Genomic DNA, 576,716 nt, shown 5'->3' with positions numbered 1-576,716 from the left:
CCCTTGTGTGTTGTAATATAAAGTCCTTTTCCTTCCAGATACAATATTCCAAGCCCTCCAATATTTTATTCTAAATGTTGCCAAATCCTGATTAATCCTGACTGTGACTCCTCAGTATTTGAATTATTTATTTTTTCTGGTAGGTTCCAGTATTTTTTTCTTTGAGAGTTTTGCAGTGATGCAAATGATGTTTCTTGGAGTTTTCCTTGTGAGATATCTTTCCAGAGGTCATTGATGAATTCCTTCAGTGATTGTTTTGACCTCTAGTTCTTGTATATTAGTGAAGTTTTCCTTGAAGATCTCTTGAAAAATGCTATCCAGGATCTTCTTTTGGTTGTGAACTTTAGGTAGTCAAATAATTTTTAAATTGTCTCTTGGATCTATTTTCTAGATCTGAGATGTTTTTCCAACAAAGTATTTTATATTTTCTTCCATATTTTTCATTCTTTTTAGTTTGTCAGATAGCTCAATCATTTGCTTTCATTTGTCCACTTCCAGTTTTTAAATGTATGATTTTCTTCAGTTAGCTTTTGTATCTCCTTTTCCAATTTATTAATTCAACTTTTCAAGGTGTTTTCTTCAGGGGCTTTTTTTTTGCATTTGGACAATTGTATTTTTTAAGGATTTATTTTCTTCAGTCAATTTTTGTTTTTCCTTTTCCAGTTTATTGTTTCTCTCTTGTATCTTCTTTTCTTTTTTTCTTTTCCCTCTTTTATTTGACTTTTAAAATTCTTTAAGAGTTCTTCTAGGAAGGTTCTTTGGGTTTGGGACAACGCTATAGCAGCTTTCTATGGTTAAGGTTCCTTTCTGCTTCTTGTTCATTTTCTTTTTTTCCCTTCTATTTCATCATTTTTGAAGTGAACTTTGCCCCCTGGGACATGGGAGGCTCTGTCCCAAATTTCTTGTGTAGCTTTGAACCTTGGCTTTAAGCACAGGGGTTGCCTGTGTTTAGTATCTTGCTCACAGTACTGGGGGTAGTTCAACATCATCTTACCTTTTGTTGCCTGTTTGAATGACAATTTGCCTTCAGTGCTGGGACTGGAGGCTGCCTCAATGGTTTGTTCTGCTAATGTTTTATTGCTGGTTCTCATTTGCTGATACACTGTGATTAAGATCCTCCCATTGGCAGACTCTGAGCTGGACTGAGCATTCTTTACACCCCAGTGAGATTTAACTTTCTTGAAGTCTTTCCAACCTATCTTGAGCTGTAAAATTGTTTTGTTCCATCTCTTTTTTTTTGCCTCTGCTGTTGCACACTCTCTTCAAAGGATTGGTTTCATATGGTTTTTGAGAGAATCATGGAAAGCTCATGCAGCTTTCTGGCTTCACTCTGCTGTCTTGGCTCTGCCTGCCCCAGCCTTTTTCTAGTCTCCCTGACACAAGTTTCTTCTCATGAGCATCCTCTTCCCAACAACTATTCAAACTACCAATGTGATTTTTCTAAAATGTAAATTTCATCATGTCAAATGCCCATACTGTTGGTTCAGTACTGCCTTCAATATCAGTTACAAAGTTGTCTGTTTTTCATTTAAAGTCATTTGTAATCCTGGCTTATTCCTACTTTGACAGGAATTTTATATTTCACTTCCCTCTCAGCTGCCTTGCTTCCTTGATTAGAGACTAAGTGTTTGAAGCAATATACATTTCTTAGTTTTCCTTTATTAAAATGGTCAAAGATTATTAACTAAATACTTCATTTTTCATGAATTTTTCTCTTGTTTTCAATTTCATGAAAATAGTATCTTCATACCACTTAACCACTGGTTTACCATACTCCCTTTGTGGGTTTTTTTTCCTCCCCTATTCACCATAAACCACTTTAAGGCAGGGAATGTCATTTTTTCTTATTTTTATTCCCAGAGCTTTAATAAATGCCTGGCAAATAGCAGGCACCTATCTTTGAATGATTTTATCCTAATGAAAGCTGTAGTCTCACAATTCCACACATTGGCAAATGGGTTGTTTATCTGGTAAGAGAGCAGCAGCATTTTCTTTTTATTTCAAGAACTAAATATTACCTGAAATGTTTTTCTCTTTTAAATTATATCCAGAATTTTTATTTATTTGACTAATGCAACACATTAATTGAGAAAACCCTTAATCTCAAAATATTTATTAATCTCAAAATTACTTTAAGTGATTCATTCATGATATGTGCACAATGTATCTTCATTATAATCAAAGAGCTATGCTAAAGCAAGGCATATTTCAATACCCCGTTTTTTATTTAGATTTTGTGCCATTATCAGTTTTATATTTTTAGTCAATTAATATTCCATGAGATAAAAATGTCAGAATTCTCAGGGAACAGAATTCAAAACAACTGAGATTAAAAGAAGGATGGTAACTGAAAGAAAGAATCATAGCTTATATTCAGGTTTCTTGTCCTCCTAAATCTCATTAAAGGAGACAAAATTGTGAATGAAAAACATTTAGCCTTTTTTTAAATATGTGTTTCATTATTTACATTAGCAGAAATTCCCAGGTGTTCATTATTGTTTAGAGGCTCTCTAAGGTTTAATTCAACTACATCCTTTCCTTCACTTTTAGAAAGTCCAGTGTTGTTTTCTTTATATTTTTTCTTTACAGCAATGAAGAAAAAGATTAAAAAGGCATATGCTACTGCTCTCATTCCTATAAGGAAGCCAAAGAACTTCTTTCTGTAAAAAAAACAAAAAAAGTCATAAATTTTGAAAGGCAGCAATTATGCAGCAATTATAAGATTAACAATGAATTGCTAACTTTGGAAATAATTCAGTGTACATATGAAAAAATACAATTAGAGTCATGTTTTCCCCCTTCAAATGTAAATCTCACATCCATACTATAGTAATTGGTTCCCAAAAAAGTGGTGTTATAAATCAGTATGGTGATTTTTGATTGTGTGAGTGTGCATGTGTAATAATAGCTAACATTTATACAGAAAATCCTAAATCTTTGTTGCACTTTTCAGTTCTAATGTGTCTGATAGCTTAAAACTGCATTAAGACTTTTTAGATACCCTATAAATTGCTTTAAGGACTTCAAAGTGCTTTACATTTATTATCTCATGATTCTCTCAGCAATCTTATCTTCTCTGTTATCTTATTTTCTTCATTTTATGTATCAGAATTTGAAGCTCAGAAAAAGTTGTCACTTCTTGGGGACAATATACTGAGGTGGATTTCATACACAGATCTTTCTGATTTAAAAAACAAGCAAACATGTTCTTTGCAATTCTTACCATTGTGCCTCCATATACATTTTCATACTAATTTCTATTAATTCAAGGAATTAAATCATTTTAATAATATCTCACCTCTTCTGAATATTGTGAAAAGTGTGCTTACAAGAAGAGAATCAGCTTCACTGTGTTTGGTGGCTTACTAAATACATTTCCTTGGGTCTTCTGGTTGGTAGTATCAGCCAAAATAAGTAAAATGATTTTCCAAATTGTTTTGGGGATTTTTATGTAATTTACATCTCTGTCTCTGAGATGAGAATAACATGAATACCATTGAGATATAGGAGGATGAAATTCATGGATATTTCATGGGATGGTGGAGAATGACTTTATTACAAAAATAGTCTTATGGAATTAAAAAGTATGGGTTAAAGTTGCCCTTCTTGGGTGAAGGTTGTTCAAGGGTCTTTGAAGGTACCCCAAACATTCAAAAGTACTATTTGTGTCTAAAGTGTAGCAGAAAATTCTGAGCTTATATTGTTCTGATCAGCCACATTTGGACATATTGTAACTCAATTCTAACATAGTGATGTCATTTTGGTTCTCATTGAGAGGAAAGGACAACAACCAAGGAACGAACTGAATGAAGAAGATGAAAAGAAAATCAAGGTGGTTAAGTCAGGTGATTCATAACAAGGCCAGGACTGAAGGAGGGAAGGACAGATCCAACAATAGCTGGCAACTTCAGCTCCTTCCCTAGTCCTAGATGGGCTGCTTTTTATTGAATTACAAACAAAAGATGCAACTTGCTAAACATAAAACAGACAAATGGGCTTGCTAAAGGTGTTTATATTAATAAATATGTGCTTATGCAGAAGAGATTTGTTTACAAAGACACTATTAACTCAGAATACACGGGACAATTTGTTTATATCAGGAAAGATATCATATACATCTGGGATCTTTGAGGCTTATTATATACTACACTTTTATAGGAGGAATAGAAACAATAACATGGTTATGATCTAATCCACTTAGAAAGAAGAAAAAATGTATAAAAATGAATATAGTAACAGAAATAAGAGGTAGTAGGGAACAGATGATTTCAATATTTTAGACATTGGTCTAAGAATATTTTTAAGCATGAGAAAGTCAGTAAAAATACACAATGCTGGAAGTGAAGGGTCTTGTTCAAGGAACAGGAGGTATTACTGAATCATAATGTATTTATATATGAGTTGAAGAAGTAAGACTGAAAGGCTATGGAGGGTTTTAAAAGACAGAGTATTTAATATGGGCATAGAAATCTATCTTATACTGCAGGAGAATTTTCATTAAAGTGGGAGATATATGTTTTCTTTCACAACTAGACTTATGGAAATGCTTTGTATAACTTCACAGGTGGTTGCTTAATTGTGTGAGAATAAGGGAAAAATCCTAAGGCTCAAAATATTTTAAAACAATGTAAAAATTATTTTGAATGTAACTGGGGAAATAGTTTATAATAAATCAAATTTTAAAAAATAAAAACTTAAAGAAGGCAAAAAAGACAGTATTTCATTTTTGTTGGAGATCCACTGGTCATCAATAAATAGAAAAGTAATAATGTTTGGAAAAATAGAATTAGATATTATATAAACTTATATTAGAAACTAGAAATATAGAATAGATAATTAGAAATTAGAAATATCAAAATGATAACTAAATAGAGGTGAACTAGAGTAAGAAGAAACTTGAGACAAAGAAACCAACTAGTAAATTATTGAAATAAGACAAATGGGAATTGATGGAGCCCTGAATCAACTTGATGACAAGGTTAGCAAAAAGAAATATAGGAAACATTTCAAAAGTAGAATTGTGAAGTATTGTCAACTGATTACATATGGAGCATTAGATTGAGGAAGAGGTTGAGGATGACAATTCCATTGAGAGCTTGGGTAACTGGGAAGATGGTGGTGCCCTAGATAGTAATTGAGAAACTAGGAAAAAGTGATTTTTTTTAAAGGGGGAAAGCAAGATAGATAAGGAGTTTAAATTGAGACTGCTAAGTTTAAGATTTTTATAGGACTTTCAGTTTGAACTAGTTGGATACACATTACATAGAAAGAGGGCTGCAAAGGCAAACATTCTATTCTCAATTAGCTTTAATTTTATTCATGAATACAACAAATTTTCAGATAAAAATGAGAAAATTTGATATGTTCTAATAGGCGATAAATATAAGCAATTTTGAAGGGTTGGTTCCATTATTAGGAAAAGAGATGAACTGAGCCTTGAAGGAAGACAAGAATTCATAAAGATGGAGGCATAAGAATGTGATACATATGGTGAAGGTCTTGCCCAAAGACAAAGAACCAGAAGTAATTTTGATATTGCATAATAGTCAGAAGTCCATAGGACTTTAATTGAAATCCTGAGGAGTTTATAGTTTATATGATCTGCTGCTATGATGTTAATTATTTCTGTGTCATGAACTCTTTTGGAAATCTCATCAAGGCTATGACACTTTTCCCAGAATATGTCTTAGTACATAAAATAATATTAAAAAAGAAATAAATTCTATTGAAATTTCTTTATAAAATAATTGTTTTAAAAGATCCATAGAACCCAGTTTAAGAATTGACAAACTTGGAACTATGCTCAAAAAGTTATCAAACTGTGCATACCCTATGATCCAGCAGTGTTACTACTGGGCTTATATCCCAAAGAGATATTAAAGAAGGGAAAGGGACGTGTATGTGCACAAATGTTTGTGGCAGCCCTTTTTGTAGTGGCTAGAAACTGGAAACTGAATGGATGCCCATCAGTTGGAGAATGGCTGAATAAATTGTGGCATATGAATATTATGGAATATTATTGTTCTGTAAGAAATGACCAACAGGATGATTTCAGAAAAGCCTGGAGAGACTTACACGAACTGATGCTGAGTGAAATGAGCAGGACCAGGAGATCATTATATACTTCAACAACAATACTATATGATGACCAGTTCTGATGGACCTGGCCATCCTCAGCAACAAGATCAACCAAATCATTTCCAATGGAGCAGTAATGAACTGAACCAGCTACGCCCAGAGAAAGAACTCTGAGTGATGACTAAAAACCATTACATTGAACTCCCAATCCCTATATTTATGTCCACCTGCATTTTTGATTTCCTTCACAAGCTAATTGTACAATATTTCAGAGTCTGATTCTTTTTGTACAGCAAAATAATGGTTTGGTCATGTATACTTATTGTGTATCTAATTTATATTTTAATATATTTAACATCTACTGGTCATCCTGCCATCTGGGGGAGGGGGTGGGGGGGTAAGAGGTGAAAAATTGGAACAAGAGGTTTGGCAATTGTTAATGCTGTAAAGTTACCCATACATATAACCAGTAAATAAAAGGCTATTAAATAAGAAAAAAGAATTGACAAACTTCTATCTTAGGAAGACTACAGTGGTAGTTTGATAAGAATGAATTAGAAAGGGGGCAGCTAGATGGTGCAGTGGATAGAGCACCAGCCCTGAGGTCAGGAGGACCTGAGTTCAAATTTGGCCTCAGACACTTAACACTTCATACTTCCTAGCTGTATGACTCTGGGAAACTCACTTAATCCCAATTGCCTCAGAAAAAAAAGAATGAATTAGAGAGAAAAGAGAATGACAAAAAAGAGAAACAACTCATACAGGAAAGAACAACAATAATATAGGAGAGAAATGATGAAGAAGTTTAAAGGGTTGTACATGGGTTAGGAAGGTTCAGAGGAAAAGAGTTATCTGTTAAGACTTTTAAGACTGAGATGCCAGTGACATATCTAGGTAATACTATATGAAGATATGTGTCATTTGATAGTTTTTTGGGAACAAAAGGAATAGATATTTTGACTAGAGAAGAGAAAATTCAGGGGACATGATAGGTATATTCAGGATTTGGAGAAATGTCATTGTGCAAAAAGAATTATATTTGATCTGTCTGATCCCAAATGTAGAACTTGTAGCAACAATTGGAAATTTCAGAGTCAAGTTTATATCTGATATTAGAAAAAAAAAGCAAAAACTTTGCTTCATGACATAGCAAATTTCTCCTCTTTGGAAGATTTCAAACAGGGACTAGATGGTCATCACACTCAGCTTAGAGCATAGACCTTTTATCTGTCAAACTCAGAGGAAAATGTTTGGATGAACATTCAGGGTTCACAACCTTTTCTACTTCTAGAGTCTTTGACTTTCAGTAATTTTCTAGTATTTTATATTTAAAATTAAAAAATATATATTCTAGAATTTATCATGCATAAGAAATAAAAGCATTAAAGACTTGTAAGGTGATTGATTATGAATTAGATGTTTCCCCAAAGAAATATCAAGAGTTTTATTATATTGTTGCTTAGAAACATTTTAAAAATCCAATAAAAGTAGTTCCAATGCCTCTTGGCAAATTATTCATAACCCTGTTATTTAAGTTTAATTTATATTAAGTTTAGCTAGTGATAATTCCTAACTGTTCATTGTAAGGTATGTTATAGCAAGGATTTCTTTATAGGTTGGAAGTTGGGACTTAAAAGGCATTGAAGAACCTTCCAATACAGACATTCTATGATTCAGGAACTAGGGTGCAAGGACTTAATGTGATTGGCGTCCAGAAATGAAATTAAGGTTTTACATATATAGTTTTGGTAGTTGTCTGCTTGAAACCTGTGAGGATGGAAAAAAATCCTCCAAAGGAATGCAAAAAGAACAAAAAGCCTTGTGAATGCTCATAATAAGGTAGAAACAGAGAGAGAATAATTCCTCATAGGAGACTGAGAACTCAAAATCCAAGAGAATTAACAAAGGGCAGAAATTTGCAGAACTTATTCCTGAAAGACAGTGAATAAAATTCTGAATAGATCATTCTATCTTGGAAGGGATAAAAATTGTAAATCCCCTTACTGAGCTGTGAAAACAGAAGGACATAAAACAACAGAAGCCCATACATCTCTTTCCATCTAGCCACTAAAGTGAGGAGAGAGAAATATTAACAGCTGGAAAAATGAGCAACCAAAAAATATAACCTTATTGTATAGAACTATTATGGTGATAAGGAAGTTTAAGACACAATTACAGGAGATAATAATTTGAAAACATCTATAAAAATAGTTTCAAAGAAAAAATGTAGATTGGACACTATCCCAGCAATAATTAATAAAACTGTTTAAAAGAGATTTAAAAAGAGGGAAAAAATGACAACTTAAACCAAAATAAATCAGGAAAAATGGAAAAAGAAATAAGAACTGTGTGAAAAAATATTGAAAAGAGTTGACATCTTTGTGTAAGAGACACAAACCTTCACTGAGGAAAATACTTCTTAAAATTAGAATTGTCCAAGTGGAAGCACGAGATATTAAGAAATAATAAAACAAACTCCCAAAATTGTAATCTGAACAAAAACGTGAAATAACACATAGGTTAAAGAACTAACCTGGAAATAGATTGTGGATAGATAATTTAAAAACTGTTGGACCATCTGAACAACAATAACAACAAACCCTGGGCATTATATATCAAATGATTATCAAAGAAAATAGACCAAATATCTTAGAACCACACTTGAAACCAAAGTTGTACACAGAGTTAAAATAAGGGGCTAGAGCAGAATCTATTTAAGTGAAATAAAAAATGAAAGACAAGTGTGGCAATCATATCTGACAAAGCAAAAGCAAAAGTAGAACTAATTTAAAAGAGAAAAGTAAGGAACACATGCATACACACACACAAATATAAAATCAGAGAAGGAAAAGAAAACCTCCCCAAACATTGCCATGTGTACAATAGAACATAAGAGAGGATTCAAAATATGAAGGATAAATTTCCATTTCAAGAAAGCCTATATAATAGCTAATATACATTGTACTGAGAGCTTTCCAACGTTTCTTTCTTCCTTGTAGGTTTTCTTTTGTTCTCTGCTATGCACTTTTCATTATTTTCCCCCTTCCTTCCTCCCTCAAGCCAAGAAGGTTGCAATTAAGCACATACACATTACATCTATTTTAACTTTAAGCTTGTCTCAGATCATGATTACCACCTTAATTATTTTTACAAAATTTCTATTCCTAATTTTTATTTTATGTTTGTGTGTATCTCTCATTTGTGTATTTCTTGAAAGCACTACCATTGTCAATGGAGTAAGGTTTCAGCACTACCCAGTCTGCTCCTGAATGGTTTTTTTTGGTATCTATTTTTCATTTCCCCCCTTATTTGTATGAGATACTTAATCCTTTTTTATCTCTCCCTATAGAATATACATCTATCTACTTATCTGAATTTATCTATCTATCTATCCATCTATTTATTTATTATTTATGTATATAGATAGATATAATCATTCCATCACACTCATTTCAGGACAAGTCTTTTTTTTTTTTTTTTTAAGTATCCAAATACAAATGACAGTCATAAAAGAACTATTTTATATTCACATATAAGAAGTAAATGATTTGAGCTTATTGGACAAATCGGTTCTTTATAACTGGTCCTGAATGTTTATGTCTTGTCTCCCCTGGAAGTTATGTATTGAATTTTCTCTTAAGTTGTGCTGTTTTTGTCCTAATGATTTTGTTAAATATCCATTTTTTTCCCCATTCAGGATTATGTTTAACTTTGCTAATTTATTCAGCCTTGAGTATAACCTCATTTCTTTTACTTTACAAAATTTAGTATTCTAAGACTTATGGTGCTTTAACATAATAGCTGCTAAGTCTTATGTATTCATTATTGTAGCTCCATGATATTAAAATGATTTTTTTTCTTGTGACTTCCAATATTTTCTCCTTAAACTAGGAGTTTTGAAACTTGACTATGATATTCCTGTTATGATTCTCATCAATGGATTTTTTCTACTTCTGCTTTGCATTCTTATTCTAGAGTTTCAAGGAAATTTCCTTTGTAATTTCTTGTAATATTGTATTGAGCTGTTCTTAAAATTATAATATTCAGGCAATCCAACTAATCTTGTATTATTTCTCCTTGATCTGTTCTCCAGATCAATTGTGTTTTTTATGAAATGTTGAATATTCTCATTCTTTTTATTTTATTTTTATTTATTTATTGTTGACTCTTGCTTCTTAGAGTTTAATTGGTGTATTATTTTAAATTACTTGGAGAAGAATGTTGTGAGAACATGACTGAATGTTTCCTCTACTCGCAATCTTGACTCCACTTTCCAAAGTCCATTCAAAAAATTTCTGAAAATTTATTCAGTTCTGACCCCCAATACTGGTGTCCACAACATCTCCTCATTGAAATCCTTCAATTCTAATAAGGCTCAAGTCCAGTTATGCTACCTTCATGATGCCAAATATGTTCCCCTCAGCCAGAATGAACTCTATTTCCATGCCACTCTGATTTCTGTGCATTTTTGAAATTTTGATATTTAATTATGACTATTTATTCATCTGTCTCACTCCTTACTCAATCTACTTAAGGGAAAGAACTTGCCATTTTTTAACCTTTGTATCACCAGTGTCTTGCATATATACGATACCCACTATATGTTTTTTAACTAAATTCAGTTAATTTACAATGTTCTGAGGTATGTACAGGAGGTACATTTTCACACATGAAGAAAAAAATAGAGAGAGGTTAAGTACTTGTTCAAGTAGCTTTGCTTGAGCACAGACCAAAATGTTGATATTTTAACTCCTATTCTGTCTTTCTCATGATTTTTAATGAGATCATGTATATTAGACAATGCTTTTGTATGGAATAAAGTACAAAATAAATTTTGTTTGAATTTTTGCTGGAACATATTATTTTTTTGTTAGATAGAAAAAAATAAAGCTATGCATCTTGTTCTTACCATGATTAAATGGCTTCAAGCAATAAATGTGAAAATGGACCTCTCTGTTACCATCATTTTTGTCTTTTTATCTATCATTCCTGGACACAATGGAAGCTAGAATGAATCATGGCATTATCATTTCTTCAAAACAAGATATAACCTATTAATCATAACATCCAATATAAAATGATGGGATTGCATTCTTTTGAAAGGTGTATAGTTTAACAGAAAAAATAGTTTATGAAATCACTTTATAGCAACTTACCTGAATGATATGGGGTTATATATTCTGCAAGATCCTTGATCTTCACAACTATTAGTTGCCCATTTTAGGCATGTTAAATCTATAATAGCTCCAAAATAAATAGGGGTTAACAATCCTCCTGCAATATGAAACAGCCAAATGTCAAACTGAAGCAGGGATTCTTAATTCTTTCTTTTATAATTGTCCCCTTTAGCTTCCTAATGAAACCTATGAATTTCTTTTCAGAATTTTTTAAAGCATAAAATAAAAAACATAGTATTACAAAGGAAAGAAATAAGATTGAAAAATTATTATTAGAATATTGAAAAACATTTACAGATCCCAAGTTAATCATTAAATTTGTTCAGTACAAGTGGGACCATGTTTAGTAAGACCATATATGCAATATAATGCTCACGGCTAGGTGCTTCTGCATGAACTCATATAATTCATTCGTGACTTTCTGAAAATGTATATATAACACAGCATGATATATGTAGTCTGACTAGAAGAAAATATAAAGATTATCTGTTATTCTAGAAACAATAATTCCCCACCTTGAAACTAAACTACAGATACTGGAACAAGAAGATGGATATCATAGCTGCTTATGTAATGAGGGACAATAAATAAGGGTATTCCAAGAAGTTACAGCTCTGCTCTCTCATCAGAGCCAAATTAATAAGGAAGAAATTATCTGTCTTTGTTTACTTCATCTTTTTTCACTTTTTAATTATTTTCAATACCTTCCAACTTTATTGCTTGATGATTTCAGTACTCATAAATGCCATAAAGCTGAGAAACCTTAATCAGTTGATGAGATTCATAACATTTCTGCATCTTGATAATGTTAAACAAATTATCCTTCTGGATATTTTGCCCTCTTTGAATTTTTATGACATTTATTCTTGTTTTGTTTTCTATGACCATTTGTGTGGTCCATTATGTGACCATTTGTCAGTTTCATTTTTGAGAGTTTATCTCCTTTTTCTTGGGTGGATCCAAAGTTCCATTCTGGATTTCTTTTCTCTCTATAATTTTCTCATAGTAACATTTTTATAGGGTTAATTATTATGCTTAAGTGAATAAATCTCAAGATGTATATTTCTTGACTAAGGTTATCTCCTGAGTGTCTTCTGTACAGTTTAATCAGAGCATTCTGTAGGTATTTCTGACTAAATGTGTGCAAAACAGAACTCATTATTATCCTCTTAAATTCCTCAATATCTGAACTTTGGCTTTTCTACTGAGTGAACTTTTATCTTTCCAGTAAGCTAGATTTGCAATCTCAGAGTCACCCCTGATTTCGCATTTTCCTTAATACTATATATCTGAGCAGTTGCTGAATTTTGTCTGTTTTGCTGCTACAATATCTCTTGTGTTTCAATTCCTCTTCTCTACTCACATGGCAACAATTTTACGTGAGGACTTCATCATTAGACACCTAAAGTATTACAACAACCCTCTAATTGATCTTCATTGGCCAGATTCACACAAATGCCAAAGTAATATATTGATCATATTACTCTCCCCATTGAAAAATAGTGTATTAATATTCTATGTCTAGAATCAAATAGTTTATATTTGATTCTAGACATATATATATATATATATATATGTATATATATATAGAATATAGAATATAAACTACCCTTAAATATTTAGGACATTTTAAAATTTGACCTCAACTTACTTTCCCCTTTCTATTACATATTACTCTCTGTCACTCACTCTATGATTCAAACAAAATTCACCTCCTACTTATTAATTGTTATCATACTTTTCTCAACTCTTTGTCCTTAAGCAGATTTTTCCCATTCCTGGAAGACATTCTCTCTTCCTCTCCTTCTCCTTCTCCCTCTTCCTCTTTCCCCCCCCCCCCCCCCCACTTATCTCCTTCTGGTTCTTATATCCTGAGATTTTCAAAAATTTCAGCTTATATGCAATTTCTCATGTAAAACCTTTCCTAATACACCTAGAAGTTATAGTTGTACCTTTTGAAATATAATTGTATTTATTGTGTTACCCTCTTTTTTATTTATCTATGTGCATCCATTTATTTAACATTCATTTAAAGAATTTTGATTTCCAAATTTTATCCCTCCCTCCTTCCACTCATCTACCTATTGGAAAAGCAAGCAATTATACATGTTTAATAATACAAAATATATTGTCATTTTAGCCATATTGAAAAAGAAAACCCTAAAAATGAAGAAAAATAAAGTTTAAAAATAAGTTTCCATCTGTTTTAGATTCCTACATTTTCTACCCATATTTGTCTTGCAAGTAGGCTCCCCTGTTTTTTAAAAAAATAATATCTACACTTATTTTAAATGAATTTTCTCATATCTTTCCTTTTATACTTTGGTGATATTAAAATGGTAATGATTTGTGTGGCTTTATTTTATATTCTGCCATTTTGCTAATAGTAATCATTTTAATGTGTTTCTAGTTGATTTTTCTAGAATTCTCTTAGCATACTATTATATGTCATCTTCAATATTTACACCATACTATATCTTCTTCAAAGAGAGATAGTTTTGATTCCTCCTTACATATTTTCATTCTTCTCATTTGCTTGTCTTATTTCTATAGCTAGCATTTCCAGTACAAAATTGAATAATCATAAAGAAATTGAGTATTTGCTTCATTGCTGATTTTGTTGGGAAGGCTTCTAATTTATATCCGTTACAAATAACACTCGTTCTTGGTTTTAGATAGATATATTTTATAATTTTAAGAATATTCAAACAATTTAAGAACATCTACATTTATTTCTATGCTTTGTAGAGTTTTTAATAGGAATAGTTGTATTTTTCGAAGGTTTTCTTCATCTATTTTTTATTTTTAAAATTTTTGTTGAAGCTGTTTATTTTCAAAACATATGCAAAGATAATTGTTCACCATTAACCTTTGCAAAACCTTAGTGTTCCAATTTCCTCCCTTTCCCCCTCATGTTCTCCCCTAGATGGCAAGTATTCCAATAAATATGTTAAACATCTGTCTGATTGGAGAGGTGGGCTGCTTCCTCTATGCCTCCATCTTGCCTCTACTCACTGATATATTTTTATGTGCAATTTTGTGGCTCTTTAAAATTGAATCATGAACCTTAAAGTGCAATTCTTCTGGAAGAATGAGAAAGAAGACTGTTGGATTTAAGACAGAAGTTCTGTCTTAATGAGAGAGTAGTATCCTTCTCCTACTCTGGAAAAACCTAAAAGGAACTCAAGTGAAGTTGAAGGTGTCAAGGACACAGGAGTTGGAAAAATACATTGGTAGATGATGTGAGATGTGACAGAGTTGAGAGCACATTCACTGCTCCTATCATGTTTAATTGTCTCTAAGTGATGTGAAAATCATCAAGAATCTAAGCAACACAGACTGGCTAATCAAGGTTGTCCAATATGATAGTGATGCTTTAGAGGCTATCCTTTTCTTCTCTCCTCTGTTCCTTCCAAGAAGTTTAAGTTCTTGTCCAAGGCTTTTCTCTATTCTTGTATTTGCATTTGTAATTTCTTTTTAGTTGTTTGAATGCCATCTAGATAAAATCCAATCTATTCTATTCTAATTGGTGGTGAAAGTGGGAGGGTATGAGTTGAGAAGAATTCACACTGCATGAAAGAAAGTAGCAAATAAGGACACAAGTCCATACTTATTCCTATATATTGTGCTTATATTTCAAAAATGCTAGTCATTGAAGGGGGGTGGATAGCTTTCTTCTTAGTGATATATGTCTGATCGATATAGGTATTGAGTTAAACATACACGCATTTATTATACCTATAATTTATGTGTATATGTTATACATACTCTCTTCTCTTATAGAATAGAAGCATTTTGAGAGCATGGGCTGTTTTATTTTTGTCCTTTTATCCATAGCAGTGATTACAGATCTAGTTGCATTAGGCATAGAAGACAAGATTTCACAGGACACTATTGATAATGTAAGGGATTATGCAGATGAGATTTTTTTTTATTCAGGAACTGACTATAATTTTATGAAAATAAAAAATCCTATTATGGTCATTAATTTTAATAGTCAAAGTAGAAATTCTATAGTAAATATATAGTTGTTTTGAAACTAGGAAGATTAGGGCTCAAGTCGTGCCTTTGATATATACTGATTGTGAGACTCTGAAAAAGTAATTTGACTATATAAAAAATCCAGGGAATATTATATATATAGATATAAATATAGATATAGATATATGAACTGATGCAGAACAAGAAGAACAATTTATATTAAAATTTACCAAAACCATATAAAGGGAAAAGAAGATCTTGAAAGATGCTCAGGCACTCATAATTTTGATAAATTTAGTCACTAATCATGATTTAGGAATTTTAGTCTGGAGAAGAAAAGCCAGGTGATTGGAGGAAAAAGTAGGAGAGCTACCGTTTTTCTTTGACTGTTAACAAGAGAAGAACTGAAAGCAAATGGAAGAAACTGCAAAGATGTAATTTGAGGTTTGATATAAAGGAATGCTAGATCAGTGTTATCAAAGTCAAATAGAAAAGAATTCCTATAGATAGAGTATTGGCTTAGAAAATCACAAATTGATATTATCTATATTATACTGTATATTTATTTTTCTAAACATTTCCCAATTACATTTCACTTTGCTTCATACCCTTTGAGCAGTTCTGTGTTAAGTAGGAACTAGAATTATCCAAAAGTGAAATGGGGGCCAATTATGCTTTTTCAGCATCATTGGATATCTTCAATTAGATAATAATTTTTCAGGTATATATTAATGAGGTTTTTTTGGAGGTGGGTATAGATTAGCTAAAGGACTACTGATTCAACTTTGAAATTCTGTGATTCAATAAATGTATAACTTCAAGTCTTCTTTCTCTTAGAAGAAAGATAATGGACTATGGGTGCAGAAGGTTAATGAATAACTTGGCTTTCGTTATCTTTGGTACTAGAGATGGTTTTATTTTGGAGTACCGGAGAGTCTTTTGGAAATATTAAAAATCAGAAAAATATTTATTTTAAAGTCATTATAGATGCTGATCTAAATAATCTCTAAGCTCCATGTAAGGTCTGACATTTTGAAATTGTTTAATTCTACTCCCTTTTAACAATTTCACTTTTTTGTTTGATGTTATAGTCATTCCCAGTCATCCCATTTTGAAGCTCTTTCATTGTTGAATAGTCCATAATCTTTCTCAGCTGTAAATGCTTATTGTTTTTAGCCACAGATTTCTCATATTCATAATTTTTATCTTCACTCTCAGCAACAATCCAAATTTAAAACTTCATTTTCTCAAACTTGGACTATCACAATAATCTCCTAATCCTTCTTTCCTCATCTAATGTCTTCAATCCTCAGTATATCCAATACAAAGTTGCCACAATAAACTTTTCAGTATATAGGTCTAACCATTTCACTCTTCTGCTCCTCCCCCCCCAAAAAAAATTCAGTGGATGTTTTTAAGAAAAATAATTAATACTAAGTCTAAATGTGAGGGCCTTCCATAATTTTACTTCAATCAAACTTTTCATCCTTGTTTATACTGTCTTTGTTTGAACACTTTTTAATTTAGCCAAGTTTGACACTTATTTGTCCACTAATTTTGCTCACATTTTTCCACACCTGTTAAGATTCCATCTCTCCTGTTTAGATTATTTGAATCATTCCTCAATGTCAAACTTAAGAACTTCATGTAGGCAGAAACAAGATTATATGATGATCACTTCTGATGAACACGGCTCTTTTCAACAATGACATGATTTGGTACAATTCCAATAGATTTGTGATGGAGAGAGCTATCTGCATCTAGAAAAAGGACTGTTGGGATTGAATGTGAATCACAACATAGTTTTTTTCACCTTTTAAATTGTTTTGTTTGCTTTCTTTTTGTTTTCTTTCTCATTTTCTCCCATTTTAATTTGATCCTTCTTGTATGGCATGATAAATATTTAAATGTATATAGAGAGAATTGTACATGTTTAAGCTATATTCAGTTACTTGATGTCTGTGGGAGAAGGGAGGAAGAAAAATTCAGAACACAGGGTTTTGCAAAGGTGAATGTTAAAAACTATGTTTGCATGTATTTTGAAAATAAAAAGCTATTATTAAAAAATCTCTGTGTAAGCTTTATTAATTTCCCCATTCAAAAAAGGATAACTTGCCACTTAGATTTTCCCAGGATACTTTGGATCAATTAATTATTCTTATCTCAATTTATTTTGTATTATATTTATGTAAATCTATTGCCTTCATCTTATTAGTTGGTATGTTCTTTAAAGGTAAGGCATATCAGGAGCTAGTATCTCTAATTCCAAATGTAACTCCTCACATTTAATAATTTTTGCATTTAATTCCATAAACACATTTTTGAGTTTGCAATAAATTTTTTTTTCATACCTATTGATCGTAAAGTCAGTGAACAAAAACCTATCGCAAGCGATTTCAATTGAGGCTCAACAATCCTGAAATACAGATAAAGAATAGTAAAGAATCTCCAGATCATCACCTTATGTAACAAACACAAATTGTGGTGCACTTCACATGCTTGTAATACTGGTGAATCTTCTGATGATGTAAAGTTTTGAAATGTCAATTCCCATTAGTATATGTAGGTGATAGTTCAAAATTCCTTAAACTTTGCACAAGGATTAAAATGTTCACTTTTAAAGACAATTGAAAGTGATAATATATTGAACACGAAACTAGTAAATGTTAATAAGTTGAAAATCTTTTGAAGTTGGATCAAATAACACGTTATTATATAAAGACTGAATTGACTGGTTATACATATGCTTGTTACCAGAAAATGAATTGAGAATATTTAGCAAGAGAAAGTACAAACAAGAACTGTTATATGAAATAAGGATTGGATCTGTTCTATGTCATTTCCAATGGCAAAACATTAGATAGAAATCACAAAGGGGTAGAATTTATCTCAATTTAAAGAAATTTCCAATAATTGCAAGTGAAGTAAGATGGAATGAGTTTTTCCCTGTATATAACAAAAGTGTTTAAATACAGGTTATATTATCTGCCATGGACATAGTATGGGGGGTTTGTTTCAAAATTTCTTAGAGATACTTTATTTTTATAAACTACTCATTGTAATGTAGAGGTGAAAATATCCCAGAGATTTCCTCTATCAAAAGATAATATTGTTCTATTTGTGTAGAAGAGAGACAAAAGCAAATTTATTTTAGAATATATTCAATGATTAATTATGACATCTCTAAGAATGACAGTAAGAAGAACAGAGTGAAAAATGAACAAGAGAAAATAGCTTGAGACCCAGCCAAGCAAAATCATTCTGACATTATCTGTTGCTGAAATAAGCAGGTGAGTATTAGAAGATAACATATAGGCATTTCTATAATGACCCCTTCTCATCAGCAGCAAGAGTGGAACCCCAGAACATTTTATTGTACTATTACAATATCTAATATGCCACATAAGAAAAGCATCACAGCATTTATGAAAATAAAATCTTGGACAATACTTAGGCCTGACCAAATACATACAGAAGAAATAGTTCTGGAAGTAACTCACTTGAAAGTACTTAATAGTCAATTTCTTAGAAAAGATGGAATTATCAGAAATTTTGTCTTCTAGTCTAACATCTCTTTCAAAAAGCTACATGCAATTGCAGTTTCTTTAACTATATACTATTCATTATTGATGGTAATGCTACTATAGCAATACAATCTTACTACTTCTCCCTAGTAGAATTCCACCTGCAATTGCTATACAATTTCTATACAAGTACACCTATACACTTTTCTTATCATCAGAAGAGTGTATGCATGATCATATACTTTCTCTATATATTGGCTTCTTCCTATTGCCTACAAACAGCTCTAAGTCTTCTGCTTCCTTGAAAATATTTTTATTATATCTTACCATGTCTGCCAGCAATTATTCCGTCTCCCATTATTTCTCAGTTAATATCCTTAAGACAGGAATCTTCCCTCAATGTCTCTATTTCCTCTTTTCTTACTTTCTTCCTAATTCTGTGAAATCTGACAGCAAATCTGACATAATTAATCTCTCTAAAGTTATCATTAATATCTTAATTGGCAAAACTAATGTCATCTTCATAATAATATTACTTGACTTTGCTGCAACATTTGACAATGTTAATCCCCAACTTCTCCTTTAGGCTATTTTGTGATTCTTTTCCCCCTCTTCTTTTTCCTCTCCTTCTCCTTATCCCTCTTCTTCTGCTTTTCTATTTTTCTGTCATTTACTTTTTCCACATCCCTCCTGCCTATCTGACTCATCTTTAGTCTATTTTGTGAAATCTTCCTTTACTTTACTAAATTAACTCTGAACATCCCCAAGGCTTTTAGTCACACAATTCTCTTCAGATTTTAGGACTTTAATTGTAATTTCTATGCAGATTATTTCAGAATCATTTTTTTTAAGATTTAGTTTCTCTTCTGAGTTCCAGTCCTGCAATATCAACTGCCTTGGAGACATTTAAAATTGGATCATTTAATTGGTCTCGAATTCAATGTATCCAAGGATGAAATAATTTTCTTTACTCCAAATATTTTCCCTTTCTTAACTCTTTTATTTCTATTGTGGGCTCATTATCTTTTTTGATATCCAAGATTTGAATCTCATTGTCATCCTGGATTCCTTACACTTACCCTACATAGCCAATCATTTGCCAAATTTTATAATTTCTTTCTCTGCTATATCTCTCACAAACTTTCTACTCACATAAGTACCTCACATTAATTCAGGTCTAACTTGATTATCACAGCTCTTAACTAGATTGCTATAATATTATTCTAACTGACCTTCCTGTCTCTAGTCTCTCCTCACTCCATTCATCACTATGCTGCTAAAGTGATTTTCCTAAATTGTAGGTTTAATTATGTCATTCCCCTCCCATGCTCAGCTTTCTAAATTATAAATTCTGATTTCTCTCCATTATCTCCAGGATGAAATTTTGTTGGTTTAATATTTGCATTTCTTATAAAATCCTTATCATATTGTAATCTTTCAAAACTGAGCTATAAGCACCATCTTTTCCAAAGAAGTCTTTATTGGTTCCTTTTGTCTAGTACTATTTTTTATTTAATACCTCTTTCTCTGTCTCTCTCTGTCTCTGTCTGTCTGTCTGTCTGTCTCTCTCTGTTTTTCTGTCTCTGTCTCTATCCTTCTGCAATATGATTTATCTTGTCTCTCTTATTGGAAAAGGACCACCTTGAGGGCAAAGATTGTTTTTGCTTGTTCTTTATATTTTCAGAGTTCTGAAACTTCTGGCATGTAATAAATGCTAAATAAGTATTTGCTAATTTATCAGTCCTCACCTTTAGGTTGGAAATAATGTTTATCTTCATAAGCCATCAATAATAATTTTATATAGACAGAATCATTAAGAACTGGAAAGCCTTCTAATATCTAGATAATTTTATTCTACAATATAATCAGTATATGTAAAGAGAATATGGCAATTTCCTGGGTTCCACCAAATCTACTTTTGTCCTTGTTGTTCATTCATTTCAGTAATGTTTGACATTTTGTGACCCCATTTGTAGTTTTCTTGGTAAAAATACTGGAATGGTTTGTCATTTCCTTCTTCAGTTTATTTTACAGATGAGGAAACTGAGGCAAACAGGGTTATGTTATTTGCCAAGAGTCATAACACTATTAAATGTCTGGGGCCAGATTAAAACTCAAGGAGAGGAGTCTTCTTGCTTCTAGCCCCAACACTCTATAAACTAGGTGACTCTAAAAATCTACTTTCAAACAATTGTAATTGTTAGGAAGATTTTTCTTACACCAAGTTCAAATCTGCCTCTGTGCCACTTTGTATCAATTGCTTTTAATTCCATATTCTGAGAGATAAGAAGTCTAATCAGTCTTCCATTTTATGTCTTCAAGTATTGAAGATAAGTTATAATAGTTTTCTGATTTCTTATGAAGAAACTCACAAATCAGTAATCAGACTTTTCCTGTCTGGTAAAATATATTCAATCTGTGGCAGGTAAGTGGTGCAGTGGATAGAGCACCAGCCCTGAAGTCAAGAAGACCCGAGTTCAAATCTGACATTTAATATTTCCTAGTTGTGTGACCTAGGCAAGTCACTTAATCTCACTTGCCTCAGCAAAAAAACAAAAACAAACAAACTAACAAAAAAAACCCCCAAACAAACCAAAAAACCCTCAGTTTTATTCTTAATGATGTATTCCTCATTATATTCACTATTTATTTCTTGAAAAATTAATAATATAAATATCCTTCTGGGTAATCTATATTTTTGATCAGTTTCATTTCTTAAGGGATATATCATGATATGTCAGGAGGTGATATAACAAGACATCAACATTTTATTTCTTTTTTTAAAAAAACAATTACATCATCTAAAGTTGACCTCAGATTTTAGATATTTGCCATAATGAAAAAGAAATTTAAACAGAAAACAAGAATTGTAGTTTTATGGGAAAAAACTGGCATATAACTCTTGGGAATAACTTAATCTTATAAATTCAGCATTTCCCTATTTTTATGAAACTAAAGAAAATCAGTGTTACCTATTTATCTGTTTGATTCTTAATGAAAGAATTACTTGGTAATTCACATACACCAAAGATTTTCATATTACTTACATAAAAGTCAGCATAGTTCCTGGGGAATATCCTAGTGCATAGAAAAATTGAGCCAGAGATTGTATTACCACAAAATAAATAAACTTTCTTGAACAATCATTTGTCCTTGAACATTCACCCAAATGAGCTGAGGAATTTTGGGACTGGAAATTATTAACTTCAACACAGCTACAGTTATGAAAAACCTAAAAAAATTTTTTTTGAATTATTATAAAATACAATTTACAAAGCACAATGAAGAATACAAGAAAATCTTTGTATTTAAAGAATAAAGCAACAAACAACTAAACAAAATATTGGAGAATTTTAAATATCTTTTATATGTCTTCATTTGATCACAATTTTTGAGTCTGGAGATTATTTAACATAAACTCCTCATTTTCTAGATAAGGAAACTAAAATCCAAAAAGAGGAAGAGAATTGAAGAGTATGACAAAAATGGACTTTGAACTCAAGTCTTCTGATTCAAGTTCAGTGCTCTTCCCTGTTACTATTATGACTTAGGGTAAAAGATAAATTGGGTCTCCTTGTGCTCTTTCTATGTTCTTTATAGTTTGATCTATCAGTGAAAAATGTTTGGAAGCAAGTATTACTTTTATGCTTTTTATATTAAAAAGAAAACCTCAATAGGCAACTAAGATGGCACAGTAGATAGAGTACTGATCCTAAAGTCAGGAGAAGTTGAATTCAAATGTGACATCAGACAGTTAACACTTCCTAGCTGTGTGACCTTGGGCAAGTCACTTAACTCTGCCTCAAAAAGAAACCTCCCATCTATCTATCTATATAGATGTGTGTGTGTATACACATATGTATATATGCATATATGTGTATATATGTATACAGACATATATGTATGTATGTGTATATATATATATATATATATATATTTATGTATACACACACACAAAAGGAAGAATAATTAGGATCATTTAAAAATAACATATGCTCCAACCTCATGAAAACTTAATCACATACTTATATTCATCATTTATTCATATCTTTTTATCCACTATTATGAAAGAACATTAACTTACCATTTTGTATTTATTGTTCAAATAGTTATGAATGTGAATCAAGATTTAGTATTTGTGTGAGCTTATAAATACATATATGTGCACACATATATTTACATATTATATATGTATAAAAGTGAATGTGTGATATGACTGCATGAGAATGGACATTTTATATTTCTATGTGTCTTATAACCTCCTACTTTCTCAAAATACCTTCTATTTATATTGTTTATATTTCTTATGCAATTATAGGGATTAAATAAAATTTAAAAACAAAACAAATATAACAAACACTATAGTAAAGTTGGGGATAAAAATGTAAAACCAGCTCTGAACCCAAAGAGTTTATATTTGAGTAGTGGTTCACAACACATGTAGGCTAGGAGTGGTATTTTGTTTTAGAAAATTATGGGAATTTTAAGTAGAACCATATTGAAATAGATTAAAATTCCTTTTCATGGAACTAGGACAGAATTTATTTGATTACACTTCAATTTCTGGAAAAGGAGGGGGAGAGGTATCTGGCAATGCAGAAGAAAGGACAATAATCAACATACATACCATCTCCTTTCCATAACCTGCTGAAGATTTACAGCCAGCAGAACAGGGGGATATGTAAGTGAGTCCATCATCCCCACAGACAGGATCCCATAGATTAACATCACAATTACAATCTGAGTTACACTCTGAAAATGAGATATTTTGAAGATCTCCCTGTGGATCATTTCTGTAGTCAAAATGTAGACATTTATCAGAGATTAGGGAACGCTAAGAGAAAGTTATATCCTAAAGAGATGCAGAAAACTAAAATAGCAATTTACTTCTGTATTTAAAAATATTGGGACTAATTGTAGTTATCAAAGGTAATTTAAGGAGGAAAAACAATGGCATTAATTACATATGTTTGAAGAGACACTATTTTCCCAGAAGAGAATGTTGTAGTGACACAGTTAGCTTTAGGTTTCCATTTTGTTGGTAATTTGCAATCTGTCTGGACAAGTCAATTCTCCTCCCCAGGAATCAACTTTCTTATTTGATGAAGGTTATTATATATATGAATGGAAAATATGAATATATTATGTAATATTAAAATAGGTGACATTGCACCATATATACAAACATATTAGATATCATTCTAAGTTATATATCATTATTGTCATATTTAAATACTTAATACAGAACCTGGCCCATTACAGGTGCTCAATAAACATTTTCTTTCTTCCTAATATCACATCTCTAATAGCATTTGCGATACTTTAGAGTTGAAGTCTTTTATGAAGATTGTCTCTTTGTATCCTTATAGCATTGTGGGATATAAATGTTGTTATTATTTTCATTTTGCACATTTGGACATTGAAGTAACTGGAGGTGTCATAGATTGATTTGTTTTCTTATACTGGATTTGCTCTTCCTGATTCCAGATCAAGCTCTCTATATCATATTGCTGCATCACATCAATCTTGAAAAATCAAGAATGTTTATATGGAGGCAAATTTTTGTAAATAGCATGGTACGGTCTATGTGAGTTGATTCTCTTGATGTAGTATAATACTATGCCTAATTTATATATTCTCAAAATAGTGATGCTGCTGTTCCTCTCTGAGTTGCAAAGAGAAAATAAGATGTCTTGTGGAAAATAATCCTGGGCTATTTCAGCAGTTAAGCTATCATTCATACATCCTGAAAAAGGAGTAGTTTTCACTGCAAGGATAAGGACAAACTAAATATTAATATTAATGAAAGTAGCCAATGATCTTTGCTGGGAGGTGAGGGTAAATTTAACAAAGTAAGTAAATATTGATGTGGCAAGTCTTTTGGGACTTGATAAATCATTTGAGTTTAAATTATGTCTGAAGCATTATTTTAGACATTGCTTCAGATACTTACTAATTGTATGACCCTTGGTAAATCATTTAAACTCTCTCAGCCTCAATTTCCTCATCTTTGAAATTTTGAGAATAAGAGAAACTACTCATAAGATTGTTGGGAGAATAAAATAATATGAAATATTTAAAGTTACATGTAAACTTTAAAGTCCTATATAATTATTTAGGTTTCAAATTTTTTGGCTCCAAATAATGAAGGTTATTTTTATAAAACAAGTTGTTAAACATTAGAGTAGACTAAGAATGAGACTAGGGAATGTACTTATGTGGACTTTCAAAATAATACAGTAATTCATATGATTGCAATGGTTTCTTGAAAGGAAAGTAATATAAGGAATGAATTTTCAAACTTCTATCCATTTGTATAATTGGGTGTTTAAGCAATGGTATCTTTTAAAATCTAACTTAATTTAAAATTTAAAAAAAACATAGTATTTTGTAATGCAGAACTCATGTATAATTATACAGTTGATTAATAATAGATACATGCCTCTTGTAGGCTACTGTTAACCCAGCTACTGGTCTGCTTTCACAGTTTAATGTCAACATCAGTGTTTGTGCAACAAAGCCACAACAATGACAAATGAGTAAAAATTTGGCAGTTCCAATAATGTTCAATTTCAATTTTCTAGAAATATATCCTCCCAGGAAAAGTGAAATACCAGTGAAAGGAAATATAATTATTCCTGGAAAAGAAAAAAGAAAAATAATTGAGTTTTTAACCTTAGTTCATTGACAAATGTTGATCAACATCAACATTTCTTAATTGAAATACTGAAAACCATGGAGACAAATTAGCATTCTTTGTCCTATATTGCCTGCTTGTATTATATATTTATTTGTTTCTTGTACCATGGAAATTAAACAAATTTGGTCTGTTTATTATTTGTCATTATTGTATTATTTTGCTATATTCTCTGTCTATATTCATGAGTAATACAATTCTGACATAGTTTAAAACTGACAAACCTCTGATTTGAGTGGTCAGTAATCAATTTTGGGATTACTTACAGCATGAGCTGGTCTGATCTATTTACAATATTACAAATCAGACATAAATCTTAATTCTACATTGGGAGAGTTGGACAGCATTTTGGGGAGGATCTCTCAGAATGCTGTTTGTTCATAATGGTCCAAATCACTGTGTTGTAGACATTAAAAACAAAGGAAAATTTTTGGTTTGGTTTGAGACTGACATAAAAATTCATGGTCAACAATCATTTCTTGAGGGATTCCACAGGTTACTCTATAATTTTGGTTTGGTAATTCAGAGATCATATTTACATCTATCGATTTTTGTCTGATTATTTCTGGTTTGTTATTCCCATTATGGGATCTGGTTATGCTACTCCTTCTAAAGACCCCCTTTTGAGTTGTCTCCTGGTTAGACAGGGAAAAAGAAACAGCTGTTTTTTCAAGATGGTCATTGAACTAACTTGGTTACTGAGCCATTCTGGTGTCCTTAATCACTAGGACAAAGAGCTGATAATTCTGGTTGCAACAATTGTCTGTAGATTTGGAAGTTAAATTATTTCTAGTTGGATGTACTTCTGATTTTTTAAAAAAGGTCTAGTATTGTTAATCTCTGAAAAAATATGAATTGTAAAAACAGTTGAAATAAAATATCTGTTAGCCTAGGAGAATTTTTTGAAATTAAAATCTTGTGCTGATTTAATTATTAAACCTTCATTGACTCCATTTTTTTGTGTGTGTTACTACAGTCAAAAGGATAAGGACAAAGAAAAAGTCATCTTATGTGTCCATAAAAAACCACTGATCACTTTGAAGGGAACAATTTGTTTGAGTGATGGAATCAGAAGGCAAATTACAAAGAATTGTGGGGAAAATGAAGAGTGGAAATGTTTGTTAAAAGAGTAGATAGCTTTTCCCCCCCTGATAGTTGGTTGTGAAAATGCTGAAAGATGAAGAACAAATACACTTGAGATATTGGTAAGGGGCTATTTACAAAATGTGTGAATCACAGTTCTTTTTGTTATGCTCCAAGAAAGAAACCAATAGATGTTGTCATTTTTCATTTATATTCAACTCTCCATGAACCCATTTGTGGTTTTCCATATGCTTCATCAATTTTTTTAACAGATAAAGAAGGGAGTCTAACTAGATTAAGTGACTTGCCTAGAATCCTATAGCTATTAAGAGTCTGAGTTCAAATTTGCAGAGTCTTTCTGGTTTCAATTTCAGTTCTCCATGCACTGAGAAAGGGGAATGATTGTGAAAGCAGTTAGTTGGAGAAGATGAGAGACAAGATCATTTTGGAGTCCATCAAGTCAATCAATATTTATTAAGTACTTGATACACAAAAAAACACTTTGTAAGGGCTGGGAAAATAAACGTTTAGGGAAAATTTAATTTCTTGCTTCATGAAGCTTAGACTCTCTCATGGAAACAGATAGCTATTCTGCTTAATATCGTGTAAATTAATTAGAGAGGTATGAAGCAGAGTACTATATGAGATTGGAACTGAGAGGTCATTATTGACCAAGGAAATAAAACTTCTTACAAGGAATGGCACTTGAAATGGGACTAGAAAGGATACTTTGGAATTCCTTACATTTAGAGGAGGAAAGAAGAATATTATAGGCATTGGGAAGAGCTGGAGGCAAGTAAAGCTCAAGGCAATGAAGTAAATGATAGTTGGGAAGAAAATAATACATTTTGGCTAGAATCTAAATTTTTTGATGGTTACTAATGTGAAACAAGATCAGAAAGATAGGATAGTATCCATTTTAGAAGACATTGAATACCAATAAAAATATTTTTAAATTTTAGTGAGAATTGTTCATTGTATCTACTATAGTAAAAGTCAAATAGTAATACTTACCAAATATTAAATTACTTTTAGAAATTGACTGACCATATTCCTGTTCTAAATATTTTGGTAGATATGTCAGATTTACAATTATGCAAATATATGAAAATAAACAATAAGTCAAAAAGATGATGTAATTCCAGTTACTAAGAAGGCATTTCAAGGAATGAAAATATCCTAGAAGAAAAAAATAAAAGTCTTTTTGAGAAAATATAATTCAACACATTCAAAAATAGTTTTTCTTGCTCTGTGGGTAAATATTACTAGACTTTTGGATTAAACAATTAATCATAGAATGTTAGAGCTAAAAACAAAGCAGTTTAATTGTACAGAAGACAAAACTGAGACCCAAAGAGATAATGTGAATTATGGCAGAAGGGCTTTAAAATATTCATTTCTCTTGGCTCTCACCATGTTGTTTAATCGGATTTCTCTGTCATTTCTCAGGGGTAGTTATTAAAATAGTGTCAGTGTATTGGTAATCATGCCACTTTACTTTAATATTTCAAGAGCATAGTGGGGAAGGCTTTCTTATTGTATAAGCTTTTAGTCATGTTCTTCCATAGCTTCTCTACAGAGTATTTAGCCAGTAATACACTGCAAACTTTCTTCTGGCCATTTCCATTTTTTGGAGTTTAGTGAAGCATGTTTACTTTTCATGTGTTATTCATTGTATTCACCATATGATTTGTTCCCTTTAGTTTTGGAATATATATTTCCTTGATGATATCTTTTATTCCACTTCTTAATTACTGGTAATATACCAAAGCCCAAGTATATCCATAATACAATTTTATTTTCATGTAGCCACTCATTATTATCCTAATATTAAAAGAACCAGATGGGGTCTTTTTATTTGCTAAATGTCACAAACGTAGTTATCAAGAACATGTATGTATGGGAGAAAGGAATAATGAGGAAAGGGAATAGTGAGGGAATAGAAATCCATGGGATTATTACGATTGGGACAAAATAGAGAGAGTTTGAGAATTGATTTTTAAATATATTGGTGTTTGAAGAAAATAGGGAGAAAGAGAAATAATTAAGTATACTAAACAAATATGTCTAGATATATTTAAATCTTCCTATTGACTGTGGTAAGGGAAATGGATTGCAATTAATTAAAAGTGAGTAAAGGAATATATTATATGAATGGGGAAGAGCTATATATGAAAGTGTAGATTTATCAAGGCAATGTAGAAAGTAGCCGTCAGGAAGAGAATAATATATTTTGGCTATTACTTAAACTTTTTGGTGAGAAATAATTTGAGGTAAAGTTAGAGATAAGGTGGTACCAGCTTTGGAGGATCTTGAATATCATCTAAAAATATTTAGATTTTATTCAGCTAGTAGTAGTTTACTGTTTATGATATAGTAAAAGTCATATAGTAAGAGTTAGTAAATATATATTCAGATGTTGATTCATTATATTGCTGTTAAATTTTAACAAAATTGCAACTAGGAATGATGTTAAAATTATCCATAGATTTGATGTTAGAGGCTGGATTTGAATCCAGTTCTATTACATATCATTTAATGTGACTTTGGACAAATAACTTTAGTTTTCAGATCCTAAATTTCCTAATCTGTAAAATTTATGGGATAAGAATACTAAAGTCTCTTTCTACTCTAAATCCCATGATGTATTAAATAGATAATATGCATTATACATATTAAAACATAAATTCCATGGCTTTCACAAATTTCTATAAAAAAAGATATATTTCTGAATAGAGAGGACATAGGGCAAACCTCTTATTAGTATGGGAGGCAATCTACAGACTCTGAGATAATGCTTCTTTGTTTTTTTTTTTTTCCAGTAAACATTTCAACCTTCATTATTTCTAGTCCTCAATTTGTTATGAATCTTGCATGTCTGGAGAAACTATTTCAACCCTTTGGAACTCAGTTTCTAATGTATACAATGAAAAGACTTTAGTACATGATCTTTATATAATTTTCAGTTTTGTGATTTCATTTTCTGACATATATCTAAGGATTATACACTTTCTGAGATCTATCTAAGGATTGCACACTTAATATGATGGACTTTTTTTTAACCTGACATTAATGATTGAATTTTCACTGTTTCTTCCCCTCTATTATGCATGCACACTAAATTTAATAAGACTACAATGGAAGCCACTGTAGTTAGATGAAATGAGTTTGAAAAGCATTATTGAAATACAATTCTATTTCACAAAGATTACTGATTTTTATATTAGTTGTAATTTGGAATTATCTTTAAAAATCCTTAATTTGCATAGATAAGTAAATTAGACACATTTGTTAATTATTCACCTGATAATTCTTGAGGATCCTTTATTTGCTCAGGATTTTTAAAATTCAGTTTTTGGCTACTTCTGTCATTTGTATTGGATGCTGATAAAGATGCTGGAACTTTACTTTCCATTTTTGTTTTTTTCTGGAACGGAGGTATGAAAAAGAATGGCACTCCAGAAAGAATAATAAGAATGCCTGCTATAATAAAACCAAGCCACCAAGCACCAATCCACCGGGAATCAGTTGGTTTTATTGAAATAATACCTATAATTTAAAAAAAAATATTAAAAATATAATTAGAAATAAATTTCACAATGCAAATGTGATTGCAAAAGTTGCTAACATTTTCTTTCATTGAAATTAAAATCAGCCTATTTATCTTTAGACAATGAGAAAATGCATTCATACTAGAAAAATAATATATAAGCAATAGATTAATGAGGGATACAACAAAGCACTAAGAATATTAATAGTTTACTATTTTTTTTACTATACTTTAACATATCAAAACCATGTTGTAAAAGAATGCATCATTCTATACCTGATATTTAATTCAATAAAACATAGTACAACAAAAATTTATGCTTGCCATATTCAAGGAAATGTATTATAATAATAAATTATCAAATTTGAATATCTGATGGTAAACTAAGAACCAGACCCTATCTTTAAGAGTTTGAATTTCAAGCTTGTTGGAAGTTAAACTATTAATCCCTAAAAATTGTTGGAAGCCAGAAAGAAGATATAGAAAGAGAAATCCTAGTTAAAATCAACTGCACACAATATAAATGACTTGAGAGTCTACTTGCTAAGAAAACTGGGAACTACACAAACACAATTGCAATTTTTTTTTCCTGAGGCAACTGGGGTTAAGTCACTTGCCCAGAGTCACACAGCTAGGAAGTGTTAAATGTCTGAGGCCAGATTTGAAATCAGGTCCTCCTGGCTTCAGGGCTGGTGCTATATCCACTGCACCACCTAGATGCCCCCAATACCACCTAACTGCCCCCAATACCACGTAGCTGCCTCTGCAAAATTTTTTTAACAAAAATAAATTTAGATCTAAGCAATCAGAAAAAATATCAATTGCCCTTAATAGGCTGAGCTAATATAATAAAATTGAAAATTCTATCTCAATTAATTTACTTATTTAGTGCCATACCAAACTAATCACAAATATTTTATAAGTGAGAGAAAACATTTAAAAAAAATTCATCTGGGAGAAGAAAAGGTCAAGAATAGCAAGGAAATATATATTTTTTTTTTAATGTGAAGGAAGGTGGCCTCGCCATAACAACTATTGCATTATAAATTAGTAATTATCAGAACAATCTGGTACTGGATAATAAAAGAATAATAGACCAGTGGAATAGATTTGGCACACAAGGCATTGTAATAAATGTCAATGCTAATTTAATTAGTGATCGATAAATCCAAAGATTCAAGTATTTTAGACAAGTACTCACTATTTTACAAAAATGCTGGGACAATTGGAAAAAAATTACATCATAATCTAGACAAATATCTCACATTATATTCCAAGATAAGGTAAAAATGGATATGTGATTTAAACATAAAAGGTAATATCATAGGCAAAGTAGAGGAAAGCAAAATAGTTTACCTATCATATCCATGGATAAGGGAACAATTTAGGACCAAACAGCAGATAGGAAGTATAATAAAATGTAAAATAAATAAATTTGATTATATTAAATTAAAATGTCTTACATAAACAAAATTAGTGCAACCTAAAATATAAGGAAAGCAGCAGACTGAAAAAAAATACAGCCAGTATCTCTGATAAAGACCTTATATTTCAAATATCTAGAAGTCAATTTTTTAATAATACCAATCATTCCCCATTTGATAAATAGTAAAAGGTTATGAATAGGTAGTTTTCAGATGAAGAAATCTAAGGCATATAGTCAAAGTAAATTGCTCTAAATCATTATTAATTTCAGAATGCAAATTAAAGTAAAGCAACTCTTAGGTACCATGCTGAGTCTATAATATTCATTGGTAGAATGGAAAAGCATAATAATAAATACTGGAGAAAATGTGTGAAAATTGGAAGAATAAAGCACTATTTTGTTTTTTGCTGAGGCAATTGGGGTTAAGTGACTTGCCCAGGGTCACACAGCTAGAAAGTGTTAAGTGTCTGACCCAGATTTGAACTCGGATCCTCCTGATTTCAGGACTGATCCTCTATCCACTGTGCCACATAGGTATGCTGAGAATTAAGCACTGTTACTGGAACTGTGAATTAATCTAGCCATTCTGGAGAGCAATTTGAAGCTATGCCTATGGATTATATTATAAAAGGGCTATACTTTGATCCATAAATATCAATACTAGGTCTGTATCCCAAAGAGAAAAAAAAAAGAATTAGAAAAGAACCTATCTGTACCAGGATATATTATAGTAGCTATTTTTGTCGGCAGAAAATTGAAAATTGAGGAGACAGTCTCAATTATTGTTCAATTAGACAATAATTGAAGAAGTTGTAGTTTATGATTACAGTGGAATATTATTGTATTACAAGAAAACACAAGTAGGATGATTTTAGGAAAAACCTAGAAAGATTCACATAAACTCCGAGGGGCACAGCCAAGATAGCAGAGAGGAGACAAGACTTTTTTCTGAGCTCTCCCTGTCCTTCAAATCAACCTCTGAACTGGTTTTGGGGGTGAAAAAATTCACAATTATTGGAAGTGAAACAAAATTCCAGCAGAAGATAATTTCGAAGATCTCCATTAAAGATCTGTTTCAATTAGGCATGGAAGGAGGCAGGCCAACTGCAGGTGGGCTAAGTGCAGGTGGATCAAGCACAGGTGGACTGAGCCCAGGCATTTAGGGCAGGCAGCACACAGTTCCAGAGTGGTGTGGGCTCCACCACTCAATTAAAAATTCAATCGGCTAAATACAGAGAGCTAAAAAAGGTAACTGAAGAAAATAATTCATTACAAATTAGAAATGAACAAATGGAAATGATTGACTGAATGAGGCATAAAGAATCAGTCAAATAAAACAAAAAAAAAATAGAAGAAAATGTAAAATACCTTATCTGAAAAACAACTGAACTGAAAAACAGTAGACCTAGGAGAAACAATCTAAGGATTATAGGACTTCTTAAAAACCATGATGATAAAAAGAGCCTAGACATCATCTTCAGGAAATCTTCAAGAAAAACTACTCTGGTGTCCTAGAAACAGAAGGTAAAATAGCCATTGAAAGAATTTATCATTCACCTCCTAAAAGAGATCACAAAATGAAAACTTCAAGGAATATCATAGCTAAATTTCAAAATTATCATATCAAGGAAAAATGTGGCAAGCATCCAGGAAAAAATTCAAATATCAAGGAGCCAAAATCAGGATTATCCAGGATCTAGCAGCTTCCACCTTAAAGGATGAAAGAGCCTGAAATCTGATATTCCAAAATGCAAAGAAACTTGGATTGCACCTAAGAATCAATTATGCAGCTAAATTGAACAATATCTTTCAGGGAAGAAGATGGACATTCAATGATACAGGTGAATTTCATTTTTTCTGCTAAAAAGACCAGAGCTGAACAAAAAAAAAATTGATTTCCATATACAGAACTCAAAAGAAGCATAAAAAGGTTAAAAGGAAAAATTTCTACATATGGTAGTTATAATATCATTACCATACAATAATATCCCTCTGAATGGGCTTTTTTGTATGCATTCTATGTGACTGCATGCAGTCTCACCAAAGCTTTAGGACTTCCTCACATTAGAAAACTCCTCCTGTAATTTCAAAAGGTAAATATCTTGTGATATGTAATCAATACCATTTACTCTACACAATTCCTTGTCTTTCTTTGCAGGGCTGCTGACTCTTTCAGGGAGCTTTGCCCACTTGCTGAACGTGTAAATCTCATTAAAATACTTTTGTTTGGGTTGGAAACTGTCTGAGCCTGAATTCTTTCAGAGGCAATACCAGGATCTATACCTGATCATAACACCATAGGAATTTCAGGGTCAGAAGGGACCCTAAATGTTACCTAATGTAACTCTGTTGCTAGAGTACACAAAAGCCCAGAGATTGATTTGCCTAAATTAATATCTAGAATGGTAGATTATACCAAGTATAGTAGAGTCCACATTTTTTTAATGCATAGTTAAATGATCTTTTCTTATTCTACCATGGTAGAAATTGAAGATAATTTCTAAAAATTGTCATTAAATATTTGCTATAATTTCACTACCTGCTTTTGAGTACTTATTTTATCAGTTCTTTGGAACTATTACTTTGGTGATTATTAATTGACTCTGGAAGGCAAAATTGACACTAAACCTATATAATATTTGAAGACTGCCTCACAATGTCAGGCAGTCAGATTTAGTCATGCTCTAGTTATCCATGGTGTCTCAGGATTCTTACTAGCCATGTCAACTGTGGAAGATTCTACCAAGATAAACAATTAAAAGGTTTTAAAGAAAGAGTTAATTGAAGATCTTCCTGTTTTCCACAGATCCACAAAATCAATGAGACCAGGATCAATGTCTTAGTTCAACTGTTTTATTTTTGTTTTAAACATTCATTTAAAAAAAATTAAGTTCTAAAGTCTCTCCCTCCTGCCCTTTTCACATCTATTGAGAAGGCAAGCAATGTGTCAATTATATTTCTGAAATTAGACAAAATATATTTACATTTTAGTCATGTTGCAAAAAAAAGACAGAAACATAAAGAAAATGAAAAAAATAATATGCTTTAATCTACATTGAGCTCATCAACACTCTGGAAGTACATATTTTTTGTCTTGGGACTTTTGAAATTATCTTAGATCGAGCTTGTTTTCATTGTCTTAATTAGAATATAATGACATTCACAGGTAGTGATACAATATTTCTCTTACTGTCCTTGTTTTCTGGTTTTTCTTATTTCATATAGATCTTTCCAAATTTTTCTGAAACCATTCTATTCACTATGTCTTATCCATAACAATCATATACCACAACTTGTTTAGCCCTTCTCCAATTAATAAGCCTTTCCAAAATTTCCAGTTTTTTGATACTATAAAAAGAGCTGCTATAGATATTTTTGTTAAAATAGGTCCTTTCCCCTTTATCTTGATCTTTTTTGGGATACAGACCTAGAAATGATATTGATGGGTCAAAAGTGATTCACAGACATATCATCCTATATAATAGTTCCAAATTGTTCTCCAGAATTGTTGAATTAGTATATAACTCCACTTACAGCAAATTAGTGTTTTGATTTTTCCACATCCTTTCCAACATTTGTCATTTTCCTTTTCTGTCTTGTCCCCAATATGATAGGTATGAGTTGTCATCTCAGAGTTGTTTTAATTTGCATTTCTCTAATCAGTAGTGATGTAGAGAGCTAATGATAGTTTTAGTTTCTTCTAAAAAGTTCCTGTTCATATCCTTTAACCATTTGTCAACTGGGGAATGGCTGTCATTTTTTATAATTTTGACTCAGTTCCCTATGTATTTGAGAAATGAGGTCTTTATTAGAGAAAATAGTTCCAAAATTTCATCCCACCTCAATTTTCAGTTTTCCTTTTAATTTTGGCAGCATTACTTTTGTTTGTCTAAAAGCATTTTAATTTCATGTAATCAGAATTTCCTACTTTACTTCTTATGATCTTATCTATTTAGTTATAGACTTCCCATATGCATAGATCTGATGGATATATTTTTCCATACTTTCACAATTTACTTATGATTTCACTCTTTGTGTCTTAATCATAAAACCATTTTGACCTTATCTTAGTATACTATATGAGATATTGGTCTATGACTAGTTTCTGCAAAAATACTTTTCAGTTTTCCCAGGAATTTTTTGTTAAATGGTGAATTTTTATCCCTGAAGCATGGATTTGGGGGTTTATCAAATATTAGATTAGTATGGTTATTTGTTATTATGTATGTGTTTTAGATAGATATGATTTATCCTTTTAAGACAGACTCTATTGTTTCCTCTGCTTTGTAGTGCTTTATTAAAGATGGCTTGTATTTCATCAAAGTTTTTTTTTTCTTATATCTGTTGATAGAATCATATATTTTATTGTTGTTCCTACTGATTTGGTCAATAAATTTTGCTGTTCTCATAATATATAACTAATTCTGCATTGCTGGTATTAATCCTCCTCACAGTGAATTGCCATAATTTCCTTGCTAGTATTTTATTTAAAACTCCAAGAACAATTTTTCCAATGTTGTTTTACAGAGACACCCTTGTGAAACTGCTTTTCAAGAAAAGCACATACTATGAAAGAGGGCTTTTGTGGAAAGGACTCTCGGAGTTAATTCTGAGTGTGACATTTGATAAAATAGGATTCCTTTATGGTTTAAATGAGATTCTATTCAAAATGAAGTTGTTTCATAAAGAACACTAGAGAAATCAGGTATCCAAATAAGCTATAGCCACATTGATTTGAATATGACTCCTGTGATTTTCCTTGAATAACTTCTGGAGAAAACTCTCCACAGAAATGTTAAAACATGAAACACAGGTGTACCTGTCAATCAGCCCCAGACATTACTCAATGAGTAATTGTGTAATTACAGGAAGATTTAGATGGAAAAAAATTTTCAAAACAATTTTATTTACTCAATTTAGTCAATGTCCTTCAATTTCATGAGAGATAATTATTAGATGATTATTTAAATGAAATATTTTGTTTATATTGTCAAATACTAAGTTAATATCTATATAATGATTTTCACTTTCATGTTAGATTCTTCAAAAAAAACTATTTTTATAAATCTCTGGTGAATTTGGGTTAGGAGAAGCTATCAAAACAAGTTATTTGGTAACATATGGAAATACCAAATGATTATTTGAATATATTATTTTCACTTGAATTTGTTAAATGTATATCTAAATTTTATTTATTCTAAATGATCTAAAATTTATTTGTTAGCATTATCCATGCTTTTTATATTTGCAAAGTGGGAAAATATCATTTCATCTTATTTTTCAATATAGAGATATTATAAGTTTTAATCAGAAATGAATTGTTTCAAAACATGATGAACAGGGAATAAAGTTCTTCAAAAATTACTTTGATTATTTGTACTTACTTAGGTCTACATATCCAATATCCACATATATTCTTGCACAAAGTGATCCTAGGAGAAAGCCACTTATTGAACCAGTCAAACTCAATGATTGCAAAAGACCTGAAATATAAAATAATTCAATCATTAAAAAGAAACAATATTTTATTGGTTTCAATAGTATATATACGTATGTGTGTGTGTGTGTGTGTGTGTGTGTGTGTGTGTGTGTGTGTATAACATGGTAATTTGTTGAAGAAATAGCTTTCTTTAAAATAATTCTTTTTTCATCAAAATGTATTGATGAAACTACAAAATATGGGAAATGGAAATGGATTATAGAAAAAATGGAAATATATTAATGGAATATTATTATAAAGGTAAGTCAAGAAAAATATTTTTAAAAATGATTATTGTTACATATTCTAATAATGCTATGTCCTTTTAGTGGTGGAAAATTAATTGACATTGATTACTCTATGGCTCATGATGTGAACATTGGAAGATTATAAGACAACATAAGGAGTATCAAATAAGCATTTCATTTATGCCATCAAAAGAATCACTTTAAGTTCTTGGGTGACATACATAATAAGGGGTCCATGTGCCAATTTACAAGATGCCTGCATCTCTGACAGCATAAATTAAAGAACTCACTAGGAGATAACTATTAGAAGTTTGGGCAGTAAGTTTGAAGCCACTGGTACTGTGAGGCTTAAATTAGATGATTTTGCAAATCATAAGAAGTTATATGAATGCACTTAGTCATCACATCATCATCATCATTAGTATTATTTTTATCCTTTTCATTGTCATCTATCATTCCTGTTATTTATATAGATATAGATACAGTTATTTATATAGATATACCAGGCTTCCAGTCTGGAGATGTCTTCATTCCTTGACCCTTCTGCTGTACTCCTGCTTAGCTGAAACAATGTTTATAAAGTATTGTGCTGGTAAATATTTGACAATTACATCTCAATGGGAAAATATATGCATGTGCACATTAAAATTTAAGGTGTATTTGTTAGATTTTTAAGACTAGACAATCAACAAAACAATATCTCAGGCTCCAATTCAATCAACTGTCCAAAGAAAGTTAGAGCTCCCTTGCCTATAGTTAAAAGGATTTTAAAATTCATTTTCTACAATTTTGGGGTTCTCATGCCCAAAGTCAGATGTCTAGCAGGTTTATCAAACTGATTTTCCATTTCTTAAAAACCTAGAATTGTGCTTAAAATCCAAGCAATATAAATTAAGCTCTCTGACCTAGTTAAAATAAATAAAATTAAACTGAAATGAAAAAAAACAACAACCTTATTTCTCGAATTGTACACAGAGGACCTGAATGGATAATTATATTTCCTATAATTTCCATCTTTGTTCATTTAACTACTGCTTGGTTTACTTTGCTTAGTAATAAAGTCCCTTAAACATTAATAATAACCTAGGAATCAGGTGACAGGATAGGTGATAAGGGTATGTTTTCCAAAACTTAACTGAAGTTAGTAAAGACAAAACTAAGATAACAGATTAGCGGGAGCAACCTAGCCAAAATCTTGAAACATTCCCTTCTAAACAACTTTAAAATTGCAAGTCAAAATTTTTGGAGTTGCAGAGTCAATCAAGATGAGATTTTTCCAGACTAAACAAAAAACCTCAGCAGGCTGGAAGGTCTGTGAAACCTGAATGCATATGGTGACAGACCTTGGAAACGGCTCAGGAGGAGCCCGGATACAATAAGGGTTTTGTACTACTGTTCAGAAAAGGATCATGGGGAACCTTTTCTGACACTATGTATATCTTCTTCTGATTGGCTACATTATTGGCCATACAATTCTGTAGAATTGGTCCTGCAATTCCAGAGCAGAGAGAAATCTTTTTCATGAGTCACAAGGACTAGGGGCTTTGGTCAGAGTTTCAAGGCAAAGGGGAAAACTAGTACTTGTAGCTGAAAGAAAGTGGAAGACCTGGTAACAGCTTCAGCACCAAAAGGAGCACTAGCTCTCCAGGCTGCAAGGGAGCAAGGTCCTTTCTGGGTAAAAAAACAGAGTGCCCATCACAGATGAGGAGTTGCCTCTTCCCAGATCAGACCACATTAAAAGCACTGAAAATTTGCTTACTCTCATTGGAACAGAGGGATATGCATAGTTAGTAACCATAACTGTGAATGTGAACGGAATGAGCTCATTTATAAAATGGAAACAGATAGCAGAAGGGTTTAGAAATTTAAATCTAACAATATGTTGTTTACAAGAGAGAAGATATTTCTCTCTTGTAAACTATTTTGTTTCAGCTGAAGCAAAAAGAGCCAGTGGTAGCAATCATATCTCAGACAAAGCGAAAGGAAAACAGACTTACTTGAAAGAGACAATCAAGGAAAATACATTTGATAAAGAATACCATAGATAATGAGGTGATGTCCAATTTTTTTTCACAACTTTCTTTGATAAATGTTTCTTTTCTCAAATATACAAGGATCTGACTTAAATTCATAAAATAAGACATTTCCCAATGGATAAATTTTCAAGGAATAGGAACAAGCAGCTTTCAGGGGGGAAACAATTGAAGTGATCTGTGATCACTCTTGGGCTCTAAATCACTATTCATTAAAGAAAGGAAAATTAAAATAACTCTGGGGCACCACTTTAGACCAATTAGAAATGACAAATGCTGGAAGGTATGCAGAAAAATAGATAGCCAAAGAATTGTTGTTGGATTTTTTAACTCATCCAAACAATTTTTGGAGAACAATTTGAAATTATCCCAAACAATTTTAAAACTGTGCATTCTCTTTGACCCAGAAATATCATTACTAGCTCTGTACCCCAAAGAGGGCAAAGGAAAAGGGAAAGGATCAATATGCACAAATATATTTCTAGCAACTCTTTTTGTGATCACAAACAATAGGTATTTGAGGGGATAATTATCAGTTGGGAAATGATTGAACAAGTTGTGGCACATATTTGAGATGGACTACTATCATGCTCTAAGAAATAACAAGGATAATGGTTTCAGAAAAACATGAAAAGATCTCTATGGATTGATGCAAAGTGAAACGAACAGTTAGGTTATTATATACAGTAATAACATCATCATAATGATGATCAAGTGTGACTTGGCTAATTCTAACAATGAAAATGTTTGACCACCATCAGAAAAATAATTTCTAAACTTTAGGTATAAATTGAAGTAAAATTTTCTCACTTTTTTTTTCTTGCTTTTTGTGATATGGTTCATGTTGAAATGTTTTGCATGCTTTCATATGTATAAGTAATATATATGACTGTTCTTCTCCACGAGTGGCAGACAGGTGGGTGGGAGAGAGAGAATATGGACCTCAAAAATTTTTAAACTAAATAAATGATGAATTAAAAAATTGAGAAGATCTAATCACACAAATGCCTTCTGATGAGACAAGCATATTTTTTATTTTTAGAAAAAAGGGATGGGGTGAAAGGATAAAGCAGGTCCAAAGATCACAAAAGTACATTACCTACATAAAAAGGAGAATGTCCTTTTTTAGCATAGTTATCAATATATGTGATTCCCAGGGGTAAGAATGGACTTTCTCCAATCCCACGTAGGATGTTGCCCATCATTATATATATCCACATGGGTGAACCAGATTCATTTTTGCAACCTTTAAACACAAGAAGTTAGGTTATTTTTTCCCTTTTGTTTTGGTTCTGTCATGTCTTTTTTATTTTTATTATTATAGCTTTTTATTTACAAGATATATGCATGGGTAATTTTTCAGCATTGACAATTGCAAAACCTTTTGTTCCAATTTTTCCCCTCCTTGCCCCCTCCCTCTTCCCCAGATGGCAGGTTGACCAATACATGTTAAATATGTTAAAGTATAAGTTAAATACAATATATGTGTATATGTCCATACAGTTATTTTGCTGTACAAAAGACTCAGACTTTGAAATAGTATACAATTAACCTGTGAAGGAAATCAAAAATGCAGACGGACAAAAATAGAGGGATTGGGAATTCTATGTAGTGGTTCATAGTCATCTCCAGAGTTCTTTCACTGGGTGTAGCTGGTTCAATTCATTACTGTTCTATTGGAACTGATTTGGTTCATCTCATTGTGGAAGAGGGCCATGTCCATCAGAATTGATCATCACATAATATTGTTGTTGAAGTATATAATGACCTGGTCCTGCTCATTTCATTCAGCATCAGTTCGTGTAAGTCTCTCCAGGCCTTTCTGAAATCATCCTGCTGGGCATTTCTTACAGAACAATAATATCCCATAATATTCATATACCACAATTTATTCATCCATTCTCCAATTGATGGGCAACCACTCAGATTCCAGTTTCTGGCCACTACAAAGAGGGCTGCCACAAACTTTCTTGCACATACAGGTCCCTTTCCCTTCTTTAAAATCTCTTTGGGATATAAGCCCAGTAGTAACACTGCTGGATCAAAGGGTATGCACAGTTTGATAACTTTTTGAGCATACTTCCAAATTGCTCTCCAGAATGGCTGGATGTATTCAAAGTTAGGTTATTTTAGCATAATATACTTAATTATGCATTTATATCATTTTTTTCATGTAAATATATACTATTCATTATCTCTTTAATTTAACTTTATTGGTTCAACTAGTGACTAGATGTAGTTTCATAATTTCACTAAATCTTTTACCTTGGAAAAAAGAATTGCTTCTCTTATTGACCATTTTCCTAGAGGGTTTTTTTCATTAGAAGACAATGTTTAGTGCATGAACAATGATACTCACCTGATTCCAATAGTATTGATGATGTCTTATTTCTGGCTGAATGTTGATCAGTGGAGCAAGGAACTGTTGAGTTGTCAAGTGACTTCATAATTGCTGTTGGATCATATGTATAACTAGGATAATATATTCGCAATAATAAAATTATTTATAAAATCAAGTATTCATAATTTTACATACCCTCATTTTGTAGACCAATTTTATTTTACACTTTTCTCACCCTACAGTGGACTTTATTCTTGTTTATCTCTTTCAAAGTTAGTGGGTTATGATGACCAAGAATACCTTAGGAATTATTATTATTCTTAGGAATAACTATATAATCTTTTGCAAGTACTACCAGCAGCTAAAGATTAAAGAAACCCTTAAGTACAGTTAAAGGGGTAAAAAATTTCTCTCTATAAAATTTGTATTTTTGTTCTTCTTGTGTTCTTCTAACATAACATATGCAAAAATGAGTTCAAGGACATAGAAATCTGTAAGTTAGTATAGGAGTAGATTAGTTCCTATTTAACATCAAATTGATCAATTTAGACTTGGGAGAACTTGAGAGAGAGAGAGAGAGACAGAGACAGAGACAGAGTAATTGAAGAGTAGGAAGTGAGGCAATAACAGCTTTAATTAACAGGCAATAACGGCTTTAATTCTATCAATTTTTGTCAAATCCCATACATACATGCAACTTCACTTCCTCAAATCAGATCTAAGAGTTCGAATAGCACTGAAGTAAGGTTGTACAAATCTTTTAATTTTTTAATGGAATAAAATAATTTGCCTAGTATTGCAGTGGTAGTTAAGTGTTAAGTGTCTGAGGCCAAATTCTTGACTCTAGGATCAGTATTCTGTACTGAATAGAATACAACAGTATTCTATTCACAATGCCATCTAGCTGCCCCCTTCTCTTACTTTTCTTATATGACTGCTAGAAAGTCTGCTATTAGTAAATGCTGTAGTTAGATCAACTAAGGGAGTTTTCTCTTGGGCCCTTAATGTTCTAAACCAAATTTACTCAGTCATCTTTCTTTTCATTTTTTTATATCAGAGCACTAACTTCCCCCTTTCAATTTCACTGGCAATGCCAATTATTATTAGGAGTCTATCCATCTTATAGATTATTTTAAATAGATACATCTTATAATTTTAAGAAAGACTCCATTGAACCCATTTGCGTGTTGCATTTTCTCAAATGGTCTTTTCCTTCCTTCCTTCCTTCCTTCCTTCCTTCCTTCCTTCCTTCCTTCCTTCCTTCCTTCCTTCGTTCCTGCCTGCCTGCCTACCTGACTGCCTACCTGTCTTCCTGCATGCCTTTCTTCTTTCTGGAATTAGCAAATATAGGAATTTTTTTTCATAAGTATTTTCATGAATTTTTTTCTTGTCATTTCATGTGTAAAGAGAAGAGGTAGGAGAACATTTAAAAGTGAAAATAAAATAGAATTTAAAAATTTAGTAATGATCTCTTAGTTGGCAAATATGATGTTTTCTCAGATCTCTTCAATCTTCAGCTGTTTCATTCATTAGTATTAACCATCTTTTCTTTATGAACATGAGCCCCTCTGAGTATATTCATGAAACTCCTTTCTGCTGGTTCTCCCATCTGAGAGTTCTTCTCAATCTTCTCTAATGTGATTATCATACATATGTCTTGATCTTTCTTTTTTTCCTCTTTCTATATTTTTTATTGATTACTTCATTAGTTCTCAAGGATATAAGGTCAAAATGGGTTCATGATTAAGTATAAAGAGTGATATTATAAGCAAATTAGAAGAACAAAGGATAGTTTACCTCTCAGATCTATGGAAAAGGAAGGGATTTTTGGTCAAAGAAAGGTAGAGAACATTATGAAATGCAAAAATGGACAATTTTGATTATATTAAATTAAAATGTTTTGTACAAACAAAACCAGTGTAGGCAAGATTAAAAAGGGAGCAGAAAACTGGGGGGAAATTTTATATCCAAGGATTTAGATAAAGACCTCCTATCTAAAAAAATATATATATATATATAATTAACTGAAATATATAAGAATACAATCTATTTTCCAATTTGATAAACAGTCAAAGGATATGAACAATTTTTAGATGAAGAAATCAAAACTATTTCTAGTCATACTTTAAAAATGTTCTAAATCCCTATTGATCAGAGAAATGCAAATTAAGACAATTCTGAGGTACCACTACACACCTCAGATTGGTTGAGATGACAGAAAAAGATAATGATAAATGTTGGAGGGGATGTGGGAAAACTGAGACACATACATCGTATGTTGGTGGAGTTGGGAATGATCCAACCATTCTGGAGAGCAATTTGGAACTATGCCCAAAGGGCTCTCAAACTGTGTATACCGTTTAATCTAATAGTATTTCTTCTAGGCATGTATCCCAAAGAGATCATAAAAATGGGAAAAGGACCCACATATGCAAAAATATTTGTAGCAATCCTTTTTATAATGGCAAGGAAGTAGAAATTAACAGGATGCCTATCTTTTGGGGCATGGCTGAATAAATTATAGTATATGAATGTTATCGAATATTATTTTTCTATAAGAAAAAAATATCAGGATGATTTTAGAGAGGCCTGAAGAAACTTACATCAATTCATGATCAGTGAAGTGAGTAGAACAACAGGGGAAGGAACATTGTACACAGTAACAAGATTATGTGATGATCAATTCTGATGGATGTGGCTCTTTTCAACAATAAGATGATTCAGCCAATTCCATTAGATTTGTAATAGAGAGAGCTATCTGCATCCAGAAAGAGGACCGTTGGGACTGAATGTGGATCACAATATAGTATTTTCACCTTTTTTGTTGTTTTCTTTCTTTTTATTTTCTTTCTCATTTTTTTCTTTGTGTTCTGACTTTTTCCTGTGCAGCATGATAAATGTAGAAATATGTGTAGAGGAACTGCACATGTGTAACATATTTTGGACTACTTGCTGTCTAGAGAAAGGATTGAGGGAGGGAGAAAATTTTGGAACACAAGATTTTGAAATGCCAAATTTGAAAACTATCTTTGCATATATTTTGAAAATAAAAAGCTATTTAAAAAATAATATGTAGGGGGGGGGGGGGCAGAGCCAAGATGGTAGAGAAGACACACGAGTCATTCTAAGCTCCCTTTATACCTTCACTACTAATTACCAAATTCAACCTCAGAAATAGAGCTTGACTGATAAAATCCACAAATATTGGCAGTACAACAGATCACCAGCTGAAGATAATCTGGAAGATCACTAGAAAAGGTTTTCCCTGATCAGTGGGAGCAGGCCAGCACAGGCAGGGAGGCAGTGGATAGCAGACCAGATCAAAAGCCAGCACCCTACAATACGTTCTTTACAGGAAACACATTTAAAGCAGAGAGATACATACAGAGTAAAGGTAAAAGGCTGGAGCAGAATCTATTATGCTTCAGGTGAAGTAAAAAAAGCAGGGTAGCCATCCTTATCTCAGATCAAGCAAAAGCAAAAATTGATCTAATTAAAAAAGATAAGGAAGGAAACTATATCTTGCTAAATGGTAGCATAGGCAATGAAGCATATTATACTAAATACTAAAAAATATACTAAACGTATATGCACCCAAGTGGTATAGCATCTAACTTCCTAAAGGAGAAGTTAAGAGCATTGCAAGAAGAAATAGACATCAAAACTATAATAATGAGAGATCTCCACCTTGCACTCTCAGAACTAGATAAATCAAACCACAAAACAAATAAAAAAAGTTAAAGAGGTAAATAGAATATTATAAAAGTTAGGTATGATAGATCTTTGGAGAAAACTGAATGGAGACAGAAAGGAGTATACTTTCTTCTCAGCAGTTCATGGAACCTATACAAAAATTGACCATATATTAAGACATAAAGACCACAAAATTAAATGCAGACAGGGAGAAATAGTAAATGCATTCTTTTCAGAACAAATTGCAATAAAAACTACATTCAACAAAAGGCTAGGGGTAAACAGACCAAATAGTAATTGGAAACTAAATAATGTTATACTAAAGAATGAATGGATGAAACAGCAAATCATAGACACAATTAATAATTTCACCCAAGAGAATGACAACAAAGACGACATATCAAAATTTCTGGGATGCAGCTAAAGCAGTTATTAGGGGAAATTTTATATCTCTAGAGGCTTACTTGAATAAAATAGAGAAAGAGAAAATCAGTGAATTGGGCTTGCAACTTAAAAAGCTAGAAAAAGACCAAATTAAAAACCCCCAATCAAATACTAAAATTGAAATTTAAAAAATTAAAAGGAGAAATTGCTAAAATTGAAAATAAAAAAAGTACTGAACTAATAAATAAAATTAAGAGTTGGTTTTATGAAAAAACAATAAAATAGATAAGCCTTTGCTAAATCTGATTAGAAAAAGGAAAGAGCAAAATCAAATTGTTAGTCTTAAAAATGAAAAGGGAGGGGCGGAGCCAAGATGGCGGAGAAGACACACGCGACTTTCTAAGCTCTTCTCTTACCCTCTTTATCAATATTATATCAAGCCTCAAAAATAGTCTTGACTGCTCAATTGTAAAGATAAGAAGTAGAACAACTCAACCGAAGAAAATCTGCAGTCTCGCCAAAAAGGTTGGTTCCGGGGGCCAGGGGAGATCAGCAGACAGGGAGAGAAATTAGGTTCCGAGGAGAGTCTCAAACCGAGGGTGAAAGCACAGATCTCAGCACAAGCGCCGCAGCCCCAACCCGTAAGGGCTTTCCGGGAGTTGTGATCCTGCACGGCAGGAGGACGCAGCCGTTAGCCTCAATCTGACACAGTGGGAGCTCGGCTTGGGGCCATAGAGTTTCCAGGGCCGATTGCATTGGGCAGAGCAGGGGCAGAGTTCCAGGCGGCCGCGGGTTCTGGCCAGCTGCTAATACCACAGTCCCACAAGAGGCTCTGGCCTGGGGCAGTGACACTTTCAACTTAGTTCAGCCGAGTGCAATCACAACCCACTCAGCCCTACTAAGCAGTTTGATAGCTCCGCCAGTGCTGAACCCACCTCCTGTTGGGAAGGGAAAACCTCACTCAGAGCACTCCCATACCTCGGAGCCGGAAATCGGTTTAATCTCTCCTGCTGTGCAGAGGAAGCTGGTAACCCCCTTGCCTAGGGAGACCACCCCTAAAGGCTTTAAAACATGAATAAAAGATGAAAAGAACCATCGACAGCTTTATGCAGAAAAAGAGCAGGTCAGCAAACCTGAAGAGACCTCAAACAGCAAAATGCATCAGACTGTCCTCCTTACATAATGCTTCATAGAAGAGACCATTAAAAGTCTCAAAAAGAGTTAGAAGAAAATGGGAAAGGAAAGAGAAGCCTTTAAAGAGAGCAACAACTTCCTAAAACGAATTGAAAGTTAAAAATTCCCAGGAAGGCAAATTGGGAATTGAAAAAATAAAAATCACAGGAAAAAGAATTGGAATTAGAAAAATAAAGAATTACAGAAAGTAGGATCTGTGAATTGAAAAGAAAAATAATTCACTAAAAAAAAAAATTAGTGAAATGGAAAAAATTTACAGACCAAAACAATACATTAAAAACTCAATTGGACATATACAGAAAGAAGTAAAAAGCTAATGAAGAAAATAATTCTTAAAAATTAGAACTGAACAAATTGAAACTAATGATGCATTGAGACAGCAAGAATCAGTCAAGCAAAAAACAAAAAATGACAAACTGAAAAACATGAATTATCTACTTGTAAAATGAAGACTTGGAAAATAGATCTAGGAGAGATAATCTGAGGATTATTGACCTTCCGAAAACTATGATGAAAAAAGAGCCTAGATACTATTTACAAGAAATCATCAAAGAGAACTGCCCAGATGTAATAGAATCAGAAGGTAAAATAGGCATTGAAAGAATTCATCGAACACCTTCTGAAAGAAACCCTAAAATAAAACCCAAGGAATATTTGGCAAAATTTCAGAACTATGATTAAGGAAAAATTTTATAAGCAGCCAAAAAAACCATTTAAATACTGAGGTGCCAAATAAGGATCACCCAAGATCTGTCTGCCTTACATTAAAGGAAAGAAGGGCCTGAATATGGATATTCCGAAAGGCACAAGAACTTGGGATGCAGCTAAGAATAAACACCCAGCTAAGTTGAGCATTTTCTTCCAGGGAAGAAGATGGACATTTAATGAAACAAATGAATTCCATTTGTTTCTGAAGAAAAACCAGAACTAAACAAAAATTTGATCTCCAAGAATAGAACCAAGAGATGCAAAAAGGTAAAAATAACTCTTGAGAATTGTATTTTGTGTGGATATACAAAAAAAACAATGTAAAATTTGATAGTACTGATATAACATAAAAAGGGAAGTAGATATGGAAAAGGGATGATGGCAGAATAAGGAGGAAGGGAGGGAAAAAAGGGGAAACCACATCCCACAAAGAGGCTAAGGAAACTTATCATATCTGAGGGAATTTAGAGAGGGGAGGAACATTGTGTGAATCTTACCTCATCAGAGTTGGCTCAAAGGAAAAATAATTGACATTTTGTTTTAGAGAAAATTTCTCTCCGCCTATTAAAAACGGGGGAGAGGAAAAGGGAAAGAAAAGAGAATAAGGGAAGGAAGGGGGAAGACCAAAGGGGGAGGGAGGGATTATAAAGAGGATAAGATCGGATACAAGAGGGGTACATAAGTTTAAAAGGGGAAAGAGGGTTGGGGGAGGCAAGAATAAGTAAAGCACAATCTGGGGTTATTAGATGGCAGGAAACAGATTTAGTAATTCTAAACTGTAAATGTGGAATGGGATGAACTCCATAAAGAGGAGGCAGATAGCAGACTGGATCAAAAGTCAGAACCCTACAATATGTTGTTTACAAGAAACACATTTAAAGCAGGGGATACATAAGAGTAAAGGTAAAAAGGCTGGAGCAAAATCTATTATGCTTCAGGTGAACAAAAGAGGGTAGCCATCCTTATCTCAGATCAAGCAAAAGTAAAAATTGATCTAATTAAAAGAGATAAGGAAGGAAACCACATCCTGCTAAAGGGTAGCATAAACAACGAAGCAATATCAATATTAAACATATATGCACCAAGTGGTATGGCACTCAGCTTCCTAAAGGAGAAGTTAAGAGAGTTGCAAGAAGAAATAGACAACAAAACTGTAATAGTAGGAGATCCTCAACCTTGCACCTCAGAATTAGACAACCAAACCACAAACAAATAAGAAAAAGAAATTAAAGAAGTAAACAGAATATTAGAAAAATTAGGTATGTTGGATCTTTGAGAAAATTGAATGGAGATAGAAGGGAATATACTTTCTTCCTCAGCAGTTCATGGAACCTATTTCAAAATTGACCATATATTAGGACATAAAGACTTCAATTAAATGCAAGAAAGCAGAAATAGTAAATGCTTTCTTTCAGATCATGATGCAATAAAAAACTACATTCAACAAAAAATTAGGGGAAATAGACCAAAAGTAATTGAAACAAAAATCCTCATCTTAAAGAATGATTGGTGAAGAGCAAATTATAGATACAATTAATAATTTCAATTAAGATAATGACAATGATGAGACATCATACCAAAATTTGTGGGATGCAGCCAAAGCGTAATAAGAGGGAATTTTATATCCTTAGCGCTTACTTGAATAAAACAGAGAAAGAAAAGATTAATGAATTGGCTTGCAACTAAAAAAAACTAAAAAAGACCAAATTAAAACCCCCCAATCAAATAACTAAATTGGAAATTCTAAAATTAAAAGGAGAAATTAAAAATATTGAAAGTAAAAATCTATTGAACTAATTAATAAAACTAAGAGTTGGTTCTATGAAAAGCCAATAAAATAGATAAGCCTTTGTAAATCTGATTAGAAAAGGAGGGGAAAAATGAAATTAGTAGTCTTAAAATGAAAAGGAGAACTTTCCACCAAGGAAGAGGAAATTAGAGAAAAATAAGGAGTTATTTTGCTCAACTTTATGCCAATAAATTTGATAACCTAAGTGAAATGGATGACTACTCCAAAAATATAGACTTCCCAGATTAAGAGGGAGGAAGTAAATTGTTTGAATAGTCCCATTTCAGAAAAAGAAATAGAACAGGCAATTAAACAACTCCCTAAGAAAAACTCAGGACCAGATGGATTTATATGTGAATTTTACCAAACATTTAAAAGAGCAATTGGCCCCAATGCTATATAAATTATTTGATAAAATAGGGAATGAAGGAGTCCTACCAAATTCTTCTATGACACAGACATGGTACTGATACTCCAAACCAGGTAGGGCTGAAAACAGAGAAAGAAAATTATAGACCAATCTCCCTAATGAATATTGATTCTAAAATCTTAAATAAGATATTAGCAAAAGACACAGAAAATCATCTCCAAGATAATACACTATGATCAAGAGGATTTATACCAGGAATGCAGGGCTGGTTCAATATTAGAAAACTATCAATATAATTGGCCATGTTAATAAACCAAATTAACAAAACCATATGATCATCCTCATAGATGCAGAAAAGCATTTGATAAAATCCAACATCCATTCCTATTAAAACACTTGAAGAGTATAGGAATAAATGGACTTTTCCTTAAAATAATCAGCAGCATCTATTTAAAACCATCAGTAAGCATCATATGTAATGGAAACAAACTGCAACCATTCCCAATAAGATCTGGAGGAAACAAGGTTGCCCACTATCACCGTTACTATTTAAATTGTATTAGAAACGCTAGCTATAGCAATAAGAACTGAGAAAGAGGATTAAAGGAATAAGAATAGGCAAATGAGGAAGCCAAATTATCACTTTGCCGATGACATGATGGTATACTTAGAGAACCCCAGAGATTCTGCTAAAAGTTATTAGAAATAATCCACAACTTTAGCAAAGTTGTGGTTATAAAATAAACCCAACATAAGTCATCAGCATTCTTATATATCACTAATAAAACCAACAGTCAGAGTTACAAAGAGAAATTCCATTTAAAGTAACTACTGATAATATAAAATATTTAGGAATCTATCTGCCAAGGGAAAATCAGAAACTTTATGAGCAAAATTACAGACCACTTTCACACAAATTAAGTCTGATCTAACCAATTGAAAATATTAAATGCCTTGGATAGGGGAGCAAATATAATAAAGATGACAATATTACCAAACTAATCTATTTATTTAAAGCTTATACCAATCAGACCCCAAAAACTATTTTAATGACCTAGAAAAAATAAAACAAAGTTCATGGAAAACAAAAAGGTCAAGAATTCAAGGAATTAATGAAAAAAATCAATGATGGTGGCTTAGCTGTACCAGATCTAAAATTATATTATAGAGCAGGTTACCAAAACATTTATTGGCTAAGGAATGATTAGTTGATCAGTGAATAGAGAAAGGATAAAAACAGTCAACAAATTAGCAACCTATCTTTGGACAAAACCCAAAGATCCCAGCTTTGGGATAAGAACTTACGTTTGATAAAAAGTGGAAAATTAAACAATTATGGAGAAACTAGGATTGATCCATACTTCTGCCAGACACCAAGATAAGGTCAAATGGGTTCATGACCAGAAAAGAATGAAATCATTAATAAATTAGAGGAAATAGGATAGTTTACATCTCAGACCTGTGGAAGGGAAGGTCTTTATGACCAAAAAACTAGAGATCATTACTGATCACAAAATAGAAAATTTTGATTATACCAAACTGAAAAGTTTTTAAAAACAAAACTAATGCAGACAAGATTGGAAGGAAGCAATAAACTGGGAAAATATTTTACAGTCAAAGGTTCTGAAATATTCTCCATTTCCAAAATATATAGAGAATTAACTCAATTTATAAAAAATCAAGCCATTCCCTCCAATTGAAAATGGTCAAAGGATATGAACAGACAATTCTTGATGAAGAAATTGAAACATTTATCATATGAAAAGATGCCCAAGTCATTATTAATCAGAGAAATGCAAATTAAGACAACTCTAAGATACCACACAACCTGTCGATTGGCTAAGATGACAGGAAAAATAATGGGATTGTTGGAGGATGGGAACTGGGACATTGATTCATTGTTGGTGGAGTTGTAAACGAATCCAACCATTTTGGAGAGTAGTTTGAACTATGTCAAAAAGTTATCAAACTGTTATACCTGATCCAGCAGTGTTATACTGGGATATATCCCAAAAGGATTATAAAGAAGGAAAGGGACCTGTATTGCATCGAATGTTTGTGGCAGCCCCTTTGTAGTGGCTAGAAACTGAAACTGAATGGATGTCCATAAGTTGAGAATGGCTTGAAAAATTGTGGTATATGAAAATTATGGAATATTACCTGTTCTGTAAGAAAACCAGCAGGAGGAATACAGAGGCCTGAGAACTTACACGAACTGATGTGAGTGAAATGAGCAGGACCAGGAGATCATTATATACTTTAACAACAATATTAGATGATGACCAGTTCTGATGGATCAGGCCATCCTCAGCAACAAGATCAACCAAATCATTTCTAATGGAGCAGTAATGAACTGAACCAGCTTATACCAGAAAAAGAACCTGGAGATGATTAAAAACCATTACATTGAATTCCTAATCCCTATATTTATGAACACCGATTTTTGATTTCCTTAAAGTAATTGTACAAAATTAGAGTCTGATTCTTTGTAAGCAAAATAATGTTTTAATAGTATACTTATTATTATCTAAGTTATATTTAATATATTTAACATCTACATTCATCCGCCATTTAGGGAGGGTGGGAGTAAGAGGTGAAAATTTAAAGATTTGAATTGTTAATGCTGTAAAGTTACCATGTATATATCCTGTAAATAAAAGGCTATTAAATTAAAAAAAAAAAAATGAAAAGGGAGAACTTTCCACTAATGAAGAGGAAATTAGAGCAATAATTAGGAGTTACTTTGCTCAACTTTTGCCAATAAATTTGATAACCTAAGTAAAATGGATGACTACCTTTAAAAATAAAGGCTGCTCAGATTAACAGAGGAGAAAGTAAATTGCTTAAATAGTCCCATTTTAGAAAAAGAAATAGAATAAACTATTAATCATCTCCCTAAGAAAAAATCCCCAGGATCAGATGGATTTACATGTGAATTCTTCCAAACATTTAAAGAACAATTAACTCCAATGTTATGTAAACTATTTTTTAAAATAGCAATTGAAGGACTCCTATCAAATTCCTTTTATGACACAGACATGATCCTGATACCTAAATCAGGTAGGTTGAAAACAGAGAAAGAAAATTATAGACCAATCTCCCTGATGAATATTGATGCTAAAATCTTAAATAAAATATTAGCAAAAAGATTACAGAAATCATCTCCATGATAATACAGCATGACCAAGTAAGATTTATACCAGGAATGCAGACGTGGTTCAATATTAGGAAAACTATTATCATAATTGACAATATGAATAACCAAACTAACAAAAACTATATGATCATCTCAATAGATGCAGAAAAAGCATTTGATAAAATCTAACATCTATTCCTATTAAAAAACACTTGAGAGTATATGAATAAATGGATTTTTCTTAAAATAGTCAGTAGCATCTATTTAAAACCACCAGTAAGTATCATATGTAATGGGGATAAACTGGAACCACTTCCAATAAGATCAGGAGTGAAACAATGTTGCCTACTATCATCATTACTATTCAATATTGCATTAGAAATGCTAGGTTCACAGCAGGATGAATACAGAGAGGATTGGTGAGACTTACATGAACTGATGCTAAGTGAAATGAGCAGAACCAGGAGATCATTATATACCTCAACAACGATACTGTATGAGGATGTATTCTGATGGAAGTGGATTTCTTCAACAAAGAGATCTAACTCAGTTTCAATTGATCAAGGATGGACAGAAGCAGCTACACCCAAAGAAAGAACACTGGGAAATTAATGTAAACTGCATGCATTTTTGTTTTTCTCCCCATGTTATTTCTACCTTCTGAATCCAATTTTCCCTGCGCAACAAGAGAACTATTAGGTTCTACACACATATATTGTATCTAGAATATACTGTCACCTATTTAACATGTATAAGACTACTTGCCATCTGGGGGAGGGAGTAGAGGGAAGGAGGGGAAAAATCAGAACAGAAGTGAGTGTAAGGGATACTGTTGTAAAAAATTACCTTGGCAGAGATTCTGTCAATAAAAAGTTATTTAAAAAAAAAGGATTTGAACTAGGGTCTTAGACCTCTTCATACTGTTTAACAAAGGAAAGTATGGTCCCCTTTATGACTGAAACGTCAGTCTCTCTTAAGAGAGCTTTGTATCCTGAGGGGTTTTCTGAAAACATTGCTGGGACCAACAAAGAACTATTTCTATACCAGAGTTTGAGAGATGTTATCATTTATAGAATTTGTAAAGAATGAAAAACCGAGATGAAAACTATGTCTCTTTTTCATCAAATCAGCCTGAGCAAATTGACTTACATTACTCAATGAATAGAGGGTTGTACCTGTATCTAGTAGAATCTGATTTGTATTGTCTAGCTCTTTTTGTTTAAATGAAATTAAAAGTTAATGCATTAATTAAAGAGCCTTAGGAATTAAAAAAAAAGAAATGCTAGGTTCAGCAATAAGAGTGGAGAAAGACATTAAAGGAATTAGAGTAGGTAATGAGGAAATCAAATTATCACTCTTTGCAGATGATGTGATGGTATACTTGGAGAACCCCAGAGATTCTACTAAAAAGCTATTAGAAATAATCCCCTCCTTTAGCAAAGTTGCAGGATACAAAATAAACCCACAAAAGTCATCAGCATTCTTATATATCACTAACAAAATCCAACAGTTAGAGTTACAAAGAGAAATTCCATTTAAAATAACTGCCGATAATATAAAATATTTGGGAATCTATCTGCCAAGGGAAAGTCAGGAACCATATGAGAAAAACTATAAAACACTTTCCATACAAATAAAGTCAGTCCACACAAAGACAAATATTAAGTGCTCTTGGATAGTTTGAGCAAATATAATAAAGATGACAATACAACCTAAATTATTCTGTTTCTTTAGTGCTACATCAATCAGACTCCCAAAAAACTATTTTAATGACCTAGAAAAAATAAAATAACACCAAAATTCATCTGGAAGAACAAAAGGTCAAACTTTCAAGGGAACTAAAAAAAATCAAATGAAGGTGGCCTAGCTGTACCAGATTTAAAACTATATTATAAAGCAGCGATTACCAAAACCATTTGGTGTTGGCTAAGAAATAGACTAGTTGATCAGTGGAATAGGTTAGGTTCAAAGGACAAAATAGTCAATAACTTTAATAACCTAGTGTTTGACAAACCCAAAGTCATCAGCTTTTGGGATAAGAATTTACTGTTTGGCCAAAATTGCTGGGAAAATTGGAAATTAGTATGGCAGAAACTAGGCATTAATCCACACTTAACACCGCACACCAAGATAAGGTCAAAATTCGTTCATGATCTAGGCATAAAGAATGACATTATAAATAATTTAGAAGAACATAGGATAATTTACCTCTCAGACCTGTGGAGGAGGAAGGAATTTGTGACCAAAGAAAAACTAGAGATCATTATTGATAACAAAATAGAAAATTTTGATTATATGAAATTAAAAAGTTTTTGTACAAAGAAAACTAATACAGACAAGATCAGAAGGAAAACAATAAACTGGGAAAACATTTTACAATCAAAAGTTCTGACAAAGGCCTCATTTCCAAAATATATAGAGAATTGACTCTAATCTCTAAGAAATCAAGCCATTCTCCAGCTGATAAATGGTCAAAGGATATGAACAGACAATTCTCAGATGAAGAAATTGAAACTATTTCCAGCCATATGAAAAGATACTCCAACTCATTATTAATTAGAGAAATGCAAATTAAGACAACTCTGAGATATCACTACACACCTCTCAGATTGGCTAGGATAACAGGAAAAGATAATGCTGAATGTTGGAGGCGATGTGGGAAAACTGGGACACTGATACGTTGTTGGTGGAATTGTGAATGCATCCAGCCACTCTGGAGAGCAATTTGGAACTATGCTCAAAAAGTTATCAAACTGTGCATACCCTTTTGATCCAGCAGTGTTACTACTGGTCTTATATTCCAAACAGATTTTAAAGAAAGGAAAGGGACCTGTATGGGCAAGAATGTTTGTGGCAACCCTCTTTGTAGTGGCTAGAAACTGGAAACTGAGTGGATGCCCATCAATTGGAGAATGGCTGGATAAATTGTGGTATATGATTGTCATGGAATATTATTGTTCTGTAAGAAATGACCAATAGGATGATTTCAGAAAGGCCTGAAGAGACTTATATGAATTGATGCTGGGTGAAAAGAGCAGGACTAGGAGATCATTATATACTTCAACAACAATACTATATGATGATTAATTCTGATGAACATGGCTCTCTTCAACAATTAGTTGAACCAAATCAGTTCCATTTGTTCAATAATGAATAGACTCAACTACACCCAATGAAAGAACTCTGGCAAATGAGTGTGAACCACTACATAGCATTTCCAATCCCTCTGTTTTTGTCTGCTTGCATTTTTTGTTTCCTTCACAGATTAATTGTACATTATTTCAAAGGCCAATTTTTCTTGTGCATCAAAATAACTGTATGGGATTTGTATACATATATTGGATTTAACATATACTTTAACATATTTAACATGTATTGGTCTACCTGCCATCTATGGGAGGAGGTGGGGAGAAGGGAAAAATTGGAACAAAAGGTTTTGCAATTGTCAATGCTGAAAAATTACCCAAGCATAATTCTTGTAAATAAAAAGCTATAATAAAAAAAATTGTATCCTCAGCTTCAAAAGTAGCTCTCAGAGAGACTATAGATATTGTTTCTGTAACAAGGAATTTGTTATTGTTCTTCCTTTATTTTTAAAGAGAACAAATAATATCACAGTGAAGCTTTGACTTGAGGTAAAAATACATGAATTCATCAGATTCACTCTCTCTTCCAACGTCATCAAAGTCACACTTCTGAATGAAAGTTAAGACAGCTTGTGATGGCCTGGGATCTAGTAGATAATTTTAATGTCTTTGATATCTGAATAAAATCTAAGAACTCCACTGTTCCTGCTTTGGATGGTTACATAGCTTTGGAACAAATTGTTCTCATCTGCCCACTCTGCTGGAGGTTAGACTCTTGTGAAATTACAATTTATTTCTCCTTTGTGAAAAGTATGTACAGCAAGTGGCATATCAACTTTAATTCTTGAATATGGATTTTCTTGCTAAAATAAAAGAATATTTTAGCATGTAGGGAAGGGCTAACAGAACTTTCTGAGAAAATTATTAATTGTTAAGAAAATGGTTCTGGAACATCTTGAGAGAGTTGAATGGTGGGACCTCATATTTGGAATTGATGTTTAAAAGTATATTTGGTATGATTATTCTTACCTTTCATATATTACAAATGCTTATTCATATTTTTTCCTTACTGTATTTTAAAAATATGCTTTAGGGGGCTGAGCCAAGATGATAGAGAGTAGATAGGTATTTGCCTAAGTTCTTCCTTGCTTACCTCAGAATTAACATCAGATCAAGCCAGTGAATGGGTTTTGGAGTGACAGAACTCACAAATATTTGGAGTATAACAAATTTCCAGCAGAAGATATTTTGGAAGAACTTCAGAAAAAATCCATCTGAATTTGGTAGGGGGGAGGCAGCCTAGTGCAAGTGCAGCACAGGGAAGCCCAGAGAAAACAAGATTCAATGTTCAAGGGGAATCTAGTGCAAAGCTCTTAGCCAAAGTACATTTGCTACTTTGTCCTGATCGAGAAGCCAGTGGATCAGCAGATAAGCTGTGAGACACCCAACACAACTACAAAAGAAAAATAGCGAGCCCCTGAACCCTGGCATAACAAATGGGACTTGGTCATGTCTACACATAATGGGAAAGAAGCTGGCAGAGCTGATCCCAGGGCAGTTTGAAACCACCATAATCTGTGGAGGAATTTTGAGAGTATCTTTCTTTGCCCTAAGAGCAGACCTTAAAAAAGGAATAAATAAGCAAAGAAGAGCTCTAACAAGAGATAGCTATTATGGAGTCAAGGAAACCCTGATGAGACTAAAGGTAAAACATCTCCAGATAAAGCCTGAAAGGTGATAAAAGTTCTCCAACTCAAAAAGGTCTCGTGGAAGTATTCAAAAAGGATCTTTAAAAAAAAAGAAGAAAAATGGGGAAAGAAAATGAAATCTTTGGAAAAGGAAACACAGAAACTGTCTGAAGAAAACCATTCCTCAAAAAACAGATTTGGCAAAATGTAAAGAGAAAACAATTCCTTGAAAAACAGTATTGATGAAATGGAAAAAGAGAACAACTGTCTAAAAGTAGAACTGGCAAAATGGGGGTGTGTGGATCCAATGAATAAAACAACTCATTTAAAAGTTCAATCAGACAAATTCAAAAGGAGATTAAAAAAGTGTTAACTGAAGAAAATAATTCACTAATAATTAAAATTGAAAAAAATGGAAGTGAATGACTCAATGAGACATCAAAAATCAATCAAACAAAACAAAAAACAAAAAAAAATTGGGGGAAAGTAGGAAAATATCTCATTAGATAAACAAGTGAACTGAAAAATAGGTTGAAGAGAGAGAATCTAAGAATTAGAGGTCTCTAAGAGAGAGAATTCAGGTTATCTGAAAACCACTGTGAAAAAAAGCCTAGAAAACATCTTTGAAAAAAATAGCTCAAGGAAATACCCTAATGATTTAGAATAAGAGGATAAAATAGCCATTGAAAGGACACATTGATTACCTCCTAAAAAAGAAGCCAAAATGCAAACTCCAAGGAATATCGTAGGTAAATTCCAGAATTATTGGATCAAGCAGAAAATACCACAAGGAGCCAGAAAGAAACAATTCAGTTTGAGGAACTACAATCAGGATGACTCAGGACCTTGCAGCTTCTACTTTAAAGGATTGAAGAGCCTGAAATATGATATTTCAAAGGGCAAGGGAATTTGGACTTCAGCCAAGAATCAACTATCTAGTATAACTAAGCATTATCTTTCAGGGGAAAAGATTAACATTCAATGAAATAGGGGATTTTCAATTATTTTTGATAAAAAGACCAGAGCTGAAGAGAAAAGTTGATTTTCAAATACAGAACTTAAGGGAAGCATAAAAAGGTAAAAAGGGAATAAAAACTATATTTTTAAAGGTTAAAATGTTTACAGTCCTTTTTGGGAAGATGGCATGTATAAAACCTGAAATCTATATCTTTCTTAGGCTTATACTTTAAGAGTATAGGTTTAATTTGACTTTATTGTGATAATATAAAAAAGAAAGTACAGGAGGAAAAATGATTGTAGAAGAAGAAGATTAAAAAGGAGGTGAAATCTGATAAATGACATGACATGAAAAGGCAAAAAGACCTATTACAGTTGAGAGAAAGAAGGGAGAGAGTAAGCATTGTTTGAACCTTAAATTTGTTGAATTTGGCTTAAAAAGAGAATATCAGACAAATGTAGCTTTAGATAGGAAATTGTCTCACCTTATTGGGAAGTAGGAGGGGAAGGGGAAAGGAAAGAGGTAGGCTAATAGAGAGGAGAATGGAAATAAAAGGAAAAAGGCATAAGAAAGGGGGAGTGGTGTAAAAGGGGTGGGAAGATTGAGGGAGATGGTGGTCAGAAGCAAAACATTGATGAGGCAGGAAGGGGGAAAGGAAAGAAAAAAGTATAACTTGGGAAATAAGATGATGGGAAATACAAAGTTAGTAATTTGAAATATGAATGTGAATGGAATGAACTCTGCCATAAAATGGAAATAGATGGCAGACTGGATTAAAAACCAGAATCCTACAATATGTTGTTTACAGGAAACACATTTAAGGCAGAGTAAAGGTAAAAGGCTATGATAAAATTTAATAGGCTTCATCTGTATTTTTTTTAAAAAAATAAGGCTAGTGATTCTGAAATCAGATGAGATCCTGATCAAAAATAGATCAAATTAAGAGATAAGGAAGGTATACTTTGTTAAAGGATACCATAGATAATGAAGTAATATAAATATTAAACATATATGCATCAAGTGGTATAGCATCCAAATTCCTAGAGGAGAAATTAAGAGAGCTGCATGAAGAAATAGACAGGAAACTATATTAGTGGAGGGATCTCAACTTTTCTCTCTCAGAACTAGATAAATCAAATGGCAAAATAAGAAAGAAGTTAAGGAGGTAAACAGAAGTTTACAAAAGCTAGTTATGATATACCTGTGGAGAAAACTTTTCTCTCAGTGATACATGGAACCTACACAAAAATTGACCATTAATTAGGGCATAAAAATATTGAAATCAAATGCAGAAAGATAGAAATAATAAATTCATCAGTTCCAAACCACGGTGCAATAAATATTACATTTAATAAAGAGCCAGAGAAAAATTGATCAAAAATTAATTAGAAACTAATCTAATCCTAAGGAATGAGTGGATGAAACAAGAAATCATAGACAATAACTTCAGCCAAGAGAATTACAATAATGAGAAAACATACTAAAATTTATAGGATGCAGCCAAAGCAATTCTTAGGAGAAATTTTATCTCTCTAGATGCTTAATTGTATAAAATAGAAAAAGAGAAGCTCAATGAATTGGACATGTAACTGAAAAAGGTAAGGGAAAAAAACAAATTAAAAATCCCCAATTAAATACCAAATTTGAAATTCTAAAAATAAAAAGGGAGATTAAAATTAAAAGTAAGAAAACTGTTGAACTAATAAAGAAAACTAAGATATGGTTTAATTAAAAAAAAGAGATGGTTATTATTAAAAATAGACAAACTTATAGATAATTTGATTAGAAAAAGGAAAGAATAAAATCAAATAGTATCAAAAGTGAAAAGGGTGAACTTTCTAGCAATTAAGAGGAAATTAAAGAAATAATTTAAGAGCTATTTTGTTCAACTATATCAGTAAATCTGATAACCTAGGTGAAATTGGTAAACACTTACAAAATATAGATTGCTTACATTAACAGAGGAAAAAACAAATTTCTTAAATAGAAGCATTTTAGAAAAAGAAATTGAACAAGCTATTAATCAACTCCCTAAGAAAAAATCTCCAGAGTCAGATAAATTTACAAATTCTACCAAATATTTTAAAGATTAACTGCAATACTATGTAAAAAATTTGAAAGATGAGGTAAGAAGGAGTCCTATGAAATTCCTTTTATGACACAGATATGGTGCTGATACCTAAATCAGGTAGGGTCAAAACAGAGAAAGAAAATAATGGATCAATTTTCCAGATGAATATTGATGTAAAAATATTTTAAAATATATATTTTAAATGATCAAAGCAAATTAGAAACAGGATAATACACTATGATCAAGAAGAATTAACACCAGGAATCCAGGAATGGTTCAATATTAGGAAAACTATTAGCATAAATACTACATCAATAACTGAACTAACAGAAATTAAATCATTATCTCAAAAGATTCAGAAAAAAAACATTGCTGGGAAAACTGGAAAATAGCATAGGAGAAAAGAGGCATTGACTAACATCTAACAACTAACACCCTCTATCAAAATAAGGTCTAAATAGTTTCATAATTTAGATGTAAAGGGTAATACTATAAGCAAATTAGGAGAACAAGGGATAATCTGCCTCTCAGAACTGCAGAGAAAGAAGGAATTATGTCCAAAAAAAAAAAAAAAGAAATAGAAAACATTATGAAATGCAAAATGAATAATTTTGATTATATTACTTTAAAAAGTTTTTGTACAAACAAAATCAAGAGAGACAAGATTAGAAGGAAAACAGAAAACTGGGGAAATGTTTTTACATCCAAGAGTACTGATAAAAGCCTCATTTATAAAATATATAGAGAACTGACTGAAATTCATATGAATACAAGGCATTCTCCAATTGATAATTGGTCAAAGGATATGAAAAGGCAATTTTCAGGTAAATAAATTAACACCATTACTTGTCATATGGAAAAAAATGCTCAAAATCAGTATTTATCAGAGAAATGAAAAGTAAGATAACTCTGAGGCTGCTATTACTACATACCTCTCAGAATGACTAAGATGATAGGAAAAGATAATGGTAAATATTAGAAAGGGTGTGAGAAAATCAAGACACTAGTACATTTTTAATGGAGTTGTGAACTATCCAACCATTAGGGAGAGCAATTTGGAACTATGCCCAAAGGGCTATCAAACTCTGCATTCCCTTTGTTGCAGCAGGCTACTACTAGGTTTGTATCCCAAAGAAATCATAAAAAAGGGCAAAGGATGCACATATGCAAAAATGTTTGTAGCAGATCTTTTTGTAGTGGCAAGAAATTGGAAATTAAGTGGATGTTGATCAGTTGGGGAATGGCTAAATAAGTTATGTTATATAATTATTTTGAAATATTATTTGTGTACAAGAAATGATTAGCAAGATGATTTTAGAAAGGCCTGGAGAGACTTACATAAGGCTAAGTAGAACGAAGAGAACATTGTGTAATGGGCTGAGGTTTGAGTTGATCCACTGAGGTCACAAGTACGTGAGGCTAAATAGTAATTGGGCTATACTCTATTAATATACATGATTGGATAAAGAATGGCCCCTGCCCACTCTCCGTGCAAGTCCTGATGTGTTGTATAGGAAATGACGATTTGGGTGGGTGGAGGCAGAGAGAGACAGGAAGAGAAGCTGGGAGAGATTGGGCCTGGGTTCCATACTCCTAGCTGCTGGTCATGTGGCTGCTGGTCTAGCTAGCTTCTTGACTCAGCTACACACATTGCTATTGCCCATTCTCTTCCACCTCCTATCCTTCTTCACTGAGAATAAAGACTGACGATTTTCCCCTAATCTGAATTCCTGACTCTGGCTGATTTTAGAATACACGATCTTCACATTTGGCACCCAATGGTGGGAACCAAGGACTGAAGAAGTCTCCAGTGACCAGGAACTTGGGTGAGTGTTGTTAATAGACAAACAGGGAACTTATTTTCTTAAAAACTAAACCAGTAATCTTTTTTTGGCTAAAATGGGACAAATGCTAGCTAAAGACTCTCCATCCCCGCCTCCAACCCCTTCAACCCCACCCACTAGTGGTGCTATAGAAAGCATGCTTAAGCTGATAGAAGGACAAGGGCTACTTATAACTTGGGAACAGGTAGCTAGACTGGTGGGTACATTAAACCGCATCTCCCCTTGGTTCTTAGAGGAGGAGCAGATCTCTCGAGATAACTGGTCCCTAGTTGGACAACAGTGTCCACGTATTACAGTGAAAACGGGCCTCATTCAATTTCCATCAAGGCATTTTATTTATACAATATAATTCAATTAGCACTAAGAAACCCTATCCCTAGAAGAAAGAAAAAACCCATTGCTCCCATTCCCGGTCAGTGTAGCCAAATAGGGAGGCCTGATATTAAGGAGGAAGGCAATGAAGAGATTAATGACTATATCCCCACAGGGCATGGAGACTTAAGTGAGCAAGGGTGTGGTGACTTTCCACCTCAGGAGGCAGCTTCAGTCCCACCTCAGGAGCAAGTGATTGACTCTCCTCCATCAACTCCACCCTCCAGGCTGGAGGGAGGAGGGGCAGTGGGAGGGAGGGGGAGAGTGACAGTACCAGTACCTCCCCCCAGCATCCAATTATGAGGATATTGCAAGAGGGCTTAATGAAGGCCAAAGAAAAGGGCATGGATGTGAGGGAGCTACAGCCACATGTCTTTCCTGTAATTTCCCAGTTTAATGCCTCCTGTCAAGAAAGTCGAAGATATGCCCCTTTTAACACAGAAATCATCAAAGACCTGAAAAAGGTTTACACTCTTTATGGGGCTACATCAGCTTATGTTAAGATGCTATTACAGAATTTGGCTTTTGAAATCTTGACTCCTAATGACTGGAAATCTATACCAAGGGTATGCCTAGAAGCTAGACAAAACTACTTGTGGCTTTCTGAATATAGTGAACTCTGTAGGATACAAAGCCCAACAAAATGGTCAAAATGCTGTTCATGCTGCAATCACCTGTGACCTACTAACAGGTATAGGTCCCTATGCAGATGTCACAGCAGAGATTAATTATTCAGTAGCAGCATATGACCAAATTGCTGCTAATGTATCAAAGCATGGGCTTCGATTCACAATAAAAATGACAAAGGTGAGGCCTTCACAAAAATAACACAAGGGCCAGATGAACCCTTTGCTGACTTTGTGGGACGTTTGCAGACTGCTATCACAAGAACTAATGGGGAAAATTCATCAACAGATGTTTTAATAAGGCAACTTGCTAAGGAAAATGCTAATGAGGTCTGCAGAAGAATTATACTAGGACTGTGCAAGGATGCTCCTTTAGAGGAGTTCATAAGACGCTGTGCCACAGTGGGCACAAATGCCTTTTATAGCCAGACTCTGATGCAGACTTCCCAAGATCCCAACATGGGTAGACACGGTCCCTTCTGGCAAGGGACTTCTAGAGACACGTCAATGCTTTCAGTGTGGTAAAGTAGGGTATCGGAAAGCTCAATGTTGGTATAGAGACAGAGTGAGAAAACAGGGTGGGAGAACAAGACCCAGTATCCCATGTCCAAAATGCAACAGAGCCTTCCATTGGGTCTCAGAATGTAGACAGGTTCAGGGGAAATGGGTGAGGGAACCCCCAAACAGCAAAAAAACACTTGGGGCATGATGGGGAAAATTGCACCCAAGTACCTAAAATCAATACCAAAACCAATAGCGGATGCCATTTGAGGGAGAAAGGGATTACACAATCAATCAGCCAGGAACAACCTGATGGGAGAAAGGGGATTATAATTAGGGAAATAAGGGTTGTTGAGCTGAGACAATTGAATACTCCTGAATAAAATCTGTTCCTCTCCACCTATGGATCCCTTGCCTCCAGGCACATAAACGCCAACCTCCTGAGTATTGAAAACAGTGTCCATCCACACACCCTGATGTGAAACGGGGAATAAAAATATCATCACCAATACAGGCAGACAATTGTGACTTATCACCAAGAAATAGTAGCATCAGGTTTCTCTTCAGAACCTAATAACCCGGATATCCCCGTTCTTATTCCAGATCACAAAATCCACAATATACTGGACAGCCTATAACAGCTGACCAACCTATTAGATCATATAAATGGCCTTCCATTGGAAGGATTGGTAACACTGGTTGCAAATCAACAGTCATTAAATAATTGATCACTGGCCAAAAGATTAAAACAGACACCTACATGTCTGGGTGGGAGGATCAATACGCTGAAGTTATCCCCTATGAGATGGATTTTTGAAGGCAAAACAGGGTTTTACTCCTTTTATGTTGAAAAATCCCCATCAATCTTGGGGAAGAGATGTTTTACAACAATTAGGGTTAAAATGATACTTGGTTTTTAAGCAGGGCCTTTTGAAGGCCTGCCAACCTTTCCCTTTCCTTCCAATGGAAAACTGAACACCATTGGAAGAACAGTTTAAATAATAAAATAAAATTCAGGCCTTATTAGATATAGTACAGGGCAGCTTGACCAAAGGACACAAAACCTTCTCTAAGTCCTTGGAATTCCCCATTTGTTGTAAAAAGAAATCTGGAAAATGGAGGATTTAATGGTTTAAGAAAAGTGAATGAACAGATGGAAACTATGGGAACTCTTCAGCCTGGACTTCCATCTCCTCCATTCCTAGAATGGCCTCTTTGGGTCATAGATATTAGTTTTTCTATTCTATCTCTCTGGATAAGGAGGATATGAAAGATTTGCCTTTTTCGTCCCGAGTTAACAGCTGAGCCTTATAAAAGATATGAATGGACAGTTTTGCCACAGGGGAAAAACATCCTACTATGTATCAAATGTATTTGCTGCTCTTGCTCCAATAAAAAAAGCATTCCCAAAAATTATGCTATTACATTACGGATGATATATTGGGATGTGCCCTGAGGAACAAATGTTAAAACATGTCTACAAAGACCATAGAAACACTAAGGTTACAAATTATACATAGCACCAGAAAAATTCAAAGCTCTCCCAATTTTAAGATTAAAGATACCTAAGTTGCTTACAGTTCAAAAACTGTCCCAAGAACAGAAAATAAACACATTGATTTTTCAGAAAGTGGAATATCCAATGGATGTGACCATTTAGGTTTGACTACCTATCATTAAAATTTATAATTTTGGGGGACATTTTAAATTCACCACCCCCAAAAAGCTCAAGAGGCTTTGGAGAAGTTAACTGCTTTATCAATTGGTTGAAAGGTCAAAAATGGAATATCAGTTTTAACAAAGGCACCCAAAAAAGGGGAAAGGGGGAACCTCCCACAACCAGAACAAAAACACCCCCATCTTGTGGCTAGTTTTAAACAGGCCCAAAAAACAATTATCTGGGACAAACCCCAAAAAAATTTTTAAAAACAAAATTTGTGGGTTTAGAAACCCCCAAAAAAATTTTATTACCATGTTCCAAATTTTAAAAATGGACTCCTTAAAATAGCAGATATTACAAATTCAATTTCTTAAAAAAAGCTAAAAATTCCTTTGGCCCTATTTCATGGTGTCCAAAAAATAAAAAATTGACTCTATTTTCTTTAAATTAAAACCCTTTAAACTACAGAAGTTAAATTTTATTCCATTCTCAATTCCAGGGCATAAATATAATTCACGGTATTCATATTTGGTAAAAAATTAAAGCCCAAAAAAATTCATTAAATATTCAACCTTTGAAATTTTCCAAGGAAAAAAAAAGGTAAGACATATTTACCCATTCTTTCTTTTTATTTTTAATTCAAAGGAAAACCCTAATTGTTGGCAATAATTTACAAAGGGAATCCATTTAAATTTAGGTTCGCTTTCTTTACTTTGGAAAAAAAAGGGATTTAATAAAAGCCGGGCGCCCCTTTTTCCATCCCTCACCCCCAAAGGGCCCTTTGGTTTGAACCCAATAAAAAAGGGAAATGGTGTAATTTAAAAACTTTTGGTTTTGCTTTATATTTTAAAAACACCTTTTTAAATTTTCAAACCATAGAAAAGAGAAAAGGGCCCTAACAAAAAGCCAAGGGTTCCCAAAAAAAAAAATTCCCTTTATACTTTAAACTTTTTGCAATTTTTGCCGAAAATTTAAACACAAAGGCATCCAATCCCCAAGGCCAAAAAGGGGAAAAACAGGATTTAAGACCTTAAAAAAAAAGAAGGCCCAAGGTAACCCAAACTTTAAATTAACCCTTTATCTAAATTTTGAAAAAGATGGACTGGCTCTGGCGACAGGTTTTATAACCCACAGAGGTCAGTGTCCAGTGCGAGCAGCTCACTATCTTTAGATAATTGCCAGGTGATGTGGAGAGACCCAGAAAATGGTGAATGGAAAGGACCAGATAGACTCACCGCTTTGGGGAGAGGGTTTGCTTGTATCTCTACAGGTGGAGAAGGAATCAGATGGGTGACAATGAGCCATATTCGCCTTGTCCATCGCAGAGAGACAGAGCAGACCCTTGAAACAAAGGAGAAGACCCAAGAAATATCGGGTGGTTCTGCTGCTGATGGTGCTCACCATTGAAAGAGCGTGGCAATTATGGCATTTGACTCATGGACATCAAAGATTGTTGGACTTGAAAACCCTCAGGAATCATTGGATTCTCTGAGACATAGGACTTGAAAACTCTTAGGAATCATTAGATTCTCTAAGAAATGATAAGACTGTTACAGGACTTCAAAATCTGCTGGAATCATTGGATTCCCTAACACATAAAAAGACTTTTGCAGGACTTCAAAAACTCAGGGGGATCATTGGATTCCCTGACATGTGAAACAATGGACAATAGATTGGTTTTGGACTATCTCTTGGCTGCTGAAGAAGGTGTATGTGTGACTGTTGTTTACATACCCTCCTTCTAGGACTTCTGGTGATCTTTTCCAACACCATGTTGATTTATATTGTTTGCTATTACTCTACTTGCATGTACAATTCATGTTTGTTACACCACATCGAGCCTGCACTGACTGTGGGGAGAGTCATCCCTAATAGCCTCTGCGTTATTGCTATGTGCTTGTGTAATACCTCCCATGCTGATGGGTTTGTGCATAATAAGACCCTTCAGCCCAGAAACCCGCTAGCAACCCCCACTTCCCTTTGGTGCTTTTCATCTCCCTTCCTGAGATGTCAGGGAGGGCGTGATCATCTCCTTTTTAGTGCTTTCACCACCTTTCCTGAGAAGTCAGGGAGGCTGTGATCACCTCCTTTTCCGTGCTTTCACCTCCTTCCCTGAGAAGTTAGGGAGGCTGTGATCACCTCCCCGTGGGGGCTCTGACCTCCTTGAGGAGTCAGGGATGGCATGACCACCTGTGTTCTAAAATAAAAGAAAGCGGGAGATGTAATGGGCTGAGGTTTGAGTTGATGCACTGAGGTCCCAAGTACGTGAGGCTAAATAGTAATTGGGCTATACTCTATTAATATACATAATTGGATAAAGAATGGTCCCTGCTCACTCTCCATGCAAGTCCTGATGTGTTGTATAGGAAATGACAATTTTTGTGGGTGGAGGTAGAGAGAGACAGGAAGAGAAGCTCGGAGAGATTGGGCCTGAGTTCCAAACTCCTAGCTGCTAGTCATGTGGCTGCTGGTCTAGCTAGCTTCTTGACTCAGCTACATACATTGCTATTGCCCATTCTCTTCCACCTCCGATCCTTCTTCACTGAGAATAAAGACTGACGATTTTCCCCTAATCTGAATTACTGACTCTGGCTGATTTTAAAATACGTGATCTTCACAACATTGTATACAGCAACAAGTTTATGTGATGATAAATTATAGTGGATATGGCTCTTTTCAACAATAGGTGATTCAGGCCAGACTTGTGTTGGAAAGATCCATATACATCCAAAAATAGGACATTTGAAATCCAGAATGTGGATCACCACGTAGTCTTTTCACAATTTTTGTTAGGTTTGTTTGCTTGCTCGGTTTTTTTCTCATTTTTTTGCCTTTTTGATCTGATTTTTCTTGTGCAGCAAGATAAATGTAGAAATATGTATAGAATAATTTTACATGGTTAACATATATTGGATTACTTACAGTCTAGAGGAGGCAGTAGGAGGAAGGGAAGGAGGAACATTTGGAACATAAGGTTTTGCAAGTATGAATGATGAAAACTGCATATATTTTGAAAATAAAAAGCTATTATTTAAAAAAAATAGTTCAGAACGGGTAGGGGACATAAGTTCTTACATATACAAGAACTTTAATGTCTACCAAAAACTAGAAGATTAGAGAAATTATCACATATGTGGAATTGAACAAAAGATTAAAGGGCAAAAAAGTTTCTCCACTTTATTTAGTAAATAATATGGCCCCAGAATTCTTTTAGTAATATAGAGGGAAACATCAGAACTTACTCTTTGATTTTCTTAGAATACAAAACACAGTAGATACAGTGCTGGGTCTGGCATCTTTCTGAGGTGAAGCCTGATCTCAGACACTTACTACCTCTGTGACACTGGGCAAGTCACTTTGCCCTGACTGCCACAGTTTGAGGGAATTTCTTCATCAGAAATTTCATGCTCTAATGACATTGTATATTCTTAAAAATTAATTATTTTGAAAATTGCTACATAGAAACTACTTAATATGGAATTAAAAATATCCAGTATTAAGTCTGAACCTCAGCCATTTACCTTTTGTCCCAGATAACATATTCTAAGCTAAAAACAAAATTCATTTAGTCAGTTGACTTGGTTTTCCAAGTTTTCCCTGAAACTTGGAAGCTGAAGGGTTCCCCTCTCATTGGTAAAATTACCGGTTTCTAAATGCTGAAAAGAAATATATATTAAGTAGAAAGTTTTAAACACCTCTTTAGTTAATACATGGTCAAAGGATATGAACAGACAATTTTCAGGTGATGAACTTAAAGCCATCCATAGTCATTTAAAGAATGCTCTAAATCACTATTGTTTAGAGAAAAGTGAATTAAAATAACTCTGCAGTACCATACCTCTCAGATTAGCTAAGATGACCGAAAAAGATAATGATGCATGTTGGAGTAGATGTGGGAAAATGGGTACACTAATACATTGTTGGTGGAATTGTGAAATAATTCAACCATTCTGGAGAGAAATTTGGAATTTTGCTTAAAGGGCTGTCAACCTGTGCATACCCTTTGACCCAGCAGAGCCACTATTGGGACTGTATCCCAAAAATATCATAAAGGAGGGAAAAGGATCCACATGTCCAAAAATGTTTGTAGCAGCTCTTTCTGTGATAGGAAAAAATTGGAAAATGAGTAGATATTCATCAATTGGGGAATGGCTGAACAAGTTGTGGTATATGAAGCATAGGCATTTTATTGTTCTATAAAAATGATGAATGAACTAATTTTAGAAAGGCCTGAAAAGATTTAGACAGGATGATGTATGAGTGAAATAAGCAGAACCAGGAATACATTGTACACAATAACAGCTAAGAAAGACTTGGTTCTTCTTAGTATTTCAGTGATCCAAAGCTATCTAAATAGATTTTGGATATAAAATGTCATCTGCATCCAGAAAAAAAGAACTATGGGGAGATTGAATGCAAATTAACCCATGTTCAGTTCACTTCTTTTTTTCTCTCTCTCTCTCTCTTGCTCTCATGGTTTTTCCCTTTTGTTCTGATTTTTCTCTCCCAACATCATTCATAAAGCAATGTGTATTAAAAATAAATACATTTTAAAATTTTAAAATAAGAAAGTTATAAATACCTAATTCACTTTTTTCTTCATAAGTTTATGCTAAAAAATGTAAATACCAAAAAAATTCTAATTCACATTTTTTACAAATTTAGCTTTTTTTTTTTTTTTTTAATAGAAAGTGCTTTGCAGTAAGCCTAAAGATTTTGGATCCTAAAGCTGTATTTGAAGGGTATTGTTATAATTGCTTAATACTTACTATTCCATGAAGAAATGAGGTAATGAGGATAAAATACTTCCAGCTGCCATGATGAAACACCCAATTCCAATTACTCTTGGTATATGTAATTTGGCTCCAAAATGACTTACCAATGTAATCAATAGCAAATTGCCTAGAAGAAAGATAACTGCATTTTAATATAAGGCAATTCATGAAGTATAGTATGTCTTGAAACCCTACTCAATGTGGGGCTGTTACTTTGATGGGCACTAAAGGAAGACTGATGAAATACAAAATATGATGACTATTTTTTTCCATCTACAAGTATTTCTTCATCCAGTTGAAGACATAGAACTTACATAGGTGAAGCAAATCTCATTCTAAGTATAATAATATTGTATAATCAAAGATCAGATCAGGGAGAAATTATCAAGAAAATAAAATTGGGAAAGATGAAACTTAAGAAAAAGGAAAGAAAATAAGCAAAGTTTCATGCAAAAAGATAATATGAACAGGATGCTACTTTTTTGTAGGAGCCTATTAGTTCAACTGATTGAGATGAACAAGATATGGCTAGACAATAATCAGTCATATCTGGTTAAATTATGATGGGATAATACACAAAATCAGAGGTAGCAATGATGAACAATGGAATAATATATTGTTTGAAACAGTTTCTTCAGTTTTTAGAGTAAAAATAAAACCTCCTGAGGAATTTGAGTTGACTTGTTCAGAGGTCTGAGATAGCAGTTGCTTATTTGCATATCAGGAGCTATAGAAAGATCAGAGGAAGAGAAAGAAATCTGGAGAGGAAGGAAAAATGTGTAAGACACTATTTAAAACTAGAGAACACATAATTGGTTAAAGTTCTTTCTCTTTTCAAGAATTGATAGGTCCTACCAACTTTAATTAAATCAAAATTACCTATTTCAAAGCTTCCATCAATTAAACCAGCTTTAGATGTTGTTATGCCAAATCTTCTTTCTATATGAGTAATGGAACTTTTCAAGAAAGTTGCCATTAATGCTTTGCAAAAAAGGCAGCAGATAAGGGCAATCATGAACAACTGTGCAAGATATAAAATGGAAAGGAAAATATGTTTTAATAAAACTCAGAAGAGTTTCTGTGTTTGCATACAATAACTTAAGTCATCTTTACCTCTCAAAATAATAGCATTCATTTTTAAGGCATGTTCATTGTTCTGGTCTACTCTCATCCTTTCTCAGAAAGAGCCCCTGATGCCTTGGAAGTACATTTGTTACTGCTAATCCCTTGTGACTGTAAGCAATACTACTCTTTAGGTCCCTACATACTTGATGACTGTATGGACCTTTTCTTGTTCTTCTCTGCAGTGGAATCTCTGTCTTGAGAGCTTCTGAAGCTGTTGCTGCTTTTGTAGCTTCAAAATTCATTGCTAGTGGTATACTCACAGGGGTTCTAGACTGACTCTTACCTCAGTGTCTCAAAATCTTCCAAGATTCTGAGTTTTCTTGGATTGATATAATGTCTCACTCTGGCCTTTTGTTATTTGTGTTACTACAGAATTTGAGATATGATATTATTTTAAAATAGTTTGGAAGGAAATATTGGAAGAGTTTAGTTGTACTGCTTCCTCTACTATGACATTATAGCTCCTCCTCCCCAAATCCACTAGATCAATTATGATTTTTGTAACTCCATCACATTGCTCCTTCTAAAACTGCCTTCCTTCCCCCTCCCATATGGGATAGAACTCTGCCATTGATACCATACCTCCATTCCCTGATGGACTTAATCCACTATATTTTGTAACTCCTGCCTTGGGTTTGAGTTGTCTTGATTGATAACTGAGAGAAAACTCAACTAGTCCTCTCAATTTAGCTGACCTCAGACTAGAGTATGCTTTATACCACATTCCACCATTCATCCTGCTGAATGTGCAATCTGCATAAAGTGCCTCTCACCAGACTAGAACTTCCTTTCAGGGGACCCACTGTCCTGTATGTGTTGTTTATAGTTATTAGTTCAGCTATGAAGACAGGGACTGTTTCACTTTTATACTTATATCTCCACTAACTAGAATAGTTGCTGATACATAGTAATGTGTTCATCACTTTTTTATTCATTCATTCTATTATTCACTTCATGAATTAATTGATTGATTCATATAAGGCATAGTTCAACTATGTTGAGAGAGACACAACTATGTTGTGTCTAATCAATCTATAGATATCTTGGAACCCCTGAATAAGGAGTGAACACAAAAAATTTCTTATTTCTTCCTTGGTCCACTACTGATCTTTCATTTAGTCCCACTTTGGAGTCTGTAACATTCTTGTTTAGAGCACAAAATTTCTTCTTTGTGAGATGATTCTGCTCCTATTAAGAAAATCTGAAGGATAATATGTCATCTTTTTGATAAGGTCAGTTTTTGCTTGAGTGAATAAAATCATCCAAAGACATTTTCAACTTGATCTATTAAAATAAAAAGGATATTGAATTTCCCCTCAAAAATGTCTTTTTTATTTTCTAAGTATCCGCATAAATGCTTAATTTCAACTTTCTAATCTTAAATAACTCTAAATCTGTAGTCTAAGCAAAGAATCATCAGTGAATGGTTTCTAAGCCTAGCTAAAATTTCTGAAAACGCATTGCATTAAATTGAAATATGTTGGAGGATTTTGGAGTTTGAGCACTTAGTTTAAATTAAGAATATAATGGAAAGTTCCATTACCACTCTACCTACTCCCCAAACCTAAGGTTTCACTACTCTAAAAAAGGTACAGTCTGGTGACCCCTAATAATTCAATTAAATACTTTTTCTGTCTTAGTCTTAGAATTAATTTTATGGTAACAAGAGGTTCAATAAATTGAACAGGGACCTATTGACAGGATGTTTCAGAGGTCACACTTGAACCCAGAGCTTCTGGACTCCTACACTAACTTTCAATTCACTCTGAGATATGCTTTTCCCAGAAAGTACCATTCTCTTTAATTATAATTTTTTTTCTTTCAATTAAAATTAAAGGTATACTTAGTTCTTTCCTGGAAGAATATAATCCATTGAACCTTAAAGCCATTGTTGCATTTCGCTTTTTCCTTGATGGATGAATCCACATTTCGTTGCATAGGTGAATTTTGACTTGAGCCTTTGCTGGAATCTGAGATACCTGTTTCTGCTGCCATTTTTTCTTGTCTTGAAATTATTACCTGGAGAGGGAAGATACCATTTTATTATAATTTTAATGTGTGAAGGGAAAGAAATACTTTCCCCAAACCCAGCTTGTGATACTCTTCCATATATAATAATAACAACAAATATGAGCACTGCATGGGATGTTTGACAACATCCAATCAAACTCTTTAATTTTATAAATGAAAAACTAAGTCTCAGGTAAAGTGGCTTGAATAGATCAAATAGATAATCTTAATAACATAGCTGGAATGAAACACAGCATTTTTCCTGCTATTGCTGTAGTTATTATCTCCCTAACATTTTAAATACCAAGAATTTCTGGAAAGGCCCACTTTGAAACAATTTGAGATAGAGAATAAACAGTGGAAAAGAACTTTGGTTTCTATTCCCAAATTTGTCAATATTTGTGTGACCTTGTACCACACACAATGGTACTTGATATCTTTGGATCTGCTTCCTCATCTGAAAAAAATGATGAATTAGGTTAAATGAACTACTTCTAAGGTCACTTTCATATAAAACATAAGTTCATTAGGGACAGGGTCACATTTTTTTTCTTTAACCCCAGTACCAAGCATGGTGCTTTGCATACAGTAGGTAGATAATAAATGTTTGTTGAACATCATTGACTCCAGTTCTTGTATTTATCAATAAATTTAAGGAAACTATAAAATTGCATGTCTTTCCTAGAGTAATGTATAATGGAGACAGAAAGACCATACTCATACACAAGAAACAACAACAAAAAAATAGCACAAAAATGTATAATATATGTTGAGTTATGTAATGAAAGCTAGAATTCAGAGAAGGGGTGATCATTATTGGATAAAGTAGAGTTGATAGAGGAAATGGGACTTTAATTGGTCTTTGTCCTTTGGGTAAGATTTGAATAAATAGAAAAGAGGGAGGACACTGTGAACACTCAGAGTAGGACACTCAGAGGAAGACTTCACTGAAACTGTATCCATAATAGGCCCAAAGTGAAGTCCAAATGCTAGTAAATATCGGTTATTTTGATGCCCTTGATTTTCCAAGATTGCCAACCTTTTTTCAGACTGTATCAAACATAGGTTTTTTATTTACATAATGTTCCTATGAATCACTAGCTTTGTGCCTATAATGTTGCCCCATCCCCCCCACCATATACACACTTTTCAACTTTTTGAATTCCTCCTCAATTTTTAAAGTCCCAATTGAATATTCTCTCTCCTCTCTTCTGAAGCTCTAATTATCCCATTTAGTAAGCATTTTGTCTCCTTAGAGTTCTTGAAGCAATTTACTTGCAATTCTTAAATGAAGTTATGTGTGTATGTGAAACAATGCCATACTAGATTATGTCTATTATGCAGAAATTATCATATCTAAGTATCTCCTTATAGGCTTTATGCTTGGAAATCTATGAGTTACAAAGCTTTATTAAATAACTAATAAATGGAATTTAATCAAATGTGCATTTGTATGTATGTTCATAACACTGTGACTTTGATGAAGTCTTTTGACTTCATTTCCTGTTTATGAAATAAGGAGGTTAGACATGATGAACCCTGAAGTTCTGCTTAATTCTTAAATTATATGATTATACCTTTTGATTCTTGGCTATATTGGGAGAAGCAACAAAGGTCAAATGAGGGAAAGAAATTGGAAATTACTGGAAGGAAATATTGAAAGATGAGCAAATTGAAGAATAGGGCAATAAAGAATTGGTCCTGGATATGTTATATGTTAAGTCACACAAAATATATTTCCTTAGAAGACATCATTCAAGGACAATTAAAAAATAAGAGAAAACAAAATATACTTCAGTTTTCAGTCAAAGCCCATCAGTTTTATATCAGGAATTTTTCATCATGAGAAATGTGATGGATCACTGTATTGATGAGAAATGGTAAGCTGTTCAAAGTTGGTTATCATCACTATATTGTGGTTACTTTTCACATTGTTCTCCTGCTTCTGACCACCTCACTTTGAATCATTTTTATGTCTTTGCCTGAAAGATACTGAGGATAAAGAAAGGTGTGACCCTGACCCTAATGAACTTATATTTTAGATGGATGTGACCTTAGAAAGAGGTCACTAGAAATAGGTTTTTATGAAACCATGCCCTTCATCATTTTTACAGCACAATAGTATTTTATCACAATCATATCCTTTAGTTTTTTTTCAGCTGTCCTCAAATTAATGGGTATTAATCAGTTTCCACTGGACATAATTTTCTAATTTTCTTTCACCACAAAAAGATGCCATAGACAATTTTGTAAATATGGATCCTTTTCCTTTTCTTTGATCTCTTTGGGAAACAGATCAGAAATGGTATTGCTAGATTAGCAGTTCCAAATTTTTCTCCAAAATTGTTGGAGCTGTTCACAGCTCTACTAAGAGTAACTTAATGTATCTATTTTCCCTCTGTCCCTTCCAACATTTCTCATGTTTCTTTTCTGTCATTGTAGCCAAGCTGATAGGGGTGAAATAATATCTCAAAGTTGTTTAATTCCATTTTCCTATTTATTAGTGTTACAGAACCTTTTCCTTATGGTTATTTATGGCGCTGATTTCTTCTGACAATTGTTAATCAATAAATTCGAAAGGAAATGGTTTTTATTTGTATAGATTTGGTTCTGTTCCCTGCATATTTGAGAAATGAAATGTTTTTTGGAACATTTACTGTTGATTTTTCCTCAGTTTTTGATTCTCTTCTAATTTTGGCTGCACTGGTTTTGTGCAACATCTTTTTTAAATTTTGTGTAATCAAAATATGCAGTTTTCTTCCTGTGAATATCAGTCTTTTATTTGGCTACAAATTCTTCCCCTATTCATAGATATAAATAATTTCTTCCATGCTGTAGTAATTTGCTTATGATGTCACCATTTATGTCTAAATCATGTATCCTTTTGACCTTGTCTTGGTATATTTGGTCTATATCTAATTTCTGTCAAATTATTTTCCAGTTCTCACAGAAGGTTTTATTAAATAGTTAGTTCTTGATCCATTAGCTGGGATCATTGGGTTTATCAAACACTTTAATTTAAAACAAACTAATTTACAATCCTCATTTGCTTCTTCAAATTGTATGCCTCAATCTATTTCACTATTTTTTCTAGAACCAAATTGTTTAAATGATTATTGCTTTGTAGTATAGTTTGAGATTTGCTTTTGTTAGACTCCATCCTCCACATTATTTCATTAAATGCCTAAGTATTCTTGACCTTTTGTCCTTCCAAATGAATTTTCCAATATTTTATTCAATCACTACAAAATAATCTTCAGTTCATTAAATTGCTTTGATTTCTTTGTTCATTAAAATTAGATCTCAGTTTCCATAGTTTGTCCTGATTTTCATTTATTCTATAATACATAATATAATTTCATATACATTACATTTTAAGAATAAAGTCTATATTTTTAAAGATAGATTACATTTATTAGATTAATAGTATGCAATATATAAGAAGGCATGGATGGTTTGTGATCTGTTTGAATGTATATCAATGAGATCACAGATAGAGGCAATGAAGTATTTAAATGTATAAAAATATTTTTCTGTATGTATATTCACTTGTGTCTACTTTAATATTTGGTCCAGACCTGTGAAATCACATCTGCCTATGTTGTTTATTAAGAAAATTCTATTAATATAGAAAGTTGCCTGGGAAGTAGGAGATAAAATGACTTCCAGTGTCACAAAGTCAGTGGGGATTAGAAACAGGACATGAACCCAGTGTTTCTTACTCCAAAGAAAGTATAGCCAGTGTACATTGTGGATTACTAAAGTTCCTGAACTTTATATGCATATAGGCAGATTGATAAATAGTAGCAAATTGAAAGAGAGGCAGGAAAAGAGTTGGGCATAGATATTGTAGAAAGAATGACATACAATACCAATTTAATGGGCTAACATTCATGCACATACTTTCCAATATCTATGTATGTTAATATTCACATATGTTCAAGCCTACACATTTTACATCTGTATTTATATCTATTGATCAATTCATTATTAATCATTTAATAACACATACAAATGCTGGGAGGCATGTCAGATATTGAGATACAATGAAAACATTAAATACAGTTTTCATTTGAGGAGTTTACACCCTCTCTGAAAAAAAAGGATTGTGCTTCTTTTAAATATTCTCTGCAGATTTTTTTTGTGTAAAAACTTTTTAATTTAATGCAATCAAAGTTGTCCATTTTATATTTCATAATGTTCTCTAATTTTTTTGGGGGGAGGGGTTGGACATAAATTCTATCCTTCTCCAAAGATATGATAGATTAACTATTGCTTGTTCTACTTATTTGCTTATAATATCACCTTTTATGATCAAATCCTGTGCCGATTTTGACCTTATTTTTGTATGGGGTGTGACACATAGTTCCATGCTGAATTTCTGACATGAATTTTACAGGTTTCCCAGAAATTTTTGTGAATTAGTGAATTCTTATCCCAGAAACTGGAGCTTTACTAGTTATCAAACATTAGATTAGTATAGCCCTTGATTATTATGTCATGTGTATCTAACCTATTCCAATGATATACCATTTTATTCTTATTCCATAGTTTTTGATGACTGCTACTTTATAACAGAATTTTAGAACTGGCACTGCTCTATTACCAGCCTTTATTGTTTTTTTCCCACTAATTTCCTTGATATTCTTGACCTTTTGTTCTTCCAGATGAACTTTGTATTATTTTACCTAGCTCTATAAAATAATTTTTGGCAGTTTGATAGGTATGGCACACAATAAGCAGACAAATTATTATTCAGGACTACACCTGAGCAAAGGACATTTTTCTAATTGTTTAGAACTTACTTTATATGGTAGAAAAAGTGTTATTTTAATCATTTTTATATAATTCCTGAATTTTTTTTGACAGGTAGACACCCAAATGTTTTATTTTGTCTATAGTTATTTTAAATGGAAGTTCTCTTTTTATCTCTTGCTGCTGGGCTTTGTTAGTAATACATACAAATGTTGTGGGTTTATTTTATATTCTGCAACTCTGCTAAACCTGTTATTGTTTCAAATAGGTTTTTGAATGATTCTCTAGGATTTTCTAAGTATACCATCATTTCATATGCAAAGAATGACAATTTTAAGTACTCATTACCCATTCTAATTCCTTTAATTTCTTTTTCTTTTCTTATTACTAAAGCCCACATTTCTTATATAATGTTGAATAGGGTGATAATGAGCATTCTTGTTCCAACCTTGATCTTATTGGGAAGACATCTAACTTCTCCCCATTGTAATTAATACTTGTTGATGGTTTCAAATATATGTTGCTTATCATTTTAAGGAAAATTCCCTTTATTCCTATATTCTCTAGTGTTTTTTAATAGGAATGGGGACCATATTTTATCAAAAGCTTTTTCTGCATCTATTAAGATTATTACATGATTTTTGTTTGTTTTGTTATTGATATGGTTGATTATGCCAATAGTTTTCCTCATATTGAACCAGCCCTGCATTTCTATTATAAATCCTACTTAGTCATAGTGTATTATATTAAAATTTTTATTAAATATTCAATCTTTATTAATATTTTATTTTGAAATTTTGTGTCAATATTCATTTGGGAGATTATTTTATAATTTTCTTTTTCTGTTTTGACTCTTCCTAATTTAGGTATAAGTACCATTTTTGTATCATAGAAGGAATTTGACAAGACTTTTACTTTATCTATCTTTCCAAACAATTTGCATAGTATTGGAATTGTTTTTTAAATGTTTAGTAGATTTGACTCATAAATCCATCTGATTCTGGAGATTTTTCTCAGGAAATTCATTAATAACTTGTTCAAATTTTTTCTAAAAGAGGACTATTTACATAAATTATTTCCTCTTCTGTTAATCTGGGCAATTTGTATTTTTGAAAATATTCATACATTTCAATTAGACTGCCAGATTTGTGGCATACATTTGGGCAAAATAGCTCCAAATTATTGATTAAATTTTTTTATTGTTGGTAAGCTTACCTTTTTTATTTTTGATGCTCATAATTTAGCTTTTGGCTTTCTTTTTGCTAATCAAAGTATATATATAAAATCACCTCTCCTTCTAGACTAATGGATCAGGGAGTTTGAGAAAAGATGCCCTCAATACTAAAGAAGAAGAATAGAGAAGACATGTATTCTGGAAGTGAGGATATCATCCAGGTCTCTTTTAGTGCCAAAAGATGATGTAAATATGAAAAGAAAAATCTAAGATAAAGCAGTTTATTTAAAAATATAGATATGGGACTTCCGGCCTGTGCAGCGAGGAGGCACACAGCTGTGTAAGCTCCGCGTTTTCTCTCAGAATTCATTTCATGACAAGCCTCTGAATTAATGCTTGACTGAAAAAAACCCCCACAAATATTTACCAAGAGAAAACATTCTTGAGATTCGACAGGAAAGACCTGTTTTGGCTCGAGGATGAGGACAGTTTTAGATAGGGCACAGGCTGAGGGCAGCGGCAGCGAGAGCACTAGAGGCAGCTCACAGTAGAGCAGACCAGATCGGGGTGGGGTGTGATCTCAGTCGTCTCTGTGGGGAGAGCTTTGCTACAGGATTGGATACTTTGCCATGGCAGCAAGTCAGTAGCCCAGCAGAGAAGCTAAAATGCCGGGGGGGAGAAAGGGGGTGAAGAATACAACCCCAAACAGCTGGAGTTTCTTGGGACCTGGCCACCCCTCCCCCACAGCATCTCAGCATGTTCTCAGAGTCTCAGAGTGCAGGCGCAGCACAGTCCTGCTAGTGCCTCACTGCTGCCCCTGCAGTCTGTAGAGGAAGCTCAGCAATACCACCCAGTCCCTCCCCCCAAAAAAGCAGATTCCATTTGTTTTTTTTTTCTTTTTTTCTTTGCTAATTTGTCTCTGATTCTTCTCTGACAAAATGAGCAAAAAATTGAAAAGGACCTTAATGATTGACAGCTTTTATACAGATAGAGAGCAGACTCTAAACCCTAAGGAGACTAAAAACAGACTGTTTCCAGGTGAATCCCCACAGGAGGAGATCATCTATACCTCAGCACAGATGAATCTTATAGAAGAAATTTAAAAGGCTCTCACAAGAGAGCTAGAAGAAAAATGGGAAAAGGAGAGGGAGGCTTGGCAAAAGAGTCTGGAGAAGTCATCCCACTCACTTAAAGACAGAGTGGATAAAGAAATCAAATCCTTGAAAAATAGGATTAGTGAACTGGAAACAGAAAATAGCTCTCTAAAAAATAAAATTGGTGAAATGGAAAAAAAATTCCATAGAACAAAACAACTCAATTGGACAATTAGAAAAAGATATAAAAAAAGTGAGTGAAGAAAATACTTTACTGAAAATCAGAATCAAACAAATGGAATTGAATGACTTCAGGAGACAATAAGAATCAATCAAGCAAAACCAAAAAAAATCAAACAATGGAGAAAAATGTGAAATACATTTTTAGGAAAACAACAGACCTGGAAAATAGATCTAGGTGAGACAATCTGAGAATTATTGGACTCCCAGAAAAATATGGTGAATAAAAGAGCCTGGATACAATTTTCCAGGAAATTATCAAAGAGAACTGCCCAGAAGTCACAGAAAAAGAGGGTAAAACAGACATTGAAAGAATACATCAATCATCTACTGAAAAGGATTCTAAAATCAAAACATCAAGAAACATAGTGGCCAAATGCCAGAACACTCAAACAAGGAAAAAAATCCTCCAAGTGGCTAGAAAAACAATTCAAATAAAGAGGAGCCACAATAAGGATCACCCAGGATCTAGCAGCATCCACATTAAAAGATCGAAGGGCCTGGAATATGATATTCTGAAAAGCTAAGGAACTCAGTATGCACCCAAAAATGACTTACCCAGCCAGAATGAGCATCTTTTTCCAGGGAAGAAGATGGTCATTCAACAAAATAAGCGAATTTCACCTATTTTTGATGAAAAAACCAGAACTTAACAAAAATTTTGATCTACAAATATAGAACTCAAGAGAAACCTAAAAAGGTAAAAAGAAATCTTGGGAATTATATTTCTGCTATAAAGATGTATAAAGAATACATGTATACCTTGTTCTAGAAACTAGAGGTGGAAAGGACATTGTGCCAGAAAAAGGGTAAAGTGGGGGTACTACATCTCACGAAGAGGCAAAGGAAACCTATTATAACTGAAAGAAAGAATGGAGGGGGATGAATATAGTGGGTATCTTATTGCCATCAGAATTGGCTTTAAGAGAAAAATTTTAGACATATTCAATTTATGTTAAAACTTCTCCCACCTCATTGAAAAGTGAGAAGGGAAAAGTGAAAAGGGAAGGAATAAGCTAAGCAGAAGGGATTATAGAAACTGCAAGGGAAAGGAGTAATATGGGGGGGGGGAACTCTAAGGCAGAGAGGGATACTAAAAAGAGAGGGCTGTGAGAAGCAAGTGGTGCTCACAAGTTTAATACTGGGAAGGGGGGGTAAGGGGGGAAAGAAGGGAGAAAAGCATAAACAGGGGTTAACAAGATGGCAAATAATACAGAATTGGTCATTTTAACCATTAATGTGAATGGGGTAAACTCCCCCATAAAGAGGAAGCGGTTAGCAGAATGGATTGAAAGCCAGAATCCTACAATATGGATTTACAGGAAACACACCTGAAGCAGAGAGATACATGCAGAGTAAAGGTAAAAGTTTGGAGCAAAATGCTTCAGGTGAAGTCAAAAAAGCAGGGGTAGCCATCCTGATCTCAGATCAAGCAAAAGCAAAAATTGATCTAATTAAAAGAGATAAGGAAGGGCACTATATCTTGCTAAAGGGTAGCATAGATAATGAAGCAATATCAATATGAAACATATGCACCAAGTGGTATAGCATCTAAATTCTTAAAAGAGAAATTAAGAGAGCTGCAAGAAGAAATAGATAGCAAAACTATAATAGTGGGCGATCTCAACATTGCACTCTCAGAATTAGATAAATCAAACCACAAAATAAATAAGAAAGAAGTCAAAGAGGTAAATAGAATACTAGAAAAGTTAGATATGATAGATCTCTGGAGAAAACGAAATGGAGACAGAAAGGAGTACACTTTCTTTTCAGCAATTCATGGAACCTATACAAAAATAGACCATATATTAGGACATAAAAACCTCAAACTCAAATGCAGTAAGGCAGAAATAGTAAATGCATCCTTTTCAGACCACGATGCAATAAAAATTACATTCAACAAAAAGCCAGGGGAAAGTAGACCAAAAAAAAAAAAATTGGAAACTAAATAATCTCATGCTAAAGAATGATTGGGTGAAACAGCAAATCATAGACATAATTAATAACTTCACCCAAGAAAATGACAATAATGAGACATCATACCAAAATGTGTGAGATGCTGCCAAAGCGGTAATAAGGGGAAATTTCATATCTCTAGAGGCCTACTTGCATAAAATAGAGAAAGAGAACGTCAGTGAATTGGGCTTGCAACTAAAAATGCTAGAAAAGGAACAAATTTTTAAAAACTCCAGTCAAACACTAAACTTGAAATTCTAAAAATAAAAGGAGAGATCAATGAAATTGAAAGTAAAAAAAAAAAACTATTGAATTAATAAAACTAAGAGTTGGTTCTATGAAAAAACCAACACAATAGATAAACCCTTAGTAAATCTGATTTAAAAAAGGAAGGAGGAAAATCAAATTGTTAGTCTTAAAAATGAAAAGGGAGAACTTGCCACTAATGAAGAGGAAATTAGAAAAATAATTAGGAATTACTTTGCCCAACATTATGCCAATAAATTCAACAACTTAAATGAAATGGAAGAATACCTTCAAAAATATAGCTTGCCCAGATTAACAAAGGAAGAAGTAAATATCCTAAACAGTCCCATCTTAGAAAAAGAAATAGCACAACCTATTAACCAACTCCCTAAGAAAAAATCTCCAGGACCAGATGGATTTACATGTGAATTCTACCAAACATTTAAAGAATAATTAACTCCAATGCTATATAAACTATTTGAAAAAATAGGGATTGAAGGAGTCCTACCAAAATCTTTTTATGATACAGACATGGTACTGATACCTAAACCAGGTAGGCTGAAAATAGAGAAAGAAAATTATAGACCAATCTCCCTAATGAATATTGATGCTAAAATCTTAAAGAAAATATTATCAAAAAGATTACAGAAAATCATCCCCAGGATAATACACTATGACCAAGTAGGATTTATATCAGGAATACAGGGATGCTTCAATATTAGGAAAACTATTAGCATAATCAACTATATCAATAACCAAACTAACAAAAACCATATGATCATCTCAATAGATGCAGAAAAAGCATTTGATAAAATCCAACATCCATCCTAATAAAAACACTTGAGAGTATAAGAATAAATGGACTTTTTCTTAAAATAGTCAGGAGCATATATTTAAAACCATCAGTAAGCATCATATGCAATGGGGAAAAACTGGGACCTTTCCTAGTAAGATCTGGAGTGAAGCAAGGTGACCCACTATCACCATTATTATTCAATATTGTATTAGAAACACTAACCTTGGCAATAAGAGTCAAGAAAGAGATTAAAGGAATTAGAGTAGGCATTGAAGAAACCAAACTATCACTCTTTGCAGATGATATGATGGTATACTTAGAGAACCCCAGAGATTCTACGAAAAAGCTATTAGAAATAATTCATAACTTTAGCAAAGTTGCAGGATATAAAACAAATCCCCATAAATCCTCAACATTTTTATACATAACCAACAAAATCCAACAGCATGAGATACAAGAGAAATTCCATTCAAAATAACTGTCAACAGCATAAAATATTTGGGAATCTATCTACCAAAGGAAAGTCAGGAATTATATGAGCAAAATTACAAAAAACCTTCCACACAAATAAAGTCAGACTTAAATAATTGGAAAGATATTAAGTACTCTTGGATAGGCCAAGCGAATATAATAAAGATGACAAGACTCCCTAATCTATTTATTTAGTGATATACCAATCAGACTCCCAAGAAAATATTTTAATGATCTAGAAAAAATAATAACAAAATTCATGTGGAATAATAAAAGGTTGAGAATCTCAAGGGAATTAATGAAAAAAAAAATCAATGAAGGTGGCCTAGCTGTACCTGATCTAAAACTATATTATAAAGCAACAGTCACCCAAACCATTTGGTATTGGCTAAGAAATACATGATCAGTGGAACAGGTTAGATTCACAAGACAGAATAATCAGCTATAGCAATCTAGTGTTTGACAAACCCAAAGATCCTAAGTTTTGGGATAAGAATTCATTATTTGACAAAAACTGCTGGGATAACTGGAAATTAATATGGCAGAAATTAGGCATGGACCCACACTTAACCCTGTATACCAAGATAAGATCAAAATGGGTCCATGATTAGGCATAAAGAACAAGATTATAAATAAATTAGAGGAACATAGGATAGTTTATCTCTCAGACCTATGGAGGAGGAAGAAATTTGTGACCAAAGATGAACTAGAGACCATTATTTACCACAAAATAGAAAATTTTGATTACATCAAATTAAAAAGCTTTTGTACAAACAAAACTAATGCAATCAAGATTAGAAGGGAAGCAACAACTGGGAAAACAGTTTCACAGTTAAAGGTTCTGATAAAGGCCTCATTTCCAAAATATATAGAGAATTGACTCTAATTTATAAGAAACCAAGCCATTCTCCAATTGACAAATGATCAAAGGATATGAATAGACAATTTTTAGATGATGAAATTGAAACTATTACCACTCATATGAAAGAGTGTTCCAAATCACTATTAATCAGAGAAATGCAAATTAAGACAACTCTGAGATACCACTATACACCTGTCAGATTGGCTAAGATGACAGGAAAAAATAATGATGAATGTTGGAGGGGATGCGGGAAAATTGGGACGCTGATGCATTGTTGGTGGAGTTGTGAATGAATCCAACCATTCTGGAGAGCAATCTGGAATTATACCCAAAAAGTTATCAAACTGTGCATGCCCTTTGATCCAGCAGTGCTACTACTGGGCTTATACCCCAAGGAGATACTAAAGAAGGGAAAGGGATCTGTATGTGCCAAAATGTTTGTGGCAGCCCTCTTTGTAGTGGCTAGAAACTGGAAAATGAATGGATGCCCATCAATTGGAGAATGGTTGGGTAAATTGTGGTATATGAATGTTATGGAATATTATTGTTCTATAAGAAATGACCAGCAGGATGAATACAGAGAGGATTGACGAGACTTACATGAACTGATGTTGAGTGAAATGAGCAGAACCAGAAAATCATTATATACCTCTACAATGATACTGTATGAGGATGTATTCTGATGGAAGTGTATTTCTTTGACAAAGAGACCTAATTCAGTTTCAATTGATAAATGATGGACAGAAACAGCTACACCCAAAGAAAGAACACTGGGAAATGAATGTAAACTGTTAGCATTTTTGTTTTTGTTTTATTTTTACCTTCTGAACCCAAGTCTCCCTGTGCAACAAGAGAAACTGTTTGGTTCTGCACACATATATCGTATCTAGGATATACTGTGACATATTCAACACATATAGGACTGCTTGCCATCTAGGGGAGAGGGTGGAGGGAGAGAGGGGAAAAATCGGAACAGAAGTGAGTGCAAGGGATAATGTTGTAAAAAAAAATTACCCTGGCATGGGTTCTGTCAATAAAAAGTTAATATAATAAAAAATATATAGATATGCATATGTAATTGGCATCTTCCTAAGTTAGAAGAGTTTTGAATATAGATTTGAAAGCAAAAAAAGTCTCTAGTTTGAGAATCAATTCAGAACGAGCAATTAATTAACAAGAATTTATTAAGTTCTTATTATACTTAGATACTATGTTAAGCACTAGGAAGTCAGTGAAAAAACAAAAACACTCCATGTTCCAAAAAATTTATAAACTCTTGGGGAAGGCAACATATCTAAATTATAACCTCATTATTCCAATTCATTCTCTATTCAACCACTAAAGGAATTTTCCTAAAATACTGATCTCCATATGTCACACACACCTCTTACTTAATCAACTTCAGTGGCTTCGTCTTTCCTCTCACAGCAAATATACAATGTTCTGTTTAGGCTTCAAAGCCTAAATATCTGTAAATAACTTTACAGTATTCTTATACCTTACTCTCCAACTTGTACTCTTCAGTCCAGTGACACTAGTCTCCTTACTTTTTCTTAAACAGCACACCCAATCTTTTGTCTTCAGGCATTTTCTCTGGCTATATTGCAATGAAGGCATTGTTTCATAGGATATATGTACTAGTGTAACGTATAAAATGATTGTAAAAGTGCAAAGGGTCCAGGTGGGAGAGAGTTTAAACTCCAAAGAGGATTTTTTTTGGTTTTTTTTTCTTTTATTTTTTTTCAGTTATTTCTTTTTTTATTTTATTTAATAGCCTTTTATTTACAGGTTATATGCATGGGTAGCTTTAAAGCACTAATTGCCAAACTTCTTGTTCCAGTTTTTCACCTCTTACCCCCCACCCCCTCCCCCAGATGGCAGGATGACCAGTAGATGTTAAATATATTAAAAATAAACCAGATACACAATAAGTATACATGACCAAACAGTTATTTTGCTGTACAAAAAGAATCAGACTCTGAAATAGTGTACAATTAGCTTGTGAAGGAAATCAAAAATGCAGGTGGGCATAAATATAGGGATTGGGAATTCAATGTAATGGTTTTTAGTCATCTCCCAGAGTTCTTTCTCTGGGCGTAGCTGGTTCAGTTCATTACTGCTCCATTGGAAATGATTTGGTTGATCTCCTTGCTGAGGATGGCCAGGTCCATCAGAACTGTCCATCATATAGTATTGTTGTTGAAGTATATAATGATCTCCTGGTCCTGCTCATTTCACTCAGCATCCGTTCATGTAAGTCTCTCCAGGCCTTTCTGAAATCATCCTGTTGGTCAATTCTTACAGAACAATAATATTCTATAATATTCATATACCACAATTTATTCAGCCATTCTCCAACTGATGGGCATCCACTCAGTTTCCAATTTCTAGCCACTACAAAGAGGGCTGCCACAAACATTCGTGCACATACAGGTTCCTTTCCCTTATTTATGATCTCTTTGGGATATAAGCCTAGTAGTAACACTGCTGGATCAAACAGTATGCACAGTTTGATAACTTTTTGAGCATATAAACTCCAAAGAGGAAAAAAGAAGATGTTAAATATATTCCTGAAAGGGACAGGAAGCCTCTGGAATTCATTGAACATGGTGGACACGACATAATCAGACCTACATTTTAAAAAGAAAAATTGCTTCAGCAGCTGAGTAGATGTCAGAGAAATTTGAAAGGAAGACCAAATGGAAGTCTATTGCAATAATAAGTTTGTTGCAATAGTTTTGGTGAAAGGTGATAAAGGTTGGGCTGTAGCTATTGGGGAGAAGGAGATACTAGCAGAAAGGTGGGGACCTTACTGGCTATGGACACTTTTAGGTGAGTTGAGTCTCTGGTTTTATTTTCAAGGAAGAGAGGATAGATATAGTTTGCAGATACCACAGGGAGCCCAGGGTGTAAGATCATATGTTGGACAGCATGACAGAGGGTTCTGTCTGTGGCTTAGGAGTGGAGAAGAGAGCCCAAAATGGAGCTACGAGACAGACTTCAAAAAATGACACTAAGGAAAACCTGAGGCTTTGGGCATGATTTCCCATATCTTGAGACTAGAACATGATCACTATAATAATTACTAAAAATAAAGCTAAAATAAAAAATAAAAATAAGCAAGCAAAGTAAAAAATAATTAGCCATCTATCGCTATTTTAGGGATAGAGAATATCAGATTTCCTATTCAGAGGAAGATAATGGAGTTTAAAAAAAAGTCCAAAAGAGAAAGTACTCCAAGTAGAAACAAACCATTCAAATATCATGGAGTCACAATCGGGATCACATAAGATTTAGCAACTACCATTTGAAAAAAAAAATAGAAGTCTGGGAGCATGATATTCTAGAAGGAATCAAGAATAGTTTATCCAGCAAAACTCAGTTTAGTTATTCAGGGGAACAAATGGACATGTAATGAAATAGACTACTTTCAATCATTTCTGAAGAATAGATCAGAGATAGAAATAGAAAATTTGTCTTTCAACAACAAGATAGAGAAGCATAAAAAACAGGAAAAATAAAGCATAATGGATTTATTATGGTTAAAATATTTATATTCTAACATCATAAGATGATAAGGATTAGAAAAGTATAGGAGAAAAAGAAGTGGGGACATTGATTGTAGATGTTTTTTCTGGGATTTTGACTTAAAAGAAGATGAAAGATAAAATATGATCAGAAATAGGAATGGGAGGATATTGTGGGGATATTTTAAGGATATTAAGCCAGAAAACAGGACATTAGTAGAAGTGAATTATTTAATTTTTTTGATTATGCAAATAGTAAAAAAAAATTAAGGGGAACGTAATTTACAATTAATTAAATATGGCTGCTTAATGAATTATATTGAAATTCTCCAACATGTTGTTTCAAAATAATTGTTATATTTTATTCAGAACCTCAACAAAGGGGGGCATATAAGTTATTTAATTTCTTGAGTTAACAGCTGAGATGTTTAGTCTAGCAAAATTCATATTTGGTGTTTGAGCATATTGAAATAGCACATATTTTAACAGATATTTTGTATATTTGAGAAACACATATTTTTATAGATATTTAAATTGGGTAAGATAGCAAATTAAAATTAAACAAGACAAGGAAAACCACATGGAAATATTTCTCATAGATTCAGAGCTCACAAAGTTGGAACCTAAGGCAAAGTAAAGGTAGGGACTTTCTTGAGTGCGCTCACAAATCCCTTCATATACTTTCAAATAATGAATTTAAACAAATTCTAGAAGGGCAGAATCCACAAAAAATATGGAATAAAACAATTTTGCATCCCCCAACAACTTATAAAGATTGGGAGGAATTTTTTTTTCTGCACCAGGGTGAAAGGGGAGTTCAGCCCTGCTCAGAAAATCAGGAACAGCTCTTGAAACAATTGAATCAGTGGCAGTAGTGGCAATTTCCAGAACTCCTGCTCACATATGCCAAAAACAGTTTAAAAGGTCAGCAGTAAATATGCATCACATAAAGGTGAGAGTGGATCATAGTACAACACAGATTGTGCCACCATAAAACCCCAGGCCCAGCAAACCAGGAATGGCCTTGGGAGCCATTGAATCAGCAGTAGAAGTAGCTGTTTCTGGAACTCCCAAATCACAGATACTAAATAGTTGGACCACCGTTCAAAGATTTCTTTGCCAGCACTCAAGCAGGACTCTGTTGCTTTGACCAGGTCTAAGTCCTAGGTGGAAGTTTCAGGATGAGTATTAGCACACATTAGTACCTTGTAACCAAAGTGGAGTGGGAACCCTCTCACAGGCTCAGGGAAATAAAGAGTGCTTGTGCTCATTTACAGACCAGAGCAAAATCCAAGAGAATAGAAAACCCTTCTTCTTAGATCATAAACCTTGGAAGAATTGAAAACTTACAAGTCCGCAGAAAAATCTCTGAAAATAGATGCACAAATCCCTGGAAGCCTAGGACAATGCATCTTTCACTCTGGAAGCAGAACAGTACTTTGATAAAGTGGAGTAAAAGTAAAGTAATAGGTTGGGAAAATGAGAAAAAAAATGGCCTTAGAAAATTACTATGACAACAAGGTTGATCAAAGAAGCACTCAGGATAAGATAACAAAATCAAAGTTCCTACATTCAAAGCCTATAAGAAAAATATGAATTGGTCTCTGGCCATGGAAGGCTCAAAAGGATTTTGAAAATCAGATAAGAAGTAGAGAAAAATTTATGAAGAGAAATGAGAGTAATGCAAGATAGAGATAGAAAAAATGAGTTTATTAAAGGAAATACAAAAATACTAAAGAAAATAACACTTAACAACACACTTGTCAAATAGTAAAGGAGGTATAACAAGCAATGAGGAGAATGCCTTGAAAAGCAAATTGGCCAAAAGGAAAGAGAGGCACAAAAATTCACTAAAGAAAAAAAAACTTCTTAAAAAGTAGAATTGGATACAAAAGCTCACTGAAGAAAATATTTCCTTAAAATTGTAGAATTGGGAAAGTGGAAGTTAATGAGTTTTTGAGAAACTGAGGGACAGCAAAATAAATGAGGAAAAAATAGGAGACAATGTGAAACATCTTATTAGAAAAATTGCTAACATCAAAAATAGGTCCAGGAAAGACTATATGAAAGCCATGGGAGAGAGAGGGAGACAGAGAGAGATGGAGAGAGAGAGTAAGAGAGAGAGATGAAGAAGAGAAAGAGAGAGACAGAGAGAGAGACTGTATTTGTGTGAGAGAAATGGAGAGAGAGATGAAGAGATAACAAGAGACACAGAGAGGAGGGAAGGGAAAGAGAGAGGGAGGGGGGGAAGAGACAGAGAGAGAGAGAGAGAGAGAGAGAGAGAGAGAGAGAGAGCCTAGACATTACCTTTCAAAAAATCATAAGAGAAAATTGTCCTGATATTCTAAAGGGATAAAGTAAAATGGAAATTGAAAGAATCCACCAATCACTTCCTGAAAAAGATCCCCAAATAAAAACTCCCAGGAATATTATGGCCAAATTCCAGTGCTCTCAAGTCAAAAATAAAATTTTGCAACCATCTAGAAAGAAAAAAAATTACAAGTATCATGGGCTCGCATTCTAGATAGCACAAGATTAAGCAGCTTTTTTATTAAAGGATCAGAAGACTTGGAATATGATATTCTGAAGGGCAAAGGACTAAGGATTAAGATCAAGAATCACCTACCCAGAAAAAAACTGACTATAATCCATTAGAGGGGAAATAAAAATTCAACAAAATCAAGGATTTCCAAGCATTCTTGATGAAAAATAAAATAACAGAGCTTAATAGAAAATTTGACAAGGCTCAAGGAGCATAAAAAGCTAAATTGGAAAAGGAAATCATGAGGGATTTAATGAGATTAAACTGTTTACATTTCAAATGGAAAAATTATCCTTAACACATAAGAAGTTTGAGTTATGGATAATATTTCCATTTGGAATGTACACAGTTTAACATTATTAAGTTACTAAGACAGTTAAAAGGAGTATATATTGACAGAGTCTAGATGTGAGTTGAATATGAAGGGATGATTTCTAAAAATAAAATTAAAGGGTGAGAAAGGAATGTACTTGGAGTAAGGGAAGGGAAGAGGTAGAAGAGGTAAATTATTTCAAACAAAAGAGGCAACAAAAAGTTTTTATAGTGGAGAAAGAAAGAAAGAAAGGGGGAATGATAGAATCTTGTAAGAATTGGCTCAGAGAGAGAATAACATGAAAACTTAGTTGAGTATGTAAATTTATCTTATGCTACAGGAGGGGAATAGGATAAAAGATGTGGTAAAAAAAAAAAAAGAGGGGATGTTGAGAAAGGAGAAAAAAGCAAAACACATTTGAGGAGAGACAAGTTGAAAGGAGAGAGAATAAACAAAGGGAAATACATTTAGAAATAGCAGCTGTGGGGGAAAAATGAAGTAAGTTTTCATTGATAAAGGTTTTATTTCTCAAATATATAGACAACTGAGCCATAATTTTAAAAGTAAGAGGCATCTCCCAATTGATAAATGATTAAAAGTTGTGAAGTTTTCTGAAGTTATCAAAGCTAGTTATATCTACATGAAAATAAGCTCTTACTCACTATTAATTAGAATTCAGAGGTCCTCAAACTTTTTAAATAGGGGGCCAGTTTACTGTCCCTCAGACTGATGGAGGGTCGGAGTAAAAACAAAAACTTTGTTTTGTGGGCCTTTAAATAAAGAAACTTCACAGCCCTGGGTGAGGGGGATAAACTGCTGCATCTGGCCCACGGGCCATAATTTGAGGACCCCTGGGATAAATGCAAATTAAAACAATACTCAAATATTACCACTAACCTATTAAAATGGCTATAAAGAAATTATTAGCAGGATGTTTCACACAACCTGAAAAGAACTTACTTCCAAAAACTGATGCAAAATGAAATGTATTCAGTAAATAGCAGTGCTATAAGGTGCTCAGATGTGAATGACTTAGCTATTCTCAGGCATACAATGATCTAAGATAACTCTGATAGACTTATCCTGAAAAGTACTCTTCACCCTAGAGAAAGATTTGATGGCATCTGAATACAGATTAAAGAATACATTTATTTTTATTTTTTAAAATTTTCATTATTTTGCTTGAGGTTTCAAGGGTTATTTTGGTCTTATGTTTTCTTTCACAACAGGAAACATGGAAATAGAAAAATGTTTTCATGACTATACATGTATATATTGTAAAGAATTACTTGCTTCTAAATGATGGGGATTTGGGCTGGAGGAAGGGAGAAAATTTGGAACTTCAAGTTTTAAAAATGATTGTTAAAATTGTTTCTAATGTAACTGGGGGAAAATACTAAATTTAATTTTACAAAATTGAAGTGTGCAATTTAAGTTGTAAAGCTAGGTAAGTACTTAGATGACATATCAAACATATTGATTCAAGGTGACAGATTAAATGACTTTTTCAAGTATGTATAGCTTGTTAGCAGCATAGCTTGCACTGTTACCTAGCAATTTCAATTCTTTTTCTTCAGTCTAAATATCTTTTCAGAAACATGCCATCTGTACATTTACACTCCAATATAAAAATTTCCTAAAATCCAAAGAGTAACTAGATGAAATTTAATTACAATGTTGAGAATCCTGCAAAGAAAATGCCCTAAATCTCTGGAAGTTGAAGTGGATGGAAAAGAGATATTCTTACTTTTTTTTTCTGTTGTTTACTTTGAAATTTTAATTATTTTTATGCTCATATTAACTGCTGTCAAAATGAAAAAAAAATTGCTTCTTCCAGAAAAACGAGTTCAGGTTTTGCCTGCCATCTTTTTATCCTCATAATTACCTTCATACCTTTTATGCTTTTACTCCCTGGAATCTATTCAGATATGACATGGGTTATTATCTCAGCCATAAGTGGGCTTTTTTATGAATAATTCAGCTGAATAAAATGTATGCATGTAGGAGATTGCAGTTGGATGTATAAGGAATCAGTTGCAAGGAGGTCAGAATTAGTACCCAAAATAACTCTCTAAATTTTCTAATAAAGAACATACATAGTGTTTGTCACTTCAAAATTGATTCATATACAATTCTCAATTTTAAGGAAAAAATAAAAGTAGAGTATAGATGCATATCTAAAAAGTATTAAGTAAATGAGTAAATACTTATAAAAGGAATATCAGCTATATAAAATTAAACCTTTTCCACTATCATTTAAAGGGCTTACCCAAAATTGTTGGCTATAAATATATTTAGATTAACAAATACATAGGTTCTTACCTAGATTTAGAATTAAAATTGAACAGCTCCACATCCATGCCTTTATCCACTGATAGAGAATGTATTGTATTTAAAGAGTCAGCTTCTTTTCTGTCTTTTTTTCCAATAGTCCAGTGATTATTAACTATTTGTCTGGCCATAGTCCTAAATAAATATAAAGTGTCTCATTAATAAATAAAAAAAAATTTTGAAAATAAACATTTCTTTGTTTTCCAAATTTTTCCACTTATAATTTTTGTTAATAAAATGTTCATATTGAAAATTTTAAAGAATATTAAAATACAATGAAGTTTGGCACTTAAGATTTGCACAGTGGCCATAAGGCAATAAGCATTAACTAAAAGCTTGCTGAGTTGACTTTAATGCTAGGAATTATGTGTAGAGTACCATTGGTCAATTTTGGCAAGTTATATTATTTACCTTGTATTGCTATTCCAAGATAATATCTCTCTCAAATTCTCCTAATTATTTTGAGTTGTTCAATATAGAAAAGAATTCAATTTGGAAAAAAAAATAGTGCCTCTGCAAGTTTTTTTAGCTCTTAGAAATATACAATTAACTGTTTTTTCCTCTTAAAATTCCCCTGAAGATGTTGTGAAATTTTTTGTGTCAAAGATCACTTTGAAAATTTGGTGATACCCTATAGACCTCTTCTTAGAAAAGTGCTTTAAGTGCATAAAGCAAAACACATGAAATGATAAAGTAAATGAAAAATACTAAAAACACTATCATCAAAATGTTTAATGATTTGGGGGAAGGATAATCCTGGGTGGCCCCACCCTCCTGTTCATAGGTGATCCCAGATGCTAATCTCATGCAATTCAACTGGACATTTTGCTCTGCTCCATAATCACTACTCTGTGTGTGTGTGTGTAGTTGAAGAACTTCCAGCAGCTGTATGTAGTAAAGATAAGGTGAAGACCTTCCAGCAGCTGAACTTCCAAGGACATTTAACTTCTTCTGTATTTTTAGTTTCTCTAGGTCTCTGTGACTTGCGTGTGTATGTTGAGTGGTAGCCAATATGTACTTAGATTTTAGACATATGTATTTAACCTCGATTGATGACATTTATTGCTGTTCAAGTTACCAACATCTGGACAATTAGTTGCCTGATGTATGGTTCCTTTTTTAGGGAATCTGCTGTTTGGGGCACGATTAACATCCAATTAAGGGATGGGGGGACACCTATCTCTTAATGTTCTCCAACTCATGATGTAAACCTTTGTATCTAAAACCTATAAAAACTGTATACCTTATCCCCTTCTTTAGCCCTTCTACCGTGAGCTCTCTCTCTTTCCCTCCTCACGGTGGAATTGCTCATTCTCATGAGAATTTATTAAATAAACAACTTTTCTGCTTTTTACTTCGAAAGGTCTTTGAGTAGTCATTTTTGGATAGGATTTTCTATCCCTCACACTACCCTCTATTGAACTGAAAATTAGTCCCTTAAATTCATCTGGAGATTGGTCCCCAGCTCTAGGCCAAAAAAACCTCCCAATATAATCAAAGGCTGCATGCCCAAACTTTTGCAAAAAGACCTAACAGGATTTTGCCTCTTGAGAAAGTTGTTTTCTCAGTGTATCAAACCCATTTTTGCCACAAACCTTGCCTCATTCATTGAGGTTTGTGAATTCTTTCACAAAGCCTGTGGCAGTGGCCAGGGGACCCCATTGCTGTCAGGGGATCTTTCAATCCTCATTTCTCATACCTCAACATTTGGTGGCCGATGGCCCACCCAACAATTCTGAATGCTCCCACTGACTCTGGAGGTCCCTAGCTGAAAGACTAAGAAGGAGTTAACTATTGGTAGGGGCCAATTAAGAATACATCAAGAAAAGTAGGAGAAAAACCGGTAGGAGCAAAATTATCGTGCTTGAAGTGGAAAAAAAGGAAGGAAGGAGATTATGGTGAGAGAAAGAAGGACACAGACAATTTCACCCTTCTTTCTCCAGAGTGTTTTCAGGGGACCTAAAAATAGCTTTAGGTCCTCTATGAATCCACAGGAATATTCTGAAATATCTGAGAAGTAAAAGCTGGATTATTGTTGCTCTGCAAGGAACTAGGCAGGTTTATACAAGGTATGATCTCTTTTAGCAAGCATCTTGATACCTCCTGAGCCTTTTCAGTCCTGCAGGGAAAAACTTTTATCCAATTAGTAAAGGTGTCAGCAAAGACCAAAAGCAACTTGAAACTTCTGCAAGGGGGCATATGTGTAAAGTCTATTTGCCAATCTTCCCTGGGTATGTGCCTCCTCTCTGAACAGGCTTCAGGAAAGGGGAAGGTTTAACAGCTCCTTCAGGATTTACTTGGGCACAAATTGGGCAGCCCTGGCAGACCTCTCTGATCATTTCTCCCAGCTTGTGACCAGTAAAATGTGTTTCACAAGGGATTGAAGAACATTTCTTCCCAAGTGTGTAGCCTAATGAAGACCAAAAATAAGTTTCCACTTACTTGTCTTTGGGACTAAATTTGGTTTGAGGGTATTTGAAACCATCCAGAAGGAAAAAGGATGAAAGGGTTTTTCTTTCTTTTTCAAGGCTGGGGGATTAAAGTTGCCATAGTCAGGGATGAATTGGCAGCAGCTCGAGCAACTGAATCTGCAAACCTATTCCCCTTGGCTTGAAGTGAATCTCCCTTCTGGTCTTCTTTACAAGATATGACTCTCTGGGTTTGTGGACAGCTTGTAGTAGCTGTAGAATTTCTCCTTTGTATTTAATAGGAGAATTCATTGCTGTCAGAAATCCCCTTTCTTTCCATATAGCTCCATGAGCATGCAAACTGTGAAAAGCATATTTGGAATCAGCATAGATGTTTAACTCTTATTCCCTTCCCCAGTTCCAAAGATCTGGTTAGGGCAACAAGTTCAGCTTCTGGCCAAAAGTTCCAGGGGGCAATGGCTTAGCTTCTAGGTTAATATTGATTGTAAACCACGCACTAGAAAGCCACTGATGCCCTTTGGCTTCTAAAATACTCTGATGCCCTAGGGTAAATTCCAAGGCTTCTTCAATTAAAAGGGTCATAGCTGCTACTGTTCTAAAGCAAGAGAGCCATTCTAGGGAAACTGAATTCCTTTGAGAATCAGGCAACCTGTCTGGTATCAGGTCCAAGGGCCTGAGTTAAGATCCCCAGGGCTTGGCTCCACCTTTCATCTACAAAGTGAAAAGTTGTTCTAAATTCGATAGAGCTAGGGCAGGGGTAGAAGTCAGTTTGGCTTTAGGTAAAATTAAGTGTTTTATGGCTGTATCTAGGAAAGCTTCTTGAGTGGGGCTGCAGATCAAGGTAAGACTGTAGTTAAACAACTCCAAATCTCTTAACTCTTTAGTCAGTGCAAAAAATTTATGTTTAAGAAATTTCTTAATCCTGACTAAGGCTAGAGTAACTTGCCCAGAGATTACTTGGTCCCAGACAGAGGAATCTATTTTCTCCCAAATTTCAGAGGGAATATGAGAAGGCTTTGAAAGCTGCACAAAAAGACCATCCAAAGATCTGAGAAGAGAAAATTGGTTCCCCATCATTAAATCATGCCCCAATAAGGGAGCAGGATAGGAGGGAATAAAGAAATGAGTGTTTAAATAACAGGTCACCAAACTGGCAAGGAATAGGGAAACTTTCAAAATAGTTCTTAAGTTTCCCTTCAATACCCATTCCATGGGGAGGGAGGGAAGAAGGGGGACACATGTGAGACCGAGTGCCATAGCAAGACAGAAAGGAAAGTTCCTGTATCAAAAAGAAATTCAGTGGTCCTGTGGGCCACATCTGGGTGTTGGATTGTTGTGGTGGAGCAAGGTGGAGCTTGACCAAGCCCCAAACTCCTGCTGGAGGGCAAGGCATTGGGTGGGGCAGCTTGGCTCCTGTAGGCAGTCTCTCCTCCAGTGCCCCTCCTAGTTGCACTCAGGGCAAGGACTGGGGAGTTTTCTCAGTGGTCGGTTTTGGGCCCGATGGCCCTGTCCATGACACCTGAAGCATGAACCGCTGTGTTTTCCTGAAATTTGGGACTGTTTTCCGTTTCTTGCTTTAATTCTGTGGTCTTTTTCCTCTGCTGCAGTTTGGTCCCTATCATTAAAGACTCCCCAAACTGTTTCTAAGAGCTTTATTGCAAAAGTCTGAGGGCTCAAAGCTGACTTCTGCAATATCCTCCATATATCTAGGGCAGATTGTTTAATATTAATATCTCCCTAGGAAAGATCAAATCGGAAGGCATTGGCCATAGACCCTTCAATAAATTTAGTGGGAGCCTCAGAGTAATAGCCAAGTTTTTCCTTAGTCTGGGATAGATTTGACTTTGAAAGAGGCACCTCTACCCTGAGTGTCCCTCCCTGAAAATCTGTTGCTTCTCTCAGGGGGCAGAAATTAGAAGGGGTGGCTAAATCAGGGTCCAGAGAAGGAGAAAAAGGGGTCCCTCTCCTTGTATTAGAGGAATTAAGGAGTGGGAGATGGGAAGTCTCAGGATCTGGTTCAGGAGGTGAGGAGGACAGAGTTAAAGAAATATTGTCACCTGATTTCTAGGAAACAGTAAATCAGGCCTCAGGCTTTAGATAATCAAGCAGACAGTTGGCAAGCTAATAGCTAATAATATCAATACATGTCAAATACTGATAAATGTCATCAGCTCAGGTTAAGTAAATATGTTTGTAGCCGGTCAAGGCTCAAGTAAAGATGGGCCTGCACATATTATATTTATGCAGGTCATTGGGGAAACACAGAAATAATTAAAATAAAATACAGGAAAAGAATTCACATATTCCTCTAAGTTCTTCACCTTATCTCTCTATTCCACACAACAGTAAAAAATTAATATAACTGACCGATGCATGAAAATTATTAAAACATGGTCACTGGATAACATCTGGACCCCACACTATAAAGGAAAGTGTTGGAAGTATCTTTGCATGTTTACTCTCAAAAGTTGTGCTTTATCTTCATAATTTTGCAAGCTAATTTTTGATATTTTTATATGATTTTCTTTCCAGTTTTGTTATTGTGGTTATTTGTTTCTATTGTTTTCTTTGTTTTTTCTTACTTCATTGTGTATTGGTTGAAGTAGAACTTTAAAGAAATAGTGGGAGAGAGAGAAAGAAAGATATACAAACACACACACATACAAAGAGGGAGAAATATTTTCAATATTAAAGTCGCATTTTCATTTAGAACATAATGTGAAAAGTAGTATAAAGTATGGGTCAAAGCCTAATTTTCTCCAGATTGCTTTCAAGTTTCCCCAGATTTTCCAATCAAATAAGAAATTTTTTCCCTGATAATTTATGTTTTCTACTTTATCAAACAAAAGCTTATTGTTTCACAGTTTCTGATTCTCCTTTATTAGTAACATTAATTTCTATTCTTAAGAAATATTGCATGCTTTTGATCAATATTGCTTTATTATATAGCTTGAATATGTGTGAAGTGTTTTTTCCCTTTATTCCTCCATTTTTAAATGTATTTGGGCATTCTGCAGGATTTTTTTTGGGGGGGGGGTTTCATGTAATCCAAGTCAAGTGTTTCACTTTTGTAATTGACTATATCTTTTGTGTGGTTAAGGCTACTTCTCTGGGCAGCTCAATGGCTCATGGATCAAAATCTCAACTTGAAGAGTTCTGAAGACTTGATGTATTTTGAAGACACATCAATTCTGAACGGGACAAACCACAAGGAATATTGAAGATGGACTGCCTTTGGATAGTATTAAAGGCTAAAGCTCATCAAATTACTTCTTACTTGCTTGTCACTCACCAACTCCACCCCCTAATACATAGCAGGACATTTATCTGTACCAATAAGGAGAGGATCCCATAGTAGTGGATTTCGGGACAGAGATGATACTAGAAAGGTAATGTTAAAACATATTGTGAATGGTTTGGAATGCTAAAAACAAGAGTAAAAATTTGTGAAAGAACAATCTAGAACTCTGTACAAAAGTCTATAAAATTGTGTATCCCCTTTAACTTAGAAATACTACAACTAAGTCTATATCCCAAATATATTTTTCAAAAGGAAAAGGACCTATATGGACCTCTTTTTATGGTGGAGAGGAATTTGTATGATGGCCATCTATGATAGACTTAACTCTTTTCTACAATTTAGTGATCCAAGGCAATTAAAAAAAAAAAACCTTTGGATGTAAAATTTCATCAACATCCATAGAAAGACCTCTAGAGACTGGATGCAGATTGCAGCATTTTTCTTTTTTTTTTTTTAATCTTTCTTGTGGATTTCCCCTTTAGTTCTATTTGTTCTTTCTCAACTTGAATCTTATGGAAACATGTTAAAAATGAATGTACACATGCAACCTAAATATAAAATAAATTTAAAGAGAGAAAGAAAGAAAAAGAGGTGTCCCGTTCCCCCATTTATTTCATCAAAGGAACAAAGAAATAGGGACTGACTTCCAGTACATGGCCAGTTTGAGATAAGACATGTGGATCTCTTGGAGGGGCAATTGTGAGGAAACTCCTTCCACCAAACTTTGAATTTGATTGGGTTTCTGGGAAGCATAACTTAAGTACTTAGTTAAGAGTCCCATTGGATTCAAACAATGCAATAAAGATTTTTCACATTTCCCATGGTTGAATAAAATTTCTCACCAGACAGTTAGATTAACCCATAATTAAATGGAAAGGGAACTGAGCTAACTAGAATTTAGTCATGAGATAGATTCAGTGGAATTCACTCAATTCTCTTATGTAATTATAAATAAAATTATATATATATATATATATATATATATATATATATATATATATATATATGAGGTAGAAACAAACACAAGTTTAGATTGATGCAGAAGTGATTGGCTGATTTCTAGTCCTATGAAAAGAGGCTTTAAATCACTATTAATCAGAGAAATGCAAATTAAGACAACTCTGAGGGTACTATTACACACCTCTCATTGGCTAAGATGACAGGAAAAAATAATGATAAATGTTGGAGGGGATGTGGAAAAACTGGGACACTAATACATTGTTGATGGAGTTGTGAACTGATCCTGAAGTGTCCACGTGAGAGAAAATACAGGACAGCCAAAATAATGAAAGTTTTTATTACTGGCCAGTGCTGATTCTCCAACATCAGGATAGGAGAGGTCAGTGAATGAGTGGTCTCAGAGCCACATATTTATAGAAAGAAGAGAGAGACATCAAAATGTTTCTTAATACATTTGTCATAATAAAAGGGATTTCTATTCTAGACAGAAGGCAAAGCTTATCACACTACGGGTGCCATTTCCAGACAGCAATAAGACCAGTATTTCCTTATGTTTATCAAGTTGTCAAGGTCTTAGGTTTTTTTTTTAGGGCAGCACATCTTGGGGTATAAAAATACCATCTGCATAAGGGCATGAAGATCTAGTAACAAACTTCTAACTACAAAGATTCAAGATTATGTTTCTCATGGTCCCATGTGGAGTGCTTTTCCACTTCACTCCCCCCTTTTCTTGAGACCACTTAGAGACTGGATTCATCAGAGGTCAGGGGAGAGTAAGTGACCCTGGCGACAAATGACTTAACAGCTTGGATCCTTTTCCTGATATACAGGGTTAAACAATTAATCAAACAAGGGGCAATCAGTAGATCCAGCAGAAACAGGGTAAGTGGGCCTATCAGGGAGGTCACAAGAGAGGTTACCTGGGGGAAGCAATTGAAAGGTGACTGGTACCAAGACATTGATTGGCATTGAGCCTTCTCCTGGTCCTTGATCTGCTGTCTACTGCAGAGAGAGACTCTCTTATTACCCCAGAGTTGTTAGCATAGAAACAGCAAGCTACCCCAAGGGCCATACACATCCCTCTTTGCTTAAGATAGAGTAAATCTAGCCCCCGACTATTCTGTAGGGCCACCTCTGCCAAGGAGAGTTGGGAGTTCTCCAAGAAGGATATGTGATTTTCCAGGTCCTTTAAATCCTGTTCCACCTGGGAACCTGGGGCTAAAAGCTGCAGTCCCCACAGTCCCACTAGAAGGGGGAAAAAAGTAGGAGCAGCCCTCCTCGCCCTATCTAACAGACCAAAATGTCCTCTGGCTCCTTCTTCAGAATGCAGAGAGACCTGAGGGAGCCCAAACACAAGCAGGCAAAGCTCCAGGGTTTCTTCCAAGGCTAAAACAAATTCACTGATACAAGGGGTTAGTCCCATGATACTTGCAAAAATAGAACCATGTCAGAACCCATATTAGGGAGTTTATGGTATTCTTGTACGGGGGGGAACCTCGGTAACTGCTACACAGTGCTTTTTGTACAGGGAGCACTCCAGAGAGTAGCCTTCTGGTTTGATGCACCGTGCTTCACCCTGCACCCCTCCCAAAGTTACCCTGGGAATGTGGGCAGTGCCCTCTGGGGGCAGGTTCTCAATCATGAGGGAAAGACTCAGGATGGAGAGGGTCTCTGTCTCCCAGGGGGCACCTATGCCCACAAAGTAAGGGGGCGGGTTCAGGCTGAGCCAACAGCTTGTGGCGAGGGTGAGGCTGGTCAGGTTTATCAGCCGGTGTATTCCATCAAGGGCTGACATAAAGGTGCCATAGGAAGACAGGGGTCCTCTGGGAGGCTGAGGAGGTATGGGGACAACTGTCATGGTTTCCCCTCCCAAATGAGAAGTGGTGGTGGCTGGTCTCAGGGGTAAATGAGGGGGATTAATAACTGCATTAGGGCCTATGGGGAAGCAAAAGAGAGGATCAGGCCATAAAATAGGATAAGATACGAAAACAGCATTTTCCTGAGTCGGGTCCTGTAGGCATGTCAGGAGCAGGGCAAGGCCTTATATGTGAATGATGGATCCAAGCCTTACGGTGGGCCACCTTCACTACTGAGGGATTGGAGAGGATGACTGGTGAGGGCCAGTCAAGAGGGGTTCCAATGCAGAGCCATGAGGAAATTTCCTGGTCACGATCCAATCATCTGGTTGGAGGTCCAGTCCAGCAGCTGAGGTTGGGGAGGCTGGGCAGAGGTGGGATAGAGAGCCCTTGACCACTGCCTGTCCTGGCAGATGCCCTGGAGAGCCTGTAGGGACTTGAAAAGGGAATCATTAGTAACATCATAAGAGCCATCCTGCCCCATGTGAGGAAGGATGGGGGTGGAGCTCCATATATGCTCCTACTCAGGTCTCACCAGTTCCCAACTGGAGCTTAAAAATGTGCTCCCTAAATGTCCTGTTCATGCCTTCTACCTGACCCGAATTCTATGGTCCATAGGCACAGTGAAGGCACCACTTGAACCCAAGGCCCTGTGCCAGGGACTGAACAACATTAAAAACAAAAGCCAAGCCATTGTCAGGCCCGAGGGAGAAAGGGAATCTAAATCAGGAAATAATTTCAGTCACAAGTTTCTTGGCTACAGCCAAGGCAGATTTGAATTTTATAGGAAATGCTTTAGACCAACTTGAGAAGGTGGCAACAAAAAGCAAAAGAAAACAATGTCCTTGAATCCAGATTTCCATGTCCATGAAATTGACTTCCCAGTGTTTGATGGGAGTGAGTCCTTGGGACACAGAGCAGGCACAGAAGGAGGATGGACAGGGTTCACTTTGGCACAGGTCAGGCGTTGGTGGGCAGAAGTCTCAGTGAGGGATTTCATTCCAAGAAGAAAAAGAAATGGCAAAGCAGATCCCCCTAAGTGAGTTAGAGAGTGCATTTGTGAAACAAAGGATAGCTTAAGGCTTTTGGAAGAATCACACGTACTTCTGAAGGATGCCGCCAGCTGGGCTGGGAGGATCTTAAAGCCCGTAGGAGGGTCAGTTGCCCATAGATTTTATTGAACTCCTTCATATATGGAATTGGTACATGTACAAGTAAGCAGCCCTAAGTTATATCAGTCCTAATGAACAGGAGGGGGTTTGCAAACAGGGAAACTGAGGCAAATAAACCAAAATAGAACTAGAAAAATGCAAGGACTTATATGGCAAGGGCAAGTCTCTCCCTGACAAAATTGGAGTTTTCAGCAGTACAAAAACTCCCTGCTGCTAGAATGTCAGATCCTCTGAAGTTGGGGAGTATCTCAGCCAGAGAATCCAGTTTGAGATGGACAGTTCACTGTGAGTTAGGTGGTCTGCAGTCATTTGTGCATTTAACTCAGTCTCTGCTTATATAGGGAGTAGCAGAGCTCAAGACAGTCGTGATGGAGCCCGTTCAGAGGGGCACACCACTCCAGGGAGAAGGATGAGACCTGGAGTAACTCCACCTGTCCCTACCCAGAGGAACAGACAGGGCTGCTATAGGATACATATTTCTGAGCAGAACAATCAGAGTATGCCCAGTTAGACCATCAAAGCAGGCAAACCCCGGACTTTTAGAGGACTGGTACCAAACTGCAATGTCCTGTGAGAATGCTGAAATGTTAATTAAGAAATTGGGGTTATAGGCCTGGAACCAAGTCCCAAGGTGCCTGATTTCTGATAGTTTCAAAAAATAAGTCTCTAAAACTAAGTCTGCCAGGGCAACTCCAACAGAGTAAGGGGTTTCAAAGTTAAAGCATAACCAGCAGTCACATCCCAGTAGGTTTAAGCAAGGAGTAAAAACAAAAAAGGACTGCTTAAAGGACTTCCAATTCAATCTGAACTAGTGAGATAGGGGGTGGGGCAGAAGTGCAAACTGAACAGGAAACTAGAGGTTCCCATTCTTCCAGGTATTTTTGAGAAAAATCCACCAGTTTCCCCAATTTCCTATCTCTTCTTCCCTCCCTTTTTCTCTCAGGCAAATGGAATAATCCAAAAAAGCAAATAAATTGTCAAATAACCACCCCACATATAAATCCCAAGAGTGAATTCGTATACATATCACAGCAGGGTTTCCTTAAAAAAAAAAAACACATAACAGCAAGAGTTATACAATTTTAACAATTTCCATCCCAATCTCAAACACACAGTAATAAATGACCCATTCAGGGTTTAACAGTCATTCATCAACCGTTTTCCAATTCCCCATATCAGTCTATCAGGGGCAGGGGGTGAAGTGTCTCATTCAAAAACTGCTTCATGCTGATAAGGGAAAAAGACAGTCTGAGATAGAAAGACTGGTCCACAAGGACTGCTGCAAGATGTGGTGAAGCCAAAATAGACCGGCCAGCAGCTTGCCATGTAAAGAAACATGCTTGTCTCACAGGACAGGCAAATAACTGTCAGCTATAGTCCCAATAAAAACAGCAGTTAGATTTCACAGACCACTGTTAATTGTTCTCTCCTCATTTAGAAACCTTTATAAACCTGAATATTTACAGACATGAATTATCTAATAACAGATAGATGACCAGGTTAAACCCTCATTTGCCTAAATATTTAGGATACAATGATTACATAAAACTATATTGAAAACAGCAAGGTATAACATAATTGAATTGCATTAACAAATTCATTGGCTCTTATTAGGCACAGGAGAAAAAAATTGAAGGAATATGTCTATAACATAATATAAAAACTGATTCTTCAGCATACACAGGACACAGGATAAAGTAGCAATAATCAAGTTTTACTCCAGGTAATTGTTCCACTAACCATCAGAGGGTGGAGCTTTAAAACTCCCTATAAATATTAAATATAAGTCCTAGAAATTGTACTTCCAATAACAAATTTCATTAACCAAAGTTTCAGATAAATCCCAAATAAGTATTACCATGACTTTATATTGATAACAGTAAGAAATTTGTCCCAGTAAGTTCACAACTTATCTTTCATATCTAAGTAGGCAGTTTCATAAGTTGAACATTATACAAATCATTTTGCTTTAAAATACCCAATACATAGAAAAATTCCAAATTGCATATTGCCCATAACAGAACATTTTCAAAAGGACAAAGGGGGGAAAAAAGCTATTATTTTCAGAAGTCTCTTAAATGATGGACATAACCTCAGGATACAATCAGGAAATCAAAAAAACTTATACAGAATATCCTAATACCACATAAAAGAATCTGAAAAATTCTTGAAAATATCAATTAAACTTTTAAAAATAACTTTACCAAATTATAGGTCAGGTATATGACTATATTCCTTAACCAAGGAAACCATTATGTATCTAAAAAAAAAAAAACCAAAACAAACGTAGATTGTCTCTTTAACATCACAGTTTGCTCCTGTCAGCTGGCTGTGAATTGATTAAAAAAAATGCTGGAACACACTTAGGGGGAAGGGGGAAAGGAGGGGGAAAGGAAGGTGAGCTAAATCTGCACAAAAGATTCCCTCCTGTTCCCACTCACGTTTCTCCACACAGAAATTCTTCTATTAAAAACTTTTCTTTTCTCTTCCTACTTATATCTTCTTTCCCTCAGCTACATACTTTAAACAAATTCTAATAACCTTTCTACTAGATGCTCCATTGCTAAAGTAGCAGAAGCAGTGGCTGGGGATGGGGGGGAGGTGAGTTGAATCTTTACCTTTGAAGACAAAAGATCCTCTCCCATTTCTCTTTCCCCCACCTCTTCTCTTCCTTACTCCTAAAACTTTTCAAACCTACAACTGCTTCTAGAAATCAATCTTTCATAAATCAACCTTAATTCTCTACTTTTCTATTCAGAAGTTTTAAGATTAGCAAGACAGCGAGTAGCTAAATAACTCCATAAAACCCACTTGCCCAGCAAAACATAATTTATAATGTTAACAAATTATCAATTGTTTCAGAAGCAAACCAAATAGTTTTTCTAAAGTTTTTCTTCCTTCTGCCTGAGTGTTTCAAGGCTACTAGCAAAAACTTCTTTTTCCAGGCAATGTCAAGCAGATAAGGTTTTATTGTCATTACTCCTCTCTAGCAGGCTTTGAAAACTTGATTTTCAGGGAAAAATTCCCCACCAGTTTAAAATAGTCAAGCTTTTTTGTTCTTTTACTTACAAATTAGTACAATAGGTTACAAAGTTTAAAATCACAAGCAAATTTTTATGCTCAACACAGTTGCAACATTGAAATAACCAATTGCCAAATTTCTTAATCATTGTTCTTAAAACTTATCAGAGCTCTTTAAATCAGCACAACAGACAGGCAAGTCACAGCACAGAACACAAATCACACGGCATACACGGCATAATTACAACATTAAACAAAACATTTAACATATATAAACTAGGGGCTATTTGGAAACTTTAGAATAGCCCTGAGGGAAGTTATTGCAGGTCAAGAGTCTTCCCTCCGAGAATCCAAACAGAGCTTTGTAGGCTTCCAAGTCCCTGTTTGGTGCATTTCTCTGCCTTCACAGAGAATCAGATAGTGCCAAAAGGCAGAGATAGTGCCAAAAGGAGAGAGACAGAGAGACAGAGAGACTGAGAAAGAGAGAAACAAAGAGAACAGTCAGAGAAAGAGACAGAGACAAACAGAAAGATAGAGAGACACAGAGAGACACAAAGCAACAGAGAAATTCATAGAGACACGGACAAATAGACAGAGGGAGAGACATAGAGAAAAGACTAGAATGATTTTTAAACGTTTAGAACTCTGATATTATATGATGTTTTGTTTTTGTGTTTCATACTTTTAGCATTTGAATATAAATAATTACCTTTCAAATAGTATTAATCATTATTATATAAAAAGAAAAAGACAAAATAACACTTCATATAGTTTCAAAGCCCAACTATATCTCAGTAGAAGGAAATATATCATAGAAATAATAAAGTATAGGTTTCCATCTTCCAATGAAAATTTTCTTAGTATTATATCTAATAGACTTGTGTCTTTTCATGCCTATAGCAGAAGCTTTGGTGACAGTAATGAGAAGATAAAGAAATAAATGGAAAGTATATTTAGGAACATTTTTAATAAATTATAAAAAATATGAAAATTACTTTTAAACATTCTGTTAACATTTTTTATTTTAAAACATTGTGTTGAAATATTTATTAAAATGAATAATTTTTAAAATGATTCACGAAAAAGGTATTTGCATATTGACAGCATGATAGTGAATAATAAATTTTCACAACCAGATATTGACATATCAATTTTTAAAATTTCAAATGGAATAAAATTCAAAAATTTTATCATAGTTTGTTGAATTGAAGTAATCATTGAAATGATGTAGAAAGGGTAAAAAACTAGCAAGAAGTTCTTTATTATTTCAAAAGTGCATTTCAATTTTAAAAAGCAAGTTGTTTATCAAATTTCAATTCAATTTAATTTCAAAATATATTTTTTAGGGTTGTGTTCAAGGAAAGCTTAATGAAACACTTGACAAGTTAAAATTAGGCAATATTATTTTAAAATAAAGATTCTTTTGGAAATTAATCAATTTTGGTTAGGCACAAAACCAAATTTAGAAAGCATAAATGACTCAGGGTAAGAATTGATGTATTAAAGTTTCATGTTTTTTTTAAGAGGAAAAAGTTTTCTTTTTCACTTCCTCATCAGAATTTCCTAAAGATTAATTTTATTATATTTGGTATCACAAAAATATCTAAATCAATATTTACATTTATAATTATACATAGAGAAAATGTTGACATGAAGAGAGTTACACATATCATGAATCAGCCTTGAATGTTGAAAAATACTATCTCCAAATTGACATTATTCTATCATCAGATATTTATTACATACCTATGCCAGACCTGTGTTAATCATTATAGATATAGATCCAAAAATGCAATAGTCTTTCCCCTCAAGGAATTTACTTCTTTCTAAAGCTGTGTTTCTTTGCCAGGCCAATAGGGAGTCTCAGAAATATGGTTATTATTAGTATGATGTTCTTTCTTGCTACTTGTAGATTCCAGTGTGGCTTCATTATTGTTTTTAAGGTTTTCAGTTTTAGAAACAGACTTCCTCTTTAAAACAAAAAGCATTGCAATACTTAGGAAAATAGATATGGTGCCCAGTAGCACAGTTAAGCCCAGATATATGTATCTAGAAGAAATAAAAAAAAAATTTTATTATTTTATCTCGACTACTTAATCTGAAATTAGGGGAAATTAATCTAACATTAAGCATTACATTCTTATTTCCAATTAATAATATAAATTATATGTTTGTAAAGCTTTGGAAGTAGACTAGGAAATTAACTTTACTAATACAGTGACCTTCTGGTAGTGTTATCCTCAGTTATCATTTCCCAAATATTTAGCTGGTAAAATACTTCTTACATAAGTTGTTTATTAAATAATTTATGTTGTAAATTATTTTCTTAAGGGTGAATGCAAATTAGTTTTTTTTTTATTAAGGCTGCCCTAAGCAATCATAATGAAAATCAAAACTATCAATGGCCTAAAGATGACTCAAAGAATAAACCAAGAGTATGTCACTTCCATTTATGAGGTTAATCCATGCCTGAACATGGAAACTCCATTCTATGCTTTATAAATGAAACAACAGATGCCACATAATCTGTGCAAAATCATAGAATAACTTGCCACATAAAATGATTGCAAATTAGTAAGCATATTATTAAAAAGCATTAATTCAGTAAGATTAGTACCTAAAACCATAAGAGTCATATAATCTGCAGGCTCCTCGATATCCACATCTTTTACTTCCCCATTTAAGACATGTTGTGTCTATCAACACTCCAAAGTATATTGGAGCTGGGATTCCTGCTGCAAGGAAAAAATATATGACAAATTAAAATATAAACATTATTTCATCTGATCTTTACAACAAACCTGGGTAGGTGTTATTATTATAGCCATTATTATGTTATATTATAAGTATTATTAAGTAGGTGTTATTATTATATTCATTATTATATCTTATAGATGAGGGAAATAAGGCAGAGAGTTTGCGAATCACCTAAGGTGATAAAGCAAGTAATTATCTGATGCCACATTTGCACACACATTTTACTGCTTTCATGTTCAGCACACTATCCACTATACCATCTAGCTGTTTCGATTCTTTTTGAAACATTTGAAGAATAGTTTAAGTCATTTTTGAATTTTAAACTGTGATATGAAATTTGAAGCAATTGATCAGATGATTCAGGGAGACAATATTTTCTTCCCTCAAATATCTAAAATTTAAGTAGATGGTTTATACTCTCATGCAGAGTCAGTCCTAATAACTTATCTTTAGTTTCTCTCTAACACTTGATAATTTTTTAATATTTAGATTATAATTATAACTATTATATGCCAAGATTTGTCTTTAATCTACATATATGACAGCTTAATATAAATATTGTGTAAGTTCTGAGTTAATTTTCATTGTGGTCACTGAACTAGTCCTATGTGACAATTTTGCAAGGCAGCTTGCAATAAATGAATAGATGAACAAAGTATTTATTAACTGCCCAGTACAGTGGTAAATACTAAAGTTACAAAGAAGCAAGGATATAGGCAGAAAACATACAATGGGATATCATGATCAGGTAAACTCACTTTAGTCTAAAAAATTATAAAAAGGGTGAATGGGGCCATAGAACAGGAAACTAACTCACTGCCTCCACAGACAATGGAGTTGATTGGTTAAGGTTTATAATTCCAGAGGGAGAAAGGAAAGAAAAGGTATATATAGAACAGCAAGGTGATTAGGTAAGCTTGGAAGGAAAAGTCAGTAAGTAAAGAGACCAATTTACATATTGTTTTTCTCATTTACATTGTTATACACAAAAGTCAATTGTAGCAAAATATTTTTAAAACATATTTATATTCTTTTTTAAAAAATGTACTACAAATATTCCACTTCCAGGAGCCAAGATGATGGAGCAAACAGTGAATCACTCTGTAATCATCCAATATTCAGCTCTAAGCACTCATAAAATAGCACCTCAAGACATCCTGGAGTAGGGGAAGCAGGAAGGAGACAAGGTGAAATAATCTTGTACCCCGGAAACTTGAAGGATACTCAGGAGGTGTTCCTCTCACTTGGATGGGGATGGCTATGCAGTTTGAAACAGGAAGCTCCCCTGCAAGCCAGCAATGAGTGCCACCTAATCAAATCAGTAGAAGATCCTGAACCTCAGGGTGGTGGAGCAGACCAATGCCAACACCTTGGTAAAATCAGGAGAGCTTGCAGATTCCAGCTCCTGGAAATCCCCAAGTGATCAGGCATAGCCACAGGCAATTAGACATCATCCAGAGTCCTGAGTGTAGACCTTGCCAATATGTAGCTCTGTTGCCACATGGCCTCAGGACACATCAGACACGATGGTGTCTAGGAATCTAGCTCAGCAACATATAAATTTCTAGAGCCCTATAGACTCCAGCAGCAGCTCACTGTATGCCCTCATGTAGAACCAGATACTAGTGTCCATGTGAGCTTCAGGAAAACATTCATCCAGCACCAGAATAACATCCATGGCATGTATCACTGGCACCAGAAACCTAAGTTATTAATAGTACCCTTTCCATACAGGAAACAGACCTAAAATTTGCTATTATTTTTTAAGTAATAGCTTTTTATTTTGAAAACATATGCATAGATAATTTTCAACATTCATTCTTACAAAACCTTATTTTTCAATTTTTTTTCTTCCTCCCTTTCCTCCACTCTCTCTCTTAGATAACAAGTATTCCAATATATGTTAAACTTGTGCAATTCTTCTATACATATTTCCATAATTATCATGCTGCACAAGAAAAATCAGATCTAAAAGAAAAAAATTGAAAAAAAAAAGCAAGCAAACAACAAAAATGGTGAAATACTATGTTGTAATCCACATTCAGTCTCAACAATCCTCTTTCTGTATACAGATAACTGTCTCCCTCACAAATCTATTGAAATTGGCCTGAATCACCTCACTGTTGAAAAGAGCTACATCCATCAGAGTTGATTGTCCCATAATTTTGTTGCTGTGTACAAAGTTCTCTTGCTTCCCACACACTTCATTTAGCATCATGTCATGTAAATCTCTCCAACCTTTCTGAAATCATCCTGCTGATCATTTCTTATAGAACAGTAATATTCTACAACATTGATATACTATAACTTGTTCAGCCATTCTCCAACTGATGTGCATCCACTCAGTTTCTAGTTCCTTGCCAGTATAAAAATGACTTACAAATATTTTTGAACATGTGGGTCCTTTTCTTTTTTGTATTATTTCTTTGGGATACAGACATAATAGAGATGATACAAAAGTGTGCACAGTTTGATAGTTCTTTGAGCATAGTTTCAAATTGCTCTCCAGAATGATTGGATCAGTTCACAATTCCACCAACAATGTATGTGTCTCAGTTTTCCCACATCTCTTCCAACATTCATCATTATCTTTTCCTATCATCTTAGTCAATCTTAAAGGTGTATAGTGTTACCTCAGAGTTGTCTTAGTTTGCATTTCTCTGAGCAATAAAAATTTAGAGCATTTTTTCATATGATTACAAATGATTTTAATTTCTTCATCTGAAATGTGTGTTCATATCTATGAGAATTTATCAATTGGAGAATGGTTTGTATTCTTGGACTTCAATTTTAAAAGAAAGAATAAAGATGAAAGAGAGAGAAAAGAAGAAGAAGAAGAAGAAGAAGAAGAAGAAGAAGAAGAAGAAGAAGAAGAAGAAGAAGAAAGAAGAGGAAGAAGAGGAGGAAAGGGAAGAGGAAGAGGAGGAGGGAGGAAAAAAAGAGCTGAAAAGGAGGAGGAAGACTAGAAAAAGGAGGAGGAAGAGCACAAAATAACAAAAAATCTGACTATAGAAAACATGTTACAAGTAAGACCTGAAGATGTCGGAAGATAACAGCAATGTCAAAATACTTATGGGCAAAAATGGCCTCAAATCCAGAAAGCACTCATAGTAGAGCTCAAAATAAAACTTAAATGCCATATAAGAGAGATTGGAGAAAGATTGGGGGGAAATGAGAGTGATGAAAAATAATTATGAAAAAAGATACAATAGCTTGGAAAACTGCTTAAAAAGTAGAATTGGCAAAATGGATAAAGAGATACTAAAATCTAGTGAAGAAAACAACTCCTTAAAAGTACAATTAGCCAAGTATACTAATTGAGGAAAATAATACTTTAAAAGTTATAATTGGGCAAGTAGAAGCTAATCAGACATCAAGAATCAAATAAACAAATTCTGCAGAATAAAAAAAATGAAAGAAATTTTAAAATACTTCTTGGGGAAGACAAATAAACAAACTGACATGGAAAATAGACCTAAGAGAGACAATATCAGAATCACTAAGGTACCTAAAAGTCATAATCAAAAGGAGGATCGAGATAGTATCTTCCTAAAAATGATCAAGGTAGACCATCTTGGTGTCCTGGAATCAGAGGGCAAAATAGGCATTCAAAGTATCCACTGAATCCATTGATCACCTCAGGAAAGAAAAACCAATAGGAAAATTCCAAGGACCATAATAGCCAAATTCCAGAATTGTCAAGTCATGGGAAAAATAATACAAGTTGCCAAAAAGTTCAAATATTGGTTAGCTACAATCAGGTTTATATAAATCTGGCAACAACAATATTAAAGAACCTGAGATAATGAAACATGATATTATAGATAACAAAGGAACCAGAATGAAGGATCACTACTCAATGAAATTAAGCATAACACTTCAAAGGAAAAATGGTCATTCAACAAAAGAGAAGGATTTTAAGCTTTCATAAGATCAAAACTAACCCCCAAAATTGATCTCCAACATCAAGATTCAAGGGTAGCAAAAACAAGTAAAAAGGGAACAGAATACGTAAGGGATGGATATAATATAGCTGAACTTTTTACATCTGTACAGGAAGATGGTACTTATGATTCTTAATAATTATATCACATAGTATAACTAGATGGAATATACATAGACTGAGGGTACTGCTATTAGAGGAATTCTAGGGAATGAAGTAAATATTTAAAGTATGAGAAACATGAGTACACTGGATGCAGAAGGAAAGGAGAGGTAGAACAATATAAATTATTTCATATGAAAAGCATGAGTCACCAGTTACAGTAGAGGGGAAGATATAAAGGTGGGTGATAAGCATCACCTGTATCTTACTCTCATCTGTATTAGCTCAAAGAGGGAATAATATACATGATCAGTTGAATACAGAAATCTATTTTACTTGAAGAGGAAGTAGTAGGGAGGAGATTACGTAAAGAGAAAGTTGAGGACTAATAGAAAAAAGGGCAGATGAAGGGAGGTGGTAAACAAGAGCCCACTGGTAAGTATGAAAGAAGAAAAGAAGTAAAAGGCCAAACAGGAAGAGGAGAAGGATGGAGGGAAATACCCAATAATAATTATAATAATGAATGTGAATAGGATGAATTCTCTCATAAAACAGAAGGGGATAGCAAAATGGATTAAAAAACAGAATTCTACAATATGTTGTTTACAAGCAATACATTTAAAAGTAGAGAGAAGCACACAGAATCAAGGTAATGAGCTGGAGCAGAATCTAGCATGCTTCAACTAAAGTAACAAAAGGAGTAGCAATCCTGATGTCACAAAAAGAAAAAAAAAAAAAGCAAAAAGAGACCTAATTAAATGAAATAAGGAAAGAAACTACATCTTATTAAAGGGTATCAAAAACAGTGAAACAATATTAATACTAAACATATATGTGTTAAGTTGTACAGTATTCAAATTCTAAAATGAGCTAAGTGAGTTACAAAAAAGAAATAAACAACAAAATTATACTAGTGAGGAATATCAACTGCCTTATCTCAGAACTTGATAAATCCAACCAAAGATAAACAAGAAGAAAGTAAGGAGGTAAATAGAGTATTATAAAAGTTAAATATGATAGAACTTTGAAGAAAACTGAATGGGGATGAAAAAAAGCATATACCTTTTTTCTCAGCAGCATATGGCACCTACACAAAAATAGACCATGTAATAACACATAAAAATATTGAAATAAAATGTAAAAAGGCAGAAATATTAAATGTAATCTTCTCGGATCAGAATGTACAATAAAAATTACAATCAAGAAAGGGCAATGGGCTGATAGATTAAAAATTAATTGGAAATTAAATAATTTAATGCTAAAAACAAGTGTGTTAAATAATAAAACATAGAAATAATCAACATTTTCATTGAATAGAATGACAGAGATGAGATAACATCCCTAAATTTATGACATGCAATTGAAGAAATATTTAGGAGAAAATGCATTTCTCTAAATTCTTACATTAATAAAATGGAAGAACAGACCAATGAATGAGGAATGCAACTAAGAAAATCTGAAAAAAAATAAAAATTTCTAATTAACCACAAAATTGGAAATTCTGAAAACTAAAAATGAGGTTAATAAGATTGAAAGGGGAAAAAAAAACAACAGAATCAATTAAGCTAATAAACAAATCTAGGAACTGTTTTCATGCAAAAAAAATAAATATAAGCCATTGATTAATCTAATTAAAAAAAAAGAAAATGAAATATCCAGTATCAAAAATGAAATGGGTTAAATAGCTATCAGTGAAGAAGAAATTAAAACTATAATCAGGAAATAATTTGACCAACTGAAAGCTGACAAATCTGACAATCTGAGTGAAATCAATGAATATTTAAGAAAAATAAATTACCTTGATTAACAGATCAGGAAATAGAATGATAAATAATTCCATGCTACAAAAAGAAATTGTATAATCAACTAATAAATTCCCTAGGGAAAATTCTCAGAGCCAGATGGATTCATAAGCGAATTCTACCAAATCTTTAAAGAAAAATTAATTTCAATATTATATGAACTACTTGAGAAAGTAAGCAAAGAAAAAGCTTGAATAAACTACTTTTATGATACAAATATGGTGCTGATACCTAAACCAGCAAGAGCTAAAAAAGAGAAAGAAACTAATAAACCGATTTTCCTTATGAATATGGATGCAAAAATTTTGAACAAAATACTAAGAAAGTGATTACAGCAATACATTATGAGGATTATATAATGTGTCCCAGTGTGATTTATACCAGGAATGCAAAGTTGATTCATTATTAGGAAATCTAGCAACATAACTGACTATATCAATAAGAAAACCCACAAAAATCATATGGTTATTTCAATAGATTCTGAAAAAACTTTTGGCAAAATACAATATCCATTCCTATTAAAAACACTAGAGTAGAATAATGGCGAGTGTGTCCTTAAAATGATAAACAGTATATATCTAAAACCATCAGCACAGATTATGTGTAATAGAGATAAGCTAGAAGCTATCCCAATAAGATCAGGGAGTGAAACAGGGATGCCCATTATCACCACCATTAATCAATGTAGTGCTATAAATGTTTAGAATTAAGGGAAAAAAGTAGAATTAGAATAGGCAATGAAGAAGCAAAACTATCATGTTTTGCACATCAACTAAAAAAGTACTTGAAGTAATTAACATCTTGCAGAATATAAGAGAAACATAAATCTTCAGTATTTCCTTGTAGGACCTCCAAAGCCCATCAATAAGAAAGAGAATCAGAAATTCCATTTAAAATAACTAAATAGTGTAAAATACTCTACTTACCAAGACAAGCTAAAAACTATATGAACACAGCTACACAATCCTTTTCACATAAATACAGTTAGGTCTAAATAATTTAAAAATATTAAATTAAAACAACTCCAATATACCACTGCACATTTACCAGAGTGGCCATTCTGAAAAAAGGAAAATGATAAATGTTGCAGAGGCTGCAGGGAAATTGGGATATTAATGCACTGTTGGAGTTGAGACTAATTTGAAACTATGCCAAAGAGCAACTAAATTCTGTGTACTCTTTGAACCAGAGGTACCACTACTAGGTCTATATATCAAGAGATCATAAAAGATATAAAAGGAACTAAATTTGCCAAAAATATTTATAGTACCCCTTTCCCAAAATATTGCAAATAAAGATGCCTATCAAATGGAGAATAGCTAAATAAGTTGTGGTATATGAATGCAATGGAATACTCTTATGCAAAAAGAAGTAATGAATGGGCAGATTTCAGAAAAACCTGAAAAGACTTGCTTGAACTATTGCAGTGAAATGAGGAGAACTAGGAAAACATTGCACATAGTATCAGCAATATTGTATTGCTTTCTCAGCCATACAATTTAAGACAAGTACAAAGCATTTAAGAAGGAAAATTTATCCATAACCAGATAAAGAATTGATGGACTCAGAGTGCAGATCAAAGCATAATTTTTTTCACTTTAATCTTTTGCATTTTTTTCTTCTTGATCTGTTTCTTCTTTTACAACTTTGAATGATGTGGTGTTATGCTTTGCATGATAGTATGTGAATAAAATATAGTCTACCATCTTTGGAAGAGGGGAAGGGAGGGAAGGGAAACAATTTTGGAACATATTCTTGTAAAAATGAATGATACAATTTTAAATGTAACTGGGGAAAATAAAATTATATTTAAAAATAAATAAAATGAAGTACAAGTTATACTTACCAAAGACTCTTATTGCTAAAGTATAGATTCCCAAGGCAAAAGACTTGAAGTGTGGTTTAATAGACCTAAAAATAATAAAGGCATGGTTAATAAAAATATAAGGTTACTCTTAAGAAATCGTTATTAATAAAAATTGCTATGTAAAAATAAACTACAACATATTTATATGAAATACAATAACTCATTTAATAAACATCAAATAATGTAGGTATATTTTGTGATCTGAATGTTCATGTATTGTTATATTCAAATGAGCCTATATGGGTTTATGCAAGAAAAAATGTTTAATTTCCACATACTATCACTACATATCATTTAAAGAGTTTTGAAATAGATAATTCCATTTTAAAAACAATAAATAAGAATTTCTTATAAATTAACAATATTTTAGAAATTACTATCTTGTTATCTTTATGAGCAAAAGACAAAATTAAGAATCAGCAATAATCTTTGTGCCTTATTACGCAGCATTGTTGTATGATGCTGAAAAGACTGATATTGCCTCATAATTGTTGTTAAGGTTATCTTTAGGGAACTAAAGGGACTGGAAATTTTAAATTGTGAGTTAATCTGTATTTTGAAGGATATAATCATTAGTATCTCAAAGAGTTACAAATTTTTAAGTTGCTAGTTCTACATATGATTATTTCCATTTTATGGATAAGGAAACTAAAACATATAGGTATTAAGGGATTTGATAAAGTCACACTTTGTTGTCATATTAAAGTTCAGCTATTCCTTACTCTATTCCAGTACTTTATTATTACAGTATTGATTATATGACCTTTAGTAAGACAATCTTTCAGTGCTTGAAGTAAATGTCTAAAATCATACATTGTAGAGAAGATGACAACTTGCATTAGTAATGGGAATTTCTTGACCCAGTATTTCCCTATACCAATGAAATGACAGGTCCACTCATTATCCCTATCATTTTGAGGGTTTTTTAAAAATATAAAACATGCCTTATCAATTATTACTAAAGAAATAAAAGAAAAGAAAATAATATTTATACTCCAAATTGGCTGGAACATATTTGTTATTATTTCTAGCCTGTGTTCAGTAAAAATCATACATTTATCACATTAACATTGGTCCAATTTTACTTATATTGTGCTAATAATCCTATATGTTAGCAGCTGATATGATGAGAGCTCTCATCTCTGTAGGATTATATCAAATTTTATTAAAAATAAGTATTTGTATTCACCTCAGAAGCAATATATAACCAGGTATGCCACCTACAGATAAAGTATAGGAAGTGATGACTGATATTATCAGGAAATATAGAAACATTTTTGAACATTCTTCGTCTTTTTCACATCTGCCCATCATTCCTGAGGAATTTCCTGATTTAGACTCTGTAACTCCTACACAGGTGCAATTGTAAAATATCTGGAACAGAACAATAAAAGCTTCAGTAAGTTATATAAAAAGAAAAAGTAATATCTAATTTTAAAACCTACTGTACATATGTAGCTTTTGGGGGTGGACAAATGCTTGTCTCTTTGTTTCATATCTGTACACACACATAAATACTCAATGCAAATGATAAATCTAGAAGAATTTTAATGAGTAAACACAAAAATAGAATTAAATTTGTTCACTTTGAAACAGTAGATCATTGGTATATAAAGCCCTATTACCTATAAGAACAGGAATGCTGAAATTTGGATAAAAGACTTTGTCTTGGGGAAGCTAGATGGATAGAATACCAGCCCTGAAATCAGAGGATCTAGTTCAAATCTGGTCTCAGACATTTAACACTTCTTAGTTGTATGACCTTGGGCAAGTCACTTAACCCCAATTGCCTCAGCAAAAACAAACAAACAAACAAACAAAAACAAACAAAAATAATTAAAAGACTTTTACAAATTACAAGTTAAAAAATTAAAAGATTTTTACAAAAAATGCCTGTATGGCTTTCTAATATATGGAATAGCATAGGTTCTGAGCAAAGACTTTGATTGTTTTTGCAACTATCATCTCTCTTCCCTTCCTGTCTTAGGTATTAAGGTAGGGCTTATCTTTTGCCTCTTTTTTATATTCCATGATTTTAGTATGGTGCTTGGCATATAATAGGCATTTAATAAATATTTATTGATTGATTCATATAGAAAATATTGCACCTTTATAAATGGGACAATTTTAATTGTTTAAAGAGATAAGACCAGACATTTGAGTGGGACTGAAAAGTATCCTCAGAAGTGGGACTCAAGAAGACCTTAGTCTTTGCTGCAACCCTACTGTTTATAAGAGCTTATTAACAGGAAAAAAATAAACTTTGTTATGTAGAGTAGCCAATTATTGGAGACATCTTTTCTACTTAGAAGGGCTAATTAAGAGGGGAAAAACTGTCATTCAGAAGAATTGACGGAGGAGGAAAAGTTCTAACTTTACTTTTTCTAGCACTGACATTTATTTTCTGAGAGCCTCAGAACTCATCCAAAGGAACAGATCTGGAGAAGTTCTACTAATCCTATGCTTAGTACAACTAGCTTATCTTTGCTGAAAGAGTGTAATGCTGCCTGAGAACCTATTAAAGACAACAGTGCTAGAGAGGTTTTTCAGATTCTAGGCTTGAAGTTTATTTTACTGAAAGACTTTATTTTACTGAAAGATTTTATTAACACTCTCTGGGTAGTTCAGAAAAAGAACAGGCAGCACAAAAGTATCCCTGGATAATAAGAGAACAGAAAAGCCTAGAAGAAGAGTTTCCCTGCCCATAAATAAATTGTGGTAAAAACTGTATCTGATGGAAACAAAAGATATCAAAGACAGAAGTCCAGAGTTATGTCTTATTCTAGGCATATAGATTCCCTACTTATGATCCTTCTTGATATGGTTATACAACAGAACATTGTATACAGTAATAGCAATATTGTTTCAAAAACAATTTTGAATGAATGTTATTTTATTATAAATATCCAAATATGTGATTAACAAGGAAATCAGCTACCATCTTAGATTTTTAAATGTGTTCCCAGAAAATGGAAGCAGGGACTGGCAATAGAAATTATATATATATATATATATATATATATATATATATATATATGTGTGTGTGTGTGTGTGTGTGTGTGTGTGTGTGTGCGTGCATGTGTGTGTATAACACGATTCTGTAAAAACAGTATTGACAGTATTAAAGCTCAGAATGAGCGAAAGGTGGTGAGTAAAGGAAAGAACAGCAAAAAAAACTGTTGTTGTTAAAAATATATTGGAATGAGTAGGTCTCCACTCCTAGGGATGGATAGAACAATTATAATAAGTAATGAGAAAGATCACTGTAATCAAAAGCACAGATAAAATATGACATAGGGAATTGAAACTTAAGATGAATAGAAGATAGTGACAGAGGATTTAGCAACTATTCATGAATTTAAGTAATTGAATCTAAAATTAATACATCCAAAAGTGCTGAGAGAACTGGTAGGTCTCATCTTTGAACCATTGTCAGTGCTCCTTGAAAGATATTGTAGAATGGGAAAAGCAACATAGGACTGTGGAAGGGCCACTGATTTTCAAAAAAAAAAAAATTAGAAGAGAAATCCATAAATTACAGCCCTTAGGAGTATGACTTCAACCTTGATATACTATTTTTTTTATTTAATAGCCTTTTATTTACAGGTTATATGCATGGGTAACTTTACAGCATTAACAATTGCCAAACCTCTTGTTCCAATTTTTCACCTCTTACCCCCCCACCCCCTCCCCTAGATGGCAGGATGACCAGTAGATGTTAAATACATTAAAATATAAATTAGATACACAATAAGTATACATGACCAAAACGTTATTTTGCTGTACAAAAAGAATCAGACTTTGAAATATTATACAATTAGCTTGTGAAGGAAATCAAAAATGCAGGTGGGCAAAAATATAGGGATTGGGAATTCAATGTAATGGTTTTTAGTCATCTCCCAGAGTTCTTTTTCTGGGCGTAGCTGGTTCAGTTCATTACTGCTCCATTGGAAATGATTTGGTTGATCTCGTTGCTGAGGATGGCCAGGTCCATCAGAACTGGTCAACCTTGATATACTATTAAAGGCATGGTTAATGAACATTTAGAAAAGGACACTGTCATCTACAAGAAGAAATCTGTGTTCATCAAGATTAAGTCACATTTCCCTTTCTAATATGATGATTATGATTCATGGAAATTCATATACCTATATACAGCTATAGATATAGATAGATAGATAACTAAAAATGAAAATCATTCTTAAAGTCCTAATGTTGTCCTTTTACATTAGTGTGAGAGGATATGTCAGGGTCAAAGTCTGGTTACCTAGATGAAAAACTGTCCAAAAGGGGCTAGAAGACTTTAGACTAGTCAACAGTGGTCCAATAGTCTATTAATTATCAATTTCTAGTGGAATGTTTTAGGGATCTTTGGTTGACCCTGTATCATATTTTTTTTAAATCAATGAGTTGGATAAACACATAAATGACAAACCTTTCTGAGAAATCTTCCATGGTCACTTCCTCCCATTTTGAATTTAGAATTTTATAAGCTTCTAAATATATGTGGTGTTCACTCTTTATTTCATTTCTATTAACCCACATATCCTCCCTAATCCTATTCTCTGACCCTCTTATTTCTTTATAGACACAGCAGACTTTTCTGTTCTTCTAAATATGTGTTATCCTGTCTTTAACCCTGATATTATGTGAGTAGGGTTCCTTCTAAAAGCACTATCTTATCCCTTCCCCCCTCCCTATCCTCTCACCCTTCCATTCCTTTCTGAATTTAGAATATTTTTATACCTTTCTAGATATATATGTATTGTTCCCTGATGAGAACAGGGTTCCAGAACTACCAGTCCTCCTTTCAAACTAATTCCACTAAATCAATTTTTCCTCTCACATCTCATTTGTATGAGATAATTCCTCTTTTTACCTTTTTCCCATACAGTTTAGCTTTTTAGAATCACATATTCAGTTCTACCCCCAATCTTTCTTTCAAACTGTCCAATTAACAATGACAATCTTAGACACATGGTTTACTTTCTGTATTAAGATTCTGTATTTCCTTTTGCAGGTGGCTGACTGTTTCATAACTTTGCTTTTCTCAGATTTTTCTTATTTTTTAAAAAATTTGTCCAATTTCTCTTATTTGATTTTAAGGGTATTTTTTGAGTTCTTCTATGAATTCTTTTTGGGCAGGTAACCATTTGATGCTACTCTTTGGGGCAAGAGAGGCTTTCCCCCCCTTGCTTCAATATCTTCTTCTGAAGATGCACCCCAATCTTTTGCATTCCCATAGTAACTCTCTGTGCTTGGGTTCTTTCTCCTTTGTTTACTCATTTTGTATTGTTTTATTTATATGATTTTATCATAGTCACCTCTAATCCTGCAGTGTGGGTGATGTTACCTGGCCTCAGGTTCTTCTTATTGATATTTTTTAAAGTTTGTCCTGGGCCAAATCTCTGTCCTCCTTTCCCTCTCTTAAACAGAGATGGTCCCCTTCCTTTCTTTCCATGCTATACTAGAACGCTTTGCTTTTTGACAACCCTCTAGTGGCTGTAAGTTTCAGTTCTTCCCTTTGGCCTGAAAGTGAAACTAAGAATTTAGCACTGATTTAAATGTTTCATCCAACAGTGTCCTGACTCACTAGTCCAAATTTCTTACCCAGGACAAAGTCTCAGCAGCACAGCTGGGTATGGCATCCTTTATCAGAAGATGTTACCACAATCTTTCCCTGTTCACATGCCCAGTTCCCCAGACTTTCTAGGACATGGAAATATATGTGCATGAAGTTTATGTTACTTTCCAACCTAGCCAGCCTAAGGACTCACTGCTTCCAATTTCAGCAGAACTAACATAGATGTGCTTCCAATTCACTTGGGCCAAATCCCCATCCTGGGATCTTTCTTCAGATTCTCTCCAGTTGTCCCAGGAAGATTATCATTCTGCTCTAACTCTTGCTTATTTTTAGTGTTTTACATTCACCTGGAGGCATTATTTTGTCTTGTTTGTAGAAGAGGTTGGAATTTTCTGATCTGCTCTTCCATCTTCCCACTATCCTCTCCTTGCAAAGAGATTAAATTTAGAATGAGTGAGAATTATAACATTGTTGAGAAAGAATTACAGTTCACAGTAATTTATTTGGCATATTCTAAATCAACACTTCTTATATTGTGGAAGCAAACCCCATATGGGGATGGTTTAACTGAATGTAGTAGTCATGAAAAATTTGGCCACAGTAAAAGATATCAAATATTTTGCTATGATTTAATTCTTTATATAAAAATAAACAAACACATCCATCTCTTTAGTATGCATTTTTGCTTTCCTTAATAATTGATAACATTATATGTGTAGCAAAGAATTGTTTTAAAATAAGATTATGATTTATTGTCAGTAAATGATTGATTTGTATGCTTATTTTTATAACTATATGCCCAAGGTTACAAAAAAATTTCTTGGATGAAAAAGGGTCACAGGTAAAAAAAATGTGTAAAAAGCCCTAGCCTAAACACTATCTAAACACTAGACACTAAACACTAAATCCTTATCTAACACCTTTCTTATTGCTGAAACTAGAAAGACTGAACCTCCACAAATAAGGTTCTAACTCATCAGGACACCTTTCACTAGGCAGGAACCTTATACTAATTCTAGGATTTCTACTAGTCCTGGAAGCTAGACTATTCCCTTGTTCTTTTTATTATATTTATTATTATATTTCCTAATTGAAATGCCCTTCACTTGTCCTTTGTTAATTTATGTCTTATAATTCTCATAAAACCTAAATATATCCCATGTCTTTTCAGAAACCTTCTCCATCTATTCCAGCTATTGGTGATTATTTTCTCCTCTAAATTAATAAAAACAATATATGCATTTTCTATACTACTCATTTAATATTCACTTTATGCTAACTTACATTATTTATTGGCTACCTATACGTGTATTCTCCTAATTAGAGTGTATGGATTTTGTATTTAATATTGTTTTGGTTCCTTTGTGTCTAGCATAATGTAGAATACCCAAACTAGGTTGTCCAATAAAGATTTTTTGATCTAAATGATATTCAACAAAACCAATGACTCCAAAAGTAGATTCGGGGGGTATGCATTGAAGAAAATTTTGTTCTGTTGGATTCTATATAATGTTTATGACTCTTCCTATTCCAATTTCAGAGCATGGTATTGAGTAAGGTAGGAAATATTTAGTATCTTCAGTTACAAACCATTAAGAGTGAGAGAGAGAGGAGTATCAGTTGTAGTCCTTAATATCACTCATTTTGGATTCTATGAGCATTTATTTCCTCTGCATATCTCAATGGAATGGACCACTTATGTGTATAAAATCTGCCCCTCCCCAAGTCACTTTGACAGCCCCTGTAATATTTTCTTTAACTGTGGAAACATTGTTCCTGTTTCCATGGCATAGGGGGAGTCTAAGATAAAAGGCAGATCTAAATCTACAATTCAGTGATTTGTTCCTCCACAGTCTCTTCAATCCCCTAACCATTGATGCAGGCGTCAACTACCATCAGAATGTGGGTACATAATTAAGCTGAAGTTCCTTACAGTGTTTTTTCCACTTCCAGTGGAAGTTTGGCAACCAGCAAGACAAGCAGATGCATAGGTGATTCCATTTTCTCCACATATAGGATCCCATTCTGTCTTTGAACACGTGCACCCTGAATTGCAATTTGAAAAGAGGGCTCGTTCGTAATAAGAGACTTGTCTGGTTCTGTAAAGAAATGTAACAATATTACTTCTTAGCAGATCATGTATGTCCCCACCTAAACATGAATTTATAAAACAAAGACGTTTAGTTGAGTTAGTGTGCATGAAGACAATACTTGGGAAGATTATTTCTCAAAAAAAAAATAGTAGCCAATGGAAATATTTTTATATCACTCATTTCTGAAAGAGAATTTTAGGTACTCTAGAGGCTATAGAAGCACATCAGGTTAGAAACATCATTACATAAAAGTTCCAGTCTTTGATATTTGACTTCTGATCAATAACATTTATTGAGTTCCACTTTTACTTAGATATGCTTTTATCATTCCTAAACTAATGTGGCATATACACAAAAGAGCCAGGGAAATAAGCACCAAATGAATCTTTTAAAAAATGATTTAGCATACTGGTTAAATGGATAAATAGATAACAGATCATTCTTATAAGTTAATTCCCTTTCAGAGTTGTTATCACAATCAGTTTGTCACAGAACTCTTTTTTGGATCAGACCCATGATTTCATGTGATTATAGGAACATCGAGTGACTGAAGGGGCTCTAGAGATGATCCAGTCCAGCCCCATTATTTTATAGGGGAGGAAACTTAGACTAAGGGAGAGTCATTAAGTTGCCAAAGATCACACATTGGGGAAGAAACAGAGATATTTTGATTGTAGAGATATTAGTTTTTCCATTTTCCCACAAAATTCCCAATGAGAAAGTACCCTTTACCAATGCTGATTGGTTTTTATTCTGCAATGTAAGAGTCTTAGAGACTTTTCTGGGGACAAGGATAGGGTAAATGATTTACCCAGAATGACAGAGTTAGTATGTGTCAGAGTAAAGACTCAATAAATATAGAAGCCAATTCTCTAGTAGCTATAACAAACTGCATCTAAATGGTGGTATGAAGCAAAAGCCTGTTAAACATATTTATTCATTTCATTTCACAAACAAATTACATTTATTTACTGCATTCAAAGTGGGTGCTGTATATTAAGTAACCTGAGTGATACAAAAATGGATAGAACTATCCTTCTTCGGAGGAATTAATAATTAATGAATAAATAAAAAGGTATTTACCAAGCATTTGTTATATACAAAGAAGTATGTGAAATTCTGGAAATTAAATAAGAAAGCAAGACAGTTACTGCTCTAAAAGGGTTCATATTCTGATAATGGAAGGTAACACATATCATGTTTATTTTCATTAAAATTGAATTATTATAAAATATTATTTACCATTATTAATGAAATTAATTTATTAATTAAATTATTTGTCATAATAGTAATTCACATTTATATATCTCTTTTGAATTTTGCATAGCTATTACATTCTAACAATCCTATGACATAAACAGTATGAGATACATTCCATTTTTTAAGAGGAAACTGAGGCCCAGAAAAATTAAGTGACTTTATCTGTCTCACATAGCTTGTGAGAGTTAGAAGTAAAAATTGAAGCTCAGCCTTTGGACTCTAAGGCCAATATCCTTTTACTTCAGTAAGCTGCTCTTTTTCTAGATGCTAGTAGTAGCCCACAGTCTTATCAAAAGTTATAATACAGAACACTTTATATATCTGAAAGTGGTTTATGGATCAATTATATTTATCTCCCTTCTCTCTCTTCTCTCCCATTCATCCCCCCATTGTCTCTCTGATCTTCCCACAATGGTCCATGTTTCATGCATTTATCTATTCTTTCAAACATATTCTCTCACTTTTCCCTCAGTCCAAATTCCTCTTCCATAAGTTGTCTTATGCATGAAGTTTGTCTTCTTCCAACTTGATTTAATATTCATGCCCTCAATTTTCTGAGGATGCCTACAGAATTTTTCTGCCAATTGGTCTACTCACAAACTCTTATTACTCTAATTTCCTTCAACTGTTTTTTCTCAGTTACATAGGATCATGGATTTAAAAGCCTTAGAGATCATATCCTGCAACCTTATCATTGTACATGCAGAGAAACAGAGGTTCAAAAATGTTCAATAACTTGCTCATGTTCATAGGAAAGATAAATAATGGAAGCAAGATTTGGATACATTTTCTATGCCTTTAGATCCAATATTCCTTCTACTGTACCAGTATGTTTCTTAGTGTTCTCTGATTTTATATTTTCTGGCTTTTTTTAACTTTTTTTTTCTTCTTGCTTTTTTTACCCCCTTATTTTACAGGTTCTTCCGACCAAAATCCCTGGAGTCTTTGGGTTTTGTGATCTTTGCTTTTTCTTTTCTCACTTAGAAAGCTTGTATTTATCATCCCATACCCTCACACTTAAAGACCAATTGTAAATGTAGCTTTGAGGTTCTAAGGCCAGACTAAAAGAAGATCACTAGTGGATATATGGCTTAAGAGTATCAAAGCTAAAATTTAATCTCATCTTCTTACTCGAACACAATAATCTTTCTTCTAGGCCACATGGCCTTCCCCTATTTATCATCCTTGCCACTGACCAGGCCAGACTACATAAACAAGAGTCTCTAACCTGTAGTTCCAGGAAAATTTTGAAGGATTTTTCCCTTTTCTAGTTAAAAAGTTTTATTTATGCCTTTCTTTTCTTTAAAATCTGAAGTAAATGGCTAAACTTCTCTTTTGACAAAGACAAACCAAAATCCGAGAAATAATGTAACCCTATATGATATAATGTCCTTTATTCCATACCAATAGCCCCATACTTCTAAACTAAGAAGTAAGTAAATTTTCCCTCCTTTTTTCTCTGGGACAAATATTAATACCTGTAATGAATCTGAGTTGGATAGATTTTAGTGTTTTAGTCATTTTTTTGTTGACATTGTTCTTTTGGTTTTCTTTGCTTAATTGATTTGGTTCATACCAATTCAATGAAAGTAATCAAGACGGGCATAGGCTTCCCTTTCATGTCAAAGGAAATAGGAGATAGATAGTGGACCTTTGTCTTCATTGATATAATTCCTCGATACAGAAATTCTCTTGGGGTGGGGGGTGGGGGAGGAGTCAAGATAGTGGAGAGCAGATATGACTTTCTGTGACCTCTTCTGATCTTCTCTCAAACCAACAGCAGATTAGCTGGTCTTGGGGCCAAAGAACTCACAAATATTTGGAGTACAATACATTCCCGGAAGAAGATATCTTGGTAGAACTTCAGAACAGATCTATTTCAAACAGGCAAAGGAACAGTCTGCCAAGCCCAGACCACAGGATAGGGAGACCAGGGCAAGGAGCTGGGGCAGTGAATCATAGTGATGGAGGAACCCTGAAACTGTCCTGACTTTGAGGAGGGTGGAACTCTCCTTATACTCTTGAGAAGCAATCCTCTGACAGAGATCTACCCTTCAGGGCAGTTAAGTGGTTTCATTAAGATTAGCCCAGGACTATTCCCTACTTAGTTCAAACTTAAGTGGTCTCATTTAGCTGGAGATCTCAATCTAATACCTCTTTTGAACAGAAAATTAGTCTAGGACCACTCTTACTTAGTTCAAACTTAAGTGGTCTTATTCAGTTGGAAATCCAGGTCTGGGGGCAGTGACAACATTGCACTCAATTGAAACTTCAGTCTCAGATATCTTATTTAAAGGGCAATTTTGGGGCTCATTTCTTTGCAGAGCCCTAAAAGCAAGAATCATGGCATGATAAGGATCCTCTTTGACATAGCTGCCTGCCAGGACCCCTACACACTGTGAAGACATTCTCTTCTCAGCATTAACACCTCTTTATCTTTCTGCCAAGATTTCTCTGCTAGAACCTTTATCTCTCTTTCAGGACTTGGCCACTGAAGAAATCAGTCTCCTAGCAAAAGCTGACTTCTCAGTACCAATAAACTTTTAACCAGTCTAATATTTCAGGTTCATGAATTTTTTCATGTTGGATGTGTGCTGACCAAAGAGGGGTTCCCACAACTTTCTACACTGGTACTAACCACATCATTTGGTTCCCTGACCAACCAGGAAAACCCCCCAAATCTGGACAAGGTAAAAATCTTTTTTTTTTTAATTGTTAATTCTATAGCTAGACACGCAAATACTAGGGAAGATTTGAGTAATTGGAGCCCCAGGCTCAAGTAATATTCTCTCAGGGATGCCTGATCTTAGATCAGGTGAAAGCAAAGATAGATCTAATTAAAAGAGATAAGGAAGGAAACTATATTTTACTAAAGGGTACCATCGATAATGAAGCAATATCTAAACATATATGTACCAAGTGGTATAGTATCCAAATTCCTAGAGGAAAAGTTGAGATGGAAGAAGAAATAGAGAGCAAAACTATACCAGTGGGAGATCTCAACCTTGCTCTCTCAGAACTAGATAAATCAAACCACAAAATAAATAAGAAAGAAGTTAAAGAGGTAAACAGAACATTAGAAAAATTAGGTAAGATCTTTGGAGGAAATTGAATGGAGACAGAAAGGAGTACACATTCTTCTAAGCAGTTCATGGAACTTACACAAAAATTGACCATGTGTTAGGCCATAAAAACCTAAAAATCAAATGCAGAAAGGCAGAAATAGTAAATGCATCTTTTTTCAGATCACGATGCAATAAAAATCACATGTAATATAATAACAGGAAAAAATAGACCAAAGGGGTATTTGGAAATTAAACAATCTAATCCTAAAGAATGAATGGGTGAAACAGCAAATCATAGACACAATAATTTCATCCAAAAGAATGACAATAATGAGATAATATACCAAAATTTGTGGTGCCAAAGCAGTTATAAGGGGAAATTTTGTATATCTAGATACTTAGTTGCATAAAATAGAGAAAGAGAAGATCAATTAATTGGGCTTACAACTTAAAAAGTTAGAAAAAGAACAAATCAAAAACACCTAATTAAATAACGAATTTGAAATTCTGAAAATAAAAGGGGGGATTAATAAAACTGAAAATAAGAAAACTATTGAATTAACAAATAAAACTAAGAGTTGGTTTTATGAAAAAACAACAAAATAGATAAACCTTTAGTTAATTTGCTCAGACAAAGGAAAGAAGAAAATCAAATTGTTAGTTTCAAAAATGAAAAGGAAGAACTTTCTATCAATGAAGAGGAAATTAGAGCAATACTTAGGAATTACTTTGGCCATCTATATGCCAATAACTAAATGAAATGGAAAAATATCTACAAAAATATAGATTGCCCAGGTTAACAAAAAGAAATAAATTACTTAAATAGTCCCATTTTAGAAAAAGAAATAGAATAAGCAATTAATCAACTCTCTAAAAAAACATCCTCAGGACCAGATGTATTTTACATGTGAATTCTATTAAACATTTAAAGAACAATTAATTCCAATACTAAATAAACTATTTGGAAAAATATAAAAAAGGAGTCCTATCAAATTGATGATAGCTAAACAAGGTAAAAATAGAGAAAGAAAACTATAGACCAATTTCCTTGATGAATATTAATGCTAAAATCTTAAATAAAGTATTAGCAACAAGATTACAGAAAGTCATCCCCAGGATAATACACTATATGACCAAATAGGATTTATACCAGGAATGAAGGGCTGATTTAATATTAGGAAAACTATCAGCATAATCAACTATATCAATAACCAAACTAACAAAAATCATGTGAATATTTCAATAGATGCAGAAAAAGCATTTGATAAAATCCAACACCCATTCCTATTAAGAACACGAGAGAATATAGAAATAAATGGTCAGTAGCATCTATTTAAAACCATCAACAAGCATCAAATGAACAGGGACAAACTTAAATCATTCCCAATAAGATCAGGAGTGAAACAAGGTTGCCCACTATCACCATTACTATTCAATATTGTATTAGAAATGTTAACTTTGGCAATAAGAGAAGAAAAAGAGATTAAAAGAATTAGAGTAGGTAATGAGGAAACTAAATTTTCACTCTTTGCAGATGATATGATGGTTTACTTGCAGAAGCCTAGAGAATCAACTAAATACCTATGAGAAACCATTCACAACTTTAACAAAGGTCCAGGATACAAAATAAATCCACATAAATCATGAATATTTTTATATATCACTAACAAAATCCAACAGCAAGAGATACAAAGAGAAATTCCATTTAAAATAACTGTCTATAGTATAAAATATCTGGGAATCTATCTGCCAAAGGAAAGTCAGGAACTATATAAGCAAAACTAAAAAACATTTTCCACAAATAAAGTTAGATCTAAAATATTAAGTGCTCTTGGATACATTGAGCAAATATAATAAAGATGACAATACTCTCTAAACTAATCTATTTATTTAGTGCTATACCAATCAACCTTCCAAGAAACTATAGAAAATATAACAACAAAATTTATCTAGATGAATAAAAGGTCAAAATTTCAAAAGAATCAATTTAAAAAAAAACAAATTAAGGTGGCCTAGCTTTACCAGATCTGAAACTATATTATAAAGCAGCAGTCATCAAAACCATTTGGTACTGGCTAAGAAATAGGCTAGTTGATCAGTGGAAAAGATTAAGTTAATAGGACAAAATAGCCAAAGACTATAGTAATGTGGGATTTGACAAACCCAAAGACCCCAACTTTTGGGATAAAAATTCACTATTTGACAAAAACTGCTGGGAAAATTGGAAACTAGTTTGACAGAAACTAAGCATTGACCCACACCTAACACCATATACCAAGATAAAGGTGAAATGGGTTCATGATCTAGACATAAAGAATGATATTATAAACAAATTAGAAGAAGATAGGATAAGTTTACCTCTTAAATCTGTTGGGAAGGAAGGAGATTGTGACCAAAGAAGAACTAGAGATCATTATTGATCACAAAATAGATAATTTTGATTATATTAAGTTAACAAGTTTTTGTACAAACAAAACTAATGCAGACAAGATTAGAACCAAAGCAATAAACTGAGAAAACATTTTTACATTTAAATATTCAGATAAAGACCTCATTTCTAAAATATATAGAGAATTGGCTCAAATTTATAAGAATTCAAGCCATTTGCCAATATTAATGTCAAAGGATATGAACAGATAATTTTCAGATGAAATTGAAACTATTTCTAGTTATATCAAAAGTTGCTACAAATCACTATTGATCAGAGAAATGCAAATTAAGACAGCTCTGAGATACCACCACACACACCTGTCAGACTGGCTAAGATGACAGAAAAAGATAATGACGAATGTTGGAAGAGATGTGGGAAAACTAGAACACTGATACATTGTTGGTGAACTGTGAATGGATCCAACTATTGTGGAGAACAATCTGAAATTATGCTCAATAAGTTATCAAACTGTTCATACTCCTTGACCCAGCAATGTTTCTACGGGGCTTATATCCCAAAGAGATCTTAAAAAAGGAAAAGGGATCCACATATGCAAAAATGTTTGTGGCAGCCCTTTTCAGTGTCAAGAAACTGGAAATTGAGTGGGTGCCCATCAGCTGGAGAATGGCTGAATAAATTATGGTATATGAATGTTATGGAATATTATTGTTCTGTAAGAAATGACCAGCAGGATGATTTCAGAGAGACCTGGAAAGACTTACGTGAACTGACTGATGGTAAGTAAAATGAGCAGAACCAGGATTTCATTGTACACAGCAAAAAGATTATTTATGACCAATTCTGATGGACGTAGCTCTCTTCTACAATGAGATGATTCAAACCAGTTCCAATTCTTCAGTGATGAAGATAGCCATATATACTCAGAAAGAGGACTGTGGGAACTGAGTGTGGACCACAACATAGCATTTTCATTTTTCTGTTGATGTTTGCTTGCATTTTGTTTTCTTAAAAAGAATTTTCTTTATATTTTTTCTTCTGCAATGACAGTGACACAAGTGGTGAAGAAGAGGGTAAAGGATGTCAAATTCACATAGTTTTTAGATGACCCAAGACCTTTAATTTAGCTGTTGAAAATCTAAATGTGAAATTTTAATCTAACAACCAATGAGTCATTATAATGACTCAACCAATGAGTCATTATGTGTTTATGAATCTTAATTGCATGCTCACCTAATCATTAGTTTTTGTGATATTATGTTTCCAAAGATATAATTTTTGTCCCCCAAATACTCCTTTACTATTACCACAAAACTTCTGACATCATGTCTTTCTATTGTTCTCTTTCACAAAGTTGCTAATTACTCCATTGATTTTATCCTTTCATCCATCTGTTGTTTAGGTTGTAATTATTAAGGTTATATTTATTTTTGTTTTTTATTGTATTTTTTGTATTTATATTTTCACTTCTTCAGATTTATAAAGAATTAATTTACCATTTCTGCAAATGGAATTATGGAGTGAAATCCCTTTTCCTGACTTTATCCGAGAGCAATATAAGTTGAGTGATGTTTTAAAGCACTTTGATTTGGTTGGGGAAAGGTGTATTTTGAGTAGAAAAAAGGCAAGCAAATGAGAAATGTGAAGAAGACTAAAGATAGATAGGTAGAGAATGGGGGAAATTGGAACCAAAGCTGCTGCTGCAGTTTACATGCCAAACTTGTTTTACAGCAAGGGTTTTAAAAAAATAAATAAAAGCAAGCTTTAACTATAGATAGTTTCTATACTGAAAGAGAACAGATTTCCAACCCTGAGGAGACTAGTAGAAGAATCTCCAGACAAAACCCCAAAGGGGGAATATAACCTGATCCCCACCACACAAGGCTCTCCTAGAAGAAATTAAAAATGATCTTAAAAGAGAGCTAGAAGAAAAATGGGGAAAGGAAAGGAAAGCTCTGCAAGAGAGTATGTAAAAGCCATATAACTCATTAAAAGAAAGATTTGAAAAAGAAAACAACTCTCTGAAATGTGAAATGGAAAATGTAAAGAGCTCCCAGGAAAGTAGGATTTGGGAATTGGAAAAAAAAAAACAACTCATTAAAAAAATTTTTAAATAGAAAAAAAAATTCCCTAGAACAAAACAACTCATTTAAAAACTCAATTGGACATATACAAAAAGAAGTAAAAAAAAAAGTAAATGAAGAAAATAACTCATTAAAAATCAGAACTGAACAAATGGAAATGAATGATTTGATGAGACATCAAGAATCAGTTAAGCAAAACAAAAAAAAATGAAAAATAGAAAAAAAAAGTTAAATATCTACTTTGAAAAAAACAACAGACCTGAAAAATAGACCTAGGAGAGAAAATTTAAAGATTATTGGGCTCCCTGAAAATCCTTATGTTGTTTACAGGAAACACACTTAAATCAAGGTGATATATAGAGAGTTAAGGTAAAAGGCTGGAGTAGAATCTATTATGCTTCAGGTGAAATAAAAAAAAAAAGCATGGGTAGCCATCCTTATCTCAGATCAAGCAAAAGCAAAAAATTGATCTAATTAAAAGAGATAAGGAAGGAAGCTATAGCATAGATAATGAAGCAATATTAATACTAAACATATATGGACCAAGTAGTATAGCATCTAAATTCCTAAAGGAGAAGTTAAGAGAGCTACAAGAAGAAATAGACAGCAAAACTATGATAGTGGGAGATCTCAACATTGCACTCTCAGAACTAGATAAATCAAACCACAAAACAAATGAGAAAGTTAAAGAGGTAAATAGAATATTAGAAAAGTTAAGTATGATAGCTCTTTGCAGAAAACTGAATGGAGACAGAAAAGCATATACTTTCTTCTCAGCAGTTCATGGAGCTTATACAAAAATTGACATATATTAGGACATAAAGACCTCAAAATTAAATGCAGAAAGGCAGAAATAGTAAATGCATTCTTTTCACATCACAATGCAATAAAAAGTACATTCAACAAAAAGCTAGGGGAAAATAGACCAAATAATAATTGGTCTCATCCTAAATAATCTAAATAATCTCATCCTAAAGAATGAATGGGTGAAACAGCAAAATATAGACACAATTAATAATTTTACCCAGAAGAATGACAACAATGAGACAACAGACCAAAATTTATGGTATGCAGCCAAAGTGATAATAAGGGGAAGTTTTATATTTCTAGAAGCTTACTTGAATAAAATAGAGAAAGAAAAGATCAATGAATTGGGTGTGCAACTTAAAAAGCTAGAAAAAGAGCAAATTAAAACTCCCCAATCAAATACTAAACTTGAAATTCTAAAATTAAAAGGATAAATTGATAAAATTGAAAGTTAAAAAAAACCTATTGAATTAATAAATAAAACTAAGAGTTGGTTTTATGAAAAAAGCCAATAAAATAGATAAACCTTTGCTAAATTTGATTAGAAAAAGGAAAGAGAAAAATCAAATTGTTAGCCTCAAAAATGAAAAGGAAGAACTCTCCACTAATGAAGAGGAAATTAGAGCAATAATTAGGACTTACTTTGCCTACTTTATGCCAATAAATTTGATAACCTAAGTGAAAGGGATGACTATCTTCAAAAATATAGGCTTCAAAGATTAATAGAGGAGGAAGTAAATTGCTTAAATAGTTCCATTTCAGAAAAAGAAACAGAACAAGCTATTAATCAACTCCCTAAGAAAAAATCCCCAGGACCAGATGGATTTACATGTGAATTCTACCCAACATTTAAAGAACAATTAACTCCAATGCTATATAAACTATATGAAAAAGTAGGGAATGAAGGACTCCTATCAAATTCCTTTTATGACACAGACATGGTACTGATGCCTAAACCAGGTAGGATGAAAACAGAGAAAGAAAATTATAGACCAACCTCCCTCAATAAGAAATCTCTATATTATTATTAAGTTTTTTTCAAATCATTGTAAGGACGTGACTTTCCCCATGTGAACCTAATCTCCATCCGAACCATGAGAACCCAATCTCCAATTGATTGACTTTCCCCATGTGAATCTAATTCCCATGTAAATCATGTGAATCTAATTGAGGTAGACATGACTCCCCCTGTGAGAACTTGACTGTTCTCTCACCCTTAAGAGCATATGTTTTAGCTCCTTCTACTGTGAGAACCTGACCATTCCTTAACCCATAAAACCATATGTTTTAGCTCCTTCTCTTATGAGAACTTGACCATTTTTTAACCTATAAGCTGGGAACGTACCACATGTGTTTTAGCTCCAACTACATGATTCCAGGAACTCGCCACTCCTTGGAAATCAATACAACACTTGATCACAACCACCTGGAGCCCTTGTCAGTACTTCCCTATCTTATATGGTGTCTTTACTTGGCTCAAAGCTTTCTTTCTCTTCTTTGTCCTGATTCCTATAAAAGACGGGCAAAGCATTCTCTATTTCAAACCTCACCTACGAAGATGACGATCTGCCTAGAATTTTCCTGTTTGGGACTCAAAGGCTGAATTATAGGGGTTTCCCAGCCACTGCAGCCACCCACTGCGAGTCAATTAGAGTTGGGGCTCCCCCGATCGGTGATGTACTCTCTCTCTCTATCCGCTATTCTAATCATAATTCTCATTATTCTTTGTCTTTTATGTATTATTTGCTGTATTAGTTGTTATTGTAAGCATTCTATTCTGTGTATTGTGTAATTGATATTGTAAACACTCTACTCCATGCACTGCATAATTACATTTTACTTTCATTTTGATTGAGTCCCAGAATGTCATTAATAGAAGCGAACTTTTCCCAAACTTTTCCCTAAAATCACAGAACCTACCTAATGAATATTGATGCAAAAATCTTAAATAAAATATTAGCAGAAAATCATCCCCAGGATAATACACCATGTCCAAGTAGGATTTATACCAGGAATGCAGGTCTGGTTTAATATTAGGAAAACTATCAACATAATTGACTATTTCAATAAACCAAATTAACAAAAACCATATGATGATCTCAATAGATACAGAAAAATCATTTGATAAAATCCAACATCCATTTTTATTAAAAACACTAAAGAGTATAGGAATTAATGGACTTTTCCTTAAAATAGTCAGTAACATCTATTTAAAACCATCAGTAAGCATCATATGTAATGGGGATAAACTAGAACCATTCCCAATAAGATCAGGAGTGAAACAAGGAATGTCACTATCACCATTACTATTCAATATTATATTAGAAATGCTAGCTTTGGCAATAAGAAATGAGAAAGAGATTAAAGGAATTAGAGTAATGGAAGTAGAGTAGAGGAAACCAAATTAATGCTCTTTGCAGATGATATGATGGTATACAGAGAGAACCCCAGAGATTCTACTAAAGCTATTAGAAATAATGCATAACTTTAGCAAAGTTGCAGGATACAAAATAAATCCACATAAATGATCAGAATTCTTATATATCACTAACAAAATCCAACAACTAGAGATACAAATAGAAATTCCATTTAAAATAACTGCTGATAGTATAAAATTTTTGGGAATCTATTTGCCAAAGGGAAGTCAGGAACTATATGAGCAAAACTACAAAATACTTTCCACACATATAAAGATAGATATAACCAAATAGAAAAATATTAAGTACTCTTGGATAGATCAAGCCAATATAATGAAAATGACAATACTACTTAAACTAATCTGTTTATTTAGTGGTATATGAGTGAAACTCCCAAAAAACTATTTTAATGACCTAAAAAAAATAACATCAAAATTCATTTGGAAGGACAAAAGGTCAAGAATTTCAAGGGAACTAATGAAAAAAATCAAATGAAGATGGCCTAGCTGTACCAGATCTAAAACTACATTATAAATAACAATCACCAAAAGCATTTGGTAATTGGCTAAGAAATAAACTAGTTGATCAGTGGAATAGATTAGGTTCACAGTACAAAATAATAACTTTAATAATCTAGTGTTGGACAAACCCAAAAACCCCAGTTTTTGGGATAAGAACTCACTGGTTGACAAAAACTGCTGGAAAAATTGGACATTAGTATAGCAGAAACTAGGCATTGACCCACACTTAACACCATACACCAAAATAAAGTCAAAATGGGTTCATGATCTGGGCATAAAGAATGCGATTATAAACAAATTAGAAGAACACAGGACAGTTTACTTTTCAGACCTGTGGAAAAGGAAGGAATTTGTGACCAAAAAAGAACTAGAGATCATTATTAATCACAAAAATAGAAAATTTTGATTATATCAAGTAAACAAGTTTTTGTATAAACAAAACTAATGCAGACAAGATTAGAAGGGAAGCAATAAACTGGAAAACATTTTTATAGTCAAAGGTTCTGATAAAGGCCAAATTTCCAAAATATAGAAAGAATTGACTCTAATTTATAAGAAATCAAGTCATAAATGGTCAAAGGATATGAATAAACAGTTTTCAGATGAAGAAATTGAAACTATTTCTTGCCATATGAGAAGATGCCCCAAATCATTATTGATCAGAGAAATTCAAATTAAGACAACTCTGAGATACCACTACATACCTCTCAGATTGGCTAGGATGACAAGAAAAGATAATGCTGAATGTTGGAGGGGATGTGTAAAACGGGACACTGATACATTGTTGGTAGAATTGTGAATACATCCAGCCATTCTGGAGAGAAATTTGGAACTATGCTCAAAATACTATCAAATTGTGCATATCCTTTGATTCAAAAGTGTTACTACTGGGCTTATATTCCAAAGAGATCTTAAAGAAGGGAAAGGGACCCATATGTGCAAAAATGTTTGTGGCAGCCCTTTTTGTAATGGCTAGAAATTTGAAATTGAATGGATGCCCATCAGTTGGAGAATGGCTGGGTAAATTGTGGTATATGAATGTTATGTAATATTATTGTTCTGTAAGAAATGTCCAGCAGGATGATTTCAGAAGTCCTGGAAAGACTTTCATGAACTAAAGCTGAGTGAAATGAGCAGAACCAGGAGATCATTAAACACTTCAACAATACTATATGATGATCAATTCTGATGGATGTGTCTCTCTTCAACAATGATATGAACCATATCAGTTCCAATTGTTAAGTAATGAAGAGAACCAGCTATACCCAGTGAAAGAACTATGGAAAATGAGTATGGACCACAGCATAGTATTTCCACTGCTTCTGTTACTGTCCACTTGCATTTTTGTTTTCCTTCTCAGGTTATTTTTACCTTATTTCTAAATCCAATTTTTCTTCTGCAGCAAGATAACTGTATAAATATGTATACATATATTGCATTAACATATACTTTAACATACTTAACATGTATTGGCCTATCTGCCATCTAGGGGAGGGGGGGGAAGGAGGGGAAAAGTTGGAACAGAAGGTTTTGCTAGGATCAATGCTGAAAAATTACTCATGCACATGTCTTATAAATAAAAAGCTATAATAAAAATAATAATAATAAAATAAAAAAGAAAGAAAAAAGCAGGGCTAGCAATTTTGATCTCAGATAAAGCAAAAGTAAAAATAGATCTTATTAGAAGAGGGAAAGTACATCTTGATAAATAATGAAGTAGGAATAATATTAAATTTGTTTGCACCAAATGGTAGAGTAGGCAAATTCCTAAAGAAGATTTTAAGCAAGTTACAGGAAGGAATAGACAGCAAAACTATTCTAGTGAGGGACCTCAACATTCCCCTCTCAGAATCAGACAAATCTAATTACAAAGTAAACAAGAAAGAAGTTAGGAGGTTTATACAATCCTAGAAAACCTAGATATGATAGACCTCTGGAGAAAATTGAATAAGGACAGAAAAGAATATACTTTCTCTCAGCTCTTATATGGCACCTACAAAAAGCTGACAATGTCTCGGGGCATAAAAACCTCACAATCAAATGCAAAAAGGCAGAAATAGTAAATGCTTACTTTTCACACTACTACTCAATAAAAATATATTCAATAAAAAGCCAGAGAAAAATAGACTAAAAAGCAATTAGAAATTAAATAATATGATTCTAATATGTGAGTTGGTCAAAGAACAAATCACAGAAACAATCCATAATTTCATTCAAGAGAATGACAATTATGAGACAGGACACCAAAACATATGGGATGCACCAAAACCAGTTCTTAGGGGAAATTTTATATTTATAACTAACTACATGAGTAAAATAGAGAAACATGAGATCGATGAATTGGGCATGCAACTAAAAAAGCTAGAAAAAGAGCAAATTAAAAATCCCAATTAAATACCAAATTAGAAATTCTGAAACTCAAAGGTGGGATTAATAAAGCAGAGCCAAAGACATCTATTTTAACTAATGAATAAAACTAAGAGTTGGTTTTGTGGGAGAAAAAAGCCCCAACAAAATAGATAAAGCTTTGTTTAAGCTGATTAGAAAAAGGAAAGAAAAAAATCACCAGCAACAAAAAAGAAAAGGGTGAACTTACCAACAATGACAAAGAAATTAAAACTAAAATCAGCAAGCATTTTGCCCAACCTTATGGCAAGGAGTCTGACAATCTACCCAAAATGGATGAATATTCACAAAAATATAAATTGCCCATGTTAACAGAAAAAAAAATAAATTACTTAAATAGTACAATTTTTGAAAAAGCAATTGACCAAGATATTAACTCCTGAGAAAAAAAATTTTCAGAGCCAGATGGATTCACAAGTGAATTCTACCAAACATTTAAAGAACAAATAATTCCCATACTATGTAAACTGTTTGGAAAAATAGATAAACAAAGAGTACTGGCAAATTCTTTCTATCACAATAATGTGGTACTGATACATAAACCAAGAGGAGCCAAAGCAGAAAGAAAATTACAGACCAATCTACCAAATGAATATTGGTGCAAAAATTTTAAATGAATATTAGCAAAGAATTACAACAACTTATCAGTAAGATAATACACTATAATGTCCAGACTAGCTTCCTGGAGGGCCTCAGGATTAGCCAGAGTCAGGATAAATCAAAGTCCTTGGTCTTTAGGGGGAGAAGTGAAGGAGGCAGGCAAGCTGCCAGGCGGCTTGCCAAAGATGCAACCTGGATTCTGGAGTCTGGAATCTCCAGACTCTCTCCTCCTTGTCCTGCCACCAAGTCACTCTGAATTCTCTCCCCCAGACCTCCAATCCTTGCCTATGATTATCTCACTACCAAAACATTCAGCAAGCACCAATGGTGAGGAGAGCCATCAAATCACTATTTCATCTAAATATGTATGTATTGTCATTATTTCACATCGAATAGGTAATTAGCCTTAAGTGCTCTCATCTGATTCAAGTGATACCTTTTTCAGAGTTTCAGCCCTATATAATACATTATGACCAAATGGGATTTATTCCAAGAATGGAGAGCTTGATTCAATATCATAAAAACTATTACCGTAATTGACCATCTCAATAACAAAATCAACAGAAATCCTATGATAATCTCAATAGATGTAGTCAAAGCTATTGACAAAATACAGCAACCATTCCTATTTAAAAAAAAAAAAAAAAAACAACACTACAGAACATAGGGAAAAAGGGAAATTTCATTTATAAGCAGTATCTATCTAAACCCAACAGAAAGCATATTTTGTAATGGAGAGAAGCAGGATGTATTCCTAATAAAATCCAGTATGAAACAAGGATGTTCATTATCACTAATATTATTCAACATTATACTAGAAATGCTAGCTTTAGCAACAAGAAAGCAAAAATAAATTAAAGGAATTAGAATAGGAAAGGAGGAAATAAAACCAATACTTTTTATAGAGGATATAATGATATACTTTATGAATCCTGAAAAATCATCCAAAAACCTACTGGAAACAATTCACAGCTTTAGCAAAGTTACAGGATATGAAATAAACCCACAAAAATCCACATTTATGTATATTACTGACAAAGACCATCAGCAAGAGATAAAAAGAGAAATTTTATTTTAAATTAGTGTAGACAAAATAAAATACTTGGGGGTTTACCAGTCAAGACAAATGCAAAAATTTTATGAACATAATTGCAAAACATTTCTCATACAAATAAAGTCAGATCTAAATAATTGGAAAAATATAAATTGTTCATGAATAGGCTGAGTTAATAGAATAAAAATTACAATTCTGCCTAAATTGGTTTACTGATTCAGCGCCATATGAATCAAACTGCTAAAAAATTATTTTATAGAATTTGAAAACATAATGACAAAATTCATCTGGAAGAAAAATTGCTGGGAAAACTGGTAAATATCATGTCAGAAACTCAGCATAGACGTACATCTCACACCACATATCAAAATAAGGTCAAAATGGGCATATATGACCTGGACATAAAGGATGATTCCATAAACAAATTAGAAGAGCAAGGGATAATTTACCTATCAGATCTTTGGAGAAGGGAGGAATTTATGAGCAAAAAAAAAAATGAGAAAACATTATAAAAGGCAAAATGAACAACTTTGATTACAATAAATTAAAAAGTTTTTGCACAAATAAAATCAATAGAAACAAGACTAAAAGGAAGTACAAAGCTGGGAAAAATTTTTAAAGCCAATATTTCTGAAAAAAGGTTTCATTTCTAAAATACATAAAGAACTGTGTCAAAATTATAAGAGTAGCAGTCATTCCTCAATTGATAAGTGATCAAAAGATATGAACAGACAATTTTCAGGTGAAGAAATTAAAGATATCTATAGTCATATAAAAAAATGTTCTAAATCACTATTGATTAGAGAAATGCAAATTAAACTAACTATGAGGTACCATCTCACACCTCTTAGATTGGCTAAGATGACAGGACAAGATAATGATAAATGTTGGAAGGGATGTGGGAAAACTGAGACATTAATCCAGCCATTCTGGAGAGCAATTTGGAAATATGCCCAAAGGAATATAAAACTGTACATACCCTTTGATCCAGCAGTGTCATTACTCATTCTATATCCCAAGAACATCATAAAGAAAAGAAAAGGACCCACATGTGCAAAAATGTTTGTCGCAGATCTTTTTATGGTAGCAAAGAATTGGAAATTGAGTAAATGCCCATCAATTGGGGAATGACTGAACAAGTTGTGGTATGTGAAGATAATGGAATATTATTTATTCTATTAAAATGATGAACCGATTGGTTTCAGAAAATCCTGGAAAGATTTACATGAACTGATGGTGAACAAAACAAGCAGAATCATGAATATGTTGTACACAATAACAGCAAGAATGTGTGATGATCAATTTTGAAAGTCTTGGTTCTTCTCAGTGATTCACTGATCCAAGTATTCCCAATAGGTTTTAGACAGAAAATACCATCTACATCCAGAAAAAGAACTAAGGAAACTGAATGTAAATCACCACATGCTGTGTTCACTTCTTTTTTGTAATTTCTTTTTTTATCTCTCCCATAGTTATTTTTTTTTCCTCTTTGGCTCTGATTTTTCTCTCCCTACATGATTCATAAAACAATATGTATTAAAAATAAATACATTTACTAGGGAAAATAAAGATTATGTGATGTTTAAAATTAGAATATTCTTCAATGTTTCAATTAAGGAGATGCCATAAATCCTTCAAATATAACTTTAATTCTCTTTTTGGTTCCATTTTTTTTCCTTTTGTTTCTCCATTAGATTTATCCATTTCTGAGAAAGGATCATTGAAATCTCCTATACCTATTTATCCATATGTTTTGACATTAGGTTAAATTTTCTTTATTAAAATTTAGATATTAGGTTGTTTCATAAATTTTTAATAGAGATAAAATCTTTTTACTAGAGATAAGATCATTCAGCTCAGTTAAGGAACCACCTCTTATATAAGCTCTCACCAGATTCCTCTCTTTAATTGCTAGGGTATACCTCTCATTCATTCTCTTGTTTTTATCTTTTTTTTTTTATTTTTTTGGTTTTTTTTATATGTATACACATTTATATTTATTTATATGTATACACATTGTTCCCTGCAGTATTATACAAGCTCCTTGAAGTTAGAGGCTATTTTGTTTTTAATTTTATATTCTTACATCCCAGAAAAATCCCTGATATATAGTAGATGATTAATAAGTTTTTGTTAATTGACTGACTGTCTATGGTAACTTTTAAAATAATATAGTTTTCTTATTTCTCAAATTGTTCATTTTTATTTTGCTTTGTTTGCATAATTCTAACTTCTGTCTTTTATGAATGAAATATTTCCCTATACATTCATTTTCATTCAGTATTTGTCTTTTAAAATGTGTTTTTTATGTAGCCAGCAGGTTGAACTTTAATTTCTTTTCCAATCTTTTACTTTTTTCCTCTTTATTGAATTGAGCATTTAATTCATTCATATTTAAGTTTATAATACTTAGATTTTGTTTTCCCCCACTTATTATTTTATTGATTTTTATTCCTTCTCCTATTTTTAAGGCAACATTTCATTGCTGTGAAATTTTTTTTTAAATGAGAAGTGGTGTATTTCCAAAATACTAAATTTTCACTCCCTTCTCTATTCCACTTCCATGTTAATATAATTTTTGGGTTCCATCACAACTTTCTTATTTTTATCTTTGTTTATTAGTTATTTTATTAGTGCTTTCTTTAGTTTGTGAGGACTTAATTATTATTCACTTATACAAATATTAATTAATGAAAGAAGTGACATGGTGGGATTCATTCTGTATCCTACTTTACTACATACTCTGATCATTCACTACTCTTATGTCCAATAAATCTCATTAGCTCTACATCTCTCCCTTTCTATAACCATCATGGATTTTGGTTATACCTAGGTACTGAGAGCTGCCCTCTCAAGTTGAGATACATACACTTCTGGGAAACATAAATCTTATTTGAAAAAGATAATATCTTTCTGTGTCCAACCTTCAGGGACAAAACTAAGTCCATCATTTCCTAAGACAAATATATATTATCCACCTATATTTCACAACAATGTTCTTCACTGGTGTTCTTTCCTCCTTGGAAGGAAAAAATTTGCTTTCAATCCCACTCCATACTAGTATTTCTTTTCCATTATTTTTTCTATTATCTCATAGTTCCCCACAAATTTTAAAATTATATATGTATATATACTCCTTATTATTCCCATTTATTAATTATCAATAGTTTATCATATCTAATTATTTTAAAATTCTATTTGGAACCTTTTTGGTTTTCTTGCTTGCCATTTTGCTAGATTTAATTAGGTCTCAAAGGGAAGCTGCTGTTCATAGAAATTATTGTTTTTTCTTCTAGTTATTCCTGCAGTTTGATTAGTTTTTTCATTAAGTATTTAGATGTTTAATGACTATTATATATCTTTGCATTGGTAGTTTCATTATCAATGCCAATGATATAAAAAATTATATATAATTTAGGAATATATAAAAAAATATTAAGGGGGTATATAAAAAATTCTTAGTTCTTAGAAGAACAACATAGCTGATCATCTGACTTCAGCTCTTGCCTACATCTATAACAATCCTTTCTCTGGTCTTTTTATATTTCAAGTGTTGCATGACTAAACAAATACATGATATATATTTCCTCAAGAAGCCATAGATGAGTAATCATTATTTATCCAGTCATTATATGACCTTGTCCTCTCTTCCTTTCACCTACATAGCTGTAGCACACACTTCATATATTCCTTACTGAGGTCCCCCATATTCAAAATCCCAAAATCCTTGGCCTCTGTGGTCAAGTTTGCAATGAAAACTTGCAGACGGAATTTTAGAGGAGTACTGAGTCCTTCTAGGATCTTACCCTGGAGGAAGAAAGAGACATATTTTCCCTATTTACATAGCTCTGCCCTAGAGCAAATTGTCATACTATCTAAACCCCTTGGAATTTTCAGGGGATAATGGAAATAGGTTAACCCTTTTCACTGAAGTGAGTGGTTATACCTTTTATGGCTCTTATTCTCAGAAGATGATAGAAGATTGGGGAGTATTTCCTGAGCATATTCCTTCACCACTGGAAGAGGCAACAGCACATCACTCAGACCTTCATGGGGCTCAGGTTGTAAAAGATACCATTAGAGCAAACTCTGTAGGACACTTCTAGGGCCTCAGTCTCAGAAGGAATGATTAGGACTTGTCCTGTAAATGTGTAGCTTTGGGAAGTTGAAGTAATTTTCCCATGTTTTTGTTTCTTGCCTGAAAATTGAAGAAGTTGGATCAGGTGGCCTCTGATGTCCCTTTCAGATATAGATATAGTTTATCCAATGTTCATTCTGTGTTCTTGGAATATACATTACTCATGGCTCAGGATAAATTTGAACTAATATTTTTTTAAAGAAACACCTTAAAAATCTGAGCAAAATGTTTAGATTCATATGAATCTTAATATTATTATTTTTCCTTATGAAAATAAGGGAAATGTGTCTCCAATTAAATTTTAAATCCTTTGAAGAAAGGAACAGTGTCTTGTTAATTTGGTACATCTTTTTCAATGTCTGGTATTGTCTTTTATGCATTGTAGATATTCAATAAGTCAATGAAACTTGAATTCTTATCAGAAGTCTTGCATTATTCATATGTGGGGCCCAGTAGCAAATCACTTCAACTCTCTAGGACTCTTTCCTACTCTAAGTCAAAAGAGTTAAATTAGATAATTTTAGCTTTACTTCATTCTAAAATCCTGTGATTCAATGACTCCAAGTCACAGATATGACAGATTGACAACTTTCTCATGTCATATTCAATATATTTCCCTCAAAGCATGATAGACAAAACTGAGAATTTCAATTGCCTTTTACTTATATTATCATCATGACATACCCTTGGTAGGAGACAGTTAGGCCAGCCACATCAGAATTATCACAGCCCATTGCAAACAGGGAAAGCAGTAGAAGGTAACCAAAGAATGAAGATACCAGATAGAGTTTTGAAGCTCCAAATACACTGATCCTGAATTTTTTCATAATTAGTCCCCCCGAGAATATTCCAAAGGCTACTGCAGGAATGTTGATAAGTCCTTGGGAAACAAAAAAAAAAAGTAATTATGAAGTGAATTACCAAATGTTTTACTTCATATTTTAAGAGTATTTGATGTTTCTTGAACAAATGTTCAATAAAATTCTTTATAATAATGAATGAAGTGGACAATCATACCCACTAACATGTAACAAATTTCTACTATATTTAAGATTTTGAAATTAGAGTTGCAAAGTAAGGAATCTATACTTTACTATGAATATACTGATCAATGGTGAATTATTATTGTTCAGTCATTCAATTCTATCCAATTCTTTATGACCCTATATAGCATTTTCTTATCAATGACCATGGATTAATTTACCATTTCCTTCTCTAATGGATTAAAACAAACAGAAATTAAATGGCTTGCCCAGAGTAAACGTGTGAGCCCAAAATTAAACTCTGATCTTCTTCCTGATTCCAGATCCAACTCAGTACCCACTGAGCCACTTACTACGTCCAAGGAAACAGAAAGTAAGTGACTTTTTCTGGGTCTCACAGCAAGTGTCAAGATTTAAATAAGAACTTCTTAAGTCCATCACTCTATCCATCAAATGACCAAATGTCAATAAGACTTCACAAATGTAGCCCCAGAATCTAACCCATTTTGACCCAGACTCAGAAATACTGAATTAAAATGACAGAGAGTTGGGTAGTAAAATATTTATTAAACATTGACTAAAAACATAGGATCTATGATGTTGAGAGAAGCAAGGAACCAGAAAAACAAAAGTTATTGTTCACAGCAACAATGATTGTAATGTGGAATGATTAACTATGAGAGACTTGATTCTTCTCAGCAATTCAGTGCCAAGGTATTTCCAATAAACTTCAGATGGAAAATGTCATCTACTTCCAAAGAGAAACCTGTGGAGATTGAATACAGACCAAAGCATACTATTTTCACTTTTTGCGTGTGTTTTTTTTCTCATGGTTTTTCCATGCTGTTCTGATTGTTCTCTCCCAAGATGACTTATATAGAAATATATAAAAAAGAATATACATGTATAAAATAAAAAATTAAATAAAATTGCATAGCATCTAAAAGGCCATTGTTGTTTTTCATAATTGAAGAGGAGCAAAATGTTAGGTTCATTTTACAATGTGTCTGACTATAACTGATCAGAACAGAGCTCAGAAGGTGCTATCACAGATTGGGCACAAAAACTACATCTAGATTCACATAAAGAAGCATATCATATATATGTTGTAAAAGCAGATATAGTCCTTGAATTCTAGGGTGACCATTGACAAAATAGTGATAAAATGTGTTCATTTTCCTTATTATCCTTCTCCAAGTTTTATACAGTTTACATTCTTTAGCTTATGCCTCTCCTTACTATCCTCAGGTGTATTATATCTTCTCACTTTACTCTTATCAAAATCTGTTCTCAGGAAAGAAGTTGAATTTCATTTATACTGCAGAATAAATAGAACCTCTTCATTTTAGAGATGACAACTAAAGAACATAAAAGTAAAATCATTTCCCTAAAGTGAGCCAAGTAGCAAGACCAGGATCTGAATCCAGATCTTGTGAATTCAAATGTAGTATTATTTTTACTACACTCCAGAGCTCTGTACATTTAGAATGGTTCAAATTTTGACTTTTCACAGTAATAGTGACATTATAAAAGTACTAACATTGTAGGTTAAAGAAATGAGTACTGGCAGGAAAAACAATTACACGTATCACATAGTGGATAAAGAGGCTATTTTTGTACAGCAGATCTTGCTTACATCTCAGAAATTTTGTGGGAAGAGATAATACCACATACTGTTTAAGGATTCATCCAGAAGTCTATTTTTTATGGAGAGAGAAAAGTTACTGATTAGAATACAAGAGCTAAGGTTACCTTGTTTAGTGTGTATTGATAAAGAAACTGGCTCAGACAAGTCATTTAGGCTTTTTGGTTTGAACTGAGGATTTCCCACCTCCAGTCTGGTATTATTTGTACTGTGCAAGACTTTTTACTGTTGTTTCGTTGATTAAGTCCTGTCCGACTCTTCATGATTCCTTTTGGTCTTTTCTTGGTAAAGATACTAGAGTTGTAAAATTTCTATCTCCAGCTCATTTTACAGATGAAGAAATTGAGGCAAACAGCATTAAATGATTTGCCAGGATTACACAGATAGTGTGTGAAATTAGATTTAAACTCAGGTCTCCTGACTCAAGGTCTGGCATTCTATCAAGTGTGCCACCTAGTGTCCTACTAGTTAACTGCTTCTTACATGATTCAAAAGAAGAAATAATGGTACATAATACATATATACATATATATGTATATATGTATATATTAATAGTAAGAGAAAAAGGAACATAACTTGGTTAGTATATAGGTAGGACAATGCTTGGACTGGATGAATTTACATTTACATTTACATTTACATCAGCACCATTTACGTTTATGTAAATTGAGAGCAAATCACAACTTCTTTAGCAGGATAATACACTATGACCAAGTGGGAATTATACCAGGAATGCTGGTTCAACATCAGGAAAACTATTACTATAATCGACCATATCAATAACAAAACCAACATAAATAATATGATAATCTCAATAAATGCAGGGGAAAAAAACTTTTGACAAAATACAGCACCCATTCCTATTAAAAACACAAGAGAACATAGAGATAAAGAGAGCTTTCCTCAAAATAATAAGCAATATCTATCTAAAACCCACAGCAAGAATTATTTGTAATGGAAAGAAACTCTCATTCCCAATAAGATCAAGGGTAATAAAAGGATGACTATTATCACCACTATTATTCAACATTGAATGAAAAATGCTGGCTTTAACAATAAGAAATGAAAAAGAAATTCAAGAAATTAGAATAGGCAATGAGGAAATAAAACTATCACTCTTTGCAGATGATACGATGATATACTTAGAGAATCCTAGAAAATCATCCAAAAACCAACTGGAAACACTTTACAGCTTTAATAAAGTTGCAGGATATAAAATAAACTCACAAAAATCATCAGCATGTCTATATATTACTGACAAAGTCCATAAACAAGAGATAGAAAGAGAAATTCCATTTAAAAATAGTGTAGACAAAATAAAATGCTTGGGGGTCAATCTGCCAACACAAACTCAAGAATTATATGAACATGATTACAAAACACTTTTCCCACAAATAAATTCCAATCTAAACAACTGGAAAACTATCAATTGTTCATGGCTAAGCCAAACTAATATAATAAAAATGACACACAACAAACTTTCAGAGTCTCAGTGCCTTCATCAAGGCTATATGTATTAGGCTACATAATTTGAAAAGTTCCTTTTAGTTTTAATATTCCAAGATTCTAAACTTCTGAAGTAATCTGTTCTGACAGTTTTGTCTAGTTTTGACATGTTTTCAGTTTAGGTAATTTCTGGGGTCATAGATAAAGTTGTGCTTTTAGTTCCACTTTTAAAACAGCATTTATAGAACCAGACTTTTAGGCCTGGTTTAAGATGAATATTGATGTTTTTCTAGAACTACAAAATCTGGCCTTTGAGAAAACAATTTAAACTTAGGTATAACCCATGTCTGAGCCTGACTTTCTGAGCCACTTTTGAGTATAAGAAAGTGAAGTTGTCAATTGTATCATAAACTTCTGAGGCTAAGTTAATTAATTAGATAAATTAATAAGATAAATTTTTCATAAATTTTATTGAACACTAAAATCTATCTGAATGATCCTCTACCAAAACAAGAGTTCCCCAGTTTTTCAAATTACATTTTTATTTATATCTTCTTTTTTTGCAACACTCAAATTTCTCCAAATATCCTTTCCTCCTCCCTGTAGCAGAAATCCAACCCATATTAAAATGATATTTTAAGAAAAAAAAAAGGAAAAGAGGAGGTAAGCTAGCAAAATTGAATTGATTGTATTGTGAATATTTGGTTTTGCTTTGTTTGATAGTATAATTGTAGGTCCTTATATTCCCCTGATGGGTAGCAAATTTTGTTCTGGCCATTCATTTTTATTTTATGTATATCTTTCCTTTTTAATTGTGTTTCTTCTAAGGAAGAAATTTGGAATGAAGAAATTTTGTAAAGAACATTTTTAAGTCAATCTATCACTCTAATAGTATTGGATTATATAATCTATCCACATTCAAAACCGTGAGAGATTACTATTTTCCTTATCTCTAATAGTTTTTTTTTGAATTTGATGTTCTCCTTCTTCCTCTATAAAAACAGCTAAGCACTTTTTTTCCAGTTACATGATATATTTCAAAGTCATTCTTTAACCACTGACTTTCCTTTTTTGTTAAGCCCCATCCCTACTTATTGTTCCCTTCCCCAGTTTGGGCATTTTGTTCAACTTATTAACTTTCTTTCTTTTATTCATGTATCTAATTCTTCCTCTCTTAAAAAAAAAGCAAGCAAAATCACCCTCTATTCTCTTTTTTTAATCTATTTTGTTGATTTTTTAGAAATTTATTTAGTTTCCCTTGAAATCATTATCATCTACTCCCTGCCCTTTTTGCCTTTTTGTCTGTGCTAAACTTTTATTTTTGACTCTCATGCTCACTTGTTCTCTTAATCTCTGTATTCCTCAGGGAATTAAAAACATGGAAAGTACCAATATTGTTTCCTTTTCTCAACAGTTTCTATTGTGTGTAATCTTCCCTTTTCTTTTAATTTTTGTCATTGTTGTGGCTCACTCTAAGAAATATAGATTTCTACAGAAGATAAATAAAATAGAAGTATTGCTTAAGATAGAATATTTTTTCCTATCTTCCTGATTGTGTAGATTATCACTACTTCTTTCCTCCCTATTTGCCACAAAATCTCCTCTCTCAGTTCATATTCTCCTATTCTGGGTGTCAATTGTCCCAGAAGCTCTAATTTTTTCTCCTAGGAAAGGATACTATTATGAAGACACATTATCCATTCAGAGGTAATATTCTCTCTGAGGACCAAAACCTTGTAGATTATATCTGTTATTATACTTTCCCCTGTAAAGAACCTCCTGCCTCAAACTGCAACAGAGAATTTTTCAATGGAACTCCCTTCTACCAATGAATTGAGACTTGAAATCTTTCAATCCTTTTCTTTTTTTTTTTTTTACATATTCTCCTATAGTTCTTCTCCTCCTCCTCCTCTTCTTCTCCTTCTCCTTCTCCTTCTCCTCCTCCTCCTCCTCCTCCTCCTCCTTCTCCTTTTTCTTCTTCTTCTTCTTCTTCTTCTTCTTCTTCTTCTTCTTCTTCTTCTTCTTCTATTACACAAATTATTTCCCCTTAATTTTAACCATTTATTTGATTAAGGTACATCACATATTCCTCTCTATTCTTTCCTATCATTCTCCACTTTTATGTATCCTCCCATCCATACATAGTTCTATGTAAAAATAAAATTAAAAAAAAAAAAACACACACTAGGTTGATTTACCAGATGAATGTTATAAAATTTATTCCATGTTTATTCCAGTAATTCCAAGCAATTCCTTGTTGCTCCAATTAATTTCCTCAATGTGGTTTCTGTTTTCAGTGTGTCTCACATTATAATGTTAAAAGGGATTTTTTTGAAATGGACAAGGTTTCTGGTGTTATGTTGCTATGGTTAAGCCTATGTGTATTATTTTTCTTTTTAGTTTTTATTTCTTTTTTCCAGGATAATTTATTTCATTACTTGTACTTTTCCTGGTAGCTAATATTTTTAAAGGCTTTTTTTGGCCTCTGTTGGGATTTTTGCAAAACAAGTAAAATCATAAAGTCAAATTTTCTTCAACTGACTTATTGGATGTACATTAACCTACTCTACTTATCTATTCACTTATACTGATGATTAGGTTCTGATTTCCAAGATATGTCACCTTGAATTGTATTTTCAGGACTTTTGAATTTTAAAATACAGTCCTTCATTTCCTCTAGGCAATTTCTTGCTATTTTTAGAATTAATGATTTGTCATTGAAATCGTTAAACTTAATTACTATATGTCGTGGTTTACAGCATTGTCTATTTTTTTTATAGATGATCTGTAGATTTTTTTAAGTTGGTACTGAGATTTTGTGTTCAAAAGTCCTAGGTTCCTTTGATATGCAATTTATCACATATAGTATAAAGGCTTATTGGCTTGTTTTCTGATAAACTTGTACTACCTAAGTTTTGTCTTACAGATCAATAAGTTTTGCTTATATGAAGATTATGCTTTATTTTAATATTTTTGCTTTTTTGGTTCTTTTATTCTTGATTTTCTTTTATTTCTATGTATATAGATTCTTAATGTCTTGTCATTTTTTCCTTTGTGAGATTTGGTCCCACAGATTCAAACTTTTTCTATTTCATTGATTATTTGTGACTTGTAGATCATAAATTCTGCTTTCTTGATTCTAATTTCCCTCTTGAATCATCCCAATACATCCTGCTGTAGTTTTATGCTCTCTTGTGAATCCACAAGATTTCTGTGTCTTCAGATGTGAATTCCATTTTCTATCTCTTCAGATTAATTCAGAGGTGTTATTTAAACGGCAATATTCCCTTCTGTTATTATAGCTTCTATACTCATTTATTTAATTTCCCTCAATATCCTTAACTGATATTTTTCACTTAAAGTTCTCAATTTTCTTTATCTGTATGTTTGTTAATTTCATTCTCCTTTTATATTCTCCTAATGTTCATTTTTGGACTCTTTCCTTTTTCTCAGTAGTTTCCCTGGGGTTTGATTCAAAGCTTTCTTAATCCATGCTAAGGAATTTACTTTATATAGTATCAATTACTGCCTTAAATAATTTCTGTATGGACATAATTGATCTCTACTGGACAGCAGTCTCCATTTATGTTGGCATCTTGATTAAACCCCTTCTAGTATTCCTCAATTCTCTTTTATAACATTGTTGCTGTTTTAGACTAACTTCCCAAGACAGAGTGTGTATGCTTGGGGCAGGTGGAAGAGATTGTTTTGTGTGTGTCAGTTTGTGACTAACAGAACATTGAGACTGATGGGTATAACATGTTAGGAATTATGAATGAAACTGCTTTGTTGTTACCTCAGGGTTTTTTATGTCAGACCATGAAGATAGCTAAAATTGAGAATATCTATTTGAGAAAGGTTTGAGTGGCCACGAGGAGTGGTGAAAATATCTAGTCCTCTATGTTATTGGTCATATGATCTGAAAGCCAATCAATCTTAATAACTTTTCTAGAATTTTATATTTTAAAAAAGTTGCTTTAATAGAATATATTCTACTTAAGGTATCCTCAAAATAGAATGCTTCACATGTTAAAATATAGAATCTAGGCTAAGAGTAATATAGCTTCTTTGCTCTAGTTGATATTATATATCACAAAAGGAAAAAACATTTAAGAAATGAAAAAGTAGATAAATGGTAAATAGTTAGGTATGTGTATCTTTGCAATAAACTACTTCAAAGCTCATAAACTATGCCAATATTTCTTATCTCTGTTTTGTACTTTGATACTGACTTCGTAATCCTATAACTTTGTCAGTGAAGAACAGCTTTATGGATTTTGATACTGGCTTTCATGATTGGCAATGGATCTTATCTTCCTTTTAAAAATATACTACTTTAAAAAAATACAAACAGCTGAAATTTTGGGGGGAAACTCCAGGGGAAGACCCAAGATGGTGGAGTGAACAGGAAGCTGCTCTAACTCTCTCAGTTTTCCTCAAAAACCACATGAAACCAAACTTCTGAGCAAAGTATGATGAAATGAAAACACTTTCCAATTCAAAGTTGGGAAAAGTTCAAGAGAGATCAGTCTTACTGGAATGAAAGGGATGTTCAGGCTATCCAGACAGATTCTAGGAAAGCCCATGAGAGGGTCTTAATCACAGCAGATCAGTAACTGACACTTGGCTCAGTAGTGGGGCAGTAGACCTATCCCCAATCTCAGAACAGAAGGCAAATTCTGGAAAACCAGCCTGTTTCCTGGAAAGAGCAGATAAAGCTACCCCCTCCAAATGCAAGGGGTTCTTGCCAAGCCAAGGCTCAGAGCTGAACAGGAAACTTGGGACAGCACCCCCTTTACCCCAGAAGCAGAACTTGACCTTAAAAGTAAAAACAAGGAAAAACCAAAAGAAAAGGAAAGACAATGAGCAAGAATAAGAAAAGAAACTTGACCACAGAAAGCTACTATAGTGACAGAGAAGACCAAAACACCAATTCAGATAAAGATAAAATGTTCACAGAAGAAATCTCAAAGAGTGATATAGATTGAGCTCAAGGCCACAGAGATTTTTAGAAGTGCTCATAAAAGACTTTAAATGGCAAATAAGACAAGTAGAAAAAAAAATGAGAAAATATATGCGAGGGATGCAAGAAAGAGTCAACAGCTTGGAAAAGGAAGGAAATTCCTTAAAAAAATACATACATATATATATTTGCATTATATTTTCTACATCTACATTATATTTTCTACATCTTTGATCATAAATTCCTCCCTTCTCCAAAGATTTGGTAGGTATCTTATGCCTTGATCCCCTAATGTGCTAATGGTATTATCCATTATGCCCAAATCATGTACTCATATTGACCAACTTTGATTACATTAAATTAAAATGGTTTTTGTACTAATAAAAACAAGATTAAAAGGGAAGTACAAAGTACAAAGCTGGGGAAAATTTTTTTAAAATTTTACCGCCAGTGTTTCTGATAGAGATCTCTTCTCTAAAATATATAAAGAACTGTGTCAAATTTATAAGAATAGAAATCATTCCCCAATTGATAAATAGTCAAAAGATATGAACAGACAATTTCCAATTGAAGAAATTAAAGCCATCTATTTTCATATGGAAAAAATGCTCTCAATCACTATTGATTGAAGAAATGCAGTTAAAAAAACTCTGAGGTATCACCTCATATCTCTCAAATTGGCAAAGATAACAGGAAAATATAACCATAGTGGGGGGTTGTGAGAAAACTGGAACACTGATTCATTGTTGGTGGAGTTGTGAAATGATCCAATCATTTTGGAGAGCAATTTGTAACTGTCCAAAGGGCTATCAAACTGTACATACCCTTTGCCCCAGCAGTGCCATTACTAAGTTTGTATCCCAAGGTAATCATAAAGGAGGGAAAAGGACCCACATGTGCAAAAATATTTATAAATAGATCTTTTTGTGGTAGCAAAGTATTGAAAAAATGAGTAGATGCCCATCAATTAGGGAATGGCTGAAAAAGTTATGATATTCAAAAGTAATGGAACATTATTGTTCTACAAAATATGATGCCCAAGTTGATTTTTAGAAAAGTCTGTAAGAATTTACACAAACTGATAGCAAAAAAAAGCATAATCAGGAATACATTATACACAATAAGAGCAATAACGTTCAATGATCAATTACAAAAGACTTGTTTCTTCTCAATGGTTCAGTGATCCAAGGCAATCCCAATAAGACTTTAGATAGAAGATGCCATCTGCTTCTGGAAAAAAAATAACTATGGAGATTGAATGTAAATAAACATATGATATGTTCATGTGAACATGATTCATTATATTAAAAATAAATAAATTTTTAAAATTAAAAAAATTAAAAATTAGAAAGTTGTAAATATCCAGAAAAAGAACTATGGAGATTGAATGTAAATCAACACATGTTATGTTCACTTCTTTTTTTCGTTGTTTGTTTCCCTCTCTGCAATGGTTTTTCTCTTTTGTTCTGATTTTTCTTTCCCAACATGATTCATAATGCAAAGTGTATTAAAAATAAATAAATTTATTTATTTAAAAATATGCTGAAACTTTGAAATGATAAACAATAAAACTATAGATTCTCAAGTATAGATAGACATTTTCAATATGATTTTACAAGCAAGGAAAGCAAAGCAGATGATTAAATAATTTTTCTAAGGTTATACAAGTAATCAGCATTAAAGTTAAACTTAGGTGTCCTGAAAGTAGCGTCAATATTCTTTCCTCTCTACCACATTACATCTAATAGATATGCCATTTTAAATATTTATTTGTGAAGATTTTTTTTCATGAAGCCTAGTGGGATATTTCAGTTTCCTAAATAAACTTATCTCCAATCAGATAATGAAATCAAAGGGAAAAAAGAATTTAATATAAATACCAATTTGCTTTGATGCAACTACCATATCTGTTATGCTGAATCACTACCATTTCTCAGCAAACTTTGTGTTCATAATGTTCTTCAGAAAAGTCTCAAATATTTTCCTAATTTAAAAGAAACAAGAATCAGTGCTTTCTTCTGAACTTACAACTTTCTACCTTCTACATGAAATTTTTGTTAATCCTCTCGAATACTAATATCACCGTAAAAATTACTTTAACTTTATTTTCTGTATACTTTTTTTTGTAAATTTGTTGTTTTCTCCAAAGTAATATAAACTGTTGAAGGTCAGGATTTGTTTTAAATCTTCAGAACCTAGAATAATGCCTGATAGAAAGTAGATCTCAATAAATGTTTGAATTGATTTTTGTGTTACCCATTGCCAATGGCAAAATTAAAGTTCATAGAAGTCCATAAAGAAGATATAGAAAAATATTATATGAGGAAAGAAGCTGTCACCTTCAGAAAAAAAGGAAAGAAGAAAAAAGTTGGTATCAAAGACAGATATACTGGCCAAGTATTTTGGAATAGTTTCTTACTAGGAACTTTAGGTTACTCTCACTCTTAGTTTAAGAATTGATAAATATATTAACTTAAATTAAATAACTCCAATGGAGAGCAAGAGCTCTGTGATTTTTCCTTTGAATTTTGGTTCTCTAGCATAGTCCACATTCCACTGATATAGTAAGCAATTAATATGATTGTAGAAGCATATTGAGTGTCTGTGCCTAGACAGAAGTCTTGGTTTAACCATCAGAATAAAGGTGTAACTAAATTAATAAGAGATAAAGTGAAAATTATGGTCACAAATTCTACTATTTTCACAAATACATTATTTTATAAGCAAACATATGGAGGTGTATAGATACCAGGATTGAACCACCCTTGAGATGCCCCAGCAAAAATAAACTTTTAAGACAAATATGATGTGTCTGCTAAATTTAACTTTGCTTACTCAATTTTCAGGATCTGGGGGCTAATCCAAAACCTCTAATCCTAACCTCAGTTAGGGGTTTATTACATAGCTCTGATACATGATACATGAAACATGATAGATTTGACAAATGCATTTATACTGCTGATACAGTAAAACACAATGTACTTCCTCCACTGATGAAGATCAAAATACCATGCCTTGGTAAATAATTTTATACTTGCTGTGATCAAAACTAAACATTCCTGTGATAAATTTCTAGAAATAAATGTCTCTGAATTTAGCTGAACTGATCCTTAGAAAATTAACATAGATTTCAGGAGCTTTAGATTGAACTATAATTTATATAGAAGATGCCATCTGCTTCTGGAAAAAAAATAACTATGGAGATTGAATGTAAATAAACATATGATATGTTCATGTGAACATGATTCATTATATTAAAAATAAATAAATTTTTAAAATTAAAAAAATTAAAAAATTTTTTGAGTTATTTTTATTGGGATCATCTGTTCAATCAGACAATATGTAAAATAAATCAGGAGTAGGAGTGAAGTGGAATAGGGTAGAACAATATGCAAGAAACTAATTCTTTCCCAATTCAGTGAAAGTCAAATCAATAATTACTAATTAGTAGAAAATGTTCTAGACAAAAATCAAGGAAAATTGTTTCAGATCATACTTATTAAGTTTGTGACCATGGATAAGTATTGTTTAAGTCCAAGTTTTAGTTGCTATTATCCTTATTTGTGTGTGCATTATTGAAATAGATGAAGTTCTTTAATATCTATAAAATGTCCTACATATCATTGAAATAGTCTGTTAAGTAATGATTAACAACAACAATAATGACAGCACATATGTATCTCTTGATAATTTGTGTTCATAAAAGGAATTTGGTAGGAGTGCTTCTTAACGTATTTACATATTCCTTTACATATTATTTCAAATAGTCTATATAGTATTGGAAAAATTTTTTCTAAAATTTTTGATATAATTTACATGTGAATTAATCTGGTGTTTGGGATTCTTTCTTAAAACCTCATTTATTCATGATTTAATTTCTTTTTCTATGAGAGAGTTACTTAAATATTCTATTTTGTCTTTGTTAATCTTGGTAAATTAAATGTACATGTATATATATATATATATATATATATCTATATCTGTACACATCTTTATCCATTTCACTTAGATTGTTGTTGTTTTTATGCATTTTTAGAGGGTTTTCCTTTTTCCAGAGCTTTTTTTTTTTTTTCCTGAGACAATTGGGGTTGTGACTTGCCCAGAGTCACATAGCCAGGAAGTATAAAGTGTTTGAGATCAGATTTGAACTCAGGTCATTCTGATTTCAAGTTTGGTGCTCTATCCACTGCACCATCTAGCTGTCCTCCTTTTTCTAGTTTTTTTCAGTCATATGCTCAATTAATTTATCTGTTTTTTTTCTCTTAAATTAAAATACATATTGAGAGATATAATTTTCACCCTGATTAGTACTTTGCCTATATCTCACAAATTTTGGGAAGTTGTCTCATTGTTGTCATACTTTTTAATTAAATGATTGATTGCTTCTATGAAATCATGGTTTATTCACTCACTCATTCTTTAGGATAACATTGTCTTGTGGTTTGTTTTTTGTTTGTTTGTTTCAGCTAACTTTTAATTTCTGCTTCCATGGCCTTCTATTAAATATAATTTTTATTGCAAGTGATCTACAGTTAATGAATTTAATATTTTTTTGTTTTTCTGTATTTGATGTGAATCTTTTTATGCTTTAATGCATGCTCAATTTCTATGAAGTTGCTTTATACAGGTGAGAAATATGTCTTTTTATTAATATTCAGTTTTCTCTAGAGGTCAATCATATTTAATTTTACTAATTCCATTCATTTCCTTGACTTCTTTTTTATGTATTTTATGGTGAGATTCATCTAGTTCTGAGAGGATAAAGTTGAAGTCTCTCACTATTACAGTTTTACTACTTCATCCTGTAATTAATTATTTTTTTCCTTTAGGAATTTGAATTCTATGTCATTTGATGAATTTATATTTAGTATTGATGTCACTTCATTGCTTTTGATTCCTTTAAACAAAATATAGTTTCTATGCTTATCTCTTTTAATTTGGTCTACTTTTGCTTTGCTTTGTCTGAGAACATAATTGCTAATCCTGCCTTTTTAATATCAGGTGAAGCTTAATAAATTCTGCTCTAGCCTGATATGTAAGTGTGTGTATTCTTCTGATTCAAGTGTTTTTCTTATAAGCAATTTTGATTGGATTCTAGTTTCTGATTCATTCTGCTGTGCTCTTCTGTTGAATAGCAATGGATAGCAATGGTGAGTTCATTCCATTCACATTCAAAGTCTTATTAACTGTATTTCCTTTCATCCTATTTTTTCCCTTTATCTAGGTGGCATTTCGATTTCTATTTTATGTTCTTTTTTTGAGAATATCTTGCAGATTTCCTTCGCAATTTCTTCAAACACCTAGAGTTTTACTTTGATTATTTCTTTGACTTCATTGTTTCTTACTGTTTCAGTGAGATGTTACATTCCACTTGCCCATTTCTATTTTTAAGGAATTACTTTCTTTAGTGAGTTTTTACATCACCTTTTGCTTTGTCAGGAGTTATTTTCATTAGTGAATGTTTATCTCTCTCTTTTTCAGTTGGGAAATTCTGCTTTTAAGGTTATTGTCTTCAGTTTTTATGCCACTTTTATTGAGAGGCATATCTTTTCATATTTTTCTACCTTTGCTTTAATTTCTTTGCCTAATTTTCCTCTTTATCACTTATTTGATTTTGAAAATCATTTTTGCTTTCCAGGAATTCTTGTTAGTCTTGTGTTTAATTCACATGTTTCTTTGAAAATTTACTTTTAGATATTTTAATATTTTGTCTTCTAACTTTGTAAGTATATCTTTTCTTTCACTATTCTAGTTTTCTGATCTTTTTGTTGTTGTTTCCTCTATTTTCCACCATACAAAAAAATGCAGAAAAAAGCATTAATAACATACAATACCCATTACCATTGAAACACTAGAAAGGATAAGAATCAAGAGGAGTTTTTCTTTAAAAGATAAAGAATATGTGTCTTTAAGAAAGGATATCTATTTTCAACACTATTATTAAATTTTGTGCTAGAAATATTTGCTGTCATAATAAATGAAGAAAAACACATCAAAAGACTAAAAGTAGGCAATAAAATAACAAAACAAAATGCCACACTTAAAAATAATGGAGAATGAACTAAAACATTAAATAAAATAATGAATAATTTTAGCAAAATTGTAAGATAAAAAATATACCCATAGAAATTTTTAACGTTTCCACATATTACTAAAAAATTACAGCAGGAAAAGACCAAAAGAATCTCCTTTAAAATGACTGCAGACAATTAAAAAAACTTAGGAGTCAAAATGTTGAGTCAATCCAAGAAAATATATAAAAGCAATTACAAGCCATTTTTTAAAAAAACATAAATAAAGTCATATCTAAATAACTGGGAAAATCAATGCTCATGAGTAGATTGAGTCAATATAATAAAAATGACAATTCTATGAAAAATAAGAGCTAGAAAAAAATAACATTTACCTATAACATCATGAAATCAAGAATATTAAGGGAATTAATTTTTTTTAAATGTGAAAGAAAAATGACATAGCTATAATAGACCTCAAAATATTATTAATTAGGAATTATAACAGGGCAGAGTGAGGCCAGCAAGCTGCTTAAGCTTTCCCATTTTCATTGAAAATCACATGAAACCAAACTTCTGCACAGTCTAATGGAATGAAACCATTCTCTAGCTCAATATAGATTAGAAGAACTTCAGGAAAGGTCAGTTTCACTGGGATTAAAAAGGCGTTCAGCCCAGCTCAGAAAGTGTCCAGGGAAGCCAGTGAGTGTGTCTTAATCAAATAACAATAGATCAGCAACTGAAACTGTTGGTCCTCACTTAGTAGCAGAGCAGATCAGTGGGACAACATCCAATCCCAGCACAGAAGGCAAATTGACAGCCTGGGAAACCAGGCTGTTGCCTAGAGATACCAGATAGTGCTGTTAAAAAGACAGCAAACTCAAGAGGCCATTTTGCTCAAAGCCAAGGGTCAAAGCAGTACAAGAATTTGAGAAAGCTCCTCATGTACTCCAGAAGCAGAGTTTGACCTTAAAATGCACAGAATAAGGAAAAAGAAAGAGAGAAATAAAAAAAAAACCAAGAAACAGAAAAGAATCTTGACCACAGAACAGTATTATGGTGACAGTAGAAGACTAAAACACTAATTCAGATGAAGAAAAAATGCCTACATGGAAAATTTCAGAGTGTTGTGAATTGTTCTTAAGACAAAAAAGACTTTTGAGAAGTTCACATAAAGGATTTTAAAAAGTAAATAGAATTAGAAGAAAAAAATGAGAAAAGAAATGAGATGTGTGCTCAAGATGACAGAGAAGACATACGTGTCATTTTAAGTTCCCCTTCTACCCTCACTACTAATTACAAAATTCAGCCTAGAAATAGTGCTTGACTGGTAAAATCCACGAATATTGGGAGTACAACAAATTATCAGCTGAAGATAATGTGGAAGATCACCAGAAAAGGTTTGTCCTGATCAGCAGGAGCAGGCCAGCACAGACAGGGAGGTAGAACACAGAGGCTAGCACACTGAGCAGACAGGGCGGGGGCAGTCTAACCCTAATCCTAACCCTCCCTGAAAAAAAAGGGAGGACTCTACCACAGGTTGGCTGCTCCACTTTGGCTGCAAAGCAGTAGATCAACAGAAAAGTTAAACAAACACCAAAGGTAACAGGACCTGGGTATACCCATCCAGAAGCAGAAGTGACTCAGCATGGACCATAGCACAGCTGTGCAGCCACATTCTGCAGTGTGGGGCTTTTGCCCAGGGCAGCCATACTTCTGCACACCAGGGGGGAGGGGGAAGATGGGGAGGGTAAAAGGGGGGCTCGGAGTGGAACAGTGGAATTTCTGCATCACAGCCTGCACTTCCCAGGGCAAAGCCACTTCCATTGTGGGGTTGTTCCCAGGACGCTTCCACAGCTCAGCCACTTTTTGCAGCCCATTTGCAGGACAGCTACTGTTCATATATCTATCTCTGTTCTATAGAGGAAGCTGGTAACCACCTTGCCCTGAAGGCAGACTCTATGGGCTTTAAAAAAAAAAATGAGTAAAAAAGCCAAAAGAACTCTAACTATAGATAGCTTTTATATCAAAAGAGAACAGGTTGGAAATCCTGAGGAGATTAATAGCAGGCAGTCTCCAGACAAAATCCCAAAGGAGAATGTAAGCTGGTCCCCATCACACAAAGTCCTCTTAGAAGAAAGTATAAAAGATGTTAAAAAAGAGCTAGAAGAAAAATGGAAAAGGCATATAACTCACTAAAATAAAAATTTGATAAAGTGGAAAAAGAAAGCAACTTCCTGAAATGTGAACTGGAAAAGCTAAAGAACTCCCAGGAAAGTAGGATTTGTGAGTTGGAAAAAGAAAATAACTCAGTTAAAAAAAAAGTGAAATGGAAAAAATTCCATAGAGCAAAACAACTCATTTAAAAACTCAATTGGACAACAAAAAGAAGTAAAAAAAAAAAAGCTAATGAAGAAAATAACTCATTAAAAAGGAGAGATAAAAAGAGGAAAATTACATCGCATGAAGAGGCAAAAGAAGCCTATCATATCTGAGGGAATTTAGGGAAGGGGAGGAACATTGTGTGAATCTTTATCTCATCAGATTTGGTTCAAAGAGAAAATAATAGATATATTTGGTTTACAGAGAAACTTTTCTCACCATATTAAAAAGTTAGAGAGGAAAAGTTAAAAGGAAAAGGGTAATAAGGAAAAGGTATAAGAAAAGGGATAGGACTCAAAGAGGGTGGGAGGGATTCTAAAGAGAGAAAGAGTTAAATACTGGGAAGGGGGTAAATGGGGAAAGAAAAAGAAAAGTATTATCTGGGGATAATAAGATGACAGGAAATACAGAATTAGTAGTTTTAACCATAAATGTGAATGGGATAAACTCTCTCAGAAAGTGGAGGTAGATAGCAGACTGGATCAAAAGCCTGAATCCTACAATATGTCGTTTACAGGAAACACATTTAAAGCAAGGTAATACATACAGAGTAAAGATAAAAGGCTGGGGCAGAATCTATTATGCTTCAGGTGAAGTAAAAAAAAAAAAAAAAAAAAAGCAAATAGCCATCCTTATCTCAGATCAAGCAAAAGCAAAAATTGATCTAATTAAAAGAGATAAGGAAGGAAACTAAATCTTGCTAAAGGGTAGCATAGACAATGAACCAATATCAATACTAAACATATATGCACCAAGTAATGTAGCATCTAACTTCCTAAAGAGAAGTTAAGAGAGTTGCAAGAAGAAATAGAGAGCAAAACTATAATAGTGGGAGATCTCAACCTTGTATTCTCAGAACTAGATAAGTCAAACCACAAAACAAATAAGAAAGAAGTTAAAGAAGTAAATAGAATATTAGAAAAGTTAGGTATGGTAGATCTTTGGAGAAAACTGAATGACTACAGAAAGGAATACACTTTCTTCTCAGCAGTTCATGGAACTTATACAAAAATTGACCATATATTAGGACATAAAAACCTCAAATTTAAATGCAGAAAGGCAGAAATAGTAAATGCATTCTTTTCAAATCATGAGATAATAAAAACTACATTCAACCAAAAGCTAGGGGTAAATAGACCAAAAAATAATAGGAAATTAAATAATCTCATTCTAAAGAATAAATGGGAGAAACAGCAAATCATAGATACAATTAATAATTTCACCCAAGAGAATGACAATGAGACAACATACCAAAATTTGTGAGATGCAGCCAAAGTGGTAATAAGGGGAAATTTTATATCTTTAGAGGTTTATTTGAATAAAATAGAGAAAGAGAAGATCAATGAATTGGGCTTGCAACTTAAAAAACTAGAAAAGGAGCAAATTAAAAATCCCCAATCAAATACTAAACTTGAAATTCTAAAATTAAAAGGATGAATTGATAAAATTGAAAGTAAAAAAAATTATTGAATTAATAAAACTAAGAGTTGGTTTTATGAAACAAACAATAAAATAGATAAACCTTTGCTAAATCTGATTAGAAAAATGAAAGAGGAAAATCAAATAGTCTTAAAAATGAAAAGGGAGAACTTTCCACTAATGAAGAGGAAATTAGAGCAATAATTAAGACTTACTTTGCCCAGCTTTATGCCAATAAATTTGATAACCTAAGTGAAATGGATGGCTATCTTCAAAAATATAGGCTTCACAGATTAATAGAGGAGGAAGCAAATTGCTTAAATTGTCCCATTTCAGGAAAAGAAATAGAACAAGCTATTAATCAACTCCCTAAGAAAATATCCCCAGGACCAGATGGATTTACATGTGAATTCTACCCAACATTTAAAGAATAATCAACTCCAATGTTATATAAACTATTTGAAAAAATAGGCAATGAAAGACTCCTACCAAATTCCTTTTATGACACAGACATGGTACTGATACCTAAACCAGGTAGGATGAAAACAGAGAAAGAAAATTATAGACCAATCTCCCTAATGAAATTGCTGCAAAAATCTTAAATAAAATATTAGCAGAAAATCATCCCCAGGATAATACACCATTTTCAAGTAGGATTTATACCAGGAATGAAGGACTGGTTTAATATTAGGAAAACTATTAGCATAATTGACTATATCAATAACCAAATTAATAAAAACCATATGATCATCTCAATAGATGCAGAAAAAGCATTTGATAAAATCCAACATCCATTCCTATTAAAAACACTAGAGAATATAGGAATAAATGTTCTTTTCCTTAACATAGTCAGTAGCATCTATTTAAAACCATCAGTAAGCATCATATGCAATGGGTTAAACTGGAACCATTCCCAGTAAGATCAGAGTGAAACAAGGTTGCCCACTATCACCATTACTATTCAATATTGTATTAGAAACACTAGCTTCTGCAATTAGAGTTAATAAAGAGATTAAAGGAATTAGAGTAGGTAATGAGGAAGCCAAATTATTCCTCTTTGCAGATGATATGATGGTATACTTAGAGAACCCCAGAGATTCTACTAAAGCTATTAGAAATAATGCACAAATGCTGGGAAAATTGGAAATTAGTATGGCAGAAACTAGGCCTTGACCCACACTTAACACTGTACACAAAAATAAGGTCAAAATGGGTTCATGATCTAGGCATAAAAAATGAGATTATAAATGAATTAGAAGAACATAGGATAGTTTACCTCTCAGACCTCTGAAGGAGGAAGGAATTTGTGACCAAAGAAGAACTAGAGATCATTATTGATCACAAAATAGAAAATTTTGATTATATCAAATTGAAAAGCTTTTGTACAAACAAAACTAATACAGACAAGATTAGAAGAGAAACAATAAACTGGGAAAACGTTTTTATAGTCAAAGGTTCTGACAAAGTCCTCTTTTCCAAAATATATAATTTACTCTAACTTATAAGAAATCAAGCCATTCTCCATTTGATAAATAGTCAATGGATATGAACAGACAATTTTCTGATGAGGAAATTGAAACTATTTCTAGCCATATGAAAAGATGCTCCAAATCATTATTAATCAGAGAAATGCAAATTAAGACAACTTTGAGATACCACTACACACCTCTCAGATTGGCTAGGATGTCAAGAAAAGATAATGTTAAATGTTGGAGGGATGTGGGAAAATTGGGACACTGATATATTGTTGGTGGAATTGTGAATACATCCAGTCATCTGGAGAGCAATTTGGAACTATGGAAAAGTTATCAAACTGTGCATACCCTTTCATCTAGCAGTGTTACTACTGGGCTTATATTCCAAAGAGATCTTAAAGAAGGAAAGGGACCCATATGTGCAAAAATGTTTGTGGCAGCCCTCTTTGTAGTAGGTAGAAACTGCAAATTGAATGGATGTCTGTCAATGAATGCAATTGAATTGCATTCAATGCAAATTGAATGGCTGGGTAAATTGTGGTTTATGAATGTTATGGAATATTATTATTCTGTAACAAATGACCAGCAGGAGGATTTCAGAAAGGCCTGGAGAGACTTACATGAACTGATTCTGAGTGAAATGAGCAGGACCAGGAGATCATTATATATTTCAACAACAATACTTGATGATGATATGATGATATGATGATAAATTCTGATGGATGTGGCTCTCTTTAACAACCCGATGAACTAAATCAGTTCCATTTATTCAATAATGAATAGAACAAGCTACACCTAGCAAAAGAACTCTAAGAAATGAGTGTGAACCACTATATAGCATTTCCAATCCCTCTGTTTTGGTCTGTTTGCAATTTTGATTTCCTTCTCAGGTTAATTTTATATTATTTCAAAGTCCAGTTCTTCTTGTGCAGTAAAATAACTATATGGATATGTATACATATATTGTATTTAACATATACTTTAACATATTTAACATGTATTGGTCTACCTGACATCTGGGGGAGAGGGGATGGGAAGGAGGGAAAAAGTTGGAACTGAAGGTTTTGCAAGGTCAATGGTGAAAAATTACCCATGCATATATCTTGGAAATAAAAAGCTTTAATAAAAAAAAAAGAAATGAGATGTATGGAAGAAAGCCAACAGCTTGAAAGAGAAAAGACAAAAATTGGCTGAAGAAAACAACTTCTTAAAAATGAAGGCCAAATACAAAAAAAAAAAAATTCCACTGAAGAAACAGCACATTAAAAAGTATAATTAATCAAATAGAAAAAGAGATGCAAAAGCTAACTGAAGAAAATCCTTTATCAAAAACTAGAATTGGGAAAATGGAAGCTGATGATACTTCATTGGAAAAACACCTGACTAAGAAAATAGATCTAGGAGAGAAAATTAAAAAATTATTGGTCTCCCTGAAGGCCACAACTAAAAAAAAAAAGAACCTAGATAGTATTCTTCAAGAAATTATCAAGGAAAAACAGCCCTGATATACTAAAATCAGAGAGCAAAATAGTGAAAAAATCCATTAATCACCTCAGGAAAGAGATCCCACAAGGAAACCCCAAAAACCATTGGGGCAAAATTCCAGAGCTCTCAAGGAAATCTTAAGGACAAAATACTGAGAGCTGCCAGAAAAAGAAAAAAAAAATCAAATATTGAGAAGACATAGTTAGGATTGCCTGTTATCTGACAGCTTCTACAATACAGAATTGGAGGATCTGGAATTCTATATTCTGGAAGGGAAATGGGCCTAAAATAGAAGTAAGAATCAACTACTTAGTGAGACTAAGCATTATTTTTCAGAGGAGTAGTTGGATCTTCTGAATGAAGTAAAGGACTTCCAATCATCTGTATTGAAAAGATCAGAATTAAATAGAAAACTGGATTTTCAAACATAGAACTCAAGAGAAATATAGAAAGGTAAAAAGGAAAGAAAAATATTTAAAGGTAAACTATATAGTTGGGGTGGGAAAACAATATTTATAACTCTTGAGAAAATGTATATTTTATTGGGGCAGTTAGAGAGGGCAAAATTCCTCTCCAACTAATAAACAGAGAATATCTGTATAAAATGATTAGAATGGGAGGATATTAAAGAAAATATAATAAGGGATGTAAAAAAGAATTGTATTGAGAGAAGAGAAAAGGGGAGGTGAAATAAGATAAACTAGATTACATGAAGAGGCACAAAAGACATAAGGAAAGGGATGAACATTGTCTGAAGGATAACCTCATCAGTTTTGCCTCAAAGAGGAAATAACATTCAAGAAGTTGTTCACAGAAATTATCTTATTCCATGAGAAAGTAAGAGGAGAAAGGAAAAGAAAAAGGAGCTAAATAAAAAGGAAGTTAGGTTGAGAACTGGATGGACTGGGAAAAAAACCTGTTACTAAGAAGGAACAGGGTGGAAAGAGAGAAAATAGGATAAATGGAACTATACAACTGGTAATCATAACAGTGAAGGTAAATAGAATGAATTCTCCCATAAGACAGAAAGAAGCAGATATCAGAGTGGATTAAACCAAATCCTACAATATTTTGTTTATAAGAAACACATTTGGAACAGAGGGATACATGAAGAATAAGGGTAAAAGGCTGGAGCAGAATTTATTATGCTTCAGTTAAAATGAAAAAGTAGGGCAGCAATTCCGATCTCAGGTAAAGCAAAAGCAAAAAATGCATCTAATTAAAAGATATAAGAAAGGAAAATTTAAAAGGGCACAATAGACAATGAAGTGGTATCAGTATTAAATATATACATGCTAGATAGCTTAGAGAAGATGTTAAGATAGTTATAGGAAGAAATAGAAATCAAAACTATACTAGTGGAGGACCACATCTGCCCCTCAGAATTAATGAATCTACTCACAAAAGAAACAAGAAAGAAACTAGGCAGGTTAATAGAATCTTAGAAAACTTAGAAATGATAGATTTCTGGAGAAAAGTGAATAGGAATAGAAAGGAATATACCTTTATCTCAGGATTACATGGCTACACAGAAATTGACCACGTATCATGGCACAAAAATCTCATAATAAAATATAGAAATACTAGTAAATGCTTCCTTTTCATATCATGATGCAATAACAATTTCATTCAATCAAGGGCCAGCAAAAGATAAAACCCAAAACTAATTGGAAATTAAATAATTTAATTCTAAAAATTAGTATGGTCAAATAACAAATCATAGAAACAATATTTTATTCAAGAGATGACAATAATACAACATATCAAACTTGTGGGATTCAGACAGAGCAGTTCTTAGAGAGAATTTTTATTTCTAAATACATAAATGAATAAAATATAGAAAGAGAAGATCAATGAATTGGGCAGGCAATGAAAAAAGCTAGGAAAAAAAAAACAAATTTTAAAAGTCTAATTAAATACCAAATTAGAAACTTGAAATTTCAGTACCACCAATAAAGAAGAAATTAAGGCAGTAATTAGAAATTATTTTGTATGCCCAGCAATCTGACAATATGAGTGAAATGGATGAATATTTATTAAACTATAAGTTGCTCAGATTAACAGAAGATGAAATCAATTACTTAACCCCATTTTAGAAAAAAGTATTATAATTCATTATGATCAAGTGGGATTTTTATCAGGAATGCAGGACTGATCCAATATAAGGAATACTATTAGCATATTTGAATATATCAATAACAAACACTAGCAGAAATCATATGATAATAGATATAGAAAGGGCTTTTGACAAAACATAGCACTCATTCTAATTAAAAACACAATAGCAAAAGAGTAAGTAGAGTTTTCCTTAAAATAATATGCAGCATCTATCTAAAACCATCAGCAAACATTATTTGTAATGGAGATAATATAGACATGTTTCCAATAAGATGCAGGTGAAACAATGATGCCTCTTATCACCACTATTATTCAATATTATAGTAGAAATGTTGACTTTTAGCAATAACAAAGGAAAAAGAAATTAAAGGAATTAGAGCAAGCAATGAGGAGAGAAAACATTACTCTTTCCAGATAATATGATGGCATACTCAGAGAATCCTTGACAATCACCCAAAAATCTACTTGAAGCAATTTAACAATTAATAGTAAAGTTCCAAGGTATGAAAATAAATCTACAGAAACATCAGCTTTTCTAATGTTACTGATGAAGCCCAACAGCAAGAGATAGAAAGAGAAATTCCATTTAAAATTACTCTATGCAAGATTAAATATTTGAATGTCTACCTACCAAGACTGACCCAAGAACTATATGAACAAATTACAAAACATTTTTCATACAAATAAAGTCAGATCTAAACAAATGAAAAAATTCCAATTGCTCATGCATAGTCTGAGATAATAAAATAAAAATGAAAATTCCACCTAGATTTGTCACCTAGATTGTTCAGTGCTATACCAATCAAACTGCCAAACATTAGTTTATGGAGTTAGAAAAAGAATAACAAAATGGCAAGAATGTCAAAGAAATAAATGAAAAAAAAATACATAGGACAGTGGCCTCATAGTACTAAACTTAAAATGCTATTATAAAACATAAAAAACATAGGGTACTGACTAAGAAATAAGAATAATAGAACATTGGAATAGGTTAGATATACATAATACAATAATCAATGACTATAGTAATCTAATGTTTAATAAACTCCAAAACACCAGTTTTGGGGTTAAGAACTCATTATTTGACAAAAATTCCTTAAAACTGGAAAATATTATTTCAGAAACTTGATATAGATCTATAACTCCAATCCCATAAAAATATAGTCAAAATGGGTACATGATTTAGGCATAAAAGGTGATACTATAATTAAATTAGGAGATTAAGGGATAGATTACATATCAGATCTTAAAGAAGGGAGGAATTTATGGCCAAAGTAGAAGTAGAGAACATTATAAAATGGAAAAAGACAACTTTGATTACATTAAATTTTTTTAAAAAAGGTTATGCTGCTCTTTTTGTTTGGGCAAAGAATTGGAAAATGAATAAATGCTCATCAGTTGGGGAATGGCTGAATAAGTTATGGTTTATGAAAATAATGGAATCTGACTGCTCCATAGAAAGTGATGAACAAGCTGATTTTAGAAAGTCCTGGAAAGATTTACAAGAACCACTGCTGAGTAAAACAACAAGAAGAAAACATCATATGTAGCAACAAGAAGATTGTGTGATGGTCAGGTATGACACACTTAGTTCTTTTCAGTATTTCCATTATACAAGACAATAACAATAAACTTTGGATGGAAAACACTATCTGCATCCAAAGAGTAAACTATGGAGATTAAATGTAAGTCAACATATGCTATGTTTACTTTTTTTTTTACTTTTCTTTTTTTTTTAATTCCTTGTTGATTTCCCCTTTTGTCCTGATTTTTCTCTCCCAACATGATTTACAAGGGACTGTGTTTTTTTTTAAAGATGAATGTCCATATATAACCCCTAAAAATGTTATTTTTACAAAAATAAATTTAAAAAAAGAGCAGGGATTATGAAAAAATGGCACTAGCTAAGAAATAGAGTGATGGAATGGTAGAATTAATTAGCTACAGAATATACACTAGTAATTTACCTTAGTTACCTTGTGTATAATAAATCCAAAGTCCCAAGTTGTTGGCATAAGAATTCACTATTTGACTAAAATTGCTTTGAAACCTGAAAAGTGAGTTAGCAAAAACTATATATAGACCATCATCTCACATCATATACTGAGATAAGATCAAATGGGGACATCATTTAGACATAAAGAGTGATATCATAAGCAAACTAGGAGAGTATGAAATATTTTACCTATAAGATCTATGGATAAGGGAAGAAGTTATGACCAAACAAAAGCTAGAGAGCATTATGGGACATAAAATGAATAATTTTCATTACATTAAATTATAAAATGTTTTGCACAAACAAAAGTAATTCAACCAAGATTAAAAGGAAAGGAGGAAATTGGAGAGCCAATAGCTCTGATAAAGGCTTCAATTCTCAAATATATAAAAAACAAAACCAAATTTATGAGAATATAAGTTATTTCTCATTTGATAAATAGTCAAAGTATAGGAACACAGAGGAGATGACTATCAATTAGGGAATTACCAAAGAAATTGTGGCATGTGATTCTTATGAAATATTATGTTGAAAGAAATTATGAGCAAGATGCTTTCAGAAATACTGGGATGACTTATATGAACTCAGGCAAACTAAAGTAACCTTATCTGGAAGAATATTATACCCAAGAACATAAAAAGTATAAGAATGTTCAGCTTAACTACTCTGATCAATAAAATTTAGTATGTCCATTAAATTCTTTCTTCCTCTTTCCTTGGTAATGTACACACTAACTTTTAAAAACAAAATCCTGGCAAAAGAAATATAGCAGTTTTTTTTTCCCTATAAAATTCATTATAACCATGTTGGAGTTACATCAAACATTTAAAGATGGGTAAACATTAAAAGAAATATTAGTTTCATTTATGATATAAGTAACAAAAGCACTTTCTGATACTCATAGATTTTTGTGCAAAAATATATAATTTATGCCAAGAACCCTAAAAAGCATAAACATGGAAAAACTTTTTTCTGTAATTTGACTTTTTACTTTCTCAAACACATCTTTTGTTGATTTTATATAACTGAAACCAAAAATTAAAAATATTTGGCATTTTCTAATATATGAATGAGAAAAAGAATATTCCTACTGCTTTTATCACAGTTCAGGAAATATTATTACCACTAATATAATAAGAACAATAAAATTAGAGTAAAATATCAGCAAAAAATATTAAATCTCTTCAAATAAAGCCTGATGGCTTATTTAGAAAACTACAACAAACCAGAAAGAAACATTATCAAGCCAATTAAGCGTCAGAAAAATATCAAGATATAAAAGAAAAAAGTCATTAACATTTTTACATAGCAGTCACAAAAACAAGATTTATCCTAGCAAGACATTCTTAGTACTTACTATTAAATAAAATTTAAAACATTATTTACAAAACTAAAAGAAAATAAAAATTAGAGGAATGTTGATTTGACATGGCTAGACCACACTAAATATATATATATAGTTTTTTAAATGTGATAGTACCTAACTAAATTTGCATATTTGATAATAATCAATTTATTAATAAATTTACCAAGGGCTTAGTTTATTAAACTAGACAAAAATCAATAAAAGTTTATTAAAAAAAATTTTTAGAATCTCAAAGAATCAAAAAAGGGAATGAATAAGAACAAAGACAAGGTATCCAATAGAAAAATATTTGGTATTGAATTTGAAAATTCAAAGAATATCAATGAAAAGTCTTGCCCTATACCCAGTTTCTGCCATACTACTTTCTGTTTTGCCCATTATTTTTTGTCAAATACTGAAGTATGTCATTAAAAACTGAAGTCTTTAGGCTTGCCAAATATAAAGTTACTGTTTATTTGTTGTAAAGGTTTTGTCTACTCTATTCCATTGATTTGTATTTTTCTTTCTCTTTACAGTACCAGATAATTTTAATAATTACTGCCCTATGATACAGTTTAAAATCTGATATTGCAGAAAGGCAGAGCCAACATGGTGAAGTAAAGACAGCAACTCACAAGAGCTCTCTCCCAAACACCTTTAAATAATGACTCTAAACAAACTTTACAATCAGATCTCACAAAAAGATGGAATGAAATAATTTTCCAGCCCAGGTCTTGAAAATTAAGCAGGAAATGTTTGTTGCACCAATGTGAGAATGGAGCAGAGTCCAACACAGACTGTGCCAGCATAACCACAACTACAGCAAACCAGGAACAGGCTTTGGCAGCTATTGAATCAGCCATAGCAGTGGCAATTTCTGGAGTTTTCTGTCTACCGATCAGTCTTTTTTAAGGGGATGAAAGAACTGGTCAAACGGAGATTACTATGGTAGCTAAGGTAGAATTCTTTTTGTTTTGCCCATACTGCAATTCAGATCATATTCCTGGGTGGCAGTCCAAAGGTGAAGAGGAGCATCAGCACACCAGAGCTTGTACACAGGAGAGTGGGGATCCTCTTCAGAGTGTCAGAGTTGAAAGAAGTGTTTGTGGTTACTCACAGAGCAGAACACAGGTCAGAACAATAGTAAACACACTGCTCCTTAAATCATACCATCTTGAAAGAACTGAAAACTTACAGTTCCCTAGAAGTATCTTTGAAAACAACGGCACAAATATAGGAAGCTTAGGATTTCTTGAAGCAGAGCCTCACCTAAATAGTTAAAAGTCATTAATAGACTATGAAAATGAGAAAACAACATAAAAGATTCTGACCACAGAAAAATACTATAGTGACAAGGAAAATGAAAACACACTTAGACCACAAAGTCAACATTTCTTTTTTTTTCATCAACTCTCAGTTTTTAATTTAAAGCTTAAAAGTCAAAATTTCTATATACAAAACCTTCAAAAATATTAATTAATCTCAGGCCATGAAAGATCTCAAAAAGGATTTTGGAAAATAAGAGAGACAGAGGAAAAATTGGAAATGAAATTAGAGTGATGCAAGAAAATCATGAAAAACAAGTCAACAGGTTGGTAAAGGAAACACAAAAAAATTGAAGAAAATAAAATCTTAAAAAACAGGTTAGACCAAATGGCAAAGAAATACAAAAAGTCAATGAAGAGAATAACACTTTAAGAGGCAGAGTTGGTCAAATGGGAAAAATTCCCCAAAGAAAACAACTCCTTTAAAAATAGAATTGGGCAAATGGAAAAGGAGGTATAAAAGCTCATTGAAGAAAATAATTCCTTGAAAAATTAGAATTAAGTAAATGGAAGGTGATGACTTTATGAGAAATTAAGATAGAAGAAAACAAAATCAAAATAAGGAAAAAATATGATCTATCTTATTAAAAAAAAAAAAATTGACCTGGAAAATAGATCCAGGAGAGATAATTTTAAAATTATTGGTCTACCTGGAAGCCATGATCAAAAAAAGAATTTGGACATTATCTTTCAACAAATTATTAAGTAGAAATGCCCTTATATTCTAGAAGTAAAGGGTAAAATAGAAAGCAAAAGAATCCACCAATAACCTTCTGGAAGGGATCCTCAAATGAAAACTTCCAGGAATATTATCACCAAATTCTGGAACTTTCAGGAGGAGAAAATGTTGTAAGCATCCAAAAGGAAACAATTCAAGTATGGTGGAGTCACAGTCAGGACAACACAAAATTTAGCAACTTCTAAATTAAAAGATTGGAGGGCTTGAAATATGATATTCTGAAGAGCAAAAGATGTAGCATTGCAACTAAGAATCACCTACTCAGCAGAACTGAGTATAATCCATCACATAAAAACTGGATATTCATTGAAATAAAGGATTTTCAAGCATGTTTGATGAAAATACCAGGGCTGTATTAAAAAAAAAATTATTTTCAAATACAAGACTCAACAGAAAGATAAGAAAGTAAACAAAAAGAGGAAGTCATAAGGGACTTAATAAGGTTAAACTGTTTACATTCTTTCATGGGAAGATAATACTTCTAACTCATAAGAATGAGAAATATATTCAAAGAGCACAAGTATAAGTTGCATAAGGTATAAAGGGATGATATCTAAAAAATTAAATTAAGTGGGAGAAAGGAAGAGGTAGAATGGAGTAAATTTGCATGCATAAGAGATGCAAGAAGAAGCTTTCACAGTAGAGAGGAAAAAGGGGGAATATAAAGGGGAGTGAATGAACATTATCCTCATCAGGATTGGATGAAAGAGGGAATAACATACTCATTCATCTGGGTGGAGAAATCTATCTTATTCTAAACAATAATAAAAGGGGAAGGGAAAAAGGGAGTGATGGTAGAGGAGAGGGCAGATAGGAGGAAAAGTAGTCAGAAGCACACACTTAAGTAGGGAGAAGATGAAAGGAGAGAGAAACAAATAAATGGGAAAGTACATTTAGTAAGAGTAATTGTAAAAAAAGAAATTGAAGCAAGTTTCTCATTTCTAAAACATATCAAAATTTGAGTCAAATTTACAAAAAATAAGAGCTATTCATAAGTTATCCAAAAAGAAGTTTTCAGATGAAGTAATCAAAGCTATCTATAGCTATATGAAAAAATATTCTTAATCCACTATTGATTGACAAATGTAAATTAAAACAATTCTGAATATCATATACTTATTAAACTGGCCAATAGGAAAAGGAAAATGAAAAAAATGTTGGAAGGGTTATGAGAAAAATTTAACATTAATGCTTTTTTTGGTGTAGTTGTGAGCTGATTCCACATTGTGAAGAGCAATTTGGAACTATTTCCAATGGACTATAAAACCATGCATAACTATGACCTAGCAATATTACTACTACATCTGTATTCCAAATGAGATTAAAAAAACAAAAAGGAAAAGTAGCTATTTGTACAAAAAAGTATATATATATATATATATATATATATATATATATATATATATCAGTTCTTTTTGGGGGCAAAGAATTGAAAATTGAGGTGATGCCCATTAATTGGGGAATGGATAAGTAAATTGTTGTATGTAATAATTATGGAATACTATTGTATTATAAGAATGATGAGCAGGATGCTCTCAGAAAGACTTCAGTGAGAAGATTCAATATGAAATGCACTATATACAAAGTACAATGATCTAAGATAACTCTGAAGGAATTAGGATGAAAGATTTTGTCCATACACAGAGAAAGAATTGATAGGGTCTGAATGTAGATTGAAGAATTCATTTTTTGCTTTATTTTTCTTGAGAGTTTATTGTATATGTTTTCTTTAATAATATGGCTATTTGGAAATATGGTTTGTGTTACTATGCCTGTATAATATTAATTTGCTTGTATTCTCAATGAGAAGGGGTTAAAGGGGAACAAGAAAAAAAGTTTGAAAATGAATGCTAATATTGTTTTTATGTGTACTTGGAGAAAAATAAAATAAATAAATATATGTGTATATATATTTAAAATTTAAAAATTTAAAATTTAAAAAATTTTTTTAAAATTTTAAAAATTTTAAAATTAAAATATAAACCTCCTACTTTTAAATTTTAAAATGAAATTTATGTGGTTTCTCTGCTGTGGTAGGAAATTGTGTGGGTCACCATCAATTGGGAAATGGCTGACCAAGCTAGGGAATTTGTGATGGATGTGATTGTGATGGAATATTACTATATTATAAGAAATGATGAAGTCATTGATTGTAGAAAAGCATGGATAGACACACAAAATGATGAAGGTTTAAATAAGCAGCACCAAGAGAATGTTGTATAGTAATAGCAATAATATTTTAAGAACAATGTTGAACAAATAATTCATTTTAACTATTATAGTGAAAGAAAAAAGAAACATGGAAACCTCTCTAGACAAAGAAACCAACATTTATTAAAGAAACAAATATGATGGTCTACAGTCTGCCCAGTCTGTAATGAGACCATGAGTTATAACACTCGCTTCTTTATAAATCCATGTATAGACCAAATGTCCTGTTCAATTCTAGTCATACTTTGTGGAATATAGAAGACTGCCTTTTCTAGAATGATATGTTATGCCTAGTCTGTAAAGCATCCAACTTTGTAATGGGAAAGATCAATATTCAATGTTTTGTTTTGTAATCTTTTTAATTTTTATTTTGATGGGATTTTTAATGGGATAGAAAGTAACTGTGTGACTATAATAAGAGGATAACCCTGGGTGAAAGCCTTTATAATTGAAACTAAGATGTAGTCCCAAGGAAGTAACTATGTTAGTTAACATTAGGAGTGTGACTATATTATTAACATAACAATATTAACCTTTATATTAAAATAATGAAGAAAAGAAAGCCCTCTGGAATGTATAAAACACCTTCTAGAAGCTATAATGTACTGTTAGAACATTGAAATGTTGCAAAATATATGTATATATGTAAATAATTTGTATCTAATGGTAGCTATCTTTCCATGAGTGGAAAGAAGGGGGAAAAAAAGAAATTTATATGATCAATTTATTATATTTTTAAAATAATGGCATCTGGTGCTTAATGTGTTTGCAGTTTCATGTGCAATCATCCTTTTATTATTCTATGTTATGGAAGTGCTATTTCATAAGTTAAAATTTAAAAAAAATTTAAAAAATATCAATGGGAGAAAATAGATAAGTATAATAATCTGCAGGGAGGTCCAAGATTAAAAACACCTTTGAAACAAACATTTTGAATGAAAACAACTTTGAAACAAACATTTTGAATGAAAACTGAGCAATTATAGAATTTCAGCTTTCTCCCTCTCCTGTGTTCAGGGTTCAGCACAGTGTCTGCTATATAGCAGGAGTTAAATAAATGCTAGCTGACTGAAAAAGTCAGCCTAGGAGAAGAAAAAATATTGGAGAGACCTGCAATTTGTACATGCCTAGCTTCCATTTAATGTATTTGTGTCATTGAAGCCCACAATTCTGTATATATTTTTAAGTATTACATAAGAAAGAGTAAAAAAGAAAGCGTCAATAGGTACTACTTTATAAATTCAAAATAATTTAAAATTGGGCTAAGGAACCTCTAATCAATAAGAACTGTTGGAAAAGCTTTTAACAAGTATCTTATAGTACACAATATAATAAAGCCCAAATAAGTATATGACCTCAATGTAAAGTATGTTATAATTAACAAGAAAAATTAGAAAATGGTATTATTAAAAACTAGGAGAGGATTGATTCAAAAAATGTTTTAGAAATAAACATAAATATGGAAATATGGACAATTTTGATTACAAAATGTTAAGAAGCTTTTACATGAATAAAACCAATGTAGCTTGGATTATATTCTGATGTAATACAAATTTCTTGAAGGAAAGGGTTGTTTTTATTTCCAGTTGTACATCTTCAGCATATGGTATAAGGCCTAGAATATATTCAGTATTTGATAAAAATTTATTGGTTGATAGAATGGGATATAGGGGAACTAGGGGGAAAATCTTTGTATCAAATATCTTTGATCAAAATCTGATAACCAAGATAGATTAAGGAATTAATATAAATATATTATTTTTAATGGTATGGTCAATAGATATAAGTAAATTTTAAAAAGAAGAGTTGCAAACTTTGAATAACAAAATAAATTCTACATCATAATAAGTTCCACATCATAAATAATAAAAACTCAAAGTTTAAAACTCTGTAGTCTTGCCTCACTTCAAAAAAAAAAAATAGAAAAGATGACAAAGAATACAAATTGTAAATTTTGAGAAATTATAGAAAGACAAGAAAACCAATGCACTGTTGATGAAACGGGTTCTAACTATTCTGGAAATAATGGGGAATAATTATTCAGGAAAACATTAAATAATCATTCCCTTTGACCCAGAGATGATTCTATTTGACTTTAAGCAGAGCAAAGTAAAAAAAAAAAAAAATAGGTCCCCACATGTACCAAAATATTCACAATAATGTTTTTTTGAGGTAGTAAAAACAGTGGAAATATCATGAATGACCTTTAAATGCTTTTTAAAAAATTATGGGATATGAATTATGAAACTATATGAAATTAAATATTCTCTATGAAATAACAAATATAAGGAAGTCATATAAAAGGAAGACTTTTACAAGCTGGAGCAAAATAAAATATCTGTCCAGGAAAATAATATAATGACAATTACAATATAAATATAAACAATGCTAAAAATTAAGTTTGATATCAGGTTACTTCAAAGGTCCATTTATGTAAACAAGGAAATGAATATCTCTTCTTTTGGTAAAGGTAGATGCTGGTATTTCTATTCAATGTTTAACGCAGTAATTATATTTGTTATAATTGTGTGTGTGTGTGTGTATGTGTATGTAAGCTCAGAGCCTTTGTATTGGATTGATACATAAAATATCTACCATTCAGTTTTTATAACAAAACTTGTTCTATAATAGACTCTCTACTTTTGGGGGCTGTCTATAGTCCAGCAAATAGAGTTTTGGACTTGGAGGCAGTAAGGCCTGAGTTTTATTCTTGATCCTAAACAAGTCACTTATATTCTCTCTACCTCAGTTTTCTAATCTGTAAAATTAAAATGATAACACCTGCCTTCCAAGGTTGTTGTTAGGATCAAATAAGATAATAAGTGTAAAGTATTTATAATCTATATAGCACTATAAATATTCTAGCTATTTTCATTACTTTTACTGTTATTATTATTTTATTTATTATTATTACATCCTTACATGTTGTCTAGCCAACTATCATAATCTGAACAATATTTTAATTTTGGAATTAGTGAAATGAGAAGCTCAAAAATATTAAGAAGTCTAGCTGTCTATTTTAACTGTTTTTAATCAACAAATCAAGAGAGATATTTACAAAAACATAATTATGGAAATTTGATACTACATTTCCTTTTTTCACATGTTCTGGAAATGATATAGGAAGAACAGTCAGCATATAATTTGAGAATTTCTATGTCTTAAGACAAAGTCTATGAATGTTTGAGAAAAGGAGAGGGAAAACCTGACACTTTCTTAAAATGTCAAAGCCTGAAAATCTTGAGTCTATACTTTCAAATTTGCTTAAATGTGATTACCCACTTAGAAAGAAATGAAGGAAATATGATTACATAAAAATGCTAAACAGAAAAAAGTAATTTTCTCCATATTGCATTCTCCTTTGCTTCTTACTTTGAAATCACAGTATTTCACTTAGAATGGAACCTGTTAGTCATACATTTCAACTCATTATTGAACAAGAATTCCTATATAACATGACTAGAAAATGGCCTTGATTGGTAGACCAACAATGATAGAGAACTTTATACATCAAAACATTTCAATTTTTGACTTTCAGAAATTTTTGGAAATTGTTTGGAAGTTTTTCCTTATATTGTCACAATTTCTTTACTCTCTGCAATGTTTATTTACTGCTCTTTTAATTTATAGACTAGAATGAATGTATCAAATCATTTTTTCCAAATAAAAACCTTTTTGAGGATAGTTGTGAAAATCCCAAGGTGGCTAAATGGTTCAGTGGACAGAGCACTGGCCCATACATAAGTCAGAAAGACCTAAATTCAGATCTAACCTCAGATATCCACTAGCTGTGTGACTATGAGCAAATCAGTTAATCTTTATCTTATTCCACTGGAGAAAGAAATGGTAAACCACTCGATTATTTTTACCAAGAAATCCTTACGGGGTCACAGACAGTGAGGCATGATTAAATGACTAAAAAACATCAAGAATAGCCTTATTTTCTTCACTACTTGGATATCTGTGACCTCACTATTATGGATATTTCTTCTAATGCTTCAGAATGCAACCCATCCACATATTATTCTTCTTCATCTCTTACTATAAACTCTACACTTGAGAACCACCTAAGGCACTAGGAACATTCCTTTAAATTTCTGGATATTGAATGAGTAGCAAAGCAATCTTTGGGATGCCTATTTTCTGTCTTTCATTCTTGCCAAATGATTGACCTACTTCTTTCTTGCATTGGTACGTATGTCTTTATGATACATTTTGCATAATTCTGGTCCCCTGTTCTTTGATGACTTTCTGAAGTCCTTCCACAACTGCTCTTTTATTTATCTTCAGCCTCAATTTCTCAGGTAGTGTTGAATTCTATAATTCACAGTCATATATTAATCACCATACTATTGATGCAAAAATGGGTCTTTATTTCAGGTTCTAAACTATTAAAGATCTTTTAGTCTACTTTGAAGTTACTTGAGGGCAAAGACTATTTACTTTTATCTGTGTATCCCCAATGTTAAGCCTTATCCCTTGTACCTTGTGTACAGCTTAATAAATGCTTGTTGAATGAGTGAATGAATTTAAAGTTATGCTTGAGAAACAAAAACTCTGATAGTTCCCACTGAGCTGGGTAGTTTTCATATATGAATTTCATAAGATAATGTGTTTTTATTTCTTTTTTTTTAATTTGAAGACCAGCTTAACTATATCTAGATGTGTTCATTATTGAGTTGGCGGCATTATATAAAATTTTTCAGTCAAGGCACTTTTTGGAGATCATCAACCCTCCAAAAGTCACAGATCATTTCAGTATTGAATTATAGCATTAATAATTATATTAGCTAGACCTCTAACTTTATTAATAGTCTGTCATTGATTTAAATTTTTTGCAAGAAGGCAAGATGATTCTTCTGATACATAATAGATGTCCTGCTGAAGTGCTCTTACTCTTCCCAGATTTTTTCCAGTTATACTATCATCCAAATTATCTTGTCTCTTCATTTCTTAGCAGGAATAGACCATTCTTTTCTTCTGGGTTGTCTTATTTTGAAGATGATCAAGTTAGAAAAAATATTTATACATTGCTACGATAGTTTAGTAAAGCAAACCTTCAGAGACCACAAGAGTTAATATAGTTTTCTAAAGTGTTCCACTTAATCCAAAGAAGTTGTTTGCTGGTTTGGATATTCTTGGATATATTTCCTTGCACTTCTGTATGCTACTGGTTGTTTAGGGGATTCATTTTGTCATTAAATGTACTGCTAGGAAATAGCAGAAAAAAACCTCTATTTGGATTAATGGAAATTATTTGGAAGTTGGAAGTGAAGCTCTGTTATTTATTAACCATGTCATGCAATCTTTCATGTTTCAGGTTCATGAGACATTTTACAGCTTCATCTGTAAAGTAATAGCTAGGATTAAATATGTACAGTCTTGTCCCTTTTTGCAAAAGCTATTAGTCCCAATGTAAACAACATTTGTCTAAACAAGACAAAATCAGTAATGATATTGAGATTTGGACTGCATATAAAATATTAAAGCATTAAAAAGCTGCTGATAAAGATGAGCTATTTTATATCTCCTTGTTAATAACTGGAGATGATTATCTTAACATGGTGCAGAAGAAAGAGAGCTGAATTTGGAATTGCAGGACCTGAATTAGAATCTGGGCTCTATCACTCACCTGGGTAATCTTGGACAAAAGTCACAATCTCTTTGGCCTTGTAAATTAAGAATGAAGACAGGCTAGATGACTTCTAAATTTCCTTTCAGGTCGATAACCTATGACTTATCCCCAGTTTATTCACACTGAAAGCTGCCTTATAATCAGCAAGTAAGTTGTTATGAGATAAGCACAAACACACAATTAGATATTTTGCCCTATTAGAGCTTTTACCACATTTATACCTCAGAATAAATTTTTCTCCCTCAACTTCCAAGGGAACAACATAACCCAAAGAAAATTTAGTTTTGAAAAGATCTACAAGTCAAGGAAATCATACCTATAACAAAATTTGTCTTCGAAGATGATTGTCCATACTGTTGTTCAATATATTTGGGTTTGTATGTGAACATTCCAAATAAAGAATTAAATTGAACAGTGCTTGCACACAAGTATAAAAAGTACACTGGATTTCCAAAAAGCCTCTTCAGAGAAGGTAGGAAATCTATAAAATAAAAATTAAATGGACCAGTTATCAAAGAAAGGATAAGATAGGCTTTAATTAATTTTTCAATTATCCTCAATCATTTTTAACTTTCCCTGCCTCTCATCTGAATAATTCATTTGGTTTCCAGTCATCTCAAAGCTAAAATATCTTCTCCATATATCTTTTTTTTCCCTTCTCATGTAGATAATGTCTTGATTCAACCTTATAGATACTCCTATAATGTAGTATTGTACTGTACTATAGTGGTCTCCTGACTGATCTTTCTCTAATCTCTTCCCTCTCCAATCTACAATTAACAAAGTAATTTTTCCAATATAGAAGTCTAGCTGTATCAGGCCCCACCAAATTCAAAAACTGTTAGTGATTGCTTTTTATATGCAGGGTAAATTTAAAAAGTTTTTATACTATATTTCAAAGAGTTTTTTTTTTAATATTGTCTCCATTTAACCCATCCTGTCTTCTTTTATATGAATACTTTTCTTTCATCCTCTATCTTTTCTCATCATGTTCTGACCTTTCCAACCTCCATTCCATGCCCCATGTCTAGAGAATCCTCCTGCTCCTCTTCTTGAAGTTTTTCTTTTCTTTCTAGACTCAATGTGCCACTCACACTATGAAACCTTTAATTTTTGCCCTCATGTAAAATATCTAAGGAATATAAAAAAAGAACATGTACAATTTTACTCACCTCTTGCCATTTCTAGCATTGTCACTTTCTCCTGATAGTGTATGTGATATTCTTTAGGATTTTCAATAATAAACTTTGATTTTTCAGAAGAAGAAATGGAATCTTTCCTGCTTACAGGTTTCATGAGACTCTTTGGCAAGAACCAGAAAGGTACAGCTGCAACAAGACTTAGGGCACCTGCTATTAAATAACCTAGCCACCAGGCACCTACCCATTGTGTGTCCTTTGGAGTAATGGCTAGGTAGTCTAAAAGAGAAAGAAGATAACTGAGTTGTCCATCTAGAAAATTTTATTTAAACATTTCCAGCACCAGAAATTTGATTAGTTAGTCACACAGAGAATCAATTACCCCACTTTAATTTCTAATGCTAACATTTATTTCTTCCTATATATCATCATTTTTTCAGGTGAAAAGAATTAAGAACTATTTGAACCATATTCAATTCAATTCATCTTAATATGTGCTAGTTGACACCTACTATGTGTTCAGATACTAATAATATAAAAAGATAGATAGATAGACAGACAGACACACAGGCAGAGATAAAACATTTACTAGAAGTAGCTAGGTAGTTCCATGGATAAGTCATTAAACTTATCTGGAGTCAGGAATATTTGAGTTCAAAAATAGCCTCAGAGGGGCAGCTAGATGGTGCTGTTTAGACACTTAACACTTATTAGCCGTGTGATCCTGGACAAATAGTTTAATCTTCAGCTGCCTCGAACATTCACAAAATAGCCTCACATATTTATTATTTAAGTTATTATGAATAAGCTATGTAACTTACATCTAATTTTCTTGCCTGTAAAATGGATATAGGATAGTTGTGAGGATAAAATAAGTTGTTATTTGTAAAGTACTTTCCAAATATTAGAACACTGTATAAATATGACATTGTTATTATTGTAATTATTGTGGTGTTCACTATGTGGTAGGCACAGGGCTGAACAATAGAAAAATAAATCAAGCAAGACATTTCTTCCCCTTAAAGGGAAAATAACACATAGAAATTAGCTGTAAAGGAAGGAAATCTTCACTGTAAGAACTGGAAAATGACTGAATAAATTGAAGTATGTGATTAAGATGGAATATTATTTTTCTATAAGAAATGATTAGCAGGATACCATTAGAAAAACCTGGAAAGTCTTCCATGAGCTCAAGCAAAATAAAATGTACTGTGTACATATTACTGGCAAAGTTGTAGGATGATCAACTGTGAATGACTTTGCTATTCTCAACAATACAATAGTCTAACACTATTCTGAAGAATTGATGGTGAATGCTCTTCATACATAGAAAAAGAACTGATTATGTCAGAATCCAGACTGAAGCATATTTTTTAAAACTTTTTTTTTCTTAAGGGATTTATTTTTGGGGGAAATCTATGTTTTCTTTTACAATATGACTTTTATGGAAATGTTGTACATAACTTCATGTGCTTTTTCAATGGAGGTGTGGGGAGCAGAAAAATGGAGAGAATTTGGAACTCAAAAATTTAAAAACAAATGAAAAATTGTTTTACATGTAACTGAGGAAATATATGTTTGTATAAATTTTTAAAAAGAAAAATCTTTACCTGAAGAGTGTTTTACCAAGGAAATCACCTACACTGGTAAATAATTTTTATAAATATAGAGTAAATATATTTCATTTGAGAGTAAAAAGATCTGCCAACTGGGTACATGATACCAGCAGATGTTACTTGAGATTAGTAAAATTATCAAACACTAATGGTGGATACTACCAACCACAAATCAGATATTTTAAAGTAATGTCCACTTAAACTATTCCATACAAAATAATTTTTCACAGGACATGTGCTTTCTTTTTCAGAACAAAGATGAACACATGTTTTAGACCATATATTTCCCATTATTTCACTCCTGAGTTGAGGCCAATTCCCTTTTAGCATAAAAGTTTTATATTCAACTATGCCCATATGCTAGATCACTCATCCTTCTATCACCCTTTATACCTGACCCTCAGCACCCATTCCACCAGTTTCTAGGGAAGTAATTCTATTCAGCTTTTTAACTTCCACAGTAGGACTATACCGTTTTGATGGTGACTTGTGTTGTTTTTCAGTTTTGTCTGACTCTGTTATGTTGGCCAAAATACTGGGGTATTTTGCCATTTCTTTCTCTAGAACATTTTACAGATAAGGAAACCAAAGTAAACAGGATTAAATGATTTGCCCAGGATCACAAAGGCCAGATTTGAATTTAAGCAGATGAGTCTTCCTGATTCCAGATTAAGCACTCTATCCACTGTGCCACCTAACTGCCTAACTGAAAACTTATCAATAATTATATTTAGCCCAGTCCCAATCTTAATGCTTTACTCCATTCATCTCTCCAGATTACATATTGATATCAATCACTAATACCACCATCACCATACTTTTGATCTCTTGCTTTGAAATCCCTTCCTATTTTGAGATTGTGTGTGTGTGTGTGTGTGTTATGTTGGAGAATAGGCTGCAAACAAAGGAATCAAATGAATAATATTATTGGTTCTAGAAAGAGCAGGTTAAATAGCTATTTTATCGATTACTTCATGATTACACAGAATCCTCAGATCAAAACTTACTTCCTGGGTCATAACTTGTTTGTATATAATGTAAGATATTTGAAGGTGAGGATTTTCTGTCATTCATATTGTCTAGTAATAATAATAGCAATAAATCTAGCATTTTATACCTTGGGAATTAAGTGACATTATAATCTTCATTTAATATAGTTAGTAAATTGAAATAGAAGTTAAATGATTTGCTCTTGGTCATATACCTAGTAAATGTCTGGGACTTAACTTGAAGTCATGCTTTCCTGACTCTGTACCACCTAGTTACCTATCCATAGGCTTAGCATATCATCTAGTACATAATAAGCACTTTAACAAATGTATTTTCATTCATTTGATCTTTGAAGTCTTAGTTTCTAGATCTGTTAAAGTGGGATAATAATTGTGCAACTTTAGAATGTTATCAAAAAGCCTGTAATAGAAGTCCTACAGAAGTACAATTAGTGATTTTATTTTAGTAAGCATTTTTTAATTGTATAGCATTTCCTCCATAAAAATGTAGAACTTAATAGAAATTACATGATTCAACTCTTTTAGTTTACAGATGAAGGAGGTAGGACACAAAAATGTTACATATTGCTCACAATCACATGACTAACTAATGGTAGGTCAATGGTAGGCCACAAACAGGGTCCAGTGATCTTTTCCACTACATTGCATTGTCTTATTCTTGATTTCATTTCTTCACTCCATTCTTTTCTCTGAAATAGAAACATTCTATTTCTGCAACATAAACTTAATTCTGTTTCTGTTAAATGACCACAAAGTAGCATAGTGCACTAGGTCTGAAGTCAAACAATCTGGCTTCAGATCTTGACTTTGCCACTTACTATCTGGAGAACCTCAGAAAAACGTACATAACATCTCAGGAGCAATTGTCTCATCTGTGAAATGATGGCTTTGCCCTAGATAATATCTAAGACCTTTTTCAGCTCTTAATCTATCATCCCATGAAATGTATTAACATAATTTGTTCATCTCATCCCATCATAGGCCTTATATTTTGTTAACATTCTTCATTTGAAGATAGAAATGCAAAAACTCTAGCATTTTAGAAATTAATTATTAATATAATGTGCTTTACCCACACATCCACAAAACAGCCACTCATTTGAAACATTTTTTTCCACATTGTTTCTTTAAACTCTAAAATAAATGAATGAGCTAAATGGTCACCACTGTACTTCACATGGTCACCTTTGTACTTATAATGGATTGAAAAGGAACTTCCAACAATGGTAGGAATTTTAGAAATGTCAGTGAATTACACTTTTTCACCTCATAGCTTTCAAAATTCAATTCACAATTTTAAAAAAGTGGCCTTATCCTATTCCCCCTTTTTTCTACTTCTGGTTGCAAAGAATAATGAACTATTTCTTACAAATGTGGTTATCACAGAAGAGTCCAATACTTAATGCATGAGCAAAATACTAAAAGGGAAGACTAAGAATTCCCTGTGGCAGTCTTCCAGACCTAACCTACAGATAATTTTGTAGAATAAAAAGACATTTGATTTCCAGAAGATTATAAGGTCTTCATGTCTTTTTTAAACTTCCCGATAACATTGTCAATGGATATGGTTGTAATAAATGTTGACACACCTGTACTTTCTCAAAATCAGGAAATTATTGCAGGCTTTCCTGTCCAGGAATGTATTTCAACTCAAGACCTTGAAAGGTAATACGTTCTAACAAGAAATAATAAGCCATTTCATCACCTGTCTTTTCATGTTCTTCTTATTAATATACATGGAGAAAGATAATATAATGAGGATTATTTTTCAATGTCATTTCATTAACATATAATTTCTAAGCATCATGAATATTACTCATATCATTTTTTTGAAAAAATCCACAATAATGCTTTTTCTTTAAAAAAAAAATTCTTCTTCCTTACCTAGGTTTACAAAGCCAATGTCAACATATAGTTTGGCACATAGTGAGCCTAAAAGAAATCCAAATATTGGTCCAATAATTGCAACTGTCTGCACACACCCTGAAAAACAAAACAAATTTATCTTTGCATATACTGTTAAAATGCAGAACTTCTTTAACAATAAATGTCAGTTCTATTAAGGATTTTATCAATAGATAATATTTCACATTTTTATTCAGATATAGGTTGAACTGGATGGCCTTCCAGGTTCTTTCCAACTTATTTGATTTTTCTCTCCTATTTATTATGGGATAGAGATTTTATAAGGGTAGTTGGAGAAAAATGTTTTTGTATAAAGCATCAATTAAAATGATATGTTTAGGGATTAGCATTCTGGACCAAATACTTTATTTGGGAAAGCTATTAATACTCTCAGGGCATCAAAGGAATATGAGAGATACTGTTGTTAATGTTCAAATTACATTAGAGATCAATTTAACTCAACAAAAATTTATTAAACTAATATGTGCAAATCACTTATACTAGATGATGACCATTACAAAAAAGAAAAACAAACTAAGCCAACCTTCAAGAAGTTTATAAATAAAGGAACAAATTCTTTAACCTCACTCATCTTCATTCTACTCATCTGAAAATGATACTTGCATCACCTACTGTATCTCATGAAATGAGGTATGTAGAATGCCAAATAAAAGGGCATAATAAATTGAGGACATCATGTTGCTATGAATTAGTATTAATTTTATTAATAATTAATGATGTTAATAATCTCAACAAAGGCTTTGACTAACCAATGATATTTGTAATTGTTCCCATATGGAGAGATAACAAAGCAGAGATCAGCCTTAGAAAGGGGGTAGAGAGATACAAAGGAAGATTTTATGTTTGCATGAGTTTGGGACTCTCTGGAAGGAACAGAAGAATGAAGAAAGAGAAGTTACAATCATTTCATGACAATGGCCTGAGTGTGTCACATCTGGAGTAGCTTTCTTTAAGAAAATGAGAAATGACTTCTATTTAGATGAAAATACTGGAGCGAACTATGTGTCTTATGCTAGGTATTTGTCCTAGTGGCAAGAATACTGAAAGAAACAAAGAAACCCAAGTGAAATAGGCAAGGTCTACTTAGCCTCAACATTAATTTTCTTTGTTTTTCTTAGGTTTATTCTGTTAAGAAAGATATTTGCTGGAATTAATATTATTTCTCATAAATACTTGTTGACCTTGTTTTGTTGTTGTTGTTTGTTTGTTTTGGATTTGTTTGTTTTGTTTTGTTTTAGTATAAAGATGCAGTAAGATCTGCTTTGGAGAGAGCGACTGTTCCAGCATTTGGTTGAGATTTTAAACCCCTAGCTCAAGGCCAGATTTTTTTAACTCAGGGCATATATGTGAGCAATTTTATAATTACAATTTTAAGTTAAGAATATTACCATCAATGTCTATCCTATATTATAAATATGCCTCATAGACTTAAGTGAAAGTTATAGTAACAGCAATAACAATGTAACAATATCATTGAGAAACAGGGCAAGTCCAGCCTTAGACACATACTAGTAATGTGAACCTAGACAAGTCTTCTTAGTACCCTAGATAATGCTCTAACTTTATAAATTGTAAGGAATGTACAGAGCTATACCTTGGAAGAGAGTGTTTTCTTATATAGGGATTTCCTTTTAGCAATAAAATCCTATATCTAGCCCCTACACCCACATACTACACAATAACTGATATCTCTATAACATTTTACAGTCACAGGTACTTTTTATTTACTTCATGAACTGTGATGCTCACAGCTCTGTAAATTAACACATGAAAATATTATTATCCCCTTTTAACAGATGAGGAAATGAAATCTTAGGTAGTAGCTAGGAGAAACTTTTCCAAGGTACACATCTAGAAAGTAACAATGTAAAGTTGAAGCTAACTTCAAAACTCTTTGCATTATTCACATAGGGAAAAAATATGTACCAAGTACTCCAGTATTTATTTCTGAGACAATTTAAGAAATGATTGTTACCAATATAAAATGCAGCGTTGTCCTCACTTGCATGGTCATCAATATAGGTAATTCCCAGAGGCTGAATGGGAGTTTCTCCTATTCCACGAAGGAGATTTCCCAGAAAAACATAAACCCACATGGAGGTTCGAGTTTCTGTTTCACATCCTTAATAAAATTTGAAATGGCACAAGAGTTAAAATTTGACCATTATTCAAATACAGAGGTTTTCTTTGGCAACATCCAAAGAATAATTGAAGAACAAATAAAGTAATAAATAGAATAGATTTGGAGCAGGTGAAAATCTAATTCTTGAGTGACAATCATATTCCTTTGCTGCCTCAGTTCTCAAGAATGTTGCCTAAGTTACTGACTATATTAATGTTATTTTAAAAAATGAATACCTATACTGTGCAACCTCCAAAGTTTGTGATGTTGTATCTCTTTTCTCTGTTCTATCTTCTGCATCCTCCAGAATAAAATCCAAGCAGTGTAGAACATAATGCTTTCCATTTTGAAACACTTGCCTTTTCTCTAAGCTATCTTGAAGGCGTGAGTATGTCAATGCTGCTCTCTATCTAGCTGGTCCCAGACATGTTGCAAATTTAAACTGGATTATATTCTCTCCATGTGTCCTGCCACTATGAATCTCCCATACCCTTTCCACCTCAATCTATTTTCAAGTTTAGGAGCCATAATAAAACCAATAAAGTCACTGCTATAGGAAACCTACTACATTTACTATTCATGTGACTTCCCAAATCAACACATACCTTGATGGCCATGACACCCTCATATTGTCTCTCCCATTAGAATGTAAATCCCCGAGGGCCTTGGGGGAGGAAAGGATTGCTATGACTTAAGATTGTATCCCTAGCATTTAGTGTCTGACACATAGGGAGGTTTAATAAATGCTTTTTTCCTTTATTCTTTCAAGAAAATCAAAGTAAAAATTACTCCCACAATCTTTTCTCTCTTAACTTTTAACTTGAATATATTTCCAGAAAATATTTTAACAATTTAAGAACTTTTCTTTCAGTCATGAAGATCATGTGATAGCAGTAAGAATGAATTAATATCTTTAAAAAATCTATTATATCTATTATTACATAAGTTTTCTAGAGTCAACCTGAGAGCACTAGCTCTGAAACTTCTCACCACTTTTCCCTGGTTAACATATAATACTTAGTATAAGCAAACATGAAAACTAAATCCAGTGCTCCTTGTACATTCTCATAGACTTTGTAAAACTACAAATTCAATTAGCAAAGCATTGTAATAAGATTAAAAAGGCAAATTTAAGAACCAAAAGATGCTGATTCTCTTCAATATAATGACTTCAAGCTGCTAAATCTCTAGGTTCTCTGTTCCTCCCTCAGAGGAAAAATTGGCAAGTCATGAACTGATTCGGCAATATTCTTTACCTCAGCTATACTTCTCTTTGTGGGTGAATAATTCATACTCTAAAGGTGAGTGGATCATTGTAGTTTAATTCACTGAAAAGTTCTATCCTGAGCCCTTCTCCTCCCCCACCTCCATCAACTAACTCAACAATAAATATCCACAAATGTGGATGAGAAGAGCTCATACCTTCATAAAGCCATCAATTAAACCTGTTAACAAGAAGTTCAGCTTGTCCAGATAATTTCACAAATCCTCAAGATTCAGAAAGGTTTAAATTGGCTGATTTCTCCCAACTACATACTCTACATTAGTTTTTGGAAAAAATTTCGTTCTCACAATCTTGTTCCCTACTTCAATAAAGGCAGAGGGGAAAGGATATTAGTAGAAAATTGGTTTCAATCAGGTATGAAATAATCTTGTTTTTTTTCCAGAATTAAAGAAATAATCTTACCTGTATTTATGTTAGATTGAGATCTTTCCATAACTGAAAGTGGCATTTTTTTGTTGAGATCTCGTAGGCATGGAGAAATAGTGATGGTGGAATTGGAAGGAGAAAATTTTTCATAACTGTAACTGAATAAAATTAAGACTTTATATACTCTGAGAATTTTCACTCACTCAGTCAAAAGCAACGTACACTGTATTCCCATATTCCATATCTTCCCATAGGTTGTGCGCTATAGATTTAGGATATTTATGGATCTGACACAATATTAAAATCATCAGATTTTTAAATGAGAATTATACAACAAATGTTATATGTAAACTTTAAAGAATCCCATTTCATATAGAAGAGAAAACCTTGAGAATTATATTTTGGTGAGTCAATGATTTGGATAATTGAGAAGAAAATTAAAGCAAGGATATTTTGTAGATCATTATTTTCTATTTTTGCTATGGAAGTAGCAGTGACTTTTGAGTGTTAAATTCATTCTTAAGGTAGAATTCCCAGTTCTGTCACTGTGTGACTTTGAAAAGATCATATAATCTCTCTGGACCTCAATTTCTCCATTTGCAGAATAAGAAAGTTGGACTAAATTATCACTTAGGTTCTTTCTAGCTCTAGAGCTTAAGTCTATGATACTGTGATTGATGAAAATTCATTTTATAAATTCAATCTAATGCTATATTAATGTGATCTACAATGTAAAAATAGGGACAGCTATTTCTTTTGAGATAAAAGGTAGAATGGTGATTTAATCACTATTCTTATAACTTTTGTTTTGTGCTTTGGTTGTGAAATAAGAGCTTTTAGAAATCATTTATCCAAATTGCATCAGTTATTTATCTTCATATGGGAATATTGGATGCATGTAATAATTTTTTTCTTATGACTCAAAGTATCATGCTCCAGTGACTGAAGTATAAAATAGCAGTAACATTATTTCTAATCATCAGTAGCCACCATCACTCCATAACACCAATAATCACCATTACAACCAGGTACAATAATAAACATACATACATACATGCCTCTGTAATGTATGAGAGGCAATAAGAGGAAAGAGCTCTGATCTTTTAGAATAAATAAATTTATTATATACTCTAAAGAAAGATTGTACATAGTATAGTGGGAAAGAGCTCTGGATTTAGAATCAGAAAACCTTGGGCTTTAGTTACAGCTCTGCCATATATTTGGTCTGTGACCCAGGAAAAGCTATTTAAATTCTTCATCCCTTAGCTTTCTTATCAATAAAATGGAATAATAATAAAAATATATTATGTGAGGTGAGATTGGAAAGTTTTTTTTGGAATATATAAATGTATGCTGCTATCACAGTGAAATATCACTGCTATTACTACAGCTAGTAAAATAAACTTAGAGAAAAATAATTATGTATTTGTATATTGGAAAAGAATAGAATAGAGTGGGAAGATTGACTGGACTTGAATAAAAATTAACAGGGAAATAAAAATAGATCAAAAGAGTCAAAATTGTTCTAGTGATCAGATGTCAAGTCTGGTCTGGGGGCTCAGAACTTTTATTATTATTTCATTAAAGCCAGAAAAATTCTTATGAAGTATTGAAATTCATATATATGACTAAAATTTATTTTTACAAAATCTTTTTTTGACTTCCTTTCCCAAATATACCATAGTGTTGACATATCTAGATAGAATGAGTTACTCATAGGTTAATAGTTTATATTTAGACATGGAGTAAAAAGACCTAGATTTTATTCAACAATAAATTGGATAAATGTTTATTTGATCAAGAGAAATCTATTTTTGCATTTTATTTTCCTCTCATCTTAGTTATTTTTTCCTTGTGAGTTGATGATCAAACTTTTCTCAGGTGCATAAGTTCTATTCTTATTCAAATTTCTTGTCACATTTTGTGAAATCTTTAATTTATATATTTACCACTTTCTACCTACATGTATATTCAATTAGAAAATCTTTGAAGGCAGAAACATTGTCTCATTCTGAAATTTTAAGATCATATCACTGGTAAAAGTTCTCTAATTCCAACTCTTTCATTTACAAAAAGATTGAGAGGAAAATGAAGTGAATTAAATCAGCTCCCTCAGTTCAAGAATTCAACTCTAATCTTCAGATCTTTAAATACTATCCCTTCTACTGAGTGATTTGGGTAAATTTTCTTTATCTCCTCCATACCTAGCATAATTCATTGACATATAGGTACTCAATAAATGTTAAATTAAAATAATTTAATCATTCCATGATTACTTCTCAAGCCAGAACAATAGGGGTTCTCTCTTCTAAGCAATTTAATAGAATGTATTCCTTAGGTACTATATAAATTGATTTTCACTGTTAGCCAATTTTTAATAAGGATTTGTCCATTATCTTCAGCTTGTGAATAAGGCTTTTGAATTCAGAATACAAATCTTCCATGGTCTATTATGAAGAGTATTAAAAAATAGTGTCATAAATAATAGTCAACAAATAAATAATAACTGGTTAATTTTCATAATGATATCCTTAATCTGATGTAATTTTTGTTTGTTTTTTGCCAATGTAAGTTTGTTACAAAGAGTACACAGCATTCAATGTGAATGGAATTCTGTCATATATACATATTAGAATAGTTTGTTTTAGACTTACCGTCCCATGAAGAAGTGAGGCATAGCAATAAGAAAAGTTCCAACTCCCATAATTAGACATCCTGTTCCAATTATCTTCGGCCTATGAAGTTTGGCTCCAAAGTAACTAACAAAGGTTATCACTAAAAGATTCCCTTTTGTGGAAAAATGGAATATTTATAAATTCATTATATAAAACAAAATTAAAGAAACTGTTATTCTCACAACATCAAGTGAGTAGTTTTTCTCAAGCTTAGGACAATTATAAACTTAATTACCCTATGGTGTGTCAACCAATTTGCCTTCTTTTGGTCTTCCCTTTCTTCAGGTGTAAGTTGATCAATGTCATTTTCTAGTGCAACATTTTATCCCTTCCTTAAATGGCCTCAATGATTTAGAGCAAGAACTGAATTTCTTTTTTTAATAATAGCTTTTCATTTTTAAAGTATATGTAAAGATAGTTTTCAATATTTACCCTTTCAAAACCCTGTGCTCCAAATTTTTCTCTCTCTCTTCCCCTCATCCCCTTCCCTAGACAAAAATGTAATCCAATGTATATTAAACATGCAAATCCTCCATATATGTTTCCATATTTATCATGCTGCATAAAAAAAATCAGATCAAAAAGGAAAAAATGAGGAAGAAAAAAAGCAAACAAACAACAAAAAGGTGAAAATACTATGTTATGATCCAGATTCGGTCCCTACAGTTCTCTTTCTGGATGCAGATCCTCTCTCCATCACAAATCTATTGGAATGGGCCTGGATCACTTCATTGTTGAAAAGAGTCACATCCATCAGAATTGATCATCACATAATCTTGTTGCTGATGTGTTCAGTCATCTCTTGGTTCTACTCAGTTCACTTAGCATCAGTTTATTTAAGTCTATTCAGACTTTTCTGAAATCATCCTGCTGATCGTTTCTTACAAAACAATAATATTCCAAAACATTCATATACATTAACTTATTCAGCCATTCTTCAACTGATGGGAACCCACTCAAGTTCCAATTCCTTGACACTAAACAGTGCCATAAACATTTTAGCACATTTGGATCTTTTTCCCCTTTTTTGCTCTCTTTGGGATACAGACCCAATAGAGATACTGCTGGATAAAAGGTATGCACAGTTTGATAGCTCTTTAGGCATAGATAGATGAATTTAATTTCTAATTATATCATTGTTTTAGATCTCTCAGACAGTGAGGTAGCTTAGTAGATGGAGCATTGCATCTAGACTTAGAAAGATAAGTTTACATAAGGCATCAATTACTAGTTGTGCAACTCTGGGCAAATTGCTTACCATATGTTTACCTTAGTTTCCTTAACTATAAAATGGGGATAAAAACAGTACCTACCTTATTGGGATGTTTTGAGTTGCAAATGAGATAATATTTGTAAAAAGCTTAATACAGTGTCTGTTGTACTTAATATATGTTTGTTTCTTCTTTTCTGCCTGCCTCTATTAGTTAATTTGTGTTCCTATCTAGTGAAGCTGTGACTCAATATTAATTTATTATTTTTTTTTATTTTAACTGCCTGGATTAATACTACAACTTCATTATCCAGATAGCATTTAAATATTTGGCAAAACACATGTCAGCTTAACCTCCCTGGCTCCTTCCTTGTTAATTAGTACTCTTTCATAGTAAAGTTAAAACTAGCTGATACAGACTGACAAAGAAGGAAGAATATATAGAATAATGTTTTTTCTCCCTAAACATTCCCCATTTTCCCCAAAGCTAGCTAAAATGCTATCAGTGTGGAATAATATCAGTATTTCATCCTTTCCCAAAGGAAAGCACTGGTTGATGCATTGAATTGAGGAAAGAATATGAGGCAATGTGATATAATGGAAAGAACACTATGATTGCATTTAGAAGACTTGGTTCGTTATGTTTACCACTCATTAGCTTGACTTTAGTCAAGTCCTTTAACCCCTCTGAACCTAATTCTCTGATCTTTAGAAGGAGGATAACTACATTGGCACTACTCCTCATATGGTTGTTTTGAAGTAACCTTGAAGGAAATCTTAAATTGCTTTGCTAAGTATGAGATATTGTTCTTATTATAATTATCTCCAATGTTAATATAATAATATTGGTACGGAATTGAAAATTTTATAAATAAGATAACATTTTCAGGACCAAATGAAATAATGTGTGTAAAATGCTTTGCAAACTACTACACAAAATAAGTTAAATTAATACTGATGGTTGTAATAGATGATGTAAGCATATTAATAAACTTAGTAATTATTGTATCTCTAAGGAGAACATAGAAGATATTATTAAAAGAAGCCCCTTAGAATAGAATCATGCCATAACAGAAAGCAGAAATCATATGATTAATTATATGAGAGCTGATATTCATATTACATTTTAAAGTGTATGATAAAATTAATATGTATCATCATACTCATAACAATTCTCACAACTGTAAAATATCACTAGAAAAATATTGCTGTTGACGATGTCCGACTTTTTAGAAGCATGCATTTCAGGATCATTGAAAGAAATTTATAATTCCTCAAATGTGATCTTGAATGATCTCCTCCTATTTAATACTGGGCACAAATAATTTTCTATCTGTAGCAACTGTCCAGAATACATACAAACAATCTCAAGAGTTAATGAAGCTTAAATTTAAAACAAGGTCAAAGAGAAATGTCCCTAACTGATGAGAGAGTTCTTCAAGGTCTTCTATTTACAGGGTATATTTAAGCATATAACTCCCCTAAAACATTTGAGACATTTTGTGCATGCATCTGTGTGTGTGTGTGTGTGTGTGTGTGTGGTGCATGTGTGTAGAATGAGCTGACCATTAAATTGTGGCAGTGATTTCTCAATCTATAGTATCAAACTCAAATATAAATGGATCATTGAAGGTCACATATTGACTTAGAAAATGATAAATTAACATTATTTTAGCATATCATACTTTATTTTCTTAAACTTTTCCAATTTACATTTTAACTGGGTTCCTCATATGCTTCCTCATAAGTTTTATACCTCTGGAAACAATAAGCATTTTCATTTGCTTACCAGTGTGAATAATTTCTTTCAATTTCATTGGACAAGTTTTATGGTATTTGTGAATCTAAGACAATCAATCAAATAGAGCCCTCTATTTTGAAAGATCTATTTTGAAGGAATGACTTCCTTCTTTAACTTCATATTCTGCAAGAGAACTTTCCTGATTTCCCCAATAGCTAATGTCTCCCTCTCAAGCTATTTAAATTATTTATGTGATTTGCATATATTTCTAAACATTCATTTTATGTTTACTTTATGTATGTACTAATCTATCCTATTATAATAAGTATTTTTATTAGTAATACTGTTTTATTATTTGTACTTATACCCTCAGTATTTAGTACAGTGCCTGGCACTTGGCAAGTGGTTAATAATTGATTTATAATTGATTGATTCTATTTGGAGTATCCAGAGGGCATCATCCATGATATTGGCAAAAACCTTAAATGAATACTTACTATGTGTTAGTGTCATTATTTTATGCCTCGTATAACAATTAAAAAAATTATCTATATCTCTGCACCTTTCAAATTTATTATATGGTTTTAAAATTTTTATGAGCGGATATGCTTGAGGAGGCCCTTGAAGGGTGCTTTTTTCCTGTTAAATTGAATATTGTTCAATACTAATTTTTGCATAATGATAACTCCCACTTGCTTAGGGCAAAAACCTGCAGGTGAAACCAAAGTGATGGAAAGATATATGGTAGATATAAGAAAGTTGCAACATATTACTAGATATGACATGACAGAGACTAAATGTTTCTTAAAAGAAACCAACCAGAATATAAATAAGCAGAGAGGGAGAGTTATTGACCAATAGAGGAATAAACAATATGATTGTTATATGTGTGCCCACAAAATATTAAAAAAAGAAACAGAAGAGTTTGCATTCATTTGGGGGCAAGGATTTGGGGGAAGACATGGAATGGTCAAGTTTTTTTGTCACAATGATTCCATTATTGGATATTTATTTTCCAAAAAATATGTAGCTTCATAAGTAAAAAAAAAAATTGGAGTAAGAAGGCACTAGAAATAATTGAATAAATTGTGTTACAGGAATATATTTAACTATTATAGCATTGTAAGGAATGGCAAAAACAAAAAACTCAAAGAAACTTAGGAAGATTTGTATGAATGGTTACAAAGTGAAGTAAGTACAATCAAGAAAATGATACCCAAAATTATCATTATAATATAAAGGTAAAAATAAAACTACTAACAGACATCAGAACATTTATCAATATTTTGACTAGTCTGGCTTGCAGAAATTTGATAATGAGGCATTTATCTATACTTTTCAGAGAAAGAGGGCAGATTATACTTGAGAAATGAGACACATGTTATCAGCTATGATCAGTGTTTACTGTTTCCAGTTTGTATGGTATGGTAAGAGGTACTGGGAAATGGCAGCAAAGTTGTTGCTGTTTTTAAGCATTAACCATTTTTTAAAAAAGGAATACATGAAGAAAATCACATAATATGAGAAAATGTGGTGAAAGTCTCACCTATATTAATGAAAGGAATTTCTGTCAGCAAAATCACAAATCTATGGAAATGGCTATGAGTTTTTACAAGGTGATAAGAATATCATCATGTGACCTACTCTCAATTTGTCAAATATTAAATACATTATTCTAGAAATAAAGCCAAAAACCCAGATTAGTTGTCATAATACCTACCAATTTCAAAGCTGCCATCAATAACACCAATCAAAGAACTAGGGATTTCAAATCGTCTTTCTATTTGAGTGATTGTGCTCTTCAGATAGCCTTCTGACAAGGCTTTGGCAAAATAAACAAAAGATAATGCACAGAGAAATACCTGTAAAAGGACAAATAAATATGATCTGATTTTATGAATGACAAAAATTTACAGTAATATAAAATGAAAAGGATATCTTTACAGAAGAAAATCTGTTCATGTATATCCATTTGGGTTTTTCCTTTCAAGGGAAAGATTCCTATATCAGTAATATTATCAAGCCTTTTTGTTTTAATCTGGAGACCCATAGAGTCACACTTATATTTTTTCAAAAACTCTATCTATGGAGCTTTGATTAGAAGAGGTTGAATCTTTTGTTTTATACAAAAGACACACACACACACACACACACACACACACTTTATGAACCAAATTGCTCATTATATTACGTTATAAATATGCCACAGCAACATTCTATGTGCGAATAGAGACCATAATTTAGTATTCTAAAAAAATATGCTGCATGATTGATATGGCTTTTTTCACTAAAGCTATATGAGATATAACCAATTTTCTTTTATATTTTTCTTAGTTCCCTTTGCTGGTTAAATATATTTATTTTTTCCTGTAAAAATGAAGATTTTTTTTGATTTACAAGCCTTTTAAAACTCTTGCCAATGATATATGAAATTTAATAAATTACTTACATGCACTATTACCTGAATACTACAAATGTTTATTAAGTGCTTTGAAAAGTGTGGTTTTAATATATTGTCAATTAGTCAATCAAACACCATTTGTTAAGGATTCATTATGCACTAGGCACTGTGTTAAGTGTTTTGGATATAAAGAAAGGCAAATAGTAGTTGTGTTTCTCATGAATCATACATTCTAACTGGGGAGAGAATATGTAAATAACTAGGTTTGTACAATCTATATTTAAATTAGATAAGGTCAGTGAGGTGGCATAGTGGATAAAGCACCAGCCACAAAGCCAGGAGGACCTGAGTTCAAATTTGACCTCAAACATTTAACACTTCCTAGCTGTGTGACCTTGGGCAACTAACTTAAGCCCAATTGCCGCAGCCAAAAAAAAAAAAATACATAGAAGGTAATTTGATGAGAAAGCACTAAGAGTTTGGGGTGAGAAAAGGCAGATGGGAAAAATTTCATGCAGAAGATGAGACTGAGCTGAGTATTGCAGGAAGTAAAATAAATAAATCGAAAAGGAGAGGTGAAGGTATAAAACATGACAAAAATCAGGGACTGGCAGTACAAACAAAGGAACAGATGGAAGATAGAAAGTTATATTTAAAGAACTACAAATGTTTTAGTACAGCTAGGTATTTGAATTGAAGACACATGTCCTCTCTAGCTACAATTAAAGGAGCATGAACACAAAGAACAAAGATCATCAATGTCATTTAATTCCTTTATCCCACCATACCTTTAGTTTTCCACAGCAAGGTTGTTTTCCTTCTGAAATAGATGACTCTGATTTAAAAGGAGTCCTGTCTGTGGGTCGTTCAGATTTTGAGAATAATTGGGTGTTTTCTTTGGGTGAATTTTCCATCATAAAAATGATCCTTCAATGGGATTCCGTTGAAGCTGAATTTTCAAAATTATTTAAATCTGTTGTAAAATTCAATAAATAAGACCTACCATAAATAAGAAATATGACAATATTTATTATATGCTCAGGGAAGAAGAAACAAATAGCAATTTTGCAGAAGAGCACATGGTTCTTTAAATATATATATATGTATAAGTACATATATATATATATTTTAAAATAATGTTATATTATATTATTGTCATATTTTATTATATTTACATATTATTATTTCATTTTACATTATTATTTATTGTTACATTTATATTTCCCAATATGTACCTCTTACCTCCTCCTCCATGAGAACCATCCCTTATCATAAAAAATAAAAAAGAGAGGGAACACCAATTTGGCAAAACTATTCAACACATTCAAAAAAGTCTAACATTATATGCAGTGCAAAGCATGAAATTGTATTGTGTGAACAGGTAAACTTAACTACTTTAATGGGGGGAAAGGAAAATGGCATAAATCAGAAGATAAAAAGTCTAACAAATTACTCTACAATCTGCAGGCATTTATTGCATCCTTTCTCTTTGATCCTTAATAAAATCAGGGGATTGACAAAGTATTCTGTAGCTTTCTTGTTCAGTTTGAATATTTTATGAGACTGTTTGCATACTATTAACTATGTATGCACTAGGAAACTTTCTAATTAAACTTTTCCATTGTTTTATTGAGTAATGTTATTATTGAAACTATTTGGTTCCTATACATAATTACTTTCTCTGTATTCTGTTTAATTAAATACATATAAAAATAAAATAAAAAAGTTGCTGTTGTAATGTTTGATGAAACAGGATTTTGCTAAGTTGGAAGATTTACTAGTCTAAGCAAGAAGCAAAGCAAGGAAGAAAATGAATTCCCATGTAAATTAACTGCTGGAACACAGTTGCTGCATTCCAATTAAGTCTGTAAACCTAAAACCTAAATTCTTAAGCAGAGTGTGCTTAGACAGATATTAGGATAAGGATTTTGAAAGTTAGAGTAAATTTAGAAACGAGTTCATCATTTTCAAACAATTCAAAAACACATCTTAAAAATATGGATGAAAAAGGACTGATTAATGAAAAATCAATAATGAAAATTTGAGGAGAGATGTTAGCTGTGACAAATTAATCTCCTTTTTTTGACTGGATTACTAGTGCAATGCCATAAACATACATATACATATCTTGGTGACCTAGAAATTGAGCACTCACTCCTGGAAACCTATCCTTTTAATGATGAGCATGAACCATATATTTCCTGATCTCAACATTACCACTTTCCAGTCATCTCCATACCGTGTTATCTATCTCTTCCTCTACATATCCACAGACCCATTTTCTATCCCTACCTTTGGAAGAATAATTAAAATAGTACTATGATTACTAGAAAGCTCACACTGATCATTGTCCTATTGAGTACAATTACTATTTCCTCTGATTTCTCTTAAAAAAACAAAAACAAACAAACAAAAAAACTCCCCTTTAACCCAAAATTTTAAAGTTAAATGTCAATTTCCCCTTTTTTTTCTTTTGAAAGGGACAGTCTAATGCAAAGAGAAATACTTTGACAATAAAATGAGATTCAAGAATGAACAATGGAAGGGAACAGGAAAAAATAACTGGGGTTGAGGAGGATAGCTTAGACAATACTGATTTTTTCATCTACTTCTATGGCTGAACCACTCATTCAGGTTCTGATTCGCAAGACACCTTGTGCCTGGAACTCCCATATGTCTGAGATGGTATAAATTTTCTCCTCCTTCCAAGTAATCAGTGACACCATTTCTTTAAAGACACAAATTTGGTGATAATTGGGGTCTATGTCACATCTATGGGTTTTTTTCACTCATTTCTGTTTGAAGTTGTGGTCCTGGGCTGGGTCCAGATGATACCTTAACTTAATATACAATTGAGGTATTGCTGATTTTCTCAATGTTTTAATTTTTTGGTAATTTTGCCTTTTTTTTATTTTTAAAAAAAGTATTATCCAGGCAGAGCCAAGATGGCAAAGAGTAGACATGGCTATATCTGACTTTTTCTCAAACCAACTGTAGATTAAGCATCTAAACTGGTTTTGGAGTGACAGAACCCACAAATATTTGTAGGACAACACATTTCCAGAAAAAGATACTTTATAAGAACTTCAGAACAAGTCTGTTTCAATCAGGCAGGGAAATAGTCTGCCAGACTACAGTGTAGGGATCCCAGGGCAAGGAACTGAGGCAGCAGCCAGAGCTTTGCAGCCATACATGGAGAATCTTCTGTGAGGCTCTTAGGCTACTCTGTCCTGGTTGCAAGGAGTTAGTTTGGCAGATTTATGGTAAAATACCCAAAAGCAAATACAAAAGGCAAATTGTAAGCCACTGAGCCCAGAAGAATGCAGGACCAGTCTGCATTTCCCAGCATCTGAAATCAATCAATAGAACTGCCCCAGGGCAAATTAAAGTGAATGTCACCCCTTTGCTTAAGAGCAGATCTCAACACTTAAAAAAAAATAGCAAAAAAGGAAAAAGAACTCTGACCATAGACACCTTTTATGGAGAAAGAAAAGAACAGACTTCAAACTCTGTGGCTCCTAAAGACAAATCAAATCCAGATGAAACTCCAAGGATGATATGAGCTGGTCCCTATTTCACAAGGCTTTCTTGGAAGATTTCACAAAGGATTTTTAAAAAGTCATATAAGAAAAACAGAGAAAGGAAATGAGAACTTTACAAGAGGGTATGGAAAAGGAAAACCAGAAATTATCTAAAGAAAACTCCTTAAAAATAAAGAAATTAGAAAAGCATGTAATTCCCTACAAAATAGGCTTGATGAAATGGAAAAAGAATATTACTCCTTACAAAATAAATATGAAAAAGAAACCAATGCAATGAAAAACAGAATTTGTGAAAAGGAAAAAAAATGCAATGGACAAAACAACTCATTTAAAAATTCAGTTGGCCAAATACAAAAGAAGCTACAAAAAAGTAATTGAAGAAAATAATACATTAAAAATTAGAATTGAACAAATAGAAGTGAATGACTCATTAAGACTTTAAGAATCAGTCAAACAGAACCCAAACTGGGAGAAAATAGAAGAAAATGTAAAATACCTCATTCAAAAAACAACTGACCTGAAAAATAAATATAGGAGAGACAATTTAAAGTTAATGGTACTTCCTGAAAACCATGATGAAAAAAAATAGAGCCTAGACATAATTTTTCAGATCATCAAGGAAAACTGCCCTTATATTTTAGAACCAGAAGGTAAAATTGTCATTGAAAGAATTCACTGATCACCTCCAGAGATCCCAAAATGAAAACTCCATAGAATATCATAGAAAAATTTCAGAATTATGGGAGAAAGGAAAAATATTGCAGGTAGTTAGAAAGAAACAATTCAAATATCAATGAACCACAATCAGGATTACCCAGGATCTAGTAATTTCCACCTTAAAGGATGGAAGGGTCTAGAATCTAATATTCCAAAAGGCAAAAGACTTGGATTGCATGAAAGAATAAACTATCCAGCTAAATTGACCATTATGTTTCATGGAAGAAGATGGATATTCAATGATACAGGCGCATTTCACTTATTTCTGATGAAAAGATCAGAGCTGAACAAAAACTTTGATGTCCAAATACAGAACTCAAGAGAAGCATGAAAAATTAAAAGGAAAGAACTCTTGAGAACTATATCTCTGTTATGGATATCTTATAGAATATGGGTATAATTTGATTTTATTGTAATAATATGAAAAAGAAACTAGAGGTAGAAAAGAGATTGTACTGGAAAAAGAAGAAAATGGAGGTTAAAATGAGGAAAATTGCATCTCATGAAGAGGCAAAAAAGACCTGTTATAATTGAGGAAAAGAAGGGAGAGAGAGGGAAGAACATTGTGTGAATCTTATTCTCATAAGACTTGGCTCAAAGAGAAAATATCAAACATATTTTGTTTCACAGAGAAACTTTTCTCACCTTATAGGAAAGTGGGAGGCTAATAGAAGGGAAAACACAAGTTGTAAAGGGGGAGGCTTGTTTGAGGGAGGTGGTGGTCAGAAACAAAATATTGGAAAGAAGGGAAGGTGGAAAGTAAAGAGAGAAGCATACCTTGGGGACAATAAGATGGCAGCAAATACATAATTAGTTATTTTAACTGTGAGTGTGAATGGGATGAACTCTCCCATAAAGTGGAACTGGATAGCAGACTGAATTAAAATCCAGAATTCTTCAATTTATTATTTACAAAAAAAAAACCACGTAGAGTTGTAACATACGGAGTAAAAGTAAAGGTTGGAGCTGAATCCTGATCTCAGATCAAGCAAAAGCAAAAATAGATCTAATTAAAAGAGATAAGGAAGGAAACAATATCTTGATAAAGATTACCATAGATAAAAAAGCAATATCAACACTAAAAATATATACATCAAGTAGTATAGCATGGAAATTGCTAGAGGAGAAATTAGGATTGCTGCAAGAAGAAATGGACAATAAACTAATCTAGTGAGAGATCTCAACCTTCCTCTCTCAGAACAAGAAAAATCAAACCACAAAATAAATAAGAAAGACATTAAAGAGGTAAATAGAATTTTGGAAAAGTTAGTTATGATAGATCTTTGGAGTAAATTGAATGGAGATAGAAATGAGTATACATTTTTCCTCAATGGTTCATGGAATCTATACAAAAATTGACTATGTATTAGGGTATAAAACCCTCAAAATCAATTGCAGAAAGGCAGAAATAGTAAATGCTTTTTTTCAGATTATAATGCAATAAAGATCACATGCAATAAAAGGCTAGGGGAAAATAGACTAAAAATTAATTGCAAACTAAATAATCTAATCCTAAAGGAAGAATTGGTGAAATAACAAATCATAGACACAATCAATAAGTTCATCCAAGAAAATGGCAATAATGAGACAGCATACTAAAATTTGTGGGATTCAGCCAAAGCAATTATGAAGGGAAATTTTATATCTCTAGATACTTATATAAAATAGAGAAAGAGAGAAATCAGTGAATTGGGCTTACAATTAAAAATGCTAGAAAAAGAACAAATTAAAAACACTCAATTAAATACAAAATTTGAAATTCTTAAAATAAAAAGGCAGATTAATAAAACTGAATGTAAGAAAACTATTGAATTAAATAATAAAACTAAGAGATGGTTTTATGAAAAAAAAAACAAAATAAATTAATCTTTAGTTAATTTGATTAGAAAATGGAAGGAAGAAAATCAAATTGCTATTCTCAAAAATGAAAAGAGAGAACTTCCCACTGATGAAAAGGAAATTAGAGCAATAATTAGTTATTATTAGTAAGTGATAAGTTATTTTGCCCAACGATATGTCAATAAATTTGATAATCTAAATGAAATGTAGGAATACCTACAAAAATATAGATTGTCCAAGTTAACAGAAGAGGAAATAAATTATTTAAATAGTCCCATTTTAGAAAAAGAAATATAACAATATATATTTAATTATATATAAAAATATAACAAGCTATTAATTAACTTCTTAAGAAAAAATCTCCAGAACCAGATGGATTTACGTGTGAAGTCTACCAAACATTTAAAGTACAATGAATTCCAATATTATACAAACTATTTGAAAAAAAATAGAGAAAAAGGAGTCCTACCAAATTCATTTTATGACAAAGATATGGTGCTGATACCTCACCCAAGTAGGGCAAAAACAGAGGAAAAAATATACACCAATTTCCCTAATGATTATTGATGCAAAAATCTTAAATAAAATATTAGCAAAGAAATTACAGAAAGTCATCCCCAGTATAATTCACTATAACCAAGTAGGATTTATGCCAGGGATTCAGGGCTGGTTCAATATTAGGGAAACTATTAGGATAATTGATTATATCAATAATCAAACTAAAAAAAATTATATGATTATCTCAATAGATGTAGAAAAAGAATTTGATGAAGTCCAACATCCATCCCTACTAAAAAAAACATTAGAAAGTATAGGAATAATGAACTTTTCCTTAAAATGATCAGTTTCATCTATTTAAAACCATCAACAAGAATCATATGTAATGGGGACAAACTAGAACCATTCCGAATAAGATGATAGGTAAAACAATGTTGTCCACCATCACAATTACTATACAATATTGTATTAAAAATTTTAGTTTTGGCAATAAAAGATAATATATTTAAAAAATAAAGGAATGAGAGTAGGTAATGAGGAGTCAAATCATCACTCTTTGCAGATGATATGATATTCTTAAAAAACTACTAGAAATATTTCACAACTTTAGCAAAATTGCAGGATACAAAATAAATCCACATAAATCACCAGCATTTTTATATATTACCAACAAAGTCCAGGAGCAAGAGACACAAAAAGAAATATTTAAAATAATTATCAATAGTATACAATATTCAGGAACCTATCTGCCAAAGGAAAGTCAGGAATTATATGAACAAAACTACAAAACACTTTCTTTTTTTTCTTTATCATAGCTTTTTATTTACCCATGTATGCATGGGTAATTTTTCAGCATTGACAATTGCAAAATCTTTTGTTCCAATTTTTCCTCTCCTCCCCCCACCCCCTGATGGCAGGTAGATCAATACATGTTAAATATGTTAAAGTATATGCTAAATACAATATATGTATACATATCCATACAGTTATTTTGCTGCACAAGAAGAATCAGACTTTGGAAATAATGTACAATTAACCTGCAAAGGAAATCAAAAATGCAGGTGGATAAAAATAGAGGGATTGGGAATGCTATGTAGTGGTTCACGCTCATTTCCCAGAGTTCTTTTGTACAAAATACTTTCCACACAAATAATGTCAGATTTAATCAGTTGGAAAAATATCAGGTGCAGCAGTCATCAAAACCATTTGGTACTGGCTAAGAAATAGAGTAGTCAATAATTGGAATTGGTTAGGATCACAGGACAGAATAATCAATAACTATAGCAATCTAGTGTTTGACGAACCCAACCCCAGCTTTTGGGATAAGAACCACTATTTGACAAAAACTGCTAGGAAAATTGGAAATTAGTATGGAAAAAACTAGGCAGTGACCCATACCTAACATCATATATGAGTATCTCTGGAAGTCCCTTGCCAGAAGGGACCCTGTCTTTCCATGTTGAGATCCTGGGAAGTCTACATCATAGCCTGGCTATAAAGGGCATTTGTGCCCACTGTGGCACAGCGTCTTATGCTCTCATCTAAAGGAACATCCTTGTGCAGTCCTAGTATAATTCTTCTACAAACCTCATTAGCATTTTCGTTAGCAAGTTGCTTTATCAAAATGTCTGTGACTGTATTTTCACCATTAGTTCATATGATAGCTGTCTGCAAATGTCCCACAAAATCAGCAAAGGGTTCATTTGGCCCTTGTGTTATTTTTGTGAAGGCTTCACCCTTATCGTTTTTATTGTGGAGAGAAGCCCATGCTTTGATAGCAGCAGCAGCAATTTGCTCATATGCTGCTATGAAGTAATTAATCTGTACTGAGATATCTGCATAAGAATCTTCACCTGTTAGTTGGTCACAGGTGATTGAAGTATTAACTCCACTTTGACTATTTTGTTGGGCTTGTAGCCTATAGAGCTCACCATATTCAGAAAGCCACAACAAGTTTTGTCCAGGTTCTAAGCATACCCTTGCTATAGATTTTCAGTCACTAGGAGTTAAGATTTCATAAGCCAAATTCTGTAATAACATCTTAACATAAGCTAATGTAGCCCTATAAAGAGTGAAAGCCTTTTTCAGGTCTTTGAGGATTTCTATATCAAAAGGAACATATCTTCTACTTTCTTGACCTGAAGAGTTAAACTGTTGAATCACAGGATATATATGTAGTTTTAACTCAACTATATCCTTCTCTTCCTCTGTGGCCTTAAGTACTGTCTTTTGCAATCTATGCATAGGAGGGGGTGGTTGCTGGGGGGCGGGGGAGATGCTGATGGCATCACTGCTCCTCCCACTACTCCTCCTCCCTCCATCCTGGAAGGTGGAGTTAATTGGGGAGGGTCAATTATATGCCCCATAGGCAGGGTTGAAGCTTCCTGGTGAGATGGAAAATCACCATAACCTTGAACCTCACTTAAATCTCCATGCCCTGTGGGGATATGGTCATTAAACTGTTCTTTGTTTTCCTCTTTTTCCTCACACTTCCTCATCTGGCTCTTCCTAGAACTTTTCTTTTTTCTATAACTTGCAGGATTCTTTAAGGCTGACTGTATTATGTTGTATACATAGAATGCTTCAATGGAAATTGAATGATGACCTTTTTCATTGTAGTATTCACAGAGTTGTTGTCCTCCTAATTTTCAATTGTCTGGCGAGATTTGTTCTTCCTCTAAGAACCAAGGGGACATGTGTTCTAATGTACTCAAGAGTCTAGCCATCTGTTCCCAAGTTATAATTAAGCCTTATCCCTTGATCAAGTTAAGCATGCTTTCTATAGCGTCCCTTCAGGGCAGGGGTGGGGTTGGGGCACGAGATGGAGGAGAATCTTTTCCTAACAACAATAATGTAATGGGCTGAGGTTTGAGTTGATGCACTGAGGTCCCTTGAGGCTAAATAGTAATTGGGCTATACTCTATTAATATACATGATTGGATAAAGAATGGTCCCTGCCCACTCTCCGGGCAAGTCCTTATGTGTTGTATAGGAAATGACGATTTTGGTGGGTGGAGACAGAAGGAGACAGGAAGGGAAGCTGGGGGAGATTGTGCCTGGGTTCCATACTCCTAGCTGCTGGTCGTGTGGCTGCTGGTCTAGCTAGCTTCTTGACTCAGCTACACACATTGCTATTGCCCATTCTCTTCCATCTCAAATCCTTCTTCACTGAGAACAAAGACTGATGATTTTCCCCTAACCTGAATTCCTGACTCCGACTGATTTTTAAATACGCGATCTTCACACAATAAAAATGTGAAAATACTATGTTGTGATCTACACTCAGTCCCCACAATCCTCTCTCTGGGTGCAGATGGCTCTCTTCATCACAAGACTATTGGAACTGGCTTGAATAGCCTCACAGTTGAAAAGAGCCACATACAACAAAATTGATCATCATATAAATTTACTGTTATTGTGTGTATTATCAAATTGCTCACTAGAATGGTTAGATCAGTTCACAACTCTACCAAATAGAATTAGTGTCCCAGTTTCCCCACAATCCATTAAAACTTTATCATTATATTTTCCTGTCATTTTAGCCAGTCTGAGAGGTATAAAGTGGTATCTCAGAGTTGTCTTAATTTGTATTACAACAAATGAAGAGGAAACTAAGATAATTATTAGGAGCTATTTGGCTCATTTGTATGCCAATAAATCTGATAATCTAAGTAAAAATATAGATTGCCTAGATTAACAAATGAGGAAATATTTGTCCCATTTGAGAATAGTAAATTGAACAAGCCATTAATGATCTCTCTAAGAAAAAAACTCCAAGTCCTTATATTTTTGCAAGTGAATTCTACCAAACATTTTAAAAGCAATTCATTCCAATTTTATATACACTATTTGGAAAAATAGGGAAAGGAGTCCTACTAAACATGAGACAAATATGGTGCTGATACTGTAATCAGGAAAAGTCTAAATAGAGAAAGTAAATTGCAATCTCCCTAATGAATATTGGTGGAAAATCTTAAATAAAATATTAGTAAAGAGATTACAGCACCTTATTACCAGGATAAGTAAGATTTATACCAGGAATACAGAACTGGTTCAATATTAGGAAAATTATTAACATAATTAACCATATCAATAACCAAATGAAAAGAAATTATATGATTATTTCAGTAGATGAAGAAAAAGCATTTTACCAAATACAAAATTCATTTCTATTAATATCACTAGACAGAATAGCAAGGAATGGAGTTTTCCTTAAAATGATTAGTATTTACCAAAAACTATCAGCAACATTATATGCAATAGGAATAAATTAGAAGTGTTCCTAATAAGATCAAGGGTGAAAAAATGTTGTCCAATCACTATTATTATTCAATATTCTGCTAAAAATATTAGTTTTAGCAATAACAGAAGAAAAAGAAATTGAAGGAATTAAAGTAAATAAAGAGTAAACAAAATGTTCACTCTTTTCAGATGATATAATGATATATTTAGAGAACCCTAGAGAATCATTAAAAAAAAAAATCTACTACAATTAACAACTTTAACAAAGTTACAGGATTTAAAATGATCCCACACATATCATCAGTGTTTAAATATATTACCAACAAAATCCAGCAGTAAAAGATAGATTATATAAACTATATTATGTATATACCACACACACACACACACACACACACACACATACATATATATATATATATATATATATATATATATATATATATATATAATTATATAAACTTTAGATTATATAAAATATTTGGGAACCTATCCACCAAAGCCAGTAACTACATGAACACAGTTATAAAACACTTTTCACACAAATAAAGTTAGATCCAAATGGCTGGAAGAATATCAAGTACTCATTGGTAGGGTGAACTTATATAATAAAAATGACAATTCAATCTAATTTAATCTTATTCAGTGTCATACTATTCAAACTGCCAAAAAAATTATATGTAGAGAAAAAATAATAACAAAATTCATCTAGAAGAGCAAAATGTCAAGAATTTCAAGGTAATTGATGAAATATTTGCAAAACAATATGGCCTAGTTGTACCAAACCTAAAATTATATTATAAAGCAGCAGTCATCAAAGCCGTTTGGTACTGTCTAAGAAATAAAGTACTGGATTAGTGCAATAGGTTAGGTTCACAAGATACAATCAATAGTGACTATAGAAATCTAGTGTTTGATAAACTCCAAGACCCCCTCCTTCTGGAATAAAAACTCACTATTTGACAAAAAGTTCTGAAAAAAAAAAAAAGAAAAGAAAAATAGTATGGCAGAAACTAGACCAACATGTAACACTTTAAGCTAAGATATGCTCGAAATGGGTTCATGATTGAGACATAAAGGTGATACTATAAGCAAATTAGGACAACAAAGATTAGTCTACCTCTCAGATTTGTGGAGAAAGAAGGGATTTAAGGCCAAAGAAGAACTAGAGAATATTATGAAATGCAAAATGATTATATTAAATTATTTTTTTTACAAACAAAATCAATGCAGCCAAGATTAGAAGAGAAGCATAAAGCTGAGGGAAATGTTTACACTAAGTCTTTCTGATACAAGCCTCATCTCTAAAATATAATAGAGAATTGACTCAAAATCATTTGCCAACTAGTAAATGATCAAAGAATAAGAACTAACAATTTTCAGGTGAAGAAATTGAAACCATTTCTAGTCATATGAAAAAATGCCCTAAATCCCTATTGATTAGCGAAATACAAATTAGGGAAGAGTGTGAGGAGAAGGGAGGGAAAAAAATTTGGAACAGAAGAAGATTTTGCAAGGGTGAATGTTGAAAATTCTATATGCATATGCTTTTTTTAAACAAACAATTGCTATTCTCATGTAATTTGTATCCAAATAGAGGAAATACATTTTATATGTATAAATGTATATACATATAGATGTGTGTATGTGTTTCTGGTGTTCTGAAAATCTTAGACCAGTTTTAAGTCTTAATAACTTTGAAAATATAAATGCTACAAATATAAAATTTTGAAATGTTAATTATTTAACATTTCAAAATATTCAAATTTTAATTATAGTAAGTTTATTTATTTTTAATACACATTGCTTTATGAATTATGTTGCAAAAGAAAACTCAGAGTAAAAGGGAAAAACCATGGGAGAAATTAAAAAAAAAACAGAAGAAAAGAAATGAACATAGCATGTATTTTTTTACATTCAGTCTCCTTAGATCTTTTTCTGGATGTAGATGGCATTTTTTGTCCAAAGTCAATTGGGATTGCTTTGGATCACTGAACCCCTGAGAAGAATCAAGCCTTTCATAGTTGATCATCTCATATTCTTGCTGTTATTGTGTACAATGTATTTCTGGTTCTGCTTGTTTCACTCAGCATCAGTTCATGTAATTTTTCCAAGCCTTTCTATAATCAGCTTGTTCATTTTTTTATAGAGCAACGATATTCCAATACCTTCATATACTACAACTTATTCTGCCCATTCCCCAATGGGCAACTACTCTTTTTCCAATTCTTGGCCACCACAGTGAGCTCCCTCAAACATTTTTGTACATGTGGATTCTTTTCCCTTCATGATTTCCGGATACAGACCCAGTAGTAGTATTTCTAGGTCAAAGGGTATGCACAGTTTGATACACCTTTAGGAAAAGTTCCAAATTGATCGCCAGAATGGTTGAATCATTTCACAATTCCACCAACAATGTATTAGTGTCCCAGTTTTCCCACATCCCCTCCAACATTTATAATTATCTTTTCCTGTTCTGATCCTTAGTCAATCTGAAATGTGTGAGGTGGTACCTCAGAGTTGTTTTAATTTGCATTTCTCTAATCAGCAGTAATTTAGAGAAATTTTTCATATAACTATAAATGGATTTAATTTCATCATCTGAAAATTATCTGTTCATATCCTTAGACCATTTATCAATTGGGGAATGATTTGTATTATTATAATAATATGCATATGTTTTGAAAACAAAAAGTTTTAATAAAAAGCCTGTGCATACACTTTGATTCAGCAGTGTCTCAATTGATCTTTACTCCAATGTCATCATAAAGAAAAGAAAAGGACCCACATGTTCTTTTTTTTTTATTTATTTAATAGCCTTTTATTTACAGGTTATATGCATGGGTAACTTTACAGCATTAACAATTGCCAAACCTCTTGTTCCAATTTTTCACCTCTTACCCCCCACCCCCTCCCCTAGATGGCAGGATGACCAGTAGATGTTAAATATATTAAAATATAAATTAGATACACAATAAGTACACATGACCAAACGCTTATTTTGCTGTACAAAAAAGAATCAGACTCTGAAATATTGTACAATTAGCTTGTGAAGGAAATCAAAAATGCAGGTGGGCATAAATATAGGGATTGGGAGTTCAATGTAATGGTTTTTAGTCATCACCCAGAGTTCTTTCTTTGGGAGTAGCTGGTTCAGTTCATTACTGTTCCATTGGAAATGATTTGGTTGATCTCTTTGCTGAGGATGGCCAGGTCCATCAGAACTGGTCATCATATAGTATTGTTGTTGAAGTATATAATGATCTCCTGAGGACCCACATGTTCAAAAATATTTGTAGTAGTTTTTTTGTGATGTCAAGAACTGGAAATTGAATGGATACCCATCAGTTGAGGAATGGCTGAATAAGTCATGCTTTATGAATGTAATAGAATATTATTATTCTATAAGAAATTATAAGCAAGCTGATTTCAAATAAACCTGGAAAGACTTAACATGAACTGGTGTTAAGTAAAGTGAGAAGAATCAAAAGAATAATGTATACAGCAATAAGAAGATTATGTGATGATCAATTAGGATAGATCTCTTTTCAACAATGAGCTGATTCAAGGCAATTCCCATATACTTCGATGGAAAGAGCCATTTGCATCCAGAGAGAGAACTGTGGAGACTGAATGTGAATCAAAATATAATATTTTCACCTTTTGTTGTTATTGTTATTTGTTTGCCTGGTTTTTTTTTCCCTTTTTGAGCTGATTTTTCTTGCACAATTTGACAAATATGGAAATACATTTACAAGAATTGCACATGTTTAACTTATATTGGATTACTTGCTTTCCTCTTGAGGAGGGGAAAAATTGGATCATATTTGCATGCATTTGAAAAAATAAAATTCTATTACAAAAAATAAAATTAGAAAAAAAGAATTTAAAATGATTGTACATATGTAATCTATTTCAGATTACTTGCTACCTTGGGGAGGCAGGAGAGAGTGGGGACAAAGGGAGAGACAGAATATGGAAATCCAAATTTCATAAAAGGAAATGCTGAAAACTATATTTACATGGAAGGGGTGAAATTATTTTTTGTCATTTAAATTTTTTAAAATCTATTTTATTAATAAAACAGAAAAGGGAAACAAAACAGAATGAAACAAAAGAGAACATTGTCATGTGCGCGAATATAACAACAAATTACCAGATCAAGAAAATATATATAAGTAGAAGAAACTACATCCATAAGTATCCATCTTTTTTTATACTTCCTTGTAAATGGATCTTTTTATTCTCTGCTACTCACCTTTTTTACTTTATTCTTTTTTCCTCCTTTCATCCCCCACATCATACCCAAGAAGGCACTAGTTAAAAAAGGATATATTTATGTATACATATGGTAAATATTTACATACACAAACACATACACATTCCCTCACATAGACACAATACCTTTCTTATCTGCTCCTAACTTGCCTTGCTATTATTTAATCTCCTCTCCACCCTCTCTTGTCTTGTACCCATACACTTTGCTTCCTGGTCTGCCCATACCTCCTCCTCCTTATTTCTTTATATATTTTGGAAAGTGCTATACTCTTCATGGTATTTATGTAGTGTTGACTATTTAACATGTTCCCAATGTGAGCAGGTTTTCAGAACTACAAGTCCTCCCCCACCCTCTAATGCTTCTGTATCTATTCTTCCTCTGAAACTTATAATTGCTATTTTTACTTTAACTCTGTCGCAATCTTTCTTTTGAGCTGTTCTTTTCTTGATGTCAATCTTAATCAGTATTCATTTCAATGTAAAAAACATAAACAATCTGTCCATGTTGAGTTCCTTGAGTTCTTATATGTCAAATTTTCTACTAAGTTTAGATTTGGTTGATAGAAAATCTTGAAAATCTGTAAGTTCACTGAATGTCTATGTTTTCTCATTCAAAATTTTGTGTCATTTCGTGTCAAAGTCCTTTTTTTTGGTCACAAATTTCATGCAGTCCACTTTTGTATTTTCTGTTCATGATTTGTTCTCTAGATAAGTCATTTTTTCTTACAAGATCTTTCACATTCTTTTCTATTTTTTTCATTCTTTATCATCTGTTTTATAATTTATTGGTCTCTCATAACTTCACTGACTTTCCCTTGCACAATTCTAATTGTCAAAGAGTTGTTTTTGTCTTTGAGATTCTGTATCTCCTTTTCTACTTGGTTAACTTTTTCATAATCTTGTTTTTCTTGGATAGATTTTACTTTATTTTTTAGTTTTTTCTCAATGTCTCTCATTTGATTTTTCTTGGAATCCAGCTCCAGTGAATACCAAAGGTGTGAATGAATATCCAAGATGTGGCAGAAGATAGCCTTTGCAATCTCCATTTTTTAATCTGAATGCTGGGCTTAATAACTTTTAGGCCAATATTACAAGCTACCTTCAGTTGACATCCTTCCTCTAGGGTTAATGCACATTCCATATTTTGACATTTCAGTACCCAATTAACTATCAATACCAAGATTCTTATCAACAGGGAATTGTAAATAGCCTAGTTGTGATGCTCATCAACATCAACAGAATTGTAAATAGTTGTGATGTTTCATCAATATCAGTATTTGTTGAAACAGAGTAGTAAATAGCAAAAATTATCATATTAATGGGTAAATAGTATATTTAAAAATGATTTGTTCCTTTTTCATGCATTCTCCATCAAGATTATTCTAAATTTATCAAATACCTCTTTATAATTATTAATACCTGGATAGAACTCTAGCTATTCATGGACTTATTCAATACTGGCCCTCTACAGATTTTTAATTTTTTTAAGTTCTTCTATAAATTCTCTCTAAGCAGGTAGCCATTTCACATTATTCTTTGAGATAGATTACTACAGTGTTCTCCTCTGAAGATGAACCCCAGTCTTCCCTATTCCCATAGTATGTTTCTGTCATGGGATTCTTTCTTCTTTGCTGGTTCATTAAAAAAAAAAATAAGATGTATTAGTGTAAACACCTCTAATCTTGAGGTGGGGAGGATGGTATCCCTGGATTTGCTTCAACTCTCCTCTTTGACCAGGAACCCTAAACCAAAAGCTCCCCACTCCAGCAAGTGCCCAAAGTCAGCACCATCCCTGCCCAACTGCCCCTGCACTCACTGGTTGTTCTGGTTCCTTCTGCCCAGGGGAATCTCTGCAGCACAATTGGGATTGGCATTACTAATCAGTTGAGGTTCCCTCAGTCTTCCCTGAATCTGATCCAGACTCCACAAGCAGTCCAGGAGGTGAAAGTTTCTGTGGTTCCTGCTGAGTCTCCAGCCACATACCCCTAACCCAAGGGCTTCCCACTTTGTGAGATTCTGAGGAGCTGGGGGAAATCTGGAGGAAAATAAATAACCACATCTTAAATTGAAATCACTCTGGCTTTCACTGATTGACCAATTATAGATTCCAGGCCAAGCCCCACTTGATTATTGTTTGGGCCCTGATTGGCTCATAGTCATGTAAATAACATTTTTTTTTCTGTTTTGGTCAGAAATCTTGAGAATCTTCTTCAACCAGAATAATATCTTTGAGTAGGTAAAAGAGGCCATCCTCTGCCACATTTCTTTGAAAAGTCAAGGTCTCCCATTATATCCAGGGTCATCTCCAATCCTCCTGATCTATATCTTGTCACTGGACCCAGATAACTGGAAGGAAAAGTGAGGCTTGTCACTTTGCACAGCCCTCTCACTTAAATTCAATTTACTTTGAGTTCTTTTACCAAATGTTGGATGACCACTTTAGGGCATAGAAGAGATGCTTGTTTATGCAGGATTTGGACTAAATGTTACCTGAAGTCCTTTCCAATTTTGAGATATTGTAATTCTCTTAATTCCAAAAATTGTAAGTCACACAGAACAATGTCAACCTCTACTGTGAAGTATCTTATGATATATTTTCTACATCTTCTACATGAAAAATTATACAAAGGATATACTCAAAAATATGTATAACTGGAAAAGCAGGTGACCTGTTATATAGTGAGGTGATAACAGTACATAGAAAACCTGAGTACTACATTAGTAATCCTAAGATATTTAATAACAAAAACAATAATTAAATATAGAGAAATCTCCAATTCTCATTGTTAATCCTCTATGAGTAGTATATAGGAAGAAATGTAAGATCCTGATTACAAGCATCAAAAAGAGTGAAGAAATTGATTGGCATCAGTGGAGGAAAATCATATATCAGTGAAAATGTGTATCTACCAAAGTACTTGAATAGCATTTGTTAGAGAAATAACTTTATTCTAAGTAAAGTTTACTATGCTATAGTTTTAGCAGAGCCATTACCAGTCTTTCATACAGTAGATAGATCAAGTAATTAGTCACTCATTTAAGTGTGAAGAACTAATCCTCAGTGGTCATTAAAACTGTACTCATCTCTATTCACTAGGCTACCACTGTAATTCAGGCCCTCAGTATTTGTGGTAAAAGCCTCTTAATTAGTCTCTCTATTTCAAACCTATCTTTGTTCCCTCCAACATTTACCATTATCTTTTTCTGTTATCTTAGCCAATCTGAGAGGTGTGTAGTGGTACCTCAGAAATGTCTTAATTTGCATTTCTTTGAGACTTTGGCAATATCCTGTATACTTTCTCTAATCTGTTTCCAAATTTTGTCATTTCTTTCTTTACAGCATTTCTCTTTTCTATATTCTTGTCTCTATTAACATGGTCACCAGAATAGTTCAAGCTCCCATCACCTCTCATCAAGAAAATTGTAATAGCTCCTAATTTGTCTCAAAAAGTGACCCATTCGCCAACAAACTACACATCCTCTCTTTTTTAGTCTTATACTTATATTCTATGATCTCACTGGTCTTCTTGCTATTCTTTGAAAAAAACCATTTCATATCTTGACTAGAAATTTCATTTACAATCTAATATTTACTCATTATATTGAAAATTTCTTTTGTCTACTCATTTTTCCCAATCATTATTTTTTTTCTAGCAGCAGCTAGGTGATATCATATATACATAGAGACCTGAATCCAAATCAAGCCTCCAACTATTGACTAGTTGGGTAACCTTGGCAACTCACAATCTCTGATTATCTCAGTGAATAATAGTAATTAAAATAGGATCCATTATCCAAGGATATTGTAAGGAAAAATGGGATTATATCTGTCAAATGATTAGTGCAGCATCTAATACCTTGTAGGTGCTAATAAATATTTTCTTTCTTCCTAATTATTTTAGCTGTGATGATTTCTTTTTTTAAATAATAGCTTTTTATTTTAACATATATGCAAAAATAGTTTTCAGCATTCACCCTTGCAAAACCTTATGATCCAAAATTTTTCTCTCTCCCTTCTCCCATCCTCTTCCCTAGACAAGAAGTAATCCTATATATGTTAAACATTTGCAAATGTTATAACATATTTCCACAATTACCATGCTGCACAAGAAAAATCAGATCAAAGGGGGGGATTATAAAGAAAACAAAAAAGGAAACAACAACAAAAAAGAGGAAAATATTATGTTGTAATCTACATTCAGTCCTCATTGTCTCTTTCTGAGTGAAGATGATTCTCCATCACAAATGTATTGGAATTGGGCCAAATGACCTCATTTTTTAAAAAATCCACATCCATTAGAATTAATAATAGTATAATTTTTTTGTGGTTGTTTACAATGTTCTCTTGGTTGTATTCACTTCATTTAGCATCAGTTAGTTCATGTAAGTCTCTTCAAGCCTTTCTGAAATCATCCTGCTGATGATTTCTTATAGAACAATAATATTCTATAACATTTATATCCCATAACTTATTCAGTTATTCCCCATAATGTCCATAATGGACATCCACTCAGTTTCCAGTTCCTTGCCACTACAAACATTTTTGCACATGTGGGTACTTTTCCTTTTTTATGATTCCTTTGTGATAAAGCCCCAGTAGAAACACTGCTGGATCAAAGGGTATGCACAGTTTGATAGCCTTTTGGGCATAATTCCATATTGCTCTCCAGAATGGTCAGATCAGTTCACAAATCCATCCCAATGTATTAGTATTCCAGTTTTCCCACATTCCCTCCAACATTTACCATTATTTTTTTTCTGTTATCTTAGCCAATCTGAGAGGTGTGTAGTGGTACCTCAGAAATGTCTTAATTTGCATTTCTTTGACTAATAATGTTTTAGAGCATTTTTAACATGACTAGAAATTGTTTTAATTTCTTTATCTAAAATGTGTCTAAATTTAAAAAATTGCCTGTTCATAGCCTTAAACTATTTATCAATTGGAGAATGGCTTATAAATCTGAGTCAATTCTCTATATATTTTAGAAATGAGTCCTTTATCAGTACCCTTGGATATAAAAAAAAAAAAAATCCTGTTTTCTGCTTCCCTTCTAATCTTGTCTGCATTGTTTTTATTTGTACAAAAACAGTTTAATATAATCAAAATTATCCATTTTTAATTTCTTCATGTACTCTATTTATTTTTGGCCACAAATTCCTTCCCTTTCCTTGGATCTGAGAGCTAGATGATTATTTATTCTAATTTATTTATAGTTTCCCTCTTTATGTTTAAATCACAAATCATTATGGCTTTATCTTGATATTGGGTGTCAAGGTTGGTCAATGACTGGTTTCTGCCACACTATTTTCCAGTTTTCCCAGCAATTCTTGTCAAATAGTGAGTTCTTATCCTAGAAGCTGGGGCTTGCAATGATTTCTTACTTTCCCCTGTTTGTCATTTGTTTTTACTTTCTTTGGTGAATTTGTTACTATTTTGAGACAATAAATTGGTGTAGCTTCATTAGAAGACTAGCAGTAGTTACTCTATCATTCTTGCTGAAATTCATATATCACTATTATTTACAGGACAATCTATGCAATTCAAATAATCACATTAGTATTTGGGGATAAACAATGAAAAAAATATTGTTTTGAAGTGACCAGAGTTACTGTGAATATTTAGAAATTTGCCTACCAATATGCTATCATTAAAACAATATATAAGCAAAACATTGTATTTCTAGAATTGTGTAAGTTTATATGGAAATAACATAGTAGCAACAGTATTAAAATGTTAAATTATGACATATGTATTGAAACTACATTAATTCATCTCCCTTTTGGAAGGAATAAAATGAAATCTAATAAAAATTCAAAAAATAAAATAACTCTAGACATATTCATTGATACTGTATTTAAGGAAAGTGATATCCAATCCTAAGCAACATCTAATACATACTTTTTTTTTTTTTTTAACGAAGATAAAATTTCTTCTGGAATTTGTACTCTATAAACTACCAAAAGGATCTTGCACTAAAACTATAGTTTAAGAGGCTTCACAATGATCTTACCAATAAAGTATGCTGCAATGCTAAGTGACATTAAGTTGATATTAAGGGTAGGAAGTCCTAAGATTGTGTACATCTACTATTTTCATGTTGATTTTTGGTTTATAACTGAGGTGAACCTTTATTTAAAAGAATTTTGCATTTGACTAAACTTAATCATGGTTCTATTATTTGGACAAAATCTTTTTAGATTTAAAAAAAAATTTGGTAATATTTGCATCATACCTAATTCAGGTATACAATACAAGAGAGTTTCAAGCCATCTATTCAAAGTCCTTTAGTTGGAATCACAGATATGGCCAGGTGTGGATGTTTTGTCAGTTGACTTAAAAATCACTTGCTTTTGTTGTGGTGGTGTTGATACAACTGAGAGTTAAGAGGGAGAAAGGTTGAAAGGAAAAGATGAGCAAAAAAATAGATATCACTAAAAATACAAAAAAAAAACCCCAATAGATTCTTTTTTTCATTTCATAATATTCTTTGAATATTTTTTCATCAATTGCTCTAGGATGATGTCAAACAAATTTATGGATTTTTAACCTTTGCTGGTATACAATTAATTTTGTTATATTCATACTTAGAAACCATGGTACTTCATCTTCTTTCCATTTAGAAACAAAAGCATAATTAGTTACTGATATTTCACATTTATGTTTGAACTCACTTACTGAGAATGATTCATTTATCTCCCTTTACCAAAGGCCTCCTATATAATAAGACAACAAATCCTTTGGGGATAGCCTGAGATATAACATTAGCATATGTCAAATTATATGAGTTGAAATACAGTGTCCAGAAATGATGAGGATAGTAGGAATATATAATACAAAAGTATATGTTTATATATGTGTGTGTGTCATAATTAATATGTAGATATATCATATATGTTTAAATATGTAGATATGTATACACACATATATACATATTATTTCATCTCTGGATACTCCATTTTTTGTTGCATCACTTATAAGTATGTAAGTATTATTCTAAAGGTTATTCCAAAGGATTCTTTTATCTTGTCACATGAGATCCCTGAATTGGATCCCCTCCAAAGGATGAATGTGAAATTATCATAATGCGTATGTATGTTTACTAGAATTGTAAATATATGCACACAACCAAGAAGAAACATAAGCTGTTCTCATCCTGTTTCCTTTCTTTCTTATACATCTTATGTTTGGCCATTTCCACCAGGGGCACATCTCCTTTCAAAGCTCCACTTTGATCCTGTGGTAGGCCACTAAGAATGGAAAAATTAAGGCTCAATTTCTGGAACTTCTGGGATAGGAACATTCACAAAAGGAGGCAGAAGAACTAACTCTTACCTGGAAATAGAAATCGAAGCCAGTTGATGTCCCTCAATAATCTGTAGTAGAACTGGAGCCACAATCCTCAGGATAAAAGTTAGAGAAGAGATTTACCCAGAGCTGTCCTATGTGGAAAGGTGAGATAGGCTCTGATAGAGTAGATAAGGGGAGAAGAGGGATGAAGGATGTGGTTTCCACCACCTTTGGGCTGTCTGCTCTCCTTTCTCTCTTCTCACGGTCCCTTTCCACTTGAAGCTTGCAGTACCCTAGCCACATTGGCAAAGGCGCTGACGGCATCTCAGCTTCCTGAGAACAGAAACAGTTCAAGCCTTTGAGCCATTTCTTTGCAAGTTGCTGTAAGCCTAAGGCTACACGTGATAAAGCTTTCTTTGTGTGTGTGTATGTGTGTGTGTGTGTGTGTGTGTGTGAGAGAGAGAGAGAGAGAGAGAGAGAGAGAGAGAGAGAGAGAGAGAGAGAGAGAGAGGAGAAGAAGAAGAAGGAGGAGGAGGAGGAGGAGGAGGAGGAGGAGGAGGAGGGGAGAAATTTCAAAAATCCCTTTACTTCGTTAGGATTTTTTTTTTTGTCAGACTATCTTTGAAAAACATTTCTGAACTCTTTTGATTTAAAACAGGGTTGTTGAGTTCAATCCTTGCATGATGTGTTAAGGGACATTCCAGCACCTGTAGTGACATGTCATTTCAGATGCATTCAGGTTATATTCTCCCTACATAGTCAGAAAAAATCTTCTCTGGGACATGCTGAATCACTCACACTCAGAACAGAAGTTTTGAAATTCTGGCACTGAACTTCAAACCTGGTCCAAGAAAGCTGTTTCTACAGAGAAATGAATGACTACAGTTCTAGGAAAATCCCTTTTCTGAGAAAGGAGTTTAGTGGGTTTTGAATAATGTCCAGTACTGTTTGAGTACAACTGCAGGTTGAAGAGCTTTGTTGTTCAAGTCATGAGTTTTATGTATAATGAAAATGTGTCTCACATTGTCAGGGGTATGGAGAAGCATAATTTATTTCCCAGGTATTTATGTTATCAACAAATAATTTTTAAAAGCATGTTTAGTCATGTAATGACTAATCATTCATTACATTGAAAGTCAATAAATGTAAATTTTCTCCTTAGAACATCTTAACTATGCTATATGAAAAATCTCATTATTCTTTAATTTTTCTTCCAATCAAATGATCAACTAAAGTTCTTTCCTTTGAAAGATTCAGGTGGATAAACTGTTGTTGATATGAGAATGTCCACTCCAGCTCTATTACCCCAAAAAAAAGGAAGGAAGGAAGGAAGGAAGGAAGGAAGGAAGGAAGGAAGGAAGGAAGGAAGGAAGGAAAGAAGGAAGGAAGGAAGGAAGGAAAGAAGGAAGGAGGAAGGAAGGAAAGGAGGAAGGAGGAAGGAAGGAAGGAAGGAAGGAAGGAAGAAGGAAGGAAGGAAGGAAGGAAGGAGGAAGGGAGGAAGGGAGGAAGGGAGGAAGGGAGGGAGGAAGGAAGGAATGAAGGGAGGAAGGGAGGAAGGAAGGGAGAAAGAAAAAAGAAAAGAAAGGCAAAAAAGGAAGAGAGAAAGAAAGAAAAAAGAAAAAAAACTAAGGCACAGGATTTGGAAATGATTTACCATGTATTTACCTGTCCATAATGCACAGGATTGGCACGATCACCCAGTCAATGTGTGGCAAAGCTCAGATTTGAACCCAATCTTTAGACTGCAATCCAATGTTTCTTCCTCTACATCAGTCTTCTCATATTTAATAAAGATCGTTACCCCAATAAGAATAAAAGGAACATAATAGATTGCAAAGCTTCTTATACTGTGGTTTGTGACTCCATATGGGTTACATAATTGAATGTGAGTTCATGAAATTGTGATTTATTATCAGTAAATGTTTGATTTGAATACCCATTTTTATATGCCTATATACCTACCCAGGGTAGCATAAAAATTTCTCAGGCAAAAAGGGATTGTGAGTGGAAAAAAATTAAGAATCCCTTGATTAGAGGACTGGCCTTGGTGTCAGAAAGACCTGTATTCAGGTCCTGTCTTTGACATAAATTTGTGCTGGAAAATCTGATCCAGCCCTGGGTGGTTTTTGATTCAAATAATTTCTTGAATACAAGGTTCATTCCAAGGTAAACTGGGCTTTCAAGTCCACTTCTGAGAAACTATGACCTTAATTAGTAAATTTCTAGCTGTACTTTAAGAAGAACTTCAATGTTTGGAAATTTCTTGAAGTACCATGACTAAGCTTTTAAGTCAAGAATGGCTCATTTCTGAATTTGATTTTTGGGCATAGATTTTGAGTACAAGACATCTAAGTTGTCAACGCTACTCTTGACTCCTGAGACAGATCTGGATCTAAAATGGCTAAGACAGATGACACTCTCATGGAATTTCATCCCAAATTGAGAACTGTCTGGATTATCTTCCATAAAAATGAAATTTCCCTATTTTTTTTTTTTGGTTATACATGTACATTCATCTCTTAAAACATTTTCTTATGAATCATGTTTGGAGAGAAAAATCAGAGCAAAGGGGAAAAACCACGAGAGAAGAAAAAAAACAGAAGAAAAAGAAAAAAAAACAGTGAACATATGTTGATTTACATTCAAGCCTTTTTCCATATGCAGATGGTATTTTACATCCAAAATTTATTGGGATTGCTTTGGATCATTGAACTTCTAAGAAAAAACAAGTCTTTCATAATTAATCATCATGTAATGTTGCTGTTATTTTTTACAATGTATTTTTTGATCTCCTTGTTCAGCATCAGTTCATATAAATCTTTCCAGGCCTTTCAAAAATCAGTTTGTTCATCATTTTTATAGAATAATAATCTTCCATTACTTTCATGTATCATAATTTTTTCAGCCTTTCCCAATTGATAGGCATCAACTCATTTTCCACTTCTTTGCCACCACAAACGGAACTGCTATAAACTTTTTTTCACATGTGGATTCTTTTTCCCCTTTTATGATTTCTTTGGGAAATAAACTCAGAAGTGGTGTTACTGGATCAAATGCTATGGACAGGTTATAGCCCTTTGGGCATAATTCTAAATTGCTCTCTAGAAGTGTTGGATCATTTCACAACTTCATCATCAATGTAATTTTCCCACATCCCTTCCAACGTTATCTTTTCATGTAGAAAAGCAGATTATTTCTGTGGCTTTATTTTATATTCTCTAATATTGTTAAATCTGTTAATTCTTTCAATTAAGTTTTAGGATAATTCCCTTTTTTATTAAAGCTTTTTATTTTTCAGAATATAGTTTCAACATTCATCCTTGCAAGACTTTATGTTTCAAATTTTCCCTTCCCTTCCCCTCATTCTTTCCCCTAGACAGCAAGTCTTCCAATATATGTTAAACATGTACAATTCTTCTATACATATTTCCACAATTATCATGCTGCACAAGAAAAATGAGATCAAAAAAGGGAAAATATGAGAAAGAAAACAAAATGCAACAAAAAAGTGAAAATTATTAACCACACAGTTCCCACAGTCCTCTCTCTAGGTGCAGACGGGTCTCTTCATCACAAGACCACTGGAACTCACCTGAGTCACTTCTCTTTTGAAAGGAGCCATATCCATCAGAATTGATCATCATATAATCTTCCTATTGCTGTCTACAATGTTCTCATGGTTCTACCCACTTCATTTAGCATCACTTCATGTAACTCTTACCAGTTCTCTCTAAAATCATCCTGCTGATTGTTTCTTATAGAACAATACTATTCCACAACATTCATGCTCCATAATTTATTCAGGCAAGCTCCAATTGATGGGCATCCACTCAGTTTCCATTTTCTCGCCACTACAAAAAGGGATGCTATAAACATTTTTGCATATTCTTTGGTTTTGTTTGTACAAAAACTTTTTAACTTAATGTAATCAAAATTATACATTTTGCATTTCATTATCTACTCAAGTTTTTCTTTGCCCACAAATTTCTTTCTTCTCCACAGATCTGAAAGGATCTTCTAATTTGCTTATAGTATTGCTCTTTATGTCTAAATCATGAACCCATTTCATTCTTATCTTGGTATAGAAAAAACAAAAAAAAAACAACCCTCAAGAAATTATGGTTCAATCTGCATACAGATGCCATCAGTTCTTTCTCTGGATAGCTAATAGCATTTTTCAATATGTCAACTTATATCATCTCACAATATTGCTGCTACATTGTACACAGCATATTTCCCTTTGGATCAATCCATAGAAGTCTTTCTGGATTCTACTGAGAGCATCTTGCCCATTATTTCTCATAGCATAATCATATTCTATTATAATAATATATCAAAAATTGTTCAGCCAATCCCCAACTGATGGGCATCTACTCAATTCCCAATTCTTTGTTCCCATGAAAGAGCTGCTATAAATAATTTTGTACATATGGCTCCTCTTCCTTTTTTTTAAAATCTCTTTTTGGGATACAAACCTATTAGTGGCACTGCTAAGTCAAAGGGTATGCATGGTTTTATAGACTTTTGGGGCACATTTCCAAATTGATCTGTACAATGGCTAAATCAGTTCACAAGTCCATCAACAATGCACTGCATTAATATCTCATTTTCCCCAAACCCCCCCCAACAGTTTTTCCAAATGTATTTTATTTAAAGAAACAGAATTTTAAAAACACAGAAAAAAAACACAAAACAAAATGAAACAAAACAAATGAGAACATTGTCATGGGTCCAGCAGAACATCAGGGAGGATTCAAAATATGTAGCAACAAAAATACCTAGTTTAATAAAGTACATATGTGTGTATAGTAGTAGAAGAAATTATATTGTGTTCATCTGTAATATTCTCTTCTCTAAATTATAAAGTTCTCCATGAGCAGGTTTCTTGGGGGGCTTCTGGAGGCAGCCTTCATTTCAGCTCAGAGTAATAATCTGCTGCTCAAATGCAGCCAGCTGTTAAAAGTTCAGATCCTTTATTGTCTCCTTCAAAATAGCCCAGTTACTTTCTTAGAGGCCTATCTCTCCTTGGTTCCAATAGCTCTTGCCGCTAGTTGTCTCTTCCAGCTTCAGCCTCTAGCTCTCTCTCTGAATCCAAAGCCTCCAGCCAGCACAAAGGTGGAAGTTGGAATGAATCTGACTCTGCTTCCTCCAAGAGTGGGCTTCTGAGCTTCTGTGACTTGTGAATCTCCCAAAGTCTCTAGTGGGGTTGTCCTTTAGTGGGCTCCTCCTATATATATATGCTCTCTTAAAGGTATGAACTCTTAATGTGTGACCTAATGTGTGAATTCTCTTAAAGGTGTGAACTCTAATGTGTGAACTCTCTTAAAGGTGGGAACTTTAAAGGTGTGAACTAAGTATATAAGCATTGTCTCTATCAATTCCAGTGACTTAGCACCTTGTTTCAAGTTCTGGTCCATAATATCTATCTTTTCTTTATTTCCTTACAAATTAAAAATATTTTATTCTTTGCTGCATTTTATTCTTCTTTTGCCCATTTCATCCCCTCCTACCCCCAAAATAGCTATAATTATGAAAGGAGATATATATATATATATATATATATATATATTCACAAAAACACACATAGATGTATGTATATACATATACATATACACACATACCCACACGCATAAACATCCCTACCCCCACACATAGACACACATATCTTTCCTATCCCTATTGACCTTTTGGTTGAATTATGCTCCTAGCTATTATTTAACCTCACCCCACCCATGGATCTCTCCCTTGTCTTCTTACCTCACTCTTTTCATCCCTGTTCACCCCATCCCTCCCTGCTTATATCTTTAGAGATTTTGGAAGGTACTATACCCTTCAGAGTATACATATAATGTTATCTATTTAATTCATCCCTGATGTAAGTAGGTTTTCAGAACTACTAACTCTCCTTCCTCTAAGACCTTTATGTTTATTCTTCCTCTGCACCTCATTGTAGAACATATTTACTATTCTTACCTTAACTCTGCCTTGATCTTTCTTTTGAGCTGCCCTATTGTTGATGTCAATGTTAAACATATGCTATATAGTTCCCATATTAAAAAAAAATTGTCTATGTTGAATTCCTTGGAACTGATCTTTGATGTTTGCCCTTATATGTTAAATTTTCTATTAAGTTTTGGTTTGGTGGACAGAAAATCCTAACAAATCTGCAAGTCCATTGAATGTCTATTTTTTTCTCATTCAATAATATAGATAATTTTGCTGTATATGATACTTTTGGCCACAGACCCAGTTTTTTTTATTGTTGTTAGATATGATTCCAGGACCAGTCTTTTATTGTGGCTGCTGATAAATCCTGAACAACTCTAATTGTAGCTAAAGTATATTTGAATTTTTCCCTTGTTTCTTGCAAATTTTTTCTTTGATTTGAGGGTCTCAAAATTGGGCAATAATATTCCTATTATTGAAGGATGTCATTGAGATGGTGTTTGGTGGATTTTTTTCTATTTCTATTTTCCCCTCATGTTCTATCACATCAAGAAAAATTTCTTGGATATTTTCTTGCATTTTGTTTTTTTTCACTACTTTCGGGCAGTCCAATTATTCCTATATTTTCTGTTCATCTGTTCTCTATATGTGTCATTTTTCTTATAACATCTTTCAATTCTGTTCTTTTTTAATTCTTTATAATTTGTTTTTTCTTGATCTCCCATAGCTACTCTGGTTCCCTCTTACTCCAATCTAATTTTCAGAGAGTTATTTTCATCTCCGAGACTCTGTATCTCTTCTTCTTGGTTAATTTATTGTTCATGTTCTTGCTTTTCTTGGATGGTTTTTATTTTTATTTTTTAGTTTTTCTTCAATGTCTCTCATTTGATTTTCAAATTATTTTTTGAGTTCTATAAATTCTTTCTGAGCAGGAGTCATTTCACATTATTTTTTGGGGGGTAGAGGCTTTTTTTTAAATATCAGTATCCTTCTCTGAAGACAAACCCCCATCTTCCTTGTTCACAGAGTATGTTTCAATGGTGGGATTCTTTCTTCTTTGCCTGTTAATTTTTTTTTTAATAAGAAGTATTGGAATACACAGGAGCCACCTAACAGTGGCTGCTGGAGATCTAACCCAGAATGAATCTCCTCTTGTAAGAGAATGATACAAGGAGACTAAGAAGCAGTTGCAGTTCTCTGACCTCTGTGGTCTTCCCTCTGCCTCCAATTTATTTCCAGTCTGCAACACCTGTGTCAGCAAAGGCTGCCTTGCAACTCCTTCCGATGTTATGATCCACAGCTGTGGAGGCTCTTGGAGAATTGACCTGTCCCTTAACAAAGAAGTATTAGTGTAAGCACCTCTAATCCTTGGGTGGGGGGATAGTGTCTCTGGCTTTATTTTAGCCCTCTCCTCTGACCAAGAACTCAAAACCAAGAGTTCCATCCTCCTGCAAGTGCCCACAGCCAGCAGCATCTCTGCTCTCCTGCTTCTTCACTCAGCAGTTGTGCTGGTTCTTTCTCACCCAGGGCTTTAGCTCTGTAGCACAGCTAAGCCTGGCATTCCTAATTAGTTGAGGTTCCCTCAGCCTTCCCAGACTCTGACTCTGACTCCACAAACATTCCAAGAGGGGAAAGTTTCTGTGGTTCCCACTGAGGCTCCAGCCACACCCAGCTAGCCCCAGGGCTCCCCATTGGGTGATTCTGTGGAAATAGCTGGAATGGGTTAATTCCAGGCCTGGGTTTTTGGATCTTCTAGCATCTTCTTATATTCTCAGGTTTTATCTGGAGGACTCCTGTTCTGTGTCAAATTTTCTTGATTTTCACCAGTCCATGTTCACCCTAAGGTGCACAGTTATTCTATTTGTGGGGGAAACCAGTAGATCTTGAAAATTCTACTCCACCATCTTCACAGATTCCTCTCCCTATATTGTTCAAAATTTGTCATTTTCTTTTTCTGTTTTATTAGCCAATCTAATAGGTATGTGGTAGTATCTCAGAATTGTTTTAATTTTCATTTCTTCAATTAATAGTGAGTTACTTTTTTTCATAAAGCTATAGATAACTATGATTATTTCTTATGAAAACTGTTCATTTCTTTGACCATTTATCAATTGGGGAATAGCTTTTATTTTTATAAATTTGTCTCAGTTTTCTACATGTCTGAGAAATGAGGCCTTTATCAGAGGAACTTGTTTCATTTCTCTCCCCACCCCCAATTATTCTTGCTAAATGTATTCTCCTCATTTTTATTCCATTCTTTTTCTCATTTCACCCTGTTCCTCCTCCTCAAAAGTGTTTTGCTTCTGACTGCTCTTTCCTCCAAACTACCTTCCTTGCCCTTTTTATCCTTTTCCTTTCCTATTTTCCTATAGAATAAAATATATTTCTATAACCACTTGAGTGTGCATATTATTCCCTTTTTGAGTCAATTCTGATGAGACTGAGTTTGTCTCCCTCTTCCCCTCCACTATAAAAGTTTTTCTTGTTACTTTATGTGTGGCAATTAATCCTATTATGCCTAACCTTTTCCCTCTTTCCCAGTACATTTTTCTCTCACCCCTTAATTTTACATTTTTAGATATCATTCCTTTATATTCAAATAACAACTGTGTTCTCTCTGTCTCTCTCTGTCTCTCTGTCTTTGTCTCTCTCTGTCTTTGTCTCTCTCTCTCTCTCTCTCTGTGTATATATATATATATATATATATATATATATATATATATATACCTCCAACATTTGTCATTATCTTTTCCTGTCATCTCACCCAATCTGAAAGGTGTGAAGTAGTATCTCAGAGTTGTCTTGATTTGCATTTCTCTAATCAGTAGTGATTTAGAGCATTTTTCATATGACAAAAAATGGCTTTAATTTCTTCTTCTGAAAATTGTCTGTTCATATTCTGTGAACATTTATCAAATGGAGAATGGCTTGTATTCTTATAAATTTGAGTCAATTCTCTCTATATTTCAGAAATGAGGCCTTTAAATGAATCTTTGAATGTAAATTTTTTCCCAATTTTCTGCTTCACTTCTTATCTTGGATGCATTGGTTTTGTTTGTACAAACCCTTTTTAATTTAATATAATAAAAATTATCTCTTTTGTATTTCATAATATTCTCTAGTTCTTTTTTGGTCATAAATGCCTTTCTACTCTATAGATCTGAAAGGTAGACTATTCCTTGTTCTCCTAATTTGTGTATTGTATCACCTTTACACCTTTATACCTAAATCATGAACCCATTTTGACCTTACCTTGGTATAGATTATAAGGTATTGGTCAATACCTAGTTTCTTCCATCTTGTTTTCCTTTTTTTCCAGCAATTTTTGTCAAATATTGAGTTCTTATGGTAGAAGCTGGAATTTGGGGGATTATCAAACAATAGATTATTGTAATCATTGACTATTGTATCTTATGAACCTAACTGATCTCACTAATCTACTATTCTATTTCTTAGGAAGTACCAAATGATTTTGGTAACCACTCCTTTTCATCAAAAATAATTGAAAATGCCCTATTTCATTGGATGTCCATTTTTTCCTTGAAAGATAATGTTTAGTTTCTCTGGGTAGTTGACTCTTGGCTGCAATCCAAACTCTTTTGCCCTCTGGAATATCATATTCCAGGCTCTTCAGTCCTTTAAAATAGATGTTCTATGTCTTGAGTAATCTTGATTGTGGCTCCTCAATATTTTAATTGTTTCCTTTTGGCTGGTTTCAGTATTTTCTCCCTGACTGGGTAATTTTGGTGTTTAGCTATGATATTCTTCGGAGTTTTCATTTTGGGGTCTCTTTTAGGGAGTGATTTGTAGATTCTTTCAATAGCTATTTAATCCTCTGGTTCTAGGATGTCAGGGCTATCTGGACATGAGCCAGCCATGTTTGCCAAAGAGAATCACAAGCCAGAAGAGATGAAATCAAGAAGCTCTTTATTAGAGGTGCTTTCCTCTGTCTTCCTCTGCCTTCCCTTTACTATCTTTGGTCCCTTTTTATATCCCCCTTTCCACACCAATCTCAAGGAAGTAAGCTTATGCTGGCATGGGTGATTCAGAAAAGGTCAGAGACCCGACAAGGAATCTTATGTTGATGTGGCTGAGTCATGAAAGTCATGACAGAGCACTTCTTGGGACAAGCATGTTTTTGGGTCATTGTGACTTGCTCTTTGACCAGAGCTATTGCCAGCAACCTTTTCAAGCCCCAACTCTCATGTCTGTCAGGGAAATTACAATGTAATACTTCCTTATCTCCAAGCCAGCACAGATTTCCTGCCTGGGCCCACGACCTCTGAGTGCTGTGTCAGCACAAACTTTTTGCCCAGGCCCTCTGGGCCCCAACACCTTCTTCGCACTCAATCCCCTAGACAGCAAGTAATTCAACAAATGTTAAATATGTGCAATTTTTCTATAGGTGTTTTCAGATTTATCATGCTGCACAAGAAAAATCAGATCAAAAAGAAAAAAAAATGAGATGAAAAAAAGATAAGTAGAAAAACCCCAAAAAGATGAAAATACTATGTGGTGATCCACATTCAGTCCGCATAGTTCGCTTTCTGGATGCAGATGGCTCTCTCCATCACAAGTCTATTGGAACTGGCTTGAATCACCACATTGTTGAAAAAAGCCACAACCATCAGAGATGATCATCACAAAATTTTGTCATGGTGGTGTAAAATGTTATCTTGGTTATATTCACTTCATTTGGCATCAGTTCATTTCTATAGGCCTTTCTAAAATCATCCTTGTAATCATTTCTTATAGTAAAATAATATTCCATATCATTCATACCATAACTTATTCAGCCATTCCTCAACTGATTGGCATCCATGTCATTTCCAGTTACTTGCCACCACAAAAAGGACTATGGTCAGTTGTACTTTTAAATAAGTTATTTTGTTCATTGGATTTTTTCCCATTTTTACCAACTATTTTTTTGTGGAGTTGTTCTCTTTTGCCATTTCAATAACTATTTTTCAAGTTATTTTATTTTTATCATTTCATGAAATTATTAAGAAATTGCTTTCTTCATTGTATTTTTTTCCCATTACACCAAATGTATTTTTAAGGAATTTTTTTAGTCAATTTCTGAGTTTCCTTTTCCAAACTCTCCTGCAAAGCTCTAATTTCTATTCCCCATTTTTCTTCTAACTCATTTTGAAGATCCTTTTTTAAATTCTTCCAAGAAAGCCTTTTGAGTTAGAGACCAATTCATATCTCCATTTAAAGCTTCAACTAGAGGCATTTTGCCTGTGCTGTTCTCTTCTGGATTTTTATTCTGATCTTACCTGTCTCCATAATAGCTATCTATGGTCAGAGCTCTTTTTTCTTTTTTTTGCTAATTTTAAAAGGCTGAGGTCTGTTCCTAGGACAAATTGCCCCAAGTTTCCTCTATAGAACAAAAGGCACTTCCTGCCTGGGGCTGGTGGTGCTGCAGGCTTTTCCTTTCTGCTGAGTAGCCTTCCAAGTTCTCCCTTCCAAAGTTGGAGGTCTCATAGCTAGTCTGCTAATCCACTGGCCTGCTGAACCAGGACAGAGTAGGCAGTGTTGCTGTGCTAAGAGCCTCCCACCATATTCATTTATGTGTTCTTTTGGCCTCCACTGTGCTGCACCACTCCCCTACTTGAGACAGACATTTCCTGAAATCCTTTCAAGATATCTTAGGCTGTAAGTTTGTTACACTCCAAATATTTGTAGGTTGTTACTTTAAATCCTTTCAGAGGCTTGATCTAGTGTTGATTCTGAGGGAATCCAAGAGACTCAGGCAAAGTCTTTTCTACTCTCCATCATCTTTTATTTCCCTAATCAAACAATATTTTCTTGCTATAGCTAAAACAGATTTTAAAAAATTATTTAGTCTTTTCTTGTAAACCATAATTAAATGTCTCTATCTTGCCTTTTCTTTGTTGTGTGTGTGTTTTTTTTTTTCTCATTTGATGTGTTTGCTTGTCAAATAACTTATTTCTGAATTATTTTGGTATAAATAAAAATATTTCCTTTTATTGAAAATCTATTTTGTTATTAGATAAATTAAGCTCATTCATAGGCAATGCCTGGAAGAAATTGATGGTTTGGACAGGAAAGGAGAAAGAATTGGAGAAAGAAGAGAGACTAAAGTTAGGGGGAAAGGGAAAAGAAAGACATAAGATGACTCTACTTTTAGAAAGTTACTATCTATCTTTTCTTTTAGATGACAGACACATAAATTATAGTGGAGTTTCCCAACTTTAAGATAGAGTTTAAGATAGAGATGAAAGGCATGATAAATTTATTTTTAATGTTATTGACCAGTAATTTATGTAGAATATGTTTATAAAAGTATCCATGAGCCATGAAAATCTATAATTCCAATAATGTCCAAGAGAAAAAAAAGAACAATCAAAAGAATAACTACAGTGATCATATCATAGAATTATATTTATGTTGTACATCTGTCTTCACATTGCAACAGCCAAGGTTTTAATTCATGACAAATAATTTTAATAAACATGAATACATATTTATTATATTATACATATTACCAAGAGGCACTTCCAATAATTCTAGCAAAAAGATTCCTTCTGTATAGTGCTTAGATTATAAATCCACAAAAATAAATAATGTTTATCCAAAAACATTTTTTTTCTGTACAACTCTTCTATTTTGTACAAAATAAGTAAATCACTTAACAACTATTTGTGAATGCAATATATTAAATATGATTACATATATTAAGTATTAGATACAGGTGAAAAGAATACAGCTATTTTGTCTGCTAAAAAATCACTAAAATGTGCACAATTTGGTTTTGGAAAGTTTCTAAAAGTAGAGAAATTTGGATACAAGACTATGTTAACAAAACAACTCTGTCAAGATTTTGTGTCCTGTTAATTGTGATTCTGATAAACAGATTTATGAAAATGTTCCACCTTTTTGGCAAATTCACATGAATCCATGTCACATCCTTTCAAATAGATATCCCTCTGGCTTATAGGAAAGCTTCCCAAGTTATTATTCAAATGAATTATCAACTTTCAGTGACAGACCAATTGTTTTCACTGACAGCTTGCTACCATAAAGGGTAGAAAATTGATTAGAAATACCTGAAAACAAGAAAGCATCTTTAATACCAAAATATACCAAAGCAACAAAAACAACAAAAACTACAGTAAGCAGAGTGGACTTTTGCTGTTTCTTACTTGTTAGGATATATTGCTATGAGAATCAGAGAAAATATGATAGGATTTTCAGTTGAGAAGTAGAAGATCCCTAGACATCATCTAGTATATCCTTTGATTTTAAACATAAGAAACTGATATAAGAGGTTAAATGATTTGGTCTCATTTGCACAAGTAATAGTAGAATCAGGATTTAAATTCAGATTCTCTAACACCAAATTCATTTGCCTTTCTACTTTGGCATGTTGTTAGAGGACAATCTACTTCTGATCACCTCAAGAAAGTAGAAAATATTTACATAAGTAGCCAAATGATTTTTTTTTTATTTTCAGTGTTTGGCAAAATACTTTTTAAAAAAACCCAAATATATTATTCATTACTTTGTGGATTTTTTTTTTAATTTTGCTAATCATCAGTGAGAAAAACAATCACAAAAGAAAAAATAATTGCACCCCCCATGCAAATATCTTGGACTGATTACAAAATAGATTTATATTTTGATAATGACTGAAGTCAAACTATTGAGTATGACTCACATGTATATGTAATTCATGTATTTATTACATATACATTGTATAATAGAGATGTGGTAAATACTGTTTTCACTTTAAATGTAACATTTTTAGTAATGGATTACTTTATCAAGTTCTTAAAATAAAATTCCTATAATAAAATGTCATCTTACGCCATACAAAAAGACAAGCTTAGAATTTTAATAAGAGGAAAGTGAGCATTCAGTCATCAAATATATAAACATACCATTAATTATTTTCTTATATTTTTACATTAATGAGACAGATGGAATGTTAATAGAGGAAAAACAAAATTACTTGAATGACAAAGAAGATATTATAGGTACTTCCAAGAATCATTTCTTCTAAGGAGTAATGACTAATTTACATTGAATAACTTGTAAGGGTTTATTGCAGTAAGGGAGGACAGTACTGAAATATAGAACCTTTAAACATAATTGATTTATAGTAGCACAAAGTCTAAGCTTGTTGGCAAAATAGTGGAACAATTTATTGAGAGTTTCCTCCAAATTCTTTGTAGATTTCACTCCCAGTTCATAGCTTTATATATCTCAAGTGGGTTCCCTTTCATCCATACCTCTGATAATATTTGCTTGCTTCTCATTTGAAAGACCTGTTCCTTCAAACTAAGCAGAAAAATTAAATAGGAAGAAAAAAAAATTACTCGTTGTAGTTTTGTGATAAGTAATGTTTGCTTTGCTTTTGTTTGCCCAATTGTAATTTTGCATCTGAAATGAAAGGCCAAAACGAGACCTCTTCCTTTTAAAAAGATTTTGGCTATTTTAAATAAATTAAACAAAGGTATTACAAAAATATTAGTGTATTACAAAGTTAATACACTAGAGTATAACATTGATGTTGATGTTATCTTTAAATGCATTACAAAATTTTAAGCTATAATATTACCATTTGATAACATATTTTGCATATGAATGGAAAGGACATTAGGCTGGAAAAAAACTGCAAACTACATGTGTTCAGAAATTGATTGATAATCTGTTAAAATAAGGTGTAATATTTATGATTCTTCAATCAGCAAATTTAACTGTGAGGACCCAAAGGTATTTATTATAATTAAATGGGCATAGCATTTTGTAATTAAGCCTTGATCATTATAAAGATGAAATTTTTTTCAGAACATGCTTTTTCATTAGATCACCTAACAGAAGGCAGGAATATTACTTAATGCTTTCTGTTTCAGTCAAGTTTAGATCTTAAGATTAAAATAATTTCCTTATCTATCTTAAGTATTCAAATGGTTTTTCCTTCATTTTTGTTCTGAAGCAGATGCTCAACATGTTATTTTCACCATGTCAACAAACCAAAAGTTTTCTTGCTTTTTTTTCCCTTTCTTACTGTTTTGGAAAACTTAATCATACAAAATAATTTGAATAGCAGTCATTTTTTATTATTATGACTGAGAAAACATAGCTAGTTTGGTATGAAACTAGGTCAAAAAAGAAAAGTACAAATTAAAGTGGTGTAGTGAAAGAAAGGCTAATGCTTATTTCTGTGCTGATTTTCTAGCTCTCTGATTTAAGGAAAGTCACTTGATCTCTCTGGATCTCTGCTTCCTCATCTGTAGAATAAATGGGTTGCACTATTGTCTCTTCCAGCTCTAACATTCTGGGATTCTCTGAAAATAGTGCCATCACTGCCCATGTGTATTATTAATGTTTTTCATGCAATATCAGATTGAGGGAATTAAAAAGAAAATCTGAGAAAGTTCACAATGCAACCTATTACTTTTCTCTGTAAAACCATACAGAAATTCTAAGAATCGAGAAAAGAGTTTATCATATGCTTTGTGCATCACTCCCAAAGTTAATAGATATTCTCAGAGATCAATTTTAGGGGTATAATAGTGGAAGACCCTTCCTGATCCAAAAACAAAGGATTTTAGTTCTAACAGGGACTCTGTATATACTGACTCATTTTTAAAATGTATCAGTTTAAAAGGTAAATTTCGTTCTGATTTTTCTCTTCTATTCATAAAGATTTAGAAAGAAATGTTTTTTTAAATAAAACAATTAATATATAGGGAAAAGGAAAAAAAGTTTCCATTCTACATTATCATAAGTTCCTAGTTATAATTTATGGTCATTGCTTATACAGAATTCGCTTTTGGTGATTGTGGAATTTTCAAAAAACTTACACATTAAGATACTAATGCAAGAGCATTATTGGGATCCTAATTAGTTCTTCATCTCTGTTGCATGGTCTTTAGTCATATGTAGTACTCAGCACTCAATTTGTTTAATTTCTGAGTTAACATTTAGCTAGCATAATTTCTGAGGTAGAATTAACAGGTGATGTAAAAAAAAATTCATACTATATCACCTTAGCATTCTTTTCATCCTCGAAATAAAATTTGTTGACTAATACCACAAACTATATGCAATTAGGCACATCAAATAAAATGATCCTAGTATAGACTAGAAATGCTATGCCATGTTAATTATTAATATAATGATTAAATTATTAATGCAAATTTCTCATGAACAAATTAAAATTATAATTTCTCTTATTAAAGAGTTCAAAATTTCATCAAAGACTGAGTTAATTCTTTGAAAGTAAAAAAAAAAAGTTTGAATATAGCAATTACATTTGGAATAATTTTTTCTTAAAGTCTTGTGATATCACTTATGGACATTTTTCACGCCAAAGAGATAATTGTTGTTGTCTTGAACGCCAAATGTTGAGATTACTTCTCTATTAGTCTAGAAAAGCCATTACCTATGGCAAAAAGTATTTTTATAATTGCAAAGTGGGAAAGAATGTGAGATTCAGGTGGTCCAACACAACAAATCACTTCAATTATCAACAAATTTCATTTAAAAAGATAATGATAAAAATGTTATCAGGAATAAAAAAAAAATGTTTAAAATCCTCCACAAAAGTATAGGTGGATACTTTTCTTCAATATAACAACAACAAAAAAAAAAAAAAAAAATACTAGTTGTTCACAGGATTAATTTTTTAAAAAAGATGTCAAAATCACAAAGTGTCAGTTTTGGAAGGAATGCCGAGATTCATCTAGCTTAATCCATGCTTAAGTAAGAATCCAATTTATGACAGCCATTAAATGATTTCTTTTCCTTTCCTTTAAGATTTTTATCAAGGAGAAGCCTGTAATTATCTAAAATACTGTTTTCTACCTTTGATTAATTGTAATTTTCGGCAAATTTTCAGCAAAGTTTAAACTTGCCTCTTTGCTACTTCTACCTCATTAAACCTAGTAATCTTCTCTGGGGTCAAGCCAAAAATATAATTCAATTTCTCTTCCATATTAAAGCCTCTTATGATGACATTGATATCATCTCTCTACTCCACTCTTATGTCCTCTTCTGCCTTCCTTCAATCAATATGATCTTTAAATTTTTTACTATCTTTGTTTGCCCTCAGAGTTGATTTCATTGTCCTTCCCGAGATGTAGTATTAGAATTAAACATATATTAGGCATATGTAATTTGATCAAAGCAATGTACAAGTATAGCATAACATCCCTTACTCCAGGTACTATGTTTCTTTGAGAATGTTATTCTGGTTGCCACATTATGCTATTGACTATTATTACAACTAACTAAGACATCCAGAACTTTTTCAGATGCACTCCTTCCTTGTCATACTTTCCCTATCTAATATTTGGGAAATTAACTTTTTGAAGTATAAAAATTAAACTAATTAAATCTCTTCTTATTTAATTTAATACATCAATTTATCCTATTGCAATCACCTAGGACCTTCTCATTTGTCATGTTAGGATTCTAGTTATCTGAAAATTAATCAAGGGTTTCATCTACTTAAAAAAAAGTAAAACTACATGAATCCCTGAAGAACTCCCTGGAAACTTTTTTAAATGTGATATTGCAGCATTAATGACTAATCATGTATCCCAAATATTTTCACCTTGTCCAAAAGAGTAGCAAAATCAATATTTTATTGATTATTTTTACTAATATTAAGAATAACCATTTCTTTACTCTCTCCATCATCTACAAGTCTAGTAAACACATTAAAAAAAAGGAAATGAGATTAATCTGACATGATCTCTTTTTGATGGAGCCATGCTGGATGGTACTTTGTAATCACCTTTCTTTTCTCAATGTTCACTAATAATCCCTTTAGTATTTTACTTGAATTCAAAATTGAACTTATACTTTGTAGATGTCATTCTTTCCTCTCTTTTTTGAAAGAAAGAATAAAGGTCCAGTGTGTGGCACTTCTTCCATGTTCTATAATTGTTCAATTATTGGTTGTGGTTCAGCAATCATAATCCAATAGCTTTTTTTTTTTGCTTGTTATGCTATACAATAAAAGTTTTCTATAATAATTTTTAAAAATTGTGCCTTACTCTAATCTAGAAGTAAATTAACATATTAAAAGAAATATATTTTAAGTTATTTTTGTGAGCCAATTTCAATGATGATATGCTTTTATAATGGAGTGGATATCAGCAAATGAGTTAAAGAAGTAGAATCAAGAAAGTCAGACTTTTATAGCTTGTTTTCATTATTGTTTGAAATAATGTGAATTTTATAAACACTGGGTAAAGATCTAAAATTATACATTAAACAAATGTATAAATTTCCAAAATTAAAAGAAATTTGGGAGGGATTTTTATTATTTACTTTTCTTCAGTAATGTAGATAATTGAGATTTTACTACATAATAATCAAAGTCTCTATTTGGTAATTATTTCAAACCTTAACCTTTATTTAGAATGAATATTTGTGTAAATTTAATACTTAGAAAATATTTTAAATTTCTTTTTTTAAATTATTATTTAAACAAGTATTAGGTCTCATCCCCCCAGCACAACTTTACACTGAAATGGACTTTTATGGCTAAGACAATAGGGACATATTAGAGTATAGTTAAAATTCATTATAAGGCATATGTTACATATGGCAATTTCAAACCAACATTTTTTAATTCTAGATTTCACTATAAACACTTTAAATGACATACAACTTTGTGGAGGATGGGGTGACATGACTTCACTGTCAGAGCTTTGACTAAGCAAGTTTAGGAAACAAATAAAAGACAAGAAAAGAATCAATCTTCATTCACAAGGTATACAATGTTGTTGCTCGATGTTTGCTCTTATCTGATGAAGATTGACATAAATTTCTTAACAAAAGTTAATGTCTTCATCTTTTACTCATATCAAAACCCATGTTTACACATTAATTATAAAAATAAACAAATATTGTTTACAGTTGAAATTCTAGTCATGGGAAATTTTTATAACTGTTTCATTGTAGAAACCACTTTCCAAAGGTTCTAAAAGTCCTCATTCATCTAGATCAGTTACAGTAGATAGTGATTGAAAAGAGGTCCTAATAGCACCCTTAAAGTGATTTTTTAAAGTCAGTTTAAAGCAATTAATATAAACTTAATCTGTTACTTTGATATACAGAATGAGCTTTACGCTTAAGTTGATTAAAAGTTCCTTCATTAATAAGACCTGAGTTTATTTAATTATACCTACAAGTAGGTCCCTATAGAAACATGATCAGTTGCAAAAGGTATGATGGTGCAAAAGGAAATACGTGAGGGAAATAGAAATACACCTCAGTATTGCTTTGTCACCAAAAAGAAATATTAGAAAATAACCATAGTGTCTAATTTGGAGTTCACTATATTAATCTGAAAACATTATAGCTATGATGATGCTTATTCTATTTCCTAACAAACTTCTTTCTTTGGATTTGAATTGTTTCTCTTTCAAAAAACTTCTAAATATATTACTTAGTTCTCAAGAATAAAATTTGGGGAAGTATATTTTCAATCGGTATTTATCCTATTACTCTCCCATGATTAAAGAGCTTAAGTACATAGCAGTTGGAAGATGAAGGCTACTTGTTATTTGGCATTTCTAACTTGCATTAAGGTGAGACCATCTTCTTGCCTATTTACCCAATGTATTACATTTCTAGATTATACCTATTGATTTCATTTCAGTTTAGAAAACAGACCTAAGAAAGTCAATTTTAGTACAGTATCAGAAGCAATAGTTGGGAAACCACATTAAAAAAATATCTGCCTGGTCCAAAGCACAAGTAAATGATTCAAGTCCCAGGAAGAGGTGTATTGGACTCAGTATAATTTGTGAAAAAAATTATAGCCATTTAGCCATCATGTCAAGAAGAAGCAACACAATACTTTTCAATAGCAAAGATGTCCATAATTCAAAAAGAAAATATTGAAAGATATTTGAAAGCTATTCTAGTGCTTTAGATAAACATTTTTCACGTTTTCTTCTATTTCCCCACTCATAATTGAAAATGATATAGAAACAGTATTTTCTGCTATTTATTTCATTGCCTATTTACAAAAACACCATAGATTATTGCAAGATCATTAGTTGCAGAAGAAAAAAAAAGATTTGTTTATGAGAAACAAAAAGAAAAAAAGATGCAAATAAAAAAAGATTTGTTTATGAGAAACAAAAAGAAAAAAAGATGCAAATATTTGCTTCTATAAACAATGGGGAAGGAAGAGACAAATAAATGTATTTGTAAGAAAACAAATTCTATTTTTTTTGCATTGTCAACAGGCCCACAGAAAGCATTAAATGATAAACAACAAATGACAGAAGACAGGGAGTTTTTTAGTAAAATTACCCTTTAGAGGAACTAATACCTAACTGTCTTCTTACCTCAGAAAATATAGAAACCTAAATCTTTTAGTGGACAAAAATTACTGGTAAATTTTCAATTAATATCAGTATTGCTGGCATAAACTTTTAATCTTTGATCCTAAATTAGAATACAAAGATCAGTGTGTAGTCACAAGGCGCTATACTAAGTATGCACAATTTTATCACTGGGGTTAGAGATGGCTATAATATAAAAAACTGGTGATAAAAAAATAACTTTATAAAAATGTGTCCCTTCTCCCCTTTTGTTTTATAAGTGTATACTATCTACAGAAACAAAAAAAAGTCTTTATATTTACACCATAATAACTAATTATTGACAAATATAATATTTTATGAAATAAAATCTATCAGAAGTGAGTATCAATTTTAAAAAGGGGTTTGGCTCACAGCATAAACAAGTGTGGAAACAACAACAACAAGAATAAAACTCTTGATATCAGGCCCAATCACTATACAATTTTCTTTTTTGTTAAATATAACACAATAGTGTACCCAAAGCTTAGAAAATTGAAGCTAGGTAACTCATGTCACACAGCAGTCATAATGCTACTCTTTGATGCTGGGTAGTTGCAGTTATCACTGGTTCCTCCAATAAGCCAATCTTTATTATTTACCAAGACATAAAACTTCTACCATAATTCAAGAATGCCATTCTTCTATAGTTATATTCTAAAGTACATGTAAAAATTTTATATGCTTTACAACAAATATGAAGTCATAGGAGAATAATCATCTCAAGGATTTAATTTATTCTCTATCCTACTTCCTATTCCACCTCCCGTTTACAACTGACTATAGTAACCAGATTATAAGATTTGATCACAGGTCCTTAAATAATAAAGAATGCTATGTTACCTTCATGTGTTTCCTTAACCCTTGGTAAATGGAGTGCGTGTATGCACTCCTATTTTCCCTATGTTCAATTTGGCTAATTGTATGCAAAGCACCTGTGTTCTCATGAGTTTGAGGTTGCTCACAGCATGCCTCTGAAAGGCATGAGGGCAATATTGCCAGTCACATGGCCCTGGCAAGAAAACAGCAGTGGATGTACCTTCTACTGCAAGAGGAGATTTTATTGCCTCTTAAAACAGAACATATATTATAGATTCTGCTTTCTATCATTACAAATATAACTTTCTTAATACTGGCACCTTGTGTTTGTTCATTTGTGCTGAATCATGTGTTACAGCTAATCTATTAAATTCTCAATGATCACACTCTACTACACACACACACACACACACACACACACTCAAGCACACCCCTTCCCTACTCCCATTCCCATGCACACATGTGTGCACCTGCACACACAAATGTATCATGTAGAACAATTCCCTTTTATAACATGTACTATAATAGTGACCATTATATGTATTTATATGAATTTTGAAGAAGTATACAGACAGTAACTCTGGCTCGGTGTGATTATATGTGTGTCTGTGTCTGGGTGTTGCACATGTATGTTCATACACACATATGCATATATTTCTTCCTTAAATAAAAAATTGTGGAAGCCAGTGTTGCAGTGAGAAAGCTTCTCTGAGCATGAGTTTAAGCAATGTACCTCACTGTAAAAAAAAAAAAAAAAAAAAAAAAAAAAAGATAAGGAACAAACAAAAAAACACAATCACAAACATAAACAAAATGTAAAATCCCAACAAAAACATTCCAAGTGAAACAGCCATTGGTGTGTTATCCCACATTTCTACAGTGTTGTGTCTAAATGTTGTGGGGGCTGGCAAGGAGTCTGTACACAAGTCAATCTGGCTTAAAGCAATGCTTGATCAATTGTCACTGGGTCAAATTTGTAGTTGTGTTCTCTCCTTTGGTTTTCCTTTTTTCTTCCTCCTCTTCCTGGATTGCTTGTATTTGCTCTGAGGATTGATGCAGAGTGGATTTTTCTAGACTTAGCTTTTCCATTCCACTGCCTTGTCGTTGCTCATCTTCAATGACTTTCTTCCACATTTTATGATTTTGAAGGAGGTGCTGAGTTATTTGGCAGTAGATTTTCCTCCTTTTGAACTTCTGCTGTCCTGAAAAATATTAAGACCAACTTTGGATTTGGGAAAGATTAAACATATTCTTCATTCTTACTCTATTTTCTATTTGCAGATAATATTTTAGTATTGAATAGTTATTTGTTTTTTGAGGTTTAACTCAGGTTTGTATGTTCCAGGTATGAAAAAGAACATTTCAATAGGGGAAAATTATCATTTACAAAATTGCAATATGTACATATTTGAAATTTTGCATATTTTAGAACTTTTGTTTGTAAATATCTGTATAAAATATGTTCCATTACATTAACACTTCAGTTTCTCACTCTTCCTTTTCATGCTTAGAATGCTCTCCCCTTCTCATTTCTATCTCCTAAATTTCAGTTAAAAATCTCACCTTCTGTAAGAAACCTTTTCCTTTTTTAAGCAGGGCTGCTGTTGAAGGCCTGCCAACACTTTCACCTGTTCCTATCCAATGGAAAACTGATACACCAAAGGGATAGAACAGTGGCCCTTAAGTAATGATAAAATTCAGGCCTTATTAGATATAGTACAGGAGCAGCTTGACCAAGGACACTTAAAACCTTCTCTAAGTCCTTGGAATTCCCCAGTGTTTGTTGTGAAAAAGAAATCTGGAAAATGGAGGATGTTAACGGATTTAAGAAAAGTGAATGAACAGATGGAAACTATGGGAACTCTTCAGCCTGGACTTCCATCTCCTACTCAGTTGCCTAGAGAATGGAGGAGTTCATAAGACGCTGTGCCACAGTGGGCACAAATGCCTTTTATAGCCAGACTATGATGCAGACTTCCCAAGATCCCAACATGAGTAGACAGCGTCCCTTCCGGCAAGGGACTTCTAGAGAGACATGTCAATGCTTTCAGTGTGGTAAAGTAGGGCATCTGAAAGCTCAATGTTGGTATAGAGACAGAGTGAAAAAACAGGGTGGGAGAACAAGACCCAGTATCCCATGTCCAAAATGCAACAGAGCCTTCCATTGGGCCTCAGAATGTAGACAGGTTCAGGGAAACGGGATGAAGGCCCCAGCCCCAGGGCCCCAGGCAAAAAACACTTGAGGCATGATGGCAGCCAATGGTGCACCCAGAGAGTGCCTAGAAGTCCAATACCCAGACATGACCAATCAGCCAGGATGCCATATGATGGGAGAAAGGGATTATACAATCAATCAGCCAGGAAGCAATCTGATGGGAGAAAGGGATTTCAATTAGGGAAAATAGAGTTGTATGCAGCTGAGACAACTGAGATACCCCCTGGAGAGGTGAAATCTGTTCCTCTCCAGCCTATGGATCCCTTGCCTCCAGGCACAGTAGGCTTGACCATTTCACCTCCTGAGAGTACATACAAAACAGTGTCCATCCACACACTGATGTGGGAAACTGAGGAATGTATAGATAATATCCCAGTCACCAATACAGGCAGACAATGTGTGACTTATCACCCAGGAGAAATAGTAGCATCAGGTTTACTCATACAGAATCCTAATAAGCAGCTTGGTGATAGTCACCCAGATTCCGATTTCAGATCACAAAATCCAGCAATATATTGGACAGCAGCTGTAACAATCCTCCTTAAATCTTAGTACTTTCCTGCTGAGACTATACCCTCAATTTTTCTAGTATATGATTTGAGTGTAGATAGCTATTTGCATGAGGTCTCCATATTCAACTGTCACCTCCTTAATATCATGGATTGTGTTTTTCCCTTTATTTATATCCTCAATGCTTAGCACAGCTTCTAATACATAGTACATAATAAATGCAAAATGCTTGACATAATCAATAAAACAATTAATCGAGATGAAAAGTCATAATTGTTTTATCACATACAAGGCAAAGTTTTCAAAGAGGCTACAGCCTCAGAAATCAATTAGGGAAGACTACCATTAAATCTAAGAAATAACTAATATGTGAAGGTCACAGAAAAGAAAAAGAAAGAAAGAAAGAACTGTATAGGGATGATTGCTACTGAGTTTTTTGGATAGTTCTGGTTCCTCATTTGTAAAATGAAGGAATTGGGCTGGATCTCTAAAGTCCTTTACAGATCAGAATTTAAGCTTTTATACTTTCCTTCAATTATTATATCATAAAATGCCAAATTCATATATATTAACCTGAATATGGTTTACTTCCCCTCAATCATAATTTGGTTTGAATAACACCTGAGAGATAGAGGGTAATTAGTGTTGTTTTTCTCTATATGTGTTTGTATGTGTGTATCTGCATGTTTTCTTTTCAAAGTGTTTTCATGTTTAGCCTGTGATCTACAGTTAGAGAGTGCTAATATTTAGATCCATACAATATAGCCAAATTCAGATCATTCCCTGCTTAAAAAAAGAATAAAAATAATTATTTGTCCCATCTACATACATACAATCATAACTATAGAAATCATTCTGTAGTTAAAGATGTCAATTTGATCTTAATATTTTGGAAATAGATTTCTGATGATTAATTTATTACCACAAAGCTCAGATGTTCTTTTTCTTTTCTATGAAGCATATTTAGAAAGGATTGGTTTCCTTGTCACTAATATAAAATTTCAGTAATAAAGCTCTCTGCAAATTTTACTTAATAAGGTGATATACAAGAATGTTTGAATCCCCATAACATGCATAGATTTGTGTCTGCAGGTGGTCTAAAGGAACAAATTATTCAGTACTGGAAGCTTCTGAACTGTTAACAAAGAGCTTTTCAATGTTGCAAGCCTAAACCCAGCTTAGTACTTCATTAGAAAGTTCTTAGGCCCCTTCAAGAATCTCTCAGATTTAATTATGAGAATTTTTAAAAGCCTCTCTCTACTCAGAATAGCATATTAAAACACGTAATCCTGTGTTTCCTGGGAAACATCCAATATTTTTAAACCTCAGTAGATACCAGAGCATATTTGAAGTTTGCAGTCCAAATAACAGACTAGAACAAATGATTATTAATTAAAGACACTACGAATTCTGAAATGAGAGAAAGAATGAAATAATAAAATAAAGGTCAATTGTTACTTTAAAATCCTTAGCAAAGTCATTTTCCCTTGGCAAGGTCTAGTTTCTTTATCTAGAAAATATGGGGATTTACTTTCATGGCCTTCAAAGATCCATATCAATCCCAGAATTCTGCATGACTAGATTTCACTAAATATTTTAATAATCTTCTGCATGTAATGAAATGATACAAAAATGTATTCTCCACAAATAGGAATGGGGATTGTTATGGTATCTCAAAATCTAGATGATTAAAATGGGTCAGGGCACAGATTTTTTGAATGAATTTTTATTAAATTCTGAAGCATAATGAGAGTGGAAAGATTATATTTCACTAATTCCTCAATTCTTTTCAACAAATTTATTAAGCTCTTACTATTTATGATGTACTATGATAAGAACTAGGAAATTTCACATTTATATGGTGCTTTATTCAACTCCTTCAAGAGGCAAATACTGTAAGAATTATTAATCTTTATTTTATAAAGGAGGAAATAAATTTTGAAATCAAGTCTTTTGATTCAAAGCCTGTGTACCTCAACTACATGTTCCCTCTGCTTCAATATGCACCAATGATTTCATTAGTTAGAGGAGCTCTTCCCCAGATACACATCACCAGCTCACCTGTAATTTTATGGTCATAGAGATTTTTTAAAAGTCTGTTGAGGCAATGTTGTCTTCATTTTGAAAGAGATTATAAGGGAGCTATTGTCACAGGAACAAGACATGTAAAAAGGTCAGTGCAAAACAATAAATTCTAAAGATTTCATGGATTAAAGGTGAGAAGGATAGGAATATCTGGCTTTGGGAAGTTAGGTACAGTAGGTAAAGTATTCTTATGATATTATTTTCTCAGAAGGGGAGACCACTCATTGATACTTTTTCTTGACTACTAGCAAAGATATGAAATATACCAGTTTACACTGAATGAGTAAATGCTTATTTATCATTGGGGAGTCTTATCGTCTCCTGATAAAGGAGAATAAAAATAAGAAAAAGAAGGTAGCACATTGGAACATGGAACATTAGTAGGTAGTTGATGAGTGTTAATTTAAAATGGAAGTCTCTTTGACCCTGATGCTATTTCTTAAGTGACCAAAAATTTAAACTTTGGCTTCTAGCAACAAAAAAGATAGAACTCCATATTTAAGAAAGATGAAATGCTGAGGAATAAACCTCTGTTTCTTGCACAAAGAAAACATTTGACTAAAGATACAGAGCCAAAGTGATAAAAAGTATTAAGAAAATACTTCTGATGCAGCTAGGTGGTACAGTAGACAGAGAACCAGCCCTGAAGTCAGAAGGACCTGAGTTCAAATCTGGTATCAGATACTTAATACTTCCTAGCTGTGTGACCCTGGGCAAGTCTCTTAACTCCAACTGCCTCAGCCCCTCGCTCCCCCCAAAAAATTCTTTCTTAATTGGAGAACAGATTTGTGAAAGACGATTGCTGACAGTATTTTAAATTTATTGCTTTATGTCAGGTGCCTGTGTATACCTTAACTACTATCAATATATACTTTTTTTTTTCTTATCCATAGTATATATATACATAATAAGTTGGGAAGCCTTTCACAATTCCCCTTAAATTTAGTGCCTTCCTTCTGTTAATTAGTTTCTATTTACCTGGTAAGTAACTTGATTGTGCATATTTATTTTTTTGTGTTACTCCAACCTCATTAGATTATGAGCTCTTCAAGAGAAGAGACTATTTTTTGACTCTTTTTGTACAATACTTAACAAAAATGGTGAGATCTAAAGAAATACTCATTGACTAAATGACTGCTTATTATGTATGTAGGTGGTACATCAGTGAGTCAAGAATAAATGAATTTAAATCTGATCTTAGATTATTAGCTCTATGATCCTAGGAAAGTCACTTATTATCTTTTTGTCTCAGTTTTTCCAACTATAAAAATGGGCAAAATAATATCTACCTCCCAGGGTTGTTGTGAGGATCAAATGAAATAATATTTGTAAAGTGCTTATCATGAGTGGCATTATATATTTATTCCATTCTCTCCCTTATTATTATGATAACATATGCCATATGCTGTAGAATTCACAATAAAACTCATTTACCACTACTGTTTGGGAGGAATAGAAGTAAATGCAAAAGAGATGTTTATGTTTAAGCAAGAAATATAATAGTTGAGAAGTTGATGTTTAATTTGGTTATATTTATGTGAATTGCCTTTGGGAAAATATAAATAGGGACAGATACCTAACTTACCTGTTGATTCAGCATTTTCACAAGTTTCTTCTTCAGTTGTTGGTTGTTCTGCTTCTTCCCTGTCATCTGTGTCTCCTCCTGATTCATCACTGTCTTCCACCCATTTCCCAGGCATCAGTCCTGCAGAGTCATAGCTATTGCACAATGGCCCCACGATATGAGAGATGAAAGATTCCTGAAGATTTGCCAACTGAGGAGCAGAACGGTCCATAAAAGGGCTTATGGGAAGTCCAAGGCTGGCCTCTTCATCACCCTAGAAATTAGAATATTTCATTACTCTTATACATGGAAACAGTTAAGTGGAAAGGGGAAATTAAAATGAAATCAAATCAATGAGTAAGCAATAATATTTCAATTATACTCCATAGCCATTTATCTAAGTCAGGCTAAATTTTTTAAACCTGGTCCATTTTCAAAAAGTATTATGTTAGAGTAGTTAATTTCTCCATATCATACCACCTTGAAAGTACTGAAAACTTGTAGATTTCCAGAATCACCCCTAAAAAAGGCAACATGAAAAAACTTGAGACTATGCCTTCCCACTCTGAGGGGAGCAGAGGCCAACTTTAACATAACATTCAAAGTAAAAAATTAGTTTGGAAAAATGAGAAAATGACAACAAAAAGAGAACTTGACCATAAAAGATTACTATGGTGTCAAGGAAGATGAAGGCATAAATTCAGAAGAAAAGAATGTGAAAACAGCTATAACTCAAGTCTCAAAGTAAAATGCTTAACTGGATCCCTGATTAGCAAGAATTCCCTCGAGTTAAAGAAAAAAATAAGAATTGTAGCAAAAAAAAAAAAAAAAAAAAAAAAAACTGAGGGAAAAGTGAAAGTCATGCAAAAATAAAACTTGCTAAAAGACACATAAAAACTACTGAAGAAAGTAACATCTCAAAAAAATATCCAGAATTTTCCAAATGGTTAAAGAAGAAAAAATTCACTGAAGAAAAGACTTTCTTTTAAAAAGCAGAGTAGACCAAATGGAAAAGGATATATAAAAATCCATTGAGAAAAAGAACTCCTCAAAAATTAGAATTGGCAAAATGGAAAAGGAGGTATAAAAGTTCACCTTTTCACATAATAGAAGCATGCAAGTGAGAATCTAATTTATTGGGGACCCTCACCCAAATCCTAATCAGTATTATTAGTATATTGATTTTATAGGGGGAAATGATTGTTAGTAATTATTCACTTAGTATTATTAAGTAGTAGTCTATGATCTAAAAATAAACATAAGAATAAGTAATTCATAATTTTTATGTCATATAGGCATATAGATTCTGATAGGCTTTTTGCAAAGCTCATGCTTATATAATAGAAATTATCTGTCTACCAATCATGATATCTACTTCTCTACAGTACCATGAGAATGCTGACATGAAATATCTATCCTGCTTCAACTACATTCCATGCTGATATGATGGAAATGCCCTAAGTTCCTCCTCCCACCCCACCACCAAATGTTCTTGGCCAATATTATCTCCACTTACCCCAATTCAAGTAATAACTCATCCATCTCACAATAAGCAGAATGTGCCATCTCCCCTTGCCCACACCAAAGAATAGGTCATTCATCTTATGACCAACTAATACGTGGAAATATTTCCTGGATTGCCTACTCTGAAACCTATGACCATGCTGGTATTCATATTTTAGCCTATGTGTTATATGCATTCCCTAAATGGAAACCAATGAAATTCTGTTCTATTTTTAGCATAATTGTAACGCTTTAAAAAATAGAATCCTGAGGGAAGATGGCTCCTCAGATCGAGAGGAAGACCTTGGATTTGTTTGATTGGTGGGGAAGAGAACTCCTCTAACACAATGTGTTTTGATCCTGGAATCTGTCTCAGTTTCTTTTTTTGGTCATCCAGAGTGATTTTTCCCCATACAAGGAAGAATGTTTATAGTAGAGGGGAAAATGGGAGCAAGAGGGTAATGCTTAAACATCACTCTCATCAGAACTTATTCAAGAAGGAAAAAAAAATATACATATGCAGATGGGTACAGTAATCAATTTTTATGAAATAGGGAAATAGGAGGGGAAAGGGATAAGAGACATAGTAGGGACAGTGATAAAAGGAATATCATGTTGACTCTGAGAGTGGAGTCAAGATGGTAGAATAAAGACAGGAAGCTGCTTGATCTTTGCCAGTTTCCTAAAAAAACCACATGAAAGCAAGCCTCTGAACAGTCTGATGAAATCAAATCACTCTCCAGCTGAAGATAGACTGAAAAAACTTCAAGAAATGTCAGTCTCACTGGGTGAGAAGGATATTCAGCCCAGGCCAGCTGGGCTCCGGGAAACCCAGTGAGAGGGTCTTAAACACAGCAAATCAGCAGCTGAGACCCTCAGTCCTGGCTCAGGAGAGGAGTACAGCTGTGGGGCAGCCTCCAGTCCCACCTCAGGAGGCAAACTCTGGGAAACCCAGCTGTTTCCTGAACAGAGCAGACAAAGCTACCCCTGCAAACACAAGGAGCCCCTGTGCTCAAAGCTGAAGCTCAGCTACACAGGAAGCTTGGGACAGCATCCCCTTTACCAGAGGAGCAGAACTCTATCTTAAAGGTAAAGGAAATACCAAAAGAAATGGAAAGAAAATGAGCAAGAAACAATAAAAGAACCTTGATCATAGAAAGTTACTGTGGTGACAGGGCAGAGCAAAACACAAATTCAGATGAGGACAGAATGTCTACAGAAGACACTGAAAAGAGCAACATGATATGAACGTTATGGAATATTATTGTTCTGTAAGAAATGACCAGCAGAGGCCTGGAGAGACTTACATGAACTGATGCTAAGTGAAATGAGCAAAATCAGGAGATCATTATATACTTCAACAATGATACTGTATGAGGATATATTCTGATGGACGTGGATTCTTAGACAAAGAGAAGATCTAACTCAGTTTCAATTGATCAATGATGGATAGAAGCAGCTATACCCAAAGAAAGAATACTGGGAAATGAATGTAAACTGTTTGCATTTTTGTTTTTCTTCCTGGGTTATTTTTACCTTTTGAATCCAATTCTTCCTGTGGAACAAGAGAACTGTTCGGTTCTGCACACATATATTGTATCTAGGATATACTGTGACATATTTAACATCTATAGAACTGCTTGCCATCTGGGGGAGAGGGTGAAGGGAGAGAGGGGAAAAGTCGGAACAGAAGTGAGTGCAAGTGATAATGTTGTAAAAAATTACCCTGGCATGGGTTCTGTCAATAAAAAAGTTATAATTATTAAAAAAGAAAAGAAAAGAGCAACATGTCAAAGTGTGAGATAAATTAATCTCAAGTCCAAAGAGGCTTCAAGAAAATACTCATAAAAGCTTTCAATAAGCAAATAAAAGAAGTAAAAGAAAAAATAAGAAAAGAAATAAGAAATATGGATGAGAGAGTCAACAGCTTGGAAAAGGAAAGGAAAAAATTGTCTGAAGAAAACAACTACTTAAACAGTATATTAAACCAAATAGAAAAAGAGATAGAAAAGGTAACCGAAGAAAATCACACAGTAATAACCAGAACAGGGCAAATGAAAGCTGATAGCATTGTGAGACAGTAAGAAACAGTCAAACTAAAAAGAATTAAAAAAAGGAAGAAAATATGCAATAACTCATTGGTAAAACAGCTAACCTGGAAAACATATCCAGAAGAGACAATTTTAAAAATTATTGGCCTACCTGAAGGCCATGATGAAAAATAGAATCTGGGTAAGCAATTTACAAAAGGTCATTAAGGAAAATGGCCCCGTTTTCTAGAAACAGAGGAGAAAATACTCATTGAAAAAAGCTATCAATCATTTCTGAAAAGAGATGCCACAATGAAAACCTCAAGGAACATTATTGTGAAACTCCAAAACTATTATCTCAAGGAAAAAAATACTACAAACTGCCAGACAAACAATTCAAATATCAAGGAGCAACAGTCAGGATTACCCAGGATCTGGCAGCTTCTACAATAAAGTATAAGAGGCTCTGGAATATGATATGCTAGAAGACAAAGGATCTGGGGTTATAACTAGGAATTAACTATTTAGTAGACTCAGTAGCAGCCTCTAGGGAGGAGATGGAACTTCAATGAAATGTATATATATATATATATATATATATATATATATATATATATATATATATATATATATATATATAAGCATTGTCTGAAACTTGATCTCATAAATTTTGGTTGTAAGAGGGAATAATAATCATTCAGTTGGGTATAGAAATTTAATCTAAAAAAGAAGTAGGTAGGGTAAGAGGAAAAGAAAAGGTAGGGACAGGATAGAAGCTAGGGCAGAAACACAATGAAAGAAAAGGTAAGAGAAGGGAGGAAGGGGTGATAGAAGATAATGTAATGAGTGGAGTGGGTTAAAAAAGCAGTAAGAGAAGAGAGAGAGGTGATAGGAGGGAAGGTAGCAGGTCGGGTGGGGAAAAAAAAACCCCACAAAACTAAGGACAGGGTAGAAAGAGCGAACATATGTATATATGGGGGGGAATAGGATGGAGGGAAATACAGATCTGGTAATCATAACTGCTAATATGAAGGGATGAACTTTCCCATAACTTCCATAAAACTGAAGCAAATAGCAAAATGGATCAAAAAAAATCTTGCTTACAAGAAACACATCTGACACAAAGAGACACATACAGAGTAAAGATAAAAGACTAAAACAGAATTTATTATGCTTCAGCAGAGATAGGGATTCTGATTTCAGATAAAGCAAAAGTAAAAATAGATCTTATCAAAAGAGATGAAAGAGGGAAAGTACATTTGATAAAGGGTACAGTAAATAATGAAGTAGTTACAATATTAAATGTGTGTGCACCAACTGGTAGAGCAGGAAAATTCTTAGAGAAGAAATAGACAGCAAAACTATTCTAGTGGGGGATCTCAACCTTTCCCTCTCAGAATCAGTCAAATCTAACCACAAAATAAACAAGAAACTAAGGAGGTTAAGAGGAGCCTAGAAAACTTAGATATGGTATACCTCTGGAGAAAATTGAATAGTGGCAAAAAGGAATACACCTTTTTCTTGGAAGAACATGGCACCTATACAAAAATTGACCAAGTATTAGGGCATAAAAAACTCACAAATACAGAAAGGAAGAAATAGTAAATGCATACTTTTATTCATGAAATAAAAATTATATTCAATCAAAAGGTCAGGAAAAGACTAAAAACTTATTGGAAATTAAATATTCTAATTCTAAAGAACAATTGGCTCAAACAATAAATCACAGAAACAACGAACAATTTCATTCAAGAAAATGACAATAATGAGACAACAAAATAAAACCTATGGGATGCAACCAAAGAAGTTCTTAGGGGAAATTTTATAACTCCAAATAGCTACATAAATAAAATAGAGAAAGAGGAGATCAATGAATTAAGCATACAACTAAAAAAGCTAGAAAAAGAACCAATTCAAAACCCCTAATTGAATACCAAATTAGAAATTTTGAAACTCAAAGGAGAGATGAATAAAATAGAGACTAAGAAAACTATTGAATTAATAAACAAAACTAAGAGTTGATTTTATGAAAAAAAAAATAACAAAATAAAGCTTTGGTTAATTTGATCAAAAAAGGGGGGAAAAAACACAAATCACCAGCTTTAAAAATGAAGGGGAAAAAGAAATTAAAGCAATAATTAGGAACTATTTTGCTCAACTCTATGGCATCAAGTCTAACAATCTAATCAAAAGGATAAATATTTACAAAAATATAAATTGCCTAGGTTAACAGAAGAGGAAATAAATTACTTATAGTTCCAATTTAGAAAAAGAAATTGAATAAATCATTAATGAACTCCCTAAAAAAATCTCTAGGGCCAAATGGATTCACAAGTGAATTCTACCAAATATTTTAAAAATAATTAATTCCAATACTGTGTAAACTATTAGGAAAAATAGGTAAAGAAGGAATACTGTCAAATTCCTTCTATGACATAAATATGGCAATGATACCTAAACCAGGAAGAGCCAAAACAGAGAAAGAAATTTACAGATCAATCTCTCTAATGAATATTGATGCAAAATTTTAAAATAAGATGTTGGCAAAGAGCAATTTATCAGCAGGATAATACACTATGATCAAGTAGGATTTATATCAGGAATGCAGAACTGGTTCAATATCAAGAAAAACATTATTATCATGGACCATATCAATAACAAAAACAACAGAAGTCATATGATAATCTCAATAAATTCAGAAAAAAACTTTTAACAACACCCATTCCTATTAAAAACACTAGAGAACATAGGAATAAAAGGAACTTTCCTTAAAATAATAAATATTATCTATAGAAAACCTACAGCAAACATCATGTTCCCAGTAAGGTCAGGAGTAAAACAAGAATGTCCATTATCATCACTATTATTCAACAGTTTACTAGAAATGTTGGCTTTAGCAATAAGAAAAAAAATAAATTAAAGGAATTAGAATAGGCAATGAGGTGATTAAACTATCACTCTTGCAAATGATATAATTATATACTTGGAGAATCCTAAAAAATCATCCAAAAACATATTGGAAACAATTCATAGCTTTACCAAAGTTGCATGATATAAAATAAACCCATACATATCATCAGCATTTCTATATATTACTAAAAACCCATCAGAAAGAGATAGAAAGAGAAATTCTTTTAAAAATTATTATAGACAAAATAAAATACTTGGGGGATTTTACCTGCCAAGACAAACACAAAAACTATATGAACACAATTACAAAACACCTTTCACAATAACAGTCAGATCTAAACAATTGGAAAAGTATCAATTGTTCATGGCTAAGCCAAGCTAATATAATAAAAATGACAATTCTGATTAAATTGGTGTACTTGTTCAGTGCCATAGCAATCAAACTGGAAGGAAAGGGAAAAAAATGAGGAAAAGAATAATAAAAGGAAAAAAATAGGACAGAGAAATACACAGCTAATAATTAAAACTGAAATTGAATAGAATGAGCCCATCCATAAAATAAACAAATATATTAAAAATAAGAAACCAATAATATCTTGTTTACAAAAGTGCATTTGAAACAGAAATACACACAGAGAATTAAAGTATTGAAGCAAAATCTCTCATACTTAAGATGAAGTTTAAAAAAAAGGCAACAGAGAGAACAATCATGGCCTCAGATCAAGCAAAAGCAAAAATGGGCATAATTAAAAGAAATAAACAGGGGAACTACATTTTACTTAAAGTTATATAAACAATATAGTAATATTTAAAAGTTCAAAAGTGTCTCTATTAAAATTTCTATTTCCAAATATACAGGGAACTGAGCCAAATTTATAAAAATAAAATCCATTCCCCAATTGATAAATGATCAAAAATATATGAACAGGCCATTCTTAGAAGAAGAAAGTATCTGTAATCATATGAAAAATGCTCTAAAGCACAACTGACTAGAAAAAGGCAAATTAAACCAACTTTGAAATATCACTTTCAACATACTAGAAACAACAAATGCTGGAGGGAATAAGGACAATTGTACATTAATGAACTATTGAGCCAATGAACTATTGAGGAGTAGTGAACTGGTCCAATCATTCAGCAGAGCAATTTGGAACTATGCCCAAAAACCTCTAAAACTACTCTTTCACTCAGAAAAATCATTAGTAAATTTGTATTGTAAAGAGATTAAAGAAAAAAGGGGGGGAATCCAGTATATACGGAAATGGTTACAATTTTTGTGCTGGCAAAGATTTGGAAATTGAGATGTTCATTAATTGAGAAGTAGTTGGACAATTTGTGTCATGTGTGTGTGTGTGTGTGTGTGAGAGAGAGAGAGAGAGAGAGAGAATGAGAATTGAGTACTATTGTGCCATAAGAGTTTGGTTTAAAAAGAAAAAAAAAATAAAACATAGCAAAACTTAATATGAATTGATACAAAGTAAAGTGAGAACTGGAAGATAATTATGTACAGTGACAGTAATGATGATCAACTGTGAAAGAATTAACTACTACAATTAATAAAGTGATCCAGGATACTCCCAAAGGAGTCATAATGAAAAAGAATCATCTCGTCCAGAGACAGAACTGATGAACTGTATGAAAATTGAAATATTATTTTGCTTACTTTGTTTTTCTTTCTTTTTGGTAATGTAGCTAATTTAGAAATAGGTTTTTTTATGAAAATAAAAAAGAGAAATGTTTGGGGGGGGGAATGTATATCAATGGGAACAGGCAAGTTTTCTAAATAAATATTTTACATCTTTATAATGACAAATATGATTGAAAAGTACAAACCACCAATATGCTTTCTGTTTATTACATATGAAAACAAAAAAAAAATTCAGTAAAATAAAAATGCCAAATTTAAGAATTTTTTCAGGCATTTCCTTAACTCATATGTCAAAATCATACAAGATTGCTTAAAATATATAAAAATAAGAATAACTTTGTTAGCCAACTCAATTATTATTATCAAGCAAAATATACAACAGGAAGACATATGCCAGGAAAAAGTATTCACCACTGTCATAAAAGACATCTGGAACAGCTTCCAAATTGAAAAGCGATTCATAGGAAATTATGAGATCCTTCAGTTTTTAAAACTCATTTTTTTTAGGTAGAATTATGTTGACTCCATCCAGCTTTCAAACATGTCAAGTTTCCTTAATTAAATCCACAATTATTTACAATAAAAATTCACCTGAATGAAGGATGCCTGTTATCCAGACTATGATGCACAAGCCATAATGTTGGTATACCACAGCACATATTTAGGACAAAACTCTAGTGGGCCAGTAATTGACTAAGAAGGGTTAAGAGGAGTGTGTTGCCTTTAGGAAATTACATCTTGCTTTTCTAAAATCAAAGCTTGTCTTTGAAACAAAGGCCAATCTTTCTACATTAATATATTTATTCTGCTGTTGCATGGTTGCTAGTCATGGGGCATTACAATATTTATAAAATTATAGATAAGGATCACTAAAGAGTAATATAAAAGTGCAGCAGTGCTCATGAATAAGCTATATAACACATAATCAAGAAGAATGGAATAAAGTACTACATCACAAAAAAAAAAAAAAAAAAAAAAAAAAAAAAAAACAAGTCTAAAATATAATGTGGTCCAGTAAAGAATGAAATAATGTATTACTCCCCCATGGCTCTTTCCACTAAGCCTTTCTGTCTCCTCAATGAATTCATTGATCCATTGTTCTATAGATACTTGTGACCAGAGAACAGAGGTCTTTTTAAAAATTGTCTTTGTATATAAAACATGTAGCCCAATGATTTAAACTTAACAGGCATTTAGTTTAATAAATACCTGTTTAATGAATGATTGAGAAATAGGACACTGCTGATTTTAAATGATATGTGTAAAATAGTTTTGATATTCTTTCCTTTAACCAAACACTCTTCATCACTTAGAATATGAAGTCAGGTTATACATTTTACAAAATTATATTGGTTTTGAGACTGATAAGTGGCGCAGTGGATAGAGCACCAGCCCTGAAGTCAGGAACCTGGCCTCAGACACTTAGCACGTACTAGCTGTGTGACCCTGGGCAAGTCACTTAACCTCAATTGCCTCATCAAAACAAACAAACAAACAAACAAATAAATAATTTGTTTTTTTTTTTTTTCCGAGAAAGTGGTGAATCAGTAGAATCAGAGCAAGGAAAAACACTATTTCTCCATACTCCATGATTTTCCAATAGCTATTTTTGTCTTCTTATAAAACTGGGCTAGAAAATAAAGGTAAAAGAAAAGTCAGAATCATTAAAATAGCATCTGTATTAGTTCTCTAATCTATATTTATGAGAACACAAAGAACTTTTAAAACCTACTGTTTTGAACCAGAAGTACTGATTTATTCAATGGAAAAAAATGTGTTAAAATAATTAAAACATGTCCTTCATAATTGGTTGTTCCCTTTGCTACTGATATATAAGACATGAAACTGTGAAAGAGGAAAGCAAGAGTGCAGCTTATAGAAGCTTAATATTACATATTAAGTATTATAAAAATATATAAAAAATTTAGAGAGGTATATAAAAATTATAAAAAATTCTGGCAATATTATGGCTAATTACCTGTTCATAAAACTCATTGACAATACCATCTGTCCACTGTAAATGAAGTTCTTTACACTTAGCAGGTCCGTTGATATCTGCCAACTTTATGCACATCTGACAAACCAATAAGCGATCATTTTCATTAGTCCAATCTATGCCAACATCATCATTCACCTGTATAAAAATGAAAAAGAAAATTTGTTTTGCTTCAATATCAAACAAGATTCCAGAACTGAATTTACTCTTTGCTGATGAGGCATTTGCTACCATGCAGTGGCTTAATAAATTTAAAGATCTCTTCATTATATTTATGGAAGGGCTCTCTCCATTACTTCCTAGAAGATCTTTGTGTTTGGCTCTCATGAAGGAAAAGCAAAAACAAAATCCTGGTAAATAGATTCTGATGGTGAGATGCCAAATTTAATTCAACTTGTCTTGGAGCACAGATACACAGTGCATCTCCAAACTTATGCTTACAAACTATAGTTTAGCAACAATGTTTGTAAGTGAGTGTCTTGTATAGTTTGCATGTGAGAATCAATGGTCACTTCCATATTCTCTTAAAGCAGTGAAACAAGACATTAGTGGAAGTGGATTACTTAAAATATCTTTTTCTTCTTTGATCAGTTATGGATATAGAAGAAAAAATTGTTTTAAATGACAATATTCAAATATGGTTACTTAATGAATTATTTTTATATTTCCCAAACATTATTTTAAGGTAATTAAATTATACTTGATTAAAAACTTTTAGAAGGAAAAATAGATAAATTATGTAAAATTTTGAACTAACACTTGGGATCTTTATATTAAGTCTAACAAAGTTTATATTTGGTTTTTGAGCATATTTGAACAGCAAATATTTTAATAGATATTTAAAATAGGTTAAAATATTAAAACAAGCAAGCCAAAAGAAACCACACAGAAATGTTTCTTATGGAATTAGAAAACATAATGGAATATATGGCAAAGAGTCAAATATAATATTTATATGGTCAGTATTATAGCATTTCAATGATTCTTAGCTTCTCTACTTGGAATATATCTGAAATACTTTACTTTCACAAACAACACATAGATATTGATCACTAAATATGCTTCTCTTCTGACAGCTTTCAGTCTGACCACAAAATGAACATTGGTACAATTCTAGTTACCTTGGCATTGAATTTGGCTACAAAATCAAAGTGTTTCTTCAGGTCAGTGGCCAAAATTGCTTCAATGACAAGGAAACGGAAATGCTTAAATTCCACATGGTCAAGGTTGACTAAAAAGTTATACTCTGGCTGGGACATGAAGAGATTCCATGCAGCAGCTGCATGATGATTCTCTAAAACTGAACGGTCATTATATAGTACAGCCTAGGAAAGAAAAAACAAAACAAAATATGAGTTACAACATCCATAGTTCTCAGCTGAATAATATTAAACTGTTATTCAATGGTATTAAAATTTTTTTAATTATTTTTTTATTTTATTTATTTAATAGCCTTTTATTTACAGGATATATGCATGGGTAACTTTACAGCATTAACAATTGCCAAACCTCTTGTTCCAATTTTTCACCTCTTACCCCCCATCCCCTCCCCCAGATGGCAGGATGACTGGTAGATGTTAAATACATTAAAATATAAATTAGATACGCAATAAGTATATATGAACAAAACGTTATTTTGCTGTACCAAAAGAATCAGACTCTGAAATATTGTACAATTAGCTTGTGAAGGAAATCAAAAATGCAGGTGGGCATAAATATAGGGATTGGGAATTCAATGTAATGGTTTTTAGTCATCTCCCAGCGTTCTTTCTCTGGGCGTAGCTGGTTCGGTTCATTACTGCTCCATTGGAAATGATTTGGTTGATCTCGTTGCTGAGGATGGCCAGGTCCATCAGAATTGGTCATCATATAGTATTGTTGTTGAAGTATATAATGATCTCCTGGTCCTGCTCATTTCACTCAGCATCAGTTTGTGTAAGTCTCTCCAGGCCTTTCTGAAATCATCCTATTGGTCATTTCTTACAGAACAGTAATATTCCATAATATTCATATACCACAATTTATTCAGCCATTCTCCAACTGATGGACATCCTGAATGGTATTAAAATTATATAATTTACAGTAATGGTTTATTTTCTCATAAATATTTATTGACAATACACAGTAAATACCATATTATGAAATTCTTATTGAATCCTTAATTCATAATATTGATTTAGTATCTTGCTTCATTTTACTGATGTAAAAATTTTATTTAAAGTAAAATATAGAGGGAAATGGTATTAAAGTCTCTTTTGTAAACTAACTTTGTACCTCTCACAGCACTTAGCTTTCCAAACAGATTTTCAAGAATCCTATGGCATTTCATGTTGCAAGAAAGATTTACTGAGGAAGAAAAGTATCACAATATAGAACAGATGAATTATTTTGATTAATTTTGGCTAGGTTTCCAAATGTTGTATTGATGAATTTTGCTTTTATGTCATAGTCATGTTTAGCTGTATCTCTTTCCAGTGAATTATCTCATGAATTTTAAATAATTAGCTATGAAAAATTACCTGGCAATATTTCTATAAGACAACATTCTACACCATTTTTCCTGATGCCATTGCTATCAAATAGAAGGGAGTTGTCTTCATTTTTCTCTTTTAATGGGCCAAAACTGTTTTAATTGGTCAAAAACTGAGCATTCAATGTTATTTTAGTTTTCTTTTCATTTATAATATTGTAGCCATTGTACATATTTTTCCTAACTTTGCTTATAACTCTCTCCAAGTCATTTCATTAAAAAAAAATTAATATATTTCTTTAATTTTAAAATTTTTATCACAATAAAATGATATTGATACAATGTGGTCATCTATTTTATATTTTATAAAATATTTTCTATTTCCCAACTTGTTTACAATTTTAAGTTAAATTCTATTGAGCATATTTTTGTATAGTGGGATAGAGACTAAACCTGTGATTTCATTGATATAGAAATTCCTGAATGAGGATATTCTCTCTAGGTAAATACATTCTCTGTAAAATTTAAAGTATTAAATAATCATCTTGGCCACTCTGTAATTAATTGAATTGCCCACAGTCATATAATTCTGATATGTTAGGGGCAGGGTTTAAAACCTGGTATTTCTGGCTATAAAGATGATGTTCTATCTACTATTCCATTTTGCATTACTCTTTGGTATATAAAGGGAAGGTATTGATAATTACTTATATCTATCTATATAATATTTGTATGAGAGACATCTATACACAAATAAAAAGAATTCTCCATAAGAAGGGTAGGAAACAAGCAGTTTTTCACTTGTTATTCAGTAATGAGCCACATCTTTACCAGTTCAAAAGTAATGAAAAAAAGAGTGAATATAAGATATTGCAATAATACAATGCTCTATATGGTTTTAACAAGAATCTTTTATCCACATTTCAAAATTATTACTTAAAATGAAACAGTAGAAACAATCTGATTTAGTGACCCTGTGATTTTTAAACATTGGACAAGTCACAAATTAGAGATTTAAAGCCTGCTAAAGGTGATTGCCACCACAACCAAGGAAATCCAACACAAATCCACTGAGAGTAGAGCTTCTCTGTGTGGTGAAGTCCTCACACTACTTATCTTTGCCATTGTTGTACTAATGATCAGACCTTGGAACAATGTAGAGTTTCCAATCCAGGAAGATAAAGTTGATAAAGACCTTTTTTTACTAGTCAGATGCATTTACATGGGCACCCTTTAGACTTGTCTATCAGTATGTATACATATTAAAATAAGTAGTAGAGCTAGATGATGAATTGGGACCAGACTTGGGTAGACTATAATACCTTTGGGAAACTACAAAAATTCCTTTAATGTACTCCAACTTCCCATGGAAATAAAAGTCCTTAATAACAAAATTTTTCTGGTGTTAATATAGGGCACTGAGATATAGACCTTAACGAGTAGCAATGAATTAAAAAATGAATACCATATAGCAATGGAGAAATTGTAGGATAGAAAAGGGTAGACTGCAATAATTACAAATGAGGAAATACAATAAAAAAGATTAAAAGATGTCAACAAGGAATTATTTACAAAGAAAAGAAAAGCAAGTATAGTGCTTCACTGCTACCCAATGATGTTGAGAAAATATGAAGAAGATCTGAAGCAGGAAGGGTGAACCTTCTGTAGTGAATTTCAAAAAAAAAAAAAAAAACACCACAGACTAGTGATACAAGTCTCAATCTGAGCCATTAGAAGGAACTCTAGAAATAATGATACTGCAGATCTATTTATGTATTATATTGAACTCATTATATGTTTCAATTGATTTTCACTTAATTTTTATAAATACGAGAATTAGCAATAAAAATTATAGAATTTGAGCTGAAAGACCAACATCTTTATTTTTTATATGAAGAATATCAAATCCTGGAAGATCAATCCCAGCTGGTTAAATTAACCATCTAAGAAATGTCTAAGATGCAATTTCCTGGGTTCAAGTCCAAAAGTTTATTTATTACAATTTTTGACAACTACTAATGTTCTTTTTTGCCATTAAAGCTTGTACTACAATTTGACTTTTTCTTTTATCTTTATTTCTTCACCCTGAGACACTTAACAAAGTTATCCTGTTATGCCACAGTTCTTTTTTAGTGTCCTGACTCAGTTTTCCTAATTATCCTGACCCAGTCCTGACTCAGTTTCTCTACTTCAGTTTATAATTATCAGCCCAAAGCTCAATCCTACAAAACCTCCCTTCCCTCTTTATCACAATATTTGATAAGGATAAAAGATCTTATGTTTTAGAATATCAGATGCCTCTCCCCATTCCAAGCTATCAGAATGTCAGATATCATTTTATCAAGATGCCTTTCCCCATGTCGGAAGTACCTCCCCCTAGTATGTTACCCTTCTCTGGAGGCTCATCCCACCCTGTCAGAGTCCTATTCCTGCTCTCAGTACCCTGACTCCGCCCCTGATACCCCCTGAATTTGATATATATATCATTGAGAACTCACATTGTTTGCTGGATTCTTGGAGACGATAGTCTCATTCAGCCCTGGGACCAAACCATGGATCCATTTGGTCCCAGTAAATCTCTCCCATATAATAAATTATTAAATACTCTCTAATTTCTATCTTGACTCAGTTTCTCCAGCATTACAATCCTACAATATGATGATTTTGCCTAATCAATAATTTCCTTAATGTGTACTTGGTCTGGTCCATTCTCCTCAAATTGACGCCATTTGTACTTTTTCAGTAATATTTTTGTGCCCGAAGTTTTAATGTCCAAACTGAAGTGGTTTCTCCCTTGTCAATAATGAAGACAGAATTTTGTAGAAATGTAGAAATTTATTTTATGTTGTTTTCATGAAAATTCTTGAAGGGTTATGGCTCATTTTTGCCTCATGACAAGATTTCTGAACACTTATTTTCATATGCAGTACTATTCACTGTCTTAAAAGGTCATATGCTTATTATGTTCTGCCATCCTCTACCACAATGTTTTACAAATTAGTTTATATTCTGAGCCAGAGTTGTTCTTGGCTGCTCTCTCTTTCTCTGCTTGGCAAGGAAATTAAGTGCTTTTTGGTCAATGCAATTTCTGAGATCTTATGGTTTCCTTGTTCAGGCAACTATTTTAAATCAGTTCAATTTCACAAGGAAATGATGATAATCAAGGTCAAAATTATTTCATTTTCCATTTCTCATTTCTTAAACATAAGATCTTATTTGACTATGTCAGTTTGAAACTGATGCAGTTTTCAGTCCTCTCAACTTCAGTGTTTCTAATTCCATATTTATTATGACCTGTGTTCTATTAGTTGATGGTCTAAATAACTATACAGAGAGTTAGCTAAATTTAATATGATTTCCACGTTAAAAATTCGTTGTTTCTGATTAGTTTAAATAAAGTGAAAATTTTCTTTTCTTTTCTTTTTTAATAACATTTGATATTTGCCATATCTTGTGACTTTCAACAATATGAGACTTCACAGGAATCTATAAATTTTTTCATACTTTAATTTCTTAAATCTAAGTCATATTTTCCAATATGATTTTGTGTGAGTGTTTTTCTGTTTGTATTTGTGCTTGTTTTGTTTTGCTTATTTGTTTGGGTTTTTTGCTACTCTTCAGTCAGTATTTACATTTGCATTAAAGTCACTGATTATCAAAATATGTGTAGTATTAGTTTAGAGGCTCTTCTTAAGTAGTTAGTAGTAGTTCTTAATTCGTTATCCTTTTTTTGCCTTTGAATGGATAGTAAAGGAGACTACTAATTCCTCTCATTCTTCTAATTGCCTTTCAGTGGAGAGCTTTCTAGAGAGCCATTCTTTCATTTGGCTGCAATTTCCTTTTGTCTTCTGATTTTCTTATACACCTAGCTTTTACATTAAAAGTACCTAATCACCTCCACATCCAAATTAAGTATCCATATAGACTTTTTAAAAAAAATATTATCACACATTGGCTTTTGGGGAAAAGAGCCAAGATGCAGGAGAGTACACAACACCTTGCCCGATCTCTCCATACCTTCCTTCAGAATCAAAACTAGATCAAGCCTTCGAATGGATTTTGGATTGACAGAATCCACAAATATTCAGAGCGTGAAAATTTTCCAGCTTAAGGTATCTTGGATTGGCTAGATAATAGAAAAAGATAATGATAATGTTGGAGGGGGTGTGGGAAAAACAGAATACCTAATGCATGATGTTAGTAGAGTTGTGAAATAATCCAACCATCTGGAGAGAAGTTTAGAACTATAAAATTTGCATACCCATTGATCCAGCAACTACTAGGTCTATATTCTAAGGAAATTATAAAGGAAAGAAAAGGACCCACATGAACAAAAATGTTTATAGAAGCTCTTTTTTTGGTGGCAAAGAATTGGAAAATGATAGATTGGGGAATGGCTAAATAAGTTATGTTATATGAAAGTAATGAAATATTATTGTTCTATAAAATTATGCAGAACTGATTTTAGAGAGGCCTAGAAAGATTTACATGAACTAATGTTGAGCAAACCAAGCACAAACAAGAATACATTGTATACAGTAACAGCAAGATTGTGAGATGATCAACTATGGAAGAATTTATTCTTCTCTCAATAAACTTAGGTTGGAACATGTCATCTACATGCAGAGGGAGAACCATGGGCACTGAATGTAAAATAATACATGCTATGCTTTTTTTTTCTTTTTCTTTTTTTTTTAAATATTTTGTGTTTTTTTCTTTTGTTCTGATTTTTCTTTTCCAACATGATTCATAAAGAAATGTGTATTTAAAATTAATTTACATATCTAACCAGAAAAAAAGCAATAAACATAAATTCAAAAAAGATATTGACGGGGGTGAACCCTGAAACTGTGTCCCCTTTAATCAGTAAAAGAAGGGTGATTCAGGGTCTCAGGCTCTTCCTTGGGAAAAGCATACCTTTCCCAGACAAGGCCCTCCCCAAGTTAAGTGGTCTTATTCTGTTGGAAATCTTGGCCTGATAGTCCTATTGAGTGGCTCAAAACTCCAAGATAAGTTATCTCTTTTCAACTGGAAATCTAGGCCTGGGGCATTGAAGCCTAAACCTCAGATGGCTAATAAAAGACAACTCTGAAACTGAATCTTTGCAGAAGTCTAAAATGGGATTATGCTTCTTGGCAAAGCTGCCTGCCAGGACTTTTGTCCACTGTGACAATATTCTCTTCTCAGTGTTACCTTAGCCATTTTCCTAACAGAACCTTGCCACTAAGAAGTCTGTCTTCCTAGCAAAGCTGGCTTCTGGGTGCCAATAAAAATCCCTTTTGCCATACAGACTTCGGATTTGCAAATTATTTCCCATTGAATCTGCATTTACCAGAGGGGATTCCCTACCCCAGTTCTCGCATCTCTTTACTACCAATAACTGCAACATTTATACCTCATCAATATATTGAAATAACTTCAGGAAAGATGTCTCAATTGGACAGAAGGGAACATGGCCCAGTACAGGCATGGCATGGGGAGGTCCTGTTCAGAGGATTTAACAGAAGGCTCAGCCAAAATACAGCAATGTTGCCTTTTTCCCTGGTTCAGAAGGCCAGTAGAGTAGCAGACTAGCTATGAGACTCCAATGCAACTACAGAAAGCAAATTTTGAGCCTCTGAATCCTAGCCTAGCCTAACAGGAAAGACTTCACCAAGCCCAACCAGCACAATGGGGAAGCCTAATGCACTCAGTGAAAAACCCTTGTCATCCAGCAGAGAAAATTCAGTACAATCTCCTCTGTGCCCTAGGAGCTGAGCTCAAATGTTAAAAAAAAGAGCAAACAGAGAACTTCTATAACGACAGGGACAAGCAGAAAAGCAAAGGACTGCAAGACAAAATGCCTTCAAGTAAACCTCATAGAAGATTATAAACTGGTCTCTAATTAAAAAGGCTTTTTTGGAAGAGTTCAAAAAGGATTGTAAAAGAGAGATAGAATAAATGGGGGAAAGAAATGAAAGCATTACAGGAGAGTTATGAAAGTTTTTTGGAGAAGTCAAGACTTCAAAAAGGAAGCACAGAAATTGAAGAAAACAATTTATTAAAAATATAAATTTGGTTAAATGAAAAAAAATATATACTGAAGAAAAAGGCTTCTTTAAAAAAGTGTGGTGAAATGGAAAAAGAAGCAACTCCTTAAAAACAGAATTGATGAAATGGGGAAAAAAATCACTTTAAAACTACAATTGATCAAATGCAAAAGGAGGTAACAAAACTAAAGAAAAAATTCATCAAAGATTAGAATTGGACAAATGGAAATGAATGACTCAATAAGAAATCAAGAATCACTCAAACGAAATCAAAAAGTGAAAAGAAAATGGAAGAAAATGTAAAATAACTCTTTGGGGGAGAAAAAAAAAACATCTGGAAAACAGATCCAGGAGAAATGATTTTAAAATGATTGAATTACCTGAAACCCATGATCAAAAAAAGAAGCTGGACAACATCTTTCAAGAAATCATCAGGTATGCTGAATGAAATGAGCAGAACCAGGATATCATTGTTCACAATAAGACTATAGGATGATCAATTCTGATAGACATGGCTCTCTTCAACAATGAGATGATTCAAACCAGTTCCAATTGTTCAGTGATGAAGAGAGCCATATATACCCAGTGAGAGGACTGTGGGAACCGAGTATGGAACCACAAGATAGCATTTTCACTCTTTCTGTTGATGTTTGCTTGCATTTTGTTTTTTTTTTCCTCAGGGTTTTTTTTTTTCTTCTTGATCTTATTTTTCTTATGCAGCAAGATAACTAATAATAAGTATACATATACTGGATTTAACATATATTTTAATATATTTAACATGGGACTGCCTGTCATCTAGAGGAGGGGTGGGGGAAGGATGGGAAAATTTGAACAAAAAGTTTTGCAAGGGTCAATGTTGAAAAATTACTCATCATATGTTTTGTGAATAAAAAGCTTTAATAAAATAAAAAAAAAAACAAGAAATCATTAGGGAAAACTGCCCTGATATTATAGAATTGGAGGGTAAAATAGGCATTGAATAAATACATATATAACCTCCAGAAAAAGACCCCAAAATCAAAACTTCAAGAAATATTATAACTAAAATTCAGAATTATCAGATTGAGGAGAAAATACTGCAAACAAGCAGAAAGAAACAATTCAAATACTACAGACCTACAATCAAAATTTACCAGGACTTAGCAGCTTCTACCACATTAAAGGATCAGAGGATCTGGAATGGTATTCTGCAGAATACCATTTCTGCAAAGGAAAGGAGCTAGAGTACGATCAAGAATCAATTACCCAGTAAAATAAGCACTATGTTTCAGGGGAAAAGATGGACGTTCAATGAAACAGGGAATTTTAAAATCATTTTTGATGAAAGAGATCAGAGCTAAACAGAAAATTTGATCTCTACATGTAAGACTCAAGAGGAAAATAAAAAGGTAAACAGAAGAAAAAAAACCCAATATGTTTTCTAAAGGTTAAAATTTACATGGGAAGATAGTATGTGTAACTCTTGATAGTGTATCTTTATCAGGGAAGTTATAAGGAGTATACTTAGAGGGTGTAAGTAGAAGCTGATTTTAATATAATGATATAAAAAGAAACTAGGGGTGGAAAATGGATTGTACTGGGAGAAGAGCAAAAGAGAGGTAAAATAAAGTGAATTATGTCACATGAGGGAAAGAAAGAAGGGTGTGAGCATTGTTTGAATCATGACTTCATTGAATTTGGCTCAAAGAGGAATAACATACATCTTTAGTTTAGTATGGAAATTTTTCTCAGCCTATAAATAGTAGGAGAAGAAAGAGGAAAGCAAAGTGGGAGGCTAATAGAAAGGAAGGTAGAAATAGAAGGTGAAAAGGACAAGAAGTGGGTGGGAGGAACTGAAAAAGGGAGGCCAAATTAAGGGAAGTAATGGTACAAGCATACAGGCGTAAGCGAATAATAATTTATAATTTTTTTTACCACTAAATCCCCTACCCCCCTTACTAAATTTTTTCACTTCCGTCAAACCCCCAAAGCGGTTGATAGGTCTTTAGCATAGTATATTAAATACTGCAGAGATATAATACTAGAATGCATGTAAACAGTAATTAAGCTTACTTCAAGTTTGTCCAAACTACTGTTCACCACTACAAACTGTAAATTATTATAAACTATTATAGGATATAATGGTCAGAAGCAAAACATTGATGAGAAAGGAAAGGGGGAAAGGAGAGAGAAAAGACGCAGGATAGTGGGAAATACTGAGTAATCTTAATTGTGAATATGAATGGGATAAACTATCCCATAAAATGGAAGCAGATAGCAGACTGAGTTAAAAGCGAAAATCCTACAATATAAGAAAAAATACATTTGATGCATGCATACATATAGAGTAAAGTTAAAAAACGATGAAGCAAAATATATTATGCTTTGGCTGAAGTATTAAAAAAAAAAACAGTGGTAGTAATCTTGATCTTAGATCAAGCAAAAACAAAAATAGATCTAAATAAAAGAGATAAGGAAGGTAACCACATTTTGCTAAAGAGTTTCAAAGAAAATGAAGTTTTATCAGTAGTAAACATAATCACAAGTGATGTAGCATCCAAATTCTTAAAGGAGAATTTGTGTCTTCACAAGAAGACAGAGCAAAACTATACTAACAAGGGATGTCAACCTTCCTTTATCAGATCAATATAAATCAAACTACAAATTAAACAAGAATGAAGTTAAAGAAGTGAATAGAATTTTAGCAAAATTAGATATGGTAAATTTTTGGAGAAATTTGAATGGTGACAGAAAGGAATATACCTTTTTCTCAGCTGTGCATGGTGTCTACACAAAAATTTACTATATATTACAGCACAAAAACCTAACAAATACAAAAAGGCAGAAATAGTAAATATATCCTTTTCATAGCATAATGCAATAAAAATTGTATGTAATAAAGATCCATGGAAAAATAAACTAAAAATTAATTGGAAACCAATAATCTAATCCTAAAAAAATGAGTGGGTGAAGCAACACAATGGATAATTTCAAGAGAATGACAATAATGAGTCAACATACCAAAGCTTATAGTATGCAGCCAAATCTTAGGGGAAATTTTATATTTCTAGATGTAGCATTTATCTAAAAGCAACAACAAACATTTTACATAATGGGGATAAGATTTCCAATAAAATGAGGAGAGAAACAAGGTTGCCTATTTTTACCACTATTATAGTTCAGTTTCACTTTTCCTAAGCCAAAATCCATCACTATTCTAATTCCTTCAATTTCTTTTAATTATCTTATTGCTAAAGCTAACTTTTCTAGTAAAATATTGAATAAAGCTAACCTTTCTAGTAAAATATTGAATAATAATGTAATGTGAAAACAAGATTATCAGTCTTTGCAGATGATATATAGTATATCAGTGTATATTTGGGGAAACTGGAAAACTAATGCATTGCTGGTGGAATTGTGAAATGATCCAACCCATTCTGGAGAGCAATTTGAAACTATGCCCATCGGCATACCCTTTGATCCAGCAGTATCTCTACTGGGTTTCTATTCCAAAAAAATCATAATAGAAGGAAAAGGACCCACATGCACAAAACTGTTTATAACAGCCCTTTTTGTAGTGGCACAGAAATGGAAATTAAGTAGTCACCTCTCACTGGAGGAACGACTGAATAAGTTATGGTATATGAATGTAGTGGAATATTATTGTTCTATAAGAAATGATGAGCAGACTGATTTCAGAAAAACAGAAAAACTTACATGAATTGATGTTAAATGAAGTAAGCAGAACCAAGAGAACCTTGCACACAGTAAGAAGATTATGTGATGATCAACTCTGATGGACTTGGCTCTTTTCAACAATGAGGTGTTTCAAGGGCATTCTAATAGACTTTGAATAGAAAGTGCCATCTACATCCAGAGAGAGAGAGAGAACTGAATGTGCAAAACTTTACCCTCAAGGGTATCATTTATCCAAAGGAAATCAACATGAAACCACTACTCTTCTGAAGTTTCAACTCTGTTTTTACCACCACCCCCTCCACTAAGTAAGTAAAAAATTATTCTTAAAATCTACCCTAATGCTTTTTCATCAAGATCCTCATTCTCTGTTGGAAGGGATGTGGGAAAACAGGGACACTAATACATTGTTGGTGGAACTGTGAGTGCATTCAACCATTCTGGAAAGCAATTTGGAACTATGCTCAAAAAGTTATTAAACTGTGCATACCCTTTGATCCAGCAGTGTTACTACTGGGCTTATATCCCAAAGAGATCATAAAGAAGGGAAAGGGACCTGTATGTGCATGAATGTTTGTGGCAGCCCTCTTTGTAGTGGCTAGAAACTGGAAACTGAGTGGATGCCCATCGGTTGGAGAATGGCTGAATAAATTGTGGTATATGAATATTATGGAATATTATTGTTCTGTAAGAAATGACCAACAGGATGATTTCAGAAAGGCCTGGAGAGACTTACATGATGTGATGCTGAGTAACAAGCAGGGCCAAGAGATCATTATATACTTCAACAACAATACTATATGACAACCAATTCTGATGGACTTGGCCATCCTCAGCAATGAGATCAACCAAATCATTTCCAGTGGAGCAATATGAACTGAACCAGCTATGCCCAGTGAAAAAACTCTGGGAGATGACTAAAAACCATTACATTGAATTCCCAATCCCTATATTTTTGCCCACCTGCATTTATGATTTCCTTCACAGGCTAATTGTACAATATTTCAGAGTCTGATTCTTTTTGTATGGCAAAATAACGGTTTGGTCATGTATACTTATTGTATATCTAATTTATATTTTAATATATTTATTATCTACTGGTCATCCTGCCATCTGGGGGAAGGAGTGGGGGGAAAGAGGGGAAAAATTGGAACAATAGGTTTGGCAATTGTCAATGCTGTAAAGTTACCCATACATATAACCTGTAAATAAAAGGTTATTAAAAAAAAAAGATCCCAATTCTCCAATAAAATCCTAATTCTCTAATAACTTAAAACTAACCAACTCTATTGAGAGGGAGTGTAATTTTTATCATTGTCTTTTAACTACTTCCAATTCTTATACACATATTCAATGAAAAAGCAATAAATTAAAGAACTTATATATCTTCATGTCAGGGAGCAGCATTATAGAATGGCAAGAAGAAGCCTCAGAATTTTCAGGCTTTAAATCATGCTGCATGGTTTCTAAGTTTTAGTTCAATAAAGGCCAATCGAATTGTTCACATTGTAAATATATACATATATACACATAAAAATGTGATAAAATACTATACTATAGTACAGAATACTATTTTATTTGCTATAAAATGAGGAAGAGAATGGTTTCAGAAATAGTCACAGCATATGAGATTATGACTAGAGACAGTGAAAATATTATGGTGAATATTAACTTAATTCCCAAAACAACTAGCCACATGAAATGAATAAATCTTTAAAAGATTCTTCCATTATATGGAATCATTCTACTTTTGAGGCAGACATTTACCTGAGGTGCACTAGTTGCAACCAGAAAAGCATTTGTCCTTCCTGGGTGATCATAATCATGCATGGCTGCAGCCACATAGAGAGCCATCAACTCTAGGGCAGGGATATTACCAGCCAGGCATCCATATTTATCATCTGTTGCTGAATACATTTTTGAAAATACATATCCCATGTGTCCATGTGTGATTCCACTGTCAGAATCTGAGAAGAGATGTAAAAAAGATATCACTTAAATTTCATCATTCAGTTCCCACATGTACACACATACACACTCTCAAATATTATTTGTTTTCACTCTGATTTTGAACAAGAATCTAATTTGGCTGTTAACACCCAAACTTAGAGTACTTGAATACATAAATGATATCAACTTTTGAATTTTATTTAGTTTTTTGACTAAGATTCATATTGCTTTTAAGAGAAAAAAAAAAAAATACCTGAGTCACTTGCTGATCCATGGTCATTAATCACAGTTGAGAGGCCTGGAATAGGCTGAGTAGTAAGATACCAAACAGCATGTAAAACATCAGTGGCATGGACTCTGTTGTGATCTGTTAAAAAAAAAAAAAAAAAAAAAAATGAACACTATTTTTTCCAGATCTGCAACTAGGACAAATGAATAGATGGTGTCTTAACACTGTGTCAAAAGACCAAGAGTGACATCTACTGGATAAATAATTCAAGTCTAATTAAAAATCAGCAATACAAAAAGGGCAAAAGCATACATCATCTACAGCAACAAAAATGACCAGTATGCACAATACTTATAAGGATAAATGTAAGAATTTCTATTGATAGACAAGAGAAAAAAAATACACAAGTAATCTATGCATAACGGACCATATCTGAAAATACTACTATGAACAGAATTTTAATTTTTCATTGTTTACATGTTTATTAGGAATATACAAAAGCATATTAAATGCTACAGTTATGTCATAAAATAATAGGATTTAGAGGCAGATGGGTCTTTTGAAATTATTTAGTCCAATAGCTTCCTTTATTTCATTTCATATAATAAAAGAGAAAATGAAGCGCTAAAAGAATACAAGACTTGCCCATTTTTATGAGCCCTTTTCTGGCCATCACTTTTCAGAAATACTTAGAGCAAAGGGTCATTGTATGACATTGGAGACATAAAAGATTCCTCCAGAAGAATCCTTCAGAGAAAGTACAATGAGACAAAAGATTTAAATAATAATCTTATTTAAGGCTTTTAATCTTGTTTGCAAATTTAATAGAATAAATTTAAGGACTCTCTCAGTCTATTGAGAATTCCTTATTTTGATATAACCCACTTGAATTTGGACTATTTAGTAACTTTTCTATATTCAAATTCATTTTTTCACTTACTTTCCCTATCAAAATCTTTTTTTTTTATGTGTAACCACTTAAATGAGAATTTAATACACAAATATTAACAGATTAAAACCTAATAATGTAAATTATTTCATTGTACCATTTTCTTTTTTCTGTAGTACATAAATGTAAGCATATGTTGACCTATAACCAATATTAAAGTATAGCATTGATTAACTGGAATGCTTATGGGTCTGCATAACTAATGGCTAATATTTAATTCTTCTAGGTAAAAACCTTTCAAAAAATAATAGTTCACTTGGATTTTCTTAATTTTTCTGTCTTTACCAAACTGCATAATGATGGCTAAGAATCTTTCTATGCCTTAAATTATAATTAAGATCAATCAAATCTTGATTTCTAATGTCATTTGTAACTGTACAATACTAAAAATATCCTTTAGAAAATACGCATAGCTAGTTCAGTTCTATTTTTTATAAGAATATTTTGCCTTTTTAATGACCTTTAGATCAGAAACAGGAACACCGTGGGATGATATCACTGAAAACAAATCATAGATACTTGGTTTAGAGGTACTAATTTAGGCATTTGTCAAACACAGCTGTATAACAGCTGTTGCTTTTTTTCTGAGCCTTGATTTCATACAATGTACAGGAGCCAGCATATTAAGCATTATGACCGTGCATTAATTTCCCTACTATAACTCTTTTTTTTAATCTCTTCTTTTCCTTTATTAAGGAAAGTGTTTTGGGAAAGACATAGGTGCTTCATCCTTTACACTAGTTAAAAGAATATATACTTGGCTCTCTTCTGTTGCTTGTTTAAACAATCTCATATTTACTTTTCTCCCTCTCTGCTCTGTTGCTCCTTTGTTTTGGCCCTTTTGGAACTCATTCTCATTCCTTCTGGATTTTGTCAGTTACCCTGATTTTGCTTCTTATCTCCCAAAAGACTTATTGCTTTCTTTCCTATACCTTCAGTTTTAACTTGACTTTTCTCTTTTTAGTGATCATGATGCTTGAATTGTCTTCCTCTGCCTTGCCAAGCCCCTTATAACTTCAAATTCAACACACACCAAAAGAGAGATTATAGCACTTTCTTGAACTTTGGATGATTTCATATCTTCTCAATGGTATTCGTTCCCTTTCAGATTTCAATGCAGAATTACACATAACGAGATCAAGATTATATGAGCGTTCTTAGAATAGATTCATGAAGGGACATAAATCAGCAACAGTTATATTGAATTTACTTTAAAATTCCCACTACTAACTATATTTAATTTTGCAGGAACACAGATAGACTAGTTGGCATGAGATATTTTCCATAATTAAAATAAGTTCATATTGGTCAGTTGAGGGTACTTCTGAGTTAATAGGAAACCCAAATAAAAATTGGAGTCAACTAAGACACAAGAAAACCCAAATGATAATAAAAACAAATATTTATAAATTAATTAGTTCATCTGTTATTTTTATCTTAAATTATATGCAAAATATACTTATTCACCTCTTTCTATGTTCTCTGGCAATTCTTATCTGTAAATCAGACAAATGGTTTAATCTATGATTGAAACGATTTAAAATTCAACAAATTTTAATTTTTTTATTTTACTGGGAAAGAATTGGTTCTCAGTAATATCATCTTTCCATTTTAAAAGTAAATTGAAACTCCTTTCATAAATGTAGTGAGGTAGCAGTGAAGAGGTTAGCTTCTGTCTTAAGGCAGCTGCTTTATTAATGGTATGTATTCCTTCTTTAACATAAAGGATCAGTGTCATTACAAGAATAGGTACATAAAAATGTAGATAGACCAAAAGGAAAATTTCAAAATAAATAACAATGTTTATTTGGAAAGATAATGATAGATTTTTATTCAGCAGAAATTAGCCATTCTCAATCATGATCGCTAGGAATTATTCATGGTTCTGAGCCATGCTTTAGGAAAACATTCCCACCATGCTACACAGGATTCATTCCTATTTCTTCATTTGTAATGACAGCACTTGTTGTTGGAGAACCTTTAAATCCTTCTGCAGCAAACTTTAAGATTGCTGTGAAAGAAGTATTTTCAGGAACACTGAGTACTTTGTGTGGCAGCCATGGGTCCGAGGTCAGCATGATCTTAAAAAAATAAAAACTCTCAACATAGTGAGGCTGTGATTATATTCAGTAAAGTTCACTGCAGTGCTTGGATCTCTCCTTCTCATTCTTTGCAGTCTTCACAACCCCTGCAGCCAAAGCCCTCCCTACCAAAATATACTTATGTTACTACCCATCTCAGGGGACTCTAATACCATCTATTATAATAGAAACACCTAAATAGAAAAACTAAACTATACTTAGCCATTAATCCTTGATAATCAGTGTGTTATCAATAAATATTAGCAATATTTGTCATTCCAAGTTTTTAAATTTATACAATATTTTGTATACATAACCTCACCTGATCCACACAACAACCCAGAAAAGCAAGTGTTTCATTATTATCTCCATTTATAAAAATTAAGACCAAGAAACTACTGTAGGTGATCTGTTCAGGTCACTGATTAGTAAATGGTAAAGTAAGGGCTTAACTTTAAAGTCAGGTTTCTTTCTATGTTTTTTTCCCAATTTATTATAGATGGTGACTTGAGGTAGAAGTAACTGCATTATATAACAGGAACTGGTTTTAGTTCAATTTTCTGATTTTACCATAGACCCAGCTTGAGGCCAGAATATTATAATTCTGTTCTTGTATCATCACACTTCTGAACTGGATATCCCATGGAGCTTAGACATACTCTGATCCTATCTCCTATAGCAGGACACAGTCATTAAATTTTTTCTTAACTCTTCTTATGTGATAGGCTATCTTCTAAACCTTGGATGGATTCTCTCCTTAACTCTACTTCTCTTAGGGTCTTCCCCTCTGAGGCTGACTCTTTTGAGTAGACAAGCTAGGTCATCTTTTGCCTCAATTCTTTTTTCTTTTCTTTAGATTTTTTAGTTATACATGTTAAAATGTATGTTGAATTCAATATGTGTAAACATATTTATACACTTCTTTTGCCACACAAGAAAAATCAAATCAAACCAGAAAAAAGAAGCACAATAAAATTCAAGCAAACAACAACAAAAAGAGTGAGCATGAATTTGGAACTATGCTCAGAAAGTTACCAAACTGTGCATACCCTTTGCTCCAGCAGTGTTACTACTGGGCTTATATCCCAAAGAGACACTAAAGAAGGGAAAAGGACCTGTATGTGCACGAATGTTTGTGGCACCCTTTTTGTAGTGTCCAGAAACTGGAAACCGAGTGGATGAATAAATTGAATATTATGGAATATTATTGTTCGGTAAGAAACAACCAACAGGATGATTTCAGAAAGGCCTGGAGAGACTTACATGAACTAATGCTGAATGAAATGAGCAGGACCAGGAGATCATTATATACTTCAACAACAATACTATATGATCATTTCTGATGGATGTGGCCCTCTTCAGCAATGAGATGAACCAAATCAGTTCCAATAGAGCAGTAATGAATTGAACCAGCTACACCCAGAGAAAGAACTCTGGGAGATGACTATGAATCACTACCTAGAATTCCTAATCCCTGTATTTTTGTCTGCCTGCGTTTTTGATTTCCTTCACAGGCTAACTGTACATTATTTCAAAGTCTGATTCTTTCTGTACTTATTTCAAAGTCTGATTCTTTCTGTACAGCAAAATAACTGTTAGGACATGTATACTTATATTGTATTTAATTTATACTTTAACATATTTAACATGTATTGGTCAACCTTCCATCTGGGGGAGGAGGTAGGGGAAAGGAAGGGAAAAATTGGACAAAAGGTTTGGCAATTGTCAATGCTGTAAAATTACCCATGAATATAACTTGTAAATAAAAAGCTATAATAAAAAAAAATTTTTAAAAAAAGAGTGAGCATGTTATGTTGTGATCCACATTCAGTTCCCACAGTCCTCTCTCTGGGTGTAGATGGCTCTCTTCATCTCAAGATCATGGGAATTGGCCTCAGTCATCTGATTGTTGGAAAGAGCCATGTTCATCAGAATTGATTGCCATATAGTCTTCTTGTTGCTGTGCACAATGATCTTCTGGTTCTGCTCATTTCACTTAGCATCAGTTCATGAAAGTCTCTCCAGGCCTCTCTGAAATCATCCTGCTGATTGTTTCTTATAGAACAATAATACTCCATAACATCCATATACCATAACTTATTCAGTCATTCTCCAACCGACAGGCATCCATTCAGTTTCCAGTTTCTTGCCACTACAAACAGGGCTGCTACAAACATTTTTGCACATGTGGGTTCCTTTCTCTCCTTTAAGATCTTTTTGGAATACAAGCCCAGTAGAAACACTGCTGGATCAAAGGGTATGCACACTTTGATAGCCCTTTGGGCATAGTTCCAAATTGCTCTTTAGAAATTTTGCTCAATTCTTACATAGCCTTACACTGAATGATTGTTGTCTCAGACAAACTGAGACTTGGAAAAGCCTTTGGCTTAAAAAGGCCAAGGCTTCCCACTGCATCCAGGGCCATCTCCAATCATCCTGGCTCATGTCTCACCACTGGACAAAGATGACTGGAGGAGACAGAAGGCCGATGATTTTACATAGTCCTGCCTCACTAAAATCCAATTTACTCACTCATACGTCAAAAAATCATCTTGAGGTCATTCGTCCTCATTGAGAATAAAGGACTAACAAAAACATCGTTAAAACACTTCTGGATCAAAGGGTATGCACAGTTTGATAATTGTTCTTAACTTCCTCTTCCCTATGTAGTTTTCCTTTTTTTAATAAAAATTATGCCAGATATAATTCAAAACATAAAACTTTAAGAAGAATTTTGCAAAAGAAAAGGTTAATCAGTGGTTCTAGTTCATACAGTAACAACATTATTGTAAAGAAAACAATTCTGAAAATCTAAAGATTTCTACCTAGATATTCTATGTCTAATCTCTGAGTAGCATTTCAGAGGAAAATCCCACATGTAAAAGTCATTACACAAATGAAATCATATAGCCTTTACATATTCTTATGATGTTATTTCTAAGGAAAAAGCTAGCAATATTTTATTGTCATTAATTATTCATAGATTAAAATGTAACAGTTAGAAATTGGCAATCTTATTTTCAACTACTATAACTAGATATACTTACAAGGAATATCCCGGTATCCATTCTCCAAGGCATGAAAATAATTCATAAATTCTCTTACAGGAATTTTAAAAGTTTCAAAGAGTCCCATATCTTCAAAAAGTCTATATGATACCTAAAGAAAGGAAAGACAAAATGTTATAAAAATGTTGTAGCACAGGTCTAAAATTATAAATGAAAATGGTCATATCTCATTAAATAATTAATTACCATAAGAGGCTTCATTAATAGTATTAATTAGATTTTTGGTGGATACTTATTGTCTAGCTTCCATTATTTGAGGCCATTTGAGTTTCAAAAAAAGTCTAAGTGTCTTAATATAAAGAACTTCCAGCCTTTTCAGAAAGAATAGAGATCCTGTAAATAATATAGCATTATTTATTTACATAGTAAACTAGTACATTGAGAACTTAGAAGATTGGATTGTCTATTGTTGTTATAAAGTCATAGCATCTCCAATTTGGGAGGGATCTAACTTGTTTGTGACCAAGGATTATTCTAACATGCCAGCAAAAGCAGCAATCCAGTCTGTGTTCAAAGGTTTCTAGGGATGAGAATTCCTTACCTCCAGAAGTAGGCATTCAACTTTTTTTTCCCCTTATTTAACTTATGGCTCAGGGACTGTCTAGAAAAACATAAGTCCTCATGTACAAGGTCCAATCCCAAATGGGAATTTAAAGACAATTGCATTTTCTCTTTGGTTCATGTGTTACCTCCCCTCAGGTAGAAAACAGGTTTGAGGAAGTTAAACAGCAATCCTTTTCCCAGCAGACCCAACCTATCTGGATAAATGATTTTGCCATTCAACTAGGAAATTGCTCAGGAAATTATTTAGCAATGATTTTTTTCCCAAAAAAATATTGTTGAATCCGAAAATCTCCTTTCTCTAGAGGTCCTGATTCCCCAAACTCTCTAGTTTTTGAACTTGAGGAATTAATGAATTCATATTTAGCAATGAAACAACCTTCAAAGTTGGGATTGCTTTCCCAAGTACAGCAGTGATGTACATGTCTGCTTATTTTGGGAGCCTCTGAAAAAGTTGTTTTAGTGTCTTTGATACTATTTGTTTATCTGGAGAAAATCTACTTTCTGGTTCTCTTTCTCAAGTCATATTCAGGCACAAGGAACTCCCATGTGCTTCTATCCTGAAGAAGCCACTTCTATTTTCTAGAGGAGAGAAAGGTTCCCATCCCACTAACAATCTTCTCAGGACCAAGTCTATTCTACTGAGCAATGGTATTTTTGTGCGTTTATCTTTGAATATTCATGTATATCTTTAATATCTTTGTCAAGAAGACCCCAAATAAGGTCATGATGAGTCAGATATGACTGAAAACAACTGAACCCATACCAAGTGAATAGAGCCCAATTTTGACATAAAGATCAAAGTCAAAAATTAGACCAGAAAAAGATTAGCAAACAACAGCATTAAAAAAAAAAGAATTTGACATAAAAAGCCCCTATACTGGCAGAGGATTTCAAGACAAATTCAAAAGAAAATAATATAAAAAGAGCCAAAAAGAAGTCTCACTAAAAGCAGGACATACACAAAAAATTCTAATATAAATAATACCTCAAAAAACAGAATTGTCTTAATGGTAAAAAGAAGCACAACAATACAATGAAGGAAAGAACTCCTTACAAGCAGAATTGGTCAAAGGGGTTGGAGTAAGAAATACAAAATCCTTCTGAAATCAATATTTCTTTAAACATGAAAATTGGATAAATGAAAGTTAATGATTTCATGAGACATCAAGAAACAATAAAATAAAGTCAGAAGAAAAAAAAGAAGAAAATGTAGAATATCTCATTGGAAAACAACTGACTTAGAAAATAAATCCAGGAGATATAATTGAATAATTATTGAATTCCTTGAAAGCCATTTTTAAAAAGCCAGTAAATTTTTATTCCAAGAAATTGTCAAAGAAAACTACTCTGATGTTTTAGATCCACAGAGTAAAATAGAAATGGAAAGAATTTGCAGCTCACCTCCTGAAATTCCAAAATGAAAATGCTCAAGTATATTATAGCCAAATTCCAGAGCTCCCAGGTCAAAGAGAAAACACTTCAAGCAGCTAGAAAGAAACAAGTCAAATACCATGGAGCCACAGTCAGGATAACACAAGATTTAGTGGTTTCCATATTAAAAGAATGGAAGGCTTGGAATCTAATATTTTAGAAAGCAGAGGAGTTAGGATTACAACCAAGAATAAACTACCCAGCAAAATGGAGTGTAATCCTTCAGGGAAAAAATTTACTTAAATAGGAGACTTTCAAGCATCCCTGATGAAAATAAAACTGAATAGAAATGTAGGCATTTTAACACGAGACTCAAAAAAAGCTTGAATAAATAAATATAAAAAATAATAATCAATAACCCAGTAAAGCTAAACTGTTTAGATTGTTATATAGATAGATGATACATTTAACTCCTAAGAACCTTATTATTTTTAGTGCACTGACAAGGAATTTACATGGAGGGAAGGCAGGGCTGTGAATTTGTTATATTCAAATTATCTCAAAAAAACTAAAACAATCAAGGGGTAAGAAAGAGGGATACACTAGGAGAAGGGGAAAGGGAAAAACAGAATGGGACACATTTTCTCACATAAAAGAAAAGTACAAGGCAGAAGTTTTACAATGGAGATGTAGGCAATTCTTAAACCTTACTTTTATCAGAATTGATTGAAAGAAGGAAGACTGCACATACACATTGTGTGCACACACATATGCACATGAACATGCATTGGATATAGAAAAATATAAATATAAATACCTGAAAAAGAAATAGGAGTGGGTGATAAAAGGGAGAGCAACTTAAGGGAAATGGTGATCAGAAACAAAACAAGTTTTTGAGGAGGGACAGGATTAAAAAGGAGTAAGAAAGATAAACAGAAGAAAATAGTATAGAAAGAAATACACAGCAGTCACAACTGCAAATTTGAGTAGGAATGAAAAGGAATAGAAGAATAGATCAAAACCCAGAATCAAACAATATGATACTTATAAAACAAACACTGGAAACAGAAAGACATATATAGAGTTGAAATAAAGGACTGAGATAAAATATATTATGCTTCAACTGAAATTAAAAAGGCAAGAGTATTAATAATGATCTCATACAAATCAAAAGCAACAAAATAGACCTAATTAAAATTGATTAATAGAGACATACCAAAAAGGTACCATAGACCACAACTTTTTAAGCTGTGAATCAAAAACAAAGTGGGGTTTGCAAAAAATTTAGTAATAGTAAAATGTATCAACTATTCATTCTATCAATATGCCTATGTAAAAATAATTACATCTCTCATTACATACTCATCTTTAATAAAAGACAGTATTATATGTATATCAAAGAATTGCTTTAAAATTAATTTCTTGATGATTTCTAACAGTAAATATTTGATTTGTATGGCTATTTTATATACTATATACCTGGACTTCCATAAAAATTTTCTTGGGTGAAAAAGGGAAAAGAGGAGGAGGAGGAGGAGGAGGAGGAGGAGTGGGAGGAGGAAGAAGAGGAAGAAGAAGAAGCCCTGCCATGGACAATGTAGGGTAATAAAAAATTAAAAAATTCTCAAGAGAGAACTAGTGAAGTCTGAGTACAAATTCAAATATAATTTGTCTCATTTTTTTTTTTTGCTTTTTTAAAGGATATGGATAGTATAAAATGTTTTGCATGATTTCATGTGTTTAATTCATATCATATTGCTTATATTTTCAATAGATGAGGAAAGAAGGAGAAAAGAGGGAGAGAATTTGAAACCCAAAATTTAAAAGGAAAATAATTTTAAAATAAATAATATTTTTTAATTCTTAAAATGACCCTCTTTTCTTTCTTTATTCTTTTGTTATTTTTTAATTTGGCAATCTAACACCAACCATCTCTCTTTACCACCACCCTCTTCTCAGCCAATAAAAGTTATAACAAATAGGCATTTTCCTATACTGACTGTGTTCAAAACATATATCTCAATCTGCACCTTGATGCCAGTACCTCTATGTCAAGAGATGAATAAATATACCATTTCAGAAAGACCATATTAAACTAATTTTCATTTTTGTAACTCTGAGATATGTATAGTACAACTATAATGAATAAGGTACTAAATAATATCTTTTGTAATCCTTTGGTTTCCAGGCAGGGAGCAATGTAAGGGAATTATTCTGATCTCATAAGGATGTTTAAAATAATTTTAATTTCTTATTTCTATTAATAATTCCTAATTTGTTCCTTAAAATATTTTTGCCTATTATGGATACTGAGCTAGATATGGGATTTTTTTCCTTCTCCAAGTGTCTTCTTAATTCTGTCACCTAATTCTGCCTTAGGCAACTCTTTAGTGGTGAGCACTACTGGTCAGTACTAATATTTGTGGATTCTATATATAGTCAAAAGAAAAAATATTGAAGAAATAAGAAAAGAAGTAGAGAAATGTGAGGTGAGGACAAATAAGAAAAGAGCTATACATGTTGAAGATTGGAAGAACATTACTATCAGGGGTAAAGCTTCAAGATCATTTAGTACCTGCTATGTCATAACAGTCACTCCTCATGAACTTTTATTGTGCTCATATATAAATGGATTTGTGATCTTATTAATGTAGGCATTCATCCAAAAGGTATAATTCATCATCCATTGATTCTAAATAAAACTTTGCAAATGTAGGGAGACTGGGAGATGGATGTCATGGATGAGGAAGCATTTTTTAAGTCTATCATGTATATGAATTGTGTTGAGATATGATTTTTGATTCTGAATCCATTTTCTACTGATTTGCTAACCTTAACTTTCCCAATAATACTTATTGAATAATTAATTATTTCACAACTTCTTATTTTCTAGGATGACTTTAATATTTTGATGGATTAAACATTCTTTATAATGATGATACCTCAACAGTGAGGATTGCAATCCCTTCATGCTTTCCAATCTTGGGAGATTTTTATCTATGTACTTCTATAAATTCTCCACAAAGGTTCACCTAGTGTTGAGGGGGAGAAGGTCTTCAAGATATTTTGACATGTGAAGATACCAATATAGCATTCTTCTTGTCATATAAACTGTTAACCTTATTTTTAATCATGATATCTCCCTTTATACTACTTCTGTAATATTTTCTTTCGTTATATATAACAAACTTTGCACATCTACCACATCTCTTCATAGACATTTGGGTGATCTTGTCCTTTAATTTTTCAGGGATTACACAATATTATGTAGTTTGTAGTATCATAAGAAAACTGCTTTTTTATGAAAAAGAGACATCTCTCAGGGAAAAGGTGGTATTGTTAAAAGCATGCAAAAACTTCCCAAAAGTAATAAAGGTTGTTCTCTTCCCGTTTAGCATAAATTCATGATGTCTGCATAAGGCAGTATGTGTGTTCAGGCATATGGAATAGCACTTTAAGTTTTTATATCATAATGTGGATGGAAGCCATTCTTCATTCTTTCAGTTTTTCATTAGTAGATAGGTTGAATTCTTTGAGTGACTGTGGATTTCATTTAGAAGCCTCTGCAATGTTCCAGAGTTTGACATATTCAGCACAATACCATCCATAAATAGGAGCTTCTAGATGACTTCACCATTTATAGGAAACTGGTCAATTTGTGCTCTGTAGTGGATATCAGATTTATGTCTTTATTTTTCATAATAAAATTGGACAACATTTTCTTATATTTTATCTTTGTATAAATCTTAATTATTTTGAGATGTGCAAAGGAGATGTCATTCTACAGGGCAAGCCGTAAATGAACATTTTGCTATACCATGTCAAATATTTCTTTATATTCAAGAAAGAATGCTCATAATTCAAATTTGTGCATTCTGTACCTTTCAATCAAGTATATGATTGCAAAAATGTGGTCTGATATGGAATATCATTTGTGAAAACCTAACTTCTTAAATATCCATCAAAGATGTCTTTGATATGTTTATTATTCTTATATAATATTTTTGGAGAAATATTTTGGAGAATTTTGGAGAAAAGAAGACATATAAGTCAATAATTATTGATATTCTCTCATAGGCTTCTCTTTTGGTAAATAATGTTCTAGATTTTTTCCAAGCTTTTGGTATCCTCCCATCTTTTGTTTACCTTTAAAGTCGATCCCTTAATTCCCTCAAAATTGTGCTTTTCCCATCATGGACCTCTTCTGTGTATACATGGTATAGATCAGCTGTTTCTCCCATGTTTGCATTCTTCAACACTATTTCCACTTTCTCATGCAGCATTTTGATGATTGTGATGCTAGATTCCAAATGTGGTGACTCCTCTGTCAGTGATGGCAAAAAGAGTTTGTTATAAAAATCTTCATAAAGCTTTTCCATTTTCCATCTGTTTGCTGTTTTGTTTTCATACTTCATCCTTAAATTCTCTTAGAATGATTTTGTTTAGTTGGTTCTCAAAATCTGATTTGTATTCTTTGACAAAGGAATGTCACTTCCCACTGGTTCATTCTACTATTCTTCCTTTCAACACATTATTAGGTAAAACAATGCAATATATTGGCCACATCTGGCAACAAATATCTCATTTTACTTATAGTACTTTTGAGTCTTCAAACAGAGGAGGACATGCTTCACCATTGAGATATCTGAATTCATCATATTTATTAAAGTTTTGCCATCTTTCAATGCTGTTTTTACTTTACATTTTGTAAAATGTCCTCCTTGTACCACTGTTTGTTGTGGTTCTCATAAATTTTTTCAAGTTGCACTGTTTCTTCAAATTCATTATTTTCAGGTTGTAATAATATTCTATTGACTCATATACCATAATCTGTTTAGTCATTCTCCAATCTATTGGTATTCATCTTTGTTCCACACAAAAAGCTCCTATAAATATTCTCCTCTCTCTTTGACTGCTTTGGTGTCATGACTACTTATATTATAGCTCCAAAGGGCATGTAGAATTTAGTAACTATTTAGAATAATTCCAGTTTTTGAAAACATTTGGACCAATTCACAACTCAACCAAAAAATATACTTGGACCTATGATCTGAAAGCCCCTGTAGAATTAATATTTTGCCAACTAAATACCTACCTACATACATACATACATATATAGAGACTGAGTTATTCCAATATAAAAGTGAGAATATATGAAAATGGCAAAATTCAGCACAGAAAAATGTATTGGGGTAAAAAATGAGAGACTGGAGATTTGTAAACTCTACAGAAACCCCATGCTTATATATTATGAATATTTTCTTTAAAAAATATTTGGGAGATGCCAAGAATGACAAATATTAAATCATGACACAAAAAAGTAATTGTATTTAAATGAATAGGAAATGATTTATTACAGATGAGGGAAAAAAATCCTGAATAGGCTGTCTGGATTCAGTTAGGTTTCTGACTTATCAGAGCAAAGATCATGTTTGATATAATGCTAGAAGAATAAAAGTTAGGAAAAGACGTGGTATGGAATTAAAATAACTCCAACTTCAGTTATTTAGGCAAATTACTGATACAAAAATTGAATATGAATAGAAGAAAGGACAAAGAAACCAATTACAAAGTGAACTAAATGCCAACAAAGCTTGCAAACAGCTTTAGTCAGCAACTACTATGACTTGTAAAGAAGAAAACGCTGTAACAAAGGAATACGGTGACAGACTAGAAAGTTTATAAACAAAGTTTATGATTTAAAAAATCTTATGGAGAAAGATAGTGGAATATTATGAACAATTTTACCTAATCATAAAATGGAAATAAGTAGTAGATAATAAAACCATATAAAAGAAAGCCTAGCAAAAAACCCAGCTAAGCAAAATGATCCTGAAAGCATCTAGGCATAAACCTGAAGTTGAATGTGAAACAAGAGAAAGATGGAAATTATTTGAGTTTTTGATGAATATTTTATCACTTCCAAGGACAGTAGAGTCACCACATTTCACTTCTAATTTTCTAGTTTCAGATATACTTATAGAAAAAGAAAAGGCATTTTTTAGAACACAATATAAAAAGCAGTTGGATCAGAGGCTGTATATATAGAGATGATTTACTGAAATAACAATATGAGGATATTTAGAAACTTATTCATGAGGAATCTGAAGGATGATAAAAGTTGCCAAAGCCACTAAAAAAAATATCAGAATCTTTTTAATTACCAGAAAAGATAACTGGGAAACTTCAATGCTAAAGACCTACATATTTAGTTTCTGGTTTACATTTTTTTTTTTGAGAAAAATACACACATATGTCAAAGGTACACGTTATGAATTAGTAGTAGCAAATAAGAGCCCTTCATAACATATTTCACGGTAGGCCATATCTTTATCCCATTAATTGAAAGATGTAGAGAGTTTCAATAACCTATTATAATTATTGTTTGTTGACCTCAAAAAAAGTTGGTATGATAGATTAAAATGCCCTTGACTGTTACATCTTATGGCATTTTCAAAGCAAACTTCCAAATCAGACAATTTTTTTTTTTAAATTAGATCATGACTCAGTTTAATGTTCAAAATACAGACATTTTGAGCACATTCATAAAGACATTAACTCATTAAGTTGTCTAATGAATTTCTGCTCAATTTTTAGGCACATACCAGTTTCTTTGTTACATTTCTAAAATGTCATGGCAGGTATAGTTAATTTTTGCTATTCACAAAAAATATAAAATGAAAAAAAATTATTTGGAAAACCACAAAACAGGGTAAAGTGGGGAACCCTGGGTGAGGTAAAAGAGCCTTTCATTCAGTAAAAGGAACCCTGCTGACAGTGTCTGGTTCCTCTCCCCATCTCACCATAAGGGCTTTCAACCTTCCTGAGAGTCAGGAAGTGGTGACAACCTATGCTGTAATTAAAGCAGAGTGATATCAAGTGGCAAAAAGACATTTATACACAACAGCAAGTTGTTTATATGGTCCCACATGCACATTATATGGTTAGCACATATGCAATGTGCTATAGTTATGTAAAAGTATTAGGGTATGTAAGGCTAAGAGAATTTGGAATAAAGGGACTCAATGTTTAACCATCCATGTGAATCCTGCCTCTTCACAACTCTTCTAAAATTAAGAACTCAGGCTGGTACCAAGATCCTCCAGAGAGCTAGTCCACATATTACAATTACTCCCACCATAATAGATATTACAGAATTTGCTGCTATACTGATTATTATGTAAAGATATGTACATACCAGATGTACATGTATACACATGCACATTCTGAAATACACAGAGTAGCCATGACTAAGGACAGATCACTTAATCTCTCAGTGTACCAGAGAGGTCTGCATCAATACTTTCCACATTAGACTTTCTCTGCACAACTGAAATCCCAGGTCTACAACAATGACAAATTGATATATTGTGGTAATAGTACATTGCATATAATATACAGACCTGGCATAAAATGTCTATTGAACTGAAGTGAACCAGATCATAGGAATTCGATTGTAGGAATACTAGAAGGTCATCATAAAAATGCTCTGCCATACAAATCTAGATTCCTGAAAATTCAGGTTTTGATTTATGAGAAAATTTGAAAAGATCAATTTGAGAATCACTGGGTAGACACTTCTTAGATATGGGGCCTGTTACATTATCCTTTAAGGATGAAAGAAGCTGCCATCATCTACTAAAGGCTCAGTCAGAAAATTTGGGATGTCCTCCAAAAAAAGTTATTAATTCTTTCAATGAGCAATTATTATTTTATAAGTTTTTTTCTGGCTGTAGGGACTGCATATTTTGAGGAATGAGCATAAACCCATATGTACAAATGAAGCAGCTAGGTGGGAGGACTTGGAGTTAGGAAGATCTGAAATAGAATTCTGTCACAATTACTAGCTGATGATCCTGGGAAAGTGATTTAATCTTTTTCTACCTTAGTTTCCTCATCTGTAAAATGGAGACAATAAAAAGTACCCATTTTACAGAGTTGTTGGAAGGATCAAATAAAATAGCATATATAAAGAATATCACAACTTGAAAGGACTATATAAATGCTAGCTATAATGCTAGCTATTATATTCTTACCTGACTTAGAATTCGGCCACATTTTTTCCCTATCTTTTCCACCAAATCAAAGATTGGGAAATTCCAAGTATTTAGTTTTTCCATTATTGAGTCCAAGTTATCCATGACAAGAGGCTCTGGAGCAAGAATAGGCTTATCTGGCTATAAAAATCAGAGAAGAAAATGTTTTATTGGTATTTGATTCTATTTTTTAAAAATATCTTGTGCAGTATGTCAATATTTAAAAGATGAAGATACATTAAGGTCATAAACCAAAATTGCAAAGTCTTCAACTCTTCATCTAAAACACTAAGAAAACTAAAGCTTTAAACTAAAAATCTGAATAACAAGCATTATGATCTGATGAATCTATAGGCAGATAGTTTTAAACTTGTTTTATATAATCTAGTTTTAGTTCAGGCATAAATACACATGTAATAAATACTCCCTTTATAAGGTGATAATGCCACAACATTTTATTCTGAATGTTCAAATTCACATGAATGCTTCTTTATTTGTAAATGCTTTCTATTTGTAAAATGGCAATAATGACAGGCATCTTTGGATTCCTTGGATGTTATCCATATACAATTGATTAAGAATGGGATTTCTTATCATAAATTAAAGGAATGATAGATTCCTTCCTAAGGATAGAATGGACTGGTTTAAAAAAAAAAGTATCTTGCTGGAATTTTTCAAATATAATTTTCAATGAAATGGAAGGATAAAAATTGCCAGTGTACTTCTATCATGCTAGGCAACAGAGACATAGATCATAATTACAATATAGGAATAAGAAAAGGAGTAGAAAGGCATAAAATTTTATAGAAATCCAAGAAAGGAATACGGATTAAAATCCATTGGTTTAGAGATTTTCAAGTTTATAAAGTTGAAGTGACAAGCACAGTGACCTAAAGATTCTGATGAAGAGTAATAAATTTACTCTACAGGTAATTTTGAGACTTTCCAGTATGAGGCTTAGAGAAGAAATATGTCCCTGGAAAGGTATATCTATCCTCTGAAAGAATATAAGCTTCATGAAAGGAGAGCCTATTTTATTTTAGTCTTTGTACATTCAATTGTTCAGTATGGTACATATCATAAATCTGGCTAACTGGAAAAAAATCAATGGTGCTATGACAAGCAAAAGAGAAAGCTGAATAGCATTAGATATTAAAAAGATGTATTCCTGTAAAAATGTTCAAGAACCAGATGGATACTGAAAGAAACATACTGATTGGAATACAACTGGCTTAATATCAATGGGTACAGAAAAAAAAGGATCTGAATATTCTATGGACCAGCTGAGAAGAAATATAGATGAGGAATTCCAGAAATAGTCTGCCAGTAGAGTGATACACACACACACACACACACACACACACACACACCAAAACAAAGAAAATCATTCTACAGAACATCCTATCTTTTGTTGGTTGGTTTCTATTATTGAATATTAGACATTGAGACTCTATTCCTTTTTTCTTCAAATGCTCAAAAATCTATCTTCTGACATTGGAAGAAAGGGGAATTACTTTAAAAGTTCATTGAATAATTGGAACTTCATTGAATCACAAATTTTTGTTATTTTTCCCCAATTACATGTAAAAACATTTTGACATTAAAAAAAAATTTTGTGTTTCAAATTTGATCCTTCAGTTTCTCCACTTTTGCCTCCCTGAGACAGTAAGCAATTTAATATAGGTTATAGATGTGGAATCATGCCAAACATATGAACATATTAGTCATGTTGTGAAAGAAAACAGAAAAAAAAAAACAAAAGAGTGAAAAATACTATACTTCAATGTGCATTCAGATGTCACTAGTTCTTCCTCTGTATGTGGATAGCATTTCCCATCATAAGCCCTTTGGAATTACTTTGGATCAATGAATTACTGAAAATTGCTAAATCATTTACAATTGGTCATTGTGTAATATTGTTGTTATTATGTCCAAAGTTTTCCTGATTCCACTCACTTCTTTCTGTTTCACTTCATGTAAGTTTTTCTAAATTTTTCTGAAACCATCCTGCTCAGCATTTCTTATAGTGCAATAGTATTCAATATAATTATATATCACAAAATTTCCACCCCATTTACTAATTGATGTACATTTCTTCAATTTCTGATTCTTTGCCACCACAAAAAAAAAAAGAGCTGTTATAAATATTTTTGTACAAACAACTCTTTTTCCCCCTTTTAAAACTTTTTTGGGACACATACCTATTAGTGGTATCTAACTTAAAATTGTAATACATATAGGAGATTTAGAACAGTTAATGATAAATAAATGCAAATAGTATTGGAATAACAAGACATTGTCCCTGAAGATTCTCATCAGAGACACTAAAATTTTTAATTAATGGAAAACAGTGAAAGATAAAGACAATATGGGATATTTTCAAATTATACTGGGCAAAAGAGAAGGCTCAATGGAATGTGAGGATTATTCTCAGAAGATTTATCAGTGGCAAGAAATATTTCTGTCTTTTCATTAACTCTTTTTTCCCCCCAATTTCTCATCCAAATGGATAACTAATCATTGGACTAGAAACTTCCGGAAAAATTTTCATTAGGGAGTCAAGATTCAAAAGAAAAGTAAAATAAAGTATCATTTTTCTTGAAGTAATATAAGCCAATATTTGTGCTCTTTGAAAGATCAGAGATAATGGGATAGATGCCAGAGGATCAAAGAAGAACAAAGGTTTTCAAAAGAAGTCAAAAAGTGTTACGTCTACAAATACTATTCTCCTCAACTACTTCCTCTTACCATACAGGCCAGCTATAATATGTTAATAATAAAATCTCTTTTTTTGCTTGTTATTTCACTAATCTTCATCCTAATATTCTCCACTACATTTCAACAATTTCAATTCATAATTTTCTCAGGAATATACCTCATTAATATATAATAATACCTTTCTCCTATCTCACTTTTTTTAATATATATAAATTATAACCTATTCAGAGCTATAATCTGGTTATGAGTTTCCTCCCACCAAATCTCAATGGTGTCTATTGTCCAAGATCAGATTTGCATTAGTATCTATATTACAAATTGTTCACTGCCTAAATATTGGGTTTTTGTATTCACCTTTTTTTTTTTTAAATCTTGAATTTTACTATTGGCTTCTTTCTTGGATTTTTTTCTTCTGTGAACTTCTGATAATCTCAAAATCAAGTGTTCCTACACTGTAGCTTCTTTCTATGACATTTAGGTTAGTAGATACTTTAGCAGTTTTCACCTTTATCATCCTTTTAAGTTTAAAAGGTTTTTCATTAAATCATTAAGAAAATGAATTCCCATCAACCTGGACAGACACATTTTATCCTTGATCAAGGATATCATTCCTATATTTTAAGTGTGGTCCAAAAAAGATGAAATGAATCATATAATCCTTTTAAAAGTAGAAAAACTCATGTGACCAGCCAAGTAAAACATATGCCTTTTTAAATTGATATTTAAATGTGATTAAAAGTGATGATGGGAAAATAAACAAAAAAAAACCATGATCAATCATTCAACAATAAATATCACAAAATGTTAGACCTGAAAAAGGCCTTAAAGATCACTTAGTCGTTTCCTCTACCTTCCCTTCACCTCATTTAAATAAATGAATGGAAACAAATTTAAAAAAAAAAACTAAATATTGGCTAAGCTGAGACTAGAGCTAATTTCTCTTGATTCCAAGTTCATTGGTTTCTTCTCTCTGCTATACCACATTTCCTCAAGTAAAATATTCTTTATTTTGTTTAACTGTTACTCCAATAGGAAAAAAAAAGAAGTGAACATTAGGATTTTAGAGACCTTTGTGATATGTAATAAAAATAGGGAATAGAATGATGTGTTACTTAAGAAAAAAAGACCATATTGACATTGCTTGTTGTAGCAATGAAAATATATATATTGTTTAAATGTCTAATGTTTGACAAAAATCAATAATTTTAATGAAAAAAGCAGGATACCTAAAGAAATTTGTTATTTCACTCCCCCCTCCAATTATTTTTGCATCTAACAGGATATCCATGTGATTCCTGTGATATAATAAAATTTTAAAAGATGCAGGAAACTATGGAGGATTTGTATAAATAATTCAGAGTACATTGGAAAGATCTAAGAGGATAATTTATATAATGAATATATTAATTTAAAGAAAAATAACACCAGAATTCTGAGCAGTGCAATAACTAATTATGATTTTAGTCAGTTGTTGGTAAAGTATACTTATTCCAAGCCCATGTATGGAAGCAGGCATACATTGTCAAATATGGCATATGTATTGATTTGTTTTGCTTAATTGTAATTGTTTGTTTCAAGAGAGGGTTCTATTCAGGTAGGAGTGCCTGGGAAGTGATTACAATGGGTGTTTTTGGTTTTGGAGGATGTTTTGGAAGCAGTTGGGGTTAAGTGACTTGCCCAGGTAAGACAGCTATTAAGTATCTGGGGCTGGATTTGAGTTCTGATCCTTCTGACTCCAGGGCCAGTGCTCTACTCACTATGTTACCTACCTGAACCAACTACCAAAAAAAGTTTTTTTTAGATTCAATAAAATATTGTTACAAGTTAGAAATACATTTATTGAATGGATTTTCCTAGAGGCATTTGTACTTTAAAAAATATGGATGGAGAGCAATTGTTAGAGATAATTGTTTCTGCTGTTAACCAAGTGAAAGGAAAATCTTTCATCTCTAGAACAAAATTCTTAAATAAAATCCAATATAATTTTATAGAATTGATGATTTTTAATATATATTTTTTTCAGTCTGCCCCTAAATTATTTACTGATTCTAAATTCTAAAATAGAATTACAAAGCAAAATGAAGAAATACAAATGAATAAATGATATGATATGAAGCTACCATAAACACGATGGTTTCAGGAGTGTATGTGCTGTGCTGAGATTCTCTCCTCAATGAATCTTTAGAGCCCTCTTGTTCATCTTCATTCTGGACAATATCACTGCTGTCACTGTTATTATTGGTTTCATAGTCAGAAGTCACTTGAGCTGTGTCATCTGCAACAGGGAGAGAACTGCTTATTTTAATAACCATGAAATACTGACTTTCACTTGATGTATCTTTCCCCTCAAAGTCAAATAGCAACTCTATATACCAAGATAATGTACTCCTAATATGTTCATGCATAAATATTGTAAGAAAAAACAGGGTATTAGAACTTTAGAAAAGAAGAAACTCAAAAACTTCCCTGTTATCTATACTATCAATAAATATATTCAAACTCTATGAAGATTAGGTGCTTTGTCTATGTCAGTTGCCAATTTTTAAAATGATCTTTTTTATCATCCCTTTATAATTTTAAATTTCCTTTTTTATTGACTTTTTATTGACATAATCAGCACAATCTCTTTCCCAAACCCTTTTTATCATTCATCCATTCAAAAAATATTTAATGCTTCCTATGTGCCAGATAGAGAAGACATATAGACAAAAACCAAACTATGTCTGCCCTCAAGGAGCTTGTGTACAAAAGTGCACAGAGAAGTAACTAACAAATATATACAAAGCTAATACCAAGTAATGTGGAAGAGGATGAACTAACAATGAAGTTAGAGAAGGAAAGAAATAGAATCTGCAAAGCCTTCTTTGAAAAGATCACCTTTGAGCTGAGTCTTGCAGGAAGCTAGGGATTCGAAGCAAAGACAAGGAAAGAGAGTACATTATAGATCTTGGGGTCATGCCTGTGTAAAGGTAGAGAAAAGATTGAATTCCAAATGTGGTTTTTAAAAAGTTCCAAAAAACATAATTTCTGGCTATCTTAATAATTTTATTAATAAGGCCAACATGTTTGTTAAAAGGATGATCATTTGGCTATCTCTTTCCGGCTAAATATCCCTAATGATGATAAGCCCTTTAAAAAGTGTTTTACCAAGGATGACAATTAACTCTGATTAGTTACCAGTTAATGAGAGAATGAATATAATTATGACAGGGTGGGATACAGTACAATGAGAGTCTTGAAATAAATGACTTGGGTCACACAAATTTTGGTCAGAGACAAAAATTTCTAACTGTTGGACAAAAGGGAGCATTAACACTTTTAACACTTGCCAGATCTGTCTGAGCAAACACAGTGAACTGGAATGTACCCATTATCTCAAACTTAGAATTTATATTATTGTTTGAATAGATCTTGACCTAGGTAAATCTTTCAGAAAGATTTTCCATATTGGTTGAGTTCTGGATGAGAAAGTAGGAAAGGGGAAAAACCTTGGTTCTGATTGAATAATTACCTATTAATGCCAAAGAGAAATAATCATTTCTTACACAAATTGAAGGACCAATAATTATACCAGTTTGATAAAAATATAGAAGGAAAATAACATCTTGGGGTGGGGGGAAGGAATTGGATTTAGAAGGGCTTTAAATACTGAACAGAGAACTTTATATTTTATCCTATGACAAGGTAAGAAAGGGCAGAAATTCATAAAATTACCACCAGTGAATAGAGTATACTTTCCTTGTATTTAGCAAAAATACAAAAAATAAAACAAAGAAAGAAAAAGAAAAGCCTTTAATTTTTGGAAGGATGTACTCTTCAACTATCAATACCACCTTCTTTCTGCTACTTTTTAGCAGAGAACTTTTACATCCAAAGTCAAGTAAGACTTCTTTATAGAAGAAATGAAGGAAGCATTACAAACTCCTCCCTACCTCACACTTAAAAATCCTTCTTCAGTCTCCCCCAACTTTTCAACTTTTGTTCCAGAATACTTGCCTTAATGGACTTCACCTTCTAGAGGAAAAACACAACACATAAAAGCAAACTGAAAGGCAGGGGAGAAGCTCAGAGAAAGGGAAAGAAAGAACCAAATCTAACTTACCCTGGTTTTTAAAATCCTTCAGCATTTGCCCTCAGTTTTTCTTTATAGACCCAAATTTTACTCTCTTGCCTTTCTACATTTCACAGTTCAGTCATAATGGTCTCCTTGCTTTTTACCACCATGATATTCCATCTCATTACTTCATATTTAGTGAGACTTTGGTATTGTTTTTGTATCTTTTGTAGCTATTCTCAATATTTGTAAAGTACTACCAACTCTTCTCTATCTTGTTGATTTTGTTCTAGATTGGACATAAGCTCTGCCTTACATATGTCCATCACCTTTGTCCATCACCCACATGTCTAGTTGCTAGGGTCTTCCTTCTCAAAACTATCTTGTATTTATATATATAATCCAATTTTGGCATGCTTCTTCACCTGAAAGGATAAAAATTTCATGGTGACAGAGAATGTTCTATATTTGTCTTTGTAACCCTAAAATCTAGCACTATGACCAATACATAGTAGATACTTAATAAACGCTTATTAATTCAAACAAACAAAATCTAGTTAAGCATATAAGAACATCACAGCCAAAGGGAGAGAGATTAAAATGATCTATATGGTAATGGGAACAGGGCCTGCAAAGACTTCTTCCCACCTATCTTAGAAGTAATGTGATCAGGAATGGAGCTTTTGAAAAAAAAAGTTCTTTCTCTTTCAATTTCAGTATGTAATCTAAAGGGGTACACAACACTCCTGAATTCCACCAGAATCAGATTAAAATGTAATTGGGAAATATTTATCAAAACATATAAATATAGATAATGCATAGCTCCTATAGGTACAGCTCAGGGACCTCATTTCTATTTGACTTTCATACCAATGCACTAAACAGATATTTAGGAAAGTAAACATTTTGCCCCTACATAAATGTTGCCACCAACTGACAAGTGCTGGATATGATAGATATTTCTCTAATTTCCCCCCATCCCCATGTTCTCTTCCCTTTTTATTCTGGGTGCTAGAGCTAAAGAAACAATAAAATAAAAGTTCACAGATATTAGAGGCAATAAAAGCTTGTCAATCAAATATACTATGCGCAAATATCCTGAATTGCTGCTCTACGAGGTGAAATAGCATTCTCATATGATGCTTAATACCCTTAAGATCTGTTTAAGGGAAGCAGAGTATTTGTTCCAGGCCATTTATAACATCATTATCTAGGCCATATCACAAATGTACTTGGCAACTATATAAGCCTAGCTCAGTGCCAAGTACATAATAGGCAATTAATCAATGGGTATTGATTGGTGGTTAGAGTTATGAAGAATCCTTATTGAATGCTTGTTTACAATGAAGATTTTTAGGAAGCATTAAGGTAAGAAAGATAGCTGTCAAGATACTTGTTTTTTGAGATAAAATTGTACTTCCACAGTATTAATTTTTTTTATTGAAAAATGATTACCTGTCCTGTTTGGTGAATGTGTGGCTGCACTGCCACTTCCCAATGCCCCATCAGCAGAGTTCCCTTGATTATATGGTCTGCCACAGCTGAGAAACATTGAATGAAGCAGGCTATAAGTATACATTTTAATATGTTTCAAAGAACACTTTCATATTCCTTTCATCCATGCATTTAAAATTTTTATTTACTTAAATATTTTAACATTGACTACATACACATTTCATTCAATCATCTTTTTTTTAGTTTTTATTTGATAAAATACCAAGTTTTGTTGCTAAAATAACAATACAACTATAAAACAAGAATTTAGTGTGTTTACTTTTACTAATTAGTGAAATTCATTAATTTTTACTAATTATGGGATTTTTCTTCTCAGTGGTAAATTAGTTTAAATACTATGCAAGTGTCCTCTTAGGTACTTCAAATATCAGAATGTGAAGCTCAGTACACACAAATAGTTAACTTTTTTCCTTCTGTTCACAAAATTCTTTTTTTTTTAAATCCTTCCAGACAGATTGTACCATGAGCTTCACAAGTGGATTACAAGTTTTCCAAAATCATTATAGTTTGTCCTTTCAAATATCTGCTCAAAAGAAGATGGGCAAGAATTATGTATAGCTTTTGTGTATTATCTAATCAAGTGAAGTCAAGAAGCATTTATTAAGCACTGTGGGATACAGAGAAAGGCAAAAAGAGTTTCTCCTAGAATCTCACAATCTAGTGAAGGAAATAATATACAAACAACTATATGCAAAAAACTATATATTTGTATGTACAAACACTATCATTATACATAGATTTTAAATTAATTTTGTACCGGGGGTGGGGGAAATCAACATGAGCTTCTTGGAAAATGAAGCCTTTCAATAACCTTCTGTCAAGACTTATTTTAAACCTTAACCACAGTTGATAGAAAGTTACTAGCTAAAGATCATTGTCTGACTTCAGGGTGTTGAGTAGAAAAGATTGCTACTTCCAGGTTATAATTAGAGAGCAGATCACCAGTCTAATTTGAAATACATTTTGTAATAGTCTTATGAGACACCCAAAATTCCCATCATTAGCAATAGTCCTTTAGATTACGTCAATCTCCAGAAGATTCTATTTTTCAAAAAAATGAAAGATGGAGCTGTAACACATTAATACAGTGCCAACCAATAAGATGGCATAATTTAGTTTACTAGATTAGCCAGCAAAGTTACTTAATAAAAAGGATGAAGAAAAAGTTGTGGTAAAGTTTGAAGGAATTTTAGACAAGATCTAGAGTATGTATACACTGATCAGGAAAGCATCTGGGAACATGACACATTGGAATTCTGGGAGGCAGATAGGAAATGTGAAAGAAGTTAGAGAAATTGAGGAAATTTTTCCCACTTAAAATTTGTCTAGATCTGAAGCTACTAGCTGAATTATGTAGGGTACTATAAACAAAATCTACAGATGAACACATAAGCACTGTCACTAATTTCTTCCCTCAAAAAAGGGAAGTTTTTTTTTTTTAAAGTAAAACTTAGTTTTATTCTTCATTTTTTTTTCACATTTGTTTGCAATGTCCCTGTTGCCTAGTATATGGTTAATTTGGGGGAGGAGGGTATAATAGTTTAATGTAGTATTGAGAAATATGTATATTCTATTATAATCTATTTGCAAAATGTCACATCTTTACGTTTCTGTAGCAATTTGTTCAGTTCTACAGCTTTCTTTTTGTTAATTTTTTTGTTATATGTATTTAAAATCAATAGAAGTATATCAGTCTTCTGAAATTTTCTTGTCACTGTCTATGTCTTCTTAAGCTCAAATAATGTTTCCTTTATGACTTTCTATACTAATGCATTTGGGATCATATGTTTATCATAGAAAATTTTTCTTGTCAGTTTTTCAATATAATTTCAAAACGCTATCTATTATTAATTTTAAGTGATTTTGCTTTGCCAGGGTATACAACTGCAATTCTTGCTCTTTTTTTGATACACTCTATGCATAGTAATTTTTTCATCCTTTCAGCTTTATTTTGTGAGTATCTTTGTTTTTAAATGAATTTTGTCCAAGCAACAAATTATATGGTATAGTATTCTCATTCATCTGTGGCTCTTTTTCATTTTATTGGATTCTTTGATCCACTCACATTTATAGTTGTGAGAGCTAAATCTATATTTTCCTCAACTTGTCCCCAAGACTGCCTTTTTCTCCCCCAATCTTTACAAAGAATTATGGTCATTCACTTTTTTCTTAATCTTTTTACTTTAATCTTAATCTGTAACAAGACTATTCCCATTGACTCTCTTTACCTTGGCTCTTTTCCTTTTGAGGTTTTTGCTTATTAACTTTCTTTTTTCTTCTGATTTCATCTGGTTATAAGGCTTCCCTCCACCACTCTTTCCTTTCCTTCTTAATTTCCCATTTCTCTCCCTGCCTTCAACTACATTAGTATTTAAATTTTTCATTTTTGCTCTGCTTAACAAAAATGATTTCTCTAACTCTTCACTATCCAGTCATTTTTTTCTATCTATTTTAGACCCTCATTCTCTGACATGACTCCTGTAATTATTTGGGTTTTGTTCTCAGTTTTTCTTATGTACTTAAAACTTCCAATATATCCATTTTAAGTTATTCTCTCCAGGAAAGGTGGTTCCTGCAGCTGTCCCGTGGTTACCCTTTCCCTCCTATTAACCTCAAAATGTCCTCTCTGGCTTCATACTCTCCCACTTCCCCAGGTGTTAGTTGCCCCTAGGAGTTCCAACTTCCTTCTACCCCAAGGTAGGTTGAATAGAATTTTCAAGAACCAAATTCTCCAAATCACACCCAAAACATGTTTTCATATCCTTTCACAGAACATCTCTCTTCATCCATAGATACATTTATATCAGTAGAACCCCTTGTTCTCATCACCAAAACAAGGCCTCCTTAATCCTCCTATATATGTACTTTCAAAATCCTTCCCTTTTCCTCCTCAATTTCCTTAAGACTTTTCTAATGAGACTACAGAAGTCATCTTCCTTTCATTACTAGCCCTTGATTTTATGCCTGCATATTACACTCTTCTCTGTCCTCCTAGTTTCCCTCCTCCACTTTCATGAATCATCCTATGTTATAATGTCAGTACAACAACTATAATTCATATGTGGGCTGATTTTCATCAAGCTCTGTCCATAATATTCCAAGTCTACTTCTTCACTGTCACCTCAGCTGGACTTCTGCTTTCATTTCTCTTTCTGCTACAACTATTATTTATTTCTTCTGAATTTCTACTGTTTGAGAAGCAATAATTTTGTCAATTCTAATTTTCTTTTTAAAAAGGCTTCAAACATCTCTTAGTTGAACATTCATTTTAAAAAATTATCATTAAATTCAGATTTGTAGGACACCCTGAATTGTATTCTGAGCCCCACTGCTCTTTTAAACACATTCTTCCATATTTCTGTCTATGTGTTCTGATTGGTCCAGAATGACTTAAATTATTAGATTTCTTTTTCCTTTGTATTTCAAGAACTTTCTTCTAATTGTTTAAATAATTTGTTCTTTCTGAATTGATTAATGAGTTTAACCACATTGCATTTTGGAGTTTTCATTCTTGGGCTTTATCTTATTTTGTTTTGTTTTATTTATTTATATTTATTGGTGATGAAGATCTACAAAATTTTTTAATTGGCACTTAAAATTCTGGACAGTTTTCTTCCATTATTTGCTTTAATGTTGAAAAATTTTTGGTTTTGTTTTTATTTTTGTTCTTCTGGGAGCCTAGGATCCTTAGATTGTTTCCATATATTCTGTCTTTAAGATCAGTATGTCTTGTTCTTTTGGTATTACTAGTTTTTGCTTCTCTTCTAGATTATCCTTCATTTCTCTACATCTGTATTCCCAATCTATTATCTTCTTGTATTTCAAGTTGGGTTTTTTTCTATTCTAATCATTATTTCTGCTCTTCAGACCATACATTTAGCTGTCATAAATCTCATTTTTCTTTAGAATTACTCAGGAACAATGTATTGTGATTCTGTGTTCTCACATTTCATAGGAACCTATGTCTTATTGATTATTGAATCATTTTACAATTCTAATTCACTGATACCTGAATCTTTTTTCTACATTTGGAAGCCATAGTTATTTATATTGTCATTGTTTTTCCCTGATGATTTATATACTCATGCTCAATTCTTCAAGTTTTCTTCTTCTTGAGATCATTGGTAATTTCAGTCTTTTTCTAACTTTGATTCCTTTCCCTCTAATGATGATTTCCTTGGTGGGTTAGATCTTCAAGGTCACATAATAATCCCACCTGGACAATTTTGAAGCACTGAAGAAAGAATGTTGATAGAGATAAAATTATTAAATGATTTCATTTAATATGAAATATAACTGACTCTGAGAGACCTTGTTAGTAATTTTTACTTCTGCATTTAAATTTATAAATAAAAAGTTACTTTAAAAGATTTATACTGTAAATTTCCAAAAGGCAATTTATTACTCAGATTCATATCTATATCTATCTATCTATCTATCCATCTATCCTTCCTCCACTATTTCACCTGGACAATTAGGTTTGTCACACAAACTCTGTCAAGTCAACAGATAAAATGACAGTAATTTATGTATTTCCAAGGTTCCAACTGTCCCCATAAGTGGTTGTTCTTGAAAGAAGTCCCAAACCTGGAATCAACTAAAGTATAAGCAAATAAAATATATATAATTAAGCTAATTTTTTCTGTAAATGGGTTGATAAGATAATAATTATTTTTAAAATATGATCACTTTATTCTTGCTTTGCTAAACTCTTTCAGGAAAGCTCCCTCAGTGCCACATTTGAGGTCACATCTGGATTTTAGGCATTCTGACACTTCCAGAATAATTTATGCTAGTTTTTATATCTACATTAAAGAAAGAAGAAGAGTGAAAAGTACAATAATTTCTGCTTTTCCTTTTTAACTTCTTTACCTAGCAATGATGCTGCTTTTTCCAAAATACCTGAAAAAGAAATGAGGTCATGTAAAGACTTTAAAAATAGGTAAAATATTATTTTGTGTTGCAGAGATTTTGGGAGAAAAAGAATTAATTAGACTATACTAACAAGTCTAAAAGCAGATCATTGTGATGTCTTAGATTCAATATGGGATTTGAGACCAAAATTCAAGGCCAATAATTGCCACTAAAACATGTATAAGGTGATTTATCTCTCTAAAATGATCATGGATGCCAGGAACTTTAATATTTGTCTTAGTCTTAATTACTTTCTACATTTCATTTAAATAGAAGTTGGATATTAAAAAGTAAATGAGATAATGAATGCAAAGTATTTTGTAAACCTCAAACATTCATATAAAATCAGTCATTGTTGCCATTTCTTTTGAACACCCCCCCACACACACACACACACACACACATACATTCCTCTCTTATTTCGGTCTGTCTCTGTCTTTGTTCTGATTCTGTATCTCTCTCCCTCCATCCATCTCTCTCTGTGTGTTTCCGTCTCTCTGTGTTTCTATCTATCTCCTTCCCTTTTCTCTCTCTCTCTCCCTCCCCTACTTTGTCTCTCTGTCTGTCTCCTGTTTCTCTCTTCCTCTACTCCCCTCCTTCCCTTCCTCTTTCCCCCTCTCTGTATGTCTCATATAAATGGAATGATTTTCATATGTGAAGAAAAGGAATTACACCTGTGATTTTTTTTTTGTTATAGCTAATCCATGTACAAAGAAATTCCATCTTCCAATTCAAGCTAGCAGCTTTTCTGAAGCTTATGGACATGAAGAGTTGCCTAGAAAGATTAAGCAATTTCCCCAGATTCACAAAGCCAGGATTCAAACTCACATCTTTCTGACTTCAAGGTCAATTCTCTATCCTCTACACCAGAGTTTCTTAAGCTTTTCCCATCACAACCCCTTTTTGTCCAAGAAATTTTTATGTGACCATAAGTATATAGGAATATAAAAGATAATATATATAATATACATAATAATAAAAATATAACATAATGTTATAAAATATATAGATACATAAAGAATAAATGTATATAAATACATAATATGTTTATTTAGTTTTATGATTTATTTTATATTATATATTATATAGACTTTATTATAATAAAACATTATAAATAATAATTTATATTATTATATAAAATAGGTATACAAATCAAATATTTACTGATAATATATAAAAATTTTAAGATTTCCACAAGAACTCATATGAAGTCACAATCCAAAGTTTTAGAAACTGGGCACTATAACATACTGCTTCAATTTTGACATGAAAAACATTCCAAATAATAGTACAGCTAAAGTAAAATCTCATTGATTCAGATTTTCAGAATTCATTATAATTTGGTCTTGGTATTCATTAATTCAGTAAAAAGATAACATAAAATTCTTGGACATACTAATCCTCTTACCTGGTACATATAACAGGTGGGATGAAAATCTGTGGGGAAAGATCTGGTGCACTCTGGGTATATGTCAAAATTCTGTGAGAGCTTAGACCTTGTTTGGGAGTTACTTCTGCAGATTCTGGAAATTGTATCGCAGAAATTTTGCTGACTGGGCTATTGATTGGACTCCCTTGAATAGGTGATGGATTTGGAGATGAACGAGGTGAAATTTTAGCTATAACACCTGAAAACAAAATAAGAGTTATTTCACTAAGTGAATTTAATGACAGTTCAAAATTGTAATTTTCTCAGTTTTAATACAATAATTACCAGAATAAAAGGAATCCTGTTTTCTCACTAACAAATAACAATACCATTACTAGGCATGGATCGAAAAACTGATTTTAATAAAGGAAAAGGACATATATGTACAAAAACATTTACAGTAGCTCTCTTCTCAGGGCAAAAATATGGAAACTGAGGGGATGTCCATCAAGAGGGGAATGACTGAATAAATTGTTATGTAATTATGATTAAATATTATTATTTTGTGAGAAATGATGAGCAGGATATACTCAGAAAAACCTGGAAAGACACACATGAACTCAAGCAAAGTAAAATGTATTATGTACAAAGTAAAATCAATGTTCTGAGATGATCATCTGTGAATAACTTTGCTCTCCTCAATAATACAGTGATCCATGACTACCTTGAAGAACTTATAGTGAAAAATCCTGTCTATACCCAGAAAAAGAACTGACTGTGTCAGAATACAGATTGAAATATAATTTCTCTATTTTTTAATTTTATTTTTCTTGAGGTTGTTTTTTTGGAGAAGGAAATCTATATTTTCTATCACAATATGACTTTTTTGGAAATATTTTACATAACATCACATGCACTTTCTTAATGAGGCTGGGTATGTGAATGAGAGGGAACATCTAGAACTCAAAGTTCAATTGGAAACCACAATCAAACAATATTTTGTGTAGAACAGACATACTTGAAACAGAATGTTAAAATGAAGTACTAGAGCAGAATCTATTCTACTTCAGCTGAAATAAAAAAGGTAGGTATAGCATTAAAATCCCCAACGAAGCAAAGACAAAAAGACCTAATCAAAAGAGATAAACAGAGTAACTACAGTTTACTCAAAAAACCATAGTGAAGTAATACAAAAATTTTATAGAAGGTTTTTCTGATAAAGGCCACATTTCTCAAATATATACATAATTGAGTCAAGTTTATAAAATAAAATTTATTCCCAAATTATAAATGGTCAAAGAATATTAATGGGCATTTTTCAGAAGAAGAAATCAAAGCTATCTATAGTCATGTAAAATAAAATACTCTAAATCATTAATGACTAGAGAAAGACAAAGTAAAATAACCTTTCAAACCTAAGAGAAATGACTTATAAATATCAAAAGTTACTATGGGTGACAAGAAAGATCAAAAGATAGACACAGAAAAAGATAACAAAGCCAAAGCTTCTACATCCAAAACTTCCAAAAAAAATTACGAATTGATCTCAGGCCATGGAAAACCACAAAGGAGATTCTGAAAATCAAATAAGAAATGTAGAGGAAATTTTTGGAAGAGAAATGAGGATGATGCAAAAAGTACATATAAAAAGCCTTTTATATGAGGAGAAGAATGCTTTAAAAAGCAAAATTGGTCAAATTGAAAAAAGAACAAATCATTCTTTAAAAATTAACATTGAACAAATGAAATCTAAGAACTTTAGAAGAGATTTTAAAAAATAGAACAAAATCAAAACATTATGGGGGGAAGAAAATCATGTGAAATATCTCATTAGAAAAACAACAGACATGGAAATAGATCCAGGAGAGATAATTTCAAAATTATTGTACTACCTGAAAGCCATGATCAGAAAAAAGAGCCTAGATGTCATCTTTCAAAAAATTATTAAAGAAAACTACCCTGATATTTTAGAATCAAAGGGTAAAATAGAAATTGAAAGAATCTACTGCCCTCCTAGAAGATATCCAAAAATGAAAAATCCTAAAAATATTATGGCCAAATTCCAGAACTCCCAAGTCAAGCAGAAAATATTGCAAGCATCCAGAAAGAAACAATACATTTATGGTGGTGACACAGTCAAGATACCAAAAATTTTAGAAGCTTTTACATTAAAGGATTAGAGATCTTGGAATATGATATCCAAGAGAAGAAAGGAGCTAGGATTACAACTAATAATCAATATCTAAGAGGAAAAAGGAGCTAGGATTACAACTAATAATCACCACCTACCCAGCAAAAGTGAATATAATCCTTGGGGGGAGGGGGGAGTGAACATTCAATGAAAGAGGATTTTCTTTTTTTTTATTATTATTATTTTTTTTTATTTAATAGCCTTTTATTTACAGGTTATATGCATGGGTAACTTTACAGTGTTAACAATTGCCAAACCTCTTGTTCCAATTTTTCATCTCTTATCCTCCACCCCCTCCCCTAGATGGCAGGATGACCAGTAGATGTTAAATACATTAAAATATAAATTAGATACACAATAAGTATACATGACCAAAACATTATTTTGCTGTATAAAAAGAATCAGACTCTGAAATATTGTACAATTAGCTTGTGAAGGAAATCAAAAATGCAGGTGGGCATAAATATAGGGATTGGGAATTCAATGTAATGGTTTTTAGTTATCTCCCAAAGTTCTTTCTCTGGGCGTAGTTGGTTCAGTTCATTACTGCTCCATTGGAAATGATTTGGTTTATCTTGTTGCTGAGGATGGCCAGGTCCATCAGAACTGGTCATCATATAATATTGTTGTTGAAGTATAAAATGATCTCTTGGTCCTGCTCATTTCACTCAGCATCAGTTCGTGTAAGTCTCTCCAGGCCTTTCTGAAATCATCCTGTTGGTCATTTCTTACAGAACAGTAATATTCCATAATATTCCATATACCACAATTTATTCAGCCATTCTCCAACTGATGGACATCCATTCAGTTTCCAGTTTCTAGCCACTACAAAAAGGGCTGCCACAAACATTCGTGCACATACAGGTCCCTTTCCCTTCTTTATAATCTCTTTGGGATATAATCCCAGTAGTAACACTGCTGGATCAAAGGGTATGCACAGTTTGATAACTTTTTGAGCATAGTTCCAAACTACTCTCCAAAATGGTTGGATTCGTTCACAACTCCACCAACAATGCATCAATGTCCCAGTTTTCCCGCATCCCCTCCAACAATCATCATTATTTTTTCCTGTCATCTTAGCCAATCTGACAGGTGTGTAGTGGTATCTTAGAGTTGTCTTAATTTGCATTTCTCTGATTAATAATGACTTGGAGCATCTTTTCATATGACTAGAAATAGTTTCAATTTCTTCATCTGAGAATTGTCTGTTCATATCCTTTGACCATTTTTCAATTGGAGAATGGCTTGATTTTTTATAAATTAGAGTTAATTCTCTATATATTTTGGAAATGAGGCCTTTATCAGAACCTTTGACTGTAAAAATATTTTCCCAGTTTATTGCTTCCCTTCTAATCTTGTCTGCATTAGTTTTGTTTGTACAAAAACTTTTCAGTTTGGTATAATCGAAATTTTCTATTTTGTGATCAGTAATGATCTCTAGTTCTGCTTTGGTCATAAAGACCTTCCCCTTCCACAGGTCTGAGAGGTAAACTATCCTATGTTCCTCTAATTTATTAATAATTTCATTCTTTATGCCTAGGTCATGAACCCATTTTGACCTTATCTTGGTGTACGGCGTTAAGTATGGATCAATGCCTAGTTTCTGCCATATTAGTTTCCAATTTTCCCAGCAATTTTTATCAAACAGTAAGTTCTTATCCCAAAAGCTGGGATCTTTGGGTTTGTCAAAGACTAGGTTGCTATATTTGTTGACTGTTTTATCCCTTGAACCTAATCTATTCCACTGATCAACTAATCTATTCCTTAGCCAATACCAAATAGTTTTGGTAACTGCTGCTCTATAATATAATTTTAGATCTGGTACAGCTAAGCCACCTTCATTTGATTTTTTTCCCGTTAATTCCCTTGAAATTCTTGACCTTTTGTTTTTCCATATGAATTTTGTTGTTATTTTTTCTAGGTCATTAAAATAGTTTTTTGGGAGTGATTGGTATAGCGCTAAATAAATAGATTAGTTTAGGTAATATTGTCATCTTTATTATATTTGCTCGCCCTATCCAAGAGCATTTAATATTTTTCCAATTGGAAATTTCCAATTTCCAATTGGAGAGGATTTTCAAAAAGTCATGATGGAAAGACAAGAGCTGAATAAAAAATTTGACTTTCAAATACAGGTCTCAGGAAAAGCATAAGGGGGGGGGGGGGGTAATCAGGAAATGAACTCATAAAGGACTTAATATAGGTTAATCTGTTTATATTCCTACATGGGATGATGAGAGTTGTAACTCAAGCAACCTTTTAATTATTAAGGCAGTTAAAGGGAGTATTTATAGACAGAAGGGACAAGTGTTAGTTGAATGTGAAGGGATGATGTCTTAAAAAAATAAAATTAAGATGAGAGAGAAATGTAGTGGGACAAAAGGAGAGGTAGAATGGAGTAAATTATCACATATAAAAGAGGCAAGAAAAAGCTTTCACAGTGGAAAGAAAGAAGAGGGAGCTAAAGAGGAGTGAGTGAATCTTACTCTCATCAGAATTTGATTCGATGACCACTCAATAGATAGAACTCTATCTTATCCTGTAGGAAAGTAGAAGAGTAATGGGAATGAGAAAAATTGGAATGGTGATAGAAGGAAGGGGGAGGGGTAGTCAGAAGCAAAACACTTTTGAGGAAGAACAGGGTGAAAGGATAGAGGACAGAATAAACAGGAGGAAATAGGCAGCAATAGTTATTATGAAAAGACTTTTAAAGCAAGTTTCTCTAATGAAGGCTTCATTCCTCAAATGTATAGGGTACTGAATCAAATTTATAAAAAAATAAGTACTATACAATTAATAAATGAGCAAAAGATATGAACAGTTGTCAGATAAAGTAATCAAACTATTTTTAGTCATATAAACATTTTCTAACTCACTATTGTAGAAATGCAAATTAAAATAATTCTGAGGAACTACTTCATACCTATTAGGTTGGTTAAGAGATCAGAAAAGAGAAATGTCAAATATTAGAGGGAATGTGGGAAAAATGAGACATTGATACATTGTTGGTGGAAATGTGAACTGATTCAACCATTCTGTACAGCACTTTGAATTAAACCTAAAGGGCATTAAAATCATGCATACCCTTTGAACTAATAAAATCCCTACTAGGCATATATACCAAAAGATATTTTTTTAAAAGAAAAAGGACCTATGTATATAAAAATCTTTAAACATCTCTTTTCTTAGGGAAAGAAATTGGAAAGTAAGATGATGTCCATAAATTGGAGAATGACTAAATAAATTTTGGTATGTGAGTATGATGATTATGAGAAATGATTAACAAGATGCTCTCAGAAAAGCCTGGAAAGACTTCCATGAGCTAATGCAAAGCAAAATGTACTATGTACAAAGGAATAGTAATAATTTGGGAAGCTCAGCTAATGAATTATATTGCTATTTTCAGCAATATAAAGATCCTAGACTACTCTGAAAGACATGATGAAAAATGTTATCCATAGCCAGAAAAAGAACTTATTGTGTATGAATACTGATTGTAACAAACTTTTTTGACCTATTATCTATTTAACATTCCATAATACTCTCTATCTTTTCTTTGATTATGAACCTGTAATTCACTTAATTTTTCTTCTTTGAATTTGGGTGCTATGCCATTTGGTGCATATATGTTTAGTAGTATTATTGCTTCATTGTTATGATAGCTTTTAGCAAAATGAGCTTCTTTCCTTATCTCTTTCAATTAGATTTTTGCTTCTTAATTTAAATCAGTATTGTTACCCTTACATTTTTAAACATCAGCATAATAGATTTTGTTTCAACCTCTTATCCTTACTTTCTGTGTGTCTTTCTGCTTCCAGTGTGGTTTTTTGTAAACAACATATTATAGATTTGGGATTTTGATCCACTCTGCTATGCACTTTCATTTCATGGGAGAGTTCATTCCATTCACATTAAAAGTTATGATTATTGTGTATTTCCCTCCATCCTATGTTTCTTCCTGTTTGTCCTCTCTCTTTCACCCTTTCCCTCCTTACAAATGTTTATTTCTGTCTACAGCCTTCCCTGAACTGAGTTCCCTTTTGTCAGTTACTCTCCCCTTTACTTAATCACCTTCTCTCCTATTTTCATGTTGAATAAGATAGTTCCCTACATTTGGTTGTTGTTTTTCCCCCAAGCTATTGACTCTTTCATCATAATTCTCTTGCAACATTCTCATTTCTTTCCCCAAATTTTCTTCTATCTCTCTTATATGATTTTAAAGCTTCTTTTTGAGGTTCTTCTATGTGTTCTTTTTGGGCTTGAGACCACTCCCCATTTCTCTTTGGTGTTTTTTTTCCAGAGGTGTTTTGACATTTATTCTGAGTTTATGTCTTTGACCATAGGAAAAAAAATTATAGTAACAGAAAAGACAACTTTTTGTTTGCTTGTTTGTTTTACTCATCTTTTTTTTTTTTTTTTTTTTTTTTTTTTTTGAGGGAAAGGGGGAGCTCCTTTCTTTTACATTTGAGTTCTGCTCCCAAGGAGTACTATCTCAGATTTTTTGTACTAGGAACTGCATGTCCTGGATGCTGACCTGAGGTCCATGGGAGACCCTTACATCTGATACTGAGCTGACTGAGTGATGTGAAGGTTGGCTGGGGTCCTGGAGGTTGTAGAAGTCTAGAAGATAACCTGATGCTGAGCCGGGATCCTAGCAGTGGTGTCTGGCATCTGCTTAGCCCAGAGGGGTGTTTCTGTGCTTCCCTAGGGTTACACTGAAGCATATGGTAGACCAATTCTGGTGGCTGCCAGTCTGCTTAAGCACCCACAGAATTGGTGTCTACTTATTTCCCTGGGGCTGTGTAGAAGCAAGTGGCTGCTAGAGGTTAATTGCTTATCTGAGGCTACCCTCAAGCAAATGGTGATTCTTAGAGTTGGAGTCTGCCAGCTCCTCTGGATATGCAGAGATATATGAGGGTCCCGGTATTGAATTTTGCCTGCTCAACCCACTGGGGTTTTGTATATTTCACTGGTTTGCTGAGGTGGAATTTGCTGTTGGCTTGTTAGGAAGCTTCCTGTTCTGGAATGCATTCCCCATTTAGCTGAGCAAGACAGACCTTTCCTGCTGACCTTCCAAGTTTCTTGGGCTAAAATATTTCAATTCATCTTTTTACTGGTTCTGTTGTTCCAGATTTTGTTTGGAAGTATTATTTTATCACTGTTTGGAGGTGAATATCAGGAATTATAATGATTTACTACTTACTCCATCATTTTGACTCCCAAAAGTCTCAACATTTATAATTTTTCTAATTTTGTTTTTGGCTTGGGCAGCATTGCAGGAAGGTTTTGATCTCCCAATTTACTGACAATTTGTCATTTTCCCCCTTTTAAACGTATGCTTACCCCAATTCCTCATCATTACCTGCTACCATGATAAGAAATTCAGATAAATCTCTCTAAGTAACCCTTGGGCCTATTCCTCCCTCCCCAGTAGTCCTGAGTTAAATCCTTCTAAGTAAACTATTATCTACTAATGGAGTAGATGGCTACTCACCCCATTTAAATGTATAGGAAAACATCTACTAGAACCAGGCTTTTCCCATTTTTATTGACATAGCAACATTTATCACTTACTTACTGTTATACTTGAAATCCAAATAATCTAATGAAACATCCAAAATTTGTCAGTCTTGCAAGATTAGTTTGTAATAGCAACTTAGGTACAACTAGGCCTTTCCATCTGCTCTCCAGCAGAGCTTCTTTATATATATTTTCTCCTCTAATTAGAATGTGTGATTCTTTGAGTGGAAAGACTTGCTTACTTTGTTTCCCTAGTACTTAGCACAGTATTTGCCTATAGTAAATGCTTATGTTTTCCCCTCATTCATTCATGATACATAAGAAACCAGTTGTTTCTAATCTTGTTAACTTTATTTTGTGATAACTTTTATTTTGTGTTCTCATCATATTCAGAAACTTCCAATTCTCTTTTGATAGAAATATGAGACATCTTCAAATATATGACTCATTTTTCAAACCTATGCTTTATTTTCTAACATGCCTTTTACCATCTTCTTCTCTTAACTATTCAATGTTGGGCTTGATTCAGGTCAGTCAAGCAGAAGTTTTGGTTAGATATGGGGAAAGGGAATAAAGTACTCATAGTAAACAAAACATAGTACAGTAAATAAAACATAGTACTCACAATAAACAAAAAATTTACTGAGCCATTGTAGAAGAAAGATATTCAATAAGTGGGTTTGGCTCAGCAAAGCTTCTTTGCCTTTGTTGTCAACAGTTACCTGAAATTCCTTAAGACTACTTTGAATTCAACTAACCAGAAAATTATTTTAATAGCCTAAACCTTTAGTGCCCTGAAGTAATTGATTCTTAGAAATTGTCTTAATACCTTTTTAAGTAAGAACTAGTTCAATTTTCTTGGAGGAAAGCATTAAAATATCCTTTCTACCACAAAAGAAAAGCAATTACACTGAAATACCAAAAAAAATTGAAATTTCAAAGTAAATGAAATATGAAATATTAAAAATAATAAAAAGTAAAAAAATCGCAAATCTAAGAAGCATTGTATTAGAAAAAAGATTCCTTCAAATTCATATCCTGAAATGACTTTTAAGAATGCAAAGCAGACATAGATATTCTTAAAAATAAAAGTTCATAGAAAAGAATTTATGAGCATTTATTTTTTGTTTTTGAATAGCAAAACATGAATTTAATATGTGTTACAAACAAAAATTAACAGGGATGAGTCTTTATTCTCAGTTTTCAGTAGAAATTTGGGGCCTAAATTGTGTGCCCAACAAAGCATATTGTGTGGTTAGCTAACAGCTGGATTAAAACACAATTCTGTTCAAGGATATGCCAGCTTGTTCACACATTTCACTTTTCTCAAGTCTTTTGGTCCCATGAAAAGAAAAATAGGCTTGGGCTTGCTTTGTTTCCTTTGGTCTTAAAAGACTGAAAAAGGAACATGTTCACCTAACAACTCCTTCTGCCTGAATTGAGTGAAGTTTGAGATTATAAAGGATTATATTCTCTTATTTTACCTTAACGGGAATAATAACAACCTCCTTGAATTATTTTGTAGTCATCTACGTTACTGAATCAAAGAATGAGAAAGGATCTCATGAAATTATTTCTCCTTCTACTACATAATAATAATAATAAAATACTATTTCCATTTAGATGAGCCAACTGAGACTCATACTGCCCCAAATGATAAAACAAATAAATGGAAGACACTACAGTCCAAGTCTACTGGTTCCTCATACAAGGCCTATTTATTTTTGTTTTATGCTTTTACATATTTATATTGCTCTTCATGACTCACATGTATCATAAGATAATTTATATTTTAATTCTGATTTCAGCTTAAGGGTAATGATAATTTTTGGTCTACCTTCTCCTTAGGCATTCTCTCACAGTCTAGAATCCTATAACAGGAAACATTTCTTACAAACTCTAGTTCATATTTATCCAGACAGAGACTCCGGATTGCCAGGGAAACATTTATTTTGCCATAACAGTTTGATAAAATTTGGTCCCGAGATTACTAAACTAAGGGTCATTAGAACAATGTCATTTCAAATGCATCCCTTCCCCTTCAATTCTTTAAGATAAGCATAGCTTCTACTAATTCTCTAAACACTTGGTTGTTAAGTTGTTGTTTTGGAAAGTGATTTCCTGCCACCTTTGACAAAACTAAAGTTCACAGCCTGAAAGAATGTTCTCTAGTGCTTCTCTGATATGGCATATTTTCTCAAGTCTTTTAGTAATTTCTGTCATCTTATCACTGCTAATTTTTAGTACTTGCCAGCTCCTGTCCTTAGAGAAATGTTGCTAGTTCTTCTAACATTTTTAAAGTCTATTACAGTACTTGGAGCTGGTGTATTAACTAAACTTAAAACAAATAAGCAGACTTCAAGTCTCCAGAAAGTTGCCTCCTAGGACTAAAATTAAAACAAACATTGTGCCAGATGGAATAGCTTTGCTCCTCTGTCTGTTGGTTGTTCTATTTGTCTGAATATTTCAAACATTTTAACAAACTTTGATCCTGACAACACCATGAAAAGAAACAATATTTTGATTTTGTAGGAAAAGAGACCAAGATACAGTTGAATGAATTCACTTGATCAAAGTTACAAAAAAATTTTATTAGTACTATATAAAGGTATTTTTTTACTATTTTATTATGAAAATTACCTGACTTTGTTTCAGTATTTCATTATAATGAAATTAAATTAGAAATCATGAGGAATGCTATATTAAGAGCACTACTTCTAAAATGAATATAAAATACATATACTATTCTTCAAAAATAGGAAGAATTCTTTCAAGCCTAGTGGATAGCTCTCCAGACATGAAAGTCAGGAAGACCTAAAATTCAAATCCAGAGATTTAATAATTTTGTGAGTTACACAAGCTACTTAATGTTCAGAACTGTCCCTGTTTCCTCACATGTAAAATGGGGATGATCATAATGTCTGCCTCCCTGGGATGTTGTAAGGATCAAATAAGATACTATTTGTAAAACACTTCATAAATTGTAAAGCACTACATCAGTTCTAATTATAAATAACAGACAAGGCCAAAAAATATAAGGGAGATACTAAATCTAGAAAATCAGAATCACTAGAAACTAGATTTAAAAAGGAAAAGTACCAAAAAAATTTCACAAATAACATACATTTTTATCTCTTTGAGGTAGCTTATGTATGGAGAGACATCTTGGGATAATAAGGAGAAACTTTAAAGCTAAGAAAACTTCTATTTAAATCCCTTTCTCTTTGACATATATTGAAAATATGAACACAAACAAGTCACAACTTCCTAGTAATCTAGATGACACAGAATACAAATTTTCTGAGAAAGTTGCACTAGTAACTTTCACTAGTACAACCTATAATAGAAGAATATATTTCTTACTGACACTCCCCTCTATCAATGAAATCATAGGTCTAGTTACCAATCTCTGCCCCTGAAAGTGTGCTCAGCTTGAAATTGGAAAGCTAGAGCACATGACCTCCTAAGTTTCCTTCTTATGATGAAAAATATGTTTCATATAAATGAGGAGATACAGATTTATATTAGTAATGCAGTATGTTGGTTAGAGTGCTTGCCTCAAAGCCAGGAAGATCAGGGTTCAAGTCCTGTTGGACAAACATTGGCAGTTTGACCTTGGGACAAAGACTTATCTTTTCAGCGTTCCAGGCAGCTCTCAAAGACTAATTTTCAAGGAAGTTCCAACCTGCTTTGGAAAAGGGAGTTTCCTCATTTGGGAGTTACTTAGACCAATAAAATCATAGACTCAATCTCTATCTCTATTCTATGCCAATTTAAAATAAGCTTTTTGAAAAAGTACAGCTAACAAAATATAATCTTTCTATGATTCAAGCTGTCCTGTATGTAAATATATAAAAAGAAAATATTTTAAAGAAAGCAACTAGAAGAGAAAATTCCAAATTCTTTGGGTAATGTAGCCTTTAATTCCTTATTTATGAGAGCATGAGAAAATGTGTGTCATGACACAAGTAACTGAGCAATCAAAAGAAGATAAACAATTCTGGAGGGAAATTATTTAAGTGACTCCATCTGTTTTTTTGCTGTAAAAACTTTCTCGGTCCAAGTTTAATTGAACAAGAAAGAAACCAGAAGTGCTGATAAATAAAAGTTTCTGTTATATTTTCACAGGAAAAATGGCTTGGTTAGTTCTCAGTCTTCTCTGGGGGAAAAAAATAGATATTTAAAAGAAAAATTAAAAAATAATAAATCAAGATATTAATTTTTTCTTATGGTTTATAAAAATCTCATAATTCAGCATTTTAGTGAGGAAAAATAAGTTTAACTTTCAGAAAAGACATTGTTGTAAGCTTTGCCAATAAGTAAAACATATTTATGAGTTGAGAAAATGATTACTAAATAAGAATTAGAGGAGTTAAAAAAATTCTATGACAATGGTAGCCCAATATATTCAGTGATTTGTATGCAAGAAGAGCAAAATTAAATTGAAAATATACATTCAAAAGAATAATGTCTGTCCTTTAATCAAAAGGTTTCTTGTAGTTCTGACTAGCTAACAAGTTACTGTATTGCAGTTCCTTGAAGAGTGAGGTAGTCAGAACATTTAATGCAGATTGATTGAGCCAGCAGCCAAATCCTTTAAGTACAAATAACAGATTCAGTACCTCCCCAGTCAGGAAGCTTTTCTTTTATCTATTAGTGTGTTTACTTTTTACTTTAAGCCCATTTTCTATCTCTGGTTTGTTTTTCCTTACTTTAGTCTTTAGGCTATCTCTTTTTCAGCTCTACTTCTGTATTCTTTCCAATTCTATACATAGCTTTCTTCTTATCTATTCCCCTTTCCTCTCTGTTTACATATATCTGTTATCCCTCAAACTTGGGACCATGAAAGCTAAAACAGTTACAGGTAAGTCTTTGGCCATACTTCAAAACTTTGGCTCATGAGCCCTTAGCCTTGTTTTTCTCCTTTATTATATCAAGTCAGAAGAAATTATAATTCAAAGAGAGATTTAATTAAACTGAATGCTTAGATAAAACAAGGGAATAAATCTTATACCCATAAGATTATACTATTCAAGAAGTTTCCATACAACTTTTAGGAAAAGGAAAATTTTTGTAACCATGATAATTCATTATTCTAAGATCATATCTCATTAAGAATAGGCCTCTCTGCATTTAGATAGGCATATTCCCTGACTAATTCTATATAAAGGAAATTTTTTTGGGGGAAGGAGTAAATGCTTTTTTATTACTTAAACAAATGCTAAGAAGTGTTTGGTTATCACCAAAACATACAGGTAAAAGGAAAAAAAAGTTTTATCTGACGTCCCAACTTCTAAATTTATTTCATTCAAGAGAGTTCATTTTTTTCAAAAGGAAGAGGGACCCCCACTTTGGGGAAAGAGGGAAATTAAGAGAAGAGATGCTAAGTACAAAAAGTACTCTCCATGAGTCTTTAGAGACAGATGAAAAAGAATGGTATTGAAAAAGAATGGTATTGATTCTTCTACAATTAGAACAAGGAAGGAAATTTCAGAATATGGAAGTATGTCAGAAAACAAGCTGTTGTTTTTAAATTTTAAGTCTCAGAATCATAGACTTCAGAATTAGAATGGATATTGGAAGCCATCTACTCCAAAGTATAGGAGAAAAAATTCTCTCTAACATCACTAACAAATTGAAACATCTAGGAAAGTTTAAAGATCTAGTAAGATGCCTAAAATGCATCCTGTAGAAATATATTTTGTGAGCAAAGGTTCTTGTAACATTTTAAAGATGGTAATGCATAGGAAGGCAGTCAATAAATTAAGGAGTTTATTAGTGAGTGTATATAATTATTTGAGTTATTGAATGAAGATTCTCCAAGTAAATTATTTACTATTCTACTTTTATTATCTCTTAATTACACTCCAAATGCTTACAAAATATAAAATTTAAAAACCTAAGGATTAAGAATTTCAGACTATTAAAAACCATGTTGAAAGAATGGTCCCTTAAGATCCCTTAAGAGAAAAATGCACATCAAAACAACCCTTAAGTTTTTTTTTATTCCTAACAAATTGACAAAGATGATAAAAAATGTTAGAATCCTTATAAGGTGTTAAGTCACTAGAGTTGATAGAAACAATGCTTATGTAATTGGTTCACACCTTTGGAGTTCACACCTTTGGGAGAGTTTATAAATTAGAGGTCACACTTTAGAGTTCACACCTTTAGAGAGCTTATATAAGCTAGAAGCCTCCAGGAAGAGTTGGAGATATTGGGAGCCAGGAGTCAGTGAGAGAGTCAATTGAAGAGATTGAGAGAGAGAATTCAGTTAGGGGTAGAACCAAGATTCAGAGAGAGCTGGAGGCTGAAGCTGCTGCTGCAAAGAGATCTTGGAACCAAGCAGAGGAGCCTCTAAGAAAACTAACTGGGCTATTTTGGAAGAAACAATAAAAGATTGGATTTTAACTCCTGGCTGTATTTGAGGTGATTATTACATAGAACTGAAACTAAGGCTGCCTCCAGAAAACCTCCCTGAGAAACCTGCTCCCAGAGAACCATCATATTTTACAAAAGAAGAGAACACCACATATTATTAGTTCCAAATTGACACACGCAGTGGAGAGATTCTTCTGGGTGCCAACCTGTGTCTTTATATTCAAGTTTATGTTACGCTAATGTATATTCTTTCACCTGATTTTTAAAAATAAAGTATTATGCCTTGGCTATGACACCTTTGCTTAGGACTAAAATACACAAAACAGATAAAGAAAAGGGAATATTTGTCATTCTTTGACAAAAACTGGAAAAGTCATTTTTCATAAGGAAAACCATTGTATGTGTGTGTATGTGTGTGTGTGTGTGTATGTGTGTGTGTGTGTGTGTGTTATTTAACCAATAGAAATTGAATATCTTTTAAAATTTTTAGGTTTGTAAGATCTAAAGTTAAAATGGACTTCAGATATCACCAAATCCATTTCCTTCATTTTAAAGGGAAGGTATTTAAGGCTCAGAAAAGAAAATTCACTTGTACAAGGTTACACATATCAAGGAGCAAAGCAGAGATTTAAACCCAGATACTCTGATTCCAAATCTAATATTCTTTAGATTATAATGCCGTTTCCTATTACCTGAAAGGATTGTTTTTGATTTTTTTACCTTTTGAGGGGCATTTTTTTTTGGCTCCATCTTCTTGAGAAAAACAGGACTTTTTCAGAAGAATAGGTAGACAACCTCAGAGGAAAAGTTGCTAGCCCTCACAATATGTGAGTTCTATTGTATTATCCCTCTAAATTAGAAACTATATACCTACAATAAAACTTTGTCTCATCTTATGAATGGTGTTCCTAAAAGGTAAATAGGAAGGATGAGTATATGCAGTAGAATAAGGAATATATATTTTAAATATATAGTTTAGGACCAAGTGCTAGGCTATAAAAAAGTGAGAGGAGATGGGGGAGAGGGGATGCAGGAAAGGGGAACTACTATATTCCTGTGCACAGTACCTGGAAGAAAATAGGAGTTTAATAAATGGTTAATTCAATAAAAAAAATTAACCAATAAATACTAATTAAGCATCTACCATGCACTATGCTAAGTATTGGGGACATAAAATGAAGCAAAAGATAGCCCTTGCCCTCAAGAAACTTACAATCTAAGATGATTAATCCATTAGTAGATGTAACCTGAATTTTATGTTACAGGCAGAAAATTTCTAGGATCCAAGCAAAATTTCAGAAGTGCTATTTTTTTTACTGCAAATTTAAAAACTTTATAATTTTATTTTTCAATTGTCATTTATCTTTTTTCTTTCTTCAGTAATTATGATGTGCAGGGTCACTTATGATATAAAGGTAAAATAATCAAATCGTATGGTTTGTTTCTCTTACTCTTATTCTAGTTTGAGATATAGTGGATTTCTCCAGGCAGGCCCAACCCATAAGTATAACTGTATATGAGAGAAATAATTAATCATCAAGTGCTATGTGCTCATCACTAAAATATGCATTGATACAAATGTGATGTTTTATGAAACCTATTATACTAACTGCCAAATGTCGGGAAGAATTATAATGTTTATTAATATCATATTATAAGCATTTGCTCTCTCCTTAAAAGAAGTGTTTTCTTGAAGTGGACATAGAAAAAATCTCAGAGGTGAGAAATAATTCCAAAGTTCTACTTTACACAATTTTGTTGTCCATGTAAAGATCCTGCAAGAGACACTATTGAGAGATGGAAGGGATAACAGAGAATATCTAGTCCAGCTTCCTCATTTATGTAGTTGTAAAAACTGTGTTTTAAATGAATCAAATAACATCACAGACAGAATTTGAGACCAGGTTTTCTGATCTACTCCTCTTGCCAAAATCACAGAGACATCACTTAATTAAACAAGAAGTTTCATGTTTTCTTTCATGTAGACAAATTACAACGAGAAAGGAAAATATATTTATCTTAAAAATACACTATTTTAAAAGTGGTTTGGATATGTAGGCATTTCCTTGAATATGTATTGGTACATTACTAGTAATTAGTATCATTCATCTAAAGAATGTTTTTCAAAAAAAAATTCAAAGTGGTCTCAATAGATCATCTGCACATCATGTCCTTTGTGTTAGAAGATGACACTATTCAAGATAATCTTGAGCTTGAACATTAACTATAATTTGTCCTATGGGTATTAGAACATGACATCTTGTAAAGTACATTCCAAGTATACAACACACACCATCATTAAGTGAAGAATTTAATTGACTAGTGGTAATATATGAAAAGATTTGGCTTTTTTTTTTCACTTTAAACAGTTAAATTAGAACCCAGAATATCATGTTGGCCAGTTCTGAAAATGTGTCAGAACTTTGTGATACATTTATCTTTTCTCATAATTTGCTATATGAGACTTTTAAATGACAGCTGTATGAAAAATCATTCTACTGAAACCCTATTGATCAATGATTTGCTTACCTGGTCGACTTTGCTTTTTAGAATTCACATGGCTAGCTGCAGAGACAGCATAGGATGTAGAGAAGGACCTGCTTTTGGTCATCGTCATTAAATTCCAAGAATCGGGGCTAATAGCGCTGTTTTTTAAGGGACATAAAAAGATGCTATTAAATAGCTATTGATACAAATTTTCTTTTGGAAAGACTATGATTCACCCAATGGATTGCCTAATAAATTAGTCTGGACACAGATTTCTGATAGAAACATTTTGCATTAATAACATCATAAAGAAATGTTTCTAAAGTCAACATCTATTTCAGAACCAATAGTGCAGTCATAAAAACACACACATTAAGCAGGAAAGTTATTTTATGGATAAACATATTCTCTAAAGATTAGGACATTTTTAAAATCTCTCTTTGCATTGTCTCAATAATTATGTCATTCAAAATAGACCTGAAAGAAACACTTTTGAAAAGTAACACTGACAATACAACATTGTCACTGAAAAACTCTTATCAGTTGTCAATTCCCAAATTTCTCTTTTGTCACTTCTGTTTAACTGACTATTCTGATAGGATTCTTCTTTAACATTAAAAAAAAACTAATGATTCATTAAAATATTATGCTCACCAGCTTATTCAAAAAAACTTATAATAATTCAATAATTTATGAATTAATATAAGATAACTTCTTGTCTCATTTCATTGTCAAGGACATTATTCACTTTTAAGCTATCTACTTTCTCATTTTCTTCCTAGAAAAAGTAAAATTATTTATAATAGTAGAGATGTAGTTTTGATAAAATTAAAACAAATCAGCAGTATGACAAAAACATATATAACAAATATTGAAAAAAGTAGTATAAACAGTTATAAAATGAGATAATAGTATAATTGTTGAGCTGGAAGATATTTTAGAGAGCATGTGGTCCAACCCTTTTATCTTACAGGTAAGAAAACTGAAGGTAAGTCACTTCCTCAAAGTTATATAAGGAGTAAATGTTAGAGTTACAATTTGAACCCAAGTCCTCTGATACTAAATCCTGCGTTCTTTCCACTATACCAACCTGTCAGAGAAACATCTATAGTTGGTGGTATTTAATTTGTCTTCTGTAAGTTTAGCACCAGACATTTTGGTTATGCTTGGAATTTGGGAATCAGAAGAATCAGAGACTTTTTTGAAATAGAGATATCTATTCCAAATATGTCCATACAACATTCTCTTTTGTCATTTCATTTTTCTATCACTTAACTCAAAATTCATTGCAAAGGAAATTCATCTAATTTATACTGTGCAGTAGATCTTGTTCTCTTTTGTATTTAGATATGCCTCATAGATAAGCTTCAGTGTTAGTTTAGGCCATAGGTTTTGCCACAGAGAAGACCATAGTTTTATTAACAGAATTCTTCAATACTTCAGAAATAATAAAAGTTAATTCTAAAAGCTAATATGACTTCCCTATTTAATGACTTCCATAGTTCAATGTATTTAAAATATGAGCATGCTTTCAAAAGTTTGACTCTGGAGTAAGAATAACAAAAAAACACCATTATAAAATATCAGAAATGATAACATAACAAATAATGTGATGTATTTGAATTCAAATCCCAACCCTCATATTTGGTGTGTAACTAAGGGTAAGCCACTTTACCTTTGTGAGCTATAGTTGCCTCATATATAAAATATAGATAATAATGAATACATAATTAAGAGAGTTGTTGTGAAGATCAAAAATGAGGATTTTAATAAAACATTTTTCAAGCCTCAAAGTATAATATAGATATCAGCTATTGATCACTAGTTTTTATTAATTTTGCTGCATTTATAATACTTGGGAGAGACAAATGCTTTTAAGATATATTGAAGTTTAGACATTTACTGCAGTTTCTCAACTCCCCATGGACTATTTTTCTAGGATATAAATTACCTATGCCCTTATATTTTCTTTTGGCAAAGTCATCTCTCAGGAGAATAGTATTTAACAGAATTTAAGCTCCTTGAGGGCCGGGATTATTCCTTAGTTATCTTTACATCTACAAGGCATAGCATAGTGCTCCATACATAGTAGTCAATTAATAACTATTTACTTATGGATTGCCCAAAGCCTTTAAGGGGGAATAAGTAAAGAAAGAAATCAAATTTGATAGGGCAAGAAATCAAGGAAGAGACTAAATAAAATTGGTTTAGAGGCTATTTCTCCTAATATAGAAAAATTTAAGGTAACTATAAATTATTTTAATTAATGCTAACAATATTACCATGTATTTATATATTATCAATCTGTAAAGAGCTTAATTTTTTTCTCCTAAGAATTATGAAATAGAGATTTGAAATAGGGACAGAAGAGGGCAGTGTAGCATATGGAAAAGACTTACTTCTGTCATTGAACCTGTGTTTATACAACAAATAACTGTTCTACTGCTTATTCTGAAACTTTAAACAAATCACTAGAATCTTCCTAAATTTTCTCATCTAGAAAATGAAAGGGTTCACACTAGATTTTCTATGATGTTCTTCCAACTCTAAATCTAAAATCCTATGCAATACAAAGACAATAACTGGACCTGTGGTTTTATTGAATAAAAGAACTCTTAGTTGAGCAAATCCTTAGTCTCAATGCAAGTTAACTAGCTTCCTTTCTGCTATTTATAATCCATTTAGTCTCAAGGAACTCTATTCTTTATCTGATATGTCAGATTGTTCTTTTGAAGCTATTAAACCTTATGAATGCCAATTTGCTCTATGGATAAGAAACTCAATCATTTCGCTTCATACCTTAAGATTTCTTAGGGTTGAAAAAAACCACAACAGTAAAACTTTAGCTCTTAATTCCTCCCTATCTAGCATCCTACCAAGTTACCTTTGAAAGCATCCATTCTCGTTAAATCACCACTTGGGGAGAATCCAGAAGTTTGAAATTGTCCCAAAGGATAAAAAAAAATCAAGTTTTCTAACCTGGATGAAGGTGCTTCCTGAGATTTGTTGCTTCCAGCCCGGTCTCTCCTCACTGGTGCAGGCTCTAGTGTTGGCAAGCCCGTGGCTGAGGTGGTGGTTGTCCAAGTGGATGAAACTCGTCTCAGTAATCCCGGAGGCAAACTCCTTCTCAGGCGCTAAGAAGAGGATTACAATTGTTACTGAACATTCTTCTATATTAAAAATGTATCTTATCATAAGGTTAAGAGGTTTTTGTTAAAAGTACACACAGAACTTTGGTTGAATATTCACTAGTTAAAAAAAAAAAAAAAAAACAAAGGGCATTCCAATAGGTATGAAAAACAATTTTCTGGTAAAAATGAATGATGAAACCTATAAGCTAAAATATGAGATGTAAGTGAATTTAGGGGCTCAACAAAGTCCAAACACATATGGATTCACAGAATAGCCTCTATGACTTCTGAGGTGACAAAGCAAAGCCGGAAGAGGACATGAATATCATTTAAGCCTGTATGTGGTCCATACCACATTCAAGTAAATATTTGCCCAAAGGAACACAAAGTTTAGGGAATGGTTTAGATAACTTACAACACCTAGTAAAAAGTGATGGATGGCAAGGTGTTTAATAAATAATTTGCTCTAAATTCCTTCATTTAAACATGCTGGCTAACAGGGTAGAGAACATAAAATATGTTTGGCATGATTTATTCTATAAGTCTTATTGTTCTCCTGCCAATGTAGCTTAGCTTTGGATAGATGAAAGACAGGACAATGTTTTGGACATAGTTTTTAGAATTTAAAGCTTACCTCTGAGTTCTGTTGTCTTTGTGATCAAAGTAAAGTCACTTAATTGCTCTGAGCCTCAGTTTCCTTATTTGAAAAAAATGGGACTAATAAAAATATTTTAGTGTGTAGCTCACATGATAGTTGGGAAGCTTAAATGAAATAATCTGTATAACACTTAATAATCCTAAAATTCTATATGTAAATGTCAGCTATTATGATTCCTACTACAAGAAGTAAAATGGGAGAATGAAGCAAACAAAGAATCTCATTGGCCAAAAACCCTCCTTCCTTTGAAGCAATAACAAGTAGAAAACAATTCATACTATGTTTCATTTCTCATTGATTCCTCTTAAACTATTCTTCTTTTCGTCCCAATTTCCCTAATACTGTAAGTGACAACAGTAATGCTAAACAAGCTTTTGATATTAATTGGACTGGTATCCTTCTCACATAGAAAGAGTTACTGCTAGTCAATAAATCATTCAGTCAATAAATATGTTAAGTACCTACTATATATCAAATATGGTGTTGTGCACTGATACAAAGACAGTTCCTGTCTTTGAAGACCTCACAGTCTAATGGGGAAGAGCATACAAACATTTATATATGTGCAAACAAGTTATAAACAAGGTAAATAGGAAAAAAATGAACAGAAGGCAACCCTAAATACACACTGGAATTAAGAAAGATTGGGAAAGGCTTTCTCTAGAAAACTATATTTTACCTAGGATTTCAAATTAAAGTGATCATCCTCTACTACTATGATCTACTAAAAATAGCATTCAGAGTGGCTGGGCCTTTGTTGCATCTATACTTCTTAATGGTTATTCCTGATAGACCTATAGTTCAGCCACACTTGTACAGTTTATAAATGTATGAATTGCTGTTGAGAAATTAGTTTATCTAAAAGTGAGAAAACAGCCACACCAGGAATCTAATAGGAGCAATGGTCTTTGAATACTTGCATAAATGCCTTTAAAAGTTCTGAATATTCACTTAAAAATCAATAGATTAAGAAACAATTTAACAACTCAAATTGCATTATAGTCATGCATCTACCACACATAAAATTTATTAAATGGTTAAATCTCCCTTCATCTTTTTTTTTTCTTTCCTCCCTCTCCTTATTTCTTTCATTCCTTTCCTCAATTCTCTCTCCCTCCCTTCCTTCCTTCTTTACTGCCTTCCTTTGTTCCTTCTTTCTTTCCATTGTTCCATAACATTCAACCTGGCCCCATCATCATTATATACTGCTCTCTATAAAACCAAATATGATACCAGACAAATTAGCCTTTTTTCTATTTTGGTTTTTTCACACTACTTTTCCATCTCTGAACTCCATGCCTTACTATTTCCCTCATGTCGGGAATGTACTTCCTCTTTAGCTCTGACTCAAAGACATTTTCTTTTCTTTCAACATGCTACTCAAGACTTTCCTTATCCCCTTATCTGCTAGTACCTTCTCCCTTAAACTAAATTGTTGTTAACTGTTTTATTTAGTTGTATTTATTTTTATTCAGTGTGGACTTATATATTCACTTCTTTTCTCCCCCATTTGAATGTAAACTTCTTGAGAATGAAGATTGTTCATTTATTGTACTTGTATTTAGAGCATCCAGAAGAGTGCTGATATATAATAGATACTTGATACTTATTGTTTGAGCTCATGTGTTTTATGGGAACCTAAGTTATGACACTTAATCATTATATCTATCTATGTCCAAATGCTCCAAAAAAGAGCAGGTGACATTGGAAGGATGCTATAAATAATGGTTAGGAATTTAAATCAACATCTTAAAAGAACTGCAATGTAATTTTTAGTGTAATATTAAAAAATGATTGAAAACCAACTCATGGAAGTGATTTGCTGTCATACTCCAAAAGAAAATCTCTGATTTTTCTGATCCAGTCTTTCTCTGTCCTAGATGTAATCTTTCCTCTTGCCTGCTGCTCCCTCTCCAGTCTATTTGGAGGTAGGCATAGATAGATATAAATATTAATCTCTGTTTGCCTCAGTTTCCTCATTTATAAAATGGAAATAACTATAACATCTCTGACCCAAAGTTGTTATATGAGTCAAATAAGACAATAAAGTGTGAAACACTTAACCCAGTATATTACATAGTAAGCATTACATGAATGTTAGCTATTATTATTATTATTATTATTCTGCGACTTAGGAATAAAAAAAGAATAAAACCATGTAATCATCCTTAATCCTTTTTCCTTATGAAATACTTAACTAGTTCTAATAATAAAGTTAATCTGGTCTTACTGCCATTTGTGCTTCCCTAAAGTCATATATATTCAGGAGTCTCAAGAAAATTTGATACAATGATATGCCATGTTCCAAAAACACCTGCTTCTAAGACCATCACAAACTCTTTCCTGCTATTATTTGACTTGTTAAGATTGAGGCCCCTAAAAGACACACCAGTTCTGCTTTGGAGGTATCAGTTAAAGACCCACTGTGAAGAAGTATAATGCATTAATGCCCCTATTCTCCTTGCTTTCTACACCTTTAGGTATCTCTAAGATGCAGCCTTCCATTTTAGGTATTCTCCTAAATCCAGCAAATAAAAGACCTTATTGCTTTCACCATTGACTGACTGACTAATTTTTTTTTTTTTTTTTTTATGAAGGACTATTGGTCTCAGCAATAGACCTTGTCACATGATCAGTTCATTTCTGACATTGTTTTATACATCATCATAGACATTTGATAATTTTAATAAAATCCTATGGTTGTCATTCTTTAGTGCATGTTATTTTCAATTCTATTTGTTAGGCTAGTAAGATTTGGAATATAGAGGCACTGTGGTATTATTTATTATCAAGAAGTCAGTAAAGTCCAAAGGCATTTAAGTATAGATGAACATGAAGGTGTATCAAGTTAGATTATGTGATGTTAAAAATACCCCCCCCCAAATTAAAGAAAACTCTGTGATATATTGTATGACATAATATAATTACAGAGGGACAGGCCAGTCTCAGTTGTATGGCATCAGAACCAGAAAATAGGATCTCTCTTCTTACCTCCTGAAACATATCCACCAGGCCTTCACTCCAGCCAAACAAACTTATGGGGTAATTACTCTGCTAGATCATGTGTTCATTTCTGCTTCTCTAACACTATCTTCTTGCTCATGCGGGGTGGAGGGAAGCCAGTTGCTAAGACCTTTGTCTTGGCCTTTGTCACTAAACACTACCCCATAGAGACTGTGTATTTGGAAATAATGATTTATCTACCACTCACTACCGCCACAGATTAAACAATCTCAATTCCTTTTTCCATTTGCTTATTTCCATTCTTCTCTCTCTTTTTTTTGAATTTTTAATATTTATTTTAAATTTTTATTTATTTGATTTTTATTTTATGGAATAAAACAAGTATTTCATAACATAATATAATAAAAAGATGATTGCACACTAAAACTGCAAATCAATTATGTACACATTACTATTCCTTTTAAATATATAAAAATGTTAGCATGTAAATTTCCTTTTTTTTCTTTCCTCCCAGAGATGCCTTTGAGTGAATAAATCATTTTGACAATTATAAATACCCAAATTAAGTACAAAGGACATATAAAGGAAGATGCTATTTACCTCCAAAAAAAGAACTATAAATAGAAGTAGGTATAGAATGATTTTACATGTGTTCACATATACATACACACACAAAAACTTTTTTGTGTAATAGTAGCCATCCCCATTCTTTTCAAGCCTACAGTACCTATGTCCTAATCTAATATACATCAAGAATCCCTGTTTCAAAAAGAATAATCTTTCCTTTATGCTGGATCTCTCCCTCTCAGATTCCTTCCATTGTTATTGAGACCTGTTTCTTCAAAAAGACATTGCAACTCTCGCTATATTCTTTAGTACTAGCTAGGCATTCTCTTATACTCTGATACAAAGATCCAGAAAATGGAGAAAAGATATTCCTTTCTCACACTTTCACTTCAAAATCTTACCATAACTCAGTAACAATTTCTCACCCCATACCCTCTAGGTGTACAGGGCCACCAACACTCAGCAATCACCCTCACCTCAGGTCCTCAAATAACACCTGGCGTGGGGTAAGCACTAATTTATGCTTCTTGACGGATGGATTTAAAAGTTCAAAAAGTTATTACTATAAAGCTACAAGTACTTCTTGAGCCACTGAAGTCCTAGAGGGAAGTAGGGAAGTACAGTAAAATACCTTAAGGAACTTATAATAAGCACATACCTTGGGAATAGCGAGTTTCTCTTTTTCAGAGCCTTCTTCTGAGTCAGAACAGGTATAATTTTCACTGAAGGAAACCAAAGGACTCACTCTTGGCTTGTGAATTGATTGGAAGGTCAGCTGTGTACTAAGCAAATTACTGACAGCCCTCAATGAGGTACACACATTTGGTGGCAAAGAAGGATCTGCCAGGAGGTCCGTAATAAGGCCATGTGCTTCTCCCATCACAGCAATATCAACAGTAATACTTGTACCTGAGGACTGAAAAATAAACAAAAAGACAAAAACACATTTTGGTAAGACTATACTTAACATCATAATTACACTTTATTGAATTTAACATTTTTGCCTAAAAGTTATCTAAGCTGTGACTTTACAGAAGCAAAATTATATATACATGTTATCTACTATTAAAAAAGAAAGGGAGAAAAGAAAATTACACATTCTTCAGGGTATGCCAAATTTCTGATAATCTGCCAAATTGCCTTTCATGCTCAGATTTATTTACTCATATGCCATTAAAAACAAAGAAACAAAAAAAAAATAGCACAAAAAAATTCCCAAACCTTGTTGCTGACAAAGAGTGAGTATCAAAAAGACAAAGAGGAACATTTTACATGGAAATGGAGAGGAAACTTGAAAATAGTCATTGTAAAGTGAATTCTAAAGGGAAAAATAATTTGTATAACATCATCATACAAATAATGCATAATTGAATTTTTAAAATCTATTCAGATATTTAGGGTGCAGATAAACTCCAGTGCACATAAATTATTTTATAAACATAAAAGCTACATTGAGTAGTTTTATATGTTATTATTATTATTGTTAAAAGATATGGTAAGCCATTTTGACAGTTAATTTTAAATACACTTCTAATTCTTTGCCAACTTTTGTAAGAATTGTGCATGGCTTTTTTTTTCCTTACCAGAGGTACACCAAAGTGTGCTTCCTTTCATGATGTAGGAGGAGAAAAGAAAGCTAGTATTTTTAGGTGTACTGTTATTTAAATTTTCATTGTAAGATCATAATTTAAATTTTGAATAAAAAATTATCTTTTTCTGGCTATAAGATAACTATTGTACACAGAGCTGCATTTTGTATTTCACTTTGAATATTCTGGATTTCAGAAAGTGTTAAGCAAGATTATTCATAACTAGACTTAATATTACTCCTTTTAGAAACAGTTACCATTATATGCTTCCATAACAATTAGATACACTTCCAGGAAACTGGCCAAGAAGGCCCTGTTTTCTTTCAGTGCTCATTCTGTTAATTTGAAACAGTAATTTTGTTCATTCCTGACTACTTTTTTCCCTCAAATTGGAAAAGCAAAGGATAAGCAAAACTGAAAACAACTTAAAAGAAATAATGAAAACCTCAGCTAATCATATTTTAGTTGATACACATACTTCAGAAATTTTAATTATTAAAATAATTCTATTCTGATACTTTCTTCATTACTACAGTATATACATACAGCTGAACAGATAAGTATATTATATATAAACATATATAATATACATATGTGTATATTTATATATAGTCCCTATACATAAAACTAGTGAACATTAAAAGCAAATGTAATATTCTGTGAAAGTAAAAATAAAAATAAAGTTATTTGTATGCAAAATAAATACCTATGCCTATTATTATTAAGGGAAATTATATACACACAAATACACATACACACATAGACACAGACACGTAATAGGTGTATTTATCCCCCCAATTTTCCCATAACATTAACCAATGCAAGTGGAATGGAAAGAGGATTGGATTAAAGTTTAGAGGTCTTTGCACAAATCCTGGCTCTGTAACTTGCCCAGTGTGACCTTGGAAAAGTCACATGTATAAAATGTCAAAACTGATTATCTCAAAGTTTCCTTTCACCTAAATCTATGACCTTAAATTTTGGGAAAATTCCCTTTCAATTCAAAATTAGAGTTATAAATTCACAGAAGTTTAATAAATAAATCAGAAAAATACATACCAACTGAAATGTTATTCAAGGGCCACTATCTAGTATTGTACAACATTTCAGAAATTTTAATCTATATATCTCCAAAAGGTTTCTGTTTACTGATTTTGTAAAATTAGTCTTCAGGAGAAAATAAAAGCAAGAGTCAAATCAAAAAATGTTTGTTATCCAAATTAGGAATGACTTAAAAGTTCAAACCTGATATGTTTTCATGGGGAAAAATAAACAAAATAAAACAAAACTGTTATTTACTATTTTTAATACCTTTTTGTAAGCAAGACTTTGGGGATTTTTCCCTTTTATTTTGTTTAACCATACAATTTTATTAAAATCAAAAGTTGCAAAAAAAAAAAGTAAAGAAAAGAAAAGAAAAAAAGGTTAATTGCCCTTCTAAGCAATCCTAAGTTTATTTTAATTCTAAAGGAGAGCCCTAACTTCAAAGTGACTTTAGAAAGCCTTCATGGGAAAGTAGGACTCATCAAAGAGAGAGGAATAATAAACTGGGTTTATTCTTGAGTCCTCTGTGAGTTTGTTTGTTTGTTTATTTGTTTTTGGTTTTTTTTGTTTTTTTGCATTTTCTGTGGGGTAAAATAAAGCTGTCCTATATCCCACAACCAAAAAAGTCAAAAGTTGCATCACATTAGGGAAGAGCTTCACCACAACTTTTAGACCCAAATTAAGCCAAAAATGTCAATGAGGTATGAAATCCGAGGCAGAACAACTCTAGGCTTTTTGCCAAGAATAGGATTTATCATAATTTAAATGCCAGAGGGCTAGAAAATTGTTTTAGCTACTGTCTACAAATAGCATTCAAGGTGATAATGCTGCTCAAAGAAATAGAACTGTCCTACCACCGACACCAAAAAAAAAAAGTGTTAATATGTGATTTTTAAAATATCCAGTCGTGTCAAGTAAGCCAAGAAGAACCAATTACTGGACTTCAGTTTTGGGGAATTTTGTTAAAACCTTAGATTTGGCCATTTTTCCATAAAAGAACAGAACAAATTTAATTCAGTATGTGTGCATCTATCTCATCTATCCATCTCTATTTATCTATGAGGCTTTACACATGTATATGCATGTACACATTTCATGAGTATAGTCTTTTGTATCATTTGTATGAATATACAAAGTTATTTGTATGCAAAATAAAATTAATTTTGTTTACGTATCACCTTAAAATTCACACAAGAGACTTTATAATATAAGGCTACAATTCTTGAAATGTGTTATATGATTACAGTTGGAATATTTTAACATGCAATTTTGGCTATTATGGTATTATAGATAAAAGAAAATTTATAATATACTATTTAACATATATTTACTTAATCAGCATATGGTAAGTAAATTTTATTTTCACAAAACAAACAAAACTTGACTATTACAAAAAAAGCTAACCTCCAAACAGGGTGGATCTTAAACACAAAAAATGGTTGTTCTTAGTGAAATAAAACTGAATATGTGGGAGAGTTCCTAATACTCCTGAAGTGTAGCTAACTTAAATGTTCAATGTACTATAATTTCTTTTGGCCAAAGAGCTGGACTTGTGTGAGCAAAAATGGAGTGAGAATTGCTGGTGTAGGACATAAAGGGTGTCTTTAAGCTCAGGACATGCTGATCTCAAGTCCTAATTCTGCCATGTGCTAGCTGGTTGGTTCTTGGTATGTCATTTAACAAGCAGCTCTTAAAAACTTAGGGATTTAGAACCGACTGATACCTATTTGTACAACTAGAGTATTTCCCAGTTTGAGTAAGTCATAGATTCAGAAAAAAATAATTAAAATTTTATTACATCAGATTGTGGATAATTTTTTCATTTAATTAATAACACTTTAGATGGTAGCTTAAAATATCCAATAAGTCAGGGCTACAAAAAGGTAAAATTTGAAAATAGAAGCTAAGTTCTAGATAATGGATCTACACTTGAAGTCTATTAAAGTACATTTTGTAAGAAGTAGAACTATACTAAACAAAATACCAGAATTGTCTTTTTATAGTTTACAGGATCAAACACTCTCTATAAAAAGGTAATATGACCATGCACTATAAACATTACAGGCCCTTCAGATAATAGAAACATTTATGTTTTACTTTTAAGAGAATGTAAATATGATTTCCTACTTACTATTTAAGGAGACAACCAAATACAGATTGCCATCTTAAAATAGAAAATCTGGAATTCAAATCTGAATGAGTATGTAGGAAAATGAAGTTTTATGCCAAATAAGAAATAGGTGAGGAGTTTTATGATGCAGTGAAAAGAATGCTGAAAAGTCAGAAGACCTCATGTGATATCTTGTGAATCTGCTACTTACTACTTATATGTCCTTAAAAGATTCACTTAACCTCTGAGACTCAATTTCCTTCTTTGAAAAATAAGGATATTAGCCTAAATGACTGAGATCCTAAATGATTGAGATCCTTTCCATCTCTCAATCAAGGAAATAAGTTTTATTTACTTGTCACCTTAAAATTAACTTTCCAATGGACCCAATTTTTGAAATATTAAGAAAGAGGGAAAGACAACTTGTTAGTTAATAGTTATTGCATAGCATCATCTTTGCTATGAGGTCCTTGCCACACTTGCTCATGTGGGTTTATGGTTTTATTATGAAGTATTCTGAAATAACTATAATTTCTGAATAACTATACTTATCTCAATAAAAGTAACTGAAATGTATGTGACATCTCAAAATTTGAGACATTGTGTACATATTATCTCATTTGAACATCACAATATCCCTGTGATATGGGCAGTGAAATTATTAGCATCCCTGTTTTTCTAGATGAGAAAATTGAAGATCAGACTGACTAAATGACTTATTCATGGTCACAAAGTTAGAAAGTATCAAAGAAGGGATATGAACCTCGGTCTTAGCTTCTATTTTAATAATAACATAATCACATCTGTTTGATATTTTAAGAGTTTTGAATATGCTTTAATATATCATTTAATCTCTACATCTCTACTATCTACATGGTATAGTCCTTCATATCCTGGATGGTATGGTCCTTCTTCACATCCTGGTTGCTCATCTCTGTTTAATCTCCAGACTTATCAATACAATTCCTAAACCTTAGTGTACAGATCAAAATGTGATACTCTAGATAAGGTTTGATGAGGGCTGAGTATAGTACAATAATCCCCTTCTTTCCTGGAATTATGATGTTCTCAAAGGAGCTTTTTTGGTTGCCATATCACATTCCTGACTCATATTCAGCTTGAAGTCTATTAAAATCCCTAGAAAATTTTTTTGTCAGAATGACTGTTTCTATAAGGAAGCTGGACATGAAGTTAGGTGGCCCAAAAGATAGAGGACCAGGCCTAAGGTCAGGAAAACTCCTTTTTGCAAATTCAAATATAGCCTCAGAAACTTATTAGCTCTCTGACAAACAAGTCAAATTTTCAAGGTCATAAAACTAACAGACAGAGATGGGATTTGAACCTACACCATCTGACTCTAAAGTCTGAATCCTCCTTACTATATTATATAGTACCTTCTAGGAGCAAATGACTTGAATCCATATCCAAGTACCAACAGTAAGTATCTCCCTATATGCATTGGATTTCAATTCTTTGGTATTCGATTTTATCCACCTTTTCCAGTCCAAAGATCATCCTTGTAAGCAGAGAAAAGATAATCAAAATAAGAGTTGAGCAGCTTCGCCTTTTCTATTAATTATTGTTGTGCCATCAACTCCACACAGTGATTCTATCCTTTCTTTGATCATTCTGTATTCCTTAGGAGAGTGCTACTTTTTTTTGGTATTGTTATTTTCCTTGGATTTTCCTGGGAGTCTCAATACTGTTGAGGGACCAATGACATACATATGGATTTATTCTCAGTGCCTTCTCTTGTCTCATTTTTAATATAAACTGTAAAAATTAAAACTAATTTATACATCTATATCCATCGCATTAAGCAACTTTCAATTTTCCTTTGTACTGGAATTTTTGTATTTGGAATTTTATTCTCTAAAATTTCTCACTTCTCGACTGACTTTTCCTCTATAATTTTATTCCATATCATTATACCTATCCATCCTTAAAACTCTTTGAAATCTAGTCTTTTAAAATCTAATATGCTATTTTAAAATAAAATAATTCTGACTTTCTTTCTAAATTAGATTATACCTTACAAAAAAAACTTTGAAACATTTCTATTCCACCAATTCTGTTAGGGAGAAATAGATCCATCAGAAGATCTACCCATCTTGGTTCCTCCATCATATGAAGAATAATACCATCATGAATGTAACTCTAGAAATGTTTAGCTCCTTTCTTTTTGGCAGACAACTCCAGCAAATTGACTAGATAATTGAAGTCTGTCATTATTCTATAATAACTGTTCTAGGTTTGGACTTTGCTTCCTCAATTCTTCAGCCTTTTCCTTTTATTCTCCTGATGATCTATAGCAAGACTTCTTAAACTTTTTCCACTTGCAATTCCTTATTGACAAAGAAATTTTTACACACCCCCACCTTGAATTTGAACCGAGGTTTTTCTGGCAGCATTCATGCATGCACAATGCAAAGTGCTATGCAACATGGGCAAGTCCTGAAAGAAATATCTCAGATTCAATACATGTTTGATGTTGAATTAATTTTTAGCTATTGCGTTCAGAAACCTTTTACTGTTGTTAAATTTTCACAACCCCCGCATTCAATTATACAACCCCAGATCCACAGTTTTAGAAGTTTTGGTTTATAGTATATGCTTACACCAACATTCCTATAACTTCTATTTTAGTTAATCTTCTGCCAAATGAAAATCCTCAAGTTTCTGAAATGTCAGGAACTGATAATGTGTGTATTTGTGCATGTGTGTACATGTGAGTATATATGTATACAGGTTTGTTGATATCTATACGTGTGTGTGTGTGTGTGTGTGTGTAGGCAATTAGTGCAGTGGATAGAACATCTTCTCTGAAGTCAGGAGAACCTGAATTCAAATTTGTCTTCAGACAATTGTTAGTTATGTGATCCTGGGCAGCACTTATCCTTGGTTTGCATTAGATTCTCATCTATTAAATGAACTAGAGAAGAAAATAGCAAACCATGCCAGCATCTCCATAAAGCAAACCCCAATGAGGTCATGAGAATTAGACATGACTGAAATAACTCAATAATAATGAATATATGCATATAAGAAGTCATGAAGTTTATCATTTTAATACATAGCTATTCTTTACACTACTACCTCCTCTACACTGCACACTCATCCTTGATTATCTTTCTGTTATTATTAAATATTTCTCCTTTTCAGAAAAACACACCAATATAAAATATGCAGATCTCATCCCAATTAATTATTAGTGATATCTAGGAGATCGATTTTCTTTGCTGCATTTTACATTCTAATTGTTCTTGCTTGTTAAAAATAGATATCTAAGACTATACATTTCCTTTCTCATATTTTGAAAGGTTTAAATTTACAAGATGTCTTTATTGTTCTTACATTGTAGAAATTCTCTTTCATAACTACCTCAGTACATATGAGAAGGAAAAACTATTATTCTGTTCCAACCTGACATCCCTTTTCATTAAAATGTAAGGCATTTTAAAATTAGATCTCTGAGATTCAAGAAAATTAATTTTTCACCAGGCCTAGTTTGAGCCACTCCATGGCTGGCCAGGAATCCATTGTTCCTGTAAATTAAGTCATAGTCTAGAAATCCTAATCCCATTTTCAAACACAAACTCTTTTTGACAAAACTGTTTACTTCCCAAATCTACTTTTACAATTATCTTGCCTTCAGTGGGAAACAGTAATGCGAAAACCCCACTGATGATCCTAAAATCTTGGCCAACACTGTATGATCTTTAGCAATATTTTCCTTCTGGCAGTATAACACATACTCACATGAATCATTAGAATTAGGTAGTAGTCATCGAGTTTGACAATTCTTAGGAAGCTCTATTATCTTAAATACTTATTCTGGGAAAACTGTATTATCTTAATTTGGTCAACAATGAGTCAATAATAACCATAATTCTTATGTTGTTTTCAAGCATGATTCTTTATTTAACAATTTTTTCATCTCAAAGCATATAAGGATCTGCATTAAGAGATTATATTTACATATAATATATATTTATGAAGCCCTTTGCAAGTTTTAAAATCATTATATAAATATGAATTATTATCATGAGCAAAGTATAAGCAAATACTTCCTTTTTAAAGTGTACACTTTCTTTTTGAGAAAAGCCTCATTTTTGAGTCTTTACTTCAAGAGTGCTCAGTATTCTTTCTTCTTTCCTTCATTTCCAGTATGACATTGTTCTACCCTTCTTGGCAATATTCATAAATCCCTTCAGCCTCATCTGATTTTCTTTTGCTTTTTACAGTAAAGTCATTCTCTACCTTTCTTTTTGTTTTTCTCTTTTTGTTCAGTTGTTTCAATTGTATTCAACAATTTGTGACACCATATGGATTTTCTTTGCAAAGATACTGAGTGGTTTGTCATTTCCCTCTCCAGTTCATTTTACAAATGAGAGACTGAGGCAAATTGGGTTAAATGACTTGCTCAGGGTTACACAGTCATATCTAATCATAAGAAGATGAATCTTTCTGACTTCAGACCCAAAACTCTATTCATTGCACCATTGAGCTGCCTTACCCTCTTTTATATAACCATAAAACGACTAGGATGTGAAGATATATAATGTTACTTTAAACTCTCAGTCTAAGACCTTGGGATAAGGCTGATAAGAATATGGTTGCGCAGTATTTTGAAAATCTTCTCAAAAGGGCTTTATAGTTTTTAAAAATAAATAATTAAGCTAAGAAAGCTCAGAAAATAGCTACAAGAAAAAAGCATAGGAATTCAGAAATTCATATGATTTACATGGGACCAAAACCAACAAAGGAATAAGCAATAAAACTCATGTTATCAATTGTCTATACCCAAATGGACAATATTTGAAAATTCTAGGTGCAGAATCAACATAAACAAAGTTATATCATTATATTCCAACAAAACTGAACATTCAAGGAAATGGATATAAATAAATAAAAGGAAATAAAAATAAAATGGAAAAAAGCACTTTATCAAAATTTAATGTAATAAGTGTGGTGCTGATACTCAAAACAGGAAGCAGGTAAATAAAAAGGAAAATAAAAGTCCAATTTCACTATGAAGAAAAATGATATACAAATTTAAATCAATTCCTTTCAGGGAGAATACAATATTTCCAGAAAATAATTCAAAATATACTAATTAGAATATACTAGAGTTAGGAAGTCGTTCAAAACTAGGCATAATTGATCATATAGAAATAGAAAAAAACTTTTGATAAACTACTAATTTATGTTTTTTTTTTTAAAGCCATCTGCATTAGCTATTTTTCACTATATAAAAAGGTTTCTTTAATATGACGTTTAGTACAGAGCTAAAGTTACTTGCAAAAGAGAAGCTCTAAAAGTTTTTCTAATAACAGAATTACTTCTAATAACAGAAGTAAATAACAGAATAACAACTAAAAGCAAGAATACTATGTCTCCACTATTATTTGACATAGCTCTAAAAACCAAATTAACATATTTATTTATAAAAAATATCATTGTATACTTAGAAAACCCCAGGATATCAACAAAACTGATTCCATTCCAAATATCTTCAAAATGTAGAAAACACTTGCAAATAAGTTTAATAATATACACAATTTTTTTTTGATTTAAAGCTTTTCATTGTGAAAACATATACATAGTTTTCAACATTAGCTTCGCAAAACCTTGTGTTTCAAACATTTTTCTCCTTCCTTTTTCCCCATCTCCCCCCCTAGATGGTAAGTAATCCAACATATGTAAAATATGTGCAATTCTTCTATATATATTTCCACAATTATCATGCTACACCAGAAAATCAGATCAAAAGGGGGAAAAAAAAAGAGAAAGAAAACAAAATGGAAGCAAACAACCATAAAAAAGTGAAAATACTATGTTGTGATCCACACTCAGTCCCCACATTCCTCTCTCTGGGTGCAGATTGCTGTGTCTAACACAAAACGCTTGGAAAATTGGCCTTAAATCACCTCACTGTTGAAAAGAGCCATGTCTGTCAGAACTGATCATCAAATAAATCTTGTGGTTGCTATGTACAATCATCTCTTGGTTCTACTCCATTTAGCATCAGTTCATGTAAGTCTCTTCAGATCTTTTTGAAATCATCCTGCTGATCATTTCTTATAGAACAGTAATATTTCATAATATTCATATACCATAACTTATTCAGCCATTCTTCAACTGATGGGCATCCATTCAGTTTCCAGTTCCTTGAAACTACAAAAAGGACAAGTAGGTCCTTTTCCCTTTTTTATGATCTCTTGCCCAGTAGATATGATACATGCTGGATCAAAGGGTATGCGTAATTTGAAAGCCCTTTGGACTTCCATATTGCACTCCAGAATGGTTGGATCAGTATACAACTCCACCAACAATGTATTAGTGTCCTAGTTTTCCCACATCCCCTCCAAAAATTTATCATTATCTTTTCCTGTCTCAGCCAATCTGAGAGAACACACACAATATTTATATAATGAGAACTGCAAAGCACTTTATGAAAATAAAGGAAGACAAGTACTTGAAGAGCTATTCAGTGATAATAGCTGAGCTATGCTAATAAAAAATGAAAAATGCTTTTTCAATGGTATAATAATTTAGTGCTACACAGATCACATTACTAAAGAAAGTTTTTTTTTTTTTCAGAATAGACAAAGCAATCACAAATTCATTTGAAAGAACAAAAAGTCCAGAATTTTAATGAAAGTAATAATAAAAATTAGGGATGAAGAAGACATAAGATTACCAGAACTTAAAATACACTATAAAACATCCATCATCAGAATTATTTGGTGCTGATCAAAAAGAACAGCAGTACTGGAGATCTACAGAACAAACTACATCTGAAACAATCCAACGTCAATCGACAGTGACCCAGTGTTTAAATATACCCAAGAACATATAACCTGGAAAAAGCACTACGTGGTAAGAATTTTCCCATTATTGAAAAAAATGGAAAATGTTTTGGCACAAATAAGAATATTATATGCCACAAGAAACTCAAAATGAATGAGCCACCTAAATATAAAGAATCATAACTTTAAAAATAATAGAAAAGAACAAGATCAAGTACCTTTCAAAACCCTGACTTAAGGAAAAGTTCTTAATAAAATAAGGAATAATAAAAGGTACATCAGATAATTTGGCTATATAAACTTTTTTCAAAATATTCATATAAATAAAAAAATTGTGGCTAAATTAAAAAGAGGAACTATTTATTGGGAGCAGAAATTTGCCCTAAATATCACTGTAATGAGTCAAAGATCCAAGCTAAATAAGTGAAATGAATATATAAAATTAATAGTCATTCTCAGTAGCTGTATATAGTAAGTATTACAATGTGAATAAAAAGGAAACTAAAAAGAAACAGAACAATGTAACCAGGAAAAAATAATTAGGTAGAACAAGTAACAAACTGAGAGAAAAAGAATTCAAGAGGGATAATAGGAAATAATTTGTGTTTTATCAGATAGTTTTTATTGGGTATTTTTCCTTATTTTTCTTGTTATAAAGGAACATTCAACCTGTAGGATGTGGGAGTAAAAGTATTTCTAGAAATGTTTATTATATAAAAATTTAAAATAATCATCTAGATAATAATATAATTAGATAGATTTAAAACTGGTTGAAAGGACAGGATCAAAGAATTGTCCTTAACAGTTCTGTTAATGCCAGAATTACTTTCCTTAATCATGGATCTGACCATGTTACTTTCCTATTTAATAAACACTAGTAATTCTCTACAACCTTTAGGATAAAAGATAAACAGCTCTATTTGACTTTTAAAGACTTTCCAATCTTTTTTATATAGCCTCACTATACACTACTTCTCTTCCTGCACTCCATAATCTAATCTATATATCACAAGACATTCCCTTTCCTGTTTCTATGACTATCATTATCTCTCATTTCTAGAAAACTCTCATTCTTCACTTCTGCCTTCAAGATATAGTACAAGCACCATTTACTATATTAGATCTTTATGACCCTATTACTATTAGTGTTTTCCGTCTGCAGCTAACCATATATTTATCTGGTATCATTTGTAAAGGGCTTATCACATTATTTGGCATATAGTAGGCACTTATTCCTCTTCTCCTGCCCTTCTCTACTACTTTTGTATATAGTTAGTAATGCATCTATTTATACTTATCTCCCTCAAAGAATGTAAGGGAGTTTTCTTGACAGTAGAGATTATTTCATTTTTTTTTGTATTGTTTTTCCAGTGTCTAGCATAAAAAAGGTATTTAATAAATGTTTATTGTTCTTTTAGTTCCATTTTCATATAATTAGACTCTGATGGAACATCACATTGATCTGTACTTGGCCTTGGTTTATTTAATATTTTTGCCAATGACTATATAAAGACAAAATAGCATATGTATACAAATACAGGATGACAATGCCAGGATCCAAAAAGATCAAAAATAATTAAATGAATGGATGGATGGATAGATAAATATATAAATGAATAAATAAATGAATGAGTAAATAAATTAATAAATAAAAATATAAATTCAAGATAGGGGAATACCAATAATAAAATGATTCCTCTGGGCAGGAGGAAAGTCTGTTTTTAGTGAATTTACAAGATCAATAAGAGTCAATATTTGACACAGAAGCCAAAAAGACTAAAACAATCTTGGATTAATTAACAAGCACTCTCTCCAGGAATAAGAGTGATAGTCTTCTATATTTTTTTCTGGTCATCCCAAATATTGTGGTCAGTTGTAGACAGCATAGCTTAGGAAACTGCGGAGCACCTAGAGAGCAGCCAGGATAGCAAAAAGCACTGAGTTAAAGCCATATGAGGATTACTTAAAAAGACTGGAAGAAATATAGCTTGGAGAAATGAAAATGCAAGGGAGATAGAAAAGTCGTCTTCATGTATTTTAAAGTCTGTCATATGAAAGAAGCATAATACTTGCTTTGCTTAGGCCCAGAGAGCAGAAACAGGAACAAAGGGTTGAAATCATAGTTGCCTGAAGAAAGGAAAAACTTCCTAAAGATTAGAGCAATTTAAAAAATGAGATGATCTCTCTTGGGTAATCACAGGCAACTCACTGGCAAGTTGTACTGGGAAATCTCTTTGAGGCATGAGTTAGATAAGATGTCTTTTGAGGCCCCTTTCTACTTCTGAAATTCTGATGTTATGATCCTATTTCTATGACACCCCTATAATTACAGGTAATGCAACATAGTGGAAAGCTATGTGGTACAGTGGGTTGAATACTAAGTCTGGAGTCAGGAAAACTTATCACCCTGCATTCAAATTTGGTTTCAGGTACTTTTAAGTTGTGTGACCTTGAGCAAGTTGCTTAACATTCCCTTTCTTGTTTCTATGCCTTTGACTATCTCTCATATCTAGAAAACTTTCATTCTTAACTTCTGCCTTCAAGATACAATATAAGCATCATTTACTAGATTAGATCTTTGTCTCATTTTCTTCATCTGTAAACTCAGTTGAAGAAGGAAATTGCAAACCATTCTGGTATCTCTGCCAAGAAAACCCCATGAAGATCTGGATTCAACTGAAACGACTGAACAACACAGAACAGTGACTAAGTAATGGACTTCAAGACAGGATGATCTAGATTTATACTCTCTCACTCTGAAAATAGCTGTGTGCCCAGGGAGAAGCCACTTTATTTTTAATGGGCATTGAAAAATGTCCTAGGATGTGTTTACTAAGTCTTGAACCAGTTAAAATTCATGTAATAAGGGAAAGTTTCCTGGCCAGGTGGAGGAAATCATAAAATATTTCAATATTGCTATAACCAAAAAAATAAAAATAAAAAGCTGGCTTATCTTTGGGAAGTGTCTATTGTACTGATAGTGTCTATTGAACAAAATCCAAGGGAGATTCTTTTTTGCAATCTTTATCTTTTCATTATGTTCTGTAAGAAATTAAACCAATTCAAACTGAAGCAATATAAAAATTGTATTCATTTTGATATGTTTATCTTGATGAAATTTAAATTGTCCCCTTTCCTGAGTTTTCCATAAAGACTCAAACTTTAAAAGCTAAATGCACAAAACGGGGGTGGCATATTTGTAAGCATAAAGAATATTTACTGTCTTGGGGCATGTACTTCTCTATGCTATCAATGAGTATAAGTTGAAAAGAGAAACAATTACTTATCCAATTATATAGATTTTATCCTATAAAAAGACTTTGGAATTCCCTCCCTTCTCTTAGTAACAAAAAAAAAAAAATGTTGTTTCAAAGATGATCCCTTTTAATAACCAAGTATATTATAACAACAATCATGAAAAATCATTATCATTGTAATTTCTAGTCCCTCACTCTTTTCCTAATCTCCCTATATTGCTTTTCTGCATGTTTCATAGCCTAATCGTCAATATAAAAACAGAAACAAAAATGGGTTACTTCTACCATGAAAGGGAAACTATGCATTGTGACAGTAGAAATACTGTCTGAATTTTTCTCAGTACAAAACAGTGGAGTAGTCAAAGAGTAATGTACAATAACCAGGTAAATAACCCCACATTCTCACCTAAACATAGAGAAAGACATAATACAAATGAAAGATATCTAAAAAGACAGACACAGATTATCCAACATAGTTTCATATGGAAATAAAGACAGAATGCTTAGATCTTTTTACTCTCTCACTTGTATACTCTACACTGATTAAATGCCTATGTGTCATGTACTATGCTAAATCTTGATGATATAAAAAGAGTGACTTCATTCATGTAGTTCCCTTCATCTGGATTGCTCTCATTTTCTAATTCTAAATTAATCAAAATCCACCCATCTCACAAAATTCAGCTCAAATAATAAAGCTTTCTCTGATGTGGACAGGTGCTTTAAAAATGGTAGATAGATTTCAGGAAGTCTTTAAACTTGGGCAGCAGTTGGAAGAAAATTTCATCTTTATTTTTTAGTAATCTTCAGTTTCCTCTGTATTTTATTTCATGCATTTTAAAATATAAAAATAAAAGGTCTATGACCAGAATATTATAAAAATAAAACGTCTATAACCAGAATGATTACCAAAAAAGGTCAATGACACGCACAAAAAGCTTAAGAAGTTGTGAATTAAGATAATATAATTTCATGTTTGAGGGAACTTGAAAATCATTTGTTTACTGTCTTAATTTTACTAATGAGCAAATTGAAGCCAACTGAATTTGGGCGATTTATTCAAGATCACAGAGGAAATATATGAGCCAGGATTGGAACCCAGCTTCTTTCTCTGATTTTGTATCACCTTAAGTTTTCTCTATACTTTCCAGAACATACAGATCTCCATTCTGTAACCTAATGTTTTTAAGAAGTACGAAGAAAGGAAAAAAATTAAGAAATTAGCTTTTATTAAGCATCTTCTTTGTGCCAGACACTGATAGGTGCTCTATAAATATTACCTCATTTAATCTTCTCAAAACCCTGAGAGGTAGGTACTATAATTATTTCCATTTTACATAAAAGGAAACTGAGGTAGAGAGAGGTTAAGTGACTTGTCCAGGACTGCACAGCATCTAACACTTGTTACATTGAAGAGAATAAATTAGAATATGTGTGTAAGTGTGTGTAAAGATCTAGTGTTTGAGGCTAGATTTAAACTCAGGTATTCTAGACTTCCAATCCAGTGCTATATCCACTATACTATCTAGTTGCTTCCAATTGTTTTTAGAGCTTCTTTGTGTGCTGAGTTAGTCTTCTCAATTTGACTTTGATAATTTTTTATTCTAAATAAGGGTGTACTGTACTACATAGCTTATGATCAACAAATAATTGGTTGAGGCCATTCTTAAAGAATGTTGAAACTGACAAATTATGAGAAAGACCTTTTTAAATCTCTTCTTTTACGTAGTAAAAACTGAGTCCAAGGTGGAAGTCAGCAAGAATTTATCGAGTTAATACTAACCCCTCAGGATAGCAATATTACACACACATGTACATATATATGTATTTCAGGTATATGAATATGTATTATCTATATTTTTAAAGAGAAAGACACAGACATGAAGAGAGAGAGAGAGAGAGAGAGAAAGAATCCCAATACCTACATTCAAATTGGAAGTGGAGTCAGGGAACGCTAGTGGGGGTAGAATGGAAAATTTGGAAGAGTCAGAAGTAGAGGTTTGAGAGAATATTGAGAGGAACTGTTCAAATTCTGGCTTCTAAATCTTTGCATGACATTGAAAAAGTCATATTTTCTCTTTAAGCTATTGTTTTTCTCATCAACAAATGTTACTTGATGCCTTTATAAAAGTTTGGTGATAATTAATGAGATAATATTTAAATAGACACAGTTATATGATTGCAAATATTATTATTATTAAAGTTGGTGTCACTATTATAAGAACATTTTAAGCCATTCTAATTAATGGTAAACTATTTCCTACCCCCACATACATCCACATTCTGATGCATGTTATCTATTTTTCCACCTACAAGGAATATTTCAATAATCCATTGTGGGAAGGGGTGTCTGGAAATGAGAAAAGAGGAAAGTACTTTTAGAAATAATAATGCCAGCATTCTAAGACTTTCACCAAAGTTTCAGTGTTTCAAACAGAGTTGATTTTTGAAAATTAGAATGTGAGGAACTTTATGAGGAATAGGAGATAATATAAAAAAGAAGGCAATTCTAATTTCATCCTCATAATACTGAAAGGCATTATAGAATTGTGAGGGAAAGATTGTATTAAAAGTGAGAGGATACGTTTTGTTGTTAGCTCTAATGCTCTGTTGATTTAGGCGACCTCTCTGTGCCTTTTTAAAACATTTTTTTCAAATGAAGATTTAATTACCCACACTCCTAGAGTTTCTATGAGGAAAGTCCAATTCTATCCCAGTCCCTCGTATCTTCTGGCATCACTGTGTCCTCAAGTATCTCTACCACCATTGTTAAATTCCCTTTTATCTTTGCTTTTTTTTCCCTTCCATCCTTCTGTCATCTTCTCATTGATGATACTTATTGAAACTTGGTTTTCTTTAGAAGACACATCATCTTTTCATATCCTCAAACTCAAGAGAGCCAAAACAAAACTTTATACAATCCACTTCAACTTAATTCTCTTCAACTCTCAGTTTGCAGCTCTGGTCAATTACAACCCTATGGAATAAGACTCCTGTGTAGGATAAATCAATCACTTCTAATCTCCTCACCCCTCTTAACTGAGCCTTGAATATTCAAGACATCGTGCAACCTTCTTCAGCTTCCTTTCTTCTCGAATTAGAGGGCTGGAAGCTAAGAACTAAACTCCTCCCAAAGTCTTCCTTTATAGGGAACAAAAATTAGATTTCCAGTTCAGTCACTCTCCATTTGCAAATCTTCTTAGTTTCTCCTGGTATCTCCCAATCCTTGGTTTTCTAGCTTCCTTTTATGTATTGTAGCTCTCAAATAGAGTCTAAGCTCTTTGAGGGTAGGAACTGTCTTTGTCTTCTTTGTGTCTGCAGGGCTTAGCATTGTACCTGGAATATAGCAATTCCAGGTACATAAATGTTATTAAATTGATCTGAATAACCAATTCCAATCACTCTTCTGTGTTGACACCACCATTCTCTCTGGATCTGACTCTTCTCTCCACTTTCTTATCATTTCAATTGCCAAATTGTGTTGATTCTGCTTTATAGTTTTCCCATCTACCCATCACACTCTTTATACCAACCCAGTTACTACACAATTCAGGCCGTCAAAACTTCTTACCTAGATAATTTTATTATTTCCATACTAGATCTTCTTGCTGTCAATCTTTCCTTTCTCTAATTCATTTATAGAGTTGGGAAAAAAGATACAAGTCTGATCATATAACTTGAATTTTAAAAAATCAATGGTTCTTTGTTGTTATGCTATATTACATATATTTTATAGAATAATATCCAACAGAACAATGGAATAAAATAAGTTGAAAAATATTAAATTATCTTAACTTGTTCTTCTAGATTTTCTATAATTTGGGTTACTCTCTTCCCAGAATTTCACATAACTCAACTTTCATTCTAGACAAACTTCTGTTTCAAACTCAGTATGCCATATCTTATCCTTGTGCATTCATACAATCTGTCTTTAATACCTATAATTTACAACTTCCTTATCTTTGTTTTTCAGAATCCTCCTTTTTCTTCAATGCTCACCTTGTCTCACCACCTATATAAACCTTTTTAATGATTATCCTAGCTAAAAATAGTTTATCTTTTCTAAAAATTTCATCATTAGAATGCAAACTCCTTAAGATCAGGGACCATGCCATTTTTAATCTTTGTAATTCTAAAACAATCATACATATAGTGGCTACTGCATAAATGCTGAGTTTAATTCATTGAACTATTTTTTACTGAATAAAAACATTTTGAATCAATTCCAGTATTTATAATTTGGAGATAATCTATATGTTAAACTTTTACTGGAAGTAAATATATTTTTCCTTCCATTTCTAGAAAAGCCAATCACTTTGACGCAACAATATTTATTGAGTACCTGTTCTAAATACTATAAAGAATATGCAAATAAGATACAACTCTTGTCCTTAATGAATTTTCAGTCCAGTGAAGTAAAGAACACAAACAACTATTTTACAATGTCAGACTATGGTCCCAAATCATTTATGTTATATAATTTTAGATCTATATCTCTAGAAAATAATTGAAATTTAAAATAGGGGCTAGCTAACATGTTGGAGGTATAGCCATTATGTTGGAAAACAAAATATGTGTGCAAAAATAACTTAAAAACTGAATGTGATAATGATAGTATTAGTAATTTGATAGTAATTTATACTTTATAAATTTATACTTTATAAGCTTTAAAAAAACTTTATAAATATATTATGGTAGAGATATAGTTAAACAAGAGAAAAAGATTTAGAGATTTTAATATTTTTCAAAGTATGAATCAACAGTGTGAAAAAGATAGCAAAAAAAGCTAATGAGATATTGAGCACCATTAAAGAAAACATAATATCCAAACAAGGAGGGGTAAGCTCCACATTATTCTCTGCTGGTTGCATCCAATCTGGAATACTATGCCATATTCTTAGGCATTATATTTTAGGATGGATGTTGAAATTTAATATGCATTCATGTAAAGTAACCAAGATGATAAAAAAACAGGAGAGAATATCAAATGATTAAAAAAATTAAAGTTGGTTAACCTGGAAAGATAAGACTAAAGGGAACTATAATAATAGTGATCAAGTTATTCATGGATGTAAAAGAGAATATTTCTTCTATTCTACAAAAAAAAAAAAAAAAAATGTGTTCTATTTTACTCTAAAAAGCAGGAGTGAAAACATGAGCAGAGGTTTTAGAAATATTTATTTAGATATATGGTAAAGAAAATTATCCTAAGCGTTTGAGCTTACCAAAAATAGAATAGGGTGTATTCTGATACTGTAGATTACACTAGTGGAGTCCTTTGACCATTTATCACTGTCATTTTTTAGTTCATTCAAGTACCAGAAAGGTTAAGAGATTCATAAGATTTAGATTTTGGGATTCTGAGATCTTAAGATTTCTGCAAGATCAATTTTGTCCTTAAAAACAATAACATTTTGTGATGTCCGGGTTAGCTTCCTGTTGACCCCAGGATCTGCCACAGTCAGGAACAGCAAAAGTTTTTGGTCTTTAGGGGGAGAAGCAAAGGAGATGAATGAAACTGCCACAAGCTCTCTGCCTAAAGACTTCCCTTCTCCTTGTTCTCCTCCAAAGTGACTCTGGCTTGTCTTACTCCACCCCCTAATCCCTCCTACAATTATCTGTACACCAAAAGATTGAGCCAGCACAGAATAGAGGGAAGGGCCACTTTCCAAGCATATGCTAATAGAATATTGATCAATAGATAATTAGCCTTAAGTGCTCGGTTGTCTGATTCTAATGCACCTATTCAGAGTTTCAGCCCTATACAACATTTACCATTTATACATCACTTTAAAGTTTTCAAAGAGCTGTAAGTACCTTTTCTAGCAAGTGTTTGAGCAAGTATATTTTAGATTTTTTTAATACATTGGGAGAAAGTCTAATCTAAAATTTTGCCCTCCCTTATCTCCTTCACCCTCAAAAAGAAGAAATTGTGAGACCTTTCCTGGTCTAAATGAAGCAATCTTTAATGAGCAGTGGGTTGAATTACTTAATTACATAAGAAAAGACCTGCAGAATTAAGCATAGATCAACAACAATTTCAGAAATGTACAGAATCATTACCATAATTTAGGATGTAGTCCCTCAGTGAGGAATTTCACTGTTATACCCAAAAGAGTTATGGAGAAGGAGAAGCTATATCTTTGCCATACTTGACTCGTCAACACCCTGAGGGAATAAATCTAGAAGTGTCTGTCAATTTTAGGCTAAAACCTTTCTGAAAGAGCCTAAGGCTAGAGGTAGTGTAGATTGCAACTGTCCATTGAAGAGCTAGTCCATGGATTCCAGGAAATTGACCTCTTAGCTGAAATTTTATAATGTTTTTCTAAGTTCTATTAATATAGAACTAAATAGGGAATAAATAATAACAAAACCAGCCACGATTTAAAAAAAAAAAAAAAAAACTTCTCAGCCTTAATCTTCTAAACAAGGAATCAGATATAGCACAGTGTCATCCTTTTCTGTATTTATATACCTTTCCTAGTTCTACTACTTTTACTTTGAAGGCACTTGAGAACAAAACAAACAAAATTTGAAGCTACTAGTGCAGGTATTGACACATTGTGATGACTTACTTTTCAGGAAACCCTAGAAATTATATTTTCCAATATTGTCTATAAGAAATCAATTTTCATTTTCCTGAATTTTTTTTTCTCTAGAGTCTTTCTTTTATATTGTTCTATATAAGTTTGTGAGAATTTCATATATTTTTTACTTGGCACACCACCACAGAGAACAGCTGATTAAAGGCATCAGAACATGGAAAAATCACATTTTCTTCCAGATCATTTATGAAAATGTTAAAGAAATCTAATCTCAGCACTTATCCCTGGAGTATCCTTTACCCTCTCTTTATTTAACAAGTAATATCCTGCTTATTCTTGGATTGTTTTTTCTTAAATCCAGATGTCTAATTTTCTCATAAGTTCATAACAAGCCCCAAGTATACATTTGGTTCTTTTTTCCCATCTCTCCATTTTCAGAAAGCAGCATGTAAATTTCATAATACTAAAATCATGAATGAATAGCTTCATATAGTCCATACAAATTTTAATCATTTATTAACAGATCAAATTATATGAACTATTGAATTGTATATGTTAACATGTATCATATCGGTATGGCTTATTGATGTCCCTTTTATAAGATAAGCTCCTAAAGAGAACACCTACTGTTTTGGGCTTATAGTAATATCTTAATAAAAAGACTAAATATTAATATTAATCTGTTATACCATCTGACCCTTTTAGTAGAAAATAAAAAGTATGCAATTTCATTCAAAGTCAAAGCTTACCCACAATATCACCTCACTAGTCCCTGCCCCATCCTTCTTTTCATGGATTGCCAATGAAAATTATATTAAATTTATTGTTGAAACCTCAAAATAGGATTTTTGAAAATGAAAAATTATTTAGAAGATTTTTTTTCTACTCTTATTTTCTTTTTTTTTTTTTTTTTTGAGAGAGAGGAGAGAGAAGAATGCAAATAAAAATAAGAAGGAATGGATTTAGAATTCTACCAAACAAGAAATTGTTGAGACCAGAAGATAGAGTTAGGTGATCAGCAATATAGTAGAGTAGATGTTTTCAGCATTTTATCATAATTCAAAAAAAAAAAATGAAGAAAAACTATATGTAAATAAAGTATACATAAATACATAGCCATCTAGTAATCAAAGTGGTCATAAACGGGAGGAGTAGAGGAATACTGCACAAGTTAAATGCCTACTGAAATAAAATTGGAGAACCAAAGTGTTTAAAACTCAAAATTATTATAGGTATAGTCAGAACTTTTGTACACAGATAATGACAACAATATCACATGCTGTGTTTCCCATATAACTTTTATGGTCACTATGCAATCTATTTTTGTTTATGAGATCCTGACTATACACAACCTGCAAGAGTAAAAAAAACTAATCCTTCCTAGTACTCAATAGAAAAAATAATACAACTTTTTGGAGGGAAATGAAATGGTGAGGTGAAGACTAGGCAATACTGAGCAATTCTAGAGGTAGTGATCTGTCATCAAAGGAAAGGGACTAGAGATTTAAATGTCTTAAGAGAGATTTTAAATCTAGAGATTTTTAAGTCTAGAGACTTAAATCATCCTTGGAGCCTCCAACTAGTTTTGGCACATTGAAGGATTGAGCAAATAAAAATTTCTCTCATAGTAATAGTATAAAGGGACATGGCCAAACAGTAAGAAACAATGAGGGATAACTATAAATAAAAGAAACAGGATAGACAAAAAGCATGAAACAATCAATATGTATCAGAAATAGGATTAATAAAGATTAAATAAATCCTTGTAGCTCTAATCTTGTAGATGACATAAAATTCTGTTTAGCTGATGATTTCTATTACATTTGTCTATCAAAAAGGAAATTATTTTCTAGCTGATTAAGGTGCTGTATGAGCAAAATTTCCAAACTATGCATTTTTTTATATTTTAGAGGTAGAATATATTTTGATACTTTAAGGAACTCATGTCTCATAGTTGCATAAGCACTCCTTCCACCAATGCAAATCACTAATTAATGTGTCATTTTCTTCATCACTAACATAGGATCATAGTTTTATCAGTACAGTATCTCTGGGAGAAAAAAATCAATTTTGAAAGTAATTATTCTATTTGATAATAATGAAACAAAAAAGTTTGTTGTGATCTCTCTCTTTATTTATTTATTTTTTTTTGCTAACACAATGAATTTTACTACTTAAAAGAGCACTTGCAATAGACTGAGAGGTATTCTTCATATCTAAGATTGTTGATATTTATCATGGCAATCATGATTCTGGCTTTTAATTTATCCAGACTAGCATTTAGCATGTTATACTATACATATGAGTTAAATGAATAAGGTGACAATATATAAAGCCTTGTCATACTCCTTTCTTCATCTTTCTTAAAATAAAATATTTTCCCCAATTACATGTAACAATTTTAACATTTGGTTATTTTAACTGAGTTACAAAATCTTTTCTTCCTTTTCTTTCTTTCCTTTCCTCTTTCTAAGATGGTAGGCAACTTATTGCCATAATGTAGAATCGTGCAAAATATGTTTCCAAAATAGTCATGCTATGGAGAAGAAAACAAGACCAAAATAACAAGAAAAATTTTTTTAAATTAAAAGGATGTTTTAATCTCATTCAGACTCCACTAGCTATTTTTCTAGAAAGGAATAGTATCTTTCATCATAAGACCTTTGGAACTGTCTTGGACAACTGTATTCCTGAGAATAGCTAAATCATTCACAAAATCATTCACATTAAACAAACACATATTGTTGTTACTGTGAACAATTTTCTTCTGATTCTGCTTATGTCACTTTGTATCTGGTCATGGGATACTTTCCAACTTTTCCTGAGGGCATCCTACTCATTATTTCTTGAAGAACACTAACATTCCATCAAGATTATATATCACAACTTATTCAATCATTCTTCAATTGATAAACAATTCTTTCAGACTCCAATTCTTTGTCACCATTAAATGAGCTTCGATAATTATTTTAGTCCATAGTAGTTCTTTACCTTTTTATTTTGTTTTTAATCTCATTGGGATACAGACCTAGTAGTGCTATTGCTGTTAAAGGGTATGCATGATTTTATAACCCTTTAGGCATAGTTCCAAATTGTTTTTTTGAATGGTTGAATAAGGTTACAATTCTACAATGCATTAGTATCCTAATTTTCACAGATCCCTTCCAACATTTGTCATTTTCCTTTTTATGTCATTTTAGTCAATCTGATAAATGTGGGATGATATCTCAGAGTTGTTTTCATTTCCATTCATCTAATCAGCAGTGGTTAAGAGCATTTTATATGATTGTAGATATTTTTGTTTATTTCATCTAAAATTTGCCAGTTCATATCCTTTTATTTTTAACTATTTGGGGAATGACTTGTATCTTTATAAATTTGACCCAATTTTCTATATACTTGAAATATGAGGCATTCACTACAGAAACTTACCATAAAATTATTTTTCACAGTTGTCATTATTGTATGTTTCTCTCCTTTGTATTTTTCCCTATTTATTATCTTCTCTCTTCTTTCATGCTTTCCATCCTCAAAATATTTTGCTTCTAATTACTGCCTCCCCGATTGACCTTACCATCAAGCCTCATCCCCTTCTCAATCTACTTTCTTGTAAAGTAAAATATATTTCTATATATAATTGAATGTGCATGCTATTACCACTTTGATCACCATCCCATATCTTCTATCTTCCTCTCTACTATAATATTTCATATCTCTTTTATGCGAGATAATTTGCCTCATTCTATCTCTCCTTTCCCCCTTCTCCCAGTAAATGATTCTTTTTTTATTCCTTAATTTTATTTTTTTGGATGTCATCCCACAGTTAATTAAATCTGTACCTTCTGTCTATGGATTTTCATTCTATGATGCCCTAATAAGAAAAAGTTTTAGGAATTTCAGTCTTATCTTCTCATGTAAGAATGTGAACAGTTTAACCTTATTGAATAGCTTATGATTTTTCTTTCTTTTTTACCTTTTTATGATTCTCTTGGTCTTATATTCAAAAGCCAAATTTTCTATTCAACTTGGATCTTTTCATCAGGAATGCTTGCTTAAAAGATTTCTACTTTATTAAATATCCAGTTTTCCCTTGAAGGATTTTATTTAATTTTGCTGAATAAGTGATTCTTGGTTGTAGTTCTAAGTCCATACCATTGAGAATATCATTTTTATTATCTGATAATTTTATGTGGAAACTGTTAAATCTTTATCCTGGATATGACTTTATGACATTTGAATTATATCTTTCTTGCTCCTTACAATATTTTCTCCTTGCCTTAGGAGCTCTGGAATTTTACTATAATATTCCTATGAATTTTCATTTTGGGATCTCTTTTAGGAGTAATCTGTTCATCCTTTCAATTTCTATTTCACTAATCTTCTAGATATTTTGGCAGTTTTATTTGATAATTTTAAAAAGATGACGTTTAGACTCTTTTTACCATGAATTTCATGTTTCAGTAGTATAATAATTCTTAACTATCTCTCTATTCAATCAGTTTTCTAAGTCAATTGTTTTCCAAAAACATGTTTCACATTTTCTTCTATTTTTTCCATCCTTCTGATTTTGTTTTGTTGTTTCTTGATGTCTCATTGGAATGCTTAGCTTCCAGTTGCCCAATTCTAATTTTTAAGAAATTATTGTTGTTACTGAGCTTTTGTAATCCCTTTTCATTTGACTAATTCTGCTTTTTAAAGAGTTCTTCTCTTCAGTGGAGTTTTGTGCTTCTTTTCCATTTGATCTATCCCAATTTTTAAGGTGCTATTTTCTTCAATATTTTTTGTGCCTGTTTCCACCCTGACTCATTTTTAATATTTTTTTTTGCCTTACACTCATTTCCTTTATCAATTTTTCCTCTATTTCTTTTATTCTATTTTTCAAATTCTTTTGGAATTCTTTAAGGAATTCTTTTGGGGGGAGGGGTTCAAAACCAATTCAACTTTTTCTTTGATCCTCTGTATGTAGGAGTTTTAATTTTGTTACAATTTGAATTTGTCTTTTGATCTTCCCTGTCATCATGTTAGCTTTCTTTAGTCAGTTTCTCTTTTTGTTGTTTTCTAGTTTTTCTAGTCTATTCCTTGAGTTTTATCTTTATTTTAAAGTTGAGCTCTGCTCTTGGAGTGGAGGGAGTATTCATTCAAGGACTCTTTTCGACCCTGAAAGTGAAACCATGGTCCCTGCTTCCCTATTGTCACAAGATTTGGTATGCTAGTGCTGCTTCCCTCCTAAAAACTGCAACCCAGGACTGAGACTGAAATTCAAGTAGGAGCATGGCAACACAGATATGTCCCCAGTCCCAGCCAAGCTCCTTACAAATGAAATTGCCTAAGGTTTACAGAATTTCCAAGAACACTACAGAATCAATAGATTATGTCATCCTTAACAATTGAATAGCCTTAGATTATTTATTAGCTGCAGAAGAAGTATGTATAATCATAAATACTTCATGCTATGTTTACATTATTAAATGCAATTGCCAGCAAAACTAACATATATAATATTCACAATATTGTACATTGGATACACAAGACTCAAGAACAATCATTTTCCTCAATATTAGGGTGGAATTCAATATGGAAATACTTGTCATACCTATACCCTATAGCATTTGGATATGTTTATTTGTTCTATGCTTTGCACTTTGTATTATGAATTGCCTTTCAACTATAGTTTCTTCTAGATTATAAGCATATATATATATATATATATATATATATATATATATATGGTAATTGTGTGTGTGATTATCAGCTGAAGTACTATTTGTTTTATTTGAAGTATGTAAATGATTATCACTTAAAGCCCTGTTGTTTTGTTTGACCAAATTGGGGACATACCTGATCCTAGAGGTGAACTGTGAGGAATTACAGTGAGAAATCCCAATAAGTGTCAGGTATGTCTTTGTGTAAATTTGTTTGCTGAGAACTTTGAAATTCTCTCTTAGTTATCTGATAAAAGTCTTAAGAAGCAAAGAAAATTGACCATTCTCCTGGTATCTTAATTAATGAACAGGTAGGCCTTTGTTAACTCCAGAAACTCTGGTCAGATCTTGAAGTAAACATGATTCTCCTAAAGAAAGAAATAAATAAATATTCTCTTTGACGGACCTTTTATAATAGAAGATCCCTGTACCTGAGGGGAGCTGCTCTGTCACAAGGGTCAAGTATCAAATGAGAATATTTAATGTAGTTCCTTCTTTATTCCCAGTCTATAAAAATTCCGTAGTAGAAAGAGACTTTGAAGATTCAATTAGGAAGTTTGATGCCACATGCCTAATAAAGCCTCCCACTCAAGACAATGAGTTACTATGACCCGGATTCTCCCAGCTAAAATATTCAAATATTGATGCTTCCTCATAGAGATGATGATGTATATTGTATGTTGTCTGTTTTTTATATTTTCTTGGAGACTGCCATGTTTGTTAATTCCACATTACTTTTATTCTATAATTTTCCTCTTCTCTTATATATATAGTTTAAATCAAGTTTCTGAGCAATAATAAACTTGTATCCACCCTCTTTAAGACTATGCCTGTTGAATGCGAATTCTGAACCTAGATTAATCCTACAACATGTCAGTGCCAAGAATCATGTATAAAGACATTATTGTTTTATTTTCTTGGATTGGGATATGAAATCAAGTTAGGGTTTGGGGTGGAGTTTATGAATAATTAACAATTTCCTCTTTGATATGATATTTAGTTTTAATTCATTTTAATATTTATAATCTTTTAAAATTAAAAGGATAGACAAAATTATAAAATTAACAACTTTATCATATGTGTGTGTGTTTGTGTGTGTGTGTGTGTGTGTGTGTGTGTGAAAGTAGAACTCCCTAGCTCACATTAATCTGAAAGTGCCAGGACTATTTATAATCCCAATCCTAATCCAGAAATGGACGAGCCCCATTTCTGACCAGAGCCCCGTTAAAGCCACCTTGCTGCTAGGGATTAACCATATTAGTACCAGACTTAGCATGGACACCCAATCAACTTTTAACTTTACTATACCTCATAACTTGAGATGTTCGAGTTCAAGATGTTTGCCAACTTCAACCTCCCCAACAACAAATAGTTGTTATATACCATCACCCAGAATTTTTTATTAAAATGAAATCAAATTCCAAAAAGTGGAATTTTTTATAGATAAAATGTATATATAAAATATGTACACATTATATATTACAATGATATTATAACATTAATGATAACTAATTGATCGAGTATAAAAATAGCTTTTTGTCCTGGCCATGAGATCAAATAGGCTACTCATATGTTCAAATACAGCCTGTTTTATGGCTGCTGGACCACTTGATATCTTCATTAGATGTCCTATGAATAATTTCATATGTGTTAGTTTTACCTTCCTATAGGAATTATAATATGTTTAAAAGCAAGGACCACATTTTAGAGAAACATATAATTTTAGACTTGTAAATGAGATGATTTAGTCCAAACTGCTCATTTTACAGATAGAACAATTGAAACTAAGATATCAAGCTCTTACTAATAAAACTAATACTAGATTCAAGGTTTCCTGATTCCCCATCTTGAATTCCTGACACCTCAGGATGAGCAATTCTGTGTATTGCTCATAGCATCTGGCATTGTATTGAGGACAAAATAAATGTTCAAACTGTATTAACTAAATTCAATTGCCTTTTCCCACCAAAGTTTGAAGCAAAAGGTAATTGAGTACTAGGTCTTTCATGCAATCATTTAAGGAGGCTTTATTGTGACTCCTTTCCTTCTGAATAGTGGCAAATGACTTCACAATTTCCACTCTTCCTAAAGAAATATTCTGTATGCATATACACATACAACATGAAAATAAAGAGTTGTTGGAAAAGATGAGGTACTATATTTTAGTTCCAATATTTTCCTTTTGTTTCAAGTCCTGCTTTTATCTAAGGATTTCTAATTATCTAAAACCATTAAAAAAAAAAAAAACAGAGTTTAGCAAGGATGGCACAAAAGTTATAAACATCAAAAGTTTTTTAAAATGCCTGAAAAGTCTGAATTATATCCTACTTCTTATAAAAATATACCATCTTTTCTATGTAAATTACTCTTGATCCTCTCCATTTTTCTTAAGAGAACAAAAGTAACCTCCCAAAAGATTCAAATTTGTTCATAAATAAACTCCATGAATTTTTCAATAAGCATATGAAAATGGCACAAATAACTAATGCATAAAGAAACCTTTGACATTACTAAACAAAATAGGTAAAGTAGCAAATGAAAATAAGGTGGCATTAACTTTTTTAAGCTCATTCCATTGTGCTTCATTTGTCCTAAACATATATACTTTACTGTTTAAGTTGACAGCTAAATTATGTATGTAAATAGCTTTAAGTGTGAGGCAGCATAGTAGAATGAAGAGAAATTTGACTTCAGAATTAGGAAGATGTGGGTCCAGATTTTGCCTCTTATTTATTATAATCAAGAATTAGTATTTTGGATACTAGGATCCCCATCTTTCTATGCTTCAAAAGAATAAGTACTATTTCGTTTGAGTCATAGAATGATGCTTAAGTCATGTTCACAGAATCTCAGAACTGGAACATGTTACAGAAGTCATCTATTCTGACCTATAATTGAACAAGAATCCATTCTACAATAAAACTAAATTGAACTTGTTCAGACTTGTTGAAGATTTCTAGTGAAGAGAAATATATATGATCTTAAAACAATGATATGCTTTTGAATAATTTTAATTGTTAGAAAGCTTTTTTCCTTATATCAGTCTAAAATCTGAGACAAACTTCTGGGACCCAAGCAGAACAAATCTAAGCCATCAATTACATGAAACTTTTTTTTTCAAATACTTGAGAGCGCTGACATTACTATACAATAGTAAAAACATCTTTTAGAATGATTAGCTTAGGAACAAAGCAAATGTGGTTCAACATCATGAAAATTATAAAAATAATACAAATACATTAAAATCTGTGATTTTGTCAATTTTTCAATAAACACATGAAAAAATGGTCTAAATAACTAATGATTAAAGAAATCTTTTGATATTTTTGAGTAAATTTTACTCAATGTTTTTAAAGATGAAATATCTCATTGGTGAAAGAATTAAATTAGCAAATTGATGGAACTTGTTTTAGTTCAACTGTTCTGGAAAACTACTTTTAATTACTAAAGGATTTATAACCATAGAGCTGTCTATTATAAATGAAGATATTGTTGTATTAGTCTGAAAAAAATCTGTTTTGAGATGTCTCTTTAAGATCCATCTACTACCCAAATCCTATTCCTTCCAGAGGCATGAGTGTTCAAATATTATGCTAGCAAAATTAAACTCTGGCAGGTTTCATCATGTTGGAAAGACTCATGTAAAGTCCTGACAATGTACAATGTCTGCTTTCTGTGGACCACTCTAACTAAATACAAAGAAGTTCATCCTTTGGGTATTTAGTGACAAGTACCATAGCCACAGAAAGCCATGAAACTATGAAAAATATTTCAAAATATAAAATGGATCTGAATTTTTAAAAGTTTTCTTTTACTTTGGGCAGAAAGGTACTAAAGAGGAGGGGGGGCAAGAATACCCTCTCTGATAAAAAATAAGAGTTGGAGAACTTTGCTTTAAGAATTCTCAATATGAAATTCTTTTCTAATGACCAACAAATTGACATGGGGGGGAGAGCAATTTTTATATTTTTGCTATAAATAAAACCTCAAAATAGAAACTAAAGGGAAAAACGGCTACAGGGTCTCATCTAAGAACCAGATAAAGAAATTAGTAGTTGTTTAACATGTACAACATAAAATATAATTTTTACAAGCTATGAGTCATTTCTCCTCATTATACTTAAATATGGATTTGTGAATAGACTACCATGAAAACCATTGGTATTTTAAAATAAATATTTATTACAGAGGATGGAAAGTTAGAAAAATCTTATGAAGAACTCAATAAGACCATACATGTAAAATAAAAATCCACTATGATACTTTATAACTTTGATGTAAAATATGAATCGGGCTCCTTGCAGAAAAGAGAAGCCTAATATCTCTTATAAGAACCAGATGCTAGATATGGTAAGGATAAAATAATACTAAAAAATTGTTAATAATATTTTAACAATCAGGAAATGACATATTACTGTCCTAAGAGTAATAACTGAGTAATCTAGTTATATATAGCAGACCACTGAAAAGATGAAATTTAGTTCAATACTAGAAAAATAAAATGATAAAAATATCATTAATTTAAACAATTAAGTATATTTATGATAATAAAAATGATACGAGGAAATAAAAAATGAAATGATTTTCAACTACAATATCATGGAGAAATTTAACTGATATAAATTATTATAATATGGTTATCAACAGACCTTATAAATCACCTTAGTTTGGAGATATAATACACAGAGAAGGAGTGGTAGAACATTATACTTTCATAAAACAAAAAGATGCAGGGGAAAGAAAATACAGTTTAAAGAACACATTTGCAAGACCCAACTGATCAATCATACACAAAGGCATTTAAGGACATAAATAAAATGAGAGCAACAAAAAAGTAAAAATATGAAAAAAATCTGTAAAGATTTTTCTAATATATCCTTTTACTATCAAGGACAACTTTACTAGAATATTTGGAACTTAATATAAGTCTTGAATTTGCTAAAAGAGGAAGAATATGGAGAAAAGTGGGAAAAGCATCTGGATTAGCCAAAGTATACATAGAGATCAAGAAGGAATTAACAATTGCAAGAGCATGGAAGCACTGATTCACAAGGTTTTTCTAAAAAGGAAAGAAATAGAAAACTTGAAAAAAATCCAAACCCTTATTAATTTTAATAAAGAAGGCAGGGAGGATGATTAAGAAGCTATCAATAACTACAGTTAACCTATCACCTTAATTTTTCATATGTAGAAAAAAGTGATGAGAATCACTTCTTGCCAATCAAAGACACCCTTGAGGGCAGTATAAGCAAGAAAAAGGGAAATCTTTTGCAAATGATATTCCAAAGGAGTACACACAATTGACTGGAAGATTTAGAAAATACAAGATAACATTATTAATAGTATTAGTTGAGTATTTTTAAGAGTCCATCTTATTTGGTAAAGCAAAATTCTTTTTCAAAAGCTCTGTTCCAAAAAGATATCTCCCTTTCACACATTGATATTATTCAATACATCTTTGAAAAATAATGAGACATTCTATGTTCAACAGAATTATGATCATTAATATCAAGGATGGCATAAAACCAAGAGATACATGCTCAGAGTATTTTGTCACTGTAATTGAGGAGTTTCAGTTCAAAGTTCAAGTTGAAGAAAGATTCCCTAGAGATGGTGAGGTACCTTAGATACTTTTATTTATGGATGATCACATTGGTTGTAGTAAATCCTAGAATACTACAATACTTTCTGGGTAAGATTTGAACCTACAAACAAATTAAGCAACAAACAAAAAATTAGGCCACTAAGGACACAGGAAAAACCAAATGTATGAAGAATATCTCTTGTCAGATTACAATAAACAGTTAGATGGATAATCTTTAGGGAATATCCAATAGATCATATTTTAGTGCCTGTTATTATTATTATTATTGCTGCTTATAACCAAAAATTGACAATTTATGAGGCTTGGAATGTCAAAGAAACAGAAAGAGGGTGAAATGGATTGCCTCTGGAAAATTCCAAAACTCATAATCTAAATTTTTTATCAGCAATGAAAATCCATCTTTCAAACACCAATATTCCACTGATGATGCGTAAGCTGGGAAGTCATGTTGCAATTTCTGAAAATTTAAGAAAAAAAATCTTTTAGTGGGTAGTAAAGAAATACATGGTGCATATGAGAAGGCTATAGTGTTTGGAAAGAGGAAGAAGTGGGGAATGAAGAAAGGTAGAGAGAAAAGACAAAAGTGAGGGAGGAAGAGGAGGAAGAAAAAGAGGAGTAGAGGAGAAGGAAGAGAAGAATGAGAATGAGGAGGAGGAAGAGAAGGAAATGTGTTATGCTATACTATACATTATAGTATAATACAGCATACTATAACATATATATCATATTACATACATATTTATATTTATCATTTCATGTTTCTTTCTCCTGCTTTTTCCACAAACAAATTTACAATGCCAAGCTGTATAAAAATGAGATAATTTTTTTTTTACTTTTTACAACAGAGAGAATAATGTCAGGTTTAGTTTATATTACTAGTTTTAAACTAAATAAACCAAATAGCAAAACATAATGAAAATCTCACATCATGTGTCAAAAGTTCAGCTGTCCATTTCCATGAGACAAAATTTCTTGAGTTCAAAATGTAACTATTTACTGGTTAATTAGTACAGGAAGTCAATAGAAGAAAGAGGCTATCTACTGAGTCAAATTATTTCCTTCTTATGGTCCTGGAAGCCCAATTAAACAAGCACATGCATACATACACACAAACACACACACACCCTTAAAAAAATTATATATTTTATATAAATAAATATATATTTCATATATATGTAAACTTTTTAAAATTCAAATTCAACAAATTAAATTCTACAATAAATGATTGTTCATTTGCTTAATAAAAATATAGTTTAAACTATAAGAAATGAGATTGTTCCCTTCAGTAAATGTTATGATCCTCTCCTGGATCAGTGAATTGTCATGGCAGGGAAGGGAAGAAGTTTGCATAGCTTCATGATATTATGAGCTATTTGGTATAGGCTTACACAAGATGAATTGGTCATAGTGATGAGGTCTGCCAAAAAGTGATCCACTGCAGAAGGAAAGAGCAAAACACTCCAGTGTCTTTGCTAAGAAAACCTTATAAACAGTATTATCTTTTAATACCATCATAATAATAATAATAACACCAGAAGATGAGCCTTTTGGTTCAGAAGCTGTCCAAAACTCTACTAGGAAGAGTAGAGGATAAGTACAAGTAGCTCTAGTACTAACAAAGCAGCTGACAAAAACCAAAAGTACCTTACAGTTATGGATATGTATGATAATGAAAGGAAGTCCTATACTGCAAGATCAATGTTGTATAGGAATGTGGAATGTAAAATCTATTTCACTATTTCACTGTCTCATTGTGATGATGAACAATTTGCTTTGTATTCAAACAGCTATTATTGGGTTATTATAAATTTCACTATGTAGTGAAATAGGAGAGAAGATTAAACATCAGTATCTTGGATGCCAATGACCTCAAATGAATAGGAAAAGATGAATTTAATTTGGTCATAGTCGATAAAGCTTGAAAAACTTAGCACTGGGCTATAATCTAAAACATAACCCAATAATAGCTGTTTGAATACAAAGCAAATTGTTCATCATCACAATGAGACAGAACTATGCTCCCATCTGATATTGAGGTTAAAGTTGGCCAATTCTATAAAAACCCACAATATCAAGAAACAACACCCCCTCAAAAAAGATGTCAATTCATCATAGGATATTGGAATGTTAAAATGGAAAAACAAAAGATAATTGGAATAGCATGCAAGTTTGGCCTTGAAATTGAAGCAGGGCAGAAACTAATAGGGTTTTATCAAGGTAACTTGCTGGTCAAAACAGTCTTTTAAAAGCCCCAGAGATGACTTCACACATTGATATCATCAAATGGTCAATATTGAAATCAGAGTAATTATATGATGTTGTTCAGTCACTTCAATGGTATCTGACTCAATGTTCTAATTTGGGATATCCTTGGAAAAGATGCAGGACAGTTTTAGCATTTCTTACTCCAACTCCTATTGCAGTTGATGAAACCGAGGCAAACAGGGTTAAATTATTTGCCTGGAGTCACATAGCTAATAAGTTCATATTGACTGTTTTCTCCTGCTTTATGTATAATATTATGTCTTTCCCCACAGTTCTTCCCCATCAACCAGATCTTATCCCTTAAACTTCATTTCATTTTCATAAGGAATGGTATTTAGGTCATACCTGTACAGCACCATATTTGTGACAAAAAAGGAATTGGACTTAATCTAGTTTTCCAAATTGTCAATACAGTATTGGAATTGTTTTTTACATATTTGGTGGTCTACACTCATAAATCTTTCTGGCCCTGGAGATTTTTTTTTCTTAGAGAGTTCATTGATAGCTTGTTCAATTTCTTTTTTATAAAATGAAGGTAAGTATTTTATTACTCGTGTTAATCTAGTCAATTTATATTTTTATAAATATTCATCCATGTCACTTATTTAGATGGTTAAATTTATTGGCATGCAATTGAGCAAAATAACTCCTAATTATTGCTGTAATTTCTTCTTCATTGGTGGTGAATTAACCCCTTTTATTTTTTTTGATATTAACAATTTGGTTTTCTACTTTCTCTTTGATGATCAAATTTACCATATATTTATCTATTTTGTTCTTATTGTTGTTTTGATAAAACCAATTCAGTTTTATTTATTAGTTCATTCTTTTTTTTACTTTAAATTTTGTTAATCTCATTGTTTTCAGAATTTATAATTTGGGATATAATTGGGGATTTTTAATTTATTCTTTTTTTACATTTTTTTAAGTTTCATGCCCAATGCATTTATCTGCTCTTTTTCTATATTATTTATATAAGCATTTAGATGTACACAATTTTACCCGAGATCTGCTTTGGTTACATCCAATAAATTTGATTATGTTGTCTCATCATTATCATTCTTTTTTTAAATAAAAATATTGTTTCTATGATTTTTGACTCACTAATTCATTTTTTTTTTTTTTTGCTCAGGCAATTGGGGTTAAGTGACTTGTGCAGAGTCACACAGTTAGGAAGTGTTAAGCATTTGAGATCAGAATTGCACTCGGGTCCTCCTGACTTCAGGGCTGGTGCTCTATCCAATGGGTGACCTACTAATTCTTTAGGATTAAATTAGTTTCCAATTAACATTTAACCTATATTTCCATAAACCTTTAGTACATATAATTTTTTATTGCATCATGATCTGAAAAGGATGGATTTGATATTTCTGTCTTTCTGCATTTGACTGTGATGTTTTTATGTCCTAACACATCCTGATCAATTTGGTGTAGGTGCCATGCACTTCCAAGAAAAAGATATTTCTTTCTCTTCTATTCAATTTTCTTCAAAGACCTATCTTATCCATTTTACAAAATTCCATTTACCTCCTTAACTTTTTTCTCATTTTATTTTTTGGTTAGATATACCTAGTTTAGGGAGGGATAGGTTGAGGTATCCCACTAGTATAGTTTTGCTGTGCTTTTCTTCCTGAAACCCACTTACCTTCTTTAAGAATTTCAATGCTATACCACCTGGTTCACATATATTTAGTACAGATATTACTTCACTGTCTATGATACCTTGTAGCTAATACAGTGTCATTCATTACCTCTGTTAAAGGGACCTATTTTTGCTTTTGCTTTGATCTGAGATCATGCTTTTTTTTTTTTTTTTAACTTCAGCTAAAGCACAATATATTCTGTTCCAGTTTTTTACCTTTTACCTTACAGAGATAGTTCTGTATGTATCTCTGCTTGAAATGTGTTTCTTGTAAACACTTTATTATCAGGTTCTTGTTTTCAATCCACCCTTTTATCTGCTTGTTTAATAGGAGAATTCATTCCATTTATATTCATAGATATTATGATTGTTTATATTTCTTCATCATATTCCCCTTTTTATACTTTTTCTTTCCTTTTACCCTTTCCCTCTTCACCAGTCTTTTACTTCAAATACCTTCCTCAATATACCCTTCATTCTATTAGTTCTTTTTCCCCTTTCTCCTCCTAATTCCCTTTAGAGTAAGATAAAATCTATATCCAACTGAATTTGTATGTTATTCCCTCTTTTAGCCAAATCAACTGGGAGTAAGGTTCAAACAATTTTCATCTCCTTTTTTGTTTTCCTATACTATAATAGATCTTCATGTGATACCCGCTTCTGCCTCCTTTTCTCTCAATATGATTCTTTTTTCACTCTTAATTTTTATATCATTACATAAAAGCCAATGTATACCCATGCCTCTATGTATACTCATTCTAACTGATAAATTCTAATCATATTAAAGATATAATTCTCAAGAATTACAAATATCATCTTCCTCTATAGAGATGTAAAAAGCTTAATCTTATTGAATAACTTTTTTTCTTTCCTGTTTACCTTTTTATGCTTTTTTTTGTCTCAAGATCAAATTTTGTGTTCACCTCTGGCCTTTTCATCAAAAAAGTTTGAAAGTCCCCTGTTTTGTTAAATATCCATCTTTCCCCCTAAAAGATTATGCTTAATTTTGCTGGCTAGTTGATCTTTTTTGTAATTCAAGCTCCTTTGTCTTTCAGAATATCATATCCCAAGTCCTAGTCATTTAATGTAGAATCTGCAAAGTCTTGACTTTTTTTTTTTGTTATCTGAATTGTTTCTTCCTGGGTGTTTGCAATATTTTCCCTTTGACTTGATAATTCTAGAATTTGTCTACAGCATTCCTGGGGCTTTCACTTTAAGATGTCTTTCAGGTGTTCTGTGTATTGTTTTAATGGTTATTCTGGCCTCTGGCTCTAGGAGATCTGGGCATTTTTTCTTTAAAATATCTTGAAAGATGCTATACAGGCTCTTTTTTGTTGGGTTTTTTTTTCAGATCCAGATTCACTGTTATCTAATGAAGTCCTTTACATTTTCTTCTATTTTTTCATCTTTTGATTTTATTTGACTGAGTCGTGATACTCATAGAATCATTAGCTTTCACGTGCCCAATTTTGATTTTCAAGGAATTATTTTCTTCAGTTAGCTTTTGAACCTTTTTTTTTTACTCGGCTACTTCTACTTTTAAAGGAACTGTTTTTTTTTTTTTTTCCATTAGTGTAATGGAAAATTAATTCTATTTTTAAGTAGATCTCTTCAGGCAAATTTTAGTGCTTCCTTTTCCAAGCTATTGGCTCTTTGCATAATTCACGTTGTTTTTTCCAATTTTTCTTCCACCACTATTACTTAATTTTTAAAATTGTTTTTGAGTTCTTTCAAGAGAGTGTTTTGGATTTAAGACCAATTCACATTCTCCTTTGAAGTTTCATATGTAAATATTTTGCCATTGTTGTCCTCTTCTGAGTTTGTGTTTTGATCTTCCCTGTCACCACAATAGCTTTCTATTGTCAGGACTCTTTTTGGTTTTCTGCTCATTTTTTAATAATGAGCTCTGCTCCTAGGTCAGAGGAGGTAAGATTCTTGTGCTCAGAGTCAGAGGCCTGATCACTGACTTTCTGCATTAGGATCTCAGATACTTGTGCCTTGTTCTTTGTGCTGGAGTGGCCCTGACTAGCCACACATGTTTTGCCAGGATTCTAGGGTTGACAATTTACTTTCTGGGTTGGGACTGGAAATCTTATAGCTAACTCACTGTTATTCCCTCTTTTAGCCAAATCAACTGGGAGTAAGGTTCAAAGAATTTTCATCTCCTTTTTTGTTTTCCTATACTATAATAGATCTTCATATGATACCCTCTTCTGCCTCCTTTTCTCTCAATATGATTCTTTTTTCACTCTTAATTTTTATATCATTACATAAAAGCCAATGTATACCCATGCCTCTATGTATACTCATTCTAACTGATAAATTCTAATCATATTAAAGATATAATTAAATAATAATTAAAATAATTAAATAATTAAAGATATAATTCTCAAGAATTACAAATATCATCTTCCTCTATAGAGATGTAAAAAGCTTAATCTTATTGAATAACTTTTTTTCTTTCCTGTTTACCTTTTTATGCTTTTTTTTGTCTCAAGATCAAATTTTGTGTTCACCTCTGGTCTTTTCATCAAAAAAGTTTGAAAGTCCCCTGTTTTGTTAAATATCCATCTTTCCCCCTAAAAGATTATGCTTAATTTTGCTGGCTAGTTGATCTTTTTTGTAATTCAAGCTCCTTTGTCTTTCAGAATATCATATCCCAAGTCCTAGTCATTTAATGTAAAATCTGCAAAGTCTTGACTTTTTTTTTTTGTTATCTGAATTGTTTCTTCCTGGGTGTTTGCAATATTTTCCCTTTGACTTGATAATTCTAGAATTTGTCTACAGCATTCCTGGGGCTTTCACTTTAAGATGTCTTTCAGGTGTTCTGTGTATTGTTTTAATGGTTATTCTGGCCTCTGGCTCTAGGAGATCTGGGCATTTTTTCTTTAAAATATCTTGAAAGATGCTATACAGGCTCTTTTTTGTTGTTTTTTTTTTTCAGGTCCAGGTTCACTGTTATCTAATGAAGTCCTTTACATTTTCTTCTATTTTTTCATCTTTTGATTTTATTTGACTGAGTCGTGATACTCATAGAATCATTAGCTTTCACGTGCCCAATTTTGATTTTCAAGGAATTATTTTCTTCAGTTAGCTTTTGAACCTTTTTTTTTTACTCGGCTACTTCTACTTTTAAAGGAACTGTTTTTTTTTTTTTTTCCATTAGTGTAATGGAAAATTAATTCTATTTTTAAGTAGATCTCTTCAGGCAAATTTTAGTGCTTCCTTTTCCAAGCTATTGGCTCTTTGCATAATTCACGTTGTTTTTTCCAATTTTTCTTCCACCACTATTACTTAATTTTTAAAATTGTTTTTGAGTTCTTTCAAGAGAGTGTTTTGGATTTAAGACCAATTCACATTCTCCTTTGAAGTTTCATATGTAAATATTTTGCCATTGTTGTCCTCTTCTGAGTTTGTGTTTTGATCTTCCCTGTCACCACAGTAGCTTTCTATTGTCAGGATTCTTTTTGGTTTTCTGCTCATTTTTTAATAATGAGCTCTGCTCCTAGGTCAGAGGAGGTAAGATTCTTGTGCTCAGAGTCAGAGGCCTGATCACTGACTTTCTGCATTAGGATCTCAGATACTTGTGCCTTGTCCTTTGTGCTGGAGTGGCCTTGACTAGCCACACATGTTTTGCCAGGATTCTAGGGTTGACAATTTACCTTCTGGGTTGGGACTGGAAGTCTTATAGCTAACTCACTGTGGCACTAACATCCTAAGATGGGAATGATGAATCTCAGTTGCTGATCTCTACTATGGCTAAGAACTTTTGCTAACTTGTCCAGATATGATGTGCTATACTCCTCCTTTATCCAATTGAGACAGAATTTTCCTAAAATCCTTCTAAGTTATCTTAAAGTATAAATTGTTTCACGCTGCCATTTTGTGGGTTGTATAACTCCAGAATTCAAGTCTTAATTTAACATTTTTCCCAAAGGAAAATGGGGAGAGTTCAGGCAACTTCCTGCCTTCTCTCTGCCATCTTGGCTCTACCTCTCAAGTAGCCTCTTGATGAGGGTGAAAAAAGAGAGTATAAAGTTAGCATTAAGTTTAACATCAAAACAACTAAGATCTTGGCAACTAATCCTATCACTTCCTGGAAAACAGAAGGAGAAGAAATGAAAGCAATATCAGATTTTATATTGTTGGCTCCAAGTTGTGACTACAGACCTGACATTAAAAGATACTTGCTCCTTGAAAGGAAAGCTATGGCAAATCTGAACAGTATACTAAAAAACAGAGATATCATTTTGCCCCCACAAGTCTGTGTCACAGCTATGATTTTTCCAGGAGCGATGTATAAGTGTGAGAATTGGGCCATAAAGAAAACAGAGTGCCACAGAATTTATACTTTCAAATTGTGATGCTATAGAACACTTTTGAGAATAGCCTAGCTAACTAATACTTAAAGAATTTAACTCTCACTATTCATTGCAAGGAACAAATTCTGGAGTTGAAGAACAAACACTTAGCCATATAATGAAAAGACAATGAAAAAGATCCTGATGTTAAGAAAGATTGAAGGCAAAAGGAAAAGCAGATGGTAGAACATCAGATGAATAGATAATATCATGAAAATAATAAACATGAGATCAGAAAGATTTCAGGAAATAGTGAAGAATAGAATAGTGTGGTAATGCTATGAATTCATGGTGTTCATGAAGAGCTGGACACAACTGAATGACTGAAGAGCAACAAAGATTGTAAAGCATTGAGTTACTGATAACATTTAAAAAAAATAAAAGCCACAAAGCTGTTAAGAGTCTTATTAAGCTTGGATGATTTAGAAACAGGCATGTCTAAATACAGGATAGATATAATGTCGTATTACAGTTATTTTATAGTTTAGAAAATTATCATTTTCAAACATTTCATGATATAAACAGAGAATACATGTATAAATATATATACAAAAATATTAAATGTTAGAACCTTGAGTCACAAAGACATGAGTTCAAATGTGATCTCAGACTAGCTAGATGACATTGAGCAAGTCACTTAATCCTGTTTTCTCTTTTTGTTGTTCATTCAATTCAGTTGTATCTGACTATTCATGATCCCATTTGGGGTTTTCTTAGCAAAGATACTGTAGTTATTTGCCATTTTCTTCTCCAGCTCATTTTACAGATGAGGAAACTGCCTTAATCCACTGGAGAAAGAAATGGCAAACAACTCTAGTATTTTTGCCAAGAAAATCCTAAGAATAGTATAATCCATGGGGGTCACAAAGAGTCATACCTAACCAAGAGAGCAACAATGCGCGCACACAATATACATATACATAGTATATAAATATACATATATACATACATAATGAAAATATAAATATATTAACATTTATGTATCATTATTATTGCAATGTTTGTGAGAGAGACACACAGAGACAGAGAGAGGCAGAGAGAGACACAGAAAGAGAGAGACAGAGAGAGAGACAGAGAGAGAGAGACAGACAGACAGAGAGAGAAAGAGAGAGAGAGAGAGAGAGATTTGGGGAGGGAGGAGAGAATGCATATAACTATCAAACTGCCCCAGATTTAATTTTCCTTTTTTTATCATAACTAGGTTTACATAATTAAACAGTTTAGCAATTATATCAATTGCTAAATCAAAAGATCTTTGTATTCTCAGCCACTAAATTCTTCTTCCTTGTCTCCAAATAATATGATTTTCTCAGTTCCCTTCCTATTTCTTTGATCTTCCCTTTGTCAGCTAAGTGATACAAATTGTACACTGAGTCTGGAATCTGGATTACCTGAATTCAAATCTGGTCTCAAGACACTATCTACATAACCCTGGACTAGTTATTAACAGTTTTTTCCAGCTGTAAAATGGAGATAATAATAGCAAGGTCCTACCTCTCAGACATGCTTTAAGAATCAAATGAGATAATATTTGTAAAGTATTTATCATAGTGCTTGACACATAGGAGGTGTGTCCTCCTCCAATGACACTTGCTCATTTTCCCCCTTCCCATTCCAAATAATCAATTACCTTATCTGCCATTGTAAAAGACTATCCTAGATATTTTTATCATATATTCATTTTTGCATAGGTTACTGCTAATTCTGTATATTCAGCTCTTATCTCTTTAATAACCTCTTGCCACCAACAACTTCACAAAGGAAGCCATTTTCCTCTCCCCTAAACCTTCTATTCAACCACCCTGTTTTTGCTGAAGGAAATTAGGTACTTGAGTTGGTAATCTTAGAGCTCACCTTGACTGTATTTTCCATTACTTAGTCCCTCAATATATATAGCCTATATCCAAGTTGTATTGATTCTACTTCCACAATGCTTAGAACTTTCCTCCCCTGCTCTCTAATCACCTTTCCACTATTCAAGATTTGTCACTCATTATGAATCCTCACTAAGATTATCAAAAAAAAAAAAAAAATTAACAGAGGTTCCCATACTCCCCTTTTCTTTCCTCTCCAATCTAACTTCCCTATAGTAAGTGAAATAATCTTCCTGGATCACAGGTCTGATCACACAACCATCAAGCTCAAGAATCTTCATGGGTTCCTTATTGCCTTTAGAAAAAGATACACACTCATTTGTATAGCAATTGAAGTCCATTCTGTCTCTCCAATCTTCTTCCACATTGGTTCTTTATATACAGTCTTGGTTAGAGCAAAATTAGACCACTGGCTTTCCTCTAAGCTTGCCATTTCATATTCTGTCTCTTTTTGTTTGTATAGGCTATAAATATGATGGGCTCTGCCTGTTTGTCAGAATGCCTATTTTCAAGATTTATTTTAATTTCTTTCTTTAACATGAAGATTTTTGTTATTTCTCCAGTTGCCAGGGCACGCGCGCGCGCTCTCGCTCTCTCTCTCTCTTGCTCTCTCTCTTCAATTTACCTTGTAAAAATATGAAAAGTATCACATATTTATATTTTTACTTACATACATGTTTCATCTGCCTCTTTCCTTCAATAATACAATCTAAGCTCCTTCAAATGAACAGTTTTTTTTTTTCAGTTTTCTCTGGTAATTTTAACATGATTTGTGATTATGTAATATTAATCCAATCAACTTAATATGTACCATATAGGATGAAAAGGAGAAAAAAAACTCATCAATATAATATGGCATCATTATAACAAAGTGGTCCCAAATTATCAACCTACAGTCATAATCCCGAACTCATAAAGGAGTAAATCTAGTTGACCTTATCTCACAGATGTGGAATATAAATGGCTATACCCTCATCTTTACTTCATATGATGGTCACTCCAATAATTCATAATTATCTCTTTATATATTCTGCAATGTTGCTTCTTCATAATTCTTCATTCAAGTGGCACTTTAGATAGAGTTTTGGATGTTTAGTCAAGTTCAAGATCAAATCTGACCTCAGACATTTATTTGCTATGTAACCTTTACAAAATCATTTATTCACAATCTGCTTCAATTCAGCATTCATAAAATAGGGATAACAGTTTTCAAGATAGTGGGAAGATAAAATGAAACATTATTTGTAATAAATACTTTGTAAACTTTAAACTACTTTGTAGTTTACTTTGTAAATCTTAAACTACTATATAAATTCTACTAATATTTCTTTTTAATCAATTCAGTAGAAATTCAAAGAATTGTTGGTTTCTGTTCCCCATGAGATTTCCATTTCATTGTTTGCCTTCTACCATGAAGTTTTGAGGCTAACCATCAAAATCTTATTTTTCTTGCTTTTTAAAATTTGTTTCACTATCACTTATACTAAGGAAGGAATTTCTCTTTAACTTGAAAGGAATACTTATTACAAGAGTTACTATTGAACTATTTTTTCTAATTCTAGGAACTGTCAACAATGATTATATGATTATAAGAAGGCAGGATTTGGAAATTAAACAATCTTAACACTGATTTGATAATCTCTAGATTTTCTCAAAAACCTGACATTATTCTTGTAATACTGTACTCAAGATTAATAATTGAATTATGCAATGTTATGAAATAAATCTCTGATGTGGGGAATACGATACAAGAAATACTATTTTTGTCACAATTTGTGTTCATTTTATCTCTGAGTGGTTATTATTTATTAATAGCTAGAACTGTATTTCCTGTATAAAGACTTACTCAGGTGCTTTCACTCTGGTGTGAAGAGATAAGTCCTTCTATGACATTGGTTTCACCAGCATGATTTTTTTCCCATTTGGCATTCAAGTGCTAAGAAATGGTTAACTTTTGTGAAGAAAAAATGGAATTAAAATGCATAGCTATTTGAGGTCTTAAAGCTCTGTCTTTCTTTTTAAACTGGACAGATTCTTAGTTTTAGGGTTTTATATCTTATATAGGATGAACATATGCAGGAGTATCATGGCTGCCTAAGTAGATCCAGGTGAAATTTTAAAATATGATTATTCTTTTTTTCACTTGGATATCTAATATGTCTAAATAATATAAGACTTCTTGAACTTTTTACAAAATCATTCAATGATTAGAAAGATAACTGAAATCCAAAACCATACAGGAATTTGCCTAAAAACTGGATTCTCTATGAAGTACTTTTTAAATTCTAGATTCAAGAATGGAAAAGAATGATTGGATAAGGCAACAAAATTTTGTAAGTAGCTATATAGTGTGTCAAAAACAAATTATGCTTTCAAAGTTTATATCTTTTGGAAACTGAACCTTCTAAATATGTTACCCAATAAAGATTTTTATTCCTAGGGTCATTGATTTATAACTTATTGAGATAGTTATGATATGTTAAATAATTTTTAAAAATATTTTATAGAAAAGACAAGCTAAAATAATCACTTAAACATATGGAATAACTGCCGACTATGCAATATAAGAACAACAATGAATAAAATACAGGTTCTACGTGGGAGAATTTTGCAGTTTTACCAGAAATATAAAGATACTGAGGGACAGCAGTATAAGGAAAAGGAACTAGGATGAAAGCCCAATGTTCTGAGTCTGAATACCAGCTCTTTGATTTATGTGTTACAGTGAGCAAGTCACAACCTTTCTTGACCACATACAAAATGAAGGATTAGACTAGCTGCTTAATGTCTTTTTTATCTTTAATTTGATGATCTTTTGGTAAGTTTTAACTTGAATTTTAACAGACTTAGCTTATTACCCTTTGATTAAAAAAAAAAAAAATAGGTACCATCATTGCAAAAAAAAAAAAAAAAAAAAAAGAAGAAAGAAGAAAGAAGAAAGAAGAAAAAAGAAGAAGAAGAAGAAGCTATTAATAAGTTTGGGTAGGGTTAGGTTGTACCAAAAAAAAATTTTTTTTTTTTTTTTTTTACCCCGGCAGAGTTCACAAGGAAGATTTAGACTGACCACTTATTTTTGATAGCATATTTGTGATTTTCACTAAAAAAAAAATTATTACCATTAGTATCAGCATATTTGGGTAGTTTATTGAATAAATATTGAAGTATACTTCATTTTCTTTTTTTCCTCTCAAAAAAAAGCAATGATAACTATATTTAGCATGACATCAGGTCTTCCTCTAAGCTTCTAGCTCTTGGATATGATCCTGGGAAATCTTTTGACAATATCCTATTTGCAAGCTATTCTGATGCTTTGAACATCTTAAACACTGATTCCTAGGGTATAAACATCTACCATTTCCTAAGAAGCTTTTTCATTTTTCTGTTGGGACAAGGGCATCTTTGCTTTGAAAAAGCCATATCAAACACAGTAGTTTCCACCAAGGTAAACTGGCTAATCAACATAATTTTAAAGAACATATAATTATTTCAGAAATTTTATAAATAGGTCTTGTGAGAGCATGTCAGAGAGCAATTTATTCATTATTGATATATCATAGTTTTTTATTTTTATATTATATTTTTATCTTCTGCTTTGGCCATTTGTAGTCTATATTGTATTATTGGCAAACATCTTGTCATTGGTCCTCTGAATGCAGTATATAACAGATGTGGCATGACTCATCTGAGTTTATACACATCACAGAGAGTATAAATGCATAATACATCCCTGTGGTACAGATTTTTCAAAGAGATTGAAAGAAAAACAATGTTAGTTATGTATGTGGCAATTCACGTACTTCTTTCTTAGGTTATTTGCTTTTCAAAGAACTCTGGTAGCATTCAAGATCTTCTTTCCCCATAGAGCAACTTATCAAAATCTATTACATGACTAAAGAAAATAAAGTGAGAAGAACAAAGTGAAATGAAAAAGTTAGGATATCCTAACTTTTAGGTTAGGTTAGTTAGGGTATCCTAAAAGATAGGATATTTATCCCCACTGATGTTAGATGCATATATACAGCTTCAGTTTTATTGGGCACTGAGGTAGTTAGAATACATATCAATCCCTACTGTTCCTTTTCCAGGATTAGTTCAGTTTGTGGCAATTAGGCATGGGGAATGGACTCCAACCTGGAAAAGGTATTCAGCTTTAAGAAAGTCTGGGTCTAAGGAATATATAGTCTATAGCTACATTACATAAAAGTAATACTTGAGTTTCTATCACCTTTTATCTAATCTGATTAAATACTTTGTAAATCAATGACCTTGGGAGAGGTAAATTAGTAAGATACATGGCCAGTGAGGTGATGAATGTGAGCTAGAGGGAGGAGTAGGTAATGGGAAAACAAGCCAAAGAATAAATGGAAAGACAAATCTATACTCCCTAGATAATGCCAAAGATGTAGATCCAGAAATCAATATGGAAATACAACTAAAGGCCCTCTCTTACAAACTAGTTGCTAATTGTTTGAGGAGGAAGAAGTTGGCTGAAAGTTATATAAATACCTACTTGCATATTACAGATAAAAAAAGAGAGGAGAAAAGAGGGAGGGAAAGACAGTGAAGTGGAATGGCTAGAGAACCAGCATTTGACCCAAGAAGTTACAATTGCAGTTCTTCTATTGCCCTATATTGGCTTGGTGGCCTTGGATAAATCAACTTAACGTCTCTGTGTTCCAGGCAACTCCCTAAGACTTGAAGTTGCTGACAAGTTTGACTCTCACTGGCATAATACGTTTTCTCATTAAGAAATCCCTATGACAAATCACATATCCAGTCCTATTACTTTTCTATTACTTTTTCCAGTTTAAGCAAATTTATGCAACTGGAAATTAAGGCTCATATGTCCACCCCATCTTTGCTACTCCAAATGAGCATTTAGAGAATAGTTGGATTAATATAACCTTATTAGAAGCTAAAGATCATCAATACCAATATGTATTGCATTATCCTTTGCATTTCTAAGTGAAACATTGGCTAAAGTAAAATTATTATGAAATGGCGGTGAAGTTAAGGTGGTAAAATTATAGTGAAATTAAGTTATAACTGCCATTGCTTTAAACAGTTTACTGTCATCGTACATAATATATGTATATATAATAAATGAATTTATTTTAATATAGTGATGATTTCTTACTAATAATGACAACTAATTAATTAGCTCTGCAACACTTGCCCCCCTCCCCCCCAAAAAAAACCTCTATCAATATGCTGTGGGGTAAAATAAAAGATTACTATGAGATGAAAAGTAGCACAGTGAATAGAGCATCTGTAGTCAGGAAGACCTGAATTCAAATCATGCCTCTGTCACTTACTAGCTGTATGACCCTGGGTAAGTCATTTAATATGTCATACTCAGTTTCCTCAATTGTTAAAGTGGGGATAATAATAGCACTTCAGAGGATTGTTGTGAAGATCTAATGAGGTAGTATTTGTAAAGTATTTAGCATGGTGTCTGGCACATATAGCACAGTAGTGTGACACTAAATAAATTATTAATAGTAATATTTTTATTATTCTTATTCTTATTACTAGTAACATATTTGATAAGAATGATGTGATTGCTCTCTATGGCAAATACCTGTCTAACCTTCATCTCATAGAATTAGAAGTTATGTAATATAACTGCTCCCAGATTGTCACCATAAGGGCCCCATAACCAATCTGAGACTTTACATTCTCTCCTTCCCCTCAAATAATCCCTCTCACAGAGAGACAAATGAGACAAGTTACAACCTTCTCACAATTCAAAGGCATCCATGGCCCTCTACTCTTTTTCAGGCTTGCTTCTCACTTCCCTGAATTAAATGGATTTGTCTGAGGTACAATAATTGCTAGTTATAATTCTGAACCTTCTTGAAGCATTAAAGAACTTGCTTTAAAACATTACTAGCAACAATCACAGGTGCCACATCATTCCTAATTATATTTTCTTTTCCTCTTTGAGGCAAAATGTCTTTGTAAGTGGAAGACAGATAAATGCCTAGCCCTTTCTCAAAACACACACACACACACACACACACACACACTTTGGACAGACACCAAGAATGAAATAACTCTTGGTTGAAATTTCTAGGACAAATGTTAATATTTTATATATTTGAAAAGCCATTACTCTTGGGGAAAAAGTGAGGTACAAAGTCTCTCCAAGGACTGAAATTAATCCTAGGGAATAAATCAGAGATTTTATAGATTTGAACCCTCAAAGAGCCCAAATTAATCCTATGGAACAGAGGCTTGGAAAAATCTTCGTGTTCTTTTTCCCCTCTTTCTTTTTTTAATGTGTTAAAAGAGGACATTTCAATAAATTTACAAGGCACCCTTCTAGATAAGCCCGGAAGAAGGAAAACTCAGAAGAATTTAAATAACTTCTGACAATATATAGTCAAATAAGAATTATTCAACTTAGAAAGTCTTAACCTGTCACCAGTTGAGAATATTACAAAGCATGTGTTTAGAGAAATAATCTTCAGTAACAGTTATTAATGAAAATATTTTCCTTGAATAGATTCCTAAGCAGACAGGACAGTCAAAAAAAGGATTCCCATCAATAATCCTCCTACAGACTTAACTGGATGCTTATTATAGAATTCCTGCAACTTTAGAATTCCAGTTATGCACAAAAAAAAAAAATATGAAGCATATCAGTGTACAGGTCACATTTTGTGATCAAGTAAACTGCATGTCTAAAAAATACAAATGATTCCAATTTTTAACTGAATATGTAAATATTTTGTGATATCATTTCTTGGAATATAGGCTCTATCACTTACTACTTCTGGGAATGAATAAAAAGCATTTATTAAGCTCTTACTGTGTGTCAAACATTGGTGATAAAAAGTTAGGAAAGAGAAAGATAGATATATAGAGAGAAGCAGAGACAAAGACAGATTCAGAAAGACACAATGCCTGTCCTTCAAGGAAGAAAACTTATCTTAGGGAAGAGTGGACCAGAAAAGGAAGTTTTATTTTGGAAGGTAGCTAGATGTCTGGAAGGTATGTAAAGCTAGAGTACTGTCTGGTATCTAGGCTATCCAGTAAATATAGTGGGTTAGTTGGACTGTTTTGCATGTGCTCAGTCATAGATCAAAACAAAGTCCAATCTTGACCTAATTTAGCCTCAAAGATAAATGAATTGATTTCCCCATGGATTGTATTCAGGAAGATCTAGGTGTGAAGGTCCAGATCTCAGGTCTGGTGTGAAGTAACAGATAGGAAAAAAAATGAAATGGTATCTTTGGGCAACTTCATGAGCTATAATATTTGAACATTATCTGGCATCTAGAGCTGGCTATCAAATAAAACAGATTCAGATGTAAATCCCATTCTGGACATGGCAATTCACAGTGTCTCTGTATTCCCTATATAATAAGGATCAGGCTTAGATTATCTGATGTTTTCCTATCTCTAAAATTCTTTCATTCTTCAGTAAGCAAATACAATACAACAAACATGAACTAAACATTTATATAACATGTAGAGCATTGCGTTATGCATTGGAGTGAAAATACTTAGATAAAATAAATGTCTGATAGGGATAGGACTTAGATACAACTGATCTCAAAATAATAAATTGAGAACAAATATATTTACAATCTTAGAGATCTTAACAATCTCTAAATATTGGTAATTAACAACTATCTCCTAATGCACTAAAATGCTAATTCAAGGAATTTATGATTTTAGCAATGTGGGGACTTTCTCTCATGATAAAGATGGGTACATATTATGACTGTCTGACTTTTGCCTATATAGTTCTGGAAAACTCCACAGAATCATCAACCAATGTACTTGGAATGGGTGGGGTGGTCTCTTCTAACACTCTTGACTTTGTATAGATGCGACTGGAACATGCAGGCTATCAATTAACCCTTGCTCTCAACACATAAGAGGTTTACTTTTCCCTTCAGTTACAGGTTTCTGACCATATCAACTAAGACACTTCCAATTATTTTTTCCTAAAATATTTTATATATAATATACCTTTCTACTTCTTTTTGAGACCTTCAATTTTTAAATTTTTAAATACTGGCATTCACTGATTAAAAAACAAACAAACAAACAAACAAAACATAGAATTCCCAGAAGAATACTGATTGAAATAATGAAGCCTTGTTTCAGAGATTAGATTGAGTTTTTCAAAACTATACAATTTCCCAAATGCACTAATGTTAGTTTTCCTCCTACAGTTCTGCATTAGATCCATTTGTAATGCCTGATGTACCAGGTCTAGATACTGTCTCCTCAATGGGTCAATCAACAAGTAAATTAAGTGCCTAACTGTAAATTTAGCAATCTTCTCTCCTACTGGTACAATCAGCTGTTTAAAATCCATGGTTTTCTTGACCAGTTTCTTAACTATTTATATCCTTCCACAAATGTTCTGTATTTTTTCTACTAAATGACTTTCATTGGCAATAGTTAGCACACCACCTAATGAACTGAATACTAATTCATTATAATTAAATAAATAAACAATTTTTTTTCTTGAGAGAGTGGTATTTAATGAGGGCTAGCATGCAAAAAGGTTTTCAGTACGAAATTCTTAGTTCAATAAACTATAAAATAAGAATCTGTTTTTTTTTAATTTTTGAATAATAAAAGTAGAATTCTTAACAGTAATGTCAAACCTATGTGGTAGGCAATTGTTTCAGAAAGGAAGATGATAATGAATAATAATTAATACCTAATCTAGGCCTAGTAATGCTTGCCATGGACTTTGAAAGAAAGAAAAAAAGGCTGAAATGCTGATAGGAAGAAACTGGGGAGGGGAGGGGAGAGGCACAAAAAGAAAAAGTATATGTGAAAGGCAGATCATAGGACTTCTTTGTTAAAGTCCTACCAAGTGCTTTTAAAAAAAATTTCAATTAACATTTATTAAAGGTCTATAGTGACTTTTATAGTATAGTAAGGCACTGAACTAGAATCTGTGGAGACAGAGTTGAGCAGATTTCATACTATCACAGAATCACAGAATTTTAGAGATGGAAGATAATTATTTTGGCTAGGTAGTTCCTGAAAAGAGCACATTCTCTTCTACAACTAACAAGTGTTCATCCAGTGTCAACTTGAAGATGTTTAACGAGAGAAAATCCATGACTTCCAGAAGAGTCCCTCTCTACAAATGGTCATAATTTTTAGAAATGTATTTTTCTCATACTTGGTTTCATGCTATATTTGTGTCTTTAAAAGCTCCACTCACTGCTCTCTGTAATATTCTTTTTGGTTTGGTTTTCTTGGGGGTCTCTGGGAGCAGCCTTCATTTCAGTTCAATAATCACCACAAGAGTAGCCAGGGGTTAAAGTCTAAATCCTTTATTATCTCTTTCAAAGTCTTTTCTCCTTTCCTGGGGCCCAGTCAGCTTTCTTAGAGGCCTATCTCTCTCCTTGGTTCCAAGAGCTTGAGCTCCAACCTGTCTTCTCTGCCCTCTGAATCTCTCTGAATGAATCCTGGCTAAGGCTCCTAGCTTATATGCTCTACACTGTGTATAAACCAATCAATATATCTCTAGGAAACCAATATTTGTTGTAAGATTAAATCAATCATACTGAACTTAAAGTACTTATTAATCACCATGCTAAACTAGACAACCATTGTCTTCATCAATTCCACTTAGTATCTTGTTTCAAGTTCTGGCCCATAACATTTTGGATATACATGTTAGAGTCAATAAGAATACATTTACTCCTTTCACGTGACATTTCTAATATTTGAAAATAACTATCATGTGCCTGCTAAATCTTCTCTAATGTAAAGAGTTCTTTCAAATAATCTTTAAATTATATGCATTCAAGACCCCTTAATTGCTCTGGCTGCTTCCTTTCAACATGCTCCAGTTTAGTAATATCCTTCCTATATTGTGTGATGCCCAGAAATGAAAACTATCACCTGTTAATAACTCAGAATTAAGTATATACGGGAGCAATGTATTCTATTGAGACCAAACACCAATTTGCATTCTATTTGATACTGTTTCTCAAATTGGGCAACAAAAGAGAATTTCCAAATGCCCCTAACAGTTGCTTCCTACCAAGCACCTACCAACTCAGATCTAGGGTGGATACTCTAGGCCAGATCTAGGCCTTCTTAACTCCACACTTCTGGGCCTGGAGGGAGTATCCACTTCTTTCTTTTTTTTTTTTTTTCTTTTTTACTATTCAAGTTCCACTATATCTGAAAATTAGATGTTTTCCAACCCCATTACCCCAAACCCTTATTCAAGGATTCAAAAGATCTTAATTAATGATAAAGAAACACTTCTGGGGAAAATTCTGGGAAGATGGTGTAGTAGGTTGGTAAATTTCAAGCTCTCCAGATTTTCCCCACAAATGGAACAAATCTATATCTCAGGGAGAACATAAACTGGTAAAATAAAATCAAGAAGACTTGGGGCTGAAGAGGAGTCTGCCAAGTGCAACCCCAGAAGATCTGAAGAAAGACCAAAGAAGATCCAAAGAAAGATCCCTACCTGGGATTAACCTGTGTGAAGTGCAAACACCTCTTGCCTAGCTTTATAGAAACTCCAAGTGGGGAGCCCTGGGGAGAGCTGGGTATGGCTGGAGCCTCAGCAGGAACCATAAAGACTTTCACCTCCCAAACAGTTTGGCTAGTAGGTGTTTGAGTCCAGAAAGATGCAGTGAATTTTGGCTCATTGGTAACAATAGGCTTAGCTGTGCTGCTGACTTGGATCCTGGATGAGAAGAAATCAGCACCTGGTGAGTTTAAAAGCAGCAAGGCAGGATGCTGCTGGCTACCAGCATTTGCAGGAGGGTGGAGCTCTAGGTTTAGGGTTTCTGGTTAGAGAAAACAGCTGAAGGGAAACTTGAAACACAATCCCCTGGTCCTATGATTAAAAATCTTACACTAATACTTATTTTTAAAAATGAGCCAGCAAAAAAGAAAGAACCCTGCCATAGAAACACACAGAAACAGGAAAGATCAGGGTTCATCTTCAAAGCAGGACACTGAAGTTAAAAAAAAAATGCTTCTATCCCAAAGAGTAATGTGAAATGGCTCCTTGCCCAGAGAGAATTTATAGAAGGACTCTAATAAAAAAATTTAAAAATCAAATGAGAAAAATTGAGGAAAAACTGGGAGAAAAAGATCCAAGAAAAACAAGATTATGAAAAAAAAAAAGTCAACCAAGTAGTAACAGAGTCTCAAAAACTTAAGTAATTCTCTAAAAATTAGAATTAGGCAAAGGGGAGCCAGTGAAGCAAGAGAGCAAGAAATAACAAAACAGACATAAAGAATGAGAAAATAGAAGAAAAATAAAAAATAAAAAAATAACTGATCTGAAGAACAGATCAAGAAGATAAAATATAAGAATAATTTGACTGCCAGAAAGTTGTGACCAAAAATAATACAGAAAACAATCCAAGAAAATTGTCTTGCAGTGATAGAACATGAGGGCAAAGTAGAAATAGAAAAAAATCCATTGATCACCACCTCAAAGATATACTTTGTAGAAAACACACAGAAATATTTTTGGCAAATTTTGAAACCCTTAGAAGAAAGAGACAAATTTGCAAGAAACAAGGGGAAAAAACCAATTCAAATATGCTGGAGCTACAATTAGAATCATACAAGACCTCTCAATAAATATAATAAAAAACCTAAGTCCTGGAATCACATCTCCTGACAATCAAAAAACTAGGTCTGTGGCCAAAAATACCATATCCAGCAAAATTAAATATAATTTTGAGTGAGAAAAAAATGAACATACAACAAACTTGTAGGACTCTCTATCAACCAAACCTGAACTTAACAGAAAATTTAACATATAAGAGGCAATATCAAAGATCAATTTTAAGGATCTCAACATGGACAAATGTTTTAAACATAGACAGATTGTGGGGTTTTTTTTGGAGGGGGGGAGTACATGAGAAATGTATACTCTATGTTCAAGATTCATAGCAACAATAGGGTAGCTAAAAAGAAAGATTGACAGAGTGAAGGTAAAAATAAGAATCATGTTATACAAATGAGGTGCAGAGGAAGAATAGACACAGAGACATTAGAGGGAGGAGGAGGACTCATAGTTCTAAAACCTACTCACATCAGAAATGGGTTCAAAAGGCAACACTACATATATACCATGAAGGGTATAGTATCTTCCAAAATCTATCAAAAAATAAGGGAGGAGGGATGGACAAATGGGGGATCAAAGGGTAAGGAAAGAAGACAGGAAGGAATCCTTGGATAGGGGGAGGTTAAATAATAGCAAAGCAAGTTATGGAGCAGAATTTAAGCAAAGAGCTAGCAGGGATAAGAAACACATGTGTATGTGAGAGTGAGTGTGTGTGTGTGTGTGTGTGTGTTTGTGTGTGTGAGAGAGAGAGAGAGAGAGAGAGAGAGAGAGCGCGCGCATATGTGAGTGAGTGTGTGTGTGTGTGTGTGTGTGTGTGTTTGTATGTGTAACATAAATCTACAAGTGTATATATAAATATATCTTTTCTAAATGTAACTTGCTTAGGGCTTGGGGGAGGGTAAAAGTAGGGGAAAGAATAAAGTAAATAAGTGTGCAGCAGAAAACTAAAGAAACAATTTATAAGTAAAGAAAAATGGACTTTCATGAATATAATTTCCTTCTACTAATATATATATACTTTCTTGATCTGATAATTTGTAGTTATATATTTTGAATCTGTTTCGATGTTTTACTGGATACATAACAATGTTCTCTTTTGTTTTGCTTTATTTTGCTTTGCATTCCTTTTCTGTTTTTCTGTTTTTCTTATTTTGTTTTTCCAAATAAAATACATTAAAAAAAAAGAAACTTCCTCATTATGATTAATCTAAAGATGGAGGTCTAAGATAACTGTTGATAATAAAGATAATATTAATAATAAACTTTAATATTTGCAAAGGGTTTTATATTTTTTATATTCATGATAATTCTGAATGGTAGATGGTATTTTTATCTCCATTTTACAGATGAGGAAGCTAAAAGTTTGGGAAGTGATTTGTCTAGGTCATACAACTAATAAGCTTCAAAGGTAAAATTTAAACTCAGGTATTCCTGACTATAATCTGGCATTGTATATACCATGCCACTTAGCTGCTACTGTTTTAGACAATATTTTATGCCCCTGACTGAAAAGATATTAACTATTTATTTTTAAGGATGGCTAAGGTAGGCAAGGACCTAACATTACAGTATGAAGGGAATTACAGATTCTTAACTACCATTGTTAGCTTTTAAGAATTAAGCACCAGTACCCACTTGAACATTTGAAACTATATCTATTTACAGTTTAAAAATTAAAATCCTCTTCAATTTTTCCTCCTCCCCTTATTATTTTATTCTATATCATTAAGACAATTGTTGTATGTAGAGAAGTTATATATGTTTGGATTGTTTCCTTAGGATTTGTCCAATATTTGGATATTCAACTACTGTAGGGAATACAGTATGGAATTTTTTTCCCTAAGTAAAAAAAAACAAATCAAACAGTCAGGAAGTTGAAAATGAACTGGCAAATATGATAGGCAAAAATGCAGACAGCACTGATGCCAAGAATGTACAATTAATGTCTACATATAAGTAGACATCAAATATTTTTACTAAAAAAGTACAGCATGTGATTTTCTACAGAAATGGCACATAACAGAAAGAACTTCTCAAAGCTATTTCTCTCAATGCATTTCTTAGTTTCTTGTATGACATTATCTTAGAGGAGTCAGAATATCCTGCAGAGAATATTACACTTGGAATCAGACAAATTACAATCATGGTGCTTAATATCTGGATGACCATGGGAAAATCATAATGTCTAAGTCTTGGTTTTCTCCTGTGGGTATAATATTTGTAGTACTCAATTCACAAAACTGTTGACAAATATCAAAGCCACTCAGTTTTATTATGGTGGTACAGTAGATAGAATTTTGGACTTGGAGTCAGAAACACCTAAGTACTAATCTCCCCTCAGATACTAGCTATGTGATCCTTTTTCAACCTCAATTTCCTCATCTATAAAATGGAGATAAAAATAGCACCTAACTTAAAAGGATGTTGTGAGTATCAAGTGAAATAATATATTAGTACTTTGTAAACTGTATGTTTACACACATACATACATACACACACACACACACACACCAACTAGAATTAGTAGCAATAGTAGTAATCAAGTTATAGTAGTTGTCATCATCATCAATGTTACAATAGTAGTTATAATCATAGTAATAGTAGTATAGGGATAATAAGATAGAAGTTGAGAATTCCATTAAACTTACTCTCCACAGATGTCAAAACTGCAAAAGGTATAAGTAGAAATGAATAAGGAGCTAATAGTCCTTGACTCCCCCTTCTGTTACCTTTCTACCATAGCTAAATTTCATGCCAATTTGAAATGACCTCACAATTAGACACTATCTCTTGCTCCTTCTGGCCTTGGATAATAAGCAAAACTATAAAGTAGGTAATGTTTTGCTTCAGTGATTCCCATCTTCCTTTTACTGTGATTGTGCTAACTTGACCTACAACAACTGACATCTCTAAGTACTTTCCTGTTTTTTAATTTGATTATTTTCTTACTTCTTTCTTTCCTCTAGTGAAATAATTGGCCCAAACAATTGTTTCTCTGTATTATTCTTATTCTATCTTTTAGAGATCTCACTTAAATTCATGTTACATGGAAGGTGTCTGTAAGAAACAAGTAGTAGAAAAGAGATGTTTTTTCTTAACCCATATGCTACATAATTTCTCAATAAATCTATATCCTCTGTATTTTGCAAAATTATTAAATGTATCTTAGAAAATAAAGTTGAAAAATTAATTGTATCCAATATATTGATTACTTTCCCATGCTACATTATCACAAGCACATACGCCTACACAGTAAACATGGAAAGAATAATGAATTCTCATGCACTAAGAGACAACTCAACAATGGGTTACATGGCAGCAAAGAAATAGTAGAAGATAAATCCTGACCATTCCATTATTGAAATTCTATAGCAAAAGAAAGAGGCTGACAACAATGATAAATCAGTGGTATATCTGATCATCTTATTGTATAAGACTGGGCTGATGTCTTTTGGCTTCAGTTTGGAAGATCCCCAGGCACATGCCAATCAGATCTATGGAATGATTGCACTTACTTTTGCTTTGTGATTTTGACCTGAAGGAGAAAAAATATTTGACCTAGGTTTACCTCTGAGTTCAGCTAATTTAAAAAAATTAAATTCAACTAATTTTTATTCCCCAACCCTTATGTTCAAAGTACAGGTAAAAGAAATAAAATTTAAAAAGTCCCTATTCTCATTCCAGAGGTGACTTGAGATTTAGTTTAATTCAATTAACACCTATTATCTATAAACTCTGTGCAGGTGGGGCAGCTAGATGGTACCCAATACAACAGAACACCAACCTTGAAGTCTGGAGGACCCAAATTCAATTCTGGCCTTTGATACTTAACACTCACTAGTTGTGTGACCCTGGACAAGTCATTTAACCCCAATTGCCTTGCAAAATAAATAAATTAACTATATGCAGGCAACAGGGCTCAAATGATACAAACAAAAAGGGATGAGAGAGCAAGTTGGGGGAGAGGAGATGTTACCCAAAGACACATTTTAAAATATCCCCTGCTCTCAAGGAATTTATATTCTGTAAGGCTGATACAATGTCTAAAAAAATTAAATTGGAGGTGGTATCTAACTACATGTAGGATAAATTGTAAATAATCAATAGAGGTGAGTCCATTAGCATTAAGGGGTTTTCTGCAGAAGATGAGAATTTAGCTGGGATCTGAATGCACTAAAGCAAGATAGTAAGTACAGATGAGGCAGAAGAAAATTCTTCTAAATATGGAGAACAACCAAGGAAAATGCTAGTGTATGAAGACTTAAGGCTAGCTCTTGGGCTACAAAATGGGGTGACTAGCTGGAAGGACGGTTCCTTCAACTGAAATAGGAAAGTTAGGAAGGAGAGCAGACTTGGGAGGACAGATAATAAGTTCCTATTTTGGAAAGCAGTCTTGGTAGGGTATATGGAAGAAACAACATGATAGAAGGTGGAAGTAGGGATAAAGTATGTGGATATGGATGGGAGAAGTTCTTCCATCCTCTGTCTATAGCTCCTAAATGTAAACCAGAAAATATACAATAAATATGGCACTTTACCTTGACATAACATTTGAAGTTGCTTCTTGAAGTGAGCTTTGGAATAGTTTTTGTTTATAAGTTATTATAAATGGTGCAGTTTTCTGCATTCTCAAAAGTTTCTTACAGATATACTCACACAAGACTCAATTTATGTTCAAATTACTACCTAATATATCATTTACATTGAAACAAATTTGTATTTCCTAAATAACATTACAGTCAAATTGATTACATTACCTCATGATCACCATTTACTTTTCTAGATACTTATGAACTATCTTGATAATGGCACATTATGTTTTTTTTTTTTCTAAAAAACAAAATCAAACTTATTAGATTTTAGTTTGCATATCTTAATCTCTTCTTTTTTTCTCCAAAATCAGGGCCATAATTTTCTTTTTTCAATGCTTGAAACCTTTCCAATTTTGCATAAATGTATAAGGTTTGCTAACAATAATTCAGAATTCTCAGCTTCTGTTCTTTCAATAACAGAGAATGTAATTCTTTTAGGTCAGGGGACTCAAATAAATGTAGGGTAGATAAACTTTCATCTTCATCTCAGGTAACAAGTCTCCCCATTAGAGAAACTGGAACCATTCCCAATAAGATCAGGGATGAAACAAGGTTGCCTACTATCACCATTATTATTTAATATTGTATTAGAAATGCTAGCTTTGGCAATAAGAGAAGAAAAAGTGATTAAAAGGAATAGGTAATGAGGAAATAAAATTATCACTTGCAGATGATATGATGTTATACTTGGAGAACCCTAGAGAATCAACTAAAAAATATTAGAACTATTCCACAATTTTAGTAAAGTTGTAGGATAAAAAATAAATCCATATAAATCAGCATTTTAATATATTATTAATACAATCCAACAGCAAGAGATACAAAGAGAAATTCCATTTAAAATAACTGTCAATAATATAAAATATTTGGGAATCTGTCTGCCAAGGGAAAGTCAGAAACTATATGAACAAACTTACAAAACACTTTCCACACAAATAAAATCAGATCTAAACAATTAGGAAAATATCAAGTGCTTTTGGATAGGACGAGCAAATATAATAACGATAACAATACTACCTAAACTAATCTATTTATTTAGTACTATAGCAATCAACTCCCAAGAAACTATTTTACTGATCTAGAAAAAGAACAACAAAATTTATCTGGAACAAGAAAAGGTCAAGAATTTCAAGGGAATTAATAAAAAAAATGCAAATGGGGGTGGCCTAGCTGTACCAGATCTAAAACTATATTATAAAGCAGTGGTTATCAAAAACATTTGGTACTGGCTAAGAAACAGAGTAGTTGATCAGCAGAATAGGTTAGGTTCACAGAACAAAACAGTACATGACTATAGCAATCTAGTATTCAACAACTCAAAGACCCTAGCTTTTGGGAGAAGAATTCACTATTTGACAAAAACTCCTGGGAAATTGGAAACTACTATGGTAGAAACTAGGCATTGGCCCACACCTAACACTGTATACCAAGATAAGGTCAAAATCGGTTCATGACCTAAACATAAACTAAGATATTATAAACAAATAAGAAGAACATTGAATAGTTTACCTCTCAGATGTGTGGAGGAGGAAGGAATTTGTGACCAAAGAAGAACTAAAGATCATTATTGATCACAAAATAAATAATTTTGATTATATTAAGTTAAAAAGTTTTTGTACAAATAAAACTAATGCAGACAAGATTAGAAGGGAAGCAATGAACTGGGAAAACATTTTTGCATTTAACGTTTTGATAAAGGTCTCATTTTTAAAATATATGGAGAATTGACTCAAATTTATAAGAATTCAAGCCATTCTCCAATTGATAGATAAAAGGATATGAAAAGACAATTTTCATATTAAGAAATCGAAACCATTTCTAGTCATATGAAAAGATAGTCTAAATTACTATTGATTAGAGAAATGCAAATTAAGACAACTTTGAGTTACCACTATACACCTCTCAGATTGGTTAAGATGACAGGAAAAGATAATAACAAATGTTGGAGGGGATGTAGGAAAACTGGAACATTAATACATTTGGTCGTGGAGTTGTGAACAGATCTAATCATTCTGGAGAGCAATTTGTAACTATGCCCAAAAGGTTATCAAAATGTCCATACTATTTGATCCAGTAGTGTTTCTACTGGACTTATATATCAAAGAGATTTTAAAGAAGGGAAAGGGACCCATATGTGCAAAAATTTTGTGGCAGCCCTTCTTTTTGTAATGGCTAGAAAATGGAAACTGAATGGATTCCCATCAATTGGACAATGGCTGAATAAATTATGATATATGAATGTTATGGAATATTATGGTTCTGTAAGAAACAATCAGCAGGATGATTTCAGAGAGGCCTGGAGAGACTTAACTGAACCGATGCTAAGTGAAATGAGCAAAACCAGGAGATCATTATACTCAGCAACAAGATTACATGATGATCAATTCTGACGGATGTGGCTCTCTTCAACAATGAAATGATTCAAACCAGTCCCAATTGTTCAGTGATGAATAGAGCCATCTATATCCAGAGAGAGCACTGTGAGAACTGAGTATGGTTCACAACATAGCATTTTCACTATTTTTGTTGTTTTTTGCTTGTATTTTGTTTTGCTTCTCTCTCTCTCTTTTTTCTTTTTTTTTTAATGGTTTGATTAGATTTTTCTTGTGTAGCACAATAATTGTATAAATATGTATGCATGTATTAGATTTACCATATATTTCTACCATGTTTAACATATATTGGGCTACTTGCCATCTAAGGGAGGGCATGGGGGAAGAGGGAGGAAATTGGAACACAAGGTTTTGCAAGGGCTAATGTTGAAGAAATGTCCATGCATATGTTTTGAAAAATAAAAAGCTTTAATTAAAAAAAAAACTCTCCCCATAGTCATTTTTTGTTGGTTCTTTCATTTCAATCCAAGGGTAATTTTTCTTGGCAAAGGAAAGAAAAGAAGAAAAATAATTCAGCATCTATAGTATGAATTCTCTTTATACTAAGCCTGAATAGCTTTCTTGCACTTCCTATAGCTATCATCTATCTCCAATAGAGCCAGGGGTGGGTCAGTTTTCCCCTTGGGGAAAATATATGTGTGTTACTTAAATTTAATCAGCATCATTGACATCTCCATCACTTTCTTAAGTCTAAACAACCAATAAATTAATAAATCATGCCCTGATTTTAAGTATTTTCCAATTTTAAAGGGCAAATGTTCACATTAAAAAATTTAACAATCCAGAACACCCCTACATACAGCTTTTTTTTTTTTTGTCATCCATAGTTTTGTGGTTTCTCTTTCTTTCTTCTCTCTTCTCCATCTGTCTATCTGTCTGTCTGTCTCTCTCCCATACACACACACACACACACACACACATACACACACACACAAACACACACTTCTTATTTTTGACAACTTCCCATTCCTTCATAGTTGTCTTTCCTGGCATAATCTTAATTAGTCTATAATTTTGGAAATAAATATCACCCACAAAATTTTTTAAGGAGGGAAATGTTCCTTTTCATAACTTAAAACAGAACCCTGATTATCTTATGTCAAATATTTATGAGTAAAATGAAACCTTTCCAAAAATTTCCAAATCAGGCCATTAAAAGGCAAAAATATATCATAAATTTTGTTTTTCTTTTTCCCCCTCTTGATTAGAATATAAAACAAAACAATGAAAATAATCTAGTAAGTTGAAAAGTTTATTTTATATTTTATTTCATTTCTCTGTTTGATTAATAACTAATTGTGACTAAGGCAGGCTGATTACTTTAGAAGGTTATTCATTTTTAATATATTTTACCTAAAACAAAAAAAAATAAGAAATATACTTGATAAACTGCTAAAATTTGGTGATTAATAGAGAATGTGGGTTTCTATTACTGATCATATTAGCCCAAGAAGGCAAAATGATAAACAAAGAAATTACAAAAACATACCAAATATATTGCATGCTTTGAAAGTTGCCAAGAAATAATTGCCTGGTCATTTAGCAGAGGCCAAAAACTTACAGCAAATAAATTCAATGGAATAAAGAATTCAAAAAAAGAGGAGAAATTTTATATGAATTGATATAGAACAAAAAAAAATGAAAGAAAAGCAGAACCAAGACAATATACATAACAGCAAAAAATGTAAATGAGAAAATCAATTTAAAAAAAGTCAAAGTTAGATGATTGCAAAGCTCATGGAATTCCTTGTTCATGACAGAGAAGCAGGGGACTTCTAGGACAAAATATAACATATGACTCTCAGCCGTGTACAGTTTCAAAAATATTTGCTTAATTGTCATGAGTAAGAGTTCAATACAGAGAAGTACATGTTTTGAAATGATTGTGTTATACATTTAAATATATATCCATATAATGCATTTTGGGGGGTTGAGAGAGAGAGAGGGGAGTTAGGGAAAAGGAGATGGAGGAGGAGGGAAAAGGAGGGAGAAAGGGAGAGGGAGGGGAAGGGGAAGAGAATGGGGAAAAGATGGAAGGGAAAGGAGGACAGGGAAAGAAGAGGGGAAGAAGGAGAAGGAAGGAGAGGAGGAGAAGGGAAGAAAGAGGGAAAGAGAGAGAAGGAATTCTGGGAGTTATTAGTCACTTCAGTTTGGTTTGACTATGAGTGTGAAATATGAGCACCAAAATATTCTTACTAATAATATATTGCAATCTACCATTTGGTATTATAATGTTTTCCATTTTTCCTTCCAATTTTAGCTGAAAAGAAAGCTAATCTTTTGAGCATTAGAAAAAATCATCACCTAGACCCACGCTGTTAGGAAAAAAATAAGAAAACAGAAAAATCTGTGACTAACCTGTGATCCTTTATACCCTCGTTTGTGGTCCCATTCAGAATGTCCCATGAGCTGAAATGACAAAAGGACTAGTGTAAATTAATTATATGATATTCCCAAAATATATTAACTTTTCTAAATTATGCATCTGATCTTCAAGATTCTCAACCAAACAAAGGGGAAAATGGTTAGGAAAGATAAAATAGAAAATTTCAATTACACAATATTAAAAATTTTTGTATACATTATATCAATGAAACTGCAATGAAAAGGAACTTATTTATTGAGAAAAAAATATGTTATTAATTATCTGATAATATTTGACAAAGACATATACATAAATAACACAAATATATAAAATGTAAAACATTCCCATTAGAAAGGTGGTCAAAGGATAAAGGCAACAAGTTCTCAGAAGAAAAAAATGAAACTAATACAATTATATAAAAGAATGTTCCAAATCACTAATAAAAAAATTGTAAATTAAAATCATTTCACACTCCAAAACTGGCAAAAATAGCAAAAGATGGGTTTTCTCAATGTTAGACTATGAAAAGACAAAGACACTAATATGCTATTGGTAGAGCTGTATATAATCATTTTGGAAAGTGATTTCAAAGTATGGTAAATAAATCACTAAAATGTCCATACTCTTTTTACTTGGAGACCCCACTACTAAACATATTTTCAAAAGAAGTCAAATTTTTAAAGGTTCCAAGTATACCAAAATATTTATAAAAGTACTTTGGAAGTGGCAAGGTAGGGAAGTTTTCTAAACATATTGTGGAAAGAAAGGGGTATAATTAAATATAATGGTTCAGGGAGTAATAATGAATATAAAAACTACTAGAGAAGTATGGAAATCTTATGCAAACTGAGGCAAAGTGCAGAAAGCACAAATGGAAATATACATACATATATATATATATATATATATATATGACAGTATAAATAAAAAGAACAATAATAACAATATAAATTAAAATCCTATTTTCAATGATTATAGTGATTTAGTTTGTCACAAAGAAGAGAATGCAGTCAGTCCAGGTCACAAATGACACAATATTAAAATATAAATATAATTTTACCAAAGAGGCTATAGAAATGGATTTTTCAATAATTTCCATGGTAATCAGATTGTGTTTGTGTGGGTAACTTAAGGACAGTTCAGCATTAAAAAGACAATTTACATGATTAATCACTTTATGAAAATGTTCTTCATGTTAGAGCACAAAAAGAAAAACCATAATCTGCCCTTAATTTAAAAATAAAACAATATTACTCTAACACTAAAGGTATTGTTACTTATAATGGAGAAACACTAAATGAAATGCTAGATACCTCAGTAAGTTAAAATAAAGCTAGGGAATAAAGTTCTGTTTAAAAAAAAAAGTGTAAGCAAAGAATATTCAGTATATCAGATTATTAGAGTCTACAAATTAGTAAAAACTTTACTTTGCTGAATGTCATTCATGCATAAAACATAAAAACAATTTAGAGAAACATAAGATTTGCATGAAATATGAACAAAGTGAAAGAAAATTTACTTTGCAGTAAATAAATATAACTCTAAGAAGTTACAAAATTTTAGTCAAATACAATATATTATCTTAGTAATCATTTTAAAAGGTATCATACATATTAATTCTTTCTGTTAAGGATCTGCATGTTACAAAAGAGTCTCATATTGCTCAAAATCATGAACTTTTACCTACTCTTGTTTTTGAAGATAAATACTGCAAGTGAACAATGAGGAAACACACTGATTTCCAATTTCCCCTTTACAAAGTAGATGTATTGATTTTCCTAAAGGGGACTAAACAAAAGTTTATATGCATAACTCCATCCTGTGTATTTCAGTTCTCCCATGTCTCACATTTTAGTCTACTTCAAGAATGTAAACCAAATGCTTTACAAAGGTATACAGACATTTTGATAACTGTATGTGAAAATAATTTATTTCCTTTCTAATCCAATTTATTTTATTTCATTCTTTTAAATATATTATTATCCAAAGGGGTTCATGGGCTTCATCAGATTGTCACAGAGATCGCACACACACGTGCACACACACACACACACACACACACACACACTCCAAATCCTTACTTCATGGTATTAAGAAGTGAAATGCTTCAGCCAAGCCAATTTATATCCTGTCAAGAAAACATCATTAACTTTAGAAAAAATTTCAAATGTGATTTTAGTAGGGATATTTATATCATGTATAGAGAAATTCCTTCAATGCCAGAAAAAAGGCCACATTTTCAAACTTAGTTAACCTTGACTGGGTTTCTGGTCATACCCTCTACTAGCTGCTTAATTCAGAAGGCAGAAGAAAATACTTTTAATTACATTTGGGAAATTGTGGTTATATTGATGACCTTGCAGTAAAAAAGCATATTTTTGGATTTTTTTTAATGTTATAAATTATTATTATTCTTTTAATTATCAAGTATTAAGATTTTTTTTTACTCTCAAGAAAAGAGGAAAAACAAAGAGGGAGGGAAGGGTCCTTGTCATCAATAAAAAGAAACCTTTCAATTTACTATATTATTTTCTTTGTTTTGTTTTATATCCAGATCAGGAAGAAAAAGAAACAAGGAGAAGAAGAAGGAGAGGAGGCAAGGGAAGAAGAAAACAAGGTAAAGAAAAAAAGAAGGTAAGGAAGGGAAAGAGGGAAAAGAAGAAAGGAAGAAGCCTTAAAGAAAGTCCTTTATCATGTTATATAGCTCCTATAAGGAAACATGTACAAGACTATCAAAGGATGAGAAGCTGTGACTGGCAATGCCCATATCAATGAAATTACAATTCTATTGAAATGTTAAAGCATAAGCTATTAAAATTGCCTGATCAAGTTGAAACATACCAAGGACTTAACAATAATTTGTCTTCACTCTGATATACCATTAAGAGCTAATATGTGTCTGCTATACAATTAATTGAAATAATTTAAACTGATGGGATATTTACCTTAAAAGAAAGCATTGATTGTATGTATGTATGCATATATCATGTATATATATATATACATATATATATATATATAGTGTGTGTGCATATATATGCGCCTGCCTCTGTGTGTATGTGTGTGTGTGTGTGTTAAAACTGAACCAAATGGATAAAAAATTTTTAAAGTGCTTCTAAAGATAAAATCCCATCTCTTACTCTCTAAATTGCTATTTGGCTATGACATCACAATTACGATGCTGTATACTAACCATTCAGGAAACATAAAATTATTACACTAAGTATCAATAATTTAAAAAGTAACTAAATCAATAAACTAAACCAAACTTTATTAAGGTAGAAACTGTTTTGGAAGTGAAAAGCACAAAATATTATAACTATAATTAATTATGTAACAGCAAGTATCATTTGACAGTACTATTTGAAAAATAGAAACTGGAAAAGGCTACAAGCCAAGACTAAAGTAGAGGAAGAACTGATGCTCAACTTTTTTGATTGCAGATAATGATGTACTTGATACATCCTCTAAAGGTGAGATGCAACAGAGACTACATCGATTTTTTGCCTCTTGGGCTAATTTTGGCCTGACAACACCAAGAAAATAGGTTCTCTACCAGTCAGTTCCACACCACTCATGGATAGAAATTTTGAATGCTGTGGATAAGTTCACTTATCTTAGCAGTATATTTTAGTCATATACATCAAGATGATGAGTAGATGCATTTCTAGAGCTACTTCAGTATATGGAAGATTCCAAATGAAAATGTGGGAAAGAAGAAATATTAGGCTGCCTTCTACAGAGGTTGTGCTGAACTTATTGTATGCCTCTGAAAACTAGAAAGTATACCAGTGACATGCCAAGAAATTGAATTGCTTTCATTTAAACTGTCTTAGGAAGATTCTGAAGATCACCTGGAATGATAAGATATTGGACACAGAGGTCCTTTCTTGAATTGAACATGCAAGCATTTAAACCCTATAGCAGAGAACTCAACTCTGAAGAACTGGCACATTGTTCAAATGCCAAATGTATTTTTCCTAAAAGACTTTTTTTTTTATAAAGAACTTGCACAAGGCAAGCTCTCACACAGAATTCATTAGAAGCATTATAAGGACACTCTCAAGGTCTCTCTGAGGAACTTTGGGACAAGTTGTGAGACATGGGAGATAATGACACAGAATAAATATATACAAATTAGTTGAAAACAAGGTAGTTTGCAGGAGGAACACTAGTAAATTAGAGGAAACAGTAAAGGCTTCATCCAGAAGATGACATTTGAGCGGCATTTAAAAAAGAAAAAAGAAACAATGGAACTCTTTGAGTTGTATATAAGAAGTTGTATATGCTCTTATGAGCATAAAGAACAGCCAGTACAAAAACATGGAAATGGGAGATGGAAGATTGTGAATGAGGAATAGAGAGAAACCACGTTTGGCTAGATAGAAGATTATATGAGGGGGAATTATGCACAGTGAATCTGGAAAGATCAAGTAAGGTTAGGTTTTGAAAGGTTTAAAAAGCTAAACAAATTTTATATTTTCTTCTAGGAGGAATAGAACACCATTAGGGTTGGTTAACTTGAGGAGATACATTGTCAGATCTAGTCTTCCAGAAAAATACTATGGTAATAATGTTTGATAGACTAAAGTAGTGACAGACTTGGAGAACACAGGCCAAAAAAAAAAAAAAAAAAAAAAAAAAAAAAAAAAAAAAAAAAAAAAAAAAAAAAAAAAAAAAAAAAAAAAAAAAAAAAAAAGAGGGTCTAAACAAAGACATTAGTTCTATGCAAAGAAAAAAGATTGATGTAATAAATATTGTTGTAGAAGAAATAGCAAGATTTGACAAGTTACTGGAGATCTAGGATGATGAAGAATGAGAAGTTGAGGATAATATTGAGGTTATGAACCTGAAATCCTTGAAAGATGGTATAGATTTAGAAATAGGGAAGTCTAAAAAAAGGTGAGAGTCTTTGGGAAGAAAAATTAGGAAAATTAAAATTGTGGCAAATGCTGCTGTGATTAGATAATTCCAAACTGTATACAATTACAAAAATCTGTATCTTTATGCCAGGAGTATTTTGGCAGTGACAAATGGCTAAATCTTTGAATATCATAAGTTAAGAAAAATTGCAATTACAAATAATCTGAAAGTCAACAAAGATTTATGGTAGGCACGAGTTGGTTGTGGTACATTAACAATAATTACTTGGTAATAAGAAACACTTGAAAATGAAAAATAGAGATGTTATCAAGGACATACAAGCCTGAAAAAGGGAATGGACTGAACATAAAATAATGAGTAGCAATAGATTAACAGACTAAGAGGTACAGTGGTAACACCAAAATATTTTAAAAGAAAACATATTTCTTTATCAGTGTACTGAACTATATATATAATAGTTCAGAATCCCTTAGATTGATTTACATTCACTCAATAATCATAATAAATGAGCTATAGCACATCAAATATTTCTAAATAACAAAGTTTAGTGACATGGATCTTTCAATCTGTTTATATTAGAAGGTTCATAATCACAAAATTATCAAATGAAATGTTTTTAAGATAAAGCCATAGGAACTAAACCTATAATCTCACTGGCATAGGGCAGTGCTTCTTAAACTTTTTCTACTCACAACCCTTTTCACCTGAGAAATTTTAAATGATCCTTCATAGGATGTTATGAAGATCAAATGTTATAATTTCTGTGAAGTTCTGTGTAAACATTTGTTGTTCCGTCATTTCAATCACATCCAATTCTTCATCACCCTGTCTAGGGTACTCTTAGCAGAAATACCAGGGTAGTTTATCAGCTCCATCTTGAGTTCATTTTATAGGTGAAAAAACCTAGGGAAATACTGTTAAGTGACTTTCTGAGGATCACACCTTAGAAATTTTAAGTATAAAGATATTTAAAATAAGTATACAAATCAAAGATTCACTGATAATTAATCATAATTTCAAGACCACCCCCCGCCCCAGCTCCACATTCAGGTGAGATGCAGTACAGGCTCATGACCCACAGTTTAAGAAGAAGCTTTGGTATAAGGAACTCACAGGTGAGGAAATTCCCTCTAACAATGAACAATGACTATCTCTCAAAAATTTATAACCTCAGAGAACTTCCTATCCACTAAAGCACTGAGAGTTTAAATGACTTGCCAAACCAAATACCATATGTATCAGGGTCAGGATATGAACTTAGGTGTTCTGGGTAAATACCCAGTTTTTCACCTACTATGCATGCTGCCTCTCATAGAGATCTAAGTAAAATTACAGTGATTTTACTAAGTTATTTTACTAAGTAAAACTACAAAGCAGAATTGCATTTTCTAATAAATATTGTTTCATGTTTTCTCATCTATAAAATGATAAAAATAATAGAAATTACATCCCAGATTTATTGTATGAAAGATCATATGAGATGAAACTTGTAAAGCTATTAGCATATTCTTGGAACATGATAGGCACTTGTTAAATGCTTGTTTATAAGATTACAATATTATTTACTTCATAACAGTATTTTTAAAAAATTTATTGATTCCTTTTTTAACATTAGTATAACAGTCTCCTCTCAATAATGCAAGATTTTATGAATTAACAGTCACATTTTATAGCATCACAAATCTTGACTCAAAGTAAAATATACTTATCCCATAACCATTCCACTACCACTCCCTTCAGACTAGCAAATATATTCACTTGAGTACTTAGCTATTAATAACTGCTTGCTATAAAGATATTTTTAAAATATATTGCAGAAGAAACTTGGGCTATAAACTATTTGCCACAAATGGAGTAAAATGCTTTCAGGGATTTGAAATAATTTTCTTATACAGGAAATCTCTTTTCCCTTTCTAGGTCCAGGTGAAAGAATACTAAATATAAAGTAATCTTCCTTTTTGGAGACAAAACATTCATCCCCCAAAAAATTAGTGTTTGATTTCAGTTAATCTAAAATGCAACCACTTTGAAATTTCTAACTTTCTTCCCACTATCCAAGCCAAGGATGGCTACATCCTTATGGAATAAATTTCTCTTCTTAATAAAATTCTACACCATAGCCTTTGGCTCATAGTATGCTATAATGGACTCACTTCCAAGAAAAACAAAATTGTTGCCAAACATAGGATTAAAAAAAGTTCATGAGATAAACAAAAATTTTGTAATAGAAACAAAAAAAAAACTCTAACCAAGTAAAATACTTTAATAACACTGAGAAATTAAGAATAAATGTATATTTCCTTACGTAAAAATATTTTCCCACTATGATTTTTAAAAATATTTATTATAATGGATTCCCTCTCCTTTTTTTGTTTGTTTTTGGTAGCATAATAGAGAACTAAACTTGGAGGAAGGAAGAGGTCATTTAAAAACCTGTGACCCAGAAGTCATTTGAGCTGTTTCCTCATCTGTAAAGTAGGCATTATGATAGTACCAACTTCACAAAATGTAAAGATCAAATGTCATAATTTCTGTGAAGTTCTGTATAAATCTTTGTTGTTCAGTAATTTTAATCATGTCCAACTCTTCATCATCCTGTCAGGTATTATTGGCAAAAATACCAGAATAGTTGGCCAGTTCCTTCTGCAGTTCATTTTATAGATGAAGAAACCTAGAGAAATAGGGTTAAGTGTCACACAGTTAGTATCTGAGGTCATATTTGAACTCTGATCTTTCTGCATCCAGGTACAGCAATCTACCTTACTACATTACCTTGCTGCCAAGGTACATGCATGTGTGTGTGTGTGTGTGTGTGTGTTTGTGTGTGTGTGTGTGAGAGAGAGAGAGAGAGAGAATTATCATCATCATCATCATCATCATCAAGTTTTTTCAGTCTGTTATATCTTAAAAGAAATTAGGATTTTTAGGTTTTAAGAAGGATCACTCTACAGCTAAGAGTAAAGATTTAAATTTAAGTAAGAACACCAAGAAGTGAAATTAAAACCAAAAATAGTATAAATATGTCAACATTTGACATAAAATTTTTGGTATATAGGTATACCAATGGTACATGGTATATAGGAATTGTCTCTTATTGTATTCTTCATATTCTCTTTAAAGGCTACAGTTTTATTAAAATTAGAAAAGGCACCAGACCATATAATATCACCAAATTAATACAACTATTAAAGAGATGAAACTTTTGCTGCAATGAGTGATTTGGGATCCTTTCCAGGTATCGCAAAGTTTTACAAAAGAATTCCAGCATGATCTTCCTCTTGCTCAGTTTTTTAATCCAGCCGCTGAATTAAGTAACAACCATATATTCTAGGCTCATGATAGAATATCAAGGCTTTCAAAAAGAACTCTTTCCTATAAAATAAGCAAAGTGTAAATGCTGATTGAGAAATAACTGATTAGAGAATGTTAATTTTGAAGACTTTAAAATTAGTGTTCTTTGGCTAAAAATTCTACTTTTGAAAAAGAAATCATCCCTAAAGTCAAGCCAAGTCTGAACAGGTATTGAATAGGGTATCAAAGTCCAACAAGAGAAGACAAGACCACTATCAAGAAATGATAGAGGGGTAAAAGAAGACTTCACAGCATTAGAGAAGTTTTCCATACCCAAAGATGGATGCTAATAAATTATGAAGATATTGTAGAGGGGGAAAAAGGTCCCTAATCCACTGAAACCTCAATTATAAGTAGATGTGGGGGAAAGGAAAAAGTGTGGGGATATCTCCATGTACTTGGGAGTGGAATTTAACACAGTAAAATTGAATTTTGAGTTTATACTGTCCCCCTGTACTTGGGTAGTATAACACTATGTGGTTATGATATGACCATTATTTCTCTGACATTGTTCCTTTGTTCTATCCCAAAACCTAGTTGTCTTTCATGAGTGGAAAAAATAATATTAAAAAAAGGAAGAAAATTGGACCAAAGACATATAAAGATAATTTTCAATATTTATTTTTAGAAGATTTTGTGTTTCAAATTGTTCTGCCTTCATCCCTTACTTTCCCCCTCCCCAAGACAGCAAGCAATTTGATATAGGTTGAATATGTCTAATTCTTTTAAGTGAATTTCCATATTTGTCATGTTTTGCAAGTAAAATCAGATCAAAAGGGAAAAAACACATAAAAATAACAACTACAACAACATGCTTTGATCCACATTAAGTCTCCATAGTTCTCTCTGTGGATGCAGATGTCAAACCAACTTTCTTAATACAATTTCCTTCCCCATCTCTCCCCTCAGCCAATAGGAAGAAAGTTTACAATAAATCTGATTATGAAACTTATTAACTTGGCTTTCTGGTCATCTAAAGGCATTAAAAGGCCCTGCAACATAGAATATAGGATCCCCAGAACTTGGAGAATTTCTGTAAGTAACCATTCTTGGCCCTGCTGACCAGATGAATTTCCATGTACAAGTAAGGGTATCTATATATGGAGAAGCTAAGAGTCATTCAATCCTTTTTGCAAATAGTTGTTATGTTGGGGAATTAGAGTCAGAAACAGGTCCCAGAATAACCTGTTTTAAATGTTCAATGACCTGGGAGTACCTCATTTTGTGACAATGCCAAACTTGAAATAAGAGGATACTTGCATTAGACCTTAGTTCTGACAGTGGCAAATAAAACTATATCAAGTGCCCACATGCTAAACTGTACTATGTTTACTATGCTACTTTAGCAATCATAATTATGACTGGGAGATGGCAAGAGCTAATCTTCAGAAACAGAGGACCTCATGAGACAATTAGACTACTTTCCTTTTAGTGTCTCTTCCAGTTCTAAAAGTCATCAATTCCAATATGACATTGAATTTCTAACAGTATGTTCATAAATAAATTCTCTTACTCCTTAGACACTTTGTAATTTAAAAAGATTTTAGTCACAAGTTGTACAGAAAGACACTAGCAATTACAAACATATTCTTATTATATTTTTTAAAAGTCTTTCCCTCTCCACAAAGTCTTATTACAATTCCTCATTGAAGTACAATGATTCTAATGACTCTGGCCAGACGAGTATAAACTCTGGTAGATTCTACCATCCTGGGAAAGCTGAGAATAGGTTTTTAGTAACAAGTGGTATTTTCTATCCAAAGTATAACCTGACTAAAAGACACAAAAATTTTAGATGACCTTAAATACTCAAAGGACAGGTAGTTGATATCATTGATAGATCTAGATAATCTAGAGTTAGAAAGATTTAAATTCAAATATGGACTAAGATACTTACTAGAAGTGTAACCCTGAGCAAGTCATTTGACTTCTACTTCCCTCAGTTGTAAAATGGAGATAATAAAAGTCCCGACCTCCAATGCAAAGACAAAATACTTAGCATAGCATCTGGCATACAGCAGGAATTCTATAAATGCTTACTCCTTTCCCCATTCCCCTCAAATGAATGATATCTGTGATATAAACCCATTCATGCTTGCATGTCTTATCTATGTGCAAGTCTTATCTATGACCTATTCTCCCTATAAATTCATCATACAAGATCTATCCAAAATACAAGAGACTTATCTTTCTCTCTCCTGACATGGTGAGGTTATCAGTGGAATACTTAGGCTACTTCCTTTATCTCCTTCACTATACCCAAGATCAACCCATCTTTTTTAATCATATAGTCTCCTGATGGGGATCCTTTCCTCTGGTTCTTCTTTACAATAACTTAATGAGAATCCCTTACTGCCCTCACATACCCACAAAGTATTTCTCAAATGATTTCTAAGGATACTCATTTTCAAGTCTTTAAAAAGTGCAATGCCATACAATTTGCAACATAAATGATACTTAGTAGAATTCTAGTGTTTAAAATAGCTACCTTTATTGTGGAAGTCATCAAAGAGTCATTAAAGCACCTTTAATTCTGGGTCTAATAAATTTTCTATTATAATTTCTATTTAAGAAAGTTATATAGGAGAAAGGAGCAAAAATCAAAGCAGATTGTTACCATTTCACCATGAAAAACATCAAGTCATGGAAAGTATTCTCCATCACAAAAAAGGCCAAAATCTAGAAATCTCATAAGCTAACAAATAGCTGCCAAGAGAAGAACTATTTTTAAAATATATATGTATTTTTTAAAAAGTAATATTTTCTTAAGAATGATTAAACATAATCACTTTTATTGTCTACAGTATTACACAAGCAAATATTCTTGAGTGCTATTATGATTTGAAAAGGTAACATAACAAAAAGAGCCAAAACACATGTGAGTTATAGAAAAGGAAAGGAAAGGAATTATTGAGGGATTCCAAAATGAGTAGTATTCAGAATGATGAATTGAAAGTAAGTGCAGGAAATCAAAGTTGATAAGGTATTACAGAAGCCTGACCATGTATGACATTTGGCCTGTACTACACCTCTGAATGAACAAAGGGAATATGTTTATCTTGGAAGAAATGTGAACAAGGTAACATGAAATGTCTTTTTCTCCTCTGGGTTACAATTCTGGTTTATTATATAAAATCTTCACATAAAGTACAAGCATGTACTAGACCTCTGTCAGTATTTAAAACATCTTGACCTTTAAAAAACAGCAACAAATAGCATAGAAGATGGATATAATCAATGTGTATAAATGAACAAAGCCTGAAGGCAGAGGAAGTACTTGGTAGGTTGTAAGAAATACAAAATATTTATAATTCATATGCATAGTTCCTTTGAATAGGATCGTGAATTTCAACTCAAAATATGAGGAGGAAAATATGCCAAAGTAAAATTTCATATAAACTTGGATTTTTCTGTATCTTTGTTTTCTTTCTGTATTTCAATAAATTTTATTCATGCTATTTCTTTTGCATTTGTCACCAAAAATGAAAATTAACATAAGTTATAACACCTGATAAAAAATAATCATCCAAAGTTTAATTTTCATATTAACAAGTATTTTCCCTAGGGAGAAATTGGCGGTAGGAAGAAACAAGTATTTAATAATTGCCTACTATGCACCAGGTCCTGTGTAAAATAGTTTACGATTACTATCTGATTTAATCCTCACAATGACACTGAGAGGTAGATGCTATTGTTCTAAATTCATAGTTGTGGAAACTGAAACAGAGAAGGTTTAAATGATTTTGCCAAGGATCACACAAGTGATATTAGTAGATCACATAATCCTCCAATATGAGGTAGGACTTGAACTCAGATCTTCTAGGCTTAGTGTTCAATCCACTGTGCCACCTAGCTGCCCCATATGCAGATACATATCATATGTAGTTACATTTGCCCTGTTTGATTTTGTCCTGAATCCCTAATAAACCACTGATGACTACTCATAAAAATTAAATGCTACCTTTTATAATAAATATATTACACTTGTTCTTTAGGTTTTATTGCTGAAAAAATTGAATCATCAAAAAAAAGTTCTAACATTCTAAGAGTCTAGTCCATGTATTGTTTTACCTCCAATAAAACAACAGCTTGGTAGTCCAATGCACTGAGTGCCTGACCTGGAGTCAGGAAGATCAGGATGCAGATCACATCTCATACATTTACTTGCAGTGAGAACCTGGGCAATTTACTTAACCCTGTTTGCCTCAGTTTCATCATCCATAAGATAGGGATAATAACAGCAACTATTTCTTAGGGTGCACAGTGTCTCGCATATACTGCTTTATAAATATTAGCTATTATTATTATTATTAGCTTAGCATCAATGATCCAAGAAGCTAGGAAACTACCAACTAAATCAAATCTAATTTCATAATTGAGAAGAAAACTCATCCCCATGGATTGACACTTCAAAGGCAAGGTAGTGGAATCAATGGAATGTGGAATGAATTATATGTGTTCACTATCCCTAGAGACCAAAGTAGAATGAAGAAAAATATGCCCCTGCTGTTTGGAGGATAGGGATGGGATGTCTTCTTGCTTATCCAAAGGAATATTCTTTTGTAAAAGCAGCAGGGATAGAGGAAGAAAGGAAGAGGAAGGAGATCTACTGGTTTATCTTGATATACAGATTGGGAACTTTAGGTCAGAATCTTAAAATACACAGCTGCTACACATCTGAAAGACTCCCAAGTAGAGCCAAAACTAGATTAAAATGTAATTGGGAAATATTTAGTTAGAGAGATAAAAATGTGACAAAACATTACATTTTAACATTACATTTTAAAACTAAGTCAATGTACAGCCAGAAGGGATCCTATTGTCCCCTCTCTTCTATTTGTGTTTGACACAATAGGTCTAGACTATGAGCTCGAAAGTCCCTTCTAGCTTCAAAATTCTTTCATTTTATAATTTTTTACTAGAACTATACACAGGTACGGGTAAAAAACCTGAGATGCATTAAATTTAACTAATCAATATAAAGAACATTAAATACAATGGTTAAAAAAAAAAAATAGTGTGGATACAGCTCTTACAAATTCCATATTGATAATCACTTCCACAAATTTCTCTTTTACAATTTCAAAATAAAGGTTTTATCGATGATAGACTTTTCATTCTGTAAATCTATTTTGTTCTTAATGGTATACCATTTTACTCACTTTTAGGACATAAGCTCAGTAACTATTATGTCTATTAATCAGTCAGTTATTTATTGAACACCTACTATATGCAGTCATTCTGGAGGACATAAAGTTATTTACAAACTACATGGTATATAGAGCCATTCTAAACAGTTTATATTTCAATTAGCCAGCCAATAGGCAAGTACTTATCAAATGCCTATTGTGACAGTCACAAAGGTAGTTCTATATTTAGTCAATCAATCAACATTTGTTAAGCATCTACTTGTGTCTAGAACCTAGGTAAGTATAAAGGGTTCAAGAAGAGAAAACTAGCAGTCCCTGTCCTCAAAAAGTTTACAATTTAATGAAGGTGTCAACATGTAAACCAACACACACACACACACCCTCCCCACACACACAGAATAAGTAGAAGAGAATTAAGAGAGGAAAGACACTAAAATTTAGAGAGGAAGGTGTCCAAAAAAAAGATAAGATTTTAGTTGGGATTTATTAGCCTTTAAAATGGATTTAGCACTTCTGATCCTGTGTTGGTCTAAAAATTTCAAATGCATATTTTTCCTCATGGGTAACCACTGCACAGTGGTCAAATCATCACAGAACATGATACAGAAAACCAAATTTAAATCTGCACAGAGAAACCCAAGTTTATCAAACATTATCATGTTCCACATAAGATTATAAATAATAAATAAGAATGAAAATGAGAGAGGGAAGGAAGAAAGAAATGGTAAAACCAAATTTACATCAATATGACAATTTCATTTTCCTACAAAATGTTTGCCCTTAAAGAAAGTTACTGATCTCTGGTACAAAGGATATAAATAATAATAATAACAGAAGTAATTAGAATGTTATAGAACAACATGACCTTATCATCATTTTTAATCCTGCCCTTGTGGTATATGGTTCAATTTGGCACATTCATTCATATAAATTTGTGTCTGGACCTCCAAGTACTTCCAGCTGGGTAGACAGACTGTGACAAAGATCTGTGATATTTTTTCTTTAAGTTACATATACATGCACACATATGTATGCACATACATACACACAGCTTCTGTTTCTACATTTCAACATGTGAAATGATTGCATTTAAATAGTAAAATAACAATATAATAAAAAAAATTGCTCCTGGCTTTGGATATTATAAACACAGAAAGGTGCCAGTATAAATCTTTATTGAAGAGACTGGGTTCTTTGTCAAGCAATGCCTTTCTTCCAAAACATCCCTGCTGCCATATGTCTGTATCCAACCAGCTGTGGACCTAATAAGAAACTTCTTATTCATACTGTATAATATTTTACAGGTTTGCCATGGGGGTCACTCACTGTGAGTCATTTACGTCGAACTTCCAACAAATGAATAGCTAAAGGAAGCCAAGAAATATTGGTTGGGTAAGGAATAGGACATAGATGAAGGAAAAGGAAAGAATGTATTAAACTCTTAGTTGTTTTTTTGTTTTGTTTTGTTTATCCTTCACAAAATTAATATCAGAAGCAAATTTTTACTAGGAGGGAAATTTTTAAAACTCAGCTATGCTAAGTCTATTTGTAATATGCATTTTGTATATGGTCTGTTAAACACACATACACATATATATGTTGTACATTCATAGGTAATATGATTATGTGCAAAAATATATATATATATATATTTAATTTTTCAAATATTATGAGTAAGTAAATTATAGATACATATAAATGTATTTATGCATGTATATTGACATATATACACATTGTATATGCTTTGTAATTCATGCAGTTTGCACATCTATGCACAGGAACACATATGTACACAAATATATAAACACATGTGAATGTATGTTTTTTGTGAATGCATGTATATGTGCATATGAAATCATTCAGTGGGTGATTACATAAAGATGTATGTAAATTTTTAACAGTTTTCCAACAGTGAGTGAGCAAAATAATTCTTCCTCACTTGTCTCCTTATAGTCCTTAGAAAAACAGATAGCCAAGAAGATGCACCAATTCTTTCTGAAAATTTGAAATAACATATAAATGCAAAATTCATCATATTCTAAGATGTATCTTAAAGGAAGGGAAGAATTCTATGAATGAATGAAAAAGTACTTATTAAGTATTAACCATGTACCAACTACTATTTTTAATTCCTGGGTATACATATATAAAAATAAAGATAATTGCTGTTTCCTTGGAGTACATAATATAATAGAAGAAAACAACACATAAAGGGAAGTAGCAGTTGGCAAGAGAAGGATTTTTGTCTTGGAAAATTACAAGAACATGAATGGACAGGTCAGTTCCAATGGTCTTGTGATGACAAAAGTCATCTGTACCCAGAAAGAAGACTGTGAGAACTGAGTATGGATCACAGGATAATATTTTCACTAATTTTATTGTTGTTTGTTTGCATTTTGTTTTTGTTCTCATTTTTTTCCTTTTTGATCTGATTTTTCTTGTGTAGCATGATAATTATAAAAATATGTATAGAAGAATTGCACATGTTTAACACATATTGGATTACTTGCTGCCTTAGAAGAGGGAGTAAGGGAAAGGAGGGAGGGAAAAAAAAATTGGAACACAAGGTTTTGCAAGGATGAGTGTTGAACACTCTATGCATATGTTTTTAAAATAAAAATTTTTTAAAAAGAATAGTTAATGGAGTACACTGATAGGCCCTTTCCAGAAAAAAATGGCAGTATTTGTTTACTCTTCTAGAACTGCAAGGGATGAAGGTGCAGAACGCAGACATGTAGGAATAAATTAACGTATGGATGGAGTGGCCCTTAGTTGAGAGAGTTTTCTACCTCTCAAGCTCTCTAGAGCATGCTATGAGGCACAATGGATAGAGTACTTACTTGCCTGGAGTCAGGAAGGACTAGTTAAAATTTGGCTTCTGATGTTTACTGTGTAACACTGGGCTAGTCATTTAACCTTTCTTTCCCTCTGCTTCCTTATCTATAAAATCTAGATGATAATAGCACCTACTTTGCAAGGGTATTATGAACATCAAGTAAGATTATAATTGTGGGGTTGGAAATTAGATGAAAAGGAATTCAGAAAAGAGTGAGAGATAAGAAAGCAGATGTTATGAGTACAGACCTTTTCAAAAAGTTTTGTCTAAAAAGGAGGGTGTTGTAGAAATAGGAGCATAAGAATAGTCTTCATAGATATCTTTGGGAATGAAGATATAAAAAGTAAATTTTGTGCATTCAATATGTACAATTCTATACCTACTTGTTTATTGTTTTGATGCCAATATAAATTATCATTTTGTTATTCTTTTTAAAGTACTGATTTCTTAAAATTGTGTCATTTTAAAAGCCAAAAGTAGTAATCTTAAACCAATTTCCACGTATTACTGAGTTTAGCAGTAAATTGTACAGAGAGAGAGAGAGAGAGAGAGAGAGAGAGAGAGAGAGAGAAACAGAAAGAGACAATAGAGAGACTGAGACCTTATCAACTGTTCTGACAATTCTTTTAAGAACTGCTTGAAGGAAATAAAGATGTTTAGACTTGAAAAGAGAAGATTGGAGGCGGGGTAGGATTGCACACAGGGGACACAATAATTGTATTCAAGTATTTGAGAGATAAGAGTAAAAGAAGACTAGATTTGCTCTGTTTGGTTTTAGGCAATAGATCTAGACACAATAGGTAGAAATTAGAGGAGACAAATTTTAACTGGATAAAAGGTCTTTGTGTCAAGCTGATGATCATTTGTTGTATATGTTGTAGACTGGTTTCTTACACAGTTAAAGACTGGACTAGATAGCCAAAGAGTTCCCTTACAATTCTTAAGACTGATTTTTCCCCCCAACATTGTAATATATGTATTAAAAGTAGTGTTTTTATAAGTGAGCAAAGTGAGGCACTAAAATGCTGAGTTTAAATGCTTTAGAGCCCACACAGTCATAGAACTAGTAATACTCAGAAGCAAATTTCAAATGCAGGTCTTTTTTTTACTCTAAGCCTAGTACCCTTGCCAGTAAACCATATTACTATCTTCCATACATAAGACTTAATACTTTGTAGATTCAATATATCATTCACTTTGAAAACATTTAGTACTACCAAGTGACATTGGCTTGCTCATAGTCACACAGCAGCATTTGAACTCATACTTTTTTGACTGTAGGTCCAGTGTTCTATCCCCTGTATCACTAGTTGGCTTATTAAGCTCATGCTTAATAAATGTTTATTGAATGAATCAAAATTCTCCAAATCTTTCATTTAAGCATGGTCAGTAAATGTTAATACAGAAGTCAATGAGTGGTTGATTAGAAATTATTTAGCTAATCAAGTTCAAGGACCACTTAAACCTGACCTTCTATGAATACGAAGTTCTTCAGTCTATTTCATGGAAAATACTGACATTCCTCTATTTTTAATGCTGCTGTTTCTAATGCCTTCCACACGCAGCTGTTGCACCTGAACTAGGTTTTGCAGCTGCACATTGCTCTGTATAATATGTGCAAAGTTTGAACCATGTCTGCCTGTTCTCTTCCTACCCAGACTCCAGGAGACCCACCCGCTCACCTGATGCTCATATTCAGCACTTGGATCTTTGCCCAACCCACAGAGAAGGAAAAAGTGCTTTAGACTAGCCAAGGGTTAGGCAAGGAAATATCTTCTGAGCCTGCAAGGGAAGAAGTGTACACATCAAAACAGGGAGGGGAAGCAGAGACATAGTCACTGGAGTTACTGATGTGTTTGGGGAAGAGAGATAGTTTTTTGTTTAAATGAGAAACAGGGAAATGAAAGTATGCTCTCATTAGCTAGTTGTAAGTAGAACAGTGCTTTCAAAAGGATTAGTGTTATCTAATGAAGGAGGCAACAAGTTCATATAAAAATATAGTGGGAGAACTTGGCCTTTTTAAGTTAAGGTCTTCACTAGGTCTCAGTTTTACTGAAGCAATTCCCAATTAGTAATGGAGGCTAGGTAAAAAATTAGGCAAAGAATGGCCTCTTTTACCTAGTTAAAAAAAAATTCGTGTGTGTGTGTGTGTGTGTGTGTGTGTGTGTGTGTGTGTGTCTGATTCAGTCTGCGGGGGAAGACCCTCAGGGTTGCTGGCCAAAACAAAAACAATTTTTATTTACATTCACTCTAAACCAATCATGGTCCAATCAAGGACAAACTGGGACTTGACCTGGGACCTATTGTTGGTCAATCAATGAGAGCCAGAGTAATTTAAGTTTAAGGTATAGTCCTTAAGAAAGAAATCTAGCCTATAAACACTTAAGATAGATATCTTGAGAGGTTTCAACAATCAAAATTTACATTCCTTTGTTCAGAGCATCAGCATGTAAGGACTTTGATGTGGGCAGATAGAAGGAAAGAAAAGAAGAAAGAAAAGAAGAAAAAAGAAGAAATGACAAGAGCTATGTTGTCTAACTGTCCAGTTTCAGTTGGGTCTTCAGTGGGACAGTTTCTACTCCTGTTCGCAGCTATTGTTTGTCCTTCATGGACACTAACAGCTGAAAGGACTAGGAAACATTTTGTGCAGAAGATAGTGCTAGAGCCGTATCTTAAAGGAAGAGAGAAATTTTGTTAGGCAAAAATAAGGAGGGAGTGCATTCCAATTATGGGAAATGAACAAAGAAACAAAATAATATGTATGATTAACAAAGAGAAGGCCAGTTTAGACTGAGTGCAGAATAGGGGAAAGGGAATAGGGGCCAATAAATCTGAAGTGCATGGATCATGTTGGGCCTTTCAAACCTATGGAGATAAGTTTATATTTAATGCTAGGCCCAACAGAAAGCCATGAGGTGTTTCAGTTGGAAAATGGCATAATCAGATCCCTTCAAAAGAAAGACACTTTGGCAGCAATGTATAGGATGAATTAGAGAGGTTTGAGATGTGAAGCTGAGAGACCAGTAAGTGAAATGCTGTAAAATTTTAGTGAGAAATGATAAGGGCCTAAATTAGATAGTTGTGTGAATAGAAAGAAGGGGACAGATGCAGTGATGTTTATGAAGATAGAAATAGCAATCATTGGCAAATGATTGAATTTGTGAGGTAGGAACAATGAGGTATCTAGAAAAATGACAAGGTTACAAACTTTGGAAACCAAAAAAGAGATTGGTGACCAATAGGAAGAAGAAAGAAGTGGCAGAAAAATTAAAAAAAAAAAGAAGGGAAGAAGAGAGGAAGGAAGAGCAAAAAGAGGGAAAAGAGGAAGGGGGATATTTGTTCAAAAAGTAATTTCATATTTTCTTTTCAATTTTTGAAAATAATGTGCAAGGTACAAGTATTAATTGTCCTTTAAAACCTTGAAAGAATTCCTCTGTAAAACCATCTGTGACAAGGTTGTTGTTGTTTTGTTTTATCTCCTGCAAACTCCTTTGATAATTCCTTTCCAGTTAATTAATTTTCAGAAATTGGATACTTGTTTAAGATTTCCATTTGACATTTTGTTAATTTGGACACCTTATTTTTTTGAAGATGACTGTCAATTTTTAAATTCTTAGTTTTGATGGCATGAAACCACTTATAGTAAGTCTATGAATTATTGCATCTGTTTTTATTTTTATACTATGAATTTAAAAAACAGTTTTTTGTTTAGTTCTATCAGTTTTACAGACTTTTTTGTTTTTTAATTTAGCCAAATCTCTAATTTTCAAGATTTCCTTTTTTGGGATTATTTTGGGGTTTTTTGTTGACTTTTTAATTTTTAAATTTTATGTTCAGTTCAGTTTCTACTCAATTTAATATATGATATATAATTTTCTCTTTAAAGATTGCTTTAGCAGCATGCCAGAGATTTTCTTATATTTGGGATATTCATTCTTTTAATGATAAATAATTATTTACATGATTTCTTCTTTGGTCCAATTATTTTTTCAGAATATCAGTATTAAGTCCCAATTTAGGTCTGCTTATCTTCACCATATTACTATTTTTATTATGAAATGGTTTGCAGAAGTTGGAAAATTTCATCAAAATGCTATTTATTTCTCAAATTACTTTGGGAAAAGAATCTATAACTCTTTAGCAACCATTCCTAGATCAGAAAGGTTATAAGTAGAAGGGAATTTGGATATCTAGCCCAATTCTTTTAAATTTTGTTTTTACAAATTAAGAAATTAAGCTCTCTAAAATTTCACTTGATAAAGATTAAAGAGTAATCTAGTAACAGAACTGAGATACAATATGGGATCCTTTAAGGATATCATAGTAGAAAAAGGACTGGATTCAGAATCAGTCTACAAATAAAGCCTTAGATATACAAAAAGGATAAGCACAGGAAAAATGGGTAATTCAAGCTCATCATGCCTTCAGGATAAAAGAAAGGGTTTTGTTTTTTTTTTCTTTTATCTTTTGGTCTTCACTGAAAATTAGATAGTTATGGGGTTGATCTAAAAACCTTATCCACTGAATACAGAGAGGCTTGGATGCTAAGTGAAATGAGCAGAACCAGGAGATCATTATATACTTCAACAACGATACTGTAAGAAGATGTATTCTGATGGAAGTGGATTTCTTTGACTAAGAGACCTAATTCAGTTTCAATTGATTAATGATGGACAGAAGCAGCTACACCCAAAGAAAGAACACTAGGAAATGAATGTAAACTATTTGCATTTTTGTTTTTCTTCCCAGGTTATTTTTACCTTCTGAATCCAATTCCCCCTGTGCAACAAGAAAACTGTTTGGTTCTACACACATATATTGTATCTAGGATATACTGCAACATATTCAACATATATAGGACTGCTTGCCATCTAGGCGAGGGGGTGGAGGGAGAGAGGGGAAAAATCGGAACAGAAGTGAGTGCAAGAGATAATGTTGTAAAAAAATTATCCTGGGATGGGTTCTGTCAATAAAAAGTTATTATAATAAAAAATTAAAAAAAAACCTTATCCACTAGGATAAATAATAAAATATTACTACCCAATCAACTAACAAGTATTCATTAAGTACCCACTATGTGCCAAATACTATACTAGACATGGAGTTTACCAATAGATATATTAAGCAGTCCCACTCTCAAGAAGTTTATATTCTGATGTTATTTTTAGATTAGGTTAGTATTTGATTCTTCTAAGTCTTCATTTCAATGCTACAGAACCTCTCATTTTGACCACATTTCTTCAAGAGAAACTTCCAAAAGGGAGAAAAAAGTATAAATCTGAAAAGGGAGGGGGGGGGGGGAAATGTAGTAATTTCACTTGGTAACATATAAGACTTTTCAAAATATAAAATATTAGTGAAATTTGTATTGATAGTAATATAACTGAGGGATTTCCCTTCATATCATTTTATAAAGATACTGTTGGAATTCTTCTATGAGTGATGAATAGTCTCATGTTGGTACAACTCTTTTCTTATAAGAAAAAAAGACTCATTGAGACATACATCTGAATCATAAGGCCTAATCTTCAGAGACCATAAGGGAATTTAAAACAAACATTCAACTTAACACTATCTTTTTAATATATTGACATAGATAAGAAAGCAATATAAGGTACACTTTCATATCTAAAGTTATACTAGATATATTTAATGGATATTCATGGGATCTGTATGAACATCCATTAAATATATCTAGTATGACTTTAGATATGAAATACAGTTCCACCAAATACACCAATTGTATATTGATAAAAATAAAAAATGTACATAAAAATAAACAGGAGTTACAACTACTAAGATAGCCGGAAAAATAAAAATCTCTGGAGAAAAAGAAAATGTTGAGGTATTTGCTATGATACCACGTCTTTATATGTTCATTGCTAAAAACAGAATAGATGCATTTTTAGAATTAAAAAATACCACCAATTAAAGGATGGTGGGTAAAAACCATTAAAACAAACAAACAAAAAACACCCTTTAGTTTCCTGAAATAAAACCATGCCACTTGTTCAAAGCTTTTCAACACTCCTCATTTTCAATGTACTTCATATAAGTTCTAGAGATGCCATACCTTATGAAAGAGAGCAGGAGAACTTTTAAATACTTTGTGGTTACCAGAATCAATATTATGTTTTAGGGGGAAAGGAAATAATCTTAGAATATTCCATGTGTAACAGGGATGGACTGACCCACCGGGGCCAGTCCTTGTAGCATGTGTAGATATTCCTTGCCTAGTTTTAATTCAAGCAATCTGATATATGATAATGAAATCCAGTATCAGAGTGAAATAAACTTGTAGATCACTGAAAAGTTAATATTTGCATTTAGAAAAGACTTAGTCATAGCAAAGAAAGTATACTTGACTAGCACTTAGTTCAGATAGATTCATTCCCTCCATGGAGAGAAGGTCTTCCAGGGAAATAAAAGGTCTTCTAGGGCTAAGAATGGGAGATATGTTCTCTACATATGTTTTTTATTACCAATGTACCTTAATTTTAAGTTCACTTTTCTCAGAGTTACTATGTATGCATGTGTGTGGATAGATAAACAGATAGATAAATACACAGAGATATGTATACATTGTACTCTTGATTTATGTAAACACTGTTCTTCCTATACTTTTTTTCAATAAATCCCTTTCCTTTTTATAAAAACAAACAAAAAAAAAAAAAATCACCATACATTAACAATAAGCACTAGATTAGAGATTTTTTTTTTAATTTTTAAGAAAAACATCAGAAGAAAAAGGAGATAGTTTTTGATAGAGTACTGTACAGAAGAGAAGAGGTCTAAGGTCACAGGGAATGAGAAAAGGGGAAGGGTGTTAGAATTCTTACAAGGTGCTAACTCGGTGGAATTGATAGAGACAATAGTTATTTAGCAGAGTGCTTAAGAGTTCTCTAGATGTACTTAGTACTTACTACAATCAGTAGAATCTCTGCCAATGAGGTCCAAACATGCATATATAAATATACATTTTATTAATTCAGAATTCAGAACAGTGTTCATGGCTTTATAAAACACTGCACTGAAGAATAGGAATGAAACTCTTTATAACTTTAGAATTTCTTTGTATCTCCTGGGGTCAATAGTATTAAGTGAAATGCACACTTTTAAGTATTAAAAAGTTCATAAATGTACATGCTATCCACATTGTTCTAGTGTTTGTATCCCGTAGTCTCCATGTAAAAGTGCCTCTCTATATAGAATTCAAAGGTGCTTTAACTTGATAAAATTAACAGGATGTCATTGGTTCAGTTCAATAAACAAATTCTGCACAAACTTACGATGTATGTATAGGGAGATGCACATATGTACACATTCATATATACATGTGTATATATAGATTTTTTAAAAATATATAAACTATGACTATTTAAAAATCTTAAGATGTTAATACACATGGAACTAGATTCTCCCAATGATCGATTCCCATATAGTTGGGTATAATTAGGCTTCAGATATTTACTAGCTATGTGACCCTGTTTAATTCATTTGATATCTGTTTGCCTCAATTTCCTCATCTGTAAAATTAGTATTGTTGTGAGGATTGAATGAGAAATGTATGTGGCACAAACAAAGTATAAGATCAATGTTAGCTGCAGCTACTGCAGCTGCTACTGCTACTACTTGACAAGGACTACTACTACTGATTATTTTCTCTAGACACATTTGAAGTAGCAATAAAAATCTTACATTCATATACTGTTTAATCATTTGCAAATTGCTTCCAAAACTATCATCTCATTTTATCTCCTATTTTATGTTAGAAAAAGTTTGAGCACTTATTGTCAGTGAGTAGCAGAAGGAAGATCTAAACTCATATCTTCTGACTCCAAGATCATTAAGTAGAATAGTAATTTACTAAATGCTACATAATTGCTTGAGAGAATTAATAGAATAAGAAATAGGGACTGGACCTATGATTTCATTTATTTAGGTAGCTCCTAGTTGAGTAAACTCCCTACAGCAATGCAGGTTAGTTGCTTCTTTGAAACATTTAGTCTCAGAATGTTGCTTAGAATACTGAGAGGGAGGTGAAATAGATTTAAACTGCATCAGAAATCCTAATTAGTTTAGAAAAAAACAGGTTCAAAATGTTTCCAAATATTTTTACTCAACGTAGAAATATGCTTCATGAGATGTAATGACAAGCAAAAATTTTCCCATCTAAAACATATTTATTATATTCATCATAGAATTTCAGGGCTAGAGGGGAAAAAAGGAGCTAGTCCAATGTATATCTAAGAATCCTGTCAAGACTATTCCAAACTTCAAATGCATGGGCAATTCCACAAATTCATTAGTCTCTTTAGATATGTGGAAACGATTCTGTGACTAGAAAAGTTTTTGCAACCAGTGAGCATAAGCATATGGCTAGGTTTGTGAAAGGATACATATATGGAGATCACTTTGTGGCAGTAACTCTGCTCAGATCCTCTCACCTTTCCCCCTGTTTGTAAAATGCAATGCATAATGATTCTTTCCAGCAATAGTTTATTTTTTTTTTTAAGGAAAATGGCAAATATTTGAAGGGGGAGAGATGAAATACTCAAATTCACGACCTAAGGGAACTAGCATGGTGAACCTGAAGAATACAAAACTGGAACCCCAGCTGAAGCCAGTTCTCTTTTTCAGGGATTATTTGGGGGTATCTCTGCTGATCCCAATATCTCTCAGTAGGAAGACAGTGAAGGCACTTACACTGAGGCCTCAGAAATCTTTGCAGCAATGGGAAAAAAGAACAAAAGAGTGAGATTTCCCAAAGATCCATCATTATAGACCAGAAGAGATGAGATTCAATTAGGACAAAGCAAAGGAAAACTTCTGGGGAAAGAGTTGAAGGGACCTCAAGGACTGACATATCTGCTAAAAAAGAATTACCCCCTGCAAAATTACCTTCATCAGTGAAAAAAATCATATTTCAAAGTAGTCTATTACACATTAGATAGCATTTTTCCTTATTCCAATGGCTTTGTAAGCTCATCAGTGTGGATGATTACTTTTACAATGCAGAATGAAATCAACCTATATCTATTATACATCCTGGGTAGCTTGTCCATGGCTTCCCACAATTCTATAATGGGTAAAGGACGGGGAGAAGGTACATCATGATTTGTACTCAAGCTCCCACTTTTCTTGTCTCTAGTCTCTATTCCACTGTTTTCTGAATTTTAATGCAACACACACCTTTCACCAATTCAGTGAATTCTCTCTTTTTCAAATATTGGCAAAACCTTAGAAATCACAAATGACAGTTTTTTATTTATTTTCATTCAGTGAATAGGGTCATCTGGGGAATTTAGCTGTGTTTAACTGGGCATCTAGCACTTAGCATATTATCTGTCACATAATAGGTAATTAATAAAAGTTTATTCATTGATATGGACCAGATGACTAAAAGTCATTATAATCAAAAGCTAGATGCTACTTCCTATCATGTTACATATGATGTATATTAAAGTTCCCTCATATAATTTGCATGGTATCATCAAAGGTAAATGAAGTAAGATCATCTACCTCCAATAGATGCTAGCTCTGTGACCCTGACAAATAACTTAGGTTGTTTATCTCTTCTACAAAACGGGAATAGTAACAATGTTTTCAGGATAACATGACATAATATTTATGAAGACCTTTGCAAACTTTAAAGTATTTTCTAAATGTTAACTATTATTATTATTATAATAAATAAAATGCATATACACTGGAGGCTTTTCCAGGATGAAAAGGGGCAAATACAAAGATGCCCTATGTTATTTTACAAGGATTTACAAATATTAGTTAAAGCAAGAATATAAAATTAGGACTATAAGTATCACTGCTGCAAATAATGTGATGGTATACCTTTTAAAATGATCAGAGAAGATGATAATTCAGATGATTAAGTTTCTAAAGTAACAAAATACAAAATTAATTTTTGAATCAATATTTCTATATAGTCCCAGCAAAAGTCATAGGATAACATGAGAAATTCATTTTAATATAGCTATAAAATGTATAATATATGGGAATTAGCCAAGTTGGACACATACAAATTTTCTTTAAATATAACTAGAAAATGCTATATATTGAAATCAAGGGAGAAATTTACCGTTCATGGTTAGGCTATATCAATAAAATAAGAAATTACAATAATACCTAATTTACATGGTGAATGCTATGCCAGTGAAACTATCATAATAATATAAAATTAGTCAAATCAATAACATAATAAATTTAGAAGAAAAGATTTAAATTCTCAAGAGAAATTATGATGGAAAAGGACATATGAAGAAGATATAGCATTGCCAGATCTCAAAACTATACTATAATATATAATCATTAAAATTCTTTAGTACTGGTTAAAAAAAGCAGAAAAGTTCAGTGAAACAGACTAGATAAGAAACAGAAGCAGTTGAAAACAGTAGTCTAATGTTTGATAAACCCCAGAACATAAACAATCTGGAATGGAAATTTTCAACAAGCACAGCCTTGAACTAAAGTCTGTACCATATGTGGTACCTTGTAAATAGGAATACATCTAGAGATTAGGAGATTTTATGAAAATAAAGAAACCTTCAAGAGAACAGATTTCCTACTGACTTTATCTTGACTCTAATGACTAAAAACTTGACTCTAAAGCCCCTAAAGACTAGATATGTTATATAGTAGACTGATAAATTCATCTAGGCTAATCTTTGGAGCAAGACTTGTTTCTGACATTCTGTAGTGCTGAAATAGGAAAGAGAAACACATCTATACTTTGATCTTCAGTGGTAATCTGAACGGTCTGTGGGAAATGCAAGTTTTCCATATCACAGTACCCTAACCTGATATCCTAAAAGCTATCTAGTTGTAGATTTTAAAGTATTCATAATTATGGTCAAGAATCTTTCCCCACAGAATATCCATTTTTTAGACATTGTCATTGGATCATATAACCTCTCATCTCATACAAAAAAAAAAAAAATAGCCTTTAAATCTAAAGCATCAAGAACAATGGAAAATTTAAATTTAAAAAATGCTTCACATTAACACCAAAGCACCTTCTTCAAGCCCAAATGAAATTTTATTATTTTCACATTCCCTGTTGTACCTTCACAAAATAAGGAATGAAAGCAAATAGTTTTGTTGCCTTTTCCTTAATCTTGAGCTCTCCTAATTTTGTGGGAAAACTAGTTCAATCACTCATCAAAGATCACACACACACACACACACACACACACACACACACACAGAGCAATTTGTGGGGTTTCAAATAGATATGGGAAACTTGACTGATACATCCATTGTCATGGTAAATAATTTTACTTGCTCCCAGACTGCTTACCTATCTCTGCTACCTCTATCAAGAACATCATTTCAGCAAGTTAAAGAGTTTATCAATAAATACTTGGGTCGATAGGAAAGAGCTATGAGAGAGTACCTTCCCAATGCCAACACCTTGTCTCTAGACCTTTTCCATTTCTCTAAACCATGCAGTTCTTTAAAAAAATAAAGAAAAAGTCCTCATGTAAAGCCCCCTAAAAAATCCCATTTGGGATCCTTTCCAAATGAACATACTTATTACCTTCTGGGAAGTAGTCCAGAGAATCATTTCCTACGTGTATACAAGTCTCCCCTTCAAATGTTGGGGAAGACATGAATTATTCAGAATTTTTTCTTCATACCTTCAAGCAATCAATATTTATTCAGCTTTTATTTGTTCAGAGAACAGCACTGGGCAGTGAGAAAATGTAAAATTCAAAAAGTTCTTATCCTTATGTAGGTCTAATATTGGTTTGAGTCACAAAGACAAAAAATTATTTTACATAATTACATTTGACACCTGCAAAACAAGTGAAGATAACAAGGGGAAATCATTACTGAGTAGAAGAAGAATAGGCTCCGCAGAAGGTATGGTTTGTTAAGCAATAAAAGGTATATGTTATGCCAACCACATCTGCAGGTACTCTAGACCCTATCTTCTCAACAGACACAGTAGTCCCAGAAAAGAAAATGTTATTATTGTCAAAGATGGAACCAAATGTCAAGATGGAACCAAATAATTCAACATCTAAATCTTTTATGGTCTTATTAATATAAATGACTCTAAGTGATTATTTCTATCTGTTTTGACATTGCACTGAGGCCTTTCCATCTCACTCATAAGTGAAATTTCTTGTCTCTTTTTATTATAATTAAAGCTCTCATTTGTTGTCTTCCATTGTCAGAATCCAATTCCTTGAAAAAAGGGAAGGAATGTTTTACTTTCCTTGTTGTATGCTCAGAACCAAGTATAATGCTTTGCACAGTAAGCATTTAATAAATGATTTTTCATTCATTCAAAAGTAAGGGGGAAGATGTGGTAGGGATGTAGAATAATTATCAAGAATAGGGAACAGTACGAGAAAAGGTAAAGAACCAAGAAAAATGCAGTTAATTGCATTCATACACACACACATACACTGGGCTTTATAAAATAACACATTGCTTTGGAGACCTTCCTTCAAAAAAGTTGCTTTTCATGAACCACAGAAGTGAGAAATCTTAGTACTTTTGCTTCTTTCCAAATAATGATCACTTTATCCAACTCCCTCCTGTATTACATAAAAGAGGCATAACAGAAAAATGTGTTTTAGCTCAGAATTTTGTTTCAGAACTAAGTTTCTCAAAAGATTTTAATTTATTTACTAAAAACTAAATATATAGGGTGGAGCATGCTTTGTTGAGATAATCCTCCAATTTCTACTTGTATTAGGGTGCCTCAGAGAACTACTATTGTCTCAGATCCTAGGGGTCACCTATGGGTGACTATTTTAACTCAATAGTGCACCATAAACCCCATTAAAAATAGGGCATTAAAAATAGCCAGCATCTGCTCTACTCTCATAAATCCAGTATACGTTTTTCTATCAATACAGCCAGTGATGGAAAAGGTAGTCTCCAAATTAGAGTATAATAGTGATGAGACATAAATGGAGAATACAGATGTGACTAAAGCAAATCATCCCTAGAAGTTCTTGGCCTGGAAGTCCTATCTCTTATCATAGAGTTCCCCTTGGGTTCAATCTTTGCTGGGTAGGCTACTCTGCTGAGTTCTCAGACTCTGCTCTCCATTGGCAAAGTTCCTTTTCTTATGGCAGGAGTAATTTTCCCTTAAATTGCTTTTGCTCTTTAGAGGCTATCTCTCTACATCCATGTCTGGAGTATTTATCTCTGCTTCTCATTGGATACAGTGTCTCCCAGTTGCCAAATAGTTCCCATTCAAAGGCATATTCCCTCTTTCCCTACCCCAACCAACCCTGGCTCCAGCTATAAGTCTAAATCTTTCCCACTTTTTCCTAGCTAAAATTCATCTAACTTTTAACTATTTAAAGTGTCTAAGGACATAGCTAAGTTTTTTGTTCAAACCAATCATTGTTCTCTTCCTGATTCAATCTGAAGGGTGTTTATAGCTTTGCAAAGGATTAAAATCTTAGTAATATTTTGTGATTACATTCTAAATTTTTTGTGACTACATCAACTGACGGGGGTGGGGGGTGGGGGTGGAGGTGGCAATAGTGGAAATGCCCTCTCTAATTCATAATAATTTCATTCCATAGGGAAAGGAAATCTCTTTTTTTAAATGTAATTTATCTACTTTAGAAATGGGATCTCTCTTTTAAGTATACATAATTTAAGAAATTTTTAAAGCCCCAAATTCAACATAACATATGCAAAACACTGCAAATAATATATGGTCTCATCAGGACTACATAAAAGAATTAACTTTTAACCAGTAAAATCAAGAAAAAAAAGATGCCAAAATTTAAATGCATAGATTTCAGCTACTTAATTTTTCTTTCAATGTTATGGAGAATTTTTAGGTTGACTGATAGGATAATTTACTTTAATACTTTCTTCCTTATGAATCATATTATATTTATTTCTGTTTTATATTTTCTCATCTAAAGTTGTTAAATTTGTCAATAACAAATATTATTTTCTAAGAATAAGGCAAAAAAGTCTAAATATACATACATGAACCTATAAAACAGAATCTCTAGGTATCACTGTAATTATTGATTTTTCTCTTACTAAGGGGATAGAAATGGCTAGATGGCACAGAAAACTAATTTACTAATAAAGGATGACCTCCAAAAGTATAGTCTAAATCAAAGTTTCTACTCTCAATGATATCAATGCCTCTATAGTCCTGTATTTCCAAAATGTGGGGGGGAAATCCAGGTCAGACATTAATGGGATATAAATATTAACCATCAATGCCTCCATATCATAGGTGTTATCCTTGAATAAGACCCATCTGCCATTACCATCTCAATCTGAGTGCATTATTTTCAGTCTTGTTTCTTAGCATTTAAGATATATAGCTAGAGGAAGGAATTGTGTGCTGTTTAATTAGTATGTGAGGAAGGAGGAATAAGAAATATAAACCCTCCTTTAAATTTTTCTTATCTTTCTGGACATATAAAAATAGTTTAGCTTTACATGAATAAATTTGTATAGAATTTTAGTTGTGGATTTTTTCTTTTTTGAAAGTAGCAGTAGGTAGCAAGATAAACTTAGGTTCTTGATATTATCATATACTAGGAATACATACTTTCAAGTTGCAATAGTTTAATTCTCATTATACCAAAGAGCAGCTTCATTCTCAGCTTGGTAGTAAGATTCTGGCACAAGCAAAGAGAATCATTCTTCAGGCCCCCTTAGGGGAAGCTCATATTGCTGTGAGGTTGACTGCCAACATTGCTAGCTATGTTACTTTGACTCAAAGGATCACAGTAAAGCTAAATCTTTCAGTGAGACTTTTTTTATAGTAATCATTTAAAAAGCGACAAAAATTTTCCCTCCTTTTACCCTTTTTTTGCACTCAAAAAAACCTCAAGAAGAAAAGCAAAGAATATAAACTATTATATTTGATGAAGGTGGTTGGGAATCTAAACATCAAGATTAAATCATGTACTTATTAATTAGCTGTCAGATAAATTTTCTAAGAGTTTTGGGATGGTTCTTATATAAGTTACTGGATAAAACAACCATTAAAAAGTAATTAAAACAGCACATATCACATTGATCCTGTATGCTATGGTAAACAATACTGGGAAACATTGATTTGAAGGGCTAAGGGGTGAATGACAGAGATAATTATATGAACCTCACTATCAGCATTATGCTGCATAATAGGGCACATTATATGCCCTACTTTTCTTCTTTAGAAATTCATATAACTTAACCACTTTTGCTTCTGTCACAGCAAAATGAAAATAAAGATACTGAACTTCAAAAATACTCTCTAGTTAATTTCATTTTTCTTTTGAAAGTGATTTTCCAATTAAAGAGGAACTCTGTATACCCTCCAAGAATACCTATCTAGATTGCTGAAATGCTATTAATGGCTCATTATTCTTAGCAAAGAAAAGAAAAGTTAAAAAGGAGAAGTAGACCTGGAATTGGGAAATCAATGTTAAATACTAATCCAGAAAAATAAAAGAAGAGCTCGAAGAAGACCTTTTCTCTTATGTTTATATTCTAAAATAATAAATTGTTACATTTTAAAAGATATACTTTTCAACTAAGACATTGTCTTTAATACACTGTAGAGATTTCCAAACAGTAGGCAACATTGATTGTTAATCCCTGATATTATTAGACATTCTGAGGTAAACTTTGCTAACCTCAATTAAGATTGCTGGATTTTTTTTCTAATCAATGTCAGACTATTATAACCAGATGTTTCCTTTCCCTTTCCAACTTTTTTTTTTAATGAAATGTTTCTATCTTTTATCCAGTGATGATAATACAAAAACCAGAATATTAATTCATAAAAAACTAATGGCCCTTTTTTACATGCTTAATATTACTTCTACTCAACAATTTCTCTCCTTCCACACTCACCCAACCATACCCTACTCCTCTCCACCATGTCCCCCAACAATGTAATATTAGGTATGCCTTGTCTTACTTTCTGTCAGAGTCAAGTCAACAAGCAACAGCAAGCTACAATAATTAAGGGTTTTACTCTGTAGCAGATACTGTGACACTTGTAAGAATACAAAGAAAGGCAGTAATGGTCATAGATAGAGTAGAGATAGAGTCATTTCCATCCATAAAGAAGACTAGGGAGATTGAATGTGGATCACAACATAGTATTTGCACCTTTTTGTTGCCATTTGTTTGCTTGCTTGCTTTCTCATTTTTTTTTCCTTTTTTATCTGATTTTTCTTGTGCAGCATGATAAATGTGAAAAGATGTAAAGAACTGCACAAGTTTAATAAATACTGGATAACTTGCTATCTAGGGAAGGGTGAGGAGAAGAGAGGGAGAAAAATTTGGAACACAGGATTTTGCAAGGGTTAATGTTAAAAACTACCTTTGCATGTATTTTGAAAATAAAAAGCTATTATTTAAAATAAAAAGAATGGGAGTGAAAAGATATAGGAACAACAGTCCCTCTCAAGGATCTCACAGTCTGAAGAGAGAGAGAGAGCATGCTAACAATTCCATACAGACAAGATAAGACATATACAGGATGATTTAGAGGTCTCAGAGAAAAGGCATTAAGATTAAGAAAGACCTAGAAAGGCTTCTTACAGAAAGCAGGACTTTAGCTGAGATTTTAAAGAAGTCAGGAAGTGAAGGAAAAGAGGAAAAAAGTTCAAGGCATTCAGGACAGCAAGTTTAAATACCTGGACTCAGAAAATGAAGTTTCAGCCAAGAAAATGATGTCATCAAATCAAAATGTACAAGGAGGGGCATGAGGTATATAAGAATTAAAAGGTGGGAAGGGTCAAAGTTATGAAGGGATTTAAAAGCAGAAAAAATGCCTTAGTTTTAAATTGTGTGTCCTATTATTAGGAAGTGGTGACAGCTTAAGGTCAATGAAATCCATACTTTCCCATCATATTGTAAAAAGAGAATATTACCTCTACCAAGATGGAGAACAATTTTGTGCACCTATATCACCACTTAAGCTAATAATTCTCTTTGATAAATTATGAGTTACATTACAAACTACATTTTTATTACGAGTTACATTTTATTAGAAGTAAACTTTTTCACTCTTTGTTATCTTCCATTTTCTTCTTTAACTATTCTCAGGATGATCTGTTTTAAATGGACCTTTTGATAACCTTTCTATAGTTTCTTCCATCTATTTGCACTATTTGTCATGCAATCCAAATTTGGGAGCTCTTTTCTAAACCAAAAAAAAAAATCTCTTTCAAATAGTGATTATAAAATGAGTATAGTGAGAGAGGAGGGGAAGAGAGATTCTAAGACAATGACATAAAAAGGAAGTCCTGTACTTTATAAACTTAAAATATAATGATTACTTTTCCATGTTTCAACTCAATTATAAAATCAGTGTGATAATTGAAATGAAAATTAATATTTTACTCTCTATTTGAAAATAAGTGAAATTTAAATATGATTTAAATTAAAATAAAAATAATTAATTAATTAAAATGAAAATTGTAAATTGGTACTTAACTTGCACAAAATGTTGATTACCTGCAATGTGGATTTTCTATTCTAAGATATTCCCATTTCAGTACTGTGATGTTGATGGCCATTAAGGACATCCCAGTCAAGAAGAAGGATCTCTGCTGGTTAAATCCTACACTCACCTCGTGAAATGTTGTCTTCCAATCCAAGGAATGAAAATATTTGAGGAATGTCAAACTTTCTATGGTCCTCAAAATTCTTCAGTCTCAAAGACCTTCTATTTCTTATCTCACTTCCCTTTAGAACAGTCATAGCACAAATTTATTTATTTAAGAGATAACAATTAGTTCAGATTCACTTAATCAGAAAGAACTCCTAGCTTCTATGCTATTTCAACATTCTACTTCCTCAGTGGAAAGATCATTGTACATATTTTATCCCACCCTCCTACCCCCAAAAAAGTTTATTAGATTAAATTTGGGGAATGAATATGTACAATATTCTATTATTACTCTTTCAAAAAATGAGACAGATATTTCATTTTTAAGATGATATCTGGATACAATATTTTATTTAATTTTTTATAAAACATGAAGTCTTTCTGAAGGCTAATAATATTTTCTTTATAAACATCTTATTGCATTTAAGATTATAGTCACCATTTCTTATATTTTACTGAGTCCTAGTCACATTATCTTGCCAGAAGAAAATTGTTTTCCAAATAAAAGAGATAGCTAGATGATATACTGGATAGAACAATTGACCTGCCATCAGGAAGTCCTGAACTTAAATCTAGCCTCAAACACTTACTATTGTGTTACCCTGGGAAAGTCATTCAACCCTGTTTGCCTCAGTTTCCTCTGTAAAACAATGTCAAATACAGTTTTTTATTCTTTGAATTAAATCAGTAAAAGCAAAAATGTATAATCTCTATTCCCCTCTTATCTATCCAGTCAGGGGAAGAAGCTAAAATCCTCATAGGCAAGTATCCAAGGACTAATCACAAAGGCCCCTAGAAGATGTCATAACAAAAATATCATGCAAAATGTAGGACTGGACAGTATACAGTAGGCATCCAGATCAGAAGAGATAAATGTAGTTCAAGACGTATTCAAACAGGACCAAAAGTAGTTGGAATAATTTCAAGGTGGACTGCAGTATCTGATGTACTTGGCCACATCTTCATAGACTCTCTCATAAAAAAGAATATTCCAGGCAATACATAAGCTTTTGTGAACCAAGGAATTCTAGGAAATGCATGTAAGTAGCACTTCTAGAGCTCTCAGTTCCTGATGATAAGGGGTTGAAAACTCACCAAAAGGCACTGGAAGCAGGACTCTGTTGCATTACCTATACTTGGTTCTGGGTCTCAGTTCCTGGATAGGAAGCAAGAACCTTGAATACAATTGTATGACAGAAAAGAGTACTGGCAGCTGATCATAGACAAGATTGTGGGCCAGGAGAGTAGTGACTACATTTCTCTATAAATCATACCACCTTGTAATAGCTTACAGATACCCAGAAACAATTTTGAAGATAGCAACATGAAAAATCTGATTCTCCCCTCAACCCCCAGAACAGAGCCTAATTTTAATAAAATTAAAAATCAAGAAAGAGGCTAGAAAAATGAATAAACAAACAAAAAAACAAAGGAATAACCTGACTATGGAAAGTTATTATGGTGAAGGTACGATCAAACAAACTCATAATAAGACAACAATATTAAGACAGGTACATTCTAAGTCTCAAAAAAGAAAAAAAGTGAATTCATCTCAGACTTCTCCCAAAAAATTTTCTAGAAAAATTCACAATGAATTTAAAGAATTAAATAAGAGGGTGGAGGAAAATTTGGGAAAAAAAAACAAAGAAATGAAAATGATGCAAAAAACCATGAAAAAAGTCAGAGGAGATGTGTGCATACACACACATACACACACACAATACTGAAGAAAATAACACCTTAAAAACAGAGTAGGTCAAAGGGTAAAAAAGGCACAAAAATCCATAAATGAAAATAATTACATAAAAATTACAATTGGGAACATGGAAGCTAATTACTTCCTGAGACACCAGGAAACAAGAAAACTATATGAAAATAAGGGAGAAAATAGAAGAAAATGTGAAGTGTGTCATAGTGTACTATCTGAGAAATATGATAAAAAAAAGAGCCTAGGCATCATCTTTCAAGAAATTATCAAGGAAAACTTCCCTGATATTATAGAAACAGAGAGTAAAATAGAAATAGAAAGAATACAGAAATCATTTCCTGAAGGAGATCTCAAATTGAAAACTCCCAGGAATATTAAAGCCAAATTGCAGAATTCCCAAATGATCATAAGGAAACAGTTCAAATATCATGAGCCACAAACAGGATAATACAACATTTAGTAATTTCTGCATTAATGACTAGAAGACTTTAGGATATTATAGTGTAGAAGACAAGGAGCTGGGATTTTAACCAAAAATCATCTACACAGCAAAACTGTATAATTCTTCAGGGGAAAAATTGACATTTAGGAAATAGAAGATTTTCATGCATTCCTGATAGAAAAAAAAAAAACAGAGCCTAATTAAAAATATTACTTTCAAATCAAGATACAAAAGAAATATCAAAAGGTAAACAGGAAAGTAAGATTAAATTGTTTATACTCCTACATGGGAACATGATACTATTAACACCTAAGAACTTTATCATTATTAGGATAGTTAGAAGGAATACATATAGATAGAGGGCACATTTATAATTTAGCTGTGATGGGATAATATCCAAAATTAAACAAATAAATGCATGAGAAAGAAAAGAAAAGGCAGTGGGGATGCAGAATGGGATAAATTATCTCACATAAAAATGTATGAAAGAACTGTTATAGTAGAGGAGATGATAGGGTGATGGAAAGCAATGCTTGAACCTTATTTTCATTGGAGTTGTCTCAAAGAAAGAATAACACACACACACACACACACACACACACACACTCAATTGGGTATAGAAATTTATATTACCCTACAGGAAAGTATGATGGTGGGATAAGAAAAGGGAAGGTGTGATAGAAGAAAGAAGGTGTGGGGGAGGCACTTATCAAAAGCAAACCAGGAGAATCTTTTAAAGAAGAATAGGATAAAAGGAGAGAGAGAGACATAAATGGGGAAAAGTAAGATTTTAAAAAATACTTAATAGTCATGACTGAATGTAGATGGATAGAACTCACCCATAAAATGAAAGCAAATAGCAGATTACATGATTCAGACAAAAAGGGTGATATCTACATCTTCTTTGGTTAGAAATCCTTCCCTTATCTAGAAGTAATTTATTCCATGCACCCTTATTTGCTTATGGTATCACCCTTTTTGTCTAAATAAGAATATTTATAGCAGTTTTTTTTTTGTGGTGGTAACGAATTGAAAATTGAGGGGATACCTGTTAAATGGGGAATGGATGAACAAATTGTCACATATGATTGTGATGGAATACTATTGTGCTACAAATAATAATAAGCAAAATGCTTTCAGAAAAACCTGAAAAGACTTAGAAGAACTAATGCTGAGTGAAATGAGCAGAACCAAGAGTACACTGTATACAGTAATAGTTATGTTGTACAATGATCCATTGTGTATGATAGCTATTATGACTAATACAGTGATGTAAAAGAATTTTAAAGGATTTGTGATGAAAAATGCTATCTTTCTCCAAAAAAAAAATTGATAAATTCTGAATGAAGACTATTTTAGGAAAGTCAAGAGACAGGGGTAAGTAAAAGGAAATCACAATCAAGGGAAGACAGACAGTGAAAAGGTACAGAACAGCTCACCATAATAAATATTTCCACTGATATTTGGATAATCTATGACTATTAAAACATTTTGATATTCTGTATTTCTGCAAAATATAGTGTCACTGGAAGAATACTGTCAATAAAAGTTGGGATTTTCTTAGAAACAGTTTGGAACCATTAAAAAGCACTTTATAATTCCCCAAAGTCAGTCAAATTTGTTCATGTCTTCCTATTGAACATTTTTTCTTGTTGATTTTTGTAGGATCTGTTCAAAATAAACATTCTGATAGATTGCCTATATAGGTTAACCATTCAACTGCATGTCACAGTCTAGACATGACATTATTCAGTCACCTTTTTTTTTTAATTTGAGTATAGTTAGAGGAAGCTCTCTTAGGCAATTATGGATTCCATTTTAGGGATTCTGAAAAATTCCAGGGATTAATACAATAAACCAAATGTCATAAGTAAATAGTAGTATCCATAGAATCTCACCATTTATAAGTAATTTCTTCAATTTGTACTGTTAATCATCCCTTCAATGATGGCAAAGTTGTTTTCCTTTGAATCATTAAAGTTGTCATGTAAATTGTTCTCTTCTGCTCATCTTATATCAGTTTATACAGGTGTACTGATTTTCATGTTAATTATTCTTCTCTGCAATGTAATGTTTCATTTCATTAACATGCCACAACCATTCTCCAACTATTAGGCCCCCACTGCATTTCCAGTTCTTGCTACAGCAAGAAAATGCTGCTTTAAATAATTTTGCACATAGAGGTTACGTTTCTTCTTTCCTTGACCATTTAAGAGCATCTACTTAATAGTGGGTGAATCACTGGATGAAAAGTATGTGCTATTAATTCTTTTAAAAAAAAGCTATATCTATAAAAATACTTCCTATGTTCCATGGGAAACAAAATGATGGAAAGGACCTTTTAAGCCACAGGGGTCCTCAAACTTTTTAAATAGGGGGCCAGTTCACTGTTCCTCAGACTGTTGGAGGGCCAGACTATAGTAAAAACAAAAACTTTGTTTTGTGGGCCTTTAAATAAAGAAACTTCATAGCCCTGGATGAGGGGGATAATTGTCCTCAGCTGCCACATCTGGCCCATCGGCCATAGTTAGCGGACCCCTGTTTTAAGGAGACATTTTATGACACCAAATCAATGTTTGCTAATTATCAAAAACAAGAGTGAGATCTTGAATTTTCTATATTTCAGTTAAGTGAATAGTAAAAATATAATCTATTATAGAATACTGTTTATGCAAATCTTCCTGTTTCCTTTTCAAAAATTACCTCAATGTGTATATCAAAGTCTTTTTAAATTATTTTTGTAGGTGAAAGTAGTCATCTAGATCCATAATTATTGATATGTTCTTGATCATCTATTTTTGGCATAAGAAATGTTTTTGGATTTTTTTCCCCCAAAATGAGAAGTTTGCTGTTCTCTTCTCTTTGAGATATCTTGAAAATCAATCTCTCAATGCCTTCAACTTTTCATCTCCCTCACAAGCCTCATCTGTATATAACTGATTTGATCCAAATGCTTCTTCCTTCTTTGTTTTTTTTCTAGTGATATGTCTACTTCTTTAGCTAACACATTAAATACTGTGATGCTAGGGTCAAAATGAGACTAAAGAAGAAAAAAAAGATTGCTATTGAAACTTTAAAGATTCTTGAATCATTTTTCATCTATTAGTGGTCCTATTTTAACTTTAAATTCTCTATGAATGATCTGATTTAATCTCTCCCCAAACTTACTACAAAATTGTTACTGTTTTTCTCTGTGTTTCATGCTATTTTATTACTTAATACTATCCAAATACCCAGAATTATTTATAGGTTTTATAAATGAGTTTATAAAACATGTTGCCCTTAGTTTTTGTGTTGATCTATTTAGTAAGAAAACCCTAAATACAGGGTTTTCTGGCTGTTAGACTTTCTAGGATCTTTTATCTTCATCGCTGCAAATGATTTGCATTGGTTTTAGAAAGCAACATTTGGTAATCGTTTTAAGTAAAATTCTAATTACTTTCCAAAACTAACTCAAATAATTTCATCATTTGTAGCTTTTTCTATAGTGACAACAAAACAAAACAAAAAATCCTAAAAACAAAGAATATTTCCATCAATTGAGAAATGGCTGAATAAGTTGTGATATATGAATATGATGAAATACTACTGTACTGTAACAAAAATGATTTGCCAAACTTCAACTTCATAGTATCTTTTTCACTTTCTAAGGAGGAGAAAAAAGTCTTTCCCTTCTTACTTAGAGGAGAAAAGAGAGAGAAAATGAGGATCAGAAAAAGGGGAAGAAAGAGGGGAAAAGATATCCAAAGATATTGAAGTAGTTTACCATTTCCTTCTCTAGCTTGTCTTACAAATGAAGAACCTGAGGCAAACAGATTTAAGTGACTTGTACAGGGTCCCAAAGGTAGCAAGTATTTGAGAATGGATTCCTTTCTTCCTAGATATCATTCCTTATACCTTCAAACCAAACAATGTTAGCACCATTCTCTGCATATCATGCTCTACACTACTCTTCCACTATAACATCTGAAATCTACTTTCCCCTTATGTCTTTCATACGTAACTTTATACTTCCCCTCAATGTTTTTGCATCTATTTACCATTTAATTTCCTATGTACATATTGTTTTCTCCAAAAGAATCAAGCTTCTAATGGTCTAGGGCAATTTCAATAGCCCAGGAAAGCTGCTACATTTAAACATAAAGATTCCCAAATTTCCAATATTTGAATGTCCACTGTCTAGACTATTATATACAGTTATCAACCAATCACAGAGCTGGTTCATAAGTAGATGGATCTTGGAAAGACAGTACATGTGAACAATTCATTTGGCCCAAATTTGAAAAAAAGGTAGTGAGCTGGATTGTCTTTGAAAATCTATAGTGTTATTAAAGATCCGAAGTTTCTTGTTCAAACAAAATCATTTATATTCATATATCTATATTTATATATTTATTTAATATTGTCAGTTAAAATAACAATAAATGGTAAAAATAAAGTTCAAGATAAAAATTAGGAAAGCTGAACTTCTAAATGCTAAATAGAAGCCTTTTATCTATGTATCAGAAAACAGTGAGAAACCACAAGAATGAACCAATATCACAAAACATGACATAATTTAGAATTATATAAAGTTAAATGGTTCTTATTCTTTTATTCAGCAATCTCATATTTTGACATATGCCTCAAAGACATAAAGGACAAAACAAGAAATACTGTATATAACAAAAAATTAATATCAACAAGTTTGTGTAGTAGAAATTAAGTATGTTAGGCACCTATTGATTTAGAAATGATTTTGTAAAAGGTACCCAAATTTTTTTAGGTCACAAAATACTTAGGGAACTTTTTCATGGTGCACTAAAGCCAAAATAAATGCTTAACAATTTAAGTCCAAACAAACTTCGTATGTATTTATATTCTAACAAGACAATAGTAATTTTAAAAATAACATACATAAATTAAAAGAAAAATGTTTTTATTTCATTCTTAAGTAACCACAGTTATTTACTAATGGAATATCTATACCTATGGACTTTGTACAACTTCTCAAACCTTGGAATCAGATTGGAAATCACCACCCTTATTTCTTATTCCATGTTGATTTCATGCAAAACTCTCTTTTTAATCACAGCAACCACTCCCATCCCCACCCCCAAAAAATAACTTTTGAAGCTATGTCATAAATAAGAAAGTATGAGAAATTAATGTCATAGCCAAAAGTACAATTAAACAAAAATATATCTCAAACATCCAAGAACAGCTTTGAAAGGAATGCTGTACAATCTAATGTTGTAATTGCAGGATTTGAATAAGTTTCCTTTGAAAATTTAAAACATCCGGGCCACGCCTCTATGAGTTCACTACGGCATGTTTGGGGAATTGGGGGATTTAAAAAACTAGTGTGTTAATATAATGGAATTTTGTGCCAAAATAAATGACTATTATCAAGAATTCAGGAAATAAAAAGATGTTAAGAACCGATATAAAATGACAAAAGCACAATTAGGGCAACTGATATAATTTCAATAATACAAATGAAGGCAACACTGAAAGCCAAAAAATATGTTTCATGCAATGAGCAAGGCTGATTGCAGATGACTATTGTGAGAACAAACTTCCTTCTTAGGAAAGCGAATATGGCACAAATGTGGAATGATATATACTATGTCTTGGCATTGGTCAGTTTTGCTTAGCTCATTTTCTTAGCTCTTATTTTGTATAAGAGGATATAACAGTGAGAAAGCAAATGTGTTATTTTTTTTTTAAAAATCAAATTTATAACTTCAAAAAGCACTTGTTAAAAGTAAATGAGAATAGAATTACTAGTAGGCACAGACTATCATTCCAATTAGAAGTAATGAGCTATGTGTGTATACTATTCCCTATTATACATCTTTAGAACTGCAAACAAAAAAGATAAATATGATGTTTAGATTCTATAACATTCCCAAGAACTCCATTATACTAATCATTTAAATCCTGCAATCCAAACTCAAAGTCTGATGCAACAATCAGAAAAATGTGAGTAATGATAAAAAGTAAAAATGAGTAGCTGACTTTTAAATGTAGTTATAGAATTTTATCTATCAGCTAATGCTATGGGGAAATGACAGGAAGCACCATGGAGTTAGTAAAACTCTGGTATATGTTAGAAAATGTGTGGGAAAAGAACAGAAGCACAGAAAAGGAAGGCAGAACTAAAGGCAGTACTCATAACTAAACTATGAGTCAAGTATGGGAATGAAAAGAGTAAAAGAACAGATAAGACCTGGGAGATTTCAATTACCATGCCTAAAAATTCAGAGCTCCCTTGAGATATTTTGAAATCTCAAATAAAGAAAGAGATGAGGTCTTTCCAAGATTTATTTTATTTTAATTTAATTCCAGTGCAATTGTACTTTTTTGCTTTAGGGATGGGAAGATAGAGAATGGGAAGAGTAGGGATATATCTACTGGATCAGATTTATGGTGATATGTCTCATAAGTGTTCATTTTTTGTTGTTTACTATTTTAGGAAAAAGGAGCTGAATCTAAGACATTTGGGGGGAGGGGAGGAATGATGTCCCATAACTGCTGAGATTTAGAAATGGAACATTCAGAATAATTTAGAGATAAGGAAAAAACTACAAATGGTTTATATTTTAATGTAGGCATATTGAAATATAAAATACTGATATTATTTGTTCAGATGAGACAGAGAAATATAAAATACTAGTATTATTTGTTCAAATGAGAGACGGACAGAGATGAAAAATTAAAGAAATGACTTAGGAAGATAGAATACCATTTGTTGATTATAAAATCAATCCTAGGCTTTCATTTGCCAAACTTTGACTTCACAGTATCTTTTTCACTTTCTAGGAAAAAAAAGTCTTTCCCTTCTTAATCACATGGAAGTATTGGAAGCAACACGCTAAAAATTAGGCACTTGTTGCCAATTAAATCTGTAATACAGCTGCACACTTTTAAAAGAGCAGCTGCTGAAGAACTAAAAGAACATTCTTTGCATCAAACAACAAAACATTCAAAAACATAGTGACATCTGATTAAATGGATATTAGCTCCATATGAGGCTTGCACACATTCCTTCATATAAACACTCACTTCTCTTTTTCATCAGCAATGGAGAAATATTTTATATGATTGTCACAATTTTTTTTGCCAGTTTTGCCCAGTGAGATTTAATTTGTATCTTATTTTAATCTGAATCATATCTAAACTAGCTTGAATATTAGAGTCAGAGAGACAGAGCCAATCTGAGAGACCAAGAAAGTCAATTTCCCCAACCTGGTGATTTCATCAGTGTAGAGATTATTCAGTGAGCAAGCTTCCTCTACTGATGCAGATTAGTAACTGGTCTGCAATTTCTAACAGTAAAATTGTCTGGGATAAGAAGTTTGGGGTCCTGTTCAGGTTAACATCACCAGTATACGTTAAAGGCAAGATTGATAGGCTCTCTATTCCTTAAGAATGCGACTCGAATGGATAGATTATAGTAAAAGTTCTTTGTGTCAGAACAATGTCTGACTTTTTGATGTATTGGTTATGTTTGACCTGTAATTGACGCTGCTAACCTCTGCCCAGATTCTGTTTATTAAAAAGAATCAGGGGATTAAGTATCTAGACAGTTATGCTCTGCACTTTATAATAGGATGGGAGATAGAATGGACATAGGATGCAAAGGGAATAAGCAATTATATAGTATCTATCATGTGTGCCAGGCATTGTACTAAATACTTTTTAACTTTTGTTTATTTATTTATTCACTCATTTATTTATTTAATAGAGATAACTAATTTGATTAAGGCATATTGGGGAAAAATGCTAAACTTTTGCATCGTAGGTCTGGCAGTAGTTGCTTCTTCAATTTAGGGGTGTATGCTTTGGATATTTATCTGATTAGAAGTTTGGCTAAAGCCTGTCATCCTCTTCCTTCCATGCTATGTTTCAGTGGAGCTTATGTACCTGGACCTTGTGTAGCAAAGTATGTAACAAAAGCAGCTTAACTCTATAGGATATTTACAGGAACCTACAGAATCAAAATTAATAAAGTCAAAATATATTAAAACTATCACACAGGGTTCATGCCTGCAAGTCTTCTCAGAGTAAACGAGTCTGTAAGCATGTCTAGAAACCAGGATCTCCAGACACAGTTCATTCCACTGGCTATTCCCATCCAATTTATCTTTTGAAAATTGGTAGATCTAAAACTAGATCTTTACCTATAACAGATTTTTAACTGTAATAGATCTGTAACTACCTTTTGGCTAGGACAAATTCAGTTCAAGGAAAAGAGGGGTTGGAAGTTCAGAGAACATTCCAAATTCAACTTTAGACATATTATACCAAAGAAGAAATAGTCTTTTCCCAGAAAATCCAGTCAGGATGGGGAAAACAGAGGGAGGGAAAAGAGGGGGAAAAGACTCAAAGACAGATGTAATGATGAGTAGATAGGGGACAAGTGGTGGGAACCTGGGGGCAATTGTGCCACAAGCCAGTAGAAGACACCATGAAGACAACCTGTCCTGTGTAAGAAGCATGGGAGAAAATATATCTTCACTTCTCAGCAACTTTTCTCCCAACCTTATCCCAATATCAGCAGCCTGAGCCACAATCTTGATCACTCTATCTAATTATAGCACTGTGAATAGATGGATTTTGAAATCTGGCTATCTTATCTAAATTGTGTATATTGCTTCAGTGCCTAGTACCTTTCTCTGTAAACAATGGATACTTAGTAAAAGTTTGTAGTAGTGTTTTGTGGTATTTATACTGAATATATTGAAGCAATGAAGCAGAAATAAAAAAGGAAAGCCATAAATCATGAATCTGTGAATATATATCTATATATGTTTTTTGTGTGTATGTATACATATATATGTTTAGCCCTTCCATATTTATTAAGCATTTTACTACCAGCATCATGCCATGCTTCAGTTTCTACCTCTAACCTGGCTCTTTAGCTGCATTGTGAACATGCTTATTGATGTTTATCATAAGTAGCACAAATAAGCCCAAATGAGACTCATCACTTTCCAACCATCTTCATACCATGCATATATATTATATTTTCTCCCTTTAAGAAGGAAACAATAAGAAAAAGGGAAAAGGTAAAAAGGATTGTAAGTTTTTTCGCCTGGGTAACTGGTTTAAATTGACACTATCAATAAACATAAAGTGAAAAAGATGAGCATGTGTTCTGTTGGAGTTTTCTTTTTCTGTTGGGGGGGGGGGGAGAGGAGATGATGATAAGAATTCAACTCTAGCTAGTTGCATGGAATTTCAGGTGCTAGGGAAATATCTACTAGAGATAAACTCTAAGGTAGAAAAGGAGGGCTAGTGTTCAATATTTTTATTGTATTGCATGTGTCATCTTACAAGCACATCACACATTACCTCACCTGTTTTTTAAATCGTCCACTGATTCTGCTCATCTCTTCCCAACTTCAGAAAGAACAAAGGTGTTCCTTGGAAAGACAGTGAAAGATATGGCACAACTGCTTTCTACTTGGGACAGGAAACAACAGCAATAGCTCATTTGGCAGATGAACTCACAAAATTTACTAATTTTCCATGTTGGAAAGAAATTCAGAAGCTATCTAGTTCAACCCATACCTAGAGAAGATTTCCTTCTAAAATATCTAATACCAAGCCAATTTTTATATGACAATTTCTACAGAGTACAGAGGGGGAATCCACTACCTCCTGAGCTAACTTATTAACTTTAATTATTGTTAGGTTGTTTTTTCTCCTTACATCAAGCCAGAATTGACTTTCTTGTAATTTCCCCCACTTATTCTGGGGCCAAGAACAAAGTGAAACAAAATTCTACATCATAACTCTTCAAATATTAGACAGTTATATATTTTCCCAAATATGTAAAGCATGATCTCAAGGCCTTTTGTCAGCCAATTCAACTCAGACATCTTTCTAATTTATCAATGTTAATCCTAAAATATGGTGTGTTCTTTTGAGGGGCTAAAGGGAGAGTGAGGGAGTGGGGACTGGGAGAGGGGCTGTTAGATAGAAAGTCACAAAGAAAGCTATTAAAAAAGAAAGATCTTCACATAAAAATCCCAGGCGATTTCAAATTATTCAACATCACACACACACACACACACACACACACACACACACACACACACACACGAGTTGTATTGATAATTTTAAAGAAAGCTGAATTACTACTTACTTTAGCAATATAGCCTAAAGACAACTGAGCCTTTCCATTTAACTTGCAGCTGAAACATCTTACATATGTTGTTTTACAAATAGTCTGGGAGCTCACATTTTAGTCAGTATCTCCAATTCTTTCTACAATGCATTGCACATGGTAAAGACCTCATAAATGTTTTTTCATTCATTTGCTAATAATTAAGTCTTGCCTATCACAAGATTTTCATCGTTCAATTACTTGAGGTTTTTTGGGTTTTAAGTTTACTGGATTTTCTCTCTTCTTTCAGTATTGAACTGCTTTAGTTTCAATATTTATAAAATTGGTTTAATATTTTGTTATTTGATGTTCAACTACTAGTATGCAGAATTTTTCAAAAGGAACCATCAGTGGTGAGAATCTACTAAGTAATTCCAGTTGCTAATGCCTCTTGTCCAAGCTATCTCACTGTAATTTGAATCTCCTTCCAACCACAAAATGTGCCACATTAGCCAAAAAATACACATTTTACAAAATGTGCTTACATTTGGAGGTACAAGCTCCAAAGACCTAGAAACTATTTAAGCATTACAATGAGCAACTAAAAATTATTTTTCTCCACTTATACTATCTCCCTATATGTCCTGATAGCTATATTGCATAAATCAGGTATAGAAGAAACCAGAAGAACACAGTTTTTCAAAAAACAACAACAAAAACAAGCTAGGGTAAATCAGTTTGGCTTACCAGAATACAAGATGTAAAAGATTTAGATATAAAAAAAAAATAATAAGGTCGCAGGCACAAGTAAGATTCAATGTTATAATTCATTCTATAGAAGGCAGAATTTTAATAGTTCTTCACTATTCACATTTGGTCCCCATGATAGCTAATGTGGCAACATGTTTACCCTAGAATCCTGGTATATGTTTTAAAATGATTGCCTAACACTACCTGTCTGTTAATTTCTTTTAAAAAAAATAAATCATTTAATTTATTTTTTCAGTTATCAAATTTTTCTCCTTTCTAGTTTAATTGATATATATATATATATATATGTATATATATATATATATATATACATCAAGATATATAATCTTCCCCCCCCCCAAAAAAAAAACCTCTAAAAGGTGGCATTTTTTTTTAATTCCAAGAATACCTTACATTTCCAAAGTGATTTAAAAACTTACAACATGTTTTAGATACTTTATTTTACCCAGGGGTCCTCAAACTATGGCCTGCAGGACAGATGCGGCAGCTGAGGACGATTATCCCCGTCACCCAGGTCTATGAAGTTTCTTTATTTAAAAGCCCACAAAATAAAGTTTTTGTTTTTATTATAGTCCGGCCCTCCAACAGTCTGAGGGACAGTGAACTAGCCCCCTATTTAAAAAGTTTGAGGACCCCTGATGTCTTAAACCATGCAATAGCTCTATGAGATAAGCAACACATTTCTAATTAACCCCATTTTACACATAAGGAAACAGATTCAGAGACATTGTTACTTTCAATCTCTTGAGATAGAGAACAAAGTATAAGAAGACTGGAAAAGTAAAAGCCAGAAGGAATGGACAGATTGTTATTAAGAATTTTGAATGGGAAAACATTTTCCATTTGATCATAGATGCAACAGGAAGCCATTGTAGTTTATTGATTTAGAGGAAGGGAAGTGACATGGTCAGACCTGCCCTTCGGGAAATTCACTTTGGTGAATGAATGGCAGATGGATTGGAGTGTGGGGAAACTTGAGGTAAGCAGATCCACCAGGAAGTTGCTACAATAGTCTAATTGTGAGGTGATAAGGGCTGCACTAGGGTGCTGGCAAAATCAGAGGAGAGAAAAGAGTATATTTGAGAGATATTAGAAAGCTGAAATTGGCAGGTCTTGGCAATAGACTTGATATGGAGGTGAGAGCTAGAAAAGAATCAGAGATGATATATATAGGTTGGGAGCATGAGGCTCTGAAAGAATGATATTTCATTTGATAGTAAAAAGTCAGGGGAGAAGAGTTTAGAGACAAAGCTAATGAATTCAGTTTTAGAGACATTGAGTTTAAGATATCTATTGCACATTCAATTCCAGAAGACTGAAAAGCAGTTAGAAAAATGATACTGGAGTCATCTGCATCCAGAAAGAGAATTGTGGGGACTGAATTTTGGATCACAACATAGTATTTTTAACTTTTTGTTGTTATTGTTGCTTGTTTTTTTTCTTTCATTTTTTTTTCTTTTTGATCTGATTTTTCTTGTGCAGCATGATAAATATACATAGTAGATTGGACTACTTGTTGTCTAGGGGAGGAGTGATGTGTGGGGAGAGAGAGGGAAAAATCTGGAACACAAGGTTTTACAACAATGAGTGTTGAAAGCTATTTTGCATGTACTTTGAAAATAAAAGTTTTTTTTTAAATCATTCATAACTTGTAAAGAACAATTTCAATGGAATGAAAAGGCCATAAGCTAGATTTATAAGGTGTTATTAAATAAGATGAGAATTAGTGGAGACTATTATAGATGACATTTTCAAGATGTTTAGCTACAAAGGGCAGAACAGAGATAGAATGTATAGGAGGAATAAATAATATATATTTTAAGGATAATAGAGACATGGACATGTTGTAGGCAGAATAGGAGGAGACCATTGACAGAGAGAAATTGAAAGTGACAGAGTAGTGATGAGAGAGGGACAGGATATAGAATAGAATGGGATCATTTGTGCCAGTAGAGGGGTTACCCTTGCAAAAGAGCAAAATCACTTCATCATATGAGAAAAGTGGAGAAGACCATAGAAGGTACTTGTATGATGAGATAAGGAAGACACAGAAGAGGGAGCTCACAGCAAAGAGCCTCATTTTTTTTTCTGTCAAATATGAAGCAAGATTCTCAAGGGAAATAGTGTGGAGAAGGGGAGTCATGAGAAGTTTGAGATGGTTAGGAGTTCAAAAAAGGAAAGAAGAATACAGAAAATAATCTCTCAGTCTTCAGTCTTTCATAGCATTTATATTGATCTGTATCATACTTTCTATTCTTTATACCACATACCTAGCTAGACCTTTCAATTGATCCATTTTCTTCTAGAATACAGTATCTGCTTCCCTTTTCCTACTGGATGGGAAATTGCTTCAGTTCAGGGATTGAGTCTTATTTGAATTTGTAACCCCCATCATCTAGCCATCAGGATAACTTATAAATTCTGGGTTTAATAAGTCTTTCACATTATTGACCTTTGCCTCCTTCTCTCTGCATCAAGTATTCTAGGTTATTTTTCATAGAAGCTATTGCATATATGATCAGTTTAGATAGCACAATGGGTAGAGTGCTGGGTAAATTCAAATCTGACTTCAAACACTTATTAGTTGGTGACCATAGTCAAGTCATTTAATCCTGTTTGTCTTAGTTTCCTCATCTGTGAAATAAGCTAGAAAAGGAAATGGAAAATTACCTCATTATTTTTGCCAAGAAAACCTTAAATGAGATCACAAAGAGTCAGACAAGACTGAAAAATAACTGAACAAAACAAAATGTTATTTATCTTCCATGGGGGTGGGGAAGTATTGGAAAAATACTTTGATTTTTTCTAATATTTGTTGTTTGGTTAGCAAGGGTTTGGGTTTTGGGTTTTTGGTTTTTGCTATTTTGTTTTGTTTTTCTTTGATGTATATGTTTGTATATGTTTTCTGCTTCCTCCATTCTCTTTCTCATGGTATCCAGTAGTTGGTCTAGATTTTTCAGGTTTCATTTTGGGGCCATGTATTTCTCTAACTAAGCCATTCATCAAATTCTGGGTCCTCTTCCACTGACAATAATGGCTTTGTGACCTTGAGCAAGTCATAAAATTTCTCAGTGATCTGAAAAAGTAAAATTAAGTTATAGGGAAGGTCCTGAAGTATACTGAGAAAGAAAATTTCTAGACAGTAAAATCATTAGTCCTACCTTTATCTCCTCTCCTTTCTATTCAATCCTTAAGTCTTTTTGGCCAAACAATTCTTTTTTCTAGACTTCTACTAGCTTAATTTATTTTCCAAAATTACTTTTATGATGCAATAAGAAGCTTCAATCCATATTTCTTCATTTGCATTAGGATACTGTTTTTCTTTTCTGTGGTCATTCATTTCTAGCCTTTCCATTCATGATATGTCCTGAAGTTCCCACCATTTTTGATTCTTTCAAGCTTCTCTTGGTTGTACAATTGGTCATTACTATAATCTACTGAATCTTCATTACTTGAACACCTTGTAAAATCTTTACCATTTCAGACCACAATCTGCAATTATTCAAAGCTAGTTATTAAAATGTCTATATTCTTTTATCCAGAGTCCACTATTTAATATATAGTCCCAAAAAGGATGATGACAAAAACAGAAGTTTCCATACACAACAAAATATTCATAATAGCACTTGATACAAAGAACAGGAAATAAAGCAAATTTCCATTAAGTAAATAATAGCTAAACAAGTTTTAAGAAAGTGTATATTATGGATATGAAGAAGCATCAAAAGGCTTTTATATGAACTGATATGAAAGGAAGTATGCAGAACTGCAAAAACAGTACACATAATGACTATAACAAGTAAACAGAAAAAAACCCAGAAAAAATAAAAATTGAATGCAGCAAAATTATGTAGGAATATACTTGCAAAATATAGTTGAAATAAAAAAGATATCAATAAATACAAATTTATTTTTAAGTACATGGTGGAGGGATGAATATATCATCATCATGGAAAAATAGACTACCACCTAATTAATTGTAAAGGGTTTTAAATGTCAGATAGAGGAATTTATATTATATTATAATTACATAGCTAGACATGCTTTTTTAGAAAAGGTGTTTTGGACAGTTCTGTAAAGAATGGATTGTAGACAAGAGAATTTGGAATGTGGGAGTTCAATTAGGACTATTGCAATTATTCAGGTGAGGGGTAATAAGGAGTTAAACTAGGAAAGCATGAGTAGAGGAATACATGATGGTGCAGAATCAGAGTCAAGACAATATAAATGAATAGAATAGCTAGGAGGGAACAAGAAGCAAGAAGTGTGAGAAATGTTATAGAGACAGAAGTGATAAAATTTTGCAAATAAATTGATATGGGGAATAAAGAAGAAAATATTAGAAATAGTGTCTCTGAGGTTACAAGAATAGAAGGATGTTTGCTTACATAAAGACACACTAAGGTACCACTGTCCATTAGTAGGAAGGAATCGGTAGTAAAAGTTTGAGAGTACAATTTATACGTACGCCAGCAGATGGTGCTCTAAGTTCAATAAGTTCCAGTTCACTTCCACTGTGCATGTGCCAATAGAACCTACCGTTATAACTATCTGGGCAAGCCACCAGACGGCATTTCAATCCATGAACTACTGACTCATAACCACACATGCATGGACAGCTCCTATGTTCTAATCACTACTGACTAACCACAAGGACACAGAACTGCTTGGACCTACCTTTGCCTAGTATTTCCCATTCAAGGGACTTCCTGAACTTTTCTCTATTTTAAGGGTATGACTATTACTAATAATGAATCACAATTTCTGAACATGGTACTAGTCCCCTTCCCACAGTTTTAATTATTTTCCTAACTTTTAATGACTCTACAAGTATTACTCATTCAGATATAGATACAAATTTTTTTATGTGTGAATAGAAAAAGTGAAGTAAATAATTAAAATTCTAAGGGAGAGGATTTCTTTCTCCTACTCCTTCATTTTTTGCCATTAGTTTTCTACAGGAACAAAAACTGGATTGGGAGGGGATAATTTCCTTCCTTCCAAGCATTTTGGTCTCTGTACCTCTAAAGGGTACAGAGTTAATTTCCTCAGCTTTCCACATCTCTTTCTCACTGACTATAAAATAAAGATATTTTATAATTATTTTGTTGTTCACCCTTACCCTTTAACTATAGCAAAATATTAAGTTACCTGAATAATTACTACAAAACATACATTTCAACTGTCACCACTAGAACTGAAGCAAAAATAACAGTGAAAGGAATTTCACCTTTCCCTGTGATATATTAGATACAACTAATATTTACTGCTTGGACTTTTTCACTGACTGGTTATTACAATAATAGTAATGTCATAGGTTCACTGTCTACCCTAATTCCCTCTGAAATGTTTGTAGGCAAATTTTGGCTTGGCATTTTTGGTTTGGTTTTCCTTCTTAAAAGTGACAAAGATGTCACTGAGACTTGATCATCCCAGCTAAAACTTAAGTCTTTTCTCCCTTTCTAAAATCCTCTGGCCATCCTAATGTGCCCTCCTGGTTGCTTACCATCATGGAGCTGAAGGCGTTTATTTCATTTATCCTACCCTGGTAAATGCTAACATTTCCTCATTAAATATGATTTTCATATAAAAATAAAATTCTGCTTTTTTAACTGTTAAATGACTTGAGTATTTCATTTCATTCCAACATTGAACCTAAACTAACAGGAAGCTAGCCTGAGTCAGGCCTGCCCATTATAAAATGCTATCACAACTCCTAGCTGTCAGAAAGCTGTAGGATACTCCAGCTTATGAGCATCATCTTTCCCTAAATCTCCTATACTCATAATGTTTAATAGTTGCTATTCTGTCCACTTCCCTCCTTCGCACCATCAGAATCTTTGTCAAGTCTGAAAGTGTCTGCTGCTCAAATCTATCTATGCTAGACAGCTTCCTTCTCTTCATCTTCTCATTCATAACCATTAACTAGTATGAAAGAAGCAACCACCCCACAAACCATATGTCCCAAAACTCAATGAAAACAAAGAGAGGGAAAATGTCTTAATAAGTAGAGAGAAATTCAAAGTGTTTTTTAGTTTAAGTTTTTAGTTTTCTAGTTTAGTGTTAGTTTAGTTTAGTTTAGTTTCAAAGACTATATATTATATAGCATCTAAAATGACCTCTCATTCTATTTACCATAATTCCCTCGCTATATTTCCCATCTTTTTGGCATTTAATGGAAAATGCAGAAGAAAACCACAAAGACCTGTGGAAAAGAGATTGTAAAAATATATTAAGCTTAACCACAGTATATCTGTATCAGATCTAACCAGAAATAGGAATGGGGAATGAACTTGCTGTCATTCCTCACCTTATGTAATAGAAGTTTTAAGATTTATGAAAGATTTGTTGGGTTAAAAAGACAAAATCATGATCCTAATGTATGTACCCACAGGCTACACTGCACAATCTCTACATGTAAATTTTGGCTCATGTAAAAGCTACCCTACATGTCTGGAACCAAAAAAAACATCATTTAGCAGAAAAGGAATCTGCTTCTAAGTAGGATTCTGTTCTAAATCCCCAAGGTTATGACTTTTCAAAGAAATGAAAAGCATTTCCCTTTTTGTTTATTATTTAGACTTTATTCTAATAATAAAGCCTCAGCTACCAATTCATCAACAATGTCAGCAATGAATAAGGGACCCTGACAAGCTATATGTTTTAATTATTTTCAATGTATAGGTTAAAAAATACTATGTTCAGCTTTCAGATCTGAAAGAATTTGATGTAATTTAACAGGGGTTATAATTTTGTTGACATATCTTTTTGCTCATAGGGGAAAGGACTCTTCTGCCAAACCTTAAGCTTTTTGGACATGAGCATATTAATTTATAGCTCTATAGCTAAAATGAAAGGATTCAGGAGATCAAATTTATAATTATTCTCACTCTACCAACTGTATTCTCTTTTGATAAGAACAAATTTTAAAAAATGAATACATTGAATGAGCAATTGAGTAAGAGTCAGAATGCCCAAGACTAAGAAAGTTTTTCTATGATAATTGCCTTGGTCAAATCCCAAACCAAATCTCAGTTTCTTCATTTGTAAATGAGAAAATTGAAGTAGATTCTAGAAGGTTTCATTTACCTCTAAACTAATGATTGTCAGCAACTAATTATGTATAGCAAGATTCTTGAATTCTTTTAACCATCTGCTTTCACATTTATACTCCAGAACCACTTTCTAAAATTCTATTAAATGTTGAAAATATGCCACCAGTCAAATTCAATTTATTAGGGTGGTGACAGCATTAAATATATTCTACAAAAGCAAAAATATAGCTTTGATTTACAAATAATACCCATACATATAATTTCTCTTAATTACCTTACAGGTTTTTTTAATATCACATGAATTTTCCAATATTCAAGTTTTAAAATAAACAATAATAGAAATAGATAATGGGTTGCTTTGTGCTTGCAGACCTTTTAAAATAAACAATAGCAACAATTAACTATAAAGGATATATGAAAAAAAAAAAGATGTTACCTACATCTAAAGAAAGAATTAATAAATAGAAGCACAAATATAGAATAATTTTAAACATGCATGTTTATTTGGGAGAATAAGGAAGGAAAAAAAGAAGAAAAATAAATGTTCATGATAACTAATTTATATTTGAAAGGAATAGCAAGTTGTGCATAAAAGAGTTGTAGTTTCACATGGGAACCTTTTTTTGTTGTATTATGTTATGAAATGCTTGCTTTATTCTGTATACTAAAAATAAAATGAATTTTTAAAAATAATCAATGGCAACATATTCCTTTTCTTTATGTGTTATCTCTCTATCAAATCAATAAGAAAAAATAAATACCAGAATAGCCAGATGATTAATTTAAAAGATTGGCAAAATAAAAAAAAATTGTGATAACTGTCTCAAAAGCAATGTTTCTGACTGATTCTCTTAAAAAAAATTACTACCTTCATATCTGCTTGATATGAGCTTTCTTTAATCCCCACTGATTTTCTGCTTTTCAGTAAGAATTTCTGCTTTTCAGTGCCTTTAGTCTTTAGGAGGAACAATATATATCTTCAGCTAAGTAATATCCAGAAGTATTTCAAAGCAAATTCAAAGGAATTTCACCTTTCCCTGTGATATATTAGATACAACTAATATTTACTGCTTGGACTTTTTCATTAGTCAAATGAGGGCATATGCTGCTAGGAAACAAAAAAAAATTATATATATATATAAAGGATTTTCAAAAGCAACTCAAGATTTTTTTTAAAAAAGAAAAACATTTGAGAACAATCACTTCTGCCTTGCTTCATTATATCTTCCATATACTTCTGTCACAGAGGTAAATATTGTCAATGATTTGTTAAATCTACTTAATGAAAAAGTCTATATTTGTCCAGGGGTTTTAAAAATATCACAGATTCATTTGCTACACATACAGTCTACCCATCAAACTTTACTAAAATACATATCATCCAGTTCTAAAAATGACTATGGATTCAGGTTGGCATGGACCAGATCAATTTCATACAAGTTCTCCCTATAATACCTTGCATTATAAAATATAATGGAATCCTTTTTACTTTTTTTAAAAAAAAAGTTTTTCTAAAAGCCCATAATTTAAAGATATTTTATAATTATTTTGTTGTTCACCCTTACCCTTTAACTATAGCAAAATATTGTTACCTGAATAATTACTACAAAACATACATTTCAACTGTCACCACTAGAACTGAAGCAAAAATAACAGTGAGATAGAAGCCATAAAATAAAACTACTTTTCAAAACATATATTTCATAGTCATTATTTGTATTTCTTTTAAAAAGGTATAAAATATATTTGTATTATCATAGGAAAATGGTTAGGGTAATTTAGATCAAGAATCTGTATTGATCAGAACTAGAGTGAAATGTAATAATTCAAATGCAGAAGAGTCTTAAAACCATCAAAACAGCTTTATCTTTGGAAGAATTCTACAGTTTTTATTTCTGTATCTTCATTTTCAAACATTTCTTAATGATTGGATGTTGGAGAGTTACTTCAAAAGCTACATTTCCCAAGACTGACATAAATAAAAACACCCTCTCAGGTGGTAAATACCATATTTTAAAATACACACTGAAAGAATTTAAAGGGAACAAAATTAGCTAAAAAGGTATTTGGTATTTAACAAATCTATATGTATATGTGATAATGATAAAAATTAAGATTATGTATGCATTATGGAAATCATTTATTATAATAGGAAGAAAGTTTTAAGAAACATGCAGAAAAAAATACCTGAAATATATGTGTGTGTGTGTTCCATAATTTAAATTCATTATTCTGTTGAAATATGATCAATCAACTTAAAGAAAAAACTACTAGAAGATAGTATATTTGTTGCTTATCAATGACATTTCTAAAGATTGTGTCCAGATATTGAAACAGTACTCCAGCTGTAGACTGACCAGACCAAAGTATGAAAGGACCTAATCCTCCCTAGTGCTGAATACCTTACACCTGAAAGATGTGTACTATAAATGCTTTAATGGTTTCTATATCTAACCAGTGATTCATGTTTATACAAAGCCAATCAACCAACAAAAATTTATTAAGTGCCTTAAAATGTTCTAGGTACAGATCCTTTGTAGCTTAGTGTTAGCTTAGTGCAGCTTAGTTATCCATTGATAATTATGCTATCTGTGGCTTCATCCATTTCATTCACAAAAATATTTTAAAAGTTTTGCTGTTGTTCAGTCATTATAGATTATTCATGAAGCTATATGGAGCTTTCTTGGCAAAGATTCTGAAGTGATTTGCTATTTTCTTTCCCAGCTTATTTTACAAATCAGGAAACTGAGGCAGAGTTAATGTAATCCCAGGCAAGTCTCTTAATTCTTGTCCAGGATCACACAGCTAATAAGTATCTGAAGCTAGATTTGAACTCAGGGAAGATGAGTCTCTCTGACTCCAGGCCTGGCACTTTATCCATTGTCCTATCTAGCTCCCCTGAACATTTTAAAAGCACCAGGCCTAAAATCCATACTTTGGACATTCCACTAGAGATCTCCCTCCAAGATAATATAGAACACCATTAGTGACTATTTCCACCCACTATTCCCAGTTCTGTTCTCTGGCTTCAAGCAAAACAATTCCAATATATCTCCTACATAACAGTCTTTCAAGTCCTGAAGATAACTATCATATTTCTTCCTCTATTTTCTTATCCAAATTAAACATTCCTCAACTATTTTAACCAGTCCTTATATGGAATGTTTTTTTTCCTAGTCATTATCCTATTCACCCTCTCAAACACTCTTCAGTTTTTCCATTATAAAACATAGTACTCAATGTAATACTCAAGATTTGGTCTGACCAGAAGAAAGTATAGTGGGATTATCATTGCCCTCTTTTTGAATACTGGGTAAATCTTACAACAAAAGATAAAATCCTGAAAAACACAAATAATTATAATATTTTATATGAATGAATTTAAATTCAACTGATGTAAAATCTTTTACTTTGATATAGGAAAGGAGTTAAGCAGAAGGGATGCTATAAACAAGGAAAAAGGAAACAGAAGGGAAGGTAGGAAGTCTATGAAAGAAGCAGCTATTAAGTACTTAATATATGTTAGGCACTGTGCTAAATTCTTTACATATATTTTCTACTTGATAAGAAAGAATATAGAAATACAAAATTAGAGGATTAATTTTGGTTCTGGGCTATCCTGTTTATTCTCATGTGAGCCCTGTCTGTTAGGGGTTTCATAGAATAAATTCCTTCATAGAACTGAAGGTTCTTAGGTCATTGTCAGCTTTAAGATTCTCAGTATCTGGGAGGCTATTCACAAAAACAAGTACTCACCAAAGCAAGGCAAAGACAAACAAGTAGTGATTGATGTACATTCTATTCTGCACATTACTTTCATATAATTATTATTGTTGTTATTTTTGAATGTTCATTTCCAGGACATATGGCAGCCTTGGTATTGGGGGTGAGTGTAGAAGGAACTTATGAACAGGCTTTGGGGAAAGGGCTGGTTTTGTTTTTCAACAAAGTTAAGATGACAGTTCAAATTATGGAAGCATAAAATGATTCCATGCTGCTTTAGGATTTCATAAATGGGATAAGCAAACAACAGCAGCCATAGACTAATTCAGCAAAAACTTCATGATCCAAACTCTACTGTGGAAAAAAAAAAAAAGAAACAAAAACTATGAAACAATATTCTTGCCTAAAGTGATTACTTCTACTTTTATAACTTCCTGAAAAACTATCCAGTAGATTCCTCGTCTGATGAAGTTGATCTCAACAACAAAAACAAGTATCTGAAAATTAAATTATTGATTCTTGCCAACCCACCATGAACATGAAAAATACTACCACTTCCTAAGTGCTCTTTTTAATTCTTCTCACCAGTAGTTAGGTCAAAAGTCATAAAAACAACCATGAAGTAATCTCCTATGTCTGGTATGCCTGAAACTGCCAAACATTAAGAGAGAAAACTGAGCAGACATAAGCTGAGTGACCTAAAACATTGACATGCCTTCCTCATCAGTAAAATCCATATTCCTGTAGAATCCTTTTACTCTTTTCAATAGATGCCTCTCAGTTCCACTGTCAAGAAGAAATAATAATAATAATAAAAGGAAATGTAGAAAATAGGTGATTGCAACTATTCATATGACACACTTTTTAAAGTGAAATAATAAATGCAAAATTCATAAAAAGCTTAGAGTCTTATTCAGAAAAATACAGGCATGCAAAGAGATTGCAAATTTAAAAAAAAAATGCCATAATGAATCAAGTAACCGAGTATTTCAGGCCAGACAGTAAAATTAATTAACACAACTCAATTCTATCTGAAAAATCTTGCTGCTTGAAAACCAAACAGACTTTTAGAGACATGGCAAAAAGACTATGTATCAGCCTTACCCCACCCTCAGAACCTCAAAAAAAACAAGACATGCATCAAAGTTATAATAAAAAGAAATGAAAGGAAACATTTCTGTCAAAGATATTTCTTACTGGGGGGGAGAAAAATAGTAAATAAAAAACTGCATAACTGATCCACTCCTTCCAGCTCTGTTCAGTATCCCCTACTCCTCAATTCAGGATACATGACACCAAAGTATCAAAATTAGAGGAAACTGGAAAACACAGAAAGCATATTTAGAGCAGTCTATTTTATGGCAGCAAAGAACTGGAAGCCCAAGTGGATGCTCATAGATCGAGGAATGTCTCAAAAAAAAAAACAAAAAAAAAAAAACACCTAACATGAATGCAATGAAATATTGATTCACTGGAAGAAATTGTCAATATAAGGCATCTGGGGAAAACAGGAAAAAAAATTGTATGAACTGGTGCTCAATGAGGTAAGCAAAAACAAGAGACTATAACCAAAGTAACAGAGGAAAAAGGAGAGATGATAGATTGTAGATATAAAATGAAGTATATATTTTCAGATATAGCCAATGTATCCATTTTTTTGTTTTGTTTTGGCATTATCTTACTCCTCTCCATGTACTCTGAACCAGTGACGCTAGCCTTTTTGCTATTTCTTGCATGTGACACTCCCATTTCCCAATTCCAGGCATTTTTCACTGGCTATCTTCCATGTCTTGAACATTCTCCATCCTTAATTCTCCCTTCCCGCTTCCTTGGCTTCCTTCAAGTCTCAGCTAAAGATTCATCATCTACAAGAATCCTTTTTTTTTTTCACTCCTCTTAATCTTAATGCCTTCTCTCTGAAATTATGTACAATTCATCCTGTACATACTTTGTTTTTACTTAATTGTTAGCATATTGTTTCTTCCATCTGCATAGAATTTGCAATCTTAATGACTCCCCTTGGTTTGACTATTTGTAGGCAGTTTTCTCTCTTCCCTTCCCCTCTTTATTCTCCCCTTCTTCCCTCTTTTTCTCCTTCCCTCCTCCCCTCCCCACTGTCTCTCTGTCTTCCTCTCTTCCTCCTTTCTCCCTTTTCTCTCCCTCGGCCTTCCATCTCCCCCCTCTCCCCAATCCCTCCTATTCTCTCCACTTTCCCCTCTCCTCCCCCTCCTCTCTCTCACACACACACACGCACACACACACATACATACACACAAACTATATTCACACTACTAATTACTGAGAGACTCATTTGTTATTATAGAACCACGTATACACTTACCAACTTTTTACCAAACCTTACATCATTATAAAACTCACTTATAATTTTTAAAGCCCTGAAACATTTCTTTCATTTCAGAAACCAACTGTTGATATAATTTGCAATTCATGTAAGGGATTATAATATTGTATATTTAGAAGTGAAAGGGACCTCAGAAACTATTTATTCAAATCTTACCATTTTAGAGATAAGGAAACTAAGGCCAAGTGACTTATTCAAGTTACATAGTAAGTAAAAGAGATTTTCCATCATTTTTCTATGAAATTTTAACTCCTAGGAAAAAGAACAGTTGGGGAAATAGAAATTTAGTTTAAGAAAACTAAATATGATGCAGTGCTAGGTTTTAACCATTTCTTCTTCAATGTCTAATCACCTTAAATGATAGAGATTGACACTCCTGATTTATACAGCATTTCATATTGATTCACAAAACCTTATGTGCTACATAAAGTTGAATAACATTTGGGGGGTCAAAATAATCTCTAGTATTGTAATGCTTGCTTTAATATTTTTCTTTAGCTTTCTTTTAAACTTTTTTAGCTTTCTTTAATATATAAAATACCATTTAAGATTTAATCTGTCAAGTACCAAACAAAGACCACAAACCATCTGTTCTCTGCTGGGAGGAAAAGGCATTTTTATGGGGAGGGGGTTACAGAGTTCCAACATTTTTTGGCATTTAAGCTGCAATAATTCATATATTACAGAGGATGCTCTGGAATTCTGACAAATATTTTGCAAGGAATTTTTTTTATTGTTAACACAGTAAAATAGCATAGTTTATTTACATCATGGTTTTGCTAGAGGGGGGAAAAGTCATCAGGAGTAAAAAAGCATTGGGAATTTTGCACTGAGAGATGCATGACCTGTTACACAACTGGTTGGAAAGGGAATGCATTTTTTTAGCTATACAATTTATAAAAATTATACATTGGAATGCTGAAACAAAGCCAAGAAATTTTGATACCTCTAATTTCACAAACATTATACCCTTCTAATTGTAACTTTCAAAAATTATGGATTTACATAGTGTAAATTATATCTTATAATTTGACAATCTCTGATGTCACTAAATAGGTAAGTTGGGTAGCACTAAGAAGGACCCTTTAGCAAAGGTAATGTTATTTCCTTTTCAGAATGATTTTCTTGTTGTTTGTGCCTTCGAGTATCTTTGAAAAAAATATCTCAGGTATGATGCAGCAAGCTAACTATATTGCAAGTTTTAATGTTATGCCATTCTGTTTCAAGATCTGAACTACTCTCTAAGATGTCCTGAAGGAATGTAGTAAATTTCATATCTCTGACACTTTACAAATCATTTCATACACATTAACTTATTTGATTTTCTCAACCAGTCAGTGACTTTTGGTATGCAGGAAAGATATTTTTTCCCTTTTAACCAAGGGGAAACAGAGGACCTTTTGATATTATTGTTATTATCTGATTCTTCATGACCACATTTGAGACTTTCTTGGCAAAGATACAAAAATAGCTTGCCATTTCCTTCTTCAGCTCATTTTACAAATGAGGAAACTGAGGTGAACAGCGTGAAGTGATTTGCTCAATATCATACAGCAAGAAGAGACTAGATTTGAATTCAAGGAGACAAATCTTCCCAATTTTAGGACTAGCAATCAATCTATCCACTGTTGCCTAACTGCCACAAAGGACCCTTAAGAAAAGTTAAATAATAAAATCACTCAGAATATGGGAAGAAGCCTGCACTTAAATCAATCCACCAGACATTTTTTCTCACAAGAAGATGCCTCCACTCACCTGCCAAAATCATTTTATTAATGTATAAGTCTAACTTATGTTAGTCCCCAATAAACTCTAGGGGATTCCTATTAACTCAAGAACTATATACAAAGTTTTCTGCTTGACTTAGATTTCAAGCTCTTCACAGCCTGTCCACTCCTCAGCAATCCAAGCCTCTTAGATTTTATTACTCTCTACACAATCTACAATTCAGCTCCACTGACCTTACTGTGAGTATACAAAATTATACTCCATCTCCAGTATTGGCATAAATTATCTGTCAAATCTGGGATACTTTCCTTTCTACCTATACATATTAGTTTCCTTGGATTCCTTCAAGATTCAGTTACTAATGCCTTTCCCCTCTATGTTCAATATGTTCTATATATGTATAAATATGTACATATAGATTATAAACAGACACACATATATGTGCTTGTATATGTTGAGTATTTAATCAATAACCATTTATTAAGTGCCTACAATGTGCCACACCAAAAAAAATTTAAAGAAAAAAAAAAGCTCCTGTTCTGAAGGATCTTGTATTATAAAAGGGGAGAAAATATGTTTTTAAAAAACTAGATAATTTTATATTTTCACTAACATGTAAAGTATGTTATATAAGATATGGGGTATGTGTATATTAATATCTGTGTATGTGTATATATAAATATAATATATATATATGTTGAATGTTTACTGAATAATCAGTTATTAAGTATTTACTATGTGCCACCAAAAAAAAAAACTGAAATTTAAAAAATCAGCCCTTGTCTTGAGGGACCTTGCATTATAATAGGGGACAAAATATGTAAATAATTAGGTAATAAGGAATATTGTGTATTTATGCAAATCTATGTAAAGCATGGTACATCATGTATGGGATACATATATATTGATATGTGTATATATAATATACATATACTTGTGTGTATACACATAGGTGCATATGCATAAAATGCACATGTATGTGTGTGTGTGTGTGTGTGTGTGTATCTCCCTTTTAAAGTATATACTCCTTAATGGAAGGTTGTTGCTTTTTTTTTTCTTCATTTCTATATATGATGCATAGTAAGCACTTAACAAATACTTGTTGAGTAACCAATCAATATAAAGCCAAACAGAGTAGAAACATATTTGGGATATAGCTAATAGAATAGTAACAGGAAATTTTGCCAGAAAAATATTCCTTTAGCATAGTAGACCATACTGCTTTAAAAATCAACCAATCAATATTAAATCCTTTCTATATTCTAAGAACTGTGCAAAGCAGTAAGGATTCAGAAACAAAAGTAAAATCATCTTCCCCCAAGGCATTTAGATTCCATGAAAAGTCAACTAGATCAGAACTAGTCACAGTTTACAAAGTTAAACATCTATGTGTCTATGTCCATATTTGTCAGTTAATTCTTTGCCAGACTATTTGTTTGCACTTCTTGATTTTAAAGTGAAAAGAAACTTTCATCCCACATGAACATAGTTATGAAAAATGCCACAAGTTTAGGAACAAAGAAATTAGATTCTGACAGTAATCCTTCTTCAGGTAGGAAAGTAATTTAATATTAACAATATTTAAAATCACCTTTTTAAATTTGTCATTTCTTCATATTACCACTAACTCTTTCATCACTATAACTTTGTCAAAAATGGGAAATAATAGTGACAATGATACTATATATATATGTGTGTGTGTCACTGTATGTCTACTAAAAGAAATTAAGCAGAAAAAATAGATTTGACATGTGACTTGCTCAAAATATGGAAAAATTTGGGAATGGCTCTCTCTCTCTCTCTCTCTCTCTCTATATATATATATATATATATATATATATATATATATATATACACAAATATATATGTATATACACATGATAAAGTTAGGAATTAGAAACAAAGTATTAAAGGGAAGGAGAAATGCTAATTAGGGACTTATCTTATTTTTACTTTGTCTTTTCCCTTTCCATTCATTTTCATGGAAGATCGAAAAGAATTCCGGGGTTAAAGTGACTAGAGAGCCAGAAGCAAAGTCTTTCAGAAGCTGAATAGAAGAGCAACTTTTAAAATATTTTTGGATAAGTAAAGTTTGACACACGGACATCAAATAAGGAGTTTATAGTAATTTTCTATCATTAACTCAAAAACATGTCTTTTGGGAGAAGGTTAAAAATAAACTTGAAACCTGCAGATACCATTTATTCATCTGGCTATTATATATTCCAGAGCTTCTGTTTGGACAAGTATTCTCCTTTTCTAAAGAAAGTGCATATCATTGTCACAGCTCTAAGGATTGTCAAAACACAATGTAAATAAAAAAAAATAAATCAGTGAAGCCATTAGCAGTAATAATTAGTGGTAACCATGGAACTAATAAAAGAGTGACCCCTCCCCCCAAAGACCAGCATCAGCTTACTAAGTACATGGATAACAGATTCTTCACACTATGAAAGACTAACAGGAGCTGCAAGAAGACTTCACTATCCTTGCCTCCAAGTTTCTCTTCTTTCCACTGAGTATATCTTAAGTTTACAGGGAAAATATTCTATTGCTACTTTTGCCTTTTATTTCACCAAATGTCTTATCTTTGAAATAACCACGCCCTTTGGCTGATTTATAAAAATAAATATGTTGGTAGTGGCTCAAAAACTATGATTTTGAGGTCACATACGTACAAAGTACCTTGAACTTCTACAGCCTAGGCAGAGAGACCCACATGAGATTTAGAAGTTAGGGATATTCCAATTGCTACAAATAAATATGCTTGGTGCCAAAAACTACAAGTATCACATATTTATTAATTTCCCCTGTCACATGCTAGTTCAGTTAAAGAATGAACAGCTCTCTGAATATATAATCCACTTTTGGTGCACATAAATGACTTCAAATTATAAACATACTATTCAATATAATCCTAGAATCACAGACCAAGAAAGGATCTCCAAAGCTACTGAATATGAGGGCAGGAGGTATACTACCAGATAAACTAGAGACTGTTTTTTCTTGACATCATGAAGATAACACCAGAGCCTAGAGCCTATCCATATCATCCCTTATATTCATTATTGTGATCAGTTTCTTTTCTGCAACCTCATCTATTTCTTTAATAAAATCATTTATCCTGCTTCTCCTTCCTAATTCTTTATTTGTAATGTGTTGCAGCTTTCTTACTACTATATAGATCTCCTTAGTTCCCTGTGTAATATACACATTTTCTGGCCAAAACAGAATAGAGATTTATAGGCTAGCTTTCTTTCTTAAGGACCAAGCCTTAAACTCAAATCACTTTGGCTCAAATTAATTGACCAGAAATAGGTCTCAACCCAGCCTCAACATGGTCACCGTTTGCCCTAATTGGCTCAAAGTGAATGTAAATTACAATTGTTTCTTTTTTAGCCAGAAATCTTGAAGGTCTCCCAGATTGATTTTCTTTTGAGTAGGTAAAAGGAGCCATTCTCTGCTTCATTTCTTACCTAGCCTTATTCATCATTTGGATGTTCCTCAGTCAAACTAAGACCCATTAAAGACCCTAGCTTAAAAAACAAAACAAACAAACAAAACAAAACCAAAAAAACAAGGTTTCCCACTACATCTGGGGCCATCTCTAGTCTTCCTGATCTATATCTTACCATTGGACCCAGATGGCTCTGGATGAGAAAATAAGGCTGTTGACTTTGCACACCTCTCCCTCATTTAAATCGAATTCACTTGTATATCATGTCATTACCTCCCTAATGTCATACACGTCTCTTTCAGGACAAAAGGCAAATTTTCAGTTGTCCAAAGTACATACTGTTCAGACATGTGGCTATAGTAAAAGAAAGGTACAGCTTTACATCAATAAAAATTTATGTGGGGGAAAAATAGATAACCATGTGATTGTGGCAAAAAAGTAAAAACAAATGTGCAGAATGAGTATCAATATAAAGTAATCTTTCTTATGTCCTGGGGATAGGAGTAGTTCTATACAGAATAATTGTACATCTCTAGCTGGAAATGTAGCCATAATTGGGGGTATTTGTCAAATCACCAGGTAATATGTATATCAAGAATAATCAAAATGTATTTAGCTAATAAAGCCAACCCATAGTGTTTTAAGACAAGATATGAGCAATAAAATGAATCCTGCATTACTGATTTGGCACATCAAAAAGAAATATAGTTTGTCAAGTAGTAAACACATAACTATTCACATGATATAAAACTCACACCAAGAGAATAAAGTAGAACTACTCTATCATTAATTTATGGGGGAATAGAAATAAAAATTATGTGGGATAAGGTTTGGATGGGTTGAGATACCAGAAGTAACCATAATGATGACATCATAAATCCATGGAACATGATGTCCTTGGATTAAATTATATCTTACATAGAAAGTGTTTTCATTCATTATCCATTCTCATTAAAATACTCCAAGATAGTCAAGAACAATTATTATTTCCAAATGAATTCTAGTCAAGGGCCACATATAATGAAGTAAGAGTGAAGAGAGAAAGATCAGATCCACTCTTTTGCAAACAAAAAATATGGATTGGTTTCTTCTTACACCCAAAAGAGAGGAGAAAAGAGTAAGTAATTTTGGAATATGACACACTTTCAAAAGAACAGATCTAAACAAAACATGGAAGTAGGCAATTTATGACAACCTGAAAGTAGCACTAGGGTACCTAGTGAAAGGAAGATGCTAAGACAAAAAGATATAGAGATGGAAGTAAAGGAGGCACAAAAGGCACACCAATCCCATTACTGGAGCTACTGGTTGTACACATTAAAACACCTTCTTTGCATATATTGACCAAAAAAGGTATCGCCTAGGTCTAATATGTATTTGACCTTATCCCTTTTCTCCTACTTATTTGGTCATGAATAATGAAACTATATTCAGTCAATTCATGGTTAGCCCCATCATACAATTTTCAGATGATAGAGAACTTCTGAATGTAAATGAAAGATGGAATAGATGAGGAGAAAATATCAGCAGGTAGAAAGAAGCAATTAAAATACAATTGGATAGATCCACACTATTCATATTCCTACATCAGTGAGATAAACACTGCTACCTAATAAAGGAACAGAAATAGGAGATAGAAAGTACAAAGAGTTAGGTGTTTTTAAGCACTGACTGGAAAATTCATTAGAGCACATAACTACATAAGATGGCTGTGGAAATGCCTAGTTCCCAATTTATTATTGTTGAACTAAATCAGACTAATGACCAGCAGCATCCCTGATGGCTAAAAACAACATTCATCATAACCTCAGATCAAATTGAACATAACCTTTCTTCTGATTCTTTTTTTCTCCAGAATCAGCATACCCAGTTCAGTCAAATAATAGACATGAGTTTCTGTTTACCCATTTATAAGTACTATAGCTTGTGAAGTTGTTCTTAAAATGTGGTGCCTTAAAGTAATAATATGCACAAGAACCAAATTGAAAGTCCTTTATAATAGTTTTGACATCATTTCCCTACTCAAAAATATTTCAGTTAATTCCTTTAGGGTAAAATTCAAACTTTAAGAATCCTAATGTTTTAGAAAGAATGAAGCATTTATTAATATTTGCTACATGCAAAGTATAATGCAAAGCAATGGAAAGGGAAGCAGAAGAACAAGACAATCCTTCTCAAAAAGCTCATGTTTTAAAGGGGGAGATAACTCATATGGAAGATTTCAGCTGCAAGTCAAATGGAAAAGTTTAATGGTCTTCAGGGGAAAAAAGGCAAAGATGGTGATGCTTCTTCAAAGAAATATCTGCTGACAAATTTTTAGCAGTTTATGATACAAAATCATTTTACAGTACTAAGAAGTTGAGAGGAACTTTATTTTCTGGCTCTTCAATAAATGTAGAGATAGGTGTAATTATGAGGCTGGAAAATACATAATCATAATACATAATAGAAAAACTACATCACCACAAGGGTTTCTTTCCAGGATGACTGAATTGTGGGCATTGGTACTCCAAAGACTCTTGGGTTAAGGGTCCTGGGTTGTTTCCAGCAGGTTTAGAAGTATAATAGTGATCAAGGTGGCAGCAATGATTTGACATGTATGGCAAACTCTGCCTGCTATCTCTCCCTCAGGGTACCTTGCTGCTTCTTCTAGGCTATTTTGCCAATTGAAAGTCAGAAAACACATACATACAGACATGCATATATACAACTATATGTTTTCTATATATAGGAAAGAAATTTTACTACAAGAATCAAGTCTCTTCTTGAAAGTATAAAGCAGCCCATTCAAAATTCAATACAAAGCATTCTTTGATAATTTTAGCTTAATAAAGTTCATCTAAACTTTTTCAAAGCAATAAATTGGCAGGAAAAAATTAAAACATAATACAGTGATACATAAATATGGTCATAAAAATGAAAAACTACCCAAATTGAACAAACAAATAATAACATATTATCAAGAGCACACTTTCTATAAACTCCTTTTTCTCTTTGATTACAATGCAAAAGAGAAAATTGGTCAAAATGACAGAAATTTTTTGCTTCTGTATGCATGAAAGGAACAATTCTGAGGGAAAGGGAAAGATAAGGTAGGAATAAGACCTACTTATGAAGATTAGGGTTCCCCTTCTTATCTCCATTTTTCTATTGCTAGAAGTAATGACAGAGGTAAATGACTGATAGTAATGGATGATGAATCATTATAATAAGCATTTATATAGCACTTTAAAATTTACATGTTATCTCATTTGATCCTTATAACAACTTACAGAAGTAGGTCATATTATACCAATTTTACAGATGAGAAAACTAAAAGGTAAAGAAAAGTTAAGTGACACCCTGAGAGCCACAAAGTGTCTAAAGTGAGGTATTTCTGAGTAAATTCCAATTCTGGCCCTCAATGTACTTTGCCACCTAGTAGCCTAATAGGATGAGAGGACAAACAAATGTTGCCAGATATGTTTTTTATCCTCTCAAGTTAAAGGTCAATATCCAATTTTTATCCCCAGAGTTTAGAGTTTAGTAATTACAAATTATGTTGACTTTAGAGAATGCTGAAGTTTTCCCTAATTTACAAATTACATAATAGGAAAACTAAATGTAGTATGTTAGCATACAATGAAGGTTCCTGGTACTATAAAATCCAGTTTCCTAAATGAATCCACAAACTAGAAACAAGATGATGCCAAAAAAAAAAAGTAAAGTTTTTTTTTTCCATAAAAATTCAATATTCCTTCCTTTAAGCTAATATAAAATAAGATATGTCTATCAAAATCACTAGGTGAAAGTAGTACTGATTTAATGCTTACATAATCTGGATACATTTTTAAAACACTGAGGCATTACTGAGTTTCTAAAAGCTAAATTATTTACTCTGGGACCTTAGATTTGACATAGAATTTAAATTGCTGTATAAAAAATGACATGTGCCAGAAAATGATGAACTGGAACCTTCCTAGAATGCCAGCATAATTAGTTAACCTGGCATACATAAAATTTAATCAAAAGCTAGATGTTCTCATTATTCTATATCCAACAAAATGTTAGATTTACTTAGCTGCTTTGCTTTATTTAATTAAAAAAACTTTTCCCCCACACATACTTGACCCCATGAATAATTTTCAAATGTTATGTTTTATTTTTTCACTAATGGAATAACTTAACATTGGAAGATGATTTATTATGAAGATATATTTCAAAATCTGAAAATTAAGAGGCAAATGTGGAAAAAGTCAATAAGTGATAAATTGAATATTTGGAAGATAAAGAATGAGAACTTAGTTGCATTAATTTAATTTCATAAGACAGTTTATATTATTTCTGTAAATAATTAAACATATCTTTGTGAATCAGTGTAGCTTACAACTAAAAGTGTCATTTAATGTTTTTAAATACTAAGAATTGGAATTTAGCCTAAAATTGAATGTATTCAGGAAAACAAATGTTTTATAATTATTTCAAAGCTAAATATTTCCTTAAGAAGTGTTTTTTTGGTCTCACATGGTCATACATGGTTGCCTCAATTTTTAGTTTGCAATGACACCATAGTATCAACTTTATAAAAATCAGAGTTTTCTGTCCTTTGTAGTCAAGCCAAAAATCTTCTGATGCAAAAGGCTTCAAGCTACTATGTGTGAGAGAATGAACATTTCTTTATACTCTATTTTGTATGCTTCACTGTTTGGGATACTTTTATATCATACTTTGGTAGTAATTATTCTCATAAGGAAAGAAGGGAGACAGGGTGGGATGAATGAATATTCAATGTAAACGGACTAGAAAATTTGTTCTTTTTAAAAAATTTTGTGGAAAGGTAGGACATAGACAAAAAATATTCAGAATAGATCCCTATTTATCAGAGCAATGAACAGAACAGTTAAATCACCCAAATACAGATATTTCCAGTTGTACTTTTGTTCCACGTGGGATATTCAGAAAAGAGGAAATAAAAGGTAAAGGAAAGGAAATAAAGGTAATAAAAGGAAATAAAATTTGACATGTAAAGGAAATAAAAACTCAATTGTCATTTAAGGTATTTGTGTAGAATAGCTATTTCTTAACAATATTCATATACTATTCAAATTTTATATTTTTATCCATCACTGTCTGTGATGAAAAGCCCTGCTTTGAAGTAAAAGCAAGGGGGTCACATTCATCTTCTCACATGATGCTACTGCTACTGATTTTGTGAAAAGCTGTATGACCTAGAAAGGAGCAAGGTATGAATGATGCATGACTGCAGGGAACATAAGGCGTCATCACTCTATTTCTATCTACATGGGGTGGAGGTAGAGGGGGATATATTCTCCATGGACTGAGCATTCAGATATCACGTTGAAACAACAAACAATAATGGAGGGAAATAATTTATAGGTTTAAAAATAGAAGAGGCCAAATCAAAGAGATCAGAGCAGATTATTCTTGATCATTTCCAGAAAATTAACTTTTATAGGATTTTTTCATTTATTTAATTCATTTCTTTGATATAAAGCATTTTGGTTTGAAGTCAAAGTCATCCATATTTAACTCTCTGGTTTTATAGCATACTCACATTTGGCTTTGATCTATAACTATTTGACCCCTAAAATGTATTTTGAGAAACATTTTAAGAAGCTTAAATTTAGTTCCCAGTCAGTAGTCAGTGTGTAAAGACCATTGTGCTGGGGTTAAACATGACTATAATAATAAATAATTGCTTAGGAGCAATATAAATAGTGTTACAAATGAAATGGGAAAAACTCCACGAATAAAATAGCATTTAGCTTAGGAACAGTTATTACTGGTGAAGTAGTAGATACTGGAAGAAAATGACAAATCAGTAAAGATCTTTCCTACTTCCCTAGAGAAGAGTAGAAATGCCATTCCATCAATTACCAGATTCTTCCCTTACTAGGAAAAGGAAAAAAGTCATTCTTTCAAGTCTCCAGTTTGATCTTCAACCTTTGAGGAAGAGAAAGCATCATTCCTTCAGCTCCTAGTACCTAACTTCTCACTTAAACTGCCTACTGCCCTGTGAGGACTATACCTTAAGGCCAAACCCCTATGGACAATAAAAATCTACTTTTGAAAGAATTCATTCCCCAATGACAGACATCTTCCACCAAATCACATTTCCACATCCCTGACATTCAGAACTACTGAATGTCATTCTTATTGGTCCCAAATCCCCCCCTAAAGCTACCCATGAAAATGCCTACTCCATAAAAATAACTTGCTTTTACCTTCATTTTTCTTCTTTCCCATTCCTTCCATATTCTGGCTCGCATTGACATCTGGCTTCTTCCTGATGATACAACTTCCCTTAACTCCTATTCTAAAACTAACTGCACTTTCCCTCATTCCCTACATGACTAGAAAGGTGGAAGGACTTTGAAAACTCCTTGTTCCCCACTGACACTTCCAAATTTTCCCTTTATCATCATCATTCAAGAACTTCTCCTTTGAAATTTACTTAAAAAAATCTGGTAGTTATCTACCAACCTCTAGGATAGTTCCATTCTGTCATCAATGAGTTCATATCTGCTTCTCCACTTCTACCCTCTTACTAGGGAAATTCAATATATCCTGACATTCTCCTTGTACAAGACACTATTTCCAGACATTTTTACTGATTGTTCCCCATGCCTAGAAAAGTCTTCCTCCCTCTCTCTGCATATCAGCTTTCCTAACTTCCTTCAATTCCCAGTTAAAATCACATCTTCCACAAAAAGCCTTTTGTGATCTCCTTTAATGCTAGTAACTTCCCTCCATTAATTATCTTCAATTTATCCTACATATATCTTGTATATAATACTTCTTAATATGTTTTCTTCCCCATTAGACTGTCATCTCCTTGAAAGCAAAGATTTAGTTTCCTTTCTCTTTAGTACTTACCACAGTGCCTGGCACACTGGTGCTTAATAAATACTTATTGACAATGATACTAATTCACTGTTGGTAGAAGACAAATTGGAATTATGTAAAGTGGCTAATATATCCCTAGCCTTTGACCCAGATATTCCAAAATTAGGTGGGTATCATAAGGAAGTCAATGAAAATAATAAAGGACTCACATACACCAAAGTATTTATAGCAGCACTTTTTGTAGTAACAAAGAATTGGGAAGCAAGTAAATACCCATCAACATAGTTTGACTAAACAAATATAATGAGATATCATGCTATCAGAAATGAGTAATGTGATGAAAATAGAGAAGTCTCAAAGAAGATATATGAGAAAATACTTCCACCAATCCCCATGAAAAGAGGGGGATAAAGAAGTGTTTAGGTACTGCTAGTATTGTCAGATTTTTAATGTATTAATATTTTGTGGGGGTTTTTTCTCTTCTTTCTATTTTTCTTTTTAAAAATCTTTGATATAAGAGACGACTCTTTGGAAGGAGGAAGGGAAAAGAGAGCAATGTAGATAAAAAAATTTATCAATAAAATTTTTATTTTAAAACTGTTCTCTCTTCAGAATCAATGTTATTGGGTTGCTGTTTTTCCCTAATTTTTTAAATCTGATTTTGCCAATCAAAGTTTGTCTAATAGAATTTCTTTAGAAATTGCAAAGATCTTTATGATAGAAAAAATACTGGATTTGTGATTAGAGGAGTAGGGTCCAAATTCTGACTCTGACCTTATTATGCAAGTAATTTAGAGTAAGACACAACCTCTCTACATTTCAATATTTATCTGTGAAAGGAGGAATTGGACTTGATAATAAATAAGGTAAGTTCCAAGTCTGGTTCTCTAATCTTATTTGATAATCAGACAACAACCCTATGAAGTAAAAAACACAAAACAAAAACAAAAAGCCAATATTATCCTCATTTAATGGATCTTGGTCCAAACCTGCCACATTGAGAAGTGCAGAGGCTGTCTTCTGATTTCAAGCTGCTTTTCATAGTTCTCCATTGAAATCAAAGCCTGCAATTTGTCCAATTCAAATTATTTGTCAACATCATTCCTTTATATAAGGAAATTAAAATATAAACATTTTTGATTTGAAGATAATATCCAATGATATTTTTTTAAAGATGAAAATGAAGTAACAGAATTTGTGAGAGTCAAGAGAATTTCTTTTTCTGTAAATAAAGCACTTAAATGAAAAATAACACAATAAAAATCCATTATTATTCTACTCTATAAGTAGTAATACATATTATACATTTGATTTTCAGCTCACCTTGTTTCATCGCTTACAAATAATCACGAATGTTGCCTCAAGAGTCTGATCAAAACCTACTTGACTCATATGTAAGAAATGAAAATTGCTATTTAAATTTTTACTTTCCAGTATTTTTGTGAATGTATATATATATATATATATATATATATATATATATGTATGTATGTATCTATACATGCCATTTTCTCCCCAAATCTTAGCTACTAAAAGTGGATAGGTAGGTGATACAGTGTGAATCAAGCACAAGGCCTGGAGTCTAGAAGATCATATTTATGAGTTCAAATATAGTTTCAGATACTAACTAGCTTTGTTACTCTGGATAATACAGGGTAAATACCCTGTATTCCTTAATATCTCATCTATAACATGAGCTGGAGAAGGAAATAGCAAAGCACTTCAAATATCTTTGCCCAAAAAAACCCAAAATGGGATCACGAAGATTCAAAAATAACTGAAACTACTGAACAACAAAGACTATAATTAGTACTCCTTTTAAAATTCTTATTTTAGTTATTATTGGGAAGCAGCAGTGTTATGTTTTAACCCAGGTAAACACAGTTTTCCAATTAATTACTATTTCAGTGACTATTTTCCGCAGTATAACTTTATCTCTATAGAGAGATGAGAGGCCCTAAAAATCCCTTCCAGGAGGAAATAAAATTGTGAGAGACCTACTTGAAGGAATACAAGCAAAATTGTTCTCTTTTTTGTTTTTGTTTTGTTGGCTTTGAGAGACATTTAAAGAAAGCTATCACAATGAAGCACACAAAGTCCCTGAGATTCACAATTCCTATTAATCATTGAGGGAACTAAAATAAATCTTATTTCACCTTGGGACAGGAGACTACCAAATTGTGGAAACCATCAGAAACTTTCATAAACCAAGCTCTTTTTGCTGGCTGTTGGGATTAGATAAAGAGGAAGTTAAGACTGTCACCTGTATCAGGACATCTATACCTAAAAGTTTATTAGAATAAAGGAGAAACTGGAATGATTAGGGCTCTTAGAACTGTGTACTATTAAAAAACCTATCAATTAGTTACACTGAGAGTCAGACAACTCTCCCCTACCAATTTTTTAAATATCATTCAGAAGCATTTGTGGGTATTCTAGGTAAATTTGCTTGTGTTTTTCCCCATAATCTTTGGACACAGCAGATTATTTTAAAAGATGAGTGAGAGAAAGACTCCAACCAATGCTTATTTTTATAACATTCAATAAACTATATAGTTCACAGTATATTAGATGCCCTTGTCCTGTGAATTGGGAAGTAGAACCTTATGTAACACATTGACTTTTTAATAAAGCATAGGAAAAGTAGTACCTGAGTTAATTGAGGATAATTACACTTACACACACACACACACACATATATATATATTTAATATTTTATGCTGATCACAAATATCCCATGTATTTAATTTAAAATTATTTCTGTTTACTTGATTTCCATTGTTGGATAACCAATATTTTTAGAAAGTGAGTTTTCCTAAATAACTTAGTAACAAATTCTCCCATTTTAATTGCATCCATAATATTTACAAACCCATTTTTATGAAGGCTTTCATCATTTTTCATTACCAAATTGCTAAATTATTACAGGATGGCAGGCTAAGTGATTAAAAAGGATCAGTTAATATGATCTTATTATGTCAACTACAGTAGTGAATAATTTCATAGTGCAGGGCTATCTCTTCTAACTTGATATAGTCTGAACAAATAAGTGTTAACCCATTTTTGTAGTGAAAACTGCTCCAGGTAAGAATTTTTCTGCATGAGAAAGAAACCTGAATCTTATAACTCTCTCAAGCATACACGATCTTCCCATCTGCTGATGCATCTTTCTGTGAAAAAAAAACCTTCAATTAGTGATCTGTAATAAATTTAGTTAAGCAGAAGAAACTTACAATGAAAAAACAGGATCTTTTCTGCAAATCAAGAGAGCATCACAGCATTATCAAATCTCAAACTATTTTTAAATTAATAATCTGTCATTATGGAATGAGCAAGTAAATTGTTATAAGAATAAAATGAAATACTCTTACTCCATGGGAAAAAGAATTCTGAAACAAGAAAATGAGCGTGAAGTGACATAGATTAAACAAAGCAGAACCAAGAGAATATAAACATTGACAATAACATAAGCAACACTAATAAGCAGTCAAGTTCTAATGAACTGTAATGTACAATCCTGAAGAACTAAATCAGCAAACACATTTATCTCTTTAGTAAAAAGGTAGTTAACCATGTATACATTGGTAAACTCAATGGCTGGGTTAATTGGTTTTGCTTAAATATTCTTTTTATAAGGAAAGAGTCAAGGGTACAGAGTAGTTCAGGGAATATGACTGACACACCAAAAATAGATAAATTAGATAGATGAATAAACAGATAACTAAATAGACAAGCAAGCAAACAAATGAGGAAATGAATAAATGATACTAAAAACACTAACACATAGATAAAAAAGCTAAAACTGACTTTCTTTTACTAGTTTTTAATATAAATGTAGACTAAATGTGGGTACAATCAAATTTTGCAAAAGTTAAACAGATGAGTGAACAGAGTTATATGTGCTTAAATTGTCAGATAAACTAAGTATAATGCTGACCTTAATATGCACTCCTCAATTAAGAAAGATTGTATTGTATTTACAAGTGGGCCAGATTGACTTTTACAAGGAATATTTTATAATGGAGGTCATCCTATTTTCCTAACTGGCTAAATTTCTTAGCTTAAACATGAGAAGCAAGTTGCTTTTTTTCTGTTTAGGCAGGTTTAGTTTGAATACATTCAAGCTTATGGTCTAACAATTACAACTACTGCTAGGCCCAAAGAGCTGAAGCAGTATACCCTCTCCATCTCATCTAATGGAATTCCTTTCTGGGTCTCAGGCATGCTGTCCAGGCTAAATTCAGTTCAAGAGAGACTTAGCCTTCCACAAAAGATTAGATACCCTTTTATCACAGGCTTTGTCTTATTTTATTTTCCATTTCATCACTCCCAGGAAATAAAATCATTTACATCTTAGATTTTGATTTGTGCCTAAGGTCCATCTAAAAGGGAAGACAGAAAAGTATGCACTGTACAATGTAAATAAGATATGAGCCACGTATTCATTTCTCAAAAAAATAAAGAAATGCTTATTCATGATTCATGAGCATTTGTTAACAGAAAGTTATTTTTTTAAGTATTAACTTATAACTATATTCCTAAAGGCTGATATTTAAACTTCATCATAACATAAAGTAATTTTTCAGGCTTCCTAAATAGGTATTGTTACATTTCTCCTTGACTATGTGCTTTTCCCTGAAAGTTCAAGTCTATTGGATAGCCAGGCCAAAACTTGGGCTCCTCCTCTTGTCAAAGGTAATCTTTTCTGATAAAGAAAGTTCCTTGATAGTTCAGTCCATCCAATAGATCCAAGAAATTCATAGCACTGCATCCATGCTTACATATGTCTAATGCAAGATTGATGTTTAACCTTCTCAAGGAAAAACACATCAAGCATAAAAGGCAGCAAATAAACTCAGGCTGGGGAAAATGAACTCTTCCTACCCTCTCACTAGAAGTCTACTCAAAGAGCATTGTTAGCCTTATAGGATAAATTCCCTCACTGCCTTTCTGAAGGTCCACATGGTCATCAGCTTTTGCTAATCCGTGGCCAAAAAGGGAATGTGTTGTCATTTCAAAGCCCAAAAGTCCTTTAGTCCTAATTTATTCATGTGAGGAAGCACTAGGCTTTTTTTCTAGGTCTCAAAGAGTCCAATCAATAAACATGCAATAGTCAGCCAGAATCAGGGAAAGCAGGCATAGGAAAATAAATGCTGCAAATTTCATCTCACATCTTATCATAACTTTTAAACTCTAGTTGCATAGAAATTTTACAATTAAATTTGAAAAAGAAATTTCCAGAGCAGTTTTTTAAAGCAATTCAAGGATGTGAATCTCTAAAAGTTGCATTATAGAATTCATGTTTTATCTTCTTTATCTTTGGTGCCAAAATAAATGGCACCATCCTGTACATTTTTCTAATACATTCATTTGAAAAGGAAAATATAAAATATCAGTTTGCTCACAGCATTCATATCTTAAAAATAGGACTCTAAAAATAAAAATTCAAAATTCCATTTCAATAATACATATCTCTAGGGAAAAAAATAGCATTTGTTTGGGACCTAATAGAGTTCTAATTATGTTGTAAAAGGGCACTTTTGTTCAAATATCACTAAAAGTCAAAAACAGCTTTTCATTATTTCTCAAAAATGTTGACCTATCCACAATCTCTGCATTAATAAAAAATAAATTGCATCAATGTGACAATAGTCATAAAATTATACTATTAATAACACTGTAATTCTTTGCTTACATAGTATCCTTCAATCTATAATTCATTTCTTTAGCTATCACCTTTCAAATGAATGAATTTCAGTTCTTTCAAATAAAAATAAAGTTTAAAATTGTATGGTATATCTTTCATCAATAAAATTCCATTTTCCAAGTATAAACCATGTAGGAAGGGGACAGGAAAGGTTTCACACTAAAGACACGAAATAAAAGAGAATTTAAAAGAAAAATGCAATGGAACATCTGGGGTAAAAACTTTGCACTAAAATAAAAAGTTAAATGCTAGCTATTGTCAAATTATAGCTTAATCTGTATTACCTAAAGCTACTGAATTTATTAATACAAGAATCCCCAATTAAACAAACTACATAGTTATGTCAACTACTCTACAAAGAAATGTTCCCTAAGATTACCTCATTAGAATGAAGTAAAAAAACTTGGAAATATTACTTAACATTTTCCCCTACACACACACACACACACACACACACACACACACACACAAATACACACACTTCTTAAGGGAAAGCATATTAGCTATATTTTTCAGACTTGATGAAATTATTTTTTTAAATTTTAATAAACAATATTTCCTTTAATTATATGCTAAAACAATTAAGTTCAGAAAAAATTTACTTCTTTTATGCTTAATTAAAATCACCCCAAAATTATCTAAATACTAGGAAAAACATTTTTGTATCACCCCCACTCCTCACAACTGCTGGGTATAGCAAATTAGGGATTCTCTTCCCAGGTTTTACAGATAAGAAATAACAGATTCAGATAAGCATAGTGATTTGTCCATAATAGTACAATAAATCAGTGAAAGACTCTGAAGCCAAGTTTAACAATCCTTAACACAAAGCTCACATTTACTCTCATTCCTAACCAGAAAGGGGGGGGGAGGGGAAGGGAAGAAATCTAATCTCTCACAATTTGTCAGATAACATTCTTTACTACAACCACTATAAAGACGTCACAAGGCAGATAAAACTCCAAATAAACAACTGTCTGCTGAAAAACTCAATTTTTTTCCCCAATTCTGACCTCCTGATAAACCAAGTCTTTCCTGATAGCCAATGTCTGTAGTTCAGTAAATAAGCAATTACAGTATGAGTTGTCTAAGTGAATTGGCTTACTAAAAATCAGATCTGCACTTCAAAGTCAACTGAGACCTAGAGTATAACCTCTGTAAGCCTGTGAAACACACACGTTATGTGTCTCTTTTGTTCAGGCTCTTCTACTAAGATAAGGAAAATAAATAATATGATAAAAAGATGATACTCCAATTCAACCATTTCAGGAGGCCAGGTCTTGATCTTTGTCTTTTCTATACAAACTTTCCACCCAACCTTTTCTCAGATCTATTCTTCTAAATAAATACCTGAGCCACACTACCATGCAATGACAAAAGCTGATAAACATAGAACATTTCCAACCTTTAATATCTTAGATAGATTTTAAGAGCTCCCAGTCTAGTCATAAAGAGGTTTCATTTTAGCCCATTTAATGCTTCAGGAACTAGAACAGCTCACTGAAGAGTACAATTTAATTGATAAGAGTGAACTCCCTCTATCAATGTAGTCTGTTACTTTCTCTGTAACTCATATTCTTAAATAATTGCCTAGAGAAAAGGTGCCAGCGCTTGGCCACCTGGTTTCATATCACCCATAATACTGCTGAATGCAGCCTAAACCAGATTAAAATGTAATTTAAAATTTTTATATTAAATAATGTAAATAAAATACAATATAATATTGCATTTTAAATCCAAGTAAATATGTGACCTGCAGATATCTTTATGTAAAGCTTAGTGGCTCCCATTTCTATTTGAGTTTGATATGGATTTAAGGTCCAAAAGATTACAGACCTTTTGGGTTCCTTTATCCACTACTCTAATCATTTTCTTAAAAAATTTTTTTTTATTTTAGTCTACTCAAAGCTTTCTTTAATTGTGTCTAATTAGCATTATCCCTAGCTTAGTTCTACCCAACTGCCTACATTTTCAGAACTAGTAAAAAGTTTTAAAAACAAAACATAAACAATCATTCAACAACTTTCTAAACCTACAAGAAAATTGGATCTCATTTATGTATGATTCTTAATAAAAATGTCCAAGGCAAAATTGTATTAGATACTTCTAGACGTCTGTTCCTATTTTTCCCAGACTGACTTATGCAATATCCTGATGTTCAAATGTATTCTGTCATGGAAAATTTGTCTCTAGGGTAAAGGGGAGAGCTTGTCCCATTTTCTTCTTAAACATATAATTTGAAACAGATAGTTATAAAAATATAATAAACTTCCTGCACTCTGAAAATAGTTTTGAAGTATGTATTGCAAAGTTACATGATGAAGACAGAAATACACATTTGGTTTTAAAAAAAAAAAAAAAAAAAAAAAAAGAAAAGAAAAAAGTCACCTCTTCCCACGGCATTTACAGTACTGTAAAATCCAAATAGTCTGCCTTTCAAAGATAAGTAGTCAGTGAAGATTCAAAACAGTGATCCAATAATTTCATTTCAAATATCATAAATTATAAATCAAAGAGAGAAAACTTCAAATTATACTATACTTGTTTAGAAGAAAAATAAAAAATACACTCATGGTTTTCTCCTATAAAGTTTAATTTTCTTCCATAAAATATAATATAAATATGGCAAATTACACACTTAGTGGGTCGCAATGAAAAAAATCATTTTGTTCCATATTTCAAATATGATAAATGCTAATTTCCACCATTTTATTTACAAAGAAAATAATGAATATGAAGCTTAGGCAATTAACATGTATAATCATAACGACAAAGAAACTTGATTCCCTGAAATATCTTAAAATCTGACTCTTTAACTAGTCAACCTACTTCTTTCAATACTTGTACACATCCTAATCCTTCAAACAAGTTTTCCTAAATCTCTCAAGTCTCAATTTAAAATCTTTGTGTGGGAAGTTAAAGGAGAAAATAATTCACTTACTAGACAACTACAATTAAGAAGTATTCACTCCCATTTCTCCAACCTCCACTCTTTAAAATGAGGGCATGTATTGTCTTTTTTAGTCATTTCCCTTGCCCTCAAGCTATAAAGACAGGCTCTACCCCTCAATAGGGGACTCTCAGAGCATTTGTGATGATCAAAAAAAAAATTTTTTTTAAGGGATAAACACCAAGAGAACTGTTCCAGCCCCTCTCCACCCCTCAAGGCAGCCAACCTACTTTAAGTTTGAAATTTGCCTTTGGGAAAACATCTGATTCAACTTTTATATCACTTTAGTATTTATAGAAATGTGTGTTATTATATGTATATATATATATGTGTGTGTGTGTGTACACCATGTACACATACATACACACATATAGTTACATATATTTCACTATAGTTACACATATACTATGTCTACACCTATATAACAATATGCTACAGTCACATATATATTATAAATACATATGATTCTCTCATATAGCTGAGGAGAATCTAGCATGTGGAGAAAAAGGAAAGGGAGAAAAGAGGCAGAGAAACTCCTTCCACTCAAGCAATTCAGAAAAAAATCCATTCTCTAGTTATGCAAAAGATGTCAGCCATTGATGCTAACTTTTTTTAAATTCCTCATTCAAAAAATAATGAAGCATACAAACAAGAACAGTTATTCTTGGCTAAATCTTTATCTAGTATAAGCCAACACCACTGTTAATTAAAACAGAAAGCATAAAGGAACTTTCAAGGACAGGACATCAGTCTCTGGAACACAAACTCATTCTTTCCCTGAGAAGGTATGCAGAGAGACAGGCACAGAGAAAAACATCCCCAAGCCCTCAGCAGACTCAAGCAATCATAGTCTCTCTTGTCTCAGACCCAGATGGCATCTGCATGAATTAGCTCCATAATTATAAGAGCAGTAGCAACTACTTCCCCCCCAGCACTACCTCTATATCTCTTCAAGTTCCTCACAAATCTAAAATGAAAATTGAACTGACCACACTGTTGTGGACAGTTCTTGCAGTTCCTGAGATATCTGCTCTCTAGTAGAATTCTTTTCTGACCTGCAGGACTTCATTATCTAGCCTGCAATCCCTCCATCTCAGAAACAAGGATTATGACTTCATAGATCAGAAATCATTGTTGCTTGATGGCGTTATATTACAGCAGAATTATATTTTCCACCATGACATATTTCCAGTTTCTTCAACTTTGAGGCAGCATTTAAATGACTTAAAGGGTCAGGGATATCCAGGATTTAATGTAGATTAAGGCACTACTGAATTACTTAAATGACAATAACAATAACTTTTCTGAGTTGGATCTTCACTTAATTTCCAATGTTGTAACTTAACATTTATTTGTTATTTCAAATAATAAGGTATATTGTGGGCGATATAAAAAAACTAAATAGCATATCTCTGTGCTCAAAGAGCTCAATATCATGAAAGAAAACTTAATACAACAATCCAAAGATCAGTGCTTTAAACAATTAGGTAATATAAACATTTGTGCATAAAAACACAGTCTATCCGTAATATTGTTTGCTTTTTTGTGATTGTTAAATAAATTTAAATCAAATAACTACATTTTTCTAATGTTCATAATCTCTAGAACAGAAAGGAGTATCTCTGATGCTCTAAAAGATCTTCATTTTACAAATAAGGAAGTTAAGTGAATTTCCCAAATTATCATAAAGGGAGAAAGAGTTGTAATTCAAATCAAGGATCTTACTTTGGGACTGAAGGCCATTGAACCACCAAATTTTTTCTATTAGAGCAGCAAGACAAAATAGCTTACATAAGTTGAGGAAAGGAAGAAGAAGAGCAGTGCAAGATTATATTCTCAAACAACTTTAATCCTCTGGTTTTCCTCCAATTACAGAGGCCAAAGAAAATATTACATTTTCACACTAAAAGATGTATTACTCTAAAGTTCCCATTCTTAGGAGGGTCACATCTCTGATGCTTAAACATGAGATTTTTGCCCTAAGAATCCTCAAAGTTAGTAATATACAAAAATACTCCCTTCTCTAGATACATTAGAATCTGGAATCATTTCACCTATGAAGTTCAAGATTCCTCCTTCATACCTACCATTTCAGGGTACCATACCAAATCACCATTGTGATTTTTCCTCAGTCATGGAGGCAAGCACATTTGAGATCCATGTGCTTCTTCAAGATCCTCTGTCAGAGCCCTGGTTGCTTCCATCTCCTGACTAGGCAAGTCCACTCTTGAAAAATATCCTTTAAGACTTCATAGATAAACACATATATTCTGCATATGCTTCTGTCCCAAGAAAGTCAATAATAATAAAGAGTAAAGGGGAGGGGGGGGTCAAAGACTATGAAAAAGCACAAGCTACCTCCCCCCCCCAAGAATAGAGTTCTGTTTTTAAGTTTTTCATTTCCTGCAATTGGAAATTTGGGTTAAGAAACCCAAAATGGCAGGGCCAGGGGAAGAATGGGGGTAGGTCAGTCAGCTCATTTTTATATATGAACAAAAAAGGACAGCTTCTCCCAAAAAAGTACACCATTCAAAAATTCTGAAACAACCAACTCATCTAGAAGCAGCCTCCATTCCTGTAATTCATTCTCTAGGACACAACATAGGGTAACACCAAAACAGCAAATTAACTTTGGGATAGCATTCATTCCCATAAGGAAGTGTCGATGGACATGTAGCTATTCAGTAGAGAAATGTGCTTTTATTTTTAATAGCCTTTTATTTACAGGTTATATGTATGGTTAACTTCACAGCATTGACAATTGCCAAACCTCTTGTTCCAATTTTTCCCCTCCTTCCCTCCACCCTCTCCCCCAGATGGCAGGATGAACAGTAGATGTTAAATATATTAAAATATAAATTAGATACACAATAAGTAGACATGACTAAAGCATTATTTTGCTGTACGAAGAGAATCAGACTCTGAAATAGTGTACAATTAGCCTGTGAAGGAAATGAAAAATGCAGGTGGGCAAAAATATAGGGATTGGGAATTCAATGTAATGGTTCTTAGTCATCTCCCAGAGTTCTTTTGCTGGGCGTAGCTGGTTCAGTTCATTAATGCTCCATTGGAACTGATTTGCTTCATCTCATTGCTGAAGATGGCCAGGTCCATCAGAATTGGTCGTCATATAGTATTGTTGTTGAAGAATATAATGATCTAGCCCTGCTCGTTTCACTCAGCATCAGTTCATGTAAATGAGAGATGTGCTTTTAAAAGACCCAGATAAAGAGTGACTGTCCTGTAAGCTCATCCAGTCATCTGATGAACAACCTGATCAACCTTTCTTTGCCCATAAAAATAACAATTCTAAAAACACTATTAAGCTCAAAAGGATATTAAGGGAGGCAAGTATAATTAAGTTATTTATTTTGCTAAGATACTCTAATAATATCTATGTATGAGATCAATGGGGAGAAAAACAGAGCTTTTGTTTCACTTTGAGGTTAATCTTTAGAATTATCTTGATGTTTCACATGGCTTTCCTGAATATCTTTGCAACTCAATATCAACCATAATGCTATTTTTAAAAAAAGACATGTTTCATTCTATTCTTTTCCTAAATAAAAGGATTTTCATCTCAAGAGCAGCCAGACTAATCAGAGAACGATAAGGAGACCATCATGCTCTCTATAATGAAAATGTGTTTTTTTTTAAGGCCGCTTAATGCTTGGTAAAGTCCCAGATTGGGGGAATAAGTTATGTTTGTAAAGAAATAATTATCTATTCTGCTTGTTAAACTTATTAAAAATATTAATTTAATTAGAATATGTTAATAGTGGGAGGAAGGAAAGATGTAACATGAGAAGAATGTTGCTAACTACAATAATCTACTGAATTATAAACTAAAATTACATACAACATAAAACAAGAAGGTCCAGTACCTGTTGTTTAATCATTTTTGAGTTGTGTCCAACTCTTTATGACCCATTTTGGACTTGACAAAGATAATGGAATGGTTTTTCCATGGGGGTTTTCCATTTCTGTCTTCTACAGATGAGAAAACTGAGGCAAGAAAAGTTAAGGGACTTACCCAGGATCACACATTTAGTAAATGTTTGAGACTGGATTTAAATCCAGATCTTCCTGACTCTGGGCCTCACCCCCTATCCACTATTCCACCTGGTACTTAATAAGGTTTTATTGAATAGAATTTAGTATATTTCAAGTGTTTGAGCTGCAAGGCCATAGTCTCCCAGAAACATTTTGCTGAAGACTCACATTTATCTTGATGTCTCAAAATAAAAAGTTGGGGCTATCCACTTAACTTTTTCTATGGTCATATAGGTTTGGATCAGGAAGCAGCTGTCAAAACACCAACAAAAGCTCATCATAGCCTCATGAAGGGGAAAAGTCACTTGTCACATTATAAAAAGATTCTGTCAGCTACACTTCTACCCTGTCAATACTCAGTCTCCAAGAGTCTGATATAAATAATACTGACATACTAAATCCTCAGTTAAGTACCTAAACAAAGAGTAAAGAAGACTGAAAACTTAAAATGTGTCCACATAATAAGAATAAAATCCAGAATGGTAGTATATTCTCATCATAATGATTCATTATTCAAAAGAATCCTAGTTCCTTGGCTGGTACAATGTTCTTGGTTCTGTGAATCCTCAGCCTATCCAGTAAAACTGGAAAAGGAGGTTAATTAGTTCCAGTTACAATAGCATTTGTTCTCTGGGGTCTGTTTACTGTTATACACAGTCTAAGGTTTAATTCCTTCAACCTGATTAAGGATTCAAAATCCCATTTTCAAATTATAAGATTCAATAACTGTGTTAACTTTAAGTCTTTAAACCTCTCTATGTCTCAATTTCCCCTATCCATTTATCCTTTAGATCAGAATAGGATTAATATATTTTTATCATGGCATCTTGAACTCTTCAAAAAGAACAACTGACAGCTAATTATGAAATAATGAATGCCTTGATAAATTCTTAGGTCTTCTGACTAAATCCTCCCTCCCTCCTCCACCCCAATCCCTAGGGACCTATAGTACCAGATACTAATACTTATTATTTTTGGTCTCTTGTTATGATAAAGTTAGAGAATCTAACTTCAGCACCATATAAATCTCAGAGTAACATGTTTTTGGATACTGGTGGCCTCAAGGGATTGTCAATGGAAAATAAACCTGAAGCACATTGTTGGTAAAATGCAGTGAAAAACCTTTCACTTTTCTGTGGTGGTGCTGGAACGTCACAAATTACATATTCAGAACGACAAATTAGTTCTGAAGCCTATAGCTAGTATTATTGAGAAGTAAAATGAGTCTTTCACATAGTTTTTGAATGATTCTTTAAGAAAAAACATGTATGCCTTATTTTACCACCAAAATGCAATGATGAAAGGTAAAGGACAACTCCATCATTGCAAATTATTTGAGACATGTATTATGTTTGTATAATTTGCATGACTGGGAGTCAATTTAGCAATTTAAGTAAATATATGAAATCAATCAACAATAATTTATTAATAGCTTACTATGTGCCAGGCAATATATATCGTATATAACATGTATATACCTAATATGTATAATATAATCTATAATTTTATATATATATATATATATATATTATGTACACATAAAATGATATCTGTACATATATGTATAAACTAAAACAAAGTAATTTTTTGGAGAGGTGGGAGATAGTAGCAGCTAGGACCAGGAAGCACTGAAGGAAAGTTGATGGAATTGAGTTATTTCAATCATGACTCAATATCATGTCACAGATAGAGCCATTTGACATTTCCTTCTCCAGCTCATTTTACAAATGAGGAACTGAAGCAAACAGGATGAAGTGAGTTCCATAGGGTCATGCAGCTAATACATGTCTGAGACCATATTTAAACTCTGGTCCTCCAAATTCCAGGGTTGGTATTCTATAACTGAGGCAAATAACTTCCCTTTGAAGGAAAGCAGAGGTTCCAAAAGGCAGAACTAAGAGAAGGTACTGCATGAAGTCAGCCTATACAAAGTATCAGGATACTTTCTCTGAGAAAGAGCATTAAGGCTACTTGGCAACACCACTAAAGTAAACAAAGGAAAATATATAAAAAGGCTAGAAAGGTAAGGTGGAAACAACTGCCTAACTATTGGGCTCAGAGCACATCTGAATTCATATCATACCTTGGACACTTGAGAGCTTGTGACACTGAGCAAGATACTTAAAACTCATTCAGCCTCAGTTTCCTCATCTATAAAATGGAAATAATAATAATAAACTACCTCAAAGGTTTGTTATGAGAATAAAATGACAAACTAAAATACCTTAAAAAGCTTTGGGTCAGTCTTTTCTTCTGTACCATCTCACTTGGAGTTTTCATCAGCTCCCATGGGTTCTATTATCATCTCAATAGAGATGATTCTCAGATATATTTATCTTGTCCTAACCCTTTTCCTGACCTTCAGGCTTGCATCACATTTCAAACTTCATATCCCAAAGACTTCTCAAAATCAACAAATCCAAAAAAGAAATTATTTTCTCCCCAAATCCTTCCTTCTTCTAAACTTGCCTCTTTCTGTTAAGGACACTACCTATCATCTTCCTTGTCACCCAGGCTTAAAGCCCAGTGCCATACTCAATTCTTCCCTTGCACTCACTCTATTCGTCCAATTTGTTGCCAGACCTTGTTATTTCTACCTTCACATCTCTTTCTAAAGCTCCTCTTCTCTCTTTTATTGCTTAATTCAGATTGTAAAATGAATACTTTCAATTATTTTAAATTTAAAATTACTTGTATAAATAAAACCATGCAGCCAAAAAATAGAAGCTTATATAGCCAATATCCTGAGGAAGGCCTCTACTATCTGAATTATTATAATAGTTTTTGGTTGGTCCCTCTGCCTCAATTCTGTCTTCACTTCAATCCATTTTTCAGCTGCCAAATGATTTTTCTAAAGCAAAGGTCTGACCATGTCACATACATGCACATGGGAGTGCACACACACAGATGAACAGAGACATATACCATTCTTCTCTTCTCCCCAATAAAAAAAAAATAGCTCCCTACTACATTCAGTATCAAAATTAAATGCTCTATTTAGCTTTTACAATCTTTCACAGGTGGATACCTCCCTACCTTTCCAGTCTTCTCACATTTTACTTCATTCTGCATAGTCGATGAGACAGAAATACTCACCTCCTTGCAGTTCTGCAAAGAGGACACTTCATTTCTCATCTTTTATGCCATTTTCCTATTGTAGAATACCCTCCCTCCTCAATTTGCTTTCTGGAATCCCTAGCTTCTTTCAAGACTTTGTTCAAAATTCAATTTTTGCAAGAGACTTTTAATATTCCTTCATTACTAGTGTGTCCCCAATTACTACCCATTTTGTTGCTGTTTAGTAGTGCTCAGTCCTGTCCAACTCTGTGACTTTATTTGGAGTTTTCTTGGCAAAAATACTGAAGTAGTTTGCCATTTTTTTTCTCCAGTTCATTTCACATATGAGGAAACCAAGGCAAACATAGCTAAATGACTTGCCCAGGGTTATATAGCTATTAAGTATAGAATGCCAGATCAGAATTCCTGTAGATGAATCTTCCTAATTCTAAACCTGGCATTCTACTATTTGTCACCTATATGCCCTTACTGCCAATCTGAAGGTTACGTGTGTGTGTGTGTGTGTGTGTGTGTGTGTGTGTAAATATAATATATCCATGTTGTCTCTACCATTGGAATGTGAGTTACTGGAGATCCTAGACCAAGTACTTATCTTTATTTGTGTCTGCAGCACTTAGCACAGTATCTGACTCGTAGTAAGTGCTTAACACTTGTGAACTGACTTTACAAACTTTTAAGTGCTATATAAACCTCAGCTAATATATCCCAAGAAAACTCTAAAGAGCCTTCTCTCAGCATCCACTCCCACTGATAATCTAAGTTCTCAAAGCTATCCTATATTTTCATTGAGGTTTCAAAGGTACCATGGGAAGTATTGAAGTAGCTAAGTCTAATGCTATTGGCTCAAAATTTCATTTGTGTGTTTCCTCTCAAATTCATCAACTGAGAATAAATTTAGCAGATTAGCTTTTACTAGCTTTTAGAAAGGGGCAGTTAATAAAAATGCAAAATATAAATACTGGAAATAAAACATCCCCCTAAAAGACTATGATATACTCTCCCATAAGTACATAATAATACAGGGGAAAATGAACTCAAGTTCAATGAATGCATATGTCAAAAGAGTAACTCAGAACTAGATCTAAGTTCCTCCATTCTTGGGAGATTGAAGGTCCACTTAAGCATGATGAATCCATGTCTGTCAATCCTCATTTTCAAAGTATACAATACTATCATCTTATCCAGGGATAGCACTAGGATTTCAATGAACTGAAAGGGAGTCCAAAATCCAGCTTAAAGCATTTATTAGCTTTGTGATTTTGGGGCAAGCCACTCAGCTGCTTTCTGCTTCAGTTTCCCTAACTGTAAAATGTAGAAAATCAGAGCGCCTATCTCAGAGTTGTTCTGAGGATCAAAAGAGATATTATGTATAATGTACTTAGCACAATACCTGGTACATAGCAGGCACTTAACTACTTGTTCTTTTCCCATCTATTCTGGCCTCTAAACTCCCATGTACATTTACTCTCAAGACTAAGTTAAATAACACTTAAGGTTTTTATATCTATGATTCTAAAATGTACCAATAAAGCAATTTATAGCTTCTCCTGTCCCTATTTTGGATGAGGTCTTCAATGTCGGGTATAGTTAGCAGAGGAATTGATAAAAATTGATCCCTGAGGCAAGGCAGAAAGAAGGCACTGATAAAGATCAGTTTCGCTCCATAGTCCCACACTTTACATAGAAAAATATCTGAAATCCAAGTTACATCAAACCTCTGAGTCCCACTCTTGCTATGCCCTATCAGAAATCCCAGTCATGTCCCTGAGGTTAAATTTTCCCTCTTAAATCTACTTAAGAGCCAGCTTATGGCTGCTGTCTTTTGGGTCAGTCCACCATAGCATTTTGCCTCATGGTGTCTTTCTCCTTACCCCTCCTGCACTTCTCTTCTTTATGGCTAACTCTTTTAGGGTACAAAGTCCCTTTCAGGATTTAGTCTGTCAGCTAAGGACATGCCCCAACCACATGGAGAGCTTTCTTTCTACTGGGTAATTGTGAGTTCCACTGAAGAATGTTGTCCTTATATATTCTCCCACTCTATTTCATGTTTACCATTCTTGGTGTCTATTGTATCCCTTCATTTTATCTATAGACTCTTCCCCTAAATGAATCTAGTTTTCGCGAAAGAGAATTGGCCATTATAAATTCTTCATATGACCAAACCCCAACTTTTGATGCCTGCCATCATCTGGTGTCTACTTCATCCACATTCCCCTAATCCACTGAGCATCTATACCTGGAACGCTGAAATGCACCTTCAGATTATTCAAATTTCCATGACACATCTCCAAAACAATGCCTCATACTCCCATTGATACTGTCTCAATTACTATTCAGTCAGATCAGTCAATTGTTCTGTCTGAAGTAAAGACTAAAGAGTAAATACTGAACTCTTCCCACTTGTAACCACTCAAACTCAATTCTCAGCCCACAATCACAAAGAGAGGTCAGATTCCAACATTCCTACTGATTAATAGTGTCAAGGAAACAAAGGCCTCTAACGAGTGAATTTAGAGAATAAACAAGGGAGAAGAAGGGTTAAGAAGTGCAGAGGGCTAGAGAATGAGTGGAGGGTAAATAAAAAGACTAGTAAGGGTCTATGAATAAGTTTTCCTTTTTCAAATCCTTTTCCGCTCCAAAATTCATTATTTTAAAAAAGTAGGGAGGAAATGGCAGTCAAATGATTCTGCTGCTATCCAATTAATTGTACCCATTACTATTTCTGTCAAAAAAGAATTCATTAGTTTATCTTATAAAGTAACCAGTATGATTCATGACTCTGCAACATAATGACAACATCAGTAACTTTCCGTATACCTTTAATCTATTGGCTTCAAAACAATGTACAGGCTGCCCCAAAGTCTTAATGAACTTATTAACTATTAAAATTCTCATTTGCTCTGTCCTGCAGAAATGGAATTCTACTTTTTCTGCTTGGCCCTGAATGGCATAACAAGGAGTGGCAGGTGGAAGTTATTAGGTAGCACATTTAGGCATGGTATGTAAAAGATGAAAGCTTAAACCTGCACTAAGATTTCTGGGACATCCTTTGGAAGATACTAAATGATATCCAAATGAGAGGTGTTTTGCTGCTATGTGCAAATTTACAGACGCCTCCATACCAGATGTTCATATGGCTCATTTGTGCCCAACCTGCAATAGAGGCTTTTCAAGCTTGACTTGGTCTGATTGGTCACAGTTGTGATTTGTGATTTTGATCCTCCCAGCATGAAGTACAACAATGAACCAAATGAATAAATTGTATGATTTGTCATTAAAGCTTTCTTCTGGATATAATATTTAATAACAATAATAATAGCTGACTTTTTATAAAAGTTTAAGGTTTGGAAAGCATTTTACATTCATTATCTCACTGGATCTTCACAAAAGGTTTATTGAGTATTAGAGATATCACCAAGAAAACTGAGACTCAAAGGTGTTTACAAAGGAGTTTAATGGTTAATCCTTTAGTGACATGATCACACATGGTCTGGACAGGGAGGTCTTTTCCAGCTCTTTAAATCACACACTTGTTCCATTATAGTATATTGCCTCAATCTTTTTTGACAAACTCAATAACCTTTTGACTTTTGTATTTCTTCACAAAATTTTTTCCCTTTCCATCTCATGAAATCAGAGACGTTAACCTACACTGCACCTGAGTGCTTCTTTTAATACAACCAGTTTTTGACAGAATCAATTAATAATTTTCATTATTCCTGACTTTCTGGGTGCAATATAAACTGTGCCAGCTCAAACCACTTCAAAATTTGTTAAAGATATGCTTACAACATAACCTCATTTTATATTTGAGGTGCCAGGGATTCAAATAAGTGAGTAATTTGGTCACTCATAGTTAGTATTAGGAATAAAATAAAACACTTATTTTAGGAAGCCCTCTTCTCATATACAGTCATCTTTGTTTCCTATAAATATCTAAGACAACCAACGTTTAGCATTGTTGTTGTTCAGTCACTTCAGTCATGTCTCACTCTTCCTAATAACATTTGGTTTTTTTTTTTTTTTTTTTTTTGCCAAAGATACTGGAATGGTTGAATATTTCCTTCACCAACTCATTTTTTTTCAGATAAGGAAACTGAGGCAAACTGGATTAAGTGACTTGCCCAGCATCTTAAATATCTTAGACTAGATTTGGACAAAGGTCTTCCTGACTCCAGGTCTGGCATTATATCCATTAGATCACTGACTGTCAAAAGGTTAGTTTAAAGAAATGAAAAGTTCTGTTTCAGAGATCCAAAATATTTACTCATTTTATTTGGAGTCTAGACTTAGGTAATTAGAAGGTGAAAAGACTCAAGTGCATTCTAGATGTGGGTCTTTTCAAGGAATTATAGATAATTTAGCTTGGACTCTGTAGAGACATAATAGCTGCTTTCAAACATTTGAGAGGCTATTTCTCAAAAGAAGAATTCAATTTTTTCTACTTGGTCCCAGATGGCATAACTAAGAGCAATAGGTGGATATTGCAAAGAGGATTTCAGCTTGATTCAAGGAAATAACTTTACATCAATTAGAGATATCCATAAGTAGAATAGCTTACCTCACCACCTGTCACATACATAGCAGAAAGGAATTATTCTTCACATACAGTTTGGATGACATGGTCTCTGAGGTAACTTTCAACTCTTGGATTCTTTGTCATTAGTAGAGTTTATAGAATGAAAAATTTAAGTATTACTTTGTTTTGAAACTTAAAATATGACATGCTTTCCCCAATTCCCTAATTTCTCTAATAAGGAGCCAAAAACAAGAAGAAAAAAACCCAAACTATATAAAATTTTAATTTAGAAATGCAAGCAATAAGGGAAACTTAAATTGAAACAAAAGTACTTTGGTAGATTCCTGTTAATATCTCAAAATGCCTTTCTACAAGTGTGTTTATCCAGAAAAATGATACTAACAAATAGTTAAATACCATATGCTACAAGTCATGGAAAAAAGGGAGTTTAACTACAGTTCACATAAAACTGAAAACTCAAAGCGAGGTTATTTTGAAAATCTACACAAATAAATTTTAGAAACATTTGGGGGCATTTGAGAGTGCAAGCCCTTTACAACTAGAAGGCTGAATACAGCAGATGTTGGTGCTTAGGTGCTGGATGACTGCCAGAATGACATAAAAGAAGCAGCATAGTATGTATACAATATGCAGTTCAAATTTCTGCATTGGAATAGGAGGAAAAATTAAAAGGAAATAAAGCCCTTCACAGAGCCTGCACTCTCTGCTGATTTTGTAAATGTGTATATTCTATCTATATGCTATCCCAGTACACTCTGCAGTGTCTTAAACATAAGAATCTTCCCGAAAAAAATTATTAATTGAAACTTAAGACTCCAGACTGAGCAGACAAAATTCCTTATGATTGTTCACTCAGCTGAATTAGAATTGCTTTTGACTGGTAATAATGTCCTCAAGTGTCCCTCCCCAATCACATCTGCTCTCCAATGTATTTTTTAAATGATAAGTTCAAACATTCATCAAACAGCAATGTTGCACTTTTAAAATATGACTCACATGGGGAGACTGAAGCATCAAGTCTTATGCTAAAATATTAACCTCCTTGAAAAACAGACACAGGATGATAAAATGGAACCTGTCTAATTTAAATATTATAAAGCTAAAGATCAAATCATATAAAAAATTGGGAAGAAATTCAGAAAACTGGAGTCTTCCCCCAGTTCACATAAACTCTTGCTATAATTATTGTTAATCTATGCCCATAGGATGTCAGAAGCTTGGTAAATAGACATATTTACCACAATATTCATATGCCATTATTTGAGAAGATAAACAGTATCACCTCTCAGAAATTCAAATGAAATGTGATTGTATAGAAAAAATACTATTCCCCAAATCCACGATTTAAAAGAAATGTATAATTTTTATTTTTTATGGTCACAACTTACAACTGTTCTTTTTCCTCATACTGTCTCTGGAACCTTTCAGTCTGATTGAAAAGACTAACTCAAGAGAAGCATCTTTTTTGATGAGTCAGTAATTAAATTGCCTTTTTATAGAGTCCAAGACAAACACACCTTATGTACTGACAAAGTCATAGTCAGTCATTAAGCATGATTCAGTTTAGGCTTCCAGTTTAATTTCACTGATGCTTGCACACACCCAGAGCTGTTGTTCTGTCAGTATTATTGAGTGAACTGAAAAAAAATCTATATATTGTTATCAAACAAAATGAAGAAATTCTAATTTCACTCCTCTGCTTACTTTGACAATTTAAATTTCTTTACTTTGTCATGTAACTGAACTGGAAAACATCAAATAATGTACCTTCAGTACATACTGAAGATTGATTCTATATTTCTTTAGTGAATTTTCCTTTAATACCAAAAGAGGAAGCAAAATCCAAAGCATAGGACATGTTGCTATCAAACTCTAAAAATCCAGATTTTATAATAACAACAGGTGCATCCTAGTCAATTATTACAATGAATGGCACTGAAAAAAATGACCCTTGAGAATACATATATTTCTCTTTCAAAGAAAGAGAAAAAAATCATATGCTTGAATAGTTTGAAGAAGCAGAAGCTTTAGCTGCATTAGGATTTCTTCCTAATTCCACAACCAGAAAACATGAATTGGATACACATTTTCAATTATTGTAAATTTTGATCACTCATCTTCATATTCAGTAAACTAAGTAGCAAATCTGGGCCTGGAGCAGGGAAAACTCATCTTTCCGAGTTCAAATTTGCCCTGTGACATTTACTTGCTGTAAGTCAATTAACTCTATTTCTCTCAGTTTTTTTCACTGTAAATAAGCCAGGGAAGGAAATAATAAACCATTCCAATATTTCTAACAAGAAAGCCCCAAATAGGATTATGAAGATTGGACATGACTGATACAATTGGACAACACCACCTTTACATTCTCTCAATATGTCATAATTGGATGGATTTATTAAACTATTGAAGTTTACAGGGAAAAGAGTAAAAGCCCCAAAATGGTTATATCTAAAATTAAATGTATAAATGTAGTCCATTTTGCAACACTTTTTTTCCCTCAAAAAAAAAAAAAAACAATAATAGAGTAAAAGAAATTCTAGATTTGAAAACAGAAGACATTTTTTTCAGTCCTACCTGTTATTTGTTACTTGTCTGGTATTGGGCAAATCCCCTAACTTCTCTAGGTCAGAGTTTCCTTCTCTTCCAAATGAGAGATCTGGGATATCTTCTAAGGTCCCCTCCAGCTCTGACTCCATGATTCTATGTGACAACAGCAATAATAACAACAAAGCAAATGCTCATAGTAATTTAAGATGTTCTTTCTAAATACAGTACAATTTTTAGGAGGTGTATACTGTTTCAATAGCATATATGCACATTTCCAGAGAATGTACTCAAAGGGCCGTGGATCTAAGCCAGGGAATCTTAACTTTTGATGTGCTAGGGACCTCTCAAAATAATGCTATTAAATGCACAAAATAAATGAAATATGTAGATTTGTAAAGAAATCTATATGAAATATAGTTTTTCAGATGTTTAAAAATATAGCTCACCCCACTTTAGAACCCCTAATCTAGGAACCTAATTTTTATTACTCCATGAAAAAAAAATTCATTAAACATCTACTATATGCAAGGATGTATGTGTATGCTACACACTACAGAAATAATGATAAAAATAAAAAGTCTTTTTTTTAAAGAGCATACATTCTACTGGGGAACATAATATATATACATAAAAGTATATATAAAATAAATGCAAGGTAATTTTACATGACAGGGTAAGGAGAGCCAGTGAGATAAGAAAGAACTCATTAAGAGGTGATAGCTGAGTTTTGAAGGAATCTAAGGATTCCAAGAGATAGAGTTTCAAAAAGAGTGCATTCCAGCCAAGTGGAGAGGCTGTTAGAAGGGACAGAAACTGTATGAGGAAGAGTAAAAAGGCCAGTATGACCAAACCGTAAAGTTTGGAAAAGGAAGCAGTAACCACAGCCAAGCTGTGAAGGACTTTAAAGGGCAACCAGAGGAATTTACAATAGTTTGCACAGTTAGATAATAAGGAAGTTGGGGCAGGTGAATTTTAAGATCTCTTTCAACTCTAGATCTATTATCTTACAATATTAAGAGGAAGTCACTGATCCTTACAGAGAGAGCAAGGGTGACATGGTTTGTCCTTTATTATAGGAATATCACCTTGGAAACTATACAGAATGGAACTGTGAGTTCTGGAAGGGCAAGAACTTTTCCTCTTTTTGTATCTCCAGTGCTTTGTCATTCATACTAACTAATGCCAATTTCATGATGGCATTAAAATCCTACAGAAGATTCTTCTAGAGGGAATAGACCATAGCAGTGTCTATAAAACTGATGCTATAGAGAAATCAGTTTTATAACATGCTACATGCTATGTAGAGGCTACGTGTTATGTAGAGGCTACAGGTGATATAGAGGCCACATAACTATCTCAAAAAGCTCACCAAATCCATGGAAAAAAGTTCTAGTTATTGGATTTTTTTTTCAGTTTGAATCAAAATATTGTAAGTCTCATAAACTTTCACTCTGGCTATTAGAGCAGTACAGAACAAGTCTACTGGGTTGTGAGCTAGATGAGCCTGTGTTATTTGATGTTTCTATTTATCCAATATTTAGCATAGCACTCTGTCATCTGTCCACTGGACACATCACTTTTTTTTCTTTTGACACCTTTCCACTCAGTCACTAAAGTCCAGGGGGTCTATAGGACTCTGGGTAGTTCCAGCCATGTTACTACTGTACAATCTGCCTTTCTTTCCATGCTTTGTTGTTGTCACATTTATGGGAGTCTATTCAGATAAAAATATATATCATTTTGATAGCCATGTACTATTAACAACCTCATGTGATCCCCCTACCCCATCAACTCTGGTAGCTTCCTATGCATCTTGCTTAAATATCAAGTCCTTTGCTTTGATTTTATAATCCTTCACAATAGGGGCCTGGCCTATTATTCCATAATTAATGAGCACTATCTTCTTCTCATCCCAATTCTATAATCAAACTGACCTTTTCTCTGCACCAAAGATTCCCTCTCTTGTCACTGTTCCTTTAAATCAATTCTCCAACACAGCTGGAAGATATTCCCTCTTTATATCTCCACCGCAGAATTACTCTCTTCCTTTAAGATACAGCTCAAGCATGAAGCCTTTCTTAGTCTCCTCCCTCCATTCCTGACTACTATTACCTCGACTCCAAAATTACTTTGTATTTAACTCTTAAATGTGTGTGCATTTGTTCACTTTATATTGTTGCTGTGCATAGTTAGAGATTTCTTTATCTCCCTCATTGTAGGTAGAGATTATGTCATTCTTTGTATAGACTATCCCCAGCATAATGACTGGCAGAGTAGGCAATTAATACTCGTTCTTTGTTTAATTCCATGACTTCAAGCCATTTGTCATAGCTCTGATCAACAAAATCAAGCATACATGTATAACTTCTAATCTTAAGCAAAAACAAAAACAAACAAAAAAAGTTTTTTCACATATTTAAGGACAACTATGGAGTCCCCGTTATCTGTTTCTCTCAGATAAAAATCACTATGACTTCTCTTGTGGACATTCTAGCTAAGATGTCATCATGATAAGATCTCCAAGAAGCTCAGATTTCCCATAAATAGTAATAATCTAATAATGAACTAGAAAAAATAATGAGAATGAAAGTCAACATAAAATGGCAATAGGATTCCTGCTAGAAACCTGTATTCTGTCAATACAGACAAGCCAGAAAAGGTAGAGTGCACAAAATCCAGGCAGCCCCCTGTAGAGCTGCAGAAGGAGAGAGAAGCAAGACAGAGATAGAGTTCAGGGAGCCCTGCAGAGCCACAGAAGGATACAAGTCCAAGAGTATGATGGACCAGAATCCAATGAATCGATCTAGTTATTATGGGAAACAATTTCAACTATGACCAAAGAGATAAATCAAATAAAGTCAATAAACTCTTAACTCTCAATATCTATTTGACTAGGATATCACATTGCTAAGCCTAGACCCAGAGAAATAGTTTTGAAAAATATAAAAGCACCCTTATACACAAGAATATTTATGGAAGTCCTTTTTATCATTGTGAAGAATAGGAAATAAGGGGTGGTAACCATAAATTAGTGAGTGGCTGAACAAATTATGATAGGTAGACATTCAGGTAGTTGAATGGATAGTTCTGGGCATGGAATCAGGAAAATCTGAGTACAAATCTGACCTCAAAAATTTAATAACTCTGTGACCTTGAACAAGTCATATAGTTTCAGTTTCCTCATCTGTTAAAAATGGGGATGATGATAATACCTACTTCCCAGGGTATTTATTTGAGGCTCAAAAATCACAAGTTGCTTATTATAGTGTCTGGTATATAGTGAGCATTTTACAAAGGTTCATTATGATGTTATTGATGTTGATGTTGATGATGATGTTGATGATGATGATGATGATGATGATGCCATAAGGAAAAAGGGAAATGGATGGTTTTAGAGAAACTGGGGAAATTTTAGAGAAATTGAACTATCTCAGAGTAAAGTGAGTAAACCCAGAACAATTTATATAATTCGCTTTTTTTAAAAAAGAACTTTGAAAGGGTTATGAACTATGATCACTGAGTACAAGGACCAAAGATGTATGATATCCACCCATATTATAGAAAAGTAATAATTTAGAATCCAAGGTGCATTTTTGGACATGTACAATGTTGAAATTTGTTTTGCTTGGTTATGTATATTTATTATGAAGATTTTGTTTTGTTTTTCTTTTTTTCCCAAAAGGCAGAGGTAAGGAGTGTAAGCTAAAAGGAAGAAGAGATGGAAGAATGAGGGAGGATGGAACTGCTCAAGTAGAAAAGAAATAAAAGTGAGTAACTGAAATACTTTATTTAAAACACAAAGAAGATAACAGAAAAAAACATAAGACATGCAGGATAGTTTTAAGAGATATGTGTGAACTCATTATATATTATACATACATTATGCCTAACAGAGAAAACATATTACATTAATATTTGTTTCTATAACAATTTCCTTTATTCTGCTTCATAGATGGATGTTTATTTTATTTTTGTATTTAAATTTAGGATGTCTTTAAATTATTCATATGTTTTTGGTACATTCACCATCCTTGTCATTCTCTCATTGGATATATTCTAATTTGTGACTTTCCTAAAACATGGCACCCAGAACTAGTAGTCTGAATATAATCTTCTACCATATTGTTCTTATTACTTGGTTTTCTGAAGACAATTTACATGTTTTCTCTTACAATCTACATGAAATTATGATGTTATATTGGTATTACATAATAGCTATTTAGCTCTAGTCGTTTTCTCTAAAAATAATCTCAATGAGAACCTACATAATCAACTACACACACACACACTCACTTTCTCTCTCTCCAATCCATTCTTTATTTAGCTGTCAAATTATTTCATTTAAAGTTCAGATTTAACCTTCTCATACCACTGCTCTTTCCTCACCCCAATTTAATAGACTCCAGTACTTTCCTCATTTCCAGAATTAAATACAAAATCTTCTGGTTGGCATTCAAAGACTCTCACAATCTATCTGCTTCCTACTTCTTCAGTTTCCTTCCTGCCTCTCCAAGCATACTCTTCAATGTAAGAAACTCCATCTCCCAATTTTGGGCATTTTCAATGCTATCTCCCATGCCCTCCTCATTTCTTCCTCTGGCTTGCTTTAGGTCCCAGTTAAAACCCCATTTTTTTTCAAAGAAGCTTTTTCCTGATCACTTTTCATTTTGTGCCTATCCATTGTTGATAATCTCCAATTTAACCTCTTGTTTTAACATAGTTATTTTCATATTATCTCTTCCATTAGACTGTGAGATCTTTGGGAACCAAAACTATTTTTTATCATATCACACTGTAGACACTTAATAAATGCTTACTAGCTTATTGTTCAAGGACAATGTAGGTTCTGGAATTCTGAAATGATAGCTCATTTTCAGAGGATCAGTAACTCCCTCCATTAAGTTATTACCAAGGTCTATGATTTGATGACTAAATTGTTTAAGGAATTTGGAAGTTAATTGATTATAGCCAGGGTCTGTGACTGTAGACTCAGAGGTAGCTTGACTACAAGTTCAGCAACTACAACCACAGACCTGTTTCATCAGCACAGAGATGGGAAAAAATGGTAAGAATCACATATAGGTAAGCTTGTATGAGACCCCATGTGAAAGGGCCAACCGAATTCTCTATTAAAATTGTTTCCAAAAGAATGTTTTTCAAACACTTTTGCTTTACCCAAGGCTATTTGCTTCTGTTTCAGTCAAATAGCCTCGGCTGAGCAGAAGTCAGTGAGTGAGACAATAGCAGCAGGGGTGAGAGGATGAACAAGTTCGACGCCTTGAAAGATGATGACAGTGGGGACCATGATCAGAATGAAGAAAAGAGCACACAGAAAGACGGTGAGAAGGAAAAAAGTGAGCAAGAAAAAAGTCAGAGCAGCAGCAAGAGGAAGGCTGTGGTCCCTGGGCCTGCAGAACACCTGCTGCAGTACAACTACACTTTCTGGTACTCCCGGAGGACACCAGGCTGGCCGACCAGCTCACAGAGCTACAAGCAGAACATTAAGCAGATTGGTACATTCACCTCCGTGGAGCCATTCTGGAGGTTTTATAGCCACATGGTACGTCTCAGGGACCTGACAGGCCATAGTGACTTCCATCTCTTCAAAGAGGGGATCAAACCCATGGGGGAGGATGATGCAAATAAAAATGGCAGCAAATGGATTATTCGACTCTGCAAGGGCTTAGCATCATGATGCTGGGAGAAGCTTATATTTGCCATGTTGGGAGAACAGTTCATGGAGGGTTCACTAACATGATCACCATGATCAAACTTCATCTGAAATGATTTTGAAATATCCTGTGGATTAATGCTTTGGAACATCTACCAAAAACATATCTCAAAATCATCTGATGAAAATAAATTAATTGTAAAATGAAAATACATAGTTTCACTGAAATATGGTTTTACTAAAATTTGCACTTTTAATTCCATAAATTTCCTTTAATTTTAATAGAGATCCAAAATTAAATTCACAAATCTATTTTAAGTTTCTGCATATTTAATAAAATTATGTAGAGATATTAATAAGACTTGTGTTTCATTTCATGCTATATATACTCATATAATCAACACAGATTTCGTTATATTTTATGTTGAGAGAATTCAATGATTACTTACACATTCCAAGTAAAATATCAGAATTACAAGATTATAAATTTTATGGCTATAATAAATAATTATATAACTGGCATATTCCACAAAAATATCACACTTTAAAAATGCTTGAAGAAATAGTAGGTTTCATCACCTTTCAAATCATTTTCAATGCTAGGATTCTTTGTTTTCATATTCTGTTTATCACAACTATAAAAATGTGATTTTGTTGAAGCAGAAAAATTAAAATTGTTCCATTCTATTGTATTAATATCATTTTAACAATTTTAATGTGGAATAGCAATATTTGCAATGGAATAAAACACTCTTTTACATTGTCTATTAACTTAATAGGCCAGTATCTTTCAAAGTCAACACCATTCCTTCTAGATACCATCTGGAAATATTTCCCTGCTTTTTGAGTACAATAAAAGAACTATACCATCCTAAAGATTAAAAGTTTAAAAAAATTTTATGTCACTTTATTCTTTCTGCATCAGAATCTTCTAGGTAAAAATGAATGAGAGAAAAAAATTATACTTTGTTAAAGAATTTAGATATCACCAAAGCTAAAAATTTCAGAGATTTTAAAACTCACTTTTAGTAATGTTTTATAGCCTATAAAAGGTCTTTAGGGAAAAGATACTACTTTGAGTTCAAAAGATCAACTAATTAAATGTCAGTGAGATTGACCTAATAAGGTATGGGAAATTTCCTAAAGTGTGCTTTTTTTCTTGCACTATTCCTAATTTAACTTAAAAAGCCACCAGAGATTCATATAAAGCAAGCAGGGCCAGGAAAACAAATTAAACAAAGACTACAACAACGTAAAAGGAAAGAACAAATGAAGATCAACTACTATAAATTATAATGAACAAGCTTGGCCCCAAAGAAGAAACATGGGAATTTATCACCCTCTTTTCTTAGAGGTTGGAGGGCAAGGGCAAAATGCCCAATCCATGTGTTGTATTGATTAGTTTTGTTCCCTTTATTACCCCCTTTTGAATCTTTGTTACAAATATCCATTATGGGATATAATGGATATTTGCCAATTCCTGTTTGCACTGGCAACTGGGTCTGTAGAGGGCAGTTAACTCTGCCAGACTTTGAAAAAGGTATATTTATTGAGATGATATAATAAGAAGAGTTGGTATCCCTGAGGATTCTGTACCACAATCTCCCTTTGCATAGAAAAGGTATCTGGGGCAAATGGGATCAAAATTGGAAAGTACAGGTAGCCAAAAGATAACTTATAGGTCTTGGATTTAGGTTTCTTCCTTTTGTGGATTTGTCAGAAAATATCCCTTTTGGCTTGTGTAGTTTTTCTGTTGGGCTTCAAAGACCAACAATTTTATAAAATCCTAACACTACCTATCATTGGTATAACTAGTTTGTCCTCAGTTCCCAATGAAAACACTTCTGTTAATTGATGGAAAGACTAAATCATCAAAAATCATCTTCTGGGTGTTTGGGAAGGGAATAAGACTCAATCATACCTACCTCCCCATTGTTACTACCCCATCTCTGCCTCCAAGCAATTTCATCTCACTAATTTAGCTGGAGCTAATCCCTGCCAACTGAGACTAATACTAGATTGGCCTGTGATTAGAATACAGGTATCAAGCTGCTTGAAGCTTTATCCAAGTTCTATAGAGAGTGGCTGGTTCTCTTCAACTAAACACAAGACATTTCCCATGTTGATGTGTTTCCAGTTAATTGATTCTATAATTCAGAGTCTCCCCCGTATCAGGGCATAGAATATCTTCTTGTTAATTAGATTTTTTGAAAAGTAAGGGACATCTCACTTAAAGCAGTTTAAAAAAAAAATTTTTTTTTTGCAATAGGACTCTATCCTTGTACTTTGACTTCTAATCCCATGCCACCAAAACTGCTTTCTCCAAGGTCATCAATGATCTTTCAATTGCTAATTTACATGATCTATTCTCAGTACTCATCCAACTTCTACACTGTCTAATGACACTGTTCAATTGCCCCTCCTCCTAGACATTCTATAATAATAATAAACTAACATTTATATTGACTTACTATGTGTGAAGTACTGTACTTTACAAATTTCTCACATAAAAACCAATTATCTTATATTTCTATAGCACCTACTATGTGTCAGAGAGTATGTTAAGTGCTTTACAAATATTATTTCATTTGATTCTCACAACAATATTGGGAGGTAGGTGGCATTATGCCCATTTTACAAATGAAGAAACTTAGGTAAATAGAGATTAAGGGATTTGCACAGAATCACAGATATGAAGTGTCTGAGAAAAGATTTGAACTTGGATCTTCCTGACTCCAGGCCCAGTGCTTAATTTATTGTATCACTAGCCTTCTTCCCATGGCTTCTCACCTTTTTTGTCTTTCCTAAATGCCTGATTACTATTTCTTAATAGTAATATTTCTTAATGTCTTTTACTGAATCTTCATCTATTTCCCCATTCCCTAGCACTGAGTATCCCCCAATGTTTGTTTAGGATATTCTTTTCTCTTGTTTATTCTTTCTTGGTAATTTCAGCAGTTCCCCTACCTTCAGTTATCACTTCTTTCCAGATCACTACCCAATTCTCTATTTCTAGCACTGCACTAAAACACTTATTACTAGAGAGGTCCAGTGAAATTTCCCATAGTCATCTAAAACTCAATATATCCAAAATGTATTTCTTCCCAAGCTCACCTTTTCACTAAACCTCCATATATCTCCTGAGTATGTTTTAATCCTCCCAGTTACCTAGGTTTGTAATCTTTTAATCATCTCAGTTGCACAACTTCTCTAGAATATATTAGCTTTCTGTCTACTTACACAGATTATCAACACTTTTTGTTGGGAGTAATTAATTTACTTCCTACACAAATAGCAAAGTGATATTCTTGAAAGACAAGTATAACCACATGATTACCTGTTCAATAAAATTGCAATGTCTCACTATCACCTTTAGGACTTAAATATGAACTCTACTGACTGGTATTTAAACCTCTTTAAAATTTAGCTGCAACCTAACTTTCTAATCTTAATATACATTATGCCCTTCCTGAACTCAATTATTAATCTTGTTAATATTCCACACACAGAGCATTTCTTTGAATAGACTATTCCCCTATAATTAGAAAACATTCCCCTATCACTTCTTCTTCTTGTAGCCTCTTGTTTCCCTTTGAGCTTAGTTCAAATGCCACCTATGAGATGATTTTCCTGATTTCCTAAAAAGATATTTTGCTGTTCTTATAAGTGTATTTTTTTTTACTTTAAAAGAAAGCAAACTCAATGAGGGCAGGAATTGTTTCATTCTTGTCTTTGTGTATGCTAGTTCCAAGCACATATAGTAGGTGATAAATTAATGTCACTGATTAGACAAATCATTCCTATGCTCAGAAGTCTTGTTTGGCTCCTGACTGAATCAATGCAAACTCTTTAGTCTGATACAAGGTGTCCCCTATTCCAGGATATTATTCTCTTTCAGTCTCATCTCTTAAAATCCTATCTTTCTTCTAGGCTCACTCAGGTGATATGATGAAAGCAATGATTTAAATATTTTATACTGAGTGTTTGCCAATTGCACACTCATTGCATTGCTGCAATTTCTAGATTATTTGGCTCTTAAAGGGCAGTCATTCAAAGAAGCAAGAGTCTAGAAAGAAATGGAAACTGAAAATGGAACACCAAGTTGAAGCTGCAGAGCTATGAAAAACAAGCCTCATTTCACCCTTCCCATAGCAATAGTGAAGGCAAAAACAGAATCAGTTCCCAAAAGAGTCTGAATGCCTTTTTATTACCAATAAAATTGTGGAGGAGTACATTCAGGTACAGAGTTATAACTATTTACTTATACAGTCCCAGAGCTATAAACATTCAAGATAAATGGCAGTAGAATTGTTAAATACTACAAATCATCCTGATTGCAATTAAAGCAATAAACTTCATACTATATGGAGCACTTATACCTCCTCCTTGTATTGTACAGTAAGAACATAGATTTTAGTTCAGAAATGGCATTTACAAAAAAAATAGCTGTCCTGATGATCAAGGGAGAACTAATAGCATCACACACACACACACACACACACTTCAAACATAAACAGAAAGTAAAAAAAAATGAAATTGGTGAAAATGTTTCCTAAGATTCTACTTAAATACAAAATTATGGTTGTAAATATGAATAACATGACATTTTAAATATACTTAAAATTCTAAACTTTAAAAAATACTTTTCAATTTAAAGAACATTTAAAATTTTTATCAAATAGAATATATGGATAAGAATGAGGAAACATTCAACTAAAACCTGGATGAAAACCAGAAATGGGAAGATAAAGCTTAGAATAAAACTGAAACCCACTGCCAACTGCCAATATACAAAATCACTCAAGGATTTTGAGGAATACACAGTCACTTCAATTGACTAATTACATTATTTCTATATTCCTTTCCTCTTCAGCAGACTTTAACACCCAATATGTTCACCACCACTACTCCCAAAGGGAACTGAATTGCACAGATAGTGCTCTGAAGACCATAATCTTCATTACTATTCTTATTATGTATGACAAAAAAAAATCTGAGCTCTCAATAACTTTAAAACAAATTCTATAGCAGTCCTTGCCAAACTATACCGGTTTCAAGTATATGGCTGGCAATCAGGTTTATATGTCATTGTAGTAAAAGATTATTCACTAAAAGCTGCAAAAAGTTACAATATCTTTGAGGGGGTGAGGACACAGAATTTTACTAGGATTAGTATAGTTAATAAAATTGGATTTGTACCCAAACTAAATAATTAGAATGTAAGTTCCTTTAGAAGAAACTTTTCTTTGTATTAATGGTATTTAGTATAATGTCTGGCAAATAGAAGGTAAATGTTTAGTGATTTGACTTGGCTCTTTTATTCTTTGTGTTTGAGTTCCAATAGGTATCCAAAAGGTGTCTGTTGAATTGAGTAATACTTCTATATCAGCTTAAAAGTAAATTCCCAATAGAGTACACCATTGATTCTTCATGAAAAGATTTTTGCTTGCTTCTGTATGATTTCACAATTTTAGCCAATGATTTAGAAAATGCATAGTCAGTAACAGATAAGAGGCAGCATGATACACAGAGGATTTGCCTCAGTAGCTATAGAGTTCATATGAAAGAAAAAAGCCAGTGAGTATTGTTTAACAAGTTCAACTAAGTTAACAATGTAATGTGTTAAAAGCAATTTGGAAGAAACTTGGTATAGATCAGCATCTCATACTGCATACCAGAATAAAGTCAGAATAGTTACATGATTTAGACATAAATGGTGATATCATATTAGAGTGATATTGAAAACTTGGCCTGTAATAGCTATAGATAAGGGAAGAGTTTATATCCAAATAAGAGACTGAAAGGATCATAGTAAGTAAAAATGAATAATTTTGATTACATAAAAATAAAAAGGTTTTGTACAAACAAAACTAATATAAACAAAATTAGAAGAAAGTAGGAAAATGGAAGGGAGATTCACAGCAAGATCTTCTAATAAAATCTTAATTTCTCAAATATATGGGGAGGAGTCATATTTATAAAATAAAAACCATTCCCCAATTGATAAATGATCAAAGGAAATGAAAAGGCAATTTTTCAGAAGAAATCAAAGCTATCTATATTTTTATGAAAAATGATCTAGATCTATCAATTAGAGAAATATAAATTAAAACAAGTCTGAGATAATACTTCACACTAATTACATTGGCTAATATAAAAGAAAAGAAATATGACAAAAGCTAGAAGGGATGTGGAAAAATGGGAACACTAATGCACAATTAGAGTTGTAAACTGATCTGACCATTCTGGAGAACAATTTGGAACTTTGCCCAAAGGACAATAAAACCATTTGTTGTACCCTTCGACCCAGCAATACAGCTTCTAAGTCTATATTCCAAAGAGATCAAAGAAAGGAGATGAACTATATGTACGAAATATTTATAGCAGCTCTTTTATTGGTAGCAAAGAACTGGAAATTGAGCGAATGCCCATCAATTGGGAAATGACTGAAAAAGTTATGGTATACATTTGTGATGTGATGGAATTCCATTGTGCTACACAAAACAACAAACAGAATGGTTGAAAAAAGTTTAGGAAGACATAAACAGATGCAAAATGAAGTGAGCAGACTAGAATAATACTGTACAAGATGATAAAAATGTTATAATAATAAGTTGTGAAAGCTACTCTTTTCAGTACAGTGATTCAATTCCAAAGGACTAATGTTTAAAATAAAAATAAAAAAACCCTGCTATCTACCTTCAGATAAAAAGAATTAATGAGTTCTGAGTGTCAAGTGAAGCAAATTTTTTCACTTGATTTCTTTTTCTTTTTGCAACATGGCTAATATGGGAATATTCTTTACAGTATTTCACATGTATATATAATATCACTTTATTATATGGATGGAGGAGGAGTTTGAAGAAGAGAAAAAACTGAAACAGCTTTTAAAAAATAAATGTTAAAAATGACTAACCAATTAAAAAGAACACACTATATGTCTTTAACAATGTTATGTCTTAAGCTTCATTAGAGAATCATAGTATCTAGAACAAGAGAAGTGATGATCCTGCTTTATTCTTCTCTAGTGCATTTACCTCTCAGTTATTTACTTCAATCCTAACTCACATTATTTATGATTGGCATAAATGATCTGAAAAGCATCCCAATGTTAAATGAGATAATGATGGTAATCAATTGATAGAAATGAAAAAATTTAGCTGTAAATAAAAATAGAAAATTTTAAGTAGATGTGATATTTGTTGTCAAGTACCTGAATGGTTGAGCTCTTAAAAGAATTCATTCATTTCTGTTTAGTCCCAAAGGACAAAGTTAAGAATAATTGATATGAAAAGCCTTAAAGAAGCAAAGAGAGGCTTTAAGAAGGGGGGAAACTTATTAAAGTGAAATAAGCTGCTTTGCTAAATAGTGGATTTCCCTGAATGGAGGTTTTAAAGCAAAAGCCAGATATATGAGAAGTATAATTTAGAGGAGTAAATTATTCAGCAACAATCTAAAGAAAATTCCCTCCATCCCTTCCATTTTTGAAGTGCTGCAATTTTGCAATTCATATAATCTTTTTTTTTTCTTACTCACTTTAATGTAATGATAGAAAACATTATTGAAAAGAGATCTTTAGAAATTGCATTTTATTCTAACAAATTAAAGTGCTTTTGCATAATTACCAAATAAAATCAGCAAGATCTTGTCTTTTTTGGATTTTTTAATGAATTACCTCATTATAAAGACGTAGTTTTCTGTAGTGTACCATATCCCAAAGCCAGTTTTTTTCCTTTTCATATTTTTAGGATATCTTCAAATCCACGTCCCAAAATTTTAGAATTAAATTATTAAAGTTATCAAAGCATTAAAAAAATAAACTAAAGCTTTTAGAACACTGTGCATTTATGTATAAATATTATATATTAAATTATTCTCATAGTTTTATGACAAGAAAATTATATATATATATGTGCAGTTGTAAATATCATGACTTCCTTTTGCACTAATAATAGCCATTATTTATTTTCCCAATTTTTTAGTATTTTTCTCAGTTTTTTATATCTTTAATCTTATTGCCTCAGAGTAATGAGAGTTAGATAATTTGTGGAAAGACTGACACACTGGTGTATTTTTGGTAGAACTATAAATTGGTCCAACCATTCTGAAAGTTAATTTTGAATTATGATGAAACTGTCTGTAGATGTCTGTACCCACAAAATGAACCAGAATTTATTGTTGTTATGAAGAATTTATTAAGAATGTACTACATACAAAGAAACAGCAGTGAAGATAGAAAAGTAAGGCAATTCTTGCCCTGAACAAGCTCACATTCTAATAGGGGAGACAACATTTATGGAAAGTATAAGTTTTAAGTCAAATGAAAATGTTCTATGGTCTAGGGAAGATGTTAATATACGTTCTTCTACATCATTTCCACTAATGAATTATGTCAATTTCTGATGTTAAGCAAGTTGACAGTGCTAAGGATTTTGGTGACACTAATTTTCTTTTGAGTCATCTTTCTTTGACCCAGAGATTCCACTGGTAGACATATATCTTGAAGAGAACAAAAGCAAAAAAGTTCCATATATAGACAAATAATTATAACAGCATTTATTCCTTCAGAAAAGAACTAGCATCAAATTAGATATCTATCTCCTCAAGAACAGCAAAACAAACTGCAGTATGTTGATTTAATAGAATATTATAGGACCACAAGAAACAATTAACATGAAGAATGCAGAAAATGGGAATACAGCATGTACTAATGCAAATGTATTAACATATCGTGAATTAAGGGTAAGAGAGGTGATGAAGGGAACCTCTGATATGTTGGATTGAGACCTTTCTTATTAGTATATGTCAAATAAGCTTGGCCATTGAGCTTTAACAGTGATGGATTGTTGTTGGAGATGCTCCCCACCACAGCTTCTAAGCATCAGGTTGCAAGTTCTTTTGAATCTTTCTGCATTGGATTGCTTTTCCAAGGCTTACTTTTCCTTTTCACCAAGGACCAATTAGGAGTTTGTGTTATCCCATTAAGGCAAATAACCTTTAGCAAAAGGACAAAACTAATGTATTTTTATGTGTGATAAATACTCCTCCAGTACAAAAAAAATCAGGAATTACTTGACAAACCCTATTATATAAGCAGAACCAGAATAAAAGATACCTAATAATATACATAAAACTACAATAATGCAACTGAAAAAAAACTACAAAAAAGGACTTAATCACTGTATAAATATGACTAATATTGGTCCTTGAGAAAAGTTGAGAAAATGTACCTCTCTTTCTTCTTTGCAAAGACATAGAAGAAGTCTATGAGTGTGAAAAACTGTATATACCATCAAAATCAGTTGATATGATATATAATTTTGCTCAGTTTCAATTTGCCCTTTTCTTTGTCACAAAGGAGCGTTCATTGGATAATTGATAGGAAAGGCATAAATTCAGAAGTGATTGTAAAAATAAAAAGGGATAAATTTTTTAAAATTGTAGGAAAAAATTATGTAGCCTCAAAAACAGACCTGTCTTATGAATAATTAGTCTACTTCCTTTCTTTTTGCCTGCATTGCTATCTTTAGATAGATATTTGCTTTCTTATACAAACAATTTAGAGTCAGGAAGTCCTGACTCAAATAATCCTGGGCAAGTCATTTAACATCTCTGTGTTTCAGTTACACAAATACATGAATGTGTATACATACACACATATTTCATATATATATATATATATATATATATGAATGATAATAATGACACCTTTCTCATTAGTTCATCATGAAGATAAAATGACTGAATATATGTAAAGTACTTTGCAAACATTAAAGCCCTAAATAAATGCCAGCTAATTATTATAACTAAGATATAAAACATTACCTTTTATGTTATTTAGTGACATCTATGTTTAATGTTTTCTGACTCTCTGCTTGAAAAAAGTATTCATGATATTTGAAGGGGAATAATTTTTGTTGCTTATAAAGCTTTGAGTTTTTGAGAACTAGCTATCATTAGAGCTGTAATTTTTAAAAACTACAAGTTCATTTAAAAATCTTCCTTACCCAGCAGCCTTTTACAAAATTCTTCAGTGATTCTTTTTTTTAATGACTTTAGATTACTTTAATTTCTTTGGTAAGAGATTATTTCTCTTACCAAAAGCAAATGGAATCCTCCAAAACTCTCCCTTGGCAAAATTATTTCTTTTACTGCCGTTTTAAAATCTAAGTTGTTACTATAGTCTACAATTCTTATATTTGGCACTATCTTGAAGGTCTGATAATTGATAGCAACATAAGACATAGCTTAATACTTTCTTTATTTTTACATTTTGCTTAAAAGATGAACATAACATGTATTTCTTTAATTGTATTGCTAGATTTTTAATTGCTAAATTTGCCCGTGATCTAATGATAAATTAGATCTGAAAAAGAACAGAGATGTTTTCCAGCTTCCCTATATAAAGAAAGTGAAGCACAGAAAAAGAAAATTACTTGTCCAATACAAAGCTATTAAGTTTATGTAATAAGAACAAAAGAGGAATATGTTATAATAAAAAGAGCACTGGCTTTGGAGTCAATGGATTCAAATCCTACTCCTGACACTAAGCAGATGACCTTAGTTGAATTATTTAACCATCTTATACTTCATGACTCATCTATGAAATGAGGGATCTGGACTAAATGGTTTCTGAGTCACTTCCTAGTTCTAGATTCTTAATCATATAAATCAGAGGAGCCAACATTCAACTCAGGTCCTTGTGAAAGCTCTATATATGGCATTAGTCTAATTACTCCTCAAAAGCTCTTCTTTTCTTTGTCTTTTAGATCTATGTATAGTATTTCTATTCTTAATCAAAATCTAACAGGAAGATCTATTTTAGGACATACCCATTTGCTGAGAGAAATTGGTATATTTATTTTCCCCACAAGGACTACAAACATAGTTGTCAAACTACTATACATTAATGTCTAAATTGAAATCAATTTCATAGTTCTTTCTGAATCACCAACCATTACCCTCTACTATCTATTACCTCATGGTAGAGAGATTATAGATTTAGAGGTGTGGTATTATATAATAAAATATGCTAAATACAAAATACCCTATTATAAACTTTGCATATGTTGAGAAATCAATAGGCAAAACATCAACCCAAAATGATACAAGTTTGCTGCAAGAGTATTCTCAGGATACCATTGTTTCTAAAGCCCATATTTTCACCCACTTGATCCATCCAAAACTTCCAAATTCCAAGCTAACTGAAAGATTAATAGCTACTTTAGTGATCCAGTTATTTAATTAAATTCAAATATATCACACTATGTTTTCCTCTATTTTTCTATTAAAAATAGCCCTTATTGTATAAAATAGCCTAATATAAGTGAAATATGGCTCACATTTAGAAAGTGCCACTATAAGGGAAATAATCATATTTCATAAATTAATTAACTTGTTGACACATAGATAAATTTATCAAAGGCTTGTCATATAAAACTAAGAAAATGAAATTTACCTGAAGGAATACAAAGATCAAGAATCTCAAGACAAAAAGTGGAAAGCAAGAAGACCAAGTACAACTGGATCTCAAACTATACTACAACACAGAAACTCTTTGGTACTGGTTGAAAAGCAGAAAAGTTGATCATTGGAACAAAATATGTACAAAAGACACAAAAACCAGCCACATCTGAGCAAAGACTTTCACATAACCTGGTACGAAAAATGGAAACAATGCTACAGAAATTAAAGTTATAACAATTTTCTCACATTATCCATCACAATCAATGCAAAATGGATGCAAAACCTACATTGAAAAGATCATATCTCAAGCAAATTAACAGAAGAGGAAAACGAAATCCTTTTTGCAAAAAAGGGAAAGAGTTCTTAATGGAATAGGATTAAGAGGACAGGAAATTTCTGATTGCATAAATCTACAAAACAAAAGTAACACTATTAAAATTAGATAGGAAAGAGCTAACCAGGAGGGAGTGGGGAGAGAGAGAAACAGAAGAGAGGGAGGAGTGCAGGAAGGGAAAAGAAAGAAAAAAAGAAGGAAAAGAAAAAGAAAAAAGGTCAGCCAAAGACAACACAAGAGGTTGGAAAGAGAAATATGCATAGAAGGCAAACTGCCAGCCTCAGAACACTTGCACAACAGGAGTGATTAGGCCAGGCCACCCCAGTATTGTGGGTTACTGCCAACATCTCAGAACCCAGGGCAAAAAGCCAATGACCAGGTCCCTAGCCTACAGCACAAGAAGCTTGGGACAGTGCCCTCTAAGCACAAGAAGTAGAGCTCAATGTTAAAAAAAAAATCATAAAACCAAAAAGAAGCCTGACTGTAGAGTTATTATGGTGACAGAAAAGATCAAGACACAAACTCAGAAGAGGACAACAATATCAAAATGTTTAATGTGAAGCCTCAAAGGGAAATATTAATTTCAAGCCCAACAAGATCTCTTGGAAGAAATTTTCATAGGATTTTAAAATCAAATAAGAGAGGTAGAAAATGTGGGGAAATGAGATTTGTACAGGGGAATTGTGATTAAAAATTGGAAGACAAAGGATAAGAATCAATTGAAGAAAACAATGTGTTCAAATGGAATTGGCTAAATGAGGGGGAGGGAATCCACTGAAGAAAACAACTTCTTTAAAAGCAGAATTGGCCAAATGAAAAAAAGCCAAAAAAAATTGACTGAAGAAAATAATTTCTTAAAAATTAGAATTAGACAAATGGAAGCTATGACTCCATAACACATCAAGAATGAGTCAAACAAAATCAAAAGAATGGGAAAAAGAAGAAAATCTAAAATATCTCACTGAAAAAACAATTGACCTGGAAGAAAGATCCAGAGGGGATAATATAAGTGTTATTGGACTACCTGAAAGCCATGATTAAAAAAAAGAGCTTCAACAGCAACCTTCAAGAAATTATCAAGGAAAACTGTCCTGATATCCTAGAATCAGAGGGTCAAATAGTATTGAAAAAATCCACTAATCACCTCCTGAAAGAGATTCCAAAATGAAAACTCCAAGGAATATTATAGGCAAATTCCATAATAATCAGACCAAGAACAAAGTACTAAAAGCAGCCAGAAAGAAACAATTCAAATAACAAGGAATCACAGTCAGAATTATACAGGACTTAGCAGCTTTTACATTAAAGAATGAGAGGCCTTGGAATATGATGTTCTAGAAGGCAAAGGATCTTGGATCATAGCCAAAAATTGATCACTCAGAAAAATTGAGCATAAACGTTCATGCAAAATGATGGATACTCAATGAAATAGGGGGCTTTCAATTATTTCTGATGAAATGACCACAACTAAACAAAGCTTAATCTTCAAATATAAGATTTAAAAGGTTAAAAATATAAACCAGAAAAAGGGAAAAAACCCATTTTACTGAATAAGATTAAACTATTTGTGTCTTTGCATGGAAAGGTGATATTTGTAATTCTTAAAAATCATATCTCTATTGGTGCAATTAGAAGGAGTATAGATAGAGGGTATAGGAATAAGTTGACTCTGATGTGATGATATTAAAAAAAATTAAAGGGTGAAAAAAGAATTGTACTAGGAAGAGAGGAAAGAGCAAGACAGAATAGGGTAAATTATATTACATGAAAAGATACGAAAATGTATTAAAGAAAAGGGAAATAAGTGAAGGGTGCGAGTATTGTTTGAACCTTATTCTCACTGAATTTTGCTCACAGAGGGAATAACATATACATTCAGTTGAATATAGAAATTTGTCTTACCTTATAGGGAAGTTGGAAAAGAAAGGGGAAAGAAAGGGAAATGGTGGTCAGAAGCAAAACACCAGTGTGGAGGGACAGGGTGAAATGAGAGATATGAAAGATAAAAGTATAAAAAGGAGGTAAAATAGGATAAAGGGAAATAATGAAACTATCTAAGTATATGGAGGTGGAGGAGGTGAATAAATTTTAGAAAAGTTATATATGATAGATTTCTGAAGAAAACTGAACCGGGATAGAAAATAATAAACATTTTTCTCAGCAATACATGGCACCTACACCAAAACTTGTCATGTGTTAGGACATAAAAATCTCATAATCAAAAGGAGAAAGGGAGAAAAATCAAATCCATACTTTTCAGAACACGATGCAATAAAAATTATGTGTAATAAAGAGCCATGGAAAGATAGACTAAAATTAATTATAACTAAATAATCTTATCCTAAAGAATAAGTCAAACAACACATCATAAAAACAATCAATAATTTCAACAAAGAGAATGACATTAATGAGACAACATACCAGAATTTATGGGATGCAGCCAAAGCAGTTCTTAGGGGAAATGTTATATTTCTAAATGTGTACATGAATAAAGAGTAGATCAATAATTGGACATGCAATTTAAAAAGCTAAAAAAAAGAATAAATTAAAAATCTTCAATTAAATTTCAAATTAAAAATTCTGAAAATCAAAGGAGACCGTAATAAAATTTAAAGTATTAAAACAATTAAACTATTAAATAAAACTAAAATTTTGTTTTATGAGAGGGATAAAGGAAATAAAAAATAGGGAAAATTATACCATGTGAAAGAAATACAAGATGACAAGTTTTTAACAGTGAAAGGGGAAGTGGTAGGGAGAGATGGGCAATGAATAAACTTCACTCACATCTAAATTGGTTCAAAAAGAAAATATACATACACACATGCCCCCTCACACACATGACTGATAAGAGAAATTTATCTTACCCAAGAGGAAAGTAAGATGAAAAGGAGATAAAAGAAAGGAGATATATTAAAAGGGAAGGCAGATTAAAGAAGGAAGTAGTCAAAAGCAAAACAGAGTATAAAGGAAGGACAGGATAAAAAGAGAGAAAGAAGGATAGAGCATCAATCATGATAACAAAACAAAAGCAACAATAAACAACTAAAAGGGATAAGTAGGGAAAATAGATCTTGCTAAAAAAAATTTAAAAGTGTATGTGTATGTGTGTGTGTGTGTGTGTGTGTGTGAAACCATAGGGTCCCTTTTTTTATTTTTGATCTTTTTGGAGTATATACCTAGTAGTAGTCACACTGAGTAAAAATGTATACAGTTTGTTAATGAGGCATAGTTTCAAAATGTTTTTGGTAATATGTTATGGTGTTATGTACTCTCATCACCCCTTCAACAGTTATTATCTTCAACATGTTATTAGTGCTTTTTCATACTAGATGGCCCATATTAAAAAAGAAGTACATAAATGGTGACATTTTAATTGTGAAGTACATTTAATTCACAGCAACTACCTTGTATTTGGAATCATAGGGAAAGAATTCTGAAGAATTGTGGCCTGACAATAACAGCAAATAATTTTCATATTCTGCCATGCTTAGGAATGATGCCAAAGAAAAGATATATACAAAAACATATGTATACATATGTGTGTGTGTCTCACATAAGAGTGAGAAAGGCATGTGTGTTAGGGTAAGTGGAAAATGTCTACAATGTCTTCTAAGAAATGTCTACAATGGATACATTGTTTTTTTAAATTGCAAATAGAATATAACTATTTGTAAATCCTAAAATTTTAATAAAAATATATTGCTTTGAGGGAAAGAAAGGTCACCACAGGGATATTAACATATGAGTTGTTCTGTATGTTTCTTCAAATTAGAAATTTAAAATAAAAGTTCTCTCAAACAAATCTTAAGACACAATGACTATTTTCAGGCTATTTCCAGTACTGTCAAAATAGAATCGTTCTCATTTCTATAAAAACTCTTTTAAAAAAAATAATTCTAAACCTTCACATATTTCCCAAAACTAGCATTTTATGAAGAAGGAAGGGGGGGGGGAATGAAAAAGGATGAAAAAAGGATAGTTCCAAATGTTGCAGGGGGAGGGAAATTGTTGAAAAATTCAAAAAAAGGATGGCCAGGGCAAATCCCAGTTCCCAGGAAGTCTAAAGCTAGTAAAATAGATATGCTGAGGTAGCTTATACTGAATATCCTCACTAATTTTGGTATCAAGTATTATAAGTCCCAAGAAGAAGGACTCACCAGTTTGAGTAAAGAAGGACAAATTGATCTGTCAAAAAATAGAGCAGGTCAAAGTTTTCCTACTGACTGGAAGTGGGATCAAGCCTCTAAGTAGTCTTTCCTACTTCCAGCATGAAATAAAGAGACTTCATCTTTAAAATTTATTTTTAATTATAAAAAATTGTAAGAGAAATTATTGGCATTTTATAAAACTTATTTTAATTTAAGGAAAAGAAATATAATTCAATCCAGTTAACAATTAATGTTTAACATTTTATTTCACTTGCTTAAAGATATACATAATATAAAAAGATTGAATCCTTATTCCTTAAGGTTTTAAAAACCAATCCAGGAAAGAGAGCAAAAAAAGCAATGTGGTATAATAGGAAGGCTATACGAACTGGGAGTTGAGAAACCTGAATTTTAGGCCTGGCTTATTCAGCTATTTTATCTAGGGTAAATAATGTAGTTTGCCTCATTTTCTTAAACTGTATAATGGACTTTGCTTTCTTTATCTGCATAGTAGAGAAGACAGAGGGGAAAATGGGATGGTCTATTCAGTTCTTTCTATTCTCATGAATCTAGAAAAAAAGATATTCACAATAGTTTAGAGAAAGTGGCATGGTACAGTGGGAAAAGCTGTCAAAAGGAAGATTCGAATCCCAGCTGTGCTACTTCCTATTAACAAAATGTTAAGCAAGTCTCAACTTCTGAGACTTAGTTTCTTCAATAAAATAAAGGAGTTATATTAGCCAATCTCTAAAGTCCCCTGTTAGCTTTGCATTTGCACTCTATTCAAAGCTTCGGTGCCTCTCTGTATTATTAATTTTTGTATTCCCTATATCAGTTCATCTTATAATTTAAGCACAATTTCCTCCAATGGGCTAGAGAATTTCCTGTAGGTTTCCCTAAAGAGAGAAAAAGAGATAAAGAGATAAAAGAAAAACTATCCTCTCTATTCCCTCCCATTTCCCTGATATTTGGTAAAATCCTAGCACAATACAATCCATTGAGTCTCTCCTTTTTTAACTCCTTGGACAAGACGCTTCATTTTTCTGTTTCTTGATCTGTACTAGATAAATATCACCTGCTGTTGTGAAGAAAGTTCCTTGTATTTTCTAATGCAATATATAAACATGAGCTATCATTATTTTTGCCACCACCAATTCTTCACACTGCCAACAAATGACTTCGTTCTTGAAACTTTAACAAAAGTAACTTCTACACCAATGATTTGTTATAGATAAAACATGAAGACATTGCAATGTCAAAATTAAAGGAAGTTAAAACATATAAAATGGTAATTTTAAAGCAAATTCCATGATCCATTTTGTACTCATAAATCAGAGTTTATCTGTGCAATAAAGATAAATGGACTGAAATAGAGATCATTTGACGTAAGCTACCCAACAACCTGGGAATTAATTTTCTCCAAACTTCCAGGCAAGGGCACCATTATTCTTCTGGTCACCTAGGTTGGTAAACTCATTATCATTCTTAACTCTTTCTTCACTGAGACCAATAAGTTGGCAAATCTTCTTGATTCTACCTCCTTAACAATTCTCACATTTATCACTTCTTCTTTACCCACATGAATACCACCCTAGTTTAAGCCCTTATCATCTCTTCCTTGTCCCATCCTCCCTTTGCACAACTTCTGCAGTGATATTTCTAAAACAAAGGTCTGACACAGAATCCTATGGAATCTTTTGCTTCTGGAGAATAAAAATGTTAACTCTGTTGCTACAGTCCTTCATAAAGCATCTTTCCAGATTTATTTAAAAGTTTATACTCCAGCTAAATCAACCTTCTCCCTGTTTTTTTATAAACAATATTCCATCTCCAGTGTCCATACTATAGCACAGGTTATCTCCAAAGCCAAGCTGTATCCTCTTTCCCACCTCTACATCCCTACCTTCCTTCAAGGCTCAGATCACATAACCTTTTCCACATATATCCTAATCTCTACCCATGTACAAGTTGCTAGTACTTTTCCCTTACAAATATGAAAGGCAGAGACAGAGACAAAAAAATTTATTTTTCTGTTTTCAGATTGTATCTCTACTACCACCACATAGAAAAATATCTTTTTCAACAGATTGGCCATTTAATAAAGGCATGTTAAATGAAAGTTTTTAAACAAAATTATGACAGGTTAAACCTATACATGAAAGAAATTATTTTGACAGCTTTTTTGAAAGAAGAATTATTTTTTCTATTATGGGTATTTGGTCTCTCAGTTATCCCACACCATATAATTCTACCATTCAATTCAAACCAACAAACATTTATCAAGGTCTACAAATAAAAGGCAATAAGCTAAGTTCAGGATATTGGAAATATTAATTAAACAGGGCCCTCATCTTTAAAGAGATCACTATTAATAGAGGAAAGACATGTACATAAATACAAATGATTATACTATATGTTGAAAGAGTAATCACACAGAGGAGGGAAGGAAGGGAAGAAAAAAAGGAAGAGAAGGAAAGAGGGAGGGAAGGAGGGAAGGAAGAAAGGGAGAGAAGGAGGGAGGTAGAAAAGAAAGGAAGGAGGCATAGAGGGAGGAAGAAAAAGACAAAGAGGGAAAAATACATCTGGATAGAGGAAATAAGGTGATAACCTTCATGAATACATTTATATTCATTGTGCTTTGATAGACAAGTATGCCGAGATTTGGAAGAAGAGCACAGAATCAGCATTGTTTATCAGTTTGCAGTAGACAAATCAGTCCTCTCTTTCTCACTGTCAAGTGAGTTTGCACTGTGTAGTAACCAGTAAAACAAAGTTTTTTTCTAAAAGAAGAAATAAAACTTAAGGGTTTTATTATAACTCAGGGTCTTTTATATTGGGAAATGAGATTGGAGAAACAAGATAAAGGTCTTAGAGGTCCAGCAAAGGATTTTGCAGTGAATGTCATAGATTATGTACAATAATAATAGTGTAGATGAGATCATGCTATAGATTTCAGAGTCAGATGTTATGGACTGAAAATATGATCATGCCTTAACCTTCAAGATTCTTATTTCCTTACCTATAAAATAGGAGCAAAATATTTGTACTTGACAGGATTACTATGCAAAAGAGCTTTATAAATCTTAAAGCATCATAGAAATATGGCCTATTATTATTCTGAAGTGGGGGAATAAATTATTGCCAGATACAAGTCAGTTTGCTAGATAGTTCAGTGTATAAATTAGCCATATTATTCTCAAGCTCTTCCTGTTACTTCTTCCTGTTCATGGGTACCATAATAAAACTGTATAAATATTGATAGGTAGAATTTTTTTGGAAAGTGGCCAGTGGGTTAGTTTAAAGGATAGGAAATATGCCAAAGAATTAATTTGAAGGTAAAGTTAGAAATAGTAAAGTGATTCGAGAGTAGAAAGTCTAATTGCTACTTTTATAATATGTGAACTATGTCAGATTGGAAAAACCTACTATTGCAATAGCATTCCAATCTGCTAATTTTTTTCATTATACACTGCTTTTTTCAACTATTTTATTTTAATAGTATTTTTCTCATTTACATTTTAAAACAATTTTAGCATTCATTTTTACAAGATTTTGAGTTCCAAATTTTTCCCTTCCTTTTTCTGAAAGTGATAGTAGAAGTATAACATATCAAATTGCCTATCATGTAAAACATATTTCCATATTAGTTATAGTTGTGAAAGAAGTAACAGATGTAAAGAAAGAAACCACTAAGGAGAATAAAGTAAGTGAAAAAAAAATTTCTGTCTGCACTACAATCCATTCGTTCTTAATCTGGATATGGATGGCATTTTCTTTTGTGAGTCTGTTGTCCTCATCTTGGATCATGGTGATATGAACAAGTGCTAAACCATTCATAATTGATCACCACACAATATTGCTCATACTATGTACAATGCTTTCCTGGCTTCACTTTGCATCATATTGTATAAGTCTTTCGAGGTTTTTTGGAAACCTGCCTGTTCATCATTTCTTATTTTGCAATAGTATTTTACTATATTAATATACTTTTCCCAAAATACAATTTCCCAATTAAAGGGAATCCCCTCATTTCCAATATTCTGTCACCATAAAAAGAGCTGCTATAAATATTTTTATACATGTAGGTCTTCCCCTCCCTTTTTGGATGTTTTTGGAATATAAACATGTTAGTATTACTACATAATAGTATTGCTAGTTTAAAGGCATGCATACTTTGGTTACCCTTTGGGCATAATTTCAAATTGCTCTCCAGAATGAGTGGATGAATTCACAATTCTACCAACAGTACATTAGTGTTCAATTTTCCAATATCCTCTCCAACAGTTATCATATTCCTTTTTTTGTCACATTGGCCAATCATATATATTAAGTGGTACCTCAGTGTTGTTTAATTTGCATTTTTCTAATCAAAAGTGATTTAGAGCACTTTTTCATATGTCTATATATAACTTTAATTTCTTCATCTGAAAACTGCGTGTTCACATCATTTGTTCATTTATCAATTAGAGAATTTCTTCTATTCTTATAAACTTAATTCACTTCTCTATATATTTGAGAAATAAGGCATTCAACAGAGATACTTGATGTAAAGATCGTTTCCCAGCTTTCTGCTTTCCTTCTAATCTTGGTTATATTTGTTTTGTTTGTATAAAACTTTTTTTAATTTAGTATAATCAGAGGCAGCTATATGGTACAGTGATTTACCTTGGAGGCAGGAGGACTTGAGTTCAAATACACCTTGTAACACTTTACACTTCCTAACTGTTTGATTCTGGGCAAGTCATTTAATCCTAATTTCCTGACAAATAAATAGAACTCTTAAAATGAATATAATCAAAATTATCTATTTTATATTTCATAATACTTTTCTCCCCTTCCCCATAGATGTGACAAGTAGATTTATTCCTTACCATTATAATTTTATTATTGTGTCATCCTTTATGTCTAAATCATTCATCCTTTTTATCCTTATACAATGTGAGCTATTAATTTATAACAGATTTGTGTCCTATTGTTTTTCAGTTTTACCAGCATTTTTTGTCAAGTACTGTGTTCTTATCCCAAAAAGTGGTGTCTTGAGGTTTATCAAACACTAGGTTACTATGGCCATTGATTACTGTCTTATATATCTAATCTATTCCATTGGCCCATTGTTCTATTTCTCAGCCAGTGCAAGATAGTTTTGATGACAATTGCTTTATAATAGAGTTTTGATGTGACTTTCTTGACCTTTTGTTCTTAAAGATGAAGTTTGTTCTTTTTTTCTAGCTTTGTCATTTTTTTTTTTGATAATTTGATTAGTATGGCACTGAATAAGTAATTAGCTTAGGCAGAATTGTTACTTTTATTATATTGATTTAGCCTATCCATGAGAAATTGATATTTTTCTAATTGTTTATAACTAACTTTATTTGGGTGAAAAGTGTTTTGTGATTGGGTTCCTGGGTTTTTTCTCAGATAGAATTCCAAGTATTTTATATTGTTTACAATTTCTATTTCTTGCTGCTGGACTTTGTTGATCATATAAAGAAATGCTGGTGATTTATATAAGTTTATCTTATGTCCTTCAACTTTGCTAAAGGTATCAATTATTTCAAGTAGTTTTTTCAGTTTATTCTCTAGTTATTTAATTATATCATCATGTCATCTAGAGAGAGTGATAGTTTTGTTTCTTTTTTGCCTATTCTAATTCCTTCAATTTCTTTTTCTTCTCTTATTGCTATAGATAATTGAATATAGACCAAATTTGGGGGTTAATTCTGGTCTTCTCACTTGAAATTCCAGTCATTTTTTCCCAATTTTCTTTTACCTCTATTATATAATTTTTAAATTCCTTTTTGAGTTCTTCTATGACTTTTTCTGTGCTTGAGAGAGATCATTTCCTGTTTTTCTTTGTTTTTTTTCCCCATAAATGTTTTGACAGTGTTGTCTTCTTCTGAGTTTATATCTTGATTTTCCTTATCATTAAAACAGTTTTCTATGGTCAGATTCTTTTTTTGTTAGCTTTTGCTCATCTTTTTAGTCTTTTTTCTTTCTTTTAGATTTAATCCCTGCTCTGGAGTAGAAGGGGCACTGTCTCCAGCTTCTTGTTCAAGGGGCTTCAGATGCTAGCTGCTTACCTAGTGCTGCACTGATATTTACCCAAGTGCCCCAGGGGCCCTTCGTGTCTGGTGTTGCACTGAGGGGCTAGAGTGAGCGATTGCTGGCATTATTGGAGTCTGTAGGGGTCTGGCAGCTAACCTGGTAATAAGCCAGGATCTTAGTTGTTATGTCTGGCATATGCTGAAGCCCCAGTGAGGTGTTTCTGTGTTTCCCTGGGGCTACACTGAAGCACTTGGCAGTCTGACTGTTGGTGGCTACCTGTATGCCCAGGGTTATGCTGAGGCACAGTGGCAAGGGCCCTGAAGCTGGTACCTGCTAGTTTGCTTAGGCAACTGTAGAGGTGGCATTTACATGTTTGCCCAGGGATACTCTGAAGTACATGGAGGTCTGTCTGATCACTAGAAACTTCCTGTTTGACCAGGGCAATGCCGAAGCACAGGGTAGTTCTCAGAACTGTATTCTGCCCATTCCCCTAGCTATGTTGAGGCATATGTGGGATCCTGGTACTGGTGTTTGCCTGCTCCAACACATTGGGTCTCAGATTCTAACATTGGTTTGCTAAGATGCTTCCTGTCTTGGACTATACTGCCCTTTTACCTGAATAAGACAGACCTTTCCTGAGAATCTTCCCAGATTCTTGTGTGCAAAGATTGTTTTACCCTATCTTTTTGCTGGGTTCTGTTGTTCCAGGATTTGTTTAGGGATACTATTTTATGATTGTTTGGAGGTGAATATTGAAGAGTTGTGCAATTTACTGCTTATTCTGCCAGAAGTTCAATGTCTCTGTGCCTCATTTGCTTCTTAAGTTACTAATACATTTTTCATTTACTTTATATCCATTCCTGATGTTTTCCATCCATTTCCTTCCCTAGCTTGCAATTCTATAATTGCAAGGTTTAAAAAAATGTTCAGCAAAACCAGTACATCAACCAAATTTAATAATACGTACAGTACTTAAGAACCTTAGAATCCTAATTTCTCAATGAAGGGAAAGAGGTATTTTTTCTCTTCTGTTTTCAAAGGCCAAACTTGGTCAAGATAATTACACAGCAGTTGATTTAATTTTATTATTCTGCTCACTATGAATATTGGTATTTTGTTTCCCAGTTTCTACCTCACTCCGAATCAGTTCACATAAGTCTTCCTTTGTTTATCTGAATTCTGCATAGTCATCATTTCTTACTGTCAAAAATATTAGTTCACATACCACAATTTATTAGGCCATTCGACAATCATACATATCTTTATTTCCAGTTTTTTTCTACTACCAGTGATGAATACTTGCTTGACTCCATATAAAATTCCAAATGGAAAGGTAATTTGTCACTACTTATAAGTGGACAAATTTAAATTGCCCTTCCCAGAAAAGAATTACTCTTAGGAGATCATGAAGTTTATATATTACTTGGCTGTTTGATCCTTAACTATCATTAAAATATGCAACTTTTTTCCTTCATCTCTGCTGAAATAACTTCAGATCTATTCTTATAAATAAGATCTCATCAATGTCATTTTTTATTTTTGCATTCCTAGCCTCTGGAAATGTGGTATATTCGATTAATGGCATTTCATTTTCACTGAATATTTGGTCTAGAAAGAAGACCATGTAGGCATAATTTATAACCTTTAAATATTTGAAGGGTTGTGACATGGAAGAAGAATCAGACTTGAATTCAACTTGGCCTGAGAAGGAGGAATGACAGGAGACCTCTGTGGAGGAAAACTTCAATTTTAGAAAAGGATAAACTTCCTAACAATTAAGACTGTCAAATATTGGAATAAATTCTCTTGACAATCAGCAAGTTCCTCATCACTAGAGATCTTGAAGTAGTAGAGTGATGATCGTTTGAAAAGAATGTTGCAGGTTGGATCACATGATCTCTGAGATCCCTCCCAACTTAGAATATTATAATTCTATGAAATAATCTCATCATAATAGATAAGTGAAAATGAGGAATCAAGGGCAATAATAATGGTGCCCTCAATAGTAATAGGGAGATTTGGAAAAAAAGAGGTGGATGGAGAAGAGGTGGGAAGACACATTGTGATTTGTGCAGAAATAAAAATATCTAGTTTGAACTGTCTGATAGGGAATTCCATGATCACTCCTATTAAAGTCAGATTGATCACATCATTTTGATTACCTCACATTTTTAGACATCTTTGATTTTCTGTTTATTTTTTTAAGAACAAGTAAATTCCCTCATAAGCTGGTTATGGGGGATTAGACAAAAGATAATTAAAACAAATTATTCTAAAACACTATAAGAAAAATACAAAATTGATTGATCATAAACTGTCAGGGATCACATTCCTTTTCCACATTCCTCTTGAATGAGACTATTATAAAGTGAAAAATATTTAACTGAATGAATTCTACTTTCCAACACAACCATGTTTTTCATTGCAATAATATGGGACACCTACCAAATTTGACAAAATGGAAAAGAGGAAGAATAATTTGAAGGAAAATATGCTTAAGTATTAATTAATTTGAATCTTTGATTACACAAAAATCTCAAATAATATGCCAGAAACTATAGATTATCATGTTAATTGATTTTATTCTTTCAGACTATATTGCTATCATGGAGAACAAGGAAGAAAAAAAAAAGAGTCAGTAACAACATGATCATTTTGTGCAAACTCCTTTTAAATAAAGAGTCTGAATTGATTTCAGGATAAGTTACTAAACAGTTTCATGAGCATGTCCAAACACATATATTTGATTGAGACTTTTTTTAGTTATGTATGACTCTTTATGATCCCATTTGGGTTTTTCTTGGCAAAGATACTAGAATGGTTTACTATTTCCTTCTTCAGTTCATTTTACAGATGAGGATACTGAGGCAAATAAGGGTAAATGATTTGCCCACCAATAATATCTGATGCCAAACTTGAGCTCAGGAGGAATGCTTTCCTGATTCCAAATCCAGCACTCTTTCCACTTAACTACTTAAATGCCCCAAACATGGATATTACTTATCTAAGAACACAATTTATTTTGTATTCACTTAAAGGGGGATTATTAAAAAGAAGGGAATCTTTTTTTAAAACTTTTGACAAACATCTCTGTCTTATGAGTTAAATTTCAAAATTCATTAAATGTGCTTTCTTTTCAAATGTACATGTACCACTGTCAGAAAGGCCAAATGTTTTACTATTTTCTATGTATCAGAAATGAATATAAATTGACTTCCTCTAGGGACTAAGTATTTTCTGACTGACCTATCATTAAGAAATATAACAAGATAAGGATATTCTTGGCAAAATTTCATAGAAGTTGAAGTCAGGCAGATCTAAGATTAAATCAAGCCTCAAATACTTAATAGCTGTGTGACCCTGGGCAACTCGTTTTTTATAAGTTGTCAGGAGTTACACTCCTTCTTCACATTCCTTTGTATACTTTAGTTTCCTCTTCTTTAAATGGTATTATTAATAGCACCTTCCTCCCAGGGTTGTTTTGATGATAAAATGAAATCATTGTAAAGTACCTTGCAAAGCTTAAAATGCTTTATAAATGCTAGCTATTATTGTTGTTATGTTTTGAGTGCCTTGGTTTCTGTAATATGTTGTTTTATTGAATCCAAACATTATTTAAAGAGGGAAATTTTCTTCATTCTAAATTTCTAATATTATGTGAAGAATATATGAAAGAAGTTCTCTATTTTCCACTGTCCTGCATTTATCTTGACCTGGTAGAATGGTTAATTTTCAAAGAAGAACAAAATGATATCATATGTTAGAGTCAAGTTGCAGGTGTCCAAATGATCAGACCAATGAGTGCTCAGAATGCTCTGCCTCAGGTCGGGTAGAAATAGTCCCTATGAACATTTGGGGTGGACTCTCTAACTTTGTGCATCTCACCTTTCTTCTGAGCTAAATCAATTCTGCTTAGCTCGTAGAGAACAGCATTTTCTCCAATAGGGGCTCACTATGCTGAATGGTCCTGTACCAATGTTTCCCATGTCATGCAATCAATTCTAAAGTGGCCACATCATTCAAACATTAAACGTATGGTTGCCAAAAAAGATTATATCACACAGTGCAAGCACTTACAAGCTGGTAAGAAAAAGTGATACAACGACACTCTCAAGGTATCTCTTAAGAACTGTGATAGAATATATTATGATAAATTGCCAAACTCTACCTATTTTGATCTCTCTCTATTCTAATACATGTATCTGTGGTTCTAAGGGTGATTTCTGATGTATCAGAAAAAGAGATAAAACAGAGCATATTGTGTTTGCAGGATGGCCCATATAACCTCAATTTTCCATCTGAACCAAGAAAATTAAGTTTATATGAATGGTTATGCTGAATTGCAATATGTCACTAGTAATGACGGGTAATTAGGTGGCAATGAGGAACGAATCTCATCTTCATGAATTCAAATTTGGCCTCAGATACTTACAAGTTGTGTGACCCTGGGCAAGTCACTTAGCATTTTTTGCCTCAGTTTCCTCGTCTGCAAAATGAGCTAGAGAAGTAAGTGGCAAACCACTCCAATATCTTTGCAAAGAAAACCCCAAATGGGGTCCTGAAGAAAACAGGACATAATAGAAACAAGTGAACAATAACAACTCTAGTATTTGTATTTTTTTTTCCTTTTTTCTAGATTGAGAGTTCTTAACCTTTTTTGGTTAACACTGGCAAAGCTTGTGACCCTCTTCTTAGAATAATATTTAAATGAATACTATTACAAAAAAAGATTGTTTTTAAATACTTGCCAAAATGTTGGGAGGAAGCTTAATTTCACCCGCTCCAGATTAAGGATCTTGAATCTAACCCACATATCAAGTAAGATTCTAATAGGACAAAACAAACTAATTCAAAAAGATCATTTATGAGTGGCAGCAGAAATGTATAAATAATTTTTAATAAAGAATTCAGCATATTTAAGTAGTATGCTTACTTGTGAACTTTATTCTACATGAAAATGTACCTATGTCTATGTATGTGTATATGGAAATATAGATAGACATATAAAAACATACAGAATGTTTAATAAATGTTTATTGAAGGAATGTCTCATTTGAAATTGAGTAAATCATTGAACAACATTATCTCTTATCTCAACTTTCAAGGAATCATATAGATATTTTAGGTGTTCATGGAATATAGCTAGATGGAAGAAAAGTATTTAAAGAAAATTTTGTTTTCCTGAATTAACTATTTTTGTAGACAGTAAGCATAGGTTAATCTTGCATCATTCCTTACATAATCCCATCAATTGTGTGACCATAAAATCACTAAAAGACTGTTGTACAATCTAGGCTTCATGCTGCTACCTGTTTTTTTTTCCCCCATACCTTCAAAAATGCCCTTTATGCATGTCAAGTGATTGACTTCAATGTTAAAAAACAAAACAAAACAAAAAAAAAAAAACAACTTTTTCTAGGCCACATGTAGTTGTTTAAAAGGCTATGGTGAAGACAGCTAGATGGCACAAAGAAAGAACACTAGCTCTGCAGTCAGGAGAACCTGACTTCAAATGTGATCTCAGATACTTATTAACTGTGTGGCCTTGAAGAGATCACTTACCTTAAAAAAAGGAGGAAGACGGTAGACCAACTATTTCCTATATTCTCTGAAAAACTTGCAACTATCTCCAATCTTCTCTGAAAAATTAGAGCTTTAGATCTATCAGTTTTTGAACTAAGATGAAAAAGTCGTTAAACTTAACATACATACCCTTTGACCCAATAAGACCATTGCTCTGAGTACATATTCAAGATCAAAGAATAAGGAGTATGACCCTTTTGTACAAAAATATTAATAGAAGTTCTTTTGTGATGATTGTAAATTGAGGGGATACCCATCCACTGGGGAATAGCTTAACAAATTACATTATATAATATAATGAGATCCTATTTTTCTATAAGAATGATCAATACTGTGCAACTCATGCAGAGTAAGGTGAGTAAAACCAAGAAAATAATTTATACAATAATTCTTTTACAACCATGCCAGGGATTCTATGATAAAGCAAGCAATCCACTTCCTGAATATATAAATATAACATATGTATATTATATATGTATATACATATATATAATACACACATACACATGCATATATGTGAGAATGTGTTTTCTTTCAATATGTATATTTTCCAGATGAAGAAGCATAGATAAATAAAGTACCACCCCACCTCTGGAGTCTAGTGGAAAAGATAAAATGTGTACAAAAAACATGGAGGAAAACACTTTCAAAACTATAAAATGTTATATCCATAAAGCTATTGTAACATAAGATAGAATTCTAAATGTAGACTCCTAAAAATTGCTATAAAAGATTACAATTGCTATAAAAATATTATCATTAAAATGTTTATAAAATATGTCTCATAAGACAAAATAAAAATAAATATCTCCAAACTTTCTTACAGTACATTAACATATAATGGTTACTCAAACATGATTGTGATCTAATTTGAACTTTCTCTCAATGGTATCCTTTACCCTGAATCCATTGCAAGTAGCTTTTGCTTAATTATTATTCTCTTTGTTATGATGGAAGATGATGGGAAATGTTATATCTGGGAGTGGTTACTATTTAAAAGAATGTTTAAGTACATGTGTTTTTCATAATCTAGTAGATAAGAATAGTAGAGAATCCCAAGTGTGTAAATATATACAAACTATATGGTACCTAAAGTTAAGAAACATGTTCTATTCTTAGATATCACTTTTTACAGAGCCATGAACAATAATTAAATAAACATTTATAACAAAGAAAATATGAAGCCAAAAAATTAAAATAAAACTAAATGTCTTAAACTTAGACATAATACCCTACTCCAATGCTCCACTATGTCATGAAGGTGTCCCTGGGTGCCTGAAAGTTATTCACACAAATCATACTCTCTAACAGGCCCAACCAGACCCTACAAAGGGTCTATTGTTTGATGTCTTTTTTTTTTAAGACTGGCTTTCTGATTTTGCTTGCACCAGAAGTACAGTGGCTAGTCACAGGCACCTTGCATAGTGAAGAATTCTATGAATCATCTAATTTTTAGACAGTTTGTAAATACCAGTTTCACTGTCAATATTCTAAATGTGAGAACTTTTTTCCCCAATGACAAAAAAGTACTCAAATTAGTAGAGAAACTAAGCCATAATAACTTGATATTTTCATATTATGAGGCCAGAAGTAAAAAAGAAGATGAAACCAAATTTTTTAAGTGGCTCACAGATTCCTCTTGAAAAAGCAAAGAAGGGAAATAGAGACAAGTTTATTATATGTCAAAAGGCAGCAAGAAATTATTTCCTAGAACACTTGTTATATATGATTGTAATTATCAGTGATTCACATTTGCAAAACCACCATGAAAATAATAAGGGTTTATATTCAAACATATCAGAGGATAAGGAGATAGAAAGACTGAGATCTGGATAAACCCTTCAAATTAAATCAAAGCATGCTTTCATAATCAGTGACATTGATGCCTTTGCTTAGGGAACACAGTGAGGAAGGGAAATTTGGGAAACATGACTCACGGGTAAGAAATAAGAGAGGTTTAAAAAATTTACAGGTGATATAAAAACCTCACATCTACTTATCATAAATACTTTTTTTTCTAAGAAGAATGTCAAGAGGTATAGTAAGCACTAAGTAGCATAAGAAAAAAAATAATATAAGAAAATTTGATAGGGAATTATAACAATTCACATTTATGAAGTTGTAAATATAAACATACACATATATTATTAATATCATCTCATTTGATCCTCAAAATATCACTGTGAGGGTAGGTATTAATATTGTTTTAATTTACAAGTAAGGAAACTGAGGTTTAGGCTTGGGGAGCCCAAGTATTTTCCCTAAAAGCCCACAGTTACTGATTATCTGAAATAGTAATTGGACTGAAGTCTCCTTGACTAAATATAGACTTATGTCTCCAATTCACACTGTATCTATTGAATGGAATCATTTTCTATCAATCTGGGAATCATATGATCATAGAAGTAAGAGACTTCAGAAACCATCTAGCTAGTAAATGAAAGCCCACAGAGATTAAATGACTTCCTTAACTACACAGGTAGTAAAAGAAATACAATAAGAACTGGGGTCCTCTGATTCCCAATATAATAAATCATAATACTGATATTATTTCTGGCTTATCATGTTGCCTTGGGATCATTACCAAATCAACTGCCTGTGTACATAATTAGACCACTGACTTGTTAAAGCAAAGATCAAAATTGCTAGCACACTGGAAGAATAAAAATGAGAACATATGGTAAGCATTTTAGGAAACTCCCAAGTTGACCTATTTAAATGAGGTATTTCTACTACTGATAAATGGGTCAAGAATAAAAGAAGAGACCAACACAATCACTGTTTCCTAAGCCAGTTTAAAAGATACAACTCCATTTTTATAATGTAAAAACCAAAAAAGCTACTCCAGTAAACAAACATAAGACCTTTTTATTCACAGAGATTATGCTAGGTTCAACACAGACTCAAAATATAACTTTGTAAACTAGTTGACATTTACATAAGTTAATGCTTACAAAATACTTTGTAGAAATCACCTCATTTGCTACTGTGAAGAGTCCTAAAATGGGGGTGCTGTTATCATTTCCATTTTACATGTGAGGAAATTGAGGCTGAGAAGTATTAAGAATTGTCCACAGTCACACAGCTAGTAGCTGTCTAATAGTTGAGTCCATGTGTTACTGGATGCAAGTTCAGCACTCAATCCACTATGGTCTGCTACCTCTTTTCAACTAGATGGTGGGAGACTAGAAGCACTATCACCTTATAAAACAATAATCCATGGAGTAAAAAGAAAATTTAGGGAAAGCTTGATAAGAGATTCAACTAATCCAAATCATTCTGAAGAATAAAATGGACAAACAATAAACAAATAACTGAAAAGATTTGGCAACCACTCTGTAACAAACCATCTTCTTCATCACTGACAATAGTCATTACATTTAGATTCTAATATCATATTTCCCCCAATAAAATAGATTAGTAAATAAAAATGTAAGCAGTTACACACACACACACACACACACACACACACACACACACACACACAATCCAAACATGGGAAAAGCCCAGAAGGGTAGAAAGAAGAACTCTATGCTAGAGGTGACTCAATAATTTTGAGTACCTAGGAGAAGTGCAAGGACCTGGGATGGGCGGGGAGGGGAACAAACGACCTGTAAAATACAAAAAAGGAATTGAAGAGACCATCAAGAACTACCAAATCACATACCTATTTTTCCATGTTTATATAACCTTTATTATTATATCCTACACATGTGCTGAAGACAATTCAATTCAATAAACACTTGTTTAGTATGTAGTATTTGTCAAGAATATGTTAAGTGCTGAGGATAGAAAAAACAGAAAAGAGTCTCTGGTCTCAAGAAGCCTATAGTCTAATAAGGGTAAGATAACCTTAATGAAGGTTTAAGGTTTTCAGATATAATATTTTATAGCAGATCACATTTTTTGGTCTAATCTGTGGGCCAATCCCACCCACCACCTACTTAAGCAAAGTGCTTTATTTTGGGGGTTTTCTAATAATTGGTTTTATGCATTTCTTCTCATTTCTATTATAGGGATTAGGAATTAACCTGCCACCTAAATTATTTTTTAATTATTTTAAGATAATTGGTAAGAGTTGAGGAATGAAGATGGGGTTCCTGACTAGTTCCATTTTTTGTGACAATACAATCTATAAAAATAAGATATGAACCAGTTGTTGCTTAGTTGTGTCCAAACTCTTCATGACCCTGTATGGAGTTTTACCTGGCAAAGATATTGAAGTAGTTTGGCATTTCCTTCTCCAGAGAATTAAAGCAAACACTGACTTGCCCAGGATCACATAGATAGTAAATGTCTGAGAACAGATTTGAACTCAGGACTATAGGCTGAGAGATCTATCCACTGAGACAGCTCCAATTTTTTTTTTCAAATTTACTAGTTAAAGGAAGAGAAGTGGGCAAGAAGTCTTCAGTTAACAGTGTAAAGAAGCAAATACGAGACAAAACAAGAAAATGATTCAAAACATAAATTGAGTGGCCATTTAAGATTTCTAACAGATGGGATTTAGGAGTGCAGGTCATAAGGACTGATGCCATAACCCAAAGAGTTGGGGTTATTAATCTAGACACAGGAATTAATATTAACAGAAAAAATAAATGTCAAGAATATTTTTAACACTAAAGAATTAAGTACATAAATGACCAGTTAAAATGTTAAAAGATAATCGGTAATTAATTAGCTATTGGTAAAACTGAAAAGCAAAAGAAAGCCATGTCTAATATTTTAACTGACAACAAACAGAAGACTAATTCTCATGCATGTACAGTTTAGACTTGATTAGTTGTAAAGAAAACAAACACAGGACATACTGCATTTCCTCCTGAAATAAAACAACAGTAACTAAAATAGCAATTGTATAGAAAAAGATCAGAAGACTGAATTTCAGCATTAAAGGTAGAAGAGCATCTTTCAATACCTGTATAATATTATCCTAATGCAATCCTATCTGAAAGCACAAGGGACAAAATGATTTTACATGGTACTTTCCAACTTTATGATTTTGTGACAATCACTACATGCAAAATGAGATGCAAACAATGTAGTGCTAAAAACCAACATCTTTCCATAGAGAAATGTAGACAAGTTATATCAGTACTAAGATTTCTTCCCAAGAATCTGTACCTTAGTTGTATCTTTCCAGCTCACAAAACAAAATTTATGACATGGTTTTTGATGCATAAGCTATCTGTGCCAACCCACCCAAGAGACTAAGATGAATGATGTATTTGTTTGTTTTCTTAATCTAAGATAAAAGGAAAAAACCCACCTTAAAAGTAAAATGCCAGCCTAACTTTAATTACCATAATATTAATATATGTCAGCCCTGTTCTGTAAGAAGACATCTGCAAAAAGTTCATATTGTTAATTAGCATCAGAAAAAAAATTTAATCAAGTTTTATTTGAATTTTCTCATTTAACTGACGTCAATAGTAGACTGAAAATGAAATTGTTCTTATCTGGAAAATGAAATATTAAAGTAATGGAATAAAAACAAGATACATACACACACACAAACACACACACACACACACACACATACCTTTACCTTTTTCTTATGTCTTATTAAGTAAAGCCAAAATATGCTTTACTCAAGAAGAGGAAAAACTATTAAAATTTATAATTAGGATAGCACTTGATTTATTTTAAAAATATACTGGAAAAATGAGAAATTTCTTACATACACTTGTTAGAAGAAAAGGAGGGCACGAGAAGGTTCCAGTTAAGAAAAAGAAAAGAAGAAGTAAAATAAGAGACAGAACAAGAACAAGAAAATAAGGATTAGAAATATAAATTGAGTAGCCCTTCAAGACTGCTAACAGTTGGGATTTAGGAGTGCAGGCCAAGTCATAAAAAGAAGACTGCTAATAATATGAGAATTAGAACAAAGGAAACATATTAATCAGTACCAAGGGGATTCAAACTAAGGATATTGGAAACTAATAACAACAACAACAACAAAAAAAACTTATATGAGTGAAGATTTTTACCACACTTTGAATGTTTCTTTTATAATGGATCTGTCATGCCTTTTTTTCCTTAAAGAAACAGGCTGAAAAACTAGCAAATTCCTACCAAATTTTAAAAGACAAGCTACTAGGATTTTCAACAGCTCAACTAAAATATTGAAATTCTGCTATTTGCAATTAATGTCAAACTTGTTATTTCAGGAAATTACATTAAAATTTTATACTTGGTTATTGTTATTTTTAATAAGCTTATGGAACACGCAACAGGTACCTAAAAATAGTAAGCAATGAACAGTTCTGTGTGCATTGAACCTGATTCAGAGCTTGCTTCTAGAGTCTATTCCCTAAAGTCATCTTCACCAAGTTACTGAGTTTTCCAAGGTCTTAGCTCCCTCAGTTATAGAATGGAGTTAAACTTATATAGTTGAGGTCTCTTACAATTCTATATTCATAACATTAAACCCCTCCTAAATTAATTCTTGGGGATGAGGGAGCATAGCAATTGTCCATAATTAAATCTGAGATGGACAAGGCTAATGTAGTACATCTGTCCTTTCTAAAGGCAAAAATAGACTAAATAAGCAAATCTGAGATTAGAAAATCTGCTACCTTATAGAATAGTATGAATAGAAAATTATGAATAAGACAACCATAATATCATAAATCACCAAGCACAATTTGTGAATGAAAACTTGTATTTGTCCCATTAAAAATTCATTCTACTAATATAGCTATATGCTCAGAAAGTAGTGAGCAAGAAAAGTCACACATAAGCAAAAAAAAAAAAAAAAAAAAAAAAAAAAAGCTGTTTATAGCAGCATTTTTGTAACATCCAAGCAAAAAAAAAAAAAAAGAAATAAATAAAATATATTCCCAATGATTGGAGAAATAACCATGCCTATTATGATATGTGAATGTAACTTCGAATGTTCCTCATAGAATATGAAAATTTCAGAGAACTATGAAAAGACTTAGATGATGTGTGAAGTGATTTTGAATGAGAAAAACAGAGATCAAAGTACAAACACATCTGAGGAAGTCTATATAAATAAAATCAACAATGAAACACAAATAATACTTTCTCTAAAATATCATATATTAATTAAGAAAGTTACTGAATATTCTATAGGTTTAATTTGAAAGACTTTTTCAGACTTTTAAATCACTAGTTGAGGGAAAGATGAGCTAAAAATAAATGATCCATTTCCTATTTAACTGATCACAATGGAACTTATTTTTCTTTCCATTTCATTCTATTTAACTACTTATGTGGTATGATGGATACAGTACTGAACTTGGGAGTCACAAAATCCTGAGTTCAAATTCCTTTTCAGACACCTAGCTGTTCAATTACAAGTAAGTCTCTTAACTTAAGATCAAATGGTATAATATATGAAAATGTACATCAACTATCCTTATTGTTATTTATACCAAGTTAGAAGAGAAATAAAATTTTCAGAGGCAGTAATAATAGAATAAACAAGAGTTTGTATTGGAAGACATAGATTCAAGATCCAACTGTGCAACTCAGTCCCATTATGACCCTGGGAAAGTTTTTTCATTTCTCTTTTCTCATCCAAAAAAAAAAAAAAAAAACCAAGGGATTTGGACTAGATTATCTCTAAGGACACTTATATGATCCAATATGTTTAAAAAAAATTATCAATGCTGTAATCTTAAAGACAAATAATCTCACCTGAAGCAAGGAAGGGCCAAACTTCAGGTTGAGTTTCAATCTATAAATGAATTTTGTGGTAGACTATATAGCTATAAATCAAATCCTTTAGGAGGGACACAGGCATATTAGCTTTCCTAATGGGATATAGGAGCAAAGAAACCAATGTCTCTCTTATCTACAGGATTTTATAAATTAAAAATTACAAACATAGTGTGTTTTAGCCCAGCTTCTGTGTCCCATGTGATCTGCCTCCAGTCTGTTCTCTGATCCTCCAAATCCTGCCCCCATTCTCAGAACAAACTTTCTTCATATCCCCATATATTAAAATCCTTTTCTTTCTTCATGTCCAGGCTCTATCAGTACCATCTTTTCCATGAAGCCTCTTTACTCCCTCCCTGCTTTCAACTCCCTTTGAGTTAAAAGGTATCTTTCCCTCGCATTTCATTCTGCTCTGATTTCTCCTACTTACCACATTCAAGTTTTCATTATTGTACACAAGCTAATGATAGTATATGCCTTGCAAATAGGAATGATGGTATTTTTCCTTTTTGCTAGGCTTTGGGGATAAATATATAGTAGGGTTTTTTTTAATTCTTATAGAATTGAAACATATGCTAAGCTGAAAATTTTGAAAAAGGAGCCTTAGGAAAGCAAAATTCCTGAAGTTTTACAAAGTCCTATGTAAATCTTCAGGCTAACATAAAGAATGCTACTTCCTAAGGGAGTTTACAGTACTTATTAACTTTGGTATCTGAAACTCCCACTATTTAGTTCAAAAACTCTCGAGAGTATATAAACACACCAACATGGGAATCAATAGATTAAAAAAATTATTTCCTTAAATGTATTCTTTTTATAAATGTATCACCATGTGATACATTTCCTTAAGTCAGTTATACTAGTGCAGGAAGAAATGTTTAATCAGTCACAATATGAAATGTTCAATTCCAAAAGATAGATTTTTTCCCCCATGCACCATCCCAAGGCAAAGTCTTGTTCTTAGAACACTTTTGAACTCAATATCTATTCAAGCACTTGCTCACACATCAGTTTATTTATTTTTTTCTGAACTTTGACACAATCACACCCTATCAGACAGAATAAATTATGTGACATCATTATAAATCAAAATGGACAAGTTCTTAAACACAGAATTCAAGGTAAATAACAAAATTAAAATCAGAAAAAAAAAAACTATACTGATGTTCCCCTCTTAACAACCTCTACTAACACAGCAGGAGCAGCAAACAAGTGCTCATGGATAGGTATTAAAAAAAAAAATCAATGTGAAGAACAGCTTGCTCCCTATGAAAACAGCAGCAATAATATTGGAAATTCCAGCTTCAGAGCAAAACTATAATCTGTAAAGACAGATTTCTGAGTGCAGTAACAACCAAAAATAACTGAAATTCCAAGCAGATCTTAGAGGGCTGCTTCTTGCCATAGTCATCACTAACATCCCCTCAGAAAGATGGAATTTAAGGTATGCCTCCCATTTTCTTTTCTTTTCTCCTATTTCTGCTCTGGGTTGAAATGTCTCACTTTGAATTTCTTGGAGGAGTGCCACTCAACTTTTCTTTAAATGTTCTGGAACTGTACATCCTCTAGTCCAAGAGCATCACTTGCTTCACTCCACAGAGAGTTTTGGAGGGTGAAATCTCCTTTAAAAGCCTGTCAAGGTAAAAATACAAATCCCTTGCATGTATTCAATTTGAAGTTGTAAAATGGGGGAGATATCAAAAGGAATACATTTAAAATCTAAAGAAAAAAAGAAAAAGGTAAAAGCAAGATAAATATTTTCTGTATATTAACATTTTAAAAACTTTATCCAAAGAAAATGACTAGTTCTAGTCAACAAAATTTATATTTTAACAGCAATGATAAAAATATTTTCCAAGTTTTTGTGTTTTAATTGAGCTCTTCTATTTGGGTTATCTAGATTTCGATATGTTAATTAATATAGTTTCATTATTCAACAATTTTGCATCAGTTTTGTTTTGTCTTAGATATTTTTTTAATTCTGAGGTATTAAATGAAACAAATGAAAATGAAATGAAACAAAAAAATCTGGGAATCTCAAAGTTTTCACTGTGGAATACAAAATTAAACATTACAAATAATGAAAAAATAAGATTTACAAGACACAAATATGAGGGCATTATGTCACCATGGACTTTTTCCATACACATATTATATTAAATATATGAAATAAAGTCATTCTGGGAAAGCTGAATCTAAAACAAAATTTAAAATATCAAAACCTATTTTCTGTTACCATTTTTCCATTAACATTCCAAAACTGGAAATATGTATAAAACTAATAGAATTTGAAAAGGAGACACTTAAGATAAGGTAAAAATGGGAGGAAGACAAAAAGCTAAGTTTTAAATGATTTTCTCCGAAGAAACAAGTAATTGATGTATCCAACTGAAATTACATATCTCCACTTAAAACAAATTTTTGCTCAATTCTTCTTTGGCAAATTCTACATTGAAAAAACCTCAAAAAAGAAAAAGAAGAAAAAACCTCCAACTGTCACTTAGCTGAAAAATAGAACCATCTTGCATACAAAAAAAATGAATAAACAATAATAAGATATTAACAACTATACTATTCATGTATGTAGCTTGTTGTTGCTGCTGTTGTGTCATTTCAGTTGTGTCCAACCTTTTGTGATCCCATTTGGGATTTATTCAGCAAAAATAAATAAATTGAATGATTTATCATTTCCTTTTCCATCCCATTTTACAGAGGAGGAAACTGAGATAAGTAGGATAACTTACCCAGAGTTGCACAGTTAAGTGTATTGAGCTCAGATTTGAATCAAGTCCCACACTCTCTGTATTGTGCTACCTACCTAGCTACCGCATGATATTAATAATAGCTAGCATTATTGCTTTAAAGTGGTGATGGTGCTTTAAAGTTTGCAAAGCACTTTATAAATTTGATCCTTACAACTTTACCCCTTATCACAGGGCAAATATTGTTTCTATATTACTATGATTATGACCGCTATTATAAAGGAACTTCATTTCCAGACAGATGCAACTCACAAAATCCCTGATAATTTGATATATACTTCATTCATATTAAAATTGCATCACAGAATGAGCAGAACCAGGAGATCATTATATACTTCAACAACGATACTGTATGAGGATGTATTCTGATGGAAGTGGATTTCTTCAACAAAGAGAAAATCTAACTCAGTTTCAATTGATCAATGATGGACAGAAGAAGCTACACCCAAAGAAAGAATATTGGGAAATGAATGTAAACTATTTGCATTTTTGTTTTTCTTCCCAGGTTATTTCTACCTTCTAAATCCAATTCTCCCTGTGCAACAAGAGAACTGTTTGGTTCTGCACACATATATTGTATCTAGGATATACTGCGACCTATTTAACATGTATAGGACTGCTTGCCATCTGGGGGAGGGGGTAGAGGGAGGGAGGAGAAAAGTCGGAACAGAAGTGAGTTCAAGGGATAATGTTGTAAAAAATTACCCTGGCATGGGTTCTGTCAATAAAAAGTTATTTTAAAAAATTGCATCACAATCTAAAAGTTAAAGTTATAATTTATGGAAAACATTTATCAGTATTAAATTCAATCAGAGTTCTTAACCTGGAGTTTGTGAACTTTTTTTTTTTTTTTTTACATTTTGATTTGTAATTAACTTCCTTTATAATCTTATGCTTTTTATGTTTACATTCAAAAACAGTATTCTAAGAAGTGTGTTAGACTTTGTCTTTCTGTCTCTGTCTTACACACACACACACACACACAGATTCTGAAACAGTCAAAGACAGAGAAAGAGAAGAAACAAAGAATGTTTTAGTAAATTCTTAAATAGTAACCCAAACAAAATAATTCTATTACAAGTTATATGAACATTAACTTCAAATAAATAAAAAAGAATCATATTTTGAGAGTGATTTATGAAATATACAATAGGAGTGGAGAAGAATTAACCAATGAGCCCAGTCCTTATGAGCACGTATGCTTAAACAATACAATTTGCCACATGGTTTTGGAACATGGGCTTTGGAGCATAGCTCTGCTCTGCTAAGGACATGATAGAGACAGATTTTTGATTAGTTGCTAAGCTGGAACCAAATTGCATCCAAGAGACATCATCCAAAGTGAGCCCTATTCTTTTTCCTGCCTGATTCCTTTCAAAGTTAAAGACATTATAAACCTTTGAATAAGGGGAGACTTCAGATTCTCTCCTGACTTGACACCAACATATAATCCCATTAATAGATAACTCTATCCTTTGTCTCTGTGTTTATTCTTTACTGTTTTTAGAATGAGTATTGGAGAAACCAAAATCTTGTGAACTTTGGTACATCATAACATCACCACCAGAGGTCCAGTAACAAAAGTCTATGCTAGAATCTGCAGATAGCCAATATGGAAAAAAAAATGAAATCCCAAGTAATTTGTTTGGCCTAGCATCAATGGAAGAGAGTTAAGAAGGAGTAGCAATGACTTATCCACTGACAATGCCAAATTTAGAAGTAAATCTGATAGGATAAATGATCTATAGAAATACTTTAAGTTTGAGCCCACTATCTCTAGTGAAAGAATATGAACCCATGTGTTTTTCTAACATGTTCTTTCTGTATAACTTGTCATAAATAGTCCTTTATAAAAAATTGATATATATGATTGTAGTGGAATATTATAATACTATAGGAAATGATGAGCAGGATGATTTCAGAAAAACCTGAGTAGACTTACATGAATGCAAAGCTTGTAGTGTTTTCAAAGTCTAATTTTTAAAATTCATAGAAAGTTGGTTGCCCTCAACAGACTCCTTCTAATGATGTTTCACCATAGCATGGAGGTGAATCTGGAATCTCCAAAATGATGTAAAAGGTTTGGCCAGTTTTACCATGCTGGAAAGGCTTCAAGCACAGTGCTGGCAGTAGCCTGGGTCTGCTTTCCAAGAACAAACCCAGCTAAGTATAGAAAGGCTCATCACCAGGATATGGGCCATATAATATAATTTCTTTTTTCATAGAAAGAAAAACGAATGTTTCTTTATTTCCATGCAACATCCTTCAACTCTTACGCTGATTGAAAAGAAAGCAAAAGATCTTTAAGTATTAGAACGTTTTCATAAAGGCAATTTTAATTTAGCTACCAATACTATGAAGATAGCATATACTACTCTGATGATCACACTATAATAGAAGATGAAGTATAGAAATTTTGGCATTTTTACGTACATAACCAAGAGATAGAAAGAAATAACAACTAAATAGAAGAATGGCTCATATGATACATTTAGAAAATCAAATAAAGGAGTTGAGCTGTTGGTTCACATTTTATCTGGTAGTTTTATATTATAATACTAATAATAAATATTTGCAGAAAGCCTATGCTGAAAATAATTGTAGATTATCATCATCTGCTGAAGAAAATGACAAGGTATAAAAACATCCATAAAGAACTAAAAAGACTGTCCAAATCAAACCAAAATGATATTCCAGGTTTGCAAAGCAAAGAAAAAATACACATAAATAGAATAAATTCTCAAAGATATGCAATGGCCTAAGTGACTCAAACTTAATTAATATACTTGACCAAAATTTACACATCATTAACAATGTTTTATAGAAAATCAACTGAATCCATAGGCTTGGAGAGTTGAAAAAGATGAAATTTTAATGTATTGGAAATAATACATTTTTGGAGAGGCATTAAATGACTTGCTCAGGGTCATATAGCTAGTAAGTATTAAGTATCTGAGGCCAGATTTGAACACTCAAGTCCTCATAACTCCAGGGCCAGTGGTCTATCCATTGTGCCAATCAGCTGCCCCAACAATACATTATTGAAATAGATAGCCCTTCCTTATTAACTGTCTGTGTACCATCAGATTTTCTAGAGAAAATATTAAAATCAGTATAAATCTAGAAGACAGAGAATGATTTAAGAAGACCAAGACAAAAAGAAATGGAAAAAAAAAAAAGCAATAGAGGGCAAAACCGATTTTAAAGAAAATTTGATGAGAGATTTGATTTAAGGAAAACCATTTTGAGAGAGCTTGAAAGTAAAACTGGAAAGAGGTAGACAAACAAAAGAAAAGTAGCAAAAAAGCAAAAAATATTTTTGTAAAGAAGTCTTTGCTCTTAAAGGCAATGAAGTTATAATATGAACTAGCACATCATACTGAATTCTGGATATGGTATCCAAGTGCACCCAAGTGCATGGGTGACCTTTTTAGTTTAAAATGGGAGGCAAAAAAGGAAAAGTTGTAAAAGGTATCACTAATTTAGATACCTATCTTTTTCATTTATGTAAATTTTCTTATGAGAAAATGTGTGGGTGTGTGTATGTGTATAAATGTCATCCCTGATGTGGGTTTTATTAGTGAATAGAAAGGAATTTGCAATGATATTCCACAACAGACTATAACTTATATGGATTATAGAATTTTAAAATATTACTGATTGTTAATTTATTCATTATTTATGTTATTTTGTTTGCTAAATATTATTAAAATAATAAATATCAAAACAGATACTTGTCTAAAGTCTCTCAAAATTATATTTCCCTAAAGATAAGAAAGAGAACTTTGTTCAACAACCCTCTGTTCATAAATATTAGGCAAGGCATAAAATAAATACTTGTTGGGTTTACCAAAAGTGGTCAGAACTTCTAGATCACAGTCTAAATTTTTTAAAAATTCACCAAAATTCCTACAGATTATTAGATCTTCCAGATGTTCCTATTTGTAGATGACATTGCTGTGGTTGCATCAAATCACATAATGCTTCTGAGCCACCGGAAGAGATCCAAAACCATTTAGAGGTTGGTTCAACAATCCATGCAGAAAAAAAATCAAATTAAGAATGCTGATTTTCCAGACTATGACATATAATCATACCCATCAGTATATATACCTTGAACAAACAATGAAAATGGGTAAATCAGGCCCAGAATTAAATAGGAATAGGAAAGTTGACTGTCTTCCTTAGGAAAATTGCAAGACTTTTTAAATTATCTCAATCTTTTTTCACAAAATTAAGTAATGTCTTTTAGATATCAATACTCTGTGATACAAAGTGGCTCTAAATATTAAAACAGTATATTGTAGAGTTAAAACCGGGTATCATTAGCGGTCAATAGAGAGAGGTATATGTTATGTGTTGCAAGTATTCTCATCAAATCAATAAGAAGAGCCGGGGGGGGGGGGGGAAGATATCCAAGTAATGTGTTTAAAAGAAAAAAAGATGAGCTAATCATCAGCAAAAATAAAGGATAATATTGGATGCCATAGGTCCTATTACTATAATCAGTGTCATAAAGAAGTACAGAAGATCCCTTGCACATTTAACAAACCCCTTATAGCGAATTTATGGCAAAAATAATGGACAGAAGTCAATCACAGAGATGAGGCATACATGGATTGTCACAATCTGTATTGTTGAAATGAACTTCCACATCAGTGATCCATTTTAGCATAGGCACCTGAAAAAACATACACACTTCAAAACCCTTGATTGTGTAACAAACTACAAAAAAAGTAAGCTAATTTGGCATTTCTCAAAGATGAGCTTTCAAACTGCTAAGTGGTAAGGTTTATTAGAAACTATAATAATACTGCATCATATGGCCACAATTTATTCAGGAATGTATTAATAGTCAATAAGATGATTTAGGTAAATAAATATGCCCACAGCTATTTTGGTACTCATAGCTAAAAAGTAACTTTGAAGAGAAAAAAAAATTTCTTCCTCAATTGTTTTGACATTTGACACAAGCTTAATTTGTTGTAAAAGGCTAAAATGAAGTGATTATCATTCTTTAGACAGGGATTAAATATTCTATGTAGTCTTTATCTGATCAGTATGAAACTAAACTTTGGAACGCAATTAACATTTATTTTATGTAAAGAACTAAAGTTCAAAAAAATCATACATTCCAGAGGCTTTAAGGTGCAATTTGATGAGAAGATACACTATTAGAGATTTGCTTGATTGTTAAAGGCAATCTTACACATACATCTGTCAAATTAACACAATCTCTGGTCCTTTATCCCAAAGTGAGGATCCAGTATTAGCACCTTATCAATACTAGCCTGAATTTCTTCCTCTCTCACTTTACTCCAGCAACATCTCAAAGTTCAGAAAAAGAATTGGAAGTAGGCCAAATTTGGTAACAGAATCAGTCCCAGATGTCAGAAGACATGAGTTCAAGGCTTAGTTTTACTATTAATTATCTTTAAAATCTTGGTCAAATTATTTAACTTCTTTGTGGATCAGTTTGCTAACTAAAATGAAAAACTTAAACTAAACTATGTTGATGGTCACTGCTATTTCAAAATCATATAAACTACCTCTTACTACCTCTGGGCATTTAATTTAACCTATGTAAGCCTCCTGCTTTCTCTTTACTTAAATAGATGAAAGTTTTCATGCTGCTCATCTTCATGAACTTAAAAAGATTAAATTAGTATGTAATGCATAAACATAATATCACACTATCATCAAAGTTTGGTTGTCATTCAATTTCTTTCCTCAAGGAAGAAAAAAATGTCAGGATAAAAACTAGCTATTTACTTAAATCAGGTGATCTAATTAAATATTCAAAAGGATTCTATATTTTGCTTTAAGCTGTCTCAAAAATATTACAGAAATACAGAAATCCAAAGCATTAAATATGCATTCACAATTCATCATATTCAATATCAAATAAATGCTGTTTTGCTATATCACCTCTTGTTTTGATAACTAAAATATTTGTCCACCTATTAGCTAAAAAGATTAGGTATTGTTTTCTAAATCTTTTATTTTATTAACAGTTACTTATATCTCATAACTCTAAAGCTGGAGAGCAGGAATCAGTCAATTAACAAACATTTATTAAGATCCTATTGTGGAACAACTAGATGGTACAGATCTAGAATTAGCAGGACCTGAGTCCAGCCTCAGACACAACACTTACTAAAGCTTTATTACCCTGGTCAAGACACTAAATCCCAACTGCCTTTCAAAAAAAGTCTACTATTTGTCAAATATGAGGCAATGAAACACAAAGACTGAACCAATCATTGATAGGAATCATGTCTTCCATTTATTTGTATCTTTGTATCTTCAATAGCACTCTGGTACATGATAGATATTCATCATATATTTGTTCATTTGATGTTTGATATAATACCAGATCAAAATCCAGTGTCTCAAGAACTTGATTTAATGAACCAATTTTAAGTAAGACTTTATATACCTTGAGATGGCCCATGAGAAAAGAAAGGAGGAATATAAGTTAGTGCCAGGAACATAAAATTTCTTCAGAAACTTAAAGTAAAAGAAGAGAAAATTAATATAACATTTAAAATAATATTTTGGAAGCATAGGAAAATATTGTTATACTATAATCAAAATTCTTCCATAAAACCCCCATCCATAAATTGCCGAATAGCAGGAAATCTAACCCAAGTATTTATAGTCAACATGTGCAATACATTTTTTTAAAAATTTAAGAGAAAGTATTTCTTGCCAAATCCATACAAGAATGCTCTGCACATTTAGGTACTTTTTAAAATGAAATTCTTAAAAATTATAGTATGCAAAGGGAATCTGGAAAATGATAAGAAGGAGAAGCAACCATTTAAGTTGTTCTTATCACAGTCATCAGGAGAAATCATCATTTAAAAGAGCTTATGGGAAATTAGAATAGCAAGAATATATACAATTTGTAGTCTTTGAAAAGCTTTCCCAAGTAATACAAAGCAGAAAACATTCTATTACCCAAGTATGACTTTTCTATATGACATTCTTGTCTCAGTAACAATAACAATTATAGAACTCTTTAATGTATTGGCTGACTCATAAAAAGTATATTCTTAATTTTCTAAGGCTATTATTATTTTAAATAGCTTAATTTTGTTTAAATATAGTAACTAGCTTTTTAAAAGAAATCAACCATGCTAAGGTATATAATGAATCCAATACTTCACAATAGTAACAAATGTATCAAAAGATCTATAATCTTAATATGGGTATGTTCCTTCAAGGATATAGATCACAAGCCACTCATACCCTTACATGCAGTGGATGACTTTTAGTGGTGCAGTACATAAAGACAGACTGGATTTGCAGTCAACAAGACCCAACTTCATAGTCTCAGAAACTCACTAGCTGTGTGATTCTAGGAAAATCATTTAACCTCTGATTGTCTCAGCTATCTCATCTGTAAAATGGGGATAATAATAGTACATATTTCACAAACAACATATTTTGTTGTTTAAGATCAAATGACAATACTCTTTAAATGCTTTCCAAACCTTGAAGCATCATGTAAAAATGCTTGATAGTAATACTATTATTATTTTGTCTATTCATGTCCTCCATTAATCTGATACAAAGGACCCACTCTATAATTTGAGATTCTTTAGAATTGTACAAATCAAAATGAAGTTTTCTTTTCCATTATCCTTCTCTCACCAAGTTTCTCTAATGGAGACTTTGTATCACTTCTTTTAAACAATGCTTAGAGGTGATGTGTTTCAGCTTGACACACACCTTGTTTTGATACACTCCATTGCTCTACAGATGACCATAAACCTTAATCCTTAATCATCTATGATTTGCAGTTAAATGGCATGAGTAGGAGAATATCACTATTAAAAATGTAATTCCATTCAAACATTGATTAAACATCTTCTATATTATAGAGACTAAAGATACAAAACCAAAATTAACACTTCTACTGTCGAGCTTATATATTAAGGGAGAGGCAGAGAGACAACATTACAATGTAACATACAACACAAATAATTTTTTTTAAAAAAATGTATTTTGAAAGAGAAGAGCACTAACAACTGGGAAGAAGGAGAAAATTTTTCAAAAAAGTGCTCTTGTAAGAGACACACTTTAACTAAATATTGCACAGGGCTAAGGATCATAATAAGTATAGATAAAGAGTTAATGCATTCCCAAGCATACAGACAGCTTATATAAAGGTACTGTGACAAGTAAAAGAATATTGTGCATGGGAAATAGCAATTAAGTTACATCAAATAGAATGCATAATGAGTGGAGAAAATTTGGTCAACACCAATAAATAGAGAATTTCTAAAAAATTCTTAAAGAAAAGAAAAACGTGGGTAGATTTGTGCTTTAGCATTCTGGCAACTGTATGAATAAAAATTAGAGAGAAAAGAAGCTGGGATAATATTGCAATAGTACAGATGATAAGCACTTAACTAGGGTGATTTCTTAACTAGGTTGTGTTTCTAGAAATAAGAGGACAGAGAGGTGACATGCAGAAATAGAATTGACAAGACCTGAAAACTGAGTGGCTTTGGGGTGCAAAGGAGAACAAAGAATGAGATATATTTCTATGTTTCTTAACCTGGATGACTGAAGAGATGAACAGAAACAAGGAAGTTCAGTTAAATGGTAGTTTAGTGAGGAAAGATAATGACTTGTGTTTGAGATATCTGTGGGACTACACACCTGTCAGATTGGCTAAGATGACAGGAAAAAATAATGATGATTGTTGGAGGGGATGTGGGAAAACTGGGACATTGATTCATTGTTGGTGGAGTTGTGAAAGAATCCAACCATTTTGGAGAGTAGTTTGGAACTATGCTCAAAAAGTTATCAAACTGTGCATACCCTTTGATCCAGCAGTGTTACTACTGGGATTATATCCCAAAGAGATTATAAAGAAGGGAAAGGGACCTGTATGTGCACGAATGTTTGTGGCAGCCCTTTTTGTAGTGGCTAGAAACTGGAAACTGAATGGATGTCCATCAGTTGGAGAATGGCTGAATAAATTGTGGTATATGAAAATTATGGAATATTACTGTTCTGTAAGAAATGACCAACAGGATGATTTCAGAAAGGCCTGGAGAGACTTACACGAACTGATGCTAAGTGAAATGAGCAGGACCAGGAGATCATTATATACTTCAACAACAATACTAGATGATGACCAGTCCTGATGGATCAGGCCATCCTCAGCAACGAGATCAACCAAATCATTTCTAATGGAGCAGTAATGAACTGAACTAGCTATACCCAGAAAAAGAACTCTGGGAGATGACTAAAAACCATTACATTGAATTCCCAGTCCCTATATTTATGCACACCTGCATCTTTGATTTCCTTCACAAGCTAATTGTACAATAATTCAGAGTCTGATTCTTTTTGTACAGCAAAATAATGTTTTGGTCATGTATACTTATTATGTATCTAAGTTATATTTTAATATATTTAACATCTACTGGTCATCCTGCCATTTAGGGGAGGGGGTGGGGGGGTAAGAGGTGAAAAATTGGAACAAGAGGTTTGGCAATTGTTAATGCTGTAAAGTTACCCATGTATATATCCTGTAAATAAAAGGCTATTAAATTAAAAAAAAAAAAAGAGAGATATCTGTGGGACAATGTGATAAAAGTATGCAAGAGGCATCTTTGGTATGGGATAGATCTGTAGAACTAAGAGTTTTTCCCATGAAAATAACACTTTAATCCATATGAGATGCTGAAATCACCAAAAAAAAAAGAGCATTTAAAAGTAGAGTGCTAGCAAATTGATAGCCTATAAAGACAATAAGAAACAAATAAAATTTTATGGACAAAACTTTTTGTTAGTGAAGGAAAGCAGGAAAGCTCAAAGGGGTAGCCAACAGTGTCATGTGCTACAGAGAAATCAAAAATGATGAAAATGAAAAAAAAAGGCCTTTGGATTTTGCAATTAAGAGATCATTAGTAACCTTAGAGAGAATACTTTTGTCAAATGATGGGATCTAAAGTCAGATTTCAAGGAACTGAGAATTTGACAGTGAAGTAGAGCCAATAAGAAGAGACATATTGAAGGATTATCTGTTGATTATCTGTTGGGAAAAAAGTGGAAAAGAAAGAATGTATAGTGTGAGTTGCTTGAAGAGAAAAGGGAAGGTTTGGACCAGATGCTGTGGAGACTGTAATAGAGAGTGTTGATGAGGAACTTTGTTTCAAGGTCATTAAAGGCCAGCAAAATTTTCCAAAGGTAAAAGTTCAGCACCCTCTTTTATGTTCAAATATGGAGCCACTTGTCATATTGTTTAAGATGTATATATTGAAGGAATGATTTATTTTTGTCCATAATGACAGCATACAACAATCTAAACAACTGACATGTATTAAATTGCAACAAACAATTATTACATTATTTTGTTGGGGTCCATATTTCCTTTTTTCTAAAAGAAACATTGAAGTAAATATCTTATAGCCTAATTGGCACAGTTTAATTCCAAAGAAAATCATGGACATCATTTAAATTCATTCTTCTAAATGCAAAAAGTGTGAAACTGAAAAATAAGAAAGGAAAACAATATCACTTTCCATGGTAGAAATATAAGAAATATAGAAACTGAGAAAAAAAGAAAAATGGCTGAAGAAATAAAGTTATCAATCTCTATGGAGCAGCAGTTATGGTAAGTCAAAAGAATAAGGGATTCACATCATAACTTCTACCTTTACCACTTAAAACATCAAAAAATGTGCAAAATACAGTAATTGCACTTGGGGGAGGGAAGGAACATCTTTTACGTACAGTAATAAAAGCCTTCTTAAATAAAACCAGAGGCCTATGTGAAGAACTCATTCTCTCAAATTCCCCAAGGTCATTGAGACCCCAAAATGTCAGTGTTTCAAGGTTTGGTTCAGATGACTATCTATACAACTGTAAATCACTAGAGACCAAACAGTAGGAGGTAAGGGGGGATGAAGTAAGATAAGCTATTTTATGAAAACAACCCGGAACAACAACAACAACAACAACAACAAAACAGGTAAGAAAGCCAAGAGAAACACATATGATAAAAGTCTAGGACCAAAAGAGGTAAAATCATTACTGAAAGGAATTTTATTAGGTTCCAGGAAATGGTCAAAAAGCAAGATTGGGAATTACAATTTCTGATATGACAACAATAAAAAATAAATATCAAAATCAATATAAACAATGAAAATATATCAAATATATATATATGCTTACTAAGTGTTGTCTAAATTCATAAAAGAAAATTTTAATGAATTACCACAAAGCATATTAATGATAATTATAGGTCCCTAATATAATCAGCAAATACAGAAAAAATTCAAAAGGTAAAATAAAGAATCAAATTCTAGGATAGAATTTGAAGAGTAGTATCTTCTATATTAGAAAATTAAAGACTATAGCATATCAAGACATATATTAAAACAAAAATAATACATCACAAATAACCTAAAGCATATGGAATTTTATATTTAAAAGCCACAAATATTAAATTATTCCCTCTAAATATCACAAAACACTAAAAATAGTTAAAGAACATAAAGCTATTGAACTAAATGAAAATTACAAGTTTTATGGGCAATGAATAGAAAAGCCAAAAAAAAATCACAGACACAAACTACATATTAAGAAAATGACAACAAAAAGATAATATGCTAAAATCTAAAGGATAGATATAAACAAAGGAAAGATATAAACAAAAATTTGAAAGGATTTGTAATCAGGGCAGAAAAGTATTAAAAAAATAAAACTAGAATATGCTCCCAATTCCCTCAGATAGGTCTAAAAAGTTGCATTAGATTGAAAACTGATCCAGAAATTGATTTTTTTAAAGTCACAATGAATCAATTTTCTAGACCATTTTGGCACAAAGAAACAAAAAGGATTCTGGGAAATGAGAATAAGCAAGAAAATGTACAGATTACTCAGAAAGCAGCACTTGGACCAACCCAGACATTCCCTCCAAAAGTGAGTAAAGTCGGGTCAGAGCATACATTCATGAGCCAGAAAGATGGCTGAAAAAATGAGCAAAGAAAGAAGAAACTAAGAAGAATCTTATCTTAAAACTGTTATTTAGCTCAGAATTGGAAACAATGTAGAAGACCATCAGTTGGGAATGGCTTAACAAATTGTGATATGTGAATGTAACAGAGTATTATAATTCAGTAGGATGTGATGTGTATGATGTTTACATAGACGCATGGAAAAATCTATTTGAATTGATTCAGAATGAAGAAAGAAGAACTAAGAAAACAATTTTCATAGCATCTACAAGAAAAACGGAAAAAACACTACCACCAAAAATAACAAAAGTAAACATAACAATGAATGAAGAATTGAGAAGAAACCCTCCAACCTGCCCATTCATGGTAATGGTTTCACAGGTGCTACACAGTGCACGTTATATACTTGTAAGGGTATTTATCAGTCGTGTGGATTTTTTTCTCTCAAAAATATTATTTGTCCTATGGAGTGGCTCTGAGAAGCAGAGGGATACATAAGAGATTATGGTGATATAAGAAAAAAAGATTTTTTAAGTTAATTTCTTTATTTTGAACTTAAACGAAAAATGATAAAAGAAAAAACACTGTTGTCATATACACAAACAGAACAATATAAAATTATAAATTTCCATTTTGAGAAAATCTATATATTAAATACTGGACATTATGTTCAAAGCTGCACAGCTTTTCTTTGTTTCTGTAGTGGGTTTTCTTTTGTTCTCTGCTGTGCACTTTTTACTTTATTTTCTTTCACCTTCCCACATAGCTCAAAGAAGGCTACAATTAAACATATATATAAATACATAGATATAAACAAGCACACACACATACACACATATATACATATATACTCATATACATATATGTAAGTTTAAGACGCTTATTTCTGTTTCACTAAAGTCAGATACCATTTTCTACGTCACAGCAATATTTCAACCCAATACCAGTTTGAGAGATTATCTAAGATAGACTTCTCAATTTTCCTTCTATTCTGGAGTATATATATGTTTCATTAATACAAGAAATTTTTAATTTAGAGTAATTGAAACCATCCATTTTAAACTTAAACAATGCTCTCACTTTATAATTTGGTTAAAGGGCCTATGTTGTTGAATCTGCTTCCATTATACCTTTTTACTATGGTTTCTTTGAAGTTCCTGATTTTCTGTTCTTCCAAATGAATTTTGTCATTTTTTTTTCTAACTCAGTAATATAATTTTTTTAGTAATTTTCTAGGGATGGCATTATATTAGATATGTAAAATTATCATTTCTAAAATTATATTGGCTTTATGTAGCCATGTATAATAAATATTACTTTAATTAGTTAGTTCTGAATTTGTATAAAAAGTAGGATTTTATGTTTATATAGTTCCTGTGTCTAACAGGGACACATGGAGGTATTTTATGCTGTTGAAATAATCTTAATTTTTATAATAATCTTTTTTAGTCTTTTTAAATAATAATGAATAATATTGCTGACTCATTTTTTCTTTTGATCAATTCTATTTTAATTTGAAATTTATCTGAGAACCTGATTTACTATGGCTTCATTTTTTTTAACCTAATCAGTTTTATTCTAGGCCTTTATTTTATCTATGTATATTTCTTACTTTTATATTTCCTGAAAGCAACATATTGTTGAATTCAAAATTTTAATCTGTTGTTAGCCTTTTGATTCATCTTATTTACATTCTACATTACAATTACTTGTTGTGTATTTTCTTCTATCCTATTTTTCTTCATTGTCTTTCTCACCTTATTTACCCTACCCAACTTCCCTCCCTTGCTTTACTTCTACTTGTTTCCTTGCCCTCCTCTACCTTAATTTACTCACTCCTCCAAAAGTCCCCCTGCCCCTATACCCTTGTCCTCTTATTTTTTTCTAAATTCAAAAGACTTTTATACATATAAATATATATATATACATGCACATATGTCATATATATGTATATGTATATATCTATATATGTATGTATGTATATACCCAGCTTCATCCAGTGCTTGTTGTTTATTCATTTCACAGAGTTGGTCTGGAATTGTTTATGCGTGTGCACACACACGTTTGCATATGTGTTTGAACATACATGCATGTGTGTGTTGTTCCTTCTTTAACCCCATTTCCAATGAAAGCAAGGTTCCAGCAATGCACCCACACTCCCCTTTTCTTTCTTTTTATGTATCAGTTATTCCTTTTATGACTTTTTTATATGAGATAATTACTCATTTTTATCTCTCTATACAGTTTTATTTTTTAGAACCACTTTCATCATACTTAGCTAACTACTCAAATAATGGTGATAGTCAAATAATTACTGCTAATATTTTCACATTTAGATCTTATTGAATACCTTATAATTGGTCTTTATTGTTTATATTATGTTTCTCCTGCATATTATAAGTTTATTGTTTCCTTAAGTTCTGGGAGCTTTATGGCAAAAACCTTGAAATCTTTCAGCTTGTTAAATGTCCTTTTATACTCAACTTTGCTGAGTAACTTATCCTTAGTCATAACCCCTTTGAAACTTAGCTATATTATTCCTATAAGTATTCCTCCTGAGATCTCTTAAAGATGGTGATTGGTGAATTTTTTCTATTTCTTCTTTGCCTTTTTGTTCTAGAATTTCAGAACAATTTTCCTTGATAATTTCTATAACTTTTAGGTAGTCTGACTATTCTTATATTATTTCTCCTCAATTTAGCGACTTACTTCTCTTCTATTTTTCATTTTTTAAATTTTGTTTTGTTTTGTTTCTTGGTTTCTTAGAATGTCACTTATGTCATTAATCATTAGTCTTTATTAGCTTTCCCTTGCCCAATTCTAGTTTTCAGGGAGCTATTTTCTTCTTCAGGTTTTTGATTCTCTATTTCAAGTTGACTACCTTTTTTTTTTTTTTTCATAATTTTCTTGATTTTCTTGGCTTGCTCTTATTTTTTTCTATTTTTTCCTTAGTCTCTCTTATTTGATTTTTAATGTCCTTTTTAAGCTCTTGTGATAACTCTTTTTGTTAAAAGAGGGAAATTAAAAAAAAAGACTTCAGTAAACTCTAGAAACAAGAGGAGAGAGGGAGAAAGGAGAGGTAGAAAATAAGAGGGATGATAGATCAATTAGTCCTAAACAAAACTCTAAAGATGCTAAAAATATTTGTAACTCCTCTTTTTTTCAGTAGCAAAGAATTGGAAAATAAGGAGATACTTACCAATTAGGAAATAATTGCACAAATTATAGTTAATTATAAAAGTGAAACAAGAAACTATGAAGAGGGTGATTTCAAAGAAACTTGGGAAGACATATGAAGCAATGCAGCGTCAATTGCATTGACTCTGCAATGCAAAAACTTTGAAATTTTTAGAAACTCTGATTAATAAAATGACCAGTCACAATGCCAATGGATTCAAGTTAAAAAAACACTGCTCACCTCCAGCTGTGGAGTCAGACTAGAACAGACATTTTTTGGGGGAAATGGCAGACATTTTTGGAGAAATGGCCAATAAGAGAATTTGTTATACTTAATTATATATGTGTATAACAGTGGTGAGGAGGTGAAAAGGAGAGAAGAAAAAATTTTTGCTGATTAAAATACTTAATTTAAAAAAGAAAAATAGATTTCAAATAAAACTAAAACAAGTTTGACTATAACTAGATAAATAAAAGTAAATAAAAACATTTAGGAAAACAAAGAGGTAGTTTTTTTTAAAGATTAACCAAAAAAAAAAAAAAAAAAACAAACCATTAGCTACTCTAAACCAAAAAAGTGAGAAAATCAAAATTGTGAAAATCAAAAATTAAAATTTCAAATGGGTAAGAGAATCTTCAGAAACTTTCATAAGTAATTATGTTACCAAAACTGAAAACTTAATGGAAATAAATGAAAATCTAATTAAAAAAACACTAATCAAGACATTTAATAGCTTTAGTAAAGTAGCAGGATAAGTGAAATGAGCAGAACCAGGAGATCATTGTACATGGCAACAACAAGATTGTAGGAAGATTATTCTGATGGAGAGTGTTCTTTTCAACAATGAGATGATACAGGCCAGTTCCAATGATCTTGTGATGAAAAGAGCCATGTACACCCTAAGAGAGGACTGTGGGAACTGAGTGTGGATCACAACATAGCATATTCACCTTCTTTGTTGTTGTTTGCTTGCATTTTATTTTCTCTCATTCTTTTCCTTTTTGATTTCCTTTTTCTTGTGCAGGAAGATAATTGTATAAAGATACATATGTTGGATTTAACATATATATTTTATCATGTTTAACATATATTGGATTGTTTGCCATCTAGGGGAGGGGGTGGGGGAAGACAGGGGAAAATTGGAGCACAAGGTATTCTCCATGCATATATTTTTAAAATTAAAAAGCTTTAATAAATAAATAAAATAAGAAAAAATAAAAAGAAGTCTTCTCTGTCACTAGAAAGAAGAAAGTATGGAAGATCCATTTCACCTGATTCCTACTACCTATCAAATCTTCTCCTCATTGAACTAAAAGTTGTTTGGGTAATGCAGAATTTAGATGAAATAAGGACTACCTACTTGGTAGATCTCCAATCTGTTTATTAAATGAGCCTTAAAAATTAGGCTATGTATTCCAGGAGAGGTCACTGAGAAATAGAAAAGATTCCTATATCCCCAAAACAACAATAATAATATTATTGATAGTAAGGTAGTAAGAATTACTTTATAGTAAGATTTAGTAATAGTAAGAAGTAAAAACAAAGTACATGTTCATCAGCAAAATAGATAACCATTAACTGAGAAATGGCTGTAAATAAATGAAGGAATGAATGAATAAATAAATAAAAGTTGTAGTACATGAATGTAGAATATTATGAATTTCAGAGAAGCATGAAAAGATTTATATGAACTAATGCAAAATAAAGAAGAATCAGCTAATTAACACTACTTTGATAACAATGTAAATGGAAAGAAGGATCCACACACAAAAAAGAAAAATTAATGTGCCAAAATCGTAATGAACAGCCCTGGTCTCAAAGAGATATGAAAAGACACCTCCCTCCATTGCTTTGCAGGTTTTGGGATTGGGTAAAGGGATAGTATAATAAATGTGAAACTTTGCATATAATGTCAGATTCCTTCAAAATATTAATTTGTCAAATTGTTTTCTCTTCCTATTTATTTTTTTTCCTGAGACAATTGGGATTAAGTGACTTATTCAGGATCACATATCTAGGAAATGTTAAGTGTTTGAGACCAGATTTGAACTCAGGTTCTTGTGACTTCAGGACTGATGCTCTACCCACTATACTACCTAGCTGCCCCTTTTCCTATTTATTTTCAAGAAAAAATTACTTATTCTAAGGGATGGCACTCAGGAAAGGGGAAGAAAAAAGGATATAGGCAAAAATCTACATAATGTAAAATCAAGCCTATCAATGCAAATTTATTTTAAAAATAATCATCTTTTTTAAGATTAAAACTGTTTTATTACTGGATACTGTTTTAAGTCACTGTTCATTATACATTGAGAAGCTTTGTGTCTTTTGATATTTCTTTTGTGTGTAGGAAACAAATACTCATCCCATATATAATGCATATGGTACATGGATTGTCTTTACCTTTTACACTTTCAGAGAATTCAGATATGAACAACAGTCTAAGCTGTCTGTATCTATGCCCTGAGACATAGGGTAGAGGACATGAGAAAGAGAATATGAAAAAAAGGGGATCCTAATTCCTTTTATTAGAAATCAGGCTCTCCTAGAACTAAATCCAATCAGGAGCAAAAGGGATCCTTAATACAGAAAGGAATGCACACAATCACTTAGGCCCCTCGACCTAGTAGGTGTCTTTAATAGTAGACAAGTTGAAGAAAACAAGAAGATGACAGAAGTAGGAACTTTAAATAATTCAGGTTATATGGAGTGAACTTTTAAGTAAATATAGGATAGAGTTGATCATAAATTATAAAACAGATAATTTAATTTATATTAAAATGTTTTATTGTGAAAATAATCTGTATAGTTAAGATTAAAAAAAGAAACTCCCTAATGAGAATATAATCTTTATCTTATATCTCTCTGATACATGTCTAGATTAGAGAGAATTGGTAAAAATTAAAGCACCAAAGAGCATTCCCCAACATATAAATAGTTAAAGAATATGTAAAGTTTTTTAAGAGAAGAAATGCGAACTATCAATAACCATATGAAAAAGTGTCCCAAATCATTAATATAGGAAGTAGAAATTAGAATTACTCTGAAATTTCACCTCATATTCAAATTGGCAAAGATGATAAAAGAAAGAAGTAGGCAATGGTGGGGAAGGGTGGGAAGACAGTCACACTAATCTGCTGTTGATGGAACTGGGAACCAGTCCAACTATTCTGGACAACAATTTTGTACTATGTGAGAAAAGTCACTAAACTGTTCATACCCTTTTACCCTGTAATTCCATTACTGGGCATACAGCCCAAAGACATCAAAAGACAGAAAGAAACATCCCATATACACCAAAATTTTCATAGCAGAGCTTTTGTGGCAGGAAACCTTGGAAACAATCAGAGGACCTATAGATTGAAGGATCTCTGAACAAATTTTGGTACATGAGTGTCATGGAATATTACTGCATGATAAGCAATGGCAAACATGAGAAGTTTGGAGAAAAATGGACAAGACCAAAAATAATAACATGTTATAATAATCTAAATTTTAAAAGCACTAAAAGGCATGTGAAAAATTGGTTGTAATGATCAATATTAATAATGGAGAGTGAATCATGATTCTTTATATCTTCTTAATAGAAAAGTTAGAGATCACAAATGTGGAAAGTTAGATACTTTCAGGACATGATAGTGTGTCAACTAATTTTACTGAACTAGTTTCTTGTTTTTGTTATTAAAAGATAGGGAAGAAAGGGATGGTAGTTGCAAATGATTGTGGTATAATTTTAAAAGCATCTATATAAGCTTGAAAAATAATTATTTTTATAGTTCGCCTGGAAACTAAAGTGAATCTTGAGAAGAGATAGACACTATTGTTTTATCATTTGGTGATTGTTCCAATTTTAAATATCACTAGATACAAAGGTTAAAGAAAAAACATTCTTGCTCTACAAAAAGTGGTATGTTACAATTATAATACTTTTTATTGCAAACAGTAAAAAAGAGAACTACATAAAAACTGATTTGGAACCTCAAAAATCGTATCATTGATGAGAAAGCAGAAAAGAGTCATGAAAATCTCACACACACACACACACACACACACACACACTCACTTTCCTGAGAGTTCAATTGGAAGGCAGCAAGTACTTGATTGTGACAAATCAGAAACAGGTCCATTTCTAATTTTTTTTTTTTTTTACCGTTAAATCCCCTTCATTACTATTTTTAAATTATTTTCCTTTAAAATCTAGATACTTTTCCTTCAAATTCTATCATTCTATCAAATATCATTTGGGTAAGTTACACAAAATAAAATTCTGTGTTGGCTTCATTTTGGTTTCTCTAACACACTTAATTTTCTCAAAATCCATCAGAATCCAGCATTGTAGGATCTGAGTTCAAATCCCAGAACTTTGACTACCTCTGTTCTCTCACAAGTCACCCTATTTGGACTTCAGTTTCCTCATCTGTAAAATAAAGGCATTCAGAAATAATTTATGTACCTATTATGGTATATATTGACATGTCATAAGATCACATTATTTAGAACTGGAAGAAATCTTAGTCTAAATCCTTCAGAAAGGTAACCCAAAGGTACTACTATATAATATGGCCTGTATCAATTATATGATAATAATAGATCACATTTATACAGCTTAAAAATTGGTAAAGAATTTTCAAATATCATCTCATTTAATCTTAGCTAAGTGTTATTAATATTCCCATTTTATAGATAAGGAAACTAATATTAGCTCAATGTTTAAGAGACTTTCCCAGAGACAAAAAGATGTGAATTTCTGAGGCAAAAATTAAAGGTTTTGTTGAATCCAAGTTTAGTGCTTTACTTTTAGAAACAGAGAAGTTTTAAATTTGTAAATGTAATGTGTTCAATCAACTTGATTCTTTCCACAGACTATGTTCTTTAATAGCCGATATTGACAAATTTACATAAATGTCACACTTAAATGTAAGGAATATTTTTCATGCTAATATTCTCCTTCTTGCTTCCCTAGCTTTTCAAACCCCCCTAGGCTTTTCAAAATGTATTTCATACACAGAGTCACTGTTCTGGCCTGTTTATTTAATTAAACATGACAGCCCAGCATACACAGAATTTCTTTCAGTTCCATAGCTTTTCACTTTTTACACTTTAGTTTCAGTAGAGAAAGAACAAAATTCTTGTTTTGACTCCTTCCATACTCCATGAGTTTATATAGATTCACTGAGTTGTCAGTAAAATTGTTTTTTAACCACACTTTTTACAACTAAACTCAAAAAGTGAAATTATAAAATATGTGACCAAAAAAGACAAGGAAAAAAAGTTTTCTGTTTTATCCCTACTAGGAAAAAAAAGTTGAATTTCTACCTTTTTATTTCCAAGAGTTATCATTAATGATATTGACATATTTCATTTTGTCACCAAGATGAAATAAGCCCTTCAGTACTGCTCTCTGTAGCATTACAAATAGCCTAGTATTATTAAAATGTCTCCTAAGTAATAATTGAAATAAAATCATGCATATAAATACAAACAGGGAATAGTACCATTAAATTTCTTTTGTTTGAGAAATCAAAGTTAGTACCATGGCTTAGATTAATTTCAAAAAACAGTAATTGTGACAGAATCTCATCAGTTCAGCCAATCATGCATCCCATCTCTCTCTCCCCACTGGAAAATTTTGCAGCTATTTCTACTTCTACAATTTACATCCATGCTTCAAATGTTTCTAAGTTTTCATAAAATTTTAATTTAACTCAGTTATCATTACCTTTTCCTAAGGATTTTTTAAATAAAAAGTTATAACCCAATATGTAGTATAATTTGAGCTTTTAAAGTTGTTTTTACCTAAATGTCCACCATTAAATATATATTTTAATTCCAAACTCAAGGTCAATTTCAGTCTCTTTTGCCTATAAATGCCACAAATGTATAAAAATAAAGGGCACAAACATACACAAAATGGAAAGAGGTGCATGCTTCTAACTATGTAGGTCTGTCAGAAATCGGAATTTCAGGAAACACAATAATATTGGTATGGAATTTTAAAAATTTAATATGAAATGTTTACTATAATCAGTGATCCACTATTAAATCATTTTTGATAGGTAAAGACAAATGTTAAAGAAATGAATTTATAAAAGATTCATAATTGAAGTAAAACATATACTATATATTTATAGGTTATGCATGACAATTTGCCTGAATATTCAATTTATCAAAACATTTTTATAGCTTTATAGTCTGTGAGGTGTGTGTGTGTTTGGTTCTTCAGTGAATAAAGGAAACTTTCATTCAAATGCAACTATGCTATATCCCAAAAAACATACTATTTGATGGAAAAAACTTAAACATTTTTTTAAAATTCCAAGCCAAGACACTGTTCTGCATGCTATATAATCTACTGCTGCTTTCTGCTGTAAGAGAAAGGTAGCAGCATGATACAGTCAAAGGTGATCTGTATTTGAAATATAAGGACTCTAATTTAAACATTAGAAGCCTATCTCTGACATATTGCCTTGGACATGCCACTTAGTTTTGTCTAGGCCCAAAAATTTCCATCATATGTAAAAATCAAGGAGTGGTCCTGGATCATCATCAGAGGATCACAGAATTAAGACTGGAAGAAACCTCAGACGTTAGTTAGCCTACTCAAAGCAACTGAGGCCCAGGACAAACTGTGACTAGATCCTTTGAATCCAAATCTAGCACACTTTCCACTGTACCATACTTCCCGAAATTCCTTAACCCTTTAAATTTTACTGACTATTTGACTATGACTTTTGCCTTAAAATCTCCCAATTCTTTAAGGTCTTCGAGCAATTGGGGGAAGGAAGGAAGGAAAGAGTGGAGAGATTTAATAAGGAACTGAAAGATCACTTTAAGGTATCTAGAGAAGAGTATGTTGTAACTCACCCTTTCTAACCTTTACAACTTATGATGGTCAAGGTCCAGATAAATTATCAAGTTTATCATAAGACTCTGCTTTCCTATATATTGTCATTAAGAGTTTCTGGCTAAGTCCAATTTATTACTGTATGGTGTTTTGTGATCTTTTTTCAAATTTGAAGAGCAGCAATTTTTTCAAGAATGGAATCATTAATAGTTAACAGCAGAGACACATTTGGAAAGATCAATTTAATAATTGATAAATTTTATAAAAAGTGTCAAAGGCAGTGATACACATTGTACCATATATCACATCTTTTCCTTCACTATGTGTCACTTATGATATGGTTCCTCATCAATTTCACATGTCTGGACAATTCTTTGAGGGTTGGGGGAAGAATATTAAAATTTCATAGGTAGAGGTTAAATCCTGTGCTGCTAAAATATGCTATCATTGCTTATAAAGCACTGTGCTATATTAAGTTTATATATACATAGTTCTGTTTTAAGCATCTTATATTCTCTTTGCAAAGAAAACTTCTAAAAAGAAAAACACTTGCCCATTGTTTCTTCAATTTTTCAAGAACCTGAATTTCACCTAAATGCAATCCTTGCTTTGTCATGAACAATCATTAATAAAGTTGCACGTTGAATAATATTTTTCACAAATAATATAGTTAGAAATAGCTACCAAATAAAGTTAATGACTTGAGATAATTTAATTACTCATTCTCCATGACAACAATGGCATAATACTCTTTCCAACTATTAACAATTTTAAATGCCCTAACGCTCAACCATTTTCTTTAAAGAAGAGTCAAATTTTTCATTTACCAATATAAATAAAAATAAAAAAAGGAAAAAAAGTTAATGACAAATCTGCCACAACTTGCTCAAATACTTTACTTATCTGAAATATATTCAACATCTAATACAGAGAAAAATAGAATCTTGAACTCTGAATGGAAACATGAAGTCTCTAAAATTTAAATTTGGATATCCAAATGAATGCTTTGGAAAGGAATTGTATATGATGAAATTAAAGAAATAGAACTTTTTCTTTAAAAAAAAAAAAAAGGATTGTTTATATGTTGTTCATATCCAAATATCTGATAAATGAAATGACCACATATGTTAGACAGTTATGCCAGAGGTAGAAAGATATATCTCTATGTACCTATAAAAAAGAAATTAATGCTTATCTTTCCTTTACCTAATTTTCTTATTTTTTTTTCCTTTGGATTGCTACAATTCCTGTTAAAAATGATAGAGTCCATTTTTAGGTATGTACTACACTTTTGGAATTTAATCATATAGAGCAATGTTTATTTTATCTAAACAATGTGTTAAATAAGTATGCTGAATTTTGAAACAAGCATCAAATATATAATTATTAACTACTCTTCCAAAAACCAATATAAACAATTACAAATATATGTACATATCAACTCATTTCCAGAATGAAAACTATCTACCCATACCATATGGTGACTTTCTATTATTCAAAAAAGTTCAACTTTTGTACAATTAGGTAGGGGAAGGGAGTGGATTTTTTCACATTTTAGAATAATCTTCAATCAGTAGTCATACAAACAGTAACTATCATGTAGTCTTAAAAGTTGAAAATTATAAATCCCTTTTTTATGCCTTATATTCCCTCTTAGACACTTCATCAAGCCTGTACAAAACTATTGACTATTAGAAATGAACACTACTTAAACAACCACTATTTAAAATTATTCAGTTCATTTCAAGTTACAGGAAATATTTATTGTATTCTTTAGAAATGCACTGAAAAGACACTGGACCCCAAGAAGCATGTAATAATTTTCATTTTGTCCTCAATTACTCATAATTTCAGAGGTTGTCAGAATGACATTTACACAAAAGCATGCGCAATCATTTCCTATTTAAATTATTTTTAAACTTTTTTTTCTAAATAAGGGTACACAGTTCAGTTTACAAGAACTCCAAGAGTGATTGCTGGGTCACTGATCTACGGAAGCTAATTGCTGGGCAATTTTTAAACTTAAAAGGAATTCATGTCTTCTATTAAATGCGATCCTGGACAAATATTTCCTCTAATTTACATAGTTTGCATAAACATACAAAAATGCTTAAAATCCAGTCTTTGGAAACATTACCAAATTGTCCTGTAAAATCATATTAACAATTTATCTGTTTCCCAAATCCTACAATTCACAAATGCATGATTACCAAAATGAGTGTTTATTACTGTCAGCTTATACTACAATAGTTACTCCGCCCCCCAAAAAAATTCCCAACATATTCATAACACATTGAACAACCTTCTTTTCACAATAAAACAAACTGCAAAGAACTCCATAATTTTATATTGACAGCACTAGTTTAAACAAGCCTTGCTGTAGAACTGTTTATTTTCGCTCCACCAATGTACCACTGTATAAGAAAAATGGAAGAAATACCACAAAGGCCACATTTTGAAAAGATCGCTCACCACTTAAAATTAAAATATTACTTCAAAATAAGGGAGGAAGGGAAATCAATGAACTTTAAAGAGTTTGAGAGTGGGGGGCCCAAACCAGGTGTAAGAAATTTTAAAAGTTACAACAGCTGTGAGCAACCCTCTAGAGATAATCTCTTTTGCTCTGAATCCAAGTTGGGGGCTATTTAAATGATAAAGTGCTCGGGGTCAGAAAAACCGATGCCCATCTCAAGTCTTTTAGATGTGTCTCTTTTCCTAGTCTCTTTCCTTTCCAGCTGCAACAATTTATTACCGTGGCTCACAGCGCTCCAATTCTGTCCACCCTGCCCCTGCTTGTTCACCCCCGCAGTGTTTCAGACGCGAGAGAAGTTGAGTCCTTCCTTACCTGTTCCCTAGGTATGCAGGGAAGGGAGGTCCTGCGATGAGACTTGCTGCTGCAGCCGGACATCTCTGAGGAGATCATGGAGCTGGACCGCCTCCTCCTCTTAAACACCGCGACCTCTTCTTTATTCCCTACAATCAGCTGGGTGCCAAAACCTTCTCTCTGGGCCGCTTCTCTCGATTGAGGCAAGATTTTTTCCGGGTACCTGGCTAGAAGCAGCCCCACCAGCCCGGCTGAGTAAGCCAGGTACGGCCTCCAGGCGACCTTGACTCTCTCTAAGGAAATCAGGGACGCGGTCCTGACCGCACTAATCAAGAAGATCATGAGGACACCCTGTCTCAGCTTCAGCACCAGCCATGTCGCGGCGGCCAAGCAGCTGAGCACCACCCCGGTGGCAGGGAGAGAGAGTAAGTGATCCTCGCGGACTCCCAGTCCGATGTGGACAATTGCTTCCCCCCCGCAGCACGCGGCTAACAGCAAGAGCGCGAGAGGCAGTCGGACCCCAGAGCGGAGCAAATACAAGCCCATCCAAAAGAAGGCGCACAGAAAACCGAAGAGCAGCGCCGCGGGCTGCAGCCCAGCGCTGAGTTGCCAGCCTCCACTCAGCGGACCTCCCCGAGGCAGATTTAAGACGCCCCCTTCAGCTGCAGCTGCAGCAGCTGCTGCTGCTGCTGCTTCCTCCTCAGCCGCTGCTGCCGCCGCCGCTGCTACTGCCTCCGCCTCCTCCTGACTCTCCTCCAGGTCACAGCTGATCTCGCCTCGGACCAGCCTCACTACCACCGCCAGCAAAAAAGAGAGCGAGCCAGCGCAGAGTGCAGAGGAAAGTTTCCGGGAGCTCCGAAGCTTGTTCAAGACTATGTCTCCCCAGCCGACCTGGCAGCCTTGGTCCCGGAAAGGTCTCGAGGGACTGTCGGGGGGCAGGGGCAAATGCTTGCCTTTACATGAGTAACCGTTACAGTCGGACCCCGGGATCTGATGTTGAGCTTCTCTGCCACTGCTGGGTTCATCCCCGATGTCAGCAACCTCTCCGGTCGGGGCCATAGTTTAGATTTACTCACCAAAGTACCAAATGGGGTACCAGCTCCTACTGACTGAATTTCTTTCTCTTGTTCACCACCCTCCCCAAATAGCCTTAAATCGCAGCTCCACAATAAGCAATTAATTGCCACTCGAGGTGTGGGGAGAGGAAAATTCAGGGGAGGAAAGAAGACGATGCTACCAAAGGGGCTCTTGAAAATTCAAAGCTGGCATGGGTGAAAACGACCCGAATTCTCTTTTTTTGAGCTTTTAAACAACCACCCTCCAAAATCTCTTCCTTCACCCATACACATCCTTCCGGGTGGCTTCTTACTTGAGATCTTTTAAAACTGTGAAACACATCCTTCGCTTGGTAGCGGAGGGCTGGAATCAAAGGAACAAGCAGCAGCAGTGGAGGGACAAGTCAAAAATGTTAGTTAATCTCTAGGCCATCTCACACAGCTCGCTCTGGTGCTGGCCCCAACCGTTAGCTGAGCTCCAGAAGCAGATGGAGTCCTTCCCCCACCCCCTCTTTCTTCTCCCGGTCTTTCTCTATCACTCTTTCCTCTCTGCTACGGTCCCTTCCAGGTCCGCCGGCAGACGCAAATCGCCATTCCCCGGGGCTAAGGAGGAAAGCTGGGCTGTGAAATGCGGGCCGGGGGCTCCAGTCCAGGTCTCAATTTTTAAAGAGAAATGAAAAGAAATTGAAAAGTGGAGAAAAGAGGGGAGGAGACGAAGGAGAAAGGAAAGAGGAATGGATGGACGAGAAAATAATTAAGAAGGTGCTAAACCAGCCGGAGAGTCAGACCCTACGAGAGAAAAACGGCGAGAAGGAAGGAGGAAGGGAGAAATGAAAAGAGGAAGGGAGGGTAAGAGGGAAACTGGGATGTGCTTTTTTGCTTTTTTGGTGCAGTGTTGGTCCCAGGAATTTGCATTTCGTAAACTAAGCAAATGCAAGAGCCTGAGGAAAGTCACACTTTGATCAAGGCAATCCGAGAGCAAAGTAATCCCAAAAAAATTTAAAAAAAAAAAAAAAAAGGCAGAAATTGGCGGTCTCTTATTCACCTTTTTTTTTTTTTTCCTTCTTCTTTCCCCTCCTTTTTTAAAGGCAATTCTGAAAAACAGACTTCCTCCCTGTGTTCGCCACTACCCCCGAGGAGGCGCTGCTCTTGGCGCTACTTCTGTATTGCTCCTCACCCCTTGACTGGGACCTACGCAATAAAGACGCAGGAGAAGCCGCTACGTTGAACTCTGTTCACAACCAAGAAATATTTTAGTTCAGAAACGTGGAATCAAATGACTTGCTTTCCCGTTGGCGTTAACTTTATGTGTTTGGGGGAAGAGAATCTATTTGGCTCCCTAAAAGAAGGGAGGGCGCTAGGTAGCCAACTCACTCCCTTCTGTCATTTAAAAATTAAGAAACCAACCACAATTTCACTCTTTTGAAAAAGTACCATACACTCATTCACAAATCAGTTTAAAGTAGCTCACCAAATTCAAGAGGCACTTCTGAATGAAGCTGCTTGGAAAAATAATTTTTAAACAGGAAACTTTTTGTGGTTCTTCTCGGTGTATGATGGACAATTTCACAAGTTAGAAGGACCACTTTATCATCACTGCTGTCAAGATGAGGGGTTTTTCCTGGATGTGTTATTTCCTTTCCTTTTGAAATTTTGTCAGTAATAAAAGAAAAGAATTCAGGAGCATCCCTTGACTTTTGACTATTGAAAGCAAAAGTAGGTTTTGAGGTTAGATTTTCAGGGACCTTTAAAAGGTGAAAGGTGTGTAGAGTAGTTCTAAAAAAATGAATTCTTCCAAAGGGTAGATTGAGCCACTTCAAACAAATTCTTATTACTGTAAAATGATCCTTTTACACTGACAACAACAAAAATCTTTAATAAATCAATTAGTACTATAATCACATCTCTGATTTGGAATAGGTGGCAATGACATCATATAAAAATAACAGTGTATTAGAAACTAATGGCGATTTCTATATATAACTGAGTACTGAGTTCATCAGGGAGTATGATAATTAACAATTCTAACAATACAGAAATAGTGTGCTAAGTGGGTGTATGCCAGACCCTCAGTAGTCCCTTCTGCTGCTAGGGCTTTCATTGACAGACAAAAGGGCACTTCTATGCAATTCTAAAACATTTCCATGTTTTTGATTAAACTCAACCCTAACCAAAAAAATGTTGGTGATAATTAATAAACCACTTTTGCTAATTAAATTCATATGTCGGGTGAAAGTATTTTTAGTCTCCAGGATCTGGATAATTGCTTTAATATAGTGTGTTTATTCTGATAAAGAGGTATAGTTTTATTTTTAAAAAGTGATTAGGTCTTCAAGATTCAAATCTATTGAATGAATGGTTCTGTTATACACTTTTTACTCCTTTTTGCTATTAGAACTTTTAATAGTCTGACACATTTGTAAGAATAAGTAACATTGCAACTAATTTCAGCCAGAAACAAAGAACTCATATGTCATGTGGAGAACAACCAGGGCAGCTAGTCAGTGAAGGGAGATACCATCTGTTTAATAATTAAGGTAACAGGACCAAAAATGTCTTTGCCAAAGACAAATGAACCCCTTATCATGCACATATATAAAGGTATGTATTGTATATGCTTGATTCAGATGCTAGCTACCTGGGATTTAGTAAGGGAAAAAATCAAATAATGAGAATTTAGGGACCAAAAAATGAGGACATTTAAATTTTAAGAATGTTCCTAGTTTTGGGCAAGTTTTGGAGTTAGTGACAAAAGCATGAAAAAATATTTATGGACCATGAAATATAAACTTCATGAATTGTACTTTAAAGTATGACATATTAACTTTAAAGGAAATGAATTAGTAGTGACATAACTAAATTTTTCAGAAACAGAGGATAAACTTCCTAATTTGAAACAGGAAACGTGTAACACCTCAGGCATCTCCTCATGGAAATATGCTCTGAGAAATATTACCCAGGCACTCTATAACTCCATTTCTCATGTCCAAAACACTCATCTTTCCCCTAATCCTCTTTACTTCTGAACTTCATTATTATTACCATCCTCTCAGGAAAATAGCCTTGCAATCTTGATGTCATCTTTGACTCCTCACCAGCATTTACCCCATATGACTAATTTGTTGCCAAATCCATCTTTTCCTGGATTGTGTTTTCTACCTTTTACAATGTCTCCTACATTCTTTTCATAAAGCCACTACCCCACTTCAAGATCTCATCATCTCTCCCCTCTACTACTCTTACAACTTTCTAATTGGTCTACCTGCCTCAAGTCTCTCCCCAATAAGTATAGTGCTGATCATGTCAAGGCCTTATTCAATAAACCTTATTAGTTCCTTATTCCTCCAAAATGAAATATAAATACTTTAGCATTTAGAGCTTTTCAGATCCTAATCCCTTATTTCTAATCTTAAATTTAACTTTTTTAAACATATTTTTTCAATTTATTCCGGCTTCTTTACTGTTCATTACACATATTACTGCCTTCATTTCTGTCTTAACACATCCTGTGGACAATAACTGGGATATTAGGCCCTCTTTCCATCTGCCTTTTAAAATAAACTACCTTTAACACTCAGCTCAAATACAAATTTTGTATATCTTGTCCCACCAGCTGCTATAACTTTTCCTTCTAAAGCTACCTTCTATGTATTATCAATGTACTTTGTATGTACCTATTTTTGTCTGTTATTTCTCCCTATTTTTTCTTTCAAATATAAATTCCTTGAAAATAAGGGTGTTTTTTGCCTTTCTTTATGTCGCTAGCATGAGGACATAGCACTTAATAAATGTATGTTGATTGATTGACTGAAAACTGTTAAGATCGTGTATTTTAAGATCAGCACGAGACAGGAATTCAGGTTAGGGGAAAATCGTCAGTCTTTATTCTCAGTGAAGAAGGATTGGAGGTGGAAGAGAATCGGCGATAGCAATGTGTGCAGCTGAGTCAAGAAGCTAGCTCGACCAGCAGCCACACAACCAGCAACTCGGAGTCTCGAACCCAGCCCAATCTCTCCCAGCTTGTCTTCCTCCCTCTCTCTCTGCCTCCACCCACCAAAATCGTCATTTCCTATAAAACACATCAGGACTTGCACGGAGAGTGGGCAGGGACCATTCTTTATCCAATCATGTATATTAATAGAGTATAGCCCAATTACTATCTAGCCTCATGTACTTGGGACCTCAGTGCATCAGCTCAAACCTCAGCCCATTACAGAAAACCATAACTCATGAGCCATAACAATGTTACTGCTTTAATTGATATGCCAAAGTATCTAAGTAGATAAAAATGAAGGCTTTTAATGAAATAGCCTAATGAAAAAAGTAACAACAGGACATTCTCCCTATAAACATCATGCATACTTTCCCATAAATACAGATATATTAGTGGTAAGTGTAGAGGGAGGAATTTTGGAGAAGTATACTTGAAACAAAATGTTAACTCAGTGGAATTGATGAGACAATAGTTATCTAGTTTACATATACTTAGTATTTAGCATGGTGATGTAATAGTTCTACAATTTATGTAATTGTAATAGGATGTTTAAACTGAGGACAAAGTCAGCCACAGACATTCTATCTTTGACCCTCCTCATGGTGGCTCTCCTGCCTCCTGCACTAAGATCAGACTGGCAGATGGGCAAACTGGCAAAGGCTCCATAGGCCGGACAGGACAGATTTCACCTCTCCAGGGGATAGCTCAGTAGTCCCAGCTGCATACAACTCTATTTTCCCCAATTGTAATCCCTTTCTCCCATCAAGTTGCTTCTTGGCTAATTGATCATGTCCGAGTACTGAACTTGTAAAGACTCTCTGGGTGTAACATTGACTGCCATCATGCTTCAAGTATTTTTTGCCTGGAGCCCTGGAGCTGGGCCCTGCTTCCCATTTCCCTGAGTCAATCTACATTCTGATGCCCACTAGGGCCCTGGATCTGGGCCCTGCTATGTGTTTCCCTGGGTCAATCTACATTCCAATGTCCAATGGAAGCCTCTATTGCATTTTGGACATAGGGTTTGGGGTTTTGTTTTCCCACCTTATCTTCTATGCCAATATTGAGCTTTCAGTTGCCCTACTTTACCACATTGAAAGCATTGGCAAGTCTCTCTGAAAGTCCCTTGCCAAAAGGGATCCTGTCTTTTCATGTCCAGATCTTGGGAAGTCTGCATCATAGCCTGGCTATAAAAGGTATTTGTGCCCACTGAGGCATAGCGTCTTATGATCTCATCTAAAGGAGCATTCTTGTGTTGTCCTAGTATAATTCTTCTACATACCTCGCTAGCATTTTCTTTAGCAAGTTGTTTTGCCATAATTTCTGTTGCTATATTTTCACCAATAGTTCATATGACAGCTGTATGCAGATATCCCACAAAATCAGCAAAGAGTTCATTTGGATCTTGGGCTATTTTCATGAAGACTTCCCCTCTATTTTGTCTTCCTGGGAGGTTGCCCCATGCTTTGATAGCAGCAGCAGCAATTTGCTCATATGCTATTATAGGGTAATTAATCTGTGAAAAGTGTCTGCATAAAGACCTAAACTTGCTAGTTGATCAGAGGTGACTGGTATATTAACTCCAGGTTGCCTATTTCATTGGGCTTCTATTCTACAGAGTTCATTATACTCAGAAAGCCACAAGTTTTGTCCAGGTTCTAAACATGTCCTTGCTATAGATTTCTAATCATTAGGGGTTAAAACTTCAAAAGCCAAATTCTCTAATAGCATCTTAACATAAGACAATGTAGATCCATAAAGAGTACAAACATTTTTCAGATCTTTGATAATTTCCAAATTAAATGGAGTGTATTTTCTTTTTTCTTGACCTGAAGAGTCAAACTCTTCAATCACAGGGCATACTTCTATTCTCAAATCAGATGTATCTTGCCCTTCCTCTTTAGCTTTAATTAGTGCCTTTTGCAATTGTGTCATAGGGGGTGGACAAAGCTGCTGCGTGGGTGGTGCTGATTGTGTCACTGCCCCTCCCACTCCTCCTCCTTCTTCCACCTCCAAAGGGAGAATTGGGGGAGGGGGATAGTCATGAGATAAGGAATGCCCTAATGGCTCCTCCTGTGAAGCACCTTAATTTCATCAGCACTGTACTTCACTTCTTTCTTGTCTAATTCTTCATGTTTTTCAGCTGCTTTGTCAGTACTACCCTTCCTCCTGCTCTTTCTTCTTTTTCCTTATTCTAAAACTTATGTAATTCACAGTCTGCCAGTCTGCCAAGTTTGATCTTAGTGCAGGAGATAGGAGAGCCACCAGGAGGAAGGTCAAAGATAGAATGTCCATGGCTGACTTTGTCCTCAGTTTAAATATCCTATTACAAGTACATCAATTGTAGAGTTATTACATCACCATGCTAAGTACTAAGTATATGTAAACTAGATAACCATTGTCTCATCAATTCCACTGAGTTAACACCTTGTTTCAAGTATAATTCTTTCAAGTATACTTCTCCAAAGTTCTGCCCTCTACAGGGAAGAGTATACATAAATAGAAAGACATATAGCTAACATGCTTTCATACTCAGATACATAAAACCTATGCCTTTATTACTACATGGCCATAGATGTTTTTTGGTTATATGCTCCTCTGCCATACTTACTCCCAATATTGTCATTTTATGTCAGGGGTCCTCAAACTACAGCCCGCGGGCCAGATGTGGCAGCTGAGGATGATTATTCCCCTCACCCAGGGCTATGAAGTTTCTTTATTTAAAGGCCCACAAAACAACGTTTTTGTTTTTACTATAGTCCAGCCCTCCAACAGTCTGAGGGACAGTGAACTGGCCCCCTATTTAAAAAGTTTGAGGACCCCTGAATTCTAGAGTTATAAAATTTCCCCTAATAAACACTTGGCTGCATCCCACAGATTTTGGTATGTTGTCTCATTATTGTCATTCTCTTGGATGAAATTATTGATTGTGACTATGATTTGTCATTTCACCCATTCATTCTTTAGGATTAGATTATTTAGTTTTTAATTAATTTTTGGTCTATTTTTCCCTGGCTTTTTATCACATGTAATTTTCATTATATCATGATCTGGAAAAAGTGCATTTACTATTTTTCCTTTCTTCTTTTGATTTTGAGGTCTTTATACCTTAATATGTGGTCCATTTTTGTATAGGTTGCATGAACCACAAAGAAAAGAGTGTCCTCATAGCAATTTGGAACTATGCTCAAAAAGTTATCAAACTGTGCATACCCTTTGATCCAGCAGTGTTACTACTAGGCTTATATCCCAAAGAAATTTTAAAGAAGGGAAAGGGATCTGTATGTGCAAGAATGTTTGTGGCAGCTCTCTTTGTAGTGGCCAGAAACTGGAAACTGAGTGGATGCCCATCAATTGGAGAATAGCTGAATAAATTGTGGTATATGGATATTATGGAATATTATTGTTCTGTACGAAATGACCAGCAGGATGATTTCAGAAAGGCCTGGAGAGACTTACATGAATGGATGCTGAGTAAAATGAGCAGGACCAGGAGATCATTATATACTTCAACAACAATACTATATGATGATCAATTATGATGGACATGGCCCTCTTCAACAATGAGATGAACCAAATCAGTTCCAATAGAGTAGTAATGAATTGAACCAGCTACACCCAGCAAAAGAATTCTGGGAAATGAGTATGAACCACTACATAGAATTCCCAATCCCTCTATTTTTGTCTGCCTGAATTTTTGATTTCCTTCACAGGTTAATTGTATACTGTTTCAAAGCCCAATTCTTTTTATACAGCAAAATAACTATATGGAAATACATACATATATTGTATTTAACATATACTTTAACATATTTAACATGTATTGATCAACCTGCCATCGCGGGGAGGGGGTGGGGGAAGGAGAGGAAAAATTGGAACAAAAGGTTTTGCAATTGTCAATGCTGAAAAATTACCCATGCATATGTTTTGTAAATAAAAAGCTATAATAAAAAAAGAAAAAAGTGTACTCCTTTCTGTCTCCATTCAATTTTTTCCAAAGATCTATTATACCTAACTTTTCTAAAATTCGATTTATCTCCTTAACTTTTTTCTTATTTATTTTGTGGTTTGCTTTATCTGGTTCTGAGAAAGGAAGGTTAAGATCTCCCATTAATATAGTTTTGCTGTCTATTTCTTCTTGCAGGTCTCTTAACTTCTCCTCTAGGAATTTGGATGCTATAACTTGTTGCATATATGTTTAGTATTGATATTACTTCATTATCTGTGGTACCTTTTAGTAAGATATAGTTTCTTTCCTTAGCTCTTTCAATTAGACCTATTTTTGCTTCTGCTTGATCTGAGATTAGGATCACAACCCCTGCTTTTTTTTTTTTTACTTCATCTGGTGTGTAATAGATTTTGCTCCAGCCTTTTTATCTTTAAATGTATCACTCTGCTTTAAATGTATTTCTTGTAACTGATATATTGTAGGATTCTGACTTTTAATCCAGTCTGCTATATGCTTCTGTTTTATGGAAGAGTTCATCCCATTCACATTCACAGTTAAAATAACTAATTCTATATTTCCTACCATTTTATTTACCCCAAGTTATGCTTTTCTCTTTTCTTTCCCCTTTCCTTCCTCCCCAGTGTTTTGCATCTCCTCCACCTCCATCAAATAGCTCTCCCCTTTTATATCCCCTCCCTCTTTATATTTTTTCCCCTACTACTTCTGTTTTCCCTTCTATAAGCCTCTCTTTTTCCTTTCCCCTTTCCTCTCCCACTTCCCTATAAGGTGAGATAAGTTTCTCTGTGAATCCAAATATGTCTAATATTCTCTCTTTCAGCCAATCTAGTGAGAGTAAGATTTAAACAGTGTTTATCCCCCTTCCTTCTTTCCCTCAATTATAATAGGTCTTCTTTGCCTCTTCATAAGATGTAATTTCACTCATTTTACCTCCATTTTCCTCTTTTTCCAGTACCTTCTCCACCTCTAGTTTCTTTTTAATATTATCACAATAAAATCAAATTATACCTTTCCTCTCTAAATATGCCCATAATAGAGATATAGTTCTCAAGAGCTCTTTCCTTTTTACACTTTTATGCTTCTCTTGAGTTCTGTATTTGGAGATAAAAATTTTTTGTTCCACTCTGATCTTTTCATCAGAAATAAATGAAATTCACCTGTATCATTGAATGTCCATATTCTTCCCTAAAAGATAATGTTCAGTTTATCTGGACAGTTGATTCTTGATCCAAGTTCCTTTGCCTTTCAGAATATCAGATTTCAGGCCTTTTCATCCTTTAAGTTGGAAGCTGCTAGGTCTTAGGTCATCCTGATTGTGGCTCCTTGATATTTGAATAGTTTCTGGAAAACAAATGGCTGCCCATCACTTGGAGAATGGTTGGGTAAATTGTGGTATATGAATGTTATGGAATATTATTGTTCTGTAAGAAATGACCAGCAGGATGAAATACAGAGAGAATTGGCAAGACTTACATGAACTGATGCTAAGTGAAATCAACAGAACCAGGAGATCATTATATACTTCAACAACGATAGTGTATGAGGATGTATTCTAATGGAAGTGCATTTCTTTGATAAAGAGAAGATCTAACTCAGTTTCAATTGATCAATGATGGACAAAAGCAGCTACACCCAAAGAAAGAACACTGGAAAATGAATATAAACTGTTTGCTTTTTGGTTCTTCTTCCCGGATTATTTTTACCTACTGAATCCAATTCTTCCTGTGCAGCAAGAGAACTGTTTGGTTCTACACACATATATTTTACCTAGGATATACTATGACATATTTAACATGTATAGGACTGCTTGCCATCTGGGGGAGGGGGTGGAGGGAGAGAGGGGAAAAGTCGGAACAGAAGTGAGTTCAAGGGATAATGTTGTAAAAAATTACCCTGGCTTGGGCTCTGGCAATAAAAAGTTATAATTATTTTTTTAAAAAGATATTTGAATAGGTTCTTTTGGGCTGCTTGCAATAATTTTTCCCTTGGTCCAATAATTCTCAAATTTACCTATGATATTCCAATAATAATCAAATTTAGCTATGATATTCCCCGGAGTTTTCATTTTGGGATCTCTTTCAGGAGCTGATCAATGAATTCTTTCCATGGCTATTTTATCTTCTGATTCTAGGACATCAGGGCAATTTTCCTTGATGATTTCCTGAAATATAATGTCTAAGATCTTTTTTTCATCATGGTTTCAGGAAGTCAATAATTCTTAGATTGAATCTCCTAGATCTATTTTCCAGATCAGTTGTTTTTCCAATGAGGTATTTTACAGTTTCTTTTATTTTTGGTTTAACTGATTCTTGATGTCTCAATGAATCATTCATTTCCATTTGTTCAGTTCTAATATTTAGTGAATTATTTTCTTCAGTTATCTTTTCTGGCTCTTTTTCTATTTGGCCAATTTAATTTTTAAATGAATTGTTTTGTTCTATGGATTTTTTTCCATTTTACATATTCTGTTTTTTAAGGAGTTTTGTTTTCTTTTTCCATTTCACAAATTCTGTTTTTCAAGGAGTTGTTTTCTTTTTTCCATTTTGTCACATCTATTTTGTAGGGAGTTAAATGCTTTTTCCATTTTACTAAATCTATTTTTGTTAGGAGTTTTCTTCAGATAATTTGTTTCCTTTTTCAAATCCTCTTGCAAAGTTCTTATTTCCTTTTCCCATTTTTCTTCTAACATTATTTTAAGATCTTTTTTAATAATAATTATTTTAAGATCTTTTTTGAATTCTTTCAAGAGAGCCTTTTGAGATGGGGACCAATTCATATCACCCTTTGGAGGCTTCATTTGGAGATGATCTGCTTTTAGTGTCCTCAAGGTTTGAAATCTATTCTTCTCTTTCTTTATAAAAATTCTTTTTGCTTTTATGCTCATTTTTTAAAAGGTTGAGGTCTGGTTTTAGGGCAAAAGGGCAATTATCCAGGCTTTCTCTACAGGCAAAGGTGACTGTGTGGGTCAGTGCTGACTAACTTCTGGTGCTGGGTGGGAGTGGACAGATCCAGATATTCTGGGGTTTAGGAGCTCACTATTTGCCTTTTATATTTGTGTTGGATGTCTTACAGCTAATCTGCTGATCTACTGGCTTGCAACCAAGATAGAGTAGCTAACACTGCTATAGATTCCTCCCAATAGCTTTCCCAACAGGGTCTACATCATCTTGGGTCTCTCCACTGACTGTGCTCAGGTTTCTGCATGACTGCCTGCACTTAGTTCACCTGCCTCTGTGCCAGATTGAAACAGAACTTTTCTGAAGATCTTCCAAATTATCTTCTGTTGGAAATTTGTTACACTCCAAATATGTGTGGGTTCTGTCACTCCAAACCAGTCCAGAAGCTTAATTTGCTGTTAATTTGAGGGATATGGAGAGAGCTCAAAAAAAGATGAGTCTCCTCTCTGCCATCTTGGTTCTGCCCTTGTCTAAGACTATTAAAAAAAGAACAAGATCAAGGGCAGCTAGGTGGTGCAATGGATAGAGTACCAGACCTGAAGTCAGGAGGACCTGAGTACAGATCTGGTCTCAGACACTTAACATTTCCTAGCTGTGTGACCCTGGGCAAATCACTTAACCCCAATTGCCTCAGGAAAAAAAAAGAAAGAAAAACCACAAATCCTCTCTCATTTTTATTTTTTTCCATGAGATTAGGGTTTTGAGAAGACATATGTTTTTATTGCTTTATTAACATAAAAATAATCCATCCTCATATATTCAATTTCAATTAAAACAAATTTTATGTTTCTCCTATGTTTCTCTTGATGCCCAAATTTTCATCTCAAATTATCTACTCAGTTACTGGCTTTTTAATCAGAAATTATTGGAAATATCTATTCCATTATTTTCTGATCCCCCACTCTTCTATTTAGAGTCAGTTTTGCTGGACAGATTATCCTTAATTTTAAACTTTTAATTCTTGTAATTTGAAATCACATATATTTTAAGTTCTCTGTATTCATTGAGTAGCAGCCAAGCTTTGTGTAATCTGTACTATGATTCTTGTATTTCTTAACCCTTTCTTTGGGGTTTTTTATAATATTTTTATTGGCTATGACATTCCTGGGAATTGTCATTTTGAGTTTATTAATGGAGGAGACTATTACATGCTTTCTATTTTCCCTTTTCCCTTTGAGTCTAGTAATTCTGAGTAATTTTTAATTTCTTGAAATCCAGTATTCATAGTTTTTATCATGGTTTTCATAATATTCAATAATTCTTAAATCATCTCTCCTTGTCCTTGTTTTCCCTGTCATTATCTTAGGTAAAATGTTTTGTACATTTTCTTTTTCTTTCCATCCTTTTTATTATAGTTTGTTACATCTTGTTGTTTTATCAAGACATTGATATATATGTGTGGCCCATCTTAATTTTCAGAATATTCAATTGTTGGATGAAGTTTTCTGCTGTCTTTCCTTGTTCTCCCCATTGGTTTTTGAATTTTATTTTTCTGTCTTTTCACCTTTGAATTCTTTACAGTAATTATCTTCTTCTCATCCAGAAATGTCCCTTTATCCCTTCACACATTCATGAGTGCTTCTCAGAACCTCCATTTTAAGAATAGCCCCCAAGACCCAAGATTCTTCATTCTTTTTCTGTCTCTGCTTCCAATTTTACAGGCTTTGCCACCATAATTTAGCTGTAACTAGAATGATTGCACCAATAGACGGCTTCATCAACAATATATTACCATTCCTTTGTCTCTCCCCCCTTAAATGTATTTATTTCTATCTTTTATCATATTTGCCAAAAATAAACAAGAGTCAAACAAGAAGGACAGGCAAAAATCTGCATCACTGTAGGGAATACCAACACTAATTTTAAAAAATGAATGTGAGTAACTGAATATTATATTTGCCAATTTTCAAAAGACCTCAATTCAAATCCAGATACTCACTAACTAAAAAGTTAGTGGACTCTAGCCATGTCATTTAACTTTGGTTTGCTCCAGTTTCTTCAGCTATAAAATAAGGTTAATAATAATACATACATCTTTTGGCTGTTGTGAGAATCAACTGACATAATATCCATATAGCACTTAGCACAATAATGTCTGGTATTATGTGGGTGCTTTAAAATGCTTGTTCTTTTCTCCTCTTTGACAGACATAAGTTGTTTCTGTTTCCATTTTTTAATTAGTTTTGTTTGTGAAAAAAGCCTTTTAATTTCATTTAATCAAATTTATCTATTTAACTTCCTTGTAATCTCTATTTTTTATTTTGTCATAAACTCTTCCCTTATCCATAGATCTGATGGGTATATTTTCCATACTCCAAGAATTTATTTGAGATCTCACCTGTTAATAGGACTCACCTACTTTGATCTTATCTTGGTAAAATGCTAGTCTATGCCTGCCTAACTACTTTCCAATTTTCACCACAATTTTTGTCAGATGGTGAGTTTATCAAACACTAGATTACTATGGTCACTTATTTCTGCATATTCTATACTTAATTTTTTGGAGTGTATGGGTATTGGATGATTCTGGAGTGAGGAATTACTGAGCCATTTTCAGGGTTGCTTATTCATTTTTAGTATCCATTTGATTGCTTGAACTCTCATCTGTATTTCCAAGCAGTAGCATGCTCAGCAGCAGTACTTCAATAAAACCATCTCAGCAAAGGGAAAAAACAGATTGTGGGTAATCAACTGTCCTCATATCCTTCAGCGAGCTAGGCTAAAGTTTGACCCCAAATATGTGAATGATTTCTCTAGTGGAATGGGTAGATAAGAATAATTTGTTCCAACAGCTGAATCAGGCACTTATGAAGCACTTAAAACTTGGTCAGACACTGAAAACTCCAAAGTCATCCACTGCATCCCAGGCCATCATGAAATTTCCTGACTTTTGTTTTGCAACTAGACTTCAATGATTCTGGAAGAGAGCGAGGGTGATGACTGTGCAACTCTGCCTCAATTAAATCCAGTTCAAACACAAGTCAAGACGTCAATGTCATTGGTCAACTCCAAAAATTAAGGATGAACAACAAATTACTGTTCCACTAACCTACCACTCTTAGCACCAGATTGTTTTGATGATTATCACTTTATAATACAGTTTGACATCTGGAACTGCTAGACTGCCTTCCTTCATATTTTTTCATTGATTCTCTTTACATTCTTGCCCTTTTATTATTCCAGATGAATTTTTTTCCTACAAAATAATTTTTGATAATTTGATTGGTATGACACAGAATAAATAAATTGATTTATATAGAATTATCATTTTAATTGTATTGGCTCAGCCTACCCATGAGCAAGTAATATTTCTCCAATTATTTATATCTGTCTTTATTTGTTTAATAATCTGTATTTCTGATAGGCTACTGGATTATCATTGGTAAATAGATGCCCAATTTTTTTATATTATTTGAAGTTATTTTAAGTGAAATTTCTCTTTCTATATGTTCTTGCTGGATTTTGTAGGTTATGTATAGAAATGCTGATTATTTGTGTAAGTTTTTTTTATATCCCGAAACTTTGATAAAGTTGTTAATTGTTTCAATTAGTTTTTTAGTTGATTTTCTGATTCTCTACATTATCATATTATCTGAAAAAAAATTGTGTTTCCTCATACCTATTTTTATTACTTCAGTGTATTTTTCTTATTATTGCCATAGCTGGCATTTCAAATACAATATTGTATAATAATGGTGATAATGGGCATCCTTGCTTCCCTCTTGATCTTATTGGAAAGACTTTAAATTTATTCCCATTGCACATAATACTTGTTTTTGGTTTTAGACAGAGAGTAATTATTTTAAGAAAAGTTCTTTTAATTCCTATGCTTTCTAGTGTTTTTAATGGGAATCTGGTGTTGCATTTTGTCAAAAAGTTTATTCTGCATCTATTTTTGTTTATACTGATTTTTCAGGATATCCATTTGTGTATTTAATTGGATGTTTTTAAAGTTTTTTATTCACATGCTCAATTCATTCATCTGCTATTTCTCTTTTCTTAATGTGTTCATTTAGAGATATAATTTCCCCCTAAATACAATAGCTTTGACTATATCCCACAAATTTTGTAATGTTGTCTCCTCTATTTTTCTTCTGAAAAAATTATTCCTAAGATTTGTTCTTTGATCTACTCATTCTTTCCAATTAGACCGTTTCATCTGATTAACTTTTAATCTAGCCTTTCATGGCTTTTTCTTAAATATAGTTTTGTTGCACTGTGGTATAAAAGGGATGCATTTAATATTTTTTGCTTTTCTGCCTTTGGTTATGAAGTTTCTATATTCTATTACATGTTCAAGTTCTGTGAAAATTCAATGAAAAGCTTAGAAAAAGGTATACTCCTTTCTGTTCCCTCAGTTTTCTCCAGAAGTCTAGAACATCTAAAATTTATAAGGTTTTGTTCACCTCAATTTTATTTTCATTTATTTTATGGTGAAATTTAACTAGTTCTGATAGGGGGAAAGTTGAGGTCCCCATTAGTATTGTTTTATTGTCTATTTCCTTCTGTAATTCATTGAACTTTTCCTTTAAGAATTTGGATGCTATACCATTTAATGTATATTTGTTTAGAATTATTATTACTTCATTATTTATAATTCCTTTCAGAAAGATGTGCTTTCTTTGTTTATTCCTTTTAATTAGGCCTAATTTTGTTTGCTTTGTCTGAGATCATGATTGCTATCCCTGCTTTTTTTTTTATTTCAACTAAAGTTTAAGTGATTCTACTCCAGCCCCTTATTTTAGCTCTGTGGATTGCTCTCTGTTTCAGGTGTGTTTTTTGTAAATAACGTATTTGTTGGACTTTGCTTTTTAATCCATTCTGCCATCTATTTCTGTTTTATAGATGAGTTTATCCTATTTGCATTCACAGTTATGACTACTAGCTGTTCATTTACCTCTATTCTATCTGCTTCTTTTTATCCTTTTCCTCCCTCTTTCTCTTTTCCAAAATCTGTTTTGCTTTTGAACACTGCCTTCTTTTATTTATTAAAAGTGATTTTTTTTTATCACTACCATCTGTAAAGGGTTGAAACTCTTGAGTTCATGCACTGACGCCAGACAACCAACCACTGAAGGCTAACTACCGATTGGGCAATACTCTATTAGCATATGCTTGGGAAATGACCTGCCCCACTATTCTGTGCTGGCTTGATCTGTTGGTGTACACAGAGAATTGGAAGAGGGATTAGAGGGTGGACTAAGACAAGTGAGAGTTACTTTTTGGCTGTGGAGAGAGAGAAAGAAAGTATGGAGATCCCTGTGTCCATTCCCCATACTGCTACCCCAAAAGACCAAGAATAAAGATCAAGGGCTTTTGCTTATCCTGACTCCAGCTGATTCTAAGGTATCCAGGGTGCTAACTCGGTCTTCACATTTGGTGCCCAACGTGGGACCAAGGACCCTACTTTCATTGAAGAAATCTCTGATGATCAGGAAATTGGGTGAGTATTTTAATAGACAAACAGGGAACATACTTTGTTAAGGGATAAACTAGTAACCTTTTCTAGCTGAAATGGGGCAGATGTTAGGAAAAGGTTCTCCCCCATCCCCACCCCCACTCCCACCCCAAAGGGGTGCTATAGAAAACATACTTAAGTTTGTTAAGGGACAAGGCTTAATTGTAACTTGGGAACAGATTGCTAGACTCTTGGGTACATTAGAACACACATCCCCTTGGTTCTTAGAGAAAGAAGAAATTGGGCTAGATAATTGGAAATTGGTAGGAGATCAACTATGTGAATACTACATTGATAAAGGTCCTCATTTAATTTCCAAGGAAGCATTCTATACATACAACATAATACAATTGGCCTTAAAGAATCCTATAAGTTATAAGAAAAAAAAAACGTTTTAGGAACAACCAGATGAGGAAGTGTGAGGAAAAAGAGGAGGACAAAGAATAGATTAATGACATCGCCAGAGTGCATGAGGAGTTAAGTGAGGTTCAAAGGTGTGGTGATTCTCCCTCTCACAAGGCAGCTTCAACCCTGCCTACGGAGCAGATAATTGACATGCCCCCATCAATTCCACCTTCTGGGATAGAGGGAGGAGGAGTAGTGGGAGGGGAAGTGATACCACCAGCACCTCCCCCCAGCAATCATACCCTCCTATGAATAGATTGCAAAAGGCAGTGCTTAAAGCCACAGAGGAAGGGAAAGATATGGGTGATCTACAACTAGGAATGTATCCTGTGATTCAGCAGTTTAACTCTTCAAGTCAAGAAAGTAGAAAATACACTCCTTTTGATATAGAAATCCTCAATGACCTGAAAAAGGTTTGTACTCTTTATGGGTCTACATCATCTTATGTTAAGATGTTATTATAGAATTTGGCTTATGAAGTCTTAACCCCCTAGGGACTGGAAATCTATAGCAAGGATATGCTTAGAACCTGGACAAAACTTCTTGTGGTTTTCTGAATATAGTGAGCTCTGTAGGGTACAAGCCCAACAAAATAGTCAAAGTGGAGTTAATACTCCAATCACCTATGACCAACTAACAGGTGTAGGTTCTTATGCAGAAATTTCAGTATAGATTAATAACTCCATAGCAGCATATGAGCAAATTGCTGCTGCTGCTATGAAAGCATGGGCTTTTCTCCCCAATAATAATGACAAGAGTCAGATCTTCACAATAATTGCACAAGGACCAAATGAACCCCTTGCTGATTTTGTGGGACATTTGCAAACAGCTGTTATACGAACTAATACTGAAAATGCAGTAACAGACATTTTGATAATGCAATTTACTAAAGAAAATGCTAATAAGGTTCATAGAAAAATTATACTAGGACTATGTAAGGATGGTCTTTTAGAAGAGATCATAAAATGCTGTGCCACAGTGGGCACAAATGCCTTTTATACCCAGGTTATGATGCAGACTTCCCAAGATCCCAACATGGAAAGACAGAGTCCTTTTTGGCAAGGGACTTCCAGAGAGACTCGTCAATGCTTTCAATGTGGTAAAGCAGAGCATCTGAAAGCTCAATGTTGGCATTGAGACAGAATGAGAAAACGGGGTGGGAGAAAAAGACCCAATACCCCATGTCCAAAATGCAACAGAGGCTTCCATTGGGCCTCAGAATGTAGACTGATTCAGGGAAACACGATGAGAGGCCCAGCTCCAGGGTCCGAGGCAAAAAACACTTGGGGCATGATGGCAGCCGATGCTACACTCAGAGATTGCCTAGAAGTCCAATACCCAGACATGACCAATTAGCCAGGAAGCCATCTGATGGGAGAAAGGGATTACATAATCAATCATCCAGGAATCACTCTGATGGGAGAAAAGGATTACAATTGGGGAGAATAGAGTTGTATGCAGCTCGGAAAACTGAGATACCCCCTGGAGAGGTGAAATCTGTTCCTCTCCAGCCTATGGATCCCCTGCCTCCAGGCCCAGTAGGTTTGACCATTTCACCTCCTGAGAGTACATACAAAACAGTGTCCATCCACACACTGATGTGGGAAACTGGGGAATGTATAGATAATATCCCAGTCACTAATACAGGTAGACAATGTGTGACATCACCCAGGAAAGTAGTAGCATCAAGTTTACTGATACAGACACCTAATAAGCAATCTGGTGATAGTTGCCCAGATTCTGACTCCCAGCAACAAAATCCGGGAATATACTGGACAGCAGCTGTGACAGCTGACTGACCTATCCTCACTATCTATATAAATGGCATACCATTAGAAGGATTGGTAGACACTGGTATAGATCATACAATCATTGGAGGTGCCAACTGGCCCAGTCACTAGTCAAAGATTAAGGCAGATACCTACATGTCTGGCGTAGGAGGATCAATAGCAGCTGAAGTTAGTGTACCCCTTTGAAATGGACTTTTGAAGGCAAAACAGGGCTCCTTTTTTTAAAAAAGTTTTTTAAGTTTTAAAAGTTTTTACTCCTTTTATAATTGAAAAAATCCCCCTCAATCTGTGGGGAAGAGACATTTTACAACAATTAGGATTAAAAATAAGTACTTTGTTTTTTTTAGGCAGGGCTGCTGTTAAAGACCTGCCAACACTTTCACCTGTTCCTATCCAGTGGAAAACTGATACACCAGTGTGGATAGAACAGTGGCCCTTAGGTAGCGATAAAATTCAGGCCTTATTAGATATAGTACAGAAGCAACTTGACCAAGGACATTTACAACTTTAAGTCCTTGGAATTCCCCAGTATTTGTTGTAAGAAAGAAATCTGGGAAATGGAGGATGTTGACTGATTTAAGAAAGGTGAATGAACAGATGGGAACTATGGGAACTCTTCAGCCTGGACTTCCATCTCCTACTCAATTGCCTAGAGAATGGCTTCTTTGGGTAATAGACATTAAGGCTTGTTTCTATTCTATCCCTCTAGATAAGGATATGAAAAGATTTGCCTTTTCAGTGTCCAGCATTAACTTAACTGAGCCTTATAAAAGATATGAATGGACAGTCTTGCCATAGGGAATGAAAA

At 32.7% G+C, this 576,716-nt stretch overlaps 3 protein-coding genes and 1 pseudogene across 7 annotated transcripts; 1 reads left to right on the top strand and 3 right to left on the bottom strand.

Annotated features, from left to right (window-relative positions):
• Positions 1–2,097: 2,097 nt before the first annotated feature.
• On the bottom strand, positions 2,098–93,974 carry LOC100923273 (solute carrier organic anion transporter family member 1B3-like). Of its 4 annotated transcripts, XM_012550671.3 has the most exons (15): positions 93,906–93,974; positions 73,476–73,616; positions 71,352–71,493; positions 70,467–70,599; positions 41,636–41,748; positions 40,376–40,522; positions 36,901–36,999; positions 29,844–30,089; positions 27,555–27,719; positions 25,203–25,398; positions 23,388–23,553; positions 21,808–21,992; positions 17,588–17,652; positions 11,235–11,352; positions 2,098–2,660 (listed from the first exon to the last, which is right to left on the bottom strand). In XM_012550671.3, exons 2-15 carry the CDS (start codon positions 73,590–73,592, stop codon positions 2,444–2,446), a joined length of 2,109 nt encoding a protein of 702 aa, XP_012406125.2. In that variant the 5' UTR covers positions 73,593–73,616; positions 93,906–93,974; the 3' UTR covers positions 2,098–2,443. The 4 variants fall into 4 exon arrangements, with proteins under 4 accessions (XP_012406125.2, XP_023360275.1, XP_023360274.1 ...); XM_023504507.2 differs by lacking the exon at positions 40,376–40,522; XM_023504506.2 differs by lacking the exon at positions 93,906–93,974 and having other exon boundaries at positions 73,441–73,518.
• A 14,270-nt stretch (positions 93,975–108,244) lies between these two features.
• SLCO1C1 (solute carrier organic anion transporter family member 1C1) lies at positions 108,245–223,036 on the bottom strand. The gene is made up of 15 exons (XM_003771161.4): positions 222,661–223,036; positions 201,000–201,184; positions 199,531–199,672; positions 194,839–194,971; positions 192,221–192,342; positions 190,387–190,533; positions 188,370–188,468; positions 183,893–184,138; positions 183,037–183,201; positions 146,227–146,422; positions 124,642–124,807; positions 118,314–118,498; positions 117,104–117,168; positions 109,271–109,388; positions 108,245–108,702 (listed from the first exon to the last, which is right to left on the bottom strand). Exons 2-15 carry the CDS (start codon positions 201,126–201,128, stop codon positions 108,480–108,482), a joined length of 2,136 nt encoding a protein of 711 aa, XP_003771209.2. The 5' UTR covers positions 201,129–201,184; positions 222,661–223,036; the 3' UTR covers positions 108,245–108,479.
• Positions 223,037–244,540: 21,504 nt separating this feature from the next.
• Positions 244,541–558,008, bottom strand: PDE3A (phosphodiesterase 3A). Of its 2 annotated transcripts, XM_003771175.3 has the most exons (16): positions 556,307–558,008; positions 392,835–392,885; positions 329,754–330,011; positions 324,755–324,909; positions 321,818–321,933; positions 305,236–305,455; positions 298,854–298,939; positions 295,465–295,619; positions 290,627–290,767; positions 280,635–280,746; positions 274,582–274,695; positions 274,146–274,345; positions 261,323–261,526; positions 260,184–260,339; positions 250,136–250,388; positions 244,541–244,942 (listed from the first exon to the last, which is right to left on the bottom strand). In XM_003771175.3, exons 1-16 carry the CDS (start codon positions 557,342–557,344, stop codon positions 244,701–244,703), a joined length of 3,501 nt encoding a protein of 1,166 aa, XP_003771223.1. In that variant the 5' UTR covers positions 557,345–558,008; the 3' UTR covers positions 244,541–244,700. The 2 variants fall into 2 exon arrangements, with proteins under 2 accessions (XP_003771223.1, XP_031794280.1); XM_031938420.1 differs by lacking the exons at positions 392,835–392,885; positions 556,307–558,008 and adding an exon at positions 336,217–336,311.
• LOC105750686 lies at positions 491,109–493,877 on the top strand (annotated as a pseudogene).
• Positions 558,009–576,716: the final 18,708 nt, after the last annotated feature.

The sequence above is a fragment of the Sarcophilus harrisii genome, chromosome 5 (assembly GCF_902635505.1).
Source record: "Sarcophilus harrisii chromosome 5, mSarHar1.11, whole genome shotgun sequence".
NCBI lineage: Eukaryota > Metazoa > Chordata > Mammalia > Dasyuromorphia > Dasyuridae > Sarcophilus > Sarcophilus harrisii.
The sequence above is the reverse complement of the archived record's forward strand: the minus strand, read 5'-3'. Positions and strand labels throughout refer to the sequence as shown.

Coding starts and splice junctions, on each gene's coding strand:
- LOC100923273 (XM_012550671.3), bottom strand. CDS start 73,592: ATGGCAGCAGAAACAGGTATCTCAGATTCCAGCAAAGGCTCAAGTCAA. Junction 40,523..41,635: donor ATCAATACTATTGGAATCAG/GTGAGTATCATT, acceptor TTGTGTTTAAAG/GTTGCAAAAATGAATCTGGT. Junction 25,399..27,554: donor TAAAAGTAATTTAATATTTG/GTAAGTATTACT, acceptor TTTCTTTTCCAG/GAATAATTATATTTCCTTTC.
- SLCO1C1 (XM_003771161.4), bottom strand. CDS start 201,128: ATGATGGAAAATTCACCCAAAGAAAACACCCAATTATTCTCAAAATCT. Junction 194,972..199,530: donor TGATGGCAGCTTTGAAATTG/GTAGGTATTATG, acceptor TTTCCACAAAAG/GGAATCTTTTAGTGATAACC. Junction 108,703..109,270: donor TATGACTCTTATGGTTTTAG/GTACTAATCTTA, acceptor TATTTCTTCTAG/ATACATATATCTGGGCTTAA.
- PDE3A (XM_003771175.3), bottom strand. CDS start 557,344: ATGGCCCCGACCGGAGAGGTTGCTGACATCGGGGATGAACCCAGCAGT. Junction 305,456..321,817: donor TAAAAAGCAAAGTCGACCAG/GTAAGCAAATCA, acceptor TTTTGTTTTCAG/GTGTTATAGCTAAAATTTCA. Junction 280,747..290,626: donor GTGGCCGAATTCTAAGTCAG/GTAAGAATATAA, acceptor TCCTTTCTTTAG/GTATCATATAGACTTTTTGA.